At 43.4% G+C, this 576,716-nt stretch overlaps 2 protein-coding genes across 2 annotated transcripts in view; one reads left to right on the forward strand and one right to left on the reverse strand.

Annotated features, from left to right (window-relative positions):
* Nucleotides 1-9,335: 9,335 nt before the first annotated feature.
* Nucleotides 9,336-349,046, reverse strand: greb1l (GREB1 like retinoic acid receptor coactivator). The gene is made up of 34 exons (XM_067979743.1): nt 348,851-349,046; nt 215,750-215,866; nt 183,658-183,817; nt 159,273-159,479; nt 153,814-153,990; nt 149,451-149,627; nt 147,832-147,984; nt 144,606-144,737; nt 143,730-143,888; nt 132,048-132,164; nt 131,102-131,239; nt 129,599-129,784; nt 126,400-126,726; nt 122,050-122,178; nt 117,335-117,469; nt 115,766-115,963; nt 114,748-114,928; nt 106,027-106,219; nt 101,224-101,357; nt 97,236-97,575; nt 83,660-83,775; nt 82,631-82,875; nt 77,728-78,284; nt 66,465-66,567; nt 65,707-65,862; nt 62,673-62,815; nt 58,740-58,901; nt 43,671-43,875; nt 42,063-42,228; nt 40,057-40,284; nt 19,894-20,035; nt 17,165-17,365; nt 16,235-16,373; nt 9,336-15,035 (listed from the first exon to the last, which is right to left on the reverse strand). Exons 3-34 carry the CDS (start codon nt 183,812-183,814, stop codon nt 14,872-14,874), a joined length of 5,967 nt encoding a protein of 1,988 aa, XP_067835844.1. The 5' UTR covers nt 183,815-183,817; nt 215,750-215,866; nt 348,851-349,046; the 3' UTR covers nt 9,336-14,871.
* A 34,862-nt stretch (nt 349,047-383,908) lies between these two features.
* Nucleotides 383,909-576,716, forward strand: part of rock1 (Rho-associated, coiled-coil containing protein kinase 1) — a 278,787-nt gene continuing 85,979 nt past the window's right edge. The window contains exons 1-10 of the mRNA XM_067979744.1: nt 383,909-384,772; nt 478,392-478,473; nt 520,683-520,783; nt 538,413-538,550; nt 539,840-540,015; nt 540,925-541,009; nt 547,643-547,787; nt 553,149-553,287; nt 556,841-556,932; nt 573,082-573,241. Of these exons, the coding sequence (XP_067835845.1) occupies nt 384,680-384,772; nt 478,392-478,473; nt 520,683-520,783; nt 538,413-538,550; nt 539,840-540,015; nt 540,925-541,009; nt 547,643-547,787; nt 553,149-553,287; nt 556,841-556,932; nt 573,082-573,241 (1,211 nt within the window). The 5' untranslated portion in view covers nt 383,909-384,679. The remainder of the gene's footprint in view (nt 384,773-478,391; nt 478,474-520,682; nt 520,784-538,412; nt 538,551-539,839; nt 540,016-540,924; nt 541,010-547,642; nt 547,788-553,148; nt 553,288-556,840; nt 556,933-573,081; nt 573,242-576,716) is intronic.

Genomic DNA, 576,716 nt, shown 5'->3' on the forward strand with positions numbered 1-576,716 from the left:
AACACTTCTCACCACGATGGACGTCTCGGCACTCTACACCAGTATCCCCCACAATGACGGCATCGCTGCAACAGCCTCAGTACTCAACACCAACAACAGCCAATCTCCAGACGCCATCCTACAACTCATCCGCTTCATCCTTGATCACAATGTCTTCACCTTCGATAACCAGTTCTTTACCCAAACACACGGAACAGCCATGGGGACCAAATTCGCACCCCAATACACCAACATTTTCATGCACAACTTCGAGCACGACTTCTTCACTGCACAGGACCTCCAACCAACGCTATACAACTGTTGTACGATTCCATACATTTGTCCATCCCAGTCCGTCACCGGCATCTCCACACCTTGTTACAAGTTTAGGGTCTAACAATAGTACCCCTTTGAAATCTTAACTAGATATTCCTGTCGTATGTGCTCCTCTTGAATCTTTTCAAAAGCTGCCAGAAAATACTTTTTAAAAATTCGTTCATGGGATGTGGGCATCGCTGGCGAGGCCGGCATTTATTGCCCATCCCTAATAGCCCTTGAGAAGGTGGTGGTTAGCCGCCTTCTTGAACCGCTGCAGTCCGTGTGGTGAAGGTTCTCCCACAGTGCTGTTAGGTAGGGAGTTCCAGGATTTTGACCCAGCGACGATGAAGGAACAGCGATATATTTCCAAGTCGGGATGGTGTGTGACTTGGAGGGGAACGTGCAGGTGGTGTTGTTCCCATGTGCCTGCTGCACTTGTCCTTCTAGGACTTGGTAAGACAAGGCCAGAATTGTTAGCTGTTTAACAGCAAGTGAACATATAACAGAGCAGTTATCATCAGAGTCACTTAGTTCAATCATTACAACTTATCTTCATAATAATACAAAATAATGAACAAACTATGTTTACCTAGCTTGACTAACAAAATAACTGTCCTCGTGAATTCTAACCTCCGAAGACTGGGAAAAATTTGCCCTTGCAGCTTTCTCTTTAAAAACCCCGATTGACTGGATATGTTTTTTATATATATCTTCCCGTTCACATAACTCAAGAGGCAGGCCTATCCTGGACAACTGCTGCCGAACACTTAAGTTCAGGAACTTCCCAACACAATTGATTACAAATACAGGCTAACAGATTACTAATTGTTTACAGTCTTTGAATCAGACCATTCGCAACCTTGGCATCCTATTTGACCGAGATGAGCTTCCGACCACATATTCGCTCCAGCATATGCTGAATATAACATACAACATTCTTCACTGGTAGGTATCTTTGAGTGAACCCATAGAAGAACACCGGGTTGCCTAGTGTCAATTAAGACTGATTATCCTCAACTCCATAACATCGCCCATCTCCACCCCTACCTCAGCTCATCTGCTGCTGAAACCCTTTGTTGTTACCTCTAGACTTGACGATTCCAGTGCTCTCCAGGCTGGCCTCTCATCTTCCATCCTCCATAAACTTGAGCTCATCCAAAAATCTGCTGCCTGTATCCTAACTTGCACCAAGTCCCATTCACCCATCACCCCTGTGCTCGCTGACTTACATTGGCTCCCGGTCCGGGAACGCCATCATTTAAAAATTCACATCCTTGTTTTCAAGTTCCTCATGGCCCCACTCCTCCCTATCTCTGTAACCTCCAGCTCTACAGCCCTCCGAGATCTCTGCGCTCCACCAATTCTTGCCTCTTGCACATCCCCGATTTTAATCGCTCCACCATTGGCGGCTATGCCTTCAGCTGCATAGACCCTAAGCTCTGGAATTCATGCCTTAAACCTCTTTGCCTCTTTACGTCTCCTCCTTTAAGATGCTCCTTTAAAACCTACCACCTTGACCAAGCTTTTGGTCACCTGTCGTAATATCTCCTTATGTGGCTCGCTGTCAAATTTTGTTTGATAACACTCCTGTGAAGTACCTTGAGACGTTTTACGACGTTGAAGGTTCGTTATAAATGCAAGTTGTAGTAACAATTTCAAAGCCCGGCTCATTAGCATTTTAATCACCTTCCACCTCTGCCTTTTTAAACATGTGTGAATACACTTCACTTTAAAATATAAGCCTGAAATGTAGCTCATTTTCCCAAATCTTTTCTGTGAAAAAAAGTCAAAAATCGCAAAATGTTACATACCTATTGCCCCAGTTCATTAAGCTTAACAGTTGCAATGATTGGCTCGTTTGCTTATGGGGGGCTCATTAATATGCCATTGCTTTCTTTGTCCCAGCTGCTGCAGTATTGGTTATCCTGTAACTATGTGCTTTGAACAAGATTCAACTTTCAAGCAACACTCATATAGACTATCCCAAGATTCCTTTCATGGCAAAATGGTTGAAAAGCTCAAAATGCAACATTCTTGTAATGAACTTGGCAGTGGAAAACCTCTCTTTTCTAAATTCAATTAAAAATCATTAATTCCATACCCCCCCCCCCCCCAACCCACACACAAGAGTCCTGTGAAGTTCTTTCAGAACAGTGAAAGAAATCTGAATCATCTGCATATTCCTGTGGACCTACTAATATAATGGAAAAAAATTCGACAAAATATTCTACTAAATAAATAAATCTTACAGTTTGTATACTGAATTATATGAGGTGGTACAAAAAGATTTAGAAATAATTTTGATCCAAGGTAGCATATATATGGCTGACCATGGGATATTTGATGGCTTTGCACAAAAAGGAATTTGTAACCATTTTGAAAGATGATTTTTCTGATTTCAGAATTACAAATTATGCTGAATATAACATACAACATTCTTCACTGGTAGGTATCTTTGAGTGAACCCATAGAAGAACACCGGGTTGCCTAGTGTCATGAACCCTAATAAACTAATAAAGTGCCACCATAAATTATTTTTAAAAATCTTTTATTTTGGCACAAACAATAAACACCCAAATCATATTAATTAAATAAGAATACAGTTGTCCTGATCCACCGTGCACTCCAGTCCCTGCAGTGCCCCACCGGTCGCGGAAAGCCTCAAGCGTACCAGCAGATACCACGTGCTCCCTCTCCAGGGCCACCCGGGTGCGGAGAAAGCCGCGGAAGAGAGGCAGGCAGTAGGTGCACCCGCCCCCATGGGCTGCATCTAGCCTGGACCTGTGGATGGTCACCTTGACCAAGCCCAGGTACAGACCTACGAGATTAAGTTTGGCATCAAGCATTTAACTTAAATTTAATCTTAATTTGCAGTTTTCAGTTAGTGGTAAACAAGCAGCCTGAAGTGACAGTTGGTCACCTAGTTAATTAGGTGACTGGTTAGAACTGGTAATCTACTGTCAGCTGGGGCTGACTCAGGTGATTGGCATTCTAGCTAACATAAATTCAGAAAGGTTTTACTAATGCACAGAGTGAGGGAGCACGGAGTAGCAGCTATCAACAGAGTCTGGTTTCGACAGAGTCTATAATTGGGAATTTGGTGAGTGAGGGGATTTGGTTCAGTAAGGGGTGAGGTGCATTTGTTTAGTCAGCAGAGTGGAGAGGAGCGTACTGAGAGCAGGTCACAGCAACAACAAAACAAAACTGCAGTGTGATGTCACTGGTAAGGCAGGTCGGTGGTTGGTGGTGAGTATCTCTTCTGTTTTCTTCTTTCTTAGGACTGTGGGCTAAGTAACATAGTATAAAACTAAATTTAAAAAAAAACTAAACTTAATTTAGTTATAGCAAGTAGCGTTTTTTAGTGAATCAAGGTCCCTAGTGTAGTTAACATTCTAAATTAAGAGTAATTTAAAGGAGTAAACTCTTTAAAGGGAGTAACTAACAAGCTTAATCTAAGGCAAGTCATGGCAGCAGAGCTCAGACCTGTGATATGCTCCTCCTGCGCTATGTGACACTATCGGTGTCCCTGGCGACCACGTGTGCAGGAAGTGTGTCCAGCTGCAGCTACTGGCTAACCGCATTTCGGAGCTGGAGCTGCGGGTGGATTCACTGTGGAGCATCAGCGATGCTGAGATTATTGTGGATAGCACGTTCAGTGAGGTGGTCACACCGCAGATAAAGATTATGCAGGCAGAAAGGAAATGGGTGACCGCCAGACAGAGTAAAAGGACTAGGCAGGTAGAGCAGGAGTCCTCTAGGGCCATCTCCCTCTCAAACAGATATTCCGCTTTGGATATTGTTGGGGAGATGACTTATCAGGGGAAAGCAGCAAGAGCTGATACCGTGGCACCACGAGTGACTCAGCTACACAGGAGGGGAGGAAAAAGAATGGAAGAGCTAGAGTGATAGGGGATTCCATCGTAAGGGGAACAGATAGGCGTTTCTGCAGCCGCAGACGTGACTCCAGGATGGTGTTTTGCCTCCCTGGTGCTAGGGTCAAGGATATCACGGAGTGGCTGCAGGACATTCTGACGGGGGAGGGTGAACAGCCAGAGGTCGTGGTCCATATCAGTACCAACGACATCGGTTTTAAAAAAAAGGGATGAGGTCCCACAAGCAGAATATAGGGAGTTAGGAATAAATTAACAAGCAGGACCTCTAAGGTAGTAATCTCAGGATTACTCCCATTGCCACGTGCTAGAGAGAGCAGAAATAGGAGACTAGACCAGATGAATGCGTGGCTTGAGAAATGGTGTAGGAGGGAGGAGTTTAAACTCCTGAGGCATTGGGACCGATTCTGGGAAAGGCGGGACCTATACAAGCTGGACGGATTGCACCCAACCAGAACCGGAACCAATATCCTTGCGGGGGCATTTGCTAGTTCTGTTGGGGAGGGTTTAAACTAGTATGGCAGGGGGATGGGAACCAAAGGGCAGGTACAGATAGGACAAATTCAGACCAGGAAACAGGAAGTAGAAAAGCAGTTAGTGACGTAGTTAGCGACTCAGAAAGGCAAAAGAAGCAATGGTTAAATAGTGTTTAGCACAGGAATTTGACGGGGTTAAAGGGTATATACTTCAATGCAAGGAATATTACAAACAAAGCAGATGAGCTAAGGGCACAGATAGACACATGGCAGCATGATATCATTGCTATAATGGAAACCTGGCTTAAAGAGGGGGATAATTGGCAGCTCAATATCCCTGGATATAGACTTTTCAGGCAGGATAGAGTGGGTGATAAAAAAGGATGGTGGGGGGTAGCATTATTGGTTAAAGAATCAATTACAGTTGTGAGAAGGGATGATACGCTAAATGGATCATCAATCGAGGCCATATGGGTTGAGCTAGGAAATTAAAAAGGGGCAGTCACACTACTAGGAGTGTACTATAGAGCCCCGAATAGCGAAAGGGAGATAGAAGAACAAATATGTAGGCAAATTTCTGAGTGCAAAAATAAGAGGGCAATAATAGTAGGGGACTTCAACTACCCTAACATCAACTGGGATTCAAACAGTGTGAGGGGCATAGAGGGCGCAAAATTCTTGTTCGGTGTCCAGGAGAACTTCTTTAGCCAGTACATGACAAGCCCAACAAGAGGGGATGCAATTCTAGATTTAGTCCTGGGAAATGAAGATGGGCAAGTGGGTGAAGTGACAGTGGGTAACCATATTGGGGATAGTGACCACAATTCAGTTAGTTTTAGCAGTATTATGGAAAAGGACAGAGTTAAATCAGGAGTAAATGTTTTAAATTGGGGGAAAACAAATTTTACAGAACTAAGGTGATTTGGCAGAGGTGGACTGGACACAACTATTTGAGGAGAAATCAGTGGCAAGCCAATGGGAGGTACTAAAAAGTGAAATTCTATGGGTACAATGCAGACACGCCCCCTCAAAGAAAAAGGATGGCACTACCAAATTTAGAGCCCCCTGGTTATTTAGTGGTATACGGGGCAAGATAAAGCAGAAAAAGAAAGCTTATGACTGTCACAGAAAACTAAGTACTGCAGAAAGCCTAGAGGAGTATAGAAAGTATGGGGATGAAGTAAGAAAGGAAATAAGGAAAGCAAAGAGAGGGCATGAAAAAATATTAGCTAATAAGATTAAAGAAAACCCAAAGATGTTTTATCAGTACATTAAGAAGAGGATAGCTAAGGAAAATGTAGGACCTATCAGGGATGATGAGAGTAACTTGTATGTAGAAGCAGAGGATATGGGTAGGATTTTAAATGAATATTTTGTCTCCGTATTCACAGAGGAAAGGGATGATCCGGACGTAGTAGTTAAAGAGGAGAGGTGTGAAATATTGGATAGGATAAACATAATGAGAGAGGAAGTACTAGAGGGACTGAAATCCTTGAAAGTTGATAAGTCACCAGGGCTGGATGGATTGATTCCTAGGCTATTGAAGGAAGCTAGGGAGGAAATAGCAGATGCTCTGAGGATCATTTTTCCAATTATCACTAGATACAGGGGAGGTACCGGAGAACTGGAAGACTGCAAACGTAGCACCATTGTTTAAAGAGGGTACAAGGGAAAGGCCGCACAATTATAGGCCGGTCAGTCTTACCTCGGTGGTGGGCAAACTATTAGAATCAATACTGAGAGATAGGATAAACTGTCACTTGGAAAGGCATGGTTTAATCAGGGATAGTCAGCATGGATTTGTTCAGGGAAGGTCATGCCTTACAAATCTGATTGAATTCTTTGAGGAAGTGACAAGGAGGATTGATGAGGGTAGTGGTGGATGTTGTCTTCTTGGATTTTAGTAAGGCATTTGACAAGGCCCCACATGGCAGACTGGTCAGAAAGGTAAAAGCCCATAGGATACAGGGAAATGTGGCGAATTGGACCCAAAATTGGCTCAGTAACAGGAAACAAAGGGTAAAAGTCGATGGATGTCTTTGCGAATGGAAATCCATTTCCAGTGGTGTGCTACAGGGCCCAGTGTTGGGTCCCTTGCTGTTTGTGGTATATATTAATAATTTGGACTTGAATGTAGGGGGCATGATTGGCAAATTTGCAGACGACACAAAAATTGGCCGTGTAGTTGAGTGAAGAGGATAGCTGTAGACTCCAAGTGGGTTGGTGGAGTGGGCGGAAAAGTGGCAAATGGAGTTCAACCCGGAGAAGTGTGAGGTAATGCACTTAGGGAGGGCAAACAGTAAAAGGGAACACGCAGTAAATGGGAATATATTGAGAGGGGTAGAGGAAGTGAGAGACCTTGGAGTGCATGTGCACAGGTCCCTGAATGTGGCAGTTCAGGTAGATAAGGTTGTGAAGAAGGCATACGGAATGCACTCCATTATTAGCCGAGGTATAGAATACAAAAGCAGGGATGTATTAATGGAACTGTATAAAACGCTGGTAAGGCCACAGCTGGAGTATTGTGCGCAGTTCTGGTCACCACATTACAGGAAGGACGTAATTGCTCTGGAGAGAGTGCAGAGAAGATTTACAAGAATGTTGCCAGGGCTTGAAAATTGCAGCTATGAGGAGAGATTGGATAGGCTGGGGTTGTTTTCCTTGGAGCAGAGGAGGCTGAGGGGAGACTTGATTGAGGTGTACAAAATTGAGGGGCCCAGATAGAGTAGACAGAGAGTACCTGTTTCCCCTAGCGGAGAGTTCAAGAACTAGAGGACATAGATTTAAGCTGATTGGCGGAAGGATTAGAGGGGACATGAGGAAAAACTTTTTACCCAGAGGGTGGTGGGTGTATGGGATTCACTGCCCGAATCGGTGATAGAGGCAGGGACCCTCAACTCTTTTAAAAAGTACCTGGACCTGCACCTAAAGTGCTGTAAGCTGCAGGGCTATGGACTGGGTGCTGGAAGGTGGGGTTAGAATGGGCACCTGGTTGTTCTTCAAGCCGACGCAGACACAATGGGCCGAATGGCCCCATCTCTGCTGTATCTTTTCTTTGGTTCTATGAGGTCCTCTGACTTACCGCATCCACGCCCCCACCCCCCTCCCCTCACCAGGTGGCCAAAGAACCGCAGCATAGGACTGAAGTGCAGCCAGAACTAGAGGTGCAGCCCCTTCAAATAGCGAAACAGGGGCTGCCTTCACTGGTAGATAATTTGTGATATAAGCATGATTTTGATTTGTTCAGTTTATTTTTTTAAATAGTAGTGTCAGTTTATTTTAATTAATCATCATGCAAAGAGATGGAACTTTATAAACCACATAAAATATATTGCATTGAGCTTTGAAACTCCAATTAAAGACATCTAAATTGAGACATTACTCGAGTTCTCATAGAATATTGCAGCATACTTATTGAACCTGCTTAAGATCTAGAAATCAAAGCTTTCACCAAAAAATAAAATGCAAACCTGTAATTACAAGATGTTAGACATTGTAAACTCAAATATTTAATACTTCCCTGCCCATTTCATGTTTTCATTCAATGGATGTCAAACCATTGGAAAAGGAAAAATAAAGGTAATTAAAATGGTTAACTTAAAAGCCCTAATAATCTAAACTTATACCTGAATCATTGGTACATATTCTAAATTATGCAACTATAAATGGACTTAATTAGTTTTTCAATCTTTGCTTTACGGAGCGGTACTGTATCTTTATGAAGATTTAATAGCCTCTCTTTTTTACCTTGCTTTTTTAAAAAAAAGTCATACAACCTGTCAAATAACTGAGGGAAAAGTTTCACTGGTTGATGAACTAGTGTTCACTAAAATTCAGTGCAATTATTTGAAGATTTTTCTAGCACATTCTAAAAGCTAAAAGGAAATGTGCACTCATATTTCTGACATGTATAATCCTGGATACTTTTCATCAAATTTAGGCCTGGATCGAACTCTGCCACTCACCTTATCCCATGGTACGTGCAGGGAGTAAATTTCCTCACAGCTCTCTCGCACCGCTGCTGTAATGTCGGTAGAAACCTGATTACACGCATAAACAGGGTTTCCGTCGAACTTCTAACAAAATTATAGCAATAGGGCAATAGAAATTCTGAGGAAATTCACCCCGCAGTTCACCTATCACCTCTGTAGTTATTGACCTTCATTTCCAGAAGACATTTCAAAATGCCTCAGCCCACCCTATCTTGGCAAGCACCTCAAGCCCTTAGTCCCAACTTGAACCCTCCTCTCTTCCCGTTCCTCCTAAACTCTACCAATAGGGGGTAAGCCTTCAGCCATCATGATCCTGGATTCCACTCTCCTGCTGAAACCCTCCATCTTCCTGCATCTATCTACATCTTCAAAACCTATGTCTCCAACCACATCTTCAGTCATCTCCCCATACTCTTCTAACACTCAGTGTTCATTTTCCCCCTAATGTGCAGTGCCCTTGGGACATTTCAGTACATCAAAGCAATATATAAATACAAGAAGTTGTTTTGATCCCATTGTGATCAATTGTCTAATATACTATTAGTATTTTTCAACATAAAAAATACTGATTATGCACATAAATCCAACATTATACAATTGGCAACTTTCATAAACATTGGGAGATTACAGACAAAATGTTTTTATTTTTAATGTAACTAAAGAAATAATTTCAACCAATATTTCAGTTTAAATGTCAATTTAATACATTCAAAGTAAACTAACACATTCAAAACAAACTGAAACCACGATTGCAGCAAGACAGTTTGACACAAACATTGTACAAATGTTGAAACTTGAGGTAGGTCTGGTTGGCAAAACAAAATTCACCATATTTAGGGATCCAAAAAGTAATTAAATTCAGAATTAACATAATGATAAAGCAGCAATTAGATAAAACATCCTATAGAGTTACAAAAAGCCATTGCATAATTTAAGCTTCACAGTTAAGTTGTTCATATTCTACAGCTAACCTAATACTAGATTTTGCATTTGAATCAACTACTGTTTACATGCAACAAAAAAAGATTACTCACCTTTAGGTGTAATACTCCTTTTTTTGAATGAAGGTATCCTACACAGACCATTGAGTAAACTATCCAAATCAACTGGGAAAATTAATGGGACAACCTTTAAGGGACTTTCAGGCTGGAGTGGCACTTTTCCTTCCCACACTACATAAAGGAAGTGGGCAAGTTCAGTTTTCACTTTTTTTGCAATTATGTTACTTCACAGACCTTTCCCATTTCAACAGTTCTAGATCCAGAAAGAAGATGTGCCTTTGCATTTAAAGCCTACTTCAAAACACTGGCATGGTAGAATCTACAATGTGTATGTTACTCAAGACATGAACTGGAAGAAGGGCATTGTGGGCTGTATAAGGAGACCAAGACAATGGCTGGGCCACATTTTAGGATATGGTGTCAAGATTCAGTGGTGTTTGAGCATCACAACCAGAAAGATGGTAAGAGGGGAAGCAGAATCTGGAAACCCATCCCTTTCAGGATATTGTCAACTGATGTTTCTGCCAAAGCCAAATCTACTAGTATTATTCAGGATGTGGAGAATTATTCAGAATTTCAAATAAAATTGTTGGACTATAACTTGGTGTTGTAAAATTGTTTACAAGTATTATTCAGAGCACTTGTGAAAATACCATACCATTAAATATAGCTGAAGAGGTTAGGTAAAGAGCCTCAAAACTAGGATTACAAAGATGAGTGTGAGGGCTACACGAGGAAGAATAAAACCTATGACTATCCTCCGCTGGAGGTGTCTCTGGGGAGTGCAACATACTCTACCTCTTAGTAAGGATTGCCTTGAGGTGGACTTTGTTACATAATCAATACATCAGAATTTTGGGTAAGAACTTGTCATTGGATATATTCTTAGCTTCAGTGCCCCTCATTCAGTTACTGATATCTAGTGAACCTGCTGGGTCCAAAAGCATGGGTACTGGCATATGACACAAAGGCAAGGTGTACATAGGGCTCTGGAGATGACAAATAATTCCTTGTTATGGGGATCATTGCAATCAGTACTAGATACTTAAAACCTGTTAAAGGCACCTTTACAGTTCCCCTAATGGCGAATAGGTAAAGGTGTTGCCTGATGTAGCAGAAAACTTGCTGATACTTCCAGCTTTCTTTACACCAGCATTAATAAATGGATTGACGACGGTGCTACAATGCTGTCAAAACTCTCAAATATCAATGTTCCAAAAAAAAACTGTTTCTGAACCCCCACCTTCACCCTGGCCTCCCCCGTCCCCAACGTTTCCAAGGTTGGAGTGTTGCTTGGACATTATCTGCCCCATATTCTTCAATTTGGTGAAGATCTTCTCTTGAAATGCCAAATTCACCATTAAGGTTTTGTTTCATTACGCACCCCCAAAACGTGGATACTGGCAAGCTGTAAGGAATGGATTGATGGTTTGGCAGTGTCAATTTTGCATGCATCAGTCAATACCTAAAAATGGAGTCTGCTGACTTGTAGTCAGAGTTCTGTGAAAGGTATTGTGCATGCAAGGACAACGTCCTGTAGTTCCTCTTTTTGGTGCTAGGCCAAGGTAGTCTAATAAATTTTGTCAGTAGTGAAACGTGCTTATCTCAAGGGCATGATACAAAATCTAAGGCCATCAGAATCTTGATGTCTAGACTCTTTCCTGGGTTGGGGATGGGGCACATGAACCATACTGGAGATAATATGCTGAGGTAGGAGCCAATTTCATGGATCAATTTACGATTGTTATCTGTACAGTTTATCTACTAAACTGTGTTTCAAACTACTTTGAATATTCAAAACTCTACAAAACCTTACCTTACCAAGACAAGCAGTGGTAAATCAATGTATGTTCAGCCTAAACCCTGGCATGATTATATTTAAGATCCATTCCATTTGGGTAATAACAGCACTAAAAGATAACTGCCCCTGTATCAGGTTCCAAAGCTAGAAGTTACTGGATCTGATGATTCTGATTCCTGATCCTCTAACATTAGGAACTCTGAGAAATACACCCTTAGCTACCAGAGTTTCAATAACGCCCAGAGAAGACTACCTGTCACAAAGTAGAGACGAGGAGACTGCTGCTAGTTCCTCTTGCAACTTTTACTGTATGACCATGTGTGGCTCATAAAAATTATTTGAAAATAGGCCAGAGTCATAGGCAATTCTTTTCTTAAAAGGTCTGCTTTTCCTTTATTCCCTTCCTGTTCTATATATGGGATTCAGAGCTTAGGAGCAGGGGACATTAAGGGACTGCTTAGAATTTCAAACACCATGTGCCAAGATACAGAACATGAACACCTGAAATGTGATCTTATTTTTTTCAGATATTGACCCAATCTGTGCTTTTCCAGCATTTTCTCAACTGAAGTCTTCCGATACAAATCAGCAGTATGAAAGCAATACATTCCAATAGTTGGAGAAAATTTGCTCTGTGCTATGTGTAGCAAAATCATAAATGTGTTTTATAAAGAACCTGTTTCACATTCACTACACATAGTACACAGGGAAATTCCGTCAGCAGAAGAACAGCAGCCAGCTGTGTGAGAACAACCTTAGAGGAAGTTGAACAGAAAGTTAGCATTCCAGCCTGAAATTCGAGTTTCCACTTATTTTCCAATTGGCCTGTCTAACTTGCTCCTGGTATGTAGAGTACAACATATGCAGAAGAATTTATATTATGCACTACAAATTTAAAACATGGATTTACAATGGTGTTCTAACTAACACAGAATACATTCAGTCATAAAATGCACAAAGTTCAGTGACAGGACTGGGTGCTATGCTATGGCAGAACGCCAATCACAGCAAAATATATTGATTTCACAATAATTAAAGGTTAGATTAAGGAGATAGAACATGATTCAAACAGTTCCTGTTGCAAGTGTACATACAAACCAATATTCAGATAGAGAGGACTATAACTTATTTAGCTACTTCTAGTCTAGGCCATAGTAAGCAAAATGCAGCACTAAGTCCTGTCAGTGGAATTTGAACTTCAGCAATACATTCATGTAATACAAAGCTACCTGAGATCTGTGACAATAAGACTTACCCTTTATGTTGCCATAATGCATCTCCTGACACCAATGTCACGGGATACCTTTAAAACCCATAACTCCTAAGGCAGATAACTTTTGTATAAAGCTCACATAACACTGGATATAAAAGTTCAAAAATTTCTGTAATTGTCTTGAAAATTCAGCCAAGAAATTGTGTACAGTGCATGTGGGGGCGGGGGGAGAGGGGGGGAAACTATACTAAGGTAAAAGATAAACCTTGTTCATTTGTAATTGGCAATATTTACAGCAATAGAGTTTGCTTTAATGGTTATCTCACTAACAACAAAATCATTTTTTTTTTCCCGTTGCAATTCCCGTGACCACCTTTATTATCAGAGCACATGCATATTGCTGCTGGTAGGCCTGTGTCTGTGTAGCCTGAAGTTAACACTGTACTGACACTTTCGAATTGTAACTTAAAAATGTGTTGAATTTTTCTCTCTTCATATGCTAATGTTTTTATTCTAAAATGTTTGTTTGTATAATCAGATATTCAGACTTGGGTCAAAAGTCAAACTACTCTTAAAATAGTTGCAGACCAAGTAATCACATCACATAACATTTATTCTTTTAGAAAGATCCCAATACCAACCAGTATTTTAATTTTACGATCCTTAGTTCAGGTGTAAATTATCAAATTTGGGGACAGGGGGAAATTGGCACTAATTTCAAATTTTCATTTGTTATCTTTCTCTTTTGTCTTTGAGTTGCTGTTGAGATTATCACTGCATCCCATATATGAATCCTATAAGGAGTTCTCCTACAGGTTTGAACTGCTGTAGGTGTATAAAAACTAGTCAACATGGTATGGTGTAGCACAGTGATAGTTAGGATGAATTACAACTAAATCAATGTTACATTCATTTATATCCCCACAGAACATCTCTTAAAAACAAAAAAATAATAAAAAATGACACATTACAGGCAACACAGCAGGGAAACGTAAAATGTGTGATACTAGTGCAGATTTACTCTTTACGTATATGTATTGTACAAAAAAGAAAACTGAAAACCACATTGCCTCCATCCTCTATAGCATTTAGCTTTTACCATTTTAATATTTAAAATAGAAAGAATGTAGATTTTATGTGTGTCAAGACTGTACATTCAGCCTACCAAAACCTATGCTTCAATGCATTGTGGATAATTACTTGAATAAAATTAGCAGCTAATGAAAACAGTGGTGCAGTAAGTGTAAATAAAAGCATACAACTGCCTGTGTAATACATAGAAAAATAGTCTTGGGAAGGATACACAAGAGAGAACACAGACTATCTTTCTGTTAAATGAAATTACAAATGAACAAAGGCCTGCATTGTGCATGGTCAGAATTTTTTTCTAGACAAGATGCCATTGAAATTTACAGCAATACTCCCACTGAAAGCATCATGTAATGAAATCTTGCAATTTCCCTAATAATGCATTTAGATTAAAATGTCCAGAAGATATGTGAGCTTTCTAAAAAATCTTTGATGGGTTAAGTACTACACCAAATAAGTATGAAACCATATACTACAAAAACAACAAAAAAATATATAGTTAAGAGAATAGTTAGCATGATTACGGACAACCCCTCTCCATTGTCACCTATTTGTAAACCCTGAGCTTAACTGTAATTACGTACAGTCAGAATAGTGACGACGGAGAATCTTCAACATACAATCTTCAATTGCCTTCACTCCACTACTTTGGTTCCATTCCTTTCGGTGAAGCATCTTCTGTTGACGGTAGTTCACTCTTCTTTGATCCAGGTCTACTTTGACATGTTTTAAAATAAGTAGTTCTGGTCAAACCAATGAGAGAAAAAAAAAACATTCTGCAGCTCACACTGCATTTTCTGCCACGTTGAATAGGTTGATGTACCATGTCGCATGTAAAGCCATTTTCCTCGCACATTACACTCTCTCCTGGAGTTACTGAAGAAACTGACCTCGGAATGCAGCCCTCTCTTATCCCTGAGGACTTTGTCTTTGTTCTGATATAATTGTTTGTTAAAGTGACCATGGTCAGACTACCAACAAATTCTGATTTTTTTCTGCACAACTGTGCCACTTTACCCTTCCTCTCATGGAATTATAAATTGTGCTCTGTCACACTGTTATTAGTGCCACCCATCACCCTTGCTTGTCGTTTCTTGCCGTCCGAAGTGAGTTTAAATATGCCGTCCAGTAAGAAAATAAAGTGGCTTATCATCACTGCTGCTGGCTGTCTGGAACTCATCACGCAGCCGGAACTGCCATTCATCTTCCAACTCCAGACGTACAATAGTTTGACGTAATGAACTTCGGTCTTGACAAATCACACAAAGTGTGGCACCTTTAATTGCACATACAAGTAATATTAATTTATGAACTCCCCAAAATACAATATTTCAAAGCTCATCTTCTAAATTATGTAATCTCACCCATAGGCAATCAGTTAAAGTGTTGTTTTCCCACTTCATAACAAGGGCTCAAGGCCTACTGCTGCCAGTAATTGCAATCTATCTGCCATTTAAAACACTTTTCAATAATTGTACGGTCAGACTTTAGGGGAGAGGAATAAACAACAGACACAGTTACAACAGGCTGATTGTGCAATTGTGGCAGCAGCTGAAGTGAAATCATATACTGCTCTCTGCCCTCTCAATTCAAGGCTACCTTGGCAGCAAGAAATGGGCAAAAAGTCAAGAGAGAGAAGCTAAGTTGTTGCAGCTTGGAGAGGTAGGCCATAGAGCAGAAATCAAATGATTCCTCTCAGGGAGGCGGAGTGCAACACCTAGAGAGCACTGCCAGAAACCTGCAGCAGGCTTTCTACCTTTATATAAATGCAGTGTAAAAATATGAAACTAAAAAAATAAAGTGGCAGCAGACACAGCAAGTTATTATATCATTTCTGCAAAATTTTCTGTTCAATAAGTAATCACTACATTGTACATTATTATTTGGATGTAATTTCCCCTCCACCGTAATTTTTTCTTTCCTCGTAGCAAAATTTGTCACTTTGTCCTCCAGCCTACATGAATGAGTTAGATTTATCCATGAACATTGTCAATTTCACTCCAGCATTGTCTAGCAGGAGGTGATCTAAGATTCACTGCCTATTTCCAAGATGGTGCACTTTGTTTCCACACAGTGCTGCCTCTAAACACCCTTGTAAACAATTTTACAACACCAAGTTATAGTCCAGCAATTTTATTTTAAATTCACAAGCTTTCGGAGGCTACCTCCTTCCTCAGGTGAACGATGTGGAAAAAAAAAATTTTTTCCACTTTTTTCCACATCGTTCACCTGAGGAAGGAGGAAGCCTCCGAAAGCTTGTGAATTTAAAATAAAATTGCTGGACTATAACTTGGTGTTGTAAAATTGTTTACAATTGTCAACCCCAGTCCATCACCGGCATCTCCACATCTAAACACCCTAGCTGAGAAATAAGGAAACTCATCGAATAGCGAAGTTAAATATCAGTTGAGTTCCCTCGCCATCCTGTATAAGCCATTTCAGCAACAACATATAGAAGAACTGATGTCCCATTACCTTTAAGAAACATGAATTTCTTGAGAAAGTCAGCAACAACAAATGAGTCACAGAGGTAGAGGAGAAGTCCACTGAACAACACCTCCTCAGATTTTATGTTAACTGAGTGAGGTCGCGAACTTACATAACACACAGAAATCTGAGAATGGGAAAAAAAAACAACAAAGTTAAATACATACATCTTTGGAGAAATGTGTAAGGAATATTTGGTTCTTGCTTATAAGCCAGAACCATTTACTTGAGCTACCGTTCCACCATATTTTTCAGTTTAAGTTGTTCATAAATAATAATTGCCCTGCTCTCAAACTGAGATCTAATGCAGAAATTTGTAGAAACACTGCAATAATGCTAGGGAGTGGAACGTCAGTCTTGAGGTTATGTGCAACTGGCATACAGCTACATTGAGCACTGTGCCCAACCTACACAGCTGGCCTGAAAAATGCATATTAATAAAATAAATTATGTGAGCAAGATGTTAAATGAAGGATTCCAAGAAAAGACAGAAGAAACTTCACAACTATCCATTGCAGGTCGATTAAAATTAATTGATTTTAATATTAATTTAATAAATTGATGTTAATATTAAATGATTAAATCTTAATGCAATTCTGAAGGATTTATGCATATGATGACCTCATAGACCAATGGGTACTTATCAAGTGTCTCCTGTCTTTTTATGGCAAAGGTCACATCTTCAAGTACATAAATTAAAATAAATACATGTTATTGTATTATCTCATCCAGAACATACTTTTATCATAATGTACCTGCTTGACATTCTTTTCTGTTGCAGTATCATTTAAACCGTGTATGCTGCAAGAACCATACCAATGTCACTACCAGAGTGGTGAAATGAGCTTCTCACATTCAAGATGAGTGCATGGTTGACATTCTAGTTCATTGTAGTAATCTATTTAAGCAAAGGCTCACCTCAGGACCCAGGTTCATGTAGCAATCAATGGCTAACACTGGGTTCTTACTGTTGCGTACAGCTTTAGGAAAGAGTTTGTAACTAGCATGTTGCAGGAACTTCTCAAGGAGAAACTGGGCAGGAGCAGCCAGCATTGTGCTTTCACTGTCTGGAGCACAGACGTACTGAGAGGCTGAAATCATATTGAGGCTTTCGCTCACCTGTACACAAAGAAACAAGGCTGTCAATGAACAGGTCAGGAAGAAAAATGAGTCACTGCAAGGTTACCACTGATCAGTCCAAGGCTCCAAGACTATTTCTTCCTGCATACACTACAGTAAACCAGAACCCTTGGAACCTCAGCACCTAATCCTCAAACATAAATAAATAAATCAATTAAATATACAGGGGTTTTAGTTGCAGCAGACGATTATCTCTAATGCCAAACAGGAAAAACATTTGAACAGTTCTTTAACTGCAACTATCTGCAAGTTAGCTTGGATTTAAAATTTTTACCAACCAGGTAGGATCAGCCACACATTACAATACCAACTATTTTCAGTGTCATTGATGCATTATTTGACCCAAGTGTAAATTTTACTCCACAGCTAATTTGAACTCAGAATAGGTCCAATTTTGTAGACTTCAATTTAAAAATGTTAGGTATAAGTGAAGGAAAGTGCAGAAGACTTAAATCATTTTAACATATAGTTGTGTTTAGTTAGGTTAGTTATGGAAAAGGACAAGCAGCAATCTAGAGTAAAAATATTTAATTGGAGGAGGACCAATTTCAGTGGGTTGAGAACGGATCTGGCCTGGGTAAATTGGAATCAAAGATTGGCAGGCAAAACTGTAATCGAACAATGGGTGGCCTTTAAAGAGGAGATGGTTCAGGTACAGTCTAGGTACATTCCCACAAGGGGGAAAGGTACGGCAACCAAAGCTAGAGCTCCCTGGATGATGAAAGAGATAGAGAATAAGATGAAGCAGATAAAGGGGCTGTATGACAGATGTCAGGTTGATAATACAAGTGAGAACCAGGCTAAATATAGAAGGTTCAGAGGGGAAGTGAGAAAGGAAATAAGAGGTGCAAAGAGAGAGTATGAAAATAGACTGGTAGCTAACATAAAAGGGAATCTAAAAGTCTTATATAGGCATATAATAGTAAATGGGTAATAAGGAGGGGTAGGGCCGATTAGGGACCAAAAAGGAGATCTATGCATGGAGGCATCTGTCTTTACCTAGGAAGAAGATACTGCTAAAGTCACAGTAAAAGAGGAGGTAGTTGAGATACTAGATGGGCTAAAAATTGCTAAAGAGGAGGTACTAGAAAGGCTGGCTATGCTTAAAGTAGATAAGTCACCCAGTCATGATGGGATGCATCCCACGTTGCTGAAGGAAGTAAGGGTGGAAATGCAGAGGTGCTGGCCATAATCTTCCAATCTTCCTTAGATATGGGAGTGGTGCCAGAGGATTGGAGAATTGCAAATGTTACACCCTTGTTCAAAGAAGGGTGGAAGGATAAACCCGGCAACTACAGGCCAGTCAGTTTAATCTCAGTGGTGGGGAAGCCCGACAATCCTGGATAAAATTAATAGTCACTTGGACAAGTGTGGATTAATAAAGGAAAGCCAGCACAGATTTGTTAAAGGCAAATCGCGTTTATCTAACTTGATTTGAGTTTTTTGATGAGGTAACAGAGAGGGTTGATGAGGGCAATGCGGTTGATGTAGTGTATATGGACTTTCAAAAGGTGTTTGATAAAGTGCCATGTAATGGGCTTGTCATCAAAGTTGAAGCCCGTGGACTAAAAGGGGCAATGGCAGCACAGATACGAAATTGGCTAAGTGACAGGAAACAGAGAGTGTGGTAAACGGTTGTTTTTCGGGCTGGAGGAAGCTATAAAGTGGTGTTCCCCAGGGGTCGGTACCAAAACCACTGCTTTTTTTTGATATATGTTAATGACATGGATTTGGATGCACAGGACACAATTTCAAAATTGATGACACAAATGTCTAAAAGGATAGTGGAAGTAGATTCAATCGTAGCTTTCAAAAAGGAATTGGATAAATACTTGGAGGAAAAAAATTTGCAGGGCTATGGGGAAAGAGCGGGGGAATGGAAGTAACTGGATTGGTCTTACAAAGAGCTGGCATGGGCTCGATGGGCTGAATGATCTCCTTCTATACTGTAACCATTCTATGATTCTATATGTTCCTCTGCAGCCTGAGCCTTGCACAGGAAGTGTTGTACAGGGAGGCCCATGGAATCTGGAGCACACTACTTAAAGGGCTGCTGCTCAGAATTAAAGGGAGTGGTCACTTAAAGGTAAATGGCCATATTGGGGCAAAAACTCCCCAGCCTTTAGAAAAGTGGAAAATAGTTTTAAAAATATTTGTCAGTTTTTTCAAGTTTTAAGGGAAGAAAGAAGTGTCAGGTAAAAAGGAAGTTGAAAGTGAAACAAATATCTATGCGTGAAATAGTCAATGGAAGCGTTAAATTTTCTTTCTCCAGAGAATGCAAATATTTGGTTCAAAATGTAACTCATTTGCAGTCCAGCACAAAAACAAATGGTTTCTATCAACAAGGTATAAAAACTTAAAAATCATGTAAAGATCATGTGGCAGGCACATGGAGGTGATTCACTGTAACCTCTTGCGAGAGGTTCAATATCAGGTGATGCGAAATACATTTTTGTTTATGATCAAGTCTGTGGTCAAAAAACTTAATATCATGGGATATTCCTTACCATGATCTTGGGTTTTATAACAAAATCTTTATGTCCTCCAACCTGGATGTGTTTCTTCATGAGACTAAAGTGATTGAATCGACAAAGGAGTAAGCCGCTGCTATTTGTCCGTAGGTTGAAGTCAATGTCTTCACAAGTATACCTGTAAGAAACAAGAAATGTTTTAATTTCTTATTTTTTTTCTCTACATAAGAACCATTCACAGAAAAGTCTCTTTGAACAAGGATGGTGGAACAAACTGAGTTAGAGTTCTGCAGAATCAATGACTCTTTCTAATGGGCCAAAGAGGCTTCACTTACAAGGATGGCAAACTTTTCTATGTTTTTTTTCCATCATCCCCGTCTACGTCTTTCTGTCAATCAGCTCCAGAATTCAAAGACAAAATCATCTGGTTGTGAGACAGTTGCTCTACCATACATGTTGCTCTACTATACCTCCCCCAAAATATCAGTTCTTATAAACAAGAATTACAACAAAGGAAAATCTATCACCTCCCCTTCTCCTTATCTGAAAGGAATGCTAGTGGACATGAGAAGGAAGGATGACGTTAGTGGAGTAGGTTGGATTTCAGGAATCAGGATTATTGTCTGTGGCTGGTATACACTGGCACTGTGATGGCAATACTTTCTGCAAGCACTAAGTACAGCTGCAACAATGAGACTAGAGCTGTCTTACATAGTGAATTACTTAACCTATGGAAGTACTATGAATGGATGAACTCGATGTACAGATAGTTGAGAGTTTAAGAGCAGAAAATACACTTTGCAAATATAATGATGTATTTCAAATGAGAAACAGTATTACTATTAGAAGGCGTCAGAAAGTTGGTCCCTTAGAGGCTGAGACAGGAGAAATTATAATGGGGAATAAGGAAATGGTAGAGATGTTAAACAAATATTTTGTATTTGTCTTCACAGTAGAAGACACAAAAAATACCAAAAGTAGTGGGGAACCAAGGAGTAAATGAGAGTGAGGAACTTAAAGTAATTAATATCTGTAGAGAAAAAGTACCAGACAAACTAATGGGACTAAAAGCTGACAAATTCCTTGGACCTGATGGCCTACATCCTAGGGTTCTAAAATAGGTGGCTGCAGAGATAGTGGATACATTGGTTGTGATCTTCCAAAATTCCCTAGATCTAGAAGAGCCTAGCGGATTAGAAAGTAGCAAACGTAACACCGCTATTCAAGAAAGGAGGGAAAGAGAAAACAGGGAACTACAGGCCAGTTAGCCTGACATCAGTCATCGGCAAAATTCTGGAATCCATTATTAAGGAAGTTGTAACAAGCCATTTAGAAAATCATAATAGGATTAGGCAGAGTCAACATAGTTTTATGAAGGGGAAATCGTGTTTAACAAATTTATTAGAGTTCTTTGAGGATGTAACTACCAGGGTAGATAAAGGGGAACCAGCGGATGTAGTATATGTGGACTTCCAAAAGGCATTCGATACGATGCCACACAAGAGGTTGTTACACAAGATTAGGGCTCATGGGGTTGGGGGTAATATATTAGCATGGATAGATTGGTTAATGGACGGAAAACAGAGAGTAGGGATAAACGGGTCATTTTCAGGTTGGCAGGCTGTAACTAGTAGGATGCTGCAAGGATCAGTGCTTGGGCCTCAGCTATTTACAATCAATATTAATGACTCAGATGAAGGAACCGAGTGTAATGTATCCAAGTTTGCTGATGATACAAAGCTAGGTGGGAAAGTAAGCTGTGAGAAGGACAAAAATAGCCTGCAAAAGGATATAGACAGGTTAAGGTGAGTGGGCAAGAAGGTGGCAGATGGAGTATAATGTGGGGAAATGTGAGTTTATTCACTTTGCTAGGAAGAATAGAAAAGCAGAATATTTTTTAAATGGTGAGAAACTAACAAATGTTCATGTTCAGAGAGATCTGGGTGTCCTCGTACAAGAAACACAGAAAGTTAGCATGCAGGTACTAAATGGGATAGATTCAGAACAGATCAAGCAGCTCAAAACTTGGCATCCATGAGGCACTGTGGGCCATCAGCAGCGGCAGAATTGTATTCCAGCACAATCTGTAACCTCATTGCCCGGCATATCCCTCACTCTACCATTACCGACAAGCCAGGGGATCAACCCTGGTTCAACGAGGAGTGTAGAAGAGCATGCCAGGAGCAGCAACAGGCATACCTAAAAATGAGGTGCCAAACTGGTGAAGCTACAACACAGGACTACATGCATGCTAAACAGCGGAAGCAACATGCTAAAGACAGAGCTAAGTGATTCCACAACTAACGGATCAGATCAAAGCTCTGCAGTCCTGCCACATCCAGTCGTGAATGGTGGTGGACAATTAAACAACTAACAGGAGGACAGCTGTGAACATCCCCATCCTCAATGATGACAGAGTCCAGCACGAGTGCAAATGACAAGGCTAAAGCGTTTGCAATCATCTTCAGCCAGAAGTGCCGAGTGGATGATCCATCTCGGCCTCCTCCTGATATCCCCACCATCACAGAAGCCAGTCTTTAGCCAATTCGATTCACTTCACGTGATATCAAGACACAGTTGAGTGCACAGGATACATCAAAGGCTATGGGCCTCGACAACATCCCGGCTGTAGTGCTGAAAAATTGTGCTCCAGAACTAGCTACAACACTGGCATCTACCCGACAATGTGGAAAATTGCCCAGGTATGTCCTGTCCACAAAAAGCAGGACAAATCCAATCCGGCCAATTACCGCCCTTTCAGTGTACTCTCAATTATCAGCAAAGTGATGGAAGTTGTCGTCGACAGTGCTATCAAGCGGCACTTACTCACCAATAACCTGCTCACCGATGCTCAGTTTGGGTTCTGCCAGGACCACTCGGCTCCAGACCTCATTACAGCCTTGGTCCAAACATGGACGAAAGGGCTGAATTCCAGAGGTGAAGTGAGAGTGACTGCCCTTGACATCAAGGCAGCATTTGACCGAGTGTGGCACCAAGGAACCGGAGTAAAATTTAAGTCAATGTGAATCAGGGGGAAAACTCTCCAGTGGCTGAAGTCATACCTAGCACAAAGGAAGATGGTAGTGGTTGTTGGAGGCCAATCATCTCAGCCCCAGGACATTGCTGCAGGAGTTCCTCAGGGCAGTGTCCTTGGCCCAACCATCTTCAGCTGCTTCATCGATTATCTTCTCTCCATCATAAGGTCAGAAATGGGGATGTTTGCTGATGATTGCATTGTGTTCAGTTCCATTCGCAGCCCCTCAGATAATGAAGCAGTCTGAGCCTGCATGCAGCAAGACCTGGACAACATCCAGGATTGGGCTGATAAGTGGCAAGTAATATTCGCATCAGACAAGCGCCAGGCAATGACCATCTCCAACAGGAGAGAGTCCAACCACCTCCCCTTCACATTCAACTACATTACCATCGGCAAATCCCCCACCACCAACATCCTGGGGGTCACCATTGACCAGAGACTTAACTGGACCAGCCACATAAATACTGTGGCTACAAGAGCAGGTCAGAGGTTGGGTATTCTGCGGGGAGTTACTCACTTCCTGATACCCCAAAACCTTTCCACCATCTACAAGGCACAAGTCAGGAGTGTGATGGAATACACTCCACTTGCCTGGATGAGTGCAGCTCCATCAGCACCCAAGAAGCTCGACACCATCCAGGACAAAGCAGTCCGCTTGATTGGCACCCCATCCACCACCCTAAACATTCACTCCCTTCACCACCAGGGCACTGTGGCTGCAGTGTGTACCATCTACAAGATGCAATGCAGCAACTCACCACGGCTTCTTCGACAGCACCTCCCAAACCCGCGACCTCTACCACCTAGAAGGACAAGGGCAGCAGGCACATGGGAACAACACCACCTGCACGTTACCCTCCAAGTCACACACCATTCCGACTTGGTAATATATCGCCGTTCCTTCATCGTCGCTGAGTCAAAATCCTGGAACTCCCGACTTAACAGCACTGTGGGAGATCTGTCACCACACAGACTGCAGCGGTTCAAGGCGGTGGCTCACCACCACCTTCTCAAGGGCAATTAAGGATGGGCTATGAATGCTGGCCTTGCCAGCGACGCCCACATCTCACGAACGAATAAAAAAAGGTACAGCAAGCAATTAGGAAGGCAAATGGCATGTTGGCCTTTATAGGAAGGGGGTTGGAGTACGTCTTGCTACAATTGTACAGGGCTTTGGCGAGACCGCACCCGGAGTACTGTGTAGAGTTTTGTTCTCCTTATCTAAGGAAGGACATACTTACCCTGGAGGTGGTGCAACGAAGATTCACTAGATTGATTCCTGGGATGAGAGGGTCGTCCTATGAGAAGAGATTAAGTAGAATTGGCCTATGCTCTCTGGAGTTTAGAAGAATGAGAGGTGATCTCATTGAAACATGTAAGATTCTGAGTGGCTTGACAGGGTAGATACTGAGAGGCTATTTCCCCTAGCTGGTGAGTCTAGAACTAGGGGACATAGTCTCAGGATAAGGGGTTGGCCATTTAAAACTGCGATGAGGAGGAATTTCTTCACACAGTGTGTCATGAACCATTGGGATTCTCTACCCCAGAGGGCTGTGGATGCTGAGTCGTTGAATATGTTGAGATTGATAGATTTTTGGACTCGAGGGGAATCAAGGGATATGAGGGTCGGGCGGGAAAGTGGAGTTGAGGTCGAAGATCAGCCATGATCTTATTGAATGGCGGTGCAGGCTCGAGGGGCCGTATGGCCTGCTCCAGCTCCTATTTCTTATGTTCAGAAATGTAAGGAATCTTACAACACCAGGTTATAGTCCAACTGTTTTATTTGAAAATCACTAGCTTTCGGAGGCTTTCTCCTTCGTCAGGTGAGTGTGGGATTCCATGGAAGGTTACCGCATTTATAGTCAGAGAACAATACTTGGTGATTAAAGATAATCTTTCCTACTGCCCGTTGTCAAGGCAATCAAAGTGTTCAGACAGAGAGATGTTACCTACAGGACCACCAAATATACAAACAGCCAGAACAAAGGACAGAGAGAGAGAGAGAGAAACATCCGAAGAACCTATTAAATAAACTAAGAATCTATCAAATATGAAATCAGTGATAAAGAATAAAGATTAGGTGACAGAACCAGGCAGTGGGCAAAGTATAATGAAGCAGCAGCATGGAAAACTACTGACTCTTCCAACAGAACAATGTGGTTGGACAACAGGAAAGCTGCAGACCCTCAGGAAACTGCCTGAGTCAGCTGTTTTGGAGAACCTTCGTTCTGCTTCTGCGAAAATGGTACCAATTGCAGGATGATCTTTGCGCCAATTCCAGGAATATTTTGACCACCCTTGCCCAGACAAGAAGAGGAACTGATACTATTACCTAGCCCACCACCTGCAAACAGTACATGCAAAACTGCACATTCCTCAGGCAGAAATAGGGTATTTAAAGACTGGCTTTCAGCCAGAAGCCCCGCAGTCGGAGGAGAAAGGCAGTTAGACATATCCAGTGGATTCATGCTGGCTTTGGCTTAACCCTGTGTAACTCTCCAAGAGTTAGATATTTCCAGGGGACGTTAATGCTGGCTTCGGCCTAACCCTGTGTAATGCTCCGAGGAACAAGGAGCGGGCTATCCGCGCCAGCTGTCCAGTCGCTAAACAGGTAATATAATACTTGTTTAAGATTGTTAGTTACGGCTCAATGATTGTTATATAAAATGATCAAACGCTGTCTGTGAACAATAATAAGCTCAATTCTCTAACTAATATGGTGCCAGTATGGATTAATTAAAGGAATCACTGTACCGGCACACGGAATTCCAACAATGTATTGAAAGAGCTTCTACAAGTACGTAAAAAGGAAGAGCGTAGCAAAAGTAAATGCTGGTCCCTGGAGGCTAAGACAGGAGAAATTATAATAGGGAATCAGGAAACGGCAGATGCGTTAAACAAAATATTTTGTATCCGTCTTCACAATAGAAGACACAAAAAGCATACCAGAAATAGTGAGGAACCAAGGAGCTAATGAGAATGAGGAACTTAAAGTAATTATCAGTAGAGGAAAAAGTACTTGAGAAACTAATGGGACTAAAAGCCAATAAATCCCTTGGACCTGATGGCCTATAGCCGAGGGTTATAAAAGAGATGGCTGCAGAGATAGTGGATGCATTAGTTATGATCTTCCAAAATTCCCTAGAGTCTAGAAGGCACCCAGCGGATTGGAAGGTAGCAAATGTAACCCCGCTATTCAAGAAAGGAGGAAAAGAGAAAACAAGGAACTACAGGCCAGTTAGTCTGACATCAATAGTTGGGAAAATGCTGGAATCCATTATTAAAAAGTGGTAATAGGGTACTTAGAACATCATAATATGATTAGGAAGAGTCAACATGGTTTTATGAAAGGGAAATCGTGTTTGACAAATTTGTTAGAGTTATTTGTGGATGTAACTAGCAGGATAGATAAAGGGGAACCAGTGGATGTAGTATATTTGGATTTTCAAAAGGCATTCGATAAGGTGCCACATAAAAGGTTGTTACACAAGATAAGGGCACATAGGGTTGGGGGTAAAGTATTAGCGTGGATAGAGGATTGGTTAACGGACAGAAAACAGAGAGTCGGGATAAATGGGTCATTTTCAGGTTGGCAGGCTGTAACTAGTGGGGTACCGCAAGGATCGATGCTTGGGCTTCAGCTATTTACAATCTATATTAATGACTTGGATGAAGGGACCGAGTGTAATGAATCCAAATTGGCTGATGATACAAAGCTAGGTGGGAAAGTAAGCTGTGAGAAGGATACAAAGGGCCCGATTTTACCAGGGGTGCAGGTTCTCGGCGGGTGGTCAATCGGGCGCGTTGAAATTAGTGGGTTTCCCGCGCGATCGTAGCAGGCAACCTACTAATTGGATTCACTTACCTGCTCCTCCGGGTTCCCCGCTGCTGATCTGCGCGTCGGGCGGGCTGCGCATGCGCAGTACGATCTGTCAGCTGGAGGCGCTCTATTTAAAGGGGCAGTCCTCCACTGACAGATGCTGCAACCAATAGCAAAGATGACTGCATGGAGCAGCCCAGGGGAAAGGCTGCTCCCAGTTTAATGATGCCTCACCCCAGGTATCAATACATGGGGTGAGGAGGAGTGGGAGGACAGAGATCTTCCACCCAGCGGGCGGGAGGAAGTGGCCCGCCTCCGCCACCAGGAAGGCCTGGCTAGAGGTGGCAGAGGGGGTCACCTGTGCCACCAACATATCACGCACCTGCACACAGTGCAGGAGGCGCTCCAATGACCTCAGTAGGTCATCCAAAGTGAGTACACATAGTCGTTCCCCTACATTCCGTCTGCCACATCACTGCCCCCACCCCACCTCTCCTTCGGCACTGCCAACACAACTCTGTCACATCACCCCTCATTCCCACTCAAACCCCATCCTCATCTTACCTGCACCTACTCACCTCGCCAGTACTCATCCCGCCACTACCACTCAACCCAATCCTCATACAATCTCATGGCTCTATCCCATACTCACCCTCTCGTGCATCTCTCTTACGGCCAGCCTCACTCAACCTGCCACCTGTGCTGCAGCCACAGGGCATGCATCACATATGTGCAGTAGGCAGCGTAAGGCAAACGTGTCGTGAGCATGAAGGGGATGCACAAGGGTGTTTGAGGGTTTTTCATGGTTGTTACTTATATTGAATTTCAGAACAACTCACATCACACATTATATTGGCACCACTACTGCCATGTCTTCGCAAATCCTGTCCGGTTTGTGCAATAATGCCCGCTCCTGGGTATCCCTATGAGGACCCACCACTGACGCCGCCCAGTGTGTCACTGCAGAGTGGGTGTAGGTGTATTTGCAGGGCTCTTCTGCGCAGACGACTGAGAGACATCGGGTATGTCCCCGGTTGCAGCCTGGAAGGCTGTGGAGCAGAAGTTCGGGAGGGCAGTGGTGACTTTGACAGCAACAGGTAGGAAGATGGTGCACGGGCCAGCCAGGAGCAGCTCGGCATGAAAGAGGCTGCAGATGTCCACGGCTACATGTCGACTGACTCTGAGCCTCCGTGTGCACTGCTGCTCAGAGAGGTCCAGGAGGCTGAGCCTCGGTCTGTGGAACGTGTGGCGAGGGTAGTGCCCTCTGCGACGCATCTCTCTCTGCAGTAGCCCTCCCTCCTGCTGTACAGGTGGATGTGTCACAGCACTCTGTTGTGGAGCTCCACGTGTCAGAGGTGGACGGCGTGGATGGCGAGGCTGGTGATGCTGTTCACCCTCCGAGGAGGTCATGACTGCAGCTACGGCGGCCCCCATCCGCAAGATGTACATCTGAGGGGGTCTACAAGGTAGGTACATGTGTCTGGACACCGGGGTAAGTGTGCAGGTTGGTGACTTTGACCGTCAGGAGGAGGGTGGTGGAGGCCAAACTTTGTCCCAAGTGACAGAGTGGCCTCCTGCAATGGGTGAGGGTCTCCCCCCCCACCGACCTGTCAAATGGACCTTTGCAGCTGCCACAGGCTGACAGCTGCAACACGTCCATTCGAGCTGGGAGTGTTTCTCCCAGTGCGTGAAACAGTCCCACGTTTATCAAAAATCACACACAGTCCCTTAATCAGGTCACTTAATGACCTGAACAAGCGAAGTAAATACTCTCAAGTGGCATCCCGCTGGCTTTAATTGCCTGCGGGATTCCCACCAGCGAGGGCTGCGCGCGCACGCCGGCGCGTCATCGGGGAACCCGGAAGTGGGCGGGATCGAGGAGCGATCCGGTCCCACACCTGGTTTTCGGGATTTTCGGGGCCCCCCCGCCGAGAACGCACCCGGTAGTGGATGCTAAAATCGGGCCCAAAGAATCTGCAAAGGGATATAGACAGGTTAAGTGAGTGGGCAAGAAGGTGGCAGATGGAGAATAATGGGGGAAATGTGAGTTTTTTCACTTTGGTAGGAAGAATAGAAAAGCAGGATATTTTTTAAATGGTGAGAAACTATTAAATGTTGGTGTCCAGAGAGACTTGGGTGTCCTCGTACAAAAGACACAAAAAGATAGCATGGAGGTACAGCAAGCAATTAGGAAGGCAAATGGCATGTTGGCCTTTACTGCAAGGGTTTTTTTTATTCGTTCATGAGATGTGGAGGTCGCTGGCAAGGCCAGCATTTATTGCCCATCCGTAATTGCCCTCGAGAACATAAGAAATAGGAGCAGGAGTAGGCCAATCGGCCCCTCGAGCCTGCTCCGCCATTCAATAAGATCATGGCTGATCTGATCCTAACCTCAAATCTAAATTCATGTCCAATTTCCTGCCCGCTCCCCGTAACCCCTAATTCCCTTTACTTCTAGGAAACTGTCTATTTCGGTTTTAAATTTATTTAACGATGTAGCTTCCACAGCTTCCTGGGGCAGCAAATTCCACAGACCTACTACCCTCTGAGTGAAGAAGTTTCTCCTCATCTCAGTTTTGAAAGAGCAGCCCCTTATTCTAAGATTATGCCCCCTAGTTCTAGTTTCACCCATCCTTGGGAACATCCTTACCGCATCCACCCGATCAAGCCCCTTCACAATCTTATATGTTTCAATAAGATCGCCTCTCATTCTTCTGAACTCCAATGAGTAGAGTCCCAATCTACTCAACCTCTCCTCATATGTCCACCCCCTCATCCCCGGGATTAACAGAGTGAACCTTCTTTGTACTGCCTCGAGAGCAAGTATGTCTTTTCTTAAGTATGGACACCAAAACTGTATGCAGTATTCCAGGTGCGGTCTCACCAATACCTTATATAACTGCAGCAATACCTCCGTTTTTATATTCTATCCCCCTAGCAATAAAAGCCAACATTCCGTTGGCCTTCTTGATCACCTGCTGCACCTGCAAACTAACTTTTTGATTTTCTTGCACTAAGACCCCCAGATCCCTGAAGTACTTTCCAGTTTCTCGCCATTAAGATAATAACTTGCTCTCTGATTTTTCCTGCCAAAGTGCATAACCTCACATTTTCCAATATTGTATTGCATCTGCCAAATCTCCGCCCACTCACCCAGCCTGTCTATATCCCCTTGTAGGTTTTTTTATGTCCTCCTCACTCTCTACTTTCCCTCCCATCTTTGTATCATCTGCAAACTTTGATATGTTACACTCGGTCCCCTCCTCCAAATCGTTAATATGGATTGTAAAGAGTTGGGGACCCAGCACCGACCCCTGCGGTTGCCAGTCCGAGAATGAACCATTTATCCCAACTCTCTGCTTCCTGTTAGATAACCAATCCTCCACCCATGCCAGAATATTACCCCCAATCCAGTGATTCTTTATCTTGAGCAATAATCTTTTATGTGGCACCTTGTCGAATGCCTTCTGGAAGTCCAAATACACTACGTCCACTGGTTCCCCTTTATCCACCCTGTACGTTATATCCTCAAAGAACTCAAGCAAATTTGTCAGACATGACTTCCCCTTCGTAAAGCCATGCTGACTTTGTCCTATTAAATTATGTTTATCCAAATGTTCCGCTACTGTCTCCTTAATAATAGACTCCAAAATTTTACCCACCACAGATGTTAGGCTAACTGGTCTATAATTTCCAGCCTTCTGCCTACTACCCTTTTTAAATAACGGTGTTACATTAGCAGTTTTCCAATCTGCCGGGACCTTTGCCGAGTCCAGAGAATTTTGGAAAATTATTACCAAAGCATCCACAATCCCTACTGCCACTTCCCTCAAGACCCTCGGATGTAAGCCATCAGGTCCAGGGGATTTATCCGCCTTGAGTCCCATTAATTTACTGAATACCAATTCCTTAGTGATTTTAATTGTATTTAGCTCCTCCCCCCCCAGAGGCCCCTGTTTGTCCAGTGTTGGGATATTCTCAGTGTCCTCTACCGTAAAGACTGAAACAAAATATTTGTTCAGCATTTTTGCCATCTCCATGTTTCCCACCATTAATTTCCCGGTCTCATCCTCTAAGGGACCTACGTTTGCCTTAGCCACCCTTTTTCTTTTTATATAACTGTAGAAACTCTTGCTATCTGTTTTTATATTTTTTGCTAATTTATTTTCATAATCGATCTTCCCTTTCTTAATCAATCCTTTCGTTACATTTTGCTGTCTTTTGAAGACTTCCCAATCTTCTATCCTCCCACTAAGTTTGGCTACCTTATATGTCCTTGTTTTTAGTCGGATACTATCCTTAATTTCTTTACTTAGCCACGGATGGCTGTCATTTCTTTTACACCCTTTTTTCCTCAGTGGAATATATATTTTTTGAAAGTTGTAAAATAACTCCTTAAATGAACACCACTGTTCATGTACCGTCTTACCCTTTATTCTATTTTCCCAGTCCACTTTAATCAATTCCGCTCTCATACCATCATAGTCTCCTTTATTCAAGCTCAGTACGCTTGTTTGAGAACCAACCTTCTCACCCTCGAATTGGATATGGAATGTAACCATGTTATGGTCACTCATTCCAAGGGAATCCTTAACTAGGACATTATTAATTAATCCTGGCTCATTACACAGGACCAGGTCCAAGGTTGCTTGCCCCCTTGTAGGTTCAGTTACATACTGCCCAAGAAATCCATCCCTAATACACTCAATAAACTCTTCCTCAAGGCTGCCCTGCCCAATTTGATTTGTCCAGTTAATATGATAGTTAAAATCCCCCATAATTATAGCTGTTCCCTTATTACATGCCCCGACTATTTCCTGATTAATACTTCTTCCAGCAGAGTTGCAACTATTAGGAGGCTCACGAGTGTTTTTTGCCCCTTATTATTCCTTATCTCTACCCAAACTGTTTCATTATCCTGATCCTTTGTCCCAATATCTTTTCTCTGTATTACAGTGATTCCTTCCCTTATTAATATAGCCACCCCACCTCCCCTTCCTTCCTGCCTGTCCTTCCTGATTGTTAAATACCCTGGCATATTTAATTCCCAGTCATTGTCACCCTGCAGCCATGTTTCTGTAATGGCCACAAGATCATACCCATACGTCGTTATTTGTGCCGTTAACTCGTCCATTTTGTTACAAATGCTACGTGCATTCAGATAAAGTACTTTCAAATATGTTTTGTGACACTTAGTTCCTGCTTTTTCCTTTTTTAACACTTCACCTTTTACTCCATACCTTCTGTCCCTTCCTGATACGCTTTCCTCTGTCTCCCTGCTCAGGTTCCCAACCCCCTGCCACAGCTTTGATGCTGGGTTAATCGCCTTACGCCTTCTAGTTTTCATTTTATCTGTCGTGCCTAAAGTGCCTAAAGTACACTTTCTTTCCGCTGCTCTATGCTTTTCCCTTTCACTTGTTCTTGAACAACTGTTTATACTATTTGTATTGTAGATTTCCCCTGGGTCTTCCCCTCTCTTGCTGCTCTCAACTTATTCCCTTCTGACTCCCCGCTCAGGTTCCCATCCCCCTGCCACTATAGTTTAAACCTTCCCCAACAGCACTAGCAAACACCCCCGCGAGGACATTGGTCCCGGTCCTGCTCGGGTGTAACCCGTCACGCTTGTACAGGTCCCACCTTCCCCAGAACCGGTCCCAATGTCCCAGGAATCTAAATCCCCTCCCTCCTACACCATCCCTGCAGCCACGCATTCATCCTGTCTATTCTCCTGTTCCTATACTCACTAGCACGTGGCACCGGTAGTAATCCTGAGATCACTACCTTTGAAGTCCTGCTTTTTAATTTATCTCCTAACTCCTTAAATTCACCTTGTAGGACCTCATCCCTTTTTTTACCTATGTCGTTGGTACCAATATGGACCATGACTACTGGCTGTTCACCCTCCCCCTCCAGAATGCCCTGCAGCTGCTCCGTGACATCCTTGACCCTAGCACCAGGGAGGCAACATACCATCCTGGAGTCACGTTTGTGGCCGCAGAAACGCCTATCTGTTCCCCTTACAAATGAATCCCCTATCACTATAGCCCTGCCACTCTTTTTCCTCCCCTCCTGTGCAGCAGAGCCACCCGTGGTGCCCCGAACTTGGCTCTTGCTGCTTTCCCCTGATAAGCCATCTCCCCCAACAGTATCCAAAGCAGAATATCTGTTTGAGAGGGAGATGGCCCCAGGGGACTCCTGCTCTACCTGCCTAGTCCTTCTACTCTTCCTGGCGGTCACCCATTTCCTTTCTGCCTGTGTAATCTTTACCTGCGGTGTGACCACCTCACTGAACGTGCTATCCACGATAGTCTCAGCAGCGCGGATGCTCCACAGTGAATTCACCCGCAGCTCCAGCTCCGAAAGACGGTTAGCCAGTAGCTGCAGCTGGACACACTTCCTGCACACATGGTCGCCAGGGACACTGGTAGTGTCCATGACTTCCCACATAGTGCAGGAGGAGCATATCACGGGTGCGAGCTGTGCTGCCATGACTTGCCTTAGATTCTTAGACTCTCTTCCCGCTCTAGGTCTCCCCTTTTATACTCTGCTCACCTCTCGGACTCTTCTGCCTCACCTGTGACGTCGCACAGTAGTTGTCTCTTGTTGTCGGTCTGCTGCTGCTTTTAATCCCCAATCTCAGTCTTCTACTCTCAGGTCCACTGCCGCTCTGCGGGAAAAGTTCGGAAAAGCAAGGCAAAGCAGCACCTCCTTCCCCCACTTCACCAAACTCCCACACTGACCAAACTCTCAGCAGCACACTGTGTATTCCGCACTGACAGGCCCCTGTATTTCTACAGTTTGTGACTCAGATAAGTCAGGCCTGCCCCACCTTCAGGTACCAGTTTAATCTAGCTAACCAATTAACTTGCTACAGCAGCTCTCTCTGCTGAAGCCTGACAGAAACTTAAAAATTTAAACTTTTAAACTGAACTTAAACAGTTGAAGCAATATGCACTAGATTTAAAGAGGTTAACCCTTAAACACCCACACTTACCAAACTCTCAACAGCACACTGTGTAGTCCGCACACCGTCGGTGGTGATGAGCCGCCTTCTTGAACCGCTGCAGTCCGTGTGGTGAAGTTTCGGATAGGTAGGGAGTTCCAGGATTTTGACCCAGCGATGATGAAGGAACGGAGATATATTTCCAAGTCAGGATGGTGTGTGACTTGGAGGACAATGTGCAGGTGGTGTTGTTCCCATGTGCCTGCTGCCCTTGTCCTTCTAGGTGGTAGAGGTCGCAGGTTTGGGAGGTGCTGTCGAAGAAGCCTTGGCGAGTTGCCGCAGTGCATCCTGTAGATGGTACACACTGCAGACATGGTGCGCCGGTGGTGAAGGGAGTGAATGTTTAGGGTGGTGGATGGGGTGCCAATCAAATGGGCTGCTTTGTCCTGATGGTGTCAAGCTTCTTGAGTGTTGTTGGAGCTGCACTCATCCAGGCAAGTGGAGAGTATTCCATCACACTCCTGACTTGTGCCTTGTAGATGGTGGAAAGGCTTTGGGGAGTAAGGAGGTGAGTCAACCTCTGGCCTGCTCTTGTAGCCACAGTATTTATGTGGCTGGTCCAGTTAAGTTTCTGGTCAATGGTGACCCCCAGGATGTTGATGGTGGGGGATTCGGCGATGGTAATGCCATTGAATGTGATGGGGAGGTGGTTAGACTCTCTCTTATTGGAGATGGTCATTGCCTGGCACTTGTCTGGCGCGAATGTAACTTGCCACTTATCAGCCCAAGCCTGGATGTTGTCCAGGTCTTCCTGCATGCGAGCACGGACTGCTTCATTATCTGAGGGGTTGCGAATGGAACTGAGCACTGTGCAATCATCAGCGAACATCCCCATTTCTGACCTTATGATGGAGGGAAGGTCATTGATGAAGCAGCTGAAGATGGTTGGGCCAAGGACACTGCCCTGAGGAACTCCTGCAGCAATATCCTGGGCCTGAGATAATTGGCCTCCAACAACCACTACCATCTTCCTTTATGCCAGGCATGACTCCAGCCACTGGAGAGTTTTCCCCCTGATTCCCATTGACTTCAATTTTACTAGGGTTCCTTGGTGCCACACTCGGTGAAATGCTGCCTTGATATCAAGGGCAGTCACTCTCACCTCATCTCTGGAATTCAGCTCTTTTGTCCATGTTTGGATCAAGGCTGCAATGAGGACTGGAGCCGAGTGGTCCTGGCGGAACCCAAACTGAGCATTGGTGACCAGGTTATTGGTAAGTGCCACTTGATAGCACTGTCGACGACACCTTTCATCACTTTGCTGATGATTGAGAGTAGACTGATGGGGCGGTAATTGGCCGGATTGGATTTGTCTTGCTTTTTGTGGACAGGACGTACTTGGGCAATTTTCCACCTTGTCGGGTAGATGCCAGTTTTGTCGCTGTGCTGGAACAGCTTGGCTAGAGGTGCGGTTAGTTCTGGAGCACAAGTCTTCAGCACTGCAGCCAGGTTGTTGTCAAGGCCCATAGCCTTTGCTGTATCCAGTGCACTCACTCAGGTTGGAGCACAAGTGTAAGGAAGTCTTACAACAATTATACAGGGCTTTGCTGAGATCTCACCCGGAGTACTGCGTACAGTTTTGATCTCCTTATCTAAGGATGGATATACTTGCATTCAAGTCAGTGCAACTAAGGTTCACCAGTTTAATTCCTGGAATGAGAGGGATGTCCTAAGAGGAGAGTAGAATGGGCCTATACTCTCTGTGGTTTAGAAAAATGAAAGCTGATCTCATTGAAACATATCAGATTCTGAGGGGCTTGACAGTGTAGAGGCGGAGAGGCTGTTCCCCCTGGCTGGAGAGTCCAGAACAAGAGGGCGCTGTCCCAGAATAAGGGGTTGGCCATTTAAGACTGAGTTCCTCAGGGCAGTGTCCTAGGCCCAACCATCTTCAGCTGCTTCATCAATTACCTTCCCTCTATCATAAGGTCAGAAATGGGGATGTTCGCTGATGATTGCACAGTGTTCAGTCCCATTCACAGCCCCTCAGATAATGAAGCAGTCCATGCCCGCATGCAGGAAGACATGGACAACATCCAGGCTTGGGCTGGTAAGTGGCAAGCAAAATTTGCGCCAGACAAATGCCAGGCAACGACCATCTTCAGCCAGAAGTGCCAGAAGTGCCGAGTGGATAATCCATCTCAGCCTCCTCCCGATATCCCCACCATCACGGAAGCCAGTCTTCGGCCAATTCGATTCACTCCACGTGATATCAAGAAACGGCTGAGTGCACTGGATACAGCAAAGGCTATGGGCCCCGACAACATCCCGGCTGTAGTGCTGAAGACTTGTGCTCCAGAACTAGCTGCGCCTCTAGCCAAGCTGTTCCAGTACAGCTACAACACTGGCATCCACCCGACAATGTGGAAAATTGCCCAGGTATGTCCTGTCCACAAAAAGCAGGACAAATCCAATCCGGCCAATTACCGCCCCATCAGTCTACTCTCAATCATCAGCAAAGTGATGGAAGGTGTCGTCGACAGTGCTATCAAGCGGCACTTACTCACCAATAACCTGCTCACCGATGCTCAGTTTGGGTTCCGCCAGGACCACTCGGCTCCAGACCTCATTACAGCTTTGGTCCAAACAGCATTTGACCGAGTGTGGCACCAAGGAGCCCTAGTAAAATTGAAGTCAATGGGAATCAGGGGGAAAACTCTCCAGTGGCTGGAGTCATACCTAGCACAAAGGAAGATGGTAGTGGTTGTTGGAGGCCAATCATCTCAGCCCCAGGACATTGCTGCAGGAGTTCCTCAGGGCAGTGTCCTAGGCCCAACCATCTTCAGCTGCTTCATCAATGACCTTCCATCCATCATAAGGTCAGAAATGGGGATGTTCGCTGATGACTGCACAGTGTTCAGTTCCATTCGCAACCCCTCAGATAATGAAGCAGTCCGAGCCCGCATGCAGCAAGACCTGGACAACATCCAGGCTTGGGCTGATAAGTGGCAAGTAACATTCGCGCCAGATAAGTGCCAGGCAATGACCATCTCCAACAAGAGAGAGTCTAACCACCTCCCCTTGACATTCAACGGCATTACCATCACCGAATCCCCCACCATCAACATCCTGGGGGTCACCATTGACCAGAAACTTAACTGGACCAGCCATATAAATACTGTGGCTACAAGAGCAGGTCAGAGGCTGGGTATTCTGCGGCGAGTGACTCACCTCCTTACTCCCCAAAGCCTTTCCACCATCTACAAGGCACAAGTCAGGAGTGTGATGGAATACTCTCCACTTGCCTGGATGAGTGCAGCTCCAACAACACTCAAGAAGCTCGACACCATCCAAGATAAAGCAGCCCGCTTGATTGGCACCCCATCCACCACCCTAAACATTCACTCCCTTCACCACCGGCGCACTGTGGCTGCAGTGTGCACCATCCACAGGATGCACTGCAGCAACTCGCCAAGGCTTCTTCGACAGCACCTCCCAAACCCGCGACCTCTACCACCTAGAAGGACAAGGGCAGCAGGCGCATGGGAACAACACCACCTGCACGTTCCCCTCCAAGTCACACACCATCCCGACTTGGAAATATATCGCCGTTCCTTCATTGTCGCTGGGTCAAAATCCTGGAACTCCCTTCCTAACAGCACTGTGGGAGAACCGTCACCACACGGACTGCAGCGGTTCAAGAAGGCGGCTCACCACCACCTTCTCGAGGGCAATTAGGGATGGGCAATAAATGCCGGCCTTGCCAGCGACGCTCATATCCCGTGAACGAATAAAAAAAAATAAAAAAAATCTCCAACACGAGAGAGTCTAACCACCTTCCCTTGACATTCAATGGCAATGCCATCGTCGAATCCCCCACCACCAACATCCTGGGGGTCACCATTAACCAGAAACTTAACTGGACCAGCTGCATAAATATGGTGGCTACAAGAGCAGGTCAGAGGCTGGGTATTCTGTGGCGAGTGACGCACCTCCTGACTCCCCAAAGCCTTTCCACCATCTGCAAGGCACAAGTCAAGAGTGTGATGGAATACTCTCCACTTGCCTGGATGAGTGCAGCTTCAACAACACCCAAGAAGCTCGACACCAAACAGGAGAAAGCAGCCCGCTTGATTGGCACCCCATCCACCACCCTAAACATTCACTCCCTTCACCACCGGCGCACTGTGGCTGCAGTGTGTACCATCTACAGGATGCACTGCGGCAACTCGCTAAGGCTTCTTCGACAGCACCTCCCAAACCCGCGACCTCTACCACCTAGAAGGACAAGGGCAGTCGGCACATGGGAACAACACCACCTGCAAGTTCCCCTCCAAGTCACACACCATCCTGACTTGGAAATATATCGCCGTTCCTTTATCGCTGGGTCAAAATCCTGGCACTCCCTTTCTAACAGCACTGTGGGAGAATCTTCACTACACGGACTGCAGCGGTTCAAGAAGGCGGCTCACCACCACCTTCTCAAAGGCAATTAGGAATGGGCAATAAATGCTGGCCTTGCCAGCAACGTTCAAATCCCATGAATAAAAAAAAGAGATGAGGAGGAATTTCTTCACTCAGAGGAATGTGAATCTTTGGAATTCTCTACCCCAGAGGGCTGTGGATGCTGAGTCGTTGAGTATATTCAAGGCTGAGATAAATAAATTTTTGGACTTTAGGGGAATCAAGGGATATGGGGATCGGGCAGGAAAGTGGAGCTGAAGTTGAATATCAGCCATAATCTGATTAAATGGCAGAGCAGGCTCGAGGGGCCGTATGGCCTACTCCTGCTCCTATTTCTTATGTTCTTATGAGAGTAACAGCAGAGAAGAAAAGGAGGAAAATATTGGCAAAGATAGTTAAATGCCAACTGCTGCTATTCTGCGGCACAGAGGAGTTGAACACATGTTCTTGTTCGCAACTCCTCATATTGACAAGTTCCTATTGTCAGCAAGTCATCGCAGGAAAGCTGCTAATGGGGGCAGAGTACTCCCTAATGAGGGTAAAACTGGACAGCAAGTCCTTCCAGGCCACTGTAATACAACTCCCAGCAGTAATCTCGAGTGGCACTGTTAGAGAGATGGGAAAATATGTGTGGACGCAGGGTTACAAAGAGAATCTAAAGACAAAATATGCTTGCTTCAGTAATAACATCAGTGACTTGTGTTACACCAGCATTCCCTAAAATGTGCCTATGCACTGACAGGATTTGCTCCAATTCTTTTTGGCTCCAAGTTTTAAATACAACTTCTGTTAGCTACCCCATCTTTAATCATTGTACATGGCTAGAAATTCGTAATTGAAAAATATGCAGAATTGAACAGGTAGAATGAGGCACTGACCAGTCAAATACAATTCGACATTCAGACATTTTGGAATGCAACTAAACATAAAGCAAATGTATATATCCTGAAAGTGGTCCTGGACCCATTGTATATCAGATTCTGAAAAGAACCAAATTTAGTGGGAGCTCTATACTGTGCATCTCGTCATGTACTACTTTGAAGCAAATGTCCACATAACTAGGACTTCATTTTTCCACAAAATGGCATTTTGCCTGTGCATTTATAAATAAAACTAGTGACTATCAGTACTTCTATAAATTTTGTGGACCAATCATGGAGTGACTATGTTTGGTATTCATACTTGCTCTGCTACAGATCCTCTATAAACACATAAGGGGCAATTTTAGCCTTGCCCTCCTGACGGAAATCAGGCAGGCAGGCAGTTAAAATTGCCTTGGAGACATCCTGGTCTTCCATTTTAACCTACTCTTCTCAGACGAGAGAAAGGCACTCGATGGAAACCAGCGGAGTCCTTCTTTTAATAAACAGATTAGGCTTGATGATGTCATTGGGGCCCAGCTGCTATTTTAACTAGTGGCCTGAGCAGGAAAGCCAGTATGGCTTTCTCATCAGGTGAACCTAGCGGGAAGAGGAGTTGGGGCCAGAAGAGGTCCAAACTGGTAAGTTTTTTTTACTTTTCTTGTGGGGCCAGGACTCCTCCAGATCCCGTAAGGAAAGTTTAGGCCTCCCCTGCCCTGCCTGGGCTCCCCATCATCCCAAAACACCTTCCCAGCGACTTACATGAGTGCCAGGGACTGTTACGTCGGTCTCTGCCACCGGCCTCCTGCCACCTAACATTCTGCTTTCACCCACAGTCAGCAGCTGCTTCCTGCCAGTTTCAAGAAGGCAACTAACTGGGGGTATGCAGATGAGACCCGGGACTTAACATCATCCGGACCTCACGCTGCCGAGGGGCTCCAATATGCAGTCCAAGCGGGAATTTGAATATGCCCTTCTATTCAATGAGCCAGTAATCCTCCCAGCGCCTTCATGAACAGGTAACCAGACACAAATTTTGTTGAATGTTGAGCCCAGCATAATACTGTGTGAAACTTACCTGTTCAGATCATACTGTACATTCTGTGTCAGATCAACATTCAACAATATAAAGTCATGTATGTGACAGCGAGAGAATGGTTTCCTCAGTTTGCTAGCGTTCAGTTTGCTGTTCCATTTCTGAATCCCACAGAGAGCGTAATGAGTAATCTTTGGTGTGCCTTCAATGTGCTGCATTACGGTCTTCAAGGAAACATTCTTTGTGGAAACTGTGGACTCTTTTGTTTCACTGTTTAAAAGAAATGTTGGTCAGTTGTTTGTACAGGGCTGTATCATTTCACTCATCCATATTCATAGTCATAGAATTATATAAAATGTACAGCACAGAAACAGCCCATTTGGCCCAACAGGTCAATGCCAGTGTTTATGCTCCACAGGAGCCTCCTCCCACTCCTCTTCATCTAACCCTATCAGCATAACCTTCTATTCCTTTCTCCCTCATGCGTTTATCTAGTTTCCCCTTAAATGCATCTATGCTATTCGCTTCAACTACTCCTTGTGGTAGTGAGTTCCACATTCTAACCACTCCCTGGATAAAGAAGTTTCGTCTGAATTCCCTGATCAGTTTTTGCATTGAAATAATCTAAGTTTCACCTCATTGTTGTCTATTAATTCTTGCTAGCATTTGCCTATATAACAGTGATTGCATTTCAAAGTAATTAATTGTATGTAAACTGCTTTTAGGTATTTTAGAGAGGCCGAGAAGGCGCTTATATAAATGCAAATCTTTCAATCTTCCTTTTTATCTGTCTGTCACACTATGTTGCAGAGTATGGAAGGTTTTAATTTTTGAAATTGTGTTTGTATTGTATATATAAAGTTTAATTATTTTCAGTTGCTTCCAAGCCTTAATTCTCAGAACTCCCCTTTACACATCGTGCCCCCCTAGATAAGCTCCCTCCTATAAATGGATACAAGAGAGTCCCCAATTGATACCTACCACCTGAATACAATTAACACTAATTGATATAAATCACATGGATATAATTAACATTTGTGTGGGTGGGGTATTGCTGTATAGTATCTTAAAAAAACTGTATCAAATATTGGAAGATGGGGTACTAGGTATTGCAGTGAGGTAGACGTTCACTTCTGGGACCTGGCTTCAACTTCAGCCCAGACTAATGGGATGAAAGTCTCCTCTGTTGGTTCTAAGGGTCCTATATGAAGTAAGTTTGGACAGTCACAATCCAGCTCCTAGTGGGTATAGGCCTACAGCACAAAGCTGACCTTAATTTAACACTAACTTGACAATGTCACTCAGGTTGGTGTGGGAAAAGGAAACTGTCAAATTGATGCAGTAAAGGGTGCTCCTTCAAAGTTGGGACTGAGGCACATTGTTGAGGCAGCTTACGATACTTGATCTAGGAATGCTTGATGCTGGATACCTGAAAGGGAAAGTGTTCCATCCCTAGCAACATTCCTCACCTTGATTATCACATTGTTTTTTAAATTGAGGATATTGAGTCAAAAGCTCTCAAATTCTGTGTGGCATGAATGAATGCAGATTTACATTTCAATCATGTATTGGACAATGCCAGAAGATTTTGCTTCAGTTTCTCTACAGATTTAGCAGACACATTTTTGCAACAAAATAATTGCCGTCAATATTTAGATAGCTTCAAACTAACACTATGCCACAGACCAAAAGCAAATGCTGGTTCAACTAAGGGTATATAAGTAAAATGTCTTTTCTCCATCTTTTCTCTTTATAGATGTTGACTGACCTATTGTGCATTTCCAACACGTGCAGTTATTCCTTTTTATTTTGCTGGTTCAACTCTGCTTTATTCCCAATCTAAACTGTGTCAAACAGGGAGGAGATAAACATCTCTCAGCAAGGGAAAGAGAACATCAGAGTGGGAAGTCACTCCCGGGTATTCTATGGTACCGCATCGTCACCGGCTAGAGGGACATTGGCAACAGCCTGGAAGCAAACATGCACATGGCCTCTCAAAAGAAAAGTGTACTCAGCCATTAAGACAGTGTTGTATTTGCCTTTCTTACCTGTTCGGTTCCTGCATATTATGAACATTCCAAAGGACACAAGAGTCATCCATGACAAGAATAAATGGCCACAAGCACTGCCGTTTGACCCCTATCTCTTCTTGGCGGTTTCGTTCCAACTCCAAGTTGTGGTATGAAAGTTCTTTGATTAGAAAGTGGGCAGCACCTGAAGAGGTCAAACAGTCATACAAGGCATTACTCAATTCGTAAATCCACTGTTCTGGACAATTGCAGAAAAAAGGATACTGAATAAGATTGACTTTCCTATTAGTTACAGTTGTGATATTAAGTGAAGAATGAATTATAATTAGCCATTTCTTGAAGAAATGTAGCTGTACACTCCTTTCAATCCAAATTCATACGGTATGATTGCTGTCAGTTATCTATGGTACAGTCTTCATCCTTTGATTGAAGTTCATCCTCCACATAAATCAGGATAGGTCCTTTGTCAAATTAGGGAGAAAAGAATTGGACTGTGTCCCTTTAACAGAAAACTTAGGAGGCTGCTTTGGTGTTTCATTGCCTCCCAAAGAAGAGCATTTAGGGCTGGAGCTGGAATAAGACTGTCAGATCTTGGAAGAGTGAGTCTATATTAAGCCTCCCTCAACTGGCACTCTAATATTGGTTTGTTATTAAAAGTCTTTACAATGTCCTCCTGACCCACTAGACAACCCAGTGTTTGTGCTGCTTTTCAAATTTGGCTGGGGAAACTGAAGGCTCACTTTCAGTATTTCCTGTAATCCTATCTTTGGGGAATTTCTGTTTTCCTTTACTTTATTTTCATCATGCTTTTCTGAAAAGGTCAAGATAAATTGTATAATCTCTTGAGATTTTGCAGCTAGGAAGACAACAAAGACACAGATGATCAATGAGAATGGCCCCAACATGACAACAAAAGATGATGCTGCTAGCAACATTGATAACCAATTCTGAAAAAGGGAAGAAAGAACTCAAGAAACTTCTTCTAGTGGGGAGCATGCTACTGTCAGTAAAATAAAGGAGACAATGGGAGAGAATCATATAGTTTTTACAAGCAAAAAGCTCTCAAAGGGGCACCGTCCCTATCATTCTGTCTTATTTGACAATGGGCCATCCTAAAGTATATAGAGGATAAACAAACGAGGAGCAATTTGATTTACAAGCTGAATATAAAAGCATCGTAAATACTTTCATATTTAGATATCTTGCATCACGAGTTGTTAACAGTGGTTTACTGTAAAATTCTTTGTTTTCATGGCAATTTTCATGTTGCTGATCTTATGAGTGAAAAAACGTCTCTGAAAAACATAGACTCACCAAGTATTAGTCTAATTTGATTGCTAAAAGTCCAACAAAAGTAGATAGAAATATAAAAGAACAATGAAATACCATGGAAACAAAATATTTGCAAAACTACTCCCATGAACCTCTGCTTGGATCACTTATCAATTTCAATATAGAGTGATGCAACAACTAGATAAAAAAGACTTGTGTGCACTTTATCAAAAATGAATGCACTTCACAACATTAGGCTTGAGTTATACAGCCAGTTATATCATTCAGTAATCTTATATAACACCTACTGCTCACTACAACATAACCAGAAAAGATAAAGCAGTGTTTACTTACCCACCCCTGCACCATTGAACATGCCTGGTAATACTAACATAATGTGGTTGGGCCAGTATTTTCGATAGAGAGGCATTTCAAACTCTTTAACCACAAGGACGTGAAGGTGGTTTGCACCCTCTATGGCATGGTAGAGGTTCAGAAGGCCATGCTCGTGCCGCCCTGTAGTAGGTGTAAAGATAGGACTCTTCACTAAATTTGGATTCTGCCAAAACAAATTAAGGAAAACATTACTAAATAAAAGTAATTGCATCAAATTTGAGGCCTTTCTTTTATGTAACGAGCACAATAGAGGAGCATATGCATTACCCTTCACCACCGGCGCACTGTGGCTGCAGTGTGTTCCATCCACAGGATGCACTGCAGCAACTCGCCAAGGCTTCTTTGACAGCACCTCCCAAACCCGTGACCTCTACCACCTAAAAGGACAAGGGCAGCAGGCACATGGGAACACCACCACCTGCACGTTCCCCTCCAAGTCACACACCATCCCGACTTGGAAATATATCGCCGTTCCTTCATCGTCGCTGGGTCAAAATCCTGGAACTCCCTTCCTAACAGCACTGTGGGAGAACCTTCACCTCACGGACTGCAACGGTTCAAGAATGCAGCTCACCAACACCTTCTCAAGGGCAATTAGGGATGGGCAATAAATGCTGGCCATTGCCAGCGACGCCCACATCCCATGAACGAATAAAAAAAAACCATAAATTTCCCAATATTATGCATCTGGAATTGGCAAGTAGAACTGCTCATATTTATTATGGCAATCACTCCTGCCGGTTTTGGCGGGACACAGTGATGCATTATTCAAATGCAGCCCAAGAGGTAAAATGGCCTCACACTGAGCTCTCTGAGGGCAATTTTCCTCCCACTCTGCATCCCAGCTGCCACGGATGTGCCCTGAGTTAAAATCAACCCCTATGAATCAGGTTTATTAGGAAGTCAAATTAAACAGAAGCAAGGACAAATACGACAGATTTCACTAGATTACAGAACTTAACATACAGTCCTAGTTTCAAAATAATAAAACATCTTAAAATTATCTATAATATTACATTTATACTCTGCACCAAAGTTGGGCTCAATTTTGAAATGGTAGCAAGTTGGCAGCAGGGGGGGTGAAGGTGTGCTTGGCAAACTCGAACAAACGAATCTTATAATTTCTGACACGATTGCATCGTAGTTGATGGTGATTAACGTGCTCTCCGGGTTTCGCGCCTGGCAGTCAGCCTGATTGACAGGCTGGCTGCTGTCAGGAGCTGCTGCTGCGAGAGGGGGGGGGGGGGGGGAGGGAAGAGAAAGAGCGAGAGCAAGACGTCATCTAGCGCTGGAACGGAAGATCGGCGGGGGGGGGGGGGGGGGGGGCGCGGGAGGAGTGTGGAAGATGGGGGGGGGAGGAGAGAGTGGAAGATCCGGGGGGTGAGAGTGGAAGATCGGGGAGGAGAGAGTGGAAGATCCGGGGGGTGAGAGTGGAAGATCGGGGGGGAGAGAGTGGAAGTTGGGGAGGAGAGAGTGGAAGATCGGGGGGGGGAGAGTGTGGAAGATCAGGGGGGAGAGAGTGGAAGATCGGGGGGGGAGAGTGTGGAAGATCGGGGGGGAGAGAGTGGAAGATCGGGGGGGGAGAGTGTGGAAGATCGGGGGGGAGAGAGTGGAAGATCGGGGGAGAGAGAGTGGAAGATCGGGGAGGAGAGTGTGGAAGATCGGGGGGAGAGAGTGGAAGATCGGGGGGGGAGAGAGTGGAAGATCGGGGGGGAGAGAGTGGAAGATCGGGGGGGAGAGAGTGGAAGATCGGGGGGGAGAGAGTGGAAGATCGGGGGGGGAGAGAGTGGAAGATCGGGGGGGAGAGAGTGGAAGATCGGGGGGGAGAGTGGAAGATCGGGGGGGGAGAGAGTGGAAGATCGGGGGGGAGAGAGTGGAAGATCGGGGGGGAGAGAGTGGAAGATCGGGGGGGAGAGTGGAAGATCGGGGAGGAGAGTGTGGAAGATCGGGGGGAGAGAGTGGAAGATCGGGGAGGAGAGAGTGGAAGATCGGGGAGGAGAGAGTGGAAGATCGGGGGGGGAGAGAGTGGAAGATCGGGGGAGAGAGAGTGGAAGATCGGGGGGGGAGAGAGTGGAAGATCGGGGAGGAGAGAGTGGAAGATCGGGGAGGAGAGAGTGGAAGATCGGGGGGGGAGAGAGTGGAAGATCGGGGGGAGAGAGTGGAAGATCGGGGGGGGAGAGAGTGGAAGATCGGGGGGGGAGAGTGGAAGATCAGGGGGGAGAGAGTGGAAGATCGGGGGGGGAGAGAGTGGAAGATCGGGGGGGGAGAGAGTGGAAGATCGGGAGGGAGAGAGTGGAAGATCAGGGGGGAGAGAGTGGAAGATCGGGAGGAGAGAGTGGAAGATCGGGGGGGGAGAGAGTGGAAGATCGGGGGGTGAGAGAGTGGAAGATCGGGGGGGGAGAGAGTGGAAGATCGGGGGGGGAGAGAGTGGAAGATCGGGGGGGAGAGAGTGGAAGATCGGGGAGGAGAGAGTGGAAGATCGGGGGGGGAGAGAGTGGAAGATCGGGGGGGAGAGAGTGGAAGATCGGGAGGAGAGAGTGGAAGATCGGGAGGAGAGAGTGGAAGATCGGGGGGGGAGAGAGTGGAAGATCGGGGGGGGAGAGAGTGGAAGATCGGGGGGGGAGAGAGTGGAAGATCGGGGGGGAGAGAGTGGAAGATCGGGGGGGAGAGAGTGGAAGATCGGGAGGAGAGAGTGGAAGATCGGGAGGAGAGAGTGGAAGATCGGGGGGGAGAGAGTGGAAGATCGGGGGGGGAGAGAGTGGAAGATCGGGGGGGAGAGAGTGGAAGATCGGGAGGAGAGAGTGGAAGATCGGGAGGAGAGAGTGGAAGATCGGGGGGGGAGAGAGTGGAAGATCGGGGGGGAGAGAGTGGAAGATCAGGGGGGAGAGAGTGGAAGATCGGGGGGGAGAGAGTGGAAGATCGGGAGGAGAGAGTGGAAGATCGGGGGGGAGAGAGTGGAAGATCGGGGGGGAGAGAGTGGAAGATCGGGGGGGAGAGGGAAAGATCGGGGGGAGAGGGAAAGATCGGGGGGGAGAGGGAAAGATCGGGGGGGAGAGGGAAAGATCGGGGGGTGAAGAGGGGGAGATCGGGGGGGTGAAGAGGGGGAGATCGGGGGGTGAAGAGGGGGAGATCGGGGGGCATCGGGGGGGCGAAGGGGCAGATCGGGGGGGTGAAGAGGGGGAGATCGGAGAGGGAGACATCGGGCATCGGAGCAGGGAGAAAAGGTAGGTTGATTTAGTGTTTTAACTTCGTGCAATGGTTTTTTATGTAATTTCCCTGATCCAGCCCTTCACGTCTGGTTTCACCAGGTGTGCATCACAAGCCGTGGGAAAACCGCCCAGTTAAGTTAAAAATCGTTCTAACTACCTAATGTGTCACAAGTAAGGTGCCTTAAGTACCTCAATGAGTTACATTTGGCTCTTTAAATATCATCCCGCCGGCTTTAATTGCCAGCGGGAACTCCGGATTCGGGACGCCCACACGCACACAGGTGCGTCCATGGGGAACTCGGATGTCGGCGGGTTGGAGCCGCTTTCTGAACCCGAATGGAATTTCTCCCATTTTCAGAGGCCCCCAAAGCACCTGCAATTTCCCGGGAAAATCGAGCCCATTAAATTCACACATTGGGCCCGATATTAGGAGGTCGGCGGGTTCGCAGCGGGGGGCGGGGTCGACTGGGCGTGTGGGTAACGCGCCCAGTGAAATCGGGGTGCTCCGCACAAGATTGCAGCTTGATTGGAGCCATTTACCTGTGCTTCCGGGTTTCGCGCTGGAAAGCTGCGCGGCGGGTGGACTGTGCATGCGCAGCATAGGCTGTCAGCTGGAGGAGCCCTATTTAAAGGGGCAGTCCTCCACTCACTGGTGCTGCAGGAAATAGGAAAAATTACAGCATGGAGCAGCCCAGAGGGAAGGCTGCTCCCAGGTTTAATGATGCCTCACTCCAGGTATCATTGGATGGGGTGAGGAGGAGGGGGAGGACAGAGATCTTCCCCCCGGCGGGCGGGAGGAAGTGGCCTGCCTCTGCCACCAAGAAGGCCTGGCTCGAGGTGGCAGAGGAGGTCACCTGCACCACCAACATATTGCGCACCTGCATCAATCACCTAAGTAGGTCAGCCAAAGTGAGTACACTTACTCATTCCCCTACACTCCGTCTGCCACATCACCGCCCCCACCCCACATCTCCTTCTGCACAGCCAACACTACTCTGTCACATCACTCCTCACAACCACTCAAACCTCATCCTCATCTTACCTGCACTTACTCACCTCGCCAGTACTCATCCCGCCACTACCACTCAACCCAATCCTCATACAATCTCATGGCTCTATCTCATACTCACCCTCTCATGCATCTCTTTCACGGTCACCCTCACTCAACCTGCCACTACCTGTGCTGCAGCCACAGGGCATGCATCACATATGTGAAATAGCAAGCGTAAGGCAAACGTGTTGTGAGCATGAAGGGGATGCACAAGGGTGTTTGAGGGCTTGTCATGGTTTTTATTTATATTTAATTTCTGATCGACTCACATAACATATTATATTGTCACCACTACTGCCATGTCTTTGCGAATCTTGTCTGGTTTGTGCAATAATGCCTTTTCCTGAGGATCACTATGAAGACCCACAACTGATGCAACCCATTGTGTCACTGCAGAGTGGGTGTAGGTGTATTTGCAGGGCTCTTTTGTGCAGACAACTGAGAGACGTCGGCGATGTCCCCGGTGGCACCCTGGAAGGATGCGGAGGAGAAGTTGTTGAGGGCAGTGGTGACTTTGACAGCGACAGGTAAGAAGATGGTGCTCGGGCCAACTGGGAGCAGCTCGGCATGAAGGAGGCTGCAGATGTCCACGACTACACATCGAGTGACTCTGAACCTCCGTGTGCACTGCTGCTCAGAGAGGTCCAGGAAGCTGAGCCTCGGTCTGTAGACCCTGTGGCGAGGGTAGTGCCTTCTGCGATGCATTTCTCTCTGCCGTTGCCCTCCCTCCTGCTGTGCAGGTGGATGTGTCACAGCACTGTGTTGTGGGGCTCCACGTGTCAGAGGTGGATGGCATGGCCGGCGAGGCTGGTGATGCTGTTCGTCCTCCGAGGAGGTCATGACTGCAGCTACGGCGGCCCCCATCCGGAAGATGTACATCTGAGGGGGTCCGCAAGGTAGGTACATGTGTCTGGACACCGGGGTAAGTGTGCAAGTTGGTGAATTTTAGTGTTAGGAGGAGGGTGGTGGAGGCCAAACTTTGTCCAAAGTGACAGAATGGCCTCCTGCAATGAGTGAGGGTCTCCACCCCCCCCCCCCACCTGTCAAATGGACCTTTACAGCTGCCACAGGCTGATGGCTGCAACACGTCCATTTGAACTGGGAGTGTTTCCCCCATCACGGGAAACAGTCCCAGCTGTTTGCATAATCCCACCCCTCCTAAAATGTCATGTTAATCAGGTCTCTAAATGACCTGAAATACCTTAATGATCACTTTAAGTGGCACCCCACCGGCTTTAATTGCCGGCAGGAGTCCCACATGCGGGGGCTGCGCGCGCATGTCAGCGCGTCACTGGGGAACCCAGAAGTGGGCGTGTTGGAGCCGGGCTCCAGACCTGCCCCGGGAATCCCCGATTTTCGCAGCCCCTTCGCCAGGAACGCACCCACTCGGGGGTGTGAAAATCGAGCCCATTAAATCAGATTTTTATAAAATACTCTTAACTTATTAGTTGATTGACAAAGCATTGATTCACTTTTACACTGGATCAATGTCCATGATGCAAAGTTTTACATGAGATTACATGTCACAGAATCCTTCTTTAACCTTTGCCCAGACAGCTGTACAATGACAAGGGAAGCGATGAACTGGGACAAGATTCCAGTACTTACTTCTGTGTCAGGCAGGCTCTGAGCTTGGAGTTGTCACTGAACACCAGCATCAGACACCTTGAGTGCTATAATAGACAAATGATTAGCTCTGTCTCCTTCTTGCAACTCAGTTGTTAAACAATTACATTTCCTGACATAGACAGTGTGAACAGCTACCTGTTAGTCCTCTATCCCTTAAATGATCAATTGCTAGATTAGACAGTCTGCTTGTTTGTTGCACTGCCTCCAGTATTCTTTTCTAAACAATACAGCATGAGATCGTTCATCTCTCATAACTTTTCTATTACCATACATAATTTTCTCAAATCTAATTAGAGACATCAGGGAACAGGTACTCAAAATCACACTATTTACATAGCTATCAGCCTTAGATGGTGTAGCCCCCAATTGTAGCAACAGTGTGGCCCCAATTCTTCAACATGTGCTCCCTGCAAGTCTTTTATGATTCTGATCCGTCACAATGGCATTGACTGTATTGTATCTTCACGGTGGTAGAAACTAGGAACTGAACTTTTCCCTGGGTGCAATAGAAAAAGTAAACGTGAGTAAATTAGAAAGGAAGGGGTAGATTTTGACTTTGTGCGATAGTGTAAAACCGGTAGTATGAATCAGCCGACCATTTTACATCTCTCCCAATTTTTATTTCCATTGACTTCACCCGTTTTACACTATCGCACAAAGTCAAAATCTACCCCAAAAAGTGGCAAACTTCTCCCATTATTCCTGCTTGTCTCAGATATACTTACAACCTAAAATGGGCACAAAGGGAATAATATTGTTTTTTTAATTCACTTGTTAAAGGCTTTTAAGAACTGTAAAGGCCCTGTTAGAGGCTCATTTTGAGAAAATCCAGCACATGGGAATGGAAATGAAAACAGAATTCTGAACTCCCTTTACGAACAGGAGTTAATCAGACAAAAGAAGCTGAAGATTTGGAGTATCAGGACAACTAGTACTTATATTGTTTACAAATAATTTGTGGCAAATCCAACTGGGGAAGCAACTCTCACTGGCATCCTTAACTACTCCAACCTAAAGCCCTTTGGCAGCTCCAACTTGACAGTACCCCACTGGTAATCTTGGCGCAACCTGATATGCAATCAGTGAACATGAAGAAAACTATGATGTACACAAGTAACGAAAAAGCTGCAGCACCATGGGTGGGAACACTAAAAAATGTATTAGTTATAGAAAATAATTGTTTTGAATTAAAGATTTTTGATTTTTTTTTAAAGGATTTGCAGTTTTGAAAAAAAACTTCATTTTTCAAACTGAAATGTGATGTTTATGAGTGCAGTTACAGTAAACAGAAAGTACGAGAGGAAATATAGCCACTCTTGCTTATAAAAAAAGGACACTGGAATTTAAGATATGTGTGGGATGACGATGATGGCTGATAATAGTAATATATAAGTCTTAAGTGTATTTCTGTTAAGTTGAGTTAGTAGTCTAATAAATAGAAGCATGGCAGGACACCTCGGTCTCATCGAATGCACATCCTGTGCCATGTGGGAACTCCAGGACGCTTCCCCTGTCCTGGGCAACCACAGGTGCAGGAAGAGTCGTCAGTTGGAGGAGCTCGAGCTCCGGGTTTCAGAGCTTGAGCAGCAGCTGTCATCACTGCAGTGCATCAGCGAGGCTGAGAGCTACGTGGATAGCACGTTTCAGGAGGTGGTCACCCCACAGCTTAAGAGAGTGCAGGCAGAGAGGGAATGGGTACCCCCTAGGCAGACAAGGAGGACCAGGCAGGTAGTTCAGGAGTCCCCTGACCGCATCTTGCTCTCTAACCAGTATTCAGTTCTGAATACTGGTAAGGGAGAGGGTTTTTCAGGGGAGTGCAGCCACAGCCAAGTCCACAGCACCATGGGTAGCTCAGCTGTACAGGAGGAGAGGAGAAAGGTCAGGCGAGCAATAGTGATAGGGGATTCAATAGTTAGGGGAACAGACAGGCGTTTCTGTGGCTGCAGATGTAATTCCAGATGGTATGTTGCCTCCCTTATGCTAGGGTTGAGGATGTCACTGAGCGGCTGCAGCAAATTCTGAAGGGGGAGGGTGAACAGCCAGAAGTCGTAGTCCATATTGGTACCAACGACATAGGCAGAAAGAGGGATGAGGTCATGCAGGCAGATTTTAAGGAGCTGGGAAAGAAATTAACAAGCAGGACCTCAAAGGTAGTAATCTCTGGATTACTCCCAGTGCAACATGCTAGTGAGTATAGAAATAGGAGGATAGAGCAGATGAATACTTGGCTGGAGAGATGGTGCAGGTGGGAGGGCTTTAGATTCTTGGGGCATTGGGACCGGTTCTGAGGGAGGTGGGACCTGTACAAGCCAGACAGGTTGCACCTCAACAGGGCCGAGACCAATTTCCTCGGGGGGAGGTTTGCTAGTGCTACTGGGGAGGGTTTAAACCTGCTTGGCAGGGGGATGGGAACCTGAGCTTCGATTCAGAAGGGAGAGAAGTAGAGCTGGAAATGGAAGACAAAAACTTAGTAAGCGAGTTTGATAGGCAGAGGATACAAAGGTCAGAAAATAGACAACAAAAGAGTTTGGCAGTGCTTAATGGTACATACTTGAATGCAAGGAGTCTAGTGAATAAGGCAGATGAGCTGAGGGCACAGATAGGCACGTATGATAGATAAGTACGATATCTTGGCTATTGCTGAAACATGGCTTAAACAAGGGCAGGAATGGCAGCTCAATGTTCCTGGTTACAAGGTTTTCAGACGAGATAGAGAGGGGGATATAAAAAGGAGGGGATGGCAATATAGGTTAAAGAAACACTTATGGCTGTGAGGAGGGATGATATGTTAGAAAGATCATCAAATGAGGCCATATGGGTTGAGCTAAAGAACAAAAAAGGGGCAGTCACACTGCTGGGAGTGTACTACAGATCCCCCAAACAGTCAGAGGGAGATAGAAGAGCAAATAGGTCGGCAAATTTCTGAGAAGTGCAAAAACAGTAGGGCAGTGATAGTAGGGGATTTCAACTACCCTAGTATTAATTGCGATACAATCAGTGCAAAAGGTATAGAGGGCACAGAATTCTTAAATTGCATTCAGAACTTTTTAAGCCAGTATGTAGCAAGCTCAACAAGAGGGGGGCGTGGGGGGGGGGCAGTTCTGGACTTAGTTTTAGGGAATGAAGTTGGGCAGGTGGAAGGAATATCAGTGGGAGAGCATTTTGCTGGTAGTGCTGATAATTCAGTTAGATTTAGCATAGTTATGGAAAAGGATAAAGATAGAACAGGAGTAAAAGTTCTCAATTGGGGAAAGGCCAATTTTACTAAGCTGAGAAGTGATTTAGCAAAAGTGGACTGGAAACAGCTACTTGAAGGTAAATCAGTGTCAGAGCAGTGGGAGGCATTCAAGGGGGAGATTCAAGGGGTTCAGAGTAAACATGTTGCCACAAAGAAAAAGGGTGGGACTGTCAAATCTAGGGCCCCTGGATGACAAGGAGCATACAGGGTAACATACGTCAAAAAAGGGAAGCTTATGTCAGATACCGAGAGCTCAATACTACAGAAAGCCTAGAGGAGTATAGAAAGTGCAGGGGTGAAATTAAAAAGGGAATTAGGAAAGCAAAGAGAGGGCATGAAAAAATACTGACAAGTAAAATCAAAGAAAACCCAAAAATGTTTTATAAATACATAAAGAGCAAGAGGATAACTAAGGAAAGAGTAGGGCCTATTAGAGACCAAAAAGGTAACCTATGTGTGGGGGTGAAAGTTGTAGGTACGGTTCTTAATGAATACTTTGTGTCTGTCTTCATAAAAGAGGGGGACGATGCAGAGATTATAGTCAAGGAGGAGGTGTGTGAAATATTGGATGGGATAAACATAGTGAAAGAGGAAGTATTAAGGGATTTAGCATCTTTGAAAGTAGATAAATTACCAGGCCCGGATGAAATGTATCCCAGCTGTTTAGAGAAGCAAGGGAGGAAATAGTGGGGGCTCTGACCATCAATTTCCAATCCTCACTGGATACAAGTGTGGAGCCGGAGGATTGGAGGACTGCTAACGTTGTACCGTTGTTTAAAAAAGGAGAAAGGGATAGACCGAGTAATTATAGGTCAGTCAGTCTAAACTCGGTGGTGCGCAAATTATTGGAATCGATTCTGAGGGACAGCATAAATCATCATTTAGAAAGGCATGGGTTAATCAAGGACAGTCAGCATTGATTTGTTACAGGAAGGTCGTGTCTCACTAACTTGATTTAATTTTTTGAGAAGGTAACAAAGAGGGTCGATGAGGGTAACGCATTTGAGGTAGTGTACATGGATTTTAGCAAGGCGTTTGAAAAGGTCCCACATGCCAGACTGGTCAAAAAGTAAAAGCCCATGGGATCCAAGGGAATGTAGCAAGTTGGATCCAAAATTGGCTCAGAGGCAGGAGCAAAGGGTAATGGTTGACGGATGTTTTTGCGACAGGAAGGCTGTTTCCAGTGGGGTCCTGCAAGGCTCAGTACAAGGTCCCTTGCTTTTTGTGATATATATTAATGATTTGGACTTGAATGTAGGGGGCATGATCAAGAAGTTTATAGAGGATACAAAAATTGGCCATGTGGTTCATAGTGAGGAGGAAAGCTGTAGACTGCAGGAAGATATCAATGGACTGGTCAGGTGGGCAGAAAAGTAGCAAATGAAATTCAATCCAGAGAGGTGTGAAGTAATGCATTTGGGGAGGGCAAACAAGGCAAGGGAATACACAATAAATGGGAGGATACTGAGAGATGTAGAGGAAAAGAGTGACCTTGCAGTGCATATCCACAGATCCCTGAAGGTAGCATGATAGGTAGATAAGGTGGTTAAGAAGGCATTTGGGATACTTTCCTTTATTAGCCAAGGCATAGAATATAAGAGCAGGGAGGTTATGCTGGAACTGTATAAAACACTAGTTAGGCCATAGCTTGAGTACTGTGTATAGTTCTGCTCACCACATTACAGGAAAGATGTGATTGCACTAGAGAGGGTACAGAGGAGATTTTGCGAGGATGTTGCCAGGGTTGGAGAATTTTAGCCACGAGAAAAGATTGGATAGGCTGGAGTTGTTTTCTTTGGAACAAAGGAGACTGAGGGGAAATTTATTAGAGGCATATAAAATTATAAGGGGCCTGGATAGGGTGGATAGGGAGGACTTATTTCCCTTAGCAGAGGGGTCAGTGACCAAGGGGGAAAGATTTAAAGTAATTGATAGAAGGATCAGAGGAAGCTGAGGAGAATTTTTTTCATCCAGACGGTGTTGGGGTCTGGAACTCACTGCCTGAAAGGACTGTAGAGGCAAAAACCCTCAACTCATTTAAAAAGTACTTGGATATGCACTTGAAGTGCCATAACGTACAGGGCTACGGACCAAGTGCTGGAAAGTGGGATTAAGCTGGATAGCTCTTTTTCGGCCGGCACAGATATGATCGGCCAAATGGTCTCCTTCTGTGCTGTAACTTTCTATGATTCTATATGATAACAGTAATCCTTCCTGCATCAGCTAGTCATAGATATGTACACAAAATTCAACAGGAAAATAATGCACTAAATTTACAAGCTGTACTTTACATGATGTAGAACATGGAGAATTTATAAAAATAAAATCAGATTCTTGAAGTGCTTGTAATACGTTTAAACTACAGAACTACTCAAAAGCTTGTGAGTCCAAATGATTTTTTTAAAATGGCATTATTATTTTACTTTCAAATTGAAGTAATAAGCATTTATAAATACAGTATGCTAATCTTAGAGCTGTCTGACCCTTAATTGCATCAATCACGTTTTGATAGTTTCTATTGTTCTCAGTGCGCCATTTTAGTTTTTCCTTATTTCTACGCCTTTGATCAATTTATATGTAAATTCAGTTTAATATACAAGTGAAAAGCATGCAAATATCTGCATGTAATGAGATGATTTGTGACTAATAAAGTCGTACATTTGATCATACGGCATAAATTATTTTTGCTTTTCTCCCCTCCCCCCAAAATTACAACTGAAATAAATGTTACTTTTTGCTTAAACTGCTAGTTGTCTACTTCTGTGTGCTGTATTGTGATACTGCTGCAATTAAATACAATGATTAGAAACCTTTAAAAATCTAGCAACAGTTAAGATTGCATCTCTATATGAAGAAAAGATACCTACAAATTTATCAATTCATTTGCCAGAGTGTGCTAAGCACATCCATGACCTCATCTCCATGTGTTTGGGCAATGAATTAGGCTTTCTGAACACTTAACCTGCCATTGGTAAATGCTTCAGTTTTGCACAATCCCACCATTCTGCAAGTGGATTTATTCTATTTCTGTCATTTATACGAAATAAGCAGCTTTTAACTGCTTGAAAAATGTGAAAGTTGAATTTTACAGGCACATTGTGATTGTCCAGTTTTCTATCATTTCTATTAAAATCAGAGGTCACAAAATTCACCGAAACAAAATGATGACCAGCCACCATTTTAAGTAGCACATATTAAAATTTACATGCTATTGTTTTTTTTACCAAGATGGTAAGATATCCCCCTAGGTTTAAATACTTTATGCCATTATAAACCATCATTTACTTGTCTTCAGCATTTAGTATGTTCAGTACAACAACAGTATAAGCTTCAAGGCAGTCACAATAAACAACCTTTCTCTTAAGGACCACTCACTAAAAGTATTCAGTCATTGTGCAGAAGTTATCAAAAAGACAGGATGACACATCCTGGTAATGTGATTACAAGTCAAAATCCACAGTCTTTCTCTTAACTTTAGGTGTCAGCCTTGGCTCAGTGGTAGCACTTTCGCCTCTGAGTCAGGAGGTTAGGAACATAGGAACAGGAGTAGGGGGATATCTTACCATCTTGGTAAAAATACAGACATTGATGCATCGGGAAAAATTCAAAGTAGAGTGACAGAAATGGTTCTGCAACTTACGCACTAACTTCTAAAAAGGGATTCACATAACTGAGCTGGTCTTCATTGTAGAAAACATGGTAAGGGAATGTGATCTCGTTATTTAAAATAATGAGAGACATGACTAATACAAAAGGGAAAGGGGAGATGACACCGTAACCTTACTTTTGGGTGAGAGATGTCCATTTGTCCTGAATCTTGGCCAAACTCTCCCAAAGCACAAATTGCTTTATCTTTTAACTTTAGGTGTCAGCCTTGGCTCAGCGGTAGCACTCTCGCCTCTGAGTCAGGAGGTTAGGAACATAAGAACAAGAGTAGGACATTCAGGTCCTCGAGCCTGTTCCACCATTCAATGAGATCATGGCTGATCTGTATTCTAACTCCATCCACCCCCTTTGGCTCCATATCCTTTAATACCTGTAGCTAGCAAAAATCTATCGATCTCAGATCTAAAATTATTAATTGAGCTAGTATTAACTGCTTTTTGTGGGAGAGAGTTCCACACTTCTACCACCCTTTGCGTGAAGAAATGTTTCCTAACTTCTCTCCTGAATGGCCTGGCTCTTTAAGGTTATGTCTCCTTGTCCGAGACTCCCCCACCAGCAGAAAATTTTTCTCTCTATCTACCCTATCAATTCCTTTCAAAATGCTAAAAACCTCAATCTTATGACCCCTTAACCTTCTATATTCCAAGGAATACAAGCCTAGTTTATGTAATCTCTCCTCATAAACTAACCCCTGGAGCCCTGGTAACATTCTGGTGAATTTGCGCTGCACTCCTTCCAAGTCCAATATTTCCTTTCTAAGGTGCGGTGCCCAGAACTGTCCACAGTACTACAGATGTGTTCTAATCAGGGCTTTGTATAGCTGTGGCAAAACTTCCTCCCCTTTATATTCTAGCCCTCTAATTATAAAGGCTAACCTTCCATTAGCCTTGTTGATTATTTTTTGTACCTGACTACTACATTTTAGTGATCTGTGTACATTGTTACCCCTAAATCTCTTTGGACCTCAACTGTTCCTAACTTTTCACCATTTAAAAAATACTCTGATCTATCTTTTTTTGGTCCAAAGTAGATGACCTCACACTTACCTGCATTGAAATCTATCTGCCTATTTTTGCCCATTCACTTTATCAATGCCTCGTTGTAATTTAATGCTCCTGTCGACACTACTTACTATGCCACCAATCTTTGTGTCACCAATCTATTGTTTTTTTTTTACCAACATAGTAAGATATCCCCCTAGGTTTAAATACTTTATAGCATTATAAACCATCATTTATTTGTCTTCAGCATTTAGCACGTTCAGTACAACAACGGCAGTCATAATGAACAACCTCACTCTTAAGGACCACTCACTAAAAGTATTCAGCCATTGTGCAGACTTGGATATATGGCTCACCATTGTGCTATCAAAGTCATTAATAAGTATAGTGAATAGTTGAGGGCCCAGCACAGACCCTTGTGGAGCAGCATTAATCACTTCCTTCCAATTCGAGTACATACCCATTATCCCTACTCTCTGTCTTCTACTGCCTAACCAATCTCCTAAGCAGATCAATAATTTGCCTTCAATTTCATGAACTTTAATTTTAGCTAATAGTCTCTTGTGTGGAACCTTAGCGAATGCCTTCTGGAAGTCCACGTAAACTACATCCATAGACATGCCCCTGTCTACAACTTTAGTTACTTCCTCAAAATATTCAATTAGGTTAGTTAGACATGACCTACCCGTTACAAATCCATGTTGGCTTTCACCAATCAGTTGTGGTTTCAAGCCCCACTCCAGAGACTTGGGCATATAATCCAGGCTGGCACTTCAGTACAGTACTGAGGGAATGCTGCACTGTCGGAGGTGCCGCCTATGGCATGAGACGTTAAATCGAGGACCCGTCTTCCTGCTGAGATGGATGTAAAAGATTCCATGGCACTATTCGAAGAAGAGCAGGGGGTTCTCCCGGTGGCCTGGCCAACATTTATCCTTCAATCAACATCACTAAAATAGATTACTTATGAAGATTATCTGGTCATTATTACATTGCTGTTTGTGGGACCTTACTGTGCGCAAATTGGCTGCTGCGTTTCCCTACATTACAACAGTGACCACACTTCAAAAGTACTTCATTGGCTGTAAAGCGCTTTGGGATGTCCCGAGGTCATGAAATGCGCTATTAAAAGGCAAGACCTTTCCTCTCCTTTACAACAGAAATGTTTTTAATCTCTAACAAAATAACATTAGCTCTGAATAAAGTTTTTAAGGAGTTCCTACAGTTGCTGACCTTATCTGTGACAAGAGGTAGACGCATGCTTTCCAGATGTTTACCCTGCTGGCTGAAGACAAAATGCTGCTCCTTTGACTTAGGGATAATAAAATGAAGCTGCACCTCCTCTCCCAACATGGAGGAAGAAAATGTAAATGCATGTAGTGTGGAATCAGACACCTGAAACACAGTTAGATCACAGATTCAATCTCTCCAATGAAGCTTTGTACTTAGATTCATGCAATAGAGAATCCTGAATATCATTACAGTGAAATCTTATACAAAAGCACTATATGCCATATGCACTAAATAATATGAAGTGAGCTAGGATATAATTTTAGAAAATGATGGAAAAGGAGCATCAGAATTAAAATAAGAAACACAGAAGTAGTGCAGGTAAAAGTAAAAGAAAGAAAAGACTGGGTATATAGCACAAAAATCGAGCAGTGTATTAAATGATTAACTAAAGGGATAGTCCAGGGCAAGGCAATGTAAATCAATAGCTCCATGGACACATTAAATGAATACTGTAGCATAAACATTACAATGGATTGTATCAGCAAGTTTAATAGGAACAACAAACATGAAGAATCAGGCACAGGGCACTATGAAAGATTTGTTGCCCTTAACCTTAAGGGCCTTCGACATGGCCTTGTAGAGGATCTTCTTAGCTGATGAGAAAAGTGAAAACAGGAAGTTCTGGATGTCCATAAAGCAATTTTCCAGGTAATGGAAAAATCAAGTTGCTATGAAGTCTAGATCCTCAGAGGGATCCAATCGGATGTAGGTTCACCGTGGAGGCCTATTCACCAAAATAGCTGTCACATTACTAGTTACTATAGCGTGGCGGATGAGCAGCTGTTACTTTCCTACCTGTCCGGCAACCCGTGGTGGCAATCTAATGGAGAACGTGAAAGTGTTTACAACATTGTGGTGGTGTGTATCTGCATGAAAGTCAGATTTATGGCTGTTCTTGTTCTTATCCAGGATCCATAGCACATTTTTTAACCCCTTTATAATGTTACATTTATCTAAGCAAATGAGTTGCTATTTTAAATCACACAAATTATAGGCCAAGTTTACGATAGAGGAGCTACTGAATGGAGGCTAAGGACTTCACCCATAAAGAGAGATGGGTGATGAGTTAACCTGGGTTACTCTTGCACACTTCCTAAAGGCTGGTGCCATTTCACTACTGGGTGTATTCTATAGGCCACCAATTAGTGGGAAGAATATAGAGGAGCAAAAGTGCACGGAAATTACAAAGAGGTGCAAGCACAATAGAGTAGTGATAATGGGGGCTTCAACTATCCTAATATGACTGGGATAGTAATGGCATAAAGGGCACAGAGGGGGAGGAATTTCTAAAGTGTGTTCAGGAGAACTTTCTGGATCAGTATGTTTCCAGCCCAACAAGGAAGGAGGCATTGCTGGATCTGGTTCTGGGGAATGAGGTGGGCCAAGTGGAGCAAGTGGCAGTGGGGGAATATTTAGGGAACAGTGACCATAGTATCATAAGGTTTAGATTAGTAATGGAAAAGGACAAGGAGCAATTTAGAGTAAAAATACTTAATTGGAGGAGGGCCAATTTCAGTGGGTTGAGAACAGATCTGGCCCGGGTAAATTGGAATCAAAGATTGGCAGGCAAAACTGTAATCGAACAATGGGTGGCCTTTAAAGAGAAGATGGTTCAGGTACAGTCTAGGTACATTCCCACGAGGGGGAAAGGTAGGGCAACTAAAGCCAGAGCTTCCTGGATGATGAAAGAGATAGAGATGAAGCAGAAAAAGAGGGCATCTGACAGATGTCAGATTGATAATACAAGTAAGAACCAGGCTGAATATAGAAAGTACAGAGGGGAAGTGAAAAAGAAAATAAGAGGGGCAAAGAGAGAATGTGAGAACAGACTGGCGGCTAAAATAAAAGGGAATCCAAAAGTCTTCTATAGGCACATAAATAGAAAAGAGGTAGTAAGAGGAGGGGTGGGGCCAATTAGGGACCCAAAAAGGAGATCTACGTATGGAGGCAGAGGGCATGGCAGACGTACTAAGTGAGTACTCTGCATCTGTCTTTACCAAGGAAGAAGATACTGCTAAAGTCACAGTAAGAGGAGGTAGTTGAGATGCTGGATGGGCTAAAAATTGATAAAGAGGAGTTACTAGAAAGGCTGGCTATGCTTAAAGTAGATACGTCACCCAGTCCGGATGGGATGCATCCTAGGTTGCTGAAGGAAGTAAGGGTGGAAATTGCAGAGGTACTGGCCATAATCTTCCAATCCTCCATAGGTATGGGGGTGGTGCCAGAGGACCGGAGAATTGCAAATGTTACACCCTTGTTCAAAAATGTGTGTAATGATAAACCCAGCAACTACAGGCCAGTCAGTTTAATCTCGGTGGTGGGGAAGCTTTTAGAAATGATAATCCGGGACAAAATTAATAGTCACTTGGACAAGTGTGGATTAATAAAGGAAAGCCAGCACGGATTTGTTAAAGGCAAATCGTGTTTAACTAACTTGATTGAGTTTTTTGATGAAGTAACAGAGAGGATTGATGAGGGCAATGCAGTTGATGTAGTGTATATGGACTTTCAAAAGGCGTCTGATAAAGTGCCACATAATAGGCTTGTCAGCAAAATTGAAGCCTATGGAATAAAAGGGGCAATGGCAGCATGGATACAAAATAGGCTAAGCAAAAGGAAACAGAGTAGTGGTGAACAGTTATTTTTCGGACTGGAGGAAGGTATACAGTGGTGTTCCCTAGGGTCGGTACTAAGCCCACTACATCTTTTGATATATATTAATGACTTGGAATTGGGTGTACAGGGCACAATTTCAAAATTTGCAGGTGATATAAAACTTGGCAGTGTAGTAAACAGTGAGGAGGATAGTAATAGACGTCAAAAAGGTATAGACAGGCTGATGGAATGGGCAGACACATGGCAGATGAAATTTAACGCAGAGAAGTGTGAAGTGATAATGTTGACAGGAAGAATGAGGAGAGGCAATATAAACTAAATGGTACAATTCTAAAGGAGGTGCAGGAACAGAGGGACCTGGCGGTACATGTGCACAAATCTTTGAAGGTGGCAGGACACGTTGAGAAAGCTGTTAAAAAAGCATAAAGGATCTTGGGCTTTATAAATAGAGGCATAGAGTACAAAAGCAAGGAAGTTATGTTGAACCTTTATAAAACACTGGTTCAGCCACAACTGGAGCACTGTGTCCAATTCTGGGCACCGCACTTTAGGAAGGACGTGAAGGCCTTGGAGAGGGTGCAGAAAAGAGAATGGTTCCAGGGACAAGGGACTTCAGTTATGTGGATAGGCTGGAGAAGCTGGGGTTGGTCTCCTTAGAGCAGAGAAGGTTAAGAGGAGATTTGATAGAAGTCTTCAAAATCATAAAGGGTTTAGATAAAGTAAATAAAGAGAAACTGTTCCCATTGGCAGAAGGGTCAAGAACCAGAGGACACAGATTTAATGTGATTGCAATAGAACCAAAGGCGACGTGAGGAAAAACTTGTTTACACAGCGAGTAGTTAGGATCTGGAATGCGCTGCCTGAAAGGGTTGTGGAAGCAGATTCAATCGTGGCTTTCAAAAAGGAATTGGATAAATACTTGAAGGGAAAAAATTTGCAGGGCTAAAGGGAAAGAGCGGGGAAATGGGACTAATTGAATTGCTCTTACGAAGAGCTGGCACGGGCGCGATGGGCTGAATGGCCTCCTTCTGTGCTGTAACCATTCTATGATTCTATGGTTACACAGTGGCATTGGTAAACCCCTGTAAACAGCTAGTCAAGTCTAACAGTGAGGAAATAAGGACTTCTTAGCATGTTCAGTGATGAGAAAAATAACATTTTGTTACAATGCCACTCGATATAAACAAATGTACTAAGCATGCAGAAAACTGGCCTACCAGGTTTAAAGACAATAAAATACCCATATCCGGTTCTGACCTGTGTGGCAGGGTTGAACTCAATGTAATGATGGCAGTGCTCACAATGATGGAATGTGTTGTATGCCGCATACTTGGTTAGCATAATAGAGACAGTTTCTCGTTTTGCAGATCCTTCACCCTGGCTGCGTTCTTTAACGCTTTCTGGAAAATACGGAACCTCTTATTAAAAGCTATAGCATACAAAACTACACCCTAGTCTAAAACTGGCGCAGGAAGCTCATTTCATTAAAAAAATGCACCCCACCTATTTAGCAACAACAATTTGCATTTATATAGTGCTTTTAATGTAGTAAAACATCCCAAAGCGCTTCACACAGGAGTAATCAGACAAAAATTGACACCGAACCAAAGAAGGAGACATTAGAACAGGTGACCAAAAGCTTGGTCAAAGAGGCAGGTTTTAAGCAGCATCTTAAAAAACGAGAGTGAAGTGGAAAGGCAAAGAGATTTAGGAAGGAAATTCCAGAGTTTAGGACCTAAACGACTGAAATCGTTTTGGATGAGCTCAATAGTGGGGCGAAGGATTTGAGGGATGCCCAAGAGGCCAAGTTGGAGGAACGCAGAGTTCTCAGAGGGTAGTAGGACCAGAGGAGGTTACAGAGATATTAAGGGCAAGGCCATGGAAGTATTTGAACATGAGGATTTAAGTATTTTAAGTATTTTAAATTTGAGGCGTTGGTGGACTGGGAGCCAATGAACGTCAGCGAGCATAGGGGTGATAGGTGAATGGGACTAGAGGCGAGTTAGGATACGAGCAGTAGAGTTTTGGATGATCTCAAGGTTATGGAGGGTGGAAAATGGGAATCCGGCCAGGACAGCTTTGGAATAATTGAGTCTGGATGTAACATAATCATGGATGGGGGTTTCAGTAGCAGAGGGGCGGAGACGGAGCAGTGGTGCGGAGACGGAGCAGTGGTGCAAATGACCGCGCAGATCAGGTGCAGCTTTCAAAAAAATCTGATCTTCTGTGTGAGTAATTGTCTTTGGTTCCCGCCATAAACTCCGTTTCCTAGCCACCGACTCCATCCCTCTCCCTGGCTATTGTCTGAGGCTGAACCAAATCGGTCGCAACCTTGGTGTCCTATTTGACCCTGAGCTGAGCTTCCGACCCCATATCCACTCCATCACCAAGACCGCCTACTTCCACCTCCGTAACATCACCTGTCTCCACCCCTGCATCAGCTCATCCATACCTTTGTTACCTCTAGACTCGACTAGTCCAATGCTCTCCTGGGCGGCCTCCCACCTTGTACCCTCCTTAAAGTTGAGCTCATCCAAAACTCTGCTGCCCGTATCCTAACTCGCACCAAGTCCCGTTAACCCATCACCCCTGTGCTCGCTGACCTACATTGGCTCCCGGTCCGGCAACACCTCGATTTTAAAATTCTCAACCTTGTTTTCAAATCCCTCTATGACCTCGCCCCTCCCTATTTCTGTAACCTCCTCCAGCCCTAGAACTCTGAGATTTCCGTTCTCCAATTCTTGCCTTTTGCACATCCCCGATTTTAATCGCTCCACCTTGGCGGCCGTGCATTCAGCTGCCTAGGACCAAGGCTTTGGAATTCCCCTCCTAAACCTCTCCGCATCTCTACCTCTTTCGCCTCCTTTAAGATGCTCCATAAAACTTACCTCTTTCACCAAGCTTTTGGTCACCTGTCCTAATATCTCCTTAAGTGGTTCGGAGTCAAATTTTGTTTGATTACGCCCCTGTGAAGCGCCTTGGGATGTTTTACTATGTTAAAGGCGCTTTATAAATGCAGGTTGTTGTTGGAATTGGCTTGCCCCCAATATCTCAGCAATTGCTCTGGCTTCTCAATGAATGAACTTAGGTTACCGCAATCCCTCTATCCCTGCATTATCATCAAACATAATTATCCTTATTTAAAATACTGCATTACTAGACTGAGATAAATCATCATTGAACACTATTGAATGTGTTTCTTATATTACTTATATATTAAAAATATATGTAAAGTCTTATTGAAAGATTTTTTTAAAAAAAAATTCTCTTTAAGAAATATATTTTAGAACATCTAATTTAGTGACCCAATTGCTCCCCTCCATTTTGGAATCAGACACCATGACATTGAACCATTTATTGAAAGGCTGGAGGACAGACAGGTGTTATAGACCTTCAGCTCAGATGAAGTCACTTGGCAGTCGTCTTGGCAATGGAGATTCTGTCAAGAAATGTCACTGGTCACACCATTAAAGACTGTTAAAATTATTGGGACTGAAATTCTCGTAGGGCCACTCTGACAGCAGAAGAGTGGCGGAGCAGATCCTAAGCCCACCCAAGCCCAGACACCGCCCCAGATTATGGGGCCAGGGTCATTTGCATACATGGGGGTGGGAACGTTACACCAGTAAGGACACATCATGGCATCCATCCCAATGTGCCACCATGAAAATAAGAGGGGCATTGTGCTGCTCCAAAGATGGAGGAGAGACCTGAGAAGGACCCAATGGTACACAGAATAAATGACTCTTCAGCTCTGATAGAAGCCAGAAGGAACATTGTCGAGGTTAATCAATCCTCTCCAGGATCAATAACATCTTGCTGCAGGGCATTCGGGCCTTTCGTGAGGTCACAGTGGGACTAAAGCCAGCTCTCAGTGTGCGGAATTCCTGAGGTAGGCCCGGGAACTCCCCCAAAGCACAACCCTTTGATCTGGTGGGGATGAGTGGAAGATTTACCCATGCTGCTCCCCCCACCGGAAAATGGCTGACTGAAAAATAAAGAGCAGAATCCTGACAAAATTAGGCAGTTACATTAGAGAAGCGCCCAAGGTCCAAACAGAATTTTGGGCCTCTGGTCTTTTCTAGGTAAAACAGTGTATACATATTAGCCTTGCACTATCATAGGTGAAATCAAAAAGAGAAATAATAACACAATTAATGTATGACAATTTCACTCGTGAAGAAACTTATTTCAGGGGATACAAATTAATTTTTATCTCCCATTTTGCACACCCACAATAAATACATTATTTCAAACTGTTGTACTATTATGTAAAGAAAGCTCTGCTGACCTAGCTTAACCTTTGGCAGCTTGTCTGAGTACACAGAACTGATGTGGCGATACTTTGGATCATGCACCGTGAGGTCAAAGGTCATTTTGCTGAAGAGCTCAATGTCAGGCCACTGTGCGTTAATTCCCTGCACGTGCTCATTTACCTCTTTCATCTCTGAAACAAAAAGTTCACAGTTTAGTTTTGGTCACCAAGCTGTGCATTTAAAAAAGGGTGTGGAGTGAGCAAACACAGCTGATAGTAAACTTTACGTCAATCTCAGAGGCCCCTATCAAAAGAATAGCTTCTGGTTAACCTGCTTTCTGGTCTCTGTGTCACTCCATCTTGCTGAGATGTTTTTAGATTTTATACAGGAGGAACAGATGATGCACAGCAATAAGGTCTGGAGCCCTACTGAAAGAGCCTACACTGAACCTTCGTTCTTGTTGTCATTCTGATTCAATGACTTAATGAAGCAGGTCTCACTAGCTTGAGGGTGAGCCACTGGATGCAATGTTTTTAAGACTTCTGTACATGATACCTGTAGTCTTGCACTAAAGTGTCAACAAAACACAGTTAGTAACACGGTTTCAGATGTTAGGGGGTTGGCAGCACTGTTGATATACAATATATATCATGTAAAGAATACCTACATTATATGTCAGGGTACTTCTGTGGTATGGGCATTAATCATACATAGGCCTGTAGATCGTGCAAGAGCTAAAGAAAATGTAACATTACATAAACCTTATATTTACCAAAATATCAACAGTACTTACCCTCGTTAATTTCCTCTTCATTGTATACATCAACCTCTAGTAGTCTTATTAGCATGCGAAAAAGAATTCTAAGGAACTGTAAGTATGCACCTGTCTTCCCAACCTGTAACATAAAAACCTGGTAAAATCTTTCTAAACCACCAACAAAAATGAAGAATAAACACTATTACAATTTCTAATATTGCTAATACTTACTTAGGAACTTCCTAAAGCTAGCAAAACAAAGACAGGGACAGGTATCTTTAAAAATGTGAACTTTCAATTTAAATTGTATATTTAAGAACATAAGAACATAAGAAATAGGAGCAGGAGTAGGCCAATCGGCCCCTTGAGCCTGCTCCGCCATTCAATAAGATCATGGCTGATCTGATCCTAACCTCAAATCGAAATTCATGTCCAATTTCCTGCCTGCTCCCCGTAACCCCTAATTCCCTTTACTTCTAGGAAACTGTCTATTTCGGTTTAAAATTTATTTAATGATGTAGCTTCCACAGCTTCCTGGGGCAGCAAATTCCACAGACCTACTACCCTCTGAGTGAAGAAGTTTCTCCTCATCTCAGTTTTGAAAGAGCAGCCCCTTATTCTAAGATTATGCCCCCTAGTTCTAGTTTCACCCATCCTTGGGAACATCCACCACATCCACCCGATCAAGCCCCTTCACAATCTTATATGTTTCAATAAGATCGCCTCTCATTCTTCTGAACTCCAATGAGTAGAGTCCCAATCTACTCAACCTCTCCTGTGTCCACCCCCTCATCCCCGGGATTAACCGAGTGAACCTTCTTTGTACTGCCTCGAGAGCAAGTATGTCTTTTCTTAAGTATGGAGACCAAAACTGTATGCAGTATTCCAGGTGCGGCTTCTAGTTACTTTTATAGCCAAATTTGTAAATATTGAGGTATGGGAGATCACTGTTGCTGAACAGAACTGAAGTGGGTATGTTACAGACTGAAAACAACAAAATAAACAGGACATGTATACTAAGTAATTAATTATAGTTCTCCTTGGAAATAGCACAGCACAATGAGCAGTAAGCAGTGTATACACCTCACTGATACATTCAAACACTTGAATCCATTTTTCCATTGGCGTTAAATAGTTGGTCACCACAACTAATACAAACAATTAATTTCTCACTGCAAATTATTATTGTGTACAACAATACCCTTCTATCACAACGGGAGTGACTTTTTTACCCATTAACTTGATTTTCTTCTCATTATACATGTCTTCTTAACGTCTGCTTTTTTCCTTGCATTAATTGGAGTTTTTTTGTACTTGGATTTATGGAAATCATAACAATGATTTAAACTCATTAGAAACATATTAGCAATAGTACAAAAACAAAAGTATTGGGTTATTTGAAAATTCATAGTGCTTTCCATAGCAAAATAGATCAATCGTCCCTGATTTTTTGGATCTGTGTCCCTGATTTTCATGTTTGCAGGTTCAGAAACTACCCTAATTTCAATAAACAAAATTAAAGATGCCTAAATCCTACAGACAGAAAAAGAGGAATTAAAACACTGAAAAAATCTTTGGGCTTAGGTAATACGAATAAAGTGTTTTTATGATTTGTTATAGCAATTAAACCTGTGCTATTGTCTTGTAACTACTCTTACAATCCATTTGTTGTCTACATAATATACAGATGTCAAATGAAATACATCCATAGTTCTGTAATATATATTACCTGTACAGAACTCACATTGACAGAAGATATGACAATAAAAAAAAAATCCTGTGCATAGGACCAAAGGTTACAGCATAGGAGGAGGTCATTCAGTCCATCACATCTATGCCAGCTCCTGGTTAAGAGCAATCCAAAACAAATCTACTGCAATGCTCTCTCCCTACAGTCCTGTATTTTATTCTGCTTCAAATTTTTATCTAATTTTCCCTTAAAAGGTGCAATGGCCTGTCCTTCTACCATTCCATACTCCAACAATCCTGTGTCTAAAGAAATTTCCTCACTGATTCCCCAACAAGGGTTTTCCATCCCTGGAATCATTCTGGTAAATCTAAGCTCTATCCTCTCTATAACCGGGTACCCAAAACTGCACACAGGAAAGGAGGAGAGGGAGGTGAGACAGATGGAATGAGAGGGGAAATTCCAGAGCTTGAAGCCTAAATGACTGAAGATAAGGTTGCCAATGGTGGGCAAAGGGAAGGGGTTGTGCAAGAGGCTAGAATCAGATGAACAAGATGAACATGGTGTGGGGGGGGTGCAGGAGAAGCTTACAAGGCAGAAACAAGGTCATGGGAGGAGATCAAAACATAGAAACATAGAAAATAGGAGCAGGAGTAGGCCATTCGACTCTTTGAGCCTGCTCCGCCATTCACTATGATCATGGCTGATCATCTATCTCAATACCATATTCCCGCTCTCTCCCCATACCCCTTAACGCCTTTAGTGTCTAGAAATCCATCTAGCGCCTTCTTAAATATATTCAGAAAAATATTCAGATTATAAATTTGCAATACTGTGGGAGCCAACATAGGTCAGGGCTTGTGGGCGAGCATGACTTGGTATGGGATATGACATGTCAGTTTTGGATGAGCTGAAGCTTATAGAAGGGGGAGCATGGAAAATTGCCCAGGAGCTTGTTGCAGTAAGCAAGACTAAAGTTAACAAAGGAGCATGTATGATGGTATCAGTGGCAGATGGGCTAAGGTAGGGGTCGAGGCAGGTGATGTTATGGCAGTGGAAGTAGGCAGTCTTTGTGATGGAGAAGATATGAGGTGGGAAACTCAGCTCATGTTCGATCAGATGCAGAATGATCGTAGTGGTTCTTGGAAGTCAATCATTGTAATGTCCTACCCATCAGGGTAATGTCCTTAGCCCAACTATCTTCAGCTGCTCCATCAATGATCTTCCATCCTTTAGTTAGAGGATATGTACTGGGTGATTCACCTAGTACAAGCAAGCAACAGCAGGTGCAGGTGGAAAAAACAGCCCAGGAAACAGATCATCAGAGGGCCAGCTTTGATTCTAGCTCTAGTGCAGGACAGAAATGCAGATTTATGGGGATCAACCTTTTTAAAAAAAAAGATGTTTTCTGTGCATCAGCAATTGTTGAAAGCATTGGACTGCCTGCCAGGGAGCTTCTGCTACATGTTGGAGAGCATGGAGGAGTTCACTACCAATTTGCTTGGGGCTTTGGTGCATGTCATTGACACTGCAGATAATCATGGAGCATATGGTCACCTGGATGCTGCAGCTGGTCCCTCCTGTAAGAGGCTCTGGAACTATTAATAGCATCTCTCAGGGATGCTCAAGCCAGCTCTGGGCTCAACCATCTCCTCCACCTTGTTCAGGCTCTGGACTCAACCATCTCCTCCACCTTGTTCAGGCTCTGCGCTCAACCATCTCCTCCACCTTGTTCAGGCTGGGGGATTGAATGGCGTCAGTCAGATCTCAGATCTCCTACAGTCTGCTCTCCTGCATTTCTGGGAGAGATGTTGGACATGATTGTTAATGCAGGAGAGCAGGGATTGCTTAGCTGAAGCATTCTTCAATGAGTTGTTGCTGAACAGCTCTGGCTGCAGCAAATGTTGGAGCCCTCCTGCTTCCTCACCATCCTCTAATTCATCAGCATCCACTCCCTCATCTTGCTGAAGGTCCTTGTCCAATGGTGGCTCCCTGTATTATCCCTGTCGCGGAGCAAAGTTATGCAGCATACAGTAAACCACTAACATACAGGACACTTTTCATGGACTGTATTATAGGAAGCCACTAGACCTGTCGAAGCAGTGGAATTATTGCTTGAGGACTCCAATTGTCTGCTCGAAGAGGACGCTAGTCGGGTCATAAATCTGATTGTAATGCAGTGTGGCTGCCAATCGTGAGTTCCTTAGAAGAGTCATTAACCAAGTGTGCTGGGATAACCTTTGCGCCCAAGCAGCCAGCCTCTCACTTGCAGTGCAGGGGCGAAGAGTGAGGGGATGGAGAATTGCGGCGATATAAAAGCGGCAATGCAGTTGCCAGGAAAGCAGGCACAGACGTGCATGATACGCTGCTGGTGATCACCAGTTGCACAACAAAGGGGTGGAAGCCCTTACAATTCATGAAGGAAGTGGGTTCATCTGAAGAAGCCCACAGGGCTCTTTGGGATGCCCTGGGCTTGGGGGGAGCCTGCAGTCTGTGTAAACCCTAAAGCCCTATGCTGCTTCGGGCTGTCCATGGGGAGAGTGATGAAAGAGTTTGCTGTAGCAAATATGGCATTATTCACCTGCTAAATGCTAGCATCAACTGCAGACTGGCTGACGTTACCAATTTTCCTGTGGCAGCCTGGAGGGAGCTAGAGGCGAAAAAGCTGAGGGCTGCAGTGAATTTGACTGCTGGCCTTGTTGCAGGAAATTGCAACTCTGACAGCCTGTCTGGAGGAATGCAGCCTACTTGTATAATGCTCTTCAGTAACTGCAGATATATTGTCCTGACTCTATAAACTCTGTTGGGAGGGTAAGAATTCCAGTGAGCACACCAGCTCTATTTGCTCTCCCTGCAGCTGTAGCTCTGACTGCTGCTTTTTTCCTACTGCTGCTTCTCCTCCTACTATCAGAGTGGAATTGGCAGAACGATCCAGTGAAGAAAAAAGTGCATTGCCAGGAAGCCCTTAAGAGTTCAGAAAATTCCACAGTCATTAAATGTACTTTGAAATGGTCTAAGTAGCAAAATACGACAATGTAATACAAGAAAAATGTCTCTCAAAGCTTTCTAGCATTTTCCCTAAGAGCAACTGAGGAGCCCTTTAAATACTGTTGCATATGGTTGCATCTCGACCTGTACCGCCCTTAGTTTGTGGCGATCAGGAACTAGCAGCAGCTATGAAGGCAGAGATGAAAATGGTGTCTGGGATCTCGACAATGTCATCTGACCCTGATTTGCATATATTAGGTGCCTGCCTGCCTGCGTGAGCTCTGGCCATCTAAATTGAGGACACCTGAAAATCGGAACAGGCAGATCACCAGCATTAAGTCAGTGGTTCTGTGTCCCACATGACTGAATCATAGAATGGTTACAGCACAGAAGGAAGCCATTCGGCCCATTGAGTCCGTGCCGTCTCTCTGCAAGAGAAATCCAGCTAATTCCACTCCCACGCACTTTCCCCATAGCCGTACAAATATTTTCCTTTCCAATACTTATCCAATTCCCTTTTGAAAGCCATGATTGACTCTGCCTCCACCACCCCCTCAGGCAGTGCATTCCAGATCATAACTACTCGCTTTGTAAAAAAGATTTTCCTCACGTCGCCTTTGGTTCTTTTGCCAATTACCTTAAATCTATGTCCTCTGGTTCCTGACCCTTCCGCCAATGGGAACAGTTTCTCCTCATCTACTCTGTCTAGACACTTTATGATTTTGAATACCTCTATCAAATCTCCACTCAACTTTCTCTGCTCTAAGGAGAACAACCCCAGCTTCTCCAGTCTATCCACTTAACTGAAGTCCTTCATCCCTGGAACCATTCCAGTAAATCTCTTCTGCACCCTCTCTAAGGCCTTCACATCCTTCCGAAAGTGCAGTGCCCAGAACTGGACACAATACTCCAGTTGTGGCCGAACCAGTGTTTCATAAAGGTTCATCATAACTTCCTTGCTTTTGTACTCTATGCCTCTATTTATAAAGCCCACGATCCCATATGCTTTTTTAACCGCTTTCTCAATCTGCCCTGCCACCTTCAACGATTTGTGCATAAATACCCCCAGATCTCTCTGTTCCTACACCCCTTTTAGAATTGTACCATTTCGTTTATATTGCCTCTCCTTGTTCTTCCTACCAAAATGTATCACTTCGCAATTTTCTGCATTAAATTTTATTTGCCACATGTCCGCCTATTCCACCAGCCTGTCTATGTCCTCTTAAATCTATCACTATTCTCCTCACTGTTCACTACACTTCCAACTTTTGTGTCATTTGCAAATTTTGAAATTGTGCCCTGTACACCCAAGTCCAAGTCACTAATATATATCAAGAAAAGCAATGGTCCTAGTGCTCACTCCTGGAGAATACCACTGTATATCTCCCTTCATGCTGTCACTGCCCCTTTTATTCCATGGGCTTCAACTTTGATGACAAGCCTATTATACATCACTTTATCAAACACCTTTTGGAAGTCCAGATACATGTCAACCACATTGCCCTCATTGACCCTCTCTGTTACCTCATCAAAAAACTCAACAAGTTAGTTAAACACGATTTGCCTTTAACAAATCCGTGCTGGCTTTCCTTAATTAATCCACACTTGTCCAAGTGACTATTAACTGTGTCCCGGATTATCACTCTAAAAGCTTCCCCACCACCGAGGTTAAACTGATTGGCCTGCAGTTGCTGGTTTTATCCGTACACCCTTTTTTGAACAAGGGTGTAACATTTGTAATTCTCCAGTCCTCTGGCACCATTCCCGTATCTAAAGAGGATTGGAAGATTATGGCCAGTACCTCCGTAATTTCCACCCTTACTTCCCTCAGCAACCCAGGGTGCATCCCATCCGAACCGGGTGACTTATCCACTTTAAGTACAGCCAGCCTTTCTAGTTCCTCCTCTATCAATTTTTAGCCCATCCAGTATCTCAACTACCTCCTCTTTTACTGTGACTTTGGCAACATCTTCTTCCTTGGTAATGACAGATGCAAAGTACTCAGCCATGCCCTCTGCCTCCACGTGCAGATCTCCTTTTTGTTCCCTAATCGGCCCCACCCCTCCTCTTACTACCCGTTTACTGTTATATGCCTATAGAAGACTTTTGGATTCCCTTTTATGTTGGCTGCCAGTCTATTCTCATACTCTCTCTTTGGCCCTCTTATTTCCTTTTTTACTTCCCCTCTGAACTTTCTATATTCAGCCTGGTTCTCTATTGTATTATCAACCTGACATCTGTCATACGCCCCTCTTTTCTGCTTCATCTTACTCTCTATCTCGTTCGTCATCCAGGGACCTCTGGCTTTAGGTGCCCTACCTTACCCCCTTGTTGGAATGTACCTAGACTGTTCCTGGACCATCACTTCTTTAAAGACCACCCATTGTTCAATTACAGTTTTGCCTGCCAATAGAACCACAGAAAAGATACAGCACAGAAGGGGGCCATTTGGCCCATCTGGCCCATCGTGTCCGTGCCGGCTCGAAGAACAACCAGGTGCCCATTCTAATCCCACCTTCCAGAAACCGGTCCGTAGCCCTGCAGCTTACAGCACTTTAGGTGCAGGTCCAGGTAATTTTTAGAAGAGTTGAGGGTCCCTGCCTCTACCACCGATTCGGGCAGTGAATCCCATACACCCACCATCCTCTGGGTAAAACAGTTTTTCCTCATATCCCCTCTAATCCTTCCGCCAATCAGCTTAAATCTACGTTCTCTAGTTCTTGAACTCTCCACTAAGGGAAACAGGTACTCCCTGTCTACTCTATCTGAGCCCCTCATAATTTTGTACACCTCAATCAAGTCTCCCCTCAACCTCCTCTGCTCCAAGGAAAACAACCCCAGCCTATCCAATCTCTCCTCGTAGCTGCAATTTTCAAGCCCTGGCAACATTCTTGTAAATCTTCTCTGCACTCTCTCCAGAGCAATTACGTCCTTCCTATAACGTGGTGACCAGAATTGCGCACAATACTCCAGCTGTGGCTTTACCAGCGTTTTATACAGTTCCATCATTACATCCCTGCTTTCGTATTCTATACCTTGGCTAATAACGGAGAGCATTCCGTATGCCTTCTTCACAACCTTATCTACCTGAACTACCACATTCAGGGACCTGTGCACATGCACTCCAAGGTCTCTCATTTCCTTTTCCCCCCTCAATATATTCCAGTTTACTGCGTATTCCCTTTTACTGTTTGCCCTCCCTAAGTGTATTACCTCATACTTCTCCGGGTTGAACTCCATTTGCCACTTTTCCGCCCACTCCACCAACCCATTGATATCTTCTTGGAGTCCACAGCTATCCTCTTCACTATGAACGACACGGCCAATTTTTGAGTCGTCTGCAAATTTGCCAATCATGCCCTCTACATTCAAGTCCAAATCATTAATATATACCACAAACAGAAAGGGACCCAACACTGAGCCCCGTGGCACACCACTGGAAATGGATTTCCATTCGCAAAGACATCCATCGACTTTTACCCTTTGTTTCCTGTTACTGAGCCAATTTTGGATCCAATTCGCCACATTTCCTGTATCCTATGGGTTTTTACCTTTCTGACCAGTCTGCCATGTGGGACCTTGTCAAATGCCTTCCTAAAATCCATGTAGACAACATCTACTGCACTACCCTTGTCACTTCCTCAAAGAATTCAATCAGATTTGTAAGGCATGACCTTCCCTGAACAAATCCATGCTGACTATCACATGCCTTTCCAAGTGACAGCTTATCCTATCTCTCAGTATTGATTCTAATAGTTTACCCACCACCGAGGTAAGACTGACCAGCCTATAATTGTTCGGCCTTTCCCTCGTACCCTTTTTAAACAATGGTACTATGTTTGCAGTCTTCCAGTCCTCCGGTATCTCCCCTGTATCTAGTGAGGATTGGAAAATAATCCTCAGAGCATCCGCTAATTCCTCCCTGGCTTCAATCAATAGCCTAGGAAACAATCCATCTGGCCCTGGTGACTTATCAACTTTCAAGGATTCCAGTCCCTCCATTACTTCCTCTATCATTATGTTTATCTTATCCAATATTTCACACCTCCTTTTTAACTACTACGTCCGGATCATCCCTTTCCTTTGTGAATGCGGAGACAAAATATTCATTTAAAACCCTACCCATATCTTCTGCTTCTACATACAAGTTACCCTAATCATCCCTGATAGGTCCCACATTTTCCTTAGCTATCCTCTTGTCCTTAATGTACTGATAAAACATCTTTGGGTTTTCTTTAATCTTACTAGCTAATATTTTTTCATGCCCTCTCTTTGCTTTCCTTATTTCCTTTTTTATGTCATCCCTGTACTTTCTATACTCCTCTAGACTTTCTGCAGTATTTAGTTGTCTGTGACAGTAATAAGCTTTCTTTTTCTGTTTCATTTTGCCCCGTATACTTCTAGATAACCAGGGGGCTCTAAATTTGGCAGTGCCACCCTTTTTCTTTGAGGGGACGTGTCTGCATTGTACCCATAGAATTTCACTTTTTAGTGCCTCCCACTGGCTTGCCATTGATTTCTCCTCAATCTATGATTCCAATTTACCCGGGCCAGATCTGTTCTTATCCCACTGAAACTGGCCCTTCTCCAATTGAGTATTTTTCCTCTAGATTGCTCCTTGTCCTTTTCCATAGCTAATCTAAACCTTATGATGCTATGATCACTGTTCCCTAAGTATTCCCCCACTGACACTCGCTCCACTTTGTCCACCTCATTCTCCAGAACCAGATCCAGCAATTGTGATCCCATTACCACCCTGCTTTTAGGAAGGAAAGACACGCATTGCCCTCTCCTCCCTGCATTTGGATATCAACTAGACCCCTCAATGTGCCACTGTCATAGAATCATAGAATCTTATAGCACAGAAGGAGGCTATTCAGCCCGTCATGCCTGTGCCGGCTTTTTGAAAGAGCTGTCAAATTTAGTCCGACACCACAGCTTTATCCCCCTAACCCTACAAATTATTCCTCTTCAACTACATGTCCAATTGCCTTTTGAAAATTCCTATGGAATCTGATTCTATCACCCTTTCAAGTAGTGCGTTCCAGATCTTAACAACTCTCTGTGTGAAAAGATTTCTCCTCATTTCCCCTCTAGTTCTTTTGTCAATTATTTTAAATCTATGATCTCTGGTTACCGATCCACTTGTCAGAGGAAACAGTTTCTCCTTATTTGCTCTACCAAAACCCTGTAAAATTTTGAATACCTCTGCTAGGTCTCCCCTTAACCTTCTCTGTTCTAAGCAGAACAATCCCAACTTCTCCAATCTCTCCACATAATTGAAGTCTCTCATATCTGCTATCATCCTGGTAAACCTCCTCTGTACCCTCTCCAAGGCCTTGACACCCTTCCTAAAGTGTGGTGCCCAGAACTGTACACAATACTCCAGCTGCATCCTCACCAGAGATTTGTAAAGGTTCAGCATGACTTCCTTGTTTTTGTATTCAATGCCCCTATTTACAAAGCCAAGTATCCCTTATGCTTTCTTAACCGCCTTATCAACTTGCCCTGCCACCCCAGGTCCCTCTGTTCTTGCACCCCCCTCAAAATAGTACCATTTAGATTATACTGCCTCTCCATGTTGTTCCTCTCAGAGTGCATCAGTTCACACTTATCCGCATTAAATTGCATTTGCCATGTGTCTGCCCATTTCACCAGTCTGCCTATGTCCTCCTAAAGTCTGCTACTATCCTCCTCACTATTTACTACGTTGCTAAGTTTTGTATCATCTGCTAACTTCAAAATTGCACTCCCTACATCCAAGTCCAGGTCATTTATATTATAACAAGAAATCAATGGCCCTAATACCAACCCGTGGGGGACCCCACTGCATACTTCTCTTCAATCAGAAAAACATCCGTTCACCACTACTCTCTGCCTCCTATTCCTTAGCCAATTACGTACCCAAGTTACCACCATCCCTTTAATCCCATGTGCTTCTATTTTCTGAATAAGTCTGTTATGTAGTACTTATCAAATATCTTTTGAAAGTCCATATATACAACATCTACTGCACTACCATCAAGCCTCTCTGTTATTTCATCAAAGAATTCAATCAAGTTTGTCAGACACGGTTTGCCTTTAACAAATCTGTGCTGGCTGCCCAATATTAACCCATGCTTCTCCAAGTAAGAATTAATTTTGTCCTTGACAATGGTCTCTAGTAGTTTTCCCACCACTGACCTTAGCCTGACTGGCCTGTAGTTACCAGATTTATCCCTCTCCCCTTTTTTGAATAGGGGTGTAACATTTGCAATCCTCTAACAAAAGCCAGATTCTCCATTATCCTGTATAACAATTGTATAGAAAAATACCTGTGAAAATAATCACATTTCCTGGTGCATGATATGACAATGACAAATTGCTGTCACAAAACAGCTTCAACTGACATTTTGGGCTACATTAAATACTTCTATTTTTCAGTTGAAAACCTATTATTGAAATTGGAGCAATTATGACCAGGGTATAATAATATAATAACTCATCAGTAGAGGTATTTATCTGGTTGACCTTAATTGTGGAGTTATCACATGTCACCACATATTCTGCAAATAAATAATTCATTTTAATTTTGCCAAATCTTTGTGTCCCAACATGATCAGCTGAAATGCTAAGTATATTTACCTGAGGTGGTCCTGTCAATAACAACCGGCGCCGATGGAAGTTTCCAGAACTTCCTTCACTTTTATTGCTAAAGTCTGCATGATGCTGCCTGGGAATTGTCCATTGTCTGTAGTAAAGTGACTGCTCTTCACTGCTCATGTCCTTGTGAAAGAGTGATCTCAGTGAGCTTGTCCAAGTCATATCAGCATGGGGCAACAATGAGGCAGAGCACAAATGTCCATTTTTTGCTGAGCCAAGGAGATGATACGCTGGCTTTGATAAAATTACAGTTCTTGGAAAAATGAGGTGAGGGGTCCTGAAGTCTTTGTTGGCCAGCATAGATTGACGAGAATTCCCAGAGGATAAGGATGATTTTGAGACTGTGCTGCTTGCAGTTTCCTTCCCTTCCAAGTCACATTCCTGTTTGCAGCCCTCGCTGCCTACACTGGCTGAGGTGTGTGCTGAAGTACCTTCATCACTTGAACTGTTCACAATATTCTGAGAGCTAAGGGATGAAGTAGGCCTCTGTGATGAATCCAGAGCACTGGAAGAGCTCACTCCATTCTCTGCTATGGAACCTGTTTGAAGGCAAGCCAAATTTAATGTGCAACACTTATGTTAGAATAAACACATTGATATTACTTAGTGAAACTGCCACATACAAGCTTAGTATGAAAACCAGAACATTTAGTATTTTTCAGTGGGGCGGGGGGTGGTTGGGATGTTTTGCAAGCACACATTGTATTTCTCCACATTTGTCTAATTTTCTCAGTCACTTTTCCCAATTACCTCTGCATCTTAATTTCATCTTACAAAAACAACTTTTGTTTATATAGCACCATTAACGTAGTGCATAAACAAAAAAATGGACACCAGGCTAAAAAAGATTTCAGGAGGGGGTAACCAAAAGCTTGGTCAGAGGTGGGTTTCAAGGAGGAGAAGGAGGTGGACAGATTTAAGAAGGGAATTCCAGAGCTCAGGGCCAATGCAGCTGAAGGCACGGCCAGAATCAAAGGAACGGAGAGTTCGAGTGGGGGCTATTAAGGTTGGAGGAGGTTACATAGATGGAGGTGGATGAGGTCATGAAGGAATTTGAACATGAGGATGAGAATTTTAAATTTGAGACTTTAGGGGACTGTGAGCCAAAGTAATTCACCAAGGGCAGGTGCGATGAGTTTGCTGGGCTTGATGTGGAATAGAATACGGACAGCATAGTTTTGGATGAGCTGAAGTTTACGGAGGGTGAAGGATGGGAGGCCAGCTAGGAGAACATTGAAATAGGTGATTCTAGAGGTGACAAAGGCATGAATGAGGCTTTCAGTGGCAGAAATGCAGAGGTAGGCATGGAGGCAGGCGACGTTACAGAGGCAGAAGTAGGTGGTCTTTGTGATGGAGAATATCCAACAGGGAGTTGGTGGCTCAAGTCATGGTCAAATTGGACAGCGAGGTTGCAAACAATTTGGTTCAGCTGGAGACTGGCTGGGGATGAGATTTAATCAGTAGCAAGGATGCAGAGTTTACGGTGGGGGCGGAAGACAATGGCATTGATCCTCCCAGTGTTGAACTGGAGGAATCTGCAGCTCATCCAAGACTGCATGTCAGACAATCAGTCTGACAAATGAAAAGCAGTGCAGGGATTGAGACAGATGGTAGAGAGGTAGAACTGGGTGTTATCAGCATGCCCCATGTCAGCGTGAGATGTCGCCAAGCCACAGCATGTAGATGAGGAAGCGGAGAAGGCTGGAGGTAACGGCACAGAGGAAGAGAAACAAGCCATTGCTGGAGATGTTCTGGCTATGATTGGATAGGTAAGAGTAAAACTAAGTGAGGGCAGTCCCATTGATCTACACAATGAAGGAGGGTTGTTGGAGGAGGACGGAGCAGGTTGATTATGTCAAAGGTTGCAGAGCAGTCGAGGACAACGATAAAGGATAATGCACCATGATCATAGTCACAGAGGATGTCATTTGTGACTTTGGTTAGGGCTATTTCGGCGCTATGGCAGGGGCAGAATCCGAACTGGACAGATTCAAACAGGGAATTGTGGGAAAGATGGGCACAGATTTTGAAGGCAACAACAGGTTCAAGGACTTTGGAGAGGAACGGTGGGTTGGGAATGGGGTGGTAGTTTGCAAGGACAAAGGTTCATGGGTGGCTTGTTTCAGGAAAGAGTGATGAGAAAGGGAGGGGGACAATCCATGAGAAGAGGGAACCATTTAAAATGTCAGCTAGCATGAAGGCTAAGAAGGGAAGTTTGGTGGTCAGCAATTTAGTGGGAATGAAGTCAAGAGAGCAGGAGGTGGGCCTCCGCCTCAGACAAGATGAGCTCCCGAAGGCATATGGGGAGATGGGAGAAACTAGATTGAGAGAGAGAGAGAGAGAGAGAGAGAGAGAGAGAGGTTCAAGTCTAGGGCAGGGCAGAGCTTGGGGGGGGGGGCGGTGCTTAGCTTGGTGGGCAAGGGTAGGGAGAGAAATCAGCAGAGACAACTGAATGGATGGTCACAATCTTAGTGACAAAGATATCCATGAGCTCTTACGCACGTTAGAGGTGAGGGTGGAGGGGACAAGGAAGAGGGATTTAGGGAGACAGTTGGTAGTGGAGAAAGAAGCCTTTCCTCAATCGTAGCTTTCTTGTTATCCTTTTCATCTTCCTTTGATGTTAGAAAGTTCTACTTATCAATTCATCAGGTAGCAAATGGCTTTTCAGCTTGACAAACTGCAAAATGGAACAGCTTACATTTTGAGTCATCCCAGGTTCCTTCTCTATCTCCTATCTTCCTTTGTTACCCCCATGTCTAATCCTTTATAGTTTCTTGCAGTTTTCCTTCCTTTTTCACTCTTCCTCAATACCGGAAGTTATGTATGTGATCTCCTTTTTCACTTTATTGCTACTGTATCTTTCATCTTCCTTTTTGTATGTTTTCCCTGCTCTCAGTCTTTTCTTCCCTGGTCACATCATTATCTTCCTGGATTCAGTCTCTTTCCTATCTTTTTCACCATTGCCACTGGATCACTCCCTGCTCTCCCTTTTTCTTCATCTCTCTGACCATCTCTTAGTTACCACTACAACAACTCCAGTCTCTCCTGAGTCCTGAGTTTCCTTTCCAGACATTTCTAATTTGGGTTTTCTCTATAAAGAAAGATCAACAGAAAAACAGGATGACTGATAAAGCATTAAACTGAGAGAAATAAATGTTATGAAACTACATAAATAATAAATGTTGACAAAATGCATAGAAATGTGGCCCTCGAAAATCCATGGGGACACAATGCCAGTGGTTACATTGGGATCACATCCACCATGGAAATCCACTGCTGATCCTGTCAAAGTTTGCAGGATCAGATTAAGAAGCCTGCAGGAGCCGGCCTTTGACTTTCATTTATGGCACTGAAGACACCATAAACACCAGTGCTTCCAGGTTCTGGGGAACACTTAAAAAATGTTGGCCCCAACCACGTCCTGGACCTCCCCAAACCCGATGGGCCCTTCTGATGGCCGCTGCACCTCATCTCATTTGGTGTACTGGCCTCTAAATATTCGTTGTGTCCCGCTGAGTGTAGGGATTCCTTGCCCTCAGCCCTGCCCCCTCCATTTTAGTGGGCTTTTTTGGATGAGTGGAAGCTCCATCCCCAAACAAGGCCACTGGAAACTTCTGCGTAAAGCTGGGACTACTATACCTGAGTTCCAATAGAAGTTTCAGCCATTCCACCGGACATCTACTGGAGTTAAGAGCAGGAGTCCACCAAAATGGCTGAGTAAATTTGGTGCCATTTTATAAATATAACAGGAAATAAACATAAGGGACAGAATGAATAGGGAGTAATTTTAATCACCAACAGGCTAAATGGGGGTAACTAAAGTGCTGATATAGAATCAGTGCTCAGATTCAAACCATAAACCCAAGTCTGTAGCATGGCATTTTGTACTCCGTGTTAACATTAGGTAGTCCACTCTGTTTCTTTCTCCACAGATGCTGCCCAACTTGCTGAGTATTTGCAGCATTTTCTGTTTTTATTTCAGATTTCCAGCATCCACAATATTTTGCTTTTGAGGTAGTCCAAGGACAGGTATATCATGGCCATATGCAGAATAAAGCTATAATACCAACAATCTGCTTTAACCCCAACCTCAGAACAGCATCCCTTATTGCAACAGTGTGAATCCTTTCATTTGCCACACCCCCCATTGTTATGTTTCCCTGAATCTGATTTCCAATTTATTGCTGGTTGTGCTTCATTATCAGCAGTTCTGTGCTAAGACAGATTGCTAAAACTAATTTCACATGAGACCCTTACAGCCGGTATGGAGAAGACGTTCAGGCTAACAATCTAGGCTGGATTCAAACCCTCTTCCCTGAGGTGCCAGGGTTAACCAACTGCACCAGCTCAGTTTCCCCATCCCATATTTTTTCATGTTCTGATGTTTTTCAATGTAGAAAATCTAGAAAGGGGTTTTACATTAGACAACCCAGGGAATTACCCAGATATTTTTATTCTAAAGCACAACCAAAGGCCACATTTCACCAATAATTAAGGAGCAGTAACTCAAAGGTTCTGAGTAAAATAACATGTTAGAAAAAAGGGTGAGTTATCAAAGAAAATGAAAAATTATTAAAACGTAGAATTAAAAATATCAAAAACTATTCACCTAACTTCCCCTCCAAAAGACAGCTGTATTTTAAGCATTTATCCCAAAACTTTGACCATTGACTACCATAGCCCTTACAGTTCATGCAGACAACCTCCTCTAATTCACAAATCTACCTATGATGTATTTTTTAATAATCTCTCTCAGGTTGGCCCATTCCATTACGAATGGCCCATTTTATTTCCACCCACAAACTGAGGTACTAATCAGTTGACCATTTTCTACTTGACAAAATCTGAAGAAACTGTAGGCATACTGATTGTTGAGCATACTAACCTGAGGTTCCGGTGACTGCACTGCTGTTACTTTGTGGCCTCTCTAGATCAATCTGTAATTCATCAGATTCATTCTCACTAATAAGAACTTTTTCCTGCTCCTTCTCCGTTTGCTCCAGAACTGCCATAGTTTCTCTGACAGCACTTTTAGAAACATAGCCACAAGCGAGGCCTATCTCTTGCTCAAGGGTTGTGCGTGTAAGGTAGCTGGAGTCGATTAACCTAAGGTCACAGTACTTCATGGACCTTAATAAAGATAGAAATAAGTCACAAATTGTCAAACAAACCAAAAACAAATCCTTAACGTCCTACATCATTAAAGTGAATTTTTTTCAGGTTCTACATCATCAAAGTGTGTGCCCTGAGGGCCTACAATACATGACATCTTCACTCCTGAACTAGGAAGGAGAAGAAATCAGCTCAGTTTAATGCTCCTCATCTGGTGACTTACGCTGAAAAGTATGCGCGTGAGTGTGTTAGGACAGACATTGGGGGAAAGTAGGTTTGGGCTTAGCTATAATGCCCTCCATGGTAAAATAGTTTGCCAACAGTCACTGCCCAGACTGGTCAACTACGTGAGGTACCTGAAGGCTGCAAGCATCAAAAGAACTAAATCCCAGCAACACTCAGTGCCTTCAAGAGAGGAGGAGAAAAAAAGGAAAGAAAAATTGGAGAAGAAAAAAGTTAGTTGCCATTTCTCCAGCGTTTCTGTCAATCTTCCATCAAAGTTACTGCTGGATATCGAGGAAGGCCCGTGGAAATTCTAAATCCAATATCTCGTAGTGAATTGACGACGGTAATCCATGTTCAGAGTACAGATAACATAGATAAATTATTAGACTGGAATATTCTGAATCCCTCAACTGGAGTATTGTTTTACAATTTACTGAAAGGTATCCAGTATCTTCTATTCAACTATACCAGAAACCAAATGGAACATCTAGTAAAATATTATATTACATAATAGTTATTAGACAATCAATAAAGTTTGGGATATGATATAACTTCAGCTTTTAAAACAAATTCTTACCTTGGAAATGATTCCCCAAGTGGATCTTTACCAGTTAAGATGACAATACACGGCAGGCCTTCCAGATCCTGATAGGTGTGTGGAATCCATTCCTCCTGCTCACACCCTCTCCATACCTACAAGTCAAGACAATTTGAACTAAATGAACTAGCTTAACAATGAAAAATAAAATGTCCCCACCCCTCCGGTTAGCTCCATGTGTTGAAGCACCAAGTGGTGTAGCACTGAGCAATACTGACAATTCTGTTTCTACTGTTTCTAATTTGCATCATGGACTTGGGTTCAGAATCTCAATGCAAATTGATTAAGTGCGCAGACGATACCAAACTAGAAGGGCCAGTTGATTCTGAGGAGGCAGTTCAGGAAATACAAAATGAGTTGGACAAAATATGTAAGTGGACAGCAGAATAGCACGTGAAATTTAGTATGTACAAATATAAAGTACTGCATTTAAGACAAAAACATCTGCAACACAGATACCCATGAGTACCTACTTGACATCAAAATAGCTGAAGATGAAGTTGAAAGAGATCTATGGGGTCCTAGTGGAGTCAATATCCAACATGTCCAACTACTGCAGAGCAGAATTTAATAAAGTAAAAAGAATGCTGAACTATGTCACCAAAGCATCAAATTAGATATGAGAAGATGTCATGCTGAAACTGCATAGTGCTTCAATCAGACTACGCCTGGAGCATTATGTCCCATTCTGGTCAAGCTAAATTGTGAGAGTAGGACAAGGGGATGCAAGTTCAAATAACAAAAGACAAATTTAGAACTGAGGCCAGGAAGCTCTTCTTCACAAAAGATTGATCAACTCATGGAATGGACTCCCAGATAGCTAGCGGAGGTGCAAACCTTGGAATTATTTAAGAAACCGTTGAATGCCACAAGGTCATTACTACAATAAACAATGATAATCTGACATTCTTCCTTATTTGTTCAACCTGCACATATAAGATAATTCCTGATGTGGGGTTCTGGTCAGAGCCTTGTGCTTCCTTTTGTGACAATAGTGCTGGTGTCAATGGGAGGATTTTACAAAGAATTACTTCTTTCTGCTGGGACTCAGTATCAACGGCTCTTTAAGTCATCAGGTTAGGCTTGATGAATTGGGGGTATTTTCACTACAGAAACACAGGCTTAGCGGAGACATGAATGAGATTTTTAAAATGATGAAGAGTTTAGATTCTGTCCAGTTCTTTTTTATTTGTTCATGGGATGTGGGCATCGCTGGCAAGGCCAGCATTTATTGCCCATCCGTAATTGCCCTTGAGAAGGTGGTGGTGAGCCGCCTTCTTGAACCGTTGCAGTCATGTGGTGAAGGTTCTCCCACAGTGCTGTTAGGAAGGGAGTTCCAGGATTTTGACCCAGTGACGATGAAGGAATGATGATATATTTCCAAGTCAAGATGGTATGTGACTTGGAAGGGAACGTGCAGGTGGTGTTGTTACCATGTGCCTGCTGCCCTAGTCCTTCTAGGTGGTAGAGGTCGTGGGTTTGGGAGGTGCTGTTGAAGAGGCCTTGGCAAGTTGCTGTCATGCATCCTGTGGATGGTACACACTGCAGCCACTGTGCACCGGTGGTGAAGTGAGTGAATGTTTAGGGTGGTGGATGGGGTGCCAATCAAGCGGGCTGCTTTGTCCTGGATGGTGTCGAGCTTCTTGAGTGTTGTTGGAGCTGCACTCATCCAGGCAAGTGGAGAGGATTCCATCACACTCCTGACTTGTGCCTTGTAGATGGTGGAAAGGCTTTAGGAAGTCGCTGCAGAATACCCAGCCTCTGACCTGCTCTTGTAGCCACAGTATTTATGTGGCTGCTCCAGTTAAGTTTCTGGTCAACGGTGATCCCCAGAATGTTGATGGTGGGGGATTCGGCGATGGTAATGTCGTTGAATGTTAAGGGGAGGTGGTTAAACACTCTCTTGTTGGAGATGGTCATTGCCTGCCACTTGTCTGGCGCGAATGTTACTTGCCACTTATCAGCATGTTGTCCAGGTCTTGCTGCATAAAGGCACAGACGGCTTCATTATCTGAGGGGCTGCGAATGGAACTGAACACTGTGCAATCATCAGCGAACATCCCCATTTCTGACCTTATGATGGAGGGAAGGTCATTGATGAAGCAGCTGAAGATGGTTGGGCCTAGACATTGCCCTGAGGAACTCCTGCAGCAATGTCCTGGGGCTGAGATGACTGGCCTCCAACAACCACTGCCATCTTCCTTTGTGCTAAATAGGACTCCAGCCACTGGAGAGTTTTCCCCCTGATTCCCATTGACTTCAATTTTACTGGGGCTCCTTGGTGCCACAGTCAGTCAAATGCTACCTTAATGTCAAGGGCAGTCACTCTCACTTCACCTCTGGAATTTAGCTCTTTTGTCCATGTTTGGACCAAGGCTGTAATGCGGTCTGGAGCCGAGTGGTCTTGGCTGAACCCAAACTGAGTATCTGTGAGCAGGTTATTGGTGAGTAAGTGCGGGTTGATAGCACTGTCGACGACACCTTCCATCATTTTGCTGATGATTGAGAGTAGACTTATGGGGCGGGTAATTGGCCGGATTCGATAGGTTAACTGAGATAGATAGGGATGGGAGAACTAGGAGGTATGTGTACAAAGTAGCAAAGAGTTGGTTTAGATGTTAGGAAGTATTTCTTATCATAGGAAGCTATCGCATTCTGGAACAGATTATTGAAGCATGCAATGGGTATGGATCCCCTGCAGTTCTTCAAATGGAAGTTGGGCAAGTTCCTGAGAGAGGATGCCATTTCAGGATACAATGAGTTACATCGAGTCGACAGCACAGAAACAGGCCATTCGGCCCACTGGTCCATGCAGGCATTTATGCTCCACATGAGCTTTCTCCCTTCCTACTTTGCCGAGCCCTATCTGCATACCCTTCTATTCCTTTTCCCACGTGTGCTTATCTCCCTCCACCTTAAATGCAGCTATGTTATTTGCCTCAACTGCTCCTTGTGGTAGCGCGTTCCACATTCTTACCATTCTTTGGATAAAAAAGTTTCTCCAGAATTTCCGATTGGATTTATTAGTGACTATCTTATATTTATGACCTCTAGTTTTGGACTCCCTCACAAGTGCAAATATTTTCTCTACATCTACCCAATCAAACCCTTTCATTATTTTAAAGACCTCTATCAGGTCACCCTTAGCCTTAGCATATGTCACTCCACTTTTTAAGAAAGGAGAGAGAGGGAAACCAGGGAATTATAGACCAGTTAGCCTAACATCTGTTGTGGGGAAAATGCTGGAGTCTATAATTAAGGATAGGGTGACTGAACACCTTGAGAATTTTCAGTTATTCAGAGAGAGCCGGCACGGATTTGTGAAAGGTAGGTCGTACCTGACAAACCTGATTGAATTTTTTGAAGAGGTGACTAAAGTAGTGGACAGGGGAATGTCAATGGATGTTATTTATATGGACTTCCAGAAGGCATTTGATAAAGTCCCACATAAGAGACTGTTAGCTAAGATAGAAGCCCATGGAATTGAGGGAAAAGTACAGACTTGGTTAGGAAGTTGGCTGAGCTAAAGGCGAAAGAGGGTAGGGATAATGGGTAGATACTCACATTGGCAGGATGTGATGAGTGGAGTCCCGCAGGGATCTGTCTTGGGGCCTCAATTATTCACAATATTTAGGAACATAGGAACAGGAGTAGGCCATTCAGCCCCTTGTGCCTGCTCTGCCATTTTGATAAGATCATAGCTGATCTGTGATCTAGCTCCACATACCTGCCTTTGACCCTTAATACCTTTGGTTGCCAAAAAGCTATCCATCTCACATTTAAATTTAGCAATTGAGCTAGTATCAATTGCCGTTTGCTGAGGAGAATTCCAAACTTCTACCACCCTTTGTGTGTAGAAATGTTTTCTAATCTCACTCCTGAAAGGTCTGGCTCTAATTTTTAGACCGTGCCCCCTTCTCCTAGAATCCCCAACCAGCGGAAATAGTTTCTCTCTATCCACCCTATCTGTTCCCCTTAATATCTTATAAACTTCGATCAGATCACCCCTTAACCTTCTAAACTCTATTTATTAACGACTCAGATGAAGGCATAGAAAGTCTCATATCTAAGTTTGCCGATGACACAAAGATTGGTGGCATTGTAAGCAGTGGAGATGAAAACATAAAATTACAAAGGGATATTGATAGATTAGGTGAATGGGCAAAACTGTGGCAAATGGAATTCAATGTAGACAAATGTGAGGTCATCCACTTTGGATCAAAAAAGGATAGAACAGGGTACTTTCTAAATGGTAAAAAGTTAAAAACAGTGGATGTCCAAAGGGACTTCGGGGTTCAGGTACATAGATCATTGAAGTGTCATGAACAGGTGCAGAAAATAATCAATAAGGCTAATGGAATGCTGGCCTTTATATCTAGAGGACTAGAGTCCAAGGGGGCAAAAGTCATGCTGCAGCTATACAAAACCCTGGTTAGACCGCACCTGGAGTACTGTGAACAGTTCTGGGCACCGCACCTTCGGAAGGACATATTGGCCTTGGAGGGAGTGCAGCGTAGGTTTACTAGAATGATACCCGGACTTCAAGGATTAAGTTACGAGGAGAGATTACACAAATTGGGGTTGTATTCTCTGGAATTTAGAAGGTTAAGGGGTGATCTGATCGAACTTTGTAAGATATTAAGGGGAACAGATAGGGTGGAAAGAGAGAAACTATTTCCGCTGGTTGGGGATTCTAGGAGTAGGGGGCACAGTCTAAAATTTAGAGCCAGACCTTTCAGGGGTGAGATTAGAAAACATTTCTACACACAAAGGGTGGTGGAAGTTTGGAACTCTCTTCCGCAAACGGCAATTGATACCAGCTCAATTGCTAAATTTAAATGTGAGATAGATAGCTTTTTGGCAACCAAAGGTATTAAGGGATATGGGCCAAAGGCAGGTATGTGGAGTTAGATCACAGATCAGCCATGATCTTATCAAATGGCGGAGCAGGCTCGAGGGGCTGAATGGCCTACTCCTGTTCCTATATTCCTATGTTCCTATGTTCTCTTTTCTAGGGGAAAAAGCCCCAGCCTGTTCAGCCTTTCCTGACAAGTATATTCTCTCAGTTCTGGTATCATCCCTGTGAATCTTTTTTCCACCTTCTCCAATGCCTCTATATCCTTTTTATAATATGGAGACCAGAACTGTGCACAGTACTCGAAGTGTGGTCTAACCAAGGTTCTATACAAGTTTAACATAACTTCTCTGCTTTTCAATTCTGTCCCTCTAGAAATGAACCCTAATGCTTGGTTTGCTTTTTTTAACGGCCTTATTACTTTTAGTGATTTGTGTATCTGTACCACGAGATCCCTTTGCTCCTCTACCCCATTTGGACTCTTATTATCCAAGCAGTATGTGGCCTCCTTACTCATCCTACCAAAATGCACCATCTCACATTTACCTATATTGAAATTCATTTGCCAATTACACACCCACTCTGCATGTTTATCAATGTCGACTTGCATTTTGACGCATTCTTCCTTTGTATTAACTACACCCCCCCCAGTTTCGTGTCGTCCGCAAATTTTGAAATTGTACCTCCGATTCCTGAGTCCAAATCATTAAAGTAAACTGTGAACAACAGTGGTCCCAGCACCGATCCCTGTGGAACACCACTCCTTTTGCAAGTCTAAGTAGCTACCCTTAACCCCTACTCTGTTTTCTATTTTGTAGCCAGCTTGCTATCCAATCTGCTACCTGTCCCCTGACTCCACATGCTCTGACCTTAGTCATGAGTCTACAATGTGGTACCTTGCCAAAGGCCTTTTGAAAATGCAAATATATTACATCTACTAAATTACCCTTGTCTACTCTTTCTGTTACTTCTTCAAAGAATTCAATAAGGTTGGTCAAGCATGAGTTTCCTTTCTGAAATCCACGCTGATTACTCTTTATTATATTTTCATTTTTTAGATGTTTTTCTATTATATTATCTTTCCTACCATTGACATTAAGCTAACTGATCTATAGTTCCCTGGACTGGTTCTCTCTCAACATTTTAAATAGGAATAATATTACCTGTCCACCAGTCCTCTGGCACTATTCCCTTTGCTAATGAATTTTTATATATATGTAATAGTGCCTCTGCTATCTCTTCCCTAACTTCTTTTAATATGTGTGGATGCAATCCTTCCGGTCCCGTGATTTTATCCTCTCTAAGTTTGATTAGTTTATCAATTATCTCCCCCCTTTCTATCTTAAATGTCTTTACATCTTTTTTGATCTCTTCTTCGAATATCATGCCCACCTGGTTAGTCTCCCTGGTAAATACTGAAGCAAAGTAATTATTCAATAATTCTGCTATTTTGCTATCATTACCTGTGAGTTTATCTTGTGCATCCCTTAGTGTGTCTCTTGTGTATCCCTATCCTGATTTTTCTTTTGTTATTTATGTGTCTGTGGAATACTTCACTATTTCTTTTTATATTCCTTGATAATTTAATTTTGTAGTTCCTTTTTGCTTTCCTAATTGCTTTTTTGACTTCTTTCCTAACCTCTTCGTATTCCTTCTTGTCATCCTCTCCTTTATTGTCTATTTATTTAAGAGTATTTCTTTTTCTTTAGTTTCAATTTTACCCGCATCTCTTTATTCATCGTGGTGCTTCATTATTGGCTAATTTGTTCTTGATTTTTAGAGGAATATATTTCTCCTGAACTCTATTGATCACCGTTTTAAATATTTCCTACTGCTGTTCTATCTCTTTGTTAGTCAACATTTTTTTCCAGTTTGCCTTCCCTCGTTCCATTCTCATCCCCTCAAAATTAGTTTTTTTCCAATCTGTTGCTTTAGTCTTTGTCCTACTTATGTCTCTCTCAATCATTATTTTAAACCTTATTATATTATGATCGCTATTGCCTAGATGTTCCCCTACACTTACTTCTCTTAATTGCTCTGGTTCATTTCCTATTGCTAGATCCAGCAGTGATTCCACTTTTGTTGGGCTTCTCAAATACTGGGTTAGAAAGGAGTCCTGCATACACTGTAAAAGCTCCATTCCCCTTTCCTTACCTCTTCTTGCCAGTTTATTTGAGGGTAGTTGAAATCTATCATGGTTATTATTCTGTGCTTTTTACTTATTTCCTAGATTTGCCTACATATTTCATGCACCACTTCCCTTCCACTATTAGGTGGTCTGTAGAATATATCTATTAATGAGATCGATCTCTTCTTATCCTTTTCCTCAATCCATATGGATTCTGTTTCCATCTTAATATTACTTATGTTCCTTTTATCTATTGCCATTGTGTTGTCTCTAAATAGTACAGCTACCCCACCTCCCGCCTTCTTCCTTCCCTATCCTTTCGATATACGTTATATCCTGCAATATTTAACTGCCAGTCCTGTTCTTTATGTAGACATATTTCAGTTATCTCTAATACATCTGGCTCCTCGCTATGTATTATTGCCTCCCGTTCTCCTGTTTTATTTCAGATGCTGTGCACATTGCTATTCAGGCAATTTAATTTGTTTTTAATAATTGTTCCCCTCACTTTATTTTTGTAAACAATTTTACAACACCAAGTTATAGTCCAGCAATTTTATTTTAAATTCACAAGCTTTCGGAGGCTACCTCCTTCCTCAGGTGAACGATGTGGAAATGAAATCCTCGAAATGAAATCGCATTTATAATTCACAGAACAATGCTTGGTGATTACAGACAGTTTTTTCAACTGCCCGTTGCCAAGGCAATCAGTGTGCAGACAGACAGGTGTTACCTGCAAGGTCTCAGAATATACAAATCACCAAAAAAAACAACAAACAAAAAAAAACAGAGATAGAGAGGTAGAAACATAGAAAAGACAGCAACTGACCCGTTATATTAAAAACAGATAACATTTGTTCGCTGGTGGGGTAACGTGTAGCGTGACACGAACCCAAGATCCCGGTTGAGGCCGTCCTCATGGGTGCGGAACTCGGCTATCAATTTCTGCTCGACGATTTTGCGTTGTCGTGTGTCTCGAAGGCCGCCTTGGAGTACGCTTACCCGAAGGTCGGTGGATGAATGTCCATGACTGCTGAAGTGTTCCCCGACTGGGAGGGAACCCTCCTGTTTGGCGATTGTTGCGCGGTGTCCGTTCATCCGTTGTCGCAGCGTCTGCATGGTCTCGCCAATGTACCATGCTCTGGGGCATCCTTTCCTGCAACGTATGAGGTAGACAACGTTGGCCGAGTCACAGGAGTATGAACCATGCACCTGGTGGGTGGTGTCCTCTCGTGTGATGGTGGTATCTGTGTCGATGATCTGGCATGTCTTGCAGAGGTTACCGTGGCAGGGTTGTGTGGTGTCGTGGACGCTGTTCTCTTGAAAGCTAGGTAATTTGCTGCGAACGATGGTCTGTTTGAGGTTGGGTGGCTGTTTAAAGGCGAGTAGTGGAGGTGTGGGGATGGCCATAGCGAGGTGTTCGTCGTCATTGATGACATGTTGAAGGCTGCGGAGAACATGGCGTAGTTTCTCCGCTCCGGGGAAGTACTGGACGACAAAGGGTACTCTGTTGGTTGCGTCCCGTGTTAGTCTCCTGAGGAGGTCTATGCGATTTTTTGCTGTGGCCCGTCGGAACTGTCGATCGAGTCGAGCGTCATATCCCGTTCTTACTGTGTCAATGCCAGATTCATCAGCCGCACTCAGAAGACAGTCCAGAATGTCACCCGAGCACAATGCAACGCCATCAACGCTCTCAAGACCAACCGCAACATCGTCATCAAACCAGCGGACAAAGGAGGAGCCATAGTCATACAGAACAGAACGGACTATTGCAAAGAAGCATACCGACAACTGGACAACCAGGAACACTACAGACGGTTACCCGCAGATCCGACCAAAGAACACACCCACCAGCTCAACAAACTGATCAAGACCTTCGATCCAGACCTTCAAAGCATCCTACGCACTCTCATCCCACGTACTCCCTGCGTGGGAAACTTCTATGCCTCCCAAAGATACACAAAGCCAACACACCCGGACGTCCTATCGTATCAGGCAACGGAACCCTGTGTGAGAACCTCTCTGGATACATCGAGGGCATCCTGAAACCCATCGTACAGGGAACCCCCAGCTTCTGTCGCGACACTACAGACTTCCTACAAAAACTCAGTACCCACGGACCAGTTGAACCAGGAACACTTCTCACCACGATGGACGTCTCGGCACTCTACACCAACAACAGCCAATCTCCGGACGCCATCCTACAACTCATCCGCTTCCTCCTGGATCACAATGTCTTCACCTTCGATAACCAGTTCTTTACCCAAACACAAGGAACAGCCATGGGGACCAAATTCGCACCCCAATACGCCAACATTTTCATGCACAAGTTCGAGCAGGACTTCTTCACTGCACAAGACCTCCAACCAACACTATACACCAGATACATCGACGACATTTTCTTTCTATGGACCCACGGCAAGGAATCACTAAAGAGACTACACGATAACATCAACTGTTCCATCCCACCATCAAGCTCACCATGGACTACTCCTCAGAATCAGTTTCTTTCTTGGACACACGAATCTCCATCAAAGACGGGCACCTCAGCACCTCACTCTACCGCAAGCCCACGGACAACCTCACGATGCTCCACTTTTCCAGCTTCCACCCTAACCACGTCAAAGAGGCCATCCCCTATGGACAGGCCCTGTGAATACACAGGGTCTGCTCAGACAAGGAGGAACGCGATGGACACCTACAGACGCTGAAAGACGCCCTAGTAAGAACGGGATATGACGCTCGACTCATCGATCGACAGTTCCGACGGGCCACAGCAAAAAATCGCATAGACCTCCTCAGGAGACTAACACGGGACGCAACCAACAGAGTACCCTTTGTCGTCCAGTACTTCCCCGGAGCGGAGAAACTACGCCATGTTCTCCGCAGCCTTCAACATGTCATCAATGACGACGAACACCTCGCTATGGCCATCCCCACACCTCCACTACTCGCCTTTAAACAGCCACCCAACCTCAAACAGACCATCGTTCGCAGCAAATTACCTAGCTTTCAAGAGAACAGCGTCCACGACACCACACAACCCTGCCACGGTAACCTCTGCAAGACATGCCAGATCATCGACACAGATACCACCATCACACGAGAGGACACCACCCACCAGGTGCATGGTTCATACTCCTGTGACTCGGCCAACGTTGTCTACCTCATACGTTGCAGGAAAGGATGCCCCAGAGCATGGTACATTGGCGAGACCATGCAGACGCTGCGACAACGGATGAACGGACACCGCGCAACAATCGCCAAACAGGAGGGTTCCCTCCCAGTCGGGGAACACTTCAGCAGTCATGGACATTCATCCACCGACCTTCGGGTAAGCGTACTCCAAGGCGGCCTTCGAGACACACGACAACGCAAAATCGTCGAGCAGAAATTGATAGCCAAGTTCCGCACCCATGAGGACGGCCTCAACCGGGATCTTGGGTTCATGTCACGCTACACGTTACCCCACCAGCGAACAAATGTTATCTGTTTTTAATATAACGGGTCAGTTGCTGTCTTTTCTATGTTTCTACCTCTCTATCTCTGTTTTTTTTTGTTTGTTGTTTTTTTTGGTGATTTGTATATTCTGAGACCTTGCAGGTAACACCTGTCTGTCTGCACACTGATTGCCTTGGCAACGGGCAGTTGAAAAAACTGTCTGTAATCACCAAGCATTGTTCTGTGAATTATAAATGCGATTTCATTTCGAGGATTTCATTTCCACATCGTTCACCTGACGAAGGAGGTAGCCTCCGAAAGCTTGTGAATTTAAAATAAAATTGTTGGACTATAACTTGGTGTTGTAAAATTGTTTACAATTGTCAACCCCAGTCCATCACCGGCATCTCCACATCACTTTATTTTTAACAGTCATTTTGTACTCATGTACTTCTTTAGCTGTATTTGTTCCCTGATCGTCTATGTTACCCTTATTCCTTACTTTGATCTGACCTTTACCCTCATCTCCTTTTTCTTTTATCTTCAGATTTATGATATTTTCACCAGATCTTTCCCTCCGTCTTATTAATTTAAAGTCCTATTGATAGCCCTATTTATCTTTTCCGCTCGGACACTGATCCCATTCCAGTTCAGGTGGAGCCTGTCCCAGCAGTACAGCTCCTTCCTGTCCCAGTATTGGTGCCAGTATCCCATGAAATGGAACCCCTCCTTCCCACACCACTCTTTCAGCTATGCATTCACCTTCCTGAACTGTCTATCCCTACATTAATTAGCAAGTGGCTTGGGTAGTAATCCTGAGACTACCACCCGTGAGGTCCTGTTTTTTTTAAATTTAGTTCCTAACTTCTGATATTCTCTTCGTAGGACCTCCTCCCTTTTCTTCCCTGTGTTATTGATCCCAATATGAACCATGACAACTAGATCTTCTCCCTCCCTTTCCAAGTTCCTCTCCAGTTGCTCCGAGATAACCTTGACCCTTGCACCAGGTCGCGACTGCAGAGGACGCTATCTAGCTCCCTAATTATCGAATTTCCAATGCCTACAACTTTTCTATTCTGCTCCTCCCCCACCTTTGGACTGCCTCCTGCTTCATGGTGCCATGATTAGCATCCTGGCTGTCCTCCCCGCCTACATCCTTATTCTCACAGATAACAAGTACATTATACCCTGTCGGACAGGACCAGTGTCTGCGGCACCTCTTTCTCCACCTCCCCTTGGTTCCCGTTACCCTGCTGACTAACAGTCACAATCTCCCCTTCCGGTATTTATGCTTTTCTCTGAGGTGTGACTGTACTCTGGAGAAAACTATCCAAAAATTCCTCCCCCTCCCTTATGTGTCGGAGTGTCTCTAACTCGCATTCCAGCTCAAGGGCTCTGAGCTGGAATGTCTCACGGCAGAGGCATTTCCTGCAGATGTGGCAATCCAGGACAGTCTCGCTGTCCACAGACTCCCACATATCACAGTCCCAACACATAGCCTGCATTGCCGGTTCTGGTTATTATTTATTTCTTAGTAGTAATTTAATTCTAGATTTAATACAATTACTTGAGATCTGGATTATATTTAGTGGATGGATTTAGCTTGATTTCAAAGTAATTTGTAACTAGTCTTGTTTTTTGTTTAATATCTTTATTTTAGTATCCCCTTAACTCCTATTTATTATTTATGTACACCAGATTTTTATTTAATGCAATTCAGATCCCTTTAATGCTGGTATTTCTATTTAGTTAATTTTAATTTTATCTTCTTAGATCTAATTAATTACTCTGATTATTTATTTATATATTTACTGTTGCCCCTTGGTTTAAATTACTTATCACCCCCTTCCCCCCTGTACCTAATTCTCCCTCTCACCAAATTCCCGTCGTCATTCTGTATCGCAAGTCAATCCATTTAGTAGATTCATCCAACCCTCACCATGCTCTGTGCTTAAAGCTCTGATTATCAGGTTATAGAGGGTAAGTTAGAATGATAGAATGATACAACACAGGAGGAGGCCATTTGGCCCATCGTGCCTGCTCTTTGGAAGAGCTGGACGATTTGTCCCACTCCCCTGCCCTTTCCCTATGCCTCTGCAAACGTTTCCCCTTCAAGTATTTATCCAATTCCCTTTTGAAAGTTATTATTGAATCTGCTTCTACCACGTATTTCAGGCAGTGCATTCAAGAACATAACAACTCGCTGCGTAAAAATGTTTCTCCTCATCTCGTCTCTGGTTCTTTTGCCAATTGCCTTAAATCTGTGTCCTCTCGTTGCTAACCCATTCTGACACTGGAAACAGTTTCTCCCCATTTACTCTATCAAAACCCTTCATGATTTTGAACACCTCTATTAAATCTACCCTTAACATTCTCTGTTCCAAGAAGAACAGCCCCAGCTTCTCTAGTCTCTCCACGTAACTGAAGCCCGCATCCTCTGTACCATTCTAGTAAATCTCCTTTGCACCCTCTCTTAGGCCTTGCCATCCTTCCTAAAAAGTGTGGTGCCCAGAATTGGACACAAAACTCCAGCTGGGGCATGATCATTGATTTATAAAGATTTAGCATAACTTCCTTGCTTTTGTACTATACCTCTGTTTATAAATCCAAGGATTCTGTATGCCTTTTTAAACAGCCTTCTCAACTTGTCCTGCCACCTTCAAAGATTTGTGTACATACCACCCTAGGTCTCTCTGTTCCTGCACCCGCTTTTAAAATTGTAACACTTAGTTTATATTGCCTCTCCTCATTCTTCCTATTGAAATGCATCACTTCAAACTTCTCTGCATTAAATTTCATCTGCCATGTGTCTGCCCATTTCACCAGTTGCAGGGTAGTTGGGCATAATGAGGTTCAGGAGTTACCGTGGTCTCCTGATACTTGCTTGATTGTCTTAGGGAGTCAAAGAGCAAGAGATGATGGAAGGTCCTATTTAAGTGCAGTGACCTCCTTCAGGAGATTCAATGGATTAAGCAGAATCTGTGATAGGACAATTTGTACACAGTTTGCAGAAGGAATGTTTTTTTCTCATTCCATGCTTTCATATGTTCTTCTCAGTTCACCTACATTTCTACAGTACTAGAAAGTTTGTTTTCTTTCCTCCTTCAGAACTTCCTAAAAAAAATTCTTACCTTCATTCGAGTAACAAAGTGCTTGGCGACACTGAGTTCTGCAGCAGGGTTGCCCAGAAGTACTTCAAACCGATACTGCAGACCAAGCTTATCTCGAACATCCTGAAGTCGCTCCTTGGCAAGCATCGCTAGTTGCACTGATGGAACTCGTATCAAAAGCATATGTCCGCGACCAATCTTATCTTTCCCAGGACAGCTAATCAAATCATCCATGATACTCAGAGTCTCAGGGGTAGTGTGCTCTCTCAGCAAATTCATTGATGTCACAGCCATCATAGCTTCAGCATACTGCTGAATTAGCAGGTAGCATCGGATCACCATGCTGTGCAATCTAGGATACCTGCAAAAGAGGAAGGCCATCAGAATTCTCATTACTGTAATTCAGCATCCTTAAGATTAGTCTAACTTACACTAATGCAAGCAGGGACTCATCTTAATAAGGATTAATTATCAGGAATCCACACATAGCAAAAAAAGTTAGACAATAGTACTTTTGTAAAAACCTTATTTTTGAACATGACCACGGTGTTATTTCAATTGGCTATCTGGAAAAAGCATTTGTGGAGTTGGACTTTGTAGGATTTTAGTATAGATATTCCAATATACATGGCAGATTACTTTACTCTAGTATATTAAGTGCATTGCTGTGGGGTGATGTGATAGCACTGTACTGGATTAACACAAAAAGGCCATTTTCTGACCTTGCATTCCCATCAGAGACTTGCCTGCGAGAGCACACATCGGAAATTCAAGTGCTGTGGTGATGGAAGCAGATTCAATAATAACTTCCAAAAGGGAATTGGATAAATACTTGAATGAGAAAATTTTGCAGGGCTATGGGGAAAGGGCAGGGGAGTTGGACCAATTGGACAGCTTGCAAAGAGCCAGCACAAGCATGATGGGCCAAATGGCTTCCTTCTGTGCTGTATCATTCTATGATTCTATATGAACTGTTCAATTATGAAATGTACCCAAAAAGGTTTAATAAAATATAAATTAAATACTTTGCGTGTTTTTTTCTCACTTTACTGTTATTAATCAGTGCACCATTTTCAATGCACTTTTTCTCCATTTCTCTCCCTCCTCCCTGTATCTACAGGAGGATGAGAATCCATTCCATTGGCACCTCAATGGACACAGCCAATGTAAGCCTTAGTTGATCTGTCAAAAGGCTTTATATAAGGTTGGAGAGGAAGCACCTCTCAAAAAGCAGAGCAACTGATTCTCCACCCTCTTCCTGGTCACACCAGTCGTCCTCACCATCCCTGACAACCTTAACCATCACTTCATTAGAACATAAGAATAAATAGGAGCAGGAGTAGGCCATACGGCCCCTTGAGCCTGCTCCGCCATTCAAACAGATCATGGCTGATCTTTGACCTCAACTCCACTTTCCTGCCCGATCCCCATATCCCTGGATTCCCCTAGAGTTCAAAAATCTATCCATCTCAGCCTTGAACATAGTCAACGACTCAGAATCCGCAGCCCTCTGGGGTGGAGAATTCCAAAGACTCACAACTCTCTGCGTGAAGAAATTCCTCCTCATCTCAGTCTTAAATGGCCGACTCCTTATCCTGGGACTATGTCCCCTAGTTCTAGACGTTCTAGCCATGGGAAACAATCTCTCAGCGTCTACCCTATTAAGCTCCCTCATAATCTTAAATGTTTCAATGAGATCACTTCTCATTCTTCTAAGCTCCAGAGAGTATAGGCCCACTCTACTCAACCTCTCTTCATAGGACAACCCTCTCATCCCAGGAATTAATCTAGTAAACCTTCATGCACCGCCTCCAAGGCAAATATATCCTTCCTTAGATAGGGAGACCAAAACTATACGCAGCACTCCAGGGGAGGAAGTCTTACTACAGTTGTACAGGTACTATTGTACTCCAGCCCCCTTGCAATAAAGGCCAACATTCCATTTGCTTTCCTAATTGCCTGCTGTACCTGCATACTAACTTTTTGTGTTTCTTGTACAAGGACACTCAAGTCTCTCTGAACACCAACATTTAATAGTTTCTCACCATTTTAAAAAATATTCTGTTTTTCTATTCTTCCTACCAAAGTGAATAACCTCACATTTCCCCACATTATACTCCATCTGCCACCTTCTTGCCCACTCACTTAATCTGTCTATATCCCTTTGCAGACTCTTTATTTCCTCCTCACAGCTTACTTTCTCACCTAGCTTTGTATCGTCAGCAAACTTGGATACATTACACTCGGTCCCTTTATCTAAGTCATTAATATAGATTGTAAATAGTTGAGGCCCAAGCACCGATCCTTGCGGCACCCCACTAGTTACAGCCTGCCAACCTGAGAATGACCCGTTTATCCCTACTCTCTGTTTTCTGTCCTTTAACTAATCCTCTATCCATGCCAATATATTACCCCCAACCCCAGGAGCCCTTATCTTGCGTAACAACCTTTTATGTGGCACCTTATCGAATGCCTTTTGAAAATCCAAATATACTACATCCACTGGTTCCCCTTTATCTATCGGGCTAGTTACATCCTCAAAAAACTCTAATAAATTTGTCAAACATGATTTTCCTTTCATAAAATGATGTTGACTTTGCCTAATCATATTATGATTTTCTAAGCACTCATTAATAATGGATTCCAGCATTTTCCCGATGACCGATGTCAGGCTAACTGGCCTGTAGTTCCCTGTTTCCTCTCTCCCTTCCTTCTTGAATAACGGGGTAACATTTGCTAACTTCCAGTCCACTGGGACCATTCCAGAATCTAGAAAATTTTGGAAGATCATAACCAATGCATCCAGTGGAAAGGAAAATCGGACGAGGCGTATGACGGGGTTACTTAGGAAGAAACAACTGTTCCAGTCTGACCACTGAAAGCATTGCCCAGGATTTCCTGAGTTGCTCCCGCTCTGCCGCCGCAACTTTGCCAGAAGTACGACGGAAACCCTGTTTGTGCCGGAATTGTGGTGACAGCTCCAAGAAAATTCCAGGCCATTATTTAATCACAGTTATGTCATTTTTTTTAGACTTGAGATGTGAGCGATACCAGCAAGGCAGCATTTATTGCCCGCCCCTAGCAGCCCTGAAGTTGGTATTAAGAGTCAATCATGTAAAGTGGAACTGGAGTCACATTGTTGGCCAGGCAAGATAGGGGTGCTAGGGTCCCTTCCTTGACATTAGTGAACCAGTTGGGTTTTTTATGACAACCTGGCAGCTTTCTTGGTCATTTTTTTCCTGGTGTTGGCCCACAAATTACCGGGTTTATTGATTTCAATTTTACAACTTGCCTTGGTGGGATTTGAACACACAACTTGTATGTTGCTCGTCCAGTAGCATAACTGCTAGGCTACCATACCCGTACAATTAATATATCCATACAGACAGAAACTGGCTTTATACCAAGCGAGACCTGTGCTAGGACTGCCGATTCCCAATGCACAGGTTTTGTGATTACCAGCAACACTAAGATAAACCTGCTGGACTTCGCTAAGGCCACTGGCCTGGAAGACCCATTTTTAACAGGTTTCCTGGTGATTGGCTTTAGCAAACCCTGACAAGTCTACCGTAAGCTTGCAGCTGATTTTGCAAGATCCATTATTCAGGAAGGCCCCATTGCCAGCACAGTTCTCACATACCATAAAAGCATCTTTTTTTAAACTAAGGAGCGCAATGGTGCTGAGCATTACAGGAATGCTGCATAGTGCTACAGAGTGAAACGAGCGTAGGGTTTGATCCCTGCCCTGCTGAATTCGCAATCTGAGAGAGGCCAAGTGGAAACTGTGGTATCCTTCTGCAGGGCAGAGGGAAAATCTTAAGGGAGAATTAAGCTTGGGTGGTATTCAGTAACTCCTGACAGCTCGGGGAGGGAACGACTGGCAATAGCCTGGGACCAGGCAGTGGATCCACTTTCTCAGCAACAGAGGTAACAAGATCAGGCAGACCCAAAACAGGGAATCATTTATAACGAAAGAAAATGACATTGAAAAAAAAAACTCACTATTTACCTCTCCATCAAAGTATTCACCATTCTTTCAAAAGCCTCATCACATCTCAGGATAGGGCTTGTGATGCCCCATTGTAAGGACTTGCTGTAATCAGACAATCCAAAATACACCATCTCCTCATTGTTGATCTCCTCCTGATAGAAGAATGAGGGAGAAATAGACCAGAATTAGACACAGGAAATAACCTGCAACATTGCTCAGTCTGCCAGATCTTTCCAACAGTTTGCTACGAGCCCTACAATCCAAACTGAAGCTTTTAATACTAGAAAAATTAAAATGAACCCCCCACCCCCAAAGTGTAGAAGCTACATTTTATAATTTCTTACATAAAACCCAAAACATTTTTAAAAATTCTCTTAAGATCCCAAGACTCACGAATGAAGTGTGAGTGTTGGCAATACTGAAATAATGTCATTGCAGAGGTGGTTTTGACATTTTTCAATAAACTATTCAATTGTAATGAAAAAAACAGACTTGCAAATTTTAGAAACTGAAATCAACATACCCGGCAGAAAGTTACTTTTTTGGCCTTTGCTTCTTTGAGTTTAAATGAACCTTGGAGAACATTACTAGAACTAGTATTAGATTTACTGCCTTAGTGATTTTAATAGTGTTCCTGACATCAGAAACTTGGCAAGATTTACTGGTGTGCAAACAACACCAGAAAAAGAACAGTAAAAGATTAAGAGTAAGGAGCCTGCTGTACTTTCTGTGTCTGATACAGTTGTGCCTACTGATCTGCTGTGTTTGGGAACAGACAATCATATGTATGGGTATGAAAAGTTTAGAAAATAATTTAGAGTTCAATTATAAGAAATCACAGGACTAGTTTGGTATAAGGGTGACCATTTCTTGCCCAGTCCAAAACTGAAGTAGGCATTTTAAAAAAATTTACATGTAAATGAAACAAACACATCCTGCAAATGGTCTGCTCACTCATGCACAAATGCAAAACTTTTCAGTGACTACACAAGATATATTCTATTTTCTAATTTTTTTTTAAGGGAAGGAGGTGAGTACCTCAATGGTTCAGTGGGTAAATGCTTCAACTTGGGTGGTATTGAGACAAATAAAAATGAAGGTCTTGGTCTGGGGTGAAAGGTTGAAAATCAACCCCGATTCTCACTTCTGATCATTATCCAATGGCCCATGCTGTTCATGGAGTGTGTCTGGATGGTGGGCGAGGTCAGGATCAGGGTCAACTGTAAGGTCTGTTATAGTCAAATATCTTGTAGCACTCACTATCTAAACTGATTCATGAAAAATGACTACATGAGTTCGTGTTTCCCTATATTATAAAGACCAAACTTCAAAAATAATTAAATTAGCTGTGAAGCGCTTTGGGATGACCTGAGGTCACAAAAGGTCCTTTAAAAATGTAACTTCTTTTTTTTAGGAAAGAAGGGGAGAAAATATATATATATATTTTAAAAGGCAAATGATTCCTTTAAGTATATGTTCATGAATGGACATTATCACAAAAGAACAACACCCACACCTAGTGGTACAGAGCAATGGTATGCTGCAAACTACATATGGAATAAATGTAATTATACTGAGTATACTTCTATAACAGCAATCTCTCAGAAAATGCTACACCCACTTTCAGAACTCCTTTAGAAAGCATAGAACAATATACTTATGGTGAATCACTGATACATTCATTTTGTGTGTGTAAAACAAGGCTTTTTTAAAAAAAAAGTTCTTTCTTTGGAGTATAAATAAATATTTTCTCAGTCCAGCCACACAACAAGTCATTCTGCTCCATAAAACAAAATAACCAAGCCATGAGGCACATTTATTAATCTTTTGTAGTATTAAACTCTTTTATCTTAAGTTACTTGAGTTAGGTATTTTTCATGCCTGTATTAATAGTGATTGTCCTGAATTGTGCTCGTCTAAGCAAGAAGTGACAGTTGGTGAAGAATGGAACCTTTTTCAATCTGGTTTCTGTGCCAGTATTGAAGGTAGAGTTAAACCTTATGCTATGTTGCCCTACATGTACAGCATACATTACCTTATCCAATGACAAATAGGCATGCCTGTCACTGCAATAATGTCAAGAAATTATCAAAGGTAGAAATACAAAATACAGACAATGTAGCAGTCTGCCTTCCCCCCTAACAATTACAGACCAGAATTTCTACTGCCAATTTTGTCAAAGCTCATAAAAAGCAAAATGAATGAGGAGCTACTGAAATATTCGCATCAGAGCAAATTGGTTGAGTTGTAACACCCATCACATGGTCCAGAAATGTCACAATTATCCTAATCCCTAGCAAAATTTAAGAGCTCAAGCCCTCAACAAAGGGTATGCGTTCCCTGCCTCATTGAGTCTCTGGCCTCTTAAGGCATAACTGGCAAGCTAAAAGAAAATGACAATGTTGGAAATCTGAAATGAAAATGGAAAATATGAGAAAAAGACAGCAGGTCCATCAGCAACTGAAATAGAAATGACAAATTAACTTCTTAGGCTGCGACTCTTCCCCTCAATCAGGAATGTTAAGCTATCTTTTCAGAGGCTGGTGGACCGGCTGTGCATTTTCAACATTTTATATTTTGATATCTGGGGAGCGACAGATTTCCTCAAAGGGTGCAAACAGAAAGTCATTTTAATTTAGCATTCATTTGTTTTCTAATTGTAACATCTTTGCAAGGGACCCTCAGAGAAGTATGTTTGACTCAAGACTTTCAGATACTACAGGAATTCCTGCATGTACAGGGAAATGCTGTTTAAGATTCGATTTGCACAAAAACAAATTGCCTAATTGATAGGTCCAGGTCAGTCTTTTCTCAGCGGAGCGCATGTAATACTGGAAGCAATGTTTCAGACACGCTTTTGTCCGTGGGAATATCTTCCAGATACATCATTAACTGGAACCCTATCCATCGTATGTAGAAATCTGAACACAATTAAACAACTACTTAATGAGCCAGGGATTTTCCATCAGGCATCAAACTAAAGGAAGTCTGTGATCTGCCCCATTAATACCTTGTATAATTTCTTCAAGTATTTCTGTACTCCCAGCAACCACTGTGGTCAATTTCTCGCAACATCTAGCCTAGTTACAGATGTCTCTGGCTGCACCACGTTGCCACCTAATATACTAAAGATTCTGGTAGATGTTGCTGGACAAAACTCCTTGGTGACAAAGAATATCTAAACCAGTTAATTACATTGAGTTACATCGAAACTACAGCACAGAAACAGGCCATTCGGCCCAACTGGTTTATGCCATTTATGCTCCACATGAGCCTCCTCCCTCCCTACTTCATCTAACCCTAACAGGATACCCTTCTATTCCTTTCTCCCTCATGTGCTTATCTAGTTTCCCATTAAATGCATCTATGCTTGTCGCCTCAACTGCTCCTTGAGGAAGCGCGTTCCACATTCTTACCACTCTTTAGGTAAAGAAGTTTCTCCTGAATTTCCTATTGGATTTATTAGCAACTGTTTTATATTTATGACCTCTAGTTTTGGACTCCCCCAGAAGTAGAAACATTTTCTCTACGTCTACCCTATCAAACCCTTTCATTATCTTAAAAACCTCCATCAGGTCACCCCTCAACCTTCTCTTATCTAGAGAAGAGAGTCCCAGCCTGTTCAGCCTTTCCCAATAAGGATATCCTCTCAGTTCTGGCACATCGGAAGCGATGATATCTTTCAGCAAAATTGTCACTGGCAGATGAAGAATGCTGACATTTTTGTTACATGGATAAGGCAAAATAGGTTAAACAGATTAAATTGTCCAGTGACCTATTTCAAACACTCAGGTGCAACTCTAGGATCAAAAGCTTACAGGGTGAAAATGGACTAAATGGCATTTTCCTCAGATGCAGCCAGCAAGTTATGGCAAAATTAACTCTCTTTTACATGTTTAATTTAATATTAAGCAACATTTCTTGTCACCTGTATGATTTTGACAGAACCTGTTTCATTATTACAAAGATAGACATAAAGGGACAGAATTTCTGATAAGGTTCTCCCGATCTCTCAATGTAACTTTGGTGGAAGATTGGCAGAAATCCCAGAGCAACGACGCAAACGGCTATTTATGTCGTTTCTCCAAGTTTTATGTCAACCTTCGCCTAATTTACGGTGGGAGATCGGGAGAACCCCTGTAGAATTCCAGATGAAAATAGTTAACCTCGAAAAACATATCACTGCCATTAGCCAACTGTCATTTGTTAGGAGTGTAAATCACTCTTTATAGTTAAAAAAGTGTCTACTTTGATGAATGTCACTCTTAAAAGTAAACACAGTGCTGTATTTTTATATGAATTTGCAATCGCAATCCCTCATGCTGATTGTAGGTGTCACGCCAAGCATTTCCCAGATGTTGTCAGCTCTATGTTAGGGTAGCCTGAACGTATTTGTACAACAAAGTTAAACTTCTTTACGATGTGGAGATGCCGGTGATGGACTGGAGTGAACAAATGTAAGGAGTCTTACAACACCAGGTTATAGTCCAACAGTTTTATTTGAAATCACAAGCTTTCAGAGGTTTCCTCCTTCGTCAGGTGAGTGTGGGATTCCAGCGGGAAAAAAAAGTTATCTGTTTTTAATACAACTGGTTTTAATACAACTGACCAGTTGTATTAAAAAGAAAACTTTTTTTTCCCGCTGGAATCCCACACTCACCTGACGAAGGAAGAAGCCTCCGAAAGCTTGTGATTTCAAATAGAACTGTTGGACTATAGCCTGGTGTTGTAAGACTCCTTACAAACTTCTTTACATACAACAATGTCATATTATTATACAGCCAAAAACAGTTAGAAAATAATTACTTAATGTGAACTTACAGGACTGCTGGATAGTATCCAGTGCACTTCATTGTATGAGCTGACACGAGACTGCTGTGTCTGTAGAGTGAAAGGAAAGGAGCTGACCTGCAACATAAGTAAGTTGCAGGCCTCAAGTGCCTCACGCGAATTAATAAACTTATCCGACAGACCTTGGCTGGATTCCCCATGTATTGCAGAGCCTGAAACAAGACTGAGGGAACATAAGATTCAATCAAGACTGCCTGCAAGGACTATAGTTATAGTGAACAGTTAGACAAGTAAGGGGAAAGAAAGAACTTAAATTTATAAAGCACGTTTCACAACCGCAGGACACCCCAAAGTGCTTCACAGCCAGTGGAGTACCTTTGAAGTGTAGTCACCGTTGTAATTAGGCAAACATGGCAGCCAATTTGCATGCAAATAGGTCCCACAAACAGCAATGAAATAAATGACCAGAAAATCTGTTTAAGTGATGTTGGTTGAGGGATAAATGTTGGCCAAGATACCAGGTGAACTCTTCTTTGAATAGCGCTATAGGATCTTTTACGTCCACCTGAAAGGGCATACAGGGTCTTGGTTTAACGTCACATCTGAAAGACGGCACTTCCGACAGTGCAGCACTCCCTCAGTGTCAATCTAGATTATGTGCTCAAGTCTTTGGAGTGGGGCTTGAACCCATGACCTTCTAACTCAGCCAAAGTTCACACCTTTAAGATTTGCTCTGCTTGCTATTTGTAGCAAAATTATAATTGTCAGTGTAAAAGCACATTTAGAATTTCACTGTAGATAGTGAACAATGGAAATCTTCCTACAAGAAGTGTGTGATTCTTCATGTTCAGTGTTTTTCTGTAAATCCAGGTGAAAACGGGGAGGGAAAACGATCATTACATTTTCAAGCTGAATATTGAGAAAATTTGATGTTACACAAACTTGGCAAAAACATTTGCTATTTTTGAGATTTTTTTGGATTCATTTTTAGTCCCTTTTATTGGTTTTATTTCAAAATTCCATTTACAAAAGGAGATGAAAAAGGACAAAAGAACCAAACATTGTCAAACTCACAAAAATTGTGAGATTTAAGAAAATAGGCCACGTTGACAATTTTTTGATGCAATAGTAAAAATCCAGGAATTTGTTATCAGTAAAACCAAAAGTAAAGAAACTAAACAAATGAGTCAGTGACACAGTAAAGCAGGTCCTTCAGTTGTGAAAATGCCAACAGAATCGACAATGATTCAAACAAAAGGATGGCAAACCCATGTGGTGATCCAATATGGATGGCCTCATTTGAAAAAAAATTCAGCCATCATCAGAGGATGACACTGGCATTTAACCAAGAATAGCAGAGCATTTAAAGAAGGAGGGCCATCAAGGTGAAGTGTCTTATACAGAGGAATATAATAAAGCGGTCAGCAATATGAAAGTCAGCATTACTAATGATTTTTTTACCCTTCATTTTAATTGAAAAAAAACTGATGTTATGGTTAAAAAAGTTGAAGAAGTTCATAATGCAACAATTACAATATTTATTGTGGTGCACAGTACTGCAGTGGTGTAGCTAAGTTTTCAGAGCAGACTATTTCAGGAAATACACCTGTCCAAAATTCCTCATAAGTGGCAGTGGGTGGCAGCACTAGAGTTACAAAGGGGAAGGAAATCACTCAGAGTGTCTGCTCCTGCTGGAAAATACATGTCTACATCAAGTAAATGTAAGATTGTGCTTCGACTGTTTTGCTTCAACCATCTATGACTGAATCGCCTGCTGACACTCTGGGGATGAATTGTCATGGGGGTCCTCCCATTCCTACGTCAAAACTTCGGCATAAGAGCTGCGGAACCCTTGGAAAAATGGTGTAAACGGTGTTCATGCTGTTTTCCGGGTTTTCTGTGGCTATTTTGCTGAAGTTCTGACAGATAATCGGGAGAACCCTTGTGTAAATTAACCCTCTCACTGTCTAAGCATGCACATAATGAATTTCCATTTGGGCAGTGTACTGAAAGGCTGCTGACACCCATGGAACCATATCCCAGTATGGGTCAGCACCTTCACGAAATATGGGGAGAAAAATTAGCATGCACATAGGTGATAACAGTCCTTTAGCTTAAAGCACTAAATGAATACAAGGCAGTATCTTTCTTTCTTTTGTTGTCACAAACATACAAGTGAATACATAGGAACAGGAGTAGGCCATTCAGCCCCTCGTGCCTGCTCTGCCATTTGATAAGATCATGGCTGATCTGTGATCTAACTCCATATACCTGCCTTTGGCACATATCCCTTAATACCTTTGGTTGCCAGAAAGCTATCTATCTCACATTTAAATTTAGCAATTGAGCTAGTATCAATTGCCGTTTGCGGAAGAGAGTTCCAAACTTCTACAACCCTTTGTGTGTAGAAATGTTTTCTAATCTCACCCCTGAAAGGTCTGGCTCTAATTTTTAGACTGTGCCCCCTACTCCTAAAATCCCCAACCAGCGGAAATAGTTTCTCTCTATCCACCCTATCCGTTCCCCTTAATATCTTATAAACTTCGATCAGATCACCCCTTAACCTTCGAAACTCCAGAGAATACAACCCCAATTGGTGTAATCTCTCCTCGTAACTTAACCCTTGAAGTCCGGGTATCAATCTAGTAAACCTACGCTGCACTCCCTCCAAGGCCAATATGTCCTTCCAAAGGTGCGGTGCCCAGAACTGCTCACAGTACTCCAGGTGCGGTCTAACCAGGGTTTTGTATAGCTGCAGCATAACTTCTGCCCCCTTGTACTCTAGTCCTCTAGATATAAAGGCCAACATTCCATTAGCCTTATTGATTATTTTCTGCACCTGTTCATGACACTTCCATGATCTATGTACCTGAACCCCTAAATCCCTTTGGACATCCACTGTTTTTAACTTTTTACCATTTAGAAAGTACCCTGTTCTATCCTTTTTTGATCCAAAGTGGATGACCTCACATTTGTCTACATTGAATTCCATTTGCCACAGTTTTGCCCATTCACCTAATCTATCAATATCCCTTTGTAATTTTATTTTTTCATCTACACTACTTACAATGCCACCAATCTTTGTGTCATCTGCAAACTTAGATATGAGACTTTCTATGCCTTCATCTAAATCGTTAATAAATATTGTGAATAATTGAGGCCCCAAGACAGATCCCTGCGGGACTCCACTCGTCACATCCTGCCAATGTGAGTACCTTCGCATTATCCCTACTCTCTGTCGCTTTTCGCTCAGCCAACTTCCTAACCAAGTCCGTACTTTTCCCTTGATTCCATGGGCTTCTATCTTAGCTAACAGTCTCTTATGTGGGACCTTATCAAATGCCTTCTGGAAGTCCATATAAATAACATCCATTGACATTCCCCTGTCCACTACTTTAGTCACCTTTTCAAAAAATTCAATCAGGTTTGTCAGGCACGACCTACCTTTCACAAATCCATGCTGGCTCTCTCTGATTAACTGAAAATTCTCGAGGTGTTCAGTCACCCTATCCTTAATTATAGATTCCAGCATTTTCCCCACAACAGATGTTAGGCTAACTGGTCTATAATTCCCCGGTTTCCCTCTCTCTCCTTTCTTAAAAAGTGGAGTGACATGTGCAATTTTCCAATCTAGAGGGACAGTTCCTGAATCTAGAGAACTTTGAAAGATTATAGTTAGGGCATCCGCAATGTGCTCACCTACTTCCTTTAAAGCCCTGGGATGGAAACCATCTGGTCCTGGGGATTTGTCACTCTTTAGTGCTATTATTTTCTTCATCACTGTTGCTTTACTTATGTTAATTTTATCCAGTCCCTGTCCCCGATTCAATATTAGTTTTCTTGGGAGTTCCGGCATGCTATCCTCTTTTTCGACTGTAAATACTGACGCAAAGTAATTGTTCAACATGTCCGCCATTTCCCCATTGTCAATGACAATATCCCCACTTTCAGTTTTTAAGGAGCCAACACTGCTCCTGACCACCCTCTTTTTCCTAATATAACTATAAAAGTTCTGTGTGTTAAACTGTAGGCTTCACAGCTGGTGCTGAGGTACTCTATTGGGACAGAGTACAACTGACCCAGAGGTTGTGCACTGCAGCTGTTTACATAAGATCATAAGAAATAGGAGCAGGAGTAGGCCATTCGGCCCCTCAACCTGCTCCGCCATTCAACAAGATCATGGCTGATCTTCTACCTCAACACCATTTTCCTGCACTATCCCCATATCCCTTGATGCCTTTAATATCTAGAAATCTATCGATCTCTGTTTTGAATGTACTCAATGACTGAGTGTCCACAGCCCTCTGGGGTAGAGTTAAAATCATGCCCATGATGTCAAATATGTGCTTTAACTGGGAAATCTTTCCTAAATGCTGTGGTCCTGATCTTAGACACAATGTTTTTGGGAGCTGCTGCTCCATTCACATTGTTGGGGGCAATCATGCCTTCTCTTCTACCAACAGTACTTAATTTATAAAGGCTTGATGCAAGCAGCTGATAATCGGCTGTCAACCTTTATTAACTATTGTCTGACCACTATTAATGGTAGAAATCACACAATGATTGGAATTAAATCTACCAACTGAGTTGTTTAGAGAGGGTTATTCAAAGTACAATCCAGAGATCGCTTGTGCCTCATATCCCTCTCACTTCCTGATGCACCACTGGACTCCTGCAATCAATGTGTTTTTGAGCCGACTTTACAGGGGTACATATACTAAATAGTGCTATCCCTCCTGTTCTTGCAGAATCCTGGAAATATTAGAAGGAGACAGAGATATCTATTTCCCTCAAACTTTCAAACCAGTCATATTACCTATAGGTTTTAACATGGAAGCGATTGGCATCATAAGCTATTTAGAGCATACGCTGCAGCACTGAAGTCATGTAGCAGGTAGCAAAGGAAAATGAGGCATGAGCACTGTCTACCATTTTTCTCAATGAAACCCCAAGTTCAAATGCTGTCTCCTTTACTGTGCTACCAAATGGTATCACATTCTTGAAACCTGGGGCATGATTTTATCAGGGACTCAGGAAGGGGATTAAAGGGTGGAATTCCTGATGGGAAACCTGGAAGTACGGGTTTCCTGGACGTCCTTACGATTTTGATGTAAGGACAACTTTTAATTTTTTTTTGACTGTTTCCCGCCTGACATGCCAGCCTGATTGACAGACTGACTTGGTCGGATGGGAGAATAGGAAGGAAGTGGATGTGAAAAGGTAAGTGTTAGATGGGGGGGGTTCAGTCATCAGGGAACTCAGTCGTCGGGGGTCATCATGGGGGGCGGTCAGGGGTCAGTTGTCAGAGGGGAGTCAGTCATCGGGGAACTCAGTCATCATGGGTCATCGTGGGGGTCGGGGGTCAGTCATCGGAGAGCTCAGTCATTGGAGGGTCAGTCATTGGAGGGGGGTCAAGGTCAGAGGCCATGAGGGGAGTTGGCGATCTTGAGGGGGGTCGTAGATTGTGGGGGGGAGGAAATCGGAGATCGCGGGGGTGGAGGTTGCTGCAGGTATGCTAGTTAGGTCTGGGGAAAGCACCCCTGCTCCTCCGGGCCCACAAGCAGTGCTATAAAGGCACTTACTTGCAGTTTCAGGCCTTCTCGCCTCCTCTCACGTGGCGTGAAGTAGAAGGCCCGGGAATCCTGGCCCCAGGTGTTAAATTCAAAAAATCTGTGAAAATGTTGGCCCGCAGCCTTCTTGAAAACTTTTAGTGACCAAACTGCCTCCTGAGAGTGGGGCGGTTTTTAGATTTTAAAAATTTTTACTGCCCACCCTCCCCCCCGCCCCCAACCCATCCGTTTTTCCGAGTTAAAATTATGCCCATGATATCAAATATGTGCTTCAACTGGGAAATCTTTCCGAAATGCTGAGGTCCTGATCTTAGCCACAATGTTACTGGAAGGTGTTGGGAAGAGGGGGGCAAAAAATCAAAATGGAAGCCATTCCCACACCGCAGTCATATGTCTCCTGGTGGCTGGTTGAGGGCAAGGTCACCTGTCTGTCTTCATGCAGGCAGTGCATGGCCCAGAAACCATGAGAATGAGAAACCGGGACAAATTAAGGAGTGAAAACCTTTACAAACAAAAATATAAAATGGTGTCCACTCATTATTAATTTGGCCAGGTAAGACAGACATTTGGGAATTAAAATTCACTGTGGCTTTTCCTGAAAGTATACTTTCAACAAATGTTTCCATTCTCTCTGAAGGGAAACAGTTTGGGAAAGCCACAAAGTGTGAGAAAAATGAAGACTTGTGAATGCAAATGTTGATCACATGATCACATAGGCTTCAGTGAAAAGTTAGCAAGTACTGCAGACTTAGATAGATTAAGCCTTTCAGATGTCAGCAACAAAAATTAAGGGGGTGATTTTAGGAGGCAATTGTGGGTGCGTTGGGGGCTCCAAAAATTGCAGAAATCCCGTTTGGGTTCGGAAGCCGGCTCCAACCCGCTGACATCCGAGTTTCCCAGGGACCCACCTGTATGCGCACGGGCGACCCGAAACCGGAAGTCCCGCCAGCAATTAAAGCCGGCAGGATGACAGTTAAAGAGCCAAATGTACCTCAATGAGGTACTTAAGGCACTTTACCTGTGACAGGTTAAGTACTTAGAAAGGTTTTTTTTAAAACTTACCTGGGCGGCTTGCCCACCGCTTCTGATTCACGCCTGGTGAAACCAGGTGTGAACGGCCAGATCAGGGAAAAAGAAACGAAATAAATTAAATAAAAAACCATGGAAGGAAGTGAAAACACTAAATGAACCTACCGTTGCACCCTGCTCCGATGTCCGATGTCTCCCGCTCCGATGTCCCCCTCTTCACCCCCCCTGATCTTCCCCCTCTCCCCCCCCCCCGATCTTCCCCCTCTCCCCCCCCCCCCCCCATCTTCCAGTCCATCGCAGATCTTCCATTCTCCCCCCCAACACCCCAGTCTTCCGTTCCAGTGCCGGATAACGTCTCGCTCTCTCTCTTTCACTCCCCGCGCCCCCCCCCCCAACCCTCACATTGCAGTTCCTGACGGCAGCCAGCCTGTCAATCATGCTGTCTGCCGGGCGCAAAACCCAGAGAGGACGTTAATCATCGTCAATCAACATGCGATCGCATCGAAAACGGTAAGTTTTGTTCATGCCAGTTTGCCACGCCCATCTTCACCCCCCACTGCCAACCTGCCACCATTGTAAAATCGAGCCCTAAATCTCTGTAAAAATTGTATAAACCTTTGAAAAAGATCTCCAAATCTTATTCATTTGATAGAAATTAAATGCATAACACATCACCAAACATGAAATCTTAGTGAAATATTAGGATGAGTATTCTATTACTAATTTTCTTGCATATTTTTACTATAAAAGGAAGATTTTCAAAAATGTAAACTGTTAAATATGGTTAGTATTTTAACACTGTAGAAATAATAGGTCACATCACATCCAGTTGTGTAATTTGGGCAAAAAAGGCAGTCATATAACAGAGCTTTTAACAATTTTTTTTACACAAACAAATAGAATAGATATAAATGTTATAATTTTTCAATTTATATTCATTGGCAGAAATAGCAATTTAGAAGGTGTTCATTTTAGTACAACTATCCGGAATACTACAGCCTTGTTAATTTTCTATTTATCAAATGGAAGAATTCCAATTCATGGTCCGGAGGAGCTAATCGGACACAAAATTCGGCAGTAAAGTTAGCAGGTTGCAATCTGTGATCGCGACCTTAATAAGGGCAATAAGTAGATTGACAGGCCGCTGGCTGATGGGCGGGAATTGGAGAGGAGGGAGGAAGAGATTGTGGAGGACATTGGGGCGGGGGGGGCCGTAGAGGGCATCGCGGGCCGGGAGGTGATCAGGTCGTCAGAAGATCGGAGGACGTCGCCAGAAGATCAAAGGTCAGGAGGAGTCAGAGACATGGAGGGGTCTCAGCCATCGGGGTGGAGGATCGGCCATCAGAAGGCGGTCAGGTATGGGGGGATTGCCAATTGCGCTAGGTGAGCCTATTGGGCTTTGACGAAGCACTCCTGTTCATCCTGGCCCACAAGCAGTACAATAAAGGCACTCACCTCATGGATCCGTGCCTTCTCGCCTCCTTTCACTTGACGTAAATCAGAAGCAATGGGAAGCCAGAACAGGTAAGGTTAAATTTGTTTTACATTTCTAATACACAAAAAGTTAAGTGCTTCAACTATCGCAATCAGGTACATTGCCCCTTTAACTATTGGCCTGCCGGCTTTAAGTGGGAACAGGACTTGCGGGTTTCTGTTGCCCACACGCATCCTAACGTACCTGGGTTAAACCCGGAAGTGGGCACGTTGGAGCTGGGATGCGGTCCAGCTTAAGAATTCAACTATTTTTACTACCCACCTGACCCCAGCCCATCCATTTGTCACGTTAAAATTATTCCTCAGGTCTCAGGACAAACAATGAATGGTTCAACAGAACACAACGTCACTAAAAGAACTAGGATCAAACCATAGTCTTGTTCAGTCAGGCTTCATCGAGATGCTAGTCTGTCAATCTTTGGCTAGTTGTCAGCCTCAGCATCAAATGGTGGGGCACACATCATCACAGGAAAGGTTAAGAGAAAAGGGAATAAATAAAATCGCACAGCAGGGGTTATACTTAATCAAAGCCAAGCATTGGCCACAGGGTGATATAAACAGACATCACAAAGATGTCTAAATGACATGAAACATGTTCTTGGGAGTTGCAAAGAAGAGAAAATGAAAATAAAGTTGCAAAAATAAATTATATACTTACCTAGTGAGATCAACATGAGAGTTGTCATGAATAAGAACAAAGAGTGTGTATGGATTCTGCTTGACTTTTTTCATGAATGACTCAAACTTGTTCTGAATGTCATGGTCTAAACGGAGAATATATTTCTCGGCCCTTTGGTAGGCTATTCCATTTTCCTCAAGACCCAAGTCTACAAGTACTCCTGTGTAAAAACAAAGGTGTATTATGTAATAAATTATAAATATTGGTTTGTTGTTGGTTCTGCTTTTGTTAAGTGAAGACATTGTAGCAGTAAATAGCTTGGAAAAAAAATTATAGTAAGTTACAGTAAAACAAAGAACTTGTGAACACTCTCCGTCTCATCCTCCCTGTTTATGTATGTTTTGAATGCAATATTTCTGTTACAATATTACTGTGGCACCAATATTACCTATGCTTAGTGCCACACAATAGAGAGACATAGATTTGATCCCTCACTTCACTGGGTTCCTGACCAAAGTCCCACAAATAAAAGCAAAAATCAGATGGAGAATCTCATGTAATCAGATGGAGAAAGAATAGCATTGGTGGTGGCCCGAGAACAGGTCATCCATCCTGGCCCCTTGATCACATGCCTGATGGGGTGCAATGAGGAAAGAAAACGAGGAGGGAGGGAGTAGGATGTATGCCCTGAAATTGCAGTACATAGCCTCAAAAAAATAATAATATAGGAAACCTGGGAGGTGAAGTACTTAGTGAAAAGTTTGGTGTGAGAATAATGCAGCATTTCCCATTTAAAAATCACATCAACTTTCGCATTAAAATTAGTTTGGACAGGAATTTCACCCATAGTTGATTTAATACCCCTATGTGACTAAAGTTAAACAAGCCAGTTCTTTATCTATAAATAATCAGACAACTCCAGTAAGAATATCAACTTTTATCTATTAGGTAATAGGTTAAGTAAAGCCTATTCAAAAAATGTTACATCCATAATTTTGTTGAACACCTTCTGTCATGCACATTAAAAAATAATTTAGCAGCAGTTTTATCTGTCTACCTGAATGTCGAATACGTTGCAAAGTCTGTTGGAAAAGAATCTCTGAAGGAGGTATTAAAATAGTGAAGTCAATCTTCCCAAAACGCCCTAAGTCTAGGTTTTGCATTCCAGAGTCTGCTATGGCACAAACTTGGGATAATAGCTTTCGGGCAACATTGAGCTGAGGTGGATGGATCTGGAACACTTCAGTAACAGAGTCTGTGGAGAAAGAAGAAAGCACATCCCATTGTTAAAACTCTACCAACAGTTTGTGGATATTTTATTGAACTGATCACTCTTGTGTTTTCATGCTTAATAATGAAACATTTCTGCATCTTTTTTAAAGGGTCCTGCACAAAGTTATTCTTTTCAATAATGCCCAAGAATTTATTGAATCTTCATCTTTAAAGTAGAAAACAACTGTTACACAGGAAAAGTGACATCACCTACTTCAGTCATCCTCTTCACTCTTTGATTGTTGTTCATTCGCCACATAAAATAGGCTATCGCTTAATTGAATGAAATCAAAGGTACTAAATCTTTAAGACTTCGTCTCATGAGCCACATGACCTCTCTGTGCCACACTGTACATACCTCATTCTGGATTCCCTCCTCAGTTCTTTTGCTGAAGGGGCAACCAGAAGAGATCCTCATTGGGATTATGCACATACAAACACAAAATAATAAAGTTCTAAGATTTCCAGGTCAGAGAGAGATGCAAAGTGAATATCTGTGTATTGTCTATTCAGGCTTCTATTTATTCTACATTGTAAAGAGCTTACAACAATTGGAATCAGTTATGATTCCATCAACACATCCAGGCTACCTGCTGTTGTAAAAATTATTGAACAGTGTAGAAATAATCACAACACACCAGCAATTATCATTGTTTAACACCTTAAGCCGGAAATACGTCTCTTGCTCCCTATTAAAACGAACCCCTCACCAATACAACTATGCTGGTTAGAAATTTCAGAACCATGGGTGTAAAAACTCTCGGAGTGTTGTATTTTAGCAACATTAATCTGAAATCAAACTGACTACAGGTACTGGCCAAGAGGACAGAAATATTCATCTCTGATGCACATGCCACAATTCACATGCAATAAAACCAGCTTGGAAGAAGATTAACAGTTCTGCCCACCACCAACTGAACCTGACAGAAGATCAGGAAAGTATCCCATGGTGTAAACAGTTTAAAACAGCAATGTCAAAAGCTACATTATTTTTTGCCATTACATATATTTTTCATGTAGGAATGAGAATAATTGGCACTAATTAAACTTTTGCAACCAAAAAAAATCTAGTTCTGAGTAGATCAACAGTTCCAACTGTTTAGTAGGACAACTCAATGCTCATGTTGATACCAAATTGTTTCTTCTAAATAGCGTATAGACCAGCTATAAATTGCCATGAAAGTATTAACTCACAGGGTTAATAAAGAGTAATTACTTTTGCACAAAAAACATGCACCAGCACAAGAGTCAGAGCATAAGTGTTAAAGCCAGTGCCATAACATTTAGCCAAGTGCTTAGCACTGTGAGTCTTGCAGCATACAGCTAACATTGGACACCGATTCTAAAGTCTTACCAACGCCCTGCACTGATGTCATTGCTGCAGCTTCATCTGATGTAACGTAGTCAGAAACACTTCCGTTGAATGGAACAGCAACATTATTGCTTCTACTCTGCTGAAATTTATCCAGGAATTTGTCTAAGTTATCTCCTGTGGAAGATAAAGCAGACTTCATTCAGGGTACCCAAAAGTTAAGCATAAATAAAAGCAGTTGTATACTGATTAGAAAAAAACTCTGTACACATGAACTGTAAAAGTATTTAAAGCTTCAAAATTTATTTGATGCATAGTGAACATCTAGTCAACATTTTAAATAAAGTTGAATGAATTAGGATTTCCTAATTAAACAGGCTTTGTGTCATTTCTTTGTAAAACAGATGAATGACTGTTGGAAAATTTATTTCAAACAATGAAACTAGATGATGCAAAATATTGCGATCCACAGGAGATTGCATTTAAAAGTCTTGTGGCAACTCACTGGCCAATTGAGGGTGTTTGCAAATTGTTCAGTAACCTTAAATAGCTATTGCCATTTCCACATTGACTGTGGCACTGATTTTCCTCCCAGCCCTTACGGTGGTGCAACTTTGGCAGGACAGAATTTCTGCATGCCCCAGGCTTGCACCCCTGACTCTGTCTGATTTCCCAGGATCAGGCTTATTTTAATAATCTTAACGGGCTCCCGTGTGAAGGAACCTGCCTCAAGACAGGGGCCTCAGGAGTCTACTGTAGCATAACTTGGACAGTTGTCTCTGGGCAATACTTTTTTAAATCACCCTCCCTTGGGGGGCATTTACAATGTAAACCCACCCGCCCTGCACAACTATGGCAAAGTTGCACACCGGGGACATGCAGCGTACCTAGCGTCCAATTTACTATGACGGAAAATATACTGTATGACCTATTCCCATCAGTTGTACATCATTACAATACGCCTGCTTATATTTGGGCAGTTGTATTGAACACCCGAGGCCACTGATGGTGGGAAATCATGGAATAGGCAGCATGTGGCGAGGAGCCAATGGAGAGGTTCTTCACTTAATTTTCCAAACCCACCCACTGAGAGTTATGTCAGGAGGCCAGCATTACTCCAGAGGAAAATCCTCCTCTGCATCTTTAGAATATGGTCGCAAGGCAGTGAAATAGATTGATAAAAAAAGATGAAACAAGGCTACTGTAATCATTTTTACTAAACAGAATTTTAAACAGGTCATCAGTATTACTTTCCAAACATCACATGAAGAGATTCAGGATGGAATTTGGTTAGTGCTGATCCGCAGTGAAATGTTGCCGGCCTGCATTTTGCTGCTCTTTGGTCATCCCAGTTAAGCAGAAATGATAGAATACTGCACCTTTCACAAACTCTCAATAATACGTTAGAATGAAAAAATGTAAAATCCAGATTTTGTACTTGTTGCCCTAACAGTGCAGCACCAGCTAGTGGTAAGATGTGGGTTCATGTCCACATAGCAAGTTCTCAACCAGAGCTGTGCCAACAAGGGCCAAGCACTGATTTACACGGAGAGAGCTCTCATGAAGCTCTTAATGGCTGGTTGAAGAATCACACTGCCAAACACTTTTAGGAAGTTCACCTTCATACTCCTTGCCTCAGAGACATGGGCCACACATTTTTGGTGGCATTTCTGGGGTGCTACTTCAGCATGCCAGCATTTTGTACGGTGCATTCTGGGCCAGTACCCATTTTCATCCAGGTTTCTGGCCTACCAATTCTCCACTGACGTCATTTAAATATATTGCATTCTCAATGGGCATTGGACATTCCATTGTTTGTAAATTTATTGCAGGATGTGGAAGAGCAGTCCAAAGTGGAGGAAAGGACAGTGAAACAGCATATATGGAGGATGCACCCTACAAGAAATTACCACCACCCCAACAACCCCCCCCCCCACCCCACTTAAAGAAATCACAGGCCTTGCAGATCCCATGAAGATCCTAGTGAGGAGCTCTGTGTGAGAAAAGTACATTGCACCATAGTGGCGATAGGAAAGCTGTGCCAGCTACTATGTGAAGACCTGCAGCCAAAATCATTTGCTCAGACAGCTCCGCCACCAGCTCATTTCAAGCAGCCGCAGGGAACCTGTGTAAGGCAATATTACACAGGTTCCCTGAGGCTGTACAGGCATGCATTTGTCAGGTAACTGGCACACTTTTCAGGACAGCAGGCAATTCATTCAATTTGGCATGACACCAAGACAGCTTTGTGATAGGGCCATCCAGTTTTATCACGTTGCTGACTTTCCCAAAGTGCAACTGATGGCACCCACATAGCATAGCGAGCTCCTACAGTTAATCCTCTCAATTTTCTAAATAGAAAGGGCTGCCACTTGCTGAATGGCCAGACTGTGTGTGACAACAGGCAAACAATCCTCCATACCAATGCCAGATTTGCTGGAAGCTACCATGATACCTTCATCCTCAGGTATTCTGACCTCCCTGAGCTCTTCAAGGAAGACAGAATTGTGACTTGGAGAAGTTGCTGAGCCAACAGTTTGAAGATAGTCAAGTTGAAGGATGGCTTCTCGCTGGCGAGCTGTACCCATTCCCATCAATGAACCATCAATCCTGGAGCTTGGGTTACACACAGCAAAAGAATAAAAAATGACCCACTTCTCTCATCAGCACGGACTCAGTTAATATTTAAAGTCTCAGCTCTAAATATTTTTGCCAGATCTGATAAGCCAGACCAAGTTGGGTTCATCCAAAAAAAGCAATTTCTTTAGTTTATACCATATATTCCAATGTGTGAGTCACATACTGAATTACATTTGTTTCCCTGGCAAGTTTGGAAGTGTGTCTTGTATAACTGGTGTGCTGCCAATAGCCCAGATATTTGCAAACCTGTATCATCAATGTTTTTGTCCTCACATGTCTGATTGCATTGGACGAAGGCCTCCCCCTTCCTCCCCCCGCGTTAAAGACAAACCAAAGAGAGAGAGATCCATTCAGCAGATGCCCAGTTGAGGTAGGGATGGAAACAGAGCAACACAAATAATAATTCATCAAAACCGCTTCTTCAGAAAGTCTTTGTTCTTCCAGACATCCACTACAGCAAGAATCATAAAACCGGCATTTCTTCTCAAACTCTTAGATATCATCTGATGTGATGTGAACCAAGAGATTTACTCCCACTTTTTAAAGAAGTTCCAGCTACAGCTTTAAAAAATTTAACGTGAAAAATACCTCGAAGTAAAATTGTAACTAGAGGTTTAAAATTTATTCCTTTGTGTGCAACAGCCAACGCAATTCACTGTGACCATCTCAGAACTTCTACGTCCATTTCTGTAGAAGACTCCCTTGGACAAGCAGGCTTCCCCAGAAATACAATCCAAACTCCTTTGAAGTTATACTGAAACAAAAAGCTGCATTTCCCTTATCAATATTAAATGGATAGCCAAACTGAAAATAGTGTAAACACCGTTTTTCCGAGGTTTCCGCAGCTCTGCTGCCGAAGTTAAGGCAGACAAGCAGGAAAACCTCCATGGAAACTCACCCTCAAAAAATTCAGGCCAGTGGCTGGGGTAGCACTTGAGCAAACTGTTCTGTCCTGCATGGTGTCAAGTGCCCAAATCGGGAAGCCCAAGGCCTCATCTAAATAACCTGGGCAATTTTACATATGTAAGGCACCCAATGTCTGTCGCACCTCCACAGGCAGATTGTCCGACTGGTGAAATTAATTTTGGGCCACCTGCTTTGCTCTGTAAGCCCCGGGTGGGGGGAGAGGGACGAGAATGGGAGGGGGAAGATCATGGGCCAGCAACAACCCTCAGGAGGGCTGTGGAGTCAGAAGGAGCAGTCTATCTCCTCCTGGCTCCACAGAAATATTTCTTACATTTTTTTTAAACTTTCCTTTTATTGGCAGTCACTGCTTAGGGCAAAGCGGCCCTGAAGAATCCTGAGCAGGGCAGGTTAGAATTTAGAAAATATGGGGGAAATTGGTCAATGCCAGTAGCGCAAAATGGGCTGATAGCAAACCAACAAGCCATTTTACATCGCACTTGATTTTCTACTGCATTGACTTCAGATTTCCAATAAATCCAAGTAACTGAAAGCTTTGACAGTAACAATACAAAATAATGGAAAGGGCCATGAATCTCCGATCTATGTGTCAGTTGTGACTAGTTCTTGACAGCCATATAGCTGGTATGAAATTCCTGGCGCCCACCTAGCTACTGAACAATAGTAATAACACATGTGGGTATGTTAGTGTAATGATTATGGTACTGGGCTAGCAATCTAGAAGTCATGAATTTAAATCCCATCATGCAAGTTGTGAAACTGAATTCAATGGCCTAAAACTTGAACTTCGTTGTGCCTATTTTCAGACACCATCATCCTGCACCCCAGGATTCCTGAAAAACATTCCACCCGAAATTGGGTCAGACCATTTTTCAGGCACCACTGGTGGCTGTCTAAGCAGGCACTGGGTGCCTTACATATGTAAATGAGGGGCCCAGCACCTGTTTTAGGCCCCTTCGCCGAAAATGGTCTTACTGGCATTCTCCATTATTAGCATTGGTAATCCCATAAACTCAAAACTCCAAGCAAATGATTGAAGGCTTGGGCAATGATTGGATAAACAACTCTTCCTTAGTTTGGCGAAAATTTCTTAAGCCTTCCTCAACAATGTTTTTTCTGGACATGTACAACAATTTGCAGGTGCTGAAATTAAAAAGAAATGTAAATAACATACGTCTGATTGAAACACTTACCAAAGGGGGAGGTTTTGAAATGAGATGCCAAAATACTGACTTTTCCCGTGATCAGTTCATAACTGATTTCCTTCAGGAACTCATTTGTGGTGAGCATGCTCTCTGCCAGAACTCTGGATTGATAGTGACCTGAAGAAAACAAACACTTCTTTGAACTGATTTATTCATTGCTATGACATGGGACACAATTGCTTACTGTTGAAATCAGTAACACTTTCTAAAAGATGCAGTTCAAGCTTTTAAAATTGTTACTTTAAGTTCAGTACTGGTTGGGAAATTCATTTGGAAGGTAGAAATTGAAGAAGTTTTGACCATCTGGGCTTGTAAAATTTAATTATTTACAAACATCTTTTGTACTTCTGCCAAACTTTTATTTAACAGTGTGATGATGATACCAGTAAGACAGAATAGTGACTTGGAGAAGTTTGAAGCAGAAAGTTAAGATCAGCAGAGATTCACAGTGGGATTGCTCTATGTGCATCCATTAGGAGCAACCTCGTGCAACATTTGCCTTGCAAGGGGTGGGCAGAGGTTCTTCCCCTTACAAGGCAGGCCAGAAAATCACAAAAACAGCAGATACCTAGTGCAACCGGGTCCCTGCTGTTTCTGGTAGGTTCCATTGGTCTCTCGTCAGAGTTTTTGTGAGAGTCTGGCAGAACCCCCGAAGAAATTCAGGGTCAGGATGTTTAAAATTATTTATCATACATTTGAACTGTTTGATTTTTAAAAGGGTCCTGATGGTAAGATTCTCAGTTGTGTTTTATTAGTGTGCTGCTAACACTGCAGCTGGTATGATGGAAATCTATGGTTTACTTCTGCAAGACTCTGCTATTGTCATAGAACCTCTTTTATGATGCACAAGGTTTGCAGAATCATGGCTACAGTCCTGTAGCCTTATCTCTGACCTGTAGTAACCACACTCCGCGTGGGCAACAGTCCCACAAAATTAATCCCCAGAAGTGCGTACTGGGAGATCAGAGGCACCATCAACTATTTTTAAAACTGACAACAGATCATATGTTCCATATTTCCTCAGTGGTCCACACGGCTGAAAGCTTGTGAATTTAAAATAAAATTGCTGGACTATAACTTGGTGTTGTAAAATTGTTTACAATTGTCAACCCCAGTCCATCACCGGCATCTCCACATCGAGATTAAATGATTAAAGAAGAACTTCAGTTTAGGACTGAGCTACTTTGAAGGTGGTGCACACTGCAGGATTAAAACATAAGGGTTAATTTTACAAAATCACGCTCTCAGCAGAAAGCCCTGCCCACAAGGAGGACATATCAGAAAACCACAGACACTCTCCCCACTATTTCATAAAAACTATCCTTATGTATTAGTCCTCCAATGTGCAGCAACAAAGGACCCCAATCTTAAATTGAAGTTCTATATCAATCATTGAAATCAATCGATGGAAAATAGTGGAGAATGCTGCACTGGGAGCACCACAGCGGGAGCACTGCACCGGGAGAACACGTGCATAAAATTGGCCCTATAGTGTTAGGATCAGATTTGATTCCCCACCACACTCAGCCCATTCTCCAATCTAATGGATCTGTCCCTTAACCATGAGATGCCTTGGAAACAGAATCAAACTAAAGGTGGACATGCGCGTCTGCAGCATGCTCAGCTCATCCACATGTAAAAGGAGAATAAAAATATATTTTTCTTAACTTTCTTTTGTGAATTTTGTGCTCAATAAGGTGAGGGATGTTGCCAGAGAATGGAACACTTTCCATTTTGGGTATCAGGTCAGATATTGCCCCAAAAACATGCTTCAGCCCCAAAACAGCACCCCCTTCTACACAGTGTGACATTTTTCCAACAGCCTCTCTGAGTAACATCACTAATTTAATACCAAATTAGAGGCAATCTTGCATTCTGGGTTCTTCCCAATTTGGAATTGGATTGAGACTTCCCAAACTCATTTTACATAGGACTCTATAATCAGCAAACAGAGGAAACATTCACCCTGTCTGGGATGGATTTTAACACAAGTAACAGATCAAAGACCATTATCTAAAACCCAATGCACCATCCAGGAGCCCAGGAGAAAAATAATTTTTAAAAAGAAGAGAAAATAAAAAACAGTGCCATTCTTTGGCCAATCACCAGGAGATGCCAGAGTGGTCCTGCAATGACATTCCCATCCATGCCCTCCCTCTTTCTTCAGTGGACGTTGTCTGAACCCTACTTAACGCTTGCCCATATAGCATTGTTGGGGTCCAGATCTCAACAGAGTAGGTGAATCAAACCTGTGTCCCACTGCACATGGTACAATTGCAGTGTAAAGCATAAGATATCATATCTGTCTGTGGTAGCCAGCAAGCTGGAATCTGGAGACAACAATGCGTGGAAGCTTGTGTGTATTTCCTAACAGCTCATGGCAATCAGCCTGTCCCAGAGAAGAAATTGAGGGTAAAAATGACACAAGGGAAGAGAAAAAAAGCATAAATAAGCAGTGAAAGGAAGCAGAAACAGCAGAATCATCTAAAAAGGAAAACAGAAATGGAGTAGCAAAATGAAATTGTCAAAACAATAGTATAAATATAAAGGAAAGGAGAGGACTTGCATTTATATTGTGACCTCAGGACGTCCCAAAGCACTTTACAGCCAATGAAGTACTTTTAAAGTATAGTCACTGTTGTAATGTAGGGAAACACAGCCTCCAATTTGCACACAAGGTCCCACAAACAGCAATGACCAGTTAATCTGCTTTTTTAGTGATGTTGGTTGAGGGATAAATATTGGCCAGGACACCAAATTTTTGACCAGGAGTGAGTCCCAGAAAAAAAAAATTCAATTTCAGCAGTCCTGCCAGATATAGATGGGTTTCTCAACAACAAAACCAGCACACCGCACATTTGAAAGGTACGAAAACAATTGTCCCTGATTTATGTAGACTCTGCTTGATTGGCTGCTTCAGTGGTTGAGCGGTGTAGTTTGGATACCAGTTGGTGCTGCAATAAAACTACTACGGTAGATTTTGCTCTTTGCTCCACTTGGGGAACACTCAGTTCCCAGGCACAGCAAGGAGGAAATGGGGGCAGAAGCCCAGGGTGGACATACAGGTAAAGCAGGAGGGGATGTTCCTGCCCCAATTCCTGTGCATCTGCTAATGGGACATGCAAACAGAGGGGTATCCCAAGAAGCTGGTGGTTGGGGTTGCATTGAGATCCTCTAGAGACTAGAAAGTCTGCACAGGTCCCAGAAGCACCCCGAAAATCCAAGATGGTTGCAGATAGATGGATGTTTTCCCCAGCAGGACCGTCAGATTTTGGTGCCTTGACAGAAGGCCTCGATGTTGCTGGCCAGGAGTACAGCTACAAGCCCTCTCATGTCTGCAACCCAACCCATTTCTGCCCTTCATGGCCAGCGAAAGGCCTTGCCAGAGGGCAGTCCAATCCTAGGAGGACATTTGGGCCTTGTAAATGGCCTGAGCCAGGAAATTCAGCTGCACCGCTCCATCTTCAGTGGCAGCACTTCCAATATGCTGAGTCCATTGAGTGGCCTGCAGAAGGGCCAACAAGAAAGTCACCCCTATTATTTCTACAGCCGCACATACAACACACTATCTGAGCAATTATATTGTGCAACCAAGACCTGTGTCAAATGTCTAGCTAGCAGCTGAAGATCTGAAATGCTGTACAGTGGCAGGACCCATTTTTGATAACATGTAACCAGAGCTAAAAGGGTTAAATTGTGAGAACAGGTTGCATAGACAAGGCATGTATTCCATTGAAACTAGAAAATTAAGAGGTAATCTAATCGAGGTGTTTTAGATGATTAAAGGATTTAATAGGGTAGTTAGAGAGAAACTATTTCCTCTTGTGGGGGAGTCCAGAACAAGGAGGCATAATCTTAAAATTAGAGCTAGGTCATCCAGAAGTGATATCAGAAAGCACTTCTTCACACAAAGGGTAATGGAAATCTGGAGCTCTCTCCCCAAAAAAGCTGTTACGGCTAGGTAAATAGAAAATTTCAAAACTAAGACTGATAGATTTTTGTTAGGCAAAAGCATTAAGGGTTACAGAAATAAGGCAGGTAGATGGAGTTAAGATACAGATCAGCCATGATCTAATTGAATGGAGGAACAGGCTTGAGGGGCTGAATGGCCTACTCCTATTCCTATGTTCCTGAGTCTCCTGTAAATCAGACAATCGACAATTTGGATCAGATAGCTGGCTAGATGGCAAATCAAATGATTTTAATAAATACTAAAAATGTTTTCAAAAATTAACATATCAATAATAAGGAAATTCTATGCCACTGATGCCATATTTAGCACCAGTTTACATTTTGTTTTAACTGGATTATTTTTAAAAAACCTGAAGTTCCACTTACCTAAAACCACGACACAGAATTCATTGCCTCTCATCTTTGATGTACAAATGACTACCACATAGTTAGGTACTTTCTGTTGTAGATGTACATCACCAAATGTCCTCAAGGTCTCTGAAATGCCTTCTGCCAGGGAGCTCTGGGTAAAAACAACTTGCACCAAATCTCGTGAAACACTGGCAGCAAGCCGAGCTAGCCAGGGTAGTTGTCCTGGAGACACAGTGGAACAAGGGCCCCCCAGTTGTAAGGATCTGTCTTTAAGGCTTGAGTCCTGTATTGCTTTCAGCATAATCTGTTCAAACTCTTCCCTGAGAGGCATCTGGTCTGGACCTGAAATAAGCAAATATACCACCATTATTGAACTATGAAATACACAAGTGTAGCCAGATAATACAACTATAGTCAGAGACAATGGCCCTGATATTACTCGGAGACGAGAAAAGAGCATTGGGGAGGATTTTCAGAAAGGAAACCCGGAAGCAGGGGTTTCCCATTCCCACACATCCTGCCGATATTGACGGTAAGGTGTCTTTTAAATTTTTTCAACAGTTTTCATGTCCAAAAGCCAGCCAGATTGACAGGCTGGCTGCCTGTCAGGTGGGAAAGCAGCTGGGGTCTTCAGGATTTGGATGGGGGGACGGGGATGGCACCGATCAGGAGGGGGGATGGGGAGGTCGGACATCACGGGGTGGGGGGGGGATATTGGACATCGCGGGGGAAAGTAGGACGACACGGGGGGGATGTTGGACATCATGGGGGGGGGGGGGTGGACATCGCGGTGGGGGGAGGGCTGGGGCACTTCTGACATTGTTGGGGGGGGTGAATCGGACATCGTGGTGGTGGGGGGTGGCTGATTGCGGGGGTCTGATCACATGGAGATAAGGAGATAAGCTTGGTGGGCCCCAGGGAAGCACTCCTGCTCCTTCTGGCCCACAAGCAGTGCAATAAAGGCATTTACCTCATGGATCTGGCTCTTCTCACCTCCTTTTACTTGCCGGGATTCCCGAAGCCCAGGAATCCCAGTCTCCGTGTGTTAAAAATAAACACTGAGCTAAAATGGAGGCACGCAGCCTCCTTAAAAGGTTTTAGTGATCGACGCGCCTCCTGAGATCGGATCGGTCGCCCGTCCCCCAACCCGCCTTCATTAAAACCGGAAGTGGGCGGCTTGGAAACGGGTTGGAGAATTTTAAGGTTTTTACCTTCTCACCTGCCCCCAACCCACCTGTCCTTGGGGGTTAAAATTCCCCCCAATGACTTGACTCCCACTGTATGTTGCTTTTCAATACCTGACAAAGGAGACAAAATGGTGATAGAATGTGTTTCACATATGATACCATGGCTTGGATGTGCTATGCCATGGAATGGCAGGATGTAGGTTTGTGCTTGCAATTCCTTGCACAGTGAGCTAGCTCTTTTAATCTAGTCCAGACCAATGGGATGAAAGTCTCTCTGGTGAAAGAGCCCTGTGTGAAATGAGCTCGGCCCACTTTTGGCAGATAACAAGAAATTGCTCCACATTTTACACTAATTGGCAATTTCAAACAGAGAGGCCACAACAGCAGATAGTACAGGAAATAGAAAAAAAATTGCACAGGTGCTGTCCTGATATTGGGGATAAGGCCTGCTGGAATAGATTTTCCAGGATGGTCTGCTTATAAATGGGGCAAAAAAAAATTCAGCCTTCATAAAGGATCTAAGTATATTAGAATAGATTTTTCAGCCATTAGAAAATTGTTGCACGTGCCAGAAAAGTGTCTGTCAAAAGCCAGTGCTAGCTAAAATAAATGCGGGGTCCCATATGCCCCATCCTCGCTCATCCATCCAGAAAGACCCTATAGTCCCAACATCAAGGTATCCAATTCTTTCTTAAATGAAATGATTCCAGAGTTTTTGTCTCTACCAATCTAACAGGAAGTCTCTTCCTTGTGTTGACCATTCTCTGCATAAAGAAGAATTATAATTTATTAGTCCTAACCTTGTCTTTTAGAATGTTAAATCTGTCTTACCTTCATGGTTTAGTTTCAAGTAATTTTCTAGATCTATCAAGAACCAAAGAAGTTTGCACCACAGCTGGAGGCCATTTGGCCCATTGTGTCGCTACCAGTTCTTTGCTCGAGCAATCCAAAATTTATCCACCGCCCTGCTCTGTCCCCACATCCTTGTATCTTCCTTTACTTCAAATATTTATCCAATTTCCACTTAAAAGATCTCCCCTCAACTATTTTCTGTGGCAAAGTATTCCATGCTACAGCAATTCGCTGTGTTAAATTTAAACTGATGACGTAGAAAAACCTCCCAAGGCACTTCATAGAGGCATAATCAGAAAAAATGGACATTATTTCTTTACTGTTGTACTCCACACCCCTATTTATAAAACCCCAATTCTACTGGGGGGTGAATTTCCTCGGAACTACATCCCCTCCACCGCTGTAACTTCGCCAGAAGTGCAGCAGATAATGGGGGGGTTTTTGCTGCAGTTCCGGCAGCGAAGCAGGAGATGTGAGAGCTCTGAGGAAATTCACCCTCTGGTCTTTTTTATAGCATCATCTACTTACATTTTTGTGGAATTATGTATTTGAGTCCCTAGTCTCTGTTCTTTCAGGCCAATCCTCTACCGTGTGCTTTACACCCCCGCTGAAGTTGAAAGTTCTGCCCTCTTTTTTACAACTAGTTCTGCTGGAGGAAGAAGGTGTGGAAATGCACAGCTACAGTACAATGGGATGTAGGATGTAATTTAGATAGGTATTGTGGAAACGCAAAAACATATGCACGTAAAGAGGTGAGGAAGGGGTAATTGTACAAACTGACCATAGTGAGCTTAATTTGACAATGGCATGTTCTTCCCCATTCAAAGCAACAGGCAGAGATATTACTAATTTATTTCAATGGTACAATTCTTCCTATATCAGAGTGACACACCACACACACGCACAAAAACATAGGAGCCCCAAAATTCTTTGGAGGTTCTTCTGGTCTCCCACCATAACTTCAGCCAGAGACTGACAAAACCCCCCAGAAATGTTAATTACGTGCCCTCTCATTGACCCCACAAACTCCAGCAGGGTCGTCAGTGGACGGCACCAGCGAGCTCAAGACTGGCGTTCTAGCAGTAAATCCTTTCAAACCTCATTGGAAAGTATAATCAGCATTAAAAGAATTATAAGCATGATATTTTTTAAAAAGTAAACTGCTCAAATCTTACCAAGATGAATCAGATATTGTATTGTCAAGAGGATCATGTTTTCCACCGTTAGGATCTGGCTGTTGGAGACTCCCAGCTGTTCTAGCTCAACTGAAGTCAGCTGTGGAAACTTGTAACAATTCACAAGTAGAGGACTTACTACAATATTACCAACATTGCCATAAAAATATGGTAAAGTGCCATAACCTGTAAAACACAAGAAATGTTTCAGTCTTTCCTTAATTCCCAAGTTCAAACCTATTTTGTCTCAATTAGGGCATATCATGGAAATATATATTTTCAAGCAGATATGTTTTGAATCACATGTGCTATTTAACCTTCTAAAGAGAACAGATTTATTTTACGTGTTTGTAATTAAATCCAAATAAAAAAGTTACATATTCAAAAGATAAATGCATTGTGTGATACTGAACCATACAGACCAGGAAGCCCCTGGCTCAATCCCTAGTCTCAGGGACTTATAGCTAATTTCAGTTAGGGCAGTGATGGGGCGCTACAGTTGGTCACAAGGTCCTCGAGATAAAGAGAGGAAAAATAAATCAAATCAAGGTTGCTGCTCCTGATCGTGATCAATAACTCCAGCTGGATGCTTAGATGGTAAGTGCAATGAGTTTCAGGTCTGCCCTAGATATTTTCTCAGGTTAAACATCACTCATTTCACCCATAAGCAAAGCGCGGGGTCGCTTGCAATTAGGAGCAATTTCCATTACCCAAAATCTAGATCTACGACAGGCTGACCGGGCTTGGGGATGGGGGGTAACAATGGAACCCGTGCTATATGAGCTGGATACCATGTCGACAATCTCCCAAAAGGTGGACTCACACAATGATGAGACAAGGCCAAATGCGAGTCCACAAATTAGTTTATTTCAAAGTCATTAAGTGAAAAGATAAAGAAACATTTGAAGTAAGTCTCACCACATTATAACTTGATCCATTACCACTCCTTGTAACAAATAAAGATAATAAATATATGCCACACTAACAGACTAAAAACACCTGCTTTTCTTGGACAATCCTATCGCTCCCACTATCTTCAGAAGAGATGGGGAATAAATCAATCAAAAAAACAAACCACATAGTAAAGACTAATACCACACGTACACGAGCACACACTGGAACATGCTCGTACTGAAATCAGACACAGGAAAATGTTTGCAGGTAGCAGAGTTAATTACTGCAGCATAGCTGAACTTTCTAGTTTTCTCCATTTCACAAAAACAAAATCAGCACGCTCCTAGTCCAGTGAACGTTATCCTAGCAAAGACAGTTTTGTTATTAAGTGCTGTAATGGATTATAGGGCCTTAATTTGCTGGTATGCGTGGTTGGCAGGCTGCTGCTGGAACTCAGAAAATTCGCCTCACATTACAGTACAATACAGCCCATCTTATTTTAACTTATTAAAACTATTTAAACAAGCCTTAACATGTAATTCATATTAAGTAGTAATTAAATACTGATGCTGTAACTGTTAGATCAGGAAAGGCAAGAAAGCTACATACCTATAAGAATAACAGGTCTCACTCCAGAATTATTTAATAAATTTTCTGGGATAATAACAGTTTCCCCTGCAGGGATTGCTTGTGGCTGCAAAACCCCAGCTGTTATTGACTGAAGAACAGGAATGGATAGCAAAGCATCTATACAGACAAATAATGAAGAAACACACCAGTTTTAATTTTGCTCAAAATTTTCATGTTAAAAAAATTACAGTACAGGTCATGATGTTTCCTGAAATAAGTCACCCCAGTGAAAACTTCTATAACCCTCAAAGACATTGTAACAAGTCATACTACCAAATTATACTGCTAGGATCTGTGTCATACACAAGCCAGCTCTATATTTGTCTCAATCCTGCCAGTTTATAATACCACCACCAAATACAATGTGTTACACAGTTATAAAATTATATAACACACATGCTCAACATTAATCTGTGATGCTTTTGGGGGAATTAACTGAAAAAGACCCACTTGTCCTTCCAAGGTGTTGACGGTTGGACCAGGGTGGCAGCATTTCAGTGTAAACCACACAGGAGGAAATCTGTTCTGGGAAATTTTGATATGGTAAACAAGGCTGAATCTATGGCAAGTGTAACAGTATATCATGGTACCACAGCATAATGTTGCCCTGTAGTTCATATTTTGCGGTATTAAAGCCATTACAATTGATCCATCACACCTTTAAACTCCCAATCTCAGCCAGGTTATTGTGGCAAAGCTGTTAAATTGGGAGATCAGATGAAGTGTCATTCCAGGGAAACCCTTGTGTCCCTTGGGGCAGTGTTGGCACACTGGGAATATGTGTCCTCAACACCCTCTCACTTGCAGATACTGTGTGGCGTGGCTGAGTCTTAATTAGGGAAATATAGACACATCAATTAGCTCTTTACTGATTAATAAAGAATCAGCCCTGAAAGAGACTGGCGGGGTTTCAGACATTTCTTACCAGATCTTGTCATTGGTCGCACAGCTGGAACAGGGACAACTGCAGGCGCAGATATAGGGGAGCCAGGAGACCAGCCACGATGACGTTTCTTAGGTGGTCCAGAGCTTGTCATGATGGCTGCAAGTAATGAGAGGAAGGACTTTTATTTCCTTTAGACAATAAATGAATATTTAAATTTCAGTACATAATGATTTTGGAAGTACTGCTATGAAGTTGAATAACGTGGCTATGGAAAGAAACAGTAGAGCTAATATGATTGTTAACACACCCCGGGCAAATTCTCTGGAAAGAAGAATGGGAGATAGAGGCATATGACAAGGATTATTATACCTAACAAATTATGCCCCAGTTGGTACTAATCTTATCTGGAACAGTAATTGGGGCATTGCAACTGGCTTGTGTGCCCTTGGGCGAGAGAGGGGGAAAAACATCAGACAAGGTTTCCTTTTCTCATATGCATCCAATGACTCCTGGTAAATGATACATGCGTGCAGATGTTTGGTACAATCAGGATTGGATTTGACAGTGATGACACTCATCGTTTGTGCTCACACATAAAACATTGTTTTCATGGCCTTTCACGACCTCAGGACGTCCCTAAGCGCTTTACAGCCAATGAAGTACTTTTGAAGTATAGTCACTGTTGTAATGTAGGAGACGCAGCAGCCAATTTGCGCACAAACAGCAATGTGATAATGACCAAATAATCTTTTTCAGTGATGTTTGTTGAGGGATAAATATTGGCCAGGACACCAGGAAGAACTCCCCTGCTCTTCTTCAAAGAAGTGCCATGAATCTTTTACATCCACCTGAGAAGGCAGACAGGGCCTCGGTTTAACGTCCCATCCGAAAGACGACACTTCCGAAAGTGTAGCACTCCCTCAGTACTGCACTGGGAGTGTCGGCCTAGATTATGTGCTCAAGTCTCTGGAGTGCGGCTTCTAAATGAGCAACAGAGATAGGGGACTCAATAGTTAGGGGAACAGACAGTCGTTTCTGCGTCCGCAGACCCGAGTCCAGGGTGCCATGTTGCCTCCCTGGTGCCAGGGTCAGAGATGTCCCTGAGTGGCTGCAGAACATTCTGAAGAGGGAGGGTGAACAGCTGGAGGTCGTGGTCCATATCGGTACCAATGACATAGATAGAAAGAGGGATAAGATCCTGCAGGAAGATTTTAGGGAGTTAAGAAAGAGATTAATAAGCAGGACTGCAAAAGGTAGCAATCTCCAGATTACACCCGGTGCCACGCGCTAGTGAGTATAGAAATAGGAGGATACAGCGGATGAATGCATAGCTGGAGAGATGGTGCAGGATAGAGGTCTTTAGATTCCTGAAGCATTGGGACCAGTTCTAGGGGAGGTGGGGCCTGTACAGGCCGGACAGGTTGCACCTCAACAGAGCTGGGACCAATATCCTTGCGGGGAGGTTCGCCAGTGCTGTGGGGGAGGGTTTAAACTAATTTGGCAGGGGGAGGGGCACCAGAATGTAGCATTGGAAAGAAGAAACAAGGTGCACAAAGGATTGGAAGAGACAGATAGCACTAGAGTAAGAAATAGTACGGTATTAGGTGGGATCAGATTAAGAGAGAATACATGAAGGTTTAAGATAGGTTTACAGTGCATGTGTGTAAACGCACGAAGCGTAGTAAACAAGGTTGGTGAGCTGCAGGCACAATTAGCCACATGGGAATATGATGCTGTGGCGATAATGGAGACCTGGCTCAAAAAAGGACAGGATTGGCTACTAAATATTTCTGGATACAAGGTGTTTAGGAAAGATAGAGAAGGAAAGAAAGGAGGGGGGTGGTGGCAGTATTGAATGAGAATATTGCAGAGCTGGAGAGAGAGGATGTCCTGGAGGGGTCAAGGACAGAATCTATTTGATCAGAGTTCAGAAACAATAGAGGTGCCATTACACTACTGAGGGTATTCTATAGGCTGCCAACTAGTGGGAAGAATATAGAGGAGCAAATCTGCAGGGAAATTACAGAGATGTCCAAGAGCCATAGAGTAGGGATAATGGGGGACTTCAACTATCCTAATATAGACTGGGATTACAATAATAATAAGGGGCAAAGAGGGGGAGGAATTTTTGAAGTGTGTTCAGGAGAACTTTCTTGATCAGTACATTTCCAGTCCAACGAGGAAGGAGGCTTTGCTGGATCTAGTTCTGGGGAATGAAGTGGGCCATGTGGAGCAAGTGTCCGTGGGGGAACATTTAGGGAACAGCGATCATAGTATCATAAGGTTTAGAATAGCTATAGAAAAGGACAAGGACCCCTCTAAACTAAATACTCAATTGTAGGATGGCCAATTTCAGTGGGATAGGAATGGATCTGGCCCAGGTAAATTGGAATCAAAGATTGGCAGGCAAAACTGTAAGTGAACAGTGGGCGGCCTTTAAAGAGGAGATGGTTTGGGTACTGTCTAGGTACATTTCCACAAGGGAGAAAGGTAGGGCAACTAAAGCCAGAGCTCCCTGGATGACAAAAGAGATAAAGAGAATCAGGTGGAGCAGAAAAAAGGGGCATATGACAGATGTCAGGTTCATCATACAAGTGAGAACCAGGCTGAATATAGAAAGTTCAGAGGGGAAGTGAAAAAGGAAATAAGAGGGCCAAAGAGAGAGTATGAGAATAGACTGGCGGCTAACATAAAAGGGAATCCAAAAGTCTTCTATAAGCATGAAAACAGTAAATGGGTAGTAAGAGAAGGGGTTGGACCGATCAGGGACCAAAAAGGAAATCTACTCATGGAGGCAGAGGGCATGGCTGAGCTACTAAATGATTACTTTGCATCTGTCTTTACCAAGGAAGATGCTGACAAAGCCACAGTAAAAGGAGGTAGTTGAGATACTGGATGGGCTAAAACCCGATAAAGAAGAGGTACTAGAAAGGCTAGGTGTACTTAAAGTAGATAAGTTACCCAGTCCAGATGGGATGTATCCTAGGGTGCTGAGAGAAGTAAGGGTGGAAATTGCAGAGGTACTGGCCATAATCTTCCAATCATCATTAGATACAGGGGTGGTGCCAGAGGACTGGAAAATTGCAAATATTACACCCTTGTTCAAAAAGGGGTATAAGAATGAACCCAGCAACTACAGGCCAATCAGTTTAACCTGGATAGTGGGGAAACTTTTAGAAACGATAATCCAGGACAAAATTAACAGTCACTTGGACAAGTGTGGATTAATTAAGGAAAGCCAGCACAGATTTGTTAAAGGCAAATCGTGTTTGACTAACTTGATTGAGTTTTTTGATGAGGTAAGAGAGAGGGTTGATGAGGGCAATGCAGTTGACGTGGTGTATATGGATTTCCAAAAGGCGTTTGACAAAGTGATGCACAATAGGCTTGTCATGAAAGTTGAAGCCCATGGAATAAATGGGGCAGTGACAGCATGGAGGGAGGTATACAGTGGTGTTCCCCAGGAGTCGGTACTAGGACCATTGCTTTTCTTGATATATATTAATGACTTGGACTTAGATGTACAGGGCACAATTTCCAAATTTGCAGATGACACAAAACTTGGAAGGGTAGTGAACAGTGAGGAGGATAGTGGTAGACTTCAAGAGGGCATAGACAGGCAGGTGAAATAGGCTGACAGGTGGCAGATTTAATTTATCGCAGAAAGGAGCGAAGTGATACATTTTGGTAGGAAGAACAAGGAGAGGCACAGTATGAGGAGAGACTGGGTCGACTCGGCCTGTATTCACTCGAGTTTAGAAGAATGAGAGGGGATCTTATTGAAACATATAAAATTCTGACAGGGCTAGACAGTCTGGCAAGGGAGGACATTTTCCCTGGCTGGGGAGGGGTCACGGTCTCAGGATACGAGGTAGGACATTTAGGACTGAGATGAGGAGAAATTTCTTCACTCATACGGTGGTGAACCTGTGGAATTCTCTACCACAGAAGGCTGTGGAGGCCAAGTCACTGAATCTATTTAAGAAGGAGATAGATAGATTTCTAGACACAAAAGGTATCAAGGTGTATGGGGAGAGAGCGGGAATATGGTATTGAGATAGAGGGTGAGCCATGATCATAGTGAATGGCAGAGCAGGCTCAAAGGGCCAAATGGCCTACTCCTGCTCCTATTTTCTATGTTTCTATGTTTCACGGGCTCCAGCACTCCGAGGTCATCGGTTGCGAACATCTCAACAGTCCCAAGAAGATGCACAGTAGCCGACTACCAGCTCTGCTCAAAGCATTGGGATTGAACCCCAAAGAAGTGGTAGACCTAGGAAGTCATTGGTTAAAAAGAGCACTTAAGGTTGACCCTTGGGAATTTCATTACTTGATTTGGAACTATTTGTTTTCTTGTGCACATTAAACCTTTTTCACTTTTGTCATTTTGGTGTGCCATGTGCTTTCAAGACAAGTTCTGTGTTTGCCTTGTCATTATGTCCTTGATGTTGAAGTTGATTTCGATGATTTTAAGGTAAAAAAGTGGAGGATTCAAAAACAATGGAGGGAAGGTTGCAAGCATTAGTGAAAGGGGATCTGGTCACGGAAGAGAGGGAGGAGAAAGACGTGTTTATATAAACGATGTGCCATGAGTGTATCCCTTGCATCTCAGGCCGCAAGATGTTCCTCACACCGTCCGTCATGTCCTCCAGCGTTCCCTTCACCATCCTCTTCCTCATCAGATGATGAATCCTGCAGGTCTTCTTCCTCCTGCACTTCCAGTCTTCTCTGTTGAGCGATATTATGGAGGACGCAGCATGCCACAATAATTCTGGAGACACTGGCTGGTGAATATTGCAGAGCCTCCTGAACTATCAAAGCACCTGAACCTTAACTTAAGCATCCCCAATGGCCAGTTCTATGATGCACCTTGTAGTGACGTGGCTGCTGTTGTATCTGTTCTGTTGTGGAATGGTGGGGTTTCGAAGAGGTGTCATCAGCCATGGTAGAAGGTGATATCCCTTGTCCCCAAACAGCCATCCTCTAAGATTGATGCCAGTTTGAAATATTGGGGAGATATTGGATTGCCTTAAAATAAAGGCATTATGGCAGCTCCCTGGGTAGTGGGCATATACTTGTATGTACCTCTTCGTATGGTTGCATATAAATTGCACATTCATTGAGTGGAAGCCCTTGTGGTTAACAAAGGCTCCTGGCTGGTCAGAAGGTGCCCTGATAGCTACGTATGTGCAGTCAATGGCACCCTGCACTTGCAGAAAGCCAGCCAGAGCTGCAAAATCTAATGCTCTCTCAGTCTGACTGCTGTCATCAGTGGGAAATGAAATATATCGGCTGGCCCTATCAAATATAGGACCTGTGATCTGCCTGATGCATTTGTGGGTGGCTGACTGAGACACCCTCGATATGTTGCCCGAGGCAGCCTGGGAGAATCCAGAAGTGTAAAAGTTGAGGGTGGTGGTCTCTTTCACTGTCACTGGCATAGCTTACCTGTCTGGTCCAGCAAGCAGCAGGTCTTCTTCCAGGAAGCTGCAAAGGTCTGCCGTGACAATCTGAGCCTCCTGAAGCACTGCTCCTCAGGCAGGTCAAGGAAGCTGAGCCTTTGTCTGCAGACCCTGTGAGGTGGGATAAGGCCTTCTGCGAGAAGTTGCTGCCTTCTCAGTGGCCCTCCTGCAGCGCCTTTGCTGCTGCTCTTCTTTCTCCTCCTCTTCACTCCAAGAGTACAGCTAACGCAGCACCCATACTCAGCTTTTCTGACTTTTTTATAAAGATTCTCCAAATTGTAAGCAAAACCCAACAGTGATTACAGAATACAGCCCACAATGAAGTAAAAGATCACCTATGAATATTGCAGCTTTATTGACATCGTGGCCCCTTTATATTCAGCACATTGAGCAGCCCCAATCAAATCCTGCCAGGGTTCCCCAGCGATCTTACCAACATCTGTGAAATCTGTGCAGCAGTAGTTAAAATCACATCGGGGTCCCAATTGCATTATAGGGCACCGATCTGCATTTATTTATGAGCCTCCCATCTCTGCAGCAGGAGCCTCGTCGATAACATGACTCGCCATCGTTAATATTACAACGGCCGGTTGGAGGCGTGATCCAGAATTTCAAAATATTAACCCCTCGCCCAACCTTTTCCTGCCCATTGGGGGGGGGGGGGGGGGGGGGGGGGAAGAGGAGGAGTTAAAACTGAGGCCTAACTGTCAATTCCAGGAACTGAATCAAACTGAACTGAATCCAAAATATTGAATAAGGAGCCAAACATACTATGGAAAGTCTGCAGTATATATTCTAGCCCAAATGTTTTCTCAATGAACAGCTGTCAATCATGCTCAAGATAAAATGGTGCAACTTGTGCATTAAATCATTTAATGAGTATTTTTTTTATTTGCTCGTGGGATGTGGGCGTCGCTGGCATGGCCAGCATTTATTGCCCATCCCTAATTGTCCTTGAGAAGGTGGTGGTGAGCAGCCTTCTTGAACCGCTGCAATCCATGTGGTGAAGGATCTCCCACAGTGCTGTTAGGAAGGGAATTCCAGGATTTTGACCCAACGACAATGAAGGAACGGCGACATTTTTCCAAGTTGGGATGGTGTGTGACTTGGAGTGGAATATACAGGGGTGTTGTTCTCATGTGCCTGCTGCCCTTGTCCTTCTAGGTGGTAGAGGTCGTAGGTTTGGGAGGTGCTGTCGAAGAAGCCTTGGCGAGTTGCTGCAGTGCATCCTGTGGATGGTACACACTGCAGCCACAGGGCGCCGGTGGTGAAGGGAGTGAATGTTTAGGGTGGTGGATGGGGTGCCAATCAAGCGGGCTGCTTTGTCCTGGATGGTGTCGAGCTTCTTGAGTGTTGTTGGAGCTGCACTCATCCAGGAAAGTGGACTATATTCCATCACACGCCTGACTTGTGCCTAATATTGAATCGGGGACAGGGACTCGATAAAATTAGCATAAGTAATGCAACAGTAATGAAGAAAATAATAGCACTAAAGAGTGACAAATCCCCAGGGCCAGATGGTTTCCATCCCAGGGTTTTAAAGGAAGTAGGTGAGCACATTGCAGATGCCCCAACTATAATCTTTCAAAGTTCTCTAGATTCAGGAACTGTCCCTCTAGATTGGAAAATTGCACATGTCACTCCGCTTTTTAAGAAAGGGGAGAGAGAGGGAAACCGGGGAATCATAGACCAGTTAGCCGAACATCTGTTGTGGGGAAAATGCTGGAGTCCACAATTAAAGATAGGGTGACTGAACACCTCGAGAATTTTCAGTTAATCAGAGAGAACCAGCATGGATTTGTGAAAGGTAGGTCGTGCCTGACAAACCTGATTGAATTTTTTGGAAGAGGTGACTAAAGTAGTGGACAGGGGAATTTTAATGGATGTTATTTATATGAACTTCCAGAAGGCATATGATAAGGTCCCACATAAGAGACTGTTAGCTAAAACAGAAGCCCATGGAATCGAGGGAAAAGTACGGACTTGGTTAAGAAATTGGCTGAGCGAAAAGCGACAGAGAGTAGGGATAATGGGAAGGTACACACATTGGCAGGATGTGACTAGTGGAGTCCCGCAGAGATCTGTCTTGGGGCCTCAATTATTCACAATATTTATAAACGACTTAGATGAAGGCATAGAAAGTCTCATATCTAAGTTTGCCGATGACACAAAGATTGGTGGCATTGTAAGCAGTGTAGATGAAAACATAAAATTACAAAGCGATATTGATAGATTAGGTGAATGGGCAAAACTGTGGCAAATGGAATTCAATGTAGACAAATGTGAGGTCATCCACTTTGGATCAAAAAAGGATAGAACAGGGTACTTTCTAAATGGTAAAAAGTTAAAAACAGTGGATGTCCAAAGGGACTGAGGGGTTCAGGTACATAGATCATTGAAGAATCATGAACAGGTGCAGAAAATAATCAATAAGGCTAATGGAATGCTGGCCTTTATATGTGGAGGACCAGAGTACAAGGGGGCAGAAGTTATGCTGCAGCTATACAAAACCCTGGTTAGACCGCACCTGGTGTACAGTGTGCAGTTCTGGGCACCGCACCTTCGGAAGGACATATTGGCCTTGGAGGGAGTGCAGCATAGGTTTACCAGATTGATACCCGGACTTCAAGGGTTAAGTTACGAGGAGAGATTACACAAATTGGGGTTATATTCTCTAGAGTTTCGAAGGTTAAGGGGTGATTTGATCGAAGTTTATAAGATATTAAGGGGAACAGATAGGGTGGATAGAGAGAAACTATTTCCGCTGGTTGGGGATTCTTGGAGTAGGGGGCACAGTCTAAAAATTAGAGCCAGACCTTTCAGGAGTGAGATTAGAAAACATTTCTACACATAAAGCATGGTAGAAGTTTGGAACTCTCTTCCGCAAACGGCAATTGATACTAGCTCAATTGCTAAATTTAAATCTGAGATAGATAGCTTTTTGGCAACCAAAGGTATTAAGGGATATGGACCAAAGGCAGGTATACGGAGTTAGATCACAGATCAGCCATGATCTTATCAAATGGCGGAGCAGGCACGAGGGGCTGAATGGCCTACTCCTGTTCCTATGTTCCTATAGATGGTGGAAAGGCTTTGGGGAGTCAGGAGGTGAGTCACTCGTCGCAGAATACCCAGCCTCTGACCTGCTCTTTTAGCCACAGTATTTATGTGGCTGCTCCAGTTAAGTTTCTGGTCAATGGTGACCCCCAGGATGTTGATGGTGGGGGATTCGGCAATGGTAATGCCGTTGAATGTCAAGGGGAGGTGGTTAGACTCTCTCTTGTTGGAGATGGTCATTGCCTGGCACTTGTCTGGCGCAAACGTTACTTGCCACTTATCAGCCCAAGCCTGGATGTTGTCCAGGTCTTGCTGCATGCGGGCACGGACTGCTTCATTATCTGAGGGGTTGCGAATGGAACTGAACACTGTGCAGTCATCAGCGAACATCCCCATTTCTGACCTTATGATGGAGGGAAGGTCATTGATGAAGCAGCTGAAGATGGTTGGGCCAAGGACACTGCCCTGAGGAACTTCTGCAGCAATGTCCTGGGGCTGAGATGATTGGCCTCCAACAACCACTACCATCTTCCATTGTGCTAGGTATGACTCCAGCCACTGGAGAGTTTTCCCCCTGATTCCCATTGACTTCAATTTTACTAGGGCTTCTTGGTGCCACACTCGGTCAAATGCTGCCTTGATGTCAAGGGCAGTCACTCTCACCTCACCTCTGGAATTCAGCTCTTTTGACCATGTTTGGACCAAGGCTGTAATGAGGTCTGGAGCTGAGTGGTCCTGGCGGAACCCAATCTGAGCAATGGTGAGCAGGTTATTGGTGAGTAAGTGCAGCTTGATAGCACTGTCGACGACACCTTCCGTCACTTTGCTGATGACTGAGAGTAGACTGATGGGGCGGTAATTGGCCGGATTAGATTTGGCCTGCTTTTTGTGGACAGGACATACCTGGGCAATTTTCCACATTGTCAGGTAGACGCCATTGTTGTAGCTGTATGGGAACAGTTTGGCCAGAGGCACGGCTAGTTCTGGAGCACAAGTCTTCAGTACTGCAGCCGGGATGTTGTTGGGGCCCATAGCCTTTGCTGTATCCAGTGCACTCAGCCTTTTCTTGATATCATGTGGAGTGAATGGAATTGGCTGAAGACTGGCTTCTGTGATGGTGGGAAATCGGGAGGTGGCCGAGATGGATCATCCACTCGGCACTTCTGGCTGAAGATGGTTGCAAACGCTTTAGCCTTGTCTTCTGCACTCCGCCATCATTGAGGATGGGGATGTTGCAGAGCTTCCTCCTCCCGTTAGTTGTTTAATTGTCCACCACCATTCACGACTGGATGTGGCAGGACTGCAGAGCTTTGATCTGATCCGTTGGTTGTGGAATCACTTAGCTCTGTCTATAGCATGTTGCTTCTGCTGTTTAGCATGCATGTAGTCCTGAGTTGTAGCTTCACCAGGTTGGCACCTCATTTTTAGGAATGCCTGGTGCTGCTCTTGGCATGCTCTTCTACACTCCTCATTGAACCAGGGTGGATCTCCTTGCTCGTTGGTAATGGTAGAGTGAGGAATATGCTGGGCCATGAGGTTACAGATTGTGCTGGAATACAATTCTGCTGCTGCTGATGGCCCACAGCGACTCAGGGATGCCCAGTTTTGAGCTGCTGGATCTGTTCTGAATCTATCCCATTTAGCACGGTGGTAGTGCCACACAACACATTGGACGGTATCCTCAGCGTGAAGACGGGACTTTGTCTCAATGAGGACTGTGCGGTGGTCACTCCTACCAATACTGTCATGGACAGATGCATTTGCGACAGGTAGATGGGTGAGGATGAGGTCAAGTAGGCTTTTCCCTTTTGTTGGCTTGCTCACCACCTGCCGCAGGCCCAGTCTGGCAGCTATGTCCTTCAGGACTCGGCCAGCTCGGTCAGTAGTGGTGCTACCGAGCCACTCTTGGTGATGGACATTGAAGTACCCCGCCCAGAGTACATTCTGTGCCCTTGCTACCCTCAGTGCTTCCTCCAAGTGGTGCTCAACATGGAGGAGGACTGATTCATCAGCTGGGGGAGGACGGTAGGTGGTAATCAGCAGAAGTTTCCTTGCCCATGTTTGACCTGATGCCATGAGATTTCATGGGGTCCAGAGTCAATGTTAAGGACTCCCAGGGCCACTCCCTCCTGACTGTACATCACTGTACCGCCACCTCTGGTCGGTCTGTCCTGCCGGTGGGACAGGACATACCCAGGGATGGTGATGGAAGAGTCTGGGACATTGGCTGAAAGGTATGATTCTATGAGTATGGCTATGTCAGGCTGTTGCTTGACTAGTCTGTGGGACAGCTCTCCCAATTTTGGCACAAGTCCCCAGATGTTAGTGAGGAGGACTTTGCAGAATCGACTGGGCTTGGTTTGCCTTTGTTGTGTCCGGTGCCTAATGGTCCGATGCGGAGTGGTCTGTCCGGTATTATTCTTATTATGACCTTTTTTAATGAGATTGTACAACTGATTGGCTTGCTAGGCCATTTCAGAGGGCAATTAAGAATCAACCACATTGCTGTGGGTCTCGAGTCACATATAGGCCAGACCAGGTAAGCACGGCAGGTTTCCTTCACTAAAGGACATTAGTGAACCAGATGGGTTTTTACGTCAATTTGGTAGTTCCATGGCCACCATTACTGATACAGTAGCAGTTCACAATTCAGTAAGGCCTGACATATCGATTAATGCTGTGACAACAGTGCAATTGGATTCGCATCTCAGACTAAGCTACTGCATTCTGACTCATCTACAGTTCAAAAACTTTGCTTGCTTTCTTACTATCAGGTAGGCTCCAAGCTCAACTTGTTATTTGGTAAAAGCTTCCATCCTAACTAGTTATTTCTAAAACATATTTACCCTGTGTATTTAAAGTAACATACAGAAATTTTCCAGCTTGGCAATGTGACAGAACTTAGAGCTCCCATCAAAGATATCCTAGACATAATGAATTACTTTACACTGGATATATTCCATCCCACAGATTGTATCTCTAATGTGAGAATGTGACTAAATATGTGACTATCATGAAGGTACTTGAATCAAAGTGATTGTGTGGCACTTCTGGTGTGGATAAGATCAGATATATTCATAATGCATATGGAAATTTACTTTGCATAAATAAGTTAATGTGGGTGTAATGATATCGCACAAGCACAAAGCCTTATGTCTGTATTTATAACATGCAGTCACTAAAACTTATAAAATGTCCTTACTGTTATCTCCTGAGGTCAAGCCAGGACTTGATGAAGTTGAAAGAGGTTGAGGTCGAGGTAAAGAAGCGCTGAAAAGGTTGGATCTTCCACTACTGCCATTACCATTGGCATTACCATTAACTCGCACAGATCCAGACGACTGGCCATTTGCACAGGGTGCTACATAAGACATAAACAAGTACTTATAAAAGACAAGTTTACATTAAAGATTTTAGAAAAGACCAGATCAAATTAATATTGGAGTTACTGGACATTCTTAAACAAGTTTTTTATATCATTAGTACATTGACATGATGACTGTGAAACTGGTGTTGATTCTTTGTCCTGCTTTAATATCATCAATATTTAATTTTGTGCTTTTTGCTGGACACACTCGCTACTCGATCTCACATACTAGCTTTGTTGGTTACTACCTGAGGATGAAACTATTTGTAGGAACTTCAGTGAGATGAAGAATATGAAACAGCGTTACCTTAAAAACCTGACTCCTAATAACATTTTGTTTCTGAGAAATGAAAAGTAAATTCTTATTTTCCTGAAACTCTCTAAATGAAATCCAATGCCACTCTGAATAGCACAAGGGCACACACTGGGAAATTTAGGGTTGTTTTTTTTATTGAGAAAGCTAGGTGAAGGGGCCTGGGCCCATTATGGTACATTTTGCTTATGGGGAGCATGGTGATCAGAAGGACAATTGAATCTCTGTGAGTGAGTGACCCTCGGTAATTTTCACAAACCTCCTAGGGGACAATCCAACACTAGTGCTGGTAGGGGACTGATAGTAGATGAGCTGATTGCCCCTGTTGGTAGAAAGTTGTTCTAAAAAAATGACCCCAAGATAAAGAAAAATGAGAGAGATAAATGCAGAAACATTACCTGTTGTTGGAGGTTTCCCAAGGTGTTGCACGGATAGGGCCGGAGGTTTTGCTATGTTTCCACTCCTGGATAGGTCCTGACATCCAGGGTAACTGGCAGTGGATGATGCTGGACCATGACTGAATGTCGATTCTGCAATGTATCAATTATTATATTTTAAACTTATAAGATGCTTATATTCTGTGCTATACGCAAGAGTACAGTAGAGTTGAGCACTTGGAACTTCCAGGCCCTCATCTTGATAGGGCAGCATTTTCATCACTAATCTGTTTACGCCACACTCAATTTGTCATGAGAATTTATGCCCACTATAACCAGAGAATCAGCAAAAAACTTAAACGTTTTCCAGTTACTTATATTATAACAAAAGTAGGGAAATAAAATATTACTAGCAGCTATAGTACAAAGAAAAATGTTTCAATATGATTAGGGACATTTTTAGCCATTATGGAGTTGGATTTGTGGTCAAAGAATTATAGAAAAAGAAATTTTTCACTCAGCTGTCTGCTGAGAAGTATAAATGCTTATGTAAAATGCAGAGTCACATTAAAATTGTTTGTAGTCACGAGTAATAAAATGGTGCACATTGCTGGGAAGTTCCTCATATTGTACCACAATGTGGTACATTTTACTACGTTCATCTATTTCTAACCAAATTCCTTCTCTGGCTGTCTTACTCTGAACATTTGACTGGATAATGAAAGTCTGTAAAGAGACAAATGTCAGTATCTATTACTCTCTGAGAAAGAGTACAGAGACACAACATGATATGGCATTGAGCCATATAGACCAGGAGGGTTCAAGGGTCAGTCACTGGTCTGTGCCGAGTAGGTTGATCTCAGTTAGGGCTGCAGTGGAGATGGGACGTTGTAATTGGCTTAAGTGTCCAGAGCTAGGGAGAAGGAGAAAGAAAAATTCAGAACTTAGGACCAGGAGTAGGCCATTTAACCTCCTGAACCTGTTCTACCATTTAATTAGATCATGGCTGATCCATAACTCCATTTACTTGCCTTTGTTTCATATCCTTGATACCCTTACCTAACAAAAATCTACCTATCTCAGTCTTGAAAATTTCAATTGACCCAGCATCCACAGCCTTTTGGGGGAATGAGTTCCAGATTTTCATGACCCTTTATGTGAAAAAATGCTTCCTGATTTCAATCCTAAATTGCCTGGCTCTAATTTTAAGATTATACCCTCTTGTTCTGGATTTCCCCAACAGAGAAAATAGCTTCTCTGTACCTACCCTATCAAATCCTGTAATCATTTTAAACACCTCCATTAGATCATCCCTCAACCTTCTAAACTCAAGGGAATAAAAACCAAGTTTATTCAACCTATCTTCATAAATTTAACCCTTTAAGCCCTGGTATCATTCTGGTGAATCTGCGCTTTAGCCCTTCCAAGGTCAATATTTCGGTGCCCGAAACTGAATGCAGTACTCCAGATGGGTTCTGACGAAGGCTCTGTACACCAGAAGCATCAATCCTTCACTTTTGAATTCCAATCCCCTTTAAGATAAAGGCCAACATTTCATTGGCCTTTTTGATTACTTTTTGTACCTGTGAACAGTCCCCACTTCTGATCACTGCCAAGTGACTCTTCCTGATAGTATGCAATGTGTTATCATCATTTGGGAACAGACTCATATGCAGTGCCCTATATTGAATTGCAGGTTAACACTTATGATCCAACCTCAAACATAAAGAATGACTACTTGAAAGAAATACTGAAGAATTGGTGCTGCCTGGAGAACTGTACCCCAGTCAGACTCATCACTTTCAGAAGAGAAGAAGCTAGGGTAAAAGTTGAAGGAAAAAACACATTTAGAAAATAATTTACAGTCCAACTAACTCAATGGGTTAAGGGTTCACAATGGCCAAAATACTATATTGTGCACTCCATGGAAGGTAAATGACCCCTTTCACCTTCATGTGGCAGTTGAGGCCATTCCCTCCAAGTTGCACACATCTAATTCTAGCATACCAACTCAGAAGGAAGAGTACTTAAATAAATGTGTTGATAATTCATACTGTGAACATGCACATCACCACCAATGGCAATGTACATGACAAAACAATTTTATTTCAAGCTGTGCACATATTTCTTTTTCTCTCTCTACCCCTCACTCTCAAGCTAAATTAATGTTTCTCTTCACCCCACCATAGTGGTAAGCAATAAATATCAAATATCAATAAACTTGTGTCAAGGATCACAACAAAGCAGCCCCCCACAACCCTCTTTGTCAAAGGGACTTCCACCAATGGCACAGTGGTTAAAAGCAGTGCCAATTGTGGAACGGAGCCATACTGACCCGGAAAAAAACCCATCCCTCCTTGGTCAATGCTGACTTAGCTGATCTTGGTCAATGCTGCAATTTGGGCACTATTGTTCATCTGAGCATCTCTAGGGTAAGCACATTCATTAAAAATGGCCACTTGGGTAGGGTCCCATAGGGGCACTGGAACCTGTCGAACCATAGCCCAACATAAGCCAGTGCCTTCAGGGCGGGGGGGAGAAAACTGGAGGAACATCCTCAGGTCACTGCACCTCACAGTAGGAAGATGCAAGCTTAGTCCAGTGATCTTTTACACACTAGACTTCAATCTCAGCCACACTACTATAAGGAAGTGTCGAGTGGAAACCAAGCAGTTCTCTACAGGGATGTTTGGAAAACTTGAGAAATATTTAGCTAAGGTTGTTTTGACACACTCCACACTCTTACAGGCCAATTTGAAAGCAGCATGGCAGGGATCTGGGTGCAGTTCATTTGCTTGCCTTCTCAAGCATGGTGCATGATGTGGAGAAACCCAAGACTAGGAAACTAGTGAACATTGGGTAAATTCACTGATCCCATGCTCCCAGCAGAGTGCCACTCTTGACAACAACGTAGTGGCCAATTCTCCAATTTATGGTCCCTTCGTGCAAACTGGGAATATGGAAACAGTGAATTGACCCTCAAAAAGTGGGAGTCTTACCCCCTTGACAAAACAACAAACAGGCTTCATTGAATTTGAAAGGAAATGTTTCTCATATAAAAAATTATTCCTGACTGCTCTCATTTGTGTATCTATCACAAAATAATACTGGTATGTCCATGTTGCAAGGTAAGCAGCACCTTAGCATCAGTTAAGTGCCATGTGTTAATAATTTCAAATGGACTGTATTCTAATGCATACCAGATTTTACTTTTGAATCCATGTACTCAGCAACCTCAAAAACCCACCTGTCTGAGAGCTAGCAACCGTAGTACTGTAACCACTGCATGATACTGTGTCTACATTTGGAGAAGGCGATGTAGAACCAACGACTGAAGCAACCGGCTTGGCAGAGGGTAGTGCAGACGAATAACTGCTAGGCGACTGACGAGTCCGGCATTCTAAGAACATTTCAAAGGGAGTGAATATTTTTTTAAATTCAGTATCAGAACTATTGGTATTTCATTGCCATGCATGTGACACATGTTTTAAAATTATATCAAGGCCTCACAAGGAGTCAGTTTCCATGTGTACGCTGATGACGCCTAGCTCTATATTTCACTACCACCTCTCTCGATCCCTCTATGGCCTCTACTGTCTTAGTGTAACAGTGAAAAATAAATTCTAATATTTGCAGTGAATCCCAAGATATAGCCAAAAGTCTCCACCAGCAATCTCAGCTGAGCAGTGTCCCTTTAACCATGTGCTTCCGTCTTGAGAATGGGCATCACTACTTAAAAGGCACTGTTTGCCTGGACCCATTCATCAAGGGTGGATGGTAAGACAGAAATCATGGAATTTAGGATGGGTGACATCATCCTGTCCTAGCTCCGTTATTTGCATGTGGCTGCCATTAGAAGGGCTTCTTCAGCACGGCCTGAAACTGAATGGGAATTATGCCAGGCACTTTTACAGTGGAACCCTGGCGTAGATCAGTCACATCAGAAATTTCTGGCCCTGCACAGGCATATGCCTTCCCCAACCCAGGAATTTCGGGGCCACAGTTGACTGCTCAAAATCAGTTCACTTAAGATCTTTATAGCCACCCAAGAAAAGACACATTCATCCCATCTGTCTGGGGCTGGATTCAAACCCTCATTCCATAGTTAAAAAGGTACAGTGTACTTACAAGCTCTGCACAATTCAAAACTCAAGACTCAGCTGCTGGAATGAGAGCCAGCTCAATCCAAGAGGCTTATATACCTGCAAAACAGCCAGCCATCTCACATACTATTGCCACAGAGATGTACTTAGAAGAAGCACAAGGTTAGGCTTAAGAGCCTATTCATCATACACTCTAACCATGGAAGCAAACACCAGGCTTTCACACACATTCCATCTAAATTAACGGAAAGAAAATCACAAAGGCTCCATATCAGGCATGTGATCCTCCCCATTCGATTTTTCTCTCTGCACGCCCCCAGGCGATACTTTATACCCAGGTAGTACAAACAAAAGTCTATCCTCTTCATTCAGACAAATAGTCTGGGAACAAATAGCTGTTTCAATATTACACTTGTAAACAAAGAAAAAATTGTAAGATCTATCCATCTAATGTTTTGGGCTAGAGTTCAACATTGTGAGCAAGATTTGTTATTCGTAGTAACATCACAAACCCATTCTTTATATACACACTTGCATTTTGCTACAAACAAACAGAGAGGAAATCTTCCCCTGCCTGCTTATAATATATGGTTTTGATTTTTTTTGATGAGCATTAATGATTGAATAATCTAGTTTGCAAAATAAAGAGTTATTTTTCCATTACATTTTTACTGAACATTGGAAAATTGTTGATCATCGTAGATAAAGTGGCTAAGCCGCTGGAATGTACCAACCCGAGAGGCTTTGTATTGAGTTTAATTACCTTTCCAGCAAATCAGTGGTCCTTTTGAGAAAACACCTTGAGAATTTTTGACCAGGTAATATTTTAAGTGCTTCTGCTTCTTCGGCTGGGTTGTCAGCTTTAAGTTGATATGATTGGAAAACTCGGTGAAGTACCGAAATCCTTTCTCCCCACAGCCGATGCAGTTCCCCGAGAAACCTGTAGTCACAACAACAGATGCAAGAGCAGATGGTGAGAATGCTGACTCATGGATATGACTAAGCTTCACAAAGAAAAATGTTGTTTCCTCTGAACCTTTTCAATGGAAAGGATATTTTTCCCCATTAAATCTGTTAAGCTTCCAATTGCAGGAAAACATAGGTAAAGCTGGGGTTTGTCCTTTTGGTTAAATTTGTCTTTTTAAAAAACCGTAGCTCCCTCAATGGCTCAGTTGGGTAACTGCACTGCCACATATCGAACTGATCATACCAATAGGGAACCAGAGCAAGGGTTTTTTGTTGAGAGTTACACTGGTTCCCCAGCGTAACTCCAGCCTGACTGGGTGGAAAAACTGGGTGGGGAGCTGCTCCCTGCAGACCCTGTTATTTCCAGGATTTTCCACGTGATAGGACACGGCGCTCTAATATGGGCGGATGTATTGAAAAGATACACAACTGGCAGGAATAAGTCATACAAAATATATCCTGTCATATGCACCATAGCAACATGGGCAACTCCATTATATTCCTGGTGTGTAAGATTGCTATGGGGATGGAAGATTGATTTAAAATTTAAAGGGCCACATTGCCTTAGTCAAGGTGCAAATATCTTTTTTCCTCAGCCTTGGGAGCTGCTGCCCAAGTTACACTGTGGCAAGCACTCTGGGTCTCTCCTTAACCCTCGAGGCGAGTTCCTTGACAAAGATAGGAATTTTTCCTGCAATCTGTCAAAAAAATGCAACTTACTTAGCTCGACCCCAGAAAATTGGCTGCAGTCAGGAGCGCAGCCATGGGATGGGGGAGAAGTCCACCCTGCTGCGATTTCGGCGTAGGTTTGATACCTGTTCTATGCTGAGTTAGTTGATCTCAGTCAGAGTGGCAAGTAAGGGTGCTAACATTGTCCTCAATACCCTGTGCTGAAAAATTGGCCAGCGACACCACTGCTGATTGAGATCTATTGACCATTGCTACAAACTGTGCATGTGTGGAGAGGCTCAGGTGTGGTTGTGATATCTCCCACCGACGAATAGCCTATCAGCACTCACTGTTTAAGCTTACACATGAATAATGGTCACTTGAGCAGCACACCAGAGCGTGACTGATGCCTATGGAACTGTATCCCAGCATGAATCCAAGATAAAGCAGCCCGCTTGATTGGCACCCCATCCACCACCCTAAACATTCACTCCCTTCACCACCGGCGCACTGTGGCTGCAGTGTGTACCATCCACAGGATGCACTGCAGCAACGCGCCAAGGCTTCTTCGACATCACCTCCCAAACCCGCGACCTCTACCACCTAGAAGGACAAGAGCAGCAGGCACATGGGAACAACACCACCTGCACGTTCCCCTCCAAGTCACACACCATTCCGACTTGGAAATATATCGCCGTTCCTTCATTGTCGCTGGGTCAAAATCCATCGTTACCCACACAATGTCCCTTCCTAACAGCACTGTGGGAAAACCGTCACCACACGGACTGCAGCGGTTCAAGAAGATGGCTCACCACCACCTTCTCGAGGGCAATTAGGGATAGGCAATAAATGCTGGCCTCGCCAGCGACACCCACATCCCATGAACGAATAAAAAAAAATCAATGTCCTCCGGAGAAGAGGGAGCAAACTGATTCTTTTTTTAAAAAGCATTCTATATTCTAAGTTTAACTCTCTTATACAACTGAAAAATACAGGAAACTACTTTTACACAAGTTAGAAAAAGAAAACATGAGTATTTTCAAAGTTGGAATGATTATATTTCCAATTAAAATAAAGCATTCATTCCAAAGCAAGGCACATTTTCATAAGACAGAAAATTATCATTTGTAAATTACCATTTTAAATTTCAACAAAGAACTCAAAGTAGGGAGACTAAACTGGATTTTGCTAATTTAAAGGGACACCATCTTCATGAAAAAAAATGTCTACCAAACATTTTTTACCCAATTGTTTGCATTTGCACAATGCAATGATGTAAATCTAGCTGAAATGCATCATCACCCCAGAAGCATCAGATTCCAAGATGAAAACAGTGCCGAGTTCTCCCACTTTTCCCTCCCATCCAAAAAATATGCTTTGGCAAAACCTTATGCCCCTTAAACACTCAAAGTTAATTTAAATATGCTAACATTTTTACAGATGCGGCAAGTATATGTGTATATTAAGTTTTCAAGTCCATTTTCAAGAAGAACTCCATGCCTTGTCAAAGAAATTAGTTCAGTGGACTAACATCTAACTTGCATCCAACAGTTTTTATTTATTTTCTCCCTATCTGCCAAAGTGACAAAATATTTCCAGCCAATCCGTTTTCAGGCCTCTTCCAACGACACTCTGTAATAGGGCACCAAGATTCACAAGAGTAGCCTGGGTCGATTAACTCTCAGATCTTCATTCTCTCCGGAGGGGACGTGTGTGACCTTCACACAACAAACAAAACCCAAAATTCACCACAAGAAATCAAATCTATGGCACAGTATATTGGAGCACCAGTAAGATGTACTACCATGCTGACAAAATCTAATTTCATTATTTTCATTACAAAATAATTTTCCATTAATGACATGATAAACATAGGATCGTTTTCTATCTAGAAATAATCTCACTAGCTACAATGTTACCCACACAATCCAGGATCATTCAGTAACTATATACAAGAATGCAGTCAAGTGCATTGTGTGTTATGAACAGTAGACAGTCTCCAATCTTTGACAGTGAATCTCCATAAAGGGATCACCAGCATCCAAGCAGTTCCATTACTATTTACCAACATAGATTGGTGGTTGCCTGAGAGGACATATCTATCATCAGCATTCACAGAGAGCTACTAGCATTGAGGGAAATGCCAGGAGTGAAATATTATCAGCAAGATTATTATGAGAAGCTCAGGAACTCCTACAGACATGCCCCCTTTGAATGTGGGGGGTGGGGCAGGCAGAAGATCCTCCCACAACCTCCACACTGGAACTTAAAGGGCCATTTTAAACAGGCCAGAATCCTAGTGGAACCAGGTTCCACCCTAAATTCCTGCCCCCACCCCTACCCCACTGCATTCTGTTCTCTCTGATCCCAGGGATTTCTGGGCCTATATATCAAAATAGGTTTACATTTTTTGAACCAGAATAACTGGGTGGAAATGCAGGGGAAGAGAACCAAGAGAAGAGAAAAATTAAAAATGTGACAGCAAAGGAAGATTCTCACAAAGGGCTTGAATTTAAAAATAAAAAAACGGGTGGGTTTGGGGTGGGGGCATTGAAAATTGCCATCATTTCAGACCTGCCCCCAACCCGCCCATTTCCAGTTTTCACCAGGGCGGGACGAGGGGGCGGGTCGGGCCGGGCCTTAAAACCTTTCAGGGAGGCTTCAGGCCTCCGTTTTTAACTAATTTCCCCATTTCAACCCCAGGGGGCCGGGATTCCCAGGCCTTCTGTTTAACGCCTCATGAAAGGAGGCGAGAAGGCCCGAGATTAACAGGTAAGTGCCTAGAAAGGGACAGCTTGTGGGCTCGGAGGAGCAAGATTGCTTCCCCCAGGCCCAACAAGCCTACCTGCACCGACCACAACCCCGATCCTCCCCCTTCGACACCGATCCTCCGACCCCAATCCCCTGACCCTCCCCCTCAATGATTGCGGACCCCCGATCCCATCCCCCATGACTCATGACCCCATGCCCACCTGCGCCCCTTGCCCACCTGTGCCCCCCACCCCCGCCGTCCCCCTCCCCATCCATGCAAACAAAGACTTACATGATGTCCTCTTCCTGGCTGGTCTCCCGTCTGACTGAGGCCAGCCTGTCAATCAGCCGGTCAGTCAGACAGGAAACCGACAAAAAAAAAAAGACGTCCTTACGTCAAAATTGTAAGGACGTCCGGGAAACCCGTACTAATGGGTTTCCCGACCTCAAATTGACCCCACCCCCCCACCCCCTTCCCGGCTCCTTTTGAAAATTGAGCCCAGTGTTCACAAATTGCTATATTTGCAGACAAAACAGGAAAGCAAAATCAATTTGATAATGCACTTGGAGCAAATTTTAAAACCACTGAACATTGATTGACTGTGGCATCATCCCTTTTGTGGACATTTACACAAATGCAAATACAGAATGTTCATAAAGGTAAAGAAACTTACAGTTTTACTGATTAATGTGCTGTCACACAACCTATAACTTACTGTCAGAAATAAGAGATTCCTCACCTAAAAGTGCATTCTTTCCATTGTCATCAGGCAGGAATCGTTTATCCACTGCGCAGATCAGAATGTGCTCTGGAAGATTTGGAGACTTGGCTCCTACCAACACAAAGCCTGGTGGAATGTCAATTTGTTCTGTGGAGAGTGATACCAGACGCAAGTCTTTGCCAGCCTGGCAGAAACCTAAATCAAAGCAAAAGCATTATTTATTTTTTTGCAAAAAGATGTGATGACTTCAACAATTTTTCCAAATAATATCAATAGAATAAAATTAAAGATTGCTTAGCAAATGAAAATAAGACCTTACTTTACAACAGTTATAGAATGGTATAGCTATTGTATATATATGTTTGAGCAGAAAATAGGCTGATTCATAATATGCATGAAAGACATTTTAAAGCACAATTATCTTTGCAGAAATATTGGGGTATAAATTTGTCTCGAGTGGTAGCGCACAACAGGCAATGGCGAATCAGCAGCCCATTTTACATTCCACTCGATTCTCTTTTCTATTGGTTTCAATGAAAGAGAAAATTGGGCGGAGTGTAAAACGGGCGGAGTGTAAATCAGGCTGGTGATTCGCTATCGCTCGTTTTGTGCTACCACCCAACTTTAGACTCCATTTTATTTCCTTTTTTATTATTGATTGTTTTGAGAATGCATGCAGTGAAATTCCTTTTTGGAGTTAACCTTAGTTGTTTCACTAACATTGTACTTTGCCACTATAAACAAACCAATGCCATCATGCTGAGTTCCAGGATTTTAGGAACTTTTCTAAAGCACTTTTAAAACCCCTTAATAACAGATGTCACCAGCAATTAAATCACTTCTACAATATGCACCAACATTGTCCAATTACACTGTTTATTCTTTCAAAAACAAAAGGAGGAACACCTTACTGAACAAAATGTTGGGAATAACAAAAGTTTTCATCCAAAAGTAATACAGGTTAGAATCCTAGCCTCTGCTGACATTCACTCACAAGCTGCAATCCACCAAACATTCAGCTCAGCTACATCAGGGACAGCAGCAAATACATTTTTTCTTTTCTCAAACAAATAAATTGGATGCTCAATTCACAACAAAAAGCACAAGTTGTGACAGATATTTTCACAAGCCCAAGCCTTTTGGAAATTAATGACTGAGTTCATTGCCCTCGATTGTAAGTTTACATCTTCCTATCCTGGAATATTAGAGCACTGCAACACTTTGCCATACAGCTGTGACAATTGATTCCTATTGTAGATGAAAACTACCAAATACTCAGGTCAATCAAAAACTTCAGTTACACTGGTATGTAGATCAACACCAATAAAGATTACCCAAATATTAGCAAAATACTCTAAGGTGTCCTATTCATAATCACCCAAGTAGCATGCTATGATGATTGTCTATTGGAAGTAGCAACGTCCAAATATTGGACAGATGCCTTCAGAGATGAAGTCACTTATTGCTTAGATTCAAGGAGTGATGGTGGAGGAATCCTTTTGGAGCTGTCCCAAGACTGACTTTGCACAGTTCCCAATTAAATATTGAAAACACAGCTACTACAATGAGATAGATGCTTGTACAAGTTTAACACCATCACACAGGCAAAACTGCTGACAAAATTATGGTAGGAACATCAACGGCCTACCCATAAGCATGGCTCATCCACAATGCACTCAAGCTAATTTTTGACAATAAATTTGAACAAAACGATCTGATTCAGTAGTTCTCTGAACTTTTTTGGGCTGGGCCCCAACAAAAAGAAATCTCAGCATCTTACACCCCTCTGGTTAAGCAGTGGTAAATCTTCAAAAAATGTCTCTCTCCTCCCTTCTGTTTTTCACTCTGCTGTCATTCTGTTTCTGTTTCCTCCTTCACAATTTTGAACTCCCTTATCTCCTGAAATTTGTATTTTGCTCTCCTTCACTTTTATTTTTTCTCTCTATTCCCTCACTTCTCTGTTTCTCTCTTTCCCCCTCCATTTCTGTTTCACACTCTCTCCCTCAGTATTGTCTCTCTCTTCTCCACTTTTGTTTTTCACCATCCTCATTTAGGTCTTTGTTTCCTATTCACTTAGCTGTCTATCTCCTAATTCACTTAGTCCCTCTCTCTCTTTTCTTCTCTACCTCTGTACTTTTCCTTTTCCTCTCAAACAATTTTCTTTTCACTACCTCCCACAGCATTGCAGTTGCCAGATGGGAAGCACCATGAGGAAAATGAGGGAGTCAGAAGGGTCTCTGAATGTCAGGGAGCAGGACCTTTATTTAAAAAAGCAAAAGGAGTGGAGATGTTAAAAAAGTATGGGTAAGGCAGATATTAAAACAAAAAGAAAGGGAGGGAGAGACTTCAAAAGAAAAACCACAGGGGAGAGAAACTTAAGAAAAAATTACCAAAGCGGGATTCCTGAAAAAAAGTACAGGAGAGAAACAAGCCAGCTCCTGTTAAATGTTGGTTGGGAATATCGCAATAGTCCCAGGTGGCAGCTGTAACAGTGCACCATCAACATAACTTCTGGCAGTTTTACAGAAGTTCAACACAGGGATCGCTGGAAAAATATCCAGATGTCTGACTTGATTAAAAGTGCCAAAGTGGGAAATGAGAATGAATGTGAATAAATAAATTCCCTCATGTATGGGCACTGTCATATATGTAGCCACTGATGACAATCAAAGTAAGTTACTGATGTCACACCCGTTTGCTTGAGTACCTTAATATATGTAACCCAGTGACCTAGTATCCTGCTGTAAATGCAACACAAAGGGAAGTAATGAACATGGTTAAGAACTACCATGGATGGATCAAAAAAGGACTTAAAATGATGCAGCTGGGAAAGAGTGATGATGGGCTACCATTATTCACACATACAACTGGCAATTATAGTAAATTCAATCAGTTCTCAAATATTTTCGCAAGCAAGATACATTACATTTAGGCTAGCTATGCCTAAGGCGATAAAACTATGTGGCTGCCTAAAATACACAGCACAAAATATTCACTCATTGAATGTATTTCTACCTTTTCCTTGGAGAAAAAAAGCTGCTTTCAACAGAAGGCAGAAAGCACAGATCAGTGGAAGGATTCAGCAAGCCAAACCACTAACTCCCTTTGAAGATGTTATCATGACACTCATTAGTTGGAAAGCTGTATATAAAGTGGGTGACGCGCAAGCAGAGGAATACATTCCAGGTTTGTATAATTATTATTGCATTTGTTTCAGCTGGTGTAAAGCAGTGACTGTGTTACACTGCAAAATGTGCCATGTACTATCTGCACAGCAACAAGAACATTCCAAACAATGCACGCTGTATCATGAGCCCTTTTATTGTTTTTACAGACATGCCACAATCCCAGGAGCAGCAAGATGAGCCGTCTCAGCAAGAGCACTCAGTAGCATCAAGCACACACCAAATCAGAGACACAAACTCTGCAGACTTTTACTAATTTATAAGTTATGAGTCAATTTTCACAGGTATGAAAGCAGCAGAGTTGGTGGCTAAAAAAAAGGGCTAGCGATTGTTGAAAAGACGCATATTATGACATAGACCCTGTTGAGTTAATTCACGGAGTCAGCTATGCAATCGAGGATTCTTCAAGAACACAAATAAGTGTACAATGCAAACAGCTGGTAAACAGCTAGGCGATGTTGTGCCGCAAGGTTCTCGGCTCTGCAGACTACAACTAAGCAGTATGCAGCATCAGTGGTATCTGCAGAGGAGATCTCCAGCACACAGGCGATAAGCACAGGTGCAGGACCTCTCATGAATGGTCCCATTATTGCTGTGGAGATGCTGAGGTCTACGCTCTATGATGGGCCTCATTGCACTTGAAGACGGATTCCAAAGAACCATAAATGAGTGATTCAGAAAACACATGACAGTGCAATGCTCTGTGCTCAAGCAGTGGCTAACGTTGGACTCAGCCTCCAGCAGGGACACTTGACTAGAAGCACAGGAGCAGGCAGATAGCTCTGATGCTACCACCATCTTTCCTTGCAGATGCCTCTGGACAAATGAGAGGAGATGCTTAAAAAAGTCGTGGAAAAAGAACAGTCTATTCCTGACATGCAAGTAGGATCATGTGGTTCTGCCACATGCTTCTGCTAGTTTCTTGTCATCCTCTTCATTCTGTAACATGGTTTACTGCTGTTCATCTTACAAAATGTTGCACAGGTGCTTGAATATTATTGCCACATGTGCAGTTGATGACATCCTGAACCCTAGGAATACCACGACTTTTGAAAAATCCTGTCAACCTCTCCTGTTGCTGCTGCATGTTCCGCTTTTTAAAAAATCTCCATTTTACATTTAAATGGAAAGCTGCAATTAGCTGCATATATACTCCAGCTTTTGGTTCTTCAAGTTTGCACTACTTCACGGATGTTTGAGTCTAGAAAATGGTCTAGATTACGCAGTACAAACCAGTTCTTTATTGTAATGTTTCTGCTACAATTTTAAGAGATTAGACGCATTTCCATTACAATAGGGGATAAATCTGGGGAGATTAGTCTACTTTTTTTCATAACCAAGTCATCAGACATAATCCAGCTAAATTTAGATGCAAGGAATTCCTATAGTCTCTGACATAAGTTTGGTGGAGTAAGGATTAGAACCATGCTTTCCTCAGCCAAAGCAAGTGTTACTCTGATACTTTCCCCGTTGAACTCTCAAATCACCACGGGAATCAAGAAAACTGCAAGAAACTTCCAGTAAAATAGTTGGACTTGTCCGTGCGCACTGGAATCCAGTCTCCTAGAGCAGAACTTGTACAATATGTTTGTAATCAAAGTAAATGGGCCAACTTCAGATGTTCTCCATTTCTCAAAAATCATGGAGGCAAATTTGTTTTGAAGGGTCCATTTGTCATACGATATTGCTGAGGAAATATGGCAAGCCCTCAGATACTATGTTTCTTACACCAGTGTCCCTTTATTAAGGTATCCACTCATAAGCTTCTGGAATGCATAACCAAAAGGTGTTTCCCAGCACACTTACTAGAATGTTATCTATCATAGTTTCCCTGGCAATGTCTTTATACAGTTGAGGCAGCAGATAATCTGTTTCTATGGAATTCTGAACCAGCTGCTAGGAAGTGTGTGACAGCAAACCAGTGATGATTCTCTCTAATCTTGCCTTTGGGAGGCACATGGTCTCCACATGCCACAACCTCATAATGGCACAACTAAGATCAGGAATTTAGCAGTGTGGGGTATCATGGACCATCACCCATGCACCACCACTCTGTGGCACCATCCATTAGCACAAAGCACATATGAGTAAATTTGCACTGCTTTCTCAAGGATTGCATGTTTGAACGATTACTGTGTCAGTAGGTGGAGCATTAGAACTGCTTCATGGCTGGCACTCTGGAAAGGATCAGTATCAACACTCATAGATAACCCTTGAGCTGAGACCCTGCTGCTAGGTGTAAATCTAGGTCACTGATGGTTACTGTATATCAGAAGACAAAGCTATACGCACCATCTGTAGTGCAGGATCCCTCTGGAGCATGTTTCTGCATGTACGCAATAGGTGGGCTGTTTGACTCAGACATTTCCTCCTCTTCCTCCTCCTCTTCATTATCCAATCCGTTACCAACTTGTATAGCTGGGAATCCAGAAGAGCTACTCTGTGTGTAACGATGGACTTCAATTTCTTTATCAAGTTCCTCTATCTTTGGTTTGACATCTGTTTCAAGAACAAATTTCAGGCGTTATTTCAAATCAGCTCATATCTGTATCGCTTACATGCCAGAATGCTAGGGACATAATTAATGAAGACAAACACATATAGTTTCTAACAATTAAATGACAGCTTGAAACATACACTAGTTTAGGGTTATAAAAGCTCACAGTGCAACTAAACTTGATAACTATTGGTCATCACAATTTTAAGAATGGTTTCGTGCATTTACACATGGACATGTGCTTCAACATAAAGTTAAACTTAAAATACCCCAGACAGTTGAAAATATTATATATGCTGACAATATGTTTCAATATTTACCAATTAGTGCAAACTCTTGTTGCAAGTTATACTTCATCTGGGTATTTGTCCTATTTTTAAATATTTTTTTTCTTCTTCTGCCAATGTTCTCTCCTCCCTCCTCCTCCTCCTCCTCCTCCTCTCATTAAGGCATTGGCTCCTTACTGGGGTATGGTCCCATAGGCACCAGTCTCCCTAATTGTCCATTTTTAAGGGATATGTCAACAGGCTATTTGACTGATGGAGGAAACTGAGCTCAATCCTGTCACGCATTTATAACTGGGGTCATTGAATAGTTATCAGTAACACTGAACCCTGGCTGAAGTTCCCCTCCCTGACAAAGGGGAACTCGGACTAAATGTGGCACCCTAACCACTGCTCCAGCTGTGATCAGGTAACTCAGCACAGATTGAACATGAGATCTTCCTGGTTTAATTGCCTCAGCTACTCACTGGCTTATACAGCTGGGTCTTTGGGCGAGTCCCTTGATGCAACGACTTATACACCACTGTGACCAGTATACCAGATTTGAAAGTTTGCACTGGTAAGCAATTATTTTAAGTAGATATTTTAATCTAGATCTTATAATGTCATGAAAATTGATTGCTACTGGCTGTTAAGTGTATCCATGTGATTTATATCAATTAGTGTTAATTGTATTCAGGTGGTGCGTATCAATTGAGAACTCTCTTGTATCCATTTGTAAGAGAGCTGATCTAGGGTGTGGTGTGGGTGTAATGTGGATCTCTGTGAATAAAGGTTGGAAGCAACTGAAAACCAGGCTCTAGTATTCTATCCTTCACCACCTGGCTATCCAATTTATAACACTGGCAACATAAACCAATAAAATCAAAATGCAACCTCCTCACAAAGTCAAATATAAACTTTAATTTTGGAAGGGAGCTTATATTCATTTTATAATAATGTAGTACCTTTCAGCACATATAAAATCTCAATCATAATACATTAAACAAGTCTAGATATTATAGGTTAGATTTTCCTGGGTCTGCACCCATGTGCACTGGATCACCTGGGCGCAGTGAATATTGAAAAATCAGACGGTTATAAGTGCTCAACCATAAAGGAACCCGTCCGATTTTCCTTCCATTTAAAATATATAAGCAGTCATATCTAATCCCTGAAAGTGAATTCAAAGCTTCATTATCTCAAAGTTTAATTAAAGTGCCAGTTTAGCAACTTTCGTCTCTGAGTAAGAATGTTGTACGTGTAAGCCCTTTTCCAGTACTTTGAGCATGTAATCTTAGCTGACACATCTAAGATGAGGGAGTGCTGCATTGTCGGAGGTTTCATATTTCTGTTGAGATGTTAACCTGAAGCCTGTCTGTCTACTCAGGTGAATGGAGATCCAATGGCTCAGTTTAAAGAAGAGCAGGGAGCTTTAGCCAACACTGCCAAAACAGATTAACTGCTCATTTATTCAAAAGCTTCGTCAAAGAAGTGGGTTTTAAGGAGGGTCTTTAAGGAGAGGGAGGTGGTGAGGTTTAGGGAGGGAATTCAAGAGTGTAGGGCCTAGGTGGCTGAAGGCAGGGCTGCCAATGTTGATGTGGTGGAAGGGAGCCAGGGATACACAAGAGGTCAGAGTCGGAGGAACGGAGAGTTCTGAAGTACTGTACGGCTAAAAGAGGTTATGGAGATAGGGAGGGGTGAAGCCATGAAGGCATTTAAATATGAGGATGAAAATTTTAAACGTGCAGTGTTGGGGGATCGGGAACCAATGTAGGTCAGCAAGGACAGGAGTGATGGGTGAGCTGAATTTGGTGCAGGATAGCAAATGGCAGCAGAAGTTTGGATGAGGTGACGATTACAGAGCATGGAGGATGAGAGGCTGGCCAGGAGTGCATTGGACTAGTCAAATCTAAAGATGACAAAGGAATGCATGAGGCTTTCAGTAGCAGATAGGCTGAGGAAGAGGCAGAGGCAGGCGACGACATGGATGTGCAAGTGATGGAGAGGATATGGGGTCGGAAGCTCAGCTCGGGATCAAATGGGATACCGAGGTTACTAACAGTCTGGTTCAAACTGAGACAGTGGCCAGGAAGGGAAATGGAATCGATGTCAAGTGTATGGAATTTCAGGCGGGGGAGTGAAGACGGTGTTTAACCGGAGGATTTTGGCTTGGTGAGCAAGGGGAAGAGCAGGAAGCAGCAGAGGCAGCTTAATGGATGGTCTCAGCCTTAATGACGAAGAAGTTCATATGCTCCTCACAATTGTTGTTGGAGGTGAGGGTGGAGGGGGCAGTGTGGAGGGGATTAAGAAGAAGGTTGCTAGTAGAGAAAACAATCTTTGCTCTCTAGGATGATCCTGGAGTAGTGAGTGGTTTGGCAGAGGAAAATGAGGTCCTATAGCACTTGATGTGGTCCAGCCAGATCTCGTGATAGATGGCTAAACCAGTTATGCACCAGATGCGCTACAGACCACAACCTTTGGACTTGAGGGAGCGAAGATGGGAGCCATTTCAGGAGAACGACCAGGATGGGAGAGATTAAAGTTTTAATGAGGGCAAGGCATCAAAGAAGGAGGAGAGGATGTGGTTGAGCAGATCAACAATGCCAGCACAGAAGGGCTGGGCCCAGTAGGCATTCGACACACAGGCAATATCACACTGGACGCAAATCCTGAAAGGACATCAGCATCACTGAAACAGGTGCCACCTCAGTTCTCGAGAGCGCTATTGGTACAGTCTCAGCCACCAAACTCACAACTCCCTGACAATGAGGTACCACCACATAGGAATTAGAGGTTAGGAATCAGAGTGTGAAAAGAGTTTTAGACACAAGGGGCACATACGAACATGTCGGACAAGAAAAGACCAGCTGGTCCATCTCGCCTGTCCCATATGATGCATACGGCATCAGACACTTCCCACCCATTATCGTAGGCATGATGATAAGAAATTGTAGTTGGACATAAAGAAATGACAATCAGTATATATGGAAATCTTTTGCAGATTGGTGTTGTTTATGGATTATTTTTATAAAGGTGTCTGTTTATCCTTTTATTTGATGATAACAGATTGTAAGAAAGAAAGAACTTGCTTATATATAGCACCTTTCAAACCTTCAGGTAATCCCAAAGAGCTTTACAGCCAATGACGCACTATTGAATTGTAGTCACTGTTTTGTAAACAAATCTAGCAGTAAATTTGCATTCAGCAAGGTCACACCAACAGCAATGAGATGGATGAACAGTTAATCTATTTTTGGAAGTATTGGCTGAAAGATAAATGTTGGCCAAAACACAAAGAGCAATCTCCTGCACTTCTTCGAATAGTACCATGGGATCTTTTACATCTGCCTATGGGGGCAGACAGGGCCACCTGCACCACCTCCTCCTTCTCTTGAGCGCCCTTGTCATGATGATGAGATTTATAGCCTTCACCTTCTTCCTCTTCATCTTTTGTGGATAGAATGTCCACACCTTTCCTGATAAGGCTCCCCCCAACCTATCTGGGCAACAAAAGCAGGACTTCAGAATATCAATGATCTGCTCAATAATGATGCACGTGGCACACAAGGCTTCATTGAAACTGCTGTCGCTCTCAGTCCTCAGATGACGGAGTGGTGTCATCAGCTGTGGTTAAATTCGGTAACCCTGGTCTCCAAGCAATCATCCTGCACACATTGCTTTGCCTGAACAATGTAAGCATCTTGACTGTCAGAGAACAGAAAAATCGTGGCAGCTTCTAGAGTGGCAAATATTCATATGCAAAATGATGTAGCTGGCATCGCTCACAAGCTCCATAGTTACAGATTGATAATTCTTCCTGTTGACGAAATTCAGGGTGTGTTCAGACACTTGCGTGGCACCCTGGACTTGTGGAATCCTGCCATTCGATAAAATTCAAGTGCTCTTTGTCTCTGATTTGGTGGATATATGAGGAAGGGTATGAAATCTGAGGCCTACCTGAGCAAAAAATCACCTGTTTAATGCAGTGGTGCACTGCTGATTGACTTAATAACTTAGGTCACCCGAGGCTGTCTGGAAACATCCGGTGGCATAAACATTTAGAGCTGTTGTTACTTTTACAGCTCTGCCCTAGTAGAAAGAGGCTGAAAGTCTGGTGCCAACAGCTGGCATAACTCATTTACTTCATCCAGAGGAACCTGTAGTCTTCTTACACACGGTGGGGAAAATCCATATATGATCTCCTTCATCTATAGACCCTATGGCATGGGTATCTACGGGTCTTGTTTTGCCTGCATACATGATACCGGACTCTCCAGGCTTCTATCTTCTGCTCCTCCGGGTCCTCATTATCCCCTTCCTCAAAACACAGGAACAATGGAATTCCGAAGAGAAATCCATTACTTCCTAAATTAACTTACCTTTTGAAATCCTGTGCAGAATGTAGCAACTACCTTAGTTTACAAGAGGCTTGAATGTTGTCAGTCACTTCCATGCTGTAACATTCTACAAGATCACTAATAAGTGTCAACAACAGCCTCCAATATGCTTTCGAGCTTCTGGGACATCATACTAGTCCCAACACTGCCACCCATATATTGGTAGGAACTTGGTGGAAACTAAGGGAAATCCAAGGGAAAAGAAGGCCACGCCCCTCCTACACTACCATAGCGGGGCAGGCTCAGGATGGGCAGCAGTCACAGTTGGAGTAACAGGAGCCAAATTCTGTTGGCCATTTTTTGGGGCAGGGTTTTAGTCGAACGCCTTCACGCCCTATTTTCCTTAGATACCACCTCTATAGCGTACGAAGTCGGGCGGGTTTCTCCAGGAGATTCCAGGTCATACACTGTGACACCTTCTCTGTAGCACTTCAAAGTGTTTATGCATGCTACAGTAGTCACTTTAAATCCACTCTAATTTGGCAGAAGTAAAGTCTCCTTGGAAGTGTTAACATATTATAAATATACAGCGGCAGCACTTCCAAGTAAATTTTGCAAAGAGGTGGCAATTGTTTATGCAACTCAAATTGCAATTGTGAAATTCAAATACAGTGGTGTCCCAACCAGGACTTCAAGTTTTGATATTCATACTATACACAGCCAGACTACTACTTACATGCTATAATTTCTATCACAAAAATTTGTCACAACCAGGAAACATCTGAAGGAGCCTCAACTCAAAATACTGCATCTGCCTTGCCACACTCCCCACACCTCCGTCGTTAGACCTACAAATACTTCATAACTTTTGGAGGGTTATGGAGGAATCAAAGGAACGTAGAAATGTACAAGGCTGGAAAAGTCCATTTTGATCTATCTGGCTGGCCATGAGTTCAATGACATCACACATAGTTCATTACGTATGTTCCTCAATTGATTTTCTCACCAATTCCCTCTTAAAATTACTGATATTATCAACTTCGACCGCCTCCCTGGGCAGTCCATTCCAAACATTCATCATTCACTGTGTGAAATAGTTAAACCTGAACTTCCCACTCACCTTCCCTCTTCTGAGTTTAATTCCATGTTCCCTTGGTATCTTTCACAGAATCATGGTAAACAATTTCTCAGGGTTCAAGTTGTCAATACTCTTAGGGATCCCTGCTCAGTTTTCTCTTTTCTAATTTAAACAAAGTTTCTCCTTGTAGTTCAGGTATCTAATACCAGATATCAGATGAGTAACCCTTTGCTGCACCTTATATAATACCATAGTATCCTTTCTCTAATTTGATGACCAGACCTGTACACAGTACCCCAGATGGGAGCAAACCAATGCCCTGTACAGGCTAAATATCACATCTTGTGAAGTGTGTTGTATTCCATGCATTATACAACCCAAGATTCTATCTGCCTTATTTACTGCTACCAAACACTACAGATGTCTTCAATGATCTTCCACCGATAACCCCAAATCCTTTTTCTGTGCTGTATCCAATAAACTAACATCACAGTACATCCTGTCATCTTTCCAATCAAAAGCACTATGTCAAAAGAGCATGCATTTTTCCCTATTAATTGTGGCCACATCAGGTTACACTTGCCCTGTCACCATTTTAATAGGATTTTCCAATTAGTGTGACAGTTTGTGCCATTGCAGTTGCAGGCTCTGGCCACTGGGTGACATTGTGGAGCAGAAGTGTACACGACCGCGCAATGTGTTTGCCTGTTCTCAGCTCTGAATAGGCACCATTTTAGATTCTTAACATGTTAATTGAGAAACCAGGCGAGTTTGCTAGTTTTTATTTGTATTTTTAAATTTTGAAATGTGTATATATTTGTTAATCTTTTATTTCACTCTCCAGTTGAGTGGGCAAAACTATGGAAGATGGAGATGAATATGGGAAAGTGTGAGATCATCAATTATGGATCAGAGGAAGGCAATTCAAAATACTTTGTTAATAATGAGAGACTGGGAGCTGTGAAGAAGCAAGGGAATTTAGGTGTCCATATACACAAATCACTATAAGGTAGTGCACAGGTACAAAAAGTAATCAAAAGGGCCACTGGAATGTTGGTCTTTACCTCAAGGGGGTTGGAATACAAAAGTGAAGAATTGATGCTTCAGTTGTACAAAGCCTTGGTCAGACTCCATCTGGAGTATTGCGTTCAGTTTTGGGCAGTGAACCTCAGGAAAAATATATTGGTCTTGGAAGGGTTACAGCGCAGGTTCAGCAAAATGATACAAGGATTAGGGGGTTAAATTATGAAGATAGTTGCATAAACATGGCTTGTATTCACTTGAGTTTAGAAGGTCGAGGGGTGATCTAATTGAGGTGTTTAAAATTATAAAGGAATTTGATAGGGTAGATGCAAAGAAACTATTACTTCTGAAGGAGAAATCCAGAACAAGAGGGCATAATTTTAAAATTAGAGCAAAGCCATAAGAGTGAATCAGGAAGCATTTTTTCACACAAAGGATAGTGGAAATCTGGAACCCTCTCTCCCAAAAGGCTGTGGATGCTGGGTCAATTGATATCTTCAAGACTGAGATTGATAGATTTTTATTGGGAAAGGGTATCAAGGGATAGGTAACAAAGACTGGTAAGGGAAGCTGAGGTACAGATCAACCATGATCTAATTGAATGGCGTGGAGATGCCGGTGATGGACGGGTTGACAATTGTAAACAATTTTACAACACCAAGTTATAGTCCAGCAATTTTATTTTAAATTCACAAGCTTTCGGAGGCTTCCTCCTTCCTCAGGTAAATGTTCAGGAGCTCCTTGAAGCCTACGCATTTATACATATAGAACAATACATGGTGTTTACAGAATGCCCCTGCAACTGCCCGTTGCCAAGGCAATCACCGTGTTCAGACAGAGAGGTGTCACCTGCAGAATGGCAGAATGGCTCGAGGGGCTGAATTGCCTACTCCTGTTCCTATGTTCCAGTTATTAAATATTGCCCAAAATATGTCTTTGGCCAGTTCTTTTACTTGGGCTCTGATGTCTCCCATCAACTAGAGGCCTCTGATGATAGAGGAAGATTTCCCTTGATGGGGGCTTTGTTCCTCACCTTTGTAACTTTAATCCTTGTAAATTTTAATCACACAGCATGGCTCTTCCATTTTGCCAGCACCATGACCTATAGCCATCTTGCAGCTGATGCTGACATGCTATCCCAATCCGCAACCAAATGGTGGGGGGGGGGGGGGGAGGGGGCATACGTCAGTGTAGGAGGGGACATGGCCTTCTTCTCCCCGGGATTTCTCTTAGTTCAGCAAACGCACAGATAGGTACGCATTATGCTGGCAAAGGCTATCTTGAGGGTGCCAGTGGCAGCTGAATTCACCTGCCAAGTTTGCAGGAGGGACTGGACCTGAATAATACACTTGATTTTGAGACCCCTGGAGATCAATTAGTATTTTATTAAAAATAGTATGTCCTATCATCTTTCAATTCAAAATTCCAATGTCAACAGTGCCTATGGATTTCTCCATATTAACAGTGTCCAACTGGTGATGCCTGCTCCATAACATTTTTAACAGGATTTTCCCATTAATGTGACAATACGTGGCTCTGTAGTTCCAGACGCTGGCCACCAGGTGGTGCTCTGGAGCAAATTTGTCAACTTGCATGTGAAAATGTTTTCCATCTCCCATTTTTTCTCGGTAACTATATATTTTAACTTCCGAAATAAAGGTCCAGACAAAATAAAAAATTTTAAAAATACATATTTCACAATCATAGAATCACACAGCATAGGAGGCCATTCAGCCCATCGTGCCTCTGCCGGCTCTTTTACAGAGCTATCCAATTAGTCCACTCCCCTGTAATAAAATTTCCCTTCAAGTATTTATCCAATTCCTTTTTGAAAGTTATTATTGAATCTGCTTCCACTACCCTTTCAGGCAGTGCATTCCAGTTCACAACAACCCCCTGTGTAAAAAAATGTTTCCTCATGTCACCTCTGGTTCTTTTGCCAAACACCTTGGGGCCGATTTTCGGATGGTGTAGCAGGTGCGTTGGGGGCGGGGTGGGGTTGTAAAATGGCAGAAACCCAGAGCGGGTTCGGAGCCCGGATCCAACCCGCTGACGCGTTCGGGTGCGTGCGCACCACCCAAATGCGGGACTCCCACCGGCAATTAAAGCCAGCGGGGTGATCATTTACATAGTTAGGCAGATAGTTGAGGTATTTGAGACACCTCATTGAGTGGAGATTTTGACAGGGTTGCAATTTTGAAGGATCCTCAGCATGTTTCCCGTGCTGTGGGAAAAACTCCCTGTTGCAACAGACGTGTTTCAGCCAGCAGCCAGTGGGAGATGCAAATGATTATTTGACAGTTGGGGGGAATACCTAAATTTATTGCAGCAGGGCACTCTGTCACTTCAGACAAAGTTTCGGCTGCAACACCTTTGTCTTTCCACTCAAAATTATTAATTTATACCCTAAACTCTGCTGTGCAAACACATTTACCTACTTTGCGGACCCCCTCAAACTCACACAGTCAGGATGGGGGACGGCATGGTCGCATTCATCACTTCATCCGAGGACGAGCAACATCACCAGCCTCGCCAGGCACGCCATCCGCCACCGCCACGTGGAGCTCCACAACACAGTGCTGCGCCACAGGCACCTGCACAACAGCACGGAGGGCAACAACAGAAAGAGCGACGTCGCAGGAGGCACTACACTCGCCACAGGGTCTACAGACCGAGGCTCAGCTTCCTGGACCTCTCTGAGGAGCAGTGAATATGGAGGCTCAGAGTCAGTTGCCAGGTAGTCACAGACATATGCGGCCTCCTTTATGCCGAGCTGCTCCCGGCTGGATCGGGCAGCATCTCCTTACCTGTCACTGTCAAAGTCTCGACTGCCCTCAACTTCTTTGCCTCTGCATCATTACAGGGTGCCACCGGGGACATCACCGCGGTCTCTCAGTCGTCTGCACACAAGTGCATAAGGCTAGTCACCGACGGCTTGTTTCGCAGAACCTCACAATACGTCAACTTCCCCATGGATGACATCAGCCAGACGGAGAGGGCAGTGGGAGTCCACGCTTTGGCTGGCTTCCCACGGGTGCAGGGTGTAATCGATTGCACCCATATAACAATACGAGCACCTCCACACGAGCCAGGACTGTTCATCAATAGGAAGGGCTATCACTCCATCAACACTCAGCTCATCTGTGACCACCACAAGAGATTCCTTCACGTGTGCACCAGATACACTGGCAGCTGCCACGATTCCTTCATCCTCCGGGAGTCCAACATTCCGCCCCTCTTCCACGCACCGAACACCCGCAAGGGCTGGCTCCTCGGGGACAAGGGATATCCCCTGCACGCGTGGCTCACGACACCTCTGTGGAACCCCACCACCGAGCAACAGCGTCGATGTAACGACAGCCACATCGCTACCAGGTCTACAATTGGGCATGCTATAGGGCTGCTCAAGATGCGCTAAAGGTGCCTTGATCGTTCTGGGGGAGCGCTTCAATACGCACCAGAGTGGGACGCATTATGGTTGTCTGTTGTGCCCTGCACAACACGGCATAACAGAAAGGGGTGCCGCTGGAGGAGGCCCCATCCACATCCCTTGTGGCTGCAGCAGAGGTAGTTGCAGGTTGCTTTTGTTCATGCCTTGACCGATTAGATGCTTTGGGTCTACGCGCTCTGGTTTTTGGTGCCAGTGAGGGCCCCTCCAAAGACTGCTCCCCCTCCACCTGTGCAGGGGCAGACTTGCACTTGGAGAGGAGGCAGCATTGTGTATACTGGTTGAGAGGGGGGCAACGGGTGAGGCAACGGGAGCACTTTGAGTGGTGTCCCCACTTCCATGTCCCCTTTCACCATTTTCCCTCCCCTGGGCCTGGCCCACACCACTCCTACCACTCTGCTGGATGACAGTTTGGAGGACGTGTGAAGCCTTTGTAAGGCCAGCGCCAGAGTATCTGCCTGCCTGTTTAAGGCGGCAGAATGTTGTTCACCCTGAGTCTGAAGGGCCGTTGATAGGGCCCCAATGGACTCATTGGTGAGCCGTGCTTGAAGCCAGCCTTTCCTCCATCGCAGACATTCCCGCACTTACCCGTGATACTATCTCAGAGATGCCCTCACATCCCTGTGACAGTATCTCAGAGATGCCCTCCCTTACCTGTGTCACCATTCCACTCATGCAGGAGTTGGACTCCTCCATCCTCTACGTAATTGTGGAGAGTGCGCATGGCACCTGTTCCAGCACCTCGCAAATGTGCTGCTGCCCCTCGATCATTCTCCTTTTAAAGGATGGCCCCCAGGGTTCAGCATCTGTGTCCAACTGAGCAGAGCCTGGAGAAGAGTGCTCCCACTGACGTGGACTCTCCACAGCTGCCCCTGCCACCAGTGTCTGCTCGTGCTCGTGTGTGTGGTGACTCACCATGTGCGACCCCAACTAACTGAGGACAGGGACCCACCGAGGTGTGTGTATCTGTGCGGGTGGATGGCTCGATCAGATGTGATGGTGCCCCCTCAGAGGCCAGCAGGTCCTCTGAGGAATCGCCTCCGCCGTCACGGCAGTCACTGAAGGCCCTGTAAGAGAACAGAAGACAATATTAAGCATGATGACAGATGTTGAGGTGCTGAAGATGGCAAGTCAGGTTAACATCAATTGCTATTGTGTGTGCTGAATGTTAAAGTTTTGTCACCAGCCGTTTGTCGGGTACCAGTCTCGGCGTCCCCGACGGACAGGCAATCGAGGGTGCGGCTTAGTTCCAGAGCCTCCTACTCCGCGTCTGTAAGGACGACTAGGTGTTGCGGCCCCCCCTCCGGTCTTCGCCCTCTCCCATGCATTCTGGGCTCTCTTCTCCTATAAGGGGAGAAAGTAGAGAGGAGAGAGTGAGTGATGGTGACATGACTAACCGCTGAATGCATTGGTTTGGGTGAGGCTGACAGTGAAAGAGATGCATCAGAGGGTGAGTATGAGACAGAGCCATGACATTGTATGAGGATTGGGTTGAGTGGTAGTGGTGGGTTGAGTACTGGGGAGGTGAGGAAGTGGTGAGTAAGTGCATGTAAGTTGAGGATGAACTATGAGTGGGTGTGTGGAGTGATGTGATAAAGTAGTGTTGGCAGTGCAGAATGAGATGTGGGGTGGGGGCGGTGATGTGAAAGGAGTGTAGGAGAATGAGTAAGTGTACTCACTTTGGCTGACCTAGTTAGTTCATTGAAGCGCTTCCTGCACTGTATCCAGGTGCCAGGCCTTCTTGGTGGCAGAGGCAGGCCACTTCCTCCCTTCTGCCGAGTAGAATATATCCCTCCTCCTCCTCCTCACCTCATCCAGTAGCACCGGGAGTGGGACATCACTGAATCTATGAGCAGCCTTTCCCCTGGGCTGCTCCATTGTGTAATTTTTGGTATTTGCTCCAGGAGCAGCCATAGGTGCAGTGCCCCTTTAAATAGGGCTCCTCCAGCTGACAGCCTGTGATGCGGGTGCGCAGTCCGCCCGCTGCGCATGTTTCTGACGGGAAACCCAGAAGCCATGTTAAGTGGCTTCAATTTACCCGCGATCGCGTGGGGAACGGACAGATTTTACTGGGCGGGTTACCCACACGCCCAGTCTCCCCCCCCCCCCCTCCACTGCCATCCCGCCTCCCTGGTAATATCAGGGCCCTTAAATCTGTGTCCTCTGGTTACCAACCCTTCTGCCATTGGAAACAGTTTCTCTTTATTTACTCTATCAAAACCTTTCATGATTTTGATCAAATCTCCTCTTAACCTTCTCTGCTCTAAGGAGAACAACCTCAGCTTAGGAACATAGGAAACATAGGAACATAGGAACAGGAGTAGGCCATTCAGCCCCTCGTGCCTGCTCCGCCATTTGATAAGATCATGGCTGATCTGTGATCTAACTCCATATACCTCTGCCTTTGGCCCATATCCCTTAATACCTTTGGTTGCCAAAAAGCTATCTATCTCAGATTTAAATTTAGCAATTGAGCTAGTATCAATTGCCGTTTGCAGAAGAGAGTTCCAAACCTCTACCACCCTTTGTGTGTAGAAATTTTTTCTAATCTCGCTCCTGAAAGGTCTGGCTCTAATTTTTAGACTGTGCCCCCTACTCCTAGAATCCCAAACCAGCGGAAATAGTTTCTCTCTTTCCACCCTATCCGTTCCCCTTAACATCTTATAAACTTCAATCAGATCACCCCTTAACCTTCGAAACTCCAGAGAATACAACCCCAATTTGTGTAATCTCTCCTCGTAACTTAACCCTTGAAGTCCTGGTATCGTTCTAGTAAACCTACGCTGCACTCCCTCCAAGGCCAATATGTCCTTCCAAAGGTGCGGTGCCCAGAACTGCTCACAGTACTCCAGGTGCGGTCTAACCAGGGTTTTGTATAGCTGCAGAATAACTTCTGCCCCCTTGTACTCTGGTCCTCTAGATATAAAGGCCAGCATTCCATTATTTTCTGCACCTGTTCATGACACTTCAATGATCTATGTACCTGAACCCCTAAGTCCCTTTGGACATCCACTGTTTTTAACTTTTTACCATTTAGAAAGTACCCTGTTCTATCCTTTTTTGATCCAAAGTGGATGATCTCACATTTGTCTACATTGAATTCCATTTGCCATAATTTTGCCCATTCACCTAATCTATCAACATCCCTTTGTAATTTTATGTTTTCATCTACACTGCTTACAATGCCACCAATCTTTAGATATGAGACTTTCTATGCCTTCATCCAAGTCGTTAATAAATATTGTGAATAGTTGAGGCCCCAAGACAGATCCCTGCGGGACTCCACTAGTCACATCCTGCCAATGTGAATACTTACCCATTATCCCGACTCTCTGTCGCCTTTCGCTCAGCCAATTTCCTAACCGAGTCCGTACTTTTCCCTCGATTCCATGGGCTTCTAACTTAGCTAACAGTCTCTTATGTGGGACCTTGTCAAATGTCTTCTGGAAGTCCATATAAATAACATTCATTGACATTCCCCTCTTCAAAAAATTCAATCAGGTTTGTCAGGCACGACCTACCTTTCACAAATCCGTGCTGGCTCTCCCTGATTAACTGAAAATTCTCGAGGTGTTCAGTCACCCTATCCTTAATTATAGACTCCAGCAATTTCCCCACAACAGACGTTAGGCTAACTGGTCTATAATTCCCCGGTTTCCCTCTCTCTCCTTTCTTAAAAAGCAGAGTGACATGTGCAATTTTCCAATCTAGAGGGACAGTTCCTGAATCTAGAGAATTTTGAAAGCTTCTCCAGTCTATCCACATAACTTTTTTTTTATTCGTTCACGGGATGTGGGCGTCGCTGGCAAGGCCGGCATTTATTGCCCATCCCTAATTGCCCTCGAGAAGGTGGTGGTGAGCCGCCTTCTTGAACCGCTGCAGTCCGTGTGGTGACGGTTCTCCCACAGTGCTGTTAGGAAGGGAGTTCCAGGATTTTGACCCAGCGACAATGAAGGAACGGCGATATATTTCCAAGTCGGGATGGTGTGTGACTTGGAGGGGAACGTGCAGGTGGTGTTGTTCCCATGCGCCTGCTGCCCTTGTCCTTCTAGGTGGTAGAGGTCGCGGGTTTGGGAGGTGCTGTCGAAGAAGCCTTGGCGAGTTGCTGCAGTGCATCCTGTGGATGGTGCACACTGCAGCCACAGTGCGCCGGTGGTGAAGGGAGTGAATGTTTAGGGTGGTGGATGGGGTGCCAATCAAGCGGGCTGCTTTATCTTGGATGGTGTCGAGCTTCTTGAGTGTTGTTGGAGCTGCGCTCATCCAGGCAAGTGGAGAGTATTCCATCACACTCCTGACTTGTGCTTTGTAGATGGTGGAAAGGCTTTGGGGAGTCAGGAGGTGAGTCACTCGCCGCAGAATACCCAGCCTCTGACCTGCTCTTGTAGCCACAGTATTTATATGGCTGGTCCAGTTAAGTTTCTGGTCAATGGTGACCCCCAGGATGTTGATGGTGGGGGATTCGGCGATGGTAATGCCATTGAATGTCAAGGGGAGGTGGTTAGACTCTCTCTTGTTGGAGATGGTCATTGCCTGGCACTTATCTGGCGCGAATGTTACTTGCCACTTATCAGCCCAAGCCTGGATGTTGTCCAGGTCTTGCTGCATGCAGGCTCGGACTGCTTCATTATCTGAGGGGTTGCGAATGGAACTGAACACTGTGCAGTCATCAGCGAACATCCCCATTTCTGACCTTATGATAGAGGGAAGGTCATTGATGAAGCAGCTGAAGATGGTTGGGCCTAGGACACTGCCCTGAGGAACTCCTGCAGCAATGCCCTGGGGCTGAGATGATTGGCCTCCAACAACCACTACCATCTTCCTTTGTGCTAGGTATGACTCCAGCCACTGGAGAGTTTTCCCCCTGATTCCCATTGACTTCAATTTTACTAGGGCTCCTTGGTGCCACACTCGGTCAAATGCTGCCTTGATGTCAAGGGCAGTCACTCTCACCTCACCTCTGGAATTCAGCTCTTTTGTCCATGTTTGGACCAAGGCTGTAATGAGGTCTGGAGCCGAGTGGTCCTGGCGGAACCCAAACTGAGCATCGGTGAGCAGGTTATTGGTGAGTAAGTGCCACTTGATTGCACTGTCGACGACACCTTCCATCACTTTGCTGATGATTGAGAGTAGACTGATGGGGCGGTAATTGGCCGGATTGGATTTGTCCTGCTTTTTGTGGACAGGACATACCTGGGCAATTTTCCACATTGTCGGGTGGATGCCAGTGTTGTAGCTGTACTGGAACAGCTTGGCTAGAGGCGCAGCTAGTTCTGGAGCACAAGTCTTCAGCACTACAGCTGGGATGTTGTCAGGGCCCATAGCCTTTGCTGTATCCAGTGCACTCAGCCGTTTCTTGATATCACGAGGAAGATGAAGTTCCAAATCCTGGTACCATTCTAGTAAATCTCTTCTGCATCCTCTCTAAGGCCTTGACATCCTTCTTAAAGTGTGGTGCCCAGAATTGAACACAATACTCCAGCTGAGGAGGTTTAGCATAATTTCCTTACTTTTGTACTCTATGCCTCTATTAATAAAACCAAGGAACCTATATGATTTTTTAACAGCCTTCTCAACTTGTCCTGCCACCTTCAAAGATTTGTGTACATACACCCCCAGGTCTCTTTGTTCCTGCACCCCCTTTAAAATTGTACCATTTAGTTTATATTGCCTCTCCTCATGCTTCCTACGAAAATGTATCAAATCACATCTCTCTGTGTTAAATTTCATCTGCCATGTGTCTGCCCATTTCACCAGTCTGACTACGTCCTCCTGAAGTCTGTTACTATCCTCCTCATTGTTTACTACATTTTTGAGTTTCGTGTCATCTGCAAACTTTGAAATTATACCCTCTATACCTTACTTCGCCATAACATCACCCATCTCCACCCCTGCCTCAGCTCATCTGCTGCTGAAACCCTCACCCATGCCTTTGTTACCTCTAGACTTGACTATTCCAATGCTCTCTTGGCCGGCCTCCCATCTTCCAACCTCCATAAACTTGAGCTCATCCAAAACTCTGCTGCACGTATCCTAATTCGCGCCAAGTCCCGTTCACCCATCACCCTGTGCTCGCTGACCTACATTGGCTCCAGGTCCAGGAACAACTCTATTTTAAAATTCTCTTCAATGTTTTCAAATCCCTCCATGGCCTTAACCGTCCCTATCTCTGTGACCTTCTCCAGCCCTACAACCCTCTGAGGTCTCTGCGCTCCTCCAATTCTTGCCGCTTGCATATCCCCGATTTTAATCACTCCACCATTGGCAGCCGTGCCTTCAGCTGCCTAGGCCCAAACTCTGGAATTCCCTCCCTAAACCTCCCTACCTCTCTCTCCTCCTTTAAGATGCTCCTTAAAATCTTTCTCTTTGAACAAGCTTTTGGTCACCTTTCCTAATATCTCACGTGGCTCAGTGTCAAATTTTGTTTGATAACCGCACCTGTGAAGTGCCTTGCAACATTTTACTATTTTAAAGGCGCTATATAAATGCAAATTGTTATTGTCGTTGTATACCCAAGTCCAGGTCATTAATATATATCAAAAAGAGCAGTGATCCTAATACCGACTCCTGCAGTGGTGTTCACTGCACACTTCCCTCTAGTCTGAAAAACAACTGTTCACCACTACTCTCTGCTTTCTGTTCCTTAGCCAATTTTGTATCCATGCTGCCACTGTCCCTTTAATCCAGTGAGCTTTAATTTTGATGACGTCTATTATGTGGTACTTTATCAAACGCCTTTTGAAAGTCCATATACACAACATCAACCGCACTGCCTTCATCAACCCTCTCCATTACTTCATCAAAGAACTCAATCAAGTTAGTCAAATGAGATTTTCCTTTGACAAATCCTGCTGACTTTCGTTTATTAGCCCATATTTTTCCAAGTGCCAATTAATTTTCTCCCAGATTATTGTCTCTAAAAGTATCCCCCCCACCGACATTAGGCCTCTAATTGCCGGATTTATCCCTCTCCCCTGTTTTGAATAGGGGTTTACCATTTGCAATCTTCCAGTCCTCTGGCAACAGTCCCATATCTAAGGAGGATTGGAAGACTGTGGCCAGAGCTGGTACAATTTCCACCCTTACTTCCCTCAGTAACCTAGGATGCATTCCATCCGGACTAGGTGACTTTTCTACTTTGAGTACTGCCAATCTTATAAGGACCTCCTCTTTATCTATTTTTATCCTACCCAATATTGCTACTACCTCCTCCTTTACTGCTACGTTGGCAGCATCCTCTTCTCTAGAGTAGACAGTTGCAAAGTACTCATTTAGTACCTCAGCCTTATCCTCTGCCTCCACAAGAAGATCCCATTTTTGGTCCCTAATCAGCCCCACCCTTCCTTTGACTATCCATTTACTATTTGTATGTTTATAGAAGACTTTTGAGTTCAATTTGTTAGCCGCTAATCTTCTCTCATACTCTCTCTTTGCCTCTCTTGTTCCATTTTTTAGATCTCCTCTGTACTTTCTGTATTCAGCTTGGTTCTCTACTGAATTATGAATCTTACATTTGTCATAAGGCTCCTTTTTCTGTTTAATTTTAATCTCTATATCCGTAGTCATCCAGAGAGCTCTAGTTTTGGATGCCCTTCCTTTCCCCCTCGTGGGAATGTGTTTATTCTGTACCCGAACCATCTCCTCCTTGATGGCCTCCCATTGTTCAATTACTGTTTTGCCTACCAATTTTTGATTCCAATCTACCAGGGCCAGATCCCTTTTTAAACTCACTGAAATTAGCCCTCCTCCAGTTAAGTATTTTTACAATTGATTTTTCCTTCTCCTTTTCCATAACTATTCTAAACCTGATGATATTATGATCACTGTTCCCCAAATGCTCCCCCACTTAAACATGCTCCACTTGCCCCACTTCATTCCCCAGAACTAGATCCAGCACTATTTCCTCCATTGATGGGCTGGAAACACAATGATGAAGAAAGTTCTCTTGCACACATCTCAGGAATTCCTCCCCCTCTATGCCCTTTGCACTGTTACTATCCCAGTCTATATTGGGATAATTGAAGTCCCCCATTTTCACTACTCTATAGTTCTTGCATCTTTCTGTAAATTGCCTGCAAATTTGCTCCTCTATCTCCTTCCCACTATTTGGTGACCTATAGTATACACCCAGTAGCGTAATAGCTCCTCTATTGTTCCTTAATTCTAACCAAATAGATTCTATCTTTGACCCCTCAACAACTACCCTTTCCAGTTCTATCCAGCACAGACACGATGGGCCAAATGCCCTCCTTCTGTGCAGTAACTTTCTAAAATTCATGATAATAGTTTCTTTGATCGATACTGTCATCCCTCCTCCTTTTTTTCCTTTCGTATCTGTCCTGACTACCTTGTAGCCAGCAATATTAAGATCCCAATCCTCCCCTTCTTTAAGCCGGGCCTCTGTTAATGCCATTATATCATAGTCCCATGTATCTTGTGCCTGCAGCTCACCAACCTTATTTACCATGCTAAGTGCATTTACGCACATGCACTCCAAACCCATCTTAGACTGCCTCGCATTTGCCCACTGTCCGATCCCTCCTATTTCTGAACTATTCTTTACTCTAGTGCTATTTGTCGCTCCCAGACCTCTTTGGACCTTGCTTCTTCTCTCTAATGTTTCATCCTGGTGCCCATCCAATAACATGGTTAAATTTATTCGCTGAATTTTGTATCCTTTAATGCCTTCATTAAACATTTTACTTGAAGGCCTCACTCACCCAGTCTCAAAAATCTAGGCTGCGAGTGAATATTTTTCCACAACACTAGAGAGTTTTCAATCACATCTGTTTATTCTGAGCATCTGCAGTTTTCAGAATTTCCCAGCACGCAATTCATGCATGAACAGGAGTTGAAGAGTAGAATTTTTACTAAGAAACCTAGAAACTGCATAAATGATTAATTTCAGCATTTTATGAAGTAATTTTTGTTTGTTTATGGAAATTAATCTTCATTAATGCCTGCATAATCCAGAAAACTCACTAATAATGTACTCCTGGAAAACACCAGGAATGTATTTCGGGAAACTGCGCACGCTCGGTTTATGAACTTCCTGTCCATTCATTTTAAGATGCAGAAAATTTATGCTTGAATACCTGAAGGCAAAAATATAAAGTTAGAAAGGGGCTAACGATGGGGAAAGTGATAATGAGGTACCTGACAGGCGGGGACACGTAGGGGTGGAGTCCAGAGGATTTGAAAGGTGCCAGTGGCAGTTTAGGTCCCACTTTCCTGGCCCTCCTCCCCTTCACGATTGTTAGACACTGTTCACCCAAATATTGCCAGAATCCCAACAATCCAAAATTGCTGTAAAACCCCTCTCCTGCCGGATCTCAGACTTCGTCCTCACCACACTCCTAGATCCCACAGCCCCATTACTATGGTCACAAACCCCTAGACCATATTCCCAGTGCTCCCAATCCCAGGCCCCAGTGCTCCCAAGATGCAAGATCACAATTCTATCGATCCCAAATTCCAAGTCTGCCCCAGTGCTCCTAGAACCTCCCTCTTCCATGCTCCTGGAACCCTGGGTGCCCATGCCAGTGTTCCCAGATCCTGGGAGCCCACCTCAAAATACTGCTGGACCCGGAGACCCCATTCCAGTACTGAAAGATCCCAAGGCAATGCCCAATGCTTATGACTTAGTGTCTCAGGTAATATTGCTTTACATTATACCCCTGTTTTTATAAAACCTACAGCTCACAGCGAGCAATGCCAAAGGACATTTACTAGCTTACTTTATAGCCCCAGTGTTGACCAGATTATTTATGCATGACTATGCAAGATGTGAAATGTTCCATATCATACAACTCAATTATATCCCTAACTGGAAGGGAAGGTCAGCCGGGTTTACTTGATGACTGAGTCAACATAATTATAATCAATCCCATTTATATTTTGGCCCAACTAATCAGCAAAGTTGTAAGGTACCACTCCTACAGTTTTGAAATGTCTTTTTCGAAAGACTACTTAAATGGGAAAGAAATTGTAGGTGGTGCATTTTTTGTTCCAAGTACTACTGATTTTGAAGTAGAAGTACTGAGAAGAATTTCAGTTGACATTTTTTTCCAGTATTAATTTTTTTACACCTGACTTTTCTTCCTCTTTAAATAAGTACATTTATAAATACATGCTTAGTCAGTTTTACGATGAGTGATAAAACCTGTGCAGATTTTACAGGGAAAGTTTTATTCAGCATCCAAGTTGTCAAACTAATACAGGGGTTGATATTTTGTCAGATTTCACCAGCATCACAGCAACATGAGTAACACCCTGAATATAACCACCTTAAATCTCAGCATTCGGGCAATGTTTTTCACCACATCTTAATTTTGATGGAAAAGGAGGCATGCTAAATGGATGAGCAAACCCAATAGAAAGCTGCAGAAGACATTTTTCATCTGTTATTGCCATCACTTTGAATCTTGCTCCGATTTTAAGATCATAGAATCATAGAAAGGTTACAGCGAGTCCGTGCCGGCTCTATGTAACAGCAATCCAGCTAGTCCCACTCTCCCGCCCAATCCCTGTAGCCCTGCAAATTTTTTCCTTTCAAGTATTTATCCAGTTCCCTTTAGAAAGCCATCTAAAGTCATTAATATATATCAAGAAAGGCAGTGGTCCTAGTACCGACCCTGGGGAACACCACTGTACACCTCCCTCCAATCCGAAAAACAACCGTTCGCCACTACTCTCTGTTTCCTGTTACTTAGCCAATTTTGTATCCATGGGCTTCAATTTTGATGACAAGCCTATTATGTGGCACTTTATCAAATGCCTTTTGAAAGTCCATCTATGCCACATCAACCGTATTGCCCTCATCGATCCTCTCTGTTACCTCATGAAAAAACTCAATCAGGTTAGTTAAACACAATTTGCCTTTAACAAATCTGTGCTGGCTTTCCCTAATCAATCCACATTTGTCCAAGCGACGGCTAATTCTGTCCCGGATTATCATTTCTAAAAGTTTCCCCACCAGCGAGGTTAAACTGACTGGCCTGTAGTTGCAGGGTTTATCCTTACAGAGTGATGAGTGAAAATAAAGTAACAGGGAAAATACTGTTTTTGTTAATAACAGTTAAAGGCCTATCCTGATAAAAAATCATACCGAATCACATATGGGGAAGAATCGTATCTGCAAAAATTGAGTCCTAACTTACATTCAGAAGGAAGGTCATTTGAAGCACAATTCAAAGTATCAGCGCAGCTGGTACTTATCTACATATAAAATATCTTGCATCGAACACACAATTTGTCCATCATACTTCAGATGCCACACTTCTGTATGTAAATTTCATTTCACATATATACCTGATTGGATCAAGTTTCATAATCATAAAACAACAATGAATCACAACTTAACAAGTAGACATCATCCAATCGATCATGAGGAAAGCACTAACCACTGGAGATAAGGTTCATAACATAAGAAAGGCATAAAAACTTACAAAATTTTACAAGAAAATGATTAAACCTACCCACACAATAGCATTTTATGTGTTTGAAAGGTCCATAACAAGTTTTCCGTTGGAGGCTTGTGCCAATGTGAGAAGCCTGAGCCTTGAGTTCATGCAGATTACCAGGTGCATCATTGTTAGCTGAAAGGACTCAAGATAACTGGCTATAGCTTCCAACATGCAACTGTTGTGTACAATGTCTAAACATTTATGAGTCACAAGACTGGCCTTTCACAGACTTGCTGTTAGTAAGCCCCACCTCATCCAATGGAAAATTACAGCGATGAAAAAACCACTGGAGAAGGATTTGGGCAGGAATGGCTTGGGGCAGGGATGAGGCAAGCAAGTCAGGGCAAGCCAAGAAAGACATTGGCATCGCTGGGCAGCTGCACCCGTATCCCGCTCCCCCAAATGCTTTTTGACTGGCTTGTCTCCTCAGTCATTTGCTTGAATGGCCCAAGTGTTCCTTGGTCTTCCTGCGCGCTTGCCTGGCCCAAGTACTCATCTGCACATTTGCCTGGCAACATACTACTTACTCGTCCAGCTCAAGTATTGCCCGGCCTGTCGACACTGGGTGCCTCCTGCTCTCTGATCAAGCTGCCCTGAGTGCTTCCCAGTTTGCTCACCTGCCTGCCCACCTGTCTTAACTCCTTAAACCCAGCAAAGGTGTTCCCACCCCACCTGCTCATCTGCCTATCTGAAAATTCTTTCAGGTCTGCCTTCTCACACGCCCTGGCCTGGCTGTTTGCTCACCTGACTGGGCCAAGTGCTTCACAGGCCACCTGCCGGCTAACCCACATACACCCCAAATGGTGCCCATATCAGCCATCTGTCCAAATGTTTCCAAGTCCACCAAGATGTGAAAAAGGAGAGAGAGTGGAAGAAGAGAAGGAAGAAGGCAAACCAGATTGAGGGGAGAAAAAAGGAGCAACCAGTAACAGGAAGAGTGAAAGGGTAAGAATTGAATGAACAGAGAGAGAGAAAATGAGAAGTGAAGCAGGAGAACAAGAGTGAGCAAAAAGTGAAGGAGAAAAGAAACAGGAAGTGTTGTAGAAGAAGGAAAGAGAGAATTGATGAGGGCAAAAGTGCAAGAGAAATAAACAGAAATAGAGGGAAGAGGAGAGTAGGAAGTAGAGGAGCAGAGAGAGAGTCATGCAAAAGGAAGAGAAGGAAATAAAAATGTCCTTGCAGACATAATCACCCCTCTCAATGGTCCCAGCATATTTCAGTTTGTTGTCCTGAAGGAGTGCTCTCTGATTGAAAGTGACAGTCTATGATGTGGTATTCAACAGTAGCAACCTGTAGCACGGCTGTGTTATGGAATGATACCATGCCACTTCTCCTGTGGCAATCTTCCTTTGCTGCTGAAGGCTTTTATCAGATCCCAGTGTCCAAGTTTTTCTCTTCTCTAGCGGGATGCAGATGGAGGTGGGAGTTGTTGCTTTGGTGATCTGCAATTTGCTCAAGAAGATTCACCAAGGGCTTGAAGTAGCAGAGAATCTGAATCAGTCAGTCACAAACTTCTTGATTCAGGAATGAAGCCAAAGGAGCAGAAGCAATGGTTCATCACCAACAAATGATATTACTACCACCAGTCACAGCTAAATCTTTTCCTTTTAAAAACTACCACTAAAAATTAACACTGAATCTACAATGTAAGAGATCCTATATTCTCCAGATGAAAGAGATGCTGTTCCTCAGACAGTAGAATACACTTTGCCTGTCAGGCATCGACTACCATAAAGATGCCTTTTTTTCCTGTAAGCTCATCTTTTGTTCAGCTTTTTGCAACTGAATTCAAAGTGGATTGCGTCTGAATTCAAAATTAAGTTTGTAGCTGAATAATCAAGATTCCATGCTCCCCTAAGTGAGGCGCAGAGCATTGTAGCAACAGCCCTTACCTCGCTGACTGATGCCCGCTGAAGAAGAAAGCAACTTGGTTGAATCATGAATATCAAAACTCTGATAAACGACTGTAAAGATAGGTCATGTTGTCTTTTGTATCAATATCAATGATTCGTGTGCATCCTAAATAAGATGGACAGGAATTCAATCACAGTTCATTTGATTAGAGAGTTCTGACTGTAGTTAAAGGCATTCTGAATTGTCACTTGATGACAACTGATTGCAACTAAGGATAATGGAGGTGGATGTTAAAGATGTTGTAACATCACAGCAGATCCACCCACAGGTCCTCCTTTTTGGGTCGGGGACTGTATGTACAATGCACGGTGTTAAAAAAAGTTGAACATAGGCCGGATGTAAGAGATTCGGATTCATTCAACCACACTCCCCCAACCTTCTGCTAAATCTCAGATTGGCAAGATGCTTTATATAGACACAAAAACACACACAAGCTTTAGTTATTACATAAATATCAATAAATAGGACAAGTGGTTTGGCACAGTATGACATGCCATGACAAATCCTACAAATTTCTACACTTACCACATGTAGTGCAATTTGGTGCACAAGTATCACAATTTTGCATAAAATGTCCCAACAATAAAAAACACTTGCCACAACAAATCCCTTCCTCTAATGATCATTGAAACCAAAGAAAAGTTATCTTGACCTTCAGGTGATAGAGGTGGTTGATCCGATTCAAGATACAGCTGAGAAAAGATTGGTCGAGGAGAAATACTGCTGGAACGAAGTGATGCTTCTATTGAATTGTGAAGAGCCTCTTCAAAACGTGCAGATTTCAGTTGCCCAGCATATGAATTTCCCATTGTCTGAAAACAAGACAAAGCAACACCAATGAGCAATGCATAAACTAAAGATGTTATTATTGGTAGTCTCAGTATAAATCCTAGGGATATTTAGAACTTCAGGCTCCAACAGAGTGGCAGAATTATATAAAAAAAAGTCAAAAACAGCATGAACGAAAAAACCTGAAAAACATACAACTTGTTTAATCCTTTTTCATACAGTAAACCAGTAAGTTTTGTTTTTTTTAAACACAGCTTTACTTTTCCAGTAAGTGTTAGCTATTTGGTCATGCAGAGCATCAAAGCTGTGCATATGTGGATGACCGAAGCATTGGAGACATTCACAAGGCATTTTGGTAAATCTGGAGATATAGCAAACTAGATTTGGAAGCTTTATTTCAACCTGCTAACCACAGCATTTCATGTGGTAGCTGTAAGGAATTCCCACGTGCTCTGTAAAATGGAGTAAATCACCTGCTTATCATGTTACCCCAGTATCTGTACCCACTTCAGAAGAGGGGAGAAAAAGGGAGAATATTGCGGGGGAGGGGGAACTCTTTCCTACCTATCCCCATCCTCTTTCCACCATTTCTGCTGCAGACCTTCTTAGCCTTGTTCTAGTAATGAGACAAGAAGCACTACAGCCATGAGGTTTGACAGCATCCTCATTACCAGTGATAGTGGTCTGTTCTCTGATATGAAGCCAGTCTGCAAGGAGAAAGCAGATGGTTGGCTGAAAAAGTAACACTATTTAACCCTAGTAAAATGCCACCTAGGACTTAAAGGACTAGAAATCCTGTACATCTTGCAGGAAGCCGTTTTCGATTTTTGAATGCCCTAGTGCTTCACTTGGCACGTGCTGAACTCGCACAGCACAACAGCAGGCGTGCTCCTCACGGCCCCACATTAAAAGAACGGCACCGAATGACACCCCCACTGCAACCAATCCCCCCCAAGCCCCTCGACCATCACCACCAGCCCAATCACTCATCACTATCTTCACACCACCCCCCCGCACCCACCCGGCTATGTCAGTGTCAGCTGTGGCTCAGTTTTTTTTTAATTCGTTCACGGGATGTGGGCGTCGCTGGCGAGGCCAGCATTTATTGCCCATCCCTAATTGCCCTCGAGAAGGTGGTGGTGAGCCGCCTTCTTGAACCGCTTCAGTCCGTGTGGTGACGGTTCTCCCACAGTGCTGTTAGGAAGGGAGTTCCAGGATTTTGACCCAGCGACAATGAAGGAACGGCGATATATTTCCAAGTCGGGATGGTGTGTGACTTGGAGGGGAACATGCAGGTGGTGTTGTTCCCATGCGCCTGCTGCTCTTGTCCTTCTAGGTGGTAGAGGTCGCGGGTTTGGGAGGTGCTGTCGAAGAAGCCTTGGCGAGTTGCTGCAGTGCATCCTGTGGATGGTGCACACTGCAGCCACAGTGCGCCGGTGGTGAAGGGAGTGAATGTTTAGGGTGGTGGATGGGGTGCCAATCAAGCGGGCTGCTTTATCTTGGATGGTGTCGAGCTTCTTGAGTGTTGTTGGAGCTGCACTCATCCAGGCAAGTGGAGAGTATCCCATCACACTCCTGACTTGTGCTTTGTAGATGGTGGAAAGGCTTTGGGGAGTCAGGAGGTGAGTCACTCGCCGTAAAATACCCAGCCTCTGACCTGCTCTCGTAGCCACAGTATTTATATGGCTGGTCCAGTTAAGTTTCTGGTCAATGGTGACCCCCAGGATGTTGATGGTGGGGGATTCGGCGATGGTAATGCCGTTGAATGTCAAGGGGAGGTGGTTAGACTCTCTCTTGTTGGAGATGGTCATTGCCTGGCACTTATCTGGCGCGAATGTTACTTGCCACTTATGAGCCCAAGCCTGGATGTTGTCCAGGTCTTGCTGCATGCGGGCTCGGACTGCTTCATTATCTGAGGGGTTGCGAATGGAACTGAACACTGTGCAATCGTCAGCGAACATCCCCATTTCTGACCTTATGATGGAGGGAAGGTCATTGATGAAGCAGCTGAAGATGGTTGGGCCTAGGACACTAGTTGGTAGCACTCTCGCCTCTGAGTCAGAAGGTTGTGGATTCAAGTCGCATTCCAGGGACTTAAGCACAAAATATAGGCTGACACTCCAATGTAGTACTGAGGGAGCAATGCACTGTCAGAGGTGGGGGGCTGACAGGGGTTCCGGGCAATCAGCGGTTTAGGAAGGGGTAAGAGTCTGGGGCAGGGAAGGCCTCGCTTTCCTTGTGGGAGGACTCCAGCAGAAACAAAATAGACATGACAGACCGTCCCTCCCGGTGATCAGCCTCCAGCCTGTCGGGAAAGCTGCATCCACTTCGCCGCTCATGCCAATGTTAAAATGGCAGTTGAGTCCTAATGACATCAACGGGCCCCGATCTGCATATTTAAAGAAGTACCCTGTCAGCTATGGGTGAGTATCTTTAGGACCTGCAATTTAAAATTGCAGCCAGTGGGATTAGGTCGGGCGGCCAGCGGGTAAGTCTCCCACTCCATTTTAATTGCCCCCGCACCTTGTTTGCATCAAGCAGTGCGAGTTAAAATTCCCCCCAATATCTCAGTATTTTTTGTTTTGTGTTCCTGTTTTCATATTTCAAGGATACAAACTGCAACCTTGTTCAGTAAGGGATTATTCCAATGTTTTTGCATTTTATTTGATCCACTGTCTGGAACTGCTACCATGAAGCATTAAATTACCTAACTACTGCTTAGTAAGAAAAGCAAATAAAATACACAGGGCATTTTCAGGCCTGTCATGCCCACCATTTCTGCAGTGGATACTGGGACAAATAGAGTCGTGTTCTAATGCTTTAAAATAAAAAAGACAAATTTACTTTTTGTTGCCATTTTCTTAACTTTTTTTTCTCCTTTGCTAGCTTTTGGCCCTATGGACAATTCTGAAAATTTGTTTGTTTGTTGTAGCAGTTAATTTCCATTACACAACTCAAAAATGGAAATTTTCTGTGATTGTAAAGCTAAACCTATTAATATTACATGACCAGAAGAGTGGTTCTACTGAAAAAGTGGCACTGTAGAGTATATAAATTGCTCTGTGCATATTTTAATTTGCAAAATGAAACTAGGTTTTTCATTACATTGAGAAATCACACTGGTCTTCAAACACATTTTCCGAACATCATCGGGTCGATTTTAACTGGGGGTGGGATCAGTGCATGGGTTGCCCGAAGCGGGCAGTACACTCAGCAGAAGAGAACAAAGCGAGGCTCAGCCACTTTTAACGGATGTGGGAATTCTGGCGGGGGACAGAACCAAAGAAAGGTCCCCGGTTTGGAAAGTGATGGGGAGGGGCAATGGGGGAGAGAAAATAGAGGGAGAGAATGCCAAAGGGCTATTTCCGGGGCCGGGAGAAGCACTCCTGCTCCTGGACCACAAGGAATCCTCCCAAAGATTAAAAAATATAATTTACCTTGGCCTCTTCTGGCCCCTCTGCTACCTCCTGCCGGCTTTTTCTGGCGGGATTGCCACTGAGCAAGCCTCCCCCTGAGTTATAGTTAAAATAGTGGCGCAGCGCTGATTATGTCATTGGGCCATGGGAGCCTAGGCTGACTGAAAAGTCGGCAAAAATTAAATGGTGCCACGTGGGAACAGTGCCATCTTGAGCCAGTAAGTCAACTCGCCCAATTTTAACCGCACCCAGTGGGGGACGGGATTTAAATATTTCTGTATTTCTCACAGTAATGGTGCAACAAGCAAGCTCTTCCTCTGTTGTTTTGAACCACCACGTCTAATGTTCATTGCATCACATGGTGCGCCTTACAGTACTGCCCACACCAGCAGTACTGATTTTGGCAACAGCGCCATTAGGTGTGTAAGGCGCTGCAGCTACCTGCAAAGGTGCCAAGACCCATCCAAATTCATGGTTTTCCTTGGTGTCTACAGAGGCAGCAGCGCTGGTAATGTAGATACTTGCCTCCAGCAGTACTTCTTCTTGAAGTAGTTCTATAATGTAATTTATTGTTATCCATTATCAGAGGCTTCCTTGTTCCGGCAAACCACCAACCCTCAGAAAGCAGCAAGTTTCAATCAATGGAACTAAAATAATTTGTATGCATTACACCATATAAGAAAACATCCAGGAATGAACTACACGTGGATTTTTTTTTATTTGTTCATGGGATGTGGGCGTCGCTGGCAAGGCCAGCATTTATTGCCCATCCCTAATTGCCCTTGAGAAGGTGGTGGTGAGCCGCCTTCTTGAACCGCTGCAGTCCGTGTGGTGAAGGTTCTCCCACAGTGCTGTTAGGAAGGGAGTTCCACAATTTTGACCCAGCGACGATGAAGGAACAGCGATATATTTCCAAGTCGGGATGTTGTGTGACTCGGAGGGGAACGTGCAGATGGGTGTGGTTTTGATGTGCCTGCTGCCCTTGTCCTTCTAGGTGATAGAGGTCATGCGTTTGGGAGGTGCTATCAAAGAAGCCTAGGCAAGTTGCTGCAGTGCATTCTGTAGATGGTAGACACTGCAGCCGTGATGCGCCGGTGGTGAAGGGAGTGAATATTTAGGGTGATAGATGGGGTGCCAATCAAGTGGGCTGCTTTGTCCTCGATGGTGTCGAGCTTCTTGAGTGTTGTTGGAACTGCACTCATCCAGGCAAGTGAAGAGTATTCCATCACACTCCTGACTTGCACCTTGCAGATGGTGGAAAGGATTTGGGGAGTCAGCAGGTGAGAATACCCACCGCAGAATACATAGAAACATAGAAAATAGGAGGAGAAGGCCATTCGGCCCTTCGAGCCCGCTCCACCATTCAATATGATCATGGCTGATCCTCTATCTCTATATCATATTACCGCTCTCTCCCCATATCCCTTTTGTGTCTAGAAATCTATCTACCTCCTTCTTAAATATATTCAGTGACTTGGCATCCACAGCCTTCTGTGGTTGGAATTCCACAGGTTCACCACCCTCTGAGTGAAGAAATTTCTCCACATCTCAGTCCTAAATGTCCCACACTGTGTCCTGAGACTGTGACCCCTCGTTCTAGAACCCCCAGCCAGGGGAAAACATCCTCCCTGCATCCAGTCTGTCAAGCCCTGTTAAAATTTTTATGTTTCAATGAGATCCCTTCTCATTCTTCTAAACTCGAGTGAATACAGGCCTAGTCGACCCAATCTCTCCCCATACAACAGTCCTGCCATCCCAGGAATCAGTCTGGTGAACCTGCGCTGCACTCCATCTATGGCAAGTATATCCTTCCTGAGGTAAGGTGACCAAAACTGCACACAATACACCAGGTGTGGTCTCACCAAGGCCCTGTATAACTGCAGTAAGACATCCTTGCTCCTGTACTCAAATCCTCTTGCAATGAAGGCCAACATACCATTTGCCTTCCTAACTGCTTGCTGCACTTGCATGTTTGCTTTCAGTGACTGATGAACCAGGACACTGTGTCCCTTTGTACATCAACATTTCCCAATCTATCACCATTTAAATAATACTCTGCCTTTCTGTTTTTCCTTCTGAAGTGGACAACTTCACATTTATCCACATTATACTACATCTGCCATGTATTTGCCCACTCACTCAACTTGTCTAAATTGCCTTGAAGCCTCTTTGCATACTCCTCACAACTCACCATCCCACCTAATTTTGTGTTGTCAACAAACATGGAAATAGTACATTTGGTTCCCTCATCCAAATCATTGATATATATTGTGAATAGCTGGGGCCCAAGCACTGATCCCTGCTGTACCCCATTAGTCACTGCCTGCCACCCCGAAAAAGACCCATTTATTCCTACTCTCTGTTTCCTGTCTGTTTTTCAATCCATGCCAGTATTTTAAGATTGTGGAGATGCCGGTGATGGACCGGGGTTGACAATTGTAAACAATTTTACAACACCAAGTTATAGTCCAACAATTTTATTTGAAATTCACAAGCTTTCGGAGGCTTCCTCCTTCCTCAGGTGAATGTTGTGGAAATGAAATCCTCGAACCCTTCACATTTATAAATCACAGAACAATACCTGGTGATTACAGATAGTCTTTCCAACTGCCCGTTGCCATGGCAATCACAGTGTGCAGACAGAGAGGTGTTACCTAAAAGGCCACCAAATATACAAACCACCAAAAAAAAAACAGAGAGAGGCAGAAACAGAAAAGACAGCAAATGACCCGTTATATTAAAAACAGATAACATTTGTTCGCTGGTGGGGTTACGTGTAGCGTGACATGAACCCAAGATCCCGGTTGAGGCCGTCCTCATGGGTGCGGAACTTGGCTATCAATTTCTGCTCGACGATTTTGCGTTGTCGTGTGTCTCGAAGGCCGCCTTGCAGTATGCTTACCCAAAGGTCGGTGGCTGAATGTCCTTGACTGCTGAAGTGTTCCCTGACTGGGAGGGAACCCTCCTGTCTGGCGATTGTTGCGCGGTGTCCGTTCATCCGTTGTCGCAGCGTCCGCATGGTCTCGCCAATGTACCATGCTCTGGGGCATCCTTTCCTGCAACGTATGAGGTAGACAACGTTGGCCGAGTCACAGGAGTATGAACCATGCACCTGGTGGGTGGTGTCCTCTCGTGTGATGGTGGTATCTGTGTCGATGATCTGGCATGTCTTGCAGAGGTTACCGTGGCAGGGTTGTGTGGTGGCGTGGACGCTGTTCTCCTGAAAGCTGGGTAATTTGCTGCGAACGATGGTCTGTTTGAGGTTGGGTGGCTGTTTAAAGGCGAGTAGTGGAGGTGTAGGGTTGGCCATAGCGAGGTGTTCGTCGTCATTGATGACATGTTGAAGGCTGCGGAGAACATGGCGTAGTTTCTCCGCTCCGGGGAAGTACTCGATGACGAAGGGTACTCTGTTGGTTGCATCCCGTGTTAGTCTTCTGAGGAGGTCTATGCGATTTTTTGCTGTGGCCCGTCGGAACTGGCGATCGATGAGTCGAGCGTCATATCCCGTTCTTACTAGGGCATCTTTCAGCGTCTGTAGGTGTCCATCGCGTTCCTCCTCGTCTGAGCAGACCCTGTGTATTCGCAGGGCCTGTCCATAGGGGATGGCCTCTTTGACGTGGTTAGGGTGGAAGCTGGAAAAGTGGAGCATCGTGACGTTGTCCGTGGGCTTGCAGTAGAGTGAGGTGCTGAGGTGCCCGTCTTTGATGGAGATTCGTGTGTCCAAGAAAGAAACTGATTCTGAGGAGTAGTCCATGGACTCACCATGGACTACTCCCAAGCCCACGGACAACCTCACGATGCTCCACTTTTCCAGCTTCCACCCTAACCACGTCAAATAGGCCATCCCCTATGGACAGGCCCTGCGAATACACAGGGTCTGCTCAGACGAGGAGGAACGCGATGGACACCTACAGACGCTGAAAGATGCCCTAGTAAGAACGGGATATGACGCTCGACTCATCGATCGCCAGTTCCGACGGGCCACAGCGAAAAATCGCATAGACCTCCTCAGAAGACTAACACGGGACGCAACCAACAGAGTACCCTTCGTCGTCCAGTACTTCCCCGGAGCGGAGAAACTACGCCATGTTCTCCGCAGCCTTCAACATGTCATCAATGACGACGAACACCTCGCTATGGCCAACCCTACACCTCCACTACTCGCCTTTAAACAGCCATCCAACCTCAAACAGACCATAGTTCGCAGCAAATTACCCAGCTTTCAGGAGAACAGCGTCCACGCCACCACACAACCCTGCCACGGTAACCTCTGCAAGACATGCCAGATCATCGACACAGATACCACCATCACACGAGAGGACACCACCCACCAGGTGCATGGTTCATACTCCTGTGACTCGGCCAACGTTGTCTACCTCATACGTTGCAGGAAAGGATGCCCCAGAGCATGGTACATTGGCGAGACCATGCGGACGCTGCGACAACGGATGAACGGACACCGCGCAACAATCGCCAGACAGGAGGGTTCCCTCCCAGTCAGGGAACACTTCAGCAGTCAAGGACATTCAGCCACCGACCTTCGGGTAAGCATACTGCAAGGCGGCCTTCGAGACACACGACAACGCAAAATCGTCGAGCAGAAATTGATAGCCAAGTTCCGCACCCATGAGGACGGCCTCAACCGGGATCTTGGGTTCATGTCACGCTACACGTAACCCCACCAGCGAACAAATGTTATCTGTTTTTAATATAACGGGTCATTTGCTGTCTTTTCTGTTTCTGCCTCTCTCTGTTTTTTTTTTGGTGGTTTGTATATTCGGTGGCCTTTTAGGTAACACCTCTCTGTCTGCACACTGTGATTGCCGTGGCAACGGGCAGTTGGAAAGACTATCTGTAATCACCAGGTATTGTTCTGTGATTTATAAATGCGAAGGGTTCGAGGATTTCATTTCCACAACATTCACCTGAGGAAGGAGGAAGCCTCCGAAAGCTTGTGAATTTCAAATAAAATTGTTGGACTATAACTTGGTGTTGTAAAATTGTTTACAAGTATTTTAAGAGGTTAGTGTGCTTTAATTTTTTACACTAACCTCTTATGTGGGACTTTATCAAAGGCCTTCTGAAAATCCAAATACACCACATCCACTGGTTCTCCCTTATCTATTCTACCAGTTACATCCTCAAAAAACTCCAGTAGGTTTGTCAAACATGATTTCCCTTTCATAAATCCATGTTGACTTTGTTTAATCCCGCTGATATTTTCTAAATGTCCTGTTATCACATCTTTTATAATAGACTCCAGCATTTTACCTACTACTGATGTTAGGCAAACTGGTCTGTAATTCCCTGTTTTCTCTCTCCCTCCTTTTTTAAATAGTGGGGTTACATTTGCCACCCTCCAATCTGCAGGAACTGTTCCATAATCTATAGAATTTTAGAAGATGACAACTAATGTATCCACTATTTCCATGGCTACCTCTTTTAGTACTCTGGGATGCAGATTATCAGGCCCTGGGGATTTATCGGCTTTCAGTCCCATTAATTTCTCCAGCACTATTTTTTTACGAATACTAATTTCCTTCAATCCCTCCTTCTCACTAGTCCCTTGGTTCCCCAGCATTTCTGGGAAATTATTTGTGTCCTCTTTCGTGAAGACAGAACCAAAGTAGTTGTTTAATTGCTCTGCCATTTCCTTGTTCCCCATTATAAATTCTCCCGTTTCTGATTGTAAGGGACCTACATTTGCCTTCACTAATCCTTTACTTTTTACATACTTGCAGAAGCTTTTACAGTCCAATTTTTTGTTCCTTGCAAGTTTACTCTCATACTCTATTTTTCCCCTCTTAATCAATCTCTTGGTCCTTTTTTGCTGAATTCTAAACTGCTCCCAATCCTCAGGCTTGCTATTTTTTCTGGCAACTTTATATGACTCCTCTTTGGATCTAATACTATCCTTAATTTCTTTTGTTAGCCATGTTGGGCCGTTTCTCCTTTTGTGTTATTGCGCCAGAAAGGAATGTATAATAGTTGCAATTCATGCTACAATTTCCTTAAATGTTAGTCATTGCCTATCCACCGTCATGCCTTTTAATGAAGCTTCCCAATCTATCATAGCCAACTCACTCCTCATACCTTCATAGTTTCCTTTGTTTAAATTTAGGACCCTCGTTTCGGATTGGACAACTTCACTTTCCATCTAAATGAAGAATTCTATCAAGTTATGGTCACTCTTCTCTAAAAGACCCCGCACAATAAGATTATTAATGAACCCCTTCTCAATGCACGATACCCAATCTAGGATAGCCTGTTCCCTGGCTGGCTCCTCAACTTACTGGTCTAAAAAACCATCTCGTACACACTCCAGGAATACCCAGCCTCTGACCTGCTCTTGTAGCCACAGTATTTATATGGCTGGTCCAGTTTAAATTTCTGGTCAATGGTGACCCCCAGGATGTTGATGGTGGGGGATTCGGCGATGGTAATGCTGTTGAATGTCAAGGGGAGGTGCTTAGAATCTCTCTTGTTGGAGAGTCATTGCCTGGCACTTGTCCAGCGCAAATGTTACTTGGATGTTGTCCAGGTCTTGCTGCCTGCGGACACTGACTGCTTCATTATCTGAGGGGTTGCAAATGGAACTGCACACTGTGCAATCATCAGCAAACGTCCCCATTTCTGACCTTATGATGAAGGGAAGGTCATTGATGAAGCAGCTGAAGATGGCTGGGCCTAGGACACTGCCCTGAGGAACTCCTGCAGCAATGTCCTGGGGCTGAGATGATTGGCCTCCAACAACCACTACCATCTTCCTTTGTGCGAGGTATGACTCCAGCCACTGGAGAGTTTTCCCCCTGATTCCCATTGACTTCAATTTTAAAAGGGCTCCTTGTGCCACGCTCGGTCAAATGCTGCCTTCATGTCAAGGGCAGTCGCTCTCAGCTCACCTCTGGAATTCAGCTCTTTTGTCCATGTTTGCACCAAGGCTGTAATGAGGTTTGAAGCCAAGTGGTCCTGGCGGAACTAAAAATGAGCATCGGTGAGCAGGTGAGAAAGTGCCACTTGATAGCACTGTCGACGACACCTTCCATCACTTTGCTGATGATTGAGAGTAGACTGATGGGGCGGTAATTGGCCGGATTGGATTTGTCCTGCTTTTTGTGGACAGGACATACCTGGGCAATTTTCCACACTGTCGGGTAGATGCCAGTGTTGTAGCTGTACTGGAACAGTTTGGCTAGAGGCACGGCTAATTCTGGCACACAAGTCTTCAGCACTACAGCCGGGATGTTGTCGGGGCCCAGAAGCTTTGCTGTATCCAGTGCACTCAGCCGTTTCTTGATATCACGTGGAGTGAATCGAATTGGCTGAAGACTGGCTTCTGTGATTGTGGGGATAGCGGGAGGAGGCCGAGATGGAACATCCACTCGGCACTTGTGGCTGAAGATGGTTGCAAACGCTTCAGCCTTGTCTTTTGCATTCACGTGCTGGACTCCGCCATCATTGAGGATGGGGATGTTGCCGAGCTTCCTCCTCCCGTTAGTTGTTTAATTGTCCACCACCATTCACGACTGGATGTGACAGGACTGCAGAGCTTTGATCTGATCCGTTGGTTGTGGAATCACTTAGCTCTGTCTATAGCATGTTGCTTCCGCTGTTTCGCATGCATGTAGTCCTGAGTTGTAGCTTCACCAGGTTGGCACCTCATTTTTAGGAATGCCTGGTGCTGCTCCTGGCATGCTCTTCTACACTCCTCATTGAACCCGAGTTGATCTCCTTGCTTGTTGGTAATGGTAGAGTGAGGAATATGCCGGGTCATGAGGTTACAGATTGTGCTGGAATACAATTCTGCTGCTGCTGATGGCCCACAGTGCCTCATGGATGCCCAGTTTTGAGCTGCTAGATCTGTTCTGAATCTATCCCATTTAGCACGGTGATAGTGCCACACAACACGTTGGATGGTGGCCTCAGTGTGAAGACGGGACTTCGTCTCCACGAGGACTGTGCGGTGGTCACTCCTACCAATACGGTCATGGACAGATGCATCTGCGACAGGTAGATTGGTGAGGACGAAGACAAGTAGGCTTTTCCCTCGTGTTGGTTCGTTCACCACCTGCCGCAGGCCCAGTCTGGCAGATATCTCCTTCAGGACTCGGCCAGCTCGGTCAGTAGTGGTGCTACCAAGCCACTCATGGTGATGGACATTGAAGTCCCCCACCCAGAGTACATTCTGCACCCTTGCTACCCTCAGTGCTTCCTCCAAATGGTGCTCAACATGGAGGAGGACTGATTCATCAGCTGAGGAAAGACGGTAGGCGGTAATCAGCAGGAGTTTCCTTGCCCATGTTTGACCTGATGCCATGAGATTTCATGAGGTCCAGAGTCAATGTTGAGGACTCCCAGGGCCACTCCCTCCTGACTGTACGTCACTGTTCCGCCACGTCTGGTCAGTCTGTCCTGCTGGTGGGACAGGTCATACCCAGGGATGGTGATGGAAGAGTCTGGGACGTTGGCTGAAAGGTATAATTCTGTGAGTATGGCTATGTCAGGCTGTTGCTTGACTAGTTTGTGGGACAGCTCTCCCAATTTTTGCACAAGTCCCCAGATGTTCTTATGTTCTTATGTTAGTGAGGAGGACTTTGCAGGGTCGACTGGGCTTGGTTTGGCTTTGTCGTGTCCGGCGCCTACTGGTCCGATGCCGGGTGGTCCGTCCTGTTTTATTCTTATTGTGCCTTTCTGTAGCGAGATTGTACAACTGAGTGGCTTGCTAGGCCATTTCAGCGGGCGATTAAGAATCAACCACATTGCTGTGGGTCTGAAGTCACGTAAAGGCCAGGAGTCACATATGTGGAGCTCCCCCGCATTGGGTTTAGGCTCACATGTGGACAACCCATTTATGGACACATTGGCCTAATGGCAACTGAACAATATATACATTTGTAATTCACCCTTCACCAATTATTCTGCATGCAACATTCTCAGACATATTGTGGTAAATTTCAACCCCACAAATGGGTGGGTTGGGAGTGGGTGGGAAGGTAAAAATTGTAAAAAGTTGCGGGCCTCCATTTTAATAAGTTTTTTATTTTTACCTCTTGGGGGTTGGGATTTCTGGGCCTTCTGATTCACACCACGTATGAGGAGGCGGGAAGGCCTGGATCATCAGGTATGTGCCTTTATGGCACTGCTTGTGGGCCAGAAGGAGCAGGAGTGTTTCCTCCAGGCCCAACAAGCTTACCTGCCGCAATCCCAAACACGCAATCGGCAGACTCCCTCCCCACGATATCCGACCCCCCGCCACGATCTCCAACCCTCCCCCCACGATCTCCAAAAGACCCCCGCACCAGCTCCGACATCCACCCACGAGCTCCGACCACCCCAATGTCTGACCCCCTGATGACCGACTCCCCCCCACGACTGACCCCAACCACCTCCCCAATCTAAGATTTACTGCTGGTATCTGCTCCTTGGCTGCTCTCCCGATCGATTAACAGCCAGCCTGTCAATCTGGCTGGCTATCGGGCAGGAAACCTACTGAGAAAAACTGAAAGACGTCCTTACGTCAAAATCGTACGGACGTCCGGGAAACCCACACTTCCGGGTTTCCCGTCCAGAAATCCCTCCCCTCCACCCCCCCGCTATCTTCCCGGCTTCCTGTTAAAACTTATCCCATGATCACTTTCTTGCAATTTGTTAAGTAGATTTGGTAACATACTTCACAAGCCTGTAAACGTTATAATATATTATAGTAAGGCTCATGTAGCTGAGCATTTTACTCCCCAGGTCAAGTCACACTAATATATATCAGTCACTCAAACATTCCTGCTTTACATTGAGCGATTAGTCAATTCTCAGCAATGTGAATAGATTAACAGACATATGTAAGCAAGATTCGCCATAGGATAGGGAAGAAAAAAACAAATTGGAGGGTGAATTAGCAATCCATCTCTCTCACACTTCCTGGAACCTGTCTCATAGTGACACTGCCAGATGCCTGGGAACAGACCACCTGCCCACATTCTGTGGGAATGATAATCATCACTGGCAAGAGATGGTTGAAGAGGAATGAAATGAATGACCATTTATCCCGTCCTTTATAAACCTGAGCAGTTTCTCCACTTAGAACTCCCGTTTGTAACTGACAGTATCAAACAATGAACACCGCCCCTGCCTCCCCAAATTTTCCTATATCCAGCACAAAGTCAGAAACATTCAGATCCATCCAGTTTGAAATCCAATATAAACAGGGTGTAAGAGGGAAAAGTTAAGTTAAGTACACGACCAGGGGATGGGGAGGTTTTGCACTCAGCCTATTTTTATTTCTAAAATGTGAATGCAAATCCAATGGTTTTTGCGGTTCCCGTTCAGGAGAGAAATAAATTACATACAAATATTTTTTAAATTCTCACTTTCCTATAGTGTACTGAGAGGGGCTAAAAACCAATCTGAGCTGCAGCACTCACCTTGTATCATATTTATCTCTCCCACACAAAGAGGGTAATTTTAAGCCCCAAGAACGGGTAGGAGGTTAAAATAATAGCTTTTTGGAGCAGCACCATATATTACAAAAGTATAATGAATTTAACTTTACCAGTTCAGGTTTCCCATCGCTTCCAATTCCATCAGGTGAAAGCAGGGGGAAGGGCCGGATCCATGAGGTGTGTGCCTTTATTGCACTGCTTGTGGGCCCGGAGAAGCGGGAGTGCTTCATCCAGTCCCAACAAGCTCACCTGGTGCGACATGACCCCGCGATCGGCCGACCCGCACCACCCCCCCAACTCGATGCTGGACACCTCAATCCCGTGCTGGATCCCCCCCCCCACCACTGATCCCGATGCTGGCTGGACCCCCCACCCCCACCAATGTCGTCCATGTCCCCCACCTACCCACCCTCTCCCACTCCGATATGTTCCACAGCCTACGATCACTCTCTGCCTCCCCCTCCCGTCCCCTTCTCTAATTTGCCGCTCCTTTCCCTTCCAACACGCAGCCATCCTGTCAATCTGGCTGCCTGGCACGTGGGAAATCCAGAATCACAAATACTCACCTTCAATTGAGTTGCGATCGCAGATTGTGACGCACTCATTTGGCTTCCGTGTTCCCCACGCGAATATGTAGGGACGGGCTGGGTTCCCGGCTCCAAGTTAAAATCATGCCCAAATTCTCTGCAACAGGGGCACAGTCCCATTAGTGAGAATCAAATTTAAGGGTAAACTAGCTAGCAACATTTTGACATGGATTCCTTCTGCATAATCAAATTTCCAGTTAATACCCAAATGTCACCAGCCAGGGTCACAATCAGTTTTAAAACTCCATCTTGTTCACTCTTGCTTTTTTGTTTTTTGCCAATTTTCCCCCTCCTCTCCTCTCCTGAAGGTGTTGACTCCTCTCTGGGGAATGGCTCCACAGGCATGGAGCACCATCCAACACCTCACCCAAGTGTTTAGTTGTGAGCTTTGACGGTGAATGTGGGCAAGCTATTTGACCCTGGTGGGTTGGGGGAGTAGTCATTGCAGCCAAACCCAATCTTGTCCATAACCGATATCCATACATGAACATTCCAGCAGGGGTTACTGAATAACCATCAGGAGCAGGAACCATGGCCGAATTTACCCTCCTTCACCCAGAGGCAATGAGTCAATTTGTAGCTCCCCTACCGCTGCCCTAGCTGAGATCAACTAACTCAGCACAGACTGGCTTTGCATGGCACAACTACGCAGTAGATTAATTCATTGAGCCATCACGGCAGCCCTATTCACCCTTGTTTTCATTCTAAAAGTTCAAAAATAAAACTCGCCATTGGTAGTTTCATTAACTGCAGAATAATTTTCACCCAGCATTATGTTAGTGGAGCAAATATGTTTACCAACAGCATTTAATATGGTTCTGGCACTTTTTGTTTTGTTTTTAAAAACCCTGAAAAGATTTCACAAGCACCAACAGTAACATAATACCTTGTTCCTTGCTCCCAAGATAGCCAACAATCTGTCCGCAGAGAATAATTCAAGATAAATAAAACCTTCTCTCAGCAGAAACATTTTGGAGTAAAAACATAAAATTGGAATCTGCAAGTATCTCAATAGTATACATCCGTGTTCACAAAACTGGACGTGATTTGAATTCGACTTGTTTACTGTTTTGGAAATTCTTTTGTCATCATTAAAAGGAATGTTTTAGTCAATTGCCAGAGTACTAGATCTAAGCACCCCCTGTTCCCTGACATACCACAGATTCTTTGGTAAAGTAAACACTTCTAGTTCTCTAAGGAATCTCAAACATTACTAGGGGCGGATTCACAGCCGAGATCCCAAGCAGTGTGAACAGACCCACCACTTTACAAGAACACATTTCATAAATATCTTCCTACCTTTCTATCATATGCGTTAAGGTTCTTCTTTCTGCTATATTTGAAGCTTCATTGAAGTTTCTGTCGCTCCCTAAAATGCTCCAGTTTGTAGTGTATGGGACACTGACTGGAACTAAAGACTGTGCTGTGAAGCAGAAAGCTTTCTTCTGGCACGTGCCAGATCCCAAGAGGACGACCCTTGTGGCATTTCATTCTTCCTCATACACAAAGGCCTGCTCCCGACTCTAAATGATCCAATTTTATGAATTATGTTATGTGAAAATATTGCAACCTTTTAAAAGTAATCAGCACCTCTATATCACATTTTTTGAATGAAGTATTTAATTCTAGGATATGGTATGAAAATGTTTTGAGAAAGACATGATCATTTTCAAAATTCTGTTAAGTCTTTGTAAGGCATAAAATCCTGAAACCACAGTTTCTTAAATTCTGAAAGGATGCAATTTTTTTGTAATTGTTGAATCTAATTTATATTATTTTACCTCACCTAAAACAATTTTTACAGCGTAACTGTCTTTCCATGTTGTAAAAAGATTAAAATACAGTACATGCACTGCAAAAAAGATAAATTCATAAAAGCAAAATAATTCTTCACGGCATCCTTACATTAAAAAACATATTTTTCCTTTTCATGAAGAAAATATTCACAAATCAGTTTATTCTATAAAACTCAGTTTTGAAAACACGCTTGCTTTACAAAGTAACAAAATACACCCCCCAGAGTGCCTCAGTGACCCTCATTCATCCGCCCTATGACCTCTGCATTTGTTTCAGCATCACTTCAGGCCTGCTGCATTCATCCCATGTCAAGCCAGTTGTTGCCGCTTCCTCCTCGCACCTGGCCACGAATTTGAATACAAAGTATCCTACAGTCACCCTTCCCTACTTGCTCCACGGCTCACAAGTTTTCCACAAAAGCTTTACTGATAAGAGGTTTGGGTCCCATTGCTGCAATATAAAAAGCAGTAAATTTAACCTGGTTTGTGGCAATGACCCTGTAATTCTGGTGGGTTTCACTTCTGCTCCAAGGGCACAATGAGCAATAAATTTCAAATCTGTTCCCTATTGAAAACTCAGTCTGATTTAATTACCACATTAAACAATAGAAGTGGGCACAAAGTCAGCTTGAAACCCTTAACCCTTTCAGCACCCAGTTCCCTACTCTGTAGTAAAAAGAAGTCTTGTAAATTAATTTTTGTTGAGAAGCCAAAGTGAAGGCCCAAAATAAAAGAGATGAGGTAGCTATTAGGTAATACCAAGATCAGGTTTCAAAAGTTTAAGTATTATATAAATATTAAATACATCAAAAAAGTTTCAATGTATGTTTTTAAAAAAACTATTCCAAAACTTTTTTGGAACTTTTGGAAGTGCGAAGTGATACATTTTGGCAGGAAGAATGAGGAGGCAATATAAACTAAATGGTACAATTCTAAAGGGGGTGCTAGAACAGAGAGACCTGGGGGGTATATGTGCACAAATCTTTAAAGGTGGTAGGACAGGTTGAGAAAGAGGTTAAAAAAGCATACGGGATCCTGGGCTCTATAAATAGAGGCACAGAGCACAAAAGCACAGAAGTTATGTTGAACCTTCATAAAACAGTGGTTCGGCCACAACTGGAGTATTGTGTCCAATTCTGGGCACCGCACTTTAGGAAGGATGTGAAGGCCATAGAGAGGGTGCAGAAAAGATTTACTAGAATGGATCCAGGGATGAGGGACTTCAGTTACGTGGATAGACCGGAGAAGCTGGGGTTGTTCCCCTAAGAGCAGAAGAGGTTGAGAGAAGAATTGATAGAAGTGTTCAAAATCAAGCTAATATCTCCTTATGTGGCTTGGTATCAAATTTTGTCTGATATCGCTTCTGTGAAGCGCTTAGGACGTTTTACTATGCTAAAGATGTTATATAAATGCACGTTGTTGTTGATATTTCTGAGAGATATGATGAGGCACTTCATTAAAATTCAAATCTTCCTTTTTGCTTGCATTCTTTTCAGTTCAACTTTTGTCACTGCACTCCATGTTTTCCATTATTGTCACCATACCACTTGGTCATTCCCATTTGGCTCCAAATCAGATGACAGAAATGAGATGTGGTCCAAGAGGGTGCGATTTGCAGGATTACTCTTGCATAGAGATTGTAATGAAAATAAAATGGAATATTCTTTTGTGACCAAAACTGCACACTTTGAACTTTCCATATACCTGATATTATAAAGTGGGGCTGCAATTCAAGGCATGGGAGTGATGGTGTTGAACCATGAAAATACATGATGGTTTTTAGAAATCACTCTGTTCATTTATCCATTGGAGGAAGCAAGCTGTTACAAAATGAGCAATCTATAAACTGTTTTAACCTGTTATGAGTGTTTGACTGAGCTCCCTTGGTGGCAACATAAGTAAATGTGCATGGTACAGTATTGACACCAGAATGTCCTAGATTCAACCCCTGCTCTGTTCCAAGTTAGTCAATCTCATTTGAAACAGCAAAAGCTATGCTGAAATTGATCTAATCATTCCTGGGTTAGGGAGGGGGATAATAATTAGTCATAGTTTCGATTTCTGATTGATATTTAGTGGCCCCTGCTGAAAAGTACATGTTTGTAGACATCAGGTAAGGGTACATTTGGGCTTTGCTGTTGAACAACTCACTGATACTCAGTAAAACTGCCCCGTACAAGAGTAGCTTACAAACACATTTATGTGTTACTATGAAATTCCTCTGTCCAATTCCTTATCAAGAGCGTAAACCAATTTATTTTGTATGCTACTATTGCAAAGTGCAACTTCCACCCAGAATAATGATCATTTGGGTGAAGTACCCAAGGAACGTTGGTACCTTTGGAGCAGTACTGCAACATGAGTGAATGCCTTGAGGACAGGTAAGTCGAGGAGGAGAAAATAAAGAATTTGATTGTAATGTATTCTCTCAGTCACTATCTTTCTTATCTCTTTCCTTCAACCTCCACCTCCCTGCACTATTTTAGTCTTTTTCTTTGTGACCAACAGCCTCCCTTTTCCACTGTATTCCCCCAAGCTCGCTCTCACTTGTTTTCTAAAGTAGCCATGATGTGGAGATGCCGGTGATGGACTGGGGTGTACATATGTAAGGAATCTTACAACACCAGGTTACAGTCCAACAGTTTTATTTGAAAATCACAAGCTTTCGGAGGCTTTCTCCTTCGTCAGGTGAGTGACGAAGGAGAAAGCCTCCGAAAGCTTGTGATTTTCAAATAAAACTGTTGGACTGTAACCTGGTGTTGTAAGATTCCTTCCATTTGTTTTCTAAAGGATTAGGTTCTGGATTTGGTACAGGCCTGTCCTATGTTTTTCAGCGACATGGAACTCGTGCTGATTCTTCCAACTGCTGACATCCACTGAAACAACTTCAACAGTGTTAGCTGGAGCCTTCATTGAAATCTTTAAAATGATCACATAGTTGGAAGAAATTGCCATACATTCCTTCATAAATATCACTCCACCAGAGGATCTGATGTATTTTATGGGATATTGGACCAGAAGGGTATTATAAATAGGTATAATAGGCCTCCTAATAGTTGCAACTCTGCTGGAAAAAGTATTAATCAGGAAATAGTCGGGGCATGTAATAAGGGAACAGCTATAATTATGGGGGATTTTAACTATCATATTAACTGGACAAATCAAATTGGGCAGGGCAGCCTTGAGGAAGAGTTTATTGAGTGTATTAGGGATGGATTTCTTGAGCAGTATGTAACTGATCCTACAAGGGGGCAAGCAACCTTGGACCTGGTCCTGTGTAATGAGCCAGGATTAATTAATAATGTCCTAGTTAAGGATCCCCTTGGAATGAGTGACCATAACATGGTTACATTCCATATCCAATTAGAGGGTGAGAAGGTTGGTTCTCAAACAAGCGAACTGAGCTTGAATAAAGGAGACTATGATGGTATGAGAGCGGAATTGATTAAAGTGGACTGGGAAAATAGATTAAAGGGTAAGACGGTACATGAGCAGTGGTGTTCATTTAAGGAGTTATTTTACAACTTTCAAAAAATATATATTCCACTGAGGAAAAAAGGGTGTAAAAGAAATGACAGCCATCCGTGGCTAAGTAAAGAAATTAAGGATAGTATAAAAACAAGGACATATAACGTAGCCAAACTTAGTAGGAGGATAGAAGATTGGGAAGTCTTCAAAAGACAGCAAAAAGTAACTAAAGGGTGGATTAAGAAAGGGAAGATCGATTATGAAAATAAATTAGCAAAAAATATAAAAACAGATAGCAAGAGTTTCTACAGTTATATAAAAAGAAAAAGGGTGGCTAAGGCAAACGTAGGTCCCTTAGAGGATGAGACCGGGAAATTAATGGTGGGAAACATGGAGATGGCAAAAATGCTGAATAAATATTTTGTTTCAGTCTTTACGGTAGAGGACACTAAGAATATCCCAACACTGGACAAACAGGGGGCTCTAGGGGGGGGGAGGAGCTAAATATGATTAAAATCACTAAGGAATTGGTACTCAGTAAATTAATGGGACTCAAGGCGGATAAATCCCCTGGACCTGATGGCTTACATCCGAGGGTCTTGAGGGAAGTGGCAGCGGGGATTGTGGATGCTTTGGTAATAATTTTCCAAAATTCTCTGGACTCGGCAAAGGTCCCGGCAGATTGGAAAACTGCTAATGTAACACCCTTATTTAAAAAGGGTAGTAGGCAGAAGGCTGGAAATTAGAGACCAGTTGGCCTAACATCTGTGGTGGGTAAAATTTTGGAGTCTATTATTAAGGAGACAGTAGCAGAACATTTGGATAAACATAATTTAATAGGACAAAGTCAGCATGGCTTTACGAAGGGGAAGTCATGTCTGACAAATTTGCTTGAGTTCTTTGAGGACATAACGTACAGGGTGGATAAAGGGGAACCAGTGGACGTAGTGTATTTAGACTTCCAGAAGGCATTCGACAAGGTGCCACGTAAAAGATTATTGCTCAAGATAAAGAATCACTGGATCGGGGGTAATATTCTGGCATGGGTGGAGGATTGGTTATCTAACAGGAAGCAGAGAGTTGGGATAAATGGTTCATTCTCGGACTGGCAACCAGTAGCCAGTGGTGTTCCGCAGGGGTCGGTGCTGGGTCCCCAACTCTTTACAATCTACATTAACGATTTGGAGGAGGGGACCGAGTGTAACATATCAAAGTTTGCAGATGATACAAAGATGGGAGGGAAAGTGGAGAGTGAGGAGGACATAAAAAAACCTACAAGGGGATATAGACAGGCTGGGTGAGTGGGCGGAGATTTGGCAGATGCAATACAATATTGGAAAATGTGAGGTTATGCACTTTGGCAGGAAAAATGAGAGAGCAAGTTATTATCTTAATGGCGAGCAACTGGAAAGTACTGCAGTACAAAGGGATCTGGGGGTCATAGTGCAAGAAAATCAAAAAGTTAGTATGCAGGTGCAGCAGGTGATCAAGAAGGCCAACGGAATGTTGGCTTTTATTGCTAGGGGGATAGAATATAAAAACAGGGAGGTATTGCTGCAGTTATATAAGGTATTGGTGAGACCGCACCTGGAATACTGCATACAGTTTTGGTCTCCATACTTAAGAAAAGACATACTTGCTCTCGAGGCAGTACAAAGAAGGTTCACTCGGTTAATCCCGGGGATGAGGGGGCGGACATATGAGGAGAGGTTGAGTAGATTGGGACTCTACTCATTGGAGTTCAGAAGAATGAGAGGCGATCTTATTGAAACATATAAGATTGTGAAGGGGCTTGATCGGGTGGATGCGGTAAGGATGTTCCCAAGGATGGGTGAAACTAGAACTAGGGGGCATAATCTTAGAATAAGGGGCTGCTCTTTCAAAACTGAGATGAGGAGAAACTTCTTCACTCAGAGGGTAGTAGGTCTGTGGAATTTGCTGCCCCAGGAAGCTGTGGAAGCTACATCATTAAATAAATTTAAAACAGAAATAGACAGTTTCCTAGAAGTAAAGGGAATTAGGGGTTACGGGGAGCGGGCAGGAAATTGGACATGAATTTAGATTTGAGGTTAGGATCAGATCAGACATAGAATCATAGAATCATAGAAGTTACAACATGGAAACAGGCCCTTCGGCCCAACATGTCCATGTCGCCCAGTTTATACCACTAAGCTAGACCCAATTGCCTGCACTTGGCCCATATCCCTCGATACCCATCTTCCCCATGTAACTGTCCAAATGCTTTTTAAAAGACAAAATTGTACCCGCCTCTACTACTGCCTCTGGCAGCTCGTTCCAGACACTCACCACCCTTTGAGTGAAAAAATTGCCCCTCTGGATCCTTTTGTATCTCTCCCCTCTCACCTTAAATCTGTGCCCCCTCGTTATAGACTCCCCTACCTTTGGGAAAAGATTTTGACTATCGACCTTATCTATGCCCCTCATTATTTTATAGACTTCTATAAGATCACCCCTTAACCTCCTACTCTCCAGGGAAAAAAGTCCCAGTCTGTCTAACCTCTCCCTGTAAGTCAAACCATCAAGTCCCGGTAGCATCCTAGTAAATCTTTTCTGCACTCTTTCTAGTTTAATAATATCCTTTCTATAATAGGGTGACCAGAACTGTACACAGTACTCCAAGTGTGGCCTCACCAATGCCCTGTACAACTTCAACAAGACATCCCAACTCCTGCATTCAATGTTCTGACCAATGAAACCAAGCATGCTGAATGCCTTCTTCACCACCCTATCCACCTGTGACTCCACTTTCAAGGAGCTATGAATCTGTACTCCTAGATCTCTTTGTTCTATAACTCTCCCCAACGCCCTACCATTAACGGAGTAGGTCCTGGCCCGATTCGATCTACCAAAATGCATCACCTCACATTTATCTAAATTAAACTCCATCTGCCATTCATCGGCCCACTGGCCCAATTTATCAAGATCCCGTTGCAATCCTAGATAACCTTCTTCACTGTCCACAATGCCACCAATCTTGGTGTCATCTGCAAACTTACTAACCATGCCTCCTAAATTCTCATCCAAATCATTAATATAAATAACAAATAACAGCGGACCCAGCACCGATCCCTGAGGCACACCGCTGGACACAGGCATCCAGTTTGAAAAACAACCCTCGACAACCACCCTCTGTCTTCTGTCGTCAAGCCAATTTTGTATCCAATTGGCTACCTCACCTTGGATCCCATGAGATTTAACCTTATGTAACAACCTACCATGCGGTACCTTGTCAAATGCTTTGCTGAAGTCCATGTAGACCACGTCTACTGCACAGCCCTCATCTATCTTCTTGGTTACCCCTTCAAAAAACTCAATCAAATTCGTGAGACATGATTTTCCTCTCACAAAACCATGCTGACTGTTCCTAATTAGTCCCTGCCTCTCCAAATGCCTGTAGATCCTGTCCCTCAGAATACCCTCTAACAACTTGATCTTATTGAATGGCGGAGCAGGCTCGAGGGGCCGATTGGCCTACTCCTGCTCCTATTTCTTATGTTCTTATAAGCTTGTGCTGTTTTGGGCAATTTATTACAAAAAGTAATGATTAAATTGCAATTGTATATTTTGCCCTCACAAAATATATTACTGCCTGTTCAGTCTTGTTAAACGAGCAGTACATCCAGAACATTAGTACAAGGATTTTTGCAAAAGTACAGAACTTGAGCACGGAGGTTGGGAAAGATAGAGAGTGAACCTCTAATGGAGTGAAGTGCTAACGGAGTGAGGACTTGCAACTGGGAATTTGGTGAGTGTGGGAATTAGGTGCAGAGGGGGAAGGAGGTGCTAAGTGATTTAAACCAAAGAACTATAGACAAAGACTGGGCGGAGCATAAATGATCAGCACGTGAATCAAAACAAGGCAAGGAGGAGCGCCGAGAGTAAGTCATTGAGTATTTAGTTCATTGGTTGCTGTTTTTAGTGGTTATTGTGGATAAAAGGAGCAGGAGTGGAGGCCTGAGAGGAGAAGAAACGGGACCAGCGACCGAGAGCAGAGCACGTAAAGTCGAGACCAACTCAAACACAGGCAGAAGTTTGAAAGAGTGACAACAGAGGATAGCTGGTTGGTGAGTAATACATTTCTTTTGCTATCTAAGCTAGAGAGTGGTTTAAACTAGGAACCTATGACTTGCTAATACTTTATTAAATTAATAACTAGATAAATTAATTTTTAAAATAACCAAGAGAATTAACTACATAAAAACTTTAAGCAAATAAAGCTTATGAGGAAAGATTGGATAGGCTGGGGTTGTTTTCTTTGGAACAGAGGAGGCTGAGGAGAGATTTAATTCAGGTGTATAAAATTATGAGACGCCTAGATAAAGTGGATAGGAAAGACCTATTTCCCTTAGAAGTGGTCAATAACCAGGGGGCATAGGTTTATAAAGTAATTGGTAAAAGGATTAGAGGGGAGCTGAGGAAAAAAATTTTCACCTGAAGGGTGGTAGAGGTCTGGAACTCACTACCTGAAGGGTGGTAGAGGCAAAAACCCTCATCACATTTAAAAAGTACTTGGATATGCACTTGAAGTGCCATAACACACATGGCTACAGACCAAGTGCTTGAAAGTGGAATTAGGCTGGGTAGCTATTTTTCGACCAGCACAGACACGATGGGCTACATGGCCTCCTTCTGTGCTGTAAATTTTTTATGTTTCTAAAGCAAGATTGGATAGAGATGGCAGTGCAGGTGGTGTGCTGTAACTGCAGCATGTGGAAGTTTGTGGAGAGCAGCGTGATTCCAAGCAACCACATCCACAGTAAGTGTCTGCAACTCGAGGAACTTCAGCTCAGAGTTAGAATCATAGAAAGTATACAGCACAGCAGGAGGCCATTCGGCCCATCGAGTCCGTGCCAACTCTATGCAAGAGCAATCCAGCTAGTCCTACTCCCCCGCCCTATCCCCGTAGTCTTGCAAATTTTTCACTTTCAAGTATTTATCCAGTTCCCTTTTGAAAGCCATGGTTGAATCTGCCTCCACCATCCCCGCTGGCAGTGCATTCCAGATCCTAACCACTCGCTTTGTAAAAAAGTTTTTCCTCATGTCACCTTTGGTTCTTTTGCCAATCACCTTAAATTTATGTCCTCTGGTTTTTGACCCTTCCGCCAATGGGAACAGTTTCTCTCTATCTATTCTGTCTGGACCCTTCATGATTTTAAATACCTTTATCAAATCTTCTCTCAACCTCCTCTGTTCCAATGAGAGCAACCCCAGCTTCTCCAGACTATCCACATCACTAAAGTCCCTCATCCCTGGAATCATTTTAGTAAATTTTTTCTGCACCCTCGCTAAGGCCTTCACATCTTTCCTAAAGTTGTTGAGCTGGAGTCCAAGGAGCAGACATTACGATGCATCAGGAAGGGGGAGAGTTACCTGGACAATGAGTCAGGAGGTAGTCACACCCCTTAGGTTAGGTAGTGGTTTAGATTTATTTAGCGGTCAGGGACAGGAGGATGTTACTGCAAGTCAGGCAGGTAAGGGGACCCCAGATGCAGTGGTGGAGGAGCCTCAGCCTTTGCCCATGTCCAACAGGTACGAGGTACTTGCTACCTGTATGGACGAGAACAAAGACTGCAGGGAGAATGGGCAAATCGACCATGGCACCGTGGTACAGGAGACCATTCAAGTGGGGGGATCGAAAAGAAATGGGGTAGTGTTCGGGGATAGTATAGTCAGGGAGCTAGATATTGTTCTCTGCAGCCGTGACCGAAACTCCCAAAGGCTGTGTTGCCTGCCTGGTACCAGGGTTAAGGACATCTCCTCGTGGCTAGAGAAGAACTTGAAGCGGGGGGCCGGGGGCGGGGGTGGGGGGGGGGGGGGGGGAGGATCCAGTTGTCATGGTCCACGTAGGGCCAACGACATAGGTAGAACTAGGAATGAGGTTCTGCTGAGGGCATTGGAGGAGCTAGAGTCCAAATTAAAAAGCAGAACCTCAAAGGTAATAATCTCTGGATTACTACCTGAGCCACATGCAAACTGGCATAGGGACAAACAGATTAGATGGTTAAATGTGTGGCTGAAAGACTGGTGTGGGAAGCAAGGGTTTCGATTCATGGGGCACTGGCACCAGCACTGGGGAAAGTGAGAGCTGTTCTGTTGGGACGGGCTCCACTTAAACTGCGCTGGGGCCAGTGTCCTGGCAAATCGAATAACTAGGGTGGTAGACAGGGTTTCAAACTAATAAGGCGGGGTGGGGGGGGGGGGGCGGCGGTTCAGGTAAGGATAAATTTATAAGTCTGAAGAGAAAAGTCAAGGCTGTAGAGCAGAGTAGCGATATGGGTAAAAACAGTGTGTCAGGAAGGGACTTAAAGTTTAACAAAGTTAGTGACTAAGGTCACATCTGGGAAAAATAGTAAAAAGTTAAAATTAAAGGCGCTATATCTGAACGCACGAAGCATTCGTAACAAGATAGATGAATTAATGGCACAAATAGAGATAAATGGGTTTGATCTAGTGGCCATCACTGAGCCATGGTTGCAGGGTGACCAAGGTTGGGAATTAACTATTCCAGGGTACTTGACTTTTAGAAAAGATAGGCAAAATGGAAAAGGGGTGGGGGGGGATAGCCCTGATAATAAAGGATGAGATAAAGGCAGTAGTGAGAAAGGATCTTAGCTCAGAAAATCAGGATGTAGAATCAGAATGGGTGGAGCTAACAAATAACAAGGGGCAGAAAACACTGGCAGGAGTAGTTTATAGGCCCCATAACAGTAATTATAGTGATGGACAGAGCATAAATCAAGAAATTAGAGGAGCATGTAACAACGGTAATGCAATAATCGTGGAAGATTTTTAATCTTCATAGACGGGGCAAACCAAATTGGCAAAAGTAGTTTGGAGGACGAGTTTATGGAACATATTTCTAGAACAATATGTCGAGAAACCAACTAGGGAACAGGCTATTTTAGATCTAGTATCATGTAATGATACAGGATTAATTAGTAATGTTATAATTAAGGATCCTCTGGGGTAAAGTGATCATAATATGATAGAATTTCATATTGCATTTGAGAGTGATGTAGTTAAGGCCGAAACTAGGGTCTTAAATTTAAACAAAGTAAATTACGTAGGTATAAGCAAGTTGGCTAAGGCAGCTTGGGAAATTAGATTAAAAGATATGACGGTAGATAAGCAATGGTGACATTTAAAGAGATCATTCATAATTAAGGGTGAACCAACCATGGCTAACTAAGGAAGTCAAGGATGGTATCAGGTTAAAAGAAAAAGCATGCAACATGGCAAAGATTACTGGTAAGCCCGAAGATTGGGAAAACTTTAAAAACCAGCAAAGAATGACTAAAAGAATAATAAAGAGGGAGAAAATAAATTATGAGAGTAAACTAGCAAGAAATATAAAAACTGACAGTAAAAGCTTCTACAAGTATATAAAAAGGAAGAGGGTAGCTAAAGTAAACATTGGTCCCTTAGAGGATGAGACTGAGAAAATAATCATGGAAAACAAGGAAACAGTAGAGGAATTGAACAGATATTTTGTATCTGTCTTCACAGTAGAAGAAACTAATAACATACCAATAATAGTAGAAAATCAAGGGGCAAAGGGGAGGGAGGAACTAAAAGCAATCACTATCACTGGAGAAAAAGTACTAGGGAAACTAATGGGTCTAAAGGCTGACAAGTCCCATGGACCTGATGGCTTGCACCCGACCGTCTTAAAGGAAGTGGCTACAGAGATATTGGATGCATTGGTTGTAATCTTCCAGAATTCACTAGATTCTGGAAAGGTCCCAGCGGATTGGAAAACCGCAAACGTAACACCCCTATTCAAGAAGGCAGTGAGTCAGAAAGCAGGTAACTATAGACCAGTTAGCCTAACATCTATAATTGGGAAAATGTTGGAATCCATTATTAAGGAAGTAGTAGCAGGACATTTGGAGACTCATAATACAATCAAGGAGAGTCAACATGGTTTTAAGAAGGGGAAATCGTGTCTGACAAATTTATTAGAGTTCTTTGAGGAAGTAACGGGCCGGGTGGATAAAGGGGAACCAATGGATGCAGTATATTTGGATTTCCAAAAGGCATTCGATAAGGTGCCACATAAAAGATTACTGCACAAGATAAGAGCTCATGGTGTTGGGGGTGATATACTGGCATGGATAGAGGATTGGCTAACTAACAGAAAACAAAGAGTCAGGATAAAAGGGTCATTTTCAAAATGGCAATCTGTAACTAGTGGGGTGCCGCAGGGCTCAGTGCTGGGGCCTCAACTATTTACAATAAATATCAATGACTTGGATGAAGGAACAGAGTGTCTCGTGGCCAAATTTGCTGATGATACAAAAATAGGTGGAAAAGCAAGTTGCGATGAGGACACAAAGTGTCTGCAAAGGGATATTGACAGGTTAAGCGAATGGGCAAAAAATTGGCAGATGGAATATAATGTGGGAAAATGTGAAGTCATCCACTTTGGGAGGAAAAATAAAAAAAAGCAAAATATTATTTGAATGGAGAAATACTACAAAATGCTGCGGTACAGAGGGATCTGGGTGTCCTCGTACATGAAAGACAAGAAATCAACATACAGGTGCAGCAGGTAATGCGGAAGGCAAACGGAATATTGGCCTTTATTTCTAGGGGGATGGAGTATAAAAGCAGGGAAGTCATGCTACAACTGTACAGGGTGCTGGTGAGACCACACCTGGAGTACTGCGTACAGTTCTGGTGCCCTTATTTAAGGAAGGACATACTTGCATTGGAGGCAGTTCAGAGAAGGTTCACTAGGTTGATTCCGGGTATGGAAGTGTTGTCTTATGAGAAAAGATTGAACAGGTTGAGTCTATACTCATTGGAGTTTAGAAGAATGAGAGGAGATCTTATTGAAACATGCAAGATTCTGAGGGGACTCGATAGGGTAGATGCTGAGAGGATGTTACCCCTCATGGGGGAATCTAAAACTAGGAGGCATAGTCTCAGAATAAGAGGTCGCCCCCAGAAATGAGGAGGAATTTCTTCTCCCAGAGGGTCGTGAATCTTTGGAATTCTTTACCCCAAAAAGCTGTGGAGGCTGAGTCACTGAATACATTCAAGGCTGAGTTAGGCAAATTTTTGATCAGCAAGAGAGTCAAAGGATATGGGGAAAAGGCGGGAAAGTGGAGTTGATGTAAAAATCAGATCAGCCATGATCTCACTGAATGGCAGAGCAGGCTCGAGGGGCCGAATGGCCTACTCCTGCTCCTATCTCTTGTGGTCTTATGATCTAATTCTCCATGAATATACATTCCCTTGAGGAATAAAAACTCCACAGGAAAAATGATCCAACTGTGGCTAACTAGAGAAGTTGAGGATAGTATTAGATTAAAAGTAGACGCTAACAATGTTGCCAAAAAGAGTAGTAAGCCTGAGGATTGGAAGAGTTTTAGAAATCAGCAAAGAATGACCAAGAAATTGATCAGAGGGAGACAATTGAATATAAGATTAAACTAGCAAGAAATATAAAAACAGATTGTAAGAGCTTCTCCAAGTATGTTAAAAGAAAGAGATTAGCAAAAGTAAACATGGGTCCCTTCGAGGCTGAGACAGGAGAAATTATAATGGGGAATAAGGAAATGGCAGAGACGTTAAACAAATATTTTGTATCTGTCTTTACAGTTGAAGGCACAAAAAACATATCAGAAATAGTGGGGAACCAAGGGGCTAATGAGAGTGAGGAACTTAATTAGTATTAATAAAGTAGTAATTAATATTAGTAAAGAAAAAATACTGGAGAAATTATTGGGACTAAAAGTCAGCAAATCCCCTGGACCTGATGGCCTACATCCTAAAGTTTTAAAAGAGGTGGCTGCAGAGATAGTGGATGCATTGGTTTTAATCTTCCAGAATTCCCAGATTCTAAAATGGTCCCCGTGGATTGGAAGGTAGGAAATGTAGCCCCGCTATTCAAGAAAGGAAGGAAAGAGAAAACACGGACCTATAGGCCAGTTAGCCTGACATCAGTGGTAGGGAAAATGCTAGAATCTATTATTAAAGACATAGTAACAGGGCACTTAGAAAATCATAATATGATTAAGCAGAGTCAACATGGTTTTATGAAAGGGAAATCGTATTTGACAAATCTATTAGAATTTTTTGAGGATGTATTTAGCAGGGTTGATTAGGCGGAAACCAGTGGATGTAGTATATTTGGATTTTCAAAAGGCTTTCGAGAAGGTGCCACACAAGAGGTTGTTACACAAGATTAGGGCTCATGGGATTGGGGGTAATATATTAGCATGGATAGAGGATTAGTTGACGGACAGAAAATAGAGAGTAGGAATAAACGGGTCATTTTCGGATTGGCAGTTTGTAGCTATTGGGGTGCCGCAAGGATCAGTGCTTGGGCTTCAGCTGATTACAGTCTAGATCAATGACTTAGATGAGGGGACTGAGTGTAACGTATCCAAGTTTGCTAACGATACAAAACTAGGTGGGAAAATAAGCTGTGAGGAGGACGCAAAGAGGCTGCAAAGGGATATAGACAGGTTAAGTGAGTGGGCGAGAAAGTGGCTGATGGAATGTAATGTGGGGAAATGTGAAATTATCCACTTTGGTAGGAGAATAGAAAAGCAGCATATTTTTGAAAAAGTGAGAGACTAAATAATGTTGGTAGTCAGAGGGATTTGGGTGTCCTTGTACATGAATCACAGAAAGTTATTCTGTGACTATTCTGACATGGGGGAGGTACAGCAAGCAATTAGGAAGACAAATGGCAAGTTAGCCTTTATTGCGAGGGGGTTGGAGTATAAGAATAAGGAGGTCTTGCTGCAATTATGTAGGGCTCTAGTGAGACCACACCTGGAGTACTGTGTACAGTTTTGGTCTCCTTACCTAAGGAAGGATATACTTGCCTTAGAGGGGGTGCAATGAAGGTTCACTAGATTGATTCCTGAGATGAGAGGGTTGTCCTATGAGGAGAGATTGAGTAGAATGGGCCTATATTCTCTGGAGTTTAGAAGAATGAGAGGTGATCTCATTGAAATGTATAAAATTCTTAGAGGGCATGACGGAGTAGATGCTGAGAGGCTGTTTCCCCTAGCTGGAGAGTCTAGAACTAGAGGTCATAGTCTCAAGATAAGGAGTCGGCCATTTAGGACCGATGAGGAAAAATTTCTTCACTCAGAGAATTGTAAATGTTTGGAATTCTCTACCCCAGAGAGCTGTGGATGTTCAGTTGTTGAGTATATTTAAGTCTGAGATCGATGGATATTTGGACACTAAGGGTATCAAGGGATATGGGGATAGGACAGGAAAGTGGAGTTGAGGTGGGAGATCAGCCATGATCTTACTGAATGGTTTAACAGGCTCAAGGGGCCATATGGCCTACTCCTGCTCCTATTTCTTATGTTCCTATTTCTTATGCTCTTAACAGAAATACTGATTCTACAACCACAGCACATAACCTCAGACCCACTTTGGCTCATGTCAATGCTGATTAACAATTTTAACCTTCAACCTCCGTTTCTCCCTCTCTGCTCAAAGTATCCTGAGCAACAGCAGAACCTTTTTTGAAACTTGCAACTGAGTGGCAGGGTGGTTATAAGAGTTGCAGGAGTCAACGACGCTGTTTCTTGCAACCAATTCATCACATGGCAAATTTCCAACAAGGCACACCAAATGGGGAGATGGACAGCATAGGCTGGGTGCTTCCTCACAAAAAGGGTGAGGAACTGGAGCAATATAAGGTATCCCAATTTAATCTTGCACGCCTCTTAATACCAAGTGACAAAGTGGCATTGGCAGAGGACATGCAGCAGCGCATTACCTTGCCTGCCACTTTGGATGGGAAATGCAGCTAACAAAAAAATAAGAAAATGAAGCACAGCAGGTGAAATGTAGGTCACAGTTTTAATCCATGTGCTGTCAAGATGCTGAGCTTTGCCATACTGTCGTGAGAAGGTGTCAAGTGTTGTCATGGAGCTTCTTCACAATGGGGGAAAAAAAAGCAGAGGGACAGTCATCCCAAGACTGCCTCAGGGACCAAGTCAAAGAAGCGCAGGTGAAAAAAGTAACTGGCCCATTCTGTCAGCAGCAAATGTGCAAACCCATAGAGAAAATTCGATCCCTCATAAAAATAGCAGTAGTAAATAATCATATTAAACTGCTGGTTGGGAAATATTTCCCTTACAATCTCTTCAAACCAGAGAAGTAAACTAATAAAACATAAAATGATTGGTGTATAATTTAATATTTTTAAACAAAACAATATGCAGGGAATACAGGAATGCATTTTCTCTTTACCTCCTTTTCTTTCAGTTAACCTTCTGGAAATGCATTCATTTTTATGTGACAAGTGGTAAAAATAGCACTGGTGTCTCTGCAGTCAGCAAGTCTTCTCAGTGGCAGAAACTATGGCTCCTGGAAAAAAGAAAACCAGAAGTTCATTAGGAAAGTGAAAGGAAATCATGTTTCTTTTACCCAGCCAACTACGCTCTTACATTCACTGCAGCTGAAAATTCAGATTTGTTCTAATTCTCCAGCTGTTTTCTATCAAAATACACTGTGCAAACATATTCATTCTGATATTAGATAGCAGCTAAAGGTCTGTCTTCTTGGGGAATTGTTTTCTGAGGAGTATCAGCCAGGATCACCCAAGTCTGAGAGACTGCTCCAAATTTGCTGGGAAAATTTCCAGTACAGAAAACAACTCATGGTGCAGCAGTCTAAACGTCTTTCAAAGCTTTTTATTTCCTTCACAGTGTATGGTAATGTAAGCATATTGTTTTGTTGTATGACACTTTGTCCAGATAACCAGTGGCCCCTTTTTAAACCCTCGCCAGGTAAAACACAGTTAAAAATCACAACTCCGCTGATGCAAACATTCTGATGGGAATTCCTTTTGGTAACTTGTTCTGTTGGACTGGTCAACACCATTGAGCCGCTGGGTGGGTGATCAGATACTTGACACAACCATCATTTACTCAACTTTTGATTTCACTGAACATTATATTTTGCAAACCATTTTGAAGCTCATCTGAACAATTTAACATTTTGACATGCGAGTTCCTGTTAGCCAAACTCTCAGTTATTTGTGCTAATTTAGTTTATCATGCACAAACCAATAAATGGGTATAAATGTTGGGTTAGTACAAGAAATATAAAGGGAGAGGTTAGAAGAATTATTTTAAAATCCAAATGGATTTTAGAATACGGAATGTATTACCGCAAGTGGCTATTGAAGCCAAGTGAATCATAATATTTAAGAGGGAATCAGATAAACACTTAAAAAAAAGAATTTATGGGGAAAGAGCAGAGAAATGGATTTACAGCAGATAGCTCTGATGTGGCGCTAGCACAATAAACCAAAAGGTGCTGAAATTTTTATGATTCCACGAATAGGCTCTGAAAAGTAAGACTGCTAGTCATAATTCCACAAGTGTGATGTGATTACCTGCCCATTTTCACTCTTAGGGCATCCTGTTTGGAATGGAAAGATTTGAATAGGCAAAAATAATTAAATATATCACTGAACCAAGGAGGTGAAATCTAAAATTTACTGTAGAATCAAGTTGCATATAAAACAAAAGTCAGTTTTTAGGAACTTAGTGGGTGTATTTCCAGAGGGCCTCTGCCCCCGTCTGCCGGAACTTCAGCAGAAGAGCCAATGAAACCCGTAAAAATGGCATTAACAGCAGTGCAATTTTAATTGGTACCAGTTTCATAGTACAGCATTTTTATTTTTTTCCTGAACTCCCCCACCCCCCAACAAACCCACTGAGCAACTATTTTTTTAATCATGGCACCCCACCCCCCCTCCCCAACCCTCCCTACACATGGATTCCACCATTAGAAAAAATATTTATCACTGACCAACCTTGCTGAACAAGTTTTTTCTGCATGGTTATCCCTCACCCTGCTCAGCAATTTTTACAGCAATGACTCCCCCCTCCCCCACCCCTCAGGATGAGTAACACCGTACAGTTCCTTCCCAGCTGAACAACATTAGCAGCATTTGAACTCCTTCCCCTTCCCCTCCCCCACACAAGCTGAACAAGTTTCCCAGCATTTCAGCCATACCCCCTCCTCTGATCCAAATATCCACTGCTCTTCCCTCCACGACCTATCTCCTCCCCTTCTCCTCCCTCATTTTTCTGCCCCCTCCTCCTCCCTTTCTCTGCCTCCCTTACTCCCCCTCTGCCTCATCCTTCCCCCCCATTCTCTGTCTCCACGCCATCCTCTCTATGCCTCCACTTCCTCCCCTCCCTCCCTCCTCCAGTTATCCCCACTTCACCTAAAAACATTTGGTATCGACACCATGTACGCAATGACACAGGAGATCAACTAATAGAGGTTCCTAAACTAAATTGGTGTTAGTGTAGATATAGCTGGTAACCCAGAATATTTCAGCGGTATTGTCTCTTTTGCTGTTTTAATTCTGCTCTCTTACACAAAGTGGGAGAAGATCCGAGAAATTTCTCGACCACTATGTCCACCATCGTCCTTGTGCCCCGCGATAACCTCGTCTGGGAAGTTTGGGAACCTCTGAACAAAGTGAATTTGACAAATATTTAAGATTCTGCTCAAAGTATTCAACAATATTGATAAACTTGTGATGTATAAGTTTAGCTATACACACCACAAGTTCCCTGTGGATCACTGTCCATGTCTGAAGCAATCTAGATAATTCTGAGTGCTCTGTAAATGTTTAAGACCTTTGGCCAAGAGGTCTCATTCAATGCTGTGCATTCATACAGGAATTATGCAACAACACATTTGTTGCAATATTTGCCATTCTGTAGCTCCAAATTTCCCAAATTTGCAACAGAATAACAGTACTTTTGAAAAGACACAATCAAACAGTCTCAAAGTAATGATAATAAAGAAGTGTTTTTCAACAGATATTCCCAAAGTGTCATCATTTATGACCTGGAATTTGTTAACATAATCTGTTACTTATTCCACCCTCTACCCAAATTCTACAAACTTTTTAAATGGCTATTTCATCCTCACAATTTCTCATTTTTTCAGCTGAAGGTCAAAGTACATTCAACTTCTGTTACTGTATACTTGAAACCTTCTTGGACTTCACATGAGATTTCTCACTTTCAGTTGGCTGTACTACACATCCTGTACTTAGACTGTTGCTGTAGTCTCCAAATGTCTGTCCAACATTAAGTCTTGGATGAGTTAAAATTCCCTACAGCTTAACATCAGCAAAACTTACATCAACCTCCCTGAGCTTGGGCTGAACCGAGTGATGCACAACCTCAGCATTCAGTTGGAACCTGAGCTGAGCTTTACATCCCACATTAAGTCCACCACCAAGACTGCCTTCTTCCATCTCCAGAATATTAGCCGCTGAGACCCCTACCACATCCTGTCTGATGTGGAGATGCCGGTGATGGACTGGGGTTAACAATTGTAAACAATTTTACAACACCAAGTTATAGTCCAACGATTTTATTTTTAATCCCACAAGCTTTCGGGGGCTTTCCCCTTCCTCAGGTCATTTCCACACCGCCTGAGGAAGGGGAAAGCCCCCGAAAGCTTGTGGGATTAAAAATAAAATCGTTGGACTATAACTTGGTGTTGTAAAATTGTTTACATCCTGTCTGGTCAGTGGTCGATAACTGCTCCAAGTGCTATCTCTAAGTGGAGTTCATCCCACCATAATCCCTTAGCTCCCAGACTTTAAACTTTGGACTGTTTTCATACTGCCTTTCCCTAACCTCAGTTTATAACTGCTAAATATCTCATCTAATTCCTGCTGCGCCTATTTATCCCGAATTCCCTTTGTGTCCATTCACATGCATATTTCTGCTGCCACTCCTGACCTGAGCCTATTAATTCTATCACTTTTTTTTTCTTTTCAGGCCCTCTTGGGCCATAGTCTCCTCTCTCCCTCCAATCCCTTCACTCATTTGTGCCGTCTTTCATCACTTCTCTCGCAACAAATTCAATCCCCCAATCCCTACCTCAACCTCTGACTACTCTTCAGCCTTCCTTCTCTCTTGCCACCATCCCAGGCTCGAATTCCCATCAAATTCTTTTGCACCTCAGCATTCTCCATTTGGCCTATCGTGGCACCCATTACTGTCGCCTTAAGAGTAGTAACCCCAAATGTCACATTCTTTGCTGTTGCTGACCTTCTTGCCCAGGGCACCTGCCAGGGCCCAACCTGACCAATTTCCTTCCTGTCCTACTGACCTCACCCACTACTGTCCCTCTGGGCTCTGTCAGCAGATCAACAATCTCTCCAGAATGTCTGTACACTCAAGAGCATGGTCGTGACCTCCGAAATCCCCCAAGGACCCATTCGTGGCCCCCTCCTCTTCGTCATCTACATGCTGCCCCTTGGCGATATCATCCAAAGCCATGTGGGCAACTTCCATATATCTGCTGATGTCCCTCAGCTCTTACTCTACAATACCTGTCTCGACCCCTGTGCTGCCAGACTGCTTGTCCAACATCGAGCCATAAATTTCTCCAGCTAAAGCTTGGGAAGACCAAAGCCATTGTCTTTTGTCCCTTCCACAAACCCTAAGCTCTTGCCACTGACTCTATCCCAGCCACTGTGCCAAGTCAAACCAGACTGCTCATAACCTCAACATCCTCATTTGACCCCAAGCCAAATAGCCACCTTATATCCTCTTAATCACAAAGATCACCTACTTCCACCTCCGTAACATTGCCTGCCTCTTTCCCTATCACATCCCATCCACGGCTGAAACCCTTATTCATGCTTCTGTTATCTCCAGTCTTGATTACTCCAATACTCTCCTGGTCAGGCTCCTGGTACATCTGTCCCTCCCTTCGTCCCACCATTGATGGCCGTGCTTTCAGCCACCTAGATCCCACTGTCTGGAATGCCCTCCATAAACCCTCCATAAATACCTCCAACTTGCTCTCCTTCTTTAAGACCCTCCCTAAAACACACTTCTTTAACCTAGCTTTTGGTCACCTCTTCTAATTCCTCATTCTTTGGCTCAGCGCCATTTTCCGTACTCCTCTGCGAAGCATCTTGGGGCATTTTCTTACATTAAAGGTAATTTATAAATGTAAGTTGCTGCTGAAACCTTTTGTCATGTCTTCATCACCTCAAGGATTGATTTCTTAAATGCTCTCTTCACCACCTTCCACAAACTTCAGCAAATCCAGAACACCACGGCTCCTGTCCTCTCCCACACAAAGTCTTGCACACCTATCAACCATGTCTTCAATGTGCTCCACTGGCTCTCTGTGCTCCAGAAAATTGATTTCACATTTTCCCTTGTTTTCAAGTCCCTCCACAGTCTGGTCCACACTATCTCGAAGTGTTCTCTGGTCGTACATCCAAGGCTGTACTCTCGATCCCTTGGACCTCCACCACCTAGAAGGACAAGAGCAGCAGGCACATGGGAACAACAACACCTGCACGTTCCCCTCCAAGTCACACACTATCCCGACTTGGAAATATATCGCCGTTCCTTCATCGTCGCTGGGTCAAAATCCTGGAACTCCCTTCCTAACAGCACTGTGGGAGAACCTTCACCACACAGACTGCAGCGGTTCAAGAAGGCGGCTCACCACCACCTTCTCAAGGGCAATTAGGGATGGGCAATAAATGCTGGCCTCGCCAGCAACACCCACCTCCCATGAACGAATAAAAAATATCTCTAGACTACTGCTTGATTCCCTCTCCCTCTCTTCCATCAACAGAGGCCAATCTTTCAACCATTATAGCTCTGCCCTATGTAATTCTCTTCCAATACCACTTTGCTTCGCTACCTCTCTGTCTTTGAGAGATTCGTAAAAACACATCTCTTCAATCAAGCCTTTGATTCCCCGAACTCTCCAAAATTCCTTCACTTCGTGTGCTTGGTGACTACCTCTCCTGCTTGTAAAGTCCACTGAGACATAAGCTGCTGTTGTTGTTGCTGCACTTCTCCCTTCCCAAATTAATCGATTGGCAGTAAGTTATGCATTTTGCCCATTAAAAATAATCTACAACTAAGACGCACAAATTAAAAATATTTCTGACACAAGTGCATTAGCACATTCAATATTAACTTCAACTACAGTACGAGTGTGAAGAACTACAGTGTATTTATGTCTTAATCTTGCAAACCAAAAAAATCCCAATATACCTTATGTAGATTGACCTAACAAATAGCCTACAAGGTTTGGCTTAAATCCTTGACCATACAAATGCTGAAAACTTTATGCACACTGATTTATTTTAAATGGCAACTCCATGACAGCCCAGCAGCACAAGTGGTGTGAGCATTCATCTTTTAAAGAGATGGTTTGTCATTTATAGTCCCAGGGTGTGTCCCTCCCTGAAGCTATCAAGGCACAGCTGAGGTTAAGTTTGCTATTATCAGCCTGGCTACCAGGTTTGAGAAGCACCCCACGATGGCATATGGCGGGGGCAGGGAGGGGGGTTAGAATAAAGGTGGGAACAAGTAGGAACTAACACAGAATACCACCTCCAGCCAAAACCGGTCAGCATTGAAGGGGAAGTGGAAGGAAAATGCAGGGCTGGGGGGGGGGGGGGCGGCGAAATCACAGAGGAAGCTGCAGTTCAAACAGTGCTGTTAACCCTGCCAAAGGAGGCAGCACGGTGGTCCTCAGTACTTAAAACATTTTTTTTCCAACCTTAATGCTTACTGCGTCTAACATTTCATCTCACCCACTGCTGAACAGTTTACCAGAAGATAATGATATTTTAGTATTTTTATCAAATTACACTGGAAGCCAAGACATCTGACCCCTAACCACAGCCCCCTATATTCTTCTTAAAACCCTGATCCTTTGTTCTTGCTCCTTCTTTTCAGCCATTATTTACACCCACTGGGATACAGTCACCACTTTGTAAACCTTTAAGAGATTCTAATCATCTCAATTTCCCTGCCTTTTGGTGCTGTCCCTGCAAGATTCTTTCAGTCAAAGTCTTGAAGCAGCAAAATAAAACCAATCCTGGCTAACAATTCAGAGGTTTGTCATTTTCCCTTCTTTCACAACAGATTGGCTGAAGCTCAGTTTCTTTGTGGTGTTATTGGGAGCTCACATCTGTTTCTAGCTACTCAGACTTCCAAATTCCCATGGCACTTCTGGCTTAATGCCATTAAGGAATTAAATCTCACGACGCAAACTGAGAAGTGGATTGTTTGGGCTATTCAAGAAAGAATAATAATGAAGTATAAACCAATATATGTGCTGCATTTTAGTTTCCAAGAGTGCTCAGTACAGGCTTCCAAACCGACTCCTCTGGAGTGTTTATCATTTGTTGCTGTTGCCATAGATAGGCTATTGAAGATTTTAAATGTATTATAATAAGTATTACAAGTTCAGAACAGGCAACGGTTAAAATCTATGTAATTTGGCGGGTTTTTCAGGTTTATTTCTGATCTAGTAGACTCTGGAGTAACTAGAACTAGGGGGCATAATCTTAGAATAAGGGGCTGCTCTTTCAAAACTGAGATGAGGAGAAACTTCTTCACTCAGAGGGTGGTAGGTCTGTGGAATTTGCTGCCCCAGGAAGCTGTGGAAGCTACATCATTAGATAAATTTAAAACAGAAATAGACAGTTTCCTAGAAGTAAAGGGAATTAGGGGTTATGGGGAGCGGGCAGGAAATTGGACATGAAGCTGAGTTCGGATCGGTCAATGCCCTGTGGGTGGCGGAGAGGGCCCAGGGGCTATGTGGCCGGGTCCTGCTCCGACTTCTTGTGTTCTTTAGATTTGTGGTTGGGATCAGATCAGCCATGATCTTATTGAATGGCGGAGCAGGCTCGAGGGGCCGATTGGCCTACTCCTGCTCCAATTTCTTATGTTCTTATGTTCTTATGTGCAGTTGTTTTACCTTTTCCTGGGAGGGTTCCAGCAGTTAGGCCGCTGAATTCTCAGTACAAATGGGACTAGCATGCACAGTCCAAGCTCCGTCCATGAGTATATTAAGATTGCAACCAGGGTCCTACAAGAGGTAGGACTGCAATTGGAGATCCGAGTGCCCATTTAAAAGCCTACCTGACAATTGAATCAGGCAGGCAAATGGGTGTTCAAGGTACCCACCAGATTTTCCTCTGCTGGTCGCCCTTTTTGCTTCAGAAACAGGCGGCCAGTAGTTGAATATCCACCCCAGCCCACCCCTTTGTTTTGTTACGGCAAGAGAGTGAAAAATTGAGTTGTTGACCTGCTGGTGGCCAGAAAACATGGCCACCAGCAGGTAGCAATGGTTATGTTACCACAGGGGGTATCGCCGCTTTGATGCCTCCAGAAGCAGTACTGTCACCTCATTTACTTTGTCATTTTACTGCTGAAGTCAGGGCTGCCATTGACAGCAGTGCGATAAAGTAAATGGAGCATAAGTGCTCAACGACATCATCCGAAAACACAATGCAGGTTCCACATGTATGCTGACGACACCCAGTTCTACCTCACCACCACCTCTCTAAACCCCTCCACTGTCTCTGATTGTCCGACATCCAGTATTGGGAAGACCGAAGTCATTGTCTTTGGTTCCCACTACAACTCTGTTCCTAGCCACCAACTCCATCCCTCTCCCTGGCCAATGTCTGAGGTTAAACCAGACTGTTCGTAAGCTTGGTGTCCGATTTGATCCTGAGTTGAGCTTCTTACTCCATATCCTCTGCATCACCAACACCGCCTACTTCCACCTCCATATCCTCTATATCTCCCGTCTCCACCCCTGCCTCAGCTCATCTGCTACTGAAACCCTCATTCACTGCTGAAATCCTCATCCATGCCTTTGTTATCTCTAGACTCAACTATTCCAATGTTCTCCTGGTGGGACTCCCATCTTCCACCCTCCGTAAACTTGAGCTCATCCAAAACTCTGCTGCCCATATCCTAACTTGCACCAAGTCCCGTTCACCGATCACATTGGCTCCCAGTCCAGCACCACCTCAATTTTAAAATTCTCATCCTTGTTTTGAAATCCCTCCACGGCCTCACCCCTCCCTATTTCTGTAACCTCCTCCAGCCCTACAATCCTCCGAGATCTCTGCGCTCCTCTAATTCTGGCCTCTTGCGCAACCCTGATATTCCTCACTCCACCATTGGTGGCCGTGCCTTCAGCTGCCTAGGACCTGAGCTCTGGAATTCCCTCCCTAAATCTCTCCACCTTTAATACGCTCCTTAAAACCTGCCTCTTTGACCAAGCTTTTGATCACCTGTCCTATTATCTCCTTATGTGGCTCAAAGTAAAATTTTGTTTGATAATGGTCCTGTGACGTGCCTTGGGACATTTTACTACTTTAAAGGCGCTATATAAATGCAAGGTGTTGTTGTTACAAAGTGACACTCCAAAATAGCACTGAGATTATAGTTTTTGTTCGTGATGTTATTTTTAAGGATGCCCTACTTTTTAGTGAAGCAAATAAAACGTCATCTTTATTTGTCCACATGTGGTATGGTGCTGCACCAATACTCAAAGATGGGATGAAGATTTTTACCCACAATCCCTCACTCTGCTGAGTTGCTAGTCTTGGTTGAATTACTATTGGGAAATAGTAAAGGCCAGACACTACCCCATAGACAGGAAAAAAACAAAACAAAATGGCAGAGGCAGAGTCATTGTTTCTTTTTCTTAAAATTTCCTAGTGGTTGGTTCAGGCCACATTGGTGGAAGACTGGTGATGGTCACCCATCTGCTTAGTCACAGCCAATGCGTGGCCTGCAAGACCAGGAAGTGAGGGCCAAATAATCAGAGGCTATGGATTAGATAATTCAGAAATATAATAAATCATCGAATACATACCTGCAAAGGAGTCAAAAAACAGAACTATTTTAATTGTGCAAAGCCCCATTAATTAACTTAAAGTCAGTATTAAAATATAACACTCTTAGATCTACCACGACCATATGTTCATGAATCCCTCAGTTATTCAAACTATAATTAGAAACACATGCTGTCCTTTAGAACATACTTTATTCAATGGGTCCAAATACAGTGTTACTATGTTGGGGATGGAGGTGTCCACTGTAATTTATTACTCAATGTCAGTGCAACCTGACATTATGCTTGATAGGATACAGGACTGGGATTTAAATCTCACACAGACCAATGTAAATGTCTTTGACAGGGTGAGCTAGATGAGAGTAAAGTGGCCTTTCCCCATTCCTAACTGATGTTCTTTATGACATTAAATGCTTTAGAAAAAATCATTTCTTTTGGTAACTCCTGACCTTAAAAAGATTTTGTTTATGGGACATTAGAGCTTTAAACTAAAAGAATCAGAAACTCAATGAAAGGAGAGATGGTGCAGCAGGGAGTGCTTTAGATTCCGGGGGCATTCGGACCAGTTCTGGGGGAGGTGAAACTTGTACAGGACGGACGGGTTGCACCACAACGGAGCTGGGACCAATGTCCTCGTGGGGAGGGGATTTAAACTAGTTTGGCAGGGGATGGGCACCAGGATGTAGCATTGGAAAGGAGAAACAAGGTGCACAAAGAATGGGAGAGAAACATAGCACTAGAAGAAGAAATAGTACGGTATTAGGTGGGATCAGGCTAAGAGAGAGTAAAAAAAATTCTAAGATTGGTTTACAGTATATGTGTGATAAACGAGGTTGGTGAGCTGCAGGTGTAAATAGCCACATGGGAATATGATGTCATGGCGATTACAGAGATCTGGCTCAAAAAAGGGCAGGATTGGCTACTAAATATTCCTGGATACAAGGTGTTCAGGAAAGATAGGGAAGGAAAGAAAGGAGGGGCAGGGTGGCAGTATTGATTAAGGGGATTATTGCAGTGCTGGAGAGAGAGGATGTCCTGGAGGGGTCAAGGACAGAATCTATTTGGTTAGAGTTAAGAAACAATAGAGGTGCCATTACACTACTGGGTGTATTCTATAGGACTCCAACTAGTGGGAAGGATACAGAGGAGCAAATTTGCAGGGAAATTACAGAGAGGTGCAAAAGCCATAGAGTAGTGATAACGGGGGACTTCAATTATCCTAATATAGACTGGGATAGTAAAAATAAGGGGCAAAGAGGGGGAGGAATTTTTTTAAGTGTGTTCAGGAGAACTTTCTTGACCTGTACGTTTCCAGCCCAACAAGGAAGGAGGCATTGCTGGATTTGGTTCCAGGGAACGAGGTGGGCCAAGTGGAGCAAGTGTCAGTGGGGGAACATTTAAGGAACAGCGATCGATATATGATAAGCTTTAGAATAGCTACAAAAAAGTTCAGGGACCACTCTGAAGTAAAAATATTCAGTTGGAGGAGGGCCAATTTCAGTGGGATAAGAACAGATCTGGCCCGGGTAAATTGGAATCAAAGATTGGCAGGCAAAACTGTAATTGTACAATGGGCGGCGATGGATCGGGTACAGTCTAGGTACATTCCCAAAAGGGAAAAAGGCAGGGCACCTAAAGCCAGAGCTCCCTGGAATACAAAAGAAACAGAGAGTAAAGTGAAGCAGAAAAAAGGGGCATATGACAGATGTCAGGTTGATAACACAAGTGAGAACCAGGCTGAATATAGGAAGTTCAGAGGGGAAGTGAAAAAGAAAATAAGAGGGGAAAAGAGAAAGTATGAGAATAGACTGGCGGCCAACATAAAAGGGAATCCAAAAGTTTTCTATAGGCATGTAAACAGTAAACGTGTAGTAAGAGGAGGGGTGGGGCCGATTAGGGACCAAAACGATCTAAGCATGGAGGCAGAGGGCATGGCTGAGGCACATAATGAGTACTTCGCATCTGTCTTTACCAAGGGAGAAGGTGCTGCTAGAGTCTCAGTAAAAGAAGAGGTAGTTGAGATACTGGATGGGCTAAAAATTGATAAAAAGGAGGTACTAGAAAGGTTAGCTGTACTTAAAGTAGATAAGTCACCCAGTCCAGATGGGATGCATCCTAGGTTGCTGAGGGAAGAAAGGATGGAAATTGCAGAGGTACTGGCCATAATCTTCCAAACATCCTTAGATACAGGGGTGGTGCCAGAGGGTTGGAGAATTGCAAATGTTACACCCTCGTTCAAAAAAGAGTGCAAGTTTAAACCCAGCAACTGTAGGCCACTCAGTTTAACCTCAGTGATGGGGAAACTTTTAGAAATGATAATCCGGGACAGAATTAGTAGCCGCTTGGAAAAGGGTGGATTGATTAGGGAAAGCCAGCATGGATTTGTTAAAGGCAAATCGTGTTTAACTAACTTGATGGAGTTTTTTGATGAGGTAACTGAGAGGGTAGATGAAGGCAATGCAGTTGATGTGGTGTATATGGACTTTCAAACGCCGTTTGATAAAGTGCCGCATAATAGGCTTGCCATCAAGATTGAAGCCCATGGAGTAAAAGGGGCAGTAGCAGCACAGATACAGAATTGGCTAAGTAACAGGAAACAGAGAGTAGTGGTGAACGGTTGTTTTTCGGTTTGGAGGGAGGTGTACAGTGGTGTTCCCCAGGACCACTGCCTTTCTTGATATATATTAATGATTTGGACGTGGATGTACAGGACACAATTTCAAAATATGCAACTGACACAAAACTTGAAAGTGTGGTGAACAGTGAGGTGGATAGTGATAGACTTCAAGAGGATATAGACAGGCTGATGGCATGGGCAGCCACATGGCAGATGAAATTTAAAGCAGAAAAATGCATGGTGATACATTTTGGTAGGAAGAATGAGGAGGCGCAATATATAGAGGGCACAATTCTAAAAGGGCTACAGGAACAGAGAGATCTGGCGGTACATGTACACAAATCGTTGAAGGTGGCTCGGCAGGTTGAGAAAGTGGTTAAAAAAGCACACAGGATCCTGGGCTTTATAAATAGAGATACAGGGTACAAAAGTGAGGAAGTCATGATGAACCTGTATAAAACACTGGTTCGGCCACAAATGGAGTATTGTGTCCAGTTCTGGGCACTGCACTTTAGGAAAGATGTGAACGCCATAGAGAGAGTGCAGAAGAGATTCACTAGAATGATTCCAGGGACGAAGGACTTTAGTTAATTGGATAGACTGGAGGAGCTGGGGTTGTTCTTCTTGGAACAGAGAAGGTTGAGAGGAGATTTGATAGAGATAGTCAAAATCATGAAGGGTCCAGACAGAGTAGATAGGGAGAAACTGTTCCCATTGGCGGAAGGGTCAAGAACCAGAGGACATAGATTTAGGTGATTGGCAAAAGAACCAAAGGTGACATGAGGAAAAACTTTTTTATGCAGTGAGTGGTTAGGATCTGGAATGCACTGCCAGAGCGGGTGGTGGAGGCAGATTCAATCATGGCCTTGAAAAGGGAACTGGATAAGTACTCGGAAGGAAAAAAAATTGCAGGGCTACAGGGATTGGGTGGGAGAGTGGGACTAGCTGGATTGCTCTTGCATAGAGCCGGCATGGACCCGATGGGCCTAATGGCCTCCTTCCTTGCTGTAACCTTTCTATGATTCTAAGGCTGCTCTTGAGTCCCCGACAACAGCTCCATGCCAACACCTTTCTTTTGGAAAGACAAGTTGTTTTCAATTTTTTCTCTTCCCCATTTTTGTTCATGTACCATTCCCTGTTCAGTACTTACTTCATATTGGCAACCAGTCAAAGGTGGCTCACCAGTCACTTTTTCCATTCTTTGCATGGAAGCCTCAGGTACCACTGACAGTTTATTCTGGGACTGAGCATGTGGAGAAATCGGAGGTCTAATTTCTAAATCCACATCTTACCATTGGCATGGAGTATACCAACATATCGTTTCACTTGCTAATATTTAACCTGGGCAAGCAACAGTTGTTCCTTAACTTTGTTTGAATAATCCAAACAAACTGAATCTATTAAAAAAGAGCATTGAGCCATAGTGCAATGCTGTTGTGGCAGTATCGATAATGTCTAAACATTAAAGAAAGGAAGACAATCTTGCATTTATATAGTGCCTTTCACGTCCTCAGGATATCCCAAAGCACTTCACAGCCAATAAATTACTTTTGAAGTTCCAGCCCGGTTGTTATGTAGGCAAGCATAGTAACCAACTTGCCAACAGCAAGGTCCCACAAACAACAATGAGATAAATAATCAGTTAATCTGTTTTTGGTGATACTTGTTGAGGGAGGAATGTTGGCCAGGACACAGGGAGAACTCCCCTGCTCTTCTTTGAATAATGCCGTGGGATACTTTTTGTCCACCTGAACAAGCAGGTACAGTCTTGGTTTAACAAAAAAGGAAAATGGCCACACCTGACAATCCAGCACTCCCTCGGTACTCATTGAAGTTTTGGCCTAGATTATGTGCTCAAGTCCTAAGCAAAGAAAAATAAAAGCAATTATTACTGATGGAGCTGCTTCTGGGTCTCATCCAAAACCACCATTTTTGGCTCAGCTCATCTTGTGAACTGCCAGTACCTCCAGTCTGACCTTGTTGCCAAGTCAATGAGGCATTCTTTGCAGATGCAATAGGAGTCATTCTTGTCTTCTGTCAATAGGGCATAAAATACCTGAATCACTTTGATTGAGGATGTGCTACTTCTATATTATATTCAAAATGGCTTCCAAAAATAAAAAAGTAACAATAAAAGTAATTCACTTGAACAAAAAAAAATCACAAAATATCTTGCACATGGCTCCATATATCTCCCGTCAGCATTTGTTTTTTTTTTCTTGTATTCCCAAGAAAGTACATTTGCATATATATATTTTATGAAGCGGTTGTACAAGTACAGCATTTGGCTTTTAATATTTCAATGGTACTAATCGTACACCTTCAGCTCAGCCAATCTTGCCTCGCTCTATTAGCAGCAAGAGGCTCGTGAAACAGAGATACTTGCTGGTGAACAGAAATGAACATGTCTCCCCAGTATTCTCACTTGCTGCTATCCCGTCATATCCAGTCATACCTGCAACAATAATGTAACAACTTGGCTTCATTGGTAGCAAATTACCTCTGCATCTGAAGGTTGAGCCATGTACCAGGGCTTGAGCACATAATCTAAACTGACTTTCTAGTGCAGTACAAGGGGAAGTGTACATTGTTCAAATGAAATATTTAAACAAGACCCTATATTCAATTCAGATGGATGTTAAGCATCCCATGGAATTATTTTTAAATAGCATAGTTTTCTCGGGCTTGTATTCCTCTCTCAACCAATACCACGAAAAACTAAGATTAGCTTGTCATTCATTAGATTGCTGTTTGAGTGTGTAAAATGGCTGCCACATGTGGCTACTGCACTTCAAATTCATTGTTAAGTGTTTTCAGACATTTCTGAGAGATGTCATTCAGTGACAATGTGGCTCAAGGCACCTAGGTCCACCCATCATTTTGTTTTCTCCCGCCTGATTTTTGGGTATTTTTCCCATTCGTTGTGTCTTTAAAACCTACTTTTTCAGTTTTTACCCAATAAATGGGACACCCGGGAATCCCCTGCCCATTTGTGAGCCTCTTTTCTCCCAACAACTGCTCTTTCTGGTGGCTAAGCTACCAATCAACTGTAAATAACAAGAATCCTTTACAAGCGCTTAAACTCATTAAATTATTCAAATATGTAGCATTAACTGTTTAAACAAACTAGGACCTTCTTTTTAAGCTCAAATATTAAACAGCTTCTTTCAATTTCCCTTTCACTTCACTGTTGATGGTTCAACGAAATCCACCCTATGATTAAAGTAATTATACAAATACATAAAACTAACCTTTTTAATGTTTTAGCAAACTAGGAATCTCTCTTTTATCCTTAATATATTAAAGACTACTACCTTTTTTAAACTTACCTTCCACATTGGGAAGTGCACGGGAAGACCATTTATTTTGTCATAAAGGCAGCAAAACAAAATAAGCTTCGACTCACCACGAGCATGGAATATCTGCTACTATGTATATAATGACAGTAGAACTGATTTTTCTGTGATTAGCGCTAGGTAAACGCTTATTGCCTGGGGGCTAAGCAAATGAAATAGGGCCAGAGACCCATCACACTGGATCTCCAGGACCTTCACGCTCACTGCAACAGTTCAAAAAAGGACGAGTTCCTTGCTGTGGCTAATATCACTGTGTACAAAAGGTAGGTGGGATGTTTGGTATGTACCTCATGGTCACTGTGATCTCCAGTACTCATTTTGATCAAGCTTAGGGGGTCAGAGAGGAACTTCCCAGATTTTTTTTTCCTGAATTGGCCTAGGAGTTTTTTATCTGTTTTTTTTGGCCTCTCCCAGGAGATTACATGACTACTGATGGGAGGAAACACTGGTGGTTATGATGCTCAGTTGCATCATGACTATTTGGAATAGGTTTGATGGACCAGCCAGTCCTTTCCTGTCTGTCATTTTGTATCTTCGTATACCCTGATTTCCACGGCTTCCCCAAAGGGGGAGGCGTACTGTCTGCATATGCAATAGGCACAGGCCGAGGCAGTCAATCAGATGAGGTTTCATTTTCTTGTTCCATCCCAGCCAGGGACCCACTTAGAGGGGCACTCAGAAGAATGGATAAAAGTGTCAACTCAAAGCTTTTGAGGGAGGCTGAGGCTTTCAAGTAAAAACTTTAATGAAAACATTAATGGGTAAATTTAATTATGTTACTATAAAATATATAATGTTTTGATCTTATTCAAAACCTTATTTTGGACTTAGCAATTTCAGTTACTGAGAAAAATAGAAGTAAATTTTTCAGAATGCATTTTGAGTGATTTGTGGGGACAAGATAATACAGCAGCACCTAGTGACATGACAGGTAATCACTGCAGTTCAGTGTTGTCATTTAATGTAGGAATTCCCAAAAAAGCACCAGCTAGTGACATGGCAGGTAATTGTTATATCTAAGTGTAACAGGCAAGTGTTGACATTTAACATTGGGATTCCCATAGGAAATTTTTAGTTAGCAGGTTTGAATGGAGCACACAACCTACATAAGAATTTTACTATTTTATAAATATATTAGTTCATCTCCCGTGGTATTCCAGATGGGGAGGTCAAGGTCAAGTGTCTCCTTAAGATGATGTGGAGATGCCGGTGATGGACTGGGGTTGACAATTGTAAACAATTTTACAACACCAAGTTATAGTCCAGCAATTTTATTTTAAATTCACAAGCTTTCGGAGGCTTCCTCCTTCCTCAGGTAAATGTTTACCTGAGGAAGGAGGAAGCCTCCGAAAGCTTGTGAATTTAAAATAAAATTGCTGGACTATAACTTGGTGTTGTAAAATTGTTTACAATTGTCAACCCCAGTCCATCACCGGCATCTCCACATCATGACTACCATCGACACCACAAACTGCCGGCTCACAGTGGAAAGGATATCCAAGAAGATCGCGCATTTAGACACAGACATCAGGAACATTTACCTGAGGAAGGAGGAAGCCTCCGAAAGCTTGTGAATTTAAAATAAAATTGCTGGACTATAACTTGGTGTTGTAAAATTGTTTACCTTAAGATGAAGCAGAGTTAGAGGGTGGAGATAATTGGAGCTGGACGGCAGATATAATTCAGCTCACATATTAAAGTCCTATATTCAGTCCTTATTTCAATATGATAGTTTGATTTTGCATTATTTACAGTTAAATAGCAAATGCTACAGCAACTTGGAAAGCAGAGAAGTAGAGTTGGTTGCAGAATAGCAGTTTCTCTGAAGTACAGGCTGAGAGGCTGGGCAATGCAAAGCTGAAGTGCAGCAGTGCCACCCATGGCAAAGGGGTGTAAGATTATAGAATTACATGTTTACAAAGGCAATTTCATATAGTTGAAGGAAATGGAAGCAGATGCAAGATTAATATATTACAAGCCAATCTTTCATGGCACTCCCACATTGTAAGTCAAATATGGTCACTCTCTCAGCTGTCTCTGATGTCTTCACGTTACTGTTTCTCTCTGTCTCTCCTCTTCTGCTTCTGTCTCTCCCTTTCAGGTTGTACCATGGCAGTGCCAGTGAATCCAGTTGAGAGATAAGGGGGAAAAACAGGCTCCAGCTTGGCGGGTAAAATGCACTAGGCAAGTAAATAAAATAAAAGCTTAAAATAATAATGTAACATAAATTTAACCAGTAAATATGCATTAAATGTCCCAACTGTGCAGGCCAGCGTCACCCTGGGCTACTGGCAAGACCTCACGGTCTGCTGTGTTTTTTTTTACTTTATTGTTAATTTATTGCATTTAAAATAATAAAATTGATAAATAATTGCTACTTAAAGAACTATTTTCTTCCATTTGGAAGTGGATGGACTTGTTTCTGTTGTTTTTTTCAGTTGCTTCTTAATTTTTTTGTTACTACTTTAATGATTTTAACATTATTCTGAGATGTAATTAAATTTACTAAATAATTACACAATTCATGAATCATTTTCTTTTTGGAAGGAGAGGGACTTGGTTCAATTGTACTTTTAAACAAAATATTTAATTTACACAATTACATTAACCAGTGTACTGTCAGAGGAAATTAAACCCCACAGAGAGAAAAAGTGTCCCAAGATGCACATGGAACTTGACATTTACTTTTGCTAATGAAGGCCAGGATGCTGAAAAGGGGAGGACTGGGGAAACTGCCAAGTGACTGTCCATACCAACTGTGGAAAACTCCAGCAGATGTTTTAGTATATCAACATACGTTAAGTGGGATAGTGAAGAAGTCAAACCTAAGTTAGGCCCTGGAGTCCAAAACCAGGACTGTATACTCCAATTATCCAACTTGTAGTACAGTGGATGTTCTTGCTTTGCCCTGGCTTATATTCATATGGTTATAAGCACCTATCAATGGCAGAACAATGTGTTAACCAGGGACAAGGGGAAAGAAAAAAAACTCTACCCCCTCCTGACCCCACAACTGGCAAGAGTAGAACATTTGAATGGATGAGGTCATCAACTGAAAGGTACCTTTGTTAAATCAAACCTTGGCAAACAGTCCAAGAACCTGAGGAATGTCATCTGATGAGAGTGGTTGAGTCAGCCAGGTAATCAGCTATCATTTATCAATTGGTACAGCCCACACTTTTCTCGTTCTACCAACTAATCCTCAATGATCTTTGGAGCCTGTGGTTCCCTGATCTCTTCCTGGGGTGCAATAATTGTGCAAAAGTTTTGTTAAAAACTTAACCTACCACAAAATCCTCCAGACAGAAGGAACATTATGCAGTTGCCATGTGGAACAGCCATAGGCTCACACAGGAGTTTCAGCAATACCCAGGAGCCTGGTATCTCAAGAGTTTTGACAGGCTGGCACTGACTGCTAGCTACATCCTTTCTTCCCCAGGCAAGACTCTCAGGCATAAAGGCAGCCATAAGTCCATCTGTGACACACCCATCATTATGGGGCCCAATCATGGTGGGCATGAAGCCCTACTGAGAACAATTGTTGCTAGAGGCAAAGGCAATGAGTTAGAGGCTTTTATGACTTTCAGAATGTTGGTTGACATCAGCCTTGACAAACACTTCAAAACCCAAGTTGGCCAGCATATCATCACTAGGGAGGAAAATGAATGGAAAGCATGAGTTTATTCAATAACAGTGGGAGATAATTCACAATTTCTATGAAAATTACTGCCCTCGGAATACATAAACTCATGTGTGTTAATGTATACACACACGCACTCACATGCGCCGCACACAAACACTCTTCTAGTGGTGTGTGGATATGGGTACAATTAAAGCCAGTAAGTGCTTTCACTTCGGTTTTAAAAACTAGTAGCGTTCTTCAGATAAGTTGATAAACAGCTTTTACAGTTAACGCTGTCAAACTACCATTTAAAGAAAAAAATCTTACAGTAGTGGTGATCTTTTGAGTTTTGTACAATGACATTAGAAGTCTCCTAGCAATGAGGAACAGAAGTTACAATCTTCAACTTTCAAAACAAATTAAATTTATTGTAAATATCTTTATCATTACATTCAAAATTTTACATCTGTGCACACTTCCTGTCTACAAAATCTTACTTCCCGTCATCACATTATTGTCACAATTCCTATGTCTACATTTCTAATGGAGAAATGTGAAACTGCGTGTGTGTTTGTGTGCAGCACATGTGAGTGCGTGTGTGTGTGTGTGTGTGTGTGTGTGTGTGTATACATTAACGCACACAAGTGTATGTATTTCTAGGGCGGTGATTTTCATAGAAATTATGAATTATCTATCATTGCTATTGAACAAACCCATGCTTTCCAACCCAGTTTCTCTGCTTCCCAAATTGCTGGGAGCTTTGTCAAAGCATTATACAAAAATAAGTACGAGCAGAATGTATGATTTTAAAATGGAGACTGAATTACTTCTGCATGCTCTGATAGAATTATACTCCACTGCCAACCCCCTTTCACCTAAAGTCTACACTTCTTCACTCACATGTGAAAGTGACTAGATTGACTGGTAAAATATTGCATATACCACACATTTCCAATAAGTACCGTACTTTAGTCAGCACACTCTAGTCTATCCATTGTTTCAATGTAAGCACTTTCATGGGAGATCTGTTAGCATATATTTATAATATGTGAAAAGTTTAGTGTACAGTGCACACTTCCTGTCAGCATCACAGTTACTTCCTGTAACACATCAACCATCAGACTTCATATATCATAATCTAGTGTATCTACTGGCTCACTGTCAGCAATGCCACAAAGGATCTGCCAATTTATATGATCTTTCATGGCATTTCCTACAGTAAGTTACGGAAAATGGTCTCTCTCTTACATGTCACTGTTGCAGTTCTCTCTCTGCCCTTTTCTTCTGATTCTCTCTCTAACTCTTATTTTTGCTTCTCTCTCTGTCCCTTTTTTCTTCTGCAGTTTCCTTCCTTCCTTTCCGGTAGGAGATGTTGGATGGCATGGCATGGTGTAGTAGGAAAAGGAGCCACCAATGGTTGCAGATTGCATTCTTGGTGGAGGTTGCAGGAAATATGTCACCTTCAGCAGCTTCCTTCCTACCTCCTTTCTCTCACTCCCATCACTTTCCCAATACCTTAGAAACATAGGAAAATTTACAGCACAGAAAGAGGCCATTCCGCCCACGTGTCTATGCCGGTCGAAAAAGAGCTACCCAGCCTAATCCCACTTTCCAGCACTTGGTCCGTAGCCTTATAGGTTATGGCACTTCATATGCATATCCAAGTACTTTTTAAATGTGATGAGGGTTTCTGCCTCTACCACCCTTTCAGGTAGTGAGTTCCAGACCCTCACCACCCTTCGGGTGAAAAAATTTTTCCTAAGCTCCCCTCTAATCCTTCTACCAATTACTTTAAATCTATGCCCCCTGGTTATTGACTTCTCTGCTAGGGGAAATAGGTCCTTCCTATCCACTCTATCTAGGCACCTCATAATTTTATACACCTCAATTAAATCACCCCTCAGCCTCCTCTGTTCCAAAGAAAACAACCCCAGCCTATCCAATCTTTCCTCATAGCTAAAATTCTCCAGTCGTGGCAACATCCTCGGAAATCTCCTCTGTACCCTCTTGAGTGCAATCACATCTTTCCTGTAATGTGGTGACCAGAACTGTATGCAGTACTCAAGCTCGGGCCTAACTAGTGTTTTCTACACCTTCTTGGACCACTCTAAAAATACTCAATTGGAGGAGGACCAATTTCAGTGGGATGAGAACAGATCTGGCACAGGTAAATTGGAATCTAAGATTGGCAGGCAAAACTATAACTTAACAGTGGGTGGCCTTTAAAGAGATGGTTGGGGTGCAATCTAGGTACATTCCCACGAGGGAGAAAGATAGGGCAACTAAAGTCAGAGCTCCCTGGATAACAAAAGAGATAGACAGTAAAATGAAGCGGAAAAAAGGGGCGTATGACAGATGTCAGGTTGATAAAACAAGTGAGAACCAGTGAGAATATAGAAAGTTCACAGGGGAAGTGAAAAAGGAAATAAGAGGGGCAAAGAGAGAGTATGAGAATAGACTGGCATCCAACATAAAAGGGAATCCAAAAGTCTTCGACAGGTATGTAAACAGTAAACAGGTAGTAAGAGGAGGGGTGGGGCCGTTTAGGGACCATAAAGGAGATCAACTCATGAAGGCAGAGGGCACGGCCAAGGTACTTTGCATCTGTCTTTACCAAGGAAGAAGGTGCTGCCAGAGTCTCAGTAAAGGAAGATATAGTTGAGATACAATGGGCTAAAAATTGATAAAGAAGAGGTACTAGAAAGGCTAGCTGTACTTAAAGTAGATAAGTCACCTGGTCCGGATCGGATGCATCCTCGGTTGCTGAGGGAAGATAGGGCAATTGCGGAAGTACTGGCCATAATCTTCCGAAGATCCTTAGATACGGGGGTGGTGCCAGACAACTGGAGAATTGCAAATGTTACACCCTTGTTCAAAAAAGGGTGTACAGATAAACCCAGCAAAAATAGGCCAGCCAGTTTAACCTCTGTGTTGGGGAAACTTTTAGAAACGATAATCCGGAACAGAATTAACAATCACTTGGACGAGTGTGGATTGATTAGGGAAAGCCAGCACGGATTTGCTAAAGGTAAATCACGTTTAACCAACCTGATAGAGTTTCTAGTTGAGGTAACAGAGAGGGTAGATGAGGGCAATGCAGTTGATGTGGTGTATATGGACTTTCTAATGGCGTTTCATAAAGCGCCGCATGGTAGGCTTGTCATCAAGATTGCGGCCCATGGAACAAAGGGGGCAGTAGTAACATGGACTGGGCCTGCGGCAGGTGGTGAGCGAACCAACACAAGGGAAAAACCTACTTGGCCTCGTCCTCACCAATCTACCAGTTGCAGATGCATCCGTCCATGACAATAATGGTAGGAGTGACCACCGCACTGTCCTTGTGGAGACAAAGTCCCTTCTTCACACTGATGACACCATCCAACATGTTGTGTGACACTACCACCGTGCTGAATGGGATACTTTCTGAACAGATCTAGCAGCTCAAAACTGGGCATCCATGAGGCACTTTGGGTCATCAGCAGCAGCAGAATTGTATTCCAGCACAATCTGTAACCTCATGGCCCGGCATATTCCTCACTCTACCATTACCAAAAAGCCAGAGGATCAACCCTGGTTCAATGAGGAGTGTAGAAGAACATGCCAGGAGCAGCAACAGGCATACCTAAAAATGAGGTGTCAACCTGGTGAAGCTACAACACAGGACTACATACATGCTAAACAGCGGAAGCAACATGCTATAGACAAAGCTAAGTGATTTCACAACCAATGGATAAGATCAAAGCTCTGCAGTCCTGCCACATCCAGTTGTGAATGGTGGTGGATAATTAAACAACTAACGGGAGGAGGAGGCTCTGTAAACATCCCCATCTTCAATGATGGCGGAGTCCAGCACGTGAGTGCAAAAGACAAGGCTGAAGCGTTTGCAACCATCTTCCGCTAGAAGTGCCGAGTGGATGATCCATCTCGGCCACCTCCCGATATTCCCACCTTCACAGAAGCCAGTCTTTAGCCAATTCGATTCACTCCACATGATATCAAGAAACGGCGGAGTGCACTGGATACAGCAAAGGCTATGGGCCCCGACAACATCCCGGCTGTAGTGCTGAAGACTTGTGCTCCAGAACTAGCCGTGCCTCTAGCCAAACTGTTCCAGTACAGCTACATCACTGGCATCCTGACTACCCGACAATGTGGAAAATTGCCCAGGTATGTCCCGTCCACAAAAAGCAGGACAAATCCAATCCGGCCAATTACCGCCCCATCAGTCTACTCTCAATCATCAGCAAAGTGATGGAAGGTGTCGTCGACAGTGCTATCAAGCGGCACTTACTCACCAATAACCTGCTCACCGATGCTCAGTTTGGGCTCCGCCAGGACCACTCGGCTCCAGACCTCATTACAGCCTCGGTCCAAACATGGAAAAAAGAGCTGAATTCCAGAGGTGAGATGAGAGTGACTGCCCTTGACATCAAGGCAGCATTTGACCGAGTGTGGCACCAAGGAGCCCTAGTAAAATTGAAGTCAATGGGAATCAGGGGGAAAACTCTCCAGTGGCTGGAGTCATACCTAGCATAAAGGAAGATGGTAGTGGTTGTTGGAGGCCAATCATCTCAGCCCCAGGACATTTCTGAAGGAGTTCCTCAAGGCAGCGTCCTAGGCCCAACCATCTTCAGCTGCTTCATCAATGACCTTCCCTCCATCATAAAGTCAGATTTGGGGATGTTCGCTGATGATTGCACAGTGTTCAGTTCCATTCGTAACCCCTCAGATAATGAAGCAGTCCGAGCCCGCATGCACCAAGACCTGGACAACATCCAGGATTGGGCTGATAAGTGGCAAGTAACATTCGCGCCAGGCAAGTGCCAGGCAATGACCATCTCCAACAAGAGAGAGTCTAACCACCTCCCCTTGACATTCAACGGCATTACCATCGCCGAATCCCCCACCATCAACATCCTGGGGGTCACCATTGACCAGCCATATAAATACTGTGGCTACAAGAGCAGGTCAGAGGCTGGGTATTCTGCGGCGAGTGACTCACCTCCTGACTCCCCAAAGCCTTTCCACCATCTACAAGGCACAAGTCAGGAGTGTGATGGAATACTCTCCACTTGCCTGGATGAGTGCAGCTCCAACAACACTCAAGAAGCTCGACACCATCCAGCACAAAGCAGCCTGCTTGATTGGCATCCCATCCACCACCCTAAACATTTACTCCCTTCACCACCGGCGCACTGTGGCTGCAGTGTGAACCATCCACAGGATGCACTGCAGCAACTCGCCAAGGCTTCTTCGACAGCACCTCCCAAACCCGCGACCTCTACCACCTAGAAGGACAACAGCAGCAGGCACATGGGAACAACACCACCTGCACGTTCCCCTCCAAGTCATACACCATCCCGACTTGGAAATATATCGCCGTTCCTTCATCATCGCTGGGTCGAAAACATGGAACTCCCTTCCTAACAGGACTGTGGGAGAACCTTCACCACATGGACTGCAGCGGTTCAAGAAGGCGGCTCACCACCACCTTCTCAAGGGAAATTAGGGATGGGCAATAATTGCTGGCCTTGCCAATGACGTCCACATCCCATGAACGAATAAAAAAAAGGATACAGAATTGGCTAAGTGACAGGAAACAGAGAGTAGTGATGAATGGTTGTTTTTCCGACTGGAGGGAGGTGTACAGTGGTTTTCCCCAGGGGTCGGTGCTGGGACCACCGCTTTTCTTGATTTATATTAATGACTTGGACTTGGGTGTACAGGGCACAATTTCAAAATTTGCAGATGACACAAAACTTGGAAGGGCAGTGAACAGTGAGGAGGATAGTGACAGACTTCAAGAGGATATAGACAGGCTGTTGGCATGGGCGGACATGTAGCAGATTAAATTTAACGCAGAAAAATGTGAGGTGATGCACTTCGGTAGGAAAAATGAGGAGAGGCAATATAAACTGAAGGGCACAATTCTAAAGGAACAGAGAGATCTGGGGATGTATGTGCACAAATCGTTGAAGGTGGCAGGGCAGGTTGAGAAAGTGGTTAAAAAAGCATATGAAACCCTTGGCTTTATAGAGGCACTGAGTACAAATGTAAGGCAGTCATGATGAACCTTTATAAAACACTAGTTCGACCACATCTGGAGTATTGTATCCAGTTCTGGGCACCGCACTTTAGGAAAGATGTGAAGACCTTAGTGAGGGTGCAGAAGAGATTTACTAGAATTATTCCAGGGATGAGGGACTTTAGTTACATGGATAGGCTGGAGAAGCTGGGGTTGTTCTCCTTGGAACAGAGAGGGTTGCAAAGAGATTTGATAGAAGTATTCAAGATCATGAAGGGTTCAGACAGAGTAGATAGAGAGAAACTGTTCTTTTTTGCGGAAGGGTCAAGAACCAGAGGGCATAGATTTAAGGTAACTGGCAGAAGAACCAAAGGTGACATGAGGAATAACTTTTTTACAAAGGGAGTAGTTAGGATCTGGAATGCACTGAGGGAGTGGTGGAGGCAGATTCAATCTTGGTCTTCAAAAGGGAACTGGATAAGTACTTGAAAGGAAAAAAATTGCAGAGCTACGGGGCTAGGGCGGGGGACTGGGACTAGCCGCATTGCTCTTGCATAAAGCAGGCGTGGACTGGATGGGCCGAATGGCCTCCTTCTGTGCTGTATCCTTTCTATGATTCTGTGATTCTCCCGTTGCGATCACCTTTTACTCCTATCACGACCCTCTATTTTCCTTTTCGAACTATCCTAACAACACTCCTCTCCCTTCACTTAGCTGTCACTGACTGCATCCTTAACCCTCCAACCATTTTTGTTTAAACCCTTAATTTGAAATACTTCAGTTACTGAGGAAAAAAATGGCAGATCATAAATTTCCAGGTTAAAAATTTTCAGAAAGCATTTTGAGTGATTTGTAATGAAAAGCCATCCTTGTCCTTACTTTATTTAAGGATTCTTTATTTTTATATATTCATTATAAATACCTATGCCTGCATTTATAATAGTAATTATTTATGTAAGCTTGTCGCACTGTAATCACACCTTTCCTCTAGTGGTGCCACTGCAACGTCTCCACTAGGGGAGGGGGGAATTACAGTGCGACAAATTTAATATATCATAGATAAATAAAATGTGTGTATATATATATATATATATACACACATACATACATACAAATAAAAACAAACAGCAGCAAATTAAAAATTGTATCCTCAGCTCACCCAGTGGCTCAGTGAGTTTATCCGTTCAGTACCTGAACCCATACAAATCAAATTGGTGCCAGGTTGAACTCCCTAGTCTCCGCTGCATTCCCTGATCTCAGTCAAGGTAGTGGTAGGGGCACTACAATTGACCTCAGCATTCCTAGTTTAGGGAGGGGATAATCAGTAGGGCTCCCAGTTCTCCCTCAGAATTGTGATCCAGGAATCTCTGCCCAAAGTGAATGTGTTTGGACACTAGGATGCTTTCCATAGTTAAATAGTCTGCAACACTCACCATCAAGGCCAACTTTTGCAAGTTACTGGAAAGCGTCCAGTGCACATGGAGCCATGCCCCAGCAACAGTAACTTCCAATGCCAATCAATAAGAAGAGGAAGTATCATCATTTGGCTCAACATCATTAGGAGAGGGGGGAGAGAAGAGAAAAAATGCTGAGAATTCTTTTTTAAAGGTGTAATCTAATCTAAGACTTCAGGTAATGCTGAGAAATCACTCTTGTTGCTTTCTCACCTTTTTTCTCATTTGATTAGATTATAGTTTCTAAGTCATCACCAGGTCTCCATTATTCTATATATAGTGTGGTTAACCTACAAGTCTATATTTTGGTTTGGACAGACTGCTCTTCAAATTTGTGCTTGCATGGCTATCTTTACTTCTTTCGTTTAAACAGTAACATTTCACAACTGTGCAGCATTTTGTGAATTAAAAAGGGTGCAATTCAATCTCACTTCAGTAACTTGGGAAAAAAATGATCAGCCCAAAAGATCGACATTCCAAGATTATTTGCATGATCAGAGCTGACCAGTGAAATGGTAAAATGTGATCTTTTCAAGAGTAAACTTTTATAATACATATTAAAAAAGTCAGCATTAAACTGGAAAAATGCACAAATTTGCCAGTTGGAACAGTTTAAGATTTTAAAGAACACATGAATTTACACAAAGTTTTCAACTATCTTAGTCTGAATGATGACTGGTAATGATCAGACATGGGTAGAATATCGACAGGAACTTACACTTCCTTCCAATGCCTGTTAATAAAAGAGGAAACATTACCATTTGTCATTGGCTTGTGCAACTTAACCTGATAAACCTGGGATATAGGATCATTTTCATTATTTTAAACTTTTGATTGATTTTTACCAGGTTTCCAAGAGGAATGAAAAGATTGCACCGCATATTCAATAAAAGAAATTTAAACAGTGATAATATGGGTACCCAAATGAGGTCCATCAACCAATGAAGACAGAAAAATGCAGAATATCCAGATATAAGAAACATATCCTCAAGTTAATCAGTGTCTCTGCTAAGGCAGCTATTTTCTACTACAAATATGAGAATTATGATATACAAGCCACTTGGCAATCGTTTCAATCAATCCACTGGTATCAGTTTATTTTTCACATCCAACATCTGTCATTCACTTTTCTTCCATCATCCATCCCCCATTCCCCCCACCCCCACATCACGACTGTCCTGGCAACCTCCTATGTTTCGAATATACATTTACTCTCTTTACCCTTAATATACCTCCACTCAACTTCCATACATTTCCTTGTTTTGCACAGATACCATTTTATCAGCACTTTACAGCTTCACCATGAGTTTCAACTCCTGATTCCTTTTTGCTCTTTGTTCACGCACGCGCAAACACACACACACTCACATCTCCTTGTTATTTATATTTCTACCATTTGCTTGAAGCAACAGCTCACTTGGGAGTCATTCATCTTGTAATACACACACTGAAGTGACAGATGCTCTGAAGGGGGACCACACTGCTGAGTGAACAAAAGCCAACGTCACCTCCAGGAAATTCAAAGCACTTCAACTTCAACAGAAGGCATTAGGGCCAAAATGTTCATCCCAGTTGCATACTATAGTATTCCATACAAAGATGTTATTTAACAATGAGAATACAGTGGCAATCAAAGTACCAAGACTCCCATTGCTAGAACATTCACACACAGGCGCACATGAAGAAAAATTAGAACAGAAACAACAAAGAAAGTAAAGTCAAACAAAAACAAAAAATAAGTACAATTAATTTAAAAGGAATGAGAAATAAAACAGATGAAAAAATTAAACACGGTCACAAACGAAAGTGGAAACAAGTTGGATGATGCCTTGGGCAAAGGTCTGAAGCAGGTTGTTTTCTTTCAAAATTGGGAGAAAACATAGAGAGTAAAGTAACCTCAAAAAGTAGAAAAGTATAAATCAACTCTCTGAATAAGGATTTTTCCAACTTTCAAGATATACATTTTCACATGAACCCTGATTTTCCGATAGGGCACAATCCCAAGTGAAAGTGGGATGGAGTGTGAATTGCACTCACCCAACATAATGAACAATGAATACTCACCCGAGCGTAATTTTTGAGTTCAGTCTCAATTGAATATTTGGGGTGAGCTCCAGGCATCAAGAGCGCCTTGAATTGGGAGCATGCTCATTGTTTTGTGGGTGGGGGGGGGGACCAACATGCTGCTGCAGAATTTGAAGTCCTTCAGCAGGTTAAAGGGCCAGGCATTGTCAGGTTCATTTTGCAACACCCAACAAGTTATTTTCACAAAAATGTCTGTAAAGTTCGCTGCAGAGCAGTTTCTGATGATGTACATAATAAAACGGAATTAGACAAATGTTAGGGCTGACACCTCCTGCAATGGAACAAACTGTCATAAAGGCCAAAGATTTAGCCTTTTTTTCCCTCTTTGGACATGAAAACGTAACTTTTCGTCAGCAAAATACAAGTAGAGGCACCCTAATCAGAACAATGGTGGGATAACCCTCTATATTTTCTCCCAATTTTCATCTGTTTGTAAAAAGCTCAACGAGGGGAAGCACTGTTGGATCTAGTAATGGGAAATGAACCAGAACAGATAAGAGAATTAAGCATAGGGGAACATCTAGGCAATAGCGATCACAACATAATAAAGTTTAAAATAATGAATGAGCAGGAAGAAGTAAGACCAAAGTAATAAATTGGAAAACAGATGATTGAGAGGATGAGAATGGAACTAGGAAAAATAAACTGGAAAAATTTACTGACAAAGAAAGAAATAGAACAGCAGTGGGAAACATTTAAACGGTAATCAATACAGTCCAGGAGAAATATATCCCACTAAAAAGCAAGAACAAACTAGTCAGTAATGACACACCATGGATGAATAAAGAAATACGGGCAAAATTGAAACTAAAGAAAAAGACATCCACTTAGTATATAGACAACAAAGGAGAGGATGACAAAAGGGAATGCGAAAATGTTAGGAAAGAAGTCAAATAAAACAATTAGGAAGGCAAAAAGAAACCATGAAAGTAAATTATCAAGGAATATCAAAAAAAAAGTAAAGTATTCTACTGACACAAATATAACAAAAGGAAAATCAGGATAGGGCCACTAAGGGATACACACAATAAACTCACAGGCAATGACAGTGAAATGGCAGAAATATTAAATTATCACTTTGCTTCAGTATTTACCAGGGAGACTAATATGGTGGGCATGACATTAGAAGAAATCAAAAAGATGTAAAGACAATTAAGATAGAAAGGGGGGAGATAATTGAAAAACTAATCAAACTTAGAGAGGATAAAACCCCAGGTCCGGATGGATTGCATCCAAGCATACTAAAAGAAGTTAGGGAAGAGATAGCAGAAGCACTATTACATATATATAAAAATTCACTAGAAAAGGCAATAGTGCCAGAGGACTGGCGGATAGCTAACATGATTCTTATATTTAAAAAAAGGGGATAGAACAAGTCCAGTGAACTATAGACCAGTTAGCTTAACATTGGTGATGGGAAAGATAATGGAATCCACACACGAAGATGTAATAGAGAAACATCTAGAAACCTAAAATATAATAAAGAATAGTCACCACCAAAGGTAAGGTCATGCTTGACCAACCTTACTGCATTCATTGAAGGAGTAACAGAAAGTGCTACCAAGCACTGGGATAGAATTGAAAAGCGGAGAAGATATGTTAAACTTGTAGAGAACCTTGGTTAGACCACACGGAGTACTGCGAACAGTTCTGGTCTCCACACTGTAAAAAGGATATAGAGGCACTAAAGAAGGTGCAAAAAAGATTTACAAGGTTGATACCAGAAATGAGAGGTTGTACCTGTCAGGAAAGATTGAATAGGCTGGGTCTCTTTTCTCTAGAAAGGAGAAGACTGAGGAGTGACCTGAGCTTCTACAAATACATAAAGGGCAAAAGGGTAACTAGGGAGAGAGTAGGGCCTCTTAAGGATCAACAAGGTCATCTATGTGCGGAACCACAAGAAATGGGTGAGATCCTGAATGAATATTTCACATCGGTATTTACGGTTGAGAAAGGCATGGATGTTAGGGAACTTGGGGAAATAAATAGTGATGTCTTGAGGAGTGTACATATTACAGAGAGGGAGGTGCTGGAAGTCTTAACGCGCATCAAGGTAGATAAATCTCCGGGACCTGATGAAATGTATCCCAGGACGTTATGGGAGGTTAGGGAGGAAATTGCGGGTCCCCTAGCAGAGATATTTGAATCATCCACCGCTACAGGTGAGGTGCCTGAAGATTGGAGGGTAGCAAATGTTGTGCCTTTGTTTAAGAAGGGCGGCAGGGAAAAGCCTGGGAACTACAGACCAGTGAGCCTGACATCTGTAGTGGGTAAGTTGTTAGAGGGTATTCTGAGGGACAGGATCTACAGGCATTTGGAGAGGCAGGGACTAATTAGGAACAGTCAGCATGGTTTTGTGAGAGGAAAATCATGTCTCACGAATTTGATTGAGTTTTTTGAAGGGGTAACCAAGAAGATAGATGAGGGCTGTGCAGTAGACGTGGTCTACATGGACTTCAGCAAAGCATTTGACAAGGTACCGCATGGTAGGTTGTTACATAAGGTTAAATCTCATGGGATCCAAGGTGAGGTAGCCAATTGAATACAAAATTGGCTTGACGACAGAAGACAGAGGGTGGTTGTAGAGGGTTGTTTTTCAAACTGGATGCCTGTGTCCAGCGGTGTGCCTCAGGGATCGGTGCTGGGTCCGCTGTTATTTGTTATTTATATTAATGATTTGGATGAGAATTTAGGAGGCATGGTTAGTAAGTTTGCAGATGACACCAAGATTGGTGGCATTGTGGACAGTGAAGAAGGTTATCTGGGATTGCAACGGGATCTTGATCAATTGGGCCAGTGGGCCGATGAATGGCAGATGGAGTTTAATTTAGATAAATGTGAGGTGATGCATTTTGGTAGATCGAATCGGGCCAGGACCTACTCCGTTAATGGTAGGGCGTTGGGGAGAGTTATAGAACAAAGAGATCTAGGAGTACAGATTCATAGCTCCTTGAAAGTGGAGTCACAGGTGGATAGGGTGGTGAAGAAGGCATTCGGCATGCTTGGTTTCATTGGTCAGAACATTGAATGCAGGAGTTGGGATGTCTTGTTGAAGTTGTACAGGGCATTGGTGAGGCCACACTTGGAGTACTGTGTACAGTTCTGGTCACCCTATTATAGAAAGGATATTATTAAACTAGAAAGAGTGCAGAAAAGATTTACTAGGATGCTACCAGGACTTGATGGTTTGACTTACAGGGAGAGGTTAGACAGACTGGGACTTTTTTCCCTGGAGAGTAGGAGGTTTAGGGGTGATCTTATAGAAGTCTATAAAATAATGAGGGGCATAGATAAGGTCGATAGTCAAAATCTTTTCCCAAAGGTAGGGGAGTCTATAACGAGGGGGCATAGATTTAAGGTGAGAGGGGAGAGATACAAAAGGGTCCAGAGGGGCAATTTTTTCACTCAAAGGGTGGTGAGTGTCTGGAACGAGCTGCCAGAGGCAGTAGTAGAGGCGGGTACAATTTTGTCTTTTAAAAAGCATTTGGACAGTTACATGGGTAAGATGGGTATAAAGGGATATGGGCCAAGTGCAGGCAATTGGGACTAGCTTAGTGGTATAAACTGGGCGACATGGACATGTTGGGCCGAAGGGCCTGTTTCCATGTTGTAACTTCTATGATTCTATGATTCTATAGAGGTCCTTAAGATCATGAAAGGGTTTGATCGGGTAGATGTAGAGAAGATGTTTCCATTTGTGGGGGGACCAGAACGAGAGGCCATAAATACAAGATAGTCACTAACAAATCCAATAGGGAATTCAGGAGAAACTACTTCATCCAGAGAGTGGTAAGAATGTGGAACTCACTGCCACAAGGAGTAGTTGAGGCAACTAGCATAAATGCATTTAAGGGGAAACTTGATAAACACAGGAGGGAGAAGGGAATAGAAGGATATGTTGATAGGGTTAGATGAAGAAGGGTGGGAGGAGGCTCATGTCTAGAGGACTGGAGTACAAGGGGGCAGAAGTTATGCTGCAGCTATACAAAACCCTGGTTAGACCGCACCTGGAGTACTGTGAGCAGTTCTGGGCACCGCACCTTTGGAAGGACATATTGGCCTTGGAGGGAGTGCAGCGTAGGTTTACTAGAATGGCTAAGTTATGAGGAGAGATTACACAAATTGGGGTTGTATTCTCTGGAGTTTCAAAGGTTAAGGGGTGATCTGATCGAAGTTTATAAGATATTAAGGGGAACAGATAGGGTGGATAGAGAGAAACTATTTCCGCTGGTTGGGGATTCTTGGAGTAGGGGGCACAGTCTAAAAATTAGAGCCAGACCTTTCAGGAGCGAGATTAGAAAACATTTCTACACACTAAGCGTGGTAGAAGTTTGGAACTCTCTTCTGCAAACGGCAATTGATACTAGCTCAATTGCTAAATTTAAATCTGAGATAGATAGCTTTTTGGCAACCAAAGGTATTAAGGGATATGGGCCAAAGGCAGGTATATGGAGTTAGATCACAGATCAGCTATGATCTGATCAAATAGCGGAGCAGGCACGAGGGGCTGAATGGCCTACTCCTGTTCCTATGTTCCTAATTCAATCTTCATATAGACTGGGCAAATCAAATTGGCAAAAGTAGTTTGGAGGACGAGTTCATGGAATGCATCAGAGACAGTTTCCTGAACAATATGTTGTGGAACCAACCAGGGAACAGGCCATTTTAGATCTTGTCTTGTGTAACGAGAAAGGGTTAATTAGCAATCTCATAGTAAGGGATCCTCTGGGGAAGAATGATCACAATACGATAAGTATGTCACTCTCAAATTCACTGTGAAATTCTACGTCCAAAACTAGTGTCCTAAGCTCAAACAAAGCCAATTACATAGGTATGAGGGGTGAGTTGGCTGTGGTTGATTGGGAAATTAGATTAAAAGATATGACGGTGGATGAGCAATGGCAAACATTTAAAGAATCACTTCATAATTCTCAACGAATATACATTCCATTGAGGAATAAAAACCCCACGGGAAAAATGATCCATCCGTAGCTAACTAAAGAAGTTAAGGATAGCATTAGATAAAAAGAAGAGACTTATAATGTTGCCAAGAAGAGTAGTATGAGGATTGGGAGAGTTTTAGAAACCAACAAAGGATGACCAAAAAATTGATAAAGAGGAAGAAAATAGAATATGAGAGTAAACTAGTAAGAAATATAAAAACAGATTGCAAGAGCTTTTTTTTTTCGTTCACGGGATGTGGGCGTCGCTGGCGAGGCCAGCATTTATTGCCCATCCCTAATTGCCCTCTACAGCTATGTGAAAGGAAGAGAGTAGCAAAAGTAAACATGGGTCCCTTAGAGGCAGAGACAGGAGAAATTATAATGGGGAATAAAGAAATGGCAGATATATTAAACAAATATTTTGTATCTGTCTTCACAGTAGAAGGCACAGAAATAGTTCTGACTAGCTCTGGATAAACATCTGTTGTTTCTGTGTTCCATCAAGTGATCTGAGGCATGTCGTTTTGAAAGAAGGAGTGGTCCGATAAAAAATAATCATAGAAATTTCGGGAGTGTTTGAACACTCCCCTGCCTATGCCACCGGCTGCTGGGTTACAAGCTAGTCTCACAGCACGTCCATGCCTATGTATCTGTATTCTGAAAGTCATCATTGAGTACAACAACAGTGCATGCACTGGTGGTGCACATGCTGCTGTTCTCGTTATTAGCAACAGCTTGGCTCAAAGTAAGAATCTTGATTTTAAAAAATAGCACTGTAGGTTAAAACTTGCAAATCGAAACCAGCCTCCATTTAAAATTTGAAAAGCTGGCAATGCTGAGAAAAGAACACTATGGAAAAAACACTATTTTTTTTTTATGGTAATCTATTTTAGATATAATAAGTCATGTCATTTCAGTGCATAAATGTTACTATAGTTCTCCAAATGTTACTATAGTTGAGAAGCAACATGATGGCTTATGCAATTGAGTACTGAAGTCTCGATCAGAAGATTTTGAGTTCAAGTGACGAAGCATGAGGTCATCCACTTTGTATCCAAGAAAGACAAATCGGAGTATTTTCTAAATGGTGAGAAACTAGGAACTGGGGAGCAAAGGGTGTCTGTCGATGTACACAAATCACTAAAAGCTAGGGCACAGGTACAAAAAATAATCAAAAAGGCTAGTGAAGTGTTGGCCTTTATCTCAAAGTGGGCTGGAATGGGGAGGAAGTGATGCTTCAGTTATATAGGGCTCAATTTTCAAATGGAAGGGTGGGGGGCGTGTTGGAGGCGGCGGGCTGAATGAAAATCAGGAAAATCCAGAGCAGGTAAGGAAGCTGGCTCCAAACCGACTTCCGCATTTCACACAGACGCACTTCAGGAATCCGGATGTCCCGCCGGCAATTAAAGCCAGCCGGCTGATATTTAAATCAGTCATTAAGATAATTAAAGTTGTTAAAGTACTTAATTTTATGGTGATTGAGGCAGGGAAAGGATTTTCATTCTGCCTTAGTGTGTTTCCCATCCTGTGTGAAACACTCCATGTTGAAGGAGTCGTGTTTAAGCCGGCAGCCATTTGGACATTTAAATCCCTGTTTGACAGATGGAGATAAAAGGTGAGTTATTGCAGAAGGGCACTCAGTTCTCTCAGACAAACCTTTGGCTGGGAAATCTGTGTGTTTAGACTGAGAATTCTTGGTTTCCACTCAGAATTCTTCTGTTTACACATATTGAACAACTTTCCGGACCCCCTCAAACTGACACCATCAGGATTGCGGGGGTGGGGGCGCGATGGCTCCCATACCTATGCCACCATTCCACTCATGAAGGAGTTGGACTCCTCCATCCTCTGCACCTGTTCTAGTACCTCACAAATGTGCTGCTGTCCCTCGTTCATTCTCCTTTTAAAGGATGGCTTCCGGAGTTCAGCATCTGCGTCCAGCTGAGCAGAGCCTGGAGAGGAGTGTGCTCTCCGATGCGCACTCTCCACAGCTGCCCCTGCCACCAGTGTTTGCTCGTGCTCACTTGTGTGTGGTGACTAACCAGTTGCCAACCCAACTAACTGACTACTAGGACCCACCGAGGTGTGAGTATCTGCGCTGGTGGATGGCTCGCTGAGATGTGACAGTGCGCCCTCAGAGGCCTGGAGCTCCTCTGAGGAATCGCACTCTGCTGTCACTGCAGTCGTTGAATGGCCTGTAACAGAACAGAAGGCAATATTAAGCATCATCACAGATGTGTAATGTTGCGATGAACATACTGAGGTGTTCAACGTGCCAAGCACTGTTAACATCAATTCATATTGTGTGTGATGAATGTTAAAATTGTGTCACCAGACATTTGTGGGGTGCCAGTCTTGGCCTCCCCAACGGCCAGGCACTCGAAGGTGCGGCTGATCTGCAGGGCCTCCTCCTTCGCGTCTGTGAGGACCACTCTTTGTTGTGGCCCCCCTCTACAGCTCACTCTCTCATGTGCATTCTGAGCTCTCTTCTCCTGGAAGGGGAGAAAGTACAGGCATGTGAGTGAGTGATGGTGAAGTGGCCAGCCGATTAATGCATTGCTTTGGGTGAGGCTGACCGTGAAAGAGGTGCATCAGAGGGTGAGTATGAGACAGAGACATCACATTGGATCAGGATTGGGTTGAGTGGTAGTGGTGGGGTGACGAATGGGGAGGTGAGGAAGTGCTCAGGAAGTGCAGGTAAGTTGAGGATGATCCTTAAGTGGGTGTGAGGAGTGATGTGATGGAGTAGTCTTGGCCGTGCAGAATGAGCTGTGGGGTGTGGGTGGGGTGATGTGGAACATGGAATGCAGGAGAATCAGTAAGTGTACTCACTTTTGCTGACCTAGTTAGGTCATTGAAGCAGGTCCTGCACTGGAACCAGGTGTGGGAAATGTTGCTGCTGCTGGTGACCTCCTCTGTCACCTTGAGCCAGGCCTTCTTGGTGGCAAAAGCAGGGCACTTCCTCCTGTCAGCCAGGTAAAACAGTTCCCTCCTCCTCCTCCTCACCCCAGCCAGTAGCACCTGAAGTGAGGTATCGCTGAACCTTGGAGCAGCCTTGCCCCTGTGCTGCTCCATTTTGCCTTTTTGGTGTTTGCTTAAGCCATTGGAGCAATGGCCCTCTAAATCCAGACGCTCCAGCTGACAGCCTGTCATGCGGATGCGCAGTCCGCCCACTGCGCAGCTTTCAGACGGCAAACCCAGAAGCCACGTTAAGGGCCACCAATTAACTTGCAATTGCGTGGGGAACGGTAAGTTTTTATTATCCGGGTTTGCCGTGCGCCCATTGACCAACCCCTCTCCCCGCAACTGCCATCCCACCGCCCTTTGAAAATTGAGCCCATAGAGCCTTGGTCAACCCCATCTGGAGTACTGCATTCAGTTTTGGGCACCACACCTCAGAAAGGATACAACTGGCCTTGGAAAGGGTGCAGTGCAGATTCACCAGAATGATGCCGGGGCTTAGAGAGTTAAATTAAGAGGACAGGTTGCATAAACTTGGCTTGTATTCTCTTAAGTATAGAAAAATGAGGGGTGATCTGATCGAGGTGTTTAAAATGTTAAAAGGATTCGATGGGGTAGATGCATGAAACTATTTCCTCTGGTGGGAGAATCTAGAATGAGGGCACATAATCTTAAAATTAAAGCTAGGCCATTTAGGAGGGAAATCAAGAAGCTCTTTCCCAAAAGGCTGTGCATGCTGGGACAATTGGAGCTTTCAAGACTAAAATCGATAGAATTTTTTTTAGGTAAGGGTATCAAGGGATATGGAGCAAAGCAGAGTAAGCGGAGTTGAGGTGCAGTTCAGCCATGATCTAATTGAATGGCAGAGCAGGCTCAAGGGGCTGAATGGCTTACTTCTGTTCCTATGTTTGTGATCACTTGCTCATCTCTCTTAACATGCAAATCATTATCTGATTCAAAATCCTCCACATCTGGGGAAAAAAAAACTATCCCCCAGTCCCCTTTCAAACTCCCAATTTCCTCTCCTCTGGTCCTTCACCCACCTTTACACAGCTGGTGCATTCAATAGGTTCTTCGCCTCTGCCTTGAATGCTCTTTTCTCCTCCAGGTCCCTTAATGTCTCCCACCCCCATTGTTCCCTATAATAAAATTCTCACTTCCCTGCCCATAACATGTGATGGCCGAAGGCTGGAACATACCCGGCCTAGTTGTTCACTGCCACGTTTGGTATGTATGTAAAGAAATGTCAAATGAGAATCTAAAGCAATACCATGCCTCCATCTCCTCGTCCATTTCCCTCCATTATTTCTACAATTATCTTGGCGAGTAAAGACAACACCAGTTTCCACTGCTCGATGACAAAACCCGTCCTCTAATTCCCTTCCTCTACTCCGCATCTTCACTTCCACCTCCAAATACAAGAAGGGCATGGATTTTTTCATCCTGAAGTTTTGAAATCATCCTCTCAACCGACTTAGCCACCTCATCCCCACCCCCATCTCAGACGCCCCCCAGGTCCATCTATTACTTTGTCCTGTCCCATATCATTCTACAGACTTTGTCCCCAAATCACTTAAGACTATTGTCATTATCCCCCTCAAAATATATACCCTTGTTCCCTCTGTCTTCTCCAACTCTCCCTTTCATCTCTAAAGTCATCAAACATGTTGCCGCCACCAGCTCTATGTCAATCACACCAAATGCTCCCTCTTTGAATCCCTTTGATATGGTTTTTGCCCTGCCCAGATTGCCCTGATCAAAGTCACCAACAAACGCTTTTGTGACGGAGACCTCCTCATCTTCCTTGACCTCTCCACAGTGTTCAACACAGTCAACCACTCTGTCCTCCTCCACAATTTCTTCTGTGTGGCACATGAAACTAGTGCATCTCCTGTAATGGCTTCTCCTCTTCCGCCCCGACATGGTCACCTCAGGTCTACCTCAAGGCTCCAGCTTTGGCATCTTTTTTCCTTCTTTACATGCTGCCCCTCAGCAAGAAGACAGCTTTCACATGTATGCCAATGATGCCCAGTTGTAGCTCTCTGCCACCTTGATTCCTTGGCTACCACTGTGTTTGCTGTATGACTCCTTAGTTGAATTCAAATTTTGAGTGAGCAAAGACTTTCATTAACACAACACTGGCAAAATCTAAGGCTTCCTATTTGATCTGCGTCTAAAATCTCTGCACCTTAGCCCCTGGTCAGTCCATCTCCCTGACTAATCACTCAGGCTGAGCCTGACAGTGTCCCATTGGTCCCTGACCTGAGCATCAAAGCCCACTTCCTAGACACCACAACCTATTTCCTCCTTTATAACATATCCCACCTCCACCATGCACACTGCTGCTGAAACTCTGATCCATGTCTTTGTCACCTCCAGAATTATTGATTCCAACACTATCCTTGCCTATCTCCTGAGTCTGTCCATCACCAATTGCAACTTGACCAAAACTCCACTACTAACATTAAATCCTGCTTTCCCTATCATGTCTTCCCTCGCCAACCTTCATTGGCTCCCTATTGCCAACTTCAAGACCCTTAACTTCATTGCAACCCCCCACCCCTCTCCACTCCACCTTCAGCCTACAGCTATTCTGGCGCCACATTCTAGAATGCACGCCCCAAACCCTCTTGCTACCTCTCTGCCCTCCTTCAAAAGTTCCCTCAAAACTTGCCTCTTTGATCTGACTTTCAGTAACCTGCTCTATCCTCCCACCACTGGTCAGTGTCTGGTTATTTTCACCTCTACGAAGCATTTCAGGATATTTTATTCTTTATAGTAACAACAATTTGCGTTTAAATAACACTTGTAGAAGTGCTGTACAAGTGCAAGTTGTTGTTATGCATGTGGAAAGACATGGGTCATTTTCTGACTTCACATTGCTGGTGAAGAGCTTAGCTTGCTGATTGCCTGAATTTCCAGTAATGCGCTATCATAGCACATTATTTTACAACCATTAATTTAACAGCGTGCATCTAAATTTCCAAAATCATCTGCCTCCATGTGAGGCTCCCTGTCGATACTGCAATATTGAAAAATTACCCCTGTGGACTAAACAAATGTACCTGTGCAATCATCAAGACATAAAATGTAAAGAGACTCTAAATCCTATAAGATATACAGTTCCATTTATAAACACAGTGTATGCAACAGGGCCATAACTGCATTCATTTTGCATGGTCATTTTGCAAATTAAATCAACAATTTGAAAAACATCTGTACTGCAGTAGTTGGAGATGCAGACAAGGGCAAGATTGCCAGCATGGAGGCTCAATTTCAAACCCCAATCCCAGTTTGCATTTATCACACTCAAACTTCTCCTAGCGCCAAATCTTCAGAATTCAGCTGGGATATTTGGGAGGTAAGAAATTTAAAAATGGCCTTAAAACCCTTCCTATATTATTCCAGGTTCCTGACTTATCGACCGAGGCATAGCATTAATGTGTCCCATTCTCACACTCAAATATGTATATTATTTTTGGCTTCAAAGACAGAATTACAGTACATTCCAAAATGCTGGAAATTGTAGCAAGGAAGTGGGGGGGGGGGGGGGGAAATGTTTTTAAATTCACAAAAGCGCATGCCCCCAGCAACCCCCCCACCCCCCCCCCCCCCCCCACCCTCGGTAAACCTTGTGCAATCAGTACTCATATTCCCATTCAAAAATGTCTAAATACAGAAATGCAAAAAATGTATTTTTTGTACACATTCATTTGCCTTCAATATAAGTGAAGTTACAACAAGCTTGTGTCCCACTGCACTCTCAATGTAATTACTTATTTTCACAAGTCACAGTAAGGCCTTTACATTTTGGTTATTGCAGAAAAACAGGATAAATTGTTGAATGTGATCCCCAGTACACTGGCAAAAATCCTGGAATCCCACATAATAAAAACAGAATTTAACTTATTCAGTTACCGTGAAGTGTTGGCACCGATCAGCACAGTTTTTGAGTTCTGACGCAAGGTAATTCACCTGAAACATTAACCCAATCTCCCTCTCACAGCATTTTCTGATTTTATTGCAGTTTTTGAGTTATTTGCTATTTTTGAGTTATCATATTTACTTGGGGTTATGCTTTTTTGAAGCTTTCTGACTTTGATCCCTTCCTGGGTAAGGATGATGCTTGCTACTTTCCATTTGGATGAGGCATATTCCAATTACGTGGATATTCTCAGCTGAAAAAATTCCCCTTGTGCATACACAGATATTGTATATATCTATAGAAGCAAAACATCTTTTTTCTTAAGTTGAACCTGCGAGACCTGAGATGAGCAGAACCAGTGGAGGCTGTTACCAGGTTACAATGGCATATATCCAAATCAGTGCTACTGTGAAACCAATCACTTGAAAGTTGGTATATATCAGCACTGATTAGGAATGAATAATATCAGGCTTAACACACTGCCCTTTCGAGGTTAAAATTTGCCTAATTTCAGCTAAAATCAAACCTCTCAAACAGCACATCCACCTAAATGCACACTTCAAATGATTGGTGAGTTCTTGTACAGTCGCCCTAAGAGATTATTACATTTCCACACGTGTCATAGGATTGCAATTGTGAGTATGGAAATAGGTTTTAAATCTTGCTAAATTCATCTCTTTCCAAAAATGTGTGCACCAAGCAATCACTAGACGATTTATCCCAGGTCAGCATTTATTTAGTTTATCAATGGATCATGTTTTGATTTATATCTGACAATATTTTCAGTAATTATGGCCCTTCCTCCACTGTAGTAATCCTATGATGTCAATTTCCCTGAACACACATTGGCACACACATAGCAGCATGGGAGGGATCACTAACAATAAAGGGCACAGGAAGGGAATGAGGGCTGAGGGAGTTCACAGGATGGCTCCAGGGGTAGGGGCTCAACGATTAAGGCAATGGATGTTGCGGTGGGAGGGAGTGAAATAATGGTAGCTGGGGGGGCTATGCAATGGTGAGGGAATTGGATGGGGAGGGGAGGAGGTATGGGATGGAGTTGGGAGAACGGAATGGAGGCTGGGAAGACTTAATGTGAGAACGAAGGCCAGGTCAGTGAATTAGAGGAGCAGAAGAAGTTGAGGGCAAGAAGAACAGCATTCAATAGTGGATGAGAGTAGGGGATGGTTGCTCAGGAGCTATGAGCTAGGAGATAGAGAGATTAGTAGCATGAGAGGCAGCACGATAGTAAGTTATGGAGCAACATGCTTCAGGATGTTGTGTGAAGGAAAAGGGATCAGGACATAATACAGCGAGAGAATAGTGGCAAGGGGAATGAAAGCAGGAGTGGGGAGAAGCAACAGGGGCACAGTGAAGTAGTAGGGCATATGAGAGGAGACACCAAAGCCTACAAGCAGCTATTTCCCCAATCCCACCATTGGAAAACGTGCAACAGCTTGCAATCACACCACCCACCAGCACCCACCCAAAAGGAAAGAGAAAAAGATAAAGAATCAGATGTGCACAGATAAAGATGCAAGAAAGAAGAGAAATATGGAAGTGAGCAAAAAGGATGATAGAAAGAGAGCACAGAGGAGGGAAGCAGAATACAAGAGAGAGAAAACAGCAACATAAACACAGCAGAGACAGGCAAGAGTGAAACTGTGGCCCAGAAATTCAAGCGCCCAAAAAACGCGAACAAAGTGATGGAAGGTGTTGTCAGCAGTGCTATCAAGCAGCACTTACTCACCGATAACCTGCTCACCGATGCTCAGTTTGGGTTCCGCCAGGACCACTCAGCTCCAGACCTCATTACAGCCTTAGTCCAAACATGGACAAAAGAGCTGAATTCCAGAGGTGAGGTGAGAGTGACTGCCCTTGACATCAAGGCAGCATTTGACCGAGTGTGGCACCAAGGAGTCCTAGTAAAATTGAAGTCAATGGGAATCAGGGGGAAATCTCTCCAGTGGCTGGAGTCATACCTAGCACAAAGGAAGATGGTAGTGGTTGTTGGAGGCCAATCATCTCAGCCCCAGGATATTGCTGCAGGTGTTCCTCAGGGCAGTGTCCAAGGCCCAACCATCTTCAGCTGCTTCATCAATGACCTTCCCTCCATCATAAGGTCAGAAATGGGGATGTTCGCTGATGATTGCACAGTGTTCAGTACCATTCGCAACCCTTCAGATAATGAAGCAGTCCGTGCCCGCATGCAGCAAGACCTGGACAACATTCAGGCTTGGGCCGATAAGTGGCAAGTAACATTCGCGCCAGACAAGTGCCAGGCAATGACCATCTCCAACACGAGAGAGTCTCACCACCTCCCCTTGACATTCAACGGTATTACCATCGCCGAATCCCCCACCATCAACATTCTGGAGGTCACCATTGACCAGAAACTTAACTGGATCAGCCACATAAATACTGTGGCTACAAGAGCAGGTCAGAGGCTGGGTATTCTGCAGCGGGTGACTCACCTCCTGACTCCCCAAAGCCTTTCCACCATCTACAAGACACAGGTCTGGATGAGTGCAGCTCCAACAACACTCAAGAAGCTCGACACCATCCAGCACAAAGCAGCCCGCTTGATTGGCAACCCATCAACCACCCTAAACATTCACTCCCTTCACCACCGGCGCACTGTGGCTGCAGTGTGTACCATCCACAGGATGCACTGCAGCAACTCGCCAAGGCTTCTTCGACAGCACCTCCCAAACCCGCGACCTCCACCACCTAGAAGGACAAGGACAGCAGGCACGTGGGAACAACACCACCTGCACGTTTCCCTCCAAGTCACATACCATCCCGACTTGGAAATATATCGCCGTTCCTTCATCGTCGCTGGGTCAAAATCCTGGAACTCCCTACCTAACAGCACTGTGGGAGAACCTTCGCCACACTGACTGCAGTGGTTCAAGAAGGCGGCTCACCACCACCTTCTCAAGGGCAATTAGTGATGGGCAATAAATGCTGGCCTTGCCAGCGACGTCCACATCCCACAAACGAATAAAAAAAAATCTGCACGCCTGAATGGACAGGCCAGAGGGGCACGTATTATTGAGCTGCGGGCCTCATCATCACCAAACCAGCGAGCTGCAGACACCTAATAGGTATCCCCAGGCTGCTCGCTGGCGAAAAGAACTCAAATGTCAGCCACTGCAACGCCAGCAGCAGCCTTCAGGTAAGTCATTAAAGTGGATTGGGAAGGGGGCGAACAGGTCGGAAGGGAGGACGATTGGGTCGGGAGGTAAGTGTGGCTTGGGGAGAGGGGAGGGGTGATCAAGGCAGGGGGGGGGGTAGTGGCGATTGAAAGGGGGTAGCAGTGATTGGGAAAGGTGAGCAGCGGTCAGCGGTGATGGGAGGGCAGAGGCCGGGAACTTGGGGGGGGGACGTCAAGGTCACAATGGGAGGGGGGGGGGGGGGGAGGGCAGTGGTGGAGTTGTGGACAGCATCAGCTCACATGATTTTCATGCGGGGCCTGGAGGTGCTCCTCCCAGCTCCACATTCAGGAAGTAAGTTCTAATCACTTACCTTTTTGGTGGCGAACTCCTACGTTCCATTTAAGGACCGCCTGTAAGGCCACATGTAGACCTGTTTTTTCTGGAAGCAGCCGGCACAGCGCCGGCTGCGTTCAGGGCAACCCAATATTGCACAGGGGGCTGCAAAGAAGCATTAGGCCCCTTATTTGAAAATGCAAAGGGCCTAAAGTCTGTTTCAGGTGTGGGCCCTGGATGCCAATTTTTTTGCCTACACCAACAGGTCGGGAGGTGTACTTCCAGCTCGTAATGAGCATGTGCTTCCTGCCCGCCAGGCTTAGGAGACCTTTTAGCGCCTGAGAATCAGGCATTATGCGGTCAAATCCTAGGCCCATAACCTCTGATTTACTATGAGCAATCCACGGGAGGTCCACTAGTGTGTAAAAATTAGCCAGCTACAAGTGGGGCAAGAGGAAGGGGAGGAAAATCAGCCCTCATATGTACAGAATTAACAAACCTTAAACCAAATTATAGATTAGAAAAAAAATATCCACAGGCCGATGCAAATGTTGAATTCATTACTTAATCAGTGCATTAATTACTTTGTAATTAATTAACAAAACAATTAATGCTGTGTTGATTAACTCTTTGAAAAAAGAGCTGGATTAATGTCTGTTTAACTACAAGATTGGAAAGTTAGAAGAATAAGAACAGACACAGATAATAAAGTGCTCTGTGGAACATGGTGGTTCATACACTGCTGGGACCATGGGTACGTTGCCTGTGGAATACAACTGCTCAGAGTTGTAAGTGTGGATTATAAGGCTGAATTGATGAGCAGGAGTTCTGATTTATTACTTTGTGAGAAGAATCATAGAAAGGTCACAGCATGGAAGGAGGACATTCGGCCCATCGAGTCCGTGCCGGCTCTATGCAAGAGCAATCCAGCTCGTCCCACTCCCCCGCCCTATCCCCTGCAAATTTTTTCCTTTCAAGTACTTATCCAGTTCCCTTTTGAAAGCTATGATTGAATCTGGCTCCACCATCCCCCCGGCAGTGCATTCCAGATCCTGACCACTCGCTGCATAAAAAAGGTTTTCCTCATCTCACCTTTGGTTCTTTTGCCAATCACCTTAAATCTATGTCCTCTGGTTCTTGCCAATGGGAACAGTTTCTCTCTATCTACTCTGTCTAGACCCTTCATGATTTTAAATACTTCTATCAAATCTCCTCTCAACCTTCTCTGTTCCAAGGAGAGCAATCCCAGCTTCTCCAGTCTATCCACGTAACTAAAGTCCCTCATCCCTGGAATCATTCTAATAAATCTTTTCTGCATCCTCTGTAATGCCTTCACATCTTTCCTAAAGTGCGGTGCCCAGAACTGGACACAATACGCCAGCTGTGGTCAAACCAGTGTTTTATAAAGGTTCATCATGACTTTCATACTTTTGTACTTTATGCCTCTATTTATAAAGCCCAGGATCCCGTATGTTTTTTAAACACTTTCTCAACCTGCCCTGCCACTTTCAACAAATTGTGCACATATACCCCCAGATCTCTTTGTTCCTGTACCCCTTTTAGAATTGTGCCCTCTAGTTTATATTGCCTCTCCTTGCTCTTCCTACCGAAATGTATCACTTCGCATTTTTCTGCGTTAAATTTCATCTGCCACATGTCCGTCTATTCCACCAGCCTGTCTATATCCTTTTGAAGTCTATCACTATCCTCCTCACTGTTCACTATCCTTCCAAGTTTTGTGTCATTTCACAGAGGTTTATCTTCTTGGCAGTTTCCCTGTGGTGGTTGCCTCCCTCAGAAGATGGAGTGGGTTAAAGTCCATAACAGGTCAACTGGTTCATGATCTATGAAGGAAACAGGCTTGATGGGCCAAACAGTATGTCACATTTCATAACTTCAAATATTCTAAATAAAAATTCTATAAGTGAAATTTAGGGAGGTGGCTCAAAACTTGGAGCAAAATTGGTACAGTGGTACCAGTACTAATTCCAATGAAAAGTGCAGTGTTTTAGCCCAAGCATGACACATCTCTTCACCTCCCCTCTCTCCCAAAACAACCCTGCAACATTGGGAAGCTAACACTGCGGCTATTTTGTCAAATTTTGTTTGACAACGCTCTTGTGAAGCGCCTTGGGATATTTTACTATGTTAAAGGCGCTATATAAATGCAAGTTGTTATTGTTATTAAATAGAACAGGTTAGGAGAGAGATGAATTATTGCTGAGGTTCCCACCCATTTTCCCCTCCAAAAATAAGGCAGAATTAGAGTCAGGCCACTGTAACTTGGCATTAAATATAGAGCAACAGTAATAAAATAACTCAATGAACTGCTATCCTCTTAGCAACAGAAATACAGGAAGATTTTGAGAAATACATTCTAAAACACTAGAAACTTAATGAAATACAGTACTTCTTTTCCGGTCATCCATTGAAATCAGTATAAATGGTAGTTGTTTTTTTGTATAAGGAAGTAAAATCATACCCATAGTATTGGCAATCAGATAATTTTTTTTTGATTCAACGCTCTCGGCTTCGGTTTTTAAATTCCCTTCTCAGGTAATCTTGTCTAAAATGTATCTGTGAAGGTATCATAACCTGACTAATTTGTGAGGCTTCATAAATAATAAATAATAGTGCACTTCAGTGCAGTACTGAGGGAGCGCTACACTGGTGGAAGTGCCGTCTTTCAGATAAGACGTTAAACGCCTGCCCTCTCAGGTGGATGTAAAAGATCTCATGGCACTATCGAAGAAGAGTAGGGGAGTTCTCCCGGTGTCCTGGCCAATATTCATCCCTCAACCGACATCACTAAAACAGATTATCTGGTCGTTTATTTCATTACAGTTTGTGGCATCTTGCTGTGCGCAAATTAGCTCCAATGTTTCCCCACATTACAACAGTGACTACACTTTAAAGGTACTTCATTGGTTGTAAAACACTTTGGGATGCCCTGAGACTGTGAAAGTCGCTATATAAATGCAAGTTCTTTCTTTTCTTTCTTTATACAGACCTTAGGTGAAAAAGGTGACTTCAATTGCACACTCTGACCTATTCAGTGAATATGTGCGGAAGCTTACATTTTTTTTAGAAGATTGGAAATTATACTATTGCTTCAACATAGATGTTACATTTAAACTGCCAACTGTCAGAGGTAGTCTTTCATAACTATATAATTTAAGAAATTGGAACTGGGTTGTCTACTGTTTTGAAGAAATATTTCATTATTTATTTATTAATAAGAAACAGCATAAACTTTCAGGCCAATTGAGACAGACTGAAGATTTTTTTAAAAACCTGTATATTTTCTACACAGCCAGCTGTCCATGATAATTTGCAACATATACAGCAAGGGAGGATACATACAGTGGTTATGTTCTAGGAATCACACGAGGCAGGACAAAACGGTTATCAGTGCCACTAGTTCGAATAGGAAAACATCTTACAGCGTGATTTAGCTGCCAGACGGCTGGTTCTGTTTCAGGCTGAAAGACATAGCATAATCTTGTGTTGCTGGTTTGCTGGAAGGCTACACCTATAACAGGACATCATATTGATAAACAAAAGCAAAAAAGCAGAAACGCACAAAATCCTGGAATAATTCATGCTTGAGGGAGCCGGTCGTTAAAATACAACAGCGCAGGGACAAAGCTGCTGAAGTGACCAGATTTAACTGAACTGCTTCAGACACAATGGATTCAGTATACACACACAGAATGTACTCCCCCACAGCTAGTCTTTACTGCCTAGTAAAGCAAAAACAAAAGACAAACCCTGAGCTCAATCACATTCAGTCATTAAAATAAAGAAGAAATCCTTCAAAATGTGTGTCTCAAAAGGTTTTATCCTTCAAGAGTCTATTTGCACTTCAAAAGTTTGCCCCACCCTTCCTCCTACAACCCTCCAAAAAACTCTTAATGTAAACCTTGGGATTGGTACATTTAAATAACGAGGAGGAGATAAGTGGTGATTTATGTGCTGGTTTATTTCCTTTCTTCCTCTGGATGGATCGCCAACTTTGTAAGCAATACTTCATCAAATTGTTCACTCTACAGATCTAAGGCTCCGGAAATGCTTGGACCTTGAACAACTCCCGTTTTTAATCTTTGCTCAAATGTCATCCTTCAAGTCGATGGATGACTGAATGACCATGTGATTTCTAACTCTTCGACCTACACCCAAAGACTAAACAAGAGCTTGTGTTTTAAGTGTTTCTGCAGGGCCGCATGCCCCATGGTCAAAAACAATCAAATGTCAAAAGCATTTGGTACAACAGCTTCAGTTAATTTACATTTTCTTTTCTTTCTCCCAGCTGAGCTTTACATCAAACTTCAAGGTTTCAACAAATGACTGAAACAGAAATTATCCCTTTTGTTGGCTCAACTTTGAAACTCCAACTGTAAATAAACCTACAGAAACTTGGCTTTTTCCAGCATACGTTTTATATAACATGTTATAAAATTTAGTTTGAGGCAATGCAAAGAACCACAAAACTATCATCATCAAGTGCCAAAAACAACTTTAGCTGCAGCACTGAAATTAAACTTTTACAGCAACTACGTATGTTCATTTTCACCAACATCTTGTTAGATAGGTTTGGAAAAAAAGGGAAGTATTTTTGTAAACTGGCACACTCATTATATCTGACAGTTTTTGTCTTGACCTGTAGTATCAACTCATTAAAATGTAAGCACGTTATGTCTTTACTGTACTGAACAGAACAAGTTTTATTACATATAGAGGATTAGAAAGAAGCAAATATAAGATTGTTTGAATGTTTTTAAAAATTTAAAACATAAAATGAAAACAAAACAATCCTGCCTAGTCATTAGTAACCACAGTGGTAGGCTACAGTCCAATTCACTTCAAGGGGCCATGGCTTCATGCTGTGCACATCACATTACTGAGGATTCCAGATGACCCAAGGTAAAAGAAGAAAAAAAACCCTTGCTCTGTTAAACCAGGGAACAAAGTCAGCATTCCAATTGAATGCCACTGAGAGAGCTGGTAATTAAGACGCTGGTGTTTGATGGGTTAGGATTATCCACAAGAAGCCAGCAGAATTCGATGAAACAAAAGATGCTGTGCCAAGTACTTTATCATAAGAATGTACATTAACTGCTCATTTAAATAATGCATTGAGATAGCCAGTCAGTTAAGAATTCTGTACTGCCTTGTAATATGCAACACAAAACATCTGTTATGTGCAAGGGTATCACTGCATGTGTGATTCCAAATAAATCATGGGCATTACTATAAATCTGTATTTGAACTATATTATTACTACAGTGAGAAACCTAACCTAAAAGTACAGATTAATTTATCCTTCATTTTATTCCAGCAGATCTGCTATATTGTGCTCCAAAGAAAGATTTTTATACAGTTTCTTAATACCAGCACAGAAACTCACCTCACGATGTAAGCACAGTCTCTGCTACAAAGTGAATAAAATAACTTCAGTCCTTACCCAGAGTAACATATATGCACAAGGCACACTGATACAAATGGGATCTTTTTACTTGAAAGTTCCGGACTAAACTTTATTTGTTTAGAACTTTTTTGTTTTTGAAATCACTCTTACAAAGCTATATTAATTTTATTCTCCTACTTTATAACATCCCATTAACATTTTGTCGCCATTCATATTTTTCCTGATTCTACATCGGGTTCACTTTTAAGATACGCTGCTTGCAAACTGCTGGGTTAAAGTGAGTTTGAATTTACTTTATCAAACATAAAGCCGTAAACATTATACACTTTTTACTAATTAACCATCCACGATTAACAGAATAATCTACTGCTAACATAAATATAAGGACATGAAAGTTAAGAATTTTGTTTACTACCAAACCATCAATAACTTGTAGCTCAATGTGTTATTTTTCCTACTTTTGACCAAGTTACCTGCAGGGCTTCTTCTTCATACTTACAAAGTTTAAACAGAATCGATAATTCCCTCTACAAGTCAATATCGATGGTGTAAAGCACCACCTGCAAGTTATTTAGATAGTCTATTAACCACTAGCTACTTTTGTCACCAGTTAGTTTAACCTTTGAAACAAGTCAATCAATAGGCACAGAGTCTAACAGAAAGGTCAGAATGACCTTGTAAAGTCCGTTGTGTTCTTGATATTTACACAAACTGCAGTTTGACTTGGTCTCAAGTGAATCATAATAGATGTGTGCTAAATACCAGTGCAGGAGTGAGCAATAGCTTGGGTATCAGTTCCACATTGATAGGACACAGACCTGTTCAGCAGACTTACATTTTTTACAAAGGCACAACCAGTATCTGTTGAAAGTACAACATTGTACTTTTCCCAAATGGAGAGAATTTTGGTTATGGGTTTGAAATACGTGGTAAGGAAGGGGAGTCAGTTAAAAGAGAGAATTGGATTTTGATGCCTTCAACCTTTTAATAATTCAATTTCACTTTAGGAATAGAATGAATAAAACTATACATACCACAAAAATAAAAAATACATAGGGGACGATTTTTAACTGTGCTGCAAATCAGGTGGTGATGGGCGGGTGTCCACCACACCCACCCGATGGCATCAGTGGGAGGCCCGAACCATTTTCAGGCAGTTCGCTGATCGATGGGAGGGGGACGGGCAGGAAATCTGACATCTACGCAGAGCGGAGTCGGAAGAGCATGCAGGGAGGGAGGCAATCGTGGGAGGAAGGCATGGAAGGAACTCCTCCTGGCCCCGCAAATATCAGCACCACCATACTCTTGGAAACACTTTGAGTGGCTTGCAGCAGTCCCTTTAAGTACCGCTGGTTAGGCTACTCTACATCCAGTACCAACGATGGAGGATGCACGGTGCATACACCACTCGTTCGTAGCTGAAAATCGCATTGGGGTCCTACAACCAGCAGAGGACTCCAATTTAAATATTTAAATAATGCTCCCACCTGTTTTGAACGAGAGGGCATGTTCCCCACTTCGAGGGCCGCTCAAAAATTGAATCAGGCAGACCTCGACAGCCAGGGGGCGGTAGATTTTTTAAAAAAAATTTGTCAGCCACCACCCCAGTTTTCAGTGTGAACGGAGCAGTAAACTGACAAAAATCACCCCATATCTTCTGACAGAATAGTGTGACAGCAATCCCTCCACATTTCTCAATGAGGTGTGAAAAGACAACAAACTCATTAGTACTTACAAAGGACATGCAAATTGCCCTGAGAAAAGGTTAGATTATACACTGTCAGCAATGCACAGTGAAAAAGCAAACTCATGAACAATACCCAGTCGCTGTCTGCAAGTTCATTGTATCTATTTCATCAGAGAAAAATACCCCTAAAACTTTGCACTTCAAAACCAGATCTATAATTACATTGCCTCCTGAAATGTTGTAATTAAGGAGGCACTGATGCACAATATTTACACAATCATGAGCAACTAGTAAAATTGTGGAATAAACTTGTCCTGTATTTTTTAACATGAAAACTACAAAGTTTAACCCATGACATGATATGATATAACTGAGTAATCAGCACAATTTTTCCCTAGAAACAACAACAACTTGCATTTATATAGTGCCTTTAACGTAGTAAAACAACCCAAGGCGCTTCACAGGAGCGTTATCCAACACAATTTGACACCAAGCCACATAAGGAGGTATCAGGATAGATGACCAAAGCTTGATCAAAGAGGTAGGTTTTAAGGAGTGTCTTAAAGAAGGAGAGTAAGGTAGAGAGGCGGAGAGGTTTAGGGAGGGAATTCCAGTGCTCAGGACCTAGACAGCTGAAGGCACAGCCGGCAATGGTGGAGCAATTAATATCTGGGGTGCGCAAGAGGCAAGAATTGGGGGAGCGCAGAGATCTTGGAGGGTTGTAGGGCAGGAGGAGGTTACAGAGATGGGGAGGGGCGATGCCATGAAGGGATTTGAAAACAAGGAGAATTTTAAAATCGAGGCGTTCCCAGAACGTAGATCGGCAAGCACAGGGGTGATGGGAGAACGGGACTTGGTGCGAGTTAGAGTACAGGCAGCAGAGTTTTGGATGAGCTCAAGTTTATGGAGGGTGGAAGATAGGAAGCCAGCCAGGAGAGCATTGGAATAGTCCAGTCTGGAGGTAACAAAGGCACGGATGAGGGTTTCAGCAGCAGATGAGCTGAGGCAGAGGTGGAGACGGGCAATGTTACCAAGGTGGAAGTAGGCGGTCTTGGTGATGGAGCGGATATGTGGTCGGAAGCTCATCTCAGGGTCAAATAGGATGCCACGGTTGCGAACGGTCTGGTTCAGACTCAGACGGTTGCCAGGGAGAGGGATGGAACAGAGTTTGCAGCAAGGACTTGGAACATAGGAACAGGAGTAGGCCATTCAGCCCCTCATGCCTGCTCCGCCATTTGATAAGATCATGGCTGTTCTGTGATCTAACTCCATATACCTGCCTTTGGCCCATATCCCTTAATACCTTTGGTTGCCAAAAAGCTATCTATATCGGATTTAAATTTAGCAACTGAGCTAATTGCTGTTTGCGGAAAAGCGTTCCAAACTTCTACCACCCTTTGTGTAGAAATGTTTTCTAATCTTGCTCCTGAAAGGTCTGGCTCTAATTTTTAGACTGTGCCCCCTACTCCTAGAATCCCCAACCAGCGGAAATAGTTTCTCTCGATCCAACCTATCTGTTCCCCTTAATAGCTTATAAACTTCGATCAGATCACCCCTTAACCTTCGAAACTCCAGAGAATACAACCCCAATTGGTGTAATCTCTCCTCGTAACTTAACCCTTGAAGTCCGGGTATCATTCTAGTAAACCTACGCTGCACTCCCTCCAAGGCCAATATGTCCTTCCGAAGGTGCGGTGCCCAGAACTGCTCATAGTACTCCAGGTGCGGTCTAACCAGGGTTTTGTATAGCTGCAGTATAACTTCTGCCCCCTTATACTCTAGTCCTGTAGATATAAAGGCCAGCATTCCATTAGCCTTATTGATTATTTTCTGCACCTGTTCATGACACTTCAATGATCCATGTACCTGTACCCCTAAGTCCCTTTGGATATCCACTGTTTTTAAACTTTTTACCATTTAGAAAGTACCCTTTTTTGATCCAAAGTATCCTTTTTTGATCCAAAGTGGATGACCTCACATTTGTCCACATTGAATTCCATCTGCCACAGTTTTGCCCATTCACCTAATCTATCATTATCCCTTTGTAATTTTATGTTTTCATCCACACTGCTTACAATGCCACCAATCTTTGTGTCATCGGCAAACTTAGATATGAGACTTTCTATGCCTTCATCTAAGTCGTTAATAAATATTGTGAATAATTGAGGCCCCAAGACAGATCCCTGCGGGACTCCACTAGTCACACCCTGCCAATGTGAGTACCTACCCATTATCCCTACTCTCTGTTGCCTTTCGCTCAGCCAACTTCCTAACCAAGTCCGTACGTTTCCCTCGATTCCATGGGCTTCTATCTTAGCTAACAGTCTCTTATTTACCTGAGGAAGGAGGAAGCCTCCGAAAGCTTGTAAATTTCAAATAAAATCGTTGGACTATAACTTGGTGTTGTAAAATTTTTTACAACAGTCTCCTATGTGGGACCTTATCAAATGCCTTCTGGAAGTCCATATAAATAACATCCATTGACATTCCTCTGTCCACTACTTTAGACACCTCTTCAAAAAATTCAATCAGATTTGTCAGGCACGACCTACCTTTCACAAATCCATGCTGGCTCTCTCTGATTAACTGAAAATTCTCGAGGTGTTCAGTCACCCTATCCTTAATTATAGACTCCAGCATTTTCCCCACAACAGATGTTAGGCTAACTGGTCTATAATTCCCCGGTTTCCCTCTCTCTCCTTTCTTAAAAAGCGGAGTGACATGTGCAATTTTCCAATCTAGAGGGACAGTTCCTGAATCTGGAGAACTTTGAAAGATTATAGTTAGGGCATCTGCAATGTGCTCACCTACTTCCTTTAAAACCCTGGGATGGAAACTATCTGGTCCTGGGGATTTGTCACTCTTTAGTGCTATTATTTTCTTCATTACTGTTGCTTTACTTATGTTAATTTTATCCAGTCCCTGTCCCCGGTTCAATATTAGTTTTCTTGGGATTTCCAGCATGCTATCCTCTTTTTTGACTGTAAATACTGACGCAAAGTAATTGTTCAACATGTCCGCCATTTCCCCATTGTCAATGACAATATCCCCACTTTCAGTTTTTAAGGGGCCAACACTGCTCCTGACCACCCTCTTTTTCCTAATGTAACGATAAAAGTTCTTCGTATTGGTTTTGATATCTCTTGTAAGTTTCTTTTCGTACTCTCTTTTTGTAGCTCTTACTATCTGTGTTGTGACCCTTTGTTGATCTTTGTATCTTTCCCAATTGCCAGGATTTGTGTCATTTTTTGCCTTTTTGTATGCCCTTTCCTTATGTCTTATACTGTCCCTTACCTCTTTAGTTGTCCATGGCTGGTTTTTTTGGCAAGTAGAGTTCTTTCCCCTCAGGGGTATAAACCGGTTCTGTATCTCGTTAAATGTTTCTTTAAACATTTCCCACTGATCATCAGTCGTTTTACCCATTAAAAGATTTGCCCAGTTTACTGTGGACAGTCTCTGTCTCATCCCATTGAAGTCGGCCTTACCCAAGTCTAGAATCTTAGCAGCTGATTCACTTTTTTCCCTTTCAAACACGACATTGAAGTCGATCATGTTATGATCGCTATTGGATAGATGTTCGCGCACAGTTAAGCTGTTAACTAAATCTGGTTCATTACTCATTACTAAATCTAGTATGGCTTGCCCCCTTGTTGCCTCTAGGACATACTGCTGTCGAAAACTATCCCGGACACACTCAAGAAATTCACTACCTTTCTGACAGTTGCGAGTGTGCTTTTCCCAATCTATGTGAAGGTTAAAGTCACCCCATTAAGACCACTATGCCTTTCTTACACGCTTGTCTAATCTCTGCATTTATACAATTTAGCACTTCAGAGCTGCTGCCAGGGGTCCTGTACACAATTCCCACTATAGTCTTAGATCCTTTCCTACTTCTCAATTCAACCCATATGGTCTCTGTTGGCTGCTTACCTCCCATTATAACCTCCTTTATCATTGAAGTGATTTCATCTCTAATTACCAAGGCTACTCCTCCCCCTCTTCCATTTTCCCTATCTCTCCTGTAGACCTTATAACCTGGTATATTTAGTTCCCAATCCTGACCATCCTGCAGCCATGTCTCAGTAATAACTATCATGTCATACCCTCCAATTTGAATTTGAACCTGTAGTTCATTTAATTTATTCCTTATACTCTGTGCATTTGTATACAGAACTCTTAGTTGGGCCACACACCCTAGCCTGACCTTCAGCTTTGATGCTGGGTTAATCGCCTTATGTCTTCTAGTTTTCACTTTATCTGTAGTGCCCAAAGTACACTTTCTTTCTGCTGTTCTATGCTTTTCCCTTTCACTTGTTCTTGAACAACTGTTTGTACTACTTGTATTGTAAATTTCCCCTGGGTCTTCCCCTCTCTTGCTGCTCTCAACTTTACTCCCTTCTGACTCCCCGCTCAGGTTCCCATCTCCCTGCTACTCTAGTTTAAACCTTCCCCAACAGCACTAGCAAACACCTCCGCGAGGACATTGGTCCCGGTCCTGCTCGGGTGTAACCCGTCCCGCTTGTACAGGTCCCACCTTCCCCAGAACCGGTCCCAATGTCCCAGGAATCTAAATCCCTCCCTCCTACACCATCCCTGCAGCCACGCATTCATCCTGTCTATTCTCCTGTTTCTATACTCACTAGCACGTGGCACTGGTAGTAATCCTGAGATCATTATCTTTGAAATCCTGCTTTTTAATTTATCTCCTAACTCCTTAAATTCACTTTGCAGGACCTCATCCCTTTTTTTAAACCTATGTCGTTGGTGCCGATATGGACCTCGACTACTGGCTGTTCACCTTCCCCCTCCAGAATGTCCTGCAGCCGCTCCGCGACATCCTTGACCCCAGCACCAGGGGAGCAACATACCATCCTGGAGTCACGTTTGTGGCCGCAGAAACGCCTATCTGTTCCAAAGACAATGGCTTTGGTCTTCCCAATATTTATTGGGAGGAAATTTTTGCTCATCCAGAACTGGTGTCGGACAAGCAATGTGACAAATAAGGGTCAGTGGAGGGGTCGAGGCAGGTGGTTGTGAGGTAGAGCTGGGTGTCATCAGCGACATGTGCAATCTGACATTTTTTCAGATGATGTCGCCAAGGGGCAGCACATAGATGAGAAATAGGAGGGGGCCAAGAATAGATCCTTGGGGGATTCCAGAGGTAACAGTTCGAAACTATACTAGAAATTTGTGAATGTCTCTGCTATCGTTTTGAAAATTGTCTTAGCTGAAAAGAATGAAATTCAAAAAAACTATCTCAGTTCAAGATGGAAAATGTACCACCGCTAGGTCATGGAATAAGGAAGAGATATTTGCTGGAGAGGACATGGCCAGAGCAGCGTGCTAATATACACCTTCTGGTCCTTCCCCTTAATCCAACCTTTGCGATCCAGAATGCCACAAAGACTGTTATTGGCATTGATGCTCCTTCAAATCCACTCCTGCCTGCTCGGTATGTCCCTAGAGGTATGAGGTACATACACAAAGAAGGGTGAGAATGGACCACCAGGTCCATCAACCCCACTCCATTCAGACAACAGTGCAATCACGTACACTGTTGTCCCACCCACTAACCATGCAATCGCCTGGGAGAAGAAAAGAACAGAGAAATAAAACTGCAGCCAATTGAGGAAAAACTGTTGAGAAATTCCTTCCTGACTCCCCAAGGCAATCAGGCAAGTTTTCCAGAGACCACTGTAATCCACAACTCCTCATGATCACAGCTAACTAGCGATTTACCCTCGACAACGACAATGTCCTTTTTTCCCCAGGAGTTTCTTGTTCAAAATCCATGCCCACTGCATATTTCAGTATTCTGTTCCAGAGGTCGATAATTCTCTTGAAAAAATACTTAAAAATAATCTAACTCATTTTGCTATGGATTTTATATGCATGGCCTCTAATCTATCACCCCTATCCATCTCAAGCAACCTATCTAACTGGACTAAGTCCAATGTCTTAATTATGTTAAAAACCTCAAAACATATCTCCTCTAAGCCTGCATTTCTCCAAACTAAATGGTCCTGACACTTGGAGCCTCTGGCCATTACTACGTGCCCTAAGGCTAGCTAGATATCATTCTGGCCACCCCTCTCTCCACCTTTTTCAGTGCCTCAATATCCTTAACCAATTGCGGGAACCAAAACTGGATATTATGCTTCAAGTGCTTATGTATCAAAGCCTCATATTGCCTAAGTATAGATCTTTTCATTTTATGCCAAGGTTTTTGGCCTCTCCCAGGAGATTTCATGGCTGCGATGGGGGCGATGGGACTCACTGTGTTAGGATGAACCATGACGATATGGAATAGGCTCAATGGATCAGCTAGTCATTTTTTTGTACAATCTAAGACCCTACTTGTCTTCCCTATAGCCACCTCACTTATTTGTGCACCCAAAATGGGTAACCTTAATATTTAACCTTTAACAGGTATTTTTGCATGATACAAACATGCCTGGAGTTTCCATACCTCAAATTCACAGTATTTGTGAACATTAAAGGACATTTGCCACACATGTGTTAGAGGTAGGAAACCTAACCATCACTAGTTTCAACTGTACAGACAAAGTGACCTAACCCCCAAAAATATTCCTCAATAGAATGGGTTAGCCCCTGTGCACCCCTGTCTGGCTGTGCTGCACCCACCATATGTCTACTTCGGACCAGAAGCATGTTAAACGATTGTACAAATATGGACAATTAGGCCATGCATTAACTCTCCTGCAAATGCCATCTTGAAAATGTACATATGTACTATGCAGGAGTGAAAACCAATGTAGAACTTTTCTGTTTTGTTATTAAAAAAAAGTTTGAAAATTTTAAATGTAAGAAATTGTTTATACTTCCACTGTTAATTGTTACTTTTTTAAAAAGTTTTTCTCTTTCAACCTGTGATTTGTTTGTAATGTTTAGTTTCTTGAAATAAAATGTGGGGCAAAAAAAATCAACTAACAGGTCAGAAGCTTAAATTTTGCACACAGGAAAATGGTCCTTTGGGTGGATCAAAGCACATCTTTCTAGTTAGTTAAGGGGTTGCTTTGGGTCTTATGGACGAATTATATGCAGCCGCTATCAATTTTGGCTGGAACACTGGGTTCCGGATTTGAATAATGTCTGTCCCAAATGTTTAGTTCTACATTCAACATCCTTTTTTGCCATTCACATGTACAAAGTAAAGATGCACTGAACAAGTTTAAACTTGTTAATATAGTGAGCAATATGTGGCAAGCAGCCAAACAAAACTAATCTCACAAGAAAGGAGTTTAAAAAAGCTTCCTTTTACAGGATTTGTAAGTAGCATTTATGACCTGTCTGGAATTAAAACTGCATTCTTCTAAATAATAATTGGGATTATGTGTAAACTTTCAAATGATCAGACGATTATTGTACAGAATAATCATTTCAGTATCATTACTGAATAGCTGATTTAAAGGCAGTTCCTTCCATCTCTGTAGGCACGGATCTAAAATGACCCTCTGTTCCTTCTGTAGGTTAAACTTGTCACTTACAGTCAAACAAGACAAACCAACAATACATCTCAAGAAACAGAGGACACCATCCTTCACTGACTTCCTGCAGAGACAGAAGCTGGTGTCCCTATCCATCATCTGTCCTTCCTGACCCCTGCTTCCAAGTGAATCCAGGATCAGCAAAAATGTCACAATAGGAGCTGGATTTCTTTATTGAGAGAATGACCCTATTCTATAGCACCACAATCAACTTAAACACAGGATCCCATACAAAAGTATTGAGTATTCAATTTCAATTCCCTTTAACACCATAGTTTTTATCCCCTGTGGAAAAATCCAGTATTGCATTCTCATAACAAAAATCCCTTTATTAATGGACTATCTTGGTAGTTCCAGATTAATCCCATATGCAAGATTCCCTCACGAAGTTCAATTTAATTTGCATTTCCTTCAAACCATTCTCAGTGCAAAAGGGCAGCTGCGACACACACAAGTGCAGCTGGTCAGAGACTACCTTCAGCTTCTAATTTTCCGTTGCCAGGCAAAGTCACTTGATCTCCTGCCCTAGCAAGCTTATCTGCAGTGCTAGACCTTGATGATTCAGTCCCTCTACTTCACAGAAAAATATTTGCTCAATTTCTTATCACTAACTCCTGCTGCCTCCTGCCAGGAGGCAGACTCTTCTCCAGCAGCTGAAGTCTAAAGGATCACACTGAATAAAGGCAGTTTTGGAACGATGTAATATATAGGGAACAGGGCTGTCCTAGGCAGTACTAATAGTGCAGAGCACTGGTATAAAGAATGTAGACACAAATTTGCTCCCACAATTGCCCTAGGTGACAGGTTCCCAATACAGCAAATTTTAGGAAAAATGAGGAAAGAAATAGCTACTGAACAGCAAGAAGATACAGCCCCACAAGTAGTGAGAAAATCCAGGGATAAGCCTGCCTGCTCTTGTGCAGATTATGTTGCCACGTTTTCAGCTGGAAAATTGTGTAAAGCATCTAATGGGAGGGGGGAAGAAAAGAATTTTTAAATAACTGGTGTTTCACCAAAAGCAACATACACAGTAAGTCAAAGAATATGGTCACTTTCTTGCCTGTCTCTGATACCTTTGTACTGCTGATTCCCTCTGGCTCTTCTGCTTCTCACTTTTTCTCTTCTCTGCTGCTTCTCTGCCCTTAACTATTTTTACTTCCCACTCAGGCTTCTTCCGTTTTTCTCTCTCTTGCCTCCTTCTTCTTATCTTTCCTTTCGGGTAGGAGGTGGTGGGTGGTATGACATGCTGTGGCAGGGAAAGGAGCCACCAATGGCTGTGGGCTGCATTTTGGGGTGAGGGTTGCAGAGAAAATGTAGTCCTCAGCTGCTTCCTTCCCATTCCCTTCCGTAAACACTCAGGCTTCCCCCACCTCGCTCCCAATGTATCCCTTATGCCTTCACCTTCGCACCATCCATTCCCCTTCCTACCACTCCTTTATTCTCATCACTACCTTCATCTTTTCCACTTTGAACACCCACTCAACCCCGGTATCCTCCCATCCCCGCTTGCTTCACTGTTAATCATCTCATCCATAACCTTCCATCTACTCTCCCCATTCCCCCAAAGGTGGATGCCGAGAAACCAGAGCCCCCCACCACCCTCAACCAGTTTCCCTCCTCCCCTCCCCCTCTGAACCTCACTTCCTATGTTTCCATCTAAAAGGCTTTGTTCGCTTTCAAATTTCAATTTGATATTTTTTTTTAAAGAAATCAAGTTAGAATGAGGAAAATAAACTGCCTGTCTGCTTTTCTATTTGTGTCTTTCTCTCTGTCTGTTAGATGTTAAAATTTAGAATTTCTGACTCACAAGTGTATACAATTAGCATTGACCTCTTCTGTCAACAAAACACAGATGGAGATAATCAGTTGGCTTCAAGATTTAACTGGTGCTTTTTAAAGAAATTATAGTAAAATAAAATGAACAAAGACACACTCTTTCTCACTCGCCCCCTTTCTCTCTGACTCATCTTTCTCACCCTCGACCTCTCTCTCTGACTCTCTCTCTCTTTTTCTTTCTCCACTTACTTTAATACTCTTTTTTAAAGCTATAAAGCAGGAAACAAAAGCTACAACAGGTGTGTAATGAGAACATTGAGTTTTTTTCTCGCACATATGTACAACACAGCTTCTTGTTTTTTTTAAAAAAATCATAGTCAATATAAATTTTACCTCAGTAAAGCTTTTGAAATTTGTTCTCTTGTTTTTCAAAACTGCTTGAAGAAAAACTACTGATTAGAAAGTGCTTAGAGGTAAAGAGAAATATTCCATCAGCACATCTGACTGACAATACATGATACATCCTGAGAAATTAGGCACATTGCACAAGCACAGACTGCATACTCTAAATTCAGATCACAACTCTCGGCAGAAATATTAACTTCAAGTCCAGCCTGAGATGCTGAGATTTTCAAGTAAAAACTTTAATGAAGGTAGGAAAAGACATACAAGACAATTCAGCTGATAAATTTAAGCAGGTTATTGTGAAATACACTACATTCAATTTTTAAATTTATTTAAACCTTATTTTAGACATTAGAAATTTCAGTTACTGAGAAACAAATGGTGACTGAAAAAGATTTCTGATGGCCAGATTGCACAATCTTAGGGTAATAAAAGTGTGACACCTTTAACATTGAAAATACCTATCACAATGCCACCAACTGGTACTTATACTCAGTTTTCAATGAAACACACATTGTTGCACCAAATTTAACAAAAAACTAATCAATCTCCTGTACCGCTACACACAAAGGCATCATTTTAACTTTGGGTGATAACCTAAAACGGACGATATCGATTCAGCCACCCACTATACATCTCTCCTGATTGAAGTCAATGGAAATTAAAACTGGGCGAGATGTATAATGGGTAAATTGATATCGCCCGTTTCACACTATCCCCCAAAGTCAAAATCACCCCTCAAGAATCAAGACCAAGTATAGTCTTTGGGCAACGTAGAGTTAGACTGCGTGCAAGCGTAATTCAGTCCCAACTTAAAATCACACATTCTGTCTTCATTCTTATGTAAAATTGTTTGATACTTTAATTTTATAAACGGAGAGTGGAGCAATGCAGTATTCAGGTCAAGCAGGGTTGGAGGCAATAACTGGACCCAAAAGGGATTGGGGGGGATGGAGGAGGGGGAAAAAAAGCAAAAAAGGGGAGGATAGGGAGGGGAAAGAGGAGAGGGACAGGAGAGGGGAAAGGGAGAGGCAAGAGCAGGAGAGAGAGAAAAAGGGAGAATGGAGTAAAGGGTGAGGAAGAGAGGAGCGGAAAGTGAGGAGGAAAAGGGTGGTGGAGGGGCGGGAAAGAGGAAGGGAGTGGAGGCAGAGGGAGGAGGAGAAAGAACAGAAGGATGGAGAGGGTGCAAAAGCAGAGGAGAGGAAACAGTAAGGGAAACGAGGAAGATAGAGAAGGGGTTGGGGATGAGGGATAAGGGACAGGGAGGGGAGCAGAAGGAGGGGTGAGGGGAACAAACGCAGAGAAATGATCTCAGCAGGGGCAGCTCGGATTTTATCGGAGCAGGGTAACGGGGCGGATAAAACTTTACTCCCCCGACCCAGAAATTCTTATTAGTGGAGAGCAGGGGTGGGGAGCGGGTTGTGCTGGTGCAAGCCTTCCCTCCCACCGGGGGCCAAAATTCCAATGAAATGCGCACGCCATGTACATAAGAAAATAAACTGCAGCTCATAACTGTTAAGTCAGTCCATTGATTTCCTGGGTGAACCTCCCAGGTTACATTCACCATTTCACCTCTTTTGAATTAAATATACTTCTTATGTTGAGCACCATACTCAGGTTAGGACACAAAAGGGAACTGAATGGCTCAGTCAAGCTGATGATACAGCACCAGGACCACAGTGAATCATGTGCTGGGCACGACTGCACTGATCTCAAACTATAATGCAAGGTCAGCTCAATTCAAATATTTTTGTGGCATTCCCAGCACATAGTGCGTGACTTGCTAGGAGTACCATGGGGCTGGTTGGCTGGTATGCTGGAAGTCAGCAGCCTTTATAGCGCCAACAATTTTTTGTTGATTAAAATGGTGGGAGCCTAAGTTCCCTTTCAGCATTCAGCCATTGGAGGAAAATAAAAACAGCAAAGAAATGTTACCCTATAATGATGCCAACCAAAAGCAGAAATTTTATATAATGGAAGGTTTCTCGGAAGAAACTGTTCTAAACCTTTAGATGTTATGGGGGCTCCAATTGAATTATTGGGCTTTGTCATGGAAACTGGAGGCATATGAGCCTTTTTGCATATTTTGTGCGGAGTACATCAGACACCACAGAGGGCTCAGTTTTCAATGGTGCAGGGTTTCAGGTGCTCAACATCGCACTATCAGCCCCTGTCAGTTAGTATTTCATTTGAGCAGTCTCAAACCATTTTCTACTAAGGCAGATCTAATGCAAAAAAAACACTATTCACAATTTGCCACTAAATAGCCCATCTCCCTGAGAAATACTACAAGGCTAATGTGGGAAATAGAAATTTCTCACTACCCAGTAACGGGTGCCCTTCTGAGGTTGAGGCAAGACATGTTTTTGCATCAGAGTAAAAGGTGCTTTACTTTGCATCGAACCCATGTTAGATTTGACCTCAGACTACCCGATGATAAACGATGCCAAAAACAAGGGAACACACGATTAAAGATAGGATCGGATTAACATCTTTTTTTCCTGTCACAGTTTGTTACTGTTAACAAGCTTCTATTGCTATTCTGAACATTTGTGGTTTTTTTTAAAATGATAAATATAATCTCCAGAAGCTCATATGTTCAGCAGAGGTAAGAATGATTTTTTTCTTTACTCAAATCATTATTTGTCCTTCTACAGTCCTGTACTTGCAGGGGGCAGTGAATGACTTGGTTGGCATTATGCCATCTGAAGTTGAAATGGCAGACGTTTTTTTTAAATAAAAACCCAGTCTATTGAGCATACACGGCACAAAGGATTGGCTGTTTATTAAACTCTATCTGGACCGTCTGTCACAGACCAGTACTCGCTGTGCAGGAGCAGGGCGCCCATTACTGACATTGAGTTTCACCAGCCAATGTAGCCATGAGCATGCTGAAAAAGAACAAAAGGTTACAGTGAGTACGATGGGAAAGTGTTCATCAAAATACACTTTGTTCTACTTTAATTAGAAATTGCAGCAAGGAAGCTGAAAGTTGGCCAAACTGTTCCATCAAGCTTGTCCATATGTGCAAATTCATCTGTTGGCTCTGGTCCCAAACTACAGTGCATCCTCTAAAAGCTATTTGATGTGCTGCTACGTATTGCAGACTTCCAGTGGAAGTTTAACATTACTACTCTTTTTATATAGCTTTACATAACTACAATTCTTAACTGCTTCCCCCAGATTAGAGTACAGCATCAGGAACGGGTCTGTTTTCACAACACCACTACATGGTGTCACACATCATATCTTGTTAAGGGAAGGGGGTAAAGGAAGAAAGATGAAAAAGCACCACAACTAAACACCTACTAGAAATCATCTTACAGACAGAAATAATATCCAAGGGCATAAAAGGGAAAAAAACTTAAAAGCATAAATAGTAGCAATAAAGGCTCTTTAACTATTTTATTTCAAACCAGAGACCACTGCACATAACAATAAGATCATTTATCTGCAAAATTAAATTTAAATGGTTTTCCAAAAGTGTAAAATATTTTCAAAAATATCCTAATTATTACATACTCCTTCAAAAAGTTTACTTACTATATTCTCGTCTAATTCCACAATAAGAAGCAGGAAAAGGACTTGAACCTCAGAGTCCTAAAAAAATGCTTCACTCTCAATACAGGAAGAATGGGGGTTAAATTCGACAACCCCCGAATCCGGGCATGGGCGTCGTGGTGCGTGATTAACCTGTACCCAGTCGTTGCGATGCAGGCAGCATGTGAGATTCATGCTGCCTGGTCATTTACCTGATTCCTGCATTCAGTCAGCGCTACCTGCACTGCTGAGTGTCTGCACACACCAGCAGAGGGTCCAATATGGGACGTGGCCAGCACTACTTAAAGGCAGCCTGCATATCCCAAAGGAGAGGTGCATTGACAATGCAGTGGGAGGAAGACAAGTGGAATGGCTGGACCTGCAAGAGAGCATGCACCGAGGTTCTCCGATGACACACAGGAGGTCTTCGTGGAGGAGGTGGAAGCACGGAAGGCTATCATGTTCCCGCAGTGTGGCAGGAGGCCCTCCAGACACCAGCTGCAGAGGCAGTGGGAGGAAGTGGCCATAGTGGTGAATGCCAGGCGCATTGCACCACGCATGTGAATGCAGTGCAGGAAAAAGTTCAATGATTTGACATGAATGGTCAAGGTGAGTGAATTCAAGTGTCAAGTGGCACGTCCTACCAACTGCACCACTGCTCCATGCACGGCACACCCACCAACAAACACTGCCCATCTGTACGCAATGCTGCACTTCGGATGCTGCATCTCACCCTCACAAAGTACCACTCTTGTAATCCACACACCCACAACTTACAGGTCACACACACTGGCAGCTATTCGCCCATGACCGGCACATCACCCAAACATCTTGCAGGACACTCACTGACCCACTTCCCTCTGTCTTGCAGGAGAAGGTGGCGCATAACAGCCGGCAGCAGCAAAGAACGGACGGAGAACAGGCACATCTACACACCGTCACATCCATGGAGAAGAGCATGCTGGGGATCATTGGGTGGGTCATCACTGCGGCCGTGGCCACAGGTGGCGCTGGAGGTATCGAAGATGAGGGTCTCTGCATAGCTTATCTTCCTTCTCGTTTCCCACATCTACCTCATCCCTTCTTTTCTGACTCAAGTGCTAGAGATGGTATCAGCATGCACATCTTACTTGCCCTTCTCCCAGCTCCACAACTCAAACCGTTTCCCTTTGTCATTGCAGATACCCAAGAACTGGAGCCGGCATGGTCCGAGGTAGAGGAGGAGGAGGCGGAGGAGATGGGCGGTTGGACACTGACAATGAAGCCGTACCGTCACTTGATCTGACACTCACATCCACTAGCTCAGATACTAACACTGCGCGTACTTAGAGAATAGGATAGAGAAGGGATCTGCACGTGGTGAGACACTGGGCATAAGTGCGCAGGAGCCAGGGTGGGGGGAATGGATATCACAAGTACCAACTCGCCGGAGGGCAAGGTCGCACACTAGTTCTGCTGCCGAGGAGTCGGATGATGACTTCGATGGGCCAGGTTACAGAAGAAAGCTGATGGGCATACACAACCAAATGCTTAGTGCACTGGAAAGCCTGCGCTCAATGTCAAGGGGCATGGAAGAGTACGGCTCCAACTTGGCACAGGGCTTTGCACAGAGCTTGGAGCTCATTCTTTTCCACATGGAACGGGTGGTCACCTCCATCAGCACACCTGTGGAACCCACCATCACGCAGCGTCTGATGACCGATGTCTCAGCTTCCATTGCAGCACACAGAGATTCCACTGCAGCACAAACAGATGCCATCAAAGGTCTGCATGCTTCATTTGGAGCTCGGACTACCGTTTTGGAAGCTCAGATTGCTGCATTACAGGCTCAGACTGCTGCTATCGTGGCTCTGAGTACCACTGTGAAAAGGGGCTTCCAGGGTGTCACAGCAGTCCAGCAATCTCTTCTCCAGCAGATCACAAGACTTGCTGAGGCGCCGCCCCGGGAGAGTGGCAGTGGTGCCATGGCAGTCCAACCTGCTGTCTTCTCTCAGGACGACAGCATTCCTGCTCCCACCCCTGCCACTCCGCCAGTGTCCTTGCTGTTGCCTGTCAGCCAGCCAGGCCAGACTGCTGCAGCCCATGGCGAGATGGTGCAGTCGGAAGCTGGGCCTTCCTGCTCGAGATCGTCCTCCACGGCCATCTGCACGCTCCTCAACTGAAGCTCAGCAGCCTCCCACCACTCATGCTCCAGCCATTGGGGATGCACCTCGTGGGAGCACCAGGAAAGGAAAAGGCACACGAACGACAGGCACTGAGGGAATGCACAGGGGTGAATAGTGTAACGCTGTATACATGATTTCATGTGTAAGTTTACAAATTCGTATTTGACGTTGCAGTTGGTGGTGGTTTTTATTTCTGCGATGAGCTGCGGGAGGAAGCAATGTGTAATCATAAGGAGGACGATTTGATGGTCATGTGAGGATTTCAGGACTGTTGGTGACTTGGGAGATGATGTTGAGGTTACTGATATCTTTCAAGAATAAGGTGAGCACGCAGAAGCCTGGCAGACAGCCCCTGTGCACCTGTTGCCTCCTTGCCTCTTCCTCTACTTCCTCCTCAGTCTCCTCCTCCTCCACCTCTTCCTCTAGCTCAGGGTCTTGCCAGATAAGCGGTGGCAAGGACCGTCCTCTCATAAGGGCGAGGTTGCGCAGCATGCAGCATACGGCAACGAATCTTGACACCCGTTCAGCGGAATACTGCAGGGCTCCACCAGAACAGTCCAGGCAGCAAAAGCGTTGCTTGAGGATGCCTATGGTGTGCTCGATGACATTTTGTGTGGCCACATGGCTCTCATTGTAGGCCTGCTCTGCACGAGTGCGTGCGTTCCTGAACGGCATCATGAGCCACCTCATGACGGGATAGCCCTGGTCGCCCAGAAGCCAGCCTTTGACTTGCCGTGCTGGTTGAAATATAGGTGGCACGTTGGACTGCCGCAGGATAAAGGAATCATGACTGCTGCCAGGATAATGTGCTTTGGTCGCACACCAGCTGCACATTGAGGGAGCGGAACCCCTTTCTGTTCATGAAGATGGCCGAGTTGAGATGTGGAGCACGCATGGCAATATGCGTGCAGTCAATGGCACCCTGCACCATGGGGAAGCCTGCAATGCGAGCAAACCCTTGTGCTCACTCATTCTGCTTCTCTGTCAAGTGGGAACGTTATGAATCTGTTGCGCAGCTCGTACAGTGCCTCAGTGACCTCCCTTATGCAGCAGTGCACTGAAAACGGCGAGATGTTGCACAAATCGCCAGCAGCGGCCTGTAGAATCCAGAGCCGTAAAAGTTCAGCACCACGGTTACCTTCACAGCCACAGGCAATGCTGTCCTTGCCCTGCTCTGAGGCTGTAGTTGTGGCTGCAGCAGTTGACATATCTCCGTTACGACCTCTTTCATGAACAACAGCCATCGGATGCACTGATCTTAGTTCAGGTTGAGGTAAGAGAATTGGTCCTTGAAAGCCCTCATTGGATGTGGCCTCCTACTCAGTGCCCTGCGCCGCCTCCTCCTCTTCCTCCCCCTCCTCACAGCTTGACCTGCTCCTCATGACCTCTCTGCATGCTCCCAGTTGTGTTCAATGCCCAGCGGGAGCCCTAGCAGACCACCTATGGTTGCCAGAAATCTTTTTCAGCACACTGTTCTAACTACCACCAACAATAATGCAGGACCTGCCAGATCACACTCTATACACTACTGCAACTTTCTCCAAGTATAGGAAGCTTCAACAAACACATCCAATTATACCAGCAGCCAGAAGCAATAATCCAGCAACTAATCTACAACACCTGCATGATCCCCCTAAATAGTGCTGGTGGGAGGTCCTCCAGGTTGCCCATGGCCTGTTCAGTTGTGCGTAGTCAAGGCAGTGCGTTGGATGGAACGTTGAGTTCCAAAATTGTATCTGTCCCTTTAAATCAGCAATGCACACTGATCTAATGCATATTTTCCTTACTTTACATGCTGCCGGAGTTTGTTATCTGCACATGCATGAAAGCCTCTACCAAGATGGCGTCTGGCGCACGTCACGTTAGAAGTGTGAGCGCGCATTCCGGATGCCATTTTGGATCCTTAGGAGGCTGCGTAGTGCCTACAAAACAGGCGCTATGCAGCCCAATTAATAGCCCAATAAGTTGCATTTTGGGAATAGCTGAGTACTGGAAATCATCTATAAGTTTCAAACAAACAAAATGGATGCTGCAGCTTTAACTTTTCCCACCCCTACAACAGCAGTCTCCTATTGGGACTTTTTGTTTCCACCCCTGTTTGTCGCAGTTTCTCCACTTATATATCACTTATAACCACATGGGCTCTTATAGCTGGGAGGCTGAAGAGTCAACCACAAAATTCTCCATAATCTTCACCTAATTCAGTCCATCAATGAGTAGGACACAAATCTTTTAGACAAGGCCATTCATTGTCTCCCTCCCACTGCCACCACTGTCAGATTCACTCCTCCCCAACTCCAGGCAGAAGTTAAACAATAGAAAAAAAAATGGAGAAACCCAGAACATTCAAAGCAAGAAAATTTCAGTGTTGTGCAATTGTGGCTTCTTGGTTAGAAGCTGAACTTCATGAGTTGCTGGACCAGTCTGAGGATTTTAAGGAATGACAATGAATTAGTTTGGAAGTGCACACACTTAAAAGGCATTTGCATTTATTTCTAATACTGCTTACTTACGTCACAACAGTGACTACACTTCAAAAGTAATTAATTGGCCTTGAAGCACTTCGAGACATCCTGAAGATATGAAAGGCACCATATAAATTCAAGTTTGTTCTTCCTTTTCTTTTATGAAACAATATAAAATTCTTTTTAGGACAAGAAGTTACTTTGGAAAAATGGAAAAGTTTGATTTTTAATAAAAAAGAAAATGCTAAGCATGCCCTAATCCATGGTTCTTAAAAAGTGAATGTTAAATTTCTTTACCCAGAGAGTGGTTAGAATATGGAACTTGCCACCACATGGAGTAGTTGAGGCAAATAGCACAGATGCTTTTAAAGGGAAGCTACATAAGTACATGAGGGAGAAAGGAATAGGAGGATATGCAGATAGGGTTAGATGAAGTAGGGTAGGAGGAGGTTCGTGTGCAGCATAAACACCAGCACAGACCAGTTAGGCCAAATGGCCTGTTTTTGTGCTGTAAATTCTATGTAATTATATGTAAAAAAACTTGTGGTTGCAAAGCATCATCATTAAAGTCAACACTAATAGTTATGTTATTCAATCAATGAGAACAGAATTCCCAAGTTTGCTCAATACTGCAAGCCCCTACATTCGTGGTGTAACAGAGGATGCATTTTAAGATTGTACTGAAACACAACCTGAAGCTGTTTGGCATGGACACAAACAATTAGTAGATACTTCTGGCAGACCAGCCAGGGTGGCATTTAATACTATATACAGAGTGGACAACTTTGAAGTATACAGCAGCACAAGAAGTGCTAACGGAACAGCATCAAAACAATGGCTACAACTACGAAATAAATTGCACTTATGCAGACTCAGATTCAATTATTCAGTCTCAAGTGGGTCCATAGAAAACAACTGTCATTCACCTTTCATAATTAAAGGACCATCAAACCAATAGATATATGCCACAGCAAATATACGAAATGCTTAGGGAAAAAAAAATCCTAAAATTGATTTTTGGACCAGATCCAATGTTTCATCAGAGTTAGAAAATCTTCAGTTCATAGACACAATAATAACATACAATTTCTCTGCTGCAATCCATGATCCAAAGATTTATTATCTGTCAATTTTTCTTTGCATAAACTAAAGTACAGCATGCTTATGATGGTACAAAAAAAAATACATAATTAAACAGGTTATGAAACCTTTGCTCATTTCAGGCAGGTGCAACAATTAGTTACAACCTCATCAGGTTTGGGGGTAGGGGGGTTAGGAGAAATTGTCCAGGGCTCTCATTCTAACGACCCTTGCTGCAAAGTGCATTGTGTGTGGCTATCACTGTGTGTACGATAAGATGTGGAGATGCCGGTGATGGACTGGGGTTGACAATTGTAAACAATTTTACAACACCAAGTTATAGTCCAGCAATTTTATTTGAAATTCACAAGCTTGGTGATTACAGACAGTGTTTTCAACTGCCCGTTGCCAAGGCAATCAGTGTGCAGACAGACAGGTGTTACCTACAGATCGGGGGATCTGTCTGTAATCACCAAGTATTGTTCTGTGATTTATAAATGCGAAGGGTTCGAGGATTTCATTTCCACATCCACCTGAGGAAGGAGGTAGCCTCCGAAAGCTTGTGAATTTCAAATAAAATTGCTGGACTATAACTTGGTGTTGTAAAATTGTTTACAATTGTACGATAAGAGTCAGACTTGCCTGTGATACCCTATATGACCAAATAGCTTTCCAGCTCTCACTGTTCTGTTAATAAATGAAGAATGGTCAACTAGACAAGGTATTGAAGGGTTGGTGAGATTTTGAAAAATGCAATAAATAAGAAGAACATTTTAGAAAATAATGAACTAAACTAAAGTAAAAACAGTGGAGGTAGCATCATGTTCCAATGTGCTGTGACTGGTAATAGCATGACGCATGTTCACAGCCAAAATTTTCCACAGCTTGATATAAATTGTTTTGTCATGAGGAGAGAGTGGAGTCCAGGCATTTTTCACAGAGAGGCAGACTAAGATGGACTTCATTTAACCTCAACTCACCTCCAAGCTTAAGCTGCTCTTATGCATCTCTGAGCAACCAGTTAGAGAGAGGCAGTGGCAGAGAACTGGGAGCAGGTCACCTGCCCTCGTGCCAAGGATATGGTTCATGGCCCATGGAGAAAATACAAAATAACTTACTAAACAAAATAAATCAAAACAGAAAGCAACATAATCAAAGAAAATGAAATAGCAGGCTGACCTGTAAGAAAGATGCAGGAGAAGAACAGGTGACAACTCTAAAGAATAGCAAGTCACAGAGACTGGCACAATTGTAAGCCTGACATCAGCCAAAACCCCACATGAAAAAAATTCTACTGAAAGCAATCGTGCATAACCATATTCAAACAAAGCAACCCTGTTGTTGATCACCATCCTAAGGACATTCATCAAACTAAATGAAGTACACTTCATGGTTTAGATTAAGGGATACTGAAGGTCTATACATAGAAGGAGGTGCCATATTTGCAACACATCTAAAAATAATGTGTCAAGCACTGCATCACACTGCAACAACCTTTACATTGTAATTAGTTATCTGAAAAAATGAGTAAAGTCTCTACTCAGCTCTCCTTTTCACTTCCTGTCCCCCAACTAGTGAGAAATGTTGATAAAGGTGCCACTTGAAATCATTCAAAATGAAGTTGAAAAATAAAGGAAAGAAACAAATGCTCAGGTAGAATGCTAGTAGGTTAAATGTTGAAAAAATGAAGCATCTTTTCCAATACTTGGAGATCTGAGAAAAAAAATCACAAATTATCTAAAATTGTGAGATATTTGCAAGACCACTCAGGTTTGCTAGACCAAGAAGGTATTTTATGTAAATGCCATTACAATGACACACTTGGCTCAATTTAAAAGACTTTTTCTTTATTTTCATGCCAAAATTCATTGCCCAAAAGATAGAAAACAATGGTTCATTTTAAGCTCTGTGGACTGGGAATGTTTGGAGAAATAAAATGGATATTAATTGCAATGCTTCTGCAACACCAACTACCACCCACCCACCCCCCAACCAATCCCCAAAAGTGCAACGGATGCATCAATAACGGCTGGAAATATCAATCTTCTTGGATGGCAAATTAATTTTGCATGTTGAGCAATTCAAGATAAATACCCATGTCTTCTCATCTGATTAATGTAAGCAAAAATAGTCAAGGTTTTCACTGACCGAACCAAAGCCCTCATGATTTTTATCTGCATGTGGCTTTTATAACAATGCAAAATGGTACGGGATCGCTTCAAGGAACTATACTAAAACTCAGCTGAATTTTTCTGTTGCATGTTTATAAAACTTGCATAAGTTTGGAGATTTGAAAATATCACACACACTTAAACAAGCAGTACAAAGAAGGTTCACTCAGTTAATCCCGGGGATGAGGGGGCGGACATATGAGGAGAGGTTGAGTAGATTGGGACTCTACTCATTGGAGTTCAGAAGATTGAGAGGCGATCTTATTGAAACATATAAGATTGTGAAGGGGCTTGATCGGGTGGATGCAGTAAGGATGTTCCCAAGGATGGGTGAAACTAGAACTAGGGGGCATAATCTTAGAATAAGGGGCTGCTCTTTCAAAACTGAGATGAGGAGAAACTTCTTCACTCAGAGGGTAGTAGGTCTGTGGAATTTGCTGCCCCAGGAAGCTGTGGAAGATACATCATTAAATAAATTTAAAACAGAAATAGACAGTTTCCTAGAAGTAAAGGGAATTAGGGGTTACGGGGAGCGGGCAGGAATTTGGACATGAATTTAAATTTGAGGTTAGGATCAGATCAGCCATGATCTTATTGAATGGCGGAGCAGGCTCAAGGGGCCGATTGGACTACTCCAGCTTCTTATGTTCTTATGTAATACTTTTGGCAAAGAACATTTGAAAACGAAACCTTTGACTTTTTGAATAGAAAATACTGATACTGAATTGCTAATGGCTCATCAACCAAGGGCAGTATTCTTTTTTCCCTCAGAAACAGTTAGGTCCCATGAGGTGTTGTTAACAGCATCAGAAGTCTATTTTTATTGCACCCTACGAAAACAAAACTAAGCAATATATCTAAAAGAGACCTTTTCAAAGTTAAATTATGATAAAGTTCATTGTAAACAATGAATGTATCAATCAATGTAGACTAGGTTTCTACTGCATTACAAACAATGCATTTCATCAAACCAAATCAAGTCACAACAGTTGTATGAGCCCTTGCTTTCAATGTACTTACTACCAGTGCTGAGATAAAGAACAAGTTCGATACCAAGTTTATGTATTAACATATACACAAAACTATTTCAAACAGAAATAGTTCTTCCTTTTTAGGTTGTCTCTACTTTGAAATACACCCAATTTATACAGTAAGGTGAATAGTATTGACAGCAATACAAAGGTGGTTAAAAGTTGTGAACATGACTTTTGTGTTTATGACTGCAGATCTTCCGAATTGCTGGGAAAGCTTTGTGCAGGCCAGCAATACGAAAGCTATGCTGCTATTTTATGCGGATTTGGCTAAGCATTCAGCCAAGCTTGAGGTGGTATGTTCCAAACATAGCAGCACTGTATCATTTGCCCTATGTGTTCTGCCACAGCGGCAGTGCTGTAATATAAGTGCTGCATAAGACGTACAAGGTTATTGACCATTTCAGCTAACCATTGACAATTATATATCTAGCAGCGCATTCAATTCATAAAAACAGAAATTTTGAGTAGTTAGCCTGGTGGTGCACTAACATACCAACCCTAGAGTGATAGTTTCACACCCATTTTTCTCCTCATATAAATCAAGCCATCTGAGGGAGGCTCATAGAAAAGGCCAGCCATTTCTCTATTAGAAAACACAGATTTTTTGAAGTGCCAAGAAAGACATTCCAAGCTGTTTACATATCACAGTTTCTAATTCCTGGTTAAACAGCATTGTCACAATCATGTCAACAAATAAGCTGCCTGTTCTGTCCCTTGTGTAATGGTGCACGGTGATGCAGGGAAGGAAATAGAAGAACAAATGTAAAGTAAAATTATTGGTGTGGAGATTATTGGTCTGCATTATGACAGCTATAATTAACCTTATATAAGCAAAGTAATAAACTCACTTTGTGCCATTTTCATGTATTTCTGTTTAAACGACTAGTTCAATTATTTCCAGTAAATTTTCAAAACTAGATCTGCCCATATCTCATTCAGTCAGTAAAAAGAATAGAGATCATGACGGAAACCTTGACTGGTTTAATCGTATTTTGGTCAACCTGGAAGTGCATCATCATATTTAAGAGTTTCCAAAACAAGGGGGGTGAAATTGGTCTTCGGTGTAAGTGCGAAACGGGTGATAGCAAATTGGCACCGGGCCCAATTTTCATTTCCATCTAAAAGACAATCGAGTGCGGTGTAAAACGGACTGCCAATTCACTATCGCTCGTTTCAGGCTCTCACCAAAGACCAATTTCACCCCCAAACTACTGAGAAATCCTTAGAAGTAGAGCTTTTGTTTCCCTTATATTAAATGCACGCTCTCTTCCCTTAGAAACACATTCCACTTACCTAAATCCTGACAGTTTAGGTGGAGGATTGCACAGCCAAAGGTTAATGAGTGATCTCCAAGTGTGTGCAGGGGTATTGCTGGAGTTTAACCAATTAAATAGCTGACCAGCACAGGGCACTGGAAAGCTGTCCACTGCTTTTCCAACCAGGACCATCCTGGTTGTTAGGGCATCGGCCTGCAGGATTATCTGGAGCGGAGTGTTAATTGTATGAGTTGTATCAATTGGGGTTAATTATATTCAGGTGGTGGGTATCGATTGGGGACTCTCGGTTCCTTTTTATAGGAGTGCTCAGCCAGGGTGTGGGGTATGCAAGAGGAAACTCTGTGAATAAAGGGTTGGAATCAACTAAAGACCAGGCTCTAGTATTCTTTCCTTCACCAAATGGCTATCCAATTTTAACGGTGAGTGGGAAGAATCCCAGCCTCCAATGACAGTTTTACCTCTCCAGGTTCAATTAGTGTGCCAGGCATCTAATCGATCATCAACAGTGCCCTGGAGTACTGCAAACTTGGTTCTGCAATCAGTTTACTCAGTATTCCACAAGGCTTGGTTCTAAACTACCATCAACAGTAGTGTGGTATTGGAGCCAACTTGACCCTACAGAGGACTTACTTGACCACCAAAGAGACCCACTTATCTATCCGCCCCTACAAGGATAGTCACTAGTTAAGACATTAAGACACTTCACAAGAATGGGTTTGAGCCATTGCTCGGCAGACAGCAGGTACCAAGATCTCCTCACAAATGGCATGATGAGCAGCACAACTTACCATGAAATGTGAGTACATTGCCACCATCCTCCTGACCACAGCATTAACATACACCTTGCCCTGTAAAATGGTAGTCCCACCAGTTGGAAGTGCAGAGCTTCAACGGTAGCCTGCTTGCTACACTGCGACCCAATCATGGTGGGCATCAACTCCTGGATATATAAGTCTTTCTTGTCATTTCCCGGCTTCCCGGTAATGTCTTCTAGAAACTGCTGTCCCAAGTCTCAGAGTTTCCTCATCAGCTATACGATGGGACATCTACCTTCAGTGTGGTTGAAGGATATAAACAAGACAGTGTGCAACATAGCAAACACTTTAATGTTCTAAATCTCCAAGTTCAGTGCTCTGTGCCAAACTTACTCATCATTAATTGCTTAATATAGGCCCTCAGGTGAGGAGTTTTGGCAAAGAGTCGTGCCCACGGTGAGACTGCCTCTCCCTCTGGAGTACTCAGTGACATGCCAGTGTAGAGAGGAGCCATTCCCCACTTTGCAACAATTCCACACTACTTCTTGTTTCTTGATTCTCTCTCAACCCCTCCACTGTCTCTGATTGTCACTATGCTTGTCCAACATCCAGTACTGGATGAGCAAAAATCCCTCCAACTAAATATTGGGAAGACCAAAGCCATTGTCTTCGGTCCCCACCACAAACTCCGTTCCCTAGCCATCGGCTCCATCCCTCTCCCTGGCCACTGTCTGAGGCTGAACCCACACCATTAGCAATCTTGGCGTCCTATTTGACCCTGAGATGAGCTTCCGACCACATATCCACTCCTTCAACATGACCTCCTACTTCCACCTCCGTAACATTGCCCGTCTCCACCCCTGCCTCAGCTCATCTGCTACTGAAACCCTCATCCATGCCTTTGTTGACTCTAGACTTGACTATTCCAATGCTCTCTTAGCTGGCCTCCCATCTTCCATCCTCCATAAACTTGAGCTCATCCAAAACTCTGCTGCCCATATCCTAACTCGCACCGAGTCCCATTCATCAATCATCACTGTACTCACTGACCTACATTGACACCCGGTCCGGGAACGCCTCAATTTTAAAATTCTCATCCTTGTTTTCAAATCCCTCGTGGCCTCGCCCCTCCCCATCTCCGTAACTTCCTCCAGCCCTAAAAACCCCCCGAAATCTCTGCGCTCCTCCAATTCTGGCCTCTTGTGCATCCCCAATTTTAATCGCTCCACCATTGGTTGCCGTGCCTTCAGCTGCCTAGGCCCTAAGCTCTGGAATTCCCTCCCTAAAGCCATCTGCCTCGCTGCCTCTCTCCTCCTTTAAGACGCTCCTCAAAACCTACATCTTTGACCAAGCTTTTGGTTACCTGTTCTAATATCTCCTTATGTGGCTTGGTATCAAATTTTGTTTGATAATGCTCCTGTGAAGCGTCTTGGGACGTTTTAATATGTTAAAGGCGCCATATATATGCAAGATGCTGTTGTTATTGATTCCACATGTAGGAACCTATGCAATTGCATGCCCAGGAGTTCTGAACCATGAAGAACTGTTTTGACGTAGCTTATATGGGCTGATTTATTAATAGCGCACTCCATAGAGGAGACCAGCCCAGTCCTGTAATTTTATCACCAATTTATGTCTACTAAGAGCTTTTAAAAAAATGAAGAGAAATAACATTAAATTTTACACATACACACTACTCAGAGGCACCACAACTTTTTTTTGCATCTGCTTTACAAATTAAATGAAATTATATGAAGCAGACTGATTACGGTATCCATGACAAAGACACATTTTGCATCTCTTAAACACTGTGCTAACCCAGCATACATTAACCTAATCAAGCATCATTAGTTGTAATACCAATTTAACAAAAATCCCCACAGCAGGTGATCCAAAAGTATAATGGCTTAACAGGAAGCAGCGATTTTAGGCTCAATACCTACCTTTCCTTTGATATGCAACAAAGAGAGAGAAAGGTATCGGGTCAGGTCATAGCAGCAGTTTGCTAGGTAAAATATCACACCTCAGAAACAATAGAGCAGCCTCTATGTGTTGCTCCCTGAATTGTGCTACCATGTTCAATGTTTGAATCCTGGAATTCCAGCCTTTCCAATTAGATTTCTTTGTGCACGTTTATGCTGTTTTTCTCCTGTCATCCTTTAGGTCAGATTCCAAGAGACCAGCATCTGTAAGGTACTAAATCCTGCTCCATTATCCCTGCGGCAGAATCGTGGATTCCCACTTCTCTTCCTTCCCCCCTGCTTCAAGGCCTCCATTAATGCTGCTGTGTAATTGGCCACCAGCACTTCAGCCAAATTTCCTCCTTTCCAAACCACTGGCCATCATTACATTTACAAATTTGGCCAGATTAAGTTTACAGAGTCTCTGCAATACTGTAAATAACACAAATGTCTCACCACACAAATACATACGAACACAGGTACTAAGAGCAGGAGTAGGCCATTCGGCCCCTCGAGCCTACTCTGCCATTTGATTGTATACAATTGTCAACCCCAGTCCATCACCGGTATCTCCACATCATGGCTACCATCGACACCACAAACTGCCGGCTCACAGTGGAAAGGATATCCAAGAAGATTGCGCATATAGACACAGACATCAAGTTTTTACAGAGCTGCAAGAAAGCAGACAAGATCCCGAAAGGACTACAGATCACGAACCCACTCAGGTCCACATACAACTCGGATTACGCTGAGAGACTCTGCCGTCGTACCTCTCGCACACTCCGCAACCATCTCGTACACCAACTCTACAGCAGACGCCACAACCTTAAAACTAAGATAGAGTCCATACTCTCAACCTGTACTCAGGACACAGCAGACCAGCTACGAGATACCGCCAAACAGACGAGGCAACAGAACTACGCTGCCTACATGAAAACCAAGAGTAGGAAGCTTGAGAAACTCGGCATCACCACCAGCATCGACCAAGCTTCCCCTGGTACCACGGTTGCAACCACAGGGAAGTCTATCATCAATTTGTCCGACCACACCCTTCAACCAGACGAAATCGAAGTTCTCAGCCGAGGGCTCAATTTCTGCCCCACTACCAAAATGGACCCCACTAGTCTCGCGGCGGACACAGAGGAATTCATCAGGAGAATGAGGCTCCGGGAATACTTCCACAAACCCCAAGATTTCAGCAGCGAACCCAATGAGACAATCAACGATCCAGAACAGCAGACAGAGGGATCTGCGGTACAGCAACCGAAGAGGAAAGAGTCACACTGGACTCCTCCGGAGGGTCACTGCCCTCAGCTGGACATGTATGCTCAAGCTGTCAGGAAATGCGTCAATGCCAGATTCATCAGCCGCACTCAGAAGACAGTCCAGAATGTCACCCGCACACAACGCAACGCCATCAACGCTCTCAAGACCAACCGCAACATCGTCATCAAACCAGCGGACAAAGGAGGAGCCATCGTCATACAGAACAGAACGGACTATTGCAAAGAAGCATACCGACAACTGGACAACCAGGAACACTACAAACGGTTACCCGCAGATCCGACCAAAGAACACACCTACCAGCTCAACAAACTGATCAAGACCTTCGATCCAGACCTTCAAAGCATCCTACGCGCTCTCATCCCATGTACTCACCGTGTGGGAGACTTCTACTGCCTCCCAAAGATACACAAAGCCAACACACCCGGACGTCCTATCGTATCAGGCAACGGAACCCTGTGTGAGAACCTCTCTGGATACATCGAGGGCATCCTGAAACCCATCGTACAGGAAACCCCCAGCTTCTGTTGCGACGCTACAGACTTCCTATAAAAACTCAGTACCCACGGACCAGTTGAACCAGGAACACTTCTCACCACGATGGACGTCTCGGCACTCTACACCAGTATCCCCCACGATGACGGCATCGCTGCGACAGCATCAATACTCAACACCAACAACAGCCAATCTCCAGACGCCATCCGACAACTCATCCGCTTCATCCTGGATCACAATGTCTTCACCTTCGATAACCAGTTCTTTACCCAAACACACGGAACAGCCATGGGGACCAAATTCGCACCCCAATACGCCAACATTTTCATGCACAAGTTCGAGCAGGACTTCTTCACTGCACAGGACCTCCAACCAACACTATACACCAGATACAGCGACGACATTTTCTTTCTATGGACCCACGGCGAGGAATCACTAAAGAGACTACACGATAACATCAACACGTTCCATCCCACCATCAAGCTCACCATGGACTACTCCTCAGAATCAGTTTCTTTCTTGGACACACGAATCTCCATCAAAGACGGGCACCTCAGCACCTCACTCTACCGCAAGCCCACGGACAACCTCACGATGCTCCACTTTTCCAGCTTCCACCCTAACCACGTCAAAGAGGCCATCCCCTATGGACAGGCTCTGCGAATACACAGGATCTGCTCAGACGAGGAGGAACGCGATGGACACTGAAAGACGCCCTAGTAAGAACGGGATATGACGCTCGACTCATCGATCGACAGTTCCGATGGGCCACAGCGAAAAATCGCATAGACCTCCTCAGGAGACTAACACGGGACGCAACCAACAGAGTACCCTTTGTCGTCCAGTACTTCCCCGAAGCGGAGAAACTACGCCATGTTCTCCGCAGCCTTCAACATGTCATCAATGACGACGAACACCTCGCTATGGCCATCCCCACACCTCCACTACTCGCCTTTAAACAGCCACCGAACCTCAAACAGACCATCGTTCGCAGCAAATTACCCAGCTTTCAGGAGAACAGCGTCCATGACACCACACAACCCTGCCACGGTAACCTCTGCAAGACATGCCAGATCATCGACACAGATACCACCATCACACGAGAGGACACCACCCACCAGGTGCATGGTTCATACTCCTGTGACTCGGCCAACGTTGTCTACCTCATATGTTGCAGGAAAGGTGCCCCAGAGCATGGTACATTGGCGAGACCATGCAGACGCTGCGACAACGGATGAACGGACACCGCGCAACAATCGCCAGACAGGAGGGTTCCCTCCCAGTCGGGGAACACTTCAGCAGTCAAGGACATTCAGCCACCGACCTTCGGGTAAGCGTACTCCAAGGCGGCCTTCGAGACACACGACAACGCAAAATCGTCGAGCAGAAATTGATAGCCAAGTTCCGCACCCATGAGGACGGCCTCAACCGGGATCTTGGATTCATGTCACGCTACACGTAACCCCACCAGAGAAAGTTCAAAGCTATATCAGTCACATAGGGTCAAATGACATGAAGAAACTGAAACATTGATATCTGAGCTGACCATCATGTTATGGCCACATGATTACATTCCAGTTCTACATTATGCTGTAGAAACCGGATTTAAATATAGAAAAAAGGACTTGAATTTATACAGCACCTCAGGATGTCCCAAAGCGCTTTACAGCCAATGAAGTACTTTCAAAATGTAGTCACCATTGTAACTATACCCAATGCTCAACGGAAACACAATATAGTCAGATCACCATATTGTAGCATCACAGTAGGCACAGCACAGGAGATGGCCATTCAACACATCGTGCCTGTACTGGCTCCTTGAAAGAGCTATCCCAATTGGTCCCATTCCCCTGCTCATTCCCCATTGCCCTATAATTTATTTCCCTTCAAGTATTTATCTAATTCCCTTTGGAAAGTTACTATAGAATCTGCTTCCACCACCCTTTCCGACAGTGCATTCCAGATCACAACAACTCACTGCGTAAAAAAATGTTTCCTTATGTCACCTATGGCTCTTTTGCTGATCACCTTAAATCTGTGTCCTCTGGTTACCAACCTTTCTGCCACTTGAGACAGTTTCTCCTTATTTAACCTATCAAAACCATTCATGATCTTGAACACTCTGTCAAATCTCCCCTCAACCTTCTCTGTTCTAAGGAGAACAACCCCAGTTTCTCCAGTCTCTCCACATAACTTAAGTCCCTCTTCCCTGGTACCATTCTAGTAAATCTCTTCTGCACCCTCTCTAAGGCCTTGACATCATTCTTAAACTGTGGTCTCCAAAATTGAACACAATACTCCAGCTGAGGCCTAACCAGTGTTTTATAAAGGTTTAGCTTAACTTACTTGCTTTTGTACTCTATGCCTCTATTAATAAAGCCCAGGATCCCATATGCTTTTTTTAACTGCCTTCTCAACTTGTCCTGCCACCTACAAAGATTTGTGTACAGACACCCCCAGGTCTCTCTGTTCCTGCACCCCCTTTAAAATTGTACCATTCAGTTTATATTGCCTTTCCTCATTCTTCTTATCAAAATGCATTATTTCATATTTCTCTGCGTTAAATTTCATCTGCCATGTGACTGCCCATTTCACTAGTCTATGTCCTCCTGAAGTCTGTTACTATCCTCTTCATTGTTTACTACATTTCTGAGTTTCATGTCACCTGCAAACTTTGAAATTATACCCTTTATACCCAAGTCCAGATCATTAATATATATCTAAAAGAGCAATGGTCCTAATACTGACCCCTGGAGACCACCACTGTATACTTCCCTCCAGTCTGAAAAACAACCGTTCACCACTACTCTCTGCTTTCCGTCCCATTGCCAATTTGAATCCATGCTGCCACTGTCCCTTTAATCCCATGGTCTTTAATTTTGTTAACAAGTTTATTATGTGGTACTTTATTAAATGCCTTTTGAAAGTCCATATACACAACATCAACCGCACTGCATTCATCAACCCTCTCCATTACTTCATTAAAGAACTCAATCAAATTAATCAAACACAGTTTTCCTTTAACAAATCCACGCTGAATTTCATTTATTAGCCACAGTTTTCCAAGTGCCAATTAATTTTGTCCCGGATTACTGTCTCTAGAAATTTCCCTACCGCCAACATTAGGTTGACTGGCCTATAATTACCGGGTTTATCCCTCTCCCCTTTTTTGAACAGGAGTGTAACATTTGCAATCCTTCAGTCCTCAGGCACCACTCCCACATCTAAGGAGGACTAGAAAATTGTGGCCAGAGCCTCCGTAATTTCCACCCTTACTTCCCTCAGTAACCTAGGATGCATCTCATCAGGACCGGGTGAGACTTTTCTACTTTGAGCACTGCCAATCTTTTAAGTACCTCCTCTTTATCTATTTTTATCCTATCCAATATCGCTACTACCTCCTCCTTTACTGCTACAATGGCTGCATCCTTTTCTCTAGTGAGGAGAGATGCAAAGTACTCATTTAGTACCTCAGCCATATCCTCTGCCTCCACAAGAAGATCTAATTTTTGGTCCCTAATCAGCCCCACCCTTCCTTTGAATAACCTTTCACTATTTATATGTTTATAAAAGATTTTTGGGTTCCCCTTTATGTTAGCCGCTAATCTTTTCTCATTCTCTTTGCCCCTCTTATTCCCTTTTTTAGATCTCCTCTGTACTTTCTGTATTCAGCCTGGTTCTCTACTGTATTATGAAACTTAACTTTGTTATAAGCCTCCTTTTGCTGTTTCATTTTAAGCTCTATCTCTACAGTCACCAGGGAGCTCCAGCTTTGGATGCCCTTCCTTTCCCCCTCATAGGGATGTATCTACTCTGTACCCAAACCATCTCCTCCTTGAAGGCCTCCCATTGTTCAATTACAGTTTTGCCTACCAATTTTTGATTCCAATCCACCTGGGCAAGATCCCTTTTTAAACTCACTGAAATTTGCCCTCCTCCAGTTAAGTATTTTCACATTTGATTATTCCTTGGCCTTTTCCATAACTATTCTCAACCTAATGATATTATGATCACTGTTCCGCAAATGCTTTCTCACTGAAACATACTCCACCTGTCCCACTTCATTCCCCAGAACTAGATCTAGCACTGTTTCCTTCCCAGTTGGGCTGGAACCACACTGTTCCAGAAAGTTCTCTTGAATACATTTCAGGAATTCTTCCCCCTCTTTGCCCTTTACACTGTTACTACCCCATTACTACCCCATTATCACTACTCTACAGTTCTTGCATCTTTCTGTAATTTGCCTGCAAATTTGCTCCTCTATCTCCTTCCCACTATTTGGTGACCTATAGTAGTCACCCAGTAGCGTAATAGCTCCTCTATTGTTCCTTAATTCTAACCAAATAGATTCTGTCTTTGACCCCTCAACCACATCATCCCTTTCCAGTGTTATAATAATTTCTTTGATCAATACTGCCATCCCCTTCTTTGTTTCCTTCCCTGTCTTTCCTGAATACCTTGCAGCCAGATAAATGCTTTAAATGAAATTGGTAACGCTTACTAGAAATCAGACTGACTTGGCAGATATGTTAATATTTGTGAAGCGCAAAAAAAGAAAAGCACTGCCAAAACAGACATTTCCCTCACCTTTCTCATCTCACGTATAACCAAACAGCAAAAAGACAAGAAAACATTTATATTGGGGGGGAGGGGGGGGGGGCGGAGGGGGATGACAAAGTATTTTCGAAGAAATCCCCATCCCTGATAAAATACTTTGAAGGAAAGTCAGCCAACAGCTTCTGCTCAGGCAAAATCCCAAGTGGAAAAATAGCAGCTCTGAATTCAAAAAGTGGCTGACCCTGCCATAATTTCAGAAGTCAGCCTAACAGTATAATAATGATGAACTCACAATGTTACAAACTCTGATTATTGGGAGCTCCACATTTGGGGACAGAAATTAACTTGTTACTGCAGGATTTAGAGGTCTGCATCAGCTTAAAGAGGCCACAACATAAAAAATAGTTTTGGACAGAGAATTAAAATTGCATTTCCTTGAAGAATATCCTGTGAGGTCAGTGAGGTCTGAAGGTGAGACCATAGCCAGTGCTTCTCCATGAAATCTGACAAAGGAGGGAGGCATTTCTTATTTCAAAGCAACACAGATCTGCAAGGAAAGCAGTACAGCAGAATTGGAAGGACATGGCCAGGGCAGTCACTACCAACTGTGATACCATTTGCATGGCAACTAAGTGCCAGAAAAAGTTTAATGACCCTACCTGGTCTGGCAAGGTAAGGGAAGCCAGCACACCCTCCAAGAATGCATTGTATCAAGCATGTCAACCACTTATAGCCATCTCCCCTCACACTCAGTTAAAGTGCTTGAATTATTTGCTATCAATGCCCAAGAGGATGCTACCGGGACTTGATGGTTTGACTTACAGGGAGAGGTTAGACAGACTGGGACTTTTTTCCCTGGAGAGTAGGAGGTTAAGGGGTGATCTTATAGAAGTCTATAAAATAATGAGGGGCATAGATAAGGTCGATAGTCAAAATCTTTTCCCAAAGGTAGGGGAGTCTATAACGAGGGGGCATAGATTTAAGGTGAGAGGGGAGAGATACAAAAGGGTCCAGAGGGGCAATTTTTTCACTCAAAGGGTGGTGAGTGTCTGGAACGAGCTGCCAGAGGCAGTAGTAGAGGCGGGTACAATTTTGTCTTTTAAAAAGCATTTGGACAGTTACATGGGTAAGATGGGTATAAAGGGATATGGGCCAAGTGCAGGCAATTGGGACTAGCTTAGTGGTATAAACTGGGCGACATGGACATGTTGGGCCGAAGGGCCTGTTTCCATGTTGTAACTTCTATGATTCTATGATAAGAGGCTATGCAGTGCCCTTTACATTACAGGCCTTTCCCTGGAAGGTTTCCTTCACTTACAGCCTTGCATGTATTCATCCCATTAAAAGCACCTGTCATCATTCCCATTTCGAACTGCTTGCTGACACCTGTGTTTTACTGCAACCCATGGCAAACAAAGGTCACTCGCATTCTTTTTCCAGAAGACAGCCCATAAGCTGAGAATCATGACAGGTGGTAGTTCCCAAACCTCCAACATCTCACCTCCTACATGGAGGAAGCTCTTCAGATCCTGGGGAGGGAGATCATGGAGAGAGTCAATGGGGTGATTTTAACCCCCAAGAACAGGTGGGTTGGAGGCGGGTGGGACTTGAAAATAGTTGTTTTTTGGGTCGAGAAAGCAACCCGGCTTTATTTCCGTTTTTAACTTGGGCGCGTAAAAGTAAAGGCTTCCCACTAAAATCACCCCCAAAGAGAGGGAAGTAGAAGGGCATGTGCCAGGTTTGTGTTGAACTTTTGTTTCTCTTCCTTCCCATCCTCTCATTCCCCACATTACCAATCAGCAAAAGTGACATGCGAACTCTGCTTTTTTTTTATTCGTTCACGGGATGTGGGCGTCGCTGGCAAGGCCGGCATTTATTGCCCATCCCTAATTGCCCTCAAGAAGGTGGTGGTGAGCCGCCTTCTTGAACCGCTGCAGTCCGTGTGGTGACGGTTCTCCCACAGTGCTGTTAGGAAGGGAGTTCCAGGATTTTGACCCAGCGACGATGAAGGAACGGCGATATATTTCCAAGTCGGGATGGTGTGTGACTTGGAGGGGAACGTGCAGGTGGTGTTGTTCCCATGCGCCTGCTGCCCTTGTCCTTCTAGGTGGTAGAGGTCGCGGGTTTGGGAGGTGCTGTCGAAGAAGCCTTGGCGAGTTGCTGCAGTGCATCCTGTGGATGGTGCACACTGCAGCCACAGTGCGCCAGTGGTGAAGGGAGTGAATGTTTAGGGTGGTGGATGGGGTGCCAATCAAGCGGGCTGCTTTATCTTGGATGGTGTCGAGCTTCTTGAGTGTTGTTGGAGCTGCACTCATCCAGTCAAGTGGAGAGTATTCCATCACACTCCTGACTTGTGCCTTGTAGATGGTGGAAAGGCTTTGGGGAGTCAGGAGGTGAGTCACTCGCCGCAGAATACCCAGCCTCTGACCTGCTCTCGTAGCCACAGTATTTATATGGCTGGTCCAGTTAAGTTTCTGGTCAATGGTGACCCCCAGGATGTTGATGGTGGGGGATTCGGCGATGGTAATGCCGTTGAATGTCAAGGGGAGGTGGTTAGACTCTCTCTTGTTGGAGATGGTCATTGCCTGGCACTTATCTGGCGCGAATGTTACTTGCCACTTATCAGCCCAAGCCTGGATGTTGTCCAGGTCTTGCTGCATGCAGGCTCGGACTGCTTCATTATCTGAGGGGTTGCGAATGGAACTGAACACTGTGCAGTCATCAGCGAACATCCCCATTTCTGACCTTATGATGGAGGGAAGGTCATTGATGAAGCAGCTGAAGATGGTTGGGCCTAGGACACTGCCCTGAGGAACTCCTGCAGCAATGCCCTGGGGCTGAGATGATTGGCCTCCAACAACCACTACCATCTTCCTTTGTGCTAGGTATGACTCCAGCCACTGGAGAGTTTTCCCCCTGATTCCCGTTGACTTCAATTTTACTAGGGCTCCTTGGTGCCACACTCGGTCAAATGCTGCCTTGATGTCAAGGGCAGTCACTCTCACCTCACCTCTGGAATTCAGCTCTTTTGTCCATGTTTGGACCAAGGCTGTAATGAGGTCTGGAGCCGAGTGGTCCTGGCGGAACCCAAACTGAGCATCGGTGAGCAGGTTATTGGTGAGTAAGTGCCGCTTGATAGCACTGTCGACGACACCTTCCATCACTTTGCTGATGATTGAGAGTAGACTGATGGGGCGGTAATTGGCCGGATTGGATTTGTCCTGCTTTTTGTGGACAGGACATACCTGGGCAATTTTCCACATTGTCGGGTGGATGCCAGTGTTGTAGCTGTACTGGAACAGCTTGGCTAGAGGCGCAGCTAGTTCTGGAGCACAAGTCTTCAGCACTACAGCTGAGATGTTGTCAGGGCCCATAGCCTTTGCTGTATCCAGTGCACTCAGCCGTTTCTTGATATCACGTGGAGTGAATCGAATTGGCCGAAGACTGGCTTCCGTGATGGTGGGGATATCGGGAGGAGGCTGAGATGGATTATCCACTCGGCACTTCTGGCTGAAGATGGTTGCAAACGCTTCAGCCTTGTCTTTTGCACTCACGTGCTGGACTCCGCCACCATTGAGAATGGGGATGTTTGCAGAGCCTCCTCCTCCTGTTAGTTGTTTAATTGTCCACCACCATTCACGACTCGATGTGGCAGGACTGCAGAGCTTTGATCTGATCCGTTGGTTGTGGAATCGCTTAGCTCTGTCTATAGCATGTTGCTTCCGCTGTTTAGCATGCATGTAGTCCTGAGTTGTAGCTTCACCAGGTTGGCACCTCATTTTTAGGTACGCCTGGTGCTGCTCCTGGCATGCTCTTCCACACTCCTCATTGAACCAGGGTTGATCCCCTGGCTTGTTGGTAATGGTAGAGTGAGGAATATGCTGGGCCATGAGGTTACAGATTGTGCTGGAATACAATTCTGCTGCTGTTGATGGCCCACAGCACCTCATGGATGCCCAGTTTTGAGCTGCTAGATCTGTTCTGAATCTATCCCATTTAGCACGGTGGTAGTGCCACACAACACGTTGGATGGTGTCCTCAGTGCGAAGACGGGATTTCATCTCCACGAGGACTGTGCGGTGGTCACTCCTACCAATACTGTCATGGACAGATGCATTTGCGACAGGGAGATTGGTGAGGACGAGGTCAAGTAAGTTTTTCCCTCGTGTTGGTTCGCTCACCACCTGCCGCAGGCCCAGTCTAGCAGCTATGTCCTTCAGGACTCGGCCAGCTCGGTCAGTAGTGGTGCTACCGAGCCACTCTTGGTGATGGACATTGAAGTCCCCCACCCAGAGTACATTTTGTGCCCTTGCTACCCTCCGTGCCTCCTCCAAGTGGTGTTCAACATGGAGGAGGACTGATTCATCAGCTGAGGGAGGACAGTAGGTGGTAATCAGCAGGAGGTTTCCTTGCCCATGTTTGACCTGATGCCATGAGATTTCATGGGGTCCAGAGTCAATGTTGAGGACTCCCAGGGCCACTCCCTCCTGACTGTATATCACCGTACCGCCACCTCTGGTGGGTCTGTCCTGCCGGTGGGACAGGACATTGGTACCCCTGACCCATTCTAATCTCTCTTCCTCTTTTCCTCATCCAGGTTGTGCCTGAAGATGAAACCAGGCCCCTCTGCATTCAGACCTGCCAACATTTCAAAGCACTAATCAACACTGTCTCCCTCCAACCATCATGCCAGAGACATCTACTAGGACAGGCGGTGGGGGAGTGGGAGAGGAATCGGTAAGTGAGGCAGAGGGGAGTACACTGGGTGAAACACAGAGCAGAGCAGCATGGAGTGGAACATGAGAGAAAGACATCGCTGACTGAGTATGGAGACATTGTCCCTAAGCTGAAGAGCCTGGGGATCCAGATCTGAGGCCCCGCTTTTAAAAGAAGAATGCTTGCAGACTATCAAGCATATATATAGACATTGTGCTGCAGATAGCAGGTCGAGAAGAGGAGTCTAATACCTGCATATGTGGTACTTAATGGATGGCTTTGCTGCACTGAATGTTCACCCTGGAGCATGTGTCATCTTCATGTGGATCTGCAGCTGAGACCTTCACGACTGCAAAAGGAGTCTGTGCTTCCTCCATGGATTATCAGACTGTTGTTAGCAGCAGATTGGACACAACTGTCCCTTCCGGTCTCCAAGCAATTAGGGCTTCATTGATCTCAACGGCGCCTCTAAGTTTGCTTTCTCACAGATGAGGTTCATAAAGAAACACAACAGCTAGCCATCTTTCACACTCCTGAAACTCAGATAACACCTAGGAAAAGCACAACGTTAGGTTTAAGAGCTCCTACATCACATATGGGCACCAAGGGGAAGCACAATGGTAAGAAGCACTAGGCACGCACACTGCACGAGTTTTGATTAAAATTATAGTTGCACTAAAGTGGTTGTGTGTGCAAACATTGCTCTTGGCAAAGTTTGGACAGAGTTTTGTTTGCGTAGTATGAATGGGAACTGTGTGAGTTGATGCGCACAGACAAGAGTATATATGTGATGGGATATACACACGATTCTTCCTGCAGTGGCCAGATGTGGTAGTCTCGAGAAGACCTCCCATATCAAATGAGCATGAATGTCTCTTGCAGCCACCAACAGGTTTTCCTCTGCATGTTCCTTCAGTCTGCTGATACCCTTGCTCCCTTTGGGAACCTTTATCCTCAATAGCCTCCACGAGGAGGCCTCTTTATATTGCAAAATTTGCAGCATACAGCACATCACCACAATCCTTGAGAACTCACTGGTCTGTACTTTAGGATAAGCCAGATCAATCCAGACACCTGAAGTGTGCCTTCAACAATCGTATGGTGTCCTCTATTATGACTCATGGCTGCATGGACCTAGTTTGAACACTTTTCAGCTGGGATCCTGGAATGGTACATAGGTATCATCACCAGTGGCCAAATGTGTTGTTCAGTGGGAAGCAGCAATATCGCCTACTGGAACTCAAAATGTCTGTTTCCTGCTGAACCACTGCAGAAATTCTTAGTGTTTGGAATACTATCCACTGAAAAAAAATGGGATCCATAAGAAAACTCAGAACATAAAAACATAATTTGGCCATCAAGCCTGCTCCTTCCACAGACTGCTGGGTGGAGATTGCCTGACCGTATATTTTACATAAGATCCTTATAGCCAGCCTGTCACTCTGGGCTGGATTCAAAGTCAGTCCCAAAGGTGAAAGTGCAGTGTGTTAAATCACAATTGCACCCAGTCCCATAGATGATACTTTTATACAGTGAAAGACATGTTGCATGTTAAAAAAATTAGCTGCTCAGCCATCAAATCTTTTAATGGGTGCAAATAGCACAGCACTGATGACTGTCGGGCCAGACCAGCCCATAATTTTTAATTTTAATCCCTTATAACGGATATTCAGGATGGCAGTTCGGTGATCTGTACAAACAGTAAAAGCACTTCATATTTAGACATGTTAGGAATTTAAGTGTCATCAGTGTTTAAAAATACAGTTGATATCATAAAGAAAAACAGATGAAATTTAAAGCAGAAAAATGCGAAGTGATACATTTCGGTGGGAAGAATGAGGAGAGGCAAAATAAACAAAAGGGCACGATTCTAAAAGGGGTACAGGAACAGAGAGATCTGGGGGTATATGTGCACAAATCGTTGAAGGTGGCAGGGCAGGTTGAGAAAGCAGTTAAAAAAGCATACCGGATCCTGGGGGTGGTGGAGGCAGATTCAATCATGGCCTTCAAAAGGGAACTGGATAAGTACTTGAAAGAAAAAAAATTGCTGGGCTACAGGAATAGGGTGGGGGAGTGGGACTAGCTAGCTTTATAAATAGAGGCATAGAGTACAAATGTAAAGAAGTCATGATGAACTTTTATAAAACAATGGTTCAGCCACAACTGGAGTATTGTGTCCAGTTCTGGGCAATGCACTTTAGGAAAGATGTGTGAAGGCCTTAGTGAGGGTGCAGAAGAGATTTATTTGAATGATTCCAGGGATGAAGGACTTTAGTTACGTGGATAGACTGGAGAAGCTGGAGTTGTTCTCCTTGGAACAGAGAAGGTTGAGAGGAGATTTGATGGAGGTATTCAAAATCATGAAGGGTCTAGGCAGAATAGATAGAGAGAAACTGTTCCCATTGGTGGAAGGGTCAAGAACCAGAGGGCATAGATTTAAGGTGATTGGCAAAAGAACCAAAGGTAACATGAGGAAAAGCTTTTTTACACAGAGAGTGATTAGGATCTGGAATGCACTGCCTCAGGGGGTGGTGGAGGCAGATTCAATCATGGCCTTCAAAAGGGAACTGGATAAGTACTTGAAAGGAAAAAATTTGCAGGGCTATGGGATAGGGCAGGGGAGTGGGACTAGCTGGATTGCTCTCGCATAGAGACGGCACGGACTGGATGGGCCGAATAGCCTCCTTCCATGCTGTAACCTTTCTATGATTCTATGATTTTTTTGTTATATCATAGCTTACACCATGCTTTTTCTTCAGTTTTCTTCCCTTATCACCTGAACACACTCACTTTGTGTTAGGACAAGGTTCCAGGAGCCCCAGAAACCCTGTGGCAATGACAGAACTACTATGGTTGACTTGGCTAGAAATAAATATTTTAAAATTCTCAACCTTGTGCTCAAATCCCTCCATGGCTCACCCCTCCCTACCTCTAACCTCTTCCAGCCCTACAACCCTCTGAGATCTCTGTGCTCCTCCAATTCTGGCCTCTTGCACATCCGAATTTTCAGCGCTCCACCACTGGAGGCCATGCCTTCAGCTGTCTAGGCCCTAAGCTCTGGAATTCCCTCCTTAAACATCTCCGCTTCTCTGCCTCTCTCTCCTCCTTTAAGTAGCTCCTTAAAACCTAGCTCTTTCTTCCAAGCTTTTGGTCACCTGTCCTAACATCTCTTTATCTGGCAAATTTTGTCTGATAACACTCCTGTGAAGCGTCTTGGGACGTTTTTACTACGTTAAAGGTGCTACATTAATGCAAGTTGTTATTGTTGAAATAAAATAATCAGCCATGGTTCCCCATCCTCATCACATTCAGTCACCCCTGCTAGAAAGTGCATTTTTAAAAATAATTTGTTCTCACAATGTGGGCAATGCTGGCAAGGCCACATTTATTGCTCATCCCTAGATGCTGGTGGGCTTTCTCATTGAACAGCTGCAGTACTGGAGGTGATGGTACTCCTACAATGATGTCAGGTAAGGAATTCCAGGATACTGACCGAGTGAAGATGAAGGAACAGCAATATATATCCAAGTTAGAATTGTGTGCTGCTTGGAGGGGAACTTGGAGGTAATGATGTTCCTACGACATTACTGCTCTTGCCTTTCTCAGTGGTAGAGGGCACAGGAGCGGGATGTGCTGTCAAAGTAACCCTGTAGATCATATCTACAGCAGCAACAAAATGGAGGGGGCAGGTATTGAGCCTGGTGACAAGGGTGCCAATCGAGCAAACTAGCTTCTTCTGCATGATGTCAAACTTCTTGAGTGCTGTGCAGCTGTTTCCATCCAGACAACTGGTGAGTAATCCAAGGCTTGAGCCTTGTAGATGGTGGAGTGTCTTTCAGAGTTCAGGAGGTGAGCCACTCACTGCAGAGTACCCAGTATCTGCCTCGCTCTTCTAGCCACAGTTTTGTTATGGTCCAATTAAGCTTTTGATCAGTGGTGACTCCCAAAATGTTGGAGGACTCGGCAATGTTGATGCCATTGAAAGTCAAGGCGAGGTGGCTAGGCTTACTCTTGTTTGAGATGGTCATTATCTGGTATTTATGTGGTGCAAATGTTATCTGTCACTTGTCAGCCCAAGTCTAATATTATCCAGGTCTTGCTGGATGCTGACATAGGTTGCTTCATTATCATTTGTGGCCACTGGAAAAGGACAGCATCAGGATGAGATATGATGCCTCCCAATACTGAATATCTTGCCAGCACTCGTTGCACAAGCTCACGGATTAAAGATGGTCATTTGGAAAGGGAGTAGAGTACTGTGACACTTGGGATACCATATCCAGCATGAGTCAGAAATTCAAAAAAGGAGAAAAAAGGTGGACAGCTGGAGAAGGGGAGGGCAAACTATTATCCTAAGCCTTTTACATCTCATAGCAGGTAGTTACAGAGTGGCACGAGCGCAGCCATGGGGACATGTTGTTATTAGGAAATGCCATGAAGTGCACAACTTAAAAAGAATGAGAAAAATAATCCCAGTAATGGATGGGAGGAGGAATTTATTCAACTTGGTTTATTATTTCAAAAAACATAATTATTTTGCTTTTATTCCAATTGTCTAAATTTAAAAAGCCAATAATATAGCCAGGTTTGCTCTCTGTTATAACTTTACACTCTCTAGGGGTCAACTTGACTCTTACAAATCGTTGACATGTTCTATTTCATGTGCTCTGCAGGTTAAATATTCATTACCTGGCAGAGGTTCACAGTTGAATTTGTCCTGCACATCTAGTTCATTGCCATTAACAAGTGCTCCTTGGGACTGCCTTCAGTTTCATTGGGGGTTGAAGAAGTTTAAACAATTCAACATTGACTCCCTGTAAGTAACAGCTACTGTTCATAACCTGGTGCTTCCAGTAGGAGTTGTAATGGAAGAGGGAAAACAACAAAACCCGAGTATAATAAATCTTACTATTTCATAAATTTTATCTAGATCCTCTGTAAGAAAAATTATGTTGTTTTAGAAACCTGCCTATCTGCAGCTACAAAGGGGAGAGGGTAGGGGAGAAGAGAGAAACTGGACAGAAAAAATGGCAATGAACTAGACATGCAGTGCCCACCACTCCCACAGCCACCTTGATTACACTTCCTCTCACCGTGCTTCCTGTAAGGATTCTATTCCATTCTCCCAGTTTCTGTCACCGTTGCATCTGTACCAACAATGCCACCTTCCACACCAGTGCTTCCGCTATGTCTCCCTTTTTCCTCAACCGAGGATTCCCCTCCATTATGGTTAACAGGGCCCTCAACTGTGTCTGTCCCATTTCCCGCACTTGTGCCCTCATCCCTTCCCCTCCCTCCCAGAACTACGATAGGGTCCCCCTTGTCCTCACCTTCCACCCCATCAGCCTACACGTTCAGATCATCCTCCGCCATTTCCGCTACCTCCAGCGCGACGCCACCATCGAACACATCTTCCCCTCCCCTTTCAGCATTCCAAAGGGACCGCTCCCTCTGCAGCACCCTGGTCCACTCTTCCATCATCTGCAACACCCGCTCCCCTTACCACGGCACCTTCCCGTGCAAGCGTAGGAGTTGCAACACCTGCCCTTTCCCCTCCTCCCTTCCGACCAACCAGAGCCCCAAACACTCCTTTCAGATAAAACAGTGATTTACTTGTACTTCTTTCCATTTAGTATTTACTGTTCACGCTGCAGTCCCCTCTACATTGGGGAGACCAAACGCAGATCGAATGGTCGCTTTGCTGAACACTTCAGTTCAGTCTGTAAGTGTGACCCTGAGCTGTTGGTCGCTTGCCATTTTAATTCTCCATCCTACACCCACTCCCACTCTGATCTCTCTGTCCTCGGTCTCCAAAACTGTTCCAATGAAGCTCAACGGAAGCTCGAGGAACAGCACCTCATCTTTTCAATAGGCACTTTACAACCTTCTGGACTCAACACTGATTTCAATAATTTCAGATCATAACCCACTACTCCATTTTTTCGGATATCAGGTGCTGGTAATGGTTCTAATGTTGCCATTGACAGCTCCTCTAGACCCATCTTTTGTTTCTTGTCCCATTACCAACCCTTTTCTTTTATTCGTTCATGGTATGTAGGCATCGCTGGAAAGGCCAGCATTTATTGACCATCCCTAATTGCCCTTGAGAAGGTGGTGGTGAGCCGCCTTCTTGAACCGCTGCAGTCCATGTGGTGAAGGTTCTCCCACAGTGCTGTTAGGAAGGGAGTTCCAGGATTTTGACCCAGCGACAATGAAGGAACGGCGATATATTTCCAAGTCGGGATGATGTGTGACTTGGAGGGGAACGTACAGGTGGTGTTGTTCCCATATGCCTACTGCCCTTGTCCTTCTAGGTGGTAGAGGTCGTGGGTTTGGGAGGTGCTGTCGAAGAAGTCTTGGCGAGTTGCTGCAGTGAATCCTGTGGATGGTACACACTGCAGCCACAGTGCGCCGGTGGTGAAGGGAGTGAATGTTTAGGGTGGTGGATAGGTTGCCAATCAAGCGGGCTGCTTTGTACAGGGTGGTGTCAAGCTTCTTGAGTGTTGTTGGAGCTGCACTCATCCAGGCAAGTGCAGAGTATTCCATCACACTCCTGACTTGTGCCTTGTAGATGGTGGAAAGGCTTTGGGGAGTCAGGAGGTGAGTCACTCACCGCAGAATACCCAGCCTCTGACGTGCTCTTGTAGCCACAGTATTTATGTGGCAGCTCCAGTTAAGTTTCTGGTCAATAGTGACCCTCAGGATGTTGATGGTGGGGGATTCAGCGATGGTAATGCCATTGAATGTCATGGGGAGGTGGTTAGACTCTCTCTTGTTGGAGATGGTCATTGCCTGGCGCGAATGTTACTTGCCACTTATCAGCCCAAGCCTGGATGTTGTCCAGGTCTTGCTGCATGCTGGCACGGACTGCTTCATTATCTGAGGGGTTGCAAATGGAACTGAACAATGTGCAATTATCAGCGAGCATCCCTATTTCTGACCTTATAAGAACATAAGAAATAGGAGCAGGAGTAGGCCAATCGGCCCTTCGAGCCTGCTCCGCCATTTAATAAGATCATGGCTGATCTGATCCTAACCTCAAATATAAATTCGTGTCCAATTTCCTGCCATGTTATGATAGAGGGAAGGTCATTGATGAAGCAGCTGAAGATGGTTGGGCCTAGGACACTGCCCTGAGGAACTCCTGCAGCAATGTCCTGGGGCTGAGATGATTGGCCTCCAACAACCACTACCATCTTCCTTTGTGCTAGTTATGACTCTAGCCACTGGAAAGTTTTCCCCCTGATTCCCATTGACTTTAATTTTACTAGGGCTCCTTGGTGCTACACTCGGTCAAATGCTGCCTTCATGTCAACTGCAGTCACTCTCACCTCACCTCTGGAATTCAGCTCTTTTGTCCATGTTTGGACCAAGGCTGTAATGAAGTCTGGAGCTGAGTGGTCCTGGCGGAACCCAAACTGAGCATTGGTGAGCAGGTTATTGGTGAGTAAGTGCCGCTTGATGGCACTGTCGACGACACCTACCATCAACTTTGCTGATGATTGAGAGTAGGCGGATAGGGCGGTAATTGGCCGGATTGGATTTGTCCTGCTTTTTGTGGACAGGACATACCTGGGCAATTTTCCACATTGTCGGGTAGATGCCAGTGTTGTAGCTGTACTGGAACAGTTTGGCTAGAGCCGCGGTTAGTTCTGGAGCACAATTCTTCAGCACTACAGCCGGGATGTTGTCGGGGCCCATAGCCTTTGCTGTATCCAGTGCACTCAGCCGTTTCTTGATATCATGTGGAGTGAATCGAATTGGCTGAAGACTGGCTTCTGTGATGGTGGGGTTATCGGGAGGAGGCCGAGATGGATCATCCACTCGGCACTTGTGGCTGAAGATGGTTGCAAACGCTTCAGCCTTGTCTTTTGCACTCACGTGTGGGACTCCGCCATCATTGAGGATGGGGATGTTTGCAGAGCCTCCTCCTCCCGTTAGTTGTTTAATTGTCCACCACCATTCACGACTGGATGTGGCAGGACTGCAGAGCTTTGATCTGATCCGTTGGTTGTGGAATCGCTTAGCTCTGTCTATAGCATGTTGCTTCTGCTGTTTAGCATGCATGGTAGTCCTGAGTTGGCACCTTATTTTTAGGTACGCCTGGTGCTGCTCCTGGCATGTTCTTCTACACTCCTCATTGAACCAGGGTTAATCCCCTGGCTTGTTGGTAATCGTAGAGTGAGGAATATGCCAGGCCATGAGGTTACAGACTGTCTGGAATACAATTCTGCTGCTGCTGATGGCCCACAGCGCCTTGTGGGAGCCTAGTTTTGAGCTGCTAGATCTGTTCTGAATCTATCCCATTTAGCACGGTGATAGTGCCACAGAACACATTGGATGGTGTCCTCAGTGCGAAGACGGGATTTCATCTCCACGAGGACTGTGCGGTGGTCACTCCTACCAATACTGTCATGGACAGATGCATCTGCGATAGGTCGATTGGTGAGGACAAGGTCTGATAGGTTTTTCCCTCGTGTTGGTTCGCTCACCACCTGCCGCAGGCCCAGTCTGGCAGCTCTCTCCTTCAGGATTCAGCCAGTAGTGGTGCTACCAAGCCAATCTTGGTGATGGACATTGAAGTCCCCCACCCAGAGTACATTCTGTGCCCTTGCTCCCCTCATTGCTGCTCAACATGGAGGAGGACTGATTCATCAGCTGAGGGAGGACGGTAGGTGGTAATCAGTAGGAGGTTTCCTTGCCCATGTTTGACCTGATGCCAAGAGATTTCATGGTGGTCCTGGAGTCAATGTTGAGGACTCCCAGGGCCACTCCCTCCTGACTTTATATCATTGTACCGCCACCTCTGGTCGGTCTGTCCTGCCGGTGGGACAGGACATACCCAGGGATGGTGACAGAAGAGTCTGGGAGGTTGGCTGAAAGGTATGATTCTGTGAGTATGGCTATGTCAGGCTGTTGCTTGACTCGTCTGTGGGACAGCTCTCCCAATTTTGGCACAAGTCCCCAGATGTTCGTGAGGAGGGCTTTGCAGGGTCGACTGGGCTTGGTTTGCCTTTGTCGTGTCCGGTGCCTAGTGGTCCGTCCGGTTTTATTCTTATTATGATTTTCTTTAGCGAGACTGTACAACTGAGTGGCTTGCTCGGCCATTTCAGAGGGCAATTAAGAATCAACCACACTGCTGTGGGTCTGGAGTCACATATAGGCCAGACCGGGTAACGACGGCAGGTTCCCCTCCCTGAAGGCCATAAGTGAACCAGATGGGTTTTTCCGACAATCCGGTAGTTTCATGGTCACCATTGCTGATACTAGTTTTTTATTTTTAAAGTCGAGATTTTTTTTTGTTTAATTAATTGAATTTAAATTCCCCAGTTGCCGTGGTGGGATTTGAACTAATGACTCCATTAGTCCAGGCCTTCTGGATTACTCGTCCAGTAACATAACCACTATGCTACCGTACCCTATACTACCTTTTGCCTCGCACCATCATCCCTTTTGTTATTTAATCGCTCCTGCCAAAAACAGACCTTCCCTTTTATTCTTTCCTCTTCTCGCCTACTTTCCCTGTCACCCCGCCAGCCCACCATTCCCTGGCTCTGTACTTGCTTAAAAACTGTTAAATCTTTACTTCTTCCAGTTCTGTCGAAAGCTCATCGAACTGAATTATTAACTATTTTTCTCCCTCCACAGATCTGTTGAGTATTTCTAGCATTTTCTGTTTTTATGTCAGATTTCCAGCATCCACAGTATTTTGCTTTTGAGTAAAAAAAGTCATATCCCATTACTATCTGTTCCATGGTTGATGATATAATATCTCCCTCAATATAGATGTGCATTTGTTAGCATCATACTAGCCTAGAAACCACAGTAAGTCTATAGCTCTGTTTATGATACAGTTCATATGCACATTTAAGGATAAAAATTGTGATTCTCTACTGCCTGTCTCTGACCAATGCTCGCATCTAACGACGCTCCGCACCGACTACGGAGCTTCACAATTTCTGCCCTAAGCTCTCATCTGAAAACTGAAAGTCATCCCTTAGCGATTATGCTCAGTAGTTTTCTACATTCAATTCATGTGCCAGATGCTACTAAATTATAGTGCACTGTTTTCTTTTCCTGAAGACAAAGACATTTTTTTTTTACGTTAATGTTCCACCCACCAATACAATTTTTCTCCTCTCCTCATGCTGGCTTGAGTGCACTTCCACATACAGATTCAATACCACACCCAAATGGCCATTCTTCGTGTATGAGCACAACAGTGAATGACAGCAGGCCATTCGACCATGGGGGGACCATAGTATAGCACAATCCGGTTGGCACCCAACATCTTTCGAAAGGTTAGGATCAGATCAGCCATGATCTTATTAAATGGCGGAGCAGGCTCGAAGGGCCGATTGGCCTACTCCTGCTCCTATTTCTTATGTTTATGTTCTTATGAAAGGCAGAAAGGCTTTCCTTCATCTCCAATATGAAGCAGTAAATCACTATGTCAGTTACTAAAGCATAGTTTACAACAACAGTAAATTACTCTTAACGCATAAATACACTATTCCATTTACACCTCCAGCAAGATGTTTATGTGTCAAGTGCCTTCCCGGATACCAAATAATATTCATCTTTATGTGTCAAGTCCCTTCCAGTCAAAGGTACCTTAAAAATAGGTGCTTTTTTAGAAAACTGCAGGATCTGACCGAATACTATAAATGTACTCCTGCGATGAATCTACGCAAATGGAAACAGTTTAGTAATCAACAAAGAATATACAAGACAAAAACATAATAAGGACATATGCCGCTCCTATGGCAATCCAGTGGTTTTCTGCTTTCCGTTGTTATTTATATCTTAAGCTAGGTTGTACCTGGGCTTGCCTGCTTCATGTCAATCCTCAAGCTTTTGTATCAGATACAGAATGAAAGCACGTTCCTCCCAATTAAATTTTTTGCTTCTCTCCTCCCAATTAAATTTTTTGCTTCTCTCCTCTCTTGAAGGTACTGACTCTTCCTATGGTGTGGTCCTACAAACACTTTTAGCCCTCTGGTGCCCCAGTCTTCATGTGTAAACCTGACAATGAGTACTGCTGGCAAGTTATCCAACCACAGCATCCATTACAGGCAAGGCTGACTGTGGCCGAACCCAACATCCACAAGCTTTCCAGCAGGAGCCACAGGCTAGCAATCAGCAATCAAAAATCTAGCTGATATGCCTCTTTCCAACCCAGGGGGACTGAGATCAACTGTAATGTTTCTACTGCTAACCTGACTGAGACCACCAAATCACCACAAGACGGGAATCAAATCTGGGATTTACTGGTCTGCATGGCTCAGTTACGTACTGTTTTTAGCAACTGAGCCATTGTGGAGCCTCCCTACAGGTTTAGTACAGATATATTCATATTTATTATACCTTGAAATGATCTCCCAGCCAGGTTTTATTTTTTGTTTTGTACTTTCATAAAGATCGCAATCGCAATGAGATGATCTATTCCTGCCCCCTTGCCATTTTCAAGCTAGAGTATAGTTCACATTTACCAAAAGACACCAGTGCCTCACCCAAGCAGCTTCATACACAAGCCCAGGCACTGAGAGATGGCAGGCTATTTAACTGCGGGGGCATCAAAATTGTGTCCTCGACCAACATTTGTTTTTTTTATTCGTTCATGGGATGAGGACGTCGCTGGCAAGGCCAGCATTTATTGTCCATCCCAAATTGCCCTTGAGAAGGTGGTGGTGAGTCGCCTTCTTGAACCGCTGCAGTCCATGTGGTGAAGGTTCTCCCACAGTGCTGTTAGGGAGGGAGTTCCATGTTTTTGACCCAGCGACGATGAAGGAACGGCGATATATTTCCAAGTTGGGATGGTGTGTGACTTGGAGGGGAACGTACAGGTGGTGTTGTTCCCATGTGCCTGCTGCCCTTATCCTTCTAGGTGGTAGAGGTCATGGGTTTGGGAGGTGCTGTCCAAGAAGCCTTGGCGAGTTGCTGCAGTGCATCCTGAGGATGGTACACACTGCAGCCACAGTGCGCTGATGGTGAAGGGAGTGAATGTTTAGGGTGGTGGATGGGGTGCCAATCAAGCGGGCTGCTTTGTCCTGGATGGTGTCCAGCTTCTTGAGTGTTGTTGGAGCTGCACTCATCCAGGCAAGTGGAGAATATTACATCACACTCCTGACTTGTGCCTTGTAGATGGTGGAAAGGCTTTGGGGAGTCAGGAGGTGAGTCACTCGCCGCAGAATACCCAGCCTCTGTCCTGCTCTTGTAGCCACAGTATTTATGTGGTTGGTTCAGTTAAGTTTCTGGTCAATGGTGACCCCCAGGATGTTGATGGTGGGGGATTCGGCGATAGTAATGCCGTTGAATGTCATGGGGAGGTGGTTAGACTCTCTCTTGTTGGAGATGGTCATTGCCTGCCACTTATCAGCCCAATCCTGGATGTTGTCCAGGTCATGCTGCATGCGGGCACGGACTGCTTCATTATCTGAGGGGTTGCAAATGGAACTGAACACTGTGCAATCATCATCGAACATCGCCATTTCTGACCTTATGATGGAGGGAAAGTCATTGATGAAGCAGCTGAAGATGGTTGGGCCGACAACACTGCCCTGAGGAACTCCTTCAGAAATGTCCTGGGGCTGAGATGGTTGGCCTCCAACAACCACTACCATCTTCCTTTGTGCTAGGTATGACTCCAGCCACTGGAGAATTTTCCCCGATTCCCATTGACTTCAATTTTACTAGGGCTCCTTGGTGCCACACTCAGTCAAATGCTGCCTTGATGTCAAGGGCAGTCACTCTCACCTCACCTCTGGAATTCAGCTCTTTTGTCCATGTTTGGACCAAGGCTGTAATGAGGTCTGGGGCTGAGTGGTCCTGGCGGAACCCAAACTGAGCATTGGTGAGCAGGTTACTAGTAAGTGCCGCTTGATAGCACTGTCGACGACACCTTCCATCACTTTCCTGATGATTGAGAGTAGACTGATGGGGTGGTAATTGGCCAGATTGGATTTGTCCTGCTTTTTGTGGACCGAACATACCTGGGCAATTTTCCACATTGTCAAGTAGATACCAGTGTTGTAGCTGTATTCGAACAGCTTGGCTAGAGGTGCGGCTCGTTCTGGAGCACAAGACTTCAGCATTACAGCCGGGATGTTGACGGGGCCTGCAGCCTTTGCTGTATCCAGTGCACTCAGCCATTTCTTGATAATGGACAAAGCAGCCCACGTGATTGGCACCCCATCCACCACCCTAAACATTCACTCCTTTCACCACCGGCGCACTGTGGCTGCAGTGTGTACCATCCACAGGATACACTGCAGCAACTCGCCAAGGCTTCTTCGACAGCACCTCCCAAACCCGCGACCTCTACCACCTAGAAGGACAAGAGCAGTAGGCACATGGGAACAACACCACCTGCACGTTCCCCTCCAAGTCACACACTATCCCGACTTGGAAATATATCGCCGTTCCTTCATTGTCGCTGGGTCAAAATCCTGGAACTCCCTTCCTAACAGCACTGTGGGAGAACCGTCACCACACGGACTGCAGCGGTTCAAGGCGGCGGCTCACCACCACCTCCTCAAGGGCAATTAGGGATGGGCAATAAAAGCTGGCCTTGCCAGCAACGCCCACATCCCATGAACGAATAAAAAAAATTGCGTGGAGTAAATCGAATTGGCTGAAGACTGGCTTCTGTGATGGTGGGGATATTGGGAGGAGGCAGAGATGGTTCATCCACTCGGCACTTCTGGCTGAAGATGGTTGCAAATGTTTCAGCCTTGTCTTTTGCACTCATGTGCTGGACTCTGCCATCATTGAGGATGGGGATGTTATACACAGATAATGATCAGGAGTAGGAACCCTGGCAAATTTTTCCTTTCTTAGGCCGGAGATTCTGCAACTAATTTTCTGTTTTTACTTCAGATTTCCAGTATCTGCAGTATTTTGCTTTTGATGTAATCCTGTAGGTTCATTTGAATTTCTTTGTAAAGAATAAACTAAAGTTTTAAACTACAGTGGCATCAATGTAAAATGAAGAATCAATGAATATCTTGATCGTAATGTTACAGAACTAGCCATGAAATGGACCAAATTTATGTTAAAGGGAATAACATAAAGATTATGTTGCTTCTAAACATGGAAAAACCATTACTAGCACCTGCTGTCCGAAAAAATGGGAGCAGTGGTTATGATCTGAAGTTATCGAAAATTAGTCGCAGAATCTCTGGCCAGAAGCGCCACTGCTCCCTATTTCTTAGTTTGTAATTCTTAGTTTTGTTTTTCCATGTCGAGAAGCAACATAATCTTTATGTTATTCCCTTTAACATAAATTTGGTCCACTTCATGGCTAGTTCTGTAACATTACGATCAAGATATTCATTTATTCTTCATTTTACATTGATGCCACTGTAGTTTAAAACTTTAGTTTAATCTTTACAAAAAAATTCAAATGAACCTACAGGATTACATCAAAATCAAAATACTGCAGATACTGGAAATCTGAAATAAAAGCAGAAAATGCTGGAAATACTCATCAAGTCAGGCAGCATCTTTGGAGAAAGAAAGAGAGTTAACATTTCAGGACAATGACCTTTCATCAGAACTGGAAGTTGAAGACTGAACAATTTTTAAGCAAGTACAGAGCCAGGGAAAGGCGGGGTGGGGGGGGGTGGGGGCGGGGGGGAAGAAAGAACAAAAGGGAATGTCTCTGATGGGGTGGGGGGCAGGAGTGATTAAATGACAAAAGGAGGGTGGTAATGGGACAAGTAAAGAAACAAAAGATGGGTCCAGAGGACGTGTAAATGGCAACATCAGAACCATTACTAGCACCTGCTGTCCAAAAAAATGGGAGCAGTGGTTATGATCTGAAGTTATTGAAATCAATGTTGAGTCCAGAAGGTTGTAAAGTGCCTAATCAAAAGATGAGGTGCTGTTCCTCGAGCTTCCGTTGAGCTTCATTGGAATAATGCAAGAGGCTGAGGGCAGAGTGGTCAGAGTGGGAGTGGGATGGAGAATTAAAATGGCAAGCGACAGGATTATATTACATTTTTGAGACTTGAATTGTGATTGATTCTTAACTTTCTCTTCAATTTTCAAGGGTTGACATCTCTTCAAATCTACTACTATGCAAAACAGATCACAATCTATTGTTAACGATTCAGGAGACTCTTCAGAAGTGGAGTTGTAATTTTGTTGATGATGGTGAAAGCGGGTACTCCTGCCCAGTCTGCTGAAGCTTAGAGCTCCACTTATATTCCAATTATGCAAAGTGCTGAGCAGCTCTGAAGACCGTATCACTCACAGAATTGAGACAAATCAGTGGAGGTCCTATAAAAAGGTCCATCAAGTTTAATAATTGCCACTTCTCCACAGTAAGTCATTATAAAGTAGCATTGACCATGACCTTCGTATTCCTGAAACATCTCCTATTGTAATTATGGGGCCAACTGCCTCCTCATTAATCATGCGGTGTAAAAGATAGGCGACAGATGTTATGACATAGCTACAGTGCAGCTCACTGATAAATGTAGGAATTTTGAGAAATGTTTACTCCAAGAGTGAACTGCTTCTTTCTCAAAGAAAATCCACATTTGTTGATTATAAAAAAACTGCAATCTCCCCCCCAATAAAATGCATTTAGAAAGGTAGAAAGGTTACAGCACGGAAGGAGGCCATTCGGCCCATCGAGTCCACGCCGGCTCTATGCAAGAGCAAAATTTGAAATTTCGAAGGCTGCATAATTTCCACATTTAATTATTTGCTGCCTTTTTTTTGATTTTCCAGTCACTAAAATTATCCTAAATCTATTAGATTAGTTTAGAATATTTAAGAGATAATCATTTCTCTTTTAATAGTGTGCTCTAAACATAACCATATATTGACAATATGATTCCAGTAAAGTTTAATGGTGGTCGAGTGAAATCTAAGGTTATGTTCACTTAACTATGAAAACACAGTAGAATTCGAGATATTGACGTTCCAAACAGGTTGGCCTCGATATTAACCCCCCCACGATGGGCGGGGGAGGGTCGGGGGGGCACTAATAGTTTTAAATTTTAATTAAATTTTAATATGGAGAACGTGTCCCCCAAACACCATTTTCACGATGGCGGGTTTTACGTCGTGCAAGTGTCCCGCCATGGAGAAGCAGGACACCTCATTAACACATTTAAAACAGGCTCCCACGGAGGAATTGGGAGCCTGATTTAAATTTAACAGTTGCCGCGCGGGTTTCCCAGGGCTCGGGAAACCTGACAGCAAAAGGGAAGCGGGAGCTGCTGGTGAAGGTAAGTGCCTTTTACAGCACTCCTTGTAGGCTAGGAGGGGCAGGAGTGCTTCCCCGCAGCCCCTTAAGGAAGCCTTTGGCCTTCCCTCTGCCAATTGCGGCCTCTCCCTCCCCCCGCTGCAATCACCCCCAAGCACCAATGTTCTCCCAATGCCGCGATCGCGGCCGATGTACCCCCACATCCCCCACCCCAGCACCGATCTCCAGCCGTCCCCCCCTCCCACAATGGCCTCTTTCTCTCCCTCCCTCCCCCCAAGCACCAATCTCCATCCGTCCCCCCTCCCACGATGGGCCTTTTCCTTCCCTCCCTCCCCCGCCAAGCTCCAACCTTCACCCCTCCCAATGGCTGGGAACCATCCCCAAGGGTCCTCAACTGCGGCATCCTGACGCTGGTTTTCCCGCCTGGCAGCCAACCAACCTGTCAATTTGGCAGTTAAATTCAGCAGGACCTCCGCATTCCTGGCCTCGACTTGTTCCTCAGCCATTTTCGTCCTCCCCACCTCCCCGTAAATATCTGGGCCGTTGCGTCTGGAAACAGCATTGTGAGCTATGTAACATGAAGGCGAGATGATGGTGGTTACAGTTCTACCAGTGGTGATCAAAGTCATGAGAGTTATTTGTGGCGATAAATTAAGAATGGCACAGAAGCATGTCACACAACTAAACACATGAACTTAATTATAATTTTCCCTAAAAAGTATTCACAGAGAACTTGCATTTATATAACACCTTATCACAACTCAGAAACATCCCAAAGCTTTTACATTGTATAGCTACTGTTTTTGTTTTGAATAAACACAGCAGAAATTTTGTAAATAGCATGGTCTCACTGAACAATGATAATGTTGGCCAGGACAATGGGAGAACACCCTGCTCTTCTTTGAATACGCCACAGGATCCTTAACATCCACTTAAACAGAAAGATCGGATCTCAAGTTTAATGTCTCATCCAAAGACGGCACCTCCAACAATGGAGCACATTCTCAGTACTGCACTGAAGTGTAAACCAGATTATGTACTCATAGCCAGGAAAGAGACTTGAAACAACAACCTTCTGACTAAGAGATGAGAATGCTACCAAATAGTCAAGCTGGCACTTGATACCAATAACAACAGCTTGCATTTATATAGCGCCTATAAAAACATCTCAAAGTATTTCACAGGGGTGTAATCAAAAATGAACTTCAAGCCAAAGAAGAGAGGTGACCAAAAGGTTGGTCAAAGAGATGGATTATAAGGAGGATCTTAAAGGAGAAGAGGGTGGTGGTGAATCAGAGGGGTTTAGGGCGGGTATTCCAGAGTGTGCGGCCTAGGTTCCTGAAGGCATGACCGGCAATAGTAGGGAAGAGAGAGAATGGATGATGCACAAGAGGCCAGAGTTAGAAGAATGGAGAGTTTGTGAGGAGAGGGGAGTGGGAGGGGGGTGAGAATGTAGGACTGGAGGAAGAGATGGGGAGGTGCGAGGCCATGCACCATAGAAACATAGAAAATAGGAGCAGGAGTAGGCCATTTGGCCCTTCGAGCCTGCTCCATCATTCAATATGATCATGGCTGATCCTCTATCTCTATCATATTCCCACTCTCTCCCCATACCCCTCGATGCCTTTTGTGTCTAGAAATCTATCTAGCTCCTTCTTAAATATATTCAGTGACTTGGCCTCCACAGCCTTCTGTGGTCGAGAATTCCACAGGTTCACCACCCTGAGTGAAGAAATTTCTCCTCGTCTCAGTCCTAAATGTCCTACCCCGTATCCTTAGACTGTAACCCCTCGTTCTGGACCCCCCCACCCAGGGGAAACATCCTCCCTGCATCCAGTCTGTCTAGCCCTGTCAGAATTTTATATGTTTCAATGAGATCCCTTCTCATTCTTCTAAACTCGAGTGAATACAGGCCAAGTCGACCCAATCTCTCCTCATACGACATCCTGCCATCCCAGGAATCAGTCTGGTGAACCTTCGCTGCACTCCCTCTATAGCAAGTATATCCTTTCTTAGGCAAGGAGACCAAAACTGCACAGAATACTCCAGGTGTGGTCTCACCAAGGCCCGGTATAACTGCAGTAAGACATCCTTGCTCCTGTACTCAAATCCTCTTGCAACGAAGACTAACATACCATTTGCCTTCCTAACTGCTTGCTGCACCTGCATGTTTGCTTTTAGCCACTGGTGTACAAGGACACCCAGGTCCCTTTGTATATCAATATTTCCCAATCTATCACCAATTAAATAATACTCTGCCTTTCTGTTCTTCCTTCACATTTATCCACTGCATCTGCCATGTATTTGCCCATTCACTCAACTTGTCTAAATCGCCTTGAAGCCTCTTTGCATCCTCCTCACAACTCACAATACCACCTAGTTTTGTGTCGTCAGCAAACTTAGAAATATTACATTTGGTTCCCTCATCCAAATCATATATATATATATATATATTGTGAATAGCTGGGGTCCAAGCATTGATCCCTGCAGTACCTCACTAGTCACCGCCTGCCACCCCAAAAAAGACCTATTTATTCCTACTCTCTGTTTCCTGTCTGTTAACCAATTTTCAATCCATGCCAGTATATTACCCCAATCCCATGTGCTTTAATTTTGCACACTAACCTCTAATGTGGGACTTTACCAAAGGCCTTCTGAAAATCCAAATAAACCACATTCACTGGTTCTCCCTTATCTATTCTACCAGTTACATCCTCAAAGAACTCCAGTAGGTTTGTCAAACATGATTTCCCTTTAATAAATCCATGTGACTTTGTCTAATCCGGCTGATATTTTCTAAGTGTCCTGTTATCACATCCTTTATAATAGACTCTAGCATTTTCCTTACTACCGATGTTAGGCCAACAGGTCTGTAGTTCTTGGTTTTCTCTCTCCCTCCTTTTTTAAATGTGAGGTGGTGGAGGACTGGGAACCAATATAGGACAGCAAGGACAGAGGACTTGGGTAAGCAGGAATTGGTATATGATTCCTGGCAGCAGAGTTTTGGATGAACATAAGTTTACAGAACGTCAAGGTGGGAGGACTGGCTAGTAGAGCCAAAGGGCAACATGTAGATGAGGAAGAGGAGGGGGCTGAGGATAAATCCAAAGATGGGAAGAGAAGCCATTGCTGGAGATGCTACAATCAAGCAAGGGCAGTTCCACCAAGCTGGACAGCAGAGAGGAATCGTTGGGAAGAGAATGCTGTGGTCAATGTTTCAAAGGCTGGAGAAAGATCAAGGAGGACGAGAAAGCAAATACACTGTGCTCACAGTCACAGTAAATGTAATTTTTGACATTTGAGTAGGCCATTACGGTGCTGTGGAAGGGGCATAAACCTAATTCAAGAGATACAAATAGAGAGTTGCGTGAGAGCTGGACACAGATTTGTGAAGCAAAACACATTCAAGGACTTTTGAATGGAAAGGGAGGTTGGAGATGTGGAGGTGCTTTGCAAAGACAGAGGGGTTGACGATGGCTTTTTTAAAGAAGGAGTGATAATGGCTGTTTTGAAAGGGGGACAGTACATGAGGAGAAGGAACCCTTTACAACATCATTGGGGCCAGGAAGGGAAGTTGGGTGGTCGGCAGTTTAGTGGGAATGGAGGCGAGAGAGCAGGAGATGGGTTCATGATGAGCTCGGAGAGGGCATGAGGGGTTATAGCGAGAGAAAGACGTGGGTTCAGGGCTAGGGCAGGGGGAGAAGCTGCACAGGCAGCTGAGCGAATAATGCCAATCTCTGTGACAAAGAAGTACATGAGTTCCTTGCACTTGTTGGAGGTAAGGATGGAGGGGGCAGGTTAGAGGGGTTTAAGCAGACGCCACCGTATCACCATCCGAAACTCAGAAGGATTACGATTCCTGCTCAGCTCAGCACCATACGGACAGAAAGTCAGATCAGTCAAACAAGTCATCAGAGCCGGCCTCTTCCATCCTGGAGATCAAATATAGTTGCAACTTACAAAATGGAGAATATCTTAGCAACATAGAAAAGTACAGGACTGGAAAGAACTATACAGTCCATCGAATAGTCCCAAAAGCTAATACCTCTCAATCACCCACTCCATCAAATGTCTATCCAATTCTTCCTTAATTTTTTTCCACATTATCGGCCTCCCTCAGCAGTTCATGCCACATGTTCACCACCCTCTGTGTAATATAGTTAAATATAAACTGTGCACCTTCCCTCTAAGCTTCAGCCCATGTCTCAAGTTCGAGAGCTTGTAGCAATCTTGAATATATTACTAGAGTTTGATTTATCTATTCCCATAAGAATCCCCCAAGCAATTTCTTCTCCAGAATAAACAATCCCAGGCCCCAACCTCTCCTTAGAGCTCAGCTGCCTTCAGCCAGGTACCCATTTGGTTGCCTTTTTCTGCACTGCCTCCAATGAATACAGTAACCACAAGTGTCCACAATACCCCGGGTGTGGTCGTATCAGTGCCTGGTACAGACTCACTATCAAATCTTGGGATGTATGCTTTATGCTTCTGGCTATGCATCACAGATCCAGTTAACTTTGCTTCGTGCTTCTGCACACTATCTACCAATATCAACAGATCCCTCTCCTGTGCTGTGTCATGTAGGTTAGATCCATTTAGTTTATTTCCCTTCACTAATATCATTACCTTGCATTTATTCATATTAAACATCATTTATCACTCATCAACCTAGCTTCCCAATCTATCCAGATCCATTTGTATTTGATTTGCCTGTTCCTTATTCCTTGAATTCCTCCACCCCAACGTGGTCTCATCTGCAACCTTGGACAGTTTTGTTTCCGTTCCCAGGTCTAAATCTTTTATATACACAGCAATGACCCCAGCACTGATCCCTGTGGCACCCTGCAGTGTGCAATGGCATTCATTGCAGTAAACCTTGCTACCCGTAGCTTTATACTTTAGGAACAATTTTTTTTTAACCTTTATTCCCCATATTACTTCTATTGTTGCCCAGTCTTTTCCTTTTGTTACCTCTCTTAATGGTGCATGTCTGTTCTCTACTCTGTATGTAACATTTTTAAACATAATCCACTCTTCTTTCATATTTTTCCCCTCTAACGGTGGTATCTAGTCCAGTTTCCTGAGATCACATCTCACTGCGTCAAAATCTGCCTTTCCAAAGTTGAATGTTTCTATTATACTCATTCTGTTTCCTATCATAAGCCTAACCTTAAACACTGTTTATCCTGTCACCACTGCTAAGGTGTTCTTTGATTCTGACCTGCTCTACCATTTCCTAGTTGTTACTTTAATATCAGGTCAAATAGTACCCCTGCTTGCATAGGTTCCTTGACCAATTGTTCCATATAACAATCCAATATTATGTCCACAATCATGTTTTCACTCCTTTTGCACCCTTTATAGATTTTCCAATCTATCCTTGGGAAACTGAAGTCACCCATAACAACTTAATTATAATTAAGTTCTCTTTCAGTAAGGCCCCAACCCCATTTTGAGGTAATTACCGCCAGGCAAAACAAGTTAAAATCGACCCCAATGTTCTTACACATCTCCCCCATCGAGTACTGTTCCTCTTTATAGATATTAGGATCCGATAGCCAGAATCTCGTAGTTCAGGTTAACATTTTATAATACTAAGAATGGAGAGACTTAGTGGTAAACTATGCACTCAAGTATTTCATGAGAGTGATTTTCTGTTAACAGATACAGGATTTCCTATAAATGGAGATGTGAAACCTTCAGCTTAAAAGCAGAAATAATAGACATTTAAGAATGATACAGTTAAGTGAAATATACTACATACACAAGATACCAACCAAAATACTACTTATAACACTTTTCTGCTGATAGAAATGTTTGGAACAAGACATTTTAATTAGCTACTTTGTTAGTACTTATTACATTAAATGCTGTGGAGGGGTCAAATCCAAAGTTTCAGTCTCATGGTTCTGTGCAGCTTCTATTTTGGCCTGAAGAAGTATTGTCTGTTTAAAAGATTAAAATCTATGTACAAACACAAATCATATCATTCTAAAACAAAATGACACAATCTCACAGAGCCTGTTCGGATTAGATAACAGTTAATGTCCAACTAATCATGGTAAAGTATAAGGAAAACACATTATAATCAAGATCCCATTTTCCTAATTGCACTGCTAGTTAATGATACATGAAGACAGAAGATTCTAATAATTCCCATTAAATAGCTTGCTAACTGAATTATCACAGCTTGTACTTATTGTACATTAAGAGAAAAATAGCAAGTGAAACTATTTTTAATTTTTTTTTTAAATGTGAGTACTTCAAGAGAAGCAGATTTACCTCCCAGGAACATAATTTTATATCGCAAGCTGTATTTTCTGGAGGGAGATGGTGGTGATAATCTCCAAACCCCAGTGAGCAGAAGAGCCAGGCTGATCACTTTTAATTAAGAGATTTGTACTAAACAACTAACTTGTTACCTCCCTCCCTCCCTCCCCCACCCATTCAACTAAAAGTGTGGTGTAAGATCTGTTGGCAAATTCAGTTATGGTTTTACACTAAGTATCCATGGCCAGTAAAAATAAATCACCTATGAATGAGCTGGCTTCAATTTTCAGATACACAGCAATCCTTTGACCTTCAGAGAAACTAACCAGTATCTCAATAAAAATCAAATGTCTGTAAAAGGTATAGTTAATTGTCCACCCAATGTTGTTTTAAGGTTGGGTTTTATCACTAAACAACTAAATTTCACCCTTGCAAACATCTGCCCTTTGCCCTCTTGTTACAAAAGTGACCGAGTTCAAATCTAAGTCTCAAGTCAAAGATGGATGGCCAGTAATGATGTGCTTTTCAGAATCGGATACAAAAACTGAAAAGAGATTTCTAAAGAAAATGAAAGCACCTTTCCTCACCTAGGGGAAACTTTGAACTAGTTCACATACATTCCTTAGAAGGAAAAAAAGACAATAATTAGGAACATCAATGTCACATTATTCAAATTAGAATCCAAAAAAGCTACAGATTAAGATAACAGCACTCCTTTCCTGACATAAACACAGACAAAATTGTGGCTATCAAGGGTTTGATATAAAATTATTTCTCTGCTGCTCAGTAAACATGATACACTATCAGCCTTGTAAACTCACACTCTTGTTTTGCCTGGTTTCAGAGACTTCCTTTTCAGATTTTTTTTTGTGCACATTTCTAAAATTCATACACATTCCTCAATTTGTTATAGCTGGAGATTGAACAACAAATAACAACCACGGCACCTGGTGATGCAGCATATTGGAGCTCCATGACAATGCGCTGCAGCCTTTGACACAGTTGACCACAGCAACCTCCTCCAACGCCTCTCCTCCATCCTCCAGCTGGGTGGGACTGCGCTCGTCTGGTTCCATTCTTATCTATCCAGCTGTACCCAGAGAATCACCTGCAATGGCTTCTCTTCCCGCTCCCACCCGTTACCTCTGAAATCCCCCAGGGATCTATAATTGGCCCCCTCCTGTTTCTCATCTTGATGCTGCCCCTCGGTGACGTCGTCCGAAAACACAATGTCAGGTTCCACGTGTACACTGATGTCACCCAGCTCTACTTCACCACCACCTCTCTTGACCCCTCACTGTCTCTGATTTGTCACACTGCATGTCCAACATCTAGTACTGGATGAGCAAAAATTTCCTCCAACTAAATACTGGGAAGACTGAAGCCAGCGTCATCCATCCCTGCCACAAACTCCGTTCCCTAGCCACCGACTCCATCCTTCTCCCTGGCCACTATCTGAGCCTGAATCAGACCGTTTGCAACCTTGGCGTCCTATATGATCCTGAGATGAGCTTCCGACCACATATCCACTCCATCACCAAGACCACCTATTTCCACCTCCGTAACATCATCCGTCTCCACCCTTGCCTCAGCTCATCTGCTGCTGCTGAAACCCTCATCCATGCCTTTGTTGCCTTTAGACTTGACTATTCCAATGCTCTCTTGGCCGGCCTCCCATCTTCCACCCTCCATAAACTTGAGCTCATCCAAAACTCTGCTGCCAATATCTTAACTCGTACCAAGTTCCGTTCACCCATCACCCCTGTGCTTGCTGACCGACATTGGCTCCCAGTCCAGGAACGTCTCGATTTTAAAATTCTCATCCTTGTTTTCAAATCTCTCCATGGCTTCGCCCTTCCCTATCTCTGTAACCTTCTCCAGCCCAACAATCCTCCGATATCTCTGCACTTCTCCAATTCTTACCTGTTGCGCATCCCCAATTTTCATCGCTCCATCATTGGCAGCCGTACCTTCAGCTGCCTAGGCCCAAACTCTAGAATTCCCTCCCTGAACCTGTCCGCCTCTCTATCTCTCCTTTAGTTCGCTCCTTAAAACCTACTTCTTTGAACAAGCTTTTGGTCACCTGCCCTAATATCTCCTTATGTGGCTGGATGTCAAATTTTGTTTAATATCACTCCTGTGAAGCAGATTGGGACGTTTAACATGGTATATAAATACAAGAAGTTGAAGTTATTGAAGCCCCACTTGAGCACAAAATCTAGGCTGACACTTCAGTGCAGTACTGGGGGAGTGCTGAATTTCAGAGGTGTCATCTTTCAGATGAGATTCTAAACCAAAGCCCCATCTGCCTCTTCAGGCACTATTCAAAGAGCAGAGAAGTTCTCCACCAAAAAACAGATTAAATAAATAGTCATTTAATCTAATTTCTGTTTGTGAGCCTTGCTGTATGGAAATTGGATGCCAAATTTGCCTACATGAAAATGGTAACTACACTTCAAAATAATTAACTAACTGTGAAGTGCTTTGGGATGTTCTAAAGACATGAAAGACACTTTATAAATGCAAGTTCATTCTTTTTTTACAATGACTTCCTTACTTTACCTATACTGTTATAAATAAAGTGTTGAGTGCAGCCCATAATCTTTACACAGGAGAGAAATAGATAGGAATAAAATAGGTTTTTAAACTATTTTTCAATAGTTGTGCAAAACAGTATGCTCCTGAGGGGAAAGGATACATTTTTACAAATAAGTAAGGAAAACCATTACTTTAACATTATTTAAAAGGAATGTCAATGTACCTTTTGAAGGCAACTCTTTCATAAGTACCTTACATAGAATCTACAGCACAGAAACAGACAATTCAGCCCAATTGATCTATGCTCCACACGAGCCCCCTCTTCCCACCCTGCCCCCGTGACCCTCTATTCCATTCTCCATTTGTGATGCAGGAGTGCAAGACATTCTTTTAACATTTGTTTCTTACCAAATTTCTCTCCTCCCCTCATCTCCTGATGGCACTGACTCCTTACTGGGATACAGTTTCAGGGGCATGAGACACCCTCTAGTCTCTTTCCCAAGTGATCATTATTCATGTACGTGTAAGCCTTAGCCCATCGCCCCAAAGATGATCAATCAATGCATCGCAACTGGGGATTGAATTTAGGACCTTCGGGGAGTTAAATTAGGTAACCCCCGAAAACGGGTGCGGGGATCGCGGCCCGCAATTAACATTGGTTGCGATGCAGGCAGCACGTAACATTCATGCTGCCTGATCATTTAAATGATTGCTGCGTGCAGCCAGCACTACCTGCACTGTTGATTGGCTGCACGCATCAGCAGGGTGCCCAGATATCGGGAGTGGCTAGCACTACTTAATGGCAGCGTGCACCTCTTAAAGGGGAAGTGCACTGCAGCTGCAGGAAGTGGTGGGAATCGTGTGAGAAGTGATTCCTGGGCTCTGATGGTTGGAAGAATGGCTGCGCCTGTGAGAGAGCGAATACCAAGGTTCTCTCATGATGCACTAGAGGCCTTGGTGGATGAGGTGGTCAGAAGGAGGGGCATCCTATATCCACAGGGAGGCATGAGGCCCTCCAGACATATGCTCAAGAGGCAATGGGAGGAAGCAGCAGTCGAGATCATGCCAGGAGCATAGCACCAAGAACACGGATGCAGTGAAGAAAGAAGTTCAATGATTGAATACGAGTTGTCAAGGTGCGTGAGTTCAAGTTTCAATTGGCACATCCTACCATCTGCATCACTAGCCTTATCCACTGCTCCATGCACTACACCCCGACATCATCCACCTACCAACAATTCAGTACGCAGCTCTTCAAATCAGATGCTTCATCTCACCCTCACACATTACCACAGTTGCAAGCCGCAAACCTACAACTCACAGGTCACACACACTGACAGCTATTCAACCATAAAAGCCACATCACCCAAACATCTTGCAGGACACTCACTGACACGCTTCCCTCTTTCTTGCAGGAGAAGGTGGCGCACAACTGTAGGCAGCAAGAAAGAACTGGAGGAGGACAAGCGCGCCTACACATCCTAACTCCCCTGGAGACGACAGTGCTGGCCATCGTTGGAAGGGCCATAGCTGAGGCCATGGCCACTGGTGGTACTGGAGGGATCGATGATGAGTGTCTCTGCGTACCTAATCCTCCTTCTCGTTTCCCACTTCTCCCACATCCCACAATCTTTTCTGACTCACATGCTGCAGGTGTTGTAAGCATGCACGTCTTACTTTTCCCTCTCCCCGCACAACTCAACCCGTGCCCCTTTGTCATTTCAGATACCCAAGAACTGGAACCTACGCTGTCAGAGGAAGACGACAGTGATGATGAAGACACTCCATCACTTAATCTTACACTCACAGTCACCAGCTCAAAAGACTGACGCTGTGCGTAGAGGCTAGGATAGAGGAGGGATCTGCACGTGGTGAGACACAGGGGACAAGTGCTCAGGAGCCAGGGCGGGGGTGAACAGATACTGCAAGTGCCAGCTCGCCGAAGGGCAAGGTTGCACACTAGTTCTGCTGCGGAGGAGTCAGATGATGACTTCAATGGGCCCGGTTACAGAAGGCGGCTGATGGGCGTACACCCACAAATGCTTGGTGCACCGGAAAGCCTGCGCACAATGTCAAGGGGTATGGAGGAGTCCAGCTCCAACTTGGCTCAGGGCTTTGCGCAAAGCTTGGAGCCCATCATATCCCACATGGAATGGATGGTCACCTCCGTTAGCACACCTGTGGAACCCACCATGATGCAGTGTCTGATGACCAACGTCACAGCTTCCATTGCTGTACAAACAACTGCCATCCAAGGTCTGCATGCTACATTTGGAGCTCAGACTGCTGCACAAGGGTGAATATTATCAGTTTATTTGAATCATTTGATGCGTAAATCTATAAATGTGGTTCTGAATTTGTATTAGGTGTTGATTTTAATTTTTGCGATGTGCTGAGGGAGGAAGCAATGTGTAATCATAAGGAAGACGATTTGATGGTCATGTGGGAGAAGAAAGGTAAGGAGTGTGGGACTGTTAGTGACTGGGGAGGTGTCGTTGAGGTTACTGATATCACTCATTAATCATCTGATCACGCAGAGCCCTGGCAGACAGGGCCTGTCTACCTTGTTACCTCCCTGCCTCTTCCTCCGCTTCCTGCTACACTTCCTCCTTCTCTTCCTCTGCCTGTGGCTTAGGTTGTTGCAGGATAGGCAGTGGCAAAGGCTGTTCCCTGATAATGGCAGCATGGTTCTCATTGTGCACATGTACATGCCTTCTGGACCAGAGTCACGATACACTTCATGAGGGGATAACCCTTGTCACCCAGTAGCCAGCCTTTGACTTGCCGTGCTGGTTGAAATATAGGTGGCATGTTGGACTGCCGCAGGATGAAGAAATCATGATGCTGCCAGGATAGAGGGCATTGACCTGTATGATACGCTGCGTGTGGTCGCACACCAGCTGCACTTTGAGGAAGTGGAATCCTTTTCTGTTCATGAATATGGCCGAGTTCAGATGTGGAGCAAGCATGGCAATAAGCATGCAGTCAATGGCACCCTGCACCATGGGGAAGCCTGCAACGCAAGCAAACCCTCGTGCTCGCTCATGCTGCTTCTCTCTGTCAAAAGGGAACAAGATGAATCTGTTTCGGAGTGCATACAGAGCAGAGCCCCAGTGACCTCCCTTATACAGCAGTGTACTGCAAACTGTGAGATGTTGCTTATACCTCCAGCAGCAGCATGAAAGGAGCCAATGCCATAAAAATTAAGCACCACGGTTACCTTGACAGTCGCAGGCAATGTTGCCCTTGCCCTGCTCTGAGGCTGCGGCAGTTGACAAATTTCAGTCATACCTCTTTAGTGAACCGCAGATGTCAGATGCACTGGTCGTCGCTGAGTTGTGGTAAGAGAATTGGTCCCTGAAGGCCCTCGTTGGATATGGCCTCCAGCTGAGTGCCCTGCGCCTCCTCCTCCCTCTTCTGGCAGCTTGTCCTGCTCTGCATGGCCTCTCTGCATGCTCCCAGTCATGTTCAATCCCCAGAGGAAGCCCTAGCAGGCCACCCAATTCTAGAAGCAAGTTTGTTCAGCACACTATTTTAAATGCGCAAACACCACTGCAAGACCAGCCAGACCACTATCTATAGAATATTGCAACTTTCTCCAAGTATAAGAAACTTCTCAAAACACATACAATTGCCCCAGCAGCCAGAATAAATAATCCAGCAACTAACCTGTAACTCCTGCACGATCCCTTTAAATAGTCCTGTTCAGCTATGCGAGTTTACGACACTGTGTTGGCTGGAATGTGGAGTTCCAAAATGCTGCCGACTGCTTCAAATCAGCGTTGCACACTGATCTACATCATAATCTCCCTACTCTACATGCTTCCAGAGTTCATTAGGTCCGCATGTGCAACCACCTGTACCAAGATGGCGTCCTGCACACTTCATATCAGGAGTGTGTGCGCACATCTCGGACGCCATTTTCGGGGCTTAGGAGTCTGCATAGTGCCTATAAAACGTTACACAGCCCAATTTCGCCCCTTCTGTGTCCGTATAGCTTAGCTATGCACCAGATAAACATGTTGAGACATCGGGGGAGGGGGAGAAGGCATTCCTAAATTTAATTAAACCTGAGTCCTCTCTTTATCAACATAACAACCTTTGCAATCTGTCATGATTGGATGAGCAGACAGAAAATATGTTTCATTTGCTAGTACAATCTATTGCAACAGTGATTGTACTCAGTATATGGGGAAAATGAAGTTATAGCCAATGGCCACTACAGTGTAGGAGATACACAAGGTGACTAGCTGTTCCCTTTTTATTTTATCTCAATATAAAGTGGCTACCCTCAATATAGCCATAATTGGAAACTTACTATATCAAGAACTATGAATGTGAGCCTGCATTACCACAACCACACCATCACACAGTGCATTGGAACAGCTGACCACAATTAAACGTTTTTCTCCCTGCCACCCACCCCCGCTTCGTCTTTCCTGAAAATACTTACTCATATACGTAGCATAAACCTCTGGTATCTCATCCAATTGGTCATTCTTCACTTGTGAGTCTGGTCAGCTAGTGTCACGGCTTATTCAATTCTCAAGCTCACAAAAAACTATGACTGCAAGTCTACTGCCAGGACAAAGGAGCTGGATTTAGCAGTGTAAATGCCACGACCTGATTCACTGATGTCAATCTCCCAGAATCTAATTTAAGAAGCCAGTAAAGAAGCAATTATACACACCTTCCAACCAGGATAACTGGATAGTAATCAGAATCAGAAATCTGGCTGATTTTTCTTCCCTCCTAGTCCAAAAGCACTGAAGCCAATTTTAGCATTCCTACGGTCACTCAACTGAGTTCAGCTCACTCAGCACAGACCAGAAATTGAACCTTTCATTTTTTAATGCACATTTCTTTATTCCTGAGCACTAATGTTGTAAAAAAACCTCTGAAATATTTAAAAGTTGATTCCTGGTAATTAGATAGATGCCAGTGCACAACAAACACACATTAAAGACTATAACATAAATGGACTTCACTAAAACATGAAGTCACTATTTGGACAAAAATGCTCTTTCAAATTTCTAAACTGAAAACTTTTGATTAAAAAAAGCAATTGGTTGACAATAAAAAGTACAATAGCCTAATAAAATGGCTTCAATGGCACTTGGACAGAGAAGAACCGACAGATAAAGAAATTCAATGTCATTTTGGATTTTGCAGTCTCAAACCACAGATCTTGGAACAACCAGCTGCCCCTACCCTCCCCACCTTTGTTTCTCACAGCAGGCTCACAGCCTTTCAAACAAAACCTGAATGACATCTATGGGCTATTCTAGCCTCATTCCTGATCATCCATGCCAAACAGGATAGATCTCTACTATGTAAACTTCCCAGGCATCTTTGCACCCAAGGGCTACCACACATTTCACCAAGGTGGGGGAGGGGAAATCATGAATAGAATAGCAGAAGCAAACATTTTGCTGAGTAATGCCAGTAAACCTATAATGTGTGTGAGTATTGAGAGGAGGGCATCCTTGCTTTACGGCATTTGTCCAATATTGCATCTTTCATAGTTCCTGTGTTTAGTATAACATTGGTTGTGTACAATGTCATCAAGATCAGTATTATCTATAGACACCATCAATTGTCTTCCAGCAACAAAGCCCTGCTCACAGGAAATCAATCCCCTCAGGACAGATGGCCTGTGTTTCAAGTGGCATCTCCCGCCTTGTCCGAAAAAAACTTAATCAGCATTTTCTGTTCCCTAGCAACATTCAAAGGAAAGATTTGCCTGACTAAAGCTTTTTATATTATATATAAATGATAGCTACCAAGGACAGTACTAGAGATCACTGCAATATATAGACCACTGTGTTCATTTCAAACTATTCCATTTAACAGTGCAGAATTTTTTTTTTAAATTGATGAGATCTTGCTAACAATTAGATGGAGATATGTCATGTCTTAAGTAGATTAATGACCACTTTCTTATCCTGATAATGGAGATTTTGATTCCCCTGTTCACCAATGATCATGAGGCATGACTGTTTCAAGCTCTCATTACCCAGGTTCCTGTTGTAAAATAAATATCTCCTAGAAAGATGATGTGTTGTGCATCAGCTTTATCTGTTCATCATTTGCTCTGTGATTCCCTTTACTCTTGTTAGTTGAGATTTAGAGATATTCAAGTGAAATATGTAATAGCATTTAAAAAGTGTCATCAAAGCCAAACATCCAAGATTTTTTTTCAAACTTGGCTCAGTTGTGAAAGAAAAATGGCTCCAACATGTCTGGATCCTGCAGTGATCCAAAATAAAGAGGGGAGGAGGAAGGAATGCTGACAATCACATTTTGTGATTCTACCTCAGGGAAAAAGAGGTGGAAATAACATTAGCTCTGGAACTAAGATGAGGATGGGAAGACCATCTGGTTTGTTTAACCACTTTATTTATCCCAAAAAAAAAATCAATAGGTCTGCAGAACCTTAAATGGATATATCCTGAGGAATAAAACAGCCACCTACTATATCCTATCTCTCACTCCTTGTCCTAAAATATCACCAGTTTACAAATACCTGCTTCAGAAATGTCTGTCACTTCACTCCAGCTGCTTCTCGACTTGAAAACAATTTTTGATTCACTAAATATATTTGCAATAATTATTTGCACCTCACTAACGATTGCGTTCAACTACGTAGGACAGTCCCTATCTTCAGAAACAGGCAAAGGGAAGTCTCGCTGATTGTTGGTGTGTCACTTTTTTGGGAGGGGGGGGGTGTATTCGTAATCTAACAAAATATCCCACAATTCACCATTCTTAAAAACACGAGCAATGCACTATTTTGCTTCAGTGTATAGCTTTGTATTCTAAATATGTCTTTACTAATTTTAAAAAGAGAATAAAATTCAGCAATTTTATTACATAAATCACCAAGCAAAACATGTATGCAGTGAAGTTTGCACCCAAAATCTACACATTTTTGGCAGGGGGAAGTGAGGATGCAGATGGAAATCTGATCTACCTTGCCCAAAAATTTCAAAAAAAAATTTCTGGAAATTGGCAGTTCTGTGAAAATACAAGTCAAATTTTCTGGAATTTGCCACACTTAGGAACAATATATGACAGAAACAGGCATTAACATTAAAAATATTTTCACCAGCCCCATCACTATAATACTCATACACTATGACCATGACCTCAGGTATAATGTACAGTTCAGGGCCCCCCCATAGAGAGGGGAGAATACGCACATGCAACACACTCCACTATGGACCACAAATGAAGCAGCTCCTTTCACGACATCAGGACATCCCAAAGCACTTTACAGCCAATGAAGTACTTTTGAAGTGTAGTCACTGTTGTAATTTAGCAAACGCAACAGCCAATTTGCACACAGCAAGGTCCCACAAACAGCAATGTGATAATGACCAGATAATCTGCTTTAATTTTTTTTAAATTCGTTCACGGGATGTGGGCGTCGCTGGCGAGGCCAGCATTTATTGCCCATCCCTAATTGCCCTTGAGAAGGTGGTGGTGAGCCGCCTTCTTCAACCACTGCAGTCCGTGTGGTGACAGTTCTCCCACAGTGCTGTTAGGAAGGGAGTTCCAGGATTCTGACCCAGCGACAATGAAGGAACGGCGATATATTTCCAAGTCGGGATGGTGTGTGACTTGCAGGGGAACTTGCAGGTGGTGTTGTTCCCATGTGCCTGCTGCTCTTGTCCTTCTAGGTGGTAGAGGTCGCGGGTTTGGAAGGTGCTGTCCAAGAAGCCTTGGCGAGTTGCTGCAGTGCATCCTGTGGATGGTACACACTGCAGCCACAGTGCGCCGGTGGTGAAGGGAGTGAATGTTTAGGGTGGTGGATGGGGTGCCAATCAAGCGGGCTGCTTTATCTTGGATGGTGTCGAGCTTCTTGAGTGTTGTTGGAGCTGCACTCATCCAAGCAAGTGGAGAGTATTCCATCACACTCCTGACTTGTGCCTCGTAGATAGTGGAAAGGCTTTGGGGAGTCAGGAGGTGAGTCACTCGCCGCAGAATACCCAGCCTCTGACCTGCTCTTGTAGCCACAGTATTTATATGGCTGGTCCAGTTACATTTCTGGTCAATGGTGACCCCCAGGATGTTGATGGTGGGGGATTCGGCGATGGTAATGCCGTTGAATGTCAAGGGGAGGTGGTTAGACTCTCTCTTGTTGGAGATGGTCATTGCCTGGCACTTGTCTGGCGCGAATGTTACTTGCCACTTATGTGCCCAAGCCTGGATGTTGTCCAGGTCTTGCTGCATGCGGGCTCGGACTGCTTCATTATTAATGATATTGGTTGGGGGATAAATATTGGCCAGGACAACGGGGAGAACTCCCCTGCTCTTCTTCGAAATTGTGCGATAGGATCTTTTACTTCCACCTGAGAGGGCAGACGGAGCCTTGGTTTAATATCTCATCTGAAAGACAGCACCTCAGATAGTGCAGCACTGCCTCAGTACTGCACTAGAGTGTCAGCCTAGATTTTGTCCTCAAGTCTCAAACACTTGAATGTTCTACATCTGGACTTGTTTGAACTTTGTTTTATGTTACATGGAACAGACTAGAGGTTTGCTCTGTAAAGTGTCAGTATATACTCATTCTCGCTCTCCTACGTGCATTAACTGAGGGAGACACACTAATAGATTTGAATACAGAAATCTTCTTTTCACTGCATAATTTTGAGTAACCGCTGATGAGAAGCAACTCCTGTTTTGTACAGTAATCCCCTTTTTAAGTCAAGCTCTACTAATTCATAAACTTGAATAACTTGCAGATTATAATGTGCTTTTCTATCATCTCGATTACTTCTTCATCTTGAGGATTAAGATCCCTAATGATCTGCTTGGCAGCCACCCTACCTCCACTCTTCACAAACTCCAGCTGATGCAGAACTTTGCAACCTGAGTCCTATCCCCCACAAATTTACACATAGCCATCACTTATATCCTTACCCATCCTCACTGGCTCCCTGTGCACCAACACAATGACTTCAAAATCCTCATCCTCATTTTCAAAGTCTTCAACGGCTGCACCTCACCCTATTTGGGAAACCTTCTCCAGCCTACATTCCATCCCACACCTCCTTTCCTCTAACTCCAGATTACTGCTTATTCTTCAGTTCCTCCAATCCACTTTCAGCGGTTATGCCCCTGCATTCTAGGCTCTCTTCCAAAACCACTTTGACATACCATCCTCTCTCCCTGCCTTCAAAAGTCTTCTAAAAACCTATCCATTGGTCCATGCTTTCAGTTTTCCCCTAAATTCTTTTCACTCCTGTTCTTCATACATTTCTCCCCACCCTGTAAGTTGTTCTGAGACATTCTTTTATATGAGTATTATAAATTTAAGTTGATGTTGTTGTTGCTCCACCATTGAGGTCTCAACTCTGAATAAATCTGCTTAACTTCAGGCTGACAAGTACAACTTGTCTTGTGCTAGGTGCCAAACCTGACTGTCTTTCATTCAAGCTGGTTCTATGGACATTGTCAATCCACCAGTACTTATCCCACGTGACCATTCTTTAGGTATGGGCCTAGGCAGTGAAGTGTTTGTGGGCTATTCACCATGGGTAGCATCACATTTTAGCACGAATTGTCTTTACCAGACATCCATAGACATGCATTTTCTGGCAGGAGCCACTAGAGAACAATCAGGAGCAAGAACCCAAGCTAATTTTTTCCCTCCCTACTCCATGGATGATAAGGCCAATTGTAGTGCCCACCATTACCCCAGCTGAGATCATCTAATTCAACACATATGGGGGATCAAGCTTTTCTGATCTGTAAGGTTCAGTACCAGACCATGTTAGCTCACTAGATGACCTCTTGTCTCAAATTAGATGGTCACGAATAACTCCCCCTCATGGCTCAGTCATATGTTATTCCTGACTATCTAATTTGAGACAAGAGGTCCTCCAGTGAGCAAACATGATCAGATTAACACTGCAGGGTTGCAGTACCCCCAAAAATCTATTCTTTGACTGGTGGGTCAGAAACATTCTTCCTTTGACCAATGGGGTAAGTGACCTGAATGAGTGTCATATCCCTATCTAGATTTTGCGTGTCATCAACTGAGGACGGAACTGTAAGCAAGAAAATTGGAGGAGAAAATAAAGATACATTTGTATCAATCAGATAAGAGATTTATTTATGTTTACATTTATGTATCAGAATGAAAAAGGCCATCAAGACCATATATGCTCACCCTTCACCACCATTCATTGGGTGATTCCATCTCTATGCATCAACCATCCCTCCCCCCTGCCCCCTGCCCCCCCACCCCACCTCCTGAGTGAGGTAAAAACATAGACCTGTAGCTAATTTAAGATCTTCTGGCAAAAATTCCTCTTCAACCCCTCATAGGTAATCAGACAAACTCCAGAAGGCCCCAGACCCACAATTTTTTAATCCAGAAATTATTTATTCTTACCTTCCACATGCCGAGATGACCTTGCTTTCCAGAAATCTATCTAATGCCTTCTTGGTAAACTGGAAGGAATCAGTCTCCACTACCTGCTCTCGTACCCTGTGCCACAAGTCAATCACCGTGAGAAAAGTGAAACTTCCAAACATCCAACCTCAGCCCTGCTTCCTCAATTTGACCTCTAATTCTAACTGACCCCATTACATCAAACACTATTTCTTTGAATGACGTAGTAATTAGTAATTTTCAATACCTGAATCGAATCACCTCCAATTCTCTGTCTAGCAAGCATAAACTCATGGCAGTTATTCTGTGAAAGTTAATTCTGTGAAAGTTAATTAAACTTACTTAAATAACTTCTACAAGCTTACTCAATTACATTTTTGATCAAACATAACTGTTAAATAAGAATTCAAATGTGTAATCCCTAAAATTACCTCAAAATATCCACAAACTGTTAACTTTCTTCTTATTCTCTTTACAAAGTCTCATGGTCCATCAACCCTATCACCCACTAAGTGCTGCTCAGTGTCAGCTGAGAAATTTCATTAACAAAGGTTAACTCCACAAAATGACAGGTCTTCCTTACACTGCCAAGAACTATTTTTTACTCATAACATAATACCAAACAAAATGTTACAATTTCTTTGATGTAATAGAAAAATAGATACCTGGAAGCAATTACAAAGCAGCAATCTAATCAAGTAGTACAGACAACATAATAAACCACTCAAGTAAAGGTTGAGTGGTTTACAGTCATCCTCTGAACCCCGAGATTTAGATTGCAGCTTTGAATTCTCCTCTTCGTATTTTCTGTTTCAGTTTTATGTGCGAATTTTTTTATTTTATTTTTGTGCCAGTAATTGCCAAGTCAACTTCATTTCCTTACTCCATGATGTTTACAAAGGGAATAAACACCGAGGACATCGCACTGCAGTTTATCAAGAAATTATCCATATACCAGGAAATGTATATTTTAGTAGAAAATCGATTTCGAGCAATCTCAATTACTTTCACGATTACTGAAATGTTCATGACGCTTTTAAGAAATTGAATGGCCAATAGTAATCATGTAACCATTCTGTTTGTATTGCTTTCTAATAATTACATTATTATAATTGCCTCTGAGTCAGAAGGTTGTAAGTTCAAGTCCCACAACAAAGACTTGAGTGCAAAAATCCAGGCTGACACTCTCAGCACAGTATTGGGGGAATGCTGCACTGTCAGAGGTGCCATCTTTTGGATGAGACGTTAAACTGAGGTCCTGTCTGCCCTGTCAAGTGGACGTCAAAGATCCCACGGCACTATTTCAAAGAAGAGCAGGGGAGTTCTCCCCGATGTCCTGGCCAACATTTATCCCTTAACCAACACTGAAAACAGATGATCTGGTCATTTATTTCATTGCTGTTTGTGGGACCTTGCTGTGCACAATTCGGCTGCCATGTTTCCTACATTACAACAGTGACTACACTTCAAAAGTATTTAATTGGTTGTAAAGCGCTTTGGTATGTCCTGAAAGACGCTATATGAATGCAAGTCTTTCTTTTTACATTGGCTGCTGCTAAGCACATGACCCGCCTGATTATTCTGTGTTTGACCAAGAAATAAAATGATGATCCAAGAAAGGGTGAAACTGCCTAGAGATGAAGAGTGCCAATTTGTACTTGAGAGTGAGAGAATAATGGAAATGTTTAATAATTATTTTGCCTCAGGTTTTTTTTTTACTAAGCAAGGTAACTTTGGGCATGTAAGTATACTTGAGGATAATGTGGAAGAACAACTACTGGAGATAAATATTCAAAAAGAAAATATATTTAAAAAGTTAATGGGACTAAAAATAGAAATGTCACTAGACCCATATGGTATGTATCTTAGAATACTGAAGGAGATTGGGAGGTGATAGCAGAGGCACTAACTATAATTTTCCAAAACTCATTGGAAATAGGAATTACGTCTAAAAGACGTAAGGCAATTATTAAATAAGGCAAAGGTGAAGGCAAATATTACACTCTTCATCAAGACGGAAACTGATAAGCTAGGAAATTATAGGCTAATTACGAAATTATGACCCAGTTAGACTTGTCTTGGTTATGGGTAAACTTCAAGGCTCCATAATACGGGGTAAAATTAGTGAACACTGGGGAAAGCATCAGCTATTCAAGAATAGTCAGCAGTGATTTGTGCATCCCCCACTTCCTTCGCCCCACCATTGTCGGCCATGCCTTCAGCCATCTGGGCCCTAAGATCAACAGGAGTAGGCTATTCAACTCCTCGAGCATATTCCACCATTCAATTCGATTATGGCTGATCTGTATCTTAACTCCATCTACCCGCCTTGGTTCCGTAATCCTTAATACTCTTGCCTAACGAAAATCTATCAATTTCAGTTTTGAAATTTTCAATTGACCTAGCTTCAACAGCTTTTTGGAGGAGAGAGTTCCAGATTTCCACTACCCTGTGTCAAGAAGTGCTTCCTTTCATCAGGACGGCCTAGATCTAATTTTAAGGTTATGCTCCCATGATCTGGAGTTTCTCTCTATCGACCCTATCAACTCCCTTAATCATCTTAAACAACCCAATGAGATCATCCCTTACTCTTCTATATGCAGGGAAATAAAAGCCTAGTCTATGCAACCTGTCCTCATAACTTAACCCTATTAGCCCAGGTATCATTCTGGTGAATCTGCGCTGCACCCCCTCCTAGGCCAATATATCCTTCCTGAGGTGCGGTGCCCAGAACTGAACTTCAGTACTCTAAATGGGGTCTAACCAGAGCTTTATATAACTTTAAGACAACTTCCATTCCTTTCTCGTCCAGCTCCCTTGAGATAAAGGCCCACATTCCATTAGCCTTTTAAATTATTTTTTGTACCTGTCCACTAGTTTTTCTCTCAATCTCCTCCTTTAAGCCACTGCTTAAAACTTACCTCTTTGACTAAGTATTTGGTCACCTGTCCTAATGTCTCCTTCTTTGGCTCTATCAATTTTTGTCTGATTATCCTCCTGTGAAGCTTCTTGGAACATTTTACTACGTTAAAGGCACTATATAAATGCAACTTCTTGTTGTTGATTTGTAAAGAATTGGCCATACTTGACTAATTTAATTGAATTACTGTGGATGTTGTGTGTATGCAAGAAAGCATTTTATTAGGTACTATAGAATCATAGAAAGTTACGGCACAGAAGGAGACCATTCGTCCCATCGTATCACTGCCGGCTGAAAAAGAGCTAGCCAGCTTAATTCCACTTTCCAGCACTTGGTCTGTAGCCCTGTAGGTTACGGCACTTCAAGTGCACATCCAAGGAATTTTTTATTGAGCTGAGGGTTTCTTCCCTGACCACCCTTTCAGGCAGTGAATTCCAGACCCCCACTACCCTCGGTGAAAAAAATTCTCCTCGGCTCCCGTCTAATCCTTCTATCTATTACTTTAAATCTATGCCCCCTGGTCACTGACCCATCTGCTAAGGGAAATTGGTCCCCCCTACTATGTAAGAGAAGCGAAGCACAGTATTAAAGCAAGGATAAGTATGGGTAGCGGAATGGCTGAGGGACACAAAGCAAAGAGTAAAAGTAAATGGATGTTTTTTGGGTTGGCAGGATGTGGTGGGACCTCCTTTGTTTTCCATATATGTAAATGAATTGGACATAGGCACAAGAGGAGTGATACCTAAAGCTTGCTCGTGATACCAAATCAGGGAGCATGGCAAACTGGGGAACAATGCATGAGACTGCAAGAGGGCAGTCAGCTGAGCAGATTGGCAGAGAGGTTCAACACAGAGGAATGTGAAGTAGTGCATTTTAGAAAAAAGAACAGTGAATAAGTAAGATTATTAAAAGAAAGGAGGATCAGAGATATTTAGGGAGGCTGATACATAGACTTAAAAGTAGGGGTTCATTAGAAACAGTCGTAAAAAGATAAATGGGATTTGGGGTTTTACACATAACAACAACTTGCATTTATATAACGCCTTTAACCTAATAAAACATCCCAAGGCGCTTCATAGGAGTGTTATCAAACAAAATTTAACACGAGCCACAAAAGGAAATATTAGGACAGGTTGGTCAGAGTTAGGTTCCAAGGAGCATCTTAAAAAGGAGGAGAGAGAGGCAGAGAGGTATAGGGAAGGAATTCCAGAGCTTAGGAACATTGCACACAAAAGTAAAAAGGTGATGTTGAATTTATAAAAGACACTGGTTAGGCTACAGTTGGTCTATTACGTACAGTTCTGGGCACCCCATTATAGAAGGATATTGGTGCCATGGAAAGAGTACAGCAAGGATTCACTAGAATGATAACAGGAATAAAAGGTTAAAGTTATAAAGGTTTAAAAAAATGACATATTTCCTACTGGAACAGAAAAGGTTATGGGAGGATCTAATAAAGGTTTTCAAAATTAGTAAAGATTTTGAGAGGTAAATAGTGAAAGACTGTTTCCAACAGTTGGCAAACTGGAAACAAGAGTACATAGACTCAACATTATCACGAAAAGAACAAAGGGAGAAGTTAGAAGTATTTTTCTCACTGCCCCCGAGGCCTAGTTGCAGAGTGCCATAGGGAAACGCCCCAACTAACAGAATAGAATTATTGTCCAATGAGGGAGTCTTTTACAAGACAGTCAACCGAGAGAGGAGTTACACAGTCTCCTTCACAAATTTACAATGACAGATGTCTAAAACATTCTCAAATTACCACTATTTCTTCAATCTTCCACAACTTCTATAACATTCATGCCACCCCAAAACCATGCTCGAGACCTTGAGCTCATTAATGAATCCTGCAGGGATTATTAGATTCAAAACAGCACCCCTTTCTGCCTCTCTGAAGTGAAAGCTTTAATCAGATCTAGAATTTAGACATTTCTGATGGTTTTCAGGATTCTTTGACTTGACGGTTACCATCCGCAGATGATGGTGAACATAGAATTAGAAACTTCTGCAAATGAATTTGCATTCAAATATTTATGAGACCCAATCTTAGTGGGAGCAAAACTTCCAAAAAAAAAATTCACTAAGGAAACTTTACTTAAATTCAGAACAATTATTTCTCAGGCATTCCTTCATTTCAAACTTTAGTTAGTAAACCCAGTTAACCACAACCTGTATATTGTTAAAGATACAATCCTTTAAGGTTTCATGTTATTACAACTGGGCGAGAAAGCATTGTCCATAATATTGAATAGAGAGACAATTAATTGTGATAGCATCAGAATACTGCATCTTTTAAAATTTGCACATTCTGCCTTATAACATCTGAAAAAGTTATGTTCTGTTCATTTCTAATACTCTATGTTATGATGCAGCATTGGGGAAGCTTACAAAACCATTAAATCTTTCAGACATTGTAGTATTGTTCAACTGCCCAAAATTTGTAATCACATTTTAAAATTGATGATTTGGTGTAAGATTGCTATGGCTATGGCCCAGACAGTTATTTTGAGTGATTCTGAGCTAAGATTAAAAGCTACATTAATACTACAGTCCCCTACAAAATCAGAGTTTGCATCAGGTCATCCTAACTGAAAATTAACTCTCAGGATTTAGACTTACAGCTGGCCCATATTAAGTTCATGTATTAAGTTACCAAGTTGATCCATACCCTGAGTTCTTATTACAGAAGAGATTCACATTAAAGGTGTTCAAATCAGCCTGAAGCAAATCGCTCACTTTGCTGAGATCTATGGGTCTTTTTGCTCTGAACTATATCAGTCCATTGTAACACTATTTACATTCAACATTTACTACAGATCAGTTGCAAACTTGCAAAATATGAATTGACAGCTGAAACATAAAGATGGCTTTATTATTCTCAATGCCCATGATATGCAAACACAAGTGAATTTGAAAACAATCAGAGATGCTGATGATGTTACTATTGTATAATGATGAAGAAAAGGTTTTTTCACAATATATTTAATTCTGTATAATCTTTATCTAATTTATAAAATAAACTAGTTTAATTGGAGTCAGAAATATAACCCATGCAATCACAGTAATGTCCAACTCACCCATCACCCCTGTCCTCACTGACCTACATTTGCCCCCAGACCCCAAATGCTTCCCATTTGAAATTCTTATCCTCATGTTTAAATCCCTTCCTGGCCTCAACCCTCCCTATCTCTGAAAATTCTTCCAGCCCTACAACCACCACCCCGAGAACTCTATATCCCTTCACCTCTTGTACATCTCCCCATCATTCTTTCAGCCATCGTAAGTCCTACGCTCTGAAATTCCCTCGCTAAATCCCGGTCCTCCTTTAATACCCCCCCCAAAACAACAACTTGCATTTATATAGCAACTTTAACGCAGTAAAAACGTCCCAAGGTTCTTCACAGGCACTTTATCAATTAAAATTTGATACCTAGCCACATAAGGAGATATCAGGACAGGTAACCAAAAGTTTGATCGAAGAGGTAGGTTTTCTTTTGGCTTTAAGGAGCATCTTAAAGAAGGAGAGGTAGAGAGACGGAAAGGTTTAGGGAGGGAAGTCCAGAGCTTAGGGCCTAGGCAGCCAAAGGCACGGCCGCCAATGGTGAAGCAATATGCAAGAGACCAGAATTAGAGGATTGCAGAGATCTCAGAGGGCTGTAGGGCTCGAGGAGGTCACAGAGATAGGGAGGGGCCAGGCCATGAAGAATTTGAAAACAAGGATGAGAATTTTACAATCGAGGCATTGCCAAACTAGGAGCCAATGCAGGTCAGCCATCACAGGGGTGATGGGTGAACAGTACTTAGTGCGAGTTAGGATACGGGCTGCAACAACAACAACAGCTTTAGGGAGTTTGATTCTTCAAACATTCATAAGCAACAAAAGTTTCCAATATCATAGGGCAGGAAACCTTAATCTACTCGACCAATTTGCACCTAATTGATTCCTAGTCATTACAGCCTGGTTTAAATTAGTGGCTGAGTATGGGAATCACGTAGCAGGATTGACAGCAGCTGTGAACAGCAATACTGGGACATAAAGTTTCACCTTTGGAATATGTGTAGCAAAGGGTGGTATTACCTGATAAGGAAGGTACAGTAGACCAAACCATCCAGCGTGTACGCTGAGATATAAGTGAATGATTTGCACTGCAATAGAGCAAAATCTCAGAAATTACAAGTAATTTCAGTGTCATTGCTGTGAATGATAAGTAAATTACTGCTCAATGTATTGTACTCTGTTGGAACATCAAAAATAAGAAAGATGTGGAAAAGGGAATGAGCCTCACCAAACTTTTGGTTTAAATATTATTTAAATTATTGAAGGACCTATGTAACTAAAGTGAGGAATTCCATTTGAAGCTTGTTTCCAATAAACATTTCTCCACAGAACTCAAATAGGCTTGGAAATACATAATTTTGTCAAATGCACTGAAGTAGAAGGAAATATGGCTATAACAATAGTCCGATAGCTCACATCTGCCAGATTAACCTGTCAAACTAGTCACGTCAGCAAGTAAATCACAAAAATATTACAAAATTATTCACAATCTATTGGCAAATGTTATAATTTGTCTTTTTTTAAAAAAATACCCAAGGTATTTGCAGTTCGCTTCATTTTCTTTCATGATTTATAAAGGAAGACCCGCACATCATTCACGTTACGATTTACATCGTAAATTCTGTAGGAAGGCAAAATCCAACAGACCTTCCACAATATCAGAAAGTTAACGTGAGTAGTTTTTCAGCTCCTCAGCCTCTCATTTAGTTCACTTGGAATATCTTCCCCATTTGTACTTCAGGGGTGGGGGAAGCGTTATTTTTGCTCTTTGCTGTTCCAAACATCGTTATCCCTAAACAGAGTGGGAATAAACATAAACCTGAACCACACAAGGTCATCCCCAGGGGATATCTAAACGGGGAGGGGCTAAAAGCTGGCGTCAGCTCGCCTGTTCAAAAATAGTGTGCAGTGTTATGGTCAAGAGCTGCTTCCTTTTTCTGAGGACATTACAACCTGGTTCAAGACCAAAGTGCCATACCTACCCGAAACCTCCCCCTACCTGAGGTATTGACCGCTTTTTGTGTGCCAGTTTTGAGTGGAAATAAGCTGCTCAGTATCCAAGCGAACAGAGTCGAGACACAACTCTCACCGTGGCCCCGACCTCTCAAGTGTGTGAAAACGAGCTCTGGAGAGTGACACGAGGACAGCTTCATCCGCTCTGTCATTCACCTCCTTCTCTACCCCTTTCCCTTTCTCCTTTTGCTCCTCCTTCCTTTGTTATCCGTTTCCTTTTTTTGCTTTCTCCCCAACTCTTCAGCCTACCCACCTTGACAAGGTGCTACTGTAATGTCGCCGTCTTTTGGCCAATGGTATTAACATACATCACACCACAGCTAATTATAAAGTACGCAAAAAAAACACCAACAAACCACACAGCCCAACAAGAAATACAAGGAGCCCTAAAAGGTTGTTTTTGGTTTACAATTACCACCATTGTTATGGTAATATAACAGTGCGGGGTTTCCAGTGAGGATAACAATGTAGGTCTGACAAGACAAAAAATATTTTTAGATTTATTAAAATGCAGTACCAACCATCCTCAATCTTATTGTGATTGGCATGCAATAAAGAGCAACGATACATCGCGTACTTTAATTTCACAGCACATCACCATCGACCCAGAGATATCACTATATTCAAATGGTAGTTACGACCTACATGAATACATACTTATTGAAAAGGCATGTTTTTAAACGTTATTTTTCCAGCTCAGCTCTTGTGTTATTACTGTATTCTGTTTAGCTATTAAATACTACTGAGATATTATCCTGCGAACAATATAGATACCCCAATTACTCGAAAAAAACCTCAAGAAACAATTTTTCAATCAACAATTATTTTATTTGTTGTCTTCAATTCGAAGTGTATGATATTCGAAACTGTATATTTGTCGAAATGCAACACCAGTTCTTTAGTGCAATTTTCAATTTAAATTTACTCAAAATTGAGTGGAAACAAGCCGGCTGTATACAAAAAGGAAAAGTCCAAATATTCTCATTTCTAATCATGTATACTTTAACATTATTCAATGTTTTTAAAACATGATGTTAAATCGAAAATAAAACGGTTGGCAAAGAAACTGAAAATAAGTGCAGATTTACCATTTTCTAGTTTGAATTGTAATAACCAAAGATGAAAATAAACAGGTCCACACTCAAATAAAGAGAGCAAATTTCACGTCGTGATATAAATCACCATTTTCTGGCTGCAAGACAAACAAAAATCCCTCCACTTTCAACGCTTCTTTTACTGTAACCTGGATTCTACCCAACATCTAAGCACAAAGAAATTGGAGGAAAAAATGACATCGACCGCGCTCTATACAAATGCAGCGAGCGACACCACTAGCATCGAGCACGATCAAAAAGCACGGTGTCGCATCGCCTGCGTCTTATTTTTCCTTCAGGCATGTGGCGTTCAACTGCATCAAACTGAAAACAGTGGCGTAACCATATTTACCAACTTACATTTTCCTTTCAGATGAATGTATGCACTTTCTTTTCCCTACGATTGGTGCCGGATGATGGCTCAATTATCCGCTGAATTTGCCGACTTTACTGCAACATTGGTTTTGCATTATGTGCCCCGTGTATGTGTTCTGCGATTGGGATTGTACGCTGCTCTCCGCCAGCTCAGTGTCTTGGACAGACGGTCAGACCCACACCAAGGAGCGGAGCATTGTGACACAACCTGGGCTCTGCGCTGCCCCATCCATCACACGGAGGGGGGAAATACAGGAACAAACTCTGATAGCTTAGTTTTGTTAAACTAACACCCGAATTCGGTATTATTTACTGAGTTAGTTATATTTTTATTCTGTTACAGTGCAAAGAAAAAAAAGAGTATGGAAGTCAATGGCTAAAGTTATGTAACAAAACATGCAAGTGTCCTCCTCTGTAAGAGTAGTTTGGCCTGATGGGGTTACGGTTAGTTACGTAAAAACTATACCAGAGAAGCATGAGTTCGTAGGTGTAGCTCCGCGGTGAGCCCAAAGAGGGTGTCTGCAATTTGAAGGGTAGCAGACTGAATGTATGCGCGCTCATTTGCTTTCGTATCGGTAAACTCCATGCCAAAACAAATATTTTGAGGTAAATTGAATTCTACTGACATTTCTCAGCCCGCTATTAAAGAGAACGAAATAATGTGCAGTAATTTTTTCTTAACGAATACCTCTTTTTTCTGCTTGCCTCATTGTCAAAGAGAAGGCTGGCAAGCAAACTTCATAGAATCATAGAAAATTCACGGCACAGAATAAGGCCATTCAAATGAGCCACCCAGCCTAATCACACTTTCCAGCACTTGGGTCACGCATATCCAGGTACTTTTTTAATGAATTGAGGGTTTCTGCCTCTATCACCCTTTCAGACAGTGAGTTCCAGACCCCCAGCACCCTCTGGGTGAATTTGTTTTTCCTCAGCTCCCCTCTAATCCTTCTACCAATCACTTTAAATCTATGCCCCCTGGTTATTGACTTATCTGCTAAGGGAAATAGGTCCTTCCTATCCACTCTAGCTAGTTCCCTCATAATTTTGTACACCTCAATTAAAACACCCCTCTGCCTCTTACTTTCCAAAGAGAACAACCCCAGCCTATCCCATCTTTCATTATAGCTAAAATTCTCCAGTCCTGGCAATATCCTCGTAAATCTCCTCTACCCTCTCTAGTGCAATTACATCCTTCCAGTAATGTGGTGACTAGAACTGTACACAGTACTCAAGCTGTGGCCTAACCAGTGTTTTATACAGTTCCAGCATAACCTCCCTGCTCTTATATTCTATGCCTCGGCTAATAAAGGAAAGTATTCTTAACCACCTTTTCTCCCTGTTCTGCTATCTTCAGGGATCTGTGGACATGCAATCTAAGGTCCCTCACTTCCTCTACACCTTTTAGTATCCTCCCATTTACTGTGTACTCCCTTGCCTTATTTGCCCTCCCCAAATGCATTATCTCACACTTCTCTGGATTGAATTCCATTTGCCACTTTTCTGCCCACCTGACCAGTCCATTGATATCTTCCTCCTCACTATCAACTACACGGCTAATTTTCGTATCATCTGCAAATTTCTTAATCATGCCCTCTACATTTAAGTCCAAATCATTAATAAAAATCACAAAAAGCAAGGGTACTGAGCCCTGTGGAACCCCACTGGAAACAGCCTTCCAGTCACAAAAACACCCGTCGACCATTACCCTTTGCTTCCTGCCAGTGAGCCAATTTTGGATCCAACTTGCCATTCTCCCTTGGATCCCATGGGCTTGTACTTTTTTGACCAGTCTGCCATGTGGGACCTTGTCAAAAGCCTTGCTAAAATCCATGTAGACTACATGAAATGCACTACCCTCATCGACCCTCCTTGTTACCTCCTTAAAAAATTCAATCAAGTTAGTCAGACACGATCTTCCCTTAACAAATCCATGCTTACTGTCCTTAATTACTCCATGCCTTTCTAAGTGATGGTTTATCCTGTCCCTCAGAATTGATTCCAATAATTTGCCCACCACTGAGGTTAGGCTGACTGGCCTGTAATTACTCGGTCTATCCTTCGCTTTCTTTTTAAACAATGGTACAACATTAGCAGTCCTCCAATCCTCCACGCCTGTATCCAGGGAGAATTGGAAAATGATGGTCAGAGCCTCTGTTATTTCCTCCCTTGCTTCTTTTAACAGCCTGGGATACATTTCATCCGGCCCTGATGATTTATCTACTTTCAAAGATGCTAATCCCCTTAATACTTCCTCTCTCACTAAGTGTATCACATCCAATATTTCACACTCCTCCTCCTTAACTACAATGTCTTCATCATCCCTCTCTTTTGTGAAGACAGATGCAAAGTATTCATTAAGAACCATACCAACATCTTCCGCCTCCACACATAGGTTACCTTTTTGGTCTCTAATAGGCCCTTTCTTTAGTTATCCCCTTGTTCTAATATATTTATAAAACATCTTTGGGTTTTCCTTGATTTTACTTGCCAATATTTTTTCATGCCTTCTCTTTGCTTTCCTAATTTCCTTTTTAATTTCACCCCTGCACTTTCTATACTCCTCTAGGCTTTCTGTAGTATTGAGTTCTCAGTGTCTGACATAAGCTTTCCTTTTCTGCCTTAATTTTACCCTGTACGCTCCTTGGCATCCAAGGGGCTCTAGATTTGGCAGCCCCACCCTTTTTCTTTGTGGGAACATGTTTACTCTGCACCCCTTGAATCTTCCCCTTGAATGCCTCCCATTGATCTGACCTTCAAGTAGCTGTTTCCAGTCCACTTTTGCTAAATCACTTCTTAACTTAGTAGAATTGGCCTTTCCCCAAATAACTATGCTATAACTAACTGAATTATGATCACTACCACCAAAATGCTCTCCCACTGATAATCCTTCCACCTGCCTAGCCTCATTTCCTAAAACTAAATCCAGAACTGCCTCCTCTCTTATTGGGCTTGCTATGTACTGGCTAAAAAAGTTCTCCTGAAAGCAAATTAAGAATTTTGCGTCCTCTATACCCTTCACACTGTTAGTGTTCCAATTAATATTAGAGTAGTTGAAATCCCCTACTATTACTGCCCTACTGTTTTTGCACTTCAGAAATTTGCCTATATATTTGCTCTTCTATCTCCTTTTCGCAGGTCACTTTCCAATACCACCGATGTCATTCTCAAACTAATCACTGGGAGGCACAAAAGAAGTAGACGTTACTCTCTGATTTTCTTCCCTTCACTTTGGACAATATTTTCCATTTGTTCATCTGGTAGGCTATTGTGGCTCCATATTTTGCTGAGGTAAGGGAAGACATGCAAATATAGCCAGTTCCATTCAGTCTAATTTTCCTCATGTCTTCCCTTTTGCAAGAGGCAGATGTGGCACTTAAGGGTGGAACCAGATGGTTACCTATCCAGTCATTGCCAAAGCATCTCCAGCAATAGCTTCTCTTCAGGCTCCCTCACCACTAGGAAGATAGGAACAGGGGTAGGCCATTTAGCCCCTCGAGTCTGTTCCGCCCTTCAATGAGATCATGGCTGATCTGTGACCTAACTCCATATACCCACCTTAGCCCCATATCCCTTAACACCTTTGGTTAACAAAAATCTATCAATCTCAGATTTAAAATTAACATTTGAGCCAGCATCAACCGCCATTTGTGAAAGAGAGTTCCAAATTTCTATCACCCTTTGTGTGTAGAAGTGTTTCCTAACTTCACTCATGAAAGTCCTGGCTCTAATTTTTAGACTATGTCCCCTAGTCCTAGACTTCCCAACCAATGGAAATAGTTTCTCTCTATCTACCCTATCAGTTCCTCTTAACATCTTGAAAACATCAATCAAATCACCCCTTAATCTTCTAAATTCTAGGGACTACAACCCCAGTTTGTGTAATTGCTCCTCATAATTTAAACTTTGGAGTCCGGGTATCATTCTAGTAAGTCTACTCTGCACTCCCTCCAAGGCTAATATATCCTTCCGAAGGTGTGGTGCCCAGAACTGAACACAGTACTCCAGGTGTGGTCTAACCAGAGCTTTGTGTAGCTATAACATAACTTCTGCCCCCTTGTATTCTAGTCCTCTAGATGTAAAGGCCCATTCCATTAACCTTTTTGATTATTTTCTCTACCTGTCCATGACATTTTAATGATCTATGTACATGGACCCCTAAGTCTCTTTGGACCTCCATTATCTCTGGAGTTCTCTCAAGGATCTATCCTTCTCTTCCCCCCCCCACCTTTCTCATCTACATGCTGCTTCTTGGCAACATCATCCACAAGCATGGGGTCAGATACCACAAAATACGCTAATGATACCAAACTGTACCTCTCCACCACCTCTCTCGACCCTTCCTCCGTCTCTGTGCTAATAAATTGCTTATCCGATATCCTGTCTTGGATGAGCCGCAATTTCCTCCAGTTATCTATCGAGAAGACCAGAGATATGCAACCATCTTCAGCCAGAAGTGCCGAGTGGATGATCCATCTCGGCCTCCTCCCGATATCCCCACTATCACAGAAGCCAGTCTTCAGCCAATTCGATTCACTTCACGTGATATCAAGAAACGGCTGAGTGCACTGGATACAGCAAAGGCTATGGGCCCTGACAACATCCCAGCTGTAGTGCTGAAGTCTTGTGCTCCAGAACTAGCTGCGCCTCTCGCCAAGCTGTTCCAGTACAGTTACAACACTGGCATCTACCCGACAATGTGGAAAATTGCCCAGGTATGTCCTGTCCATAAAAAGCAGGACAAATCCAATCCGGCCAATTACCGCCCCATCAGTCTACTATCAATCATCAGCAAAGTGATGGAAGGTGTCGTCGACAGTGCTATCAAGTGGCACTTACTCACCAATAACCTGCTCACCGATGCTCAGTTTGGGTTCCGCCAGGACCACTCGGCTCCAGACCTCATTACAGCCTTGATCCAAACATGGAGAAAAGAGCTGAATTCCAGAGGTGAGGTGAGAGTGACTGCCCTTGACATCAAGGCAGCATTTGACCGAGTGTGGCACCAAAGAGCCCTAGTAAAATTGAAGTCAATGGGAATCAGGGGGAAAACTCTCCAGTGGCTGGAGTCATACCTAGCACAAAGGAAGATGGTAGTGGTTGTTGGAGGTCAATCATCTCAGCCCCAGGACATTTCTGCAGGAGTTCCTCAGGGCAGTGTCCTAGGCCCAACCATCTTCAGCTGCTTCATCAATGACCTTCCCTCCATCATAAGGTCAGAAATGGGGATGTTCGCTGATGATTGCACTGTGTTCAGTTGCATTCGCAACCCCTCAGATAATGAAGCAGTCCGTGCCCGCATGCAGCAAGACCTGGACAACATCCAGGCTTGGGCTGATAAGTAGCAAGTTGAGTATTTTCACAATTGATCTTTCTTTGTCCCTTTCCATAACTACTCTAAACCTAATGATATTGTGATTACTGTTTTCCAAATGCTCCCCCACTGAAACATGCTCCACTTGCCCCACCTCATTCCCCAGAACTCGTTACAGTGCTGCTTCCTTCCTCGTTGGGCTGGAAACATACTGATCAACAAAGTTCTCTTGTACACATTTTAGGAATTCCTCCCCAATTTGTCCTTTACACTGCTATTTTCCCAATCTATATTAGGATAATTGAAGTCCCCCATTATCTCTACTCTAAAGTTCTTGCATCATTCTGCAATTTGCTTCTCGAGCTCCTTCCCGCTTTTTGGGTGGTCTATAGTATACATCCAGTAGCGTAATAGCTCCTCTATTGTTCCTTAATTCTAACCAATTATATTTTGTCTTTGAACCCTCAAGTACATCATCCCTTTCGATTGTTGTAATAGTATCTTTGATCAATACTGCCACCCCCCTCCTTTGGTACCTTCCCTGTAGGAATAGAAAAGCAGTATATTATTTAAATGTAAACAATTTTACAACACCAAGTTATAGTCCAGCAATTTTATTTTAAATTCACAAGCTTTCGGAGGCTACCTCCTTCCTCAGGTGAACGATGTGAAGGAGGTAGGAAGGAGGTAGCCTCCGAAAGCTTGTGAATTTAAAATAAAATTGCTGGACTATAACTTGGTGTTGTAAAATTGTTTACAATTGTCAACCCCAGTCCATCACCGGCATCTCCACATCATTATTTAAATGGAGAGAGATTGCAGAACTCTGAGGTACAGAGGGATCTGGGTGTCCTCGTACATGAATCACAAAAAGTTAGTATGCAGGCACAGCAAGTGATTAGGAAGGCAAATGGAATGTTGTCATTTATTGCAAGGGGAATGGAATATAAAAATAGAGATGTTTTGCTACAGTTGTACAGGGCATTGGTGAGACCACATCTAGAATACTGTGTGCAGTTTTGGTCTCCTTATTTAAGAAAGGGCATAATTGCTTTGGAGGTGGTTCAGAGAGGGTTCACTTGACTGATTCCTGGGATGAGGGGGTTATCTTATGAGGAAAGGTTGGACAAGTTGGGCCTGTATACACTGGAGTTTAGAAGAATGAGAGGTGATCTTATTGAAATATATCAGATCCTGAGGGGACTCGAAGGGGTAGATGCAGAGAGGATGTTTCCCCTTGTGGGAGGGACCAGAACAAGGGGCCACAATTTAAAAATGAAGGGGTCTGCCATTTAAGATGGATATAAGGGGAAATTTTTTCTCTGAGGGTCGTGAGCCTGTGGAACTCCCTTCCCCAGAGAGCGGTGGAGGCAGGGTCATTGAATATTTTTAAGACTGAGTTAGATAGATTCCTGATTAACAAGGGAGTCAAAGGTTGTAGTCGGTAGATGGGAAAGTAGGGTTGAGGTCACAATCAAATCAGCCATGATCTTATTACATGGCAGAGCCAGCTCGAGGGGTCAAGCGGCCTACTCCTGCTCTTAATTCATATGTTTGTATCTCTCCTGAATACAATGTAGCCAGGAATATTAAATGCCATTTCCTCCCTTTGTTTGAGCCAGGATTCCATTATTACCACTATAGTACCAGGGCGTAGTAACAGGGCACTTAGAAAATCATAATATGATTAGGCAGAGTCAACATGGTTTTATGAAAGGGAAATCGTGTTCCACAAATCTATTAGCATTTTTTGAGGGTGTAACTAGCAAGGTAGACAAGGGGAACCAGTGGATGTAGTATATTTGGATTTTCAAAAGGCATTCAATAAGGTTCCACACAAGAGGTTGTTACACAAGATTAGGGCTCATGGGATTGGGGGTAATATATTAGTGTGGATTGAGGATTGGTTAACGGACAGAAAACAGAGAGTAGGAATACTCTTTTCGGGTTGGCACATTGTAACTAGTGGGGTGCCGCAAGGATCAGTGCTTGGGCCTCAGCTGTTTACAAAATATATCAATGACTTAGATGGGGGGACCAAGTGTAATGTATCCAAGTTTGTTGACGGTACAAAGCTAGATGGGAAAGTAAGCTGTGAGGAGGATGCAAAGTGTCTGCAAAGGAATATAGACAGGTTGAGTGAATGGGAGAGAATGTGGTAGATGGAATATAATGTGGGGCAATATGAAATTATCCACTTTGGTAGAAAGAATAGAAAAGCAGAATATTTTTTTAAAAGGTGAGAGACTAAGAAAGGTTGCTGTTCAGAGGGATTTGGGTGTCCTTGTACACGAATCACAGAAAGTTAACATGCAGGTACAGCAAGCAAATAGGAAGGCAAATGGTATGTTAATCTTTATTACAAGGGGGTTGGAGTACAAGAGTAAGGAGGTCTTGCTGCAATTATATAGGGCTCTGGTGAGACCAAACCTGGAGTTTTGGTCTCCTTACCCAAGGAAGGATATACTTGCCTTAGAGGGGGTGCAACAAAGATTCACTAGATTGATTCTTGGGATGAGAGGGTTGTCATATGAGGAGAGATTGAGTAGAATGGACCTATATTCTCTGAAGTTTAGAAGAATGAGAGGTGATATCATTGAAATGTATAAAATTCTGAGAGGGCTTGACAGAGTAGATGCTGAGAGGCTGTTTCCCCTGGCTGGAGAGTCTAAAACTATGGTCCATAGTCTCAAGATAAGAGGTCAGCATTTAGGACTGAGAAGAGGAAAAATTTCTTCACTCAGAGGATTGTGATCCTGGAGTTCTGTACCGTGGAGGGATGTGGATGCTCAGTCTTTAAGTATATTCAAGATTGAGAATGATAGATTTTTGGACACAAAGGGAATCAAGGGATATAGGGATAGGGCAGGAAAGTGGAGTTGAGGTAGAAGATCAGCCATGATGTTATTGAATGGCAGAGCAGGCTCGAGGGGCTCTATGGCCTACTCCTGCTCCTATTTCTTATGTTCTTATTTCATAATCGCACGTGGTTACTTGTGCCTGCAGCTCACCAACCTTATGTGCCATGCTCCGTGCATTTACACAATGCACACCAAACCTATCTTAGTCTGCCTCACCTTTCCCCCGGTCTGATCCTTCCTATTTCTGAACTATTTATTCTAATGCTGTTTGTCTCTCGCAGTCCTCTGTGCCCCTTGTATCCCCTCTCTAATGCTTCACCCTGGTGCCCCTCCCCGAGCCAAATTAGTTTAAACCCTCCCCCACAGCACTAATTAAGCTCCCCCCCATCTTGTTCAGGTCTGTCCTGCCCCAGAACTGGCTCCAACGCTCATGAATCTGAAGCTCTCCCTCCTGCACCATTTCACCAGCCATGTGTTAACCTGTCTTATCTTACTACTCCTATACTCACTAACACGTGGCACTGGGAGTAATCCAGAGATTACTACCTTTCAGGTTCTGATCTGTAACTTCCTCCCTAGCTCCTGAAACTCTGACTGCAGGACCTCAACCCTTTTCCTACCTATGTCATTGGTTCCAACATGGACAATGACTTCTGGCTGTTCCCCTTCCCCCCACAAAACGTTCTGCGCCCTTCAGTGATATCCTTTACCCTAGCACCAAGGAGGCAACACACCACGCGAGACTCACGTCAATGGTTGCAGTACTGAAAACCAGTTTGAGAGTACCACACTCCTGGAGGATTCCTGCACTGCCTGCCTCTTCCTACCCTGTCGAATGGCCACCTACTTACTATCCTATTTAACTCTCTGTGGCTGCGGGGTGACCACCTTCTGGAATGTGTGATCCAAGAAATTCCCAGCCTCCAGCGTGCCCTGCAGCAACTCCAGCCGCTCCTCAAGCTCAGAAACCCTGATCTTGAGTTCGAGCAGTTGGAGGCATTTCCTGCACACATGGCTATCCAGAACACATAAAGGGTCCTGGAGTTCCTACATGGCACAGGAACTGCAGGCAATGGGTCTCAATGGGTCCTATTTCTATAAACTCCTCCAGTCCGACAAACCCTCCTCCAAACTCTCCGCTTCACTGATTCTGGCCCCTTGTGCATCTCTCTCCCTTTGCCCAACCATTGGTGGCCATGCCTTCAGCTATCTATGTGCCAATCTTAAGGAATCTCCTCCCTAAACCCTTTAACACCTTTTTCTTATCCTTTAAGACCCTCCTTAAAACCCACCCCTTTGACCAAGCTTATGGTCACACCTGCTAATGTCTCCTTCTATGGCTCAGCATCTGTTTTTTGGTTAGGCCTCTGTGAAGCACCTTGGGATGTTTTTCTATGCTAAAGGCGCTTTATAAATGAAAGTTGTTTTTGTTGTTTAACATATTATAACATGCTCTTTGGGTTCAAGTCCAGCGCACAAATGAATGAAAGTCTCCTCACTCTGCCAACTGTAAGGATCCTACACTAAATGAGCTTGGATAGAGAGAAAAATCAGGTAGCTTAAAACATGTCCACATATTTCTCCATCAGCACAAGTAGAGAGACACAGAGAGCATCAATAGACCATAAAATTCACAGTGAGAAAAGGCAATTCAGCCCATCAAACCTACTCTGTCCAGACTCTTATTATTCTGTATAGACTTCTGTCCCACACCACCTGTTTTTCCCCTACTATAGGGGATGCTAATTTGCTTCACTGACCTCCTTTGAAAAAGAAAATCAAGTAGCGAAATTCAATACCCTGTAATGTTCCATCCCATTTCTTGAAATATATCGATCCAACTTCTTTAATTCTGAACAAAGGTTCGGACCCAAGACTTTAACTTTTCTATTCTCTCCACAGATGCTGTCTCCAGCATTTGCTGTTTCTGTTCCAGATTTCCAGTATCAGCAGTATTTTGATTTTTACTTATTTTTGAAGCTGCCATTTGGCTCCAAATCAGTTACCTTTTCTGGGAGTTTATTCCACAAATCAACTTTCCCATGAAAATAAGTTTAGTCGCCTAAGTTTTTACTCAAAACTTAATTCCCTAATGCCTGGAATTGTCCTGGTCACTTGTCTCTTAATCCACTTCAATGCATCTATATTCTTTCTGAGGTAGGGTAATCAAAATTACCACATCCCTCCCTAACACCATTGTGAGAGTTCCATCACCACAAGGTCTGCAGTGGTTCATGCAGAAAGCCCATCACCACACTCCCAGGGCAAGTAGGGATGGGCAATAAATGCATCCTTGCCAACATTGCCCACATTCTGAGAATTAATTTTTTAAAACTTCTAAAACCATGCTGAGTGCTCTGTATGTTACTGTGTGTTTTAAAAGCTTATTTAAAGAATTTTGTAGAATGTCCAACTTTGGATAGCTAACTGGTCTGTAATTATCATAGTGGTTACTACTTTTTTGAATAAACTGGAACTACATTTTCCTCCTCCAGTTCTTGAGTGCTCCCCACCATTTATGGCACTCTGAAAAATATCAACCAATGCATCATTTTAATCTCTATGTCAACTCACCTGCCAGTTCTTCTGAATATACAGCACTCCTGTCCTCCCTTAACCTCTCCTTCCACATAAACTCTCCTACCTATTTTCACGGCCACTGCCTTGACCATGCCATCTTGCATGGCCTCTCTACTCCGATCGACTCAATCACAAACAAGACCATCTGTGATCGCTTCTTTATATAACTCATCACTCACATCCCCCTAACTTCTTCCAACCCCACTTCCTCTGCCTCCTCCCCTGGAAACAATTCTCCACCAAGTAACTTACAACTGCACTTTAAATCTCCCCTTTGACACTCCATTCACCACAATACTTCTGCAGCTGTTGATCTGCTCAATTACTCCCTCACTTCCATCTTTGATGAGCTTGTCTCCAGTAAAACCCGTACTCTCTCCCATCCTGATTGCTCCCCATGGCATTACTCCCATCTTCACTCCCTCAAGTTAAAGAGGCAGAGACTTGGAATTATCTGGTGCATAACTGGTTTAAACCACATCAAGCACTTTCAGGCCTTACTGCCCTCTGCCAAAACAGTTCACTACTCCAGCATCATCCTGGAATGCAAAGATAAACTCTGGCATCCCTCCCTTCCTCTTGCCCATCAAGCCAAACTTCCCCAAGGTTCCCCTTGCCCTAGCCCTGAACCCGCATCTTTCTCTAGCTTCTCTCCGATCTCTCCTCATGACCTCTCTGAGCTCATCTTGTCCGTGAGACCTACCTCCTGATCTCTCGACCCCATTCCCACTAAACTGCTGACCACCAACTTACGTTCCTGGCCCTCTTGCTAGCGGACATTGTAAATGGTTCCCTCTCCTCAGGTACTATCCCTTTCAAATCTGTCATCAACATCCCCCTTCTCAAAAAACTCACCCTTAATCCCTCTATTCTTGCAAACTATCACCATCTCCAACCTCCTTTACTCTCCAAAGTCCTTGAACAATTGCTGCCTCCCAAGTCCTTGCTCATCTTTCCCACAACTCCATGTTTAAATCTTTCCAATCGGGTTTCCACCCCGCCACAGCACTGAAACAGCCCTAATTAGGTTACAAATTACATCTTCTGTGGCAGTGGCCACGGTGCATTGTCCCTCCTCATCCATCTCAACTTTTCTGCAGCCTTTAATTTAACATTTGACTACACCATATCTCCTCTAATGCCTCTCCTCTGTTGGCCAGCTGTGTGGGATTGCCCTTGCTTGGTTCCACTCTCACCTATCCAATCGAAGCCAGAGCATCTCCACTTCTGGAGTATCCTAAGGATCAATCCTAGGCCTCTCTCCTATTCTTCATCTACATGCTTCCCTTTAGTGACATCATCCAAAGATCTGATGACACCCATCCCTACCTCTCTAACACCTCTCTCAACCCCTCCACTGCCCGTGTTGCCAACCTACTTGTCTGACATCTAGTCCTGAATGAGTCAGAATTTCCTCCAGTTAAACATAAGGAAGACTGAAACCATTGTTTTCAACCCCCGCCAGAAACTCCGCACCCTTGTCACAGATGAGCTTCTGGCCCCATAATCCTCTCCATCATCGCCTTCTTCCACCTCCATAACATTGCCCGTCTCCACCCCGCCTCAGCCCATCTGCTGCCATAACCCTCATCCATGCCTTTGTCACCTCCAGATTCGACTATTCCAATGCTCTCCTGGCTCGCCTCCACCCACCATAAACTACAGCTCATAACCTAACCTGCACCAAGTTCTGATCACCCATCACCCATGTGCTGACTGAGCTACATTGGCTCCCGATCCTCAAATTTAAAATTCTCATCCTCATATGCTAATCCCTTCATGGCCTCAGCCCACCCTTTTTCTGTAATCTCCTCCAGCCCTACAAGCCTCTAAGAACTCTACTTTCCTCCAGCTCTGGCCTCTTGTGCATCTCCCACTCCCTTCACCCCACAATTGGTGGCCATGCCTGAAGGCAATCTAGGCCCTGAGCTCTGGAATTCCCTAGCTAAGCCTCTCAATCTCTCTCTCCTCAACTAAGGCCCTCCTTAAAAGCGATCTCATTGACCAAGCTTTTAGCCACCCATCCTAATATCGCCTTCTTCGACTTGGTATCAACTTTTGTCTGATTACGCTTCATTGTAGCGCCTGGAGACATTTTTCTACTTTAAAGGTGCTGTATAAATGCAAGTGTTGTTGTTGTTTCATTAACTTCTTCCGATTCTTGCATACAAAACCTTACCTGTTTTCAATTTTTTCATTATATTGTCCACATGAATGGAATCTTGGTAATCTTGTCATGCTGTAATTTTACCCTCTCACTAGTAGTGGTGCTGTAGCACCTCACTTTTGCATCTTCTAGTTCCACAGCCTGCACTGCAAAGAACGCAAATGTACTAAACAAGTCTACTTCTCTGCTTCCCAAATGATTGGCAATTTGCTATTTAAATAATAATAAAATTAAAGCATTATATAAAAATAAGGACAGAATGTATGACTTTAAAATGGCGGTTGAGTTACATCAGTGTGCCCTGCCCTCTTAACCCACTTCACCTGAAGACTACACTTTGCTCATAGAATTACATGGAATTACATAGAATGTACAGCACAGAAATAGGCCATTCGGCCCAACAGGTCCATGCCAGTGTTTATGCTCCACACAAGCTGCCTCCCTCCCTACTTCATCTAACCCTATCAGCATATCCTTCTATTCCTTTCTCTCTCTCGTGTGTTTATCTAGCTTCCCCGTAAATGCATCTATGCTAGTTGCCTCGACTACTCCTTGTGGTAGCGAGTTCCACATTCTAACCACTCTCTGGGTAAAGAAGTTTCTCCTGAATTCCCTATTGCACATATTAGTGACTGTCTTATATTCATGGCCTCTAGTTCTGGTCTCCCCCGCAAGTGGAAACGTCTCCTCTACGTCTACCTTATCAAACCCTTTCATAATCTTAAAGACCTCTATCAGGTCACCCCTCAGTCTTCTCTTTCCTAGAGAAAAGAGCCCCAGCCTGCTCAATTTTTCCTGATGGGTATAATCTCTTAGTTCTGGTATCATCCTAGTAAATCTTTTCTGCACCTTCTCCTGTGCCTCTATATCCTTTTTATAATATGGAGACCAGAACTGTTCTCAGTACTCCAAGTGTAGTCTAACCAAGGTTCTACACAAATATGACGTAACTTTTCTGCTTTTCAATTCTATCCCTCTAGAAATGAACCCCAGTGCTTGGTTTGCTTTTTCAATGGCATTATTAACCTGCGTCGTTACTTTTAGTAATTTGTGTATCTGTATCCCCAGGTCCCACTGCTCCTGTACCCCATTTAGATGCTTATTATCCAAGCAATATGTAGCTCCCTTATTCTTCCTACCAAAATGTAATGCCTCACACTTACCTATATTGAAATTTATTCACCAATTACATGCCCATTCTGCAAGTTTAATAATGTCTTCCTGTATTTTGACGCAGACCTCCTCACCTCCTCAATATACCCCTCAATTTGTTGTCGTCCACAAATTTTGAAATTGTACTTCTGATTCCCGAGTCCAAATTGTTTATGAAAATGGTGAACAACAGTGGTCCCAGCACCAATCCTTGTGGAACATCACTTCCCACCTTTTGCCAGTCTGAGTAACTACCTTTAACCCCAATGCTCTGTTTTCTGACTTGTAGCCAGCTCATTATCCATTCTGCTACTTGTCACCTGACTCCACATGCTATGACCTTAGTCATGAGTCTACTATGCGGTACCTTATAGAAGGCCTTTTGAAAATCCAAACATATTACATCTACTACATTACCCTTGACTACCCTTTCTGTCACTTCTTCAAAGAATTCAATAAAGTTGGTCAAACATGACCTTCCCTTTGAAAATCTGTTCTGACCATTCTTTATTATATTTTCGGTTTCGAGATGTTTTTCTATTATATCTTTGAGTAAGGATTCAATTATCTTTCCTACCACCGATGTTAAACAAATTGGTCTATAGTTCCCTGGACTGGTTCTATCTCCCTTTTGAAATATAGGAATCACATTAGCTGTCCTCCAGTCATCTGGCAGTATTCCCTTTTCTACTGAATTTTTATATGTATGCAATAGTACCTCTGCTATCTCTTCCCTAACTTATTTTAATATGTGCAGATGCAATCCATCTGGACCTGTAAGTAATGCCACAAAAGGTAGCTTGAAATGCATTCATTTTTTCTATTTTTAAATTTAGTTTCCTAGATAATATTGCTTAGGAGTCGTCTCACAGCTCCATAGTCAGCTCTTTCAAAGTCTTGTACCACCACATTGTTGTTTCTGCCATAGCTTTGACAATATCAAATCTAGCAATAGAATGATCACTATGTCTCAAGTGCTCACCAAACTCCAGGTTACTCAATTTGTTGCCATAGCAATCAGGTTATAGTGAGTGTGGTAACATCAGTTTAATACTGTAAGACTAGTTATCCATTAGGTGGAGTGCTAGCCAGCCTTAGAGTTTGGAGAAAGTTATTTTGTATTTAAAGCTTGTTTTGAATAATGTTATCTGCTTTATTTTTCGGCATATTTACAAAACACACTAGTGAAGAGGATGCCTGCTAATTCAGTTCAACCAACTATTGCTTTATTGCAGCATCAAGCTGAACCAAAAAATAATTTTAAGGCTTGCACAAACATAATTTAAAATTACTTTTAGCTATTGATGGAGACAGATTTTCTGCTGAAAAGAAACATGCTTCTCTTTAATCTGTGCTCTGGTACAGATTTACTAGACAGTACCGTTGTCAAATGACCTTTGCACAGGTGTAATATTGAGCCGTACAGACCAAAATAATCAAAGGCTTGATCCCTGTCTGTACTGAATTAAAAACATTGAAACGTATAAAAGAATGGAATAACAAAAGGCCATTCAGCGCGTCTATCTCGTTCTTTGTACAGACATTGTACAATCTATTTTATGGATTTACTCCACCCATTTAATCTCCCATGGTAAACTTCTGCATTAATTTTTTGTCCCCCAAGAGTAATCTAGAAAAGATCCATAGACAACTCCTTCTTCCAACAGGAAAGGACCTATTATGGTTATTTATCTCATTGCTGTGCGCAAATTGGCTGCCACGTTTGCCAACAAAACAGCAGTGACTACACGTCAAAACTAATTCATTGGCTGTGAAGCACTTTGGGATATCCTGAGGACATAAAAGGCACAATATAAATGCAAGTTCTTTCTTTCTTTTTATGTGCTGTGTGGTATTTGAATCACTCTAATCTATACCTACAACTTCTAATTACATTGCAAACATATATCCAGCTCCTTTTTGAAGCAGTTAATAGATTCAGCATCAACTGTTTTGGTGAAAGTGCATCACATTTGCCAACAAAACAGTGATGCCAAACACTGGGCCCCCTTTCCAGAGCTCCAAGATTGCAAGGCAATCCCCATTGTTGATATGTCAGTATCTCTGAAATGACTACTTGGCATAATACCCTTGTTTGTATAAAACCTCTGAATTCCCATTAGGCATGCCATGGGACATCAGCTAGTGTAATTATAACTTTTGTATCTAGCATGCACTTCCTGTTTATCACACTTGCATCTTGTGCCATGATTTTATTGTGCCTGGCAGTCATGCTTAAAATCACTTTTAAACTCAGAATTATTTTTAAACTGTAAGTAAACTTTGTATAGGTTTCTATACTTTCCATTACTTATCTTTCAGGCCTCCCAGCACAAGGTGGCACTGTTTCTCCTCCAAACTCCATTTCTCTAGAAAGGCACTACAGTAAGTTTTAAGTAAGTTTTTGTTTGAAATGTATTGAACATTTATGATTTTCTGCCAGGCAAGTCTTATTTTAAGTTTAGTTTAAACTTATAGATTATATTTTAACTTTAATTAATCTTTTAAGTTTAATTTGATTTTACTCACTGTATTTCAGTCCTCTCCAGAGACAACTTGTCCTCCCCATCATGAAATCGTGAGATTTAAACCAATCCAGCCCCCTGACCTCCTTCCCACCCCCACAATTGGACTTGGCACTAATTTGGATGCGCACCAGCCCCATTATGATAGCCCCAGTCCTGCCTTAAGCTGTTGCAGCTGCTGGAACACATGTCTGTCAGGTCTTGCACCCTCCCTCCCTCCCTGTTTCACACACTCATCCACCTGCTCCCTTTTCCCATTCTCATCCTCCCCATCACCTAATGAGCTCCTTCTTCAACAATTTCTCAGCATGACAGTTCATTTTTCAAAATACTTACAGCATTTTGTTCTATTTATAGCACTACAAGCACTTTTTTTAAAAAAGCTACTCAAAAAAAAGCTATTCAAGAAAGTAGGGGAGAAAGCAGGGAACTACAGGCCAGTTAGCTTGACATCGGTCGTTGGGAAAATGCTGGAATCCATTATTAAGGAAGTGGTAACAGGGCACTTAGAAAATCATAATATGATTAGGCAGAGTCAACATGGTTTTATGAAAGGGAAATTGTGTTTGACAAATTTATTAAAATTTTTTGAGGATGTAATTAGCAGGGTAGATTAAGGGGAACCAGTGTAGTATATTTGGATTTTCAAAAAGCATTTGATAAGGTGCCACAGAAAAGGTTGTTAACGAAAGATAAGGGCTCATGGGATTGGAGGTCATTTATTAGCATGGATAGAGAATTGGTTAACAGACAGAAAGAGGAGTAGGGATAAACAGGTCATTTTCAGGTTGGCAGACTGTAACTAGTGGGGTGCCACAAGGATCAGTGCTTGGGCCTCAGCTATTTACAATCTATATTAATGACTTAGATGAAGGGACCGAGTGTAATGTGTCCAAGTTTGCTGATGATACAAAGCTAGGTGGGAAAGTAAGCTGTGAAGAGGACACAAAGAGTCTGCAAAGGGATATAGACAGGTTAAATGAGTGGGCAAGAAGGTGGTAGATGGAGTATAATGTGGGGAAATGTGAAGTTTTTCACTTTGGTAGGAAGAATGGAAAAATAGAATATTTTTTAAATGGTGAGAAACTGTTAAATGTTGGGGTTCAGAGAGATTTGGGTGTCCTCGTACAAGAATCACAGAAAGTTAACATGCAGGTACAGCAAGCAATTAGGAAAGCAAATGGCATGTTGGCCTTTATTGCAAGAGGGTTGGAGTACAAGAGTAAGGAAGTCTTACTACAATTATACAGGGCTTTGGTGAGACTACACCTGGAATACTGTGTACAGTTTTGGACTCCTTATCTAAGGAAGAATATACTTGCCTTGGAGGTGGTGCAACGAAAGTTCACTAGATTGATTCCTGGGATGAGAGGGTTGTCCTATGAGGAGAGATTGAGTAGAATGGGCCTATTCTCTCTGGAGTTTAGAAGAATGAGAGGTGATCTCATTGAAACATATAACATTCTGAGGGGGCTTAACAGGGTAGATGCCGAGAGGTTTTTTTCCCCTGGCTGGAGAGTCTCGAACTAGGGGGCATAGTCTCAGGATAACGGGTCGGCCATTAAAGACTGAGATGAGGAGGAATTTCTTCACTCAGAGGGTTGTGAATCTTTAGCATTCTCTACCCCAGAGGGTTGTGGATGCTGAGACGTTGAGTACATTCAAGGCTGAGATAGATAGATTTTTGGACTCTAGGTGAATCGAGGGATATGGGGATCGGGCGGGAAAGTAGATTTGAGGCCGAACATCAGCCATGATCTTATTGGATGGTGGAGCAGGCTCGAGGGGCCGTATGGCCTACTCCTGCTCCTATTTCTTATGTTCGTATGTTCTAGTGCTGGGAAAGTGACTTTGGCAACAGGCTGCTGGAGGAGTGCGAGTTTGAGATTAGGCTTGTGAGAGTATAGTGAATCGGGGTTTACAATCAGTACATTGAGGAAAGAGGAATGGAAGGTGGGGTTTGCTAATAGGATGATAGAGGAGGCGATAGGCATGAAGGGTAGGGGATAGAGGTTATTGGGTAATAGGGCAGGGGTGGGCTGAGCAAAACGAGGACTTGGGAAGAGATGAGAATGAAGGCTCAGGGGACTGGGAGGGGAATTATGAGAGTTTGGGGTTCAGGAGGAAGCTGATAGAGGATGAGGGGTTAAGATTTCAGAGTGGAGGGGGAGGTGAGTACGGATAATGGGAGTAAGAGCAAGGTGGTGAGCAGGGATGCAAGGGAGGGGTGAGACAGAGGAGAGGTGCTAGAGGAGAACACAGGATGAGGTGGTAGTGCAAAGCAGAGTGGGTCAGGTTGATGGAAAGGTAAGGTGATAGTCAGAAATTTAATCAGAAATATATTACAAAGTGCCAGTGTTCTGACTCTTTCAATCTGCCAAGAGTGAAGGAGGTTTCCAGCTATTAGTCTAACTAAATTGACAGTCTTGGCTCAGTGGTAACAGTGTTGCCTCTGTGTCAGAAGTTTGTGGGTTCAAGTCCCCCTCCAGAGATTTGAGCACAAAAATCCAGGCTGATACTTCAATGTAGTATTCAGGGAATGCTACATTGTTGGAGGTGCCATCTTTCAGATGAAATGTAATACTGAGCCTGCCCTCTCAGGTGGAAATAAAAGATCCAACAGCAACATTTCAAAGAGCACCCAGGTGTCCTGGCCAATACTTATCCCTCAACCAACATCACTAAAAACGGATTATCTGCTGTTTGTGGGAGCTTGCTGTGTGCAAATTGGCTGTAAAGCGCTTTGGGACTTCCTGAGGTCATGAAAGGCACGATATAAATAAAAGTTATTTCTTTCTAACTTAATACCATCTCATGTAGCAAGGGCAGAGAATGTACTCTCGATGGGGGACTTCAATGTCCATCACCACAAGTGGCTCGGTAGCACAAGACTGACCGAGCTGGCCGAGTCCTGAAGGACATAGCTGCCAGACTGGGCCTGCGGCAGGTGGTGAGTGCACCAACACAAGGGAAAAACCTACTTGACCTCGTCCTCACCAATCTACCTGTCGCAGATGCATCTATCCATGACAGTATTGGTAGGAGTGACCACCGCACAGTCCTCGTGGAGACGAAGTCCTGTCTTCGCACTGAGGACACCATCCAATGTGTTGTGTGGTACTACCACCATGCTAAATGGGATAGATTCAGAACAGATCTTGCAGCTCAAAACTGGGCATCCAAGAGGCGCTGTGGGCCATCAGCAGCAGCAGATTTGTATTCCAGCACAATCTGTAACCTCATGGCCTAGCATATTCCTCACTCTACCATTACCAACAAGCCAGGGGATCAATCCTGGCTCAATGAGGAGTGCAGAAGAGCACACCAGGAGCAGCACCAGGCGTACCTAAAAATGAGGTGCCAACCTGGTGAAGCTACAACACAGGACTACATGCATGCTAAACAGCGGAAACAACATGCTATAGACAGAGCTGAGCGATTCCATAAACAACGGATCAGATCAAACCTCTGCAGTCCTGTCACATCCAGTCATGAATGGTGGTGGACAATTAAACAACTAACGGGAGGAGGAGGCTTTGTATACATCCTCATCCTCAATGATGGCAGAATCTAGCACATGAGTGCATAAGACAAGGCTGAAGCGTTTGCAACCATCTTCAGCCAGAAGTGCCGAGTAGATGATCCATCTCAGCCTCCTCCCGATATCCCCACCATCACAGAAGCCAGTCTTCAGCCAATTTGATTCACTCCACGTGATATCAAGATACGGTTGAGTGCACTGGATACAACAAAGGCTATGGGCCCCGACAACATCCCGGCTGTAGTGCTGAAGCCTTGTGCTCCAGAACTAGCCGCGCCTCTAGCCAAACTGTACCAGTACAGCTACAACACTGGCATCTACCCGACAATATGAAAAATTGCCCAGGTATGTCCTATCCACAAAAAGCAGGACAAATCCAATCCGGCCAATTACCACCCCATCAGTCTACTCTCAATCATCAGCAAAGTGATGGAAGGTGTCGCGACAGTGCTATCAAGCGGCACTTACTCACCAATAACCTGCTCATTGATGCTCATTTGGCTTCCGCCAGGACCACTCGGCTGCAGACCTCATTACAGCCTTGGTCCAAACATGGACAAAAGAGCTGAATTCCAGAGGTGAGGTGAGAGTGACTGCCCTTGATATCAAGGCAGCATTTGATCGAGTGTGGCACCAAGGAGCCCTAGTAAAATTGAAGTCAATGGGAATCAAGGGGAAAACTCTCCAGTGGCTGGAATCATACCTAGCACAAAGGAAGATGGTAGTGTTTGTTGGAGGCCAATCATCTCAGCCCCAGGACATTGCTGCAGGAGTTCCTCAGGGCAGTGTCCTAGGCCCAACCACCTTCAGCTGCTTCATCATTGACCTTCCCTCCATCAAAAGGTCAAAAATGGGGATGTTCACTGATGATCACACAGTGTTCTGTTCCATTCGCAACCCCTCAGATAATGAAGCAGTCCGTGCCCGCATGCAGCAAGACCTGGACAACATCCAGGCTTGGGCTCATAGGTGGCAAGTAACATTTGCGCCATCACCACCTGCACATTCCCCTCCAAGTCACACACCATTCTGACTTGGAAATATATCGCCGTTCCTTCATCGTCGCAGGGTCAAAATCCTGGAACTCCCTACCTAACAGCACTGTGGGAGTACCTTCACCACACTGCAGCGGTTTAAGAAGGCGGCTCACCACCACCTTCTCAAGGGCAATTAGGGATGGGCAACAAATGCTGGCCTTGCCAGCGACGCCAACATCCCATGAACAAATTAAAAAAATGTAAACTGCTTATGGCAATTTAATCCATGCTCATTTTAAACTGGTGAGTTGTTGCTGGTCAACTATATCGCCAGCTTTTACAGTAGAAATCTGGAAACTTCTTTTAATGTCAGGTAGGTTGAGAGAGGCACTGTATGGTCCGTGCCCAGACCATATTATTGAGTTCATACTTGTTGCTATCTGTCTCAGGTAGACATTTTCTGCAAAGACTAATATGGGCATTTGGGGGTTTAGTTCACATGTTGGAATTGCACCATGCTGGAAATTGTAGTCATTGGTTGTAACAGCTATAATTCCTTGCAATAGTAGTCACAGAAATTGCAAGGAGTTGTAGCTGTTAAGACTCTTCTGCTGACAGTGGTGGCTTTGGCAAGCACATGAACTCAAGCCATAGGCTTTTCAAAGAGGTCTAGACTAAAACTAAAAACACATTATATACATTTTAAACACAAAAACTGCTACTCAGGTAAGTTAATAGGTAAGTTTACTTATTTTTTTGTAAATTTTCTATGTCTTAATTGTATTGCATGTTTTTCAGCTAATGAAAGTTCAAGATGGTGGCCAAAAGGAATTTGAAAAAAAGTTTGATTTGATTGGTTTGCCTTCTCCTATCTTGTATTGGTAAATGTTGTTCACTGCTCATTCTTGATTCATAGTTTTTGGAACTTCAAGATTGGTGATTTCCATTCCTGTTCAGTTGTGATTTGTTGCTGTTTTATAAATATGAAGTTTGTGCCAGTTGGTTGCAAGAAATTTGCATACAAGGTGCGATGAAATGTGACTCAAGAAATGCAAAGGATGGAAAAATGCTAAAAATATTGGGCCTAAATGTTCTTGCACCTTAGATCCTGGTGGAAGTGCTAGGATCCAGCCACTGGGAATCTCTGTCGCTAACTCTGCTGGAATATGAGGGGATAAGGGGATGTGCCCTGATTTGAATAATCCTGGGAGGCAAGTGCACCACTATGGGCATGCGTAGTGGATGGGGGTTGGATGGATTAGCAGTGGCCAGCTGCTCAGACATTATGCAGCAGCCCTACCCTCAGGATGAAGTTTAAAGTTTACAAGAGGACCAATCACATCTGAAGCCACTCTGAAGTCTTCAGGGATCCAAGTCAAGGCCCTCGAAGTCAACATTTGAGTCATCTGCAGCAGAACTAGTATGCGACCTGGCCCTCTGGCAAGCTGGTATCTGTGGCATCCTATCCCCCTGCTCTAGCTCCTTTTGTGCCCGGTGATTCACCACGTGAAGACCCATCCTCTCGCTTAGCCTCTAAAATAAGCGTGGTGCCAGACTCTGAGTAGGTGTTTGTGAGGGTCAAATCGAATGATGGTGCTTCTTCAGGAAGGCTGGACTCCTCTTCCTGAAATGGCAATGGTATCTCCACATCATCAGCACCTGAAATGAAAGAGTGGGACAAGGATTAGCTTTTAGTATTAAGTGAGAGCAAAGAGAGATGAGTGGCTGGTGAAAGCAGCTGCAGTTTGCCATGCAGTGAGTGTAGGGTGAGAAAGAAGTAAGAAGGGAAAAAAAGGATAAGGTGTGAAGAAACCCTGCACATTGTCTTCTTCATCATTGCCAGTCACCATGACCATGACTCTCCCTCTGTCCGCGATGGCTAGCATGTTTTCTTCGACAGGGAAGAGGGTGTGCATGTGGGTTTGGCCTCCTCTGGTGGCAGGCATTTGCCTGGAGTTGTGCCTGACCTACTACTGTAAGTAAGAAGGGAATGTCTTAATGACAGTCTGTGAGGTGTTTAGAGAATGTGCCTGTCGTGGTATAATAGCTTATCTGTAGTGTGTCTGATATGGTATGTAGGGAAATGAGGGTTTGACTAGAGATGAAAATAATAAGTGCAGAGTGTGTGAATGTGGAGAAGCAGGTGGAGTGAAGTGTGATGCAGTGACTGTAGGAAGTGAAAAGATTTGGGGAGGGAAGTATTGTGAGTAGTGAGGCTGGAGTTGGTGGAGGTGTGAGCAGAGAGTAAGAGAGCAGTATTCTTACTTTGACAATTCTGGTGAGGTCATTGAACTTCTTTTGGCATTGCAACTATGTCCTGGGAGTTAAGCTCCTGGCATTGACCTCCTCTGTGACCTCTTCCCACTTGCGGCGGAGATGTTGCCTGGAGGGAACTGAATCTCCCTCCTCTAGTCCACCGCTTGGACCAGGGCTGCTAAAGTAGCCTCGGAGAATCTGGGGGCCAGATCTCCAGGTCTTCCAGCCATTTCTCTCCTTCCAAGTGTTTGCCTGCTGTCTGCAGCCAGAGTGCACTTCCCTTTTAAGAAGTGCTGGCTGCCATTAAGTGGCGTCAGAAACGCTTGATTTCCAGCGCTCCTAAACAGGCATGCAGCCAATGAATAGTGTGGGTATCGCTGGCCGGAATCATTTTAATCAGGTATCAGCCCAAATTTAACATGTTGTTTGGGACCACGTGAACAGGCATGTGCAATACACACCCATTTTTGGACACAGTCAAATTTCTAGGCCCTGGGTTAGTAAGGAGTGGAGAGGAAAATTGTGTGTAAGTCAAATTTTAAGTGATGGGGACAGTTAAAATGGAATATCACAAGGAAGGTAACAAAAAATTAGAAAGCTTCTAGAGAGTATTAAAAGGCATCTCAGCCCAGCAGCAACCTTTGCCAATTAAGAAATGGCAGAACAGGATAAGTGCAAGCATGAGACTGCAGACAAGTGATGGTGGTGCTGCATGAGATGTTTGCGAGGACAGTTTTCCTCTGAGCCACTGCACAGCATCATGTCATAGGTCAATACTGCAGCAGGAAGATGAACCCAAGTTTCAGGCCACAGCAGATCCTTATAGTCCATGCTCAAGTGCAAGCTCTACGTAGCATGATAACTGCTGGTCTCCTTCCAGCAGTAGCAGAGGCAGAGCTCAGCAGCTTCCACTCTGCTGATGGATCCCCTGAGAAGGCAGGGTATCACCGTTGTTTCCTGTGGGTTTGCTAGAGCCTGCAGAAATGGTTGGTGGCATCCTGGTAGGTGTGGCCAAAAGGCAATGCTGACTCCTGATCACCTTGCTATGACTTCTTTCAAACAACACCTTGTAAAGCATGGCACACTATGATTTGGATGCTTCTGAAGAACCTTCCAGCATAAGGGCTAAACAGGCATTCACATCTCATTGTGATGTCAATGGGGGTCTGTTGGTGCAGCTATCATTGGGAAGTTATGCCTCCACCATTCAAATCTACCAAAATCAGAAATGCACTTCCTTCTACATAGATTGCCTAAGGTCAGAGCAAGTGGAGTCAGGGGACAAGTAGCAGAAAGGATAGCAAGCTGGCTACAAAACAGAAAACAAAGAGTAGAGGTTAAAGGTAGTTACTCAGACTGGCAAAAGGTGGGAAGTGGTGTTCCACAAGGATCGGTGCTGGGACCACTGTTGTTCACCATTTACATAAACGATTTGGACTCAGGAATCGGAAGTACAATTTCAAAATTTGGGGACGACACCAAATTGAGGGGTATAGTTAAGACTGAGGAGGTGAGGGGGACTGCGACAAAATACAGGAAGACATTAATAAACTTGCAGAATGGGCATGTAATTGGTGAATAAATTTCAATATAGGTAAGTGTGAGGTATTACATTTTGTTAGGAAGAATAAGGGAGCTACATACTGCATGGGTAAAAAAAAAATCTAAATGGGTTAGAGGAGCATTGGGTCCTGGGGGTACAGATACACAAATCACTAAAAGTAGCGATGCAGATTGGTAAGGCCATTAAAAAAAAGCAGACCAAGCACTGGGGTTCATTTCTAGAGGGATAGCATTGAAAAGTAGGGAAGTTATGTTAAACTTGTATAGGAACTTGGCTAGACCACACTTGGAGTACTGTGAACAGTTCTGGTCTCCATATTATAAAAAGAATATAGAGGCATTGGAGAAGATGCAAAAAAGATTTACTAGGATGATACTAGAACTGAGAGGTTATACCTATCGGGAAAGATTGAACAGGCTGGAGCTCTTTTCTCTGGAAAATAGAAGGCTGGGAGGGGAGTGACCTGATAGAGGTCTTAAGATTATGAAAGGGTTTGATAGGGTAGATGTGGAGAAGATGTTTCCACTTGAGGGGGAGACCAGAAGTAGAGGCCATAAATATAAGATAGTCACCAATAAATCCAATAGGGAATTCAGGAGAAACTCCTTCATCCAGAGAGTGGTTAGAATGTGGAACTTGCTACCACAGGAGTAGTTGAGGCGACTAGCATGGATGCATTTAAGGGGAAACTAAATGAACACATGAGGGAGAAAGAAATAGAAAGATATGCTGATAGGGTTAGATGAAGTAGGGAAGGAGCAAGCGCGTATGGAGCCTAAACACTGGCATGAACCTGTTAGGCCAAATGGCCTGTTTCTGTGCTGTACGTTATATGTAATTCTATGTAATATTGGAGTGCAAGTGCAAGTGGGAGGCCTGATCTGCCCAGTATCCTTCTGCTCGTCCCCTTTTTCTCTGAACAAGTAAGCTGGAAGGATTACTGGTAGCAAGCCCTCTGTTGCCAATAAAGAAAGCTCAGGTCAAAATAAATAAATAACAGCAACGGACACAAAGGCTCATGACAGCCTAAGTGCCAGCAGGAAAAAAAAACTACAAGAGAGTACTCAAGAGGCCTAATGCACATTCATTTAAAGGCATGGGCCTTTTAAAGGCCATCCACCTGCAAGTATGCCCGAGACCTCCATCCCAGCAGGTTTTCACAGGCATGCTGAAGACATCCAACATGGGTGGGAAAGTGGTGTGGCACCCTTCCCCGCCTAATTTTTTATATGGTGATGAAGCTCCCACCTTCTCAGATTGTGAGATTCAGACACATACTCCAGGCCCAACTGAAAGATAGATTAAAACCAGCAAGAATTAAACAGAACTGGTTTCCACCAGATTTGCTGACCTCTACTGTAGTGTTAATACCCCATATTAGGGCACTAAGATGATGAAAATCAATCCCTTTATGTTTGCTTTTAAAATTCAACATTTATTTTAAAAACTCAAATTAGGAGGAGGAAAGACATGCTGTCTGTTTCTCTCTGGTATCAGTAGTAAGAATGTTTACATTTTCTTACAATTAACGAAACTCAGTTAATAATCAGGTGATGATTAAAAGCTTTCTGTTTACTTTCAAAATTCAACTCTTTTTTTGAATGAATCCAAATTAGGATGAGGAAACACACACTGCATTTCTCTTTCTCTCAGTTTAATATATTTTCTGAAGTTCATGCAGTATAATTCAAACACCAAATAAAGCTGTAAGTGTCTAATCAGTGCAGTTTATCATGTTTTTCTCTTTCACTCTCATAGATAGACAGTCTCTCTGTTTAAAAAATACATTCAATATAAATTTCACCTGAATGAAATTTGTTCTGAAGCTTTTCTTCAAGTAGTTCTGAAAAACAACCAAATAGAGACCAAGAGAGAAACATTCTGTCATTTGGCTAACTTAATCTTATTGATGCATCCTTGGAAACTGTACACTGCACGTGCTCAGAAAGCAGTATTTACCTTCAGCTAACAGAGTCACTGCGCTGGATTTTGGGAGAGGGTGAAGCCTTCAATTAAAAATTTTAATGAATGTATTAAAATAAACAAAGGCCATTCAATTGACACGTTTAATCATGTTATTGTGAAATACATAATTTTCTGTTCTGTTTAAAACTTTATTTTGGACATTAGAAATTTCAGTTACTGAGGAAAAAAGGCAGACCAAACTTTTTTCAAAAAACTTTTTTTCAGTTGGTTCATCAAAAATCATGATAGTGAAAGTTGACATATGGTTTTTCCAGAATAAAATGGTGACATCAGGTTTTTCCATTGTGACATGTTGTCATATGGATTTTCCATTATAAAAGCATTACACAGAAATTAATCTTAATGTGTACAGGAAGCACACCATATGCAAGATTTACTTGCCTTAGAGGCAGTGCAACGAAAGTTCACTAGATTGATTCCTGGGATGAGAGAGTTGTCCTATGATGAGAGATTGAGTAGAATGGGCCTATATTCACTGGAGTTTAGAAGAATGAGAGGTGATCTCATTGAAACATATAACATTCTGAGGGGGCTTGACAGGGTAGATGCTGAGAGGTTGTTCCCCTGTCTGGAGAGTCTAGAACTAGGGGGCATAGTCTCAGGATAATGGGTCGGCCATTTAAGACTGAGATGAGGAGGAATTTCTTTACTCAGAGGGATGTGGATCTTTGGAATTCTCTACCCCAATGAGTCATTGAGTATATTCAAGGCTGAGATAGATAGATTTTTGAACACTAGGGGAATCAAGGGATATGGGGATCGGGTGGGAAAGTGGAGTTGAGGTTGAAGATCAGCCATGATCTTATTGAATAGTGGAGCAGGCTCGAAGGGCCATATGGCCTACTCCTGCTCCTATTTCTTATGTTCTTATTTTTAAGAATATAAAGATAGATCAATAATTGGAAAGTTTTGGATGTTTTATGGTGCCATTTTTGTTTGTTAATCAAGATATTTGTTTATTAAAGATTGTCTATTTAATATCCTCCCCTGATCTGTCTGCAGACCATTTTGGTTCATCAGCTATCTCCCCAGCACTCAAAGTAATGCACTAAAGGGCAGACTTTCTGCTTCTATCCAGCCACATGTTGGGAGCACATATTAAAAAATTATTCACCTCAACCCTTGACTTTCCATCCAGTTACTTTAAGAAGCAAAAAATACATCTTTAAATGTTTTAAGGCTGGAACATAAAGATAGGTAAGTGGTGGAAGGATAGCTGAGAATGCAAAAGGTGCTGTAGGAGGACCAGGAAGGTGGTTAATGTGCAGGAAAGAGGAGGAGGATGGTGCCTGATTGTCTAAAAGGGGACAAAGGCAGTTTGAATTTCATTCTCCTGGGCCTGTCCTGCCTCACAAGGCTGCTAGATTGAGTTCCCCTCTAATCCTGTCAACACAGAAACCCACACCCCAGTCCTGCTGGATCCCATGACACTCCTCCTCAGACTTCCTCCAATTGCTTTCAGAACCTGGAACCCATTCTCTGTGCTCACAAACTCCTAGGCTACATTCCTAGTACTTCCAGAACCTGAAAGCTCCCTTCCCATTTTCCCTAGATTCCAGGACCCCTCTCACAGTGATCGCAGATCCCTGAACCAACTCTCCAATGTTCGCAGAGTCTCCCTCTGCAGTATTCCTGGAACCTCTCTTTCAGTGCTCCCACAGCAACAGCTGGCAATCTATTATTCATTAGCTGTTGGAGTCAAACAACAACCCTCAACTTCTTTGCCTCCATCAGTCAGTCTGCAGTTCATACCCGCATCAAGCAGGTGACTGATGCCCTATTTGCTAAAGTAAACCAATTCATCACTTTCTCCATGGACAGCAGGATAGGGCTCTGGGGTTTACACACATTGCAGGCTTTCTCCAAGTCAAGGGCATTATTGACCATTTAGCCATAAGGGTGCCTGCTAAGGAGCCAGCAGCTTTCATGAACCTTACCCTTGATATTTAGCTGATGTTTGATCACCACCAGTGCATCTTGCAGGTCTGTGCCAGCTTTCTTGGCAGCTGAAACCTTCATAGAAGCAGAAGAATAATAGTATAAATAATAATAAAATACTAAATTTAGAAGCTTGGTCGCTTTGGATTTCTGCATGAAAGTTAATATGTGAATCACAGCAAAATGGCGATTTTCAAAATTTAACGTTTGTATTTGGACAGACTTTTTGATTATGGCGAATTAGATAGTCCGAAAATGTCTGAGTCCCTGCAAAAACTGGTATGCACCAGTCCAGAAATCGTACCATCATTCTGTTGCGGATTTCTTACCAAACACAACTAATACATTACTCAGCTTTCTTGAAGACAATGACATTGAAAGTTAAACATTGAATGTTTAGGTCAACCACCGGCTAATTTTTTTTTGCTTTCAGTGGAAATGAACAAATCAAACGATGTAGCTGCTGATTATCAGCAATAATCGCCTGGTTAATCCAGGTTCTAGGTTTATCATTGAAATTTTCAATAAGATTCAGCCAATGTTTCAATATAGAGATCCACCACGTTCTGCTCAGTGGATAGTGTTTCAAAGAATCTCTTGTCAAAGATGTGACAAATTCAGCAGCTTAGCACCCTTTATCTGTGTTCATGAAATGCTTTGTAATCCTGTCTCAGAATCAATGTTTATTTACCCCCAGTTATTCAGCACCTTTTTGATTAATCTCAGCTCTAATGTCCAGACCTCGTTCCATTCTTAGAAGTCCAAAGGACAGGAAAACTTTCAGCCTACCTCAAAAATCTGACACTGATGCTTACAATTATGCTCCACTTCAAGCTGCCCTGACCCAGGGAAAGGGTTATGATATGAACATGAAAGAAAAGGGAGGTTAGGATTTGATCAAGAGTTCAGAAAAGAGTGTTATTCTGCTGGCAAGCAAAATGACCGTCTGTGCTGTCCTTCATCTGATCAACGTTGTTGATTAATTCATTCCTGTCCTTGCTAACTTGCATAAGAATCAGACAATCACTATAGCTGCCTTCTTTGGAGATATTTTAAATCAGTCAGTGATGTTAGAATTGTTGCTCGCTTCGTACTTTTGTGGGAAGCTTGCTTCGATGTTTGATTGATGCTTCTCCTGTTGTTCAAAAGCTTGCCGTAAAAGATTTGGGAAATGCTTCAATTGGAACTTCTCAAAAGATAGAAAGATGCTTCACTAAGTTGTTGTCTGCAGTATAAATCCAATGAACTCATAGCAGTTGAGGCAATTTCAAGCATATCCAAGATCCTTGATCACCTGCAAGAGAATTATGCAAATTCCATCCTTATCAATCTAGCACTTGCAATAGAGCCTTTCTTTAAAATGAACGTGACAAAGTGAGAGCTGCAGCATTTAATGTACTTGGGAAGCTAAACAGATTTGGAAATATGCAACAGAACACTTTATTTCTGGAACACATCTATGGTACCTTGATTAGCTTGCTGTTGCAGCTTAATGACAAAAGCAATCAGGTAGTAGATGTGTGCAAATTGCTGCTGATTGGTCCAACAATGGCATCAGAAAGTATATGTAAGATGTTTTAAGAGCTTTCGTTGAAGGAGTCCACAGTAGATTATGAGAAATATTTCAGCAACATTTCCAAACTCATTAGCAAAGACTTGCTCAAAAGGATAATCTCTTACATTACAAGCTGTATGCCTTCTTCAGCAATGTACAACATCAACAACTTGCATTTACATAGTGTCTTTTAACGTACAAAAATGTCCCATGGCGCTTAAAAAAGAGAGGCCACATGAGACGGCAAGGTTGAGGGGGTGGCTATGAATATGGGTAGGAGAGTTTAAACAGATGGAGAGGTTAAGGGAGGACAGGAGGCAGTGAACTCAGAGGAGAGAGGGCAAGGTGAGTTGAGATGGAGGTTGAAATCACCAAGGATGAGAAGTCACTCAGTGCAGAGGCTGAGGGAGGAAAGGATTGAGGATTATCTTCATGAGAAACTTGTGGTGAGGCTTGGGTGGATGGTAAGGAACAAGGATGTTAAAGGAGAGGCGAGAGGGGTGGAACAAGTGAGGTGCTCAAAGAAGGAGAAGGTGCCTGAGGAGTAGGGGGACAGACCAAGGTGAGATTTGCTGATATGGTCCAAACTACCACCACGGTTTGAGCTGGGTAGGTGATGGAAGGTATAGTCAGGCGGGAAGACTTCAGAAAGGGGAAAAGTGTTGTCATCCATAAGCCAAGTTTCTGTCAAGGCCATGCTATCAATGCAATCATCCACAATAATGTCATGGATGGCAAGGGCCTTGTCCACAAGTGAACGGACATGCCAGAGGAAGATGTGGCGAAGGGAGGTGATTGTTGATCTGCTGGCAGAGTCCATGGGATCAGCGGTGGGAGGGGTGAGCTGGACAGGATGGAGGTTGGTAAGATAGCCGCCAGCTGGCACGCAGGGTAAGAAGGTTGGCGAGAGAGGATGAGGCAGTTGGGGTTGCTGCTCTTAAGGAGGCGGGGATGTGTGCCTCAATGGGCCTTTTGGGGAATGCCAAGATAGGCACAGAGAGGAGCTATGAGCTTATCCAAGAGGGATTAGTCAGACATGACCTACTCTTCATAAATCCATCATGATTCTCTTTGATACAAGTTTTACTCAAAATCATAACAGAAAGTTTTTAGGAGAGAATGTGTGTGCATGCACACATATATATTAAAATTAATGACTGGCTGCAACATTCCATAGGTATTGTGCCTAAACATGGCACTGTGCGGTCATATTATGTGACTCATTAAGTATTGTGAGGCTATGTGACAGTCCCACTGTACTTACATTGAAGCCCCCGTCCATCATGACAGTTGCAGTAATCCACTGTTTCACAACTTTCTTTAAATAACAACTGAAATCATCTTCTCTGTTGCTACACTGATGCTTTTGTGATGAAGCTGAGTTAGCTTATGGAATGAAGAAATATTACTCTGGAAAGCTTTGCTGCTCAGTAATGAGTTGGGATGTTGATGATCGCATTCGGAGATTGGTTCGATACAAGCACCTAACAACTGGGCTGTCTGAAAAAGCATGTTCAAGGTGGGGGACAGAAGGCTGAGAACCTAAACAAATTGCTTCAGGACAGAAACTGGAACTGGTGGCACTCTCAAGCAGCTTCCACTAAAATATGGCAACACTCTGAAGAAGCCTTCAGATAAAATTGGACAGTAAACTGATGCAGAGTGCATTGTAATGCAGCATATCACCTACCCACAATTAGCATGAACATTACCTTTGGCTTACCCCCTCCACAGACCATTAAAATAGGAAATGTCACCCAGCACCCCCTCCACCCCACTCAGTCTTTAAGTTGGCCTTGACACTTCATCTCCTTTAACGTTCATTCAAATTGCCACCACTGCCCAGAGCCCCGGATCCCCCAACTGAGTATTAAAATCACCTGTGGCATCTCCCCCCTCCCTCAGTGGAAGAATAATTTTGGCCTTGGAACACTGCAACTGCACCCCTCCCACCCCCAGCTCAGATGAAAATCTTGGCCGATTTCCCCCCTTTAGCTGAGATAGTTTTCCAGCCTCCTTACCCCTGCACTGTGGTAGTTTCCCTGCCATTGCTTCTCTTATCCCCATCCTACTTCCTTATTTCCAAAACCTCCTCATCCCTTGCCCTTTCCTCTTTTCCCCCCATTTACCCTCTTCCGTAACCCCCCCTCCTCCTCTCTCCCCAATCCTTCCCTCCTGGCCCCTCCTCGCCTGGATCAAATTATCCCTTGCCCTCTAATTCTACTTGACTTGAATGCTGCGCTTGGTCTTGACTCCACATGTATGTCATGGAAAATCAACTAATATGGTACAATTTTAAAGGGGGTGCAGGAACAGAGAGACCTGGGGTTCACATACACAAATCTTTGAAGGTGGCAGGTCAATTAAAACTGTTAAAAAAAAAAGCGTATGGAATCCTTGGTTTTATAAATAGAGGCTTAGAGTACAAAAGCAAGGAAGAGATGCTAAACCTTTATAAATCACTGGCTAGATCTCAGCTGGAGTATTGGGTCCAATTCAGGGCGCTACACTCTAGAAAGGAAGTCAAGGCCTTGGAGAGGGTGTAGAAGAGATTTACAAGAACGGTACCAAGGACAAGGGGTTTCGGTTATCTGGAGCGACTAGAGAAGCTTGGATTGTTCTCCTTAGAGCAGAGAAGGTTAAGGGGAGATTTAATAGAGGTGTTCAAAATTCTGAGGGGTTTTAATAGAATAGGGATAAACTGTTTCCACTGGCAGGAGGGTCAGTAACCAGAGGACACAGGTATAAAATAATTGGCAAAAAAGCCAGGGGGGAGATGAGAAGACATTTTTTTACTCAGCGAGTTGTCATGATCTGGAATGCATTGCCTGAAAGAGTGGTGGAAGCAGATTCAGTAGTAACTTTCAAAAGGGAATTGGATCTCTACTTAAAAAGGAAAAAATTGCAGGGCTATGGGGAAAAAGCAGGGGAGTGGGAATAATTGGTAGCACTTTCAGAGAGCTGGCACAGGCATGATGGCCGAATGGCCTTCTGTGCTGTATGATTCTATAATAAGAAATGAAAACAGTGGAGACTGATTTTCAGGAAGCTGTTATACATCTTCACAGAAGGAAACAGTTTTCCTGCATTAGGTTGGCATTTGCACCTGCACAGCACTCTCAGATGTAGGTGAAGGCTGGGGTGGGGGGAGGGGGGGGGGGAGAGAAGAGAGATTGAATAAAAACAGAAAATAGTGCAATACAAAGCAGATCTGTCAGTATCTCAACTAGCACATCTTCTGCAATGGCTTCTCCTCATGCTTTTTGTCTTCTTCAGGCTCAATTACTCCAATACTGTCTTTGCTGGCCTGCCAAATTTTATCCTTCATAGAGTGCAACTCATCCAAAATGTTGCTGCCAGCATCCCATCCTATATTAACTCCCACTCCCTATCACCTTTGTCATCGCCAATCTCTATTGACTTCTTATCCCCTAAAGACACTGAATTAAAACCCTTGTCCTAAGTCTTTTCATGGCCTCACCCCTTCCTCCAGCCATATGTGCCAGGGTGTGCCCTTTGCTCTTCTAATTCTGGCTTCCTTTGCATCATACCCTCTCTCCACACCACCTTCACTCGCTTCTTGGTCCCACACACTCTGAAGTACTCTCCCTAAGCCAATTGGCCTTGCGACCTTTCTCTCCTCCTTAAAAACTACCTCTCACCATGTCTTCAATCACTTCTCCTAACCTATCTTCCATTATTGCTTAGTATTGCATTGTCACCTCTGCGAAGCTCTCTGGGATATTTTGTTATATTTAAAAGACAATAAAAATGAAAATAGTTGCTCTTGAAAACATGTTAATGTAGAGCTTCAACCAGGTACTGGAGATAACATCAGGGCAATTCCGTGATTTGGAGCAGGGGCCAGATGAGAAGATAATCCATGCCAAAAAGTTTGGGGGTACACATCCCCTTTATCCCTACCAGTGTTTACATGTATAGGTCAGCATTTCAGAGGTAAACACAGCTGATCCAGCTTCCTCCAGCTCAACATCAGCTATAGTGACAATATTGTCTTCAGCCCCTGCCATAAACTCCACTCCCTTACCACTGACCCCATCCCGCAATCCAGCCACACTCTCAGGCAGAACCTATCTGCCCACTATCTTCGTATCATGTTCAATGCTGAGCTGGCCGTTAAACCCCACATTAATCACCACGACTGCTTACTTCCACTTCTGCAACACTGCCTACATCCTTTCAGCTGCTTCAGTCCTACACTTTGGAACACCATCCCTAAATCTTTTCACCTCTCTCTCCACCTTTAAAACTCTCCTGAAAACTCATCTTTTCGACCTTTCCTTTCATTACCCCTCCTAAACTCTTCCTTGGCTTGAAATCCATTTTCATTATGCCTATTTCTTTGGGATATTTTTAACATTATATAAATGCAAATTGCTGTCTCTAACCAGCCTTCCTTTCCAGTTGCTGATAAACAGCATTTTCAGTTTTTATGTGAACGAAAGATGAAGCTTTACATATACCCATTAAACAGACCCAATTACTTGCAGACTGGTTCACTGTATTGCGCGCCCAAGGCCTAATTGACGCGCACTTGGGCCGGGCTCTTGAGTGTGGTGTAAATTGACGCTTGCGCAGTGGGTTCGGGCCGGGTTCCTGTGAGTGTTTGAACAGGAAGGCGGACATGTTGATCAGGAAAAGAAAGTTGCAATTGACGGGTAGATTTTCAGGAAGAAAAAAAAATGTGCTGCATTCCCACCGTCTTTGAGAAAGAAGCCGGAGAATAATAATCCTCGTAATTTTTTTTTAAAAAAAGCTCGTAGTGATTTAAAATTCGCTGCTTATCGGGGATCTGCGAACCGGGTTTTATGTTAAGCGATGTGCACAGAGGATGTTGAATGCGCGCCGTGTTATCCGGTGTGAAGAAATATTTGCAGAAGTTCATTTTCCTGAGCTGAAGCTGTCAAGAGACTAGATGCGTTGTTCAGGCCTTTAACCGAGGCCTGCTACAACAACCTGAAAACGGTGTTTTCTTCAAATTGAACTTTAATTTAAAACAAAATTACACTTTTCTACTGTTTCAATACCGAGTTGACGAATATATATATATATAAATAAATATATTTTTAATTACATTTTTGTAAACGAGCCACTGCCCTCAGACTTTGAAAAGGAACTTGGAAAGTTTTTCTTCTATTTATTTTTTTTAAAAAATGCGGCAGATAATTCGCAGAAGCTCCGTGAAAGTTTTTATGGTTCCGAGTGGAAAAAAAAACTGTTCGGTAAAATTGCTGTGAAGCCGTTTGCATCGACTGTTAGTTACATCTGTTCGTTGCTCCGTGAAGAGGCTGTCACAATCATATCGGAAGTGCTTATTTTGTATAGGTTTTGTTTACTTTTTAATTGGGACGAGACTTTATAAAATAACGCGGACACCATGTCGTCTGGAGAAAGTTTGGAGGCTCGTTTTGAAAAAATCGAATCCATGTTAAAGGATCCCAAGTGCGAAGTGAACAGTGAATGTTTGTTGGTAAGTGTGAGGATTAATGATGAGTCTAATGCATGTTCTGTTGATGCTCCAAGTAATTTGACCAGAAGCTTAGATGTGATCGTCAAGTTTCAAAGCAAGATGCTCATTGGATAGATTTCAAAATTTTGTGTTCTTCGCCTTACTTTCCACAGATACATTTTGTGTGATCAGCGAGGATCGATATTTCAGTTCCAATCTAATCAAACCCTCTGTTGAATTTATAGTTATCTAAGAATAAACCAGTGTCCAGTATATTGAAGATACTACCCATTGCACTATATTCTGAGTGGGTGCTCTTGCAATGCACAATAATGCTTTTTGCTTATTGGCAGATTTGAAGACTGGAGTTGCTTAGTTATAAAATCAGATAGATTTGAACCAGTAAATTACAATAACATGATTTGAACCAGTCATTGGTACATATGATCACTACAGAGTATCTTGCATTGGTTGTGATATGTTTCTTTCACAAGTGTGAAAGGTTCATGACACCACAGGTGTTGCAGATATAATTCAGATTATAAATGCAAGTTGTAAAAACTTTCTGGTACTCCTGATTAATCAGAAATGAGTTTTACCTGATACAAGATATAAAATTGATAGCTACAGTTCCCTTTAACTAGAATAGTCTAGAGTATTCTTGTACAGAGCAGGAGAGATCAAAATATTCCTAAACTTTTTCACAATTTTGCATCTTAAATGAAAAATTGTGTGTGAAGCTAATTTGTTGCCCATCCTTAGTTGCCCTGAGTAGTTGGTGCTTTACCACTGCAGAACTTCTGGCAATGGTGCTTCCGTAATAATGTTAGGTAGGGAATTCTAGGATTTTGACCTGGTGACAATGAAGGAACGGTGTTATATGTCCAAATCAGGATGGTGTGTGATTTGGAAGTAATAGTGTTTCCATGACATTTGCTGCTGCACTTATCCTTTTCCTTTTCAGTGGGAATTGTCGCAGGGTTGGGAGGTACCGCTGAGGTAAGTTTGGTGAGATGCTGCTGCTATGCATGCGTACTGTAGTCGTAGTACACCTTGATGACGGGGTTGGATATTGAGTCCAGTGGCAGAAGTTCCGATCAAGCAGGCTGCTGTGGCCTGAATGTTTGCTTTTGAATTCTTTGACTATTATGATTGCACCCATTCAGGTGAATCATGAGTACTCCATCACACTCTTTAGGTGTCAGCCGTGGCTCAACGGTAGCACTCACCTCTGAGTCAGAAGGTTGTGGGTTCAAGTCCCATTCCAGAGACTTGATGACATAATCTAGGCTGACACTCCAGTACAGTACTGAGGGTGAGATGTTAAACCGACGCCCCGTCTACCGTCTCAGACGGACGTAAAAAAATCCCATGGCACTATTTTGAAGATGAGCAGTGGAGTTCTCCCCAGTGCCCTGGTCAACGTTTATCCCTCAACCAACATCACAAAATAAGAATTTCTGGTCATTATCACATTGCTGTTTGGGGGAACTTGCTGTGCATAAATAGGCTGTCGCATTTCCTACATTCTAACAGTGACCATACTTGAAAAATTCCTTAATTGACTGTGAAGCACTTTGGGACGTCCGGAGGTTGTGAAAGGCGCTATATAAATGCATGTTCTTTCTTTCACACTTGTGCCTTGTGTGTTGTAGATGGTGGAGAGGTTTTGAGGGGTTGGGAGGTGAGCCATGGATCACAGTACTCAGCTTCTATCATGCTTTTTAGCCACTGCTGTGTTGATTATGCCTGGTGCAGTTAAGCTTCAGGTCATTGGTGACTTCCAAGATGTTGATGGAGGCCTCGGTGATGGTGTTGCAATTGAAGATAGGGGAGGTGGTTGGGCTTTTTGTTGTTGGAGATGGTCATTGCTTGGTACTTTTGTAATGCCAATTTTACCTTATTGGCCCAAGTCTGGATGTTGTCCAGTTCCTGCTGTAGGCTTTGATATTGCTTCATTATCAGAGGATTGTGAATGGAATTACATGGAATTACATAGAATATACAGTACAGAAACAGGCCATTTGCCCCAACAGGTCCATGCCGGTATTTATCCTCCACACGTGCATTCTTCATCTAACTCCATCAACATATCCTTCTATTCCTTTCTCCCACCTGTTTATCTAGCTTTCTCTTAAATGTATCTATGCTAGTTGCCTCAACTACTCCTTGTGGTAGCGAGTTCCACATTCTAACTGCTCTCTGGGTAAAGAAATTTCTCCTGAATTCCCCATTGGATTCAATATTCAACACAGTGGAATAGACAGCAAACAGCTTCACTTCTGACACTATGATGGTGGGCAGGTCATTGATGAAGCAGCTGAAGATGGTTGGGCTCAGACATTGCCCTGAGGAATTCCTGCAACATTGTCCTGGGACTGCGATGATTGGCTTCCTATAGCCTAGACTATATTCCTTTGTTATGTATGACTCCAGCCACAAGAGGGTTTTCTCATTGACCCTAGTTTTGTTAGGGCTCCTTGGTGCCATACTTGATTGAATGCTGCCTTGATGTTGAGGGCAGTTACTCTTGTTTCTTGATTCAGCTCTTCCCTCCCATTTCAAGCCTATGATGAGGACTGGAGCTGAGTGTAACATAGTATCAGTTTCAGGTAGAAGACCATCGGTCCATCTAGTCCACCTATCCACAGCATTTACTTGTTGCATTTCTAATAACCCTGAATCCCAGTTGTTTACAAGAACCTGTCCAATTCCTTCTTGGAAACCCATTAGTTTCTTGTTCCACTACCTGACCCGAGCCAGCAATCTGTTCCACATTTTTGCCCCCCCTTTAGTAAAATAGTTGCTCCTGTATTTCCTATCTTCTTTTCCTTAATTTGTAAGTATGACCCCTTGTGTTTAAATTCTTCTGTACTTGGCAGAAAAGCTTGCTTGGATCCAATTTGTCCGAATCTGGTGGATCCTGAATTGAGCATTGGTGAGCAGTTATTGTTGATTGGGTGCACTTGATGGCACTGTTAATAACTCGTTCCATCACTTTACTGATGATTGGGAGGAGACTGGTAGGGTGGTAATTGGCTAGGTTACATTTATCCGAGGCAATTTTCATATTATCGGGTAATTACCATGTTATGGCTGCATTGGAACAGCTTTGCTAGGGGAAATGGCTAGATCTGGTGCACAAGTCTTCAGCTAGGATGATCTTAGAGCCCAAAGACCTCACTGTGCCCAGTGCACTTAGCTGCTTCTTAATATCATGTGGAGAGAACTGAGTTAGCTGAATACTGGCATCTATATGATGGTAACCTTGGAAGGAGGCTAAATAGACTTATCCGCTTGTTACATTTAGGTGAAGATGCTTGCAAATGCTTCAACCTTATCTATTCCACTTGCATGCTGAGCGCTGCCGTGGTTGATAGGGATATTCAAAGAGCCTCATTCTTCTCCCCCATTCGTTGTCTGAATATCCATCCTAAGTGACCTAGCTCTTGACTGGATGCGGCAGCACTATAATGCTTTGCTCTGATTTGTTAGTTGTTAACTCTGTCTAGAGCTTGCTGCTTTTGGTGCTAAGTATGCAGGTAGCCCTGTGTTATGGTTTCAGGAGGTTGCCATTTCACACTCTTCTGTACTTGTCATTGAACTAGATGGTGATGGACAAGTGAGGGTTGTGTCAACCCGTAGGTTATAGGTTGTAGTGGTATTCAATTCTGCTGCTGATGGTCCACAACAACTCATGGGTGCCCAGTTTTGGGCTGCTAGATCGATCCTTAGTCTTTCCCACTTAGCATCCATATTTAGTCAAATACAGGTGCAGTTATATCTGATTAGTGTAAGGAATCTTACAACACCAGGTTATAGTCCAACAGTTTTATTTGAAAATCACAAGCTTTCGGAGCTTACCTCCTTCGTCAGGTGAGTGACTCACTCACCTGACGAAGGAGGTAAGCTCCGAAAGCTTGTGATTTTCAAATAAAACTGTTGGACTATAACCTGGTGTTGTAAGATTCCTTACATTTGTCCACCTCAGTCCATCACCGGCATCTCCACATCATATCTGATTAGAGTTTAGAAAGGGAAGTGATTGTCAATTTTCTGTAGTTGCCAGTAACATTTGAATAACAGAAAGAAAAGTAAGTGTGAAGATGTCTGAATTATTTCAAATTCAATAGCAATTACTGAATTTTTGATGTTCGGTTCTAATTCTGTGCGGCAGATAATGATGAACTCTCAGGAAGGCTCTGGCATCCGTGGTTCAAACTGGACCTTGGTATGATAAAATTTGACCTTTGATGCTGATGTATAGTAAGAGATGAATTTTTCCAGCTAAGTTGATATCTACTCTATTTGACATCATTGCACTGAAATGTCAGATTTTTTAGTGAGTTATGCAGCCTTTGTCCTAAACCTCTTACATTTAATCTATGCCTGCTTGTTCTAGACCCCTCAACTGCTGCAAACAGTCTGTTTCTATATTCTTTGACCTATCCTTTCTATTGAGTCACTCAGTAATTTCCTCTGTTCTAATGAAAACCCCAGTTTTGCAAGTGCATTAATATAAAAATGCAGAGGAGAGATTTAATTGGTTAATGAAAGCATCATCAGGTTGCATAACAACATTCTGGTCGGATTCAACGGTAACAGGACAGAACTCAGATGGTGCCTGGAAGCACAGAGCAAAAATTTATACTGGGATGCTAACAGGTAAGTCACAGGTTTGTAATAACATTGCGTATGCTCTAACAAGCCAGCCTTTCAGCAAGTGATAGTTAACTCTGCTTTTCCAAGTCCATAAACTGTCAGCTTGCAAACAGTAATAACTCATGTCAAATCTAGATTAATTATATAGAGCAAGGCTGTCCAAACTGTGCCCTGTGGGTTTCACGTGGTTTCTAAGCCCTGGCAATCTGACTCTTGAAGCCCAAGTAACTCAATCCCATTTGGAATTCTTTCTTTGCTGGTTTACTTTGTTTGAATTTTATCGAACTGGAATTTTGGAAAGGGGTGCTCTTCTGTTACATCAATGGTAGATTAATCCTAAATGAGAATACAAATATCCGTTGGTATCAGCAACTTGAAATATATGCAAATCAATGCATGAATTTAAACTTTGCCGTCCTTGAGGCTCTGTGATATAAACTTATGCACCCCATAAAAATAAAAAGCTTGGACACCCCTGGTATGGTGTGTATTCAGGACATCTCGTCACTACAATTTGAGATTGGAATCTGGGAATTTGGAACATAGGAACAGCAGGCCATTCAGCCCCTCTAGCCTGTCTCACCATTCAGTTAGATCATGGCTGATCTGAACCTTATCTCCATTTACCTGCTTTTGTTCCATATCTCTTGATACCCTTACTAACACACATCTATTAATCTCAGTTTTGAAAATTTCAATTGAACAAGCATCCACAGCCTTTTGGGGAGCGAGTTCCAGAGTTGCACTGCCCTTTGAGTGAAAAAGTGCTTCCTGATTTCACTCCTAAGTGACCTAGCTCTAATTTTAAGATTATGCCCTCTTGTTCCAAATTCCCTTACCAGAGGAAATAGTGTTTCTGTGTCTACCCTCTCAAATCCCTTAATCATTTAAGAACATAAGAAATAGGAACAGGAGTAGGCCGTATGGCGCCTCAAGCCTGCTCCGCCATTCAATAAGATCATGGCTGATCTTCTACCTCAACTCCACTTTCCCGCCCTATCCCCATATCCCTTGATTCCCCTAGAGCCCAAAAATCTATCGATCTCAGCCTTGAATATACTCAACGACTGAGCATCCACACCCGTCTGGAGTAGAGATTCACAACCCTCTGAGCGAAGAAATTTTTCTTCATCTCGGTCCTAAATGGCCGACCCGTTATCTTGAGACTATGACCTCTCGTTCTAGACTCTCCAGCCAGGGGAAACACCCTCTCAGCATTTTAAATACCTCGTTTGAATCACCCCTCAACCTTTCTAAACTCAAGGGAATACAAGCCAAGTTTCTGCAACATGTCCTCATAATTTAACCCATGGCATCATTCTGGTGAATCTGTGCTGTACCCCTTCCAGGACCAATATATCTTTCCTGAGGTTTGGTGTCCAAAACTGAATGCAGTACTCCAGATGGGGTCTGACCAAGGCTCTGTATAACTGAAATATCACTTCCTCACGTTTGAATCCAACCCCTTTGAGATAAAGTTCAATATTCCAGTCCCCTTTTTGTACCTGTGCACCAGCTTTTTGTGATTTTTGTAGATGGACATCCAAATCTGTTTGCTCCTCTATAGCTACTAGTCTCTCACCATTAAGAAAATATTCTGATTTGTTTTTCTCAGATTCAAAGTGGGTAATCTCACACTTCCCCACATTGAACTCCATCTGCTATAGTTTCGTCCACTTGCTTAGTCTGTTTATGTCCCTTTGTAATTTCCTGCACCTATCCACACAACTTACTGTGCCTTCTAATTTAGTGTCATCTGCAAATGTGAATATACAAGTCTCGAATCCTTCATCCAAATCATTAATATATAGTGAAAAGCTGAGGACCCAGTACAGATCCCTGATGATCAGTACTTGTCACATCCCGCCAATCAGAGAACGAACCCTTTATGCCTACTCTCTGTCTCCTACCTTCGAACCAATTACCAGCTCATGTCACAAGGTTACCTCCAATTCCATGCATTCTAATTTTTACTAATAATCTTTTGTGTGCAACCATATCAATTGCCTTTTGGAAGTCCACATAGGCAACGTCCATAGACGTGAAAGCCTGCACGGATTTCTTAAAGGAAAATTGTATTTGACTAACTTGATTGAGTTATTTGATGAAGTAATGGAGAGGGTTGATGCGTGTATATGGACTTTCAAAAGGCATTTGATAAAGTACCACATAAAATTTTTTAGTAAAATTAAAGCCCATGGGATTAAAGGGACAGTGGCAGTGTGGATACAAAATTGACTAAGGGACAGAAAGCAGAGTAGTGGTGAACAGTTGTTTATCAGACTGGAGGGAAGTATACCGTGGTGTTCCCTCGGGGTCAGTATTAGGACCAGTCCTGTTTTTGATATATATTAATGACCTGGACTTGGGTATGGGGGTATAATTTCAGATTGCAGATGACACGAAACTCGGAAATATAATAAACAATGTGGAGGATACTAACCGACTTCAGACACGTGGCAGATGAAATTTAACGCAGAGAAGTGTGAAGTGATTCATTTTAGTAGGAAGAATGAGGAGAGGCAATATAAACTAAATGATACAATTCTAAAGGAGCTGCAGGAGCAGAGAGACCTGGAGCTGTATGTACACAAATCTTTGAAGGTGGCAGGACCAGTTGAGAAGGCTGTTAAAAAAGCATATGGGATCCTGGGCTTTATTAATAGAGGCACAGAGTACAAAAGCAAGGAGGTTATACTAAACCTTATAAAACACTGGTTAGATCTCAGCTGGAATACCGTGTTCAATACTTATCACCACACTTTAGGAAAGATGTCAAGGCCTTAGAGAAGTTGGAGAAGAGATTTACTAGAATGGGACTAGGGATGAGGGACTTCAGTTATGTGGAGAGACTGGAGAAGCTAGGGTTGTTCTCCTTAGAACACAGAAGGTTAAGGGGAGATTTGATAGAGGTGTTCAAGATCATTAACCGGTTTGATAGAGTAAATAAGGAGCAACTGTTTCCAGTGGCAGAAGGGTCGGTAACCAGAGGACACAGATTTAAGGTGATTGGCAAAATAGCCAGAGGTGACACAAGGAAACATTTTTTTATGCAGCAAGTTGTAATGATTTGGAATACACTGCCTGAAAGGGTGGTGGAAACAGATTCAGTATTAACTTTCCAAAGGGAATTAGATAAATACTTGAAGGGAAAAAATTTACAGGTCTAAGGGGGAAGAGCAAGGCAATGGGATGAATTGTATAACTCTTTCAAAGAGCCGGCACAGGCACAATGTGCTGAATGGCCTCCTCCTGTGCTACACCTACTATGATACATGCTGGTGACCTCCTCAAAAAATTCAACTAGATTAATCAGACATGATGTACCTTTCACAAATCCATGCTGACTCTGATCAACTGATACTTGTCCAAGTGCTTTGTCATTCTATCTCTGCTGATAGATTCTGGTAAGATTCCCACAAATAATGTCAAATTGAAGTCTATAATTCTGTCTCCCTCCATTCTTAAATAATGGAGTGACATTTGCAATTTTCATATCCAAAGGTACATTTCCTGAATCTAGAGAGCTTTGGAAAATTATGACTAATGCATCTGCAATTTCTTCACGTATGTCTTTTAATACTGTGGGGTGAAGATCATCAAATCCTGGAGATTTTTCTATCTCAAGTCCTTTTATTTTACCCATTACCAGTTTTTTTTTAACCTATATTAAATCCACTTTGTTTCTCCTTTTGATTTGTTTTTAGGTTTCCTTGTAACGCTGTTATTTTGTCCCCTTCCTCCACTGTGAAAACGGATATGAAGAACGCATTTAATAAGTCTGCCATTTCCATATTGTTCATTATAGTCCTGCCTGCATCTGTCATTAATGGGCCCACATTCCCCTTTACCACTCTCTTCCTCTTAATATATTTATAAAAACTTTTGCTGTTTGCTTTGATATCCATTGCAAGTTTTTTTTCATATTCCCTTTTTGCACTTCATTACTTTCATTGTATACCTTTGTTGCTTTTTATAGCTTTCCCAGTCTGCTAGATTTCCACTTTTCCTTGCACTTGTATAAGCCCTTTCTTTTAGCTTGATACTGTGGCTTACCTCATTTGTTGACCATGGTTGCTTAACTACACAAGTGGAGCCTTTGCCTTTTAGGGATATGTACTCGTTTATCCAGATAAGAGTTCTGTACACAAATGCACGTAGTATAAAAAATAAAACAAGTGTTTTTTTTATTCATTCGTGGGATGTGGGCTTCGCTGGCAAGGCCAGCATTTATTGTCCATCCCTAATTGCCCTTGAGAAGATGGTGGTGAGCTGCCTTCTTGTACCGCTGCAGTCCGTGTGGTGAAGGTTCTCCCACAGTGCTGTTAGGAAGGGAGTTCCAGGATTTTGACCTAGTGACGATGAAGGAATGGTGATATATTTCCAAGTCAGGGTGGTGTGTGACTCGGAGGGGAATGTGAAGATGGTGTTGTTCCCATGTGCCTGCTGCCCTTGTCCTTCTAGGTGGTAGAGGTCGTGGGTTTGGGAGGTGCTGTCGAAGAAGCCTTGGCGAGTTGCTGCAGTGCATCCTGTGGACGGTACACGCTGCAGCCATGGTGCGCCGGTGGTGAAGGGAGTGAATGTTTAGGGTGGTGGATGGGGTGCCAATCAAGCGGGCTGCTTTGTCCTGGATGGTGTCAAGCTTCTTGAGTGTTGTTGGAGCTGCACTCATCCAGGTAAGTGGAGAGTATTCCATCACACTCCTGACTTGTGCCTTGTAGATGGTGCAAAGGTGTTGGGGAGTCAGGAGATGAGTCACTCACTGCAGAATACCCAGCCTCTGACCTGCTCTTGTAGCCACAGTATTTATGTGGCTGGTCCAGTTAAGTTTCTGGTCAATGTTGACCCCGAGGATGTTGGTGGTGGGGGATTCGGCAATGGTAATGCCGTTGAATGTCAAGGGGAGGTGGTTAGACTCTCTCTTGTTGGAGATGGTCATTGCCTGGCACTTGTCTGGGGCAAATGTTACTTGTCAGCCCAAGCCTGAATGTTGTCCAGATCTTGCTGCATGCGGGCACGGACTGCTTCATTATCTGAGGGGTTGCGAATGGAACTGAGCACTGTGCAATCATCAGCAAACGTCGCCATTTCTGACCTTATGATGGAGGGAAGGTCATTGATGAAGCAGCTGAAGATGGTTGGACCTAGGACACTGCCCTGAGTAACTCCTGCAGCAATGTCCTGGGGCTGAGATGATTGGCCTCCAACAACCACGACCATCTTCCTTTGTGCTAGGTATGACTTCAGCCACTGGAGAGTTTTCCCCCTGATTCCCATTGACTTCAATTTTACTAGGGCTCCTTGGTGCCACACTCAGTCAAATGCTGCCTTGATGTCAAGGGCAGTCACTCTCACCTCACCTCTGGAATTCAGCTCTTTTGTCCATGTTTGGACCAAGGCTGTAATGAGGTCTGGAGCCAAGTGGTCCTGACGGAACCCAAACTGAGCATCGGTGAGCAGGTTATTGGTGAGTAAGTGCCGCTTGATAGCACTGCTGACAACACCTTCCATCACTTTGCTGATGATTGAGAGTAGACTGATGGGGCGGTAATTGGCCGGATTGGATTTGTCCTGCTTTTTGTGGACAGGACATAACTGGGCAATTTTCCACATTGTCGGGTAGATGCCAGTGTTGTAGCTGTACGGGAACAGTTTGGCTGGAGGCGCGGCTAGTTCTGGCGCACAAGTCTTCAGCACTACAGCCGGGATGTTGTCGGGGCCCATAGCCTTTGTTGTATCCAGTGCACTCATCCGTTTCTTGATATCATGTGGAGTGAATCGAATTGGCTGAAGTTAAAAGTATAAATTCAGCTTAAAGGGTAATATTGTAGCCATTACAGAGACACGGCTACAAGCCCAGCATGATTGGGAGCTAAATATTGCAGGCTACAGGATCTTTAGAAAGGACAGGGAAATTGGGAAAGCAGGGTGAGTAGCAATATTGATAGAAGAGAAAATTACTGCAGTAGAAACAAGGGATTTCAGAAAGAATGATCAGGCAGAGGAAACAGTATGGGTAGAGTTAAAGAACAGCAAAGGATGCAAGACTCTGGTAGGAGTTGTCCACAGACCTGATAGCAGTGATTGTAGTGGGTGGATGTATAAATATGATCAGGGAAGCATGTAGCTACAACAAAGTGGTTATAATGGGAGATTTTGATTTTCACATGGACTGGGAGAAGCATAGCAGCTCAAGTAGAAAAGACAATTTCTAGAATTCGGGACAGTTTTCTAGAACAATATGTTTTTGAATCAATAAGGGAACAAACCACACTGGTTTTAGTGATGGTTAACGAACCAGAATTAGTTAACAATCTGATGGTAAGGAAGCATCTTGCAATTAGTGACCATAATATGATTGAATTTGATATCTATTTGAGAGGGAGAAGGGAAAGTCACAAATTGTGGTTTTAAATTGAAGTAAGGCAAACTTTTGAAGGGATGAGAATTAAATTGACCACAGTAAACTGGGCTGAACTGTCAATGGGTAAGCTGTCAGGAAATGCGTCAATGCCAGATTCATCAGCCGCACTCAGAAGACAGTCCAGAATGTCACCCGAGCACAACGCAACGCCATCAACGCTCTCAAGACCAACCGCAACATCGTCATCAAACCAGCGGACAAAGGAGGAGCCATAGTCATACAGAACAGAACGGACTATTGCAAAGAAGCATACCGACAACTGGACAACCAGGAACACTACAAACGGTTACCCGCAGATCCGACCAAAGAACACACCCACCAGCTCAACAAACTGATCAAGACCTTCGATCCAGACCTTCAAAGCATCCTACGCACTCTCATCCCACGTACTCCCCGCGTGGGAGACTTCTACTGCCTCCCAAAGATACACAAAGCCAACACACCCGAACGTCCTATCGTATCAGGCAACGGAACCCTGTGTGAGAACCTCTCTGGATACATCGAGGGCATCCTGAAACCCATCGTACAGGGAACCCCCAGCTTCTGTCGCGACACTACAGACTTCCTACAAAAACTCAGTACCCACGGACCAGTTGAACCAGGAACACTTCTCACCACGATGGACGTCTCGGCACTCTACACCAGTATCCCCCACGATGACGGCATTGCTGCTACAGCATCAATACTCAACACCAACAACAGCCAATCTCCGGAAGCCATCCTACAACTCATCCGCTTCATCCTGGATCACAATGTCTTCACCTTCGATAACCAGTTCTTTACCCAAACACACGGAACAGCCATGGGGACCAAATTCGCACCCCAATACGCCAACATTTTCATGCACAAGTTCGAGCAGGACTTCTTCACTGCACAAGACCTCCAACCAACACTATACACCAGATACATCGACGACATTTTCTTTCTATGGACCCACGGCAAGGAATCACTAAAGAGACTACACGATAACATCAACAAGTTCCATCCCACCATCAAGCTCACCATGGACTACTCCTCAGAATCAGTTTCTTTCTTGGACACATGAATCTCCATCAAAGACGGGCACCTCAGCACCTCACTCTACCGCAAGCCCACGGACAACCTCACGATGCTCCACTTTTCCAGCTTCCACCCTAACCACGTCAAAGAGGCCATCCCCTATGGACAGGCCCTGCGAATACACAGGGTCTGCTCAGACGAGGAGGAACGCGATGGACACCTACAGACGCTGAAAGACGCCCTAGTAAGAACGGGATATGACGCTCGACTCATCGATCGACAGTTCCGACGGGCCACAGCGAAAAATCGCATAGACCTCCTCAGGAGACTAACACGGGATGCAACCAACAGAGTACCCTTTGTCGTCCAGTACTTCCCCGGAGCGGAGAAACTATGCCATGTTCTCCGCAGCCTTCAACATGTCATCAATGAGGACAAACACCTCGCTATGGCCATCCCCACACCTCCACTACTCGCCTTTAAACAGCCACCCAACCTCAAACAGACCACCGTTCGCAGCAAATTACCTAGCTTTCAAGAGAACAGCGTCCACGACACCACACAACCCTGCCACGGTAACCTCTGCAAGACATGCCAGATCATCGACACAGATACCACCATCACACGAGAGGACACCACCCACCAGGTGCATGGTTCATACTCCTGTGACTCGGCCAACGTTGTCTACCTCATACGTTGCAGGAAAGGATGCCCCAGAGCATGGTACATTGGCGAGACCATGCAGACGCTGCGACAACGGATGAACGGACACCGCGCAACAATCGCCAAACAGGAGGGTTCCCTCCCAGTCGGGGAACACTTCAGCAGTCATGGACATTCATCCACCGACCTTCGGGTAAGCGTACTCCAAGGCGGCCTTCGTGACACACGACAACGCAAAATCGTCGAGCAGAAATTGATAGCCAAGTTCCGCACCCATGAGGACGGCCTCAACCGGGATCTTGGGTTCATGTCACGCTACACGTTACCCCACCAGCGAACAAATGTTATCTGTTTTTAATATAACGGGTCAGTTGCTGTCTTTCCTATGTTTCTACCTCTCTATCTCTTTTTTTTTGTTTGTTGTTTTTTTTTTTGGTGATTTGTATATTCTGAGAGACCTGGCAGGTAACACCTGTCTGTCTGCACACTGATTGCCTTGGCAACGGGCAGTTGAAAAAACGGTCTGTACTCACCAAGCATTGTTCTGTGAATTATAAATGTGATTTCATCTCGAGGATTTCATTTTCACATCGTTCACCTGAGGAAGGAGGTAGCCTCCGAAAGCTTGTGAATTTAAAATAAAATTGCTGGACTATAACTTGGTGTTGTAAAATTGTTTACAATTGTAAACCTACAGACAAACAGTTGGAAATATTCAAAGAAGTATTTGGTACGGTATATATTTAAAGTAGGTTCTTCAGATGTCCAATTAGTTTTGAAAAAAAGAAAGAAAGACGTGTATATTGTGCCTTTCACGACCTCAGGATGTCCCAAAGTGCTTTACAGCCAGTGAAGTACTTTTGAAGTGTAGTCACTGTTGTATAGTAGAAAACACGGCAGCCAATTTGTGCACATCAAGCTCCCACCAGCAGCAATGTGATAATGACCAGATTATCTGTTGTTTAGGTGATGGTGGTGGAGGGATAAATATTACGACACCGGGAGAATACCCCTTTTCTTTGAAATAGTGCCATTGGATCTTTTACGTCTCGGGGCCGTGGGGCCTTGGTTTAACGTCTCATCCAGCATCATCTGTTGAGAGGTGGGATAGGTGCCTCCAATAAGATGATTGAGGTTTACACACTGTGTGTTCAGTTTGGTGGTGTATTATAAAGGGAAAACTATTGAACCCTACTGCTGCCCACCTCTGCCAAACAAATACAATTTTCGAATGATTGTGTTGAATGTCATTGGAAAGCACTCTGGGTACAAGACACCTGGTCATTTTCCAGTATATTACTGTCATCTCCATCTTTATTTGCATCACTTAAGTGTGTTACTTTTGTGTTAGCTACCATTTTATCTTTAACTGATCATTTTAACTCTCCCTCCCTCTCTAATTAGATTGCCAGATAACTATTACCTGAAACAAAAACAAAATCTGGAAATACAAAGCTGATTTATCATCATCTGGAGAGGGAAAAGACATTAATATTTCTGATGGAGATACTTCAGAACAGGATTCAGTCTCCATAAGCACAGTTCAGCAGGGATTACTATATAGCAATCAGAAGTAGGACCCTGGCAGACTTTCAACCTGGGGAGCTGATATTGGCTGTAGTACTTCCCATAAGTGCAATTGGTCAAATCAGCACTCACTGAGAGTCAAGTCTGGGAGCTACCTGATCTGCATGGCTAAGTATCTCACCATGTGGTGAGTTGCCCTCTGAGGCATTAAGGAAAGTGAAAACATATTTTAAAAAGCAATTTTAGGGCAAGACCAAATGCAAGGAATTATATACTTGCCCCTTGGAAGTCCAGTTTCCCACCCAAACTTTTCTTGTAATGGAGGGCTTCCAGTGGAGTGGATGTAGTAGGATGATGCAAGATGAAGAGATTTTCTTGAAATACGGTGCTTCACATTCTTGGTGCAGTATTTATATTTAAGGTCTAATTAGGGACCAATTTTGGGCATTTTTTCTATTTTTCATGATTCTTTGCTGAATATTTACTGTTTTTAGCAACTACTCAGTGGGAACCAGAAAAAAAAAGTTTGGAGCACAGTCAGTATGTAGACCATAAACATGACAAATACATTGCCATCAGTGCTGTTCTCAAAATAGAACAGCACTCCCTGGATGAGCTGTGTAAGTAAAATTTTAAAAAAATGAAGGAGTGAGGAGGAACTAACATCAAATCTCTATAATTCATAGTATTAGAATCACAAAGTTTAAAATTTTATTCAGGTCCTTCTGCAGGAAAGATACTAAAATCAAAAGACGTTCTTAGTAGAGCTAAAATAACCTTTTCTTCTGCAAATCCCCCCCACCACCCCAAAAAATGGCTTGGTTTCAACTCTACTATGATTCTTCGTTCTATTTTCAATTTATTTTTGGCTCTCTTGGGCTTTTGTACATGCTCCTTGTTCCATTTACAGAAAAATAAACAATCTGTCTTAATTTGAGTTACATTGTGAGTTAGTCAGGCTGCTAAATGCCTCAGAAATGCGTCTTTGCACTAAGGACACCATCCAATGTGTGGTGTGGCACTACCACCGTGCTAAATGGGATAGATTCAGAACAGATCTAGCAGCTCAAAACTGGGCATCCAAGAGGCGCTGTGGGTCATCAGCAGCAGCAGATTTGTATTCCAGCACAATCTGTAACCTCATGGCCCGGCATATTCCTCACTCTACCATTACCAACAAGCCAGGGGATCAACCCTGGTTCAATGAGGAGTGTAGAAGAGCATGCCAGGAGCAGCACCAGGTGTACCGAAAAATGAGGTGCCAACCTGATGAAGCTACAACTCAGGACTACATGCATGCTAAACAGCGGAAGCAACATGCTATAGACAGAGCTAAGCGATTCCACAACCAATGGATCAGATCAAAGCTCTGCAGTCCTGCCACATCAAGTCGTGAATGGTGGTGGACAATTAAACAACTAACGGGAGGAGGAGACTCTGTAAACATCCCCATCCCCATCCTCAATGATGGAAGAGTCCAGCACGTGAGTGCAAAAGACAAGGCTGAAGCGTTTGCAACCATCTTCAGCCAGAAGTGCCAAGTGGATGATCCATCTCTGCCTCCTCCCGATATCCCCACCATCACAGAAGCCAGTCTTCAGCCAATTCAGTTCACTCCACGTGCAAATGTAACCCCACTATTTAAAAAAGGAGGGAGAGAAAAAACAGGGAATTACAGACCAGTTAGCCTAACATCAGTAGTGGGGAAAATGCTCGAGTCTATTATAAAGGGTCTGATAACAGAACGGAAGGCATTAACGGAATTGGACAAAGTCAGCATGGGTTTATGAAAGGGAAATCAAGCTTAACAAATCTACTGGAGTTTTTTTGAGGAGGTAACTAGTAGAATAGATAGGGGAGAACCAGTGGATGTGGTGTACTTGGATTTTTAGAAGGCTTTTGATAAGGTCCCACACAAGAGGTTTGTGTGCAAAATTAAAGCACATGGGATTGGGGGGAATACACTGGCATGGATTGAGAATTGGTTGACAGACAAGAAACAGAGAGTAGGAATAAACGGGTCTTTTTCCGGGTGGCAGGCAGTGACTAGTGGGGTACCGCAGGGATCAGTGCTTGGGCCCCAGCTATTCTCAATATATATCAATGATTTGGATGAGGGAACTGAATGTAACATTTCCAAGTTTGCAGACGACTCAAAGCTGGGGTGGAATGTGAGCTGTGAGGAGGATGCAAAGAGGCTCCAATGTGATATAGACAAGTTGAGTGAGTGGGCAAGAACATGGCAGATGCAGTATAACATGGATAAATGTGAGGTTATCCACTTTGGTTGTAAAAACAGAAAGACAGATTATTATCTGAATGGTGATAGATTGGGAAAAGGGGAGGTGCAACGAGACCTGGGTGTCCTTGTACACCAGTTACTGAAAGTGAGCATTCAGGTGTAGCGAGCAGTCAGGAAGGAGAATGGTATGTTGGCATACATTGCAAGAGGATTTGAGTACAGGAACAGGCATGTCTTACTGCAGTGTACAGGGCCTTGGTGAGACCACATCCTGGAGTATTGGGTGCAGTTTTGGTCTCCTTATCCGAGGAAGGATGTCCTTGCCACGGAGGGAGTGCAACGAAGGTTTACCAGACTGATTCCTGGGATGGCAGGACTGACATGTGAGGAGAGATTGGGTCGACTAGGCCTATATTCACTGGAGTTTAGAAGAATGAGAGGTGATCTTATCGAAACATATAAAATTCTAACAGGACTAGACAGATTAGATGCAGGGAGGATGTTCCTGATGCTGGGGAGTCCAGAAGCAGGGGTCACAGTCTCGGGATACGGGGCATGCCATTTAGAACCAAGATGAGGAGAAATTTCTTCACTGAGGGTGGTGAACGTGTGGAATTCTCTACTACAGAAGGCAGTGGAGGCCAAGTCATTAGATGTGTTAAAGAAGGAGATAGATATATTTCTTAATGCTAAAGGGATCAAGGGATATGGGGGGAAAAAGCGGGAACCGGGTCCTGAGTTGGACGATCAACCATGATCATTTTGAATGGTGGAGCAGGCCCGAAGGACCAGATGGCCTACTCTTGCTCCTATTTTCTATATCAAGAAACAGCTGAGTGCACTGGATACAGCAAAGGCTATGGGCCCCGACAACATCCCGGCTGTAGTGCTGAAGGCTTGTGCTCCAGAACTAGCTGCGCCTCCAGCCAAGCTGTTCCAGTACAGCTACAACACTGGCATCTACCCGACAATGTGGAAAATTGCCCAGGTATGTCCTGTCCACTAAAAGCAGGACAAATCCAATCCGGCCAATTACCGCCCTTTCAGTCTACTCTCAATCATCAGCAAAGTAATGGAAGGTGTCGTCGACAGTGCTATCAAGTGGCATTTACTCACCAATAACCTGCTCACCGACGCTCAGTTTGGGTTCCGCCAGGACCACTCGGCCCCAGACCTCATTCCAGCCTTGGTCCAAACATGGACAAAAGAACTGAATTCCAGAGGTGAGGTGAGAGTGACTGCCCTTGACATCAAGGCTGCATTTGACAGAGTGTGGCACCATGGAGCCCTGGTATAAATGAAGTCAATGGGATTCAGGGGGAAAACTCTCCAGTGGCTGGAGTTATACCTAGCACAAAGGAAGATGGTGGTGGTTTTTGAAGGCCAATCATCTCAGCCCCAGGACATTGCTGCAGGAGTTCCTCAGGGCAGTGTCCTAGGTCCAACCATCTTCAGCTGCTTCATCAATAACCTTCTCGCCATCATAAGGTCAGAAATGGGTATGATCGCTGATGATTGCACAGTGTTCAGTTCCATTCGCAACCCCTCAGATAATGAAACTGTCCGTGCCCGCATGCAGCAAGACCTGGACAATATCCATGCTTGGGCTGATAAGTGGCAAGTAACATTCGTGCCAGACAAGTGCCAGGCAATGACCATCTCCAACAAGAGAGAGTCTAACAACCACCCCTTGACATTCAACAGCATTACCATTGCCGAATCCCCCACCTTCAACATCCTGGGGGTCACCATTGACCAGATACTTAACTGGACCAGCCACATAAATACTGTGGCTACAAGAGCAGGTCAGAGGCTGGGTATTCTACAGCGAGTGACTCACCTCCTGACTCCCCAAAGCCTTTCCACCATCTACAAGGCACAAGTCAGGAGTGTGATGGAATACTCTCCACTTACCTGGATGAGTGCAGCTCCAACAACACTCAAGAAGCTCGACACTATCCAGGACAAAGCAGCCTGTTTGATTGGTACCCCATCTACCACCCTAAACATTCACTCCCTTCACCACCGGCGCACTGTGGCTGCAGTGTGTACCATCCACAGGATGCACTGCGGCTTCGACAGCACCTCCCAAACCCGCGACCTCTACCACCTAGAAGGACGAGGGCAGCAGGCACATGGGAACACCACCACCTGCCTGTTCCCTTCCAAGTCACACACCATCCCGACTTGGAAATATATCGCCGTTCCGTCATGATCGCTGGGTCAAAATCCTGGAACACTCTTCCTAACAGCACTGTGGGAGAACCTGCACCCCACAGACTGCAGCGGTTCAAAAAGGCGGCTCACCACCACCTTCTCGAGGGCAATTAGGGATGGGCAATAAATGCTGGCCTTGCCAGTGACGCCCACATCCCATGAATGAATTTTAAAAAAACGCAGCCAAATTCTCTCATTTAAATGAGCACAATCATGAGATGAGCTTCATTTCAATATTTTAAAGAGTAGACACAAATGTCGTGTCTGAAATCTAGGTGTGTATGGACTTATAAAAATGTTGACCGTGATAACTAAGATAGATCTTAGACTAATTAGATTACTGTGAATTTTTTTTTCTATTATATATGCCATCCAAAATAATTCTGCATTTTCTGTGCACAGAACATTGTTAGTATTAGCCTCTATTTACTGTAGTAATCCATCATTCTGCTGTCTCTGACTCCAGTTCTTGTGGATGTCAGTACCTTTACCAGTCGTCGTATGCTTGCATGTCGCTTTGAGATCTCTTGTTTCTCTTTTCTTCCCCTGTCCCCAAATGATAAAGGAAATGTGTGAAATAGGGAGTTTCCTGCAGTGGTCTTGTCCTCTTCAAGGGTTGTCACCAAGCTTATTTAGCATATGTTCTGGGGTTGGCATTAGGATTTTGACAAAGTGTAACTGTTACCCAATATTGTGTTTTATGTCTTGAGTTTAAAAAAAATTAAAATTATTTCTTCATTTCCGGATTGACTCAACAATCCAACAACCAAAATTAAGGTTGATCATATTTTGGGTCTTAATTGAAAATGTACAAAATCGCATCAGGTGTAATGATATGATCATCAGTATATTGGAAATTCCAAAGATTGAGGAAACCAAGATGTTGAAACAATCCTCTCCTGGTACTGTAGAACCACTTAAAATAGCAACAAAATATATTTTGTGGGATGGCTGTATACAGGTCAATATGCACAGTATAAACAGTAATTTTACTGTGTAAAAGTGACCTGTGTACCACTGGTGGGGAGGGGGGAGCTTGTAAGTTATTCCAATCTTTGCAGATTTATGTGCATTCGGTGACATTTTCATTGTGTAAATGTTAACAGCACTACAGTATTCAAGCTTCACTAGCTATAGTTGTATTTCAACACTGTATGATTGCTAGCCCTTTTTTCCACCCCCATGCACACTATTTCCTTTGACTTCCTCAAACTTTGCAACATGTACATTTTTTTAAAAAGGAGACTGCCTAACTCTGATCTCCATCAAGATCTGTAATGCATTCCACAATAAACTTGGATCTAGGGTGCATTTAAAGCATATCAGACCACTTGCTGATACTTTGAAATCTAGCGTATCAGTACGCTACAGGAAAAGCTCCACTTAAGCCAGTACATTTGTGTAATGCTCTTAGTTCATTCCCTCATTGCTCCCATCACTGCTACCCAATGTGACTGACACCTATCCACCACTACAGCCAGTTGCAATATCGCTCAAAATGTTCTCTAGACAATCAAAATTTGTAATTGCACTGCAGGATTTTTTTCCACATGATACAAAAACGCTCAACACTTGCCATTATTCTTTACTGAAATTACATAAAATACACCTTTGTTAAAATGTAACACACCAGTTTTAATGAAGCCTAAACGATACTGCATTTGACTGTTACTATTCTTCTTGCTGACATGTCTGTATGGCTGAGCAGGACTGAGAGGCAACCTGTTTTTCATTGCCAGGTGTAACTGCAGTCACTTCAATGTGATCTTCAGGGAGTTCCAAATGGATCTATTAATGCTTGTCTAGTGAGTGGAAAGTGAATTCGAAGATAATGGAAGCATTGGGAAGATATTCATTCTTAGGATGCTTATTTTTGTATGTGATCTGATAGTTTGTTCGTATTGCACTTGAAAGAAATTCAGTGCATTCCAGGGAAGCTTTCTTAGAATACACTAGAGAGATACAGGATAATAATGATGCGGTATTTAAACTCTTACGTCACCTAAATGAATGGAAGGGTGTCCTGGACACTGGAAGGCATCCCCTATTCAGGGATACTGCACACCAAATGTCATGCAGTATTTTTGGTTCACTGTTAAGCAACTTGTTAACATGATTCTGCTAATGCTGTTGTTCATTAGACGTGTTACTCCTCTGCCAATTTTTACTCCTTCCCACCAAGGCAAGGACTAGCCTTACTCTCAGGATGTCATGGCTGGATTATGTGCGGAACTGAAGGTACAAACCAACATCATACTGTTGAGCATGGTGTATTAGCACCAGTGTTGCCCAGATTGCGGATGTTCAATGGTGAAACTTGATACTTGAAACTTGATATTGCTTTTGAGAGCATGAGGTTAGGCTAATGAGTAGTATTTTAGTTAAAGGGAATGGAAAGATTGACTCAGTGATGAACATTTATGGAACTTTTATATGAGAGAAATTTGGCAGTAAACAAAACACAAAATGGTGAAACTGTCCATAAAGCAAGCAATGTAGAAAATTGACAAGGTTGACATGGTGAAAGGATATCTGGGAAAGAAAGATGGGTGGAATAACTGAAATACATCTTACAAAACCAGATGCAGAACATGACTAGTTCTAGAATGCACAGACATGGGTGTATAGAAACACTAAGGCCTTGGAATTAAATTACCTGATCAGAATAAATGGGTTGACATCTCCACTAAAACAACAGAGGCATCTCTGATTAATGCATTGTTACACTGATGTTCCACAGTGCAGTTTCAAGGCCAAAGTACTGAAAGCTGCCGAAGTGTGAAGTACTGATTAATTTAGTTTTACTATGCCCTGCACTGGAATGCTAAATACAGTTGGATAATAAGCAGCAACATGCATGGAACAGAATGATGAATACTACCCATATGAGTGAGGTTGTTATTGTAGGTAGATTATGGCGTGTTTTACGAGCAGAGATTTTTCACTGTTAGCATGATCATTTTTACAATAGCTTTTTTGTGTTTGTTATCTTAGTCATGACAGTAGAGTCTATAAAATCTTTTCTTTGTCACTGATTAGGTCTCTGCAGTTTTTCTCCTTTCTAATTAACTGAATTTGACATGAGTAAACATTTAAGCATTGTTGCAAGTTAGTGTTTCATTGTATTTTGTACTCCTTTTAAGCTAATTTTGTTGATTAGCACTTTATTTAAACATTAATGACTATCTTGAATATTGAATAACCAGTCACATTACGCAAAACCTTATGGCCCCACTTCAGTTTTATCCCTCATTTCAATCGACAGAAAATCTACCCAATCAGAATGTAGCAAAAAACAATTGCCATATAGCCATCATGACACTACTTACCCAAACTCAGACTGTGAATGGTGTGAATTCCGTGGTGAGTAGATATCATGTACTCCCAGAAATAAGATGGAACTTCCATTTACGGATGTGGACACCTCCACAAGCCTCAACCTTTATTTGCTGTGCCCCTTTCAGCTCCACGGCGTAAATTTTTAAACTTACTTTCTTTTGTGAATTAATCTACCTCCCGAAGCCACAAAACTGCTAAGTATCAGCTTGGACCACTTGGTAGCACACTTACCTGTTGAGCTGGCAGGTTGTGGGTTCAAGCTGCACTTCAGGACTGGAGCACATAATCAAGCAGACACTTCAGATCAGTACTAAGTTAGATTGTTGCTGTTTTTCACATGAAATGTCTGATGCTTCATCTGCTTGTTTTGAAGATGATGAGGGAGTTCTCCCAGTGTCCTGGCCAACATTTCTCCCTCAAACCAAAACCACCAAAAAAAACTGGATTAACTGGTAGTCATCTCACTTGCTATTTGTGGGGACGTTGTTCTGCGCAATTGACTGCCGCTTTTGCTTATGTAACGGCAAAAGTACTTCAAAAATAATTATTGGTTTGAAGCACTTTGAAACATTGAGGACATAAGGCGCTATATAAATGCAACTTCTTTCTACCCACCCACCCAAACCTAAGCCTTGTCTCTGACCTCCACCTGGACCTACCGCCCCTATGGACATGCAGCCAGACCTCAGAGTTGTATAGTTTTAAAAATACATTTAAAAAAAAAGAGAATTTGCATTTATATAGTGCCTTTCATGATCTCAGGACTTTCCAAACCACTTTACACCCAATGAAGTATTTTTGAAGTGTCGTCACTAATGTAATGTAGGAAACGCAGCAGCCAATTTGCGCACAACAAGGTCCCACAAACAGCAATGTGACAATGACCAGATAATCTCTATTAGTGATGTTGGTTGAGGGATAAATATTTGCCAGGACACTGGGGAGAACTCCCCTGCTCTTCGAAATAGCGCCATGGGATATTTTGTCTACCTGAGGGCAGACAGGGCCTCTGTTTAATATTTCATCTGAAAGACGGCACCTCAGACAGTGCAGCACTCCCTTCGTACTGCACTGGTGTCAGCCTAGATTAATTACAACATATAACCAGGCTATTTGTCCCAACAAGTCCCTGTTTATGTTTATCCCCCATGCAAGCAGTAGTCCTGATCTCAAGTGCCCACCCTGTTCCCACTTTCCTTTGTCCCCCATTCCTTCAACCCTCTGCTTTCTGTCCTAAATCACTTGCATTAATCTTATATCTATGTACGCTCGTTCTAGACCCTTCAACCACAGGAAATGGTCTGTTTCTATTTATTCTGTTCCATCCCTTCATAATTTGAAACACCTCCATCAAATTACATGACGATCTCTGTTCTAATGAAAACAGCCCCAATTTTTTCAACGCCTTGATATTTTCTCATACTAGGCAGCATCCTAGTGAATCTGCACTGACCCCTTTCTTGCTACAACATTCTTCCATTAGTGTGGAGCCCAAAACTGCGCACAATACACCAACTGAAGTTATATTAATGTTTTATATTGATTTAATAATTAAATCTCATGTTTTATATCTTGTACCTCTTACCATAAAGCCCAGTACTCTGTTAGCTTGGTTTATGACTTGATCCACTTACAGTACTGCTTTTAAGAATGCCAAGAGAGAGTCTAACCACCTCCCCATGACATTCAACGGCACTACCATTGCCGAATCCTCCACCATCAACATCTTAGGAGTCACCGTTGACCAGAAACTTAACTGGACCAGCCACACACATACAGTGACTACAAGAGCAGGTCAGAGGCTGGGTATTCTGTGGCGAGCGACTCACCTCCTGAAAGCCTTTGCACCATCTACAAGACACAAGTCAGGAGTGTGATGGAATATTCTCCACTTGCCCAGATGAGTGCAGCTCCAACACTGAAGAAGCTCGATACCATAGAGGACAAAGCAGCCCGCTTGATTGGCATCCCATCCACCACCCTAAACGTTCACTCCCTTCACCACCGGCGCACCGTGGCTGCAGTGTGTACCATTTACAGGATGCACTGCAGCAACTCACCAAGGCTTCTTCGACAGCACCTCACAAACCCACGACCTCTACCACCTAGAAGGACAAGGGCAGCAGACACATGGGAACAACACCACCTGCACGTTCCACTCCAAGTCACACACCTTCCCGACTTGGAAATATATCGCCGTTCCTTCATTGTCGCCGGGTCAAAATCCTGGAACTCCCTACTTAACAGCACTGTGGGAGAACCTTCACCACACGGACTGCAGCGGTTCAAGAAGGCGGCTCACCACCAATTTCTCAAGGGCAATTAGGGATGGGCAATAAAAGCTGGCCTTGCCAGCGATGCTCACATCCCATGAACGAATTTTAAAAAAAGTTGTATGTTCAGAGTTTCAGTCAGGGAAGTAAGTGGTATGAAAGATCTAAAGAGAGAGTAAAAATTAATGAAAAGTAATTACACCAACAAAATGCTCGTTCTTAAAACTGTAGAATTCTGCATTTAAAATCAACTAATGAATGATCTTTGTGTAAACAGAGTACGACTGTCAGTAATGAGAAAATTGTCGTAAAATACAACTTCAGAAATAAACATTTACAAAATATCCAGGGAAATTCAAATGCAATGCACTTTCTTTCATTGGCATAGATTTAAATTGGAATTTTATAATGGGTTGGTAAGTTGCTGGTTGTCCCTTTTTATTTAAAGATAGATATCTCTGTATAAGAGGTGTTAATTTTCTAAATGCCATCTTGAGTGTCCTTAGAAAATTAGATAATTTTAAGAAAATGGGAGATTGATAGAACATGCCCTGCAATGTTTATTTTGGGGAAAGAAATCTAAGTGAGCAAATTTACATTTCAAAATTTGCAAAGTAGTTTTTGGCAGAAGAAATTTTCCCAGCGAATATACAAATTGAATTTTAATATTGTAGTAATGCTTTTAATCTTCATAATTCCGAGTTTGGGGTAAGCAGAGAAGTTACTTTTATGACTGTAGGCTTAGTTAGCGATTGATTCACACTCGTGCAATAAAAGGGTATGTTTGTTGTAGTATATGTTGTAGCAAACAAGGCATCGGTACTGTTTTTTTGTGATGAATTTTATGTCCATTATTGTCAGAGTGCAGCAGTATTCTTTTTTGTTACTCATTCTCAGCATCAATCACTCCCAGATATTGTGCAGGGTCATATAGAGTAAAGCCCTTTCTGCACTAATGCTACTATGTAAATTAATCTTCCTTTATTGCACAAGTGTGAATTTTCTACTGCTCATACTGGACAGATTTAGTGCTCTCCCTGAGACTAATTTAGTGTTAAATTATGGGCAATTCATGTTATGGACTTGAGCCCACTATGAACCAGGTTGGGACTGACCCAAACTTCCTTCACAAAGAACTTTTCTAGCAACAAGGAAATCCCATTAATCAGGATTGGCTATAAACCCAGATGTAGAGGTGAAAGTACACCATGCTAATTGACAATGTCACTCTATTCGCCCTTCAGAAGTATAGTGGTAGTGAGAATTTTTTGCTCTAAATTTCATTATAAACTCTGATTAATATACACATAGAATTACATAGAAATTTACAGCACAGAAACATGCCATTCATTTCATCTCACCCTATCAACATTTCCTTCTGTTCCTTTCTCTCTCATGTACTTATCTACCATCCCCTCAAATGCATCCATTCTATTTGCCTCAACTGCTCCACATGGTAGGGAGTTCCACGTTTTCACCACTGAGTAAAGAGGTTTCTCCTGAATTCTTCATTGGATTCTTACTGACTATCTTATATTTATGGCCCCGAGTTTTGGACTCCCCCACAAGTAGAAATACCTTCTCTACGTCTACCCGATTGAACTCCTTCATAATTTTAAAGACCTCGATATCTCTGTCTCTTTTGTAGAGAAAAGCCCCAGCCTGTTAAGTTTTTCCTGATCTCCTGGGAGAGGCTAAAAACCTAGGTCAATTTGCGGAAAACAATCCAGGATATTCCTCTCCGACCCCCTTAGCGATCAAAACTAGTCCAGGTTGTTACATAAGATTAAATCTCACGGGATCCAAGGTGAGGTAGCCAATTGGATACAAAATTAGATTGACGACAGAAGACAGAGGGTGGTTGTGGAGGGTTGTTTTTCAAACTGGAGGCCTGTGACCAGCGGTGTGCCTCAGGGATCGGTGCTGGGTCCGCTATTATTTGTTATTTATCTTAATGATTTGGATGAGAATTTAGGAGGCATGGTTAGTAAGTTTGCAGATGACACCAAGATTGGTGGCATTGTGGACAGTGAAGAAGGTTATCTGGGATTGCAACGGGATCTTGATAAATTGGGCCAGTGGGCCGATGAATGGCAGATGGAGTTTAATTTAGATAAATGTGAGGTGATGCATTTTGGTAGATCGAATCGGGCCAGGACCTACTCCGTTAATGGTAGGGCGTTGGGGAGAGTTATAGAACAAAGAGATCTAGGAGTACAGGTTCATAGCTCCTTGAAAGTGGAGTCACAGGTGGATAGGGTGGTGAAGAAGGCATTCAGCATGCTTGGTTTCATTGGTCAGAACATTGAATACAGGAGTTGGGATGTCTTGTTGAAGTTGTACAAGACATTAGTTGGGCCACACTTGGAATACTGTGCACAGTTCTGGTCACCCTATTATAGAAAGGATATTATTAAACTAGAAAGAGTGCAGAAAAGATTTACTAGGATGCTACTGGGACTTGATGGTTTGACTTATAGGGAGAGGTTGGATAGGCTGAGACTTTTTTCCCTGGAGAGTAGGTGGTTTAGGGGTGATCTTATAGAAGTCTATAAAATAATGAGGGGCATAGATAAGGTAGATAGTCAAAATCTTTTCCCAAAGGTAGGGGAGTCTATAATGAGGGGGCATAGATTTAAGGTGAGAGGGGAGAGATACAAAAGGGTCCAGAGGGGCAATTTTTTCACTCAAAGGGTGGTGAGTGTCTGGAACGAGCTGCCAGAGGCAGTAGTAGAGGTGGGTGCAATATAAACTAAAGGGCACAATTCTAAAAGGGGGAAAGGAACAGAGAGATCTGGGGGTGTACATACACAAATCGTTGCAGGTGGCAGGGCAGGTTGAGAAAGCGGTTAAAAAGGCATACAGGATCCTGGGCTTTACAAATAGAGGCATAGAGTACAAAAGTAAGGAAGTAAGTCTAAGATAGGAGTAGGCCATTCGGCCCCTCGAGCCTGCTCCGCCATTTAATGAGATTACGGCTTATCTGATTTTTACCTCAACTCCACTTTCCCTTTCCCCATATCTTTTGACTCCCTTGCTTATCAAAAATTTGTCTAACTCAGCCTTGAATGTATTCAATGGCTCAGCCTCCACAGCTTTTTGGGGTAAAGAATTCCAAAGATTCACTACCCTCTGGGACAAGAAATTCCTCCTCATTTCTGTCTTAAACAGGCAACCCCTTATTCTGAGACTATGCTCCCTAGTTTTCGATTGCCCCATGAGGGGTAACATCCTCTCAGCATCTACCCTATCGAGTCCCCTCAGAATCTTGTATGTTTCAATAAGATCTCCTCACATTCTTCTAAACTCCAATCTTGCCTCATAAGACAACCCTTCCATACCCGGAATCAACCTGGTAAACCTTCTCTGAACTGCCTCCATTACAAGTATATCCTTCCTTAAATAAGGGCACCAGAACTGTACGCAGTACTCCAGGTGTGGTCTCACCAACACCCTGTACAGTTGTAGCATGACTTTCCTGCTTTTATCCTTTATCCCCCTAGAAATAAAGGCCAATATTCAGTTTGCCTTCCGGATTACCTGCTGCACCTGTATGTTGACTTTGTGTTTCATGTACGAGGACACCCAGATCCCTCTGTACCGCAGCATTTTGTAGTATTTATCCATTCAAATATATTTTGCTTTTTTATTTTTCCTCCCAAAGTGGATGACTTCACATTTTCCCACATTATATTCCATCTGCCAAATTTTTGCCCATTCGTTTAACCTGTCAATATCCCTTTGCAGACACTTTGTGTCTTCCTTGCAACTTGCTTTTCCACCTATCTTTGTATCACCAACAAATTTGGCCACAAGACACCATGTTCCTTCATCCAAGTCATTGATATATATTGTAAATAGTTGAGGCCCCAGCACTGATCCCTGCAGCACCCCACTAGTTACAGATTGCCATTTTGAAAATGACCTTTTTAATCCCGACTTTGTTTTCTATTAGTTAGCCAATCCTCTATCCATGCCAGTATATTACCCCCAACACCATGAGCTCTTATCTTGTGCAGTAATCTTTTATGTGGCACCTTATCGAATGCCTTTTGGAAATCCAAATATACTGCATCCATTGGTTCCCCTTTATCCACCCGGCCCGTTACTTCCTCAAAGAACTCTAATAAATTTGTCAGACATGATTTCCCCTTCATAAAACCATGTTGACTCTCCTTGATTGTATTATGAGTCTCCAAAAGTCCTGCAACTACTTCCTTAATAATGGATTCTAGCATTTTCTCAATGACAGATGTTAGGCTAATTGGTCTATAGTTACCTGCTTTCTGTCTCACTCCCTTCTTGAATAGGGGGGTTAAGTTTGTGGTTTTCCAGTCCGCTGGGACCTTTCCAGAATCTAGTGAATTCTGGAAGATTACAACCAATGCATCCACTATCACTGTAGCCACTTCCTTTAAGACCCTCGGAAGCAAGCCATCAGGTCCAGGGGACTTGTTAGCCTTTAGACCCATTAGTTTCCCTAGTGATAATTGTTTTTAGTTCCTCCCTCCCCTTTGCCCCTTGATTTTCTACTATTATTGGTATGTTATTAGTGTCTTCTACTGTGAAGACAGATACAAAATATCTGTTCAATTCTTCTGCCATTTCTTTGTTTTCCATTATTATTTCCCCAGTCTCATCCTCTAAGGGATGAATGTTTACTTTAGCTATCCTCTTCCTTTTTATATACTTGTAGAAGCTTTTACTGTCAGACTTTATATTTCTTGCTAGTTTACTCTCATAACTTATTTTCTCCCTCTTTATTATTCTTTTAGTCATCCTTTGCTGGTTTTTAAAGTTTTCCCAATCTTCGGGCTTACCAGCAATCTTTGCCATGTTGTATGCTTTTTCTTTTAACCTGATACCATCCTTGACTTCCTTAGTTAGCCATGGTTGGTTCACCCTTTTTGTGGAATCTTTCCTCCTCACGGGGATATATTTTTGTGGTGAGTCATAAAATATCTTTTTAAATGTTTGCCACTGCTTATCCACCATCATACCATCTAATCTGTTTACCCAGTCCACTTTAGCCAATTCTGCCCACATTCCTTTATAATTGCCCTTATTTAAGTTTAATACAGTAGTTTCAGACCCAAGATCTTCGCTCTCAAACTGGATGTGAAATTCCATCATGTTATGATCACTGCTTCCCAAGGGATCCTTTACTTTGAGATCATTAATTAACCCTGTTTCGTTACCCATTACCAGATCCAAAATGGCCTGTTCCCTGGTTGGTTCCCCGACGTATTGGTCTAAGAAACAGTCCCTAATACACTCTATGAACTCCTCCTCAGGGCTATTTTTGCCATTTAGATTTTTTTCAATCTATGTGAAAGTTAAAATTGCCCATGATTATTGCATTACCTTTTTTACAAGCCCCCCTTATTTCCTGATTTATATTTTGCCCTACAGTGTAGCTACTGTTAGGGGGCCTATATACTGCTCGCACCAGTGATTTCTTTCCCTTGCTATTTCTTACCTCCACCCAAATTGATTCAACATCTTGATCTTCTGAGCCAAGATCATTTCTCACTAACATACCAATTTCATCCTTTATTAACAGAGCTACCCCACCAACTTTTACCTTTTTTCCTATCCTTCCGAAATGTTAAATAACCCTGAATATTTAGCTCCCAACCTTGTTCACCATGCAACCACGTCTCTGTAATGACCACAAGATCATACCCATTTGTTTCTTTTTGTGCCGTCAATTCATCTACCTTATTACGAATGCTGCGCATATTCAGATAAAGAACCTTCAATTTTGTCTTTTTACCAATCATTCCTACCCTGGCCCCATTTGCTAGTGCACGCTTATAAGAACATAAGAAACAGGAGCAGGAGTAGGCCAATCGGCCCTTTGAGCCTGCTCCGCCATTCAATAAGATCATGGCTGATCTGATCCTAACCTCAAATCTAAAGAACACAAGTAGTAGGAATAGGACCCGGCCACTCAGCCGCTGGGCCCGCTCCGCCACCCACAGGGCCTTGACCGATCTGAACTCAGCTTCATGTCCAATTTCCTGCCCACTCCCCGTAACCCCTAATTCCCTTTACTTCGAGGAAACTGTCTTTATGTTTGTATGCTCTGTCCCTTCCTGACATTCTGTTTATCATTACCCCCATCACTTTCTGTACTACTTCCTTGTCTTTTTTCTTTATCAATCTAAACTTCGCCCCACCTGAGCCCTCCACCCCTCTATTTAGTTTAAAGCCTTCTCTACCGCCCTAGTTATTCGGTTTGCCAGAACACTGGTCCCAGCATGTTTCGGTGAAGCTCATTCCAACGGAACAGCTCCCTCTTTCCCCAGTACTGGTGCCAGTGCCCCATGAATCAAAACCCACTTCTCCCACACCAATCTTTGAGCCACACAATCATCTCTCTGATCTGATTTATCCTGTGCCAATTTGCTCGTGGCTCAGGTAATAATCCGGAGATTATCACTTTTGTGGTTCTGCTTTTTAGTTTAGTCCTTAGCTGCTCAAATGCCCTCAGCAGAACCTCTTTTTTTCAGTCCTACCTATGTCGTTGATATCTACGTGGACCACGACAGCTGGATCCTCCCCCTCCCACTCCAAGTTTCTCTCCAGCCCTGAGGAGATGTCCTTAACCCTGGCACCGGGTAGGCAACACAGCCTTTGGGACTCTCGCTCTTAGCTGCAGAGGACAGTGTCTATCCCTCTAACTATACTGTCGCCTACTACAACCATATTCCTTTTTACTCCCCCCCCCCCACTTGAATGGCTCCCTGAACCACAGTGTCGTGGCCCTTTTGCTCATCCTCCCTGCTGTCCCTGCACTCGTCCACAAGGACTGCAAGAACCTCGTATCTATTGGACAAGTGCAGAGGCTGAGGCTCCTGCAATGCTACCTCCTGGATCCCCGTAGCTGCCTCACTCGCAGTCACACCCTCATGTCCCTGACCATGTCCTAATTCTACAGTATTTAGTCTAAGGGGCATGACTGCCTCCTGGATCAAGTGTTCAGGTAACTTTCTCTTTCCCTGATGCATTGTAATGTCTGCAGCTCGGACTCCAGCTCCTTTACTCAGAGCTGAAGTTGCTCGAGCTGCAGACACTTACCACAGATGTAGTCGCCCTGGACAAAACTGTCCAGTCGCTCCCATATATTGCAGCTGCAACACATCTCCTGCCTAACTATTTTATTTATTTAATTGATTACTACAATGCCAATCAAATTATTTTTAGGTTGAACCAAGTACTGGCCTTGTTTAATTTATTAAATTAAGGTTAGTTTTTAAAAAAAAAATTAGTTTTATGCAATAAGTTACTTAGCCCACAGTCCTAAGAAAGAAGAAAACAGAAGAGATACTCGCCACCAACCACCGACCTGCCTTACCCGTGACATCACACTGCAGTTTTGTTGTTGCTGCTGTGACCTGCTCTCAGTACGCTCCTCTCCACTCTGCTGACTAAACAAATACATCTCACCCCCTTATTGCACCAAATTCCCAATTATAAACTCTGTCAAAACCATACTCCATGCAGTAGCAAAAACCCTTCTGAATTTATGTTAGCTAGAATGCCAATCACCTGAGTCAGCCCCAGCTGACAGTAGATTACCAGTTCTAACCAGTCACCTAATTAACTAGGTGACCAACTGCCACTTCAGGCTGCTTGTTTACCACTAACTGAAAACCACAAGTTAAGATTAAATTTAAATTAAATGCTTGATGTCAAACTTAGTCAAATTTTAGATAAAGATCAACCCTTAAAAATCCCCTCACTCACCAAATTCCCAATTATAGACTCTGTCAAAACCAGACTCAGTCGATAGCTGCTACTCTGAGCTCCCTCACTCATGTCATGATGAACCTTTTTATAAAACACTGGTTTGGCCATGACTGGAGTATTGTGTCCAGTTCTGGGCACTGCACTTCAGGAAAGATGTGAAGGCCTTAGAGAGGTGCAGAAAGGATTTACTAGAATGATTCCAGAGTTGAGGGACTTCAGTTACATGGATAGATTGGAGAAGCAGGGGTTGTTTTCCTTGGAACAGAGAAGGGCCTAGACATAGTAGATAAAGAGAAACTGTTCCCATTGGCAGAAGGGTCAAGGACCAGAGGACATAGATTTAAGGTGACATGAGGAAAAACATTTTTACACAGCGAGTTGTTAGGATCTGGAATGCACTGCCCGAGAGGGTGGTGGAGGCGGATTCAATCATGGCCTTCAAAAGGGAACTGGTTAAGTACTTGAAAGGAAAAAATTTGCAATGCTACGGGATAGGGCGGGGGAGTGGGACTAGCATGGAGCCGGCGCAGACTTGATGGGCTGAATGGCCTCCTTCCGTGCTGTAACCTTTCTATGATTCTACAACCTCTGAGTGCTCCTGGAGGAACCCAAACTGAGCATTGGTGAGGAAGTGTCGCTTGATAGCACAGTTGATGACTCTTTCCATCACTTTGCTGATGATTGAGAGTAGGCTGATAGGAAGGTAATTGGCCAGGTTGGATTTGTCCTTTTTGTGGACAGGACATACTTGGGCAATTTTCCATTGTCGGGTAGATGCCAGTGTAGTAACTGTACTGGAACAGCTTGGCTAGTTCTGGAGCACAGGTCTTCAGCACTCTTGCCAGGATGTTGTCATAACCTGTTCCCGTTGCTGCGTCCAGTACATGCAACCATTTCTCGATTACGTGGAGTGAATCGGATTGGCTGAAGACTGGCATCTGTGATGGTGGGGACCTCAGGAGGAGGATTGGTGCAGGCTATCTTGCAGCTTTAGAAAACTATAGTAGAGGAAGGCGTCAGGTTTGATTCTTGATCTGTGCTGAGTTAACTGATCTATACCAGAATTTTGATTGATTTAATACCTTTTAACCAAGAGGTATTAAGCCAGTCAAGGTTCCTGTTTACCATTCAGTGATCTTTGCTGGGGAGTGCACATATATGGAAACCAGGTAAGGGCAGGATTAAGCTTGGCTGTGATGCTTCCCCTCCCCAATAAAATCATAGAAAGGTTTCAGTATGGAAGGAGGCCATTCGGCCCACTGAGTCTGCGCCGGCTCCATTCAAGAGTAATCCCTAGTCTGACTCCCCCTCCCTTTCCCTGTAGCTCTGCAAATTTTTTCTTTTTCAGTACTTATCCAATTCTCATTTGAAGGCCATGATTGAATCTGTCTCCACCACTGCCCGCCCCCCCCGGGGGCAGTGCATTCCAAATCCTAACCACTCACTGTGTAAAAAAATTTTTCCTCTTTTCCTCTTTTGCCAATCACCTTAAATCTATGTCCTTTGGTCCTTGACCCTTCTGCCAATGGGAACAGTTTCTCTCTATCTACTCTGTCTAGACCCTTCATGATTTTGACTACCTCTGTCAAATCTCCTCTCAACCTTCTCTGTTCCAAGGAAAACAACCCCAGCTTCTCCAATCTCTCCACATAATTGAAGTCCCTCATCCTTGGAATCATTCTCGTAAATCTCTTCTGTACCCTTTCTAAGGCCTTCACATCTTTCCTGAAGTGCGGTGCCCAAAACTGGACACACTACTCCAGTTGTGACTGAACCAGTGTTTTATAAAGGTTCGTTATGACTTCCATACTTTTGTACTCTATGCCTCTATTTATAAAGCCCAGGATTCCGTATGCTTTTTTAACCACTTTCTCAACCTGCCCTGCCACCTTCAACGATTTGTGCACGTATACTTCCAGATCACTCTATTCCTGTCCCCCTTTTAGAATTGTGCCCTCTAATTTATATTGCCTCTCCTCGTTCTCCCTACCGAAGATAGTTGAATTCATGGTTGAATTCCTGTTGACGCTGACTGTTTTGGCTTGCATGTGAAAAATAGCGAGTAGTGTGTGGTACCACAAAGGGTGCCTTTGCAATTGTACCCCAGCATGAGTCAGCATCTTCAGGAGAGGAGGGGCAAAGACAGTGTACTAGTGCAAATATGTTGTAGTTTAAAGTATTCAGGTGTAGTAGGGGACTCGAAGGAAAATTTGAGTTGTTTCCTTTTTAGTAATGTTGCATTTGAATTTTTGCTGGTTTATATTTTGAGCATTAGCTTTGAAGGATTACTCATTTCTGATGGTAACAACCAATAATCAATATTGGCAAAGTGATATGCAGCGATAGCAGTAATAGAATACAGTACGATATTCCATACCATTTTGTGTTTTAAAAAGTTTTTGGTAAAAACTTTATCTTGGTGGCACAGAGCATTAGCACATTGATTCAGCACAATGGAACAGGGTTTGAGTCCTGCTTTGATCTGTGTTAAACGGGAATGCACCAAGTGAATGCTGTGGTGTCTTTCACTAGGTGGGGGACGGAAGAGAGGAAGAGGAAGGGAAAATCAGAAGGACAAGCTATGCAAAGGGTGGACCTTAGAACTGTTATGGCCGTCTGGGAGCAAACATGCCAGCCCTCTTGGCTGCAGATGTTTTAGACCAAGTTCTTAAAGGAGGAGATAAAATTACAGAAAAGTGGGAAGACTTTCAAGAAATCGTTTCTCTGTTGCGGTTTAAAAAAAATTATTTCTCCTCAATTTTGTTCTCTCTTTCAAGTTGACGTGTATTCTAAATTGGGAATGCAGGCAGATTAAGTTTCGGGCACGCAAGAGTGACCCAAGTTGACTTGCATTTTTACCAAAATAATTTTGAGATAATTACATGTTCCAACTATTCAGGCCATGTTCTCTTGTAGTCTTCTGACAGAACTGCATTAACAAAACAAATACTGAAAAATATTTTTAGGGTATAATTTGTTAGCTAACTGAAAATATAACCCAAACCAGCTGGAGCTCCCCAGTTGTGTTCTGCACATGTAGCTCAGAATATTCAATTTAGACATTGATTATGGGGAAGTCATGTCTGACAAATTTGCTTGAGTTCTTTGAGGATATAACGTATAGGGTGGATAAAGGGGAACCAGTGGACGTAGTGTATTTAGACTTCCAGAAGGCATTCGACAAGGTGCCACATAAAAGATTATTACTTAAGATAAAAAATCACGGGATTGGGGGTAATATTCTGGCATGGGTGGAGGATTGGTTATCGAACAGGAAGCAGAGAGTTGGGATAAATGGTTCATTTTCGGACTGGCAACCAGTAACCAGTGGTGTTCCACAGGGGTCGGTGCTGGGTCCCCAACTCTTTACAATCTATATTAACGATTTGGAGGAGGGGACCGAGTGCAACATATCAAAATTTGCAGATGATACAAAGATGGGAGGGAAAGTAGAGAGTGAGGAGGACATAAAAAACCTGCAAGGGGATATAGACAGGCTGGGTGAGTGGGCGGAGATTTGGCAGATGCAATATAATATTGGAAAATGTGAGGTTATGCACTTTGGCAGGAAAAATCAGAGAGCAAGTTATTTTCTTAATGGCGAGAGACTGGAAAGTACTGCAGTACAAAGGGATCTGGGGGTCCTAGTGCAAGAAAATCAAAAAGTTGGTATGCAGGTGCAGCAGGTGATCAAGAAAGCCAACGGAATGTTGGCTTTTATTGCTAGGGGGATAGAATATAAAAACAAGGAGGTATTGCTGCAGTTATATAAGGTATTGGTGAGACCGCACCTGGAATACTGCATACAGTTTTGGTGTCCATACTTAAGAAAAGACATACTTGCTCTCGAGGCAGTACAAAGAAGGTTCACTCGGTTAATCCCGGGGATGAGGGGGCGGACATATGAGGAGAGGTTGAGTAGATTGGGACTCTACTCATTGGAGTTCAGAAGAATGAGAGGCGATCTTATTGAAACATATAAGATTGTGAAGGGTCTTGATCGGGTGGATGCAGTAAGGATGTTCCCAAAGATGGGTGAAACTAGAACTAGGGGGCATAATCTTAGAATAAGGGGCTGCTCTTTCAAAACTGAGATGAGGAGAAACTTCTTCACTCAGAGGGTGGTCGATCTGTGGAATTTGCTGCCCCAGGAAGCTGTGGAAGCTACATCATTAGATAAATTTAAAACAGAAATAGACAGTTTCCTAGAAGTAAAGGGAATTAGGGGTTATGGGGAGCGGGCAGGAAATTGGACATGAAGCTGAGTTCGGATCGGTCAATGCCCTGTGGGTGGCGGAGAGGGCCCAGGGGCTATGTGGCCGGGTCCTGCTCCGACTTCTTGTGTTCTTTAGATTTGTGGTTGGGATCAGATCAGCCATGATCTTATTGAATGGCGGAGCAGGCTCGAGGGGCCGATTGGCCTACTCCTGCTCCAATTTCTTATGTTCTTATGTTCTAATTGCCTCCAACAGAGAGGAGATGAGAATTTTTTTATGCAGCAAGTTATGATCTGTAATGCACTGTCTGAAAGGGCAGCGGATTTATGAGTAATTTTCAAAAGGCAATTGGATATATACTTGAAAAGGAAGCATTGGCAGGGCTGTGGGGGAAAAAGCAGAGGAGTGGGTCTAATTGGATAGTTCTTTCAAAGAGCTGGCGCAGGTGCAGTGGGCCGAATGGCCGCCTTCTGTGCTGTAAGATTCTATCATTCTTCGATGATTCTTCTATAATTCTACAGTAAATAATGGCTTTTTATCAAATTGTAAGCTTATTGAACTTTAGGAAGTTGTGTCCAGATGTTTTAGTCAGCTGTGGAACCTTCTGGATAATTCAGTAATGATTTTTCTTCTCCAAGTTGACTGTGCACCTAAAAGTTGTACATAATGTTCCTATTTCTGAGTCGAACTTGTAATTTTTTTTTGACTCATTCTGTGTAATCCTTCGAGCAGTTAAATTTATTTAAAGCTGACAGTGTTCATAGCAAAATCATATTACATGGGTAGGGAATTGGTTAGAAGGTAGGAGACAGAGAGTAGGGATAATAGGCAAGTACTCAAATAGCAGGATGTGACTAGTGTTGTCCCCCAGGGATCTGGACTGGGGCCTCAGCTTTTCACTATGTTTATAATCTACTTAGACAAAGGAGTAGAGAGCCATACAGCCAAGTTTGCTGACAACAGTTAGGTTAGGTGGCACCATAAATAGTTTAGGTGGGAGCAGAAAGTTGCAAAGGACATTGATATATTGGACCCAAGAAAGATAGATTAGAGTATTTTCGAAATGGTGAGAAACTAGGAACTGTGGAGAAGCAGAGCGATTTAGGCGTCCATGTATAGAAATCACTAAAAGCTAGTGGACAGGTACAAGAAATAATTTAGGACTGAAATACAAAGGGGTGGAAGTTACGTTATAGTTGTGTAAAGCTCTGGTTAGACCACATCAGGTGTACTGATTCAGTTCTGGGCACCGCACCTCAGGAAGGATATATTGGCCTTGGAGGGGGTGCAGCGCAGATTCACCAGAATGATACCAGGGCTAAAAGGTTAAATTATGTAAACAGGTTGCGTAGACTGGTCTTGTATTCCCTGAAGTATAGAAGATTAATGGGTGATCTAATTGAAGTGTTTAAGATGATTAAAGGATTTGATGAACTGGATAGAGAGAAACTATTTCCTGTGGTGGGGGAGTCCAGATCAAGGGAGCATAACCTTAAGATAGGAGCTAGGCAGTTCAGGAGTGATGTTAGGAAGCACTTCTTCACACAAAGGGTAGTGGAAATCTGGAAAACACTTCCCCCAAAAAATCTGTTGATGCTAGATCAATTGAAAATTTCAAAACTGACATTGATCGATTTTTTTTTTTTGTTAGGCAAGGGTATTAAAGGATATGGAACCAAGGTGGGTGAATGGAGTTAAGCTACAGATCACCCATGATCTAATTGAATGGCGGAACAGGCTCGAGGGGCTGAATGGCCTTCTCCTACTCCTGTTCCTATTCCTATGTTATATTACCTTTTCCTTAAAAGTACCAAAATTCTTTGTTTAAAAGTCCTGAGCTGTACCAACAGCTCAGTTGATAAATATACTGCTGAATGTGGAATTGAGCCACAGAAGGTGCAAGGTCCAATCCCTGGTGTACGCTTAGTTGGCCTGAGTCCCTGCGTTAGTCGGGGAAATTAGCCAAGGTTTTCATTTCCCATTGGTGTCTCCTGTAAAGTGTATGCGTATGGATATTGGTTGAGGACAGGATTAGGCCTGACTGCGATGGCACCCACTGCTGTGAATATCCTATTTAGGCTCACGTGTGAAGAATGGCGACTTGAATGAAGTAAGGGAAGGCAGCTGACACCCATGGAATTATAATATAACAGCAGTCAGAGACTTTGGAAAAGGAGAAGAGAAAACAGGAAGGGAAAGAATTCAGAAGTGTAAACTTGGTGCATAGAAATTGGAGAATAATATTTAATATTTATTTGTCTTCTATTAATTTTCTTCAATGACATCCCTTAAAGCTGCTGTTTTCCCACACCTATCTGACTTACAAAAAGTAGTTCTTTTAGCTGTGCCTGGGATTGTAGAAGTAAGGGATTCATCTCTTTCCCCAACTTTGTTCTTTTTTTGTCTCATCCTCATGAAAGTGGGTACTCTTACTAGTCTGCAGGTGTTAGCAGGCATTTAGTACATTTCTTCAGTATTATTCTTGTGCGATCCTAACCGTGTTGGTGTCACAGTTGAGCCTAGATCCTGTTGAAGCCCAATATGCAATTACACACACTTTATTATCAGTCGGGTCATGAGTTCAAATCCCGCCACGGCAGCTGGGGAATTTAAATTCAATTAATTAAATTCATTTAATTAAATTCAATTCAATTAATTAAATAAAATCTGGAATTAAAACACTAGTATCAGTAATGGTGGCCATGAAACTACCGGATTGTCGTAAAAACCCATCTGGTTCACTAATGCCCTTTAGGGAAGGAAACCTGCTGTCCTTACCCGGTCTGGCCTATATGTGACTCCAGACCTACAGCAATGTGGTTGATTCTTAATTGCCCTCTGAAATGGCCTAGCAAGCCACTCAGTTGTACAATCTCGCTAAAAAAAATCACAATAAGAATAAAACCGGATGGACCACCCGGCATCGGACCACTAGGTACCGGCCTAACAGCACTGTGGGAGAATCTTCACCACATGGACTGCAGCGGTTCAAGAAGGCGGCTCACCACCACCTTCTCAAGGGCAATTAGGGATGGGCAATAAATGCCGGCCTCGCCAGTGACGCCCACATACCATGAATGAATAAAAACAAAAACTGCTTCATAGCCATCAAGTGGGAAATTTGGCTGATTCATGTCCCTCTTTTCCCCCCTCCCACCCTCCCTCCCAACCTGCAAAGTGCAGAGGGATAAATTTTAGTGTGTATTTACAACTCTGTACCACACCAAGTGATGCATTTAACCATTTGAACAATCGAGAGCTTGGGAGGGTGGGAATACTCTACTGTTATAATTTGTTGCTAGTGCATGGGCGCACGCATCACTTCACTAACTTTCATAGATTGGTTAAAGTCTAATAAACTTTAAAAAGACTTAGTCAGATGTTGAATTCTTTTCAAAACTAATAATTCTGGTGAACAGGTGTGTTGAAACATCAATCTATGATGGAATATACATTTGCATGTGTGGTTCCTCCCTCCTTTCCTTCCGACCACCTGCTAAGTTTCTGATCGCAGTTATGTTGCAATATTGAGCAGCTGACCGGTGAACAGGGAATGAGAATCATCCCATGACTGCTTTTAATATATCTTTCTGCTGCCAGATTCAAGGCAGCATTGTGAAGTTTTGGAAACAGGTTGCCAATTAGTTTGGCTGCTGAAGTTGTATTAAGACAAATAGAGGGAAAGCATCTGTTTTAAAAATAACTAGGCATAGTATCAGTTTGTGTATCTGGTTTATGAAAATAGAGATCCTTGCCGAAAAACAAAATTAGATATTATGGTTATACTATACGCCAATATTAGTTTTGGCCCATGTGTATGGAAACCTCTGGGCAAAACAAGTTGAAACAAAGCAGCACTTGACATTGGGAAAATACAGTTGTTATATCTGTTATGGCATGGAGAGGTATCATCATAGTAGGTACAGCACAGGAGGTGGCCATTTGGCCCATCGTGCCAGTGCCGACTCTTTCGAAGAGCTATCCAATTAGTCCCATTCCCCTGCTCTTTCCCCATAGCCCTGTAAATTTTTTCCCTTCATGTAATCTAATTCCCTTTTGAAAGTTACTATTGAATCTGCTTCCACCATTCATTCAGACAGTGCATTCCAGATCGTTACAAGTCGCTGCTTATGAAAATGTTTCCTCATGTCGCCTCTGGCTCTTTTGCTAATCACCTTAAATCTGTGTCCTCTGGTTACTGACTCTTCTGCCACTGGAAACAGTTTCTCCTTATTTACTGTGTCAAAATGGTTCATGATTTTGAACACCTCTATCAAATCTCTCTTTAACCTTCTCTACTCTAAGGTGAACAACCCCAGCTTCTCCAGTCTCTCCTCACCCCTAGCACCGTTCCAGTAAATCTCTTCTGCACCCTTTCTAAGCTCTTGACATCCTTCTTAAATTCTCCAGCTGAGGCCTAACCAGTGTTTATAATGGTTTAGCATAACCTCCTTGCTTTTGTACTCCATGCCTCTATTAATAAAGCCCAGGATCCCATATGCTTTTCTAACCGCCTTCTCCACTTGTCCTGCCACCATCAAAGATCTTCGTACGTGCACCCCAGGTCTCTTTGTTCTTGCACCCCCTTTAAAATTGTACCATTTAGTTTATGTTGCCTCTCCTCATTCTTCCTACCAAAATGTATCACTTCACACTTCTCTGTTAAATTTCATCTGCCATGTGCCTGTCCATTTCACCAGTCTGTCCATGTCCTCCTGAAGTCTGTTACTATCCTCCACGTTGTTCACTACATTTCCGAGTTTCGTGTCATCTGCAAACTTTGAAATTGTACCTTCTATACCCAAGTCCGGGTCATTAATATATATCAAAAAGAGCAATGGTCCTAATACTGACCCCTAGGGAACACCACTGTATACTTCCCTCCAGTCTGAAAAACAATCGTTCACCTCTGCTTTCTGTCCCTTAGCCAATTTTGTATCCATGCTGCCACTGTCCCTTTAATCCCATGGGCTTTAATTTTGCTAGACGTCTATTATGTGGCACTTTAACAAATGCCTTTTGAAAGTCCATATACACAACATCAACTGCACTACCCTGGTCAACCCTCTCCATTACTTCATCAAAGAACTCAATTAAGTTGGTCAAGCATAATTTTCCTTTAACAAATTCATGCTGACTTTCATTTATTAGCTCATACTTTTCCAAGTACCAGTTAATTTTTTCCCAGTTTGTTGTCTCTTAAAAGTTTCCCTACCACCGTCGTTAGGCTGACTGGCCTGTAATTGTCGGGTTTATCACTTCTCTTTTTTGAACAAGGGTGTAACATTTGCAGTCCTTCAGTCCTCTGGCACCATCCCCATATCTAAAGCGGATTGGAAGATTGTGGCCAGAGCCTACGTAATTTCCACCCTTACTTCCCTTAGTAACCTAGAATGTTTCTTATCTGGACCGGGTGACTTTTCTACTTTGAGCACTGCCAATCTTTTAAGTACCTCCTCTTTATCTATTTTTATCCTATCCAATATTGCTACTACCTCCTCCTTTACTACTACAATGGCAGCATCCGAAGTATTCATTTAGTACCTCAGCTATGCTCTGTGCCTCCACAAGATCTCCTTTTATGTCCCTAATCGGTCCCACCCTTTCTTTGACTACCCTTTTACTATTTATATGTTTATATATGTTAGCCGCTAATCTATTCTCATACTCTCTCTTTGCCCCTTTTCCCTTTTTTAGATCTCCTCTGTACTTTCTATATTCAGCCTGGTTCTCTACTGTATTATGAACCTTGCATTCTCCATAGCAAAAGCATCTGATATGTGTCCCTTCTAGCAATTTGAAAAATGTACAGTCTTATCACGTGACACCAGTATAGCTGTTTACCAGGTTACTTGATATAGTTTCTAATAAGTGATTAAAATTATATACAATTTAAAATATAAGTTGGCTAATAAAAAAAACTTTTTCAGTTTGTCTACTTCATGTAATATTTTAGTGAAACGTGTATGTTCAAAAAAAAATAGCAATTTGGTTAGCATTCATAGTTCAACTTTAGTTGAGGCAGTGACACAATAAATGAGTCTGTTTCATATGCTTTAGTATTTCACACTGTTCAGGCAAGATGCATCTCCTTGCAGAGGGGTTGGAACTAGCAGTATTCCTTTGCTGGTCTATTGCCAAAATGAGAGGCCAACAATGTGTTCTTTTGCTCTGTGAGAAAATTATTTCCTAAAAGGATAGTTTAGGTGTTTGAGGTAGAAGTTTTTTTTAATCTCTGGCAGTCTTTTTAGTTGCAGGTGGAATTCATTGCAGATCAGCTGACAGAATTGCTTCTTTTCACTTCAGCTGTTCCAAACAATGAAACAATAGGGAATGAACAATGAGACTTCTGTAATTTACGAAGAAAAGTCACAATTAAATTGGGTTTGAAACTAAGCCAAAGAGTGAGTGAATTGTGCAGGCTGCGACTCACTTGTTTATTTTTAAGTAAACTGCAGAGTGCAATCATGTCTTGCTAATGTTGCATGTTGTTTGATTTTTTTTCTTTGATTTTATTGATTGAAACATGCAACTAAACTAGATAAAATTGCTACCGTGTTTTTGTCAGGGCATCAGGTTATCATATTTTAACAATCAAATGCAAATATACAGTATTAGTTAACTTCAATTTAACATTAAAATATTTAACACTATAGTAATCTTACAGTTTAAAGAAAGAACAAACTTGCATTTTATATAGGACTTTTCACAACCTCGGGAGGTCCCAAAGCTCTCCACTTGTGTAATGTAAGGAGTCGCAGCAGCCAATTTGTGCACAGCTAGGATTAACAAACAGTTGGTGTTGGCTGAGGGATAAATGTTAGCCAGGACACCGGAAGAATTCTCCTACTTATCTTCAAATAGTGCCATGGGATCTTTTACGTCCCCCTGAGAGGACAGAGGGGACTTTGGTTTAACGTCTCATCCAAAACGGCTCAGTGGCAGGATACAAAGGGTAATGGTCGACAGGTGTTTTTGCAACTGGAAAGCTGTTTCCAATGGGGTGCTGCAGGGCTCAGTACTAGGTCCTTTGCTTTTTGTGGTATACATTAACGATTTGGACTTAAACGTAGGGGGCATGATTAAAAAATTTGCGGATGACGCAAAGATAGGCCGTGTGGTTGATAGTGAGGAGGAAAGCTGTAGACTACAGGAAGATATCAATGGCCTGGTCAGATGGGCAGAAAAGTGGCAAATGGAGTTCAATCCGGAGAAGTGTGAGGTAATGTATTTGGGGAGACCAAACAAAGCAAGGGAATACACAATAAATGGGAGGATACTGAGAGGTGTAGAGGAAGTGAGGGACGTTGGAGTGCATGTCCACAGATCTCTGAAGGTAGCAGGACAGGTAAATGAGAAGGCATATGGAATGCTTTCCTTTATTAGCCAAGGCATAGAATATAAAAGCAGGGATGTTATGCTGGAACTGTATAAAACACTAGTTAGGCCACAGCTGGAGTACTGCGCACTGTTTGGGTCACCACATTACAGGACGGATGTAATGGCACTAGAAGGAGTACAGAGGACATTTATGAGGATGTTGCCAGGACTGGAGAATTTTATCCATGAGGAAAAATTGGATAGGCTGGGGTTTTTTTCCTTGGAATAGAGGAGGCTGAGGGGTGATTTGATTAAGGTGTACAAAATTATGAGGGGCCTAGAAAGGTCCTTCCTATCCACTCTATTTCCCTTAGCAGAGGGGTCAATAACCAGGGGGCATAGATTTAAAGTGATTGGTAGAAGGATTAGAGGGGAGTTAAGGAGAAATCTTTTCACCCAGAGGGTGGTGGGGGTCTGGAACTCACTGCCTGAGAAGGTGGTAGAGGCAGAAACCCTCAACTCATTTTTAAAAAAAAATACCTGGATGTACACCTGAAGAGCCATGACCTGCAGGGCTTCGGACCAAATGCAGGAAAGTGGGATTAGGCTGGGTGGCTCGTTTCTCAGCTGGCGCGGACGCGATGGGCCGAATGGCCTCCTTCGCCGTAAATTTTCTATGATTCTATGAAAAGATGGCTTCTCGGACAGTGCAGCACTTTCTCAGTACTGCACTGAAGTGTTGGCTGTGGTTAGGGCCACTGTTATTGGCTGTAGTGGTTCCATCTAGTAGCACTGGTAATGGCAGTAGGATAGTCTTGTAATGCCACCGATAGGATGTGGGAGGTGACTACTCAACCAAGTTTCTGAAATGTGTAATTTGATCCAGTCGTTGACAGACAGGCTACAGAGTTCAGACAAGGTATAGACCTCTCTGCTAAGGGAAATAGGTCCTTCCTATCCACTCTATCTAGGCCCCTCCTAATTTTGTACACCTCAATTAAATCACCCTTCAGCCATCTCTGTTCCAAAGAAAACAACCCCAGCCGACCAATCTTTCCTCATAGCTGAAATTCTCCAGTTCTGGCAACATCCTTGTAAATCTCCTCTATCCTCTCTCGTGCATCACATCTTTCCTGTAATGTGGTGACCAGAACTGTACTAAGTACTCAAGCTGTGGCCTAACTAGTGTATTACACTGTTCCAGCATAACCTCCCTGCTCTTATATTCTGTGCCTCAGCTAATAAAGGAAAGTATTCCATTTGCCTCCTTAACCACCTTATCTACCTGTCCTGCTACCTTCAGGGATCTGTGGCCATGCACTCCAAGGTCCCTCACTTCCTCTACACCTCTCAGTATCCTCCCATTTATTGTGTATTCTCTTGCCTTGTTTGCCCTCCCCAAATGCATCACTTTAGATTTCTCTGGATTGAATTCCATTTGCCACTTTTCTGCCCACCTGACCAGTCCATTGATATCTTCCTGCAGTCTACAGCTTTCCTCCTCACTGTCAACGACACAGCCAATTTTTGTATCATCTGCAAACTTCTTAATCTTGCCCCCTACGTCCAAATCATTATTGTATACCGCAAAAAGCAAGGGACCTAGTACTGAGCCCTGCGGAACCGCACTGGAAGCATCCTTTCAGTCACAAAAACACCCGTCAACCATTACCCGTTGCTTCCTGCCACTGAGCCAATTTTGAATTCAACTTGCCACTTTGCCTTGGATGGAGCCGGCAGCTAGGGAACAGAGTTTGTGGCGGGGACCAAAGACAATGCCTTCGGTCTATCAATATTTAGTTGGTGGAAATTTTTGATGCAAGTTCAGGGCTAAGGCAGGGGGAAGCGTAGGGGAAGTTTGGCTTGTTGGGCTGGGGGAAGGGAGGGAAGCGGGAGAGGCAGCTGAATGGATGGTCTCAATCTTAGTGACAAGCAAGTCCATGAGCTCCTCTCATTTGTTGTTGGAGTTGAGAGCGGAGGAGGCAGGGAGAGGGGATTAAGACGACGGTTTGTAGTGGAGATAAGAAGATAGGGGTCATCTTTGCAATCCAGGATGATCCTGGAATAGTGAGCAGTTTTGACAGAGGAGAGCAGGACCCTGATAGTACTTTGTGGTCCAGCCAGATCTGGCGATGAATGGCTAAACCAGTTGTCCACCATCAACGTTCAAGACTGCGTCCCTTGGACTTAAGGGAGTAGAGATGAGGACATACCAGGGGGAACGACCAGGGTGAGAGAGAGTAATGGTTTTAATGGGGACAGAGGCATCAAAGAGGGAGGTGAGGGTGTGATTGAGCAGATCAGTAGCTGCAGAAATGTCGTGTTGAATTGTGAGCCAAAGGATAGACAGTTGGGAGTTAGAAAGAGCCACTGTAAGTGACTAGGAAAGGGAGGTTTTTTCAGGGGTGGGCACAGAAGGAAGTGGGGTTGGAGGGGGAAAGGGGATGTGGGAGGAGAGGGATACAAGGAAGCGATCAGAGGCGGCCTTATCCGTGATTGACATGGCGGGAGTAGAGAAGCTACGTGAAATGGTAAGGTCGAGGGGGTGACCATGAGTATGGGTAGGGGAGTTTATATGGAGGGAGAGATTAAGGGAGGAGAGGAGGGCAGTGAACTCAGGAGAGAGGGAATGACAACTTGAGATGGAGGTTGAAATCACGGAGGAAGAGAAGTTGCTCGGTGCAGAGGCTGAGGGAGGAAAGCAATGAAGACGTTTCAGTGCTTGCAATTCAGGATAGCTGGTGGGTGGCCATCTGAGAGGGTAAGAAGAAGAGGCAGGCAGTGCAGAAATCTTCTGGATGTGTGGCACTCTCAAACCGGTATTCAGCATTGGATACCAGTGAGGGTGACGACATCTCGAAGGCGTGCAGTCCTGAGCATGGCACCTTGGGACAAAGGACTGTACAGGGGGTACAGCAGAAATGCAGTCGTCGTAAGGAATTCGATAGTCGGGGATAAACCGGCGTTTCTGTGACCGCCGACGTGAGTTCTGCATGGTGTGTAGCCTTCCTGGTGCCAGGGTAAAGGACATCGTGGAGAGGGTGCAGAACATTTCTGTGGGGGGAAGGGGAACAGCCAAAAGTCGTGGTCCATGTGGGTACCAACTGCATAGGAAAGAAAAGGGATGAGGTCCTGTGGTCAGAGTTTCAGGAGCTAGGGAGGAAGTTAAAAAGCAGGACCTCGAAAGTAGTAATCTCTGGATTACTCCCAGTGTCATGCACTAGTGTGTACAGAAATAGGAAGATAATGCATGTTAATGCGTGGCTATAGACATGGTGCAAGAGGGAGGGCTTCAGATTCTTGAGGCATTGGAACCAGTTCTGGGGCAGGAGGGACATGTTCAAGACAGACACGTTGCACTTCAATAGAACTGGTACCAGTGTCCTTGCGGGGAGGTTCATTAGTGCTGTGGGGGAGGGTTTAAACTAATTCGGCAGGGGCTGGGCACCAGGATGTAGCATTGAAAAGGAGAAACAAGGTGCACAAAGGATTTGGAGAGACAGATAGCACTAGTGTAAGAGTACAGTATTAGGTGGGATCGGACTAGGAGAGAATATAAGACAGTCTAAGATAGGTTTGGAGTGCATGTGTGTGAACGCACAAAGCGTGGTGAATAAGGTTGATGAGCTGTAGGTGCAAATAGCCACATAGGAATTTGATGTAGTGATGATAAGAACATAAGAAATAGGAGCAGGAGTAGGCCATATGGCCCCTCAAGCCTGCTCCGCCATTCAATCAAATCATGGCTGATCTTCAACCTCAACTGCACTTTCCTGCCCGATCCCCATTGTTTTTTTTATTTGTTCATGGGATGTGGGCGTCGCTGGCGAGGCCTGCATTTATTGCCCATCCCTAATTGCCTTTGAGAAAGTGGTGGTGAGCCGTCGCCTTGAACCGCTGCAGTCCGTTTGGTGAAGGTTCTCCCACAGTGCTCTTAGGTAGGGAGTTCCAGGATTTTGACCCATATCCCTCGATTCCCTTAGTGACTAAAAATTTATCTATCTCAGCTTTGAATATTCCCCACAAATGAGCATCCACAGCCCTCTGGGGTAGAGAATTCCAAAGATTCGCAACCCTCTGAGTGAAGAAATTCTTCCTAATCTCAGTCCTAAATGTCCGACCCTTCATCCTGACACTATGCCCCCTAGTTCTAGACTCTCCAGCCAGGGAAAACAGCCTCTCATTATCTATCCTGTCAAGCCCTCAAGAATTGTATACATTTCAATGAGATTGCCTCATTCTTAGAAACCCTCGAGAATATAGGCCTATTCTACTCAATCTCTCCTCATAGGACAACCCTCTCATTCCAGGAATCAATCTAGTGTACTTTTGTTGCACCCCCTCTAAGGCAAGTATATCCTTCCTTAGCTAAGGAGACCAAAACTGTACTCAGTACTCCAGGTGTGGTCCCACCAAAGCCCTATACAATTGCAGCAAGATTTCCTTACTCTTGTTACACCCTTGTTCAGAAAAGGGAGTAAGGATAAACTCGGCAACTACAGGCCAGTCAGTTTAACCTCAGTGGTGGGGAAGCTTCTAGAACCGATAATCCGGGACAAAATTAATAGTCACTTGGACAAGTGTGGAGTTACAAAGGAAAGCCAGCACAGGCAAATCGTGTTTAACTAACTTGATTGAGTTTTTGATGAGGTAACAGAGAGGGTTGATGCCGTGTATATGGGCTTTCAAAAGGCGTTTGATGAAGTGCCACACAACAGGCTTGTCAGTAAAATTGAAGCCCATGGATAAAAGGGGCAGTGGCAGCATGGATACGAAATTGGCTAAGTGACGGGAAAGAGTAGTGATGAATGGTTGTTTATCGGACTGGCGGAAGGTGTTCCCCAGGCGTTGGTACTAGGACCAGTTTTTTTTTTATATATATTAATGACTTGGAGTTAGGTGCACAGAGCACAATTCCAAATTTGCAGATGACATAAAACTTGCAAGTGAGAAGGCTAGTCATACACTTCAAGAGGACATAGATAGGTTGTGGAATGGGCAGATACATGGCAGATGAAATTTAACGCAGAGAGTTGTGAAGTGATACATTTTGGTAGGAAGAATGAGGAGAGTCAATATAAACTAAATGGTACAATTGTAAAGGGGGTGCAGGAACAGAGAATATGTGCACAAATCTTTGAAGGTGGCTGGACAGGTTAAGAAAGCGATTTTTATTTTTTTAAAAAAAAGCATAAAAGATCCTGGATTTTATAAATAGGGGCACGGAGTACAAAAGCAAGGAAGTTATGTTGAATCTTTATAAAACACTGATTCGGCCACAACTGGAGTATCGTGTCCAATTCTGGGCACCGCACTTTAGGAAGGATGTGAAGGACTTAGGGAGGGTGCAGAAGAGATTTATTAGAATGGCTCCTGGGATGAGGGACTTCAGTTACGTTAAAAGACTGGCGAAGCTGGGTTGCTCTCCTTAGAGCAGAGAAGACTAAGAGGAGATTTGATAGAAGTGTTTAAAAACATGAAGAGATTAGATAAAGTAAATAACGAGAGACTGTTCCCATTGGCGGAAGGGCCGAGAATCAGAGGACACAGATTTAAGCTGATTGGCAAAAGAACCAAAGACGACATGAACAAACATTGTTTTACGCAGCGAGTATACGCCAGAGTTTAGAAGAATGAGAGGTGATCTTATTGAAACATACAAGATCTTGAGGGAACTGGAAGGGGTAGATGCTGAGAGGATGTTTTCCCCTTGTGGGACAGACTACAACTAGGGGACATGGTTTAAAAATAAGGGGTTTCCCATTTAAGATTGAGATGGGGAGAAATTTTTTCTGAGTCATGAGTCTGTGGAACTCCCTTCCCCAGAGAGCGGTGGAGGCAGGGTCATTGAATATTTTTAAGAAAGATTCCTGATTTAACGAGGGAGTCAAAAGTTATAGTAGGTAGACGGGAAAGTAGGGTTGAGGTCATAATCAGATTGGCCATGATCTTATCAAATGGCAGAGCAAGCTTGAGGGGCTGAATGGCCTACTCATAGAAGTTTGCAACATGGAAACAGGCCCTTCGGCCCAACATGTCCATGTCGCCCAGTTTATACCACTAAGCTAGTCCCAATTGCCTGCACTTGGCCCATATCCCTTTATACCCATCTTACCCATGTAACTGTCCAAATGCTTTTTAAAAGACAAAATTGTACCCGCCTCTACTACTGCCTCTGGCAGCTCGTTCCAGACACTCACCACCCTTTGAGTGAAAAAATTGCCCCTCTGGACCCTTTTGTATCTCTCCCCTCTCACCTTAAATCTATGCCCCCTCGTTATAGACTCCCCTACCTTTGGGAAAAGATTTTGACTATCTACCTTATCTATGCCCCTCATTATTTTATAGACTTCTATACGATCATCCCTAAACCTCCTACTCTCCAGGGAAAAAAGTCTCAGTCTATCCAACCTCTCCCTATAAGTCAAACCATCAAGTCCCGGTAGCATCCTAGTAAATCTTTTCTGCACTCTTTCTAGTTTAATAATATCCTTTCTATAATAGGGTGACCAGAACTGTGCACAGTATTCCAAGTGTGGCCCAACTAATGTCTTGTACAACTTCAACAAGACATCCCAACTCCTGTATTCAATGTTCTGACCAATGAAACCAAGCATGCTGAATGCCTTCTTCACCACCCTATCCACCTGTGACTCCACTTTCAAGGAGCTATGAACCTGTACTCCTAGATCTCTTTGTTCTATAACTCTCCCCAACGCCCTACCATTAACGGAGTAGGTCCTGGCCCGATTCGATCTACCAAAATGCATCACCTCACATTTATCTAAATTAAACTCCATCTGCCATTCATCGGCCCACTGGCCCAATTTATCAAGATCCCGTTGCAATCCTAGATAACCTTCTTCACTGTCCACAATGCCACCAATCTTGGTGTCATCTGCAAACTTACTAACCATGCCTCCTAAATTCTCATCCAAATCATTAATATAAATAACAAATAATAGCGGACCCAGCACCGATCTCTGAGGCACACCGTTGGTCACAGGCCTCCAGTCCGAAAAACAACCCTCCACAACCACCCTCTGTCTTCTGTCGTCAATCCAATTTTGTATCCAATTGGCTACCTCACCATGGATCCCGTAAGATTTAACCTTATGTAACAACCTGCCATGCGGTACCTTGTCAAAGGCTTTGCTAAAGTCCATGTAGACCACGTCTACTGCACAGCCCTCATCTATCTTCTTGGTTACCCCTTCAAAAAACTCAATCAAATTCGTATGTTCGAGTAGTTATGATCTGCAGTGTGCTACTGTAAGGGGGGTGGAAGCAGATTCATTCGTGGCTTTCAGAAAGGAATAGGATAACAACTTGCAGGACAAAAATTTGCAGGGTTGGTTACAGGGGAATGGGACTAACTGGATTGCCCTTACATGGGCTCGATGGGCCAAATGGCCTCCTCCAATGCTGTAACCATTCTATGATTCTGTGATATGGTTAAAGGAGGACAAGGTGCCAGAAAAGTAGGGGGACAGACTCCAAGGTGTGATTTGGTGATAAGGGCCACACTGCCACCACGGCGGTCTGAGTGGGGCAAGTGATGGAAGATATAGCCAAGCGGGGAGGCTTCATTAAGGGGGAAGGTATAATCACCTGTCAGCCAGGTTTCCATCAAGGCCATGATGTCGATGTAATCATCCACAGTAAGCTTATGGATGGCAAGGGAGGGCCTCGTTCACACGTGAACGGACATTCTGGAGGGAGATGCGGAGAGGGGCGGTGATAGCTGATCTGGCAAAGTCCACAGGGTCAGCACTGGGAGGGGTTAGTGGGACGGGAAGGAAATTGGCAAGATTAGCCTCCATCAGGCGCGCTGGGCAGGAAAGTCGGTGAGAGAGTAGGATGCGGCAGTTAGAATCATAGAAAATTTATGGCACAGACGGAGCCATTCGGCCTGTCGTGTCCGCACCGGCCAAAAATGATCCATCCAGCCTAATCCCACTTTCCAGCACTTGGTCTGTAGCCTCGTAGGTTATGGCACTTCAGGCGCATATCCAAGTACTTTTTAAATGTGATAAGGGTTTCTGCCTCTACCACCCTTTCAGGCAGTGAGTTCCAGACCCCCACCACCCTCTGGGTGAAAAAAACGTTCCTTAGCTCCCCTCTAATCCTTCGACCAATCACTTTAAATCTATGCCCCATTGTTATTGACCTCTCTGCTAAGGGCAGTAGGTCTTTCCTATCCACACTATCTCGGCCCCTCATAATTTTGTACACCTCAATTAAATCACCCCTCAGCCTCCTCTGTTCCAAAGAAAACAACCCCAGCCTATCCAATCTTTCCTCATAGCTATAATTCTCCAGTCCTGGCAACATCCTCGTAAATCTCCTCTGTACCCTGTTTAGTGGGGTTGCTGCTCGCAAGGAGGTAGTGACGAGTGCCTCGATGGGCCCTTCAGAGGATACCAAGAGAGGTACAGAGGGAAGTTGTCGGCTTATCTAAGAGAGAGTCAAGCCTGGGACGGCGGCAGAAGAGTAGGAAGGTCAAGGAGTGCTGAAGGGTTGGGGTAGGCATTTGGGGGCCAGAGTACTTGAGAGGGGAGAAATGAAAGGAGGCATGATGACTGGAGAGAGGGTCCTAGGAGCGGTAAAGAGAAAAGAAGAAAAAAGGGAAATAGAAGCGATGGGCTCGTGTCCGGAGCAGCAGCCAAAACGCGCACACGAATGGACACGGGAACTCAAGTTACACAGGTCTAGTTACATAGCAAGATTGGGATAGATATGTCCTGGTAATAAACAGGGAATAGACTGGAGACTATAGGAGTCCAAAGTTAAAGTCAGAGGTCCAGTAGTGGGATAGGTTGCGATTGATGGGGTGGAGTCAGGTTGGAGCATCGACAAACTGATGTCCAGGTTGAGAGACGGGTGGAGGGTGAGCCAATCGGTTCCCTCCAATTGCATGTGCTCTCATTTTTGCTAACAGTCTCTTATATGGAACCTTGTCGAGTGCTATCAGCATGATATGTTTTTAAAAAAAAACCCCACCAAACTCCTGCCTGCTCGAATAAAAACAGAAAATGCTGGAAAAGCTCAGCAAGTCAGGCGGCATCTGTGGAAGAAGAAACAGAGTTAGCGTTTCAGGTGGAAGACCAAGGTCTGCTAGAGGAGTGAGGCCTCCACATTGAGCAGCCTTTTGCTTCGCTTTGACTCTGAAAACTCTCCACGCCAGGCCAACCCAGCAGTTGACTCACGGACCCCTTCAAATATGTCACCCCATGAATGGGCACCAGTGAGCTGCTGAAGCTCTCGACTCCTCTCGCCCTTGACTCTGAGCACGTATTCTTGGCACAAACTGTTAAACCCTCTCAGTGAGCAGTATCTCCCCCACCCCAGGGAGCAGTGTTGCCCTGCCCCAACCCCAGCGCAAGGCCTGTTTAATTTGCTCATTGGTAATTTTACATTCTCCAATCCCTCACTAATAGCAAGGAGAGTAATTGATACTGATGCAGCAAGCAGTGCATGTCAAGAATTTGCCATTTTTCTCACGACAGGCGTAGTCGCCTAAGCTTTTGGGCTGCCTATAATTTTTGAAAGTTGATAAGTATCGTTGCCATGTTACTGCACAAAATGGGCTCTGCCCATTTTTACAAATGCGGGGCGAAGTAATGGCAAATAGCTTTATACTTTAGTAGTCGGCGCTGTAGTATGTTTTAAAATGCCGTCCAGTATACTGTAGGTGTAATATTTCCGTAGCTGTATTTTTCATGCGATTAACACATCCAGATTATCAGTGGATGAATGTTTACTTTTCACTCTTGTCCTGGCTAAATGCAAGTTTTGTCCAGGCTGCCACGTCATGTCCCTCCTTTCTAATAGTGTTTCTACTTTTCCTGTCTTCATTTCTAATGCTTTGCACATCTGTGGCCAAGAACTGCAATCCTGATGTTTCTCAGCATTGTTTTTGTTTCTATTCTTATTTCCTTCACTCTGTTTTCTTGACCTCTCTTATTTGCCTCAAGTTATATCTCCCTATACCCTCCTTGAGATTACTATTTTAGAATGCTATGTCGCTTCACTATACTTATTCTTAGCTCTTTCTCCTATGATCCCCCTCACAAGGGTGAAGTCCTTTTGACATTTGTGTCTCCCTTACATGCCTCCAGGGCTGTGAATCAGTTTCAAGTTCCACTTTTGCACTGATGTTTAAAATTGCCCAGAGTACTGCTCACAGGTAGTCTGGGTCCTGATTGGGGATCACTGTCCCAGTGTTCTGTTGCAGTGGTCCGTCGCGCTATGGAGCTTCCAGCTGAATATTCACCCCACGATCTGCAGACTCACTCAATCGTCACACCCATGATAAATTGCAAGGCGACACAGACTGAAACTCAGATTGAGTTGATGCAGGATTCACAAAATATATAACTGGCACAGTACGAATTTTACTGATGCAGGATTCATGAAAGAAACTCATGATACAGAAAGAATTTCATGAAATTTATTGGCATAGGACTCACGAGACAAACAAGTAACATAGTACAAATTTCATGGATTTAATAGATACAGGGTTGACAAAACTCGCACCAGTCAGTGTGACTGCATACACCAGCTATCAACTGCAGGTATCATTTGGCACTCCTGGGGGAGACAAAAAACCAGAGGGAAAACCACTGTCCAATTTGTGGAAAAACTTTGGGAAATTCCGCCTCTACTCCCAAAGGCAATCAAGCAAAGCTCCAGGAGACCATGGTCAGCCATGATACGTTTGCGGAATAAAACGCAGCGATGAGCAGAACTAAGCAACTGCACAAAACCATGTGAGGCACCCATCAAACCTCTGGCTCAGTGCTTAGGTAGCTGGGAGGGTCCCCACTGTGATAAAGTCGCAACGAACCAGTGCAGCATTTGGTTCTCGTGGCCTTTTCTTACTGAAATGTCTCAAGCCTTTTGACCCCCTTGGATGGCCTCGTTGTTTAACAGACAACAATTGGCAACCTTCAAGTGCGTGGAGGCGAAATTGATCTGAGCTCCGAGAGGTTGCGTGTGTGGAGAAGTCCGTGGGCCGTACGCTTGCTGCAGCCATCTCTTGTGCTGGGCCAGCTCTGGCATCAGTCAGTCCCTCCCCCTGTGTGACAGACTGCTGCCACGGCTGCTCGGCTGTGTGAAGCTGAGAGGTGTGTTGGCAGATGTTGCTGGAGTCCTCAGTGCCAGCTGCAAACTGGGCATGGTCAGGTGGCCGGAGGTAGGAGCTTTGCCACCCATGGATAGTGGGGTGGTAGTGACTTCCTTCTCACGATGTACCAAGGGGATGACAGAGTCAGCAACGGCAGTTGGAACAGCAGGGCCGGCATTCTCAACAGGCACTTTAGTGAAGCTCAATGAGTTGCTGGTTTGGCTCAGCAATCCCTTTGGGACTTTCCATCCAAAGTTCCTCTCCTCGCTGCAACTTGCGAATATGGCTCCAAAACCAGTCCATGGTCCGTGTGAAGTGCTCCGTTCCATTGCTGGTCAGGAAGAATGACAGGTGGTGCAATGCGTCGGATGCAAGTCAGTACTTCTCAACGCTTGTGAGGGGACATGGATGGGCTTCAGTTATCATCACACCAGCACCTATGACTGCTTGCACTCAAGTTCGTGATGACTGCCAATGGCTCGGGGGCATGTCTCCCCAGAGATGACCCCAAATGCTTCTGGGCTACAACTGCATGTCTGCAAGGGAGTGAGTACTAAAGCCAGAAAGGGCAGTGGCAGATAACTTGACCATCACGTATCTGCAGATTATACTCATTGACACCAGAGGTTTGTCACCATGACTGTATCAGCCTCCTGCTGCTTGACACTCAGGCGATCCAAGTAGCAGTGATTCTTGCTCATTTCCTTTGCAACATATTCCGTGAACTCTGCATACTAAGAGTGTAGATCCGCCGGCAATTCTGCAAACGGCTTGAAGGAGGCAAGCTGCAGGAACGTAGCATAGGTGCGCTCTTTATCCAGGATGTCATTGTGGAACACCAGGCCAGTGACACACTCTGCCATTGATGAGGAAAAATAGTGTGTTTGATCGTCCTGAACTCGCACTCAATGCAATTATTCGTATTGTTCCCAAATGTCAGCACGTGGTGGCATAGCTATGCGGCCCTCGTCTCTTTCTGCGGGATCCGGTTGTGTAACAGATAGTCATGAAATGGAAGGAAGTTTGAGCATTGCTGTCCAGGAATCAGCAGACTTACTCTTGTAAGCAGCTCTGCACCTTAGTAATAATCTCCGACCCACCTGCAGTAGTCTGTGGATTTGGCCAATCCTTTCCACACAACTTTGCAGTATCGCCTTGAAACTTGCATGAACCACTTCCTTGCCGAAGTCCTTCTTCAGAGAGCTGTGAAGCAAGTAGGTGGTGATCTTCTGCTTTAGGTTCATCATAACTTGGAAGTGGCAAAGCAGAAGAGTGACCGCTGGCAAGTTCTTCCTCACCGTATTAGTCTCCTTAATGTCCTTCTCCACAATGACAGTCTGCACACGATCAATGCTGGATCCCATCATTTGTACAATACTTCATCAATGGCATTCAGCATTTCGTATGTCTCATTCTTTAGTAAGGCTTAGAAGACAGCCCTACCCTGCCAAGATTGTCCTGTACCATGATTTGGTAGAGGGGATAGCCGTCCTTGTTTATCTTGTAGGTCCCATCAATCAACAAAACCTCGGGAAAGGCCTCAAACCGAGACCGCGTTGCAATTGTTGCAATGGCAGTGAACGGGATATTATCACCGTCCAATTCAACATGCACCTGCCCGACCTCTGAGACATGCTCCATTGCAGCTATTAGAGCATCCATGCTATAATTTCCAGCTTTTAGCTGAGCCTTATATGTCCCTGATGTCATGCAAGGTTGCGATCTTGTTGAATTTCTGCTGGATGTATTCCTTCATTTGCTTGTTTTTCGGTTGGAGCTTGGCCAACTCCTCCACATGTTCCATCTCCCCTGGACTGAATCGTCACCTACTGGGGTAAAATGGAAGGAACTCCTTCCTCAATATGTGGCATGTGTGTACAAGGTGGTGTGATTTGGCACACAGATTGTTCTTCATCCCACTGTAGGCCAAAGTATGCGTGGCCTCACATCTCCTTGGGAGGTACCTGAAACAAAATGGAATTGGGGTCAGAATGATCAGCTGCACGCAATGGATTTATGCATGCTCACAATTGCAGTAGATCACAAGTATCATGTTCACAGCCTATTAGTGCTCAGTGTATTGATGCTTAGTGCTCACTTGTTGCGGTACTCGTCTACTTCATATGCAAAGTATGGGCGGGTTTAGGAGAGAAGTGAGCAGGTTTTGTTGCAGTGACAGTGCTGTTGAACAAACATTGTCACACCAGAGAGACAATCCATCTATTCGAGGCGTTGGTTGTGATCTTCCAAATTCCCTAGGTTCTAGAACGGTCCCAGCGGATTGGAAGGTAGCAAATGTAGCCCTGCTAGTCAAGAAAGGAGGGAGGGAAAATAGGAAACTATGGGCCAGTTTGCCTGATATCAGTTGTCGGGAAAATGCTAGAATCCATTATTAACAGGGAACTTAGAAAATCATAACATGATTAGGCAGAGTCAACATGGTTTTATGAAGGGAAATCATGTTTGACAAAATTATTAGTTTCTTGAGGATGTAACTAGCAGGGGAGATAAAGGGAAACCAGTGGATGTAGTACATTTGGATTTTCAAAAGGCATTCAATAGGGTGCCACATAAAAGGTTTATTACACAAGGCAAGGGCTCATGGGGTTGTGGATAATATATTAGCATGGATAGAGGATTGGTTAACTGACAAACAGAATAGGGATAAATGGGTCATTTTCAATTTGGCAGGCTTTAACTAGTGGAGTGCCATGAGGATCAGTGCTTGGGCCTCAGCTATTTACAATCTATATTAATGACTTAGATGAAGGGACCGAGTGTAATGTCTTCAAATTTGCTGATGATACAAAGTTAGATGGGAAAGTAAGCTGTGAGGAGGACACAAAGCGTCTGCAAAGGGATATAAACAGGTTAAGTGAGTGGGCAAGAAGGTGACAGGTGGAGTATAATGTGGGGAAATGTGATGTTATTCACTTTAGTAGGAAGAATAGAAAAACAGAATATTTTTATATGGTGAGCAACTACTAAATGTTGGTGTTCAGAGAGATTTGAGTGTCCTCATACAAGAAACGTAGAAAGTTAGCATGCAGGTACAGCAAGCAGTTAGGAAGGTGAATGGCATGTTGGCCTTTATTGCAAGGGAGTTGGAGTACAAGAGTAAGGAAGTCTTGCTGCAGTTGTACAGAGCTTTGGTAAAACTACACCTGGAGCACTGTGTATAGTTTTGGTCTCCTTATCTCAGGAAGGATATATTTGCCTTAGGGTGCGGTGCAACGAAGGTTCACTAGATTGATTCCAGGAATATGAGGGTTGTCCTATGAGGAGAGATTGAGTAGGATGGGCCTATATTCTCTGGGGTTTCTAAGAATGAGAGGTGATCTCATTGAAATGTGTACAATTCTTGAGGGCTTGACAGGGTAGATGGTGAGAGGCTGTTTCCTCTTGCTGTAGAGTCTAGAACTGGGGAGCATAGTCTCAGGATGAGGGGTCGGACATTTAGGACTGAGATGAGGAGGAATTTCTTCACTCAGGGTTGTGAATCTTTGGAATTTTCTACCCCGCAGGGCTATGGATGCTCAGTTGCTGAATATATTCAAGGCTGAGAGCGATAGATTTTTGGACTCTAGGGGAATCAAGGGATATGGGGATTGGGCGGGAAAGTGGAGTTGAGGCCGAAGATCAGCCATGACCTTATTGAATGGCGGAGCAGGCTCGAGGGGCTGTATGGTCTGCTCCTATTTCTCATGTTCTTAAATGAAAGATAAGAATACAGAGTCTGCAGCTGGACACAAGTGGCACAAAATACACATATAAGCACAGGTACCTGTTGAAACTCCTCAAATTTCAAAGCAAAATCTTCATCAGTATCAAACTCCACTGTTGAGAAAATGTCCTTGAATTGCTGGGAGGTATCCATGGACACTTCACTTGCCATCATGGACAGCAGCTCTACAGATCAGCACATGGAACAGAATTTCAACTCCAGTCAACTCAAGTTGGAATGACAAGATGGGAAAAGAACTCATTGGCAGACAGAACTCACACCTGGATGTCTTGACAAAGTGTTTCCTTTCACATTTTGAGTCAGAGTGACTTAGATAGCCTCTGTGAAATGAGGAGTGTGGGAGTGAGCAGGAAACAGTGATTAGGTCAGGCAGCTTCCACAGACCAGACTGCAAGGAAAGGCTTGACAGGCATTGCTACAATCTTTCAGTCAGCGGAGAGCCTGACCATTGGGAGAGAGGGTCGTGATCGGTCGGTCGGGACATGGTTGCGGGGGGTGGGGGGTCTCATGGGGCTGCGATCAATCGGTTGGGGGGGGGGGGGGGGCGGGTGGGGATCAGGGGGCCGCGATCGTTCGGGGGGGGGGGGTGGTCAGGGGGCCGCGATTGGTCGGGAGGGACATGGGGGGGGGGGGGGTGGTGGTCAGGGGCCGTGATCGGTCGGGAGGGACATGGCGGGTGGGGGGGGGGGGGGGGGGAGAAGGAAGAGGTCAGGGGGCCGCGATCGGTCGGGAGGGACATGGCGGGGGTGGGGGGGGGGGGCCGCGATCAGTCGTGAGGGACCATGGGGGAGGGGGGGGTGAAAATGTGCACTCGTTTCCTGCCTACCGTTTTGGGGGCTCAGGAGACCGCATAGCATCTGAAAAATGAGCACAACGCTGCCCAATTTAACCACCATTGAGTCTGGAGCTAACAAAGGCATCAGCTTGTGTTTTCAGTGGCAGATGGGCTGAGGTGAGTAAGAGCGAGGGAAGGCATTGTCACTGAGATGAGGCTGGATGGTCTTTGAGGTGGAGAGAATCATTACAGCTTAGAAGGAGGCTATTTGGCCCATGGGGCCCGTGCCTTGAGGTTTCCCTGTTTGGCCCGCTGGGCTAAGGGCTAATACCGCTTCACTGGGGCGATTTTGCTAGACTCCTCTTTCTCCCCCCCCCCCCGTCCCCCCTGCCCCCCGCCACAACACTCACCTCACATCAGAGCCTAAGGAAGCAATGGAACAAAATGCAACTCACTTTTAAAGCATCTATGGTGGATAACCTACTGAGCACAAAAGGGAAAGTTCACAACATTCTCACTTTGGTCGTTTCCTGTTGGCCTCTCTTCTCAGCAACTATGAAGGTGGTGTGGGCGGTCTCCGGCTGCACTCCCAAGAGGGCGGTCTCCGGCTGCGCTCCCGAACGGGCAAATGTAGCGAAAGAAATCATCCCAGAAGAAAATGAGGAAAAGGCACAACATTAAGTGCAGATACTGTTTTTTTTTGCACAGATCACTGAAAAATTGCAAATGGTCAGAAAACTTGCACCTCCCAGGCAGTAGACTCCAAGGGCTTTCACTTGTGAAATGGTAAATCCTGGCCCAGACGTGCCAAATAAATGTACAAAGAATGAAAATTGCCCAATGTCACTACACATGGAAGTAAGAAAACACAGCTGTCACATTTGCACTCCAAATGAAATGGATACACTGACAAAGGGGAGGACATGATGGGAAGCTTGTTGTACGATGGACAGAGGGGAGGACATGGTGGGGAGCACGTGGACCTTACCAAATGTGCTGCAGCTTTACCTGCACCAAACAAAAGGCACAGGGAGGAACACGTGGAGCAAAACGCAGCAATACCGGCAGGCAGTTTCGCATGGACCAGACCAAATGCACTGAACACAATATGCGGCATGCAGCGAACTATACTCAGACTTTCACAGAGTGAAGACCTGAAGGATTCCTCAATTGGCATTATATACTGTGCTCATGAGGGCTAGTGCAGCAAAGAAAAATGTGAGGCCACATAGAGCAAACACCAGTCTGACAATATGATTCATTTTTTTTATTCGTTCATGGGTTGTGGGCGTCGCTGGCAAGGCCAGCATTTATTGTCCATCCCTAATTGCCCTTGAGAAGCTGGTGGTGAGCCACCTTCTTGAACCGCTGCAGTCCGTGTGGTGAAGGTTTTTGACTCAGCGACGATGAAGGACCGGCGATATATTTCCAAGTCGGGATGGCGTGTGATTTGGAAGGGAACGTGCAGGTGGTGTTGTTCCCATGTGCCTGCTGCCCTTGCCCTTCTAGGTGGTAGAGGTCGCGGATTTGGGAGGTGCTGTCGAAGAAGCCTTGGCGAGTTGCTGCAGTGCATCCTGTGGATGGTACACACTGCAGCCACGGTGCGCCAGTGGTGAAGGGAGTGAATGTTTAGGGTGGTGGTTGGGGTGCCAATCAAGCGGGCTGCTTTGTCCTGGATGGTGTCAAGCTTCTTGAGTGTTGTTGGAGCTGCACTCATCCAGGCAAGTGGAGAGTGTTCCATCACACTCCTGACTTGTGCCTTGTAGATGGTGGAAAGGCTTTGGGCTGTCATTGATGATACTACCATGAGGTAGTACTGAGGTTAACATGCAACTACTAGGGATCCACGAATTACTACAATGATTAAAGCAACTGTACAAGTAGCTTACACAACTACTGTGAATTCACAAAATAATATCTTGATTAAAGCACCAATGAACAAGAAAGTTAATGTGCAACTATTACTAACACTCAAATATTAAAGCAGCAATCAACAACAAAAAAGCAAAGCAAGGCACAGCCAAAGATACCACACACATCCAAACAATTTCAGGCCCCACAGCAGCAAGCAACTTCGCTCCAGCAAGGCAGCAAAGGGGTTAAAGCTTCCTCCAGTCACAGCTGTAAGGAGCTTTGGTCTCAGGAGCTCCTTTCAGACACGGCTGGTTTCCTAATGGCAGCTACCACGCTTCTAGTCGGGTGGGGGGGTCTAAAACTAAGGGTCAATTGTGCATGCGCGATACAACTGTGCATGCACGAACCGGAGTTTCTGGTTGCGGGCCCTGCAGCGTGTGCGCATGCGCGGCTACATATCGAGTGTGCATGCGCGACACAGCAACGCATGCGTAGTGTGGTTAGCGCAGTGGCCTGATTCACAGCGTGAAGTGTTAGCCTAGATTATGTGCTCAAGTTTCTGGAGTATTACATTTTCAGTGCTTTAACTGCAACTTTGAACACTACTGTTTGCACTGTACTATTCTTCATTAAGAAGTTAGGGATTATTTGTTGCCTCTTCTAGTTTTGCTTAGTAATATTTCTGCTGGGTCTTTTGTTGTTTGTAACTTCCAGGGTGAAAACTGGTTCCAGATTTCGTACTGCAAAGTGCTTCATAGTTAGAAAAAGCTCTTTGGCACAGCTACGTACACAGACAGACAGCAGCTCACTGCCATTATTGTTGATTGCATTCACAATTACTAAAGTTTTGAGCTGGCATAAATTTGATTGTTGATATTCTGGTCTGTTCCCCTGTCTGTAGTTGATCTGGTGCAGATGTTGGATGCAGGATCCTGGAGTGGCATCAGCAATTAATGATAATTTCAGCCTTCACCTTGTTTCATGCAGTATGGATGAAGAACAGAGCCTGTTTCACGAGTTAGGTGGACGAATTCAGTAGATCTGCTTGCACTATGGCACCGTAAAATTTTGAATGATCTCAGCATCCAGGGACTGGAAGTAGGCTGCTGCATTCAGTGGCAGAAAGTGTAGTTGAAGATGTTGGCAGAAATGATACAACTATTCTTCAAATATGATGCCAGCCATGCAAGCTGCATTGTTTGGTGTTGTCGATACTATTCTGGTCAAAGGTTTTCTTAAAGCAAGGGAGGGGAGCGTATTGCTAAACTACCAAGGATTTAACTTGATCTGCCCTGGTTGGGTTGATGCATAATATGATAGTTAACCATTTTTTTTTCCTTCTCTGCATCAGCTCAACACTAATGGTGCAATTTTATTCCACCTTGAAAAACAGGTTACTTTCTTAACAGTTATCTAAGTTGATGGTGTCACATTTTATGGGAACTTCTTTTGATGTCGCAAAAGGGCATGCACAACATCAGTAGAGTTAATTGTATGGCTCTTGCAGTTCTTGACATCATAGCTAGTTTTGAAGTTTCCATTGCTGTGGAACAAATTCTGTACACCCAGTTTCTCTGCCAGGCCTCTAACTTGTGAATGCAACATTTTATCATTGACTATGAACTGACAGGGTCGCACATCCCTATACCACACAGAGTGCTTTCTTCAGCTGTTCATCTCTTGCATTTGGTGGTGTTTGAAGTGTTCAGCTACTTTGATCTTTCTGTGAAAATATCCGAGATCAATGACCTGCCAATCTTGACTCCAAATTTTGATTCTGCAAATCCAGAATCTGCGTATGTCACAGAAGAAGTTCTTTCTCTTGAAAGATTTTCTCTTCATTTTGCGATGATCTTGGCATGCCTTCATTTTTCAACAGTAACCATCTTGGATTTTTAGTGCTTTGTTTGTCAAGTGAAATAAACTTAGCAAAAACAATTTGTTTTGCATACCAGATTTTCAAGATTATTGATTGTTTGTAAAATGCAGTTTACCACTTCATGACTAATTTAAAAAAAATCAGCCCATGTGTAATGTCAGCAGAAATTTGGTACCACCAAAAAGCCTTTGCATAGCATCCCCAAGTGACTCAATGTATTTATCATGTAAATGACTGCAGTAAAAAGACCAGAAAGATCTCAAGTTTTCATTTTCCATTTGTTCTAAAGTAGCTGATCTGAAGTGACTGTAGGGATCTGCAATTTGCCTCCGTGTTCTGGCATAAGAGATGGCAAAATCAATCAGGATCCTAGTTCAGTTTGCCACCTGGCAACCTCTGCCCATGAAAGTACGTGATTAAGCTTGGCTGTGATGCTGTATAGGATGTTGATACCTGCTGTCAAGCATCATGAGTAATTATAGACTTGGATAAGATATTGAAAGCCAAGAAACAGACTGTGGTACTGTACCATGTTAATGAGTTAATACGTTCAGATGAAAAAGGGAGAAAATTGGTGGGGCAGGTTGCATCTCAGACTCTTCAACTGGGCTTAAAAGGTTCTATTGTGAGGCTTAATAAAAATGTTATGAATCAATTTTAATTTAATTGTTTCAGCTGAGGTCAAGCGACATCTGTGGAGAGAGAAACAGAGTTAACGTTTCTGGGTGCAATTCAGCTAACGGCTTTAATAGACCTAACAGTTAAAAGACATGTCCTCATACTGTCAAAAATATTGGGAAATACTCAATAGACAATTGATTACATTTTTGTGTGTGTTTATAAATGGTGTTTATTAGCCAATTTTGTAAATGTAGCTTTTCCTTCCAAAAATAATTTATAATCTTCCTGAGCCACCCATTATTCATTGATTGGTGAAATTGATTTTTGCCTGTGTGGATTTTTTAAATTACAAATTTTAATGTAATGTTATACTGGATTCAGCGTGTAAGGGGTTAACTCCCAAGGCTCCCCAAGCTATCAGGCTAAAACCAGTCTGTCTATTTAATTTTCTTTGCGATGCAAGTTTGTTTAGGCTCACACAATAGTGATTTGAAGTATTAATTAGTGATTCTAAAGGGGAGGAGCTGTTACTTAGTCTCATATCTCATGAAATTGTGAGAGATGTCTCCTTGTAACACCTGATTGTCTAAGTTCTTTCTGCTTAGTTGGAAGGGAGTGGTGAGTGGACATCATGACTTTTGGGAGTTCCCTGGCCCCTAACAAAGGGGTACACCCTCATCCATGGTAGTGGCATTGATTGACAGCTGTTTGAGTTGCTTGAAGAAAGGGGCAGGTTTTTGGCTGAAGCCCTCTGGGATTCACAGAATTACTGGGGGCAATTCGCAGAGGGGGTGGGGGTGCAGTCTCAATTCGCAGAGAGGGAGGGGGGGTGCAGTCTCAATTCGCAGAGAGGGAGGGGGGGCAGTCTCAATTCGCAGAGAGGGAGGGGGGGCAGTCTCAACTCGCAGGGGGGGGGGGCAGTCTCAATTCGCAGAGAGGGAGGGGGGTGCAGTCTCAATTCGCAGAGAGGGAGGGGGTGCAGTCTCAATTCACAGAGAGGGAGGGGGGGCAGTCTCAATTCGCAGAGAGGGAGGGGGGGCAGTCTCAATTCGCAGAGAGGGAGGGGGTGCAGTCTCAATTCGCAGAGAGGGAGGGGGGGCAGTCTCAATTCGCAGAGAGGGAGGGGGGGCAGTCTCAATTCGCAGAGAGGGAGGGGGGGCAGTCTCAATTCGCAGAGAGGGATGGGGGGTGCAGTCTCAATTCGCAGAGAGGGAGGGGGGTGCAGTCTCAATTCGCAGAGAGGGGGGGGGCAGTCTCAATTCGCAGAGAGGGGGGGGGGTGCAGTCTCAATTCGCAGAGGGGGGGGGCAGTCTCAATTCGCAGAGAGGGAGGGGGGGGCAGTCTCAATTCGCAGAGAGGGAGGGGGGGCAGTCTCAATTCGCAGAGAGGGATGGGGGGGGCAGTCTCAATTCGCAGAGAGGGAGGGGGGTGCAGTCTCAATTCGCAGAGAGGGGGGGGGCAGTCTCAATTTGCAGAGAGTGGGGGGGGGTGCAGTCTCAATTCGCAGAGAGGGAGGGGGGGATGCAGTCTCAATTCGCAGAGAGTGGGGTGGGGGGGCGCAGTCTCAATTCGCAGAGAGCAGCTGAAGTTTGTCTGTAGTTTAAAGCCTGAGGCAGGATTAAGCCAGTGTAAGTGGTCTTCGGGCCCCTGTTTAAAGAGAGAGCAAGTAGTGTTTTAATTGTTTTCATATACTGAGGAATATAGGGATTTGTATATTCTCACTGTGAAAGTTGAATACTGTTTGCTCTTGAGTCTTATTTAAATAAATCACTTAGCCTTTTTGAAGCCTGTGCCTTGTCTCAGTCGGTTACTTATTTATTTCATATTCTATATAGAGAGAAGAATTTATGTGGTATGTAATATTCCAGTAACAAGTGTATAGAGTAAGGATTGTGGTCCCTTTTGCGTTTCTTTATCTAGATGTTGGGCAGATAAAAGTGCATCCCGGATCATAGGGAATACGAGGTCCACTTAGAGGAGTGACCATTGACCCTGAACCTGAGAAATGTATCTAGCATAAAAAACCAAAAATTGTGCCCCTGACTTAAAAAGGGTTTTCTTTTTACCCTCAAAGCCCGTTGTAACTTGTGAATTGGCTGCCAGAAATAGAACAAGAATGCCATGGGTTGCTCCTCCTCTTCCTCCACTTTCCTCTCCTTGCCCCCCAAAAAAACTCCATTCCATTTGGGCAATTTGTCCATTTCTGTTGGACAAGCTGAGATTGAGAGCTTGCGAGACAAAATGTTCCGTTCTGAGCTTGAACCTGTAACTCCATTTAACAGTGTGGAAGTAAACTAATGTGTTCTGCTGGTATATATTCAACATGTATTCTAAAAGACCAAAGAAATCTAGCCTTCAGTTATTTTGGATTCCTCATGTCCAGATTGCAAAATTCTGTGGCATTTAATGTGCCCATACATAATCTATGCCAAATTCCTTTAGTACACGATGCACATGTGAACATTTGCATGTACAAATTTGGCAGGCTGGAGGGGCTCTGGTAGACCCTCAGCATCTCCAGGTACTCTTCATGATCATTTGCTGGGAGCCACTCATCCCATCATGTCTATAACCTCTGCATTGTGGGTCAGCAGCAACCGTATCATTTCGTGGAACTTAGATTTGTGATTGCCCTATGTTGAATTAATGGAAGACCTGTGCAGATCCTGTTTCTGGGCCTCTTGCCTGTTTACGACTGCAGTGTGCTTAAGGAAAGGTCTAAGTGAAGCGCCCAGAAATCCCCTACATCCACCTCGAGCGATATCATCTGACAATATCAGCAATTGAAGATGCAATGCTGTTTGTAAGTAAGCTCCAAAAATATTTTAAGTGCGTTATTGAGACTACGTATTACTGTTTGACCCGCTCTGCTTTTCATATCCCTTTTGTGAACCAGTCTAACATATTTTAAATAGCATGTAATTGCCTGTTTAGGAATGTTACTGTGGCAGTGTAGACTAGAGTTATGGCAGGAAGTTATGCAAACATGCTTAAGAGTTCATCAGTCACTGTCTATAAATGAGAAAGGACTACGGCATTGCTGATAGTTACATTTCGAGAGGAGTAAAACCTGAAATTTTCACTGGCAGCTGATTTATTTTCTCTTAAGTGGTCCTGCTTCTGCAAAAACTGTAGCGGCTTTAAAACTTGCCGAAAATAAAAAAAAAGATAATGCTCCACTACTGCCCCTTTTAAGGGAAGTAGAAATAAATGTCCTTGTTCATCCATGAGTTATGATTTTTGGCTTCAGTTCTAAATTTGAATTTCATTGCCAAACATTAAAATTGAGCAATTTAAAAATGAATTGGCTTGAACAATAATGGGACTTTCATTTGATGTGTAATATATACCTGAATCCTACTCTTACTTTTTGTAATAATTCTGTAATTTAATGCTGTTCATCTAAAAATAAATGATAGTGTTTTAAACGGACTTGTTTTAATGCAATCATTCCTGAACCCTCTGCCACTATTTGCATAAGATGCATTTTTCATTTCAGTTGTTCAGTTATTCCAGCAGCTCATGTCTGTGTTACTTGATCTCACACTCATGCAAAGTTAATAATTTTGGAGTTTTTGTGCTTGTACTGCTACTGATCAGTAAATTTGTTTATAGGCTGTAAATTATTCCTACAACATAATATTGCTATTAAAGTCGAGTTAAATCCTTTTACTCTCACCGTTTGAAATTTGTACTAGATTTTAAAATTATTTGTCTGGCATCACTGTTAAAGGTCTATGGGCTCGATGTTACCAGGGCTGCGGGTTCGTGGCGGGGGGGCTCGCCCGGTGAAATTAGTCAGCCACCCGCGCGATCGCAGCCTAATTGGATCCACTTACCTTGTCTTCCGGGTTCCCCACTGCTGATCTGCACGTCGGGCGGGCTGCGCATGCGCAGTAAGATCTGTCAGCTGGAGGAGCTCTATTTAAAGGGGCAGTTCTCCACTGACAGATGCTGCAACAAATAGAAAAAATTACAGCATGGAGCAGCCCAGGGGGAAGGCTGCTCCCAGTTTAATGATGCCTCACTCCAGGTATCAATAGATGGGATGAGGAGGAGGAGGAGGACAGAGATCTTCCCCCCCCCCCGGTGGGCGGGAGGAAGCGGCCTGCCTCTGCCACCAGGAAGGCCTGGCTCGAGGTGGCAGAGGAGGTCACCTGCACCACCAACATATCACGCACCTGCATATAGTGCAGGAGGCGCTCCAATGACCTCAGTAGGTCAGCCAAAGTGAGTACACTTACTTATTCCCCTACACTCCATCTGCCACATCACCGCCCCCACCCCACACCTCCTTCTGCACTGCCAACACTACTCTGTCACATCACCCCTCATACCCACTCAAACCTCATCCTCATCTTACCTGCACTTACTCACCTCGCTAGTACTCATCCCGCCACTACCACTCAACCCAATCCACATAGAATCTCATGGCTCTATCTCATACTCACCCTCTCATGCATCTCTTTCACAGTCAGCCTCACTCAACCTGCCACTACCTGTGCTGCAGCCACAGGGCATGCATCACATATGTGCAGTAGGAAGCGTAAGGCAAACGTGTCGTGAGCACGAAGGGGATGCACAAGGGTGTTTGAGGGTTTGTCATGGTTGTTACTTATATTTAATTTCTGACCAACTCACATTACATATTATATTGGCACCACTATTGCCACGTCTTTGCGAATCTTGTCTGGTTTGTGCAATAATGCCCTTTCCTGAGGATCACTATGAAGACCCACAACTGATGCCACCCATTGTGTCACTGCAGAGTGGGTGCAGGTGTATTTGCAGGGCTCTTATGTGCAGACAACTGAGAGATGTCGGCGATGTCCCCGGTGGCACCCTGGAAGGATGCGGAGGAGAAGTTGTTGAGGGCAGTGGTGACTTTGACAGCGACAGGTAAGAAGATGGTGCTCGGGCCAGCCTGGAGCAGCTCGGAATGAAGGAGGCTGCAGATGTCCACGACTACATGTCGAGTGACTCTGAGCCTCCGTGTGCACTGCTGCTCAGAGAGGTCCAGGAAGCTGAGCCTCGGTCTGTAGACCCTGTGGCGAGGGTAGTGCCCTCTGCGACGCATCTCTCTCTGCGGTAGCACTCCCTCCTGCTGTACAGGTGGCTGTGTCACAGCACTCTGTTGTGGAGCTCCACGTCTCAGAGGTGGATGGCGAGGCTGGTGATGCTGTTCGCCCTCCGAGGAGGTCATGACTGCAGCTACGGTGGCCCCCATCCAGAAGATGTACATCTGAGGGGGTCTGCAAGGTAGGTACGTGTTTCTGGACCCTGGGGTAAGTGTGCAAGTTGGTGACTTTGATTGTCAAGAGGAGGGTGGTGGAGGCCAAACTTTGTCGCAAGTGACAGAGTGGCCTCCTGCAATGAGTGAGTGTCCCCCCCCCCCCCCCACCCCCTGTCAAATGGACCTTTGCAGCTGCCACAGGCTGACAGCTGCAACACGTCCATTTCAACTGGGAGTGTTTCCCCCAGTATGGGAAACAGTCCCAGTTTTCTATAAAATCCCACCCCTCCTCACATAATCCCTTAATCAGGTCAGTTAATGACCTGGACAAGCAAGATAAATATTGTCAAGTGGCATCCCGCTGGCTTTAATTGCCTGCGGGATTCCCACCAGTGGGGGCTGCGCGCGCACGCCGGCGCGTCAGTGGGGAACCCGGAAGTGGGCAGGTTGGAGCCGGGCTCCGGTCCCGCTCCGGGATTCTCCGATTTTCGGAGCCCCCCCGCTGCCGCCCCCCGCCGCCAGGAACGCATCCGATAGCGGGTGCTAAAATGATGCCCTATATCTTTCTGGCCTTCCTTTCCTGTATGGCTATGTGACCATCTATATTTCATTCACCTATCCATGCACTGTTTTGCACATGTTGAGATTTTTGACTCACTAGTGATTAGTAAATGTTTGAATCCAGTTTTGCCTTAGGAGCATTTTTGTGAGCTCTGTGCTTGAAGTTGAAATTTAATGTAAAAATATTGATATCTCATTTTATTTGTGCTACAGCAAAACTTGAAAAACTAAGTAAGATGTACATATGCAAACAAGTATAATGGGTTGTCACTCTTACATGGTAATAAATAAAGATAATCTGAGAGTTCCATCAGACTGAGCCCAAACATACTGGCATATTACATACGAGCATTTGGGTACAGTGAGTATGAGAATGAGTTCTCTCTCCTGGCTTTTTAAAAAATAACTATCTACTTGCACTTTCAAGTATTTGAACCCTTAGGTTTCTCTCTTCCTCCATCTCCTTCAACCTGTTTCCATTGAGTACATACTCCCATTCCTTGCTTTTCTTCCAAATGCATTACTTAATATTTGTCTGCACTAAACTGCATCTGCCACCTACCTGCCCTTTTCAGTACCCTGTTTGTGGCCTCGTGATAGATTTTACAGTGCTCCTTGCTTTTAGCCAGCCTCCCCAGAATCATATTATTTTACAGCAGAGAGGAAGCCATTTGGTTCATATGTGTGCCAACTCTATGAAAATACTATTCACTCGGTCTCATTCCCCTGTCATTGCCCTTTTCACATATTTATTCACTTCCCTTTTAAAAGCTTTTATGGATTCTGCTTCTACCACTGTTTCTGGTAAGACATTCCATGTTCTAACAACCCTCTGCATAAAGAATTTCTCCTTAACCACTACCTTTATTCTTTTGGTGATATATTTATGTCTTTTAGTTACCGACTTGCCGACCAGTGGAAGTAGTCCTTCGCTATTTACCTTGTCAAAACCCTTCATAACTTTTAAAACCTTTACCTTTCTATGCCCTTGACATCTATCTTAAAGTAGGGTGCTCAAAACTGGACACCGCATTCTAACTGTGGCTTAACCAACGATTTGTAGAGGTTTAGCATTGGCTCTTTGTTTTTATATTCTATGTTCCTATTTATAATACCTAGGATCCTATATCCTTTTTAGTAACCAGTACTCCCATTTTTTAAAGATTTGAGTCTCTTCTACTCCTTATAAAGTTTTACCTGCTGGAAGACGAACTTTTAAGAAGTGAGTTTATCCTCTGTGCACAGTTATGAGTCATCAAGAGTTTGAGCAGAAGGACTTTTAGTGCAAAAGTACTTAAATGTTGCTTTACTTCACTTTAAACAAGAGACCAAATGTGCCATGTGCTGCAACAATTTTTTTAAAAACTAAGAAAACTTTGAGGTTTATCTCCAGCTGGTGATGTCTGATCTGCTGTATGTGAGTTGTAGTGATCTGACTAAAACGGTGACTTGTCTGCCCTGGAATTCCACGGGGGTTCTTCCAATCTCCTGACGTAATTCCAGCAGGAGACCAGTGGAACCCCCAGAGAAGTAGTATAAATGGCTGAAAACAACTGTGTATACCATTTCTCTAGGGGTTCTGCTGGAGTTAAAGAAAAAAAGCAAGACTTGGATTTATATAGCTCCTTTCAGGACATCCTAAAACACTTTACAGCCAATGAAGTACTTTTCAAGCTTAATCACTATTGTAATGTAAGAAACGCGGCAGCTAATATGCGCATATCATTTTGGTAGTGACAGATAATCTGTGTTAAGTGATATAACTTCCCACCTCTTCGAATAGTACCATGGGTTCTTTTACGTCTACCTGCTGTTGTAATGTCTCATCCGAAAGACGGCACTTCCAACATTGCAGCACGCTCTCAGTACTGCACTGGAGTGTCACCCCAGATTTTGTGCTCGAGTCTCTGACTCAAAGGCGAGAGTCACAGCTGACACCTGGTTAGGACAGGAGTCTGGCAGAACCGCCTTATGAAATTTCAGGGCGGTATATTTTGACAATTTCCTCCTGCCTCTGACTCTTGCTGAGGTGCAGTTCCATTGGCACTGGCAACAGTCAATTACCTTGCAGAAAATGTAATTGCTTGAGCTTGGCCCGTGAGTATCGAGCTGTTTCACCGCAGAGGGGGTCACAGCTGTACCCAGTGTCCTCACCTGATGCCATTACTGGACGGTGATCAGTAGTGGGAACCCTAGCTGACTTCCCTCCACCCCAACGTGGCTAATGCTACCGTTGCTAAGATCAGTCTGAATAACCTTTTTTTATATATATATAACATGCTTTTTAAATCTATACAAAGTTTAAAAAATTTGATTCTCTCTTTTCTGTCCACAATATAGATTTTATTTTTTATAGAATTTACATTTTTACTCTTTCTTGGTTTCTTGTTCCAACTGTATGTGCTCTGTTCCCTTTATGGTTAAAGCGTTATCTTGCTTTCTAGAAGGACAGGATTATGATAATGCAGATTACATTCAATAGTATATTTGATTGTGATAGTCAGTGGTCTAGGGTGTGCACCTATTGTTGCCAAAGAGACTAATAATGCTGGATGACCTCAATTTCTGTAGTGTGACATTTTTAGTTAGTTAACATGGGAACGAAGAGGCTGGTACAAGACCTTTCTTTCTAAAAAAAAATGTTTCCTGGCAGTACATTGGAGTAGTAGCACATAACACAATGGAATTGTTGGATATGAGCTCGTGTTTGCAATCTGTCATATCCCAGCATTCCCAATTTCTCTTTTCCCTCCACATACAAAGAGGGTGGTGGAGGGCAAATTAAGGCAGAATGTGCATTAACAGCAGAGTTATTGTAGGAGATTTTTATAATCTAAAAATAGACTAGGATAGGGAAACTTTTGTGGTGAGAAAGGGACGGCAACGCCAGTTTTATGCCCGTCATCAAGTTGAAAATCTGCACCACAGTTCCAATTTTAATGCAGTACATGTAAAAACCATACAAATATAGAAACATAGAAAATAGGAGCAGGAGTAGGCCATTCGGCCCTTCAAGCCTGCTCCGCCGTTAAGTATGGTCACGACTGATCCTCTATCTCAGTACCATATTCCCGCTCTCTCCCCATACCCCTTGATGCCTTTTGTGTCTAGAAATCTATCTAGCTCCTTCTTAAATCCATTCAGTGACTTGGCATCCACAGCCTTCTGTGGTAGAGAATTCCACAGGTTCACCACCCTCTGACTGAAGAAATTTCTTCTCATCTCAGTCCTAAATGTCCTACCCCGTATCCTGAGGCTGAGACCCCTTGTTCTGGACCCCCAAGCTAGAGGAAACATTCTCCCAGCATCCAGTCTGTCTAGCCCTGTCAGAATTTTATGTTTTGTATGTTCTGAACTCGAGTGAATACAGGCCCAGTTGACCAAATCTCTCCTCATGTGACAGCCCTTCCATCCCAGGAATCAGTCTGGTGAACCTTCGCTGCACTCCCTCTATGGCAAGTATATCCTTTCTTAGGTAAGGAGACCAAAACTGCACACAATACTCCAGGTGTGGTCTCACCAAGGCCCTGTACAACTGCAGTAAGACATGTTGCTCCTGTACTCAAATCCTCTTGCAATGAAAGCCAACATACCATTTGCCTTCCTAACTGCTTGCTGCACCTGCATGGATGCTTTCAGAGACTGGTGTACAAGGACACCCAGGTCCCTTTTTACATCAACATTTCGCAATCTATCACCATTTAAATAATACTCTGCCTTTCTGTTTTTCCTTCCGAAGTGGATAACTTCACATTTATCCACATGATACTGCATCTGCCATGTATTTGCCCACTCACTCAACTTGTCTAAATCGCCTTGAAGCCTCTTTGCATCCTCCTCACATCTCACGATTCCGCCTAGTTTTGTGTTGTCAGCAAATTTGGAAATATTACATTTGGTTCCCTCATCCAAATCATTGATATATATTGTGAATAGCTGGGGCCCAAGCACTGATCCCTGCGGTACCCCACTAGTCACCGCCTGCCACCCCGAAAAAGACCCATTTACTCCTACTCTGTTTCCTGTCTGTTGACCAATTTTCAATCCATGCCAGTATATTACCCCCATCCCATGTGCTTTAATTTTTCACACTAACCTATGTGGGACTTTATCAAAGGCCTTCTGAAAATCCAAATAAACTACATCCACTGGTTCTCCCTTATCTATTTCACCAGTTAGATCCTCAAAAAACGCTCCAGTAGGTTTGTCAAACATGATTTCCCTTTCATAAATCTATGTTGACTTTGTCTAATCCTGCTAATATTTTCGAAGTGTCCTGTTATCACATCCTTTATAACAGACTCAAGCGTTTTCCCTACTACTGATGTTAGGCTAACCGGTCTGTAGTTCCCTGTTTTCGCTTTCCCTCCTTTTTTAAATAGTGGGGTTACATTTGCCACCCTCCAATCTGCAGGAACTGTTCCATTACCTATAGAATTTTGGAAGATGACAACTAATGCATCCTATTTCCATCTCTTTTGGTACTCTGGGATGCAGATTATCAGGCCCTGGGGATTTATCGGCTTTCAGTCCCATTAATTACTCCAGCACTTTTTTTTACTAATACTAATTTCCTTTAATTCTTCCTACTCACTAGTCCCTTGGTTCCCTAGCATTTCTGGGAAGTTATTTGTGTCCTCTCTCGTGAAGACAGAACCAAAGTAGTTGTTTAATTGCTCTCCCATTTCCTTGTTCCCCATTATAAATTCTCCCGTTTGACTGTAAGGGACCTACATTTGTCTTCACTAATCTTTTTCTTTTTACATACTTGTAGAAGCTTTTACAGTCCACTTTTATGTTCCTTGCAAGTTTACTCTCATACTCTATTTTTCCCCTCTTAATCAATCTCTTGGTCTGTTTTTGCTGAATTCTACACTACTCCCAATCCTCAGGCTTGCTACTTTTTCTGTCTACTTTATATGACTCCTCTTTGGATCTAATACTATCCTTAATTTCTTTTTGTTAGCCATGGTTGGGCCGCTTTTCCTTTTGTGTTTTTGTGCCAGAAAGGAATGTATAATTGTTGCAATTCATGCATTCGTTCCTTAAATGTTAGCCATTGCCTATCCACCGTCATGCCTTTTAATGAAGCTTCCCAATCTATCATAGCCAACTCACTCCCCATACCTTCATAGTTTCCTTTGTTTAGATTTAGGACCCTAGTTTCGGATTGGACTACTTCACATTCCATCTTAATGAAGAATTCTATCATGTTATGATCACTCTTCCCTAAAGGACCCCGCACACCAAGATTACTAATTAATCCCTTCTCATTGCACAATACCCAATCTAGGATAGCCTGTTCCCTGGTTGGCTCCTCAACATACTGGTCTAAAAAAACTATTTCGTACACACTCCATGAATTCATCCTCCACAGTATTATTGCTAATTTGATTTGGCCAGTCTATATGTAGATTAAAGTCACCCATGATTACTGTAGTACCCTCGTTACATGCATCGCTGATTTCCTGATTGATGCCGTCCCCTACATTATCACTACTGTTTGGAGGCTTATAGACAACTCCCACCAGTGTTTTCTGCCCCTTGGTGTTTCTTAACTCCACCCAGATTGATTCTACATCTTGATTTTCTGAGCCAATATCCTTTCTCATTATTGCTCTGATTTCATCCTTTACTGACAACGCCACCCCACCTCCTTTTCGTTTCTGCCTGTCCTTCCTAAATATCAAATAACCTTGGATATTCAGCTCCCAGCCTTGGTCATCCTGCAGTCATGTCTCCGTAATCGCAATTATATTGTATCCATTTACTTCTATTTGCGCTGTTAATTCATCTACCTTATTACAAATGCTTCGTGCATTCAGATACAGTGCCTTTAGATCGTCTTTTTAACATTTTTAGACATCTTAACATTTTTTGTACTTTGGCCCTGTTTGTCTTAATCCATTTGTCTTCTTACCCGGACCCTATTTTTTAGTGCATTCTTTCGTTTGTACGCACTGTCCCTTCCTGACACAATCTGCTTATCCTTACCCCAGTCACTTTTCTGCACTGCTTCTTCGTCTTTTCTCTTTAGAATTCTAGATTTCTCTCCACCCCCCCCCCCCATTTAGTTTAAAGCCCTATTTACCTCTCTAGTTATTCGATTCGCTGGAACTCTGGTTCCAGCATGGTTCAGGTGTAGTCCGTCCCAACGGAACAGCTCTCTTTCCCCAGTACTGGTGCCAGCGCCCCACGAATCGAAACCCACATCTCCCACACCAATCTTTGAGCTACGCATTCATCTCTCAGATCTTATTTACCCTATGCCAATTTGCATGTGGCTCAGGTAATAATCCAGAGATTATTACCTTTTGTGGTTCTGCTTTTTAATTTAGTCTCTAGCTACTCAAACTCTCTCAGCAGAACCTCTTTCTTAGTCCCACCAATGTTGTTGGTACCGACGTGGACCACGACAACTGGATCTTCCCCCTCCCCTTCCAAGTTCTTCTCCAGCCCTGAAGAGATGTCCTTAACCCTGGCACTGGGTCGGCAACATAGCCTTCGGGGCTTATGCTCCTTGCTGCAGAGAACAGTGTTTATCCCCCTAACTATACTGTCGCCTACTACAACCACCTTCCTTTTTACTCCCCCCACTTGAACGACTTCCTGTACCACGGTGCCATGATCAGTTTGCTCGTCCTCCCTGCAGTCCCTGCACTTGTCCACAAGGGTTGCAAGAACCTCGAATCTATTGGACAAGAGTAGGGACTGAGGCTCCTGCAATACTACCTCCTGGATCCCCGTATCTGCCTCACTTGCAGTCACACCCTCCTGTCCCTGACGACGTGTCAAGTCTAAAGTATGTAAGTGGTGTGGCTGCCTCCTGGAGCAAAAGGTCCAGGTAGCTTTCTCCCTCCCTGATGTCTAGCAACGTCTGCAGCTCGGACTCCAGCTCCTCAACTCGGTCCGAAGTTCCTCGAGCCGCAGACACTTAGAGCAGATGTAGTCACCCTGGACAAAAACATCCACAAGTGCCCAAGTTTTGCAGCAGCAACACATCTCCTGTTTTCCCATTATTTAATTATTTAATTAATTAATTTAGTGTTAATCGAATTATGTACCTCGTTTAATTTATTAGATTAATTAAATTAAGTTTAGGTTTTAAAATTTAGTTATATGCTATATGTTAACTTAACGTAGCCCACAGTCATTACTAATCTGTTGCCTGTCTCACCTGTGACGTCACACTGCAGTTTTCTCTTGTTGCAGATCTGCCGCTGCTTTTATCCCCGTTCTTGGTCTGCTGCTGCTCAGGCCCACTGCCGCTCTGCATGAAAAGCAAGGCAAAGCAGCACCTCCTTCCCCCACTTCAAACTCCCACACTTACCAAACTCTCAAGTTGCTCACTCTGTGCCTGCTGCACTCAGTGCGGTTGCACTCACAGGTCCCTGAATTTCTACTATTTGTGATTCAGATGAGGCAGCCCTGCTCTGCTACTGTTTCAGGAACCAGTTTAATCCAGCTAACCAATTAACTAACTACAGCAGCTCTCCAGTCGGAGAGCTTGCTTGTTTGTCTCTGCTTAAGCCTGACAGAAACTTAAAAATTTAAAGTTTAAAATTGAACTTAACTTTTAAATAAGATCAACAGTTTAATAGCAATTAACATTATTTTTGAAAAGATATAGCAAACATTGTACCCGTTTATAGTGATCCTTTTTATATAAACAACAACTTGCATTTATACAGCGCCTCTAACGTAGTAAAACGTCCCAAGGTGCTTCACAGGAGCGTTATAAAACAAAATTTGACACCGAGCCACATAAGGAGATTTTAGGATTGGTGACCAAAAGCTTGGCCGAAGAGGTAGGTTTTAAGGAGCGTCTTAAAGGAGGAGAGAGAGGTAGAGAGGCGGAGAGGTTTAGGGAGGGAGCGTCGGGCCTAGGCAACTGAAGGCATGGCCGCCAATGGTGGAGTGATTAAAATCGGGGATGCGCAGGAGGCAAGAATTGGAGGAGTGCAGAGATCTCGGAGGGTTGTCAGGCTGGCGGAGGTTACGGATATAGGGAGGGGCGAGGCCAAGGAGGGGTTTGAAAACGAGTATGAGAATTTTAAAATTGAGTCGTTGTCAGACTGGGAGCCAATGTAGGTCAGCGAGCACAGAGGTGATGGGAGAACTGGACTTGGTGCAAGTTAGGATATAGGCAGCAGCGTTTTGGATGAGCTTAAATTTATGGAAGGTAGAAGATGGCAGGCCAGCCAGGAGAGCATTGGAATAGTCGAGTCTAGAGTTAATAAAGGCATGGGGCTTCAACAGCAGATCAGCTGAGACCGGGGCGGAGACGGGCGATGTTGGGAAATGGAAGTAAGTGGTCTTGACATTGGTCAAGCCTGACATCAGTCGTCGGGGAAAATGCTGAAATCCATTATTAAGGAGGTGGTAACAGGGAGCTTAGGAAATCATATGATTCGGCAGGGTCAACATGGTTTTATGAAAGGGAAATCATGTTTGACAAATCTGAGTTTTTTGAGGATATAACTAGCAAGGTTAATAAAGGGGAGCCAGTGGATTTAATATATTTGGATTTTCAAAAGGCATTCGATAAGGTGTCACACGAAAGGTTGTTACACAAGATAAGGGCTCATGGGGTTGGGGGTAATATATTAGCATGAATAGAGGATTGGTTAATGGACAGAAAACAGAGTATGGATGAACGGGTCATTTTCAGGTTGGCAGGCTGTTACTAGTGGGTTGCCACAAGGTTCACTGCTGGGTCCTCAGCTATTTACAATCTATGTTAATGACTGAGATGAAGGGACCGAGTGTAACGTATCCAAGTTTGATGACGATACAAGTGGAAAAGGTGCGAAAGTAAGCTGTGAGGAGGACACAGAGTCTGCAAAGAAATATAGACAGGTTAAGTGAGTGGGCAAGAAGGTGGCAGATGGAATATAATGTGGGGAAGTGTGAGGTTATTCACTTTAGTAGGAAGAATAGAAAAACAGAATATTTTTTAAATGGTGAGAAATTATTTGGATAAACATAATTTAATAGGACAAAGTCAGCATGGCTTTACGAAGGGGAAGTCATGTCTGACAAATTTGCTTGAGTTCTTTGAGGACATAACGTACAGGGTGGATAAAGGGGAACCAGTGGACGTAGTGTATCTAGACTTCCAGAAGGCATTCGACAAGGTGCCACATAAAAGATTATTGCTCAAGATAAAGAATCACTGGATTGGGGGTAATATTCTGGCATGGGTGAAGGATTGGTTATCTAACAGGAAGCAGAGAGTTGGGATAAATGGTTCATTCTCGGACTGGCAACCAGTAGCCAGTGGTGTTCCGCAGGGGTCGGTGCTGGGTCCCCAACTCTTTACAATCTATACTAACGATTTGGAGGAGGGGACCAAGTGCAACATATCAAAGTTTGCAGATGATACAAAGATGGGAGGGAAAGTGGAGAGTGAGGAGGACATAAAAAACCTACAGGGGGATTTAGACAGGCTGGGTGAGTGGGCGGAGATTTGGCAGATGCAATACAATATTGGAAAATGTGAGGTTATGCAATTTGGCAGGAAAAATCAGAGAGCAAGTTATTATCTTAATGGCGTGAAACTGGAAAGTACTGCAGTACAAAGGGATCTGGGGGTCCTAGTGCAAGAAAATCAAAAAGTTAGTATGCAGGTGCAGCAGGTGATCAAGAAGGCCAACGGAATGTTGGCTTTTATTGGGAGGGGGATAGAATATAAAAACAGGGAGGTATTGCTGCAGTTATATAAGGTATTGGTGAGACCGCACCTGGAATACTGCATACAGTTTTGGTCTCCATACTTAAGAAAAGACATACTTGCTCTCGAGGCAGTACAAAGAAGGTTCACTCGGTTAATCCCGGGGATGAGGGGGCGGACATATGAGGAGAGGTTGAGTAGATTGGGACTCTACTCATTGGAGTTCAGAAGAATGAGAGGCGATCTTATTGAAACATATAAGATTGTGAAGGGGCTTGATCAGGTGGATGCAGTAAGGATGTTCCCAAGGATGGGTGAAACTGGAACTAGGGGGCATAATCTTAGAATAAGGAGCTGCTCTTTCAAAACTGAGATGAGGAGAAACTTCTTCACTCAGAGGGTAGTAGGTCTGTGGAATTTGCTGCCCCAGGAAGCTGTGGAAGCTACATCATTAAATAAATTTAAAACAGAAATAGACAGTTTCCTAGAAGTAAAGGGAATTAGGGGTTACGGGGAGCGGGCAGGAAATTGGACATGAATTTAAATTTGAGGTTAGGATCAGATCAGCCATGATCTTATTGAATGGCGGAGCAGGCTCGAGGGGGCGATTGGCCTACTCCTGCTCCTATTTCTTATGTTCTTATTAAATGTTGGTGTCCAGAGGGATTTGGGTGTCCTTGTACATGAAACACAAAGTTAACATGCAGGTCCAGCACAAATAGGAAGGCCAATGGCATTTTGGCCTTTATTGCAAAGGGGTTGGAGTATAACAGTAAGGAAGTACGGAGTGGATGATCCATCTCGGCCTCATCCCGATTTCCCTACAATCACAAAAGCCAGTCTTCAGCCAGTTCGATTCACTCCACGTGATATAAAGAAACGGCTGAGTGCACTGGATACAACAATGGCTATGGGCCCCGACAACAAACTGGTGCTGAAGACTTGTGCTCCAGATCTAGCTGCGCTTCTAGCCAAGCTGTTCCAGTACAGCTACAACACTGGCATCTACCCGACAATGTGGAAAATTGCCCAGGTATGTCCTGTCTACAAAAAGCAGGATAAATTCAATCTGGCCAATTACTGCCCCATCAGTCTACTCTCGATCATCAGCAGAGTGATGGAAGGTATCATTGACAGTGATATCAAGCGACACTTACTCACCAATAACCTGCTCACCGATATTCAGTTTGGATTCCGCCAGGATCACTCGGCTCCAGACCTCATTACAGCCTTGGTCCAAACATGGACAAAAGAGCTGAATTCCAGAGGTGAGGTGAGAGTGACTGCCCTTGACATTAAGGCAGCATTTGACTGAGTGTGGCACCAAGGAACCCTAGTAAAGTTGAAGTCAATGGGAATCGGGGGAAAACTCTCCAGTGGCTGGAGTCATACCTAGCGCAAAGGAAGATGGTAGTGGTTGTTGAAAGCCAATCATCTCAGCTGCAGGAGTTCCTCAGGGCAGTGTCCAAGGCACAACCATCTTCAGCTGCTTCATCAATGACCTTCCCTCCATCATAAGGTTTAAGATGGAAATGAGGAAGAATTTCTTCTCCCAGAGGGTAGTGAATCTCTGGAATTCTTTACCCCAAAAAGCTGTGGAGGCTGAATCATTGAATACATTCAAGGCTGAGTTTGACAAATTTTTGATTAGCGAGGGAGTCAAAGGATATGGGGAAAAGGCGGGAAAATGGAGTTGAGGTAAAAATCATATCAGCCATGATCTCATTGAATGGCGGAGCAGACTTGAGGGGCTCAATGGCCTACTCCTGCTCCTACCTCTTATGGTCTAAACATTCACTCCCTTCACCGGCGCACCGTGGCTGCAGCGTGTACCATCCACGTGATGCACTGCAGCAACTCGCCAAGGCTTCTTCGACAGCACCTCCCAAACCCGCGACCTCTACCACCTAGAAGGACAAGGGCAGCAGGCACATGGGAACAACACCACCTGCACATTCCCCTCCAAGTCACACACCATCCCGACTTGGAAAAATATCACCGTTCCTTCATCGTCGCTGGGTCAAAATCCTGTAACTCCCTACCTAACAGCACTGTGGGAGAACCTTCATCACACAGACTGCAGCAGTTCAAGCAGGTGGCTCACCACCATCTTCTCAAGGGCAATTAGGGATGGGCAATAAATGCTGGCCTTGTCAGCGACGCTCACTCCCATGGATGAATTTTTAAAAATGAGAGGGTTGTCCTATGAGGAGAGATTGAGTAGAATGGGCCTATACTCTCTGGAGTTTCGAAGAATGAGTGCTGATTTCATTGAAGCATATAAGATTGAGTGGACTTGACAGGGTAAATGCTGAGAGGATGATTCCTCTGGCTGGCAAATCTAGAACTGGAGTGCATAGTCTCAGGATAAGGGGTTGGCCATTTAAGACTGAGATGAGGAAGAATTTCTTCACTCAGAGGGTTGTGAATCTTTAGAATTCTCTAGCCCAGAGGGCGGTGGATGCTGAGTCGTTGAGTATATTCAAGGCTGAGATTTTTGGATCCTAAGGGAATGAAGGGATATGGGTATCGGGCAGGAAAGTGGAGTTCAGGTTGAAGATCTTATTGAATGGCGGAGCAGGCTCGAGGGGCCGTATGGCCTACTCCTTCTATTTCTTATATTGTTCTTCTATATTCAAGGGAATACAAGCCTCGATTATGCAACCTGTCCTCATAACTTAACCATTTTAGCCGCGGCATTATTCTGGTGAATCTGCACTGCACCCCCTCCAAGGCCAATATAGCTTTCCTGAGGTGCGGTGCCCAAAGCTGAATGCAGTACTTCAGATGGAGTCTAACCAGAGCTATCTACAGCTGTAACATAACTTCCACCCCTTTGTATTCCAGCCCTCTTGAGATAAAGGCCAACGTTCCATTAGCCTTTTAAATTTTTTTTTGCGATACTTTGTGTGCATCATGATGTGCAACACTAACAATGGAGACAAAATGCAAGAAAATAGCATTGTAGCAGTAAAAGTAATCAAAGCAAGCTAAGAGTAAGGATATTCAACAAGAATTTAAGATTCCTGCATTCACACATGCATGATTGCTAAAAACAAAAAAAAATCTTGGAGCAATGGCATTGAGGTAGTGACACCAGCTGGAAAAGAAAACCTGAGGGAAAAACTCAACGTGGTGGAAAGTCTACTCGTGGTTGACAATTGCTAGAGAAAATGAAAGAACAGTCACTGGATAAGGCAAAAGCAGTCATTTGCCAAAAGTACGGGTATTCCATTTGAACTTTCAAAAGGTTGGCTGGATTGTTGATAATAGAAGCATAGCATTGTATACGAAGATTTATTTTAAAAGGGCAGATGCTGATAGTGTATCTCTTGGGCCAAGAAAACATTTTCCTTGCTGAAAATGCACCTGAAAGTATCTGCGTTGGTGACACTTTTTTAAAAAGTTACTTCAGATAGAAAATTCGCCTTTTAAAAACAGCACTATAGCCGAATAAAGAAATTGAGTGCATTTATGTTTTTGCATCTGCCAATATGATGAGTGAAGTTAATTATTGGTAAGAGCAAGATATCACATTGTTTCCATGGAGTCAACATTGTCTATTCCAGCTTCAATACAAAGCAAATGCCGATGTTTGAATGAACTCAGCTATATTTTCCAAGTGGTTTAAATTGATCAATGATCGGATGTCAAAAAATTGCAATTATTCTGGATAACTGTACAGCACATCGATATCCCACCATGACACATGTCAAACTGATCTTCAGTTTCCTTCTGTTTCCTAACATGCCACTAATACAAATGATAGGACAAGGCATGATTTAAAAACCTTAAACAGCACTGCAGGAGTAAATTAGTGGGTGAAAATTTTCCCATTGATCAACATGAGTGCACAGAATCACAACTGGCCAGATTAATCCGCACGATGCAATTCACATGCTGATTGCTGCCTGGAGTACGGTCAAAAAATTTAAAAACTTGAAAAAGTACCTGAGAAAGTGAGTGCTGAATTAGTGGAAAATTTGGAGCAGCCTGTGCGATTGGCTGCTGATGAATTTGAGAAGCTTTTTTTTGACAACACAGCACACCCGTGGTTGATAGGTCATTCCAATAAGAATTATACTAAAAGGGGAAGGGAAGATTAAATTTAGCTGCCACCACCACCACCACCAATACTTGTAACATTGAAGAAATTAGCTGATTTGTGGAACCTTTTAATATTCTGTGCATTGGATAACTGCATCCACCAATTGTCTGGCAGAATTTGAAGACTGATGTACTGTTTTTAAAATATTTAAATTGTTCTAGTGTTAATATGAAACTGTTTAAAATGTTTTGAAGATTTGTAATAAAATTAATTTCAATTAATTCGTCCGGAAATGTTCCTTTTGACTTTTTCCCGCATTTGTAGATCTGTTGAATACATTCTTGTTTTAACAAAACTCTGCAAATATAGTACTTTGTGGATTAATATAAGTGTGATTAGTGGTGTTTACAAAGCATTAAAAACAAATGAGCCTTCAGATACAATTTGGGGTTTTTCTATTTGATTTTTTTTTGATTAATGGAATGCGGTCAATTGTCTGGTGCTTTTAATAACTGCAGTGCCTCATAGAATGAACAGTTTTAAATAGAGATCTTGTTTTAGGGAGTAAAATTTTGTTGTGCTCAGCAAGATAAGTGCTGACGGATTGAACACTTCACCACTTTTGTCATCAACATAACTATCAAGCACTCCAACACCTAGTGTGGCCACACTAAAGCACCTTCTATCCTACCTCACCCCAACAAAAGAGCCACTTCCTACTGTACAGGTGTGACATTTTGATTTCATAGGATTGGTTTGTGGGACAGAATTCCAAACTGTGGACAGGTTTGTGCTATAGACTGATGATTAGTAAGAAAAGGTTTTGACTGTAAATTCACTTCTCAATCGATTCATTTAGAGGGAAAGTTGTCTTATCTACTTGAACAACTGAGGTAAGGTATATGGTATGGAATGGCCATGAATAGGAAAGAAAATACTTCGCAGAACATAGGATAATTGTGTTTAAATTTTATTTTCATTCTATCAGCCCGGGGTCAGGAATTGCACTGTTGAAAGTAAAACGACTTTCACTATACATTTGTACATAATTTTTTTTGTTCGGGTGACTTGATAGAATGGGATTTCACCTCTGCATTATTTGAACTAAGTGCAAATCTCCAATATCAGCTGTTGTTCACACTTGATTCGTCTTAGTAGATGCGTTTGACTCGCTGATGGCCAAGCCACAAGAAAAAATAACAATATTCAAACTATTTTATGTTCTGTAGAGTATTTTATTCTTCATCATTGTTCACTCTGTATCATGCACCTTACATCAGCTGTCAAAGTAGATAACTGACCTGCTAGTTTGAAAGCAGCCTAAAACTTTCCCTCCCTCCTTGCTTCCTGTAAGGGAGCATTTGGCCTCTGCTTAATGTTTTATTGTGTGTCTATGTAAAATATGGAACAGCTGGGTGGGAGGGGGGATACGGGTGGAGAGAGAAGAGCGAGGGGGGGATACTTAGTACATGTTTTGAATAACATTTTCAATTTTACTACCACTTTGTGTGTTGCGCTTCAAGTCTTTAGTTTTGTTTTTCTTTCTTGAACCCATTTCATCAGTTCTCCCAACTCTCTCCCCTCACCCTTGGTTCTCCACTTTCGCTCTTCTCTCCTTTTTGCCCCCCCCCCCCCCTGTTCTTCCTGCCCCTCAATATATCTGGTCCTGCAGCTTATGCCTCATAATCTTTCCCTCTGTGACTTGATGCCTGTTTGCTTATCTTTTCCGATTTCCTCTCCTCCCCCACATTGTCTTGGGACATTTTCAGTGTGAAAGGTGCTATATAAATGCAAGTTGTTATTATCAGCACAGCATTGCTCAGATCAGGAACACAGTGGAATGTAGGCTCAAACATGTCTCCTTTTCAATCCGTAATGCTGCATCTTGGTGGTCAAATTCACAGCCCCACTGTGCCATGTTGTTTGTGGTCTACCTATCCTCCCCTCCCCAGTTTTTTTTTCCCTACTGCAGACAAAGTGGGGTGGCAGTAAAACTGTTCATACCTCTTTTACATTGCTGATTATACTAGGAGGTAAAAATATGTCATTGTTGACATTCTTAGATTTTTTTTAAAGTCCCACGATCAGGAAACTTTGCTTTCCCATGAGACTGGAAAATGTAAGTATTTTGGATGGGAGCCTGTCGTGACAAACCAGCACAATAGTGTTCCAATGACTGGATTGAAATATTGAAGAAATTGAATTTTGCTTCACACACATCAACTGCTGTAGTAACCAAGCTCTTTCCAAACTGGGAAGTTTACTTTAAATTTCCATTTTCTACTAAAATAAGCTAACATAAAAATGTCCCTTTTCTGGTCCAGGAAAGTATTGGTTGATATTACAGATATGGAAACAAAAAAAAGTTTTTCATTTTAGTATTTAATACTAATACTATTATTTTAAGAAAATTATTTTGAGAATAATTGTTCCATTTCTAATTACTAAGTTGGCAGTCTCATTGAGGGTTCAAAAGGTGTCATCAAACTACAAGAACAAAGTTTCAGTTGTTTATAACACTCATCCGCATCCTAAATTGGGATTGCTGCTTTGAAATTTCTTTATTTTCTATAATATTTTATATTGTAGAATTGGAGGTTATTTCATTTTTGCCTTTTGTTTTACTGGCATGGGGTTTTGTGGCTCATGATAGTGGGGACAGTAAATATGTGATAAAGTTCACATGAAATAATTATGATGTGATAACTGCAAGTGTATTGAATGATCTACGATTAGTTACCGAAAGTAATCTGGTATGTATTTATACCATAGTAAAATTGATTTGGAAAATTTGTTGTAGTTGGACTAAAAAGTTACTGTCCCTATAGAGATTTTAAAATAAAGTATTCAAATTGGTTGCTAAGTTGTAGCAAGATCACACTGTAAGTAACTGTTATTTTTTTTCATCATTATTAATGACTTGGACTTGGGTGTACGGGGCACAGTTTCAAAATTTGCAGATGACACAAAACTTGGAAGTGTAGTAAGTAGTGAGGAGGATAGTAATAGACTTCAAGAGGACATAGGCTGGTGGAATGGGCGAACACATGGCAGATGAAATTTAACGCAGAGCAGTGCAAAGTGGAACATTTTGGCAGGAAGAGCGGCAATATGAAATAAATGGTACAATTCTAAAAGGGGGTGCAGGAACAGAGAGACCTGGGGGTATATGTGCACAAATCTTTGAAGGTGGCAGGATAGGTTGAGAAAGAGGTTAAAAAAGCATACGGAGTCCTGGGCTTTATAAATGGTGGCATAGAGTACAAAAGTAAGGAATTTATGTTAACCTTTATAAAACACTGGTTCGGCTACAGCTGGAGTATTGTCCAGTTCTGGGCACAGCACTCCATGAAGGATGTGAAGGCCTTAGAGAGGGTGCAGAAAAGATTTACTGGAATGGTTCCAAGGATGAAGGACTTCAGTTATATGGATAGACTGGAGAAGCTGGGGTGGTTCTCCTTCGAGCAGAGAAGGTTGAGAGGTGATTTGATAGGAGTGTTCAAAATCATGAAGGGTTTAGATAAAGTAAATAAAGAGAAACTGTTCCCATTGGCAGAAGGGTCGAAAACCAGAGGACACAGATTTAAGGTGATTGGCAAAAGAACCAAAGACGACATGAGGAAAAACTTTTTAAAGCAGCGAGTGGTTATAATCTGGAATGCGCTACCTGAAAGGGTGGTGGAAACAGATTCACTCGTGTCTTTCAAAAAGGAATTGGATAAATACTTGAAGGGAAAAAATTTGCAGGGCTACGGGAAATGAGCGGGGAAATGGGACTAACAAGATTGCTCTTACAAAGAGCCAGGACGGGCTTGATGGACCGAATGGCCTCCTTCTGTGCTGTTACCATGCTATGATTCTATATTTTAAAGTTAAATTATACCGTGTCCCTCCCCATACTCAACAACAACTACTTGCATTCATGTAGCACTTTTAACGTAGAATACTATTCCAGAGCACTTTAAAGAATTGTAAGGAATAAATGGGTGGGGAGAAAGAAGAAAAGATTAGGAGGGGTAACCAAAAGCTTGGTCAAAGAGGTGGGTTTTAAGGAGGGTAGAGTGGTGGAGGAGTTTAAGGCAGGAATTCCAGAGCATAAAGCCGAGGTGGCTAAAGTCACGGCAACCAATGGTGGGGCAAAAGGGAGGAATTCAGGCCAAAACTTTGGGGGCTGGGTTTGTAGGGCTGGAGGAAGTTGCAGAGATTAAGGCAGAATGAGGCCATGGAGGAATTTAAATATAAGGGCGAAAATTTTTAATTTGAAGTACGAGGGGACAAGGAGCCGATGTAGTTCAGTGAGGATAGGGGTAATGGGCAAGCAGAACATGGTACAGAATAGGATATGTGGGACATTCCTTGTTCTAGTCCTACTCAGATCCCCTCCCTCACCTCTTTTTTCCGGTACATTGATGACTGTATCGGAGCCACTTCCTGCTCTTGCCCCAAACTGCAAAATTTCATCAACTTCGCTTCCAATTTCTACCCTTCCCTCGCCTTCACGTGGTCCATCTCCGACTCTTCCCTTCCCCTCCTCAATTTCTCTCTCTTCATTTCTGGGGATAGGATGTCAACCAATATCAACTACAAGCCCACCGACTCCCACAGCTACCTTGATTACACTTCCTCCCACCCTGCTTCCTGTAAGGAATCTATTCCCTTCTTCCAGTGTCTCCGTCTCTGTGCATCTGTTCTGATGATGCCACCTTCCAAACCAGTGCTTCCGATAATGTCTTTTTCTTCAACCGAGTATTCCCCTCCACTGTACTTGACAGGGCCCTCAACCTTGTCTATCCTATTTCCCATATTTCTGCCCTCACTCCTTCCCTTCCCCCCCAGAACCATGATAGGGTCTCCCATGTCCTCGCCTTCCTCACCTTCCACCCCACCAGCCTCCACATTCAACGTTTCATCCACCCCCATTTCCGCCAGCTCCAGTGTAATCCTCCCCTCCCCTTTCAGCATTCCAAAGGGACTGCTCCCTCTGCGACACCCAAGTCCACTCTTTCATCAACCACAACACCCGCTCCCCTCCCCACGGCACCTTCTCGTGCAAGCGCAGGAGATGCAACACCTGCCCTTTCACAACCTCCTATCTCACCATCCAGGGCCCAAACACTCCTTCCAGGTGAAACAGCGATTTACTTGTATTTCTTTCAACTTAGTATACTGTATTCGCTGCTCACAATGCAGTCTCCTGTACATTGGGGAGACTAAACACTGGGTGATCGCTTTGCTGAACACCTCCGCTCAGTCCACAAACACGACCCTGACCTGCCAGTCACTTGCTATTTTAATTCCCCGCCCCACTCCCACTCTGACCTCTCTGTCCTCGGCCTCTTACACTGTTCAAATGAAGCCCAACAGAAGCTCGAGGAACAGTACCTCATCTTTCGATTAGGCACTTTGCAACCTTCTGGGCTCGACGTGGATTCAATAAATTCAGACCATTACCGCAGCTCGCTTTTTTTACGGACAGCAAGTGCTGCTAATGATTCTGACGTTGCCATTTACAGCTCCTGTAGACCCATCTTTCGTTTCTTTACTTGTCCCATTACCACCCTCCTTGCTTTGCATGATCATCCTTTTTGTCATTTAATCACTCCTGCCCTCCACCCTATCAGAGACCTTCCCTTTTGTTCTTTCCTCCCCTCCCCTCCCCCCCCCCCCCCCCACACTTTTTGCCTGGCTCTGTACGTGCATAAAGACTGGTTAATCTTCAACTTTTTCCAGTTCTGACGAAGGGTCATCGACCCGAAACGTAAACTCTGTTTCTTTCTCCACAGGTGTTGCCTGCCTTGCTGAGTATTTCCAGCATTTTCTGTTTTTATTACAGAATAGGATGTGGGCAGCTGAGTTTTGGATGAGCTAAAATATTTGGAGGATGGAGGACGGGAGGCTTGTCATTGGAATAATAAAGTCTGGAGGTGACAAAGGCATGGATGAGGTGGATAGAAGTGGAGGCAGGTGATATGGAAGTGGAAGTAGGTCATCTTTGTGATGGGGTCAGAAATTCAGTTTGGGGTCAAATAAGATGTTATGGTTAAGAGCAGTCAGTGGTCGGATGGAGCCAGTGGCAAGGATTTGGACAATGGCTTTGCCCTTCCCATTGTTTAGCTGGAGGAAATTGCGTCTCATCCAAGATTGGAAGTCGACAAGCGTAGCGGTAATGGAAGTTTTGCAAGAGATAGTGGAGAAGTAGAACTGGTTGTCAGGTACACATGTAGAAGCTGTCCCATTGAGTCTGTGCCGTAACTCTTTCAAATCTCCTTTTAACCTTCTCTGTTCCAAGGAGAACAACCCCAGCTTCTCCAGTCTATCCACGAAACTGAAGTCCCTCATCCCTGGAATAATTCGAGTAAATCTCTTCTGCACCCTCTCTAAGGCCTTCACACCTTTCCTAAAATGCGGTGCCCAGAACTGGACACAATACTCCAGCTGTGGCTGAACCATTGTTTTATAAAGGTTCATCATGACTTCCTTACATTTGTACTCTATGCCTCTATTTATAAAGCTAGCTAGCCTCCACGCCTCCACCCAATTCCCGTAGCCTGGCAGTTTTTTTCCTTTCAAGTACTTATCCAGTTCCCTTTTGAAGGCCATGATTGAATCTGCCTCCACCACCCCCTCTGGCAGTGCATTCCAGATCATAACCACTCGCTATGTTTAAAAAAAAAAGTTTTTCCTCATGTCACCTTTGGTTCTTTTGTCAATCACCTTAAATCTATGCCCTCTGGTTCGTGACTCTTCCACCAATGGGAACAGTTTCTCTCTATCTACTCTGTCTAGACCCTTCATGATTTTGAATACCTCTATCAAATATCCTCTCACCCTTCTCTGTTCCAAGGAAAACAACCCCAGGTTCTCCAGTCTATCCACATAACTAAAGCCCTTCATCCCTGGAATAATTCGAGTAAAATACCTTTTGCACCCTCTCTAAGGCCTTCACATCTTTCCTAAAGTGCGGTGCCCAGAACTGGACACAATACTCCAACTTTGGCTGAACCACTGTTTTATAAAGGTTCATCGTGACTTCCTTACTTTTGTACTCTGTCTCTATTTATAAAGCCCAGGATCCCATATGCTTTTTTAAAACGTTTTCCGATCCTGCCCTGCCACTTTCAACAATTAGTGTACGTATACCCCCAGATCTCTCTGTTCCTTCACCTCTTTTAGAATTGTGCCCTCTAGTTTATATTGCCTCTCCTCATTCTTCCTACCGAAATGCATCACCTCGCATTTTTCTGCATTAAACTTCATCTGTCACGTATCTGCCCATGCCACCAGCCTGTCTCTTTCCTCTTGAAGTCTTTCACTATCCCCCTCACTGTTCACTACCCTTCCAAGTTTTGTGTCATCTGCATATTTTGAAATTGTGCCCTGTACACCCAAGTCCAAGTCCTTAATATATATCAATAATAGCAGTGGTCCCAGCACTGACCCCTGGGGAACACCACTGTACACCTTCCTCCAATCAGAAAAACAACCGTTCACCACTACCCTGTTTCCTGTCCCGTAGCCAATTCTCTACCCATGTTGCTACAGCCCTCTTTATTCCATGGGCCACAATCTTGATGACAAGCCTCCCATGAGGGACTTTATCAAAAGACTTTTGAAAGTCTGTTTACACCACATTAACTGCATTGTCCTCATCTACCCTCTCTGTTACCTCATCAAAAAACTTTATCAGGTTGGTAAACACGATTTGCCTTTAACAAATCTGTGCTGGCTTTCCCTAATCAATCCACACTTGTCCAAGTGACTACTACTTCTGACCCGGATTATCGTTTCTAAAAGTTTTCCCACCATCGAGGTTAAACTTACACCATTTTTTGAACATTTTGAAATGGATGCTGAGCAGTATTAGCAAAGTACTTGGGGAATTTTGGACAAGTTGGAGTTTATGTAGGGTACAGCTAGGGAGGCCGCTGAGGAGAACATTGCCAAAGTCTAGCCTGGAAATGAGAATGGCATGGAGGAGTGTTTCATTGGCAGTGGGTTGAGGTGGAAAGGTCAAACAACCTCTTGCATCATCAGATTTCACTTGAGTGAGCAGGTGATGAAATCGGATTAGGATGCAGAATTTATGATTGGTGCTGAACAGTGTATCTTAGTCTTGCCAGTGTTGAGTGGGAGAAAGTTCTGGTTCATTCATGACTTGATGCTGGACTGCACAGTGATGGTCAGGAGTGAATGATGTGGTGGAAAGGTAGAAAACTGTCTTGTTACTTAATTCACTGTAGATTATGATTTATGGCTTTGTAATGTTGTATACTACTGTTGATTTTGGTCAGTATTTTTCATGCATTTAACTTGAACAATGCATGTGGCATAAAATCAAGAAAACTGGCTGTATTCTATTATAGTTTTAAGCGCAAAAGTACTGAAACAAAGCGGGCTTATAAAGGAGCACTTTCCCATCAAATTTAATATATTTCCGAAATAACCACTACATCCAAGATTTTCAAGGCTGGTTTAAAAACAGACTGGCACTCAGGTCCAGATGGGAGATTTTCTGACAAGTATTTTCAGAATATGTCTCTCTTGAATTGAGTATTATGTTTCTCTTTAAAACTGCAAAAGTGAAATAAAATGTTAATGAAGACTTGAATCCAATATATATTAAAAGACATAGCTAAATATGTTGTTTGTGTGTGTAAGTGTGTTTTTTTTCTCCTCTTGTCCTGTTTATAATTAACTCTACCATGAATATGTTGTACACATTAATCAGGATTGCACAGCTGACATGCATAGTTCTGATCACATAATCTTCTACAATAGGTAGGATAGGGATTGAAACAAACTGGCTAGTTTAGCTTTATTTTAATTAGTTGGGAAATGTTATACGTGAAAAATCTATGGAATGAGGATAAGCCATTTGATCCATCAACCTTATTCTTCCTAATGGATTTGTGCTGTAAACAACCCTTATGGACAAGAGTTTTTGAAGTCCCGTTGCTCAAGCTCAAGCTCAACCTCATGCATCACGGTGTTAACCTAAATTTTGATCTTATGTATTTTTACAACTTTCTGAAACAACTGTCTTGATTTCTCTTTTGAGCAACTTAGAATAAATTAAAGTTACATTTATACTGTGATTACTACTCTTAAGATCAGTGGCTGCAGTCCATGTTTCAACTAGGCAGTACTCTGTTTACATTGCCTGGCTGAAACTTCAGTTCTCCTGCCCAGGATAGTGCTTATATGTGCACAGAGCTTCACTCCCCACAGTTAAATTTTAAGTGGTTGGACAGCCTGCAAGGTTCTCAATGCTTAAACATTTTAAATTAATTGCTGTTAGATTTAAAGTGCACAGAAACATAAATTGTTTGTGTCTCGAGCCCAGGGGGGCCCTAACTGGTTAACACTATAAAGTTAATGTAAGAAATGGAAGTCACTTTGCAACAGCTCTAAAGTTGTTTAAACACACTCTAAATGTATTTAGTGGCAGCTTATTCCACAGGTAATTAGGGCTTGGGTTTTATTTTTGTAAGTGATTTTCTATCTTTCAAATCCTGCTTCATTGTTCTGCGTTCAGTTTACTAGCTTCTATTTTACTCACCATTCGAATCATATTTCTATGGCAACATTTCAATCTTTATTTTGTAATGGGCGAAAATACCCCTCATATTGTATAATGATCGAAGACTGAAAATCATTTTTGGTACTCCTGTTTGGAGATGATAACTGTATCCTGCACAAAGTATTCTATAGCCTCAATTTTGGGGGCAAAAAAAGAGTCCTTGAGCAAAAATGACGTTTTCTAACCAAGTGCTGGGAGAAGAGAAGATAACCCAATATTGAAATTTGAGTGAATCTTTAGGGATTTTTAGAACTGTGCACAGGATGCATGGCTACTAGCTAGTCATCTCAAGGCAAGATGCCATTCCTCCTGATTTCTTGTCTTTCGTAATTTTGTTTTCAAATAAAACCTATTTGTTCCATGCACTAAAGACTTTGACTTCTGACCCAGCTGATATAAGAGCCTAGTTCAACCTTTCTGTTTCAGTGGGCTGCTATGCTCATGAATCTGCTGTTACGTCATAATTGTGCATTTTGCTGTTATCTTGCTTCCAAAGGTAGAGTATGGTTGGGCACATGAAATGACCATCAACCCCAATTTCTCTTCGTTTATCCTTTCACCCACAATTCACACAGCTTCTTAACATCTCCTCTAATAAAGAAGCATGTAGATGCCTAGAAATGCTGTTTGTAATTTACAGCTGACAAGAAATTCTTGGAATCGAATTTAATTGATCTAACAATGAGCCCTGATTTAATAATCAGCACACCAGTTTTGATGAACGTCAAGGAATGTTCGGTGTTTAGTCTGATCGTTTTTTTTTAAACATTCAACGTGTAACCATCAAAATACTAGAAGTAAACTCATTTTAACACAAAATCTCTTTGTTTTCTTGCAAGTTGCACATGAGCAGCAGTCTATTCTTTGTCTCTTTTTTTAACCTGGTTCTATTTTTTTTATTGCAGGATAGCTTGGATGCCTTGATTTATGATTTGGATTTTCCTGCCTTAAGAAAAAACAAGAACATTGACAACTTCATAAATCGATGTGAGTCTTGTAGAATTGTGCATAAAATAAATGTATTTCAGAAAATATATAAAATTAGCATTTTTGGTACAGTAGCCATCACTGATGTTCCAAGTAAGAACATTACACACCCTGACCTGTCTTTGATTAAATAAAACCAATATTTCTGTTATATGGTAAAAGTAAATTTTATCTTTCTATAAATTAATATTCTTAAGTTCTACTGCAATGTAAGTTAAAACTTCTACTTGGTAAAAGTTTTAAATTTGTATAGGCAATGTTAAGTTCTTAGTTATTGTTATTGTGAATGTCGATGACAAAAGAAGTACTTGAGTAGTTGATGCATTATGTAATCCTTCTGGAAGAAACCTAAAAACATAGGCTCAGATTTTGCTGGAGCAGGGCATCTCGCAGTGCGCACCGCTAATTAGACTTTTTCCCTCACCCTTCAGTTCAAATTTTTTGTCCTGGAAGTTGCTGGAAGTGCGAGCTGATAACAGTGTGGCGAGGGCAATGGGGCATCTTTGACCTTGGTGAACAATGGGACCAACAGTCTATAACTCCTTAACCAATGAGATTTAAGGATTGAGAAAGAAACAGGGGACTGACAGAGAAGGAAATAGGGTGAATTAGAGTCAAATCAGTTACAGAACGAGAAATAGAGAAGGAAATAAAGATTGGATTAAGGGAGAGAAAAAAAAGAGACTTTTTAAAAAAAAAAATTTTAAAATCTCAAACAATAATTTACCACCTGTAGGAATGAGACTCCGCAGTTTAAATTGTTCACTTTCTGGGCCGCGAAGAGGTTGAGCGGTTGAGTGGCATCTCCTCATTAAGAAGGTACTTACATTGTTAAGTACCAGCCCTAACTTTCTGCGGCATTTAATTGGCCATTATGCGCAAATGCAGCAATTTCATGAAACTCACAGGGAGGTTGAGGGCGAGCTGCTGTTTTCACGAGGCTACAGCAACTTCTGGTGATTCACGATTCATAATTCACGGGGTATCTCTTCCACGCCACAAGTTGCTGGACGATTTACACATTAATATTAGTGGGTGCCAGTAAACTTGCCATTAAAATCTGGGCCATTGTCTCACATCCTCCAGTGCCATGAAGAAATACCCAATTTACTTTATTCAGCAAACCATGAAACAAATATAACAACGTAATAGGTTTGATATTAGGGTTTGGTTGTTCAAGCACTGTCTTCTACCCTTTCTCCCCACCCCCTACCTTGCAAAAATAATAATCTAATGATGAGTATTCCTTTAACAAACAAATCTTCCTGCAGGTGACAGCTGCCACAAATTTCCTGTCCTATTGCACTTTCCGCAGCACTCAGTTTCTCTCCTTGACTGCCTTTGCTGAAGTCTAACATCAGTGGTGGTGTCCATCCTCCTTTTGATCTCTTATGCTTGGTTCCTTTGGCGGTTGTTTCATCCTTCAAATTTACAACTCCTCAGAGACTAAAGGCAGAATTGGCAATGAACTGCTGATTATTGCAGTTCTGGAAGATGGCTGCAGCTCTGAAATTCAGAGGATATTTCACTGTTTACCATGTGGAATAGTCCACTTAACAAAAAATTAGTTTTGAACATAGAAACTTAGAAAATAGAAGCAGGAGTAGGCCATTCGGCCCTTCGAGCCTGCTCCACCATTCAATGTGATCATGGCTGATCCTTTATCTCAGTACCATATTCCCGCTCTCTCCCCATACCCCTTGATGACGCTTTTTGTGTCTAGAAATCTGTCTAGCTCCTTCTTAAACATATTCAGTGACATGGCCTCCACAGCCTCCTGTGGTAGAGAATGCCACAGGTTCACCACCCTCTGAGTGAAGAAATTTCTCCTCAACTCAGTCCTAAATGTCCTACCCCCTATCCTGAGGCTCTGACCCCGCGTTCTGGACCCCCCAGCCAGGGGAAACATCCTCCCTGCATCCAGTCTGTCTAGCCCTGTCAGAATTTTATATGTTTCAATAAGATTCCCCTTTCGTTCTCCTAAACTCGAGTGGACACAATCTCTCCTCATATGACAGTCCTGCCATCGCAGGAATCAGTCTGGTGAACCTTTGCTGCACTCCCTCTATGGCAAGTATATCCTTTCTTAGGTAAGGAGACCAAAACTGCACACAATATTCCAGGTGTGGTCTCACCAAGGCCCTGTATAACTGCAGTAAGACATGTTTGCTCCTGTATTCAAATCCTCTTGCAATGAAGGCCAACATACCATTTGCCTTCCTAACTGCTTGCTGCTCCTGCATGTTTGCTTTCAGTGACTGGTGCACAATGAGACCCAGGTCCCTTTTGCACATCAACATTTCCCAATCTATCACTATTTAAATAATACTCTGCCTTTCTGTTTTCCTTCCAAAGTGGATAACTTCACATTTATCCACGTTACACTGCATCTGCCATGTATTTGCCCACTCACTCAACTTGTCTAAATCATGTTGAAACCTCTTTGCATTCTCCTCACAACTCATGATCCCAGTGAGCTCACGAAACATACCAGTTTAAGTCACAGCACACTTTCAACTTTATTACTGATGGTACTTGGTTAGGTTCAACTGTGTAAATATAGCCAATGGACTTCTAATTTATTTTACCAATTTTCAGTTAATGGGTATGTTACTTTTTGTATTGGAGTGCAAATTTGACGAGCAAACAGCATTAGACCTGCACAGAAAGAAGTAATTCAGTGTATGGAAATGTTTTGCTAATGTTGGATGCATTTTACAGTTGGCTTTTGTGGATTAAACTCAGACCATGAGAGGAGTTTGAAAGATTGTTTGTTTATATTTGGGAAATTACAAAATGGTTATTTTCTAATAAGTTACTTAGTGCTGAGGATCAGCCAGTTCTAGAACTGTACATGAATTTGTATACATATCCCTGTGGGAATTTTTCTAATTTATTTTCCATAAAATTTGCCAAGTGATAAAATCTGTGTTTCAGAGGCTAAGCTGAGCATTGATGCAAAATAAGACTGATTGAAACACTGATGAGACAACTTCATTTGAGGGGACAGGGTGAAACAAATACAACGTTGAACTCAATTCAAATTAATTTTGTCAGTACTGATATAAACTAATTAAGGGAACTTCTATGAATAAGCCTGACAGAGTTTAGTTTAGATGTTGAAGTATGTTGGCTGGTTTTCCCTGTGCCTTTTCCATCATCTGTTTATATTTCACAAGCAGTTACTGATTTTTCAGGGGTGTCTTGCCTTTAAGGTTTGTATTGCATATTCAACACATTTGTGGCTTTCTTTTATATTTTGTAAAGTTTAAAATAGAGAATCTTAACTTATGCTTTAGCAAGTTTTGGGAATTGACATGTTTAAGCTTGCAAAAATAAAACTTGTGGTATTGGAAACTTCAGGTTAGATTTTAGAAATATTTATTTGAAGCTTCATTATTTCAGAATGCTGACTTGGATAGTTATCAGAGGGTACGGTAGCCTAGTGGTTATGGTACTGCACTGGCAACCCACAGTCCTGAGTTCAGATCCCATCATGGCAAGTTGCTGAAATTGAATTCAATATATCAGGTAATTTGTGGTCTAGGAACACAGAAATAACCATGAAACCCACTAACATCCTTCAGAGAAGGGAGCCTGCTACCTCTCCTTGGTTTGGCCTAAATGAGTCCCATGCTTATATGGTTGACTCTCAAAGCCCTCTGAAATGGTCTAGCAAGCCACCCATAAACATTTGCTATGAAGTTCAACTGGTACCCCAGTTGCTAGTTAAGCAATAGCCTGACGTCGTTCTCTCAGAATCATATCTATCAGCCAACATCTGGGGCACTTCAGTATGTAGTCAGAGTGATGACAACATCCTCAACATTGACTCGGGTGAAGAAAGCCTCCTGCTGATCATATCCATAACTAAAGAATCGGTACTGCTCCATGTTACATCGAGTTACGTCGAAACTACAGCACAGAAACAGGCCATTAGGCCCAACTAGTCTATGCCGGCGTTTATGCTCCACGCGAGCCTCCTCCACCCCTCCATCATCTAACCCTATCGGGATTTCCTTCTATTCCATTCTCCCTCATGTGTTTATCTAGCTTCCCCTTAAGTGCATCTATGCTAGGCGCCTCAACTACTCCTTGTGGTAGCGTGTTCCACATTATCGCCGCTTTTTGGGTAAAGAAGTTTCTCCTGAATTCCCTATTGGATTTATTAGCGTCTATTTATATTTATGGCCTCTAGTTTTGGACTCCCCCACAAGTAGAAACATTTTCTTTACGTCTACCCTATGAAATCCTTTCGTTATCTTAAAAACTTCCAGGTCACCCCTCAACCTTCTCTTTTCGAGAGAAAAGAGTCCCAGCCTGTTCAGCCTATCCTGATAAGGATATCCTCTCAGTTCTGGTATCATCCTTATGACTCTTTTTTGCACCCTCTCCAATGCCTCTATATCCTTTCTATAATCGAAAGGATGTTGCAGTGGAAGATCAGCCATTATCTTATTGAATGGCGGAACAGGCTTGAGGAGCCATGTGGCCCACTCCTGCTCCTATTTTTTATGTTCATATAACATGGAGACCAGATCTGTGCACAGTACTCCCAAGTGTGATCTAACCAAGGTTCTATACAAGTTTAACATGACTTCTTTGCTTTTCAATTCTATCCCTTTAGAAATGAACCCGATTGCTTCATTTGCCATTTTTTATGGCCTTATTAACCTGTGTCGCTACTTTTAGTGATTTGTGTATCTGTACCCTGTGATCCCTTTGCTACTCTATCCCATTTAGACTCTTATTATCCAAGCAGTATGTGGCCTCCTTATTCGTTCTACCAAAATGCATCACCTCACACTTAGCTATATTTAAATTCATTTGCCAATTAGATGCCCATTCTGCAAGTTTATTAATGTCCTGTTGCATTTTGACGCATTCTTCCTTTGCATTAACTACGCCCCCCAATTTGATGTCGTCTGCAAATTTTGAAATTGTACTTTCGATTCCCGAATCCAAATCGTTGATGTAAATGATGAACAACAGTGGTCCCAGCACGATCCCTGTGGAACATCACTTCCCACCTTTTGCCAGTCTGAGTAGTGGCCCTTAACCCCTACCCTCCCTTTTCTATTTTGTAGCCAGCTTGCTATCCATTCTGCTACCTGTCCCCTGATTCCACATGCCATGTGTCTACAATGCGATACCTTATCAAAGGCCTTTTGAAAATCCAAATATATTACATCTACTGCATTACCCTTGTCTACTCTTTGTTACTTCTTCAAAGAATCCAGTAAGGTTGGTCAAGCATGATTTTCAGTCTAGGACTAGGGGACATAGCCAGGACTTTCAGGAGTGAAGTTAGGAAACACATCGACACACAAAGGGTGGTAGAAGTTTGGAACACTTTTCTGCAAACGGCAGTTGATCCTAGCTCAATTGTTAATTTTAAATCTGAGATTAATAGATTTTTGTTAACCAAAAGTATTAAGGGATATGGGGCGAAGGCAGATATGTGGAGTTAGGTCACAGGTCAGCCATGATCTCATTGAATGGCAGAACCGGCTCTAGGGGCGAAATGGCCTCCTCCTGTTCCTATGTTTTTCTCTGAAATCCGTTCTGACTATTCTTCTTTATATTTTCCTTTTCTAGATCTCTTTCTATTACATCTTTGAGTAAAGATTCCATTATCTTTCTTACCACTGACGTTAAGCTAACTGGCCTATAGTTCCTTAGTCTTGTTCTATCCCCCTTTTTAAATATAGGAATAACGTTAGTTGTCCGCCAGTCCTCTGGCACCATTCCCTTTTCTAGTGAATTTTTATATATATATGTTATAGCATCTCTGTTATCTCGGAACATAGGAACAGGAGTAGGCCATTCAGCCCCTTGTGCCTACTCCGCCAATTGATAAGATCATGGCTGATCTGTGATCGAACTCCATATACCTGCCTTTGGCCCATATCCCTTAATACCTTTGGTTGCCAAAAAGCTATCTATCTCAGATTTAAATTTAGCAGTTGAGCTAGTATCAATTGCTGTTTGCGGAAGAGAGTTCCAAACTTCTGCCACCCTTTGTGTGCAGAAATGTTTTCTAATCTTGCTCCTGGCTCTAATTTTTAGACTGTGCCCCCTACTCCAAGAATCCCCAACCAGCGGAAATAGTTTCTCTCTATCCACCCTATCCGTTCCCCTTAATATCTTATAAACTTCGATCAGATCACCCCTTAACCTTTGAAACTCCAGAGAATACAACCCCAATTTGTGTAATCTCTGCTCGTAACTTAACCCTTGAAGTCTGGTATCATTCTAGTAAACCTACGCTGCACTCCCTCCAAGGCCAATATGTCCTTCCGAAGGTGCGGTGCCCAGAACTGCTCACAGTACTCCAGGTGTGGTCGAACCAGGGTTTTGTATAGCTGCAGCATAATTTCTGCCCCCTTGGACTCTAGTCCTCTAGATATAAAGGCCAACATTCCATTTGCCTTCTTGATTATTTTCTGCACCTGTTCATGACACTTCAATGATCTATGTACCTGAACCCCTCAGTCCCTTTGGACATCCACTGTTTTTAACTTTTTACCATTTAGAAAGTACCCTGTTCTATCCTTTTTTGATCCAAAGTGGATGACCTCACATTTGTCTACATTGAATTCCATTTGCCACAGTTTTGCCCTTTCACCTAATCTATCAATATTGCTTTGTAATTTTATTTTTTCATCTACACTACTTACAATGCCACCAATCTTTGTGTCATCGGCAAACTTAGATATGAGACTTTCTATGCCTTCATCTAAGTTGTTAATAAATATTGTGAATAATTGAGGCCCCAAGACAGATCCCTGTTGGACTCCACTAGTCACATCCTGCCAATGTGAGTACTTTCCCATTATGCCTACTCTCTGTCGCCTTTCGCTCAGCCAACTTCCTAACCAAGTCCGTACTTTTCCCTCAATTCCATGGGCTTCTATCTTAGCTAACAGTCTCTTATGTGGGACCTTATCAAATGCCTTCTGTCCACTACTTTAGTCACCTCTTCAAAAAATTCAATCAGGTTTGTCAGGCACGACCTACCTTTCACAAATCCATGCTGGCTCTCTCTGATTGAAAATCCTCGGTGTTCAGTCACCCTATCCTTAATTATAGACTCCAGCATTTTCCCCACAACAGATGTTAGGCTAACTGGTCTATAATTGCCTGGTTTCCCTCTCCTTTCTTAAAAAGCGGAGTGACATGTGCAATTTTCCAATCTAGAGAACTTTGAAAGATTATAGTTAGGGCATCTGCAATGTGCTCACCTACTTCCTTTAAAACCCTGGGATGGAAACCATCTGGTTCTGGGGATTTGTCACTCTTTAGTGCTATTATTTTCTTCATTACCATTGCTTTACTTATGTTAATTTTATCGAGTCCCTGTCCCCGATTCAATATTAGTTTTCTTGGGATTTCCGGCATGCTATCATCTTTTTCTACTGTAAATACTGATGCAAAGTAATTGTTCAACATGTCCGCCATTTCCCCATTGTCAATGACAATATCCCCACTTTCAGTTTTTAAGGGGCTAACACTGCTCCTGACCACCCTCTTTTTCCTAATGTAACTATAAAAGTTATAGAGTCATAGAGTTATACAGCACGGATAGAGGCCCTTCGGCCCATCGTGTCCGCGCCGGCCATCAAGCCCAGTCTAATCTAATCCCATATTCCAGCATTTGGTCCGTAGCCTTGTATGCTATGGCATTTCAAGTGCTCATCCAAATGCTTCTTGAATGTTGTGAGGGTTCCTGCCTCCACAACCCTCTCAGGCAGTGAGTTCCAGACTCCAACCACCCTCTGGGTGAAAAAGTTCTTTCTCAAATCCCCTCTAAACCTCCCGCCTTTTACCTTGAATCTATGCCCCCTTGTTATAGAACCCTCAACGAAGGGAAAAAGCTCCTTAGTATCCATCCTATCTATGCCCCTCATAATTTTATACACCTCAATCATGTCCCCCCTCAGCCTCCTCTGCTCCAAGGAAAACAAACCCAATCCTCCCAGTCTCTCTTCATAGCTGAAGCGCTCCAGCCCTGGTAACATCCTGGTGAATCTCCTCTGCACCCTCTCCAAAGCGATCACATCCTTCCTGTAGTGCGGCGACCAGAACTGCACACAGTACTCCAGCTGTGGCCTAACCAGTGTTTTATACAGCTCCATCATAACCTCCTTGCTCTTATATTCTATGCCTCGGCTAATAAAGGCAAGTATCCCATATGCCTTCTTTACCACCTTATCTACCTGTTCCGCCGCCTTCAGGGATCTGTGAACTTGCACACCAAGATCCCTCTGACCCTCTGTCTTGCCTAGGTCCTCCCATTCATTGTGTATTCCCTTGCCTTGTTAGTCCCTCCAAAGTGCATCACCTCGCACTTTTCCGGGTTAAATTCCATTTGCCACTGTTCCGCCCATCTGACCAACCCATCTATATCGTCCTGCAGACTGAGGCTATCCTCCTCGCTATTTACCACCCTACCAATTTTTGTATCATCAGCGAACTTACTGATTATACCTTTTACATTCATATCCAAGTCGTTAATGTAGACCACAAACAGCAAGGGCCCCAGCACAGATCCCTGTGGTACCCCACTGGCCACAGGCTTCCAGTCACAAAAACAACCTTCGACCATCACCCTCTGCCTTCTGCCACTAAGCCAGTTTTGTATCCAAAGTGCCAAGGCACCCTGGACTCCATGGGCTCGTACCTTCTTGACCAGTCTCCTGTGGGGGACTTTATTGAATGCCTTACTGAAATCCATGTATACCACATCCACTGCGTTACCCTCATCCACACACCTAGTCACCCCCTCAAAAAATTCAATCAAATTAGTCAGACATGATCTTCCCTTGACAAAGCCATGTTGACTATCCCTGATTAATCCTTGCTTCTCCAAGTGGAGACTAATTTTGTCCTTCAGAATTTTTTCCAATAATTTTCCTACCACTGATGTTAGGCTCACTGGCCTGTAGTTCCCCGGTTTTTCCCTACTCCCCTTCTTGAATAATGGTACTACATTAGCGGGGAGGTTTGCTAGCACTGTTGGGGGGGGTTTAAACTAACTTGGCAGGGGGATGGGATACAGAGTGGAGCTACAGTAGGGGGTGATGTACAGCCAAATATTGAGAAAAAAACAAGTCAGCTTGGAAGACAGGGCAAATATGTAAGAGCAAGGCTGGATGGCATCTATTTTAATGCAAGGAGTCTTGCAAATAAGGTGGATGAACTGAAGGTGTTGATAAACACATGGGAGTATGATATTGTTGCTGTCACAGAGACATGGATGAGGGAGGGGCAAGACTGGCAGCTCAATATTCCGGGGTACAGAATCTTCAGGCGAGACAGAGGGGGAGGTATAAGAGGAGGGGGGGTCGCAATATTAATTAAAGAATCAATTACTGCCATAAGGAGGGATGATATATTAGCAGGTTCCTCAAATGAGGCCGTATGGGTGGAGCTTCAATACAAAAAGGGGGCAAGCACTTTGATGGGAGTGTACTATAGACCCCCAAACAGTCAGGGGGAGATAGAGGAACAGATATTTAGGCAAATCTCAGAAAATTGTGCAAATAATAGGGTAATAATAGTGGGGGATTTCAACTTCCCCAATATTAACTGGGATACTCAGAGTGTAAAAGGCTTAGAGGGTACAAAATTCTTAACGTGCATCCAGGAGAGCTTATTGAGCCAGCATGTAGAAAGTCCTACAAGAGAGGGGGCGGTACTGGACCTAATTCTAGGGAATGTGGCCGGCCAAGTGGAAGAAGTGCTAGTAGTTGAGCACTTTGGTGACAGTGACCATAATTCGGTGAGATTTAAGGTGGTCATGGAAAAGGATAGGGAGGGGCCGGAAATAAAGGTTCTAAATTGGGGGAAGGCCGATTTTAATAGGATAAGGCAGGATCTGGCAAAAATGGACTGGGATCAGCTGCTTGTAGGAAAATCCGCATCGGAGCAATGGGAGTCTTTCAGAAGGGAGATTGAGACCATACAATGGCAACATGTTCCCGTAAAGGTCAAGGGTGGTTCCAAGAATTCCAGGGAACCTTGGATGTCAGGGGATATACGAGAATGGATTAGGAAAAAAAGGAGGGCTTTTGGCAGATACAAAAGGCTAATGACGGAGGAAGCCCTAGAGGAGTACAAAAAGTGCAGGGGGATACTTAAAAAGGAAATTAGGAGATCAAGGAGGGGCCATGAAATAACACTGGCGAGCAAAATAAAGGAAAATCCTAAGATGTTTTATAAGTATATTAAGGGTAAGAGGATAACTAGGGAAAAAATAGGGCCCATTAGGTTTTGATATCCCTTGCAAGTTTCTTTTCATACTCTCTTTTTGTAGCTCTTACTATCTGTCTTGTGACCCTTTGTTGAACTTTGTATCTTTCCCATTGGCCAGGATCTGTGCCATTTTTTGCCTTTTTGTATGCCCTTTCCTTATGTCTTATACTGTCCCTTATCTCTTTAGTTGTCTCCTCCCTAACTTCTTTTAATATTCGCGGATGCAATCCGTCTGGACCAGGGGTCTTATCCTCCCTAAATTTGATTAGTTTATCAATTATCTTAAATGTTTTCATATCTTTTTTGATCTCTTCTAATGTCCTGCCCACCTTGTTTGCCTCCGTATTTACCAGGGAGACGAAGGGCATCTCGCAGTGCGCACCGCTAATTAGACTTTTTCCCTCACCCTTCAGTTCAAATTTTTTGTCCTGGAAGTTGCTGGAAGTGCGAGCTGATAACAGTGTGGCGAGGGCAATGGGGCATCTTTGACCTTGGTGAACAATGGGACCAACAGTCTATAACTCCTTAACCAATGAGATTTAAGGATTGAGAAAGAAACAGGGGACTGACAGAGAAGGAAATAGGGTGAATTAGAGTCAAATCAGTTACAGAACGAGAAATAGAGAAGGAAATAAAGATTGGATTAAGGGAGAGAAAAAAAAGAGACTTTTTAAAAAAAAAAATTTTAAAATCTCAAACAATAATTTACCACCTGTAGGAATGAGACTCCGCAGTTTAAATTGTTCACTTTCTGGGCCGCGAAGAGGTTGAGCGGTTGAGTGGCATCTCCTCATTAAGAAGGTACTTACATTGTTAAGTACCAGCCCTAACTTTCTGCGGCATTTAATTGGCCATTATGCGCAAATGCAGCAATTTCATGAAACTCACAGGGAGGTTGAGGGCGAGCTGCTGTTTTCACGAGGCTACAGCAACTTCTGGTGATTCACGATTCATAATTCACGGGGTATCTCTTCCACGCCACAAGTTGCTGGACGATTTACACATTAATATTAGTGGGTGCCAGTAAACTTGCCATTAAAATCTGGGCCATTGTCTCACATCCTCCAGTGCCATGAAGAAATACCCAATTTACTTTATTCAGCAAACCATGAAACAAATATAACAACGTAATAGGTTTGATATTAGGGTTTGGTTGTTCAAGCACTGTCTTCTACCCTTTCTCCCCACCCCCTACCTTGCAAAAATAATAATCTAATGATGAGTATTCCTTTAACAAACAAATCTTCCTGCAGGTGACAGCTGCCACAAATTTCCTGTCCTATTGCACTTTCCGCAGCACTCAGTTTCTCTCCTTGACTGCCTTTGCTGAAGTCTAACATCAGTGGTGGTGTCCATCCTCCTTTTGATCTCTTATGCTTGGTTCCTTTGGCGGTTGTTTCATCCTTCAAATTTACAACTCCTCAGAGACTAAAGGCAGAATTGGCAATGAACTGCTGATTATTGCAGTTCTGGAAGATGGCTGCAGCTCTGAAATTCAGAGGATATTTCACTGTTTACCATGTGGAATAGTCCACTTAACAAAAAATTAGTTTTGAACATAGAAACTTAGAAAATAGAAGCAGGAGTAGGCCATTCGGCCCTTCGAGCCTGCTCCACCATTCAATGTGATCATGGCTGATCCTTTATCTCAGTACCATATTCCCGCTCTCTCCCCATACCCCTTGATGACGCTTTTTGTGTCTAGAAATCTGTCTAGCTCCTTCTTAAACATATTCAGTGACATGGCCTCCACAGCCTCCTGTGGTAGAGAATGCCACAGGTTCACCACCCTCTGAGTGAAGAAATTTCTCCTCAACTCAGTCCTAAATGTCCTACCCCCTATCCTGAGGCTCTGACCCCGCGTTCTGGACCCCCCAGCCAGGGGAAACATCCTCCCTGCATCCAGTCTGTCTAGCCCTGTCAGAATTTTATATGTTTCAATAAGATTCCCCTTTCGTTCTCCTAAACTCGAGTGGACACAATCTCTCCTCATATGACAGTCCTGCCATCGCAGGAATCAGTCTGGTGAACCTTTGCTGCACTCCCTCTATGGCAAGTATATCCTTTCTTAGGTAAGGAGACCAAAACTGCACACAATATTCCAGGTGTGGTCTCACCAAGGCCCTGTATAACTGCAGTAAGACATGTTTGCTCCTGTATTCAAATCCTCTTGCAATGAAGGCCAACATACCATTTGCCTTCCTAACTGCTTGCTGCTCCTGCATGTTTGCTTTCAGTGACTGGTGCACAATGAGACCCAGGTCCCTTTTGCACATCAACATTTCCCAATCTATCACTATTTAAATAATACTCTGCCTTTCTGTTTTCCTTCCAAAGTGGATAACTTCACATTTATCCACGTTACACTGCATCTGCCATGTATTTGCCCACTCACTCAACTTGTCTAAATCATGTTGAAACCTCTTTGCATTCTCCTCACAACTCATGATCCCAGTGAGCTCACGAAACATACCAGTTTAAGTCACAGCACACTTTCAACTTTATTACTGATGGTACTTGGTTAGGTTCAACTGTGTAAATATAGCCAATGGACTTCTAATTTATTTTACCAATTTTCAGTTAATGGGTATGTTACTTTTTGTATTGGAGTGCAAATTTGACGAGCAAACAGCATTAGACCTGCACAGAAAGAAGTAATTCAGTGTATGGAAATGTTTTGCTAATGTTGGATGCATTTTACAGTTGGCTTTTGTGGATTAAACTCAGACCATGAGAGGAGTTTGAAAGATTGTTTGTTTATATTTGGGAAATTACAAAATGGTTATTTTCTAATAAGTTACTTAGTGCTGAGGATCAGCCAGTTCTAGAACTGTACATGAATTTGTATACATATCCCTGTGGGAATTTTTCTAATTTATTTTCCATAAAATTTGCCAAGTGATAAAATCTGTGTTTCAGAGGCTAAGCTGAGCATTGATGCAAAATAAGACTGATTGAAACACTGATGAGACAACTTCATTTGAGGGGACAGGGTGAAACAAATACAACGTTGAACTCAATTCAAATTAATTTTGTCAGTACTGATATAAACTAATTAAGGGAACTTCTATGAATAAGCCTGACAGAGTTTAGTTTAGATGTTGAAGTATGTTGGCTGGTTTTCCCTGTGCCTTTTCCATCATCTGTTTATATTTCACAAGCAGTTACTGATTTTTCAGGGGTGTCTTGCCTTTAAGGTTTGTATTGCATATTCAACACATTTGTGGCTTTCTTTTATATTTTGTAAAGTTTAAAATAGAGAATCTTAACTTATGCTTTAGCAAGTTTTGGGAATTGACATGTTTAAGCTTGCAAAAATAAAACTTGTGGTATTGGAAACTTCAGGTTAGATTTTAGAAATATTTATTTGAAGCTTCATTATTTCAGAATGCTGACTTGGATAGTTATCAGAGGGTACGGTAGCCTAGTGGTTATGGTACTGCACTGGCAACCCACAGTCCTGAGTTCAGATCCCATCATGGCAAGTTGCTGAAATTGAATTCAATATATCAGGTAATTTGTGGTCTAGGAACACAGAAATAACCATGAAACCCACTAACATCCTTCAGAGAAGGGAGCCTGCTACCTCTCCTTGGTTTGGCCTAAATGAGTCCCATGCTTATATGGTTGACTCTCAAAGCCCTCTGAAATGGTCTAGCAAGCCACCCATAAACATTTGCTATGAAGTTCAACTGGTACCCCAGTTGCTAGTTAAGCAATAGCCTGACGTCGTTCTCTCAGAATCATATCTATCAGCCAACATCTGGGGCACTTCAGTATGTAGTCAGAGTGATGACAACATCCTCAACATTGACTCGGGTGAAGAAAGCCTCCTGCTGATCATATCCATAACTAAAGAATCGGTACTGCTCCATGTTACATCGAGTTACGTCGAAACTACAGCACAGAAACAGGCCATTAGGCCCAACTAGTCTATGCCGGCGTTTATGCTCCACGCGAGCCTCCTCCACCCCTCCATCATCTAACCCTATCGGGATTTCCTTCTATTCCATTCTCCCTCATGTGTTTATCTAGCTTCCCCTTAAGTGCATCTATGCTAGGCGCCTCAACTACTCCTTGTGGTAGCGTGTTCCACATTATCGCCGCTTTTTGGGTAAAGAAGTTTCTCCTGAATTCCCTATTGGATTTATTAGCGTCTATTTATATTTATGGCCTCTAGTTTTGGACTCCCCCACAAGTAGAAACATTTTCTTTACGTCTACCCTATGAAATCCTTTCGTTATCTTAAAAACTTCCAGGTCACCCCTCAACCTTCTCTTTTCGAGAGAAAAGAGTCCCAGCCTGTTCAGCCTATCCTGATAAGGATATCCTCTCAGTTCTGGTATCATCCTTATGACTCTTTTTTGCACCCTCTCCAATGCCTCTATATCCTTTCTATAATCGAAAGGATGTTGCAGTGGAAGATCAGCCATTATCTTATTGAATGGCGGAACAGGCTTGAGGAGCCATGTGGCCCACTCCTGCTCCTATTTTTTATGTTCATATAACATGGAGACCAGATCTGTGCACAGTACTCCCAAGTGTGATCTAACCAAGGTTCTATACAAGTTTAACATGACTTCTTTGCTTTTCAATTCTATCCCTTTAGAAATGAACCCGATTGCTTCATTTGCCATTTTTTATGGCCTTATTAACCTGTGTCGCTACTTTTAGTGATTTGTGTATCTGTACCCTGTGATCCCTTTGCTACTCTATCCCATTTAGACTCTTATTATCCAAGCAGTATGTGGCCTCCTTATTCGTTCTACCAAAATGCATCACCTCACACTTAGCTATATTTAAATTCATTTGCCAATTAGATGCCCATTCTGCAAGTTTATTAATGTCCTGTTGCATTTTGACGCATTCTTCCTTTGCATTAACTACGCCCCCCAATTTGATGTCGTCTGCAAATTTTGAAATTGTACTTTCGATTCCCGAATCCAAATCGTTGATGTAAATGATGAACAACAGTGGTCCCAGCACGATCCCTGTGGAACATCACTTCCCACCTTTTGCCAGTCTGAGTAGTGGCCCTTAACCCCTACCCTCCCTTTTCTATTTTGTAGCCAGCTTGCTATCCATTCTGCTACCTGTCCCCTGATTCCACATGCCATGTGTCTACAATGCGATACCTTATCAAAGGCCTTTTGAAAATCCAAATATATTACATCTACTGCATTACCCTTGTCTACTCTTTGTTACTTCTTCAAAGAATCCAGTAAGGTTGGTCAAGCATGATTTTCAGTCTAGGACTAGGGGACATAGCCAGGACTTTCAGGAGTGAAGTTAGGAAACACATCGACACACAAAGGGTGGTAGAAGTTTGGAACACTTTTCTGCAAACGGCAGTTGATCCTAGCTCAATTGTTAATTTTAAATCTGAGATTAATAGATTTTTGTTAACCAAAAGTATTAAGGGATATGGGGCGAAGGCAGATATGTGGAGTTAGGTCACAGGTCAGCCATGATCTCATTGAATGGCAGAACCGGCTCTAGGGGCGAAATGGCCTCCTCCTGTTCCTATGTTTTTCTCTGAAATCCGTTCTGACTATTCTTCTTTATATTTTCCTTTTCTAGATCTCTTTCTATTACATCTTTGAGTAAAGATTCCATTATCTTTCTTACCACTGACGTTAAGCTAACTGGCCTATAGTTCCTTAGTCTTGTTCTATCCCCCTTTTTAAATATAGGAATAACGTTAGTTGTCCGCCAGTCCTCTGGCACCATTCCCTTTTCTAGTGAATTTTTATATATATATGTTATAGCATCTCTGTTATCTCGGAACATAGGAACAGGAGTAGGCCATTCAGCCCCTTGTGCCTACTCCGCCAATTGATAAGATCATGGCTGATCTGTGATCGAACTCCATATACCTGCCTTTGGCCCATATCCCTTAATACCTTTGGTTGCCAAAAAGCTATCTATCTCAGATTTAAATTTAGCAGTTGAGCTAGTATCAATTGCTGTTTGCGGAAGAGAGTTCCAAACTTCTGCCACCCTTTGTGTGCAGAAATGTTTTCTAATCTTGCTCCTGGCTCTAATTTTTAGACTGTGCCCCCTACTCCAAGAATCCCCAACCAGCGGAAATAGTTTCTCTCTATCCACCCTATCCGTTCCCCTTAATATCTTATAAACTTCGATCAGATCACCCCTTAACCTTTGAAACTCCAGAGAATACAACCCCAATTTGTGTAATCTCTGCTCGTAACTTAACCCTTGAAGTCTGGTATCATTCTAGTAAACCTACGCTGCACTCCCTCCAAGGCCAATATGTCCTTCCGAAGGTGCGGTGCCCAGAACTGCTCACAGTACTCCAGGTGTGGTCGAACCAGGGTTTTGTATAGCTGCAGCATAATTTCTGCCCCCTTGGACTCTAGTCCTCTAGATATAAAGGCCAACATTCCATTTGCCTTCTTGATTATTTTCTGCACCTGTTCATGACACTTCAATGATCTATGTACCTGAACCCCTCAGTCCCTTTGGACATCCACTGTTTTTAACTTTTTACCATTTAGAAAGTACCCTGTTCTATCCTTTTTTGATCCAAAGTGGATGACCTCACATTTGTCTACATTGAATTCCATTTGCCACAGTTTTGCCCTTTCACCTAATCTATCAATATTGCTTTGTAATTTTATTTTTTCATCTACACTACTTACAATGCCACCAATCTTTGTGTCATCGGCAAACTTAGATATGAGACTTTCTATGCCTTCATCTAAGTTGTTAATAAATATTGTGAATAATTGAGGCCCCAAGACAGATCCCTGTTGGACTCCACTAGTCACATCCTGCCAATGTGAGTACTTTCCCATTATGCCTACTCTCTGTCGCCTTTCGCTCAGCCAACTTCCTAACCAAGTCCGTACTTTTCCCTCAATTCCATGGGCTTCTATCTTAGCTAACAGTCTCTTATGTGGGACCTTATCAAATGCCTTCTGTCCACTACTTTAGTCACCTCTTCAAAAAATTCAATCAGGTTTGTCAGGCACGACCTACCTTTCACAAATCCATGCTGGCTCTCTCTGATTGAAAATCCTCGGTGTTCAGTCACCCTATCCTTAATTATAGACTCCAGCATTTTCCCCACAACAGATGTTAGGCTAACTGGTCTATAATTGCCTGGTTTCCCTCTCCTTTCTTAAAAAGCGGAGTGACATGTGCAATTTTCCAATCTAGAGAACTTTGAAAGATTATAGTTAGGGCATCTGCAATGTGCTCACCTACTTCCTTTAAAACCCTGGGATGGAAACCATCTGGTTCTGGGGATTTGTCACTCTTTAGTGCTATTATTTTCTTCATTACCATTGCTTTACTTATGTTAATTTTATCGAGTCCCTGTCCCCGATTCAATATTAGTTTTCTTGGGATTTCCGGCATGCTATCATCTTTTTCTACTGTAAATACTGATGCAAAGTAATTGTTCAACATGTCCGCCATTTCCCCATTGTCAATGACAATATCCCCACTTTCAGTTTTTAAGGGGCTAACACTGCTCCTGACCACCCTCTTTTTCCTAATGTAACTATAAAAGTTATAGAGTCATAGAGTTATACAGCACGGATAGAGGCCCTTCGGCCCATCGTGTCCGCGCCGGCCATCAAGCCCAGTCTAATCTAATCCCATATTCCAGCATTTGGTCCGTAGCCTTGTATGCTATGGCATTTCAAGTGCTCATCCAAATGCTTCTTGAATGTTGTGAGGGTTCCTGCCTCCACAACCCTCTCAGGCAGTGAGTTCCAGACTCCAACCACCCTCTGGGTGAAAAAGTTCTTTCTCAAATCCCCTCTAAACCTCCCGCCTTTTACCTTGAATCTATGCCCCCTTGTTATAGAACCCTCAACGAAGGGAAAAAGCTCCTTAGTATCCATCCTATCTATGCCCCTCATAATTTTATACACCTCAATCATGTCCCCCCTCAGCCTCCTCTGCTCCAAGGAAAACAAACCCAATCCTCCCAGTCTCTCTTCATAGCTGAAGCGCTCCAGCCCTGGTAACATCCTGGTGAATCTCCTCTGCACCCTCTCCAAAGCGATCACATCCTTCCTGTAGTGCGGCGACCAGAACTGCACACAGTACTCCAGCTGTGGCCTAACCAGTGTTTTATACAGCTCCATCATAACCTCCTTGCTCTTATATTCTATGCCTCGGCTAATAAAGGCAAGTATCCCATATGCCTTCTTTACCACCTTATCTACCTGTTCCGCCGCCTTCAGGGATCTGTGAACTTGCACACCAAGATCCCTCTGACCCTCTGTCTTGCCTAGGTCCTCCCATTCATTGTGTATTCCCTTGCCTTGTTAGTCCCTCCAAAGTGCATCACCTCGCACTTTTCCGGGTTAAATTCCATTTGCCACTGTTCCGCCCATCTGACCAACCCATCTATATCGTCCTGCAGACTGAGGCTATCCTCCTCGCTATTTACCACCCTACCAATTTTTGTATCATCAGCGAACTTACTGATTATACCTTTTACATTCATATCCAAGTCGTTAATGTAGACCACAAACAGCAAGGGCCCCAGCACAGATCCCTGTGGTACCCCACTGGCCACAGGCTTCCAGTCACAAAAACAACCTTCGACCATCACCCTCTGCCTTCTGCCACTAAGCCAGTTTTGTATCCAAAGTGCCAAGGCACCCTGGACTCCATGGGCTCGTACCTTCTTGACCAGTCTCCTGTGGGGGACTTTATTGAATGCCTTACTGAAATCCATGTATACCACATCCACTGCGTTACCCTCATCCACACACCTAGTCACCCCCTCAAAAAATTCAATCAAATTAGTCAGACATGATCTTCCCTTGACAAAGCCATGTTGACTATCCCTGATTAATCCTTGCTTCTCCAAGTGGAGACTAATTTTGTCCTTCAGAATTTTTTCCAATAATTTTCCTACCACTGATGTTAGGCTCACTGGCCTGTAGTTCCCCGGTTTTTCCCTACTCCCCTTCTTGAATAATGGTACTACATTAGCGGGGAGGTTTGCTAGCACTGTTGGGGGGGGTTTAAACTAACTTGGCAGGGGGATGGGATACAGAGTGGAGCTACAGTAGGGGGTGATGTACAGCCAAATATTGAGAAAAAAACAAGTCAGCTTGGAAGACAGGGCAAATATGTAAGAGCAAGGCTGGATGGCATCTATTTTAATGCAAGGAGTCTTGCAAATAAGGTGGATGAACTGAAGGTGTTGATAAACACATGGGAGTATGATATTGTTGCTGTCACAGAGACATGGATGAGGGAGGGGCAAGACTGGCAGCTCAATATTCCGGGGTACAGAATCTTCAGGCGAGACAGAGGGGGAGGTATAAGAGGAGGGGGGGTCGCAATATTAATTAAAGAATCAATTACTGCCATAAGGAGGGATGATATATTAGCAGGTTCCTCAAATGAGGCCGTATGGGTGGAGCTTCAATACAAAAAGGGGGCAAGCACTTTGATGGGAGTGTACTATAGACCCCCAAACAGTCAGGGGGAGATAGAGGAACAGATATTTAGGCAAATCTCAGAAAATTGTGCAAATAATAGGGTAATAATAGTGGGGGATTTCAACTTCCCCAATATTAACTGGGATACTCAGAGTGTAAAAGGCTTAGAGGGTACAAAATTCTTAACGTGCATCCAGGAGAGCTTATTGAGCCAGCATGTAGAAAGTCCTACAAGAGAGGGGGCGGTACTGGACCTAATTCTAGGGAATGTGGCCGGCCAAGTGGAAGAAGTGCTAGTAGTTGAGCACTTTGGTGACAGTGACCATAATTCGGTGAGATTTAAGGTGGTCATGGAAAAGGATAGGGAGGGGCCGGAAATAAAGGTTCTAAATTGGGGGAAGGCCGATTTTAATAGGATAAGGCAGGATCTGGCAAAAATGGACTGGGATCAGCTGCTTGTAGGAAAATCCGCATCGGAGCAATGGGAGTCTTTCAGAAGGGAGATTGAGACCATACAATGGCAACATGTTCCCGTAAAGGTCAAGGGTGGTTCCAAGAATTCCAGGGAACCTTGGATGTCAGGGGATATACGAGAATGGATTAGGAAAAAAAGGAGGGCTTTTGGCAGATACAAAAGGCTAATGACGGAGGAAGCCCTAGAGGAGTACAAAAAGTGCAGGGGGATACTTAAAAAGGAAATTAGGAGATCAAGGAGGGGCCATGAAATAACACTGGCGAGCAAAATAAAGGAAAATCCTAAGATGTTTTATAAGTATATTAAGGGTAAGAGGATAACTAGGGAAAAAATAGGGCCCATTAGGTTTTGATATCCCTTGCAAGTTTCTTTTCATACTCTCTTTTTGTAGCTCTTACTATCTGTCTTGTGACCCTTTGTTGAACTTTGTATCTTTCCCATTGGCCAGGATCTGTGCCATTTTTTGCCTTTTTGTATGCCCTTTCCTTATGTCTTATACTGTCCCTTATCTCTTTAGTTGTCTCCTCCCTAACTTCTTTTAATATTCGCGGATGCAATCCGTCTGGACCAGGGGTCTTATCCTCCCTAAATTTGATTAGTTTATCAATTATCTTAAATGTTTTCATATCTTTTTTGATCTCTTCTAATGTCCTGCCCACCTTGTTTGCCTCCGTATTTACCAGGGAGACGAAGGAACTATTTAATAATTCTGCCATTTCGCTGTCGTTACTTGCGTGTGTATCGTGTGCATCCCTTAGTGGCCCTGCCCCTATTCTGATTTTTCTGTTGTAGTGTCTGTAGAATACTTTATTTCCTTTTTATATTCCTTGATAATTTAATCTCGTAGTTCCCCTTTGCTTTCCTAATTGTTTCTTTGCTTGGACATCGCTTGGAGAAAGCTCTGAGGGAAGTGAAGTCACAGAATGTACTCTGGGTGGGGAGCTCAATATAGCAAAGAGCCCTAGCAAAACTGAAATCGATGGGGCTCAAAGGGAAATCCTTCCAGTGGCTGGAGTAATACCTGACACGAAAGATTATTATGGTTGTCAGAGGCCAGTTATCACAGCCCCAGGACATCAGTGCAGGAGTTCTTCAGGGAAGTGTCCTTGGCCTAATCATCTTCAGATGCTTCATCAGTGACCTTCCCTCCATCGTATGATCCAGAATAGGGCGCTCACTGTAAATGTAGCTCGGTAATACCATCACTGACTGAGTTGGCCTACTGTGTTTAGCTCATTTGTATGAGGCAGCCCATGTTAGTCCACAGCAGCACCTGAGTAGCATCCAGGCTTGGAATGACAAGTGGCAGATAACATTCGTGACACGTAAGTGCTAGCTAATGACTGCCTTAAACAGGAGAGAGCACAGCCATCACCCCTTCACCTTCAATGGCACCACCATCGCTGAATCCCGCACCATCAACATCTTTAGGTGACATCATTGATCAGAAGCTGAACTGGACGAGCCATATCCACACTGATTATAGCAGCAGGATAGAGGCTGGATACCCTGCAATGTGTGGTGCACCTCCTGATCCCTCTCCACCATCTACAACATACAAGTCACGAGTGTGATGGAATACTCGACATTCATTTGGATAGGTGCAGCCACAACAACATTCAAGAAGCTTAACACCATCTGGGACAGAGCAGTCTGCTCCATCCCCTCTATCAGTGGCACACTATGGTTGCATACGTACGATCAAGAGAATGTATTGCAGCAACTTGGCAAACTGACTTTGACAGTACCTCCCTCCTCCGTGATCTCGGCAACCAAAAAGGACAAGGGAAGCAATGTTGTGGTAACACTGTCAACTCTGTTCCCCTCCAAGTCTCGTACCATCTTGACTTGGACATATATGGCTATTCCTTCATTGCTGGCTCAATGTCCTTGAATTCCCTACCTAATACCACTGTAGGAGCACCATCAACGCAAAGGCTACAGTAGGTGAAAGAGAACTCCACCACCACTTTCTCAGGGCAACTAGGGATGAGCAATAAAAGTGACCTTGTGCTGCCCACATCCTGAGAACAAAATTTAAAAAAAATTAAAATTTGAAAATGTGAGGTTGGAGAATGACTGTCTTGTTTCCCATTGCGCAATTGTAATGCATAAATGGTAATTGCACATTATAACTGGCAGTGCTGCCATTGGAGTTAAACAGTCAAATGGAACAAACGGTAAATTTTTCCCACTGTCTGAAGATAGTTATGACTTGGTGTATGATTTTATGTGATACAAATTGCCATCCTACAATGCAAGGCAGCTTCAACAAAACAGATGCCAATCTTGCGATAAAGCAACAAGAGACAGAGGAAAATGCAGCAAAGAGCAGTGAAAGAGACAAGTGAGCCATCGTTGCTGGGCATTTTAACTGATAGCTGTGGTTTTAAGCTGGTGATATAATTGCCTTGGAACATAACTGTAATGGGGTTTTGTAAGAACGCAGGAACGGTAGAAAGCTTTTCAGCTCATCGAGCCTGCCCTACTGTTTTGTTAGCAATGGTGGCTATTTATCTTTTTAAATCCCAATTCCCCAACCTTTCTCTACATCCTCTTTATTTCCCAAGGGCTTATCTATCTCCTTTTTAAGCACCTCAATTATTCTACATCCATGGTCTTCTTAGGCAATGCATTCATTCTCAACCCTTTGTGCTAAGAATTTTTTTCTGGCTTTGCTTTTAACTAGCTTAATTCTAATTTTAAGATTATGTACTCTTTTTCTCAATTCTTCTACAAAAGTAAAGCATTGTTCCCTATCTGCCCTGTCAATTCCCTTCATTATTTTAAACACTTCAATTAAATCACCCCTTAACCTCCTCATCTCTAGGGAATATAACCCAAGTTTGCCAAGTCCCTTCATCCCAAGTATTATTCCTGGTGAACTGCCACTGGACCACGTCCAAGGCCAGTATATCTTATTCTTTGGGTACCAAAAGCTGGACACAATACTCAAAATAAGAACTGACCAACATGTTAAGTTTTTCAGTCTTTTACTTGTGTTCAGCGCCAAAGCCCACTCCCGTAAGCCAGCCCTTGTTCCCCATGAACCGTATTTTGTAATATAGTGAGTGCAAAAGTAACCTTTTGTCATTGTATTTAGCTTACTGAAAATTTCACAAGCTGTTTCATGATTTCCTGGACTTTGGATAGCGGCAGAATCAGTCTGTGACTTAGACCATAAAATTATGAAAATGTTTTATTTAAAATACATTCTAAGCAGTAGTAATGACAATACAGCACGTTACCATAATTTACAGAACATATCTATTCCTCGTTCAATTCAGAAAATAATAAGCAAATGTGATCCTTCACTAATAACACTTAGTAACATAGTACCTTAAATTGTGTCCCTCAACAATAACTTTACAAGATGCTCTTTGTTTTCTCCTCACTGAGCCTCCTTCCTTCCTCTTTCTCTTAGAAGATCGAGTGAACTGGAAGCTTGCTGTCAGATATATCCATGGCACCCATAGAAGTTTGAGCAGGAACAAAGAAAATCAAAAATATATTTGTCAAAATCCAATAAAGCTGTCAATCATAGTATACTTAAGGATGTAGAGTACTTATGCGGTTTTAGGGACTATCCCGTAATCCACAGTGCCCACCTAGTAAGTATCAAACCCAAATCCATTTGTCATCTGACTACAAATTCCTTTCATCTTAATGGACCATTATGCAAGTAGTTGTACCGTTTTTTTTAATTGAAGTATAAGGGTAGGTTAATCGGGGTAAGTAAATTAATAATAGAGTATCTAGAATCATAGAATGGTTACAGCACAGAAGGAGGCCATTCGGCCCGCCGAGCCCGTGCCAGCTCTCTGCAAGAGCAATCCAGCTAGTCCCACTCCCCCACCCTTTCCTTGTAGCCCTGCAAATTTTTTCCCTTTAAGTACTTATCCAATTCCCCTTTGAAAGCCACAATTGAATCTGCCTCCACCACCCTTTCAGGCAGTGCATTCCAGATCATAACCACTTGCTGTGGGGGGAAAAAAAAGTTTTTCCTCATGTTGCCTCTGTTTCTTTTGTCAATCACATTAAATCTGTGTCCTCTGGTTCTCGACCCTTCTGCCAATGGGAACAGTTTCTCTCTATCTACTCTGTCTAGACCCCTCATGATCTTGAACACGTCTATCAAATCTCCTGTCAACCTTCTTCGCTCTAGGGAGAACAACCCCAGCTTCTCCAGTTTAACGAAGTAACTGAAGTCCCTCATCCCTGGAACCATTCTAGTAAATCCTTTCTGCACCCTCTCTAAGGCCTTCACATCCTTCCTAAAGACACAATACTCCAGTTGTGGTCGAACCAGAAAATCTCCGAAAGCTTGTGAATTTAAAATAAAATTGCTGGACTATAACTTGGTGTTGTAAAATTGTTTACAATCATCTAAAGGGAGTTTAGAGAAAAAAAATGGTTTCTAAATATAATGGACGGACAACTGAGACCCATTGCTTGCAATTTCAGCGCCGTGTGGGAACTTCAGGATGTTCAAATGTCCTGGAGGGCCACATGTGCAGGAAATGCCTCCAGTTGCTCGAGCTCGAGCTCAAGCTGAGGGTTTCTGAGCTTGAGGGGCAGCTGGATTCGCTGCAGAGCATAAGGGAGCCCGCAGCCACAGAGAGTTAAGGATAGCGAGAGGGTAGCCATTCGAAAGGGTAGGAAGAGGCAGGCAGTGCAGGAATCTTCTGGGTGTGTGGCACTCTCAAAACGATATTCAGCACTGAATACCAGTGACGGTGACGACACCTCGTAGGAATGCAGTCCAGAGCATGGTATCATGGGGAAAAGGAGGGATACAGTGAAGCATAGAAATGCAGTAGTCAAAGGGAATTCTATAGTCAGGAGGACAGACAGGAGTTTCTGTGACTGCCGACATGAGTCCCGCATGGTATGTTGCCTCCCTGGTGCCAGGGTAAAGGATATCACAGAGAGGGTGCAGAACATTCTGTGGGGGTGGTGGGGGGGAAGGAGAACAGCCAGAAGTCATGGTCCATGTGGGCATCAACAGGAAAGAAAAGGGATGAGGGTCCTTCAGCTAGAGTTTCAGAAGCTAAGGAGGAAGTTTAAAAAGCAGGACCTCAAAGGTAGTAATCTCTGGATTCCTCCCAGTGCTACGTGCTAGTGAGTACAGAAATAGGAAGATAAGGCTGGTTGATGTGTGGCTAGAGACATGGTGCAGGAAGGAGGGCTTCAGATTCTTGGAGCATTAGGACCTGTTCAATGCAGACAGGTTGCACCTCAACAGAGCTGGGACCAATGACCTCGTGGGGAGGTTTGCTAGTGCTGAGGGGGAGGGTTTAAACTAATTTTGCAGAGGGGTGGGCACCAGGATGTAGTATTAGAAAGGAGAAACAAGGTGCACAAAGGATTTGGGGTGACAGATAGCAGTAGAGTAAGAAATAGTACAGTATTAGGTGGGATCAGACTAAGAGAGAATACGAGAAGGTCTAAGATAGGTTAGAGTGCATGTGTGTAAATGCACGAAGCGTGGTAAATAAGGTTGGTGGGCTGCAGGCGCAAATAGCCGCATGGGAATATGATGTAGCGGCAATAACAGAGACCTGGCTCAAAATAGGGCAGGATTGGTTACTAAATATTCCTAGATACAAGGTTTTCAGGAAAGATAGGGAAGGAAAAAAAGGAGGGGAGGGTGGCAGTATTTTTTAAGGAAAATATTGGAGTGCTGTCGAGAGAGGATGTCCTTGAGGGGTCAAGGACAGAATCTATTTAGTTAGAGTTAAGAAACAACAGAGTTGCCATTACGCAACTGGGTGTATTCTACAGCCACCAATTAGTGGGAAAGATATAGTGGAAGAAATTTGCAGGGAAATTAGAGAGGTGCAAGAACTATACAGTGGCGATAATGGGGGACTTCAACTATCCTAATATAGACTGGGATAATAGTGTGAAGGGAAAAGAGGGGGAGGAATTTCTGAAGTGTGTTCAGGAGAACTTGATCGGTATGTTTCTGGCCCAACGAGGAAGGAGGTATTGCTGGACTTGGTTCTGGGAAATGAGGTGGGTCAAGTGGAGCAAGTGTCAGTCGGGGAACCTTTTGGGAAAAGTGATCATAGTATCATAGGTTTTAGATTAGTTATGGAAAAGGACAAGGAGCAATCTATTATAAAAATACTTATTGGAGGAGGGCCAATTTCAGTGGGTTGAGGGGATCTGGCCCGGGTAAATTGGAATCGAAGATTGGCAGGCAAAACTGAACAATGGGCGGCCTTTAAAGAGGAGATGGTTCAGGTACAGTCTAGATACATTTCCACGAGGGAGATAGGGCAACCAAAGCCAGAGCTCCCTGGATGACGTAAGAGATAGAGAGTAGGATGAAGCAGAAAAAGAGAGCATACGACGATGTCAGATTGATAACACAACTGAGAAGAAGGCTGAATACGCGCAACAATCGCCAAACAGGAGGGTTCCCTCCCAGTCGGGGAACACTTCAGCAGTCATGGACATTCATCCACCGACCTTCGGGTAAGCGTACTCCAAGGCGGCCTTCGAGACACACGACAACGCAAAATCGTCGAGCAGAAATTGATAGCCAAGTTCCGCACCCATGAGGACGGCCTCAACCGGGATCTTGGGTTCATGTCACGCTACACGTTACCCCACCAGCGAACAAATGTTATCTGTTTTTAATATAATGGGTCATTTGCTGGCTCTCTCTGCCTTCCGGATGTTTCTGCCTCTCTCTGTGTTTTTTTTTCTCTGTTTTTTTTCCCTGTTTGTTTTTTTGTTGAATGTGTATTCGGGGGTTCTGCAGATGACACCTCTCTGTCTGAACACGGTGATTGCCTTGGCAACGGGCAGTTGCAGGGGCAGTCTGTAAACACCATGTATTATTCAATATGTATAAATGCGTAGGCTTCAAGGAGATCTTGAAACATTTACCTGAGGAAGGAGAAAATCTCCGAAAGCTTGTGAATTTAAAATAAAATTGCTGGACTATAACTTGGTGTTGTAAAATTGTTTACAATTGTCAACCCCAGTCCATCACCGGCATCTCCACATCATGAATATGGAATGTACAGAGAAGTGAAAACGGAAATGAGAGGCAAAGAGAGAGTATGAGAATAGACTGGTGGCTAACATAAAATGGAATCCCAAAGTCTTCTATAGCATATATAAATAGTAAATGGGTAGTAAGAGGAGGGGTGGGGCTAATTAGGGATCAAAAAGGAGATCAATGCATGGAGGCAGAGGGCATGGCTGAGGTACTAAATGAGTACTTTGCAACTGCCTTTACCAAGGAAGAAGATGCTGCCAAAGTCACAGTAAAAGAGGAGGTAGTTGAGATACTGGATGGGCTAAAAATTGATAGAGGTTCGAGAAAGGCTAGTTGTAGATAATTCAACTGGTTCTGATGGGATGCTTCATAGGATGCTGAGGGAAGTAAGAGTGGAAATTGCAGAGGTACTGGCCATAATAGAGTCATAGAGTTATACAGCACGGATAGAGGCCCTTCGGCCCATCGTGTCTGCGCCGGCCATCAGCCCTGTCTACTCTAATCCCACATTCCAGCATTTGGTCCGTAGCCTTGTATGCTATGGCATTTCAAGTGCTCATCCAAATGCTTCTTGAATGTTGTGAGGGTTCCTGCCTCCACAACCCTTTCAGGCAGTGAGTTCCAGACTCCAACCACCCTCTGGGTGAAAAAGTTCTTTCTCAAATCCCCTCTAAACCTCCCGCCTTTTACCTTGAATCTATGTCCCCTTGTTATAGAACCCTCAACGAAGGGAAAAAGCTCCTTAGTATCCATCCTATCTGTGCCCCTCATAATTTTGTACACCTCAATCATGTCCCCCCTCAGCCTCCTCTGCTCCAAGGAAAACAAACCCAATCCTCCCAGTCTCTCTTCATAGCTGAAGCGCTCCAGCCCTGGTAACATCCTGGTGAATCTCCTCTGCACCCTCTCCAAAGCGATCACATCCTTCCTGTAGTGTGGCGACCAGAACTGCACACAGTACTCCAGCTGTGGCCTAACCAGTGTTTTATACAGCTCCATCATAACCTCCTTGCTCTTATATTCTATGCCTCGGCTAATAAAGGCAAGTATCCCATATGCCTTCTTTACCACCTTATCTACCTGTTCCGCCGCCTTCAGGGATCTGTGAACTTGCACACCAAGATCCCTCTGACCCTCTGTCTTGCCTAGGGTCCTCCCATTCATTGTGTATTCCCTTGCCTTGATAGTCCCTCCAAAGTGCATCACCTCGCACTTTTCCGGGTTAAATTCCATTTGCCACTGTTCCGCCCATCTGACCAACCCATCTATATCGTCCTGCAGACTGAGGCTATCCTCCTCGCTATTTACCACCCTACCAATCTTTGTATCATCAGCGAACTTACTGATCATACCTTTTACATTCATATCCAAGTCGTTAATGTAGACCACAAACAGTAAGGGACCCAGCACCGATCCCTGTGGTACCCCACTGGCCACAGGCTTCCAGTCACAAAAACAACCTTCGACCATCACCCTCTGCCTTCTGCCACTAAGCCAGTTTTGTATCCAAAGTGCCAAGGCACCCTGGATTCCATGGGCTCGTACCTTCTTGACCAGTCTCCTGTGGGGGACTTTATTGAATGCCTTACTGAAATCCATGTATACCACATCCACTGCGTTACCCTCATCCACACGCCTAGTCACCCCCTCAAAAAATTCAATCAAATTAGTCAGACATGATCTTCCCTTGACAAAGCCATGTTGACTATCCCTGATTAATCCTTGCTTCTCCAAGTGGAGACTAATTTTGTCCTTCAGAATTTTTTCCAATAATTTTCCTACCACTGATGTTAGGCTCACTGGCCTGTAGTTCCCCGGTTTTTCCCTACTCCCCTTCTTGAATAATGGTATTACATTAGCGGTTCTCCAGTCCTCTGGCACATCCCCTGTGGCCAGAGAGGTTCTGAATATATGTGTCAGAGCCCCCGTAATCTCCTCCTTTGCCTCACACAGTAGCCTGGGATACATTTCGTCCGGGCCTGGGGATTTATCCATTTTTAGGCCTGCTAAAACCGCCAATACCTCCTCCCGCTCGATGTTAATATGTTTGAGTATATCACAGTCCCCCTGCCGTATTTCTATGTCTACATCGTCCTTCTCCATAGTGAAAACAGATGCAAAAAATTCATTTAGAACCCATCCTACATCTGCCGGCTCCACACACAGATTGCCATTTTTGTCCCTAATGGGCCCTATTTTTTCCCTAGTCATCCTCTTACCCTTAATATACTTATAAAACATCTTAGGATTTTCCTTTATTTTGCTCGCCAGTGTTATTTCATGGCCCCTCCTTGATCTCCTAATTTCTTTTTTAAGTATCCCCCTGCACTTTTTGTACTCCTCTAGGGCTTCCTCCGTCTTTAGCCTTTTGTATCTGCCAAAAGCCCTCCTTTTTTCCCTAATCCATTCTCGTATATCCCCTGACATCCAAGGTTCCCTGGAGTTCTTGGAACCACCCTTGACCTTTACGGGAACATGTTGCCATTGTATGGTCTCAATCTCCCTTCTGAAAGACTCCCATTGCTCCGATGCGGATTTTCCTACAAGCAGCTGATCCCAGTCCATTTTGGCCAGATCCTGCCTTATCCTATTAAAATCGGCCTTCCCCCAATTTAGAACCTTTATTTCCGGCCCCTCCCTGTCCTTTTCCATGACCACCTTAAATCTCACCGAATTATGGTCACTGTCACCAAATTGCTCAACTACTAGCACTTCTTCCACTTGGCCGGCCACATTCCCTAGAATTAGGTCCAGTACCGCCCCCTCTCTTGTAGGACTTTCTACATGCTGGCTCAAAAAGCTCTCCTGGATGCACGTTAAGAATTTCGTACCCTCTAAGCCTTTTACACTCTGAGTATCCCAGTTAATATTGGGGAAGTTGAAATCCCCCACTATTATTACCCTATTATTTGCACAATTTTCTGAGATTTGCCTACATATCTGTTCCTCTATCTCCCCCTGACTGTTTGGGGGCCTATAGTACACTCCCATCAAAGTGCTTGCCCCCTTTTTGTTTTTAAGCTCCACCCATATGGCCTCATTAGAGGAACCTGCTAATATATCATCCCTCCTTATGGCAGTAATTGATTCTTTAATTAATATTGCGACCCCCCCTCCTCTTATACCTCCCCCTCTGTCTCGCCTGAAGATTCTGTACCCCGGAATATTGAGCTGCCAGTCTTGCCCCTCCCTCATCCATGTCTCTGTGACAGCAACAATATCATACTCCCATGTGTTTATCAACACCTTCAGTTCATCCACCTTATTCGCAAGACTCCTTGCATTAAAATAGATGCCATCCAGCCTTGCCCTCACATATTTGCCCTGTCTTCCAAGCTGACTTGTTTTTTTCTCTATATATGGCTGCACATCACCCCCTATTGTAGCTCCACTCTGTATCCCATCCCCCTGCCAAGTTAGTTTAAACCCCCCCCAACAGTGCTAGCAAACCTCCCCTACAGGGGGTGGTGCCAGAGGACTGGAGAATTGCAAATGTTACACCCTTGTTTATAAAAGGGTGTAAGGATAAACCTGGCAACGACAGACCAGTCAGTTTAACCTCGGTGGTAGGGATGCTTTTAGAAACGATAATCCGGGTCAAAATTAGGTCACTTGGATAAGTGTGGATTAATAAAAGAAAGCCAGCATGGACTTGTTAAAGGCAAATCGCGTTTAACTAACTTGATTGAGTTTTTTGATGAGGTAACAGTGAGGGTTTATGAGGGTAATGCAGTTGGTGTATATGGACTTTCAAAAGGCATTTGATGAAGTGCCACATAATAGGCTTGTCAGCAAAATTGAAGCCCGTGGAATAAAAGTGGCAGTGAAAGCATGGATACAAAATTGGCTATGTGACAGGAAACAGAGTAGTGGTGAATGGTTGTTTTTCGGACCGGAAGAAGGTATACAGTGGTGTTCCCCAGGGGTTGGTACTAGGACTACTGCTTTTTTTGATATATACTAATGACATGGACTTGGGTGGACAGGGCACAATTTCAAAATTTGCAGATGAGACAAAACATGGAAGTGCAGTAAAGTGAGGAGGATAGTTAGTAATAGACTTCAAGAGGACATAGACAGGCTGGTGGAATGGGTGGACACATGGCAGATGAAATTTAACAGAGACGTGCAAAATGATACACTGGTAGGAAGAACGAGGAGAGGCAATACAAACTCAATGGTACAATTCTAAAGTGGGTGCAGGAACAGAGGACCTGGGAGTATATGTACACAAATCTTTGGTGGCAGGACAGGTTGAGAAAGCGGTTAAAAAAGTATATGGGATCCTGGGCTTTATAAATAGTGGCATAGAGTACAAAAGCAAGGAAGTTATGTTGAACCTTTATAAAATACTGTATCGGCCACAACTAGATTATTGTGTCTAATTCTGGGCACCGCACTTTAGGAAGGATGTAAAGACCTTAGAGATGGTGCAGAAAAGATTTACTTGAATGGTTCCAGGGACGAGGGACTTCAGTTATGTGGAGAGACTGGAGAAGTTGGGGTTGTTCTCCTGAGACCAGGGAAGATTAAGAGAGGATTTGATAAAGTGTTCAAAATCATGAAGGATTTAGATAAAGTGAATAAAGAGAAACTGTTCCCATTGGCGGAAGGGTCGAGAACCAAAGGACGCAGATTTAAGGTGATTGGCAAAAGAACCAAAGGCGACATGAGGAAAAACTTTTTTTCAATCGTGGCTTTCAAAAAGGAATTGGATAAATACTTGAAGGGGAAAAATTTTCATGGCTATGGGGGAATGGGATTAACTGGATTGCTCTTACAAAGAGCCGGGACAGGCTCGATGGGGCTGAATGGCCTCCTTCGGTGCTGAAACCATTCTATGATTCTATGCTATCTAAAGTTTTGCAAAACTTTTCATGAGAAGAATTTCCTATTTCATAGAATCATAGAACATCGCAGCACAGAAATGAACCATTTGACCAAACAAGCCTACATCAGTGCTTTCTTCCACATAAGACATTTAGTTTAATCCCAATCTCCTGTTCACTCACCATACTCTTTTTCAAGAAAATATCTAATTCCCTTTTAAAGAACTTATGGACATGGCTTCAGCAACGGTTTATGACACAAAATTCCACATTCCAACCTCTGCATAAATGTTTTTTTCCTAACCTCCATTTTAATTCTTTTTATTATCATCTTAAACTTGTTTCCTCTTGTTATTAACTCATTGACCAATCAAAACAACCTACCACTATTGCCTTAACATAAATCTTCATAATCTTGAAGCCTTTGATTAGGTCACTGTTTAACCTTCTCAGCTTTCATATAAAAAGCTCTAACTTCTCAATTCTCAATAACTGCAACACTTATCCTTGGTAAAATCCTAGTGAATCTGTGCTGCATCTCTTTCATTGCTCTTATACCCTTTCTATGACGTGGTGCCCACATCTGTGCATGATACCCCAACCACAGCCTAACTAACTATAAGATCGTGTACAAGTTCAGTTATGCCCTAACTTTTGTATTATATGCCTCTGGATACAAAACCATGGATTCCATTTGTTTTTTTTTATTCGTTCATAGAATGTGGGTGTCGCTGGTGAATGTGGGACAGCTCTCCCAATTTTGGCACAAGTCCCCAGATGTTTGTGAGGAGGACTTTGCAGGGACATCTGGGCTGGGTTTGCCTTTGTTTGTGTCTGGTGCCTAGTGGTCCGTCCGGTTTTATTCTTATGACTTTTTTTAGCGAGATTGTACAACTGATTGGTTTGCTAGGCCATTTGGAAGAACAATTAAGAATCGGCCACATTGCTGTAGGTCTGGAGTCACATATAGGCCAGTCTGGGTAAGGATGGCAGGTTTCCTTCCCTAAAGGACATCAGTGAACCAGATAGGTTTTTACGACAATCTGGTAGTTTCATGGCCACTATTACTGTTTAATTCCAGATTTTATTTAATTAATTGAATTTAAATTCCCCAGCTGCCGTGGTGGGATTTGAACTCATGACTCTGGATTATTAGTCCAGGCCTCTGGATTACTAGTCCAGTAACATAACCACTATGCTACTGTACCAGTTATATCCTCCCACCCTTGTTCTTATACCATATCTGTTTGCATTGCCTTTTTTAAGGACTTGTACTTCTATGGAAATTTTAAAGTCTTAAAATTTAAGGTATATTTCCTTTCCCTATTCTCGCTTCCAAAATGTATTATTTCACATTTTTCTACATTCCATTGTTGTTGCCTCAGTTCCTAAGTCCAAATCATTCATGTACATTGTAAATAAGAAAGGCCTCAACACAGATCTCTCCGATACATCACTCGCCACATGTTTTCATTCTGAGAAACCACTTATTACATTTACACTTTTCCTGCCGTCGAACCATATCTTACAAGTTACAAAGAATGTACTGCATAGAAACAGGCCATTCGGCCCAATAAGTCCATGCCAATGTTTATGCTCCACGTGAGCCTCCTCCCACCTTCCTTCAATTAACCCTATCAACATAAGCTTCTATTCCCTTCTCCCTCGTGCGTTTATCTAGCTTCCCCTTAAATGCTCTCTATTTCTACATTCTCTTAATTCCATGTGCTATTTCTTTGCCATAAATCACTTATGTGGTACCTTATCAAATATTTTTTGAAATCCATGTAAACCATATTCACTGCATTTCCTTTACCTTTGCTTTGTAATACTTTCAAAGAATCCTTCAAAGTTGATCAAGCATGAGCTGCTTTTTAGAAATCCATGCTGACTGGCTGTGGTTACCTCATGTTTCTCCATGTGCTTTAACATTTCAACCCATATTTTGAACCCAAAGTAGTTTACAAACAACTGAAGTAAAACTAGCTGGCCAATAATTTCCTGATTTATCCCTGTCTTTTTTGAAAAGGGAAGTCACATTTGCCATCCTCCAGTCCTTTGACACAATTTTCTTTTCCACAGAATTTTGGAAATTGACAGTACTTAGCTTCATAGAATCATAGAAAGGTGACCGCCATTAGGCCCATTGCGTCCGCGCCGGCTCTGCAAGAGCAATCCAGCTAGTCCCACTCCCCCACCCTATCCCTGTAGTCCTGCAATTTTTTCCCTTTCAAGTACTTATCCAGTTCCCTTTTGAAGGCAACCTAGGACGTCCCATCTGGACCGATTGACTTATCTACTTTAAGTACACCTAGCCTTTCTAGTACCTCTTCTTTAGCAATTTTTTTAGCCCATCCAGTATCTCAACTATGTCTTCCTTTACTGAGACTCTGGCAGCATCTTCTTCCTTGTTAAAGACAGATGCGAGGTACTCATTTAGTACCTGGGCCATCGCCTCTGCCTCCATGAGTAGATCTCCTTTATGGTCCCTCATCGGCCCCACCCCTCATCTTAGTACCCGTTTACCGTTTACATGCCTGTAGAAGACTTTTGGATTCCCTTTTATGTTGGCCACCAGTCTATTTTCATACACACTCTTTGTTCCTCTTATTTCCTTTTTCACTTCCCCTCTGAACTTTCTATATTCTGCCTGGTTCTCACTTGTTTTATCAACCTGACATCTGTCCTTTTTTTCAGTTTCATCTTACTCACTATTTCTTTTGTCATCCAGGGCGCTGTGGCTTTAGTTGCCCTACCTTTCTGTCTTGTGGGAATGTGCCTAGACTGTACCCAAACCACCTCTTTAAAGGCCACCCACTGTTCAATTACAGTTTTGCCTGCCAATCTTTGATTCCAATTTACCTGTGCCAGATCTGTTCTCATCCCACTGAAATTGGCCCTCCTCCTAGTGAGTATTTTTACTTTAGAATGGCCCATGTCCTTTTGCATAGCTAGTCTAAACCTTATGATATTATGATCACTGCTCCCTAAATGCTCCCCCACTGACACCTGCTCCACTTAGCCTGCCTCATTCGCTAGAACCAAGTCCAGCAATGCCTCCTTCCTCGTTGTGCTTCCCTCAATATCCTCTGATGTAAACCGTCAGTTCCCTTTGTCAATCTTTCCTTCTAGGTGGTAGAGGTCGCGCGTTTGGGAGGATTGGTCTCATTTTAAGGTCTCATTTTACCTTGACTAGAAAAATAACCGTCAAATATCTTTGTCCTTGCCTTTTGTTTTTGTTTCCTTTTATATTCTTACACTATTACATTATGGTGACTGCTCCCAAATGTTATCCTACTTTTAGCTAGCACTCTTCGGTCATGTAGTGCTTCCTTCCTTGTTAGTGTAGCAATTTATTGATTGAAAGACTGTAAAATGTACATCACTTTCTTGCCACAAATATTTTCCTTAGTCCAGTCTATTTTGGGATAATTCAATTGTTAATACACGCATCTCTCATTTGTCTACTAATTTCATCCCAGATTTCCTTTCCATTGTTCAGCAGTCTATACTTCTAGTATTGTGATCAATTCCTTGCTGTTTCTCAACTAAATCCAAAGGAATTCTGTTTGGACCACTTCTCTTTAAATTCTTAAATTCTAGTACTATTATATCTCTAATTAAATACCATTACTCCACCTTTTTTTTTCTTTTTCTGTTGCAGCCGAAAGTTTTATACTGAGGTATATTTAATTGCCAATCCTAACCCAGCTGTAGCCAAGATTGTTATTGCTATTATGTTAGGAATTTCTATTTTAATCAATAATTTTCATTCCCCAATTTCTTTGTAATACTTTGTGTGCATTATTTTATGTACATTTTAGTTTGGATCCCCTTAGTTTAGCAATTATTTTCTCTTCTCACGTATTGTTTTTTTTTACTGTCTTGCCCCGTTTAGCCTCTTTTCAATGTTTCTAACTCCTTAATTACCTGTACACCAAAAGCTTACTTTCCCATCCCTGACACCCCTCCAACCCCCGGCCCACATTTTTAATTCCAAAGTACACACTTTGCAACTACTATCATTTTACTCAGTCGCTTAATATATTTGTCCTTTTGCAATTTTCTGGTCTCTTCTCAGCTGTTTCCTAGCCTAATATCATTTGCACATTTCTATATATTTCTCTCTGTTCCAAGGCCATTAATATAAAAAGTGAAGAGCTGGTCCCCCGGCACAGCTCCCTGGGGGTAACCATTTTTTATTGTCTGCCAATCTAAGAATGTGTCTTTTATGCCAACATCTGCCTTCTACCTTCCACTCCTCAACAAGTCTGCTTTCCATGCCATAAATTTTCTCCAATTCCACATACCTCAATTCTGGCTAGTAATGTCCTGTGTAGAACCTCCAAGTGTATTTGGAAATGTATGTATATGACCTGCATTGAGCCTAATGCATCAGTGACTATCACAGAATGCTGTTAGATGTGAGCTACCTGTTAAACCGATTGACCTCTAGTTACATGTTTGTCCCTTCCTCGCTTTTTGATGAATGGTGGAACATTTTCTACATTTTTTACGGTCCAAACTGACGATCCTCTGATCCATTGAGCTTTGGAAAATTATAACTAATGCATCCTCAGTTTCCTCCCTTAGTTGAATAGCCTGCAATATTATGAATTCCTGAAGCCAGTCCCAGCTGGAGAGCAAAAGGTGCCTTTCAGCCAGTTGCACTACTGAGAAAACTGGCAGCACTACCTGATTTTTTTTTTTAAAAGGTCTAACATCCCCACCTTCAGGTCAGCTGTTTCTACTGGTAAGTTTTCAGAGGCTTGCATTTTTATCAGTGGTGTTCACCCCATATGTTTGTAGCTCTGTGCAGGAGAGATCTCCATAGGCCGGATAAAATTGGGAAACAGGCCAGTTCTAGGGATTGAAAGCCTTGCTTTATAGGCTGAAATAACACTCCCTCCATAGAGTTTCCTTGTTTTTTTAATTCATTCGTGGGATGTGGCGTTGCTGGTAAGGCCGGCATTTATTGCTCTTGAGAAGGTGGTGGTGAGCCATCTTCTTGAACTGTTGCAGTCAGTGTGGTGAAGGTTCTCCCAAAGTGCTATTGGTAGGGAGTTCCAGGATTTTGACCCAACGATGATGAAGGAACAGCAATATATTTCCAAGTCGGGATGGTGTGTGAATTGGAGAGGAATGTGCAGGTGATGGTGTTCCCATTTGCCTGCTGCCCATGTCCTTCTAGGTGGTAGAGGTCGCGGGTTTGGGAGGTGCTGTCGAAGAAGCCTTTGTGAATTGCTGCAGTGCATCTTGTAGATGGTACACACTGCAGCCATGGTGCGCCGGTGGTGAAGGGAGTGAATGTTTAGGGTGGTGGATGGGTTGCCAATCAAGCAGGCTGCTTTGTCCTGGATGGTGTCGAGCTTCTTGAGTGTTGTTGGAGCTGCACTCATCCAGGCAAGTGGAGAGTATTTCATGACACTCCTGACTTGTGCCTTGTAGATGGTGGAAAGGCTTTGGGGAGTCAGGAAATGAGTCACTTGCTGCAGAATATCCAGCCTCTGACCTCCTCTTGTAGCCACGGTGTTTATATGGCTGGTCCAGTTAAGTTTCTGGTCAATGGTGACCCCCAGGATGTTGATGGTGGGGGATTCAGCAAAGGTAAATGCCGTTGAATGTCATGGGGAGGTGGTTAGACTCCCTCTTGTTGGAGATGGTCATTGCCTGGCATTTGTCTGGCGCGAATGTTACTTGCCATTTATCAGCCCAAGCCTGGATGTTGTCCAGGTCTTGCTGCATGCGGGCACGGACTGCCTCGTTATCTGAGGGGTTGCGAATGGAACTGAACACTGTGCAATCATCAGCGAACATCCCCACTTCTGACCTTATGATGGAGGGAAGGTCATTGATGAAGCAGCTGAAGATGGCTGGGCCTAGGACACTGCCCTGAGAAACTCCTACAGCAATGTCCTGGGGCTGAGATGATTGGCCTCCAACAACAACTACCATCTTCTTTTGTGCTAGGTATGACTCCAGCCACTGGAGAGTTTTCCCCCTGATTCCCATTGACTTCAATTTTACTAGGGCTCCTTGGTGCCACACTCGGTCAAATGCTGCCTTGATGTCAAGGGCAGTCACTCTCACCTCACCTCTGGAATTCAGCTCTTCTGTCCATGTCACTCCGCTTTTTAAGAAAGGAGAGAGAGGGAAACTGGGGAATTATAGACCAGTTAGCCTAACATCTGTTGTGGGGAAAATGCTGGAGTCTATAATTAAGGATAGGGTGACTGAACACCTCGAGAATTTTCAGTTAATCAGAGAGAGCCAGCATGGATTTGTGAAAGGTAGGTCGTGCCTGACAAACCTGATTGAATTTTTTGAAGAGGTGTCTAAAGTCGTGGACAGAGGAATGTCAATGGATGTTATTTATATGGACTTCCAGAAGGCATTTGATAAGGTCCCACATAAGAGACTGTTAGCTAAGATAGAAGCCCATGGAATCGAGGGAAAAGTACGGACTTGGTGAGGAAGTTGGCTGAGCGAAAGGCGACAGAGAGTAGGCATAATGGGAAAGTACTCACATTGGCAGGATGTGACTAGTGGAGTCCAACAGGGATCGATCTTGGGGCCTCAATTATTCACAATATTTATTAACGACTTAGATGAAGGCATAGAAAGTCTCATATCTAAGTTTGCCGATGACACAAAGATTGGTGGCATTGTAAGTAGTGTAGATGAAAACATAAAATTACAAAGGGATATTGATAGATTAGGTGAATGGGCAAAACTGTGGCAAATGGAATTCAATGTAGACAAATGTGAGGTCATCCACTTTGGATCAAAAAAGGATAGAACAGGGTACTTTCTAAATGGTAAAAAGTTAAAAACAGTGGATGTCCAAAGGGACTTAGGGTTTCAGGTACATAGATCATTGAAATGTCATGAACAGGTGCAGAAAATAATCAAGAAGGCAAATGGAATGTTGGCCTTTATATCTATAGGACTAGAGTACAAGGGGGCAGAAGTTATGCTGCAGCTATACAAAACCCTGGTTAGACCGCACCTGGAGTACTGTGAGCCGTTCTGGGCACCGCACCTTTGGAAGGACATATTGGCCTTGGAGGGAGTGCAGCGTAGGTTTACTAGAATGATACCAGACTTCAAGGGTTAAGTTACGAGGAGAGATTACACAAATTGGGGTTGTATTCTCTGGAGTTTCGCAGGTTAAGGGGTGATCTGATCGAAGTTTATAAGATATTAAGGGGAACGGATAGGGTGGATAGAGAGAAACTATTTCCGCTGGTTGGGGATTTTAGGAGTGGGGGCACAGTCTAAAAATTACAGCCAGACCTTTCAGGAGCGAGATTAGAAAACATTTCTACACACAAAGGGCTGTAGAAGTTTGGAACTCTCTTCCGCAAACGGCAATTGATACTAGCTCAATTGCTAAATTTAAATCTGAGATAGATAGCTTTTTGGCAACCAAAGGTATTAAGGAATATGGGCCAAAGGCAGGTATATGGGGTTAGATCACAGATCAGCCATGATCTTATCTAATGGCGGAGCAGGCATGAGGGGCTGAATGGCCTACTTCTGTTCCTATGTTTGGAGTAAGCCTGCAATGAGGTCTGGAGCCGAGTGGTCTTGGCGGAACCCAAACTGAATATCAGTGAGCAGGTTATTGGTGAGTAAGTGCTGCTTGATAGCACTGTCGATGACACCTTCCATCACTTTTCTGATGATTGAGAGTAGACTGATGGGGCGGTCAATTGGCTGGATTAGATTTGTCCTGCTTTTTGTGGCCAGGACATACCTGGGCAATTTTCCATATTGTCGGGTAGATGCCAGTGTTGTAGCTATACTGGAACAGCTTGGCTAGAGGCTCGGCTAGTTCTGGAGCACAAGTCTTCAGCACTACAGCCGTAATGTTGTCTGGGCCCATAGTCTGCTGTATCCAGTGCACTCAGCCGTTTCTTGATATCACGTGGAGTGAATCGAATTGGCTGAAGACTGGCTTTTGTGATGGTGGGGATCTCGGGAGGAGGCCGAGATAGATCATCCACTCGGCACTTCTGGCTGAAGATGGTTGCAAACGCTTCAGCCTTGACTTTTGCACTCATGTGCTGGACTCTGCCATCATTGAGGATGGGGATGTTCACAGAGCCTCCACTTCCCGTTAGTTGTTTCATTGCCCACCACCATTCACTCCGGTGTGAGAGAAGTGCTGAATGTTACCAGATCAATTAAAATAGGTGGCAGATTATGGTCCCCTGCTAAATGTGGGAATGTTGCTGGGCCTGGTAATTTATTACACAAGTCTACTTCCCTTTATATATTAAAAAGTAAGTGTTGACTGGTTTCCTTTTTCATTTCTATTTTTTTTTAACCCTAGCCACTTTGTGGGGCTGATCCAGATCATTTACAATCTTGGTGTCCTGTTTAACCCTATGCTGAGCTTTAATCCCCACAAATGGTTTGTTTGACCAAGTAATGGAACTTACTTTGAGCTGTGCAATATTGCCCACCTTCAATCCATTCCTCAGTCCCTCCAACAATGATACCCTTGTATGCGCCTTTGTCACCTCCAGAATTGACTTCCAGTGCTCCCTTTGCTGCATTCCCATCCTCCATAAATTCCAACTTGTCCAAAATTCTGATGCTGTTGTCCTCGCACTATGCCTTGTTCACCCATCACCCCTTGTCCTCACTGATCTAGACTAGCCCCCATCTCCCAACACGTTAAATTTGAAATCCCCAGTGAAAATTGAGGCATTCGATATGGTGCCACATAAAAGGTGGTTACACAAAATAAGGGCTCATGAGGTTGGGGGTAATATATTAGCATGGATAGGGGATGGGTTAAAGGACAGAAAACAGAGTAGGGACGAACGGGTCATTCTCAGGTTGGCAGGCTGTAACAGGTGGGGTGCCGCAAGGATCAGTGCTTGGGCTTCAGCTATTTACAATCTATATTAATGACTTAGATGAAGGGACCGAGTGTAATGTATCCAAGTTTGCTGATAATACAAAGATAGGTGGGAAAGCAAGCTGTGAGGAGGACACAAAGTGTCTGCAAAGGGATTTAAACAGGTTAAGGGAGTGGGCAAGAAGGTTGAAGACGGAGTATAATGTGGGGAAATGTGAGGTTATTCAAATGGTAGGAAGAATAGAAAAACAAAATATTTTTAAATGGTGAGAAACTATTAAATGCTGGTCTTGGGTGTCCTCGTACAAGAAACACAAAAAGTTAGTATGCAGGCACAGCAGACGATTAGGAAGGCAAATGGCATGTTGGCCTTTATTGCAAGGGGGTTGGAATACAAGAGTAAGGAAGTCTTACTACAGTTGTACAGGGTTTTAGTGAGACCTCACCTGGAGTACTGCGTACAGTTTGGTCTCCTTATCTAAGGAAGGATATACTTGCGTTCACCAGATTAATTCCTGGGCTGAGAGGGTTGTCCTATGAAGAGAGGTCGAGTAGAATGGGCCTATACTCTCTGGAGTTTAGAAGAATGAGAGCTGATCTCATTGAAACATAAGATTTTGAGGGGCCTTGACTGGGTGGATGCTGAGAGATTGTTTCCCTTGGCTAGAGAGTCTAGAACTAGGGGACACAGTCGCAGGATAAAGGGTCGGCCATTCAAGACTAAGATGAGGAGGAATTTCTTCATGCACATGGTTGTGAATCTGTGGAATTCTCTACCCCAGAGGGCTGTGGATGCTGAGTCATTGAATATGTTCAAGGGGGCTGAGATAGATAGATTTTGGACTCAAGGGATATGGGCATCGGGCGGGAAATTGGAGTTGAGGTCGAAGATCAGCCTTTTGTTAAAAATGCAATATAAATGCAGGTTATTCTTATTCCGAATTTTAATGCATGCCCTATGGTTTTTAAAGCCTTGACATAGTGAGGAATTTTCTTTTATCAACTCTACCAATCCCTTCCATAATTCAAAGCTTCAATTGAGTCACCTTGAAGTTTCTTTCCCAAAGAAGAAAAAACATTTCTTGAATGTTTTTCTTATAATTTGAATTCCTGATATGCAAAATCATTCTTCACTCCTGTACCATTCGAATAATATTATCTTTCCTAATGCTCATGAAACACTCAAAGTTGAATACTTTCTTTGAATCAGCAGTTACCAAAACTGAAAATTGTTACATAGTAACCTTTGTACTTAACTGAACAAAAGATGTAAACTTGGTCATAATTGCAAAGAGGATGGACTAATTATTTTTACTTTTTTTTACAGACAAAGATGCAATGAATAAAGTTCGGGATTTAAGAATGAAAGCAGATGATTATGAAGTTGTTAAGGTGATCGGTAGAGGAGCATTTGGTGAAGTTCAGCTGGTAGGTTTATGGTAGTGCTTAATTCACTTTTAGTTGAGGGCCAGAATCTCAAGCAGGGCCACAATCAGAATGCTCCAACATATCACACCATGTAATGATGGGGCAGCAATCTATAGTCTCAGTACAGCCCTTTCACTTGCTTTCTGGATGCTGGGATAGCCCTGCCTTCTGATGGTGTTAATGTATTTTTTTTCTGTTGCTACAGAGGAAGAGCATGATGAATTTGAGCTGTGAAATTCTTTTTAGCTTGACATACCATAAATGGAGAAGTAGGGTCAAGGTGATGGGGAGGTGGGCCATAAGTGGTCATGGGGTGTGTTGTGTATCACTGGTTTATGCAAACTATATTTCTCACAATTAGCTTTCTCAGCTCATCCCAGAGAGGCACGTCGTAGCATCCTATTTTAACATTAATATCCCCTAACTCTGAAATAAGAATAGTTTATTGTTTCCAGACTCAAAGAAGTACAGCACATAACATAATCTCACTGTGAACTTTTATTCATTGTAGTGTATTTTTGTATGATTTCCAATGGAATTATTATAATGTGTGCATGACTGTACATTTAACATAATGGCTCCAGTGTAATTTTTTCAAACAAAACTCAGCTGCGCTGATGGGTTCTTTCTGCTAAGTCAGTTATTTCATAATTTTTTGATCATGTTGAGAAAATGAGTTATATTTTGCCAAACATTTTAAATTTTTAAGTGGTAAAACCATGTATTTTCTACACACAAGAACCAGTATTCAGAAAACATGCGCAACCTCTATTTCCCTCAACTTTCAACTTCTAGCCTGTTCAGTTTTTCTCAAGGAAAGCAACTGAAACAGGGGACTCAACGTGTGAAATTTTTTGGGTGCAAGTCTATGTGCTAGTACTTCATGACGCACCAAGCCAACTACTTCAACACTGAACTTGCATCTCCTAATTGAATGGTTGGGAAATTGATTTAATAACCGACCAATGTAACTGACAAAATTTCTATCCCAATAGGCATATTAAGTAGATGTAACTGCTTGGTAATGATCGATGATTCTTGACTTTATTTGCTGCTGTCAACCAGCAACTTGAGCCATGGGACAAGTTTTGGCATTTTGCCAAATCTGATATCGCATTTTGCAGTTTTGTTGATGTTCAGTTCATAATTCATAGTTGATAGATGATATCATAGTGGATTTTCAAATTTACTACATCAAAGTATCTTTTATTACATAAATTATATTTTCCCCCCCCAAAAAACACACAATTGCTCTGATGAATTTCAAGATAGTAGTCAATAATATTTACATCAATCATTCCACATTTATAACATGACTGTCAGTGAATTTGTACAAAAATTAACATTGACTTAATACTTCATTTAGATTAATTTGTCAAACACATTACTCACTCCCCCATAGAGGCATCATAAATACACACCACATCCCAGTCAGTGCACTATTGTGCTGTTACCTTTTTGCTGTGTGCCATCTGCTCAAGTTATAGCTGGCCATTGTATCACTACTGAACAGCAGAATTAGCTCTAAGACTTGTGGAGGAAGTGTTTGGTTTTTTGAGAGGGAATTGCCCCCATATCCTACCCATTTTGTTTTGGGGATTTCAGTATTAAGAACAAATACAAAATATTATAAACCTTACAAGATACAATTTCAGTTGGTGCCTACATTGGAACACTGATTTTTTTTTTAGCAGAGAAAAAGTTTACTTTAAACTGTATTTAGTTTTAATTATCTTTCTATGGTGATAAGCCACAAACGATGGACCGTCTGCTCCACTGCCAACCCCTGTCTGAATCCTGTAATGCCAATGACCTTGCCAAATACAATAATAATGCCAAGGCATGCGTTGCCTTGTGGCAGGGAAGAGTGTGAAGGTAAAATACATGATCTTGCTATTATAATGAAAATAAAGTTCCTGCAGAGCCTACTTTAACACCTCCACTAGCCTAAACATCAGCAAGGGAATAACCAGTTTGACTTTACCACATTACTTTTATACTTAGTGATATGAATTGTTAGACTTTAATTTGCAGCTATGAAAAAAATCTGCCCAGAGTGCTTGTGTTGTGGCATCAGGAAGAGATTTTTTACCATTGGCGTAAAAATATACCCAAAAATGTAAATCTTTTGCAGGATTTAATATCTCTTGGAGGGCTCCATTGTAATTTTTGTAATGTGGAGTAACTTTGATGGTTTATTTGACCAAGTAATAAGCAAAAAGCAAGTCATTGGAATAAACCTTTTCTGTGCCAAATTAGGAACCCAGAATTGCTTTTATTCTTTTCCCATCCCTTGTTTCTCTTTCACTGCAGTTATACTTACAAAAAGTTTCACTTCAGTACGTATTTTCAGAGTGGTGTTAGGGTACTGCCGTGTCATACTGCCCACTCGTAGCAAATACGTAGATAGCTCTGTCCACTGGCATCCCATGTCAGTGAAATATTTTAACGTTAACTGTTATCCCGCTGTCCTCCTAAGATTAAACACTAAAAGGAGGTCCAGCCATAGAACCATAAAACTTTACAGCACAGAAGGAGGCTATTCAGCATTTTGCTGGAGGAATCCAAGACTAGTCCCACTGCCCTGCTCTCCCATCAAAGGCCCATATCTTCCTTTCCTCTAATAATTATCTATTTTTCCTCAAAAGAAACATTCGACTGTCTCAAACACTCGCTGCAGCAAAGCATTCCATGCCCAAACAGCGCGCTCTCTGTAAAGAAATTTCTGCTAACCTCTCCTCACTCTCTTAATGGCTATTTTAAATTGATGACCCCTGGTCACTGACACCTCAATCAGAGAAAATAATCTTTCCTTATTCACTCTATCAAAATACTTTGTAATTTTAAAGACCTTGATTAAAACTTCTTTTAGCCTTCTTTGCTTCAGTGGAAATAGTCCCAGAATCTGAAGTCTCCTCATAATTATAGGCCTCCATTTTAGCACCCGCTATCGGTTACGTTCCTGGCTGGGGGGGCGGGGGGCTCCGAAAATCGGGGAATCCCGGAGCGGGTCGGGAGCCCGGCTCCAACCCGCCCACTTCCGGGTTCCCCACAGACGCGCCGACGTGCGCGCACAGCTCCCGCATGTGGGACTCCCGCAGGCAATTAAAGCCAGCGGGATGCCACTTGAGACTATTAACCTAGGTATTTCAGGTCATTAACGGACCTGATTAAGGGAATATGTCAGGAGGGGTGGGATTTTAGAAACAACTGGGACTGTTTCCCATACTGGGGGAAACACTCCCAGTTGAAATAGATGCGTTGCAGCTATCAGCCTGTGGCAGCTGCAAAGGTCCATTTGACAGGTGTAGGGGGTGGGGGGGGAGACCCTCACTCATTGCAGGAGGCCATTCTGTCACTTGGGACAAAGTTTGGACTCCACCACCCTCCTCCTGACAATCAAATTCACCAACTTGCACACTTATCCCGGGGTCCAGAGACATGTACCTACCTTGCGGACCCCCTCAGATGTACATCTTCCGGATGGGGGCCGAAGTAGCTGCAGTCATGACGACCTCAGAGGGCGAACAGCATCACCAGCCTCGCCGGCCAAGCCGTCCACCTCTGACACGTGGAGCTCCACAACACAGTGCTGTGACACATCCACCTGCACAGCAGGAGGGAGGGCAACCGCAGAGAGAGATGCGTCACAGGGGGCACTACCCTCGCCACAGGGTCCACAGACCGAGGCTCAGCTTCCTGGACCTCTCTAAGCAGCAGTGCACACGGAGGCTCAGAGTCCCTCGACATGTAGTCATGGACATCTGCAGCCTCCTTCATGCCGAGCTGCTCCCGGCTGGCCCGAGCACCATCTTCTTACCTGTCGCTGTCAAAGTCACCACTGCCCTCAACAATTTCTCCTCCGCATCCTTCCAGGGTGCCACCGGGGACATCGCCGACGTCTCTCAGTTGTCTGCACAAAAGAGTCCTGCAAATACACCTACACCCACTTTGCAGTGACATAATGGGTGGCATCAGGTGTGGGTCTTCATTGTGATCCTCAGGAAAGGGCATTATTGCACAAACCAGACAAGATTCGCAAAGACGTGGCAGTAGTGGTGCCAATATAATATGTAATGTGAGTTGGTCAGAAATTAAATATAAGTAAAAACCATGACAAACCCTCAAACACCCTTGTGCATCCCCTTTGTGCTCACAACACGTTTGCCTTACGCTTCCTACTGCACATATGTGATGCATGCCCTGTGGCTGCAGCACAGGTAGTGGCAGGTTGAGTGAGGCTGACTGTGAAAGAGATGCATGAGAGGGTGAGTATGAGATAGAGCCATGAGATTCTATGTGGATTGGGTTGAGTGGTAGTGGCGGGATGAGTACTAGCGAGGTGAGTAAGTGCAGGTAAGATGAGGATGAGGTTTGAGTGGGTATGAGGGGTGATGTGACAGTAGTGTTGGCTGTGCAGAAGGAGATGTGGGGTGGGGGCGGTGATGTGGCAGACCGAGTGTAGGGGAATGAGTAAGTGTACTCACTTTGGCTGACCTACTCATGTCATTGCAGCGCCTCCTGCACTGTATGCAGGTGGGCGATATGTTGGTGGTGCAGGTGACCTCCTATGCCACCTCGAGCTAGGCCTTCCTGGTGGCAGAGGCAGGCCGCTTCCTCTCGCCCGCTGGGGGGAAGCTCTCTGTCCTCCCCCTCCTCCTCACCCCATCTAATGATACCTGGAGTGAGGCATCATTAAACTGGGAGCAGCCTTTCCCCTGGGCTGCTTCATGCTGTAATTTTTCCTATTTCTTGCAGCATGTTGTCAGTGGAGGACTGCCCCTTTAAATAGAGCTCCTCCAGCTGACAGCTTACTGCGCATGCGCAGTCCGCCCGACGCGCAGATCAGCAGTGGGGAACTCGGAAGACCAGGTAAGTGGATCCAATTAGGCTGCGATCGGGCGGGGGGCAGACTGATTTCGCCGGGCGTGTTACCCACGCGCCCAATAGCCCCCCCACCGCAAACCCGCAGCCCTGTTAACATCGAGCCCAAAGTTTCACATCCTTGGCATCACTCTAGTGAACCTACACTATGCGCTTTCTTATGGCTTAAATGTCCTTTCTATGATGGGGTACCCAAAGCTGGTTACAGTACTGTATGCAATGTGTTGCCCAAATTTATCATTACTTGTGTACCCTATGCCTTTATTAAAAAAAATCAAAATTTTATTGGCCTTTTTCATGGCTTTACCTACCTGCACTCACTTTCAGGGAATTATGTATTTGAGCATCCAGGGCTTTCTGTTCATCCACAACCATCCTTGTCTTTCAGTTGGTATATATTCCCATTACTGATTTTTTTTTTTGGTCCCAAAATGTATAACCTCAAACTTATTCGTTAAATTGCATCTGCTCCCTGTCTGTTTAACTGAGGTCTTTTACAGTTCTCCTTGTTGTTTGCCAAACCCCTACTCTTGTTTCAGCAAATTTTGAGATTGCGCTACATATGCCCAAGTCCAAATCATTTATATTTTCCGGAAACAGAAGTGGAGCCTGCATTGACCCCGTGGCGTATACCACTTCCGACCCTTTTCCAATCCAAGCAACATCCATTTACTCTAAGTAAGCCAACTTTTTTATCCATGTTGCTACATTTGTTCTTGTTGAAAAATTAAGGTGTATGGTGCAAGACTCCTGAGACACCTTAACGCCTTTATGAAAATCCATACTACTACACCTACTGCGTTCCCTTTGTTTATCCCAGAGTTGTCCAGTAGAAATCCCTGACTAGCCGCAGGCGTGGCTGCAGCGACATGGTTTAGCCGCATGACTAATTTTAGTAGAAACTGCCTTACCCACAATAGTACTTCACGTGTATATTTACTTAACAAACATTTACCACCATCCCTAGTGTCAAAGGTCTGAATTATGAGAAACAACTGGATAAATTTGGGCGCTTCAACCTTGAAAGGAGGTATTTGCGTGAGGTGATCTTAGAGGTATATAAGAATAAAAACAAAATGGAAATGCTAAATCCAGAAAATTACTTTAAACTAAATTGTGACAGTAGGACAAGGGAATACAGGTTCAAACTAGCAAACAACAAATTTAGGACTAATAGCAGAACATTCTTCTTCACATAAAGAGTGATCACTATATAGAAAAGTCGCCCAGATAGAGTAGTGAAGGTGAAAATTCTGGAATGATTTGAGAAACAGTTGGATGCTGCGATAGGAGACTAGGTTCTTTCTGGGTGGATAAGCTTAGATGGGCTGAATAGCCTTTCACGTCCATAACTGTGAATGTTTTACGTAATTTTGATTATGGTTGGGCAAAACTGGCAGATGGAGTTCACTGTGGGAAAGTGTGAGGTCATCTACTTTGGAATTAGAAAGATAGATCAGTGTATTTTCTAAATGGCGAGAAGCTAGGAACTGTGGATGAGCAGAGAGATTTAGGGATCCAAGTACGGAAATCACTGAAAAGCTAGTGGACAGGTACAAAAAATAATTAAAAAGGCTAATGGAATGTGGGCCTTTATCTCAAGAGGGCTGGAATACAAATGGGTGGAAGTTATGTTATAGCTATACAGAGCTCTGGTTAGATACCATCTGGAGTATTGCATTCAGTTCTAAGCACGGCACCTTAGGAAGGATATATTGGCCTTGGAGGGGGTGCCACGCAGATTCACCAGAATAATACCAGGGCTAAAAGGGTTGTATTATGAGGACATGTTGCATAGACGAGGCTTGTATTCCCTTGAATGTAGAAGATTAAGGGGTGAACTAATTGAGGTGTTTAAGATGATTAAAGGATTTGATAGGGTAGATAGAGAGAAACTATTTCCTCTGATGGGAGAGTCCAGAACAAGGGGGTATAACTTTAAAATTAGAGCTAGGCTGTTCAAGGGTGATATCAGAAAGCACTTCACACAAGGGGTAGTGGAAATCTGGAACACTCTCCCCACAAAAAGCTGTTGAGGCTAGGTCAATTTAAAATGTCAAAACTGAGAGATTAATAGATTTTTGTTAGGCAAGGGTATTAAGGGTTACAGAACCAAGGTGGGTAGATGGAGTTAAGATACTGATCAGTCATATTCTAATTGAATGGCGGAACAGGCTCGAGGGGCTGAATGGCCTACTCCTATTCCTATGTAATTTATCAGTTGTCTTACAGTGCTTTCGGTATCTGGGCAGTGGTTCAGGTAATTCACTGTGCTTTATTTCATCTTCCTGTGAATGCAATAAGGATGCAGTAATCCTTGTCAGCATCAGTATTTCTTTGAATGCATTGTATTTAGTTCACACATCGGAGGCATACAGCTAGTGCATGTGGATGTTGTTCATTGAATTGGGTATAGGGCCTTTTTAAAAAAAAAAGTGATATGTTTTGATGAGCTAAACTTTATATTGTCATCTCAGCTGATTTGAAACCACCCCACCCTTGCGGCTTTCAGATTGTTTTTGTCCATTCCTGTTGTACAATTAAGATCAGAAAGTTACCAAATAAGAATTTGTGAAAATTAATTTATGTCCTAACACTCATGGCACATCATATTGAACTCCAGCATGTTCCAGCACTACAATGCTTTATTTAAATGTTTTGAAGAAATATCATTGAATATTTAAATAGTGGTATTATGTGTTTGAATACCAGTGCATGGAGTGTAGGGGCACAAGGTCAATTTACTTCCTCTTTTCTCCCAGCCTTTCCCCCACTTTCTGACCTCAGCTGCAATGCTTTGAGGAGGCACAAACTCACTTGGTTCCTCCTTAAGTTTCAAAAGGTAGAGAGAAGGTAATTACTGGACTGCTGGTGCACACTTCCTAATGGCTGACCATGACTCAGGCCTGGGAGCAGGTCATTTTCCCTTTTGGCTGTAGGGGATGCATGACATAATTGAGAGGGAAAAAGAGCTAATCTATCCATTGGTGTTGGATGTGCTGAGTAGCATTAAATACCAGCAAAAAAAAGTGTATGTATTGCAATGCTCAGAGTGTGGGAAATAAATTAGGGAAATTATAAGCAATTATGTCACGGGAAGATCAGAAACTTGGCTGCAAACTGGGCAGAAGTGGAAACTAAACATAATAGGTTATATTGGGCTAGATTTTGCTGTAGCAGGGCATCTGCCGTTAGTTAGACTTGCCCCTGCACCCTTCAGCTCAAAACATTTTTGCCCACTAAGTTGCTGAAAGTGCAAGCTGCTAACGGCGCAGCGAGGGAAACGGGGCATCTGGGACCTGAGTGAACAGGGCAAGCAACTGTGTATCTCCTTAACCAATCAGATTGAAGGATTAAGATATGAACAGTGGAAGGACTGAGGAGGATGTGTAAATTAGAGTGGGTGAATTCAATGTCAAATCAGGTACAGAAAGAGAAATGAAGAGAGGGAAAGAAAGATTGGATTAAGAGAGTGAAAAAAAGAGACACAGGAAAAGTAAAATGTTTAAAGTTTGACGTTTTTAAAATCTCCAACAACACTTAATACCTGAAAGAATGAGGCTCCACACTTGTAATAGTTAATTTTCAGTGCTAGAGAGGTTGATTGACAGTAATTAATAATTATCACGTCATTAAAAGGTTACTCATGCTAGAAATGGCAAGACTTAACTTTCTACGACGTGTTTAGTTCGTTTCTACCACGCAATTACAGTAACTTCACGACATTCAATGCATTTCAATGGTGAGACAGACAGCGAAATGCTGTTTTTGCGAAGCTAACGGCAGATTGACACAACTCGCACAGCAACTTTTGGATATTGACATTTAACCGCGCATCTGCTCCTCGCCTGAAATTGCTGTACCAATTACACACAAATAATGGCGAGCGCCATTAGCCACTATTTTTAGAAGGGACAGAATAGTTAAAAAAGCAGGAGATGGGGAAGTACTGGTGAAGGATGGATTCATTTATGCTGTAGAGAGGACTGATGTCAATGAAAAAAAAGGTTCAGAGAGTCAATATGGTAACAGATCAAAGATAAAAAGAGATTATTATATTAATAGGGTTGTAGACTGGGATTGGGCCAACATCGAAGGACTGGAGTCATAGAATCATAGAAGTTACAACATGGAAACAGGCCCTTCGGCCCAACATGTCCATGTCGCCCAGTTTATACCACTAAGCTAGTCCCAATTGCCTGCACTTGGCCCATATCCCTCGATACCCATCTTCCCCATGTAACTGTCCAAATGCTTTTTAAAAGACAAAATTGTACCCGCCTCTACTACTGCCTCTGGCAGCTCGTTCCAGACACTCACCACCCTTTGAGTGAAAAAATTGCCCCTCTGGATCCTTTTGTATCTCTCCCCTCTCACCTTAAATCTGTGCCCCCTCGTTATAGACTCCCCTACCTTTGGGAAAAGATTTTGACTATCGACCTTATCTATGCCCCTCATTATTTTATAGACTTCTATAAGATCACCCCTTAACCTCCTACTCTCCAGGAAATAAAGTCCCAGTCTGTCTAACCTCTCCCTGTAAGTCAAACCATCAAGTCCCGGTAGCATCCTAGTAAATCTTTTCTGCACTCTTTCTAGTTTAATAATATCCTTTCTATAATAGGGTGACCAGAACTGTACACAGTACTCCAAGTGTGGCCTCACCAATGCCCTGTACAACTTCAACAAGACATCCCAACTCCTGCATTCAATGTTCTGACCAATGAAACCAAGCATGCTGAATGCCTTCTTCACCACCCTATCCACCTGTGACTCCACTTTCAAGGAGCTATGAATCTGTACTCCTAGATCTCTTTGTTCTATAACTCTCCCCAACGCCCTACCATTAACGGAGTAGGTCCTGGCCCGATTCGATCTACCAAAATGCATCACCTCACATTTATCTAAATTAAACTCCATCTGCCATTCATCGGCCCACTGGCCCAATTTATCAAGATCCCGTTGCAATCCTAGATAACCTTCTTCACTGTCCACAATGCCACCAATCTTGGTGTCATCTGCAAACTTACTAACCATGCCTCCTAAATTCTCATCCAAATCATTAATATAAATAACAAATAACAGCGGACCCAGCACCGATCCCTGAGGCACACCGCTGGACACAGGCATCCAGTTTGAAAAACAACCCTCGACAACCACCCTCTGTCTTCTGTCGTCAAGCCAATTTTGTATCCAATTGGCTACCTCACCTTGGATCCCATGAGATTTAACCTTATGTAACAACCTACCATGCGGTACCTTGTCAAATGCTTTGCTGAAGTCCATGTAGACCACGTCTACTGCACAGCCCTCATCTATCTTCTTGGTTACCCCTTCAAAAACTCAATCAAATTCGTGAGACATGATTTTCCTCTCACAAAACCATGCTGACTGTTCCTAATTAGTCCCTGCCTCTCCAAATGCCTGTAGATTCTGTCCCTCAGAATACCCTCTAACAACTTACCCACTACAGATGTCAGGCTCACTGGTCTGTAGTTCCCAGGCTTTTCCCTGCCGCCCTTCTTAAACAAAGGCACAACATTTGCTACCCTCCAATCTTCAGGCACCTCACCTGTAGCGGTGGATGATTCAAATATCTCTGCTAGGGGACCCGCAATTTCCTCCCTAACCTCCCATAACGTCCTGGGATACATTTCATCAGGTCCCGGAGATTTATCTACCTTGATGCGCGTTAAGACTTCCAGCACCTCCCTCTCTGTAATATGTACACTCCTCAAGACATCACTATTTATTTCCCCAAGTTCCCTAACATCCATGCCTTTCTCAACCGTAAATACCGATGTGAAATATTCATTCAGGATCTCACCCATCTCTTGTGGTTCCGCACATAGATGACCTTGTTGATCCTTAAGAGGCCCTACTCTCTCCCTAGTTACCCTTTTGCCCTTTATGTATTTGTAGAAGCTCTTTGGATTCACCTTTGCCTGATCTGCCAAAGCAATCTCATATCCCCTTTTTGCCCTCCTGATTTCTCTCTTAACTCTACTCCGGCAATCTCTATACTCTTCAAGGGATCCACTTGATCCCAGCTGCCTATGCATGTCATATGCCTCCTTCTTATTTTTGACTAGTGCCTCAATCTCCCGAGTCATCCAAGGTTCCCTACTTCTACCAGCCTTGCCCTTCACTTTATAAGGAATGTGCTTACACTGAACCCTGGTTAACACACTTTTGAAAGCCTCCCACTTACCAGACGTCCCTTTGCCTGCCAACAGACTCTCCCAATCAACTTCTGAAAGTTCCTGTCTAATACCATCAAAATTGGCCTTTCCCCAATTTAGAATTTTAACTTTTGGGCCAGACCTATCCTTCTCCATAGCTATCTTAAAACTAATGGAATTATGATCACTGGTCCCAAAGTGATCCCTCACTAACACTTCTGTCACCTGCCCTTCCTTATTTCCCAAGAGGAGGTCAAGTTTTGCCCCCTCTCTAGTCGGGCCATCCACATACTGAATGAGAAATTCCTCCTGAATACACTCAACAAATTTCTCTCCATCCAAGCCCCTAATGCTATGGCTGTCCCAGTCAATGTTGGGAAAGTTAAAGTCCCCTACTATTACCACCCTATTTTTCTTGCAGCTGTCTGTAATCTCCTTACATATTTGCTCCTCAATTTCCCGTTGACTATTTGGGGGTCTGTAGTACAATCCTATCAAAGTGATCTCTCCCTTCTTATTTTTCAGTTCTACCCATATGGACTCAGTGGGCGAACCCTCGGATATATCCCCTCTCACTACTGCCGTGATGTTCTCCCTAATCAAGAACGCAACTCCCCCTCCTCTCTTACCTCCTGCTCTATCTTTCCTATAGCATCTGTACCCTGGAACATTGAGCTGCCAGTCCTGCCCCTCCCTTAGCCATGTTTCAGTAATAGCTATAACATCCCAGTCCCATGTACCCATCCATGCCCTGAGTTCATCTGCCTTGCCCATCAGACTTCTTGCATTGAAATAAATGCAGTTTAATCTAGTCTTCCCTTGGTCTTTGCCCTGCTTTCTCAGACCATCTGTCCGGTCATGTTCTGTACACTCTCCCTTACTGCCTTTTGTTTCTGTCACCACTTTATTTCCCACTGACTTCCTGCATCGGTTCCCATCCCCCTGCCACATTAGTTTAAACCCTCCCCAACAGCACTAGCAAACACTCCCCCTAGGACATTGGTTCCAGTCCTGCCCAGATGGCAGGACTGGAACCAATGGGGCTTTATGTCATTTATATATTGTTCAGTCTGGGATCTGGAACTTGGTTGTAATGTTTACTGTGGTCCCATTTGGAGAAGAACATAATGGGTGTGGGGTGGTGGCTGGTAGAGGGCAGGGGGGCTCAAGGATTAGGGTACAGAATTTTAAAATTAAAGCCACTGGAACTTGAGAGAAGCACAGATTAGTTGCGTGTTTTTCAGTTCACTAATGACTTGAAAACGTACATTCATATCTATTTATATAAATCTGAACAGCCCAATTTGAGGGGAAAAAATCCTCTGGAAGACAAAAAGAATCAAGAGAACTCTGAGGAAACAAAATGCTCTTTAAGTGATAAATAAAAAATGACAGCAGGTATTATATGGCAAGAAAATAGAGTACAAAAGCAAGGAAGTCATGATGAACCTTTAATAAAACACTGGTTCAACCACAACTGGAGTATTGTCCCCCGTTCTGGGCACTGCACTGTAGGAAAGATGTGTGAAGGCCTTAGTGAGGGTGCAGAAGAGATTTATGAGAATGATGCCAGGGACAAGGGACTTTACTTATGTGGATCGACTGGCGAAGCTGGGGTTGTTCTCCTTGGAACAGAAGGTTGAGAGGAGATTTGATAGAGGTATTTAAAATCATGAAGGGTCTAGACAGAATAGATATAGAGAAACTGTACCCATTAGCGGAAGGGTCAAGTACCAGAGGACATAAATTTAAGGTGATTGGCAAAAGAACCAAAGGTGAGATGAGGAAAATCTTTTTTACGCAGCGAGTGGTTATGATCTGGGATGTACTGCAAGAGTGTGTGGTGGAGGCAGATTCAATCGTGGCTTTCAAAAGGGAACTGGATAAGTACTTGAAAGGAAAAAAATTGCAGGACTATGGGGATAAGGCGGCATAGAGCCGGCGCTGACTTGATGGGCCGAATGGCCTCCTTTTGTGCTTGTAATCTTTCTATGATTCTATAAAATAAGGTTGATATGCACATGCATGGAAAATTGAGCATGTGCAACAAGTCCAATTTTAAGGTGGGGCAGCGTTGGCAACAAAAGTCCAACTGAACAACTCAACCTGCAGGCAGGCTATTAAATGCCAATCAACTGTTTGTTTATATTTATTCATTTTGATATGAGTTATTACATTTCTTTCCACTTTTCTAATAATTTTTTATATATGTATGTTGGGCTGGTTGAGAAAACAACATGCTACCTAAAAAAAAACTTGAAAAAATAGTTTTGAGCAATTTAGTTAGATTTTTAATGGTTGCTGATTCATAGCTTTCCCTACCTCTAGCCGGTAAGTGGTGGTGAAGCCTGTTAGTCTCGTTTACTTAACAAATAGTGCTTCGTGATTTTGTCTCTTGAATGCTATGGTATTTGATTTAATCATTGACTTTTGCCCCATTGAAATCTTTGAGAAGTGAAGACGATTTGAAGTAGAACAGAGACTCAATGGGCCAGATTTTGCTGTGAGCGGCGAACGAACGTTGCCTGCCGTTTGTTAGATTTGAACTTGCCCATAGACGTTCTTATACACGGCAACTTCCTCTAAATTGAAGAGCCAAAAAGAACGGTCTCCTCTATAGGGCATCTGGGACCTGTGTGAACAGGGCAAGCAACTGTCTATCCCCTTAACCATTCAGATTGAGGCATAAGTCACGTAGAGACTGAACCAGCAAGTGTAAGTTAGAATAGTAAATTCAATGTCAAATCAGTTACAGAAAGGGAAAGAAAGATTGAATTAAGACAGAGATAAGAGACAGAAACAAAAGAGACAGAGGCAAACCAAGCCCAGTCGATCCTGCAAGGTCCTCCTTACTAACATCTGGGGACTTGTGCCAAAATTGGGAGAGCTGTCCCACAGACTAGTCAAGCAACAGCCTGACATAGCCATACTCACAGAATCACACCTTTCAGCCAACGTCCCAGACTCTTCCATCACCATCCCTGGGTATGTCCTGTCCCACCGGCAGGACAGACCCACCAGAGGTGGCGGTACAGTGATATACAGTCAGGAGGGAGTGGCCCTGGGAGTCCTCATCATTGACTCTGGACCACATGAAATCTCATGGCATCAGGTCAAACATGGGCAAGGAAACCTCCTGCTGATTACCACCTACCGTCCCCCCTTAGCTGATGAATCAGTCCTCCTCCACGTTGAGCACCACTTGGAGGAAGCACTGAGGGTAGCAAGGGCACAAAATGTACTCTGGGTGGGGGACTTCAATGTCCATCACCAAGAGTGGCTCAGTAGCACCACTACTGACCAAGCTGGCCGAGTCTTGAAGGACATAGCTGCCAGACTGGGCCTGCGGCAGGTGGTGAGCGAACCAACACGAGGGAAAAACTTACTTGACCTCATCCTCACCAATCTACCTGTCGCAAATGCATCTGTCCATGACAGTATTGGTAGGAGTGACCACCGCACAGTCCTCATGGAGATGAAGTCCTGTCTTCGCACTGAGGACACCATCCAACGTGTTGTGTGGCACTACCACCGTGCTAAATGGGATAGATTCAGAACAGATCCAGAAGCTCAAAACTGGGCATCCATGAGGCGCTGTGGGCCATCAGCAGCAGCAGAATTGTATTCCAGCACAATCTGTAACCTCATGGCCCGGCATATTCCTCACTCTACCATTACCAACAAGCCAGGGGATCAACCCTGGTTCAATGAGGAGTGTGGAAGAGCATGCCAGGAGCAGCACCAGGCGTACCTAAAAATGAGGTGCCAACCTGGTGAAGCTACAACTCAGGACTACATACGTGCTAAACAGCGGAAGCAACATGCTATAGACAGAGCTAAGCGATTCCACAACCAACGGATCAGATCAAAGCTCTGCAGTCCTGCCACATCCAGTCGTGAATGGTGGTGGACAATTAAACAACTAACGGGAGGAGGAGGCTCTGCAAACATCTCCATCCTCAATGACGGCGGAGTCCAGCACGTGAGTGCAAAAGACAAGGCTGAAGCGTTTGCAACCATCTTCAGCCAGAAGTGCCGAGTGGATGATCCATCTCGGCCTCCTCCCGATATCCCCACCATCACAGAAGCCAGTCTTCGGCCAATTCGATTCACTCCACGTGATATCAAGAAATGGCTGAGTGCACTGGATACAGCAAAGGCTATGGGCCCCAACAACATCCCAGCTGTAGTGCTGAAGACTTGTCTCCGATGCTCAGTTTGTAGCTGCGCCTCTAGCCAAGCTGTTCCAGTACAGCTACAACATTGGCATCTACCCGACAATGTGGAAAATTGCCCAGGTATGTCCTGTCCACAAAAAGCAGGACAAATCCAATCCGGCCAATTACTGCCCCGTCAGTCTACTCTCAATCATCAGCAAACTGATGGAAGGTGTCGTCGACAGTGCTATCAAGCGGCACTTACTCACCAATAACCTGCTCACCGATGCTCAGTTTGGGTTCCGCCAGGACCACTCGGCTCCAGACCTCATTACAGCCTTGATCCAAACATGGAGAAAAGAGCTGAATTCCAGAGGTGAGGTGAGAGTGTCTGCCCTTGACATCAAGGCAGCATTTGACCGAGTGTGGCACCAAGGAGCCCTAGTAAAATTGAAGTCAATGGGAATCAGGGGGAAAACTCTCCAGTGGCTGGAGTCATACCGAGTACAAAGGAAGATGGTAGTGTTTCTTGGAGGCCAATCATCTCAGCCCCAGGACGTTGCTGCAGGAGTTCCTCAGGGCAGTGTTCTAGGCCCAACCATCTTCAGCTGCTTCATCAATGACCTTCCCTCCATCATAAGGTCAGAAATGGGGATGTTCGCTGATGACTGCACAGTGTTCAGTTCCATTCGCAACCCCTCAAATAATGAAGCAGTCCGAGCCCGCATGCAGCAAGACCTGGACAACATCCAGGCTTGGGCTCATAAGTGGCAAGTAACATTCGCGCCAGATAAGTGCCAGGCAATGACCATCTCCAACAAGAGAGAGTCCAACCACCTCCCCTTGACATTCAACGGCATTACCATCGCCGAATCCCCCACCATCAACATCCTGGGGGTCACCATTGACCAGAAACTTAACTGGACCAGCCACATAAATACTGTGACTACAAGAGCGGGTCAGAGGCTGGGTATTCTGCGGCGAGTGACTCACCTCCTGACTCCCCAAAGCCTTTCCACCATCTACAAGGCACAAGTCAGGAGTGTGATGGAATACTCTCCACTTGCTTGGATAAGTGCAGCTCCAACAACACTCAAGAAGCTCGTTACCATGCAAGATAAAGCAGCCCGCTTGATTGGCACCCCATCCACCACCCTAAACATTCACTCCCTTCACCACCGGCGCACTGTGGCTGCAGTGTGTACCATCCACAGGATGCACTGCAGCAACTCGCCAAGGCTTCTTCGACAGCACCTCCCAAACCCGCGACCTCTACTATCTAGAAGGACAAGAGCAGCAGGCACATGGGAACAACACCACCTGCACGTTCCCCTCCAAGTCACACACCATCCCGACTTGGAAATATATCGCCGTTCCTTCATTGTCGCTGGGACAAAATCCTGCAACTCCCTTCCTAACAGCACTGTGGGAGAACCGTCAGCACACGGACTGCAGCGGTTCAAGAAGGCGGCTCACCACCACCTTCTCGAGGGCAATTAGGGATGGGCAATAAATGCTGGCCTCGCCAGCGATGCCCACATCCCGTGAACGAATAAAAAAAAGAAAGAAAAAGTAAAAAAAAAATGTATTTAATTTTAAAAAAAATGTCCAACAACAATTAAAATCTGAAGGAATGAGATTCCACGCTTGCAAAAGTTAATTTTCAGTGCCAGAGAGGTTATTTGGCCGTCATTAAGACTTACTATGCCTTTAAAGGCTACTGACATCAGAATGGACAAGCCCTAACTTTTTCTGGCGAGTTTAGTCCGTATGTATGGCATCAGTACGTTGTTCCATTTATTTTGAATGGGGATCTAGCTGGCACGATGCTGTCCTCTCGAGGTTTATGGAAGAGCAGTGTATCTCGTTCAGCAACTTCAGGATTTCTGCGTTTAACTGCGCATGTCCGGTCGCCGGAAGTTGCTGACCAATTTGCGCATAAATAATAGTGAGTGCTGTAGCCTCACCGTTATTTCCACAGCAAAATCCAGCCCAATATGTGATTGACACAAGCTTGATGCAAAACTTTTAATTAGTGGTTATAGAATATTAACATTCTTTACAGTTTCTATAGTATCTAATTTCCACTACAAAGTTTGACATTTGCAGTTTGTTTTTTAAATGTTTTGCAACTCAAGTTATTTAAAAATTCTTCAATATTTGTAAACAGAGTTAGAAAGTGAAAGAATCGGTTCCAACGTATTTCATGAAATGAAAATATTTTAACTACTGAGTGTTACAGCAAAAATAATTACAGTAATTTTTAATGAATATATGTGAGGGCAATAAAAAACAGTATGGTGGACATGTTCAAATGAAGTCAAACATGCCATTATTTTAGCTTAGGACTTAAGACTCAAACTCCCTGTTTCTGAGTTACATGCTATTGCAATATTTCTTTTTAAGGTGAGACACAGAGGTACAAGGAAAGTATTTGCAATGAAACTGCTCAGCAAATTTGAGATGATTAAGCGATCTGACTCAGCATTCTTCTGGGAAGAGAGGGGCATCATGGCTTTTGCTAATAGTCCATGGGTTGTACAGGTATTTTAAATGTATTTTTTGCTATCATGTATGTTGTATTGAGTAGTTTTGAAAATCTGTATATAAACTGTGGAGTTGTTAAATCTGAAAATCATTACATCTAAGTTATCGTAAATTATCTTGCAAGTTGAAAATTAACTTACACCCATAAATCTGAATGTTTAGCAAATAATCCAGCGAGTAACTGAACCATACTGACAAAGAAGGTTCCAGGTTCAATCCTGGTCTGTTCTCAGTTATCTAATCTCAGCTGCGACAGCTGTCAGGACGTGGGCTAAGAAAGCAAAAATCTGCCACCATGTTCTCTCCTAACGCTTTTCTAGTGCTGAATGGCATTGGGTATGGCATCAGGTGAGGGCAGCAGGTTTGGCAGTGATGCCCCCATGGTTGAATAATCTGTTGACACTGTCGTGGCTTACTGATGAATAGTAGCCAAGTGGGCAAGATATCAGAGGGAGACTAGTGCCTGTGGAACCATACCCACAAAGGTGTCGGTGTCTTTAGGAGGGAGGAGAGAAAATTGGCAAGAGAAACCTCCCCCAAAGTTGAAAGTGCCGAACAAAACAAAGTTAAATCTGATATCGTGCAGACCACCTTTCTACTTTGGATAGTTTTTACCATAATATATTCCTAATTTTAATTCATTTATATTATAATCCTGTAAATACATTTAGGAAATCTGATTTGTATATTCTAGTTAATGTACATGTTTATGGAGAGCAAGAATCAAAGTTGGCTGTTCTTGATTTTTCTATCCCCCTCACCTTGAATGAGCTATGTGTGCACACAGTTGGATAATTTGAATCTTATCAGCAAAAAAGTCCAGACATTTCAGCAGATGTTTGAGGTGGGCTGTAAAGAAGGGATACAGAATAGAGAATCTCTTGAAACCTGGCAACAGTACAGAAATTAATGTTGTATTGACCATTGCAGACTGGTTAATGGTTCACCAGATCACATTTACTTTGGAGTTAAGTGATTTTTAAAAAAAAAGTACATTTCCTTTTGGCAAGAGTTTATGAACTTTTGTTTTTGTTAAAGCTGGAGCACATATTCTTCAAGGAGTTATTGCCATTCTGTACAGGAGAACCTTTTCCCTTTTTTTAATGCCTTCAGTAGAGAAATCATCTATTCCCACTTTTCACAGGAACAAAAAATATGCTTGTAGTTTGTGAACAAAATGGCATAACTTGTGTGTTCATTCTCATTTGCATGGTATGTAATGGCAATGTTACTTTTGACAGTTTTGCAGTTATAAATTGATAAATCTGTTATTACTGTTTAAATAGCTGTTCTACGCATTCCAAGATAACCGTTATCTCTACATGGTGATGGAATACATGCCTGGTGGGGATCTTGTAAATTTAATGAGTAATTATGACATGCCTGAAAGATGGGCCAGGTTTTACACAGCAGAAGTTGTGCTTGCCTTGGATTCAATTCATTCCATGGGCTTCATTCACAGGTAATTAATCATTCTCAAGTTAATCCTGACTGTTGCAAATTAAACTGATAATTCAAGTTTGATGCAATAATGTTAGAGCTTTAATATTGAAAGTATATACACAAATTCATATAAACCCTGTAAGTTTGTGTTACCATGTGTGTGTGTTACGTGTGTCAGGTGTCAGTCGTGGCTCAGTGGTAGCAGTCTCGCCTCTGAGTCAGAAGATTGTGTTCTGCTGTTATAACTACTTTTAAATGACATCATCATTGGCTAAGTACATACACCATGTGATGTGTCACATGATTTTGTAAGTTTTTAAAAAAAACTGCAAAGTAATTAAAGTGTCAGCTGTGGCTCAGTGGTAGAACTCTCGCCTTTGAGTCAGAAGGTATTGGGTTTAAGTCTCACTCCAGGGACTTGAGCACACAATTTAGACTGATATTTCAGTGCAGTGTGGAGGGAGTGCTGCAATGTCGGAGGCGCCATCTTTTGGATGAGATATTAAACAGAGGCCCCGTCTCCCCCCTCAGGTAGACATAAAAGATCCCATGGCACTATTTTGAAGAAGAGCAGGGGAGTTCTTCGCGTTGTTCTGGCCAATATTTATCCCTCAACCAACATCACTCAACAAATTAGCTAGTCATTATCACATTATTGTTTGTGGGACTTTGCTGTGCACAAATTGGCTGCCACAGTTCCTACATTACAACAGTGACAACACTTCAAAAGTACTTAATTGGCTGTAAAGTGCTTTGGGATGTCCTGAGGTTGTGAAAGGGCTGTATAAATGCAAGTTCGTTTTTTGTGTGTGTTACGCGTGTGTATATATTAAATGTTTAAGAACTGTGCTGAACATTAGCATCGAAACTACCCTTTATTTTGCAGAAGTATTTTATAATAAAAGGACCTTTTTTTGTCTTTTGTCAGAGATGTGAAGCCAGATAATATGTTACTTGACAAAGCTGGTCACTTAAAATTAGCAGATTTTGGAACTTGCATGAAGATGAATAAAGTAAGTAGTAGTACTCCATGTTGAATATTTCTCCCTTGAAAATTTCTCTTCATTTTTGATTCTTTCCAAACCTGGTGTTTCAAGTTTGATGAGTCGTCCCCATTTTGTTGTTGTACTGATTTATTTCCTAATCATACTGTTGAATTCCATAACACTGAACCATTTGTCTTGTTTTGTGTAATACAGAACATATTTATTGCTAAATAGTAATGCTTTGAGAGGTTCAGTTGACATCACACAGCTTGAGTTTTGATCAGATATTCCGAATTCTGAGTGATAATTTCCAGCTGGCAGGTGCTCTTGTGACATCTATCGTGATATGGACTTGTATTTCACTCAATGTTATGTGAAAATGAGTAATAGTTGTTTATGGCTGGCTGAGATCTGCATTTTTATTGTCTCGCTGTTCAACAAATACTTCATCCTTTATTTGTTCATCCTCTATATACAAATATAATTTTCTGTCATACTGTAAAGGGAAGGAAGCTGGAACTTCATGTCATGCATGTGTTGATTAAGAGACATTTCCTCACTCCATTACATATTGTTCACACAACTGGTACTTCCCCTTCTCTTCACAAATTCTTCCAACAAGATCTGTACGTTCTATTCCAAATCAAGAAAAAACTTAAATAAGTCTTATTGGTTTTGTTAACATTCCATTGACTTGTGTTTTAAAAAAAATTCTGTTGTAATGTTTTTCTAGTTTAATTGCTTTGTTACAATTTTTTTTGCAGTGTTTTCTTCTCTTGCTAAATTACTGAGAATATCTTGGTTGCTACTGACCCAATGAAGATCTGTTTTGGTTGGTTTAGTTGTAGTCAACTCCACAGCCTCCATCAATGTCCAGTACTAGTTTTAAACTTTATTGAATATCATGGATCCTTTCTGACTCTCTCCATGCCCATTGTGATATTTTGGAAGTTTTTTGATCATTTTTCCATAGAAAGGATTTGAAAAGAAGAGTTACAGAGAAGGATTGTGTTCTAAAGTAAAGTGTATTCATGCAAGTTTTAAAAAAAAATGTACTGAGATGAAACATGGTTTAAGTGTTAATTATCCCTAAAGACTGTAAATAATTAGCAATTCATTAGCTTCTCTCAGTAATCGATAAACACAGCATAACCATTGTGTTAGATGATCCCTGGTCCCGGATGCTCGGTTGTGAATGCAGGGAGACAAAAAAAAAGTCAGATTTTTAAGAAGAAAGCGTCAAGGGCAAACTTTTGCCAGACTCATAAGGAGAATGCAGGATGGTACTTGGGAGTTATTTTAAATCAAACAAGGTAACCCGCTAATGTGAGGAAATGTAGTATCTTCATTATTTTTGTATTATTATGTGAATACAACCGGACGGACCACCAGGCATCGGACCACTAGGCACCGGACACGACAACGGCAAAACACCAAGCCCAGTCGACACTGCAAAGTCCTCCTTACTAACATCTGGGGACTTGTACCAAAATTGGGAGAGCTGTCCCACAGACTAGTCAAGCAACAGCCTGACATAGCTATACTTACAGAATCATATCTTTCAGCCAACGTCCCAGACTCTTCCATCACCATCCCTGGGTATGTCCTGTCCCACCAGCAGGACAGACCCACCAGAGGTGGCGGTACAGTGATATACAGTCAGGAGGGAGTGGCCCTGGGAGTCCTCAACATTGACTCTGGACCCCATGAAATCTCATGGCATCAGGTCAAACATGGGCAAGGAAACCTCCTGCTGATTACCACCTACCGTCCTCCCTCAGCTGATGAATCAGTCCTCCTCCACGTTGAGCACCACTTGGAGGAAGCACTGAGGGTAGCAAGGGCACAAAATGTACTCTGGGTGGGGGACTTCAATGTCCATCACCAAGAGTGGCTCAGTAGCACCACTACTGACCAAGCTGGCCGAGTCCTGAAGGACATAGCTGCTAGACTGGGCCTGCGGCAGGTAGTGAGCGAACCAACACGAGGGAAAAACTTACTTGACCTCGTCCTCACCAATCTACCTGTCGCAAATGCATCTGTCCTTGACAGTATTGGTAGGAGTGACCACCGCACAGTCCTCGTGGAGATGAAGTCCCGTCTTTGCACTGAGGACACCATCCAACATGTTGTGTGGCACTACCACCGTGCTAAATGGGATAGATTCAGAATGGATCTGGCAGCTCAAAACTGGGCATCCATGAGGCGCTGTGGGCCATCAGCAGCAGCAGAATTGTATTCCAGCACAATCTGTAACCTCATGGCCCGGCATATTCCTCACTCTACCATTACCAACAAGCCAGGGGATCAACCCTGGTTCAATGAGGAGTGTGGAAGAGCAAGCCAGGAGCAGCACCAGGCATACCTAAAAATGAGGTGCCAACCTGGTGAAGCTACAACTCAGGACTTACATGCATGCTAAACAGCGGAAGCAACATGCTATAGACATAGCTAAGCGATTCCACAACCAACGGATCAGATCAAAGCTCTGCAGTCCTGCCACATCCAGTCGTGAATGGTGGTGGACAATTAAACAACTAACTGGAGGAGGAGGCTCTGCAAACATCCCCATCCTCAATGATGGCGGAGTCTAGCACGTGAGTGCAAAAGACAAGGCTGAAGCGTTTGCAACCACCTTCAGCCAGAAGTGCCGAGTGGATGATCCATCTCAGCCTCCGCCGATATCCCCACCATCACGGAAGCCAGTCTTCGGCCAATTTGATTCACTCCACGTGATATCAAGAAACGGCTGAGTGCACTGGATACAGCAAAGGCTATGGGCCCCGACAACATCCCAGCTGTAGTGCTGAAGGCTTGTGCTCCAGAACTAGCTGCGCCTCTAGCCAAGCTGTTCCAGTACAGCTACAACACTGGCATCTACCCGACAATGTGGAAAATTGCCCAGGTATGTCCTGTCCACAAAAAGCAGGACAAATCCAATCCGGCCAATTACCGCCCCATCAGTCTACTCTCAATCATCAGCAAAGTGATGGAAGGTGTCGTCGACAGTGCTATCAAGCGGCACTTACTCACCAATAACCTGCTCACCGATGCTCAGTTTGGGTTCCGCCAGGACCACTCGGCTCCAGACCTCATTACAGCCTTGGTCCAAACATGGACAAAAGAGCTGAATTCCAGAGGTGAGGTGAGAGTGACTGCCCTTGACATCAAGGCAGCATTTGACTGAGTGTGGCACCAAGGAGCCCGAGTAAAATTGAAGTCAATGGGAATCAGGGGGAAAACTCTCCAGTGGCTGGAGTCATACCGAGCACAAAGGAAGATGGTAGTGGTTGTTGGAGGCCAATCATCTCAGCCCCAGGACATTGCTGCAGGAGTTCCTCAGGACGGTGTCCTTGGCCCAGCCATCTTCAGCTGCTTCATCAATGACCTTCCCTCCATCATAAGGTCAGAAATGGGGATGTTCGCTGATGACTGCACAGTGTTCAGTTCCATTCGCAACCCCTCAAATAATGAAGCAGTCCGAGCCCGCGTGCAGCAAGACCTGGACAACATCCAGGTTTGGGCTCATAAGTGGCAAGTAACATTCGCGCCAGATAAGTGCCAGGCAATGACCATCTCCAACAAGAGAGAGTCTAACCACCTCCCCTTGACATTCAACGGCATTACCATCGCCGAATCCCCCACCATCAACATCCTGGGGGTCACCATTGACCAGAAACTTAACTGGACCAGCCATATAAATACTGTGGCTACGAGAGCAGGTCAGAGGCTGGGTATTCTGCGGCGAGTGACTCACCTCCTGACTCCCCAAAGCCTTTCCACCATCTACAAGGCACAAGTCAGGAGTGTGATGGAATACTCTCCACTTGCCTGGATGAGTGCAGCTCCAGCAACACTGAAGAAGCTCGACACCATCCAAGATAAAGCAGCCCGCGTGATTGGCACCCTATCCACCACCCTAAACATTCACTCCCTTCACCACCGGCGCACTGTGGCTGCAGTGTGTACCATCCACAGGATGCACTGCAGCAACTCGCCAAGGCTTCTTCGACAGCACCTCCCAAACCCGCGACCTCTACTATCTAGAAGGACAAGAGCAGCAGGCACATGGGAACAACACCACCTGCACGTTCCCCTCCAAGTCACACACCATCGCGACTTGGAAATATATCGCCGTTCCTTCATTGTCGCTGGGTCAAAATCCTGGAACTCCCTTCCTAACAGCACTGTGGGAGAACCGTCAGCACACGGACTGCAGCGGTTCAAGAAGGCGGCTCACCACCACCTTCTCGAGGGCAATTAGGGATGGGCAATAAATGCTGGCCTTGCCAGCGAAGCCCATATCCCGTGAACGAATAAAAGAAAATACAAATTGTACCGATTGGTTCATTTAATTCAATCGTACTCTTGCTCTGCATGTCCACTTGTTGTGAAATTAAGTGGCTTAATGATTTGTATCTGGCCCCATCTTACCAGGTGGTAACTCAGTCCTTTGAAACAAACAAACTCACGTAGGGGCATGTGCGAAAGACACAAAAATCCATTTCGGCTCACAAAGGAGGGGTACCCTTGTTATGATCTGGGATATGCTATAGTTTACATAGATATTGGGCAGCGTGAGTCAGCTCTGGCATGTAAGAGGCATGAGATCCACTTACAGGAGTGACTGATGCCACTGAACCTGAAAAGGTATCTACAGCAGCCCCTAATTTGTAACACTCATTTTACTTACTTTTATTGTAACACAACTTTATTAAGTGTGAAGACTTCTTGAAATTTAGCACAAGGGCTTGGTTCAATTGAAGGCTCTCCTGGCTGTAAGCCCCATTATTGTTGTATCATGCGACTACCGGGATGGTAGAATGTGAACTAGATGGACCTTGGTCTTTTTTGTCCAGCTGTTCCTATGAGTACAGCAGGTCCATAGAGACCTTGGGTTCCAATCTGGCACAGAAGTTCTCCTCCACTCCAAAGCCAGGTGGTGAATCAAGTTTTAGCAGTGAATGTTTCTAGAAACAACTGAGGAAGGCTATGTTGGCTGAACCGAGTTGTACTTCGCCTAGTATGCCTATGCAGAAGACATTGGACTCTTCAAAATTTCATGAGGTTATAAATCTTGTCACAAATTCCAGTTGTGACCAGAGCACCTAAGCTCTTGATTGATGCCCTCTGGTGCTTTTGATCCATGTTCACTGACACCAGAAGTGAGCAAGAAACCCCATTGACTTTGACCTGATCCTTAATCTTTCCCAACTATTTTGCGGCACTTTTTAGAAGACTCACTTATTAACATAGCCTCTAAAATATCTCCACATCAGAAGCATAAACAACAGTGCCCACTGAATCATGACACATAGCTATAACATTACATTGCTGTGCATGTTAGGTCTTCCATTTGTTTCATTTTTTCTTTGTTATGCCAATGATTTTAAATTTTAACAATTAGCATTAGTTAATCATAAAATTTCACATAGGTCAAGGTTTGATGACATTTAAACTACATGTAAAGGTGGCCTGTTGACTTTGCCACTCATGGTCAATTCCATTCATTTAATTATGGTACCACACCAAGGCCCATTTGGATTCCTCTATGTGCATTTTTAGGGTAATACTCCTTGTATATTTCTTCCCAACCTACACACCAGCTGTGACCAAGAGGGTGTACAATGGTTTACCAGTTCTCTGGATTACCATTCTGAACTGATCTCTTTCCATAAGTGGTAGCAGCCTGAAGTTGACCCTGGAGTTTTCACTGCCTGTAAAAAAAAACCTTCCATCACTGTGATACTTTAATGACATGATATAATTGGGGGATTAAATTGGCATCCCACTGCTACATGATGCTGTCTACATTGCTTTTACCAATTGCCCTTCCCTCCCTAGCTGCAGTGGAAATGAAGTTTAGACACAAGTATTTTATAGTGGCGACTGTTAGTGAACACTTATTTTGTGACTTCAATAACTTACTTATGTCTTAGCATATTTTAATTAAAGTTCAGTAGTTTCCTTACCTCATCATACAAGTTGCTTCTTTTGAAAAATAGACGTTTGAAATCCACTACGAGTGTTGCTTTTCAGCTTCACTTTTAGTTCTACCACATTCATGATCAGAACCTTTTGATAGTATCACTGTGACTTACAAATTGAATTTAATTGTTACAGAAAGAAATAACTTGGGTTTATATTTTTCGCATCCTTTGGATGTCCAAAAATGCTTCACAATCAATGATTACTTTTGAAGTGTGGTCACTTTTGTTATGTAGGCAAACAGTAGCCAGTTTTCACACAAATGACCAGTTAATTTTTTTTTTGGTTGTATTGGTTGAGGGATAAATGTTGGCTAGATCACTGGGAATGTACCTTTTACATCCATCTGAGCAGACATATGGGGCCTCATCCAAAAGATGGCACCTTCGACATTGCAGTACTCTCTTATTTACTATATTGAAGTGTAAGGCTAGATTATGTGCTCAAGTCCTGGGGTTAGGCTTGAATCCAAGATCTTCTGACTTAGGCAAGAGTCCTGAGTGCTACTACAAAACAAAAGCGAACACAGATTATTTATCAAATTCTCCGAATAATCATTTCAGATTCAATCCTGTACTTGATCATAATATGTTATCAAACTTTTTGTAACTCAATGCTAAGCAGTGTATTTGCTTAATATGAGCTAACAATCCATTTTCCTTGCTATTGTAGGAAGGGATGGTACGATGTGATACTGCAGTGGGGACTCCTGATTACATATCCCCTGAGGTGCTGAAATCTCAAGGAGGAGATGGCTATTATGGGAGGGAGTGTGATTGGTGGTCAGTTGGAGTCTTCCTGTATGAAATGCTTGTAGGTGAGTGATGAAATGGTGCATTAATAAATGCTAGTCTATTTAAATGTTAATTATGTTGTACAAATTCCAGTTTGAAATTAAAAATCAATGTGCATAATTTCATACTTTGTGTGGAATTTGAGGGAAAAAAATCAACTTTCTCCATCAAAAATCAGTTTAGGAACTGGGAGACTATAGATGCCATGTGGCTGCAACAATTAAACTTAAGAGTTAACAGCGCAACCACCTGCTCAAAGAATTTCTTTACAAAGTTGTAAATAATTCAGACCATGCCTGACCCTAACACGAGAAAAGGAAGAAGCTCAGCTCTATTATTTTATTCATTTAACATTTTAAGCATTTTCCTTTTTTAAATGTTGAATGGTTATGGCACACAGAAAAACTTCCATCCATACTGAGTGTTTCTTGTGCGAACTTCCTCCTATGCCCATAATTGCTGGCTAGAAGCTTCGAGAGTGAGAGAACGTGTGTGGATGGCACTTCTTGTATACTTTTCACATTGTATTTTATGACCGATTTTTTTTTTCTCCTTGTGAATTAAGACATCATAGCCCTAATTTTGGGACGTTGCTGGTGACGCAGAGCCTATCTGGGGTCGAGTGCAAATTGTCACACTTCAGCGATGAAATTTCAGTAATAAAGTTATGCAAGTCGAGGTCCCATGTCAAATTTAAGATTCATCAGGTGACCTCAATCACATAATGGGTGCACGATTAATTATTAGCCCAGCCTGCAGGAGTTGATTTCTTAAATCTATTATTAAGTTGGAAAAGTTACTTCAAAACTTGTGAATTTTTTGAAGGAACATAGTTATTTAGTTGCCACTGAATTAGTTTCTGTTGTGGTGGAGGTTATGATAACCATTAAATGATGATTTATTTTCTGTCCAATACTTTCCAACAATATTTTTGCCTGGTGCTGCAACTGAAGTTGCTGCAAAATGCTGAGAATGGAAATTCTTTTGGAGGTTCCTGTCAGTCTGCATGATTTAGATGAGGGGTATGGTAGCATAGTGGTTATGTCACTGGACTAGTAATCCAGAGGCCTGGACTAATAATCCGGAGTCATGAGTTCAAATCCTGTCACGGCAGCTAGGGAATTTAAATTCAATTAATTAAATAAAAATCTGGAATTAAAGTACTAGTATCAGTAATGGTGGCCATGAAAAACCCATCTGGTTCACTAATGCCCTTTAGGGGAGGAAACCTGCCATCCTTACCCGGTCTGGCCTATATGTGACTCCAGACCCACAGCAATGTGGTTGATTCTTAATTGCCCTCTGAAATGGCCTAGCAAGCCATTCAGTTGTAAAATCTCGCTAAAAAAAGTCACAATAAGAATAAAACCGGACGGACCACCCGACATCGGACCACAAGGCACCAGACACGACAACGGCAAACCAAGCCCAGTCAACCCTGCAAAGTCCTCCTCACTAACATCTAGGGACTTGTGCCAAAATTGGGAGAGCTGTCCCACAGACTAGTCAAGCAACAGCCTGACATAGCCAAGCAACAGCCTGACATAGCCATACTCACAGAATCATACCTTTCAGCCAACGTCCCAGACTCTTCTGTCACCATCCCTGCGTATGTCCTGTCCTACCGGCAGGACAGACCGACCAGAGGTGGCGGTACATTGATATACAGTCAGGAGGGAGTGGCCCTGGGAATCCTCAACATTGACTCTGGACCTCGTGAAATCTCATGGCATCAGGTCAAACATGGGCAAGGAAACCTCCTGCTGATTACCACCTACCACCCTCCCTCAGCTGATGTATCAGTCCTCCTCCATGTTGAACACCACTTGGAGGAAGCACTGAGGGTAGCAAGGGCACAAAATGTACTCTGGGTGGGGGACTTCAATGTCCATCACCAAGAATGGCTCGGTAGCACCACTACTGGCCGAGCTGGTCGAGTCCTGAAGGACATAGCTGCCAGACTGGGCCTGCGGCAGGTGGTGAGCGAACCAACACAAGGGGAAAAACGTACTTGACCTCATCCTCACCAATCTACCTGTCGCAAATGCATCTGTCCATGACAGTATTGCTAGGAGTGACCACCGCACAGTCCTCGTGGAGACGAAGTCCTGTCTTTGCACTGAGGGCACCATCCAACATGTTGTGTGGCACTACCACCGTGCTAAACGGGATAGATTCAGAACAGATCTAGCAGCTCAAAACTCGGCATCCATGAGGCGCTATGGGCCATCAGCAGTAGAATTGTATTCTACTACAATCTGTAACCTCATGGCCCGGCATATTCCTCACTCTACCATTACCAACAAGCCAGGGGATCAACCCTGTCTCAATGAGGAGTGTAGAAGAGCATGCAAGGAGCAGCACCAGGCGTACCTAAAAATGAGGTGCCAACCTGGTGAAACTACAACTCAGGACTACATGCATGCTAAACAGCGGAAGCAACATGTTATCGACAGAGCTAAGCGATTCCACAACCAATGGATCAGATCAAAGCTCTGCAGTCCTGCCACATCCAGTCGTGAATGGTGGTGGTCAATTAAATAACTAACGGGAGGAGGAGGCACTGCAAACATCCCGGCTGTAGTGCTGAAGAATTGTGCTCCAGAACTAACCGCGCCTCTAGCCAAGCTGTTCCAGTACAGCTACAACACTGGCATCTACCCGACAATGTGGAAAATTGCCCAGGTATGTCCTGTCCACAAAAAGCAGGACAAATCCAATCCAGCCAATTACGCCCCATCAGTCTACTCTCAATCATCAGCAAAGTGATGGAAGGTGTCGTCGACAGTGCTATCAAGCGGCACTTACTCACCAATAACCTGCTCACCGATGCTCAGTTTGGGTTCCGCCAGGACCACTCGGCTCCAGACCTCATTACAGCCTTGGTCCAAACATGGACAAAAGAGCTGAATTCCAGAGGTGAGGTGAGAGTGACTGCCCTTGACATCAAGGCAGCATTTGACCGAGTGTGGCACCAAGGAGCCCTAGTAAAATTGAAGTCAATGGGAATCGGGGAAAACTCTCCAGTGGCTGGAGTCATACCTAGCACAAAAGAAGATGGTCGTGGTTGTTGGAGGCCAATTATTTCAGCCCCAGGACATTGCTGCAGGAGTTCCTCAGGGCAATGTCCTAGGCCCAACCATCTTCAGCTGCTTCATCAATGACCTTCCCTCCATCATAAGATCAGAAATGGGGATGTTCGCTGATGATTGCGCAGTGTTCAGTTCCATTCGCAACCCCTCATATAATGAAGCAGTCCGAGCCCACATGCAGCAGGATCTGGACAACATCTAGGCTTGGGCTGATAAGTGGCAAGTAACATTCGTGCCAGACAAGTGCCAGGCAATGACCATCTCCAACAAGAGAGCGTCTAACCACCTCCCCTTGACATTCAATGGCATTACCATTGCCGAATCCCCCACCATCAACATCCTGGGGGTCACCGTTGACCAGAAACTTAACTGGACCAGCCATATAAATACTGTGGCTGCAAGCGCAGGTCAGAGGCTGGGTATTCTGCGGCGAGTGACTCACCTCCTGACTCCCCAAAGCCTTTCCACCATCTACAAGGCATAAGTGAGGAGTGTGATGAAATACTCTCCACTTGCTTGGATGAGTGCAGCTCCAACAACACTCAAGAAGCTGGACGCCATCCAGGACAAAGCAGCCCGCTTGATTGGCTCCCTATCCACCACCCTAAACATTCACTCCCTTCACCACCGGTGCACTGTGGCTGCAGTGTGTACCATCCACAGAATGCAGTGCAGCAACTCGCCAAGGCTTCTTCGACAGCACCTCCCAAACCCACGACCTCTACCACCCAGAAGGACAAGAGCTGCAGGCACATGGGAACAACACCACCTGCACGTTCCCCTCCAAGTCTCACACCATCCCGACTTGGAAATATACCGCCGTTCCTTCAGCGTCGCTGGGTCAAAATCCTGGAACTTCCTTCCTAACAGCACTGTGGGAGAACAGTCACCATACGGACTGCAGCGGTTGAAGAAGGCGGCTCACCACCACCTTCTCAAGGGCAATAAATGCCGGCCTCGCCAGCGACGCCCACATCCCATGAACGAATGAAAAAAAAGGAAGGTGAGCTTATGCAGGGCTGCCAAATGCAGATGTGACAACACCAAAGATATACTCTCCGTATCTATCACTACCCCAGTAAATGTATTTACAGACCTTAGCACTCATGGCTGGCGTGTCGGGGAAGGGGCTGTCTTTGGAACCTCTGCTTCACACAGGAAGCTGCGACAAAGCTATGCCATCTCCTGGACGCTAACCTGCGACAACTTGTGCAAATTTAACTCCACTTTTTCACCATATTTTTAAGCCACCACTGGTGAGATATGCCAAATTAGTGAGCTGGTTGTCCATAGATGCATCAGGCAAGTGACCGAGGCCTTGTTTGCAAGGGCCAATGTGTTCATCACTTTCCCTGTGGAAAGGAAGCATCAGCGCGACAGAGCACAGAACTTTTCCACAGTGGTAGGGTTCCGACGAGTGCAGAGCACCATATTGTACAGACTATTGAATCTTGCTATCACCACCTGATAAACAAGATGCACTACTCTTGTCTGGGGAGAGTGCCCTGGAGTGGAGCTCTTGCACCCATCTGACCTGCCTTACCAAAGAGTCACTGTGCCCTCAGTTCTTTGTATAATAGACTCCATTTTGTACATTCGCATTGGGATTCTTTTCACTTCATTTTTGCAAGGCTGAAACAAATATTTGTCTCCACATGAAACCACTTACCTTTAAGTGGGTACAACGCTTTAAATTTGAGCTGCTAACCCGATTTTGGCTAGGTACTGGTACAAAACGGAAGCAGTGCTGGGAGCTTATATTAATTATTCAAATGATCTGACCAGAGTTTTGCCAGGAATGCAACTCTGAGCTTGCAAAGCTCCAGCAGCTAAAATAATTTTAAAGAGGAAATTCGAGGCCATTGGCTAATCCAAGGCAGTGAAAATTTGTGATTATGGAATGTCTGTCTTGTATATTTAGGAATATTCCGCAGGCTGAAAACTTTAAAATAAAATCTGCATTAAAATTAGATTAATTCCTTGTTCGGTTTCATATTGCTTCACAAACATGACCCTTTGAATACCATTGATTAATTTATCTTGTCCCTGTGCAATTGGACTGTTGGCATTTTGCTTTACACTGGTATGTTTTCCAAATTGGCCTACACCCTGAGCCATCGAATGGAATAGTATATGATGGAGAGTATTAAAATTAGTTATCGTGATGATTTGTGATTCAGTAGTTAAATTTAAGTTGTTTGCAGTCTGCAGTTCTTCTTTGTCAGTGTCCTATTGATATTTATAAAGCCTAGATCTGAACTTATCCTTAATGGTGATTTTTCCTCCTTATAGGTGACACACCCTTCTATGCAGACTCGCTAGTTGGAACATATAGCAAAATTATGAATCACAAAAACTCATTGACATTTCCTGATGACAATGAAATTTCCAAGGATGCGAAAAGCCTCATCTGTGCTTTCCTCACTGACAGGTATAAAAAGAAAAAAATATTGAACTGTGAGGAAATATAGCTCTTTCCAGTACATTACTTGCAAAATAAAGTAACTGATAAAATAATTCCCATAGAGATACAGAACAAGTTAGTTCACCTTTTTTCTGGGCTCATTGTAACTGGAAGAAACTAATTCAGAGTCTTATTTTAAAATAATGTTCTAGAATTTAAAGAGAGTCCAATCTAATTGTATGAAATCAAGTTACAAAAAGGTAGGATTCTAACCAGATAGGGGCAAATAGCTTTTTACACCTTCTTTCCAGGTCTCTCACACTGCTCAAACCTGCAATAGAAAGGAAGTACATTAAGGTTGTGAAATTGATCTACAGTGTATGAATGTTTCTCAAAACGTACAGGCTTACATAAGAAATAGGAGCAGGAGTAGGCCAATCGGCCCCTCGAGCCTGCTCCGCCATTCAATAAGATCATGGCTGATCTGATCCTAACCTCAAATCGAAACTCATGTCCAATTTCCTGCCCGCTCCCCGTAACCCCTAATTCCCTTTACTTCTAGGAAACTGTTTTAAATTTATTTAATGATGTAGCTTCCACAGCTTCCTGGGGCAGCAAATTCCACAGACCCACCACCCTCTGAGTGAAGAAGTTTCTCCTCATCTCAGTTTTGAAAGAGCAGCCCCTTATTCTAAGATTATGCCCCCTAGTTCTAGTTTCACCCATCCGTGGGAACATCCTTACCGCATCCACCCGATCAAGCCCCTTCACAATCTTATATGTTTCAATAAGATCGCCTCTCATTCTTCTGAACTCCAATGAGTAGAGTCCCAATCTACTCAACCTCTCCTCATATGTCCGCCCACTCATCCCCGGGATTAACCGAGTGAACCTTCTTTGTACTGCCTCAAGAGCAAGTATGTCTTTTCTTAAGTATGGACACCAAAACTGTATGCAGTATTCCAGGTGCGGTCTCACCAATACCTTATATAACTGCAGCAATACCTCCCTGTTTTTATATTCTATCCCCCTAGCAATAAAAGCCAACGTTCCATTGGCCTTCTTGATCACCTGCATACTAACTTTTTGATTTTCTTGCACTAGGACCCCCAGATCCCTTTGTACTGCAGTACTTTCCAGTCTCTTGCCATCAAGATAATAACTTGCTTTCTGATTTTTCCTGCCAAAGTGCATAACCTCACATTTTCCAATATTGTATTGCATCTGCCAAATCTTCGCCCACTCACCCAGCCTGTCTATATCCCCTTGTAGGTTTTTTATGTCCTCCTCACTGTCTACTTTCCCTCCCATCTTTGTATCATCTGCAAACTTTGATATGTTGCACTCGGTCCCCTCCTCCAAATCGTTAATATAGATTGTAAAGAGTTGGGGACCCAGCACCAACCCCTGCGGGACACCACTGGCTACTGGTTGCCAGTCCGAGAATGAACCATTTATCCCAACTCTCTGCTTCCTGTTAGATAACCAATCCTCCACCCATGCCAGAATATTACCCCCAATCCAGTGATTCTTTTTCTTGAGCAATAATCTTTTATGTGGCACCTTGTCGAATGCCTTCTGGAAGTCTAAATACACTACGTCCAGTGGTTCCCCTTTATTCACCCTGTACATTATGTCCTCAAAGAACTCAAGCAAATTTGTCAGACATGACTTCCCCTTCGTAAAGCCATGCTGACTTTGTCCTACTAAATTATGTTTATCCAAATGTTCCGCTAGTGTCTCCTTAATAATAGACTCCAAAATTTTACCCACCACAGATGTTAGGCTAACTGGTCTCTAATTTCCAGCCTTCTGCCTACTACCCTTTTTAAATAAGGGTGTTACATTACCAAAGCATCCACAATCCCCACTGCCACTTCCCTCAAGACCCTAGGATGTAAGCCATCAGGTCCAGGGGATTTATCCGCCTTGAGTCCCATTAATTTACTGAGTACCAATTCCTTAGTGATTTTAATCGTATTTAGCTCCTTCCCCCCCCCCCCCCCCCCCCCAGAGCCCCCTGTTTGTCCAGTGTTGAGATATTCTTAGTGTCCTCTACCGTAAAGACTGAAACAAAATATTTGTTCAGCATTTTTGCCATCTCCATGTTTCCCACCATTAATTTCCGGGTCTCATCCTCTAAGGGACCTACGTTTGCCTTAGCCACTCTTTTTCTTTTTATATAACTGTAGAAACTCTTGCTATCTGTTTTTATATTTTTTGCTAATTTATTTTCATAATCTATCTTCCCTTTCTTAATCAATCCTTTCGTTACTTTTTGCTGTCTTTTGAAGACTTCCCAATCTTCTATCCTCCCACTAAGTTTGGCTACCTTATGTCCTTGTTTTTAGTCGGATACTATCCTTAATTTCTTTACTTAGCCACGGATGGCTGTCATATCCCTCGATACCCATACATGGGGAAGATGGGTATCGAGGGATATGGGCCAAGTGCAGGCAATTGGGACTAGCTTAGTGGTATAAACTGGGCGACATGGACATGTTGGGCCGAAGGGCCTGTTTCCATGTTGTAACTTCTATGATTCTATGATTCTATGATTCTATTTCTTTTACACCCTTTTTTCCTCTGGAATATATATTTTTTGAAAGTTGTAAAATAACTCCTTGAATGAACACCACTGCTCATGTACCGTCTTACCCTTTAATCTATTTTCCCAGTCCACTTTAATCAACTCCGCTCTCATACCATCATAGTCTCCTTTATTCAAGCTCAGTACGCTTGTTTGAGAACCAACCTTCTCACCCTGTAATTGGATATGGAATGTAACCATGTTATGGTCACTCATTCCAAGGGGATCCTTAACTAGGACATTATTAATTAATCCTGGCTCATTACACAGGACCAGGTCCAAGGTTGCTTGCCCCCTTGTAGGATCAGTTACATACTGCTCAAGAAATCCATCCCTAATACACTCAATAAACTCTTCCTCAAGGCTGCCCTGCCCAATTTGATTTGTCCAGTTAATATGATAGTTAAAATCCCCCATAATTATAGCTGTTCCCTTATTACATGCCCCGACTATTTCCTGATTAATACTTCTTCCAACAGAGATGCAACTATTAGGAGGCCTATATACTACGCCCACGAGTGTTTTTTTCCCCTTATTATTCCTTACCTCTACCCAAACTGTTTCATTATCCTGATCCTTTGTCCCAATATCATTTCTCTGTATTACAGTGATTCCTTCCTTTATTAACATAGCCACCCCACCTCCCCTTCCTTCCTGCCTGTCCTTCCTGTGGATACCTAGGTCTAACAAAAGCATTTACAAAAAAAAAATTCTGGACAGAAGGACAAAACTTTACCGAAAATACTATCATTGGCAGGGATCAGGAGCACAGTTTTGAAAATTAGCCTCATCAGTGGTTGTGGGCCAGCTGTGGCTTGCATAAAGGTTGCAAACAAGGAATTGCTAATGACTTTAGTTTAAACTGAATTAACTTGAAATGAGTATATGATCTGTTTTAATATATGCAGAACTGTAGTGCATATACTGTGATCTTTCCTGAAATGAACTGCAGTATCATTTTAGTAACAGATTATTGATTATTTTCATTAGGGAAGTGAGACTAGGCCGGAATGGTGTTGCAGAAATCAAAAGGCACCCTTTCTTCCGAAATGATCAGTGGACATGGGAGAACATTCGAGAGAGTAAGTTACCATAAAGGTTACATATACTATGTTATATTATTTAAATGTTGAAGTTCTGTTAAAGCCAGTGTGTCTTGTTTTTATTTTATTTCTATTGCACTAGTTCAGCTGACTCAGAACCTGAATTTGCTTAATTTCTGAGGTATAATTACATAGCACAAACTGTTGAATTAGTTCAAAGTAATAGCAGAATTAGACATTGTTTAGTTGTATTCAGAAATATGATTAGGGATACAAGCTTAAATCTTAATTAACCATCAATTCAGTTAAGGTCTATATTTCAAGGTAAAATGAAAGTTACAGGATCCTTTCTATCTGTCACATTGTAAAATAGTATTCAGTCACCATCTTAAAGCACAATTTTCTTTTAAGTAGGTATGAATGAAGTATGATGACAAGGTTTCTGTCTCAAACGTGAATTTCACAGCCTCACAACTCTCATTAAAGAAGTTACTCTTTCTCCTAAATATCTTGCATTCAGTTTTGTATCATCAGGTTTAGAATAGTTATGGAAAAAGACAAGGAACAATCAAGTGTAAAAATATTTAACAGGAGGAGGACTAATTTCAATGAGTTAAAAACAGATCTTGCCCAGGTGGATTTGAATCAGAAATTGGTAGACAAAACAGTAATTGAACAATGGGAGGCCTTCAAGGAGGCGATGGTTCGGGTACAGAGTCGACACATTCCCACGAGGGGGAAAGGAAGGGCATCCAAAACTAGAGATTCCTGGATGACCAAAGATATCGAGATTAAAATGAAACAGAAAAAGGAGACTTATGATAAATGTAAGACTCATAATATAGTAGAGAACCAAGCTGAATACAAAAAGTACAGAGGAGAGGTAAAATAATGAATAAGGGGGGCAAAGACAGAGTATGAGAATAAATTAGCAGTTAACATAAAAGGAAACTCAAAAGTCTTCTATAAACATATAAATAGTAAAAGGTAGTCAAAGGAAGGGTGGGGCCGATTCGGGACTAAAAAGATCTTCTTGCAGAAGGTATGGCTGAGGTAATAAATCAATATTTCGCATCCATCTTCACTAGAGAAGAGGATGCTGCCGATGTAGCAGTAAAGGAGGAGGTAATAGCGATATTGGAGCGGGTAAAAATAGGTAAAGAGGAGGTACTTAAAAGATTAGCAGTACTCAAAGTAGAAAAGTCACCCGGTCCAGATGGGATGCATCCCAGGTTACTGAGGGAAGTAAGGGTGGAAATTGTGGAGGCTCTGGCCACAATCTTCCAATCCTCCTTAGATATGGGAGTGGTGCCAGAGGACTGGAGGATTGCAAATGTTACACCCCTGTTCTAAAAAGTGGAGAGGGATAAACCCGGCAATTACAGGCCAGTCAGCCTAACGCCAGTGATGGAGAAACTTTTAGAGACAATAATCTGGGACAAAATTAATTGGCACTTGGAAAAGTATGGGCTAATAAATGAAAGTCAGCACTGATTTGTTAAAGGAAAATAGTGTTTGACTAACTTGATTGAGTTCTTTGATGAAGTACCGGAGAGGGTTGATGAAGGCAGTGCGGTTGATGATGTGTACATGGACTTTCAAAAGGCATTTGATAAAGTACCATATAATAGACTTGTTAGCAAAATTAAAGTCCATGGGATGAAAGGGGCAGTGGCAGCATGGATACAAAATTAGCTAAGGGACAGAAAACAGAGTAGTGGTGAATGGTTGTCCTTCAAAAAGGAAGGGAAGTACACAGTGGTGTTTCCCAGGGATCAGTATTCGGACCACTGCTCTTTTTGATGACCTGCACTAGGGTATACAAGGTATAATTTCAACCCAAGTTTGCAAATGACATGAAACTCAGAAATGTAGTAAACAATGTGGATGATAGTAGCAGACTGGTGAAATGGGCAGACACGTGAAAAAGTCAGATGAAATTTAGCACAGGGAAGTGTGAAGTGATACACTTCTGTCAAATCTCCTCTTAACCTTCTCTGCTGTAAGAAGAACAACCCCAGCTTCTCCAGTCTATCTATGTAACTGAAGTTCCTCATCCCTGCAACCATTCCAGTAAATCTTTTCTGCACCATCTCTAAGGCCTTCACATCCTTCCTAAAGTGCGGTGCCCAGAATTGGACACATTACTCCAGTTGCGGCCAAACCAGTGTTTTATAAAGGTTCAATATAACTTCCTTGCTTTCGTACTCTATGCCTCTATTTATAAAGCCCAGGATCCCGTATGCTTTTTTAACCGCTTTCTGAACCTGTCCTTCCACCTTCAAAGATCTGTGCACATATACCCCAAGGTCTCTCAGTTCCTGCACCTTCTTCAGAATTGTACCATTTAGTTTATATTGCTGCTTCTCATCATTCTTCCTTTCAAAATGTGTCACTTCACACTTCTTTGCATTAAATTTCATCTGCTATACGTCCACCCATCCACCAGCTATGTGTCTGCCCATTCCACCAGCTTGTGTCCTCTTGAAGTCTATTACGATCCTCCTCACTGTTTACACTTCCAAGTTTTGTGTCATCTGGAAATTTTGAAATTATGCCCTGTACATTGAAGTCCAAATCATTAATATATATCAAAAAAAGCAGTGGTCCTAGTACCGACCTCTGGGGAACACCACTGTACATCTCCCTCCAGTCTGAGAAGCAACCGTTCACCACTACTCTCCGTTTCCTGTCACTTAGCCAATTTCATATCCATGCTGCCACTGCCCGTTTTATTCCATGGGCTTCAATTTTGAGTCTAAATGGCAAGCCTATTATGTGGCACTTTATCAAAGGCCTTTTGAAAATCTACATACACATCAACCGCATTGCCCTTATTAACCCTCAACTCAAAACTTGATCAAGTTAGTTAAACACGATTTGCCGTTAACAAATCTGTGCTGGCTTTCCTTTATTAATCCACACTTGTCCAAGTGACAATTAATTAAGTAATTATCGTTTCTATAAGCTTCCCCACCAACAAGATTAAACTGACTGGCCTGTAGTTGCCAGGTTTATCCTTGCACCCTTTTTTTGAACAAGGATTTTTTTTTTCTTCATTCGTTCATGGGATCTGGGCGTCGCTGGCGAGGCCAGCATATATTGCCCATCCTTAATTGCCCTCGAGAAGGTGGTGGTGAGCCGCCTTCTTGAACCGCTGCAGTCCGTGTGGTGAAGGTTCTCCCACAGTGCTGTTTGGAAGGGAGTTCCAGGATTTTGACTCGGCGACGATGAAGGAACGGCAATATATTTCCAAGTCTGGATGGTGTGTGACTTGGAGGGGAACGTGCAGGTGGTGTTGTTCCCATGTGCCTGCTGCTCTTGTCCTTTTAGGTGATAAAGGTCGCGGGTTTGGGAGGTGCTGTCGAAGAAGCCTTGGTGAGTTGCTGCACTGCATCCTGTGGATGGTACACGCTGCAGCCACAGTGCACCGGTGGTGGATGGGGTGCCAGTAAAGCGGGCTGCTTTGTCCTGGATGGTGTCAAGCTTCTTAAGTGTTGTTGGAGCTGCATTCATCGAAGCAAGTGGAGAGTATTCCATCACACTCCTGACTTGTGCCTTGTAGATGGTGGAAAGGCTTTGGGGAGTCAGGAGGTGAGTCACTCGCCGCAGAATACCCAGCCTCTGACCTGCTCTTGTAGCCACAGTATTTATATGGCTGGTCCAGTTAAGTTTCTGGTCAATGGTGACCCCCAGGATGTTGATGGTGGGGGATTCGGCGATGGTAATGCCGTTGAATGTCAAGGGGAGGTGGTTAGACTCTCTCTTGTTGGAGATGGTCATTGCCTGGCACTTGTCTGGCACGAATGTTACTTGCCACTTATCAGCCCAAGCCTGGATGTTGTCCAGATCTTGCTGCATGCGGGCTCGGACTGCCTCATTATTTGAGGGTTTGCGAATGGAACTGAACACTGCGCAATCATCAGCGAACATCCCCATTTCTGACCTTATGACGGAGGGAAGGTCATTGATGAAGCAGCTGAAGATGGTTGGGCCTAGGACACTGCCCTGAGGAACTCCTGCAACAATGCCCTGGGGCTGAGATGATTGGCCTCCAACAACCACGACCATCTTCCTTTGTGCTAGGTATGACTTCAGCCACTGGAGAGTTTTCCCCCTGATTCCCATTGACTTCAATTTTACTCGGGCTCCTTGGTGCCACACTCAGTCAAATGCTGCCTTGATGTCAAGGGCAGTCACTCTCACCTCACCTCTGGAATTCAGCTCTTTTGTCCATGTTTGGACCAAGGCTGTAATGAGGTCTGGAGCCGAGTGGTCCTGGCGGAACCCAAACTGAGCATCGGTGAGCAGGTTATTGGTGAGTAAGTGCTGCTTGATAGCACTGTCGATGACACCTTTCATCACTTTGCTGATGATTGAGAGTAGACTGATGGGGCAGTAATTGGCCCGATTGGACTTGTCCTGCTTTTTGTGGACAGGACATACCTGGGCAATTTTCCACATTGTCGGGTGGATGCCAGTGTTGTAGCTGTACTGGAACAGCTTGGCTAGAGGCACAGCTAGTTCTAGAGCACAAGTCTTCACTACAGCTGGGATGTTGTTGGGGCCCATAGCCTTTGCTGTATCCAGTGCACTCAGCCGTTTCTTGATATCACGTGGAGTGAATCAAATTGGCTGTTCTCCAGTCCTCTGGCACCACCCCCATACCCATGGAGGATTGGAAGATTATGGCCAGCACCTCTGCACTTTCTACCCTTACTTCCTTCAGCAACCTTGGATGCATCTCATCCAGACCAGGTGACTTATCTACTTTAAGTGCAGCCAGCCTTTCCAGTACCTTCTCTTTATCAGTTTTTAGTCCATCCAGTATATCAACGACCTCCTCTCACTGTGACATTGGCAGCATCATCTTCCTTGGTAACGACAGATGCAAAGTACTCATTTAGTATGTCAGCCATGCCTCCATGCGTAGATCTCCTTTTTGGCCCCACCCCTCCTCTTACTACCTGTATACCCGTAGAAGACTTCTGGATTCCCTTTGATTGTAGTTGCCAGTCTGTTCTCATACTCTCTCTTTGTCCCTCTTATTTCCTTTCTCACTTTCCTTCTGAACTTTCTATATTCAGCCTGGTTCTCACTTGTATTATCAACCTGTCATACACCCTCTTTTTCTGCTTCATCTCTCTCTCTCTCTCTCTCTCTCTCTCTCTCTCTCATCATCCAGGGCACCCTGGTTTTGGTTGCCCCGCCTTTTACCCCTTGTGGGAATGTACCTAGACTGTACCTGAACCATCTTCTCTTTAGAGGCTGCCCACCGTTCGATTACAGTTTTGCCTACCAATCTTTGATTCCAATTTACCCAGGCCAGATCTGTTCTCAGCCCACTGAAATTGGCCTTCCTCCAATTGAGTATTTTTACTCTAGAATGCTGCTTGTCCTTTTCCATAACTAATCTAAATCTTATGATACTATGATCATTGTTCACTAAATGTTCCCCCACTGACACTTGCTCCACTTGACCCACTTTATTCTCAAGAACCAGATCCAGCAATGCCTCCTCTCTCGTTGGGCTGGAAACATACTGAGCGAGAAAGCTCTCCTGAACACACTTCAGAAATTCCTCCCCCTCTGCCCTTTATGCTATTACTATCCCAGTCTATATTAGGATAGTTGATGTTCCCTATTATCAGTACTGTATAGTTCTTTCACCTCTCTGTAATTTCCCTGCAGATTTGCTCCTCTGTATCCATCCCACCAGTTGGTGGCCTATAGAATATACCCAGTAGTGTAATGGCACCTCTGTTGTTTCTTAACTCTAACCAAATAGATTCTGTCCTTGACCCCTCAAGAACATGCTCTCTCTCCAGCACTGCAGTAGTCTCCTTAATCAATACTGCCACCCTCCACCCCCCCACCCCCGCCACACTCCTTTAATTCCTCCCCTATCTTTCCTGACCTTGTATCCAGGAATATTTAGTATCCAATCCTGCCCTTATTTGAGCCAGGCCTCCATTATCGCTACTACATCATATTCCCTTGTGGTTATTTGCGCCTGCAACTCACCAAACTTATTTACCACGCTTCGTGCGTTTACACACATACACCCTAAACCTATCTTAGACCTCCTCGCATTCTGTCTTAGTCTGATCCCACCGTGGTTGAATAGTTGGCCCACACTTACTGTCTAGACTCTGACATGAAAAATGGCCACTTGGGCGGGGTCACCAGAGCACCACCAGCACCTCAGGAACCCCAGCAGGTGGCTTCAGATGAGATGAGAAAATTGGAGTCAAAAAAATCTTGAAGCAGGAGCAAATATTGTACTTCCCATTTAATTGCATTAGTCCTGAAATTCCACGGGGGCTCTCCCAGTTTTCGGCCATAACTCCGGCAGGAAATTGGCATAATCCCTAGAGAAATAATTTAAATGGCCGAGAACAGTCATTTACTCAATTACCTGGAGGGCTCCAGTGAACTCCCGCCAGAGTTACGGTAGTAGAATGGGAGAGCTCCTGTGGAATTTCAGGGCCATAGCATTGAAGTATTAGATTCGTAAACATCTTCATTTTCAACATGATGCAGTTGGGAAAGGAGAGGTTTTTTCAGTTTTTTTGTTATTGCCAATTGTATTGTTGGCTAACACTGGCTTTGGACTGCAGTAATGAAATTGAGATGGGAACCAGCCTTTTGGTTGAACCTGGAAGCATGATCGGTTGAAATTGAAATGTTAGGTACTACAGTAGTGTTCTTATTATTGTGATGGACAAAGCTTCATTTTACAGGACCAATACCAAGGTTGAAAACTGTTAACAGAAAACAAGATAAATCTAGGAAATAGTAATTAAGTAACATCAAGCTTAATTTTAAAATCCTGTACCTTGTAGGAGGAAGGGAAGATTGAGGGAAGTAAGGAGTTCCACAATTTAATCCATGTAGAGCAGGTTTTCTATTTTTATTTTCACAAACCATGCAAAACATAGATATCTAGTTCATATCATGTACCTATGTTCAAACAAAACTATTTTCCTATAACTTGACTAAAAATGTCCTTTGCACTTATGTTGTGATGTTGAGCCTTGGGCCCTGACATCATAAATGCCAACCTAGAAAACCCCCAAAAGCTAACCGCCTTCAAAACAACCTGACACTCAAATAACAACAGACAACTCAAAAACAGCTCTGAATTATAGGCTGTGATCAGGGTCTCTATGGTGACTGAATAAGTGAAATTCTGTTTTATTGCTTGCGATTCAACAAATTTCACGAGCGTCTTGGGATCACATTTCACAATTTTTTTCTGTGAAAACTGAAGGCCTTGCTTATGATATGAAAACAAGTGGTTATGCTGAGAGTGCAGTGAGATATGAGTTTGTGCTAACTAAAGCTGTAGATATCCCCAATAGATCTCCTTCTGTTGCATGAAAAAATAAACTACACAACACTGTATTTTTTGCAGTGGTTTATCTAAAAATTTTTGACGGGGATATAGAAACATAGAAACATAGAAAATAGGAGCAGTAATAGGCCATTCAGCCCTTCGAGCCTGCTCCGCCATTCAATATGATCGTGGCTGATCCTCTATCTCAATACCATATTCCTGTTCTCTCCCCATACCCCTTGATGCCTTTTGTGTCTGGAAATCTGTCTAACTCCTTCTTAAATATATTCGGTGCCTTGGCCTCCACAGCCTTTTGTGGTAGAGAATTCCATAGGTTACCACCCTCTGAGTGAAGAAATTTCTCCTCATCTCAGTCCTAAATGTCCTACCCCATATCCTGAGACTGTGACCCCTCGTTCTGGACCCCCCAGCCAGGGGAAACATCCTCCCTCCTCCCTGCATCCAGTCTGTCTAGCCCTGTCAGAATTTTATATGTTTCACTGAGATCCCTTCTCATTCTTCTAAACTCGAGTGAATACAGGCCGAGTCGATCCAATCTCTCCTCATACAACAGTCCTGCCATCCCAGGGATCAGTCTGGTGAACCTTCACTGCACTCCCTCTATGGCAAGTATATCCTTAGGTAAGGAGACCAGAACTGCACTCAATACTCCAGGTGTGGCCTCACCAAGGCCCTGTATAACTGCTGTAAGACATCCTTGTTCCTGTACTCAAATCCTCTTGGAATGAAGGCTAACATACCATTTGCCTTCCTAACTGCTTGCTGCACCTGCATGTTTGTTTTCAGTGACTGGTGTACAAGGACATCAACATTTCCCAATCTATCACCATTTAAATAATACTCTGCCTTTCCGTTTTTCCTTCCGAAGTGGATAACTTCACATTTATCCACATGATACTGCATCTGCCATGTATTTGCCCACTCACTCAACTTGTCTAAATTGCCTTGAAGCCTCTTTGCATCCTCCTCACAACTCACAATCCCACATATTTTTGAGTCGTCAGCAAACTTGGAAATATTACATTTGGTTCCCTCATCCAAATCATTGATATATAGTGTGAATAGCTGGGGCCCAAGCACTGATCCCTGCGGTACCCCACTAGTCACTGCCTGCCACCCAAAAAGACCCATTTATTCCTACTCTCTGTTTCTCATCTGTTAACCAATTTTCAATCCATGCTAGTATATTACCCCCAATCCCATGTGCTTTAATTTTGCACACTAACCTCTTATGTGCGACTTTATCAAAGGCCTTCTGAAAATCCCAAATAAACCACATCCACTGGTTCTCCCTTATCTATTCTACCAGTTGCATCCTCAAAAAACTCCAGCCGGTTTGTCAAACACTATTTCCCTTTCATAAATCCATGTTGACGTTGTCTAATCCCGCTGATATTTTCTAAGTGTCCTGTTATCACATCCTTTATAATAGACTCTAGCATTTTCCCTACTACTGATGTTAGGCTAACTGGACTGCAGCTCCCTGTTTTCTCTCTCCCGCTTTTAAATAGTGGGGTTACATTTGCCACCCTCCAATCTGTAGGAGCTGTTCCATAATCTATATAATTTTGGAAGATGACAACTAATGCATTGACTATTTCCATGGCTACCTCTTTTAGTACTCAGGGATGCAGATTATCAGGCCTTGGGGATTGATTGGCTTTCAGTCCCATTAATTTCTCCAGCACTCTTTTTTACTAATACGAATTTCCTTTAATTCCTCCTTCTCAATAGACCCTTGGTTCCCTAGCATTTCTGGGAAGTTATTTGTGTCCTCTTCCGTGAAGACAGAACCGAAGTATTTGTTTAATTGCTCTCCCATTTCCTTGTTCCCCTTTATAAATTCTCCTGTTTCTGACTGTAAGGGACCAACATTTGTCTTCACTAATCTTTTTCTTTTTACATTCTTGTAGAAGCTTTTACAGTCCACTTTTATGTTCCTTGCAAGTTTACTCTCATACTCTTTTTTTTCCCCCTCTTAATCAATCTCTTGGTCCGTTTTTGCTGAATTTTACACTACTCCCAATCCTCAGGCTTGCTACTTTTTTTGGCAACTTTATATGACTCCTCTTTGGATCTAATACTATCCTTAATTTCTTTTGTTAGCCATGATTGGGCCGCTTTTCCATATGCATTTTTGCGCCAGAAAGGAATGTATAATTGTTGCAATTCATGCATTCGTTTCTTAAATGTTAGCCATTGCCTATCCACCGTCATGCCTTTTAATGAAGCTTCCCAATCTATCAAAGCCAATTCACTCCTCATACCTTCGTAGTTTCCTTTGTTTAGATTTAGGACCCTAGTTTCAGATTGGACTACCTCACTTTCCATCTTAATGAAGAATTCTATCATGTTATGGTCACTCTTCCCTAAAGGACCCCGCACAACAAGATTATTAATTAATCCCTTCTCATTGCACAATACCTAATCTAGGATAGCCTGTTCCCTGGTTGGCTCCTCAACTTACTGGTCTAAAAAACCATCTCGTACACACTCCATGAATTCAACCTCCACAGTATTATTGCTAATTTGGTTTGGCCAGTCTATATGTAGATTAAAGTCACCCATGATTACTGTAGTACCCTTGTTACATGCATCTCTAATTTCTTGTTTGATGCCATCCCCTACATTACCACTACTGTTTGAAGGCCTATAGACAACTCCCACCAGTGTTTTCTGCCCCTTGGTGCTTCTTTCACCCTGACTGATTCTACATCTTGATTTTCTGAGCCAATATCCTTTCTCACTATTGCTCTGATTTCATCCTTTACTAACAACGCCACCCCACCTCCTTTTCGTTTTTGCCTGTCCTTCCTAAATATCGAATACCATTGGATATTCAGCTCCCAGCCTTGGTCACCCTGTAGCCATGTCTCCGTAATCGCAATTATATTGTATCTGTTTACATCTATTTGTGCTGTTAATTCATCTACCTTATTACAAATGCTTCGTGCATTCAGATACAGTGCCTTTTAGATTTGTCTTTTTAACATTTTTAGACATCGTAACATTTTTTTGTACTATGGCCCTGTTTGTCTTAATCCATTTGTCTTCTTACCCGGACCCTATTTTTTAGTGCACCCTTTTGTTTGTACGCACTGTCCCTTCCTGACACAGTCTGGTTATCCTTACCCCAGTCACTTTCCTGCACTGCTTCTTTGTCTTTTCTCTTTAGCATTCTAGATTTCTCTCCACCGGGATCCCCCCCCTCCCCAATTTAGTTTAAAACCCTATCTACCTCCCTAGTTATTCGATTCGTTAGAACTCTGGTCCCAGCATGGTTCAGGTTTAGTCTGTCCCAACGGAAAAGCTCCCTCTTTCTCCAGTACTGGTGCCAGTGCCCCATGAATCAAAACCCACTTCTTCCACACCAATCTTTGAGCCACGCATTCATCTCTCTGATCTTATTTACCCTGTGTCAATTTGCTCGTGGCTCAGGGATAATCCAGAGATTATTACCTTTTGTGGTTCTGCTTTTTAATTTAGTCCCTAGCTGCTCAAACTCTCTCAGCAGAACCTTTTTCTTAGTCCTACCTATGTTGTTGGTACCTACGTGGACCACGACAACTGGATCCTCCCCCTCCCACTCCAAGTTCTTCTCCAGCCCTGAGGAGATGTCCTTAACCCTGGCACCGGGTAGGGAACATAGCCTTTGGGATTCATGCTCCTGGCTGCAGAGAACAATGTCTATCCCCCTAACTATACTGTCGCCTACTACAACCACCTTCCTTTTTAATCCCCCCACTTGAACGGCTTCCTGTACCACTGTGCCATGCTACACTGTGCTCATCCTCCCCGCAGTCCCCGCACTTGTTCACAAGGGTGGCAAGAACCTTAAATCTATTGGACAAGCGCAGAGACTGAGGCTCCTGCAATACTACCTCCTGGATCCCCGTACCTGTCTCACTCGCAGTCACACCCTCCTGTCCCTGACCACGTGTCAATTCTAAAGTGTTTAATCTAAGGGGTGTGGCTGCCTCCTGGAGCAAAAGGTCCAGGTAGCTTTCTCCCTCCCTGATGTCTCGCAATGTCCGCAGCTCGGACTCCAGCTCCTCCACTTGGTCCGAAGTTCCTCGAGCCGCAGACACTTACTGCAGATGTCGTCGCTCTGGACAAAAATGTCCACAAGCTCCCACATATTGCAGCAGCAACACATCTCCTGTTCTCCCATTACTTTAACACTAAATTAATTAATTAAATTAATAATCAATTTATTTACCTTGTTTAATTTATTAGATTAAATTAAGTTTAGTTTATAAAATTTAGTTATATGTTAACTTAAAACTTAGCCCACAGTCACTACCAATCACTTACCTGTCTTACCTGTGATGTCACACTGCAGTTTTCTTTTGTTGCAGGTCTGCTGCTGCTTTTATCCCCGTTCTCGGTTTGCTGCTGCTCAGGTCCGCCGCCGCTCTGTGGAAAAAGTTAGGAAAAGCAAGGCAAAGCAGCACCTTCTTCCCCCACTTTACCAAACTCCCACACTTACCAAACTCTCAAGTTGCTCACTGTGTGCCTGCTGCACTCAGTGTAAACACTGAAGACGCCAGGTTTATTTCCAAGATTCCCTTCTGCCCTAGCCCTGAACTCGCATCTTTCTTTAGCGTCTCTCCTATCTCCCTTCCTGCCCTTTCCGAGCTCATCTTGACCATGCCTGGTTGACCACCTCCTGTTCCCTCGACCTATTCTCACCAAACTGCTGACCACCCAACTTCCCTTCCTGGCCCCCTTGGTAGCTGATTTTGTTAACGGTTCCCTTTCCTCAGGTACTGTCCCCCTCCCCTTCAAATCCGCCGTCATCGACCCCTCCTCAAAAAAACCCCACTCTTGACCCCTCTGTCCTTGCAAGCTACCGCCCCATCTCCAACCTCCCAGTTCTTTCCAAAGTCCTTGAATGTGTTGTCGCCTCCCAAATCCGTGCCCATCTTTCGCAACTCCATGTCTGAATCCCTCCAATCAGGTTTCTGGCCTGCCACAGGACTGAAACAGCCCTTATCAAAGTCACAAATGATATCCCATGTGATTGTGACGATGGTAAACTATCCATCCTCATCCTCTTCGACCTGTCTGAAGCCTTTGACACGGTTGACCACACTATCCTCCTCCGATGCCTCTCCAATATGTCATCCAGCTGGGTGGGGCTGCGCTCGTCTGGTTCCATTCTTACCTATCCAGTCATAGCCAGCGAATCACCTGCAATGGCTTTTCTTCTTGATCCCGCATCGTTGCCTCTGGAGTCCCCCAAGGATCTGGGCTCCCTCCTATTTCTCATCTACATGCTGCTCCTTGGCGACATCATCCGAAAGCACAAAGTCAGGTTCCACATGTACACCGACAACACCCAGCTGTACCTCACCACCACTTCTCTCGACCCCTCCGCTGTCTCTCACTTGTCAGACTGCTTGTCCGACATCCAGTACTGGATGAACAAAAATTTCTTCCAACCAAATATTGGGAAGACTGAAGCCGTTATCTTTGATCCCTGCTACAAACTCTGTTCCCTAGCCACCGACTCCATCCGTCTCCCTGGCCGCTGCCTGAGGCTGAATCAGACTGTTCGCAACCTTGGCTGCCTTCCGACCACGTATCCATTCCATCACCAAGACCGCCAACTTCCACCTCCCGTCTCCGCCGCTGCCTCAGCTCATCTGCTGCTGAAACCCTCATCCATGCCTTTGTTACCTCCAGACTCGACTATTCCAATGCTCTCCTGGCTGGTCTCCCATCTTCCACCTTCCATAAACTTGAGCTCATCCAAAACTCTGCTGCCCATATCCTAAAACGCACCAAATCCCGTTCACCCACCACTGTTGTGCTCGCTGGCCTACATTGGCTCCTGGCCTGGGAACACTCGATTTTAAAATTCTCATCCTTGTTTTCAAATCCCTCCATGCCTGGCCCCTCCCTATCTCTGTAAACTCCTCCAGCCCTACAATCCTCCGAGATCTCTGTGCTCCTCCAATTCTAGCCCCTTGCGCGTCCCTGATTTTCATCGCTCCACCATTGGTGGCCGTGCCTACAGTTGTCAAGGCCCTGAGCTCTGCAATTCCCTCCCTAAACGTTTTCTGCCTCTCTACCTCTCCTCCTTTTAAGACGCTCCTTAATACCTTTCTCTTTGACCAAGCTTTTGGTCATCTGCCGTAACATCTCTTTATGTGGCTTGGTGTCAAATTTTGTTTGATAACGCTCCTGTGAAGTGACTTGGGATGTTTTACGATGTTAAAGGTGCTATATAAATGCAAGTTGTTATAGGGGGATCTGGGGGCATGCCTCTCCCCTCAGAAAATGTTGGTGCATTTTCCACGTGTTGGAATGTCTGTGATTCAGACATTTGAATCCAGAAATAGTGTACTCTAGAAGAGTTACAGATATTTTAAATATTAACTTTGAGTAGGATCATAGAATTTCTAGGTACAGAAGGAACCCATTCAGCCCATTGCGCCTGCGCTGACTCTCTAAGAACTTTCCCCATTCTGCTGCCCTTTCCCCATACTGTTTTAGATTTTTCTTTTTGAAATATTTATTCACTTCCCTTTTAAAAACTATCATGGATTTTACATCCACTATTATTTGTTTTTTAAAAAACACAGATTCCCTAGCATATTGCTTTGTTCCTTTGGTTGTTAGCTTAAATTTATGCCGTTTAGTCGTGAGTCACTGACTAGTGGAAATAGTCTTTCCGTACTTACCGTATAAATTTTGAACCTCTCAGATCTCTTAATCTTTTCTGTTCAAGTGGGAAAAAAAACTGCAGTTTCTCTAGTCTATCCTCAAAACTAAGGCCCCTTAACCCAAGTATCTTTTTCATATGATTCAAAGTATCTGCATTTCCAGTATTCCTTGCAATTCTTTTTTTACCCACTATGGTTTGTTTTTTTGGACATGAGTTCTCATCATTGATTATTAATATTCCAGGTACTGCTGGGTCACTCCTTTTTAAATTACTCTCTTTAATTGTTTAATTTGGTAAGTGTGCACAAGATTAGGATGCCGGCTTTATTTGTCAATGGTTAGTTTGCATTTCTCATTTTTAAAACATTTCCTTTTCTAGATTTTAGCACGGTTCATTTTAATAGGCAGGCACTATCAGTTATCATAAACTGTTTAGTTGTTGTAATATACAAAATATTTTTCTGCAGTTACTAAGTACAAGGCTCACTAATTCAAAAGAGAGAATTTCAATCCCCATTCCAATCTGCCACCAAATGCTGGGATGACAGAGCACAGGACGCACATGTTCTCACAGTCTCCACATACGTGCACAAATCTTTGGCTTCTCGAGTTTCTGAAGAAAGATCTGCACCTGAAACATTAACTTGTCTGTTCTCTCCACAAATGTTGACTGACCGACCTGCTCTGTTTTTCCAGCGTTTTCTGTCTTTATACCATAAAATGCCTTCTATTAAAGCAAGGTATTTTCACACTATTTTCAACAAATAAAGAAAAATACTGCAAATGCTGGAAATCTGAAGAAAATACTAAAGATGTTGGAGAAACACAGCAGTTCAATCAGCATCTGTAAAGAGAAAATACTGGTTAACACTTCAGGTTTAGATCCTTCATTGGAACTGGAACCTGGAAGAGAAGTAAGCTGCTTAATAGGACTGACCAAAACTGGGAAAGGGAATGATGGACAGAAGTGAAGAATTGGGAATGCTAACTCCTGTCACAGAAACTATCACTGCCCTTTTCTCAGATGCTGGGATGCACAGTGGGTCTGTTTTCATGTCGGAGACGGGGGGCGTGGTGGACGCTTTATTGGAACACACTTACGACAAGGGGGTGTATGAGTTTGCACCCAGGATTGTTGCCGTGTCTTTTCAGGTTTTTTTTGGGTGCTGGCAGACCTGCCATGTATTTCTAACATTTTCTGTGTTTATTTCAGTTTTCCCGCATTTACAGTGTTTTTTTATTTGCACTTTTTTATGTATATCTTTCACATGCCTTTCCTCTTCCATTTTACAGTGTTCGCTAAACATAAAATATTTTAGAGACAGAAAAAGGGATGTTATGTTAGATCATCTACTTTGGATCAGAGAAGCACAAAGCAAATATTTTCTGAATGGCGAAAGACTAGGAGCTGCGGAGGAGCAAAGAGATTTAGGTGTCCATGCACACAAATCAGTAAAAGCCAGTGCACAAGCACAAAAAGTAATCAAAAAGGCTAATGGGAGACTGGCCTTTATCTCAAAGGGGTTGAAATACAATGGTGAGCAAGTGATGCTTCAGTTGTACAGAGCCTTGGTCAGACCCCACCTGAAGTACTGCATTCAGTTTTGGGCACTGAACCTCAGGAAGGAGATATTTGCCTAGGAGGTGGTACAGCACAGATTCACCAGAATGATACTAGGGTTTAAAGGGTTAAATTCTGAAGACAGGTTGCATAAATTTGGTTTTTATTCCATTGAGTTTAGAAGGTTGAGGGGTGATCGAAATGAGATCTTTAAATTGATAAAGGGATTTGAAAGGTTAGATACAGAGAAACTATTTCCTGTGGTTGCAGAATCCAGAACAAGGGGAATAATCTTAAAATTATAACTAAGCCATTTAGGAGTGAAATCAGGAAGCACTTCTTCACTCAAAGGATAATGGCAATCTGGAACACTCTCCCTCAAAAGGCTGTGGATGTTGGGTCAACTGAAATTTTCAAGAGCGAGATACATAGATTTTTATTAGGCAAAGGTGTCAAGAGATATGGAGCAAAGGCGGGTATGCATCGGCCAGGATCTAATTGAATGGCGGAACAGGCTCGAGGCGTTGAATGGCATTCTCCTGATCCTATGTTCCACTGTTTAATGCAATTAATCCAAGCCTGTGTTTCATTATAGTTTCTGCACCGGTTGTGCCTGAGCTGAGTAGTGACATCGACACCAGCAATTTTGATGATATAGAAGAAGATAAGGGCGAGGAAGAAACATTTCCTGTACCAAAGGCCTTTGTTGGCAACCAGCTACCTTTTGTAGGCTTCTCGTACTACAGAGATTATCAGTGAGTAAAGACAAGTTGCAATACAATCTTCTTGCTTTAAAGAGGAAAGCAAATCCCTCTGAAAACAGCAACATATCACCTCATTAATAACGGAACACGAACTTCCTGAAGCAGAAACAGAAAGCCCTAAATGAGCAAACGCTCATCCTCACTGACCAACTTCCACCTAAATTCCCCATGCTCCCACTCCTCTGACTTTTGTGCCCGCCTGTCCTCAGTTAACCTCACCCATGACATCATTTCCCATACCCAATCACTCAGCTACACCTTGACCGTTTCGTTTCGTGACCTTTCTACCTCTTGAGAGCTCGATCATTAACATGGCTCTCAAAGACTACCTTCATCTCCCTGCCTACCTCCGCCTCCAGAAAATCTTTCTCCCACCCCCTTCATAAACTCACTCCTTAACTGCCAAGCCCTCCTGCACCTGTCACAACACCATTGCTGTTAACATGCTCAGCAGCTGTCTCACTTCTACCTTTGCATCCTTGCCCCACTGTCTCTCATCTGCAGTTCTCCACAGATACAGTTCCCATCTTTGCATCCTTAAGTCCTGAGGGCTGCAGACTTGAGTACACCTGGTGCTTAATTACTGCTGATCTAGATCAACTATTTCAAGCGTTTCCGTGCCTTCCTCTTGGCTAAAATTTCCTAATGCTCTAGTATCATTCTGGAGGGAACGGTAATCCACAGTTCTTTTCTCCATGAAAAATTATCTTCTCAAACCCCTTTCCCCATGACCTCCACCCTCACTTCTAAAACCACAGGCAGAGAGCTTGTCTTGAAGATTGAGACGATCTGCCTAGGTTCTTTAGCCATCCCCGATCACCCTCTGGCCCCAATTCATCCTAGCTATGATCTGCTGCTACTCTCCCATGTCCCCACCCCCAGCCCACTTTAATATTATTTAGTTCATGCAATCCACCTTTGATTTGGCCCCACACAACTTTTTTATTCATTCATGGGATTTGGGCGTCGCTGGCAAGGCAATCATTTATTGCCCATCCCTAATTGCCCTCAAGTAGGTGTTAGTGAGCCGTCGCCTTGAACTGCTGTGGTCCGTGTGGGGTGAAGGTTCTCCCACAGAGCTGATAGGTAGGGAGTTCCAGGATTTTGACCCAGCAACGATGAAGGAACGATGATATATTTGCAAGTCGGGATGGTGTGTCACTTGGAAGGGAATGTGCAGGTGGTGTTGTTTCCATGCACCTGCTGCCCTTGTCCTTCTAGGTGGTAGAGGTCACGGGTTTGGGAGGTGCTGTCGAAGAAGCCTTGGTGAATTGCTGCTGACCACTTAACAACGTTTCCCGTCCCTATACTCACCAACATTGTTAATTACTTCTTCTACTCAGGCACTATTCCCCTCCCTTTCAAAACTGCAGTCATCGTCTTCCTCAAAAAGCCCACTGCTAGCCGATCATATCTCCAGCTGTCGACTCATTTCTCGCTTCCCTTTCCTCACTAAGGTCCTTGACCACGTTGTCACCTCCAAGCTATGCACTTAACCTATCTCAAACTATTCTATTCTTAATTCCTTCAGTCCGGTTTCTGCCTTGCTCGTAGCACCTGGTCAAAGTCATGAATGATATTATCTATGGTTACGACGACAGCACATTGTCCTTCTCAAACTGCTCAACTTGGTAATTGTGCTATCTTCCTCAAGTGCCTCTCCACAATCCAACTCTGTAGGTCTGCCTTGCATTGGGACAGATAGGAGTAGAACCATGCAGCCAACACATCCCCGGCAATGAGTTCTCCTCTGCCCCATAGTCATAGCCAGTGTACACCAGAGATTAATCCTTGGCCCGCTCCTCTTCCTCGGCGTTGCCCCTTCCCAACTCTATCTCTCCACCAGTTTTTACAGTCCCGTGACCACATACATACCTGCTGTCAAACTGCCTGCCTGACTGATATTAAGTCGTGTATGAATCAGAATTTCCTCCAATTGAACATCAGGAAGGTCAAAGCTATAATTTTTAGTCCCCTGCTAAAAACTCTGCTCCCTTGTCATTGACCCCACCCCCTCCTCCATCCCCCCAAAGTGCTCACTCACATTGAACCACTGTTCTGTTTGACCCAAAGCTGAGCTTAAAACCCCACATGCTATAAATCTCCAACATTGCTTATTTGCTCCTTTGCAGCTGCCCTTTCCTCACCGTCGTTGCTGCTGAAGCCCATCCACACCTTCAGCACCTCTTGACTTTATTCCTCCAACAGTGTCCTGATGTCCAACCCTTCCAAAATCCTGCCACTCTTGTGCAAAACTGTTTCTTTGCCCAGCAGCCCATCCTCACTAACCTATACTGCCTCCCTGTATGTTGAATTTTAACATTCTCATCTACAAATCCTTTCCTAGCATCACCCCATCCTACTTCTACAACCTTTTCCAGACTTAAATTCCCTCCTTTGCCATCCTTGGCCTTCTCTGGATTCCCCCTCACTCCATTCCACCATATACGGCAGTAACTTCAGCTATCGTATCCCTACTCGCTGCAACTCCCTCACTACCTGGTAGAAATTCAACCATGTTGCACCCATTTTCTGGGTGGAAAACTGAGGCAAAAAGGAACAATTTTGCTGTGCAATGTCCTGTGCCTCAAAGAAGCCTGAAAAATGTCTGACCCCATGTTGGGCAATTTTTCAGGGGTCCCTGGCAACCACCTAAAACTGGTTAGGGGCCGCTTGCTTATGTTATGAGGGGCCTAACGCCTTCCTAAAATTGGACTGCACCGAGCCTGCTTAGCTTTTCCTGCAATGAGTGCAGCCTAACAAGTGGCCACCAATAAGGAGTGGTCCAGTGAGACAAGCGGCCCAAATTGGTTCGTGGAAAAGCGGCAAGCTACCTCTGGAGACACAACAGCCTCAGGCCTCCCGGTTCGAGAGTGCGCTGAGTGTTAACTGTTATTTATGCACCTGAAAACAGGCCAAAATGAATTTTCCCCCTACATCTGTGCCACTCCCTCCCGACATCTCTCTGCTTTTCTCCCTCTCCCTTTAAAAGCTTACTCAAAACCTATCTCTTAAACCAAGCTTTAGGTCACCTCTCCTAATTCTTTTACTCTGCTCAGCCCTGTGAGGCACCTTGGGATGTTTTCTATGTTGAAGTGTTATATAAATGCAATTTGTGTCTTAATCCTTAAATTTTATGGCCACTTCCATGTTCATCGGAGACTTCTATGAGTTAACCCACTCAATCCTTCTGTCTCAACTTTACCCTAAGTATTCCATACTTTCCAAAATCATTCAAAACATTTTATGCCGCCTTGCATTTTTATATGCTGGCCTTTCCCGATCCATATCGCGGATGAATGTATTCTCTCATTTGGTATTTTATGGCACAATAAAACAAATTAAGTGTTATCAGTTTAACTTGGTACATTCTTGTAGTATCATTCAAATTATTATAAACTACAGTTTCTCAGTATTAACAAACTAACCAAGTTTCATTCTGAATTTCAGTATCAACTTTTGACAT

The sequence above is a fragment of the Heptranchias perlo genome, chromosome 3 (genome assembly GCF_035084215.1).
Source record: "Heptranchias perlo isolate sHepPer1 chromosome 3, sHepPer1.hap1, whole genome shotgun sequence".
Classification (NCBI taxonomy): Eukaryota; Metazoa; Chordata; class Chondrichthyes; order Hexanchiformes; family Hexanchidae; genus Heptranchias; species Heptranchias perlo.

What these genes read in the sequence shown, in the direction of transcription:
- greb1l (XM_067979743.1), bottom strand. Translation starts at nt 183,814, where the DNA reads ATGGGAAATTCATATGCTGGGCAACTGAAATCTGCACGTTTTGAAGAG. An exon ending in TGGAAAGAATGCACTTTTAG is followed by an intron (nt 149,628 to 153,813) that starts GTGAGGAATCTC and finishes TTGTGACTACAG; the next exon opens with GTTTCTCGGGGAACTGCATC. An exon ending in TTATAAAACCCAAGATCATG is followed by an intron (nt 17,366 to 19,893) that starts GTAAGGAATATC and finishes CTTTGTGTACAG; the next exon opens with GTGAGCGAAAGCCTCAATAT.